The 512,903-nt window shown below is 38.1% G+C and overlaps 1 protein-coding gene and 1 long non-coding RNA gene across 3 annotated transcripts; one reads left to right on the top strand and one right to left on the bottom strand.

Moving 5' to 3' along the window:
* Positions 1 to 26,498: 26,498 nt before the first annotated feature.
* Positions 26,499 to 320,294, top strand: EFNA5 (ephrin A5). Of its 2 annotated transcripts, XM_526972.8 has the most exons (5): positions 26,499 to 26,631; positions 269,945 to 270,237; positions 309,436 to 309,501; positions 309,891 to 309,971; positions 315,817 to 320,294. In XM_526972.8, exons 1-5 carry the CDS (start codon positions 26,507 to 26,509, stop codon positions 315,936 to 315,938), a joined length of 687 nt encoding a protein of 228 aa, XP_526972.2. In that variant the 5' UTR covers positions 26,499 to 26,506; the 3' UTR covers positions 315,939 to 320,294. The 2 variants fall into 2 exon arrangements, with proteins under 2 accessions (XP_526972.2, XP_009447714.1); XM_009449439.5 differs by lacking the exon at positions 309,891 to 309,971.
* On the bottom strand, positions 168,043 to 170,765 carry LOC129144003 (uncharacterized). Its single transcript, XR_008548043.2, has 3 exons — positions 170,190 to 170,765; positions 169,224 to 169,277; positions 168,043 to 169,044 (listed from the first exon to the last, which is right to left on the bottom strand). It is a non-coding gene; the product is annotated as an uncharacterized LOC129144003 (long non-coding RNA).
* Positions 320,295 to 512,903: the final 192,609 nt, after the last annotated feature.

Raw genomic sequence — 512,903 nt, 5'->3', positions numbered from 1 at the left:
TTGTGCATTTGAGCTGAGAATATGTATTTATTGTGAAGGATAACTGAACATTTAAAACAAACAAGAAACCTGAGTAAAACCTGTAAACCAGGTCTGAAACAGCTGTCGGCATCACAAGCACAAAAATGTAGGAAGTTATGCTTGCTTGGCTTGGTACTTTATCACGACATAGAGCCACACAGACACATTTATGCAATTGGTTGCTGTACCTATTTTGTTTTCAGAGATGCCTACAATGAATCCACTTCCAGACCCTGATGATTTAATTCAACCTGTATTTATGGAGCATCTGCTAGGGTTCGGGTGCTAGGGTCCCATAGTGGCTGCTGCACTGCAGAGAAGTTTAGCAGAGTCTTCACTTTCAAGACTGAGTCCAGTAGGGAAGTAACACAGAACCAGAGAAACCTGGGCTGCGGGGAGCTGCTCTCACCCACAGTGTCACATGGCTACATAGCCAGTAGCAACACCAGTCTCACAGGATAAATTAACAAAAGCATTTTAAATCCTTGTTGCAGTGTCTCTGAAAATCACCTAGAGCTTATACAGCTCTCAGCAAGGTTTCTAGGAGTCTTCCTGCCTCCACCCACACTGCCTTCTTCCCTCTTCTCTCTCCAGATCTCAGTATCGCCTCAGCCCTTATCAATATCTCAGTATTTCAATTTCGTCTCAGATCTCAGCATCTTGCACAGCTCGCCATGGTAACAGTTCACTGTTTCCTTTTTCTCTCTTCACTCCCCCAAACTCTAATTCCTAACTCTGGCTTCTGTAAACCTTTTCTTCTGTCTTCCTCCTCCCTCTGGGATTGGTCAGGGCCAGGGCTCCATTTCCTTTAAAATGTAAATCGTGCAGCTCTGCTCTTATTCTAACCACCAGGACAAAAGGCCAGGCTTGGAGCTGCCCAAGCAGCAAGGCTGATTCTTAGAAGCCTGGTGGAAGGGGAAGGAAAAATCTTATGACTGCTCAAAAATTAACGTATTTGCTCTCTCACTCATGCATATATACAAACATAACTACATAAAGGACCATAGTATCATGAAGTATTGTGGAAGGATTCAGGGATAATTTTATGTGAGAATGATAGTATGATGTAGAAATAAATGCCAGATGAGTGCCTTTAAATTAACTTTTATTACTGAACACCTTTGCAGCATATTAGTAAATAACATTTTTTTTAACCGAAGGAATTAAACTGCCTTTCAATATCCCACTGCTGTTCATTTTTCACAATAACAAAATGGAAACTATTGTTTATTGTTCTAATAAGTGTCAGATGTGGAGAAGTATGCCACACTTTTTAAAAGAAAATAAAAACAATATATTTTAGGTCCATAAGAACAACATAATATAGGATATATAAAAGTTTGCAATATTTTTTCTTGTTTGTATTCCTCATTAGACTGGGAACTTCTGAATAGAATGGATTATTTGTTAATAATTGCAACTGGAGCACCCAGTATAGTACCTAAAATGTGAGAGATCATCATTAACAAATAAATAATACAAGCTGGTATTAACTGAGCATTTGATAAGTACCTGACATTTTTTGCCATTTATATTGTCTGTAGTAAGGATTATGCCACCGTAAGATCTTTTAAGGCTTACATCTTCTAGTTTTTTGTTTTGTCTTACTTTTTTGAAAAAAAAATTGTGAGTACATAGTAGGTATCGATATATAGGGGTTACTTAAGATATTTTGATACAGGCATACAATGCTTAATAATTATAACCTCAAGCATTTATCCTTTGTTTTACAAACAAACCAATTACTCTTTAGTTATTTTGAAATATACAATAAATTATTGTTGACTGCAGTCACCCTGTTATGCCATCAAATACTAGATGTGATTCATTCTAACTATATTTTTGTACCCATTAACCATCCCACTTCTCCCACACAACTCCACTACTCTTCCCAGCCTCTGGTAACCATCATTCTACTCTCTGTCTCTATGAGTTCAGTTGTTTTAATTTCTATTTCCCACAAATAAATGAGAACATGAAAAGTTTGTCTTTCTGTGCCCAGCTTATTTCACTTAACATGATGACCTCCAGTTCCATTCATGTTGTTGCGAATGACAGGATCTCATTCTTTTTATGGCTGAATAGTATTCCATTGTGTATAGGTAACTGATATGGTTTGGCTCTGTGGCCCCACTCAAATCTCACCTTAAACTGTAATCCCTATAATCCCCACATGACAAGGGCGGGACCAGGTGGAGGTTATTGAATCCTGGGGGTGGTTTCCCCATGCTGTTCTCGTGATAATGAGTGAGTCTCATGAAATGTGATGGTTTTATAAACATCTGGCATTTCCCCTGCTTGCACTCATTCTCTCTCCTGCCACCCTGTGAAGAGGTGCCTTCTGCCATGATTGCAAGTTCCTGAGGCCTTCCCAGCCATGCAGAACTGTGAGTCAATTAAATCTCTTTCCTTTATAAATTACCCAGTCTCAGGTATGTCTTTATTAGCAGCATGAGAACGGACTAATATGGTAACACATTTTCTTTATCCATTTGTCTGTTGATGGATGCTTAAGTTGCTTCCAAATCTTTGCTATTGTGAATAATGCTGGAATAAATGTGCAAATATCTCTTTGATATACTTATTTTCTTTCTTTTGGGTTTATACTAAGCAGTGGGATTTCTGGATCATATGGTAGTTCTATTTCTGGTGTTTTGAGGAAGCTTCAAACTGTTTTCCATAGTGGTTGTACTAATTTACATTCCTACCAACAGTTGACAAGGGTTTCCTTTCCTGTATATCCTCTCCAGCATTTGCTCTTGCCTGTCTTTTGGATAAAAGTCATTTTATATGGGGTGAGATGATATCTAATTGTAATTTTAATTTGCATTTCTCTGATGATCAATTATCTTGAACATCTTTTTATATGCCTGTTTGCCATTTGTCTCTTTTTTTGAGAGATGATATTTTGCCCATTTTTAAATTAGACTGTTAGATTTTTTCTATTGAATTATTTGAGCTCTTTATATATTTTGGTTATTAATCCTGTGTCAAATGGGTAGTTTCCAAATATTTTCTCCCATTCTGTGGGTTGCTTCTTCTCCTTTTCTATTGTTTCTGTTGCTGTGCAGAAGCTTGGTCACTTGATATGATCTCATTTGTCCATTTTTGCTTTGGTTGCCTGTACTTATGGTATATTACTCAAGAAATCTTTGCTCAGACCAAAGCCCTAGAGAGTTTCCCCAATGTTTTTGTTTAGTAGTTTTATAGTTTGAGGTCTTAGATTTAAGTCTTTAATCGATTTTTATTTTATTTTTGGATATTAGCTACAGATAGGGTTCTAAGTTTCGTTCTTCTGCACATGGATAGCTGGTTTTCCCAGCACAATTTATTAAAGAGACTGTCCTTTTCCCAATGTATGTTCTTGGCCTCTTTGTTAAAAATGAGTTCACTGTGGATATATGGATTTATTTCTGTGTTGTTTATTCTGTTATTGTTCTGTGCATCTGTTTTGTTTGTTTGTTTGTTTTTTGAGATGGAGTCTCACCCTGTCACCCAGGCTGGAGTGCAATGGTGCAATCTCGGCTCACTGCAAACTCCACCTCCTGGGTTCAAAAGATTCTCCTGCCTCAGCCTCCCGAGTAGCTAGGATTACAGGCACATGCCTCCACTCCCAGATAATTTTTGTATTTTTAGTGGAGACGGGGTTTCACCCTGTTGGCCAGGCTGGTCTCGAACTCCTGACCTTGTGATCCACCCATCTCAGCCTCCCAAAGTGCTGGGATTACAGGCGTGAGCCACGGCACCTGGTCCCTGTGCATCTGTTTTTATGCCAATACCATGCTGTGTTGGTTATTAAAACTCTGTAGTATAATTTGAAGTCAGGTAATGTGATTCCTCCCATTTTGTTCCTTTTGCTCAGGATAGCTTTGTCTTTTCTGGGTCTTTTACAATCCCATATAAATTTTAGGATTTTTTTTTCTATTTCTGTGAAGAATGTCATTGGTATTTTGATAGGGATTGCATTGAATCTGTAGGTTGCTTTGGGAAGTATGGACATTTTTAATAATATTGATTCTTCCAATCCATGAACATGAAATATCTTTCTATATTTTTATGTCCTCTTCAATTTTTTGCATCAATGTTTTCTAGTTTTCATTGTAGAGATCTTTCACTTCTTTGGTTAATTTTATTCCCAAGCATTTTATTTTCTTTGTAGTTATTGTAAATGGGATTATGTTCTTGATTTCTTTTTCAGATTGTTTGCTATTGGCAATAGAAATACTACTGATTTTTGTATGATTAATTTTGTATCCTACAACTTTACTGAATTTTTCAGTTCTGATAGGATTTTTTTTTTTTTGCTGGAGTCTTTAGGTTTTACCAAATATAAGATTCTATCATCTTCAAACAAGGATAATTTGACTTCTTCCTTTCTAATTTGGATGCTCTTTATCTCTTTATGTCCTTCTCTTGTCTGATAGCTCTAGCTAGAACTTTTAGTGCTATGTTGAATAACAGTGGTGAAAGTACACATCCTTGTCTTCTTCCAGATCTCAGAGACAAAGCTTTCTGTTTTACCCCATTCAGTTTGATACTAGCTGTGGGTCTGTTAAATATACCTTCTATTTTGTTCAGTTGCGTTTCTTCTATACCCAATTTTTTAACAGTATTTATCATGAAGGATGCTGAATTTTACCAAATGCTTTTTTAGCATCAATTGAAATTATCATATGGTTTTTGTCCTCCATTCTATTAATATGATATATCACATTGATTGATTTACATATGTTGAACCATCTTTGAATTCCTGGGATAAATCTCACTTGGTCATGATGAACGAACTTTTTAATGTGTTGTTGAATTTGGTTTGCTAGTATCTTGTTGAGGATTTTTGCATCAATGGTCATCAGGGATATTGACCTATAGTTTTCTATTTTTGATGAATCTTTGTCTGGTATTTGTATCAGGGTAATACTAACCTCATAGAATGAGTTTAGAAGTATTCCCTACTCCTTTATTTTTTGGAATAAGTTGAGTAGGATTTGTATTAGTTTTTCCTTAAATGTTTGGTAGAATTCAGCAGTGAAGCCATCAGGTCCTGGCTTTTCTTTGCTGGAAAAAGGTTTATCACAGCTTTGATCTTGTTACTTGTTATTTGTCTGTTCAGGTTTTGGATTTCTTCATGGTTCATTCATGGTAGGTTGTGTTTGTCTAGGAATTTATCCATTTCTAGGTTTTCTATTTTATTAGCATATAATTGTTCATAGAAGCATCTAATGAGCCTTTGAATTTCTGTGATAACAGTTATAATGTTTCCTTTTTCATCTTTGATTTTACTTATTTGGGTCTTCTCTCTTTTTTCTGTATTTCTACTCTGATCTTTATTATTACTTTTCTTCTACTAATTTTGGGTTTGGTTTGCTCTTGTTTCTCTAATTCTTTAAGGTGCATTGTTAAGTTGTTTATTCATAGTTTTTCTACTTTGTTGATGTAGGCACTTATTGCTATAAACTTTCCTGTTAACACTGCTTTCACTGAATCTCATAGGTTTTAGTATGTTTTCATTTTCATTTGTTTCAAGAAATTTTAAATTTTATTTCTTTTTATTTTTATTTTTTTGAGACGGAGTCTCACTCTGTCGCCCAGGCTGGAGTGCAGTGGTGCGATCTCAGCTCACTGCAAGCTCTGCCTCCCAGATTCACACCATTCTCCTGCCTCAGCCTCCTGTGTAGCTGGGACTACAGGTGCCCACCACCACGCCCATCTAATTTTTTTTTATTTTTGTTTAGTAGAGACGAGGTTTTACCATGTTAGCCAGGATGGTCTCGATCTCCTGACTTTGTGATCCTCCTGCCTTGGCCTCCCAAAGTGCTGGGATTACAGGTGTGAGCCACTGCACCCAGCCTTTAATTTATTTCTTATTTTTTAAATGACCCACTAGTTATTCAGGAGCATATTGTTTAATTTCCATGTGTTTGTATCGTTTCCAAAATATCACTTGTGACTGATTTCTAGTTTTATTCCACTGTGATCAGATAAGATACTCGATATAACTTTAATTTTTTAAATGTTTTAACGCTTGTTATATGCTTTAACATATGGTATCTCCTTGAGAATAATCCATGTGCTGTAAAGAAGAATGTGTTTTCTGTTGCCATTGGATGAAATATTCTGTAAATATCTATTAGGTCCATTTGATCTGTAGTACAGATTAAATTCAATGTTTCTTTGATGATTTGCTGTCTGGGCAATCTGTCCAGTGCTAAAAGTAGGGTGTTAAAATCTCCAGCTATTATTGTATTGAGGTCTATCTCTCTCTTTAACTTTAATAATATTTGCTTTATATCTGGGTGCTCCAGTGTTGAATGCATATATATTTATAATTGTTATATCCTCTTGCTGAATTGACTCCTTTATCATTATATAATGCCCTCCTTTGTCTCTTAAGGTTTTTGTTTTTAAATATATTTTGTCTGATACAAGTATAGCTACTCCTGCTCTCTTTTGGTTTCCATTGGCATGGAATATCTTTTTCCATCCTTTTATTTTCAGTCTATGTGTATCTTTATAGATGAAGTGTGTTTCTTGTAGGCAACAGATCACTGGGTGTGGGTTTCTTATCCATTCAACCACTCTATGTATTTTGATTGGAGAGTTTAGTCTATTTACCATCAATGTTATTATTGATAAGTAAGGACTTACTGTTGTCATTTTGTTATTTGTTTTCTGGTTGTTTTGTGGTCTCTTCTTTCTTCTTTCCTTCCTTCCTGTCTTCCTTTTAGTGAAGGTAATTTTTTCCTGGTAATATGTTTGATTTTCTTGCTTTTTATTTTTTATGTATTTGTTTTATTTCTTTTTTTAAATTTCAAGTTAACATGAGGCTTGCAAAGACTATCTTATAACCCACTATTTTAAACTGAGGACAGCTTAACACTGATTGTATAAACAGACTGATAAGCAAAGAGAAAGCTAGTAAAAACTATATGCTTTAACTTTATCTCGCTGCTTTTTAAGTTTTTGTTTTTTCTATTTATATCTTATTATACAATATCTTGAAAAGTTGTAGTAGGTATTATTTTTGATAGGTTCATCTTTCAGTCTTTCTACTCAAGATATGAAGTTTACACACCACAATTACAGAGTTAAAATAGTCTGTATTTTTCTGCATACTTACTTTAACAGTGAATTTTGTACCTTCAGATGATTTCTTATTGATCATTAATGTACTTTTATTTCAGATTGAAGAACTCTATTTTTTCTTGCAGGACAGGTCTGGCGTTGATGAAATCCCTCAGCTTTCATTTGTCTGAAAAAGTCTTTATTTCTCCTTCTTTCATGTTTGAAGGATATTTTTGCTGAAAATACTTTCTGGAATATATATTTTTTCCCTTATCACATTGCCACTCTCTCTTGGCCTGTAAGGTTTCCTCTGAGAAGTCTGTTGCCAGATGTTTTGGAGCTCCTTTGTATGTTATTTTTGTTGTTGTTGTTTGTTTTCTTGCTGCTTTTAGGATCCTTTCTTTATCCTTGACCTTTGGGAATTTGATTAATAAATAAATGCTTTGAGGTAGTCTTATTTGGGTTAAATCTGCTTGGTGTTCTATAAGCTTCTTGTATTTAAATATTTATATCTTTCTCTAGATTTGGGAAATTCTCTGTTATTATCCCTTTGAATAAACTTTCTACTCTGATCTCTCTTTCTCTTCCTCCTTGTTAAGTTCAATAACTCTTAGATTTGCCTTTTGAGGCTATTTTCTAGATCCTGTAGGTGTGCTTCATTCTTTTTTCTTTTTTCTTTCGTCATCTTTGCCTCTGACTATGTATTTTCGAATAGCCTGTCTTTGAGCTCACAAATTATTTCTTTTGCTTTGCTGTTAAGAGGCTCTGATGCATTCTGCAGTATGTCAACTGCATTTTTCAGCTCCAGCATTTCTGCTTGATTCTTTTAAAGTATTTCAACCTCTTTATTAAGTTTATCTGATAGGATTCTGAATTCCTTCTCTGTGGTACCTAGAATTTCACTGAGCTTCCTCAAAACAATTATTTTGAATCCTCTCTAAAAGGTCAACTCTCTGTATCTCTGAGTTTGGTCTCTGGTGCCTTATTTATTTTCTTTGGTGAGGTCATGTTTTCCTAGATGTTCATCAGTAAACATGCTTGTGGATGTTCGTTGGTGTCAGGGTGCTGAAGAATTAGGTATTTATCATAGTCTTTGCACCTTGTGGCTGTTTGTACTCATTCTTCTTTGGAAGGCTTTCCAAGTATTTGAAAGAACTTGGGTGCTGTGATCTAAGTCTTTGGTCACTGTAGCCATATCTGCATTAGTGGCCACCCCAAGCCCAGTAATGCTGTGACTCTTGCAGACTCATAGAGGTACTGCCTTGGTGGTCTTAGGGAAGATCCAGAATTCCTTGGATTATCAAGCAGATTCTTATTCTCTTCCCCTACTTTCCCCCAAACAAACAGTCTTTCTCTGTACTGAGCTGCTTGAAGCTGGGGGAGAGATGTCCTCAGCACTCTTATATCCACCACCACTGGGACTGTGCCTGGTCAGACCTGTAACCAGCATAGAACTGGGTGTCAACCAAGACCCTTAGTGTCAACTGCCTTGCTACTGCCTATGTGCACTCAAGGCCCAAGGGCTCTTTAATTAGCAGGTGGCGAATCCAGCCAGGCTTGTGTTCTTCCCTTCAGGACAGCGAGTGGGTGCAGAGATGTCATCCAGGAGCAAGGGTCTGGAATCAGGGACCCCAGGAATCTGCTTGGTGTTCTACCCTATTGTATTCCACAAGCTTGTGACTGAGCGGGTACCCAAGCTGCAAGACAAAGTCTCCTCTACTCTTCCCTCTTATTTCCTCAAAGAGAAGGAGTCTCTCTTCATAGCCACCACAGCTGGGAATTTGCTGGGTCACACCTGAAACCACATGGTTCTGAGAATCACCCAAGGCCTGCAGTGCATACTGCCAGGCTACCACTGCTGATTGTCAGAGCTGAAGGAGTCTTTAGTCAGCAGGTGATGAATCCTGCCTAGACAGGGTATTTCCTTTCAAGGCAGTGGATTCCCTTCTGGCCCAGGGTGTGTCTAGAATTGTCACGCAGGAGCTAGGACCTGGAATGAGGGCCTCAGGGCCCTGCCTGGTACCGTATTCAACTGTAGCTGATCTGGTATCCAAGTTTCAAGACCAAGTCCTCAGTAATCTCCCCTCTTGTTGCCCCAAGCAGAAGGAGGAAGTCTCTCCCAGAGCTGCAAGCTGCACTGCCTGGGGTTGGGGGAAGAATGACACAAGCACTCCCTTGCCATCCCAGCTGGTGTCCCACTACATTGTGTGACCCCCAAGTCCACTGGCTCTGAGCCCAACACAGCACCAGGACTTGTTCAGGAATTGTGGTCTTTGTGGCCTCAATTGCCTTTCAAGTTTGTTTAGAACCCCAGAGCACTTTAGCCTGTAGTGGCGGGGCTAGCCAGATCTCAGGTTCTGACTGCTGGGATGGGCAGTTTGCCTCTGGTTGGGGCTGGCCCAAATTCTCTGCCCATGTTCCTTTCTGCTGTGACCAGGGCAGCACTGAGTTCTAATACAGTCACTGCACTCTCCCTCTTGCAAGATTCCCTGTGCCACATGGCCACTGCTGGGTGATGGTGGAGAAGTGGTGTAAGTGATTCAAGACTATCTTTCTTACCCTCTTCAGTGCCTCTTTCCTTAACAAGATGTTAAAGCCAGGTACTGTGATTGCTCACCTGAGTTTTAATTCTTATGAAGGTTCTTTTTTGTGTGGATAGTTGTTCAATTTGGTGTCCCTAGGGGTGGAGGTGTGGGTGATCAACTAGTGGAGGTATTTATTTGGCTAACTTGATCCACCTCCTCTCTCCATCTTCTAGTTAATAAAGATTTTTTCTTTTCTTTTTATTTTCCTTATTTTCTTTCTTGTTATAAGAAACCATCACTGCCTAATAGAAACATAATGCAAGCCACAAATTGGGCAAGAAGCATTTAATTTTTCTAGTAATCACATCAAAAAAGCAAAAAGGAGATAAAATTCATTTTAATAATATATTTTATTTGATCCAATACAGTTAACCCACTGTGTCCAGAGATACAGCATCCTTGGATTCAACCAGCCATGGATCAAAAATATGTTTTTAAAACTAAAACTATTTTTATTTTAAAAATAAAAGTAACAAAACAACAATTAAAAATAACAGAAATAAAAAACAATTCAGTATATCAACTATTTACATAGTATTTACATTGTATTCGATATTATTAGTAATCTAGAAATGATTTAATGCATATGGAAGGATGTGCTTAGGTTATATGCAAACACTACACTATTTTATACAAGGGACTTGAATATCTGTAGATTTTGGTATTTGCTGGATTCCTGGAGCCAATCCCCTATGGATACTGGGAGTCAACTGTATATACAAAATATTACCATTTCAACATGTGATCAATTCAAAAAAAATTTTAATGAGAGATCTTGCAGTCCTTTCTTCATACTGGGTTTTCAAAGTCTTGTGTGTATTTTACATTTTCAGCACATCTCAATTTAAAATAGCCATATTTCAAATGCTCAGTAGTCACATGTGGCTAATGGCTTTTGTATGGAACAACATAGTTTTAGACCATCAAACTTAAAGATCAAAATTGCTAACCAGTCATTCCAAGCCATTTTCTGAATAATCCATCTTTTCCTTACTTATATCCAAAATGACTCATTTATTTATGTAATGATATCTTGTATGTATGCATGGTACTCAATATACATTGGTAGAATGAGTGAATGATAGAATGGCATTGTGATTTATTTTAGAAGGATATTAAAGAACTTGAGTGAGGGGGAGGGCTTAACACTAATAATACACACAGTATTGAATATGTGTTGCATCCCTAACATTAGACAAAATACCTGAAAATTATTGTATCATATACTGCTCATTGCATATTTTACAAGATCGATATGATTAGCCTCACTTTTAAAAAGAATTTGAGGCTTAGCAATGTTTAGTAAGTTGCTGAAGGTTAGGATCACCATTAGTTGCAGAGCCAGATTTGAAACTACATTTGTGTGGTTCCAAACTGAACTCTTTTTACTACACCACACTGCCTTATATGATGAGACCACGAGGCTGAAGAAATAGCAGAGTGTGAATTCATTCTATCAAGTTAGAAAAGAGATCATTGCTTCCTGCAGTCACTGAAATTTTCTCACTTTAATGTTATTTATAGAGAGTAGCAAAATTCTGCGTTTCCACAAATTTTTTAATTTGTTTCTAAAACATTCATTGAAAGGGTATTTAGAAAATTATATTTCATTAGAGGGAGAGGAAGAGAATATGTAACCAGTATTTTACAGTGCAAAATGGAAACAATAAGTGATTAAATAGTTTCACAAAGATATTAGTAGTAGAATCATGAAGTTACTATTATTACATTCCTCTTCTCAACCTCTTCTAATCACTAAAAAATGTCCTCATTAGATTGAGGTTACAAAGTAGGATGCTAAATTAGGTAAGTCTCTTCTTTACCTATTCCGTAAGGTAGGCTGCCTGTTGAAAGTCAGAAAATAATGCATTCCTGTGCATATGTAATTGTATAGATAATTGCCTCTATCATTTAAAAATATCATTTGCCAAAATGGTGTGTATGATTAATTATGTACATTTATCATTGAGTAGACTCAGGTACATTATAAAATTCTCTCCCTATGCTCATGCATCTTTCCTCCCTTCTTGCTTTTTTCAATGTAAGTCATTTAGTAATTCACAATTTCTTTTTATTATTTCTTAAGCCATAATTCACCTGCATAGGAACCAGCCGCTAAGTTACCTTGTGGCTGCGGAAAAGTTGCTTTTTTTAATTAGGACATCAAGGGACAAGGATGATGTTTGAAATCTCCCCTCTTGATTTATGGATGCTCCTAAAGCTAAAATCCTGGGGAGAAGTCCATTTACTGAGATCCAGGTATCTCCAGTGCCATTTCTTCAGCTCCAAACTGTACATAGTTGAGCTTCAAAGTCAAGTGCTACCAGGCTGGGAGCGGTGGCTCACATCTGTAATCCCAGAATTTTGGCAGGCCAAGGCAAGCGCATCACCTGAGGTCAGGAGTTCGAAATCAGCCTAGCCAACGTGGTGAAACTCCATCTCTACCAAAAATACAAAAATTAGCCGGATGTGATGGCGGGCGCCTGTAATCCCAGCTACTAGGGAGGCTGAGGCAGGATACTTGCTTGAACCTGGGAGGCACAGGTTGCAGTGAGCCAGGATCAAGCCACTGCACTCCAGCCTGGCCGACAGAGCAAGATTCTGTCTCAAAACAAAAAACATAAAACAAAACAAAGTCCAGTGATACCAAGGAAAGAAAAGAATTAATGAATTAAAAGTATATAGTAATCTTGAAATCCTGACATGTAGAACTTATCTATAATTAATGTAATTAATGGTAGTAACAACTATTAGAGAACAGCCTATATCTTTAACATAAGGCCTCCTGAGGGGCTGTATGCTTCTGCCTTGCCCTGGAATCTCAGAAGAGCATCTGGAATGATCCTATTAGACCTAAGTCTGATCCTCAGCTCTGAACTCTTCACTCTTTCCCCTCATTCTGGACTTTATTTATTTTTTTGAGATGGAGTTTCACTCTTGTTGCCCAGGCTGGAGTGCAATGGCATGATCTCAACTCACTGCAACCTCTGCTTCCCAGGTTCAAGCAATTCTCCTGCCTCAGCCTCCCAAGTAGATGGGATTACAGGCATGCACCACGATGCCCAGCTAATTTTTTGTATTTTCAGTAGCGACGGGGTTTCACCACGTTGGCCAGGCTGGTTTTGAACTCCTGACCTCAGGTGATCCATCTGACCCGGCCTCCCAAAGTGCTGGGATTACAGGCATAAGTTACCACGCCCGGCCCATTCTGGACTTTAAAAGTCTGTTTTGACAAAGGCTTATGATGCCTAGAAGATCTGGTCCCTGCTCCCCCTAAGATATTATCCTTCTGCTTGTTCCTTCACTGGCTCTTCCCAGCCACTGTGGCCTCTTGCTGTTCCCCAAATACTCTGTGCACTCTTCCCTTTCAGAGCCCCTGTGCTTGCAGTTCCCTTTGCCTGGACCAGCTGTCTCTCGTATTGGTGTGGCTGCTCCCTTACCCCTCTGAGGTGTTTATTCAAAAGTAATTTTCTCACAAGGGCTTTCCCTGTCTTCTTGCTCTAAGATTGCAACCCTCTCCTCCATTAGAAAGTGCCTATTCCCTTTCCCTGCATGCTCGTTTCCTTTGTATGTATCACTCTTTAATACATCATAGATTTTACTGATTAATATTGCTTATTAATTTCTCTGTCTACTAGAAAGTAAGCTTCATGGGGCAGAGATTTTAATCTGGTTCACTGATGAATTCCTAGCTCCTGGAACAGTGCCTGGCATATAGTAGGTGCCCAATAAGTGTTTTTTGGTTGCATGAATGATGACATCTTCTATTTTTATTTGTCAACTCTGGAAACCCTACTCTCCAGTGTAGTAAAATTTCTCAAACCTATATCCACATAACTCAAAATTCCAAAAGAGGGCAGGCCCTTGCAATCCCAGCTCCTTTTACAAATCTCAACAAGTACCCTGAGAGGCCTAATTTAGTAACATACTCTCCCCTGTAGTGGTGATAGGGCTGTGGTGGTGTTGCAGGGTGCTAGGCCATGGCAATGGATAACTTCACTAGGATCAGAAAGATGGGAGAAAAAGTTCTCCAACTGAAGGATGTTAAGCAGGCAGGCAGTGTTAGTTCACAATAGGATCCAACACTTTTATAAAAAATTGCTTTTTTAATTGTCTGTGCTACCTGTTAGACTGTAATATAAGCTCTGTGAAGTTAGGGAACAGCTTGGTATTGCTTGCCATTATATCCTAAAAGCATGGCACACGTTAGAATATACTTGTTCTCAATAAATTTATTAATGAATAAATGATTTTATATATTTATGATTGAATACATGAATGAATGAATAAATGAGTGAATAGCAAACTACATTGAAGGCAAATTATTAACAGGTTGTTTGGTGGCGTCAGTATAAGGGGGATGTTATGTGACAGAAATGTTTAACGGTATTATGTTGAGACAGCTAGGTGGAGCCATCTATAATTTGGATTTACCTGTCAACCTGCCCAAACAACACTTTCCTCGAGTACTCAGGAATGAAAACTGAATTTGCCTCAGGTAATTTTGTTTTCTTCACTCCATTTCTGACTGGCTCCCTTTGAGGTTATCACATTCGTTTTTTAGAAACAGAAAGACCTTCAGTTAGATCTGGATCTAGGTTGCAAGTATTTCTTTAAGGTGGGTTTTGTATCTCTCTGCTGGGGTCTATTGTGTGGAGCTTCTCTGCTTAAACCTTCTGAGGGAAATCCTTTTCCAAATCTTTGAGAGTCACTTGACTGTCCCTCCCTCTTATCTCCACTGCCTTTTGTATAACCCTGAGATCTGGTTCCTAATAGCAACCACAAGAGAACACACAGTGTAAGGTACTAGCACACTCATTCATTTATTCATTCATTCAGTGTATATTTATAGAGTGCCTACTACATGCTGTGCACAATGCTAAGCTTTGGAGAGATAATGGAAAGCAATTGAACTAGAAGAGGAAACAGATGAAATAGCCAAACAAGTACGGAATTTCAATCAGGGCACAGGTGGTATAAAGAAAATGACCTCAGTGCCATATGGTTATTTAGAGGAGTCTTGGTCTATTCTCTGGGGTCAGAAGAGATTTGACTGAGGAAGTGACATCTGAGCTGAGGTTTGAAGGATGAATACAAGTTAACCAGGTAGGACCCTAAATGTTTTGGACAGAGGCGATAGCATAAGCAAAGACCTGGAGACAAGGAGATGCATGGCTTCTTTGAAGACATGACAGAAGGCCAGAGTGGCTGCAGTTATTGATATGGCAACAATTCTATGAAAAGAGGTGAGAGGAAGGCAGGGATCAGCTTGGCCAGGGCTTGGTATCCATGTTAAGGGTTTTATCTTTATTTTGAAAGATATGGAAAGGCATTTAAATGGTGGAAGATGACACCAGGATTTCCCTTTGGAATAAATCAATCTGATTGCAGAATGGGATAGACATTGGACAGATGTAAGATTACATGGCTGAGACCAGTTAGGAGGCAACTTGATATAGAAATGAAAATTTGAAAAATGAATTTTTACATTCCTTGACAGAATACTGAGTCTTCTGCTTTATCAGGCCTGTCAGCTAGAAGTTCTCATTTGGGAACTGGTGGGGGATTTTATTCTGATCTTGGCATGCTGGAGAGCAGGAATGCCCAGAGCAAGGCAGCTCTGTCTGTTGAAAGAATAGATGCATTTTTTGGACTTGCTGTCTTTGAGGTATTGGAGTACAGTTATGCTGAAAAGTCAACCAGAAGCCTGGGGAGGTGGTTCTGATAGTGGCAGACAATAAGTCCGAGAGCTGAAGTTGGGAGACAGCCATAAAGAAACTATAATTGGAGCTGTAACTGTGGTTGGAATTGTTAAAGAAGATCATGTTGGTAAAGAAGGAGTCTAAAGAAAAACACCTATATTTAAGGAGTGGGTAGTATGCATTTATTCATTTCACAAAGAATTATTAAGTTGTTTACTATGTGCCTGGACCTGGGCTGTGAGTGAGAGATGAAGTGGTGGAAAAAAAAAAGTTGGAGATTAAAAACAAACAAACGAACAAACAAAACAACTCTGCAAGTGTGAAATAACAAACTCCAAAGGATAAGAAGGAAGGGTAGCCAACGGTTCAGTTGCTGCAGAGGAAGAAAATGCAGTGAGAGCTGGAATGATGACTTTGAGTTTGTGGATTAGACTCCACCCTAGATGGCACACATTAGAAACTTGGATGAATAAACTTGGGCTAGTAAACAGACCTGGGGGACTGCATATAAGGGACCCTGACAAAACCTTCCTCTCATTTTAGAACCTTACAGGAAGAGGCGATTTGACATATAATATTTCCCTTTATAATCTCACTTCCTTGAAATACATCTATTCCATCTACAGAAAGAGAGCTGTACTTTCCTGGGCCTGCCATGGCTGTCAGCCAAGAGCAGAGATGTTGTAATTTGAAGTTGACATCAAGATGACCCTTACAGGGTCACTATAGTTTCTGTCTTGTGGCAGATCCTCCTGCTGAAATATGGAGGTGCCATGACGTTAAATCAATAGTAGTGAGTGATGCGGAGATTTGAGTTGAAGCTAAACATAGCTTCCTTTGATTTTACCATTTCATTTTTCTTCCTGGACACCACTTTAGAAGAAGAATCACCTCTGGATAAATCATCTGCTCAGGTTTGCTCTTCTAACCAAATGACATTATCCAAAGAGGATCAGAAAAGCCTGAATGTTAATTGTATTCATTTAGGGTTCCAAGTAAGGCTTGTGTTGAAGACAAAGTCTCCCTATGAAATTTATAAAGCAGCAGAAACAAACATTGTTGTTAGAGATATTTGGAAAGTTGTGATTACCAATTACAAATTTAACACAAAGTAATTCAGTAATGAAAAGGTTGTGAAAAAATAACATTTGAGCTAAATAATATTCAAATTTTTATTTCCAATAATGTAAGAAAAAGATGTATCTGTTATTTGTTGCTGTATAACAAACACCTCAAAATGTGGGGACTTACAAGAACCATTGGCAGTTTAGGCTGGGCTTTGGTGCACAGTTCTTCTAGTCTCAACTGGGCTTCTTCATACATCTATAGGCATCTGCAGGCAGCTGCCAGTCATCTAGGTAGCCCTATTTCTGGGGATTGGATTGGACACTGGGAGTGACTAGGCTATATGCCTCTCATTAACCAGAATGCTAGCTTAGGCTTGTCTGCATGGCAACTGGACAGCCTTCTTACAGGAATGCTTGAAGACTGCATGAGGTAGGGCTCAAAATTGGTACAGCATTGCTTTTGCCACATTCTGTTAGCCAAAGCAAGTCACAACATCAGTTCAGGTGTAAAGGGTAAAAAACAAAACAAAACAAAACAAAACAAAACAAAACTCTTATCTATTGATGGGGAGGGGGACTAATTGCAAAATTACACTGTAAGGAGGTGATCTGGGCCATTTTGCTATCTACCACAGATGATGCATCATTTTTATACCATTTGATTTATATATAGGTGGATAAAATGTACAATATTTGAACACTATCTTTGGAAGGGAAATATTTTTATTCTTTTCCTTGATGGCAGTTTCAAACTAGGACCTTCCTTAAAGCAACCAGTGAGGATAGTATTGTGTTAATGGAATCATTTTCTACTTCATTTTTGTTTCTGTAACTGTAAGGAAAATCCTCATGTTTTCAGTGGCTGTTACTCTAGGTCTGTGTGACATAACCAATCATAGACAAAGCAGAACTTCTTAATGGCAAGAAACACTATCTAGCTGCTGGCCTGGTAATCTTGTATAAAAATTTCAGAATTGCCATTGGGAAAAGAACATTTACTTGACAAATGGTGCTATTTCCACTTTTGTCTGCCCAATTTTAAACTCTCTCTTATTAAAATGGCAAATTCAGTCCCCAGAATATATTGAACAAGTGAAATGTGTAACTGGAAGGTACACACTTCACCACTTCACTTTGTAACATGTAGACTTATGGATGCAAGGACATTTCATGGAAAGGGAGTTTTAAATTATTTTGCATGCATATAGAGAAAATAAAACTTTTTGATGTCTTGGCTCAAACTGAATGGGATCTCAATAGCCCAGGTAGTACTTTAAGATGATTTATTATTATGCTAATATTGTAATGTAATATTTATTAAGCATTGGAAGTGTGCAGAATACTAGATAGTCCACATAAAAGATCCTGATGGATTTCAAGGAAAAGGGCTAAAAATGCACTCTCCTAATCCACAGGAAAAGAGGGTAATTCAGAATCTAGCTGAACCAATAAATCCTATTTAATTTAGAATACATCACATGCCAAAAAAAGAGAGACTAATGGAAATGGAGAGTGATAATCTCTGATTAAAAGGTAGTCATCTTAAGAGCACACGCTCCTCCCCAGACTTGAGTTTAGAAAGAGTCAATTCAGTAAAATATTTCTCATTAAAAAAAAAAGTTTTGGCCAATAATCCTCTGCATTATTACCTGGCGTTCTAAGATCATAAGTTAAAATGGTTTCTATAGAGACCAGCTTTATAACTATTATCCCAAACTACAAGATGAAATGCTTTTAAAAAAATTATACCTTAAACTGTAACTTAACAGCATCACAATAAAATTTACAATGTTGGCATAAGGCATTTAGAAGTCTCAGACTAGAGTTATAAATCTGCAGTAGGAGAAAAATTTTTCCCAGACTCGAAAAATACTGACACCAAAATCCCCCTAAAGAAGTCTTTTATCTAAAAAAAAAAAATACACATAATATGAGGAAAGAATATCTTAGTTTGCCATAATTCTACACTTACTTTGCTTAGCCAGTTTAGATCTGGAGGGGGAAAAAAAGTAAAGCCAAAGCTAAAACAGGGGCTTAGAAACAGCATTTTCTATTTTATTTAATCATGCTTACTAAGGGTTATATCCTCTATTGATCTTTAAGTAGAATTCTCACAGAAGTTGATGAAAATATTTGGCGAAAATTGATGGAAAAATAAGTTCTTTCTCTTTCTCTCTCTGTCTATATGCTTGTTACAGATGTTCTGTGTGTGTGTGTGTGTGTGTGTGTATCAACATATATTTTAAAAAAATATCAGGTTTTTGGAAGGCTCTAAGCAAGTAAAAGAATACAAAAATGCATACTTACATGCTTTTCTTCGACCTGTTGGGAGAAACATATCCTAATTATTAGTTTGAATGCAGAAAAAAGTACAAATTAAGCTTTTTTCTGAAAATCTTATTTATATTCCTTTTTTAAAAGCAAGTATGCTGTAGATATCTATGATTACCATTGTAATAAAACGTAAATACCAACTTTTATTTTCTTTGATAATATACATTCATGGTAATATGTATTCATTTAAGCAAGGTATATAGTGTGTTATTTAAGAATTTGCAAAGAACAATTCAGGAGAGTATATATATATATATTTTAAATTTATTTTTATTTTTTAGAGACAGGGTCTTGCTGTGTCATCCAGGCTGGAGAGTGGTGTGATCATAACTCACTGCAGCCTTGAACGCCTGGGCTCAAGAGATCCTCCCGCCTCCGCAGAGTAGCAGGGACTACAAGTACGTGCTACCGCAACTGGCTAATTTTAATAATATTTTCTGAGACACGGTCTTGCTATGTTGCCCCAGCTGGTCTTAAACTTCTGGCTTCAAGTGATCCTCCTGCCTTGGCTTCCCAAATTCCCTGGGATTATAGGCTTGAGCTACCACACCAGCCAGAACAATATACTTTATGCTGATTGATCTATTAGATTCGTAAAATACAGATAAACTTTACTTGGTAATTTTAATTAAAAAATCTGATGAGGGAAATACAGAGGAGTAGAATGTATATGCACATTTTGTTAGCAAAAGACAACCTGAAAATGGCTTATGGGAATAAAATTACTTACAAATGTAAGTTTTTTGGTTGAAAACTGGTCACATAACTGTATGTATGGTATATGTACTGAAATCTAGATAATGAAAAGTCATGTGGAAATTGGTTACATTAACCAGTCCTTGCTTGCTTTTTAAAAAAATTTCATAGGAGCACATACGCATTTGTGATACATAGAAACATAACACATATTTACAAATGTGCCTAATTATATGGTTTATGTTGTTTACCAAAATGACTGCTGAAAGTTCTGTGTGTTTAAGAAGTTTACTATGTTGGTTTTACTTAAAATATGCTTTGAAATGGGCAAAACAACAAATAGACTAAGTTCATAGATAAAAAAATTTTAAAATGCCTCTTTCAGAATATTGCAGCAACTTGCAGGACTGCTTCTGTTTCTCTGTAGATTTAAGGAAATAAATTCTAGCAAACCCCAGAAAAGGAAGGGGAGAATGAGGAAAAGGGAGAAAATCCATGATGGAAGTTGAAGGTCACAGGAATGAAAGGAGAGATGTAATACTCTATAGTTTTTTTTTTTTTTTTTTTTTTTAAGATTGTACACAGAAGAGATAACTAGATCAGGGATAGAAAAGGAGCTTTTCTTAAAGTCTCTGAGGAGAGAAAAGTCAGCAAAGAGTTATTTCTGAAGATTCTTAGGAACTTGTTATAAAAGCAGGTGGGGAGGAGAGAGTGCTTTATTGGTAACTTCAAACATTCTGTGGGCAGGACAGCTGAGTCACAGTTTGGTGATAGGATCTGAGCTTCTTGGAGCTTCAGAATTTATTCTAAATGTTCTAGGAAAATAGCAGAGTTAGCTTAAATACCATTATGTTAGTCATCTGTTAGAAAGTTTTGTGTTTAATTATTATTTAATTTTTGCTCTAGAGTTTATTTTCTTTATGATCTCTTCTGGATACTAGTTCTAATTTAACTGCTATATTAAAAGTTGCTTAGGACTGAGGAATTTGATTTGCCAGCTTATTTCATTTATTTGTCTAGGCACCCTGAGACTATAGAACTCTACTTCTATCTGGTGGCAGCTAATTCAAATTAAAAACTAGTCTAAAAAATAAGATTAATCCATATTTAAGCTTTGCCCTGCAACCACATCTTGGAGTTGGCACTCACAGATAATTCTGTGCCATGTAAAAATTATTTAAAAGTATCAGTGTCACTTCACATTAATAGAGATCATGAAATTCTCTAAGGTATCAATATTCTGGCCTTAATGGTGAATTGGGCTACTTCTCCAGATAAGTAAGTGCAGAACTTACTTTTGCCTGAAATATTAGTTAAGGTAAAAATAACTTACCAGTGGTTATTTATTGAGATCAGTGGTTCTCAATCCTCTATGCTCACTAGTATTCCCTGGGGAGCTTTTAAGAATTGTAGATCCCAAGTCCCCCTCCTAACCAACTAAAACAGGAAGTGGAGCCCTGGTATTGGTTTTGTTGTTGTTGTTGTTGTTTGTTTGTTTTTTAACGCTCCCTAGGTGATTCTAATTTGTAGCCAAGGTTAGAACACTGATCAAGGTAGTTCAAGCCCCAAAAATTAAATAAACGCATAAATTCCTATTTGTGCTTTAATTTGTGGCATATAAATTATTGCTTCAATGGCACTTGCTTTAAACCCACCAGCGCACCCAGTCGCCTATAGCTTTAAATGGAAACAGAATTGCAGATAAGCCCTTTTATCGTCCATTACCAACCTATTTTTTCAGGTCTCAGCTCCCTACAACATTGTCTTGTCAAACTCGAAGCATTCGAACATTCTCTGCATTTTTTTGTCCCCATGTTTTTAGGTTCTTGCTGTTCTCTTTTTGTTATACGTTCACCTCCTCCTATACCTGGCAAAATACTTACATTCTAAAGGGCATTTAAAGTCGTTTAAAAGTCATTGCTTCTGTGACATTGGGCGAATTCTAATAAAATTATTTTATATAATGTTGATTTGTATAAATTTAAATCACATGAATGCTTTCCTGAAGAGACAAAGTCACATTATCTAACGGTAAGTGTACAGTTAATAATATAGCTCTTCAAACTCTGTTCAAGTACAGCAGGTCCTCAACGCTGTTTGGTTGAACGTCACTTCGTCATAATGGTGATGAGAAAAAAAATCAATTCCAGGCCATGGCCACTGTCTGTGAGTAGTTTGCACATTCTCCTCATGTCTGCGTGGGTTTTCTCCGGGTACTCTGGTTTCCTCCTACAACCCACAGCTGTGCTCGCTAGGTTGTGTCTAAGCTGTGCACATATCTAAATATTCTCAGTATGTGTGAGTGTAGGTGTGAGTGTGAGTGCACCCCAGGATAGAAGGGTGTCCTGTCCAGGGTTACTTTCCTCCTTGAGCCCTGAACTCCGGCCACCTGCAATCCTGAAATGGAAAAATTGGTTACATGATCTTACTTGTTTTTATCAATCTTTCTCAAATGTATGTCTAGCTCACATTTATTTCAATGTTTAACATTAGAAGTGTTTTGGTCTTTATTTGGAAGTTCGGTGATGTTTTTGTGACCAGAGATATGCATAGGAATTTAACTCTTGTTTATATCAAGTAGCCTATGGTGAAATTGTTTTCCTTATATATGCCACTTCGCTTAAAGTCACAATTTCCAAGAACATATCCCTGACATTAAGGACTTACTGTATCTATCATCCTGCTGACTAGTAACTTCCATACCAATAATTACTTAGGCACATAATCCCAGAGTCATTTGATTTAGGTTTATGAATTGTTTCACATAGACATTGGAGTTATGTTATGAACAGCTGCGAATTTCAACATCTTATTCCAATCTTATGAATCACTTTATGGAAGAGGACAATGTATACTTTTTTTTCTGTTTAATATGGGACGATTCAAACTTTAAATAGTAGAGATATTTAAATATAAGGACATCCATATTTTTGTGATATATTGAATTTTCCCATTTGGTTATTGTATGTATTTCAAATGGGAAATGAGTGGATACCATTTCTTTTTCTTCACCTTTTTTTCAGCTTTGATACCACAGGAAGCCAGCTTGCTAGCTCCCTGTTACCTGATAGTTCCCTGACTAAAAAGACTCTTCAGTGAGGATCAGCATTTTACCCTAGACAGGAGTCGTGAATTTTCTTTCTAAAGATACACATATCTCTTAAAAGGGTCCAGAATATTTCCTGCAAAACTGTCTCTGTCATATGAGCACCTATTAGAGCCACTATAAGAAAAGCTAAGGAAACAAATCCATCTTTCCTGCAACAGAAAAAACACACACCCTAAAATGGGCCAAGAACTTGAACATCAGCAAGATTACAGACCAGGGAAAAAAGCAAATAACATTTTAACTGAAAATTTGATTTGAAAAATAAAAGCTTATCCATTGGTTCTCTCACTTCTTTCCCCACTTCTTTCTCACTGCTGGAACTTTGTGAAACATACAGATGATGGAGGAGCATTTGTGTCGACATTCTGAATTTCAATTTTTAATAATTAGGCAGATGGTTGGTTTGTGGTAAAGTCCATTATTGTACAGATTGCAATTTGTATCTAGTCACAAAATATAAGTTACTTTCCTAGGACGATTTCAGGATCTTTTCAGATAGGAAATATTACTGTAATTGAAAAACGACTTAACTTTTAGCCAAGAGCCCATAACATCCAGGTACCTCCGTGCCCCTATGAACTGTTTCTTTTCCTCTCGAGTCTTTATTGGTCATAGCCCTAGATTTCCCATCAAATTCAACCCGGCCTGAGCTGCAGGCAATGCCCCTGCTGGGTGCGGATTGCAGGCCCACCACTGGAGGGCGTCTGGACGCTTCTAAACAGCTCTGAAGCGCCTGGAAATCCCGTCTGAGGACTGGAAAGCGCAGGAGGGTGAACGTGAGATTTGATTTTATTGGGCTAATAAGTAAAAAGGAGTGCAGGCAGGTGTGGGAGCAAAAGTAAACTGCCTTTTTTCTCCTGGGGATCTGCCCTTCCCACTAAGGCAGAAAACTCCCTAGGGAACATGAGAAAAAATACCGCTGCTCCCGAGCCCGCGGACCCCTTAAGGGCGGGTCTCGGGGGCCTGTGGCCCCGCAGAGCAGGCGTCGGGCTCGCTTCCTGGGCGCTGGACGACAGTGGGGACGCGTCCCGAGGCGCTGGGACAGTCTCGCTGCCAGGAGATCGCTCTTCAGTGGCGGCTGAAGACCAGGCTTGCAACCTGCCCTTGAAGTCCAGGACCGAGGGGCCTTTTCCAACAATAAAGGAACTGCTTTCCTTCCCACAGCCCCCGCCCCCGGCCCTCATTTCTTTCCGCACCGGGTTGGATAAAGGCGTTTGTTCTTTGGGGAGTGGGCAGCAAATCACCCTCAAGGTTGAAATCGAAGAGGTGTGAGGTTATTTCTGAAGGGCTCGTCTGCTGCATTCATTTCCTCTCTGTGGAAGGTTCGCGCTGAATTGTAATCACTTTAAACTGTGATTTGCCTGATTTTTAAAAACGTGTTTTCAGAGCATCACTTTAAAGAAAACTTGCTTCCTGCCCAAGAATCTTTAAATCCCAAGTGGGAAGAGGAGGGCTGAAAGGCACAGGAGGGGTGCTCAGACTTCCAGATAACCCAGCGCCAGGCAGCGTGCGGCGTGGAGAGCGGGTGGAATGGACAGGAACGCGCACTCCCTGAGGCTCCGTTCCAGCCCATCCGTCACCTGCGGGAGCACCAGAGACAGATGCCGGCTCTCCAGCCAAAGGGTGGGCACAGGTTCCTTTAAAATCGAAAGACCCTACTCCCAGGTAAAAAGATGTCAAATCATTCCTTAGCCCAGACGGAATTCAGCACCCAAAGGGTTACACGTGGCTGCCGGGCTCCGGCGCAGGAGAGGGCGTCTCGGCACTCCCAGTAATTCAATTAGTCAGGTTTCTAGAAGGTGGGGCGGGGGAGGGGGTAGGAGGCGTGGGGAAGGGAGATTAGGAAAACGCCTCTTTCTCGTGGAGTAAACCAATCCGGTTGAAGTAAAGAGAGAGGAAAAACCCCCAATCTGTAAGCAAACAGTAGGCCGTTCCCTGACTGGTTGCTCCAGCTATCCCCCCACCGCGCTCCCACCCTTCCCAAGTAAACTGCTTGGAAGGAGGAAAAAAAAAAAAAAAAAAAAAAAGGCAGTCCACATGACCCGGGCCGCAGCGGCAGCAGCGCTGGCTGGGCGCGGGCTGGCGGTACCTCCCCCTGCTCTGTCCGGAGCTCACACCCGCGCTCGCGCCGCCCGCCGGCCCCGCGTTCCGCGTCCCGCGCAACACGCCCGGGCGGAGCCCCATCCCCCCGCCCACGTCCACGTTCACGCGTGCGGCCTCGCGCTCTGCTGAGGCTGCTGCCACTGGGTCGCCGCCGCTGTCGGCTTTCCACGCAAGTCATTAACGAGGGGGCGTGCCCGAGGAGATTTTTTTTCCCATAAAGCATTTTTTCTCTCGCTCTCTTTTTTTCCCCCTCTTTTGCAAAACTGACTTTTACAAAACCCTTTCCACTTCTTGCCAGTCGTTTCAATTCCTCCTGGGCTGCTCGTGCTGCTGCTGCTGCACTCAAGTTTATTTATTTTCCCGCCTGGGTAGGGGTTTTAGGATTCGGTTTGTGGTTTTCACCTCTGTTACTGCTGTGCCTAAGGAGGGAAAGAGGAGCAGCTGCGGGAGGATCGGGAAGGTTTTCTGATGTAGTCATCGGGGAGGTGCCACTCGCTCGTGCGCTTTTTTTTTTTTCCCCTCTTTTCCCATTTCAAACTGATTGATGCATCTCTACAAGTTGCTAGGCTTGGACCCGCTGGAGTCGCAGGGACACTTCTGAGAGCTCACCCCGGGCTCTTGGCACCGCGTGTGGGGGCTCAGTCTCCCTCTCGGAAGGCGATCGGAGACTGACATCGGCCCATCCAGGAGTTGGAGGGATCCATTTGAAAGTGATTGTTTCCCCTCCCGCTCTCCAGCCGAACAGTTGGGTTGGCGTCGTCTTGCAGGTTTAGGCATCCCAGCTCCGCCAGGCCGGCTGGTATTAACCTCTGCTCTTCATTCACTGTGGTGCACCCACACCCAGCCAAGGAAAGCACGCGCGAGAAATCCCCGAGGCTCGGTCAGCCCCCGGGGTGCCCTCTTCCGCTACCGCCGCGTTCCGACTCTGCTGGGGGACCTGCCGGAAGACGCGAAGAGCCAAACTTTTCTGTGAGGTTTTCCAGGCAAGACCGCTTCGAAAGCCGGCGCAGCTGCCGCTTAACCAGTTCCAGGGCACCGACAAGGCTGGGTTGCGGCTCCGGATCCCCACCCTTCTCGGCGCACCGCCCGGTACCGCAGCACCTACGACTCCTCTGAGATTTCTGGGGGTCGCCCCGCTAAGGCACAGAGGAGGCTGAGGAAAGGGGTTCTCAGACTCCCGGGACCACAAGCGCGAAGCCCTCTATCAGCACGTCGCCCTTCTCCTGCAGTTTCCCACCGGCCGCCAAAGTAACTTGGAGCGAAGCGGGGCGCAGTGCGAGGGCCCCGGGCGGTGGCGGAGCCGTGCGTAGCCTGCTGCGCCGACGCTGAGCCGGGCCCGGCGGGCCGGTGTATGTCTCCCCGCGGCTGCGGCGCGCAACTCCCGGTGACTGTGCAGCGCGCGCCGCCGCCTGCCCCGACCCGCGCTGCAGCCGCCCGGCCCGGCGCGCACCTCCCTCTCCCGGGGTGACCGGCTTGCCGCCGCCGCCCGAGACACAGCTTGGCACCTCTTCCCCCGCCCTCGCCGCCGCCACCACACACACGCATGCTTCTCTCCATCTTGTGATTCCTTTTTCCTCCTGAACCCTCCAGTGGGGGTGCGAGTTTGTCTTTATCACCCCCCACCCCACCGCCTTCTTTTCTTCTCGCTCTCCTACCCCTTCCCAGCTTGGTGGGCGCCTCTTTCCTTTCTCGCCCCCTTTCATTTTTATTTATTCATATTTATTTGGCGCCCGCTCTCTCTCTGTCCCTTTGCCTGCCTCCCTCCCTCCGGATCCCGGCTCTCTCCCCGGAGTGGCGCGTCGGGGGCTCCGCCGCTGGCCAGGCGTGATGTTGCACGTGGAGATGTTGACGCTGGTGTTTCTGGTGCTCTGGATGTGTGTGTTCAGCCAGGACCCGGGCTCCAAGGCCGTCGCCGACCGCTACGCTGTCTACTGGAACAGCAGCAACCCCAGGTAAGCCGATAACAGGCGGAGAGTCAGGGCTACCCGGGCCTCGGGGCCCTGCGGAAGGAGCGGCGGCGGGGATCGGCGCGCACCAACCGCTGGCGGCGCGCACCCTCGGAGCCTGCGTCGCCCGGGCGCTGATGGCTTGAGGCGTCGGCGGGAAGCGCTCGCGTCGCGCCCCTCTTTGTTAAGCCGCCGCGGAAAGGCCAGGTACCCCTGGGAGTCCCCGGGGCTGCCTAGACCGACTGCTTCTGCGGGGCGCCGGGAGACTCGGAAAAGGGCGGGAGCCGGGGAGTAGGGACTTCTCTGCTTCCCAGCCCCGGCATCTGGCTGGCATCCGGTTCCCGGCGCGGGGAGCCCCCAGTGTGCGCAGCCGGGAGCTCCTTCCTGGAGCGTGGGTCCGCAGGGACTGCGGAGAGAACCCGCCAAACATCCCCCAAAGTTTTTTGTTTTTTTTTTTTAATTTTAATTTTCCCTTCTCTTTTCCCGGTGCGCGCAGAGAGAGCGCACGGGCTGGGGGAAGTGAGGGGGGCTGGGAAGCGGAAGCTTTAGGTTTTTATTTTCCTCTTTAACTGCGAGGAAATCATTCGGCCCCTGAGTCAGTCTGGGCCCGGCGCGCCTGGCAGTGGAGAGGATTCTCCCATCTTCTCCATCCCTCCACCCACCCCAGTGGGTTCAAGGTGCCAGAAAGTTTGATCTAATGCCGGGTTACGTCATGTGTGCGGAACAAGCTGCCAGAGTTGGCCGAGCCAGGAGGTGGGAGCCCTTCGCCCGCGGCCTGGCGATGTGCTGCCGGAGGAACGCGCGCGATTACCTGGAACCGATTTGTAGGCGTCCCCAAGCCCGCCGGGTATGCGGGAGACTAGAGGTGGGCGCCTGGGGCGGTCCTAGCGCGCGTGCTGGACACCGGCCAGTCGCAGACGTCCCGTGTTTTCGGACCCTGGAAGTGGAGTGGGGAGGTTATCCAGAGTGCCCGGCGGGGTCCTCCGGGTCTGGAGCAGTTCCGAACCTTTATTGCTTCCCGGTCTGTGCACAGAAGTCGGCCCCGCTAGGCCCATACCGCACTGCTTTCTCTGGGACAGAGGCTAGCTTCCAGCTGTGTGCCGGTCTCGGTGCCCTCCTAGGTGCTATTTATTAATAGTACCGATTGCATCTAAAGTCACAGGTTTTTCACTGGGCTGGAGTGGAAGTTGGGAAGAGAGAGGCGGGAGGCCGAGGGGTTAGCCTAGAGTTGGTGCGCGCCCCGGGCTCCAGGAGAGAGGGTATCGGTGGGCGCCTCCAGTTTTTTCTATCTCCTGCGGGCCCTCTCCGCCTGCCTCCAGCCTCCCCTCAGCATTGCAGGCAAGAGAGGGATTCCCTGCTTGAATAATGTCAGCGCAGATGAAGATGGGAAGATTTCCCCACAAGCAGTCCGCCGGTTACAGAACCAGGAGGGAGTTCCCCCTATCCCGCTAATCCAAGATAGTCTTACTCAGGTAGCCACCCAAGTCCTAAATGAACCGCTGAACAGGAGTGGAGATATTCCTGAAAGTTTGGTTCAAAAAACAAGAGTCTCCTGGAGGTGGGTGGTGGAATGGGAAGCGATTTCTTCTTTGACATGCCACTTACCACTATTAGGAAAAGAGAAAAAGAAGCCATCCTGCCAGAGGAGAGATGCCTTTTATTAAAGCTGACAAGACAAATAGAGCAAGCTTTCCAGTTGTGATGGTGTTAAAAGCAAGTCTCATTATGTTGGTTAGTTTTTTTTCCCCGTTTGTGCTTTATTAGGCAGCATATACGAAGCAGAAATTTGTATCTCTGAACTTTAGCACCTTATTAAATAAAGCAACACTGAAATAGTTTCTTTGAATTTGGGATATCTTGCTTTCGGTTGTCTTTTCTTTCCCACACCAAGCTCCACAGTGTGATCTTTTTCTCATGGCATTCATTTATTTGGATACTTGGGTGTTCCAGTCTTCCTGGGTTAAAACGGAAAGAACCAGCAACACCCCTACTTTAACCCCCCTTCTTAACCTGTCAAGCTAGTCTGAGTTAGTTTGAGGACATTTTATCTTAGGTTATCTCTGTTTTATGCTTTTGATACTGTTGTTTGGTTTGAGATTAGCACATTGATTTTTGCACAGGTCATGTTTTTTAATAGATCTGCCCTGCCTACAGAAAACTCTTCTGCTCAGGATGCCATGGAGGCTTTGAACCTGCCCAGACAAAGTTAATCTGCAGAATTTTAAAATACCAAGAGTATTTCTAAATCGGTATTCTAACTTCAGGTTTGTAGAATTACCTTTCTATTTGATCATTATCAGTTTGATAATGGCCAAAAGAAAGAATGATGTACCCCTCTTAACCCCAAGAGATACAGCCCTAACACTTATTATTCTTAGGAATTTATGGACACATTTATCTTGGTATGTTATCACAGTTAAAAACTTACTTTAAAAACAATATTTTAAAAGTAGGCAGTTTTATCTCTGAAGTGTTGAATAAGATGTTGCTTTTTTGATGCATTAAGAAAAGTCAACTTGGATATAAGAGGCCACATGCCAAATAAGTATTTTAAAAATAAAAACTAACAGTTTTCCACAAACAATAGTAAGAAAATATTTCAGAAAATTTCCACGGGTTTAGTAAATTTTATAAATTCACTGTTGTGCAATTCCTTTTCCTGTATGTTATTTCATAAAGTAAGCTAGCCATGCTTTGTGTCTTTATATAGAACCTATCTGTTAAAATTTTGCTAAACTAGTAAGACTTCAATCTTTTGAAAAAAGAATAGAGGACTTTAATTGCAACTTAAATAATTTTTTTTATTTTTCCCTCAATATAATAAGTTCAGTGGGCACATTAAACTGATGATAATGTACACTGTGTCTAAACGAAGTAAATCTACTTTAGCTTATACTAACAGATTCAATTTGAAATTATGTTTAGGTAAAATCAGAATTAAATGTATCTTGATCACAGGGATTAAGTACAGTATCTTACTGTATAACTTGAGTTATGTGTCACTTGTGTATCTGGTAGGAGTTTATCTTCTACATGGAGTTTCATTACTGCCTCTCCATTGATAAATGAGCATCTATAGATGTAGTTTCACGGGAAAAAATATTAAATTTATTTGCTGTCAGAATAGTTTTACTGTTACAATCTATGTACCCAGGTGTTCACTTCTGAGAAGTGGATACTGAGTTTTCAAATGCTGATAACTTTTACTTGGTAGTATTTATTGGATAGGGGACCAAACTGATTTTTTTATGTGTTGAATTGGCACAAATTCGTGAAATAGCCACTCAGAACTATCAGTTTGAATAGAAATATATGATAACATTTGCCTAAATGGATCTTCTATATTTCCAAAATTTGAAAACTTGTATAAGTTTTACCTAAAAGTGTAAATAATCAAATCATCCTTTTAATATTATGCTGAATTCTAAACTGGAATGTCACTAAGTAACTTTGAGTAATGAAAATCCACATCAAGAAGAATATAACTATTTGTCCTTAATTTCTTTAAGAATGTAAAAAGCTTTTAAATAAAGTTAAAAAGACTTCCAGTAATAAAAGTTTATTTACATTCTCCTTTAGTAGCTATGCTTATAAAGAGAGTCATAATACTAAGAACATGCCTCTTCATCTGAAGTATGCCATAAGCAGTTTGGTGCTTCTAATAAGAATATACTTTTAAACATCATGTGCATATTCTAAGTTCTTCTTGGATTATTTTGACTATTTGCTGAAATGATATTAGGGTAATTAAACATATCTCCTACTGGTTGGCATTATTGATGCAATAGTCAAATAATACAGCAGCAAATATGACCAACACACTTTTAGGAATACCAATCCTCCTCAACCTGGTGCTTTGCTTCTGTTAAGGTTTGAGTATCATCAATTTAAAAGGTTATACTCTTAAGAGGAAAATATCTGTGTAATTCATGAAGGATTTACTAAACTTTAACCTAATCATGTTTTCTTTGGACTTTTTCAATTCTTGTAGGGACTTGTATATTAAACATTTCATATTAGAGTAGCAGGTAATTGACACCTTTTAGTTTTGTTAACACGTAATCTTGGAGTTGTGAAAGTAATGTGAATTCTAGGTCAACACTCCGAAGTCCTCTGGCAGTACAGGTCAAATGTATGTGGCTAAGAAGAGAGAAGTAGTAACATTTTTTTTTTCCTAATCATATTCCCTTGAGTATTTTTCTTCTTTCAAAATTTAGTTGCTCCATTTAAAAAAAATCTGAGCCATCATCATTTTGACATATGTATACCAGTATGCCGGCACTGTGACCTTTTCACTGACAAGTAAATGAAATCAGCATGGTTTAAATCTAAGAATTTGTTGTGAGTAAAGATTGAAAGTTTATCTTGGTCTTGAATGAGTTTCATCACAAAACTTAGATTGTCCTTACTTTTGAAATTTTAAATATTTTAAGTAATATTTTGTATGTTAGAAACATAAATGTTTTTCAAGTAAAAGGCATTAACTTTAAGCCTCAGTGTAACGTATCACATTATTAGATGTATTGGTAGTAATTTTGTTACTCTGAAATTTAGATCAGAATTTATGCCAGTACCAGGCTAAAAATAAGGCAGTATGATTGAGGTTTATAACCCATGTTTTTATGCTTATATGTTTATAAGAGACGTGAATTGACCCTCCCCCCTTTTTAATCTAGAAATTTGTAAAAGAGAAGTATGATTCCTGTTTTTTGGTGAGTTTTCCATAGAATTTTGAAAAGCAGAGTTAGCTACTAAGATATGTTCTACCTATTTGATTCATTATTTTATATATTCACAATAAACTATCAGAAATACTCAACTGTCTGATTTTTAGATGATAGGAACATTAGAGCTATTTGAGGCAGATTTGGCTATACAGTCTAATTTGGCATTTTCAGGGTAAGACCAAGGTCAGTAAACTACTAGTGATTAAAAGTATCAGAGTCTTCAGTAGTTTATTACTCTCTGTTAGGTGATTTTAGTGGTAATAACTAAACCATCAGCTCACTGAACTAATATCTTGTTGTCATGTGTGTTGTGGCTGACAGTAGCTTCAGAAGCTTCCACCTTTGAAGGCTGAGGATCAGGTTTGGAGGGAACACTTAGTTACTTGGGTGCAAATTAACCTTGTGAATTTCTTGCCATTTAATCTTGCAGAATACCTTCTGAACAGGCATTTCACTGCATTCTGTCCACTGGCCTGGTTTCCTGTTGGATAAGGACAGATAAAGATGAGCGCCTCCTTTTCTCCCCTGTTGCTATGAACTAAGCAAGCTACTAGCTTCATGCTGGGCCAAGAAAATGAATGAATACAATTAGTCCTTCAGGAGTTCTGGCCTTTGCTAGCTTGGGATAAGTATATGCCAGAAAATTTACCTTTGAGGGAGAGAAAGCATTAAAATAAAAATGAACAAAATATGAGAATATGTTAAGAATAGAATTTTACATGTTGGGTAGCATTTGGTCTAGTGGCTTATTGGTTTGTGTTTTCAATATAAATTTAAAAATTTTTTATAAGATACCACTCAACCTTCCTCATTTTTGTGCATGTGTTGAATAACTTCGGTAGCAATAAAGACTTAAAAAGCTGTGATATTTTGTTTGAAATAATGAACGACTCTATGTTGACGATTCTATATTATCAATTTTCTTTTCAGAAGCAGTATACAAACTGTTAAAATAGCATTCCGGATTAGAATATCCATGTTGCAAAGGAAGCCTCAATTTCCCTAAGCACAGTGAGGAAGGTCCTTGCCTCTTACCCAGGACAACTCAGTCAGATCAGCTTTCTGAACTGAGGAAAAAAATTGCCCTTTGATCATTTGTGATGGATAACACCTTCATTTTCAGGTATAAAAACCTCAAAGAGGAGTATAAGAAATGAGGTATTAATATTCACTTTTAATAATTTGTCTTACGATGGTGGTCTTAGACAGCCAAACATCAATAAATTACTGTCTCTTTTAAGGGCCTGATTTATATTATCAAATTTATATTTTAGTCTGCTTTTCAATCTATGTCCTGAGCTGTTTTGTAGAAAAGTTTCTTGTGATTAATGTGAACTTCCAGTGCTTCTGAATAGGATATTACTCACTACTAGGAGATTTATTTCCTCTTAAATTTGTCTGCATTTATGTTTTCAAAATTTAGTCAGTCATAAAGGAGCACAATGACACAGGACCATCTAGCTTAAAATTAAAAATTAATCAAGTTTTTTCTGACTACAACTATTTTGCATGATCTTGAGTAAAATCATTCCTAATATCTTCATATTCTTGATAGTACTTTTTATTGTACTCTCTAAAGGATTTATTGTAAACTGAAATCCGTGTGCTATTTTCTAATTGAAAAATTTGAGTGGATGCAAATTCTTGTTTTTGAGGCTTCTGAATATAATTTTCAAACAGTAAACCATATAGTTCAATGAAAACATTATTTTAAAATATTGAAAACTCTTATTTAGGCTAGCTAGTTGCTGAGAGACAGTAGTGTACCACAGTGATGGTTAGCTCAGCTTTCATTCAGGTAGAATTCTATCATTTTCAATAAGGAAAAATAAACCTTTGTCATCTTTAGAAACATCCTTCATACAATTGACAGTTGACAGGTTGAAGAAAATGTTACTGTCAGGTCTTATTTTCCACTCAAGTGAGGAATAAAAATAGGTTTGAATGATTTTTAAAAATCTATTTTAAAATTATTTCAAGATGGATAAAATGCTCTTAATTTTTATATGCATATCAGAATTGATCTTCCAGTTGCTTTAGGGAGGGTCAGCAAAGTGTAGCTCAAGGAGAGATCGTCTAACAGTAAAGTTCCTATGATTTTTACTTGTAAAAAGTCAAGTACAGTTGATTTGATTGTAATAGGATATTGCTGCAAGTTTTATGATTGGATTCTTAGGAGATATAAGATATAAATATTCTTTCTATTATTGCTTATCAAGTGATCTGATTTTCATGACTGATGATCACGATTCTGGTATGAACTAAAAGTGGGAGTTTTGGCATATGCTCTGGACAGTCATATATGTTAGCAAATATGTATATGCCTTGGACAATCATGTTATTAGTACACATTGATTAGACCTGTTTTAAAAATCGCTTTGCTATTAATGATTTAAAATAACCACGCAGTATAATATATGGATTACCATGTTGGAAACACATGAATACCTACTTAGAGATTAGAAAAAATATGATTAAGTGCTTATTTCCTGATTTAGAAAAGCTAGTTTTTTGGCTTTCAGTTAAATCAGCGTGTTTTTTTTCCCCCTAGAAGCAGCCATCTTGTTTTAAGACCGATTTTATTTCTTTCGTGAAATTGGTTCGGAAATGAATATGGACGATAGAAAAGGACTAAACCACTTTATGATCATTTTGGCAGGGCTCTCTACATTTAAAGCGCTATCTTATTTGCGAACTTACTAAAATGCTATCTTCTTATATTTAGTTGACAGAAAAGGATGTTTTAACTTAGTAATAATATGCTTAAACCCAGGCATATTATATATTAATGTTAAATGTTGGGCTGTACCATGTTTCCATACATATTTTTTTTCTCGAAGCTTATACTTTATGGCTAACTTCAAAGTGATATATTAATAGCCCCTGTTGTCACCTCCACCCTCAAATCCTGATTTCATTTTTCTGACTATGCTAAGTAGTTCTTTTTATTTGTTGGTTGCCTTTTTTTTTTTTTTTTAATTTCTCAAGTCTACCCGGAATCTTTCTCCCGCAAAAGGTACTGATAAGAGTATAGGTACCTCTAAAAATGAAGCAGTTGGGGTCAAGATGCATTATATTAAGTCAGAGCCTTTTTGTCTCTGAAATATAGGCTCTTCCTATCACATTAGAACAAATCTTTCTTGTGGGTTCTCATAGATTATTTTACAAGTAAATTCATATTTGTTACTAAAAATTATGAGAGTGTATCAACTGACTGCTATATTTTCTGTCATGTTTTGTATTTCTGGATACATTTAGAAAACCAAGTGACCTAATAAACTTTACTAAAAATTTATACTATACTGCTTACTACTGCATGTGTTTGATGATGGCTGGGAACATTATTCTCATGTACTGCAGTAAAAGCAGAGCTTCCGTAAGATTAATTTCAAAAGTAACCTGACTTAGCCTGATTAAGCTGGGCACAGTGAAATATTACTTATGTCACTTATGAAAAACTGCTTCAGTTCATTAGAGGTAGGATTTTGGGTGGTTGTAGATGTAGTGTAAAGGCAATAAATGCATGTTTTAATAACAGATACATGTATCGCGGTTAAAGTTCAGGTACGAGTTGACCATTTTTGCGCAGAAAACTTTCCTCTGATATCTAGCATCTGTTTTTCTTTGGCTAGTGAGAAGACTAAAATAACTTGAATGTTCAAAGTGACCTTTTGTTTTTAAATGAACTAACAAATACCTTTTGTTTTTTTTCTTGCTGTTTCCAAGCTGTCAGAGTTTCCATTTTAAAATTTATTAATTATTTATATATGTAAAAACTATAATTAAGAATTAGCTCTTGCCTCTTTCCCTGGAAATTATAAAAGTAAATGAAAGTATTTTTATATGAAACATGCAGTGTTGTGGTTTGAATTAAATGAGGTTATGGCATAGTTAGGTTGGATAATTATAGTGCAAATTGTTATCTAGGTTGTGATGATGACAGACATGATACTTGATGTTTTATATTTTGTAGATGTCAGTGGGATATACAACTTTGTTACATTTACTGAACTCAATAATGTATAGACAACTTCACATGCTTACATTTTTAATAGTTTTTAATTTTATGGAGACAAATGAGAATGGGGGAAAAAGGAAAAAATAATTCTAAGTATGGGAAATTATCTTTTGTGTCTAACAATTAGGTTAAACAAAGTGGGAGCAAATGAGCCTAGTTCCCCTTCTATTGTTTCAGGGCAAGAAAATACAGACAGATGTCGGAATGTGGAAGCGGTGACCTCTGACTTGCACAGCATGGCCACTGCCCTGGCACACAAGTGTCCTGAGCCACCATCGTAGCAGGATGGGTTTTTGAAGTGACTGACACTTTGAGATGGAGATCTTGAAACTGATTCTGTGGCTATTTGCAGACCTCCAAAGTATCAGTCTTTTTAGTTTTCATTTTAAGTTTCTCACCTTACCATTTATGAAAATGTTTCTTTGGCTCAGACAGAGCTTTTGTGGCTTCCGGATGGCTTCTGTGTCCATATAGTCGCTATAAATCTTTGCCTCCCAATAATTTTATTCAACATGTTGGGATAATGGAGGCTAAGGGAAGCTCAGATGTATGGTTCTGCTGCAGCAAAGTGTTTGCCTGCTTTATTTAGCTAATACTTTTTTTTTCTTTTTTCTTTTTTTTTTTTTTTTAACAGACAGATGAAAGCAGTGGTTTTGTTAAAGACCTTTTCTTTTAGCCTCTGCTCTGCAATCTCGCCAGTAACCCCTGGGTTCAGACAGACCATTAATGTTTTAGATACTGTGGCATTCAGTGCTTTCTTCATATATTTGTTTACTGTTACTGCTTCAATAAACTTTTACGCCTATTTCAGTAGTTTTCTGGCGGGAGCTCTGTTTATTAAAATTTAGTGACCCAGCACTAAGAGGGGTACAGTTCAAATAGTGGTGCTTCTGACAGGGTTTTGTGTCAAACTAGAGAAAATAATGGGGAAACGAAAGCTGCCAAAATGTGTCTCCCAATTACTAATTAATAAGGAGAGAAGGGACCTCAGTGATAGATCTGGTGTCTGCCATTGCAGCAACTTGGGATACTTTATTTTAAATACTGTATAAAACAAATTAAACATCAGACAACGTAGCACCCAGATATTTTGTATCACAAGTGATACAAATTTTTTAAAGTCTGTGAAAAGCCAGGCAAAAAACAAAATTTGAAATGAAATCTTTGTACTCTTTACCTATAGTATCAAAATATAAAGCTATTCTAAAGAGTATTTCCCTGATTAATAAGCAATTCCTTTATTCTTATTAATATTTTAGTTACAGACATGATAGTGTTCTTCTTGGTTTCAGTATGGGTGTAGCATTGTATACATACTTTATTGTCAACAAAGATTCAAGGAAACATTTAAAAATTTTCCCACCATATGCTTGTCATTAATATTTTGAAAATTACTGTAATTGAAGAACAGAACCTCCCCCACTTGCCAAATATATATATATATATGTTTTTGCCATCTCAGAGGTTCCAGTCTTTTTCTGGCAGTGTTCCCACTATGGTTGCTAGAACCATAATTAAATGCCTGTTATTAGTGTATTTTTTCCATAGCATTTACAGCATCAAAAGCAAAGGGTCTTGTATGGAACTATAGCTGTCAAGGGAACAATGAAAACTAATTACACACTCTGCTATCACCATAGTCAACTATACTCTTGGGAAGACAACATGACAGAGGTGGTGTGTGTTGAGGGGGTGGGTATATGTATACACGATATTCCATAAGAATATGTACACCTAAGGTCAGACATACCTATTGGTTTACCTTTATCCTCTGTTCTCTGAAGGAAAAAAAAATGTAGAAAGGACTACTAATTTAGTTAATTAAAATGAAAAAATGCAGTTCTTTGTTAGGAAGGGTCTCCCTATTTTAGCATTCTTCCTTTATAATATGAACTGAGAGAACCAGCAATATCTATGAGTCTGAATATCTCATTATTTTGAATATTATTTTGGCATGGTCTTGTTATCAATACATATATTAACATATCTGACTATTATCATTACGTCTTTTGCAAATTCTTTTTTTTTTACTTAGCTCTAGATTTTTCATTGACATCTGGTTATTTGAGAGCTAATCACTTCATTTATTATGTAAATCTCTCTATTGCTATTTTTCTCTTTTGATGGCTTTTGGCCATTTTATTGTCTCTGGGTCTGTAGACCTATGGATAGATTTGAGAAAGAAAAGGAAACTAAAAAAAAAAAAAAAAGGAAAACCCAAAAAACTCAAACTTTTAGCAGCTTGGATAGAAGATTTGGTAAGGGAAGACCTTAAAGCGATTGAATAACGTGAAGTTTTGGAATCAATTTTGGATTTCAGTCATCCACGCCATCCCTCTTCTCTGGTACCACATAGAATCAGAACTTGGCCCTATATAATGTTTTCCATTACTATTTTCATTCCTAGGGTGAGCACTCTTAGCTGTATCTAAAACCAAAGCCAAATAGATGAATTCAGCAAATACATGTTGACTTGAACTTATTTTTCCAAAGTTTTCACACTGAAGAAATTCTATATTCCTATATTGAATATCTAAAAGTTATCATTGATAAACTATTGAGTGATATTTGCAGAACACTGGGAGACATACAGTGGATTCAGGGATAAGATAACATTTGCACCTGTAAGGAACTTAAGACCATTGTGCAGATATAATAATTTTATACATATAATTATATTACAGAGTATAAAATAGTACCATAAATGTGCCCATGTAGATTTACTTCACAGATATTTATGTCAGGTGTCCACTGTGGGCCAGGTACTGTTCTCAGTACTGGAAATACTGCAGTAAACAGCATATATACAGCATCCCTGTCATCATGAAGCATTCGGTTAGTAATTTCTAGGTCACTGTTTCTCACACTGTAAGGTGAACACAGACCTGGAGATTTCGTTGAAATGCAGACTTTAATTTAGTGGGTCTGGGCTACATAGGGCCCTGACAGTCTGCATTTCTAACAAGCTCCCAGATGACATTGATGCTGCTGGCCCATGAACCGTGGTTTGAACAGCAAGGTTCTAGATAAAATTAAGTGGGAGAGAGATTACTTCTGGCTCTTCTTCAAGGACTCTTGGTTGTATTTGCGCTGAACTTTTCATAGAGTTCTGCAGTTTCTAAAATGGCTCCATATTTATGTGAAGGAAAATTATTTGCCATTTAAAAAGCCCAGAATGCCTAATGTTCCTTCCTAACCACTTTCCTTCAAAACTCAGACAAATAAAACAGACTTTTACATTGAAGTTTATGCTTCATTGAAAATACACCACTAACAAAGGTAATGGGACACGGATTTCATTATAAGATTTGGTCTCTGTAGACAAATTCCACTGGAATAAAAATACTAACCTGGTCCAAAAAGTTTAAGGAGGATACTGTCATAAATGTCTAAAGATATTTATTTGCAAACCCTGCCAAGATGTATTTTATGTGGCAATGCCAGAATTACACCTCAGAAACAGATTTTTAACACTTTCCAACTTAAATCCGTATGGTTAAATTAACCCCAAATGTTCTTTTTACATTAACATAAAAGATGACTAACAGTTTTTCTACTTTCAATGTCTGGGTTTCTTGTGGGTGGCTTTCAGGAGCCTGTAATTTCAATGGAGTTATAAAAGACTTGGGACAAAATGCGTTCTTTCTGTAAAGTTCTATGATTCTAGTGGTCTTAGTGAGAAACTTTTGCTCCTGTAGAGTCTAGGTAATATAAGATCTGCAAATATGCTTCCGCTTTCCTCACAGCGTATATATTATTTGCTTTTTCAAAGCAAATCTTTGTATTAACAAGTAAGGAATGGAACTAGTTAAATTCAGAAGATTACTCTGTGTTTTTTGTTTTTTGTTTTTACTGATCTTCACTCTGTGTATATAAATACAATATTACTAATCTAAATGAGCTTTCAAGTCTTTGAAAGCATCAGTTAAGTAGAGTGACTTAATTGAAATGTACCTCTATGGAATGATTATTTTTAAAAAAGATAAAACGGTTTGTACTTTAAGTCAGGTGTATTTTTATGAAAGGAAACAGATGAACAGGACAGTGACCACTTAAGTATTCTTTTATTTTAAAAAGAAATTTTTACCAACAATTTTTGATAGTTAATTTTAAAACAGAAGCAAATATTTTTCTTTTTAAATCCTCAATGGGTTTAATTAGAACATTGGGTACTATTTCATAATAACTATGAATATTATTAAGAATAGTAAATCAAGACAGTACTGTTTTGTTTGTAAGTTTATGTTTATGTTCACCGTGGTGTAAACGAGGGTTCTCAAACAGTGAATTTGGGGGTGACAAGCACTTAGCGTTTCCAGTTTTATGGTTCTCATAGATCCTGAAATGCGAGAACCTTCTGTGACTCTGTGTGAACTTAAGTGGCTCCTAAAAAAGAACTATGCTGTATGCTTCAAAGACTGTTAAATTTAGGAATAGGAATGGATTTGTTGAAAATAGAGTTGATATACCTAAGATTTGTGTTTTACATGAAGTAGAAGATGCTCAGTAGTTCTTAATACTGTTTTTCACCTCCATTTTTAAAAAAAGAAAATAAGCACATTAAATTGTTTTTATTTAACTCAAAGTTATTAACAGTGACTTGTCATCATATTAATAGGTTGTAACCAAGTTCTTCGGTAATAGGTTGTAACCAAGTTCTTCCATATACTAATATATGTTCCTATACAGATTTAACTGCATATAGTAAAAACATTGTGTTTATGTACTTTTTTGTTTTGAATTTTTACAATAGCAACTATTACAGATCAAACTTCAAATTTGTTTGGGTGTTGGATAGGCAAGGACTCAGAAAGTAAGATATTAAAAAACCTATATCAGATTAGATTTGTCACTTGTCTGTTAAAATTTTTTGGTTTTATTTCAGAGCTAATTAAATTTCAGCTCTATTTGAGTTGTAAGTATGCCATTTATAGTGGTGAATCTAAGCCTCAGTTTCTTCACCCTAATAAATAAATGGGTATAATAAAAATATCTCCCTCAGACTTGTGAAAATTTAAAGGAATGTGTATATGTGACAGGACTTTAAAAACTGATATAAAACTTGTAAAAAGAATAAAGTCAATCATACTTCAATAAATTGGGGGGAAAATAGAGATGTAAGGGGAGTTACCTCACTTTGAACCTCACTTTATATATATTCTTGTGAATCTCACTTTATATATATTCTCGTAAGTTGCATAGAAAATACATTCTTACAAATAAAACTTATTTTAAAAGCATCACAGAAGAGTTGAATTTTTAAAAGATAGACCAAATTGTATCATTTTGTAATATATGTTGTTCCTGAGAGATGATTTGTACATTTACATTGGGTTTTATTTAAAGGAATTTACATTTTAGGTTTTATCTTGTGATTTCTAAAAGAGTAATAATGTGTAAAGACTGACTCTCGAGAGGCAAGTCTTCCAGGACCTTCTTCCCGGGAAAGGGATTTTGAATCTCCTTTGTAAAATTGGCCAGGTTTATTTTTAATGTCCTCCCTTCCCCTCTCAGTTTGTCTCTGCTATATTGTTTCTTCTTTGACTTCTAAAACCCTGATATTCTACTTTGGACTTCATAGTTATAATGAGATATCTCCATCTCAAAGGAGAAATTAATGAATACCGACATCCTCTTGGAGAATGCTTGTATTTCCAATGAGGAGCTTGTTGAAACAAATCAATTCCTGTCTGGGCCTGCTCCTTACGGTCAGCTGGGCTGTCCCTGGGATCCTTGGATTTTTCTGAATTCTGCTGCCAGGAGAGCAGGGTTTAGCCTCTTGACGCTCTGCTTGAGAACTCTTGCTATTGACTATCTTAAACTTAGTACATATTATATACACATTGATGTTAGAGGTATAAATAGATCATAACAACATGTAGCTGAGAAAGGAAACAGGATTTGTCAAGGAACACATATTTTAATGCATTGAAACCTGAGTAATACATTACTGCCAAAGGGCTGCTTTCCTATAGAATTGTCCGGTGGTTATTCAAAGCCAGTTTTACTTCCTATGTTTATAGTTATTTAGATGGATAGCAAATATGCCAGTTACTTTTTTAAAAATTTCCATCATATACTTAGATAATCATTTTGTAATGTTGTTTTACTCCTGAAGGTACAAACCTCATTTATGCCAGAAAAAGGTAATTCATAAGGGAAATTATCAATGATCCTTATTCGCTGTACCCAGAAATTTAGTGATGTTGGTGGGCAGAACTTGGCCACTAGTAATAAAAATACTGGGTCTAACATAAGCCATACCAAAATTATTTGAAAGAACACTGTGAACTCTGCATAACAGATTTCTCTTAAAAGTACAGCATTTTAATATTTACAATCGCTGTGCTCATAGGAAAGCTAGATTTACCTTTGTTGCTCTTATATCATTTTGTACAAAAGCAGGTTTCTTTTTTCCTGCTAAATTGGAAGTTAAAATTTGTCAAGGGAATGAGCTTGCTATGAGTTTATTTCAAGTTTGAAGCTTGGTAATTTTATGTTACTTGGATTCCATGTCTGATGAATGATATTAGTTACAGTCCCTCCCTTGCTCCAGGCTTGCTTTCTTGGCAAAAGGGTAGTCAAGAAGTTTAAATTTTGATAACTTACTTATTGATATTTTGTGTTATTAAAATACTAATTCCTTATATTCTTGTACATAAGTTAAAGAATATCAGCCAAAGACTGCATCTTAGCCAGGCTTACTCAGCATTTTTTTTTTTCCATGAGAGCATGTTGATTGATCAGATTGCATGTGTATAGCTATCCAGTAATTCCTTAAGGTATTGAAATGATTGGATTGAGTTGCAGCTTAATTATTCAGCTTTTATTAATATGGTAAATAATGTACTAAAGGCTAGAGCTGAACAGATTCCAGTGCATGTGATGAATTTAGACAGTTGAACAGGCTAATCCTGGTGCATCACCTTTTACCTCTATTTTTTTTTGGAGGGAGGAATGGTTTGAATTATCTCTATTTCTCTTTGTGAAAGGCTGAGTTATGTCAATGTATTTTACATGTTTAAAATACAGAAGATGCTCTTTAGTACTAAGGTTGTCATAAACTAGAATTTTAACTTTGGACAGTTGTAAATTCTCTTCAATTTCTCTTTTTAAAGTTTTTAGATCATTTGGCTCTGTTCTTATGGAAATGTTGCAAAATGTGAATGGAATATACAGTTGAGTCTTTAAGCAAAAGGAACAAAGTCTACTTAATGATTTGAATGGAATAATGAGTATTATAGTTGGTTATGGCAGACAACTATGAATTTCTTCCTTAGGTATCTAACAAATCGTTAGTAATTTTATATAGCCTTAATCATTTTGGTAAAATTTCCCAACTGTCACTTTGGGTTAGTTCTATGGCAATTGACCTTTAAAAAAAAAGTTTAAACCAACTGGCAAATACAAAAATCCTTACGGTTAAGTAGTTTCATATTTAATATAGAAGTTCTGTCTATATTTGTGTCAACAGAAGGCAATGTAAACCCACAGGGAAGCTTTATTGGCTCTAATGTGGTATTAGAACGAACTATCCATCTTACCTCCCACATGCTGTCCCATAGTAAGCCTCTTTTACTGGTGGGAAGAGAGTATTTGTGACTTTTTTTTCCTAGTCACTCCCTTCATAGCCATAGATTAACCTTTCCAATCTATTGCAAAGATAACAGGCATACTTACTAGTGTTTATCATAGCATACTCTTAATTCATGGGGTTTGGTAATCACAGCTTCATTTTGTAATCACATATTGATAGTATACATAAGACCTGGTTTGGAATTCAGTCGTGGAGTTTGGGTTAACTTCACCTAGAGCTCTTGCATTACCATTCTGGGCAGAGTAGGCAAACATTGGCAAGCTCTTGAGTGGTTGATAGGATCAGGACTCTGCTCACAAGATATGCATGGGTCACATTAAGTAGATTTGCACTGCAGCCTGAATATGGAGTTTTAAGACTGCAATAATCAGTGTTGGAAGACGATTGGTTTTTCTTGTTATAAATTGCTAATTAGTATTGAAAATCTAACCTGTTTTGTTGAACAGCCTCTCTTATTTTCTCTGAGAAAGTGGTTTGGACAGTAATCTATTTATCTCTATACCCCTCTTCCCTCTAGTTAAAATAAAATCTAGAAACCTCTGGGGACTCCCCCTTTTGAGTTGTGCTTGGAAGGAGCTTTAAAACAGTGCCTCCAAACTGAAGTAAATATTGACTGGGTCTGGGGCTGAGCCCTGCTCAAAGCCTCCTATTGTTCCTCCTTAGTCAGCACTCCAGAGCGGGCTCAAGTATGCATGTGTTAGGAAAAGAAGAAAGGCTGTGGAGGGAAATTAACAGGGCCCACAGCTGAACTCATAAATGCACCATATAGAGGAAAGGGAAGCTGACTACAAAGCCAGCTGGAGCTTACACTGGGTTATGGAGAACTTAGGAGACTGAAGTGCAGAAATGCTGACCAGCCTGTCTGCTTTAGTGAAGTTTAAGGTACACAAAGCTGCTTGTCTTGGTGGGTCCAGCCCATTTCTGAGTGAAACCTTTGTGTCAGTGATGCTGTCTTCTCAAGGAGATGTAAATTGCAGGATTTTGGTGAACTTGGAAGAAAGTAAAAGGGTAAACCCTCAGATTCCAGAATGATGCTTCTCCCTCCCTGGTACCTGTTCTGATGCCTCTGTCAGCCTTCCCTCTTTCAGCTGTCATGTCGGATTACACACTCTCTTGGGTCTCCTAAGTGCCTTGGCATCCCTGGGGCATCAGATGGGTGAGGGAGAACCATATGCCATTTGAAATGAAAGTTCTGAAGAGGAGATGTTCTTATTATATGAAAATTTTAAACTTTTTTTTTTTTAGAAAAAGAAAATTAAATCATTTAAATATGGAACAGATTCCCTTGGTTAAAGTGGAGTACTTTGAGAAAAAGCTGCTTGTATTTTTACCATTCAGTTTAAGAACCCAAACAAACAGCTGGCTGACTTATGTTTTAGTGAAAACCATCCCGTACATTTACTAACTAGAAAAGTAAACATCCTTAAAAAGAAATTATTGTGTGTGTTGACTACAAAGTAATTGTTAATAAATACACAGTAAAACCAATAGCATATTTGGATTGTTAATTCATTTCCACTGATATTGTAAGCATGCTTTTAAATTTGTAGTCTTCTGTGATATTTGATGTGAACATATCAGTGCTAAAGACCACATGCAGGCAAATACCAGGACAATTAGAAAATTCTTTGACTGCCAAGGCAATCATCAAACTGTTCTGCTTCATTCAGGCCACTAATATATTAGAACAATAGTGTCACAATAAAGCATGAAATGCTATGGACAGAGAGAGAGAAAGCACATCTGTTCAGGGGTATCAGAAACTACTTTCTGGAGAGGAATAATTTAGTCTAGACCTTGAACAATGGATATGATTTTAAAAGAGATGGGGCAAGTAGCTGAAGAATATTCCAGGGATCCTTAGGAACGGGAGCAAAGGCCTACTGGCTGTAACCTTGTATATGGATTTGGGGAATAAACAGAAAGTAGTTTATTCAGGGTGGAGGGGATCTAGTGAAAGTACCTGCATCATGGGCTGAAGAGGTAGGTTGGTCAAGTTGTGGAGTGTGAATTTAAGGTTGTGATTTTTGTTTTTGACTTTTTAAAGACTTTATTTATTTAGAGCAGCTTTAGGTTCACAGCAATATTGAGAGGATGGTACAGAGATATCTCATATACTTCCTACCCCCACACATACACGAGGCTGCATTTTTAGTAGGGGAAGGAGGACCATTATATTGCATTGTTCTTTGTAACAGATGGATTAACAGGGTCTTAATATGTATTAGAATTGTTCTGCACTGTTGTATATCTTAGCCACTGTTTAATTGCTTTGTAAATATAACAGAATACTGGTAAATGTTGAAGATCTTCAAATTAGGCTTCATTTATAAGTGGTTAAGTGGTGAGATGATAAAAATCAGAGTAATTTTAATATTTCCAGATGAAACTTAGGGTGCTCTATTATATCTGAATTGTTTCCCTGACATGTGGATTAAGCAATTGTTTTCAAAGCTTTTTTTTTTTTTTTTTGCCAAAAAACCATTGTTCACAAAAATCATTAGCGAAAGTCTAATGTGTAAAACGGAAAAACAAATGCCAAACCACCAAGCAAACATGAAGTTGTAGTTGGAGAGATTGGGCGGTCGGCTGTGCTCTGTTCCCAGGCTTCTTGAGAGGCCTGCGAGGACCCCCTATGGCTCTTTGAATCATGTTTTCAAAACCTTCCTAGTTAGAGTACAGGCTTTGGCATTTACTTAGGGGCGAATAGAAACAATGCTGTGGAAGAGATTCATTTTTGCTTTATAGGCCACAGAAGTACTTATGTGCCCCTCTAGGAATTGACTTGAATAGCTCCCATTTATTGAGCACTTACTGTGTATGAGCACAGTCCTTTACAGACTAAATCATCATTTTTAAAAATCCTGACAAAAGCTCTTGTGAGGGAAGTCTTATAATTCTTGTTTTGCTGCTGAGAAAACTGATTTTTACATACTTTATACTAGCCAAAGGTCCCTTGGCTAGTAAATGGCCCTTACCACTCAGCTGGGCTATGTGGAGTGATATAGTTTGTCTAACAGAACTTGATGAAATGTTGAAGGGTGACCTTGGGGCAGAATTTCCAAGGAGGTGTAGTGGAGGAGAATGATAGGGACTATATGCTAATATGAAAAGAGTATTAAAAATGCACATTTTTATTCCTCTTTGTTGAGCATTTAATGGACTGAGGTAGCAAGCCATAATTTGGCATCCACTACAAATAACTAGTATAACCGGAGGTTAAATGTTTCGTGGACTGGTTCTTTGGAGCTAATTGTGAGGCCATGTGTATGTACAATCTGTATATACAACCAAATTGCTAGGGATTCACATACCACTGGCCCTTCTTGCCTGCATGCAGGTAAGCTTGGTTCCTGAAGGCTGGCAAAGATATAGAGCTATTTTTGAAGACTTTCAGAAGAAATTCTGGATATTCGCTGAATAAAAGTTTTAGAATTTAGCAATCATACAGTCAGGAAATTTTCCTCTATAGTCAACCTAAATTATTTCACTTAAAGTCAGTTTTGGTTTACATAATAACAATATACGTTTACTTAAGAATTTTAAATGCAGATTTTGCTTTCTGTATTATAAGCACATTTTGAGCAAGAAATAATCATTTTTAAGCTATAGGGAACAATACATAGATGCTTGAAGTGACTCTGCATTGTGTCCCAAATCCCTCACTTTCATCTTAGTTTCCCTTCCTTTTGTTTCATTCCTTCACAAGAGTTCTTGCCATAGAGCTTAACAGCCAGTAAATTCTTCCTGATTAGTTTCAAAGACAGAAGTCTCCTGATAGGCAGTGAGTGGATCAGGTTCTCACCTAATCTCCAGAGAGACAACATGTAAGGGGAAGAAAGGGTTTGACACTTTATCCATTATGTACCTCTCTGCTTTGCCAGACTAACCCAAGTCTTTTCGTTGAATTGCGTGTCTGCAAACATTAGGCAATTCATTCCTTAGCACAGCCGTTTGTACCTCTGCAGTGGAAGTTGTTACCCCATCTTCTAATTTAGTTGTTTATATGGGTAATATTAGTATATGAGTTATACTATAGTTTATATATGTTATCTGCATTTTTGTATGTGTTCCCATTACTAGATTCTAAGATTCTTGAGGTCAGAGATTGAGTCATGGCAAAAACACCATACTCAAGGGCTGGCCCATGATGCTTAAGAACTTGAGGTGGGTTGGTTCTGGGTACACTTCTCTGCTCCTCCACTGACTACTTGCTGTGGTCCTAGACAAGTTACTTAATCATTCCCTGTTTCATCTTTCTCATTTATATATGGAAATACTAATCTATTTGTCTGATAGAGTTACTGTGATGATTAAATGATGTATTATTAAACATAAAGCATAGAAAAATGCCTGGCGCATAGTATGTGGTCAATAAATTTTAGCTATTAATACTTTCAAATGTATTTCTGTATTATTATATAAAAATACCATATAATTATACAGAGATATGTCAAAGAGAGAGCATAGTCTAACTTTAGAGTTGGGGTGACCTGGGATCAAATGCTGCCTCTTTTCTCCAACCCTCAGTTTTCACTTATGTAAAATAGGGAGGATGTATAATTTGCAAAATTGTGTTGATTCAGTGAGAAAGTAAATGCATGTAAAATGCCTGGTGCATAATTTTGGATCCATGAAATCTACATATTATTCATTTTTATTATTCTGATTCATTAACATGGAGAATTAGTCATTTGAGGATTAGCCTATGAGTTGTCTGCCCATAGTGTGCCTCTCTTCATTTCAGTTTATTGGCTGCCTGTTGCCAGATGTTTTGCCAGCCTAACTAAATTCATGTATTGATTTGTGAGAAAATTATTCTTTTTGATTTTATCAGTTTGGAAGATGAAAAAATATCTTTTAAAAAAATACCAAGGCCTGGAGTCAGGTTTTTTATTTTCTACCAACTAGATGTTTACCTTAATCAAGTCATCGATTGCTCTGGGACTCTGTTTTTCATCTTTACAAGGTGATTGAATTAGTCGATGTCTTAGGCGAGAGCATCTCACTTAGAAGATCCGAGATGTGGCAAGGCCTTGACACTATTTAACTGTTTGACCTTGGGCAAGTCACTTAACCTTGGTCAAGTCGTGTTTCCTCATCTGTGAAATGAGGGGATTGTTGTCTTCTGGGAGGTCATTTTCGACTTCATTAATCTATCAGCCTTTAAAACTTCTTTGTTTAAAACTTATAATTTACTTCTCCCCAACCCTCCAATTTTGTTTTTTCAGTTTAGAGGAACTAATACATACATATTTACATTGTGTAAACTTTTGAAGAGGACACAGAAGTTTTCTTTTTTACTTTCAAACATGACTCTAAAGATTTTATTAAAAGGATTTTTTTTTTTCTGTTTTGTTTTCAGACATGGCTTTAAATATTTATATCTGGAAAACCACACTGAAGTTACAATTAGTCAGTAATAAAAATAATGTGTGACATATATTCAACTACCCAAACCATCCAACATCCCTTATCAGAGTTGATGAGTTGAATCCTGAAGTTTGACGCAGGGAGATCGCAACTGTGCTGTATCTGAGTAAACTCTTAATTTAGACTAATTCTAAGAATTAAAAATGGTTTTAAAAAATCTAAGTGCTTCAAAAGAAGAAAAAGAAGAGCCTAGAATAAAATGTTTTCAATTCACAGCTATAAAATGTACCACAAATTGAAACTATTTGGTTTTCATTTGTTTTCCCTTTGCATTTGGAAGGAAGCAAGAAGTAGAATAAGAATTTTTAAACATTGGGTAATTGTATAAGTATTTTAATTCAGCAAACAATTATGCAATATAAGTATTTTAGTTACATAAATATGACTCCATTGTCACACCCTTTTATTGCATGTTTGACAAAGCTCAACTAATTTTATACATCTTTCATGTGATTATTAAAAATATATAAATAATGTCATAGTAAGCTTTATAATATGAAATGAACTTTTCAAAACTCGCTTTAATAATCAGTGAGAACCTAAGTGAATAAGACATGTTGATTCTTTAAAGTAAGTTCCAAGATGCCAGTTCTCTTTGCAAGAATGATTTAGCCAAAAAATCAGTTAAACTTTTTTTCAGTGAAACTTTAAGTAAGTTACTAAATGCATTTGCATCAAGATGATGGTAAGTATAGAAATAGATATATAAACAGAAATGCCTAAATATTATCTAATCCACCTGTTTAATGCCCTTCTTGCTTTGGACAGCCTTGCTTATAGACCTCATTTATTGGAGTTGCCTGGCCCACTCAGGGTCTGTTTTCTCTGCAGTTTCTAGTCAAATTATTCCTAATCAGTTTCATGGGTAAATTGGACTGGATTCACCCCATTTCCTGTGACAGTGTGAGTTTTCGGTGGACTAATCACAGTCACAGAGCACAGTGATGTGTCCTCTTAGAGGTTAGGCTTGTTCTCATCCAAGTAGATTGATTTGTGAGCAGCAGCCATTACCGACAGTAAAATGTGTGTTTGCTGGTGTTTCTGCATTTAGTAATTTGTTGGACATGAACTGAATGTTTTTCATTTCCTTGTTATCTAATAAAAGCTGTTCAACTTAACTTAATCCAAGTTGAACTTTTGTGGAATCTATTTTATCCCTCTCCGTTATTTTATAATTCTGTAATCTTAAATTTTTTGATGATCAGAATGAGCATTAAAGTAGGTCTGTTTTACTAATAATTATTTCCAGTTACCAATATAGCTATTTTCATTGAAAGACATTCATTAAATAAGAGCTCATTATAATTGCAATGCCAATTATGGGGCTATGATTTTGAACTATGTTTCTCTTTTATAAATATTGAGTTACTGTTAATTAATTGTAGACAGTTATACCCACGATGCATTGAGATGCTGAAGAAAGTGTATATAGTAGCTACATATTTACACCAAGAAGTTTGCTTGTCTGGCTCTTAAATTTCCAGAATTGAATACGATAGAAATAGGTTGATATTTTGTTAAGATGCAAAATAAATCATTTTACTTAAATACATACATATACTGCATTTTACATAATCTTATCAACTATATTTCATTTTCTTGTGTTTTATATTGTCAGGGTGATAACATCACAAAGATGCTATTTTTGAAAAAATTTTGCATTATAGGGGCTTTATGCATTTCATAATTGTCTTTGATATGTTATTTAAAATATGCTTAATAGTTGCCTACAATGTATTGACAGTCATATTCAAAAGTCTCAATTTCAGTGGAATATATATAATAAAATACTATTTCTGGAGAAACTTAGAGAACTGACCCAAATGTCTGTACTTTTCACATACAAGAAAATCCCATACAATGAAGCTTTTTAAATAAGCTTTAAAAAAATTTATTTGTGGTCAAGGACATTCTATATTAAGAACCACTTTCAGTGATAGTACCCACTGATAGTAAGTAGAAGTATCCCCCTCACCATGTAAATATTTTTTTCAGAAGCAGTTGAATGTTTTCTCAACAGCTTCCCGTTTCAATAAGATATGCACAAAATGAGTCAATATGTGTGACCCTTTCTGTCTCAGTGTTTACGGGGAGATCCAGGAACTCAAGTAGATTTGTAAAAGGAAGAACTAGTACCAACATGTTTAATCAGTATTACCCTTTACTATCCCTCAGTAATATTTATCTCACCTCACTGGACATTAATACCAGATACTTATAATCTACTTGGTTTCTTTGTGTTTACAGTAGTCAACATAGTGCTTGGCACACAGTAGGCATGTTGTAGAATTTTTAAAATATGAGAATGATAATGCCTTTAAGCATATAGTATCTTTAAATTTTTCAAAAATGTTTTGTATATAAGATGTACGACATGTACACCATGATATATGTATATCATGTTTTGATATACAGAGTGAAATAATTACCATAGTCAAGGAAATCAGTTTATCCAATCTATCCCTTTTAGCATACTTTCAGTATACAACACAATATTACTAACTATAGCCATCATGCTGTACATTCCATCTCTAGACTGCAACTGCGTACTCTTTACTTTAGATACTAATTACTAAGCATATAGTGTCTGTTAGATTCTGCTCGCCTATCATTTCACAGAAAAAGAGCTGTGCTTTAGTTAACCAATTTTTTATTTGTTAATTGGAAGCCAGAGCTAACCTATGATTATTCTTCACAGCAGAAGTGTAAATAGATCCTTATCCATTGTTTCTCTCAGCTGCATTGGTCTCAGCCTCTTAGGTATTTGAAAAGATAGATTGATGATGGCAAAACAGGTGACGGCTTCAGGCCACAGGGAATATGTGGTCAAATGAGTTTGGCTCTATTAATGGTACTGAATCCATATTTATCTGGAGAAAACAATAATAGCTAAGTAGCTAATTTGATCAAGGTTTAGAATGAGTCTTTTATTGTTGTTTTAGCAATCTCCAAATCAAGAGTTGCATCTTTAAACATGCCTAACACTTTTAAACATTTGGGGGCTGTTCTGTAAAGAATTCATGACTTTAAGTATGTGTAATATCCATAAGATGTGAATGAAAAGAACTACCCCTGCCCAATCTTTCTGAAGTGAGAATCAGACAAAAATATTTATTTGTTCTGGTGTTTTAGGGTGAATTTAATGACTAGATTGACTATAAAACTTGATTCAGTATAGTGTGAATAAATTGGTTTAAATGGCACTAAAAACACTCTTATACATACCAAGATTTGCTAGATATAAACTTGGCAGAGTAATTAACATGTGAATAGTGAATGCCACTTACAAGGACTTTTAAACAAATTATGAAGGGTAGTACAAATTTAATTCGGTCAGTTGGGAAAAATACTTTGGATAAAATACAGGTGAACAGTTTAGTGCTACACAAGTTTAAAGGTAGCCCGGAAATTACTTCAACTTCTACAAGGCAGATTTACTGATCTTTATGTCCCCTTGTTTGAAGCTTGTCACATAATAGATATATATTTTCTGGATGTATTTAACCCATGTCTGGATAGCTGAAGACATTTGTAAGTCATGGCATTATATAATTGACTCTAAATAACTAATGCATGTGGGGCTTAATACCTAGGTGATGGATTGATAGGTGCAGCAAACCACCATGGCACATGTTTACCTAAAAAACCTGCACATCCTACACATGTATCCCAGAACTTAAAATTTGAAAAACAGAACAGGCCAGGGGTGGTGGCTCACGCCTGTAATCCCAGCACTTTGAGAGGCTGAGGTGGGCAGATCACTTGAGGTTGGGAGTTTGAGACCGGCCTGACCAACCTGGAGAAACCCCATCTCTACTAAAAATACAAAATTAGCCAGGTATTGTGGCACATGCCTGTAATCCCAGCTACTCAGGAGGCTGAGGCAGCAGAATTGCTTGAACCCAGGAGACGGAGGTTGCAGTGAGCCGAGATTGCACCATTGCACTCCAAACTGGGTGGCAGGGCAAGACTGTCTCAAAAAAACAAACAAAAAACAAAACAAAAAAAAGTAGACAGTAGTCACTTAAAATTTGTTGAGGAAATTCACTTCTTAAACTCTTGATTGAGCATCTATTATGTGTCAGTTACCAACTAGGTAATTAACAAAGATTTTTTGATGACAAAATAAACAGTTATTCATGAAAAAAATAACTGGATTTGTCTGCTTGTTACAGCAAAAAGTATACAAGTTTCTATTTACATATGAGATTTCTTTGGATGCAAGTATTTTTTCTGTTTAATGAGCCTATTCTGATAGACCATGTTTTGTTCACTAATTTGAATAAATAATTTTTGAAACGAAGCAAAATGTTCTCATTTTTTTCTACATAATGATTCTTTTTTTTCTCATTTTTTAAGTAAGCACTAAAGTTTTTCTGAAGGTTACTAGAAGATAACAAGTAGCAATATAGTATTTGTCTGACGAATCTGAGCCAAGGTGACTATTTATCACTAATGGAGGATGACGACGGATTTAAGAAGTCATCCCCTGTATTGTCTCCAGCACAAAAACCTTCCGCCTGCATCTTTCAGCTTGTATCACCACTTCTAAAGGATCCATGGGCAAACTGCTGAATTTTTATTAATCAGCTTAACTTAATGAGATGAAAAGACTTTTTCCAAAGAATGGAGAAGGGAGAGACAGATACTGAGAGCTACTCTAATTCTTTTCCATGAAAAAAACATTTTCCTCCCTGATTTTCTAGGGAAGACATGTTCAGTTGTTTCCAGGTAATTCATCCGGCAAGTCTTTCTAATTTTCACACACAGACTTTCTCTAGCCATGTGCTGCCTTTATTATTATTTTTTTTTTTTAAAGAAAATAGACAGCTATAAAGAAGAATTAATGAGAGTTGAGGGGGGAAATACCTTTGGGAAAGAAGGCAGGAAAGCTTAAGCTGATAAAACATGACTCTTTTTTGATGGGGGCTCTCTCTGGATAACTTGCCCTTGTCTAAATTCTTCTCTCTTCTGGTCCTTCCTGTCCCCACTCCCCCATTCACTCCCCCTCTCTTCAAGCTTACTTCATAAATGGTACCAGCTGGAGATCTTTTAGTGGCATTCAGGAATTACTTCCCTTCGGGGTTTTAATAAGCCCTGATGCTTGAAACACAGTGAAGGTGCTTCTGGAGACAATCACCTTTCAGGCTGGGACCATGGGACCCTTTTGGGGGCCCAGATGGTTGTGTCTGGAGAGCACCCCAGGATATGCTGCAGATGGCAGATCACTGAAGCAGGGTGTCCACGGGCCTGAATGATCAGGAAGCAATCAATAGAGGGATGGGTTTCTGTGCAGTCAATAGAGGGTGCTTCCTATGATTTCTCAACCCACTTGACTCACAACCCACAAATCCTCTTGTAAATGGTTGGATTTGAATCTATGACCAGCCAGAATTGCTACCACTAAAGTCCATACAGTCCAGTGCTTATCAGAACCCCTATGATGGGACCCCCACCCCTGCACAATGGGGGCACTAGCATGGCAAGATTCTGATTTCATTTGTTAGATCTACTGAGGAGTTATTTAAAGGACTAAGTCAGCCGGTGCAGGGGCATCCGTGTTAGAAGAGAAATGTGCTGTTGCCTCCTGTTGTTTTTTGAGGCCCTCCTAATAGTTTTCTTATATTACCTACTGATTTGTCTCAATATATGCCTTTTAAAATTTAGTTCTGAGACTCAATCAGGAAAAGTATATAAAGATGGTACCACATGGGGCCTTCAAGATCGTCTAGATTAGTTTTTTTTTTTTTTTTCGGGTGAGGAAAATGGACAAAGTGATATTTTAGATGACACACAAAACACAAATCTGTCTTCTCATCTATAATTTCTAAGATTTTTCTTCTTCCTACTCTCCACCATGGAACTCTGTTTAAAGTGATCCCTAAAAGACTTAATAGAAAATCCTAGTGCCAAGGAGCTTCCTTTAAAAACCATGACCACTCCCCGTATTTTTTCTTTCTCTCCATTTTGCAAACATTTTACTTTTTCTTCTCTCCTCATACCATCTTCCACCATCTTGGCTTCATGTCCTTCAGGAAAGTAAAAACACACATATTTTAGAGAATGCTATAACTGCCCAATTAAGTGATGATTAAGTGGTGATATTCTCCAGTCTATGAAATATTTTAGAACTCACGTGCGTTCCAGGGAAAGAAGTCTTGTTTTGGAGGGTTGAGAATAGATCGATTCACTCTTGACATTCCTTGGCTTTTTTTTTTTTTTTTTAGTTGACAAAAATTGTATATATCTATGGTCTACAAAATGATATTTTGATATATGTGTATACATCATGGAATGGCTAAATCAAGCTATTCAACATGCATTACTTCACATACTTATTTTTTGTGGTGAGAACCCTTGAAATCTGCTCTCAGCAATTTTGAAGTATACAATATATTATTAACTATAGCCACTATAATGCACAATAGATGTCTTGAACTTATTCCTTCTGTCTAAGGGAAAGTTTGTGTCCTTTGACCAAAATCTCTCCATTCCCTACAGTCCCCTCCTTGGCCTTTTAAACAAAAGTGAAGTTTCTCATTAAGTAGATTTGGGGACACAGGAAATAAGATTGATTATGATTTTACTAAATCATTGAATGATGGTGATAGAGGGTGTCTCTTAAAATGCCATCTGTTTGGGCCAGGCCTTCTCTGCCTTGTCTCCACTTAATCCAGCTCATGGCTTTTAGATACTGCCCTTTTTTGACAGTTTTGACTGGGGAAAACGAGAGTATGGGCAGTTTTAGGCTAGCCATTGGGTTGAGCATGGGCTTGATATGGAGCTGGAATATAGGAAACAGCTGTTCTTTGTCTGGGTGGACAGTCATTGATTTTTAAATACTTGGGCCTCCTGTTGGTATAAAAACCCATTTGTGCCTCTTTAGATTAAGGTTAATTTTTGTGGTAGTGAGTGCACATGCAATGAACAGATGCTGTACACTTGCTTTGGCTTTTATACATATTTATACTTTAAAATGAAATTTAATTAAAAATTAAATGCATCATTAGGTCATAAAAAGAAAATCCTTAAATAGAATGTATTGCATCAAATAAAATCATCATCCCAGAATACCTTGGGAGTTGATGTATTAATAAACTTCCTAGATAAAAGTGAACTGTCTATTATTTACTAGGATTTTATTTTTCTCCCCTATACATAGTCCACAGCCTACCATGCTCTTGTGCATACAGTGATTTCCTGAAACCATAGTAACCTTAATCAGAAAATTATAAGCACTGGAAATTGATGATTACTCATTTTCTCCGACACAAGGAAAAGCAGTTTCCAGAATGTGTGTGAGCTTTATTTCTACATTTTTTTTTTTTTTGAGACAGAGTCTCACTCTGTTGCCCAGGCTGGAGTGCGGTGGTACAGTCTCTGCTCACTGTAACCTTTGCCTCCTGGGTTCAAGTGATTCCTGCTCCTCAGCCTCCCGAGTAGCTGGGACTACAGGCACGTACCACCATGCCCAGCTAATTTTTTGTATTTTTAGTAGAGATGGGTTTCACCATGTTGCCCAGGCTGGTCTCGAACTCCTGACCTCAAACAATCCACCTGCCTTGGCCTCCCAAAGTGCTGGGATTACAGGTGTGAGCCACCGTGCCCAGCCTATTTTTAATCATATCCATACATTCTGTCTGTCTGTCTGTCTGTCTGTCTGTCTGTCTATCTATCTATCTATCTATCTATCTATCTATCTATCTACCTATCTACCTACCTACCTACCTACCTACCTACCTACCAGGTTGCTAAAATTGAAACTCAGAAATGTAAGAGAAGTGACCTGGTGTGGCCCGCTTGGGTATACCCACTGGCTCCCTAGGTCCTCGTCTCCTGGGGAAGGAGAGACACCCAGGTTGTTTGTGATTGACCTTGCATGTGGCAGCATTCTCATTTGTCTTTCAAAGTATCTGTATAGCAGTTACCTCTGTGGTTAGGAAAGCATTTGTAGCTTAGAGCTGTAATACTGCAAGACAGTCCGCTCACCTGCAGATAATGTTTCATTAGCCTCTTCCAAATTGACAGGGCTGGCTGCCTCCATGTATTCCTCTGGTGAAGCTGAATGATCGCTCTGTTTGTTTTCTGTGTTCTTGTTACTGGTCACTTTCAGTAAGGATTCTCCCCTCAGGCCTTATTAAAGTAACCAGATAAACAAACTGTACTTCCAAATCAGGAAGACAGAAGACTTGCTATCACTAAATCACATTGGTTTTATAATGTCACGATTATGAACTTGTTTTCACTATAGAAGTAGCTTCACATTAAAATAACATTTACACATAATTCTACAAATCATTTTGGGATTTGAGCTTTTCTCATGTGCTTAGCTATTAATTGACTGAGTCTAGCCTTTTTTTTTCTCTTGACATGATATAATGAGTATTCTTCTCATACTTCTGGAAGCAGGCTGAATGATACTGAAAACTATCCTTATCAAGGGCTGCATATATTATCATCGAGATTAGCCATCCTGTTCCTGGGCACTTTAGTTCAATGGGAAACCACCTTCCCCCAAAGTTTCCGTTACCCAGTGTGTCTGGGAAATGCAGATTAAAAAATGGCGTTAAGTCTCAGCCTCTCAGTATCTTTGATATATTAATAACCACTGACAGACCAAGATGGAGAAATCTAGTTATATGAGGCATATCCCAAACCTCCTATTTTCAAATACTGACCTACTGTTCCTTATTGTTAGACACCTATATTGTTTTCAGTTTTTCATAAGTGACACATAAATAACTTAAACAATTTTTTTGGCTTAAAGCTTTTCTTATATTTTAGTATATCTCTAGGGTACAGTATTAGTATTATGGGATCAAACTATTAACATGGTATAATTCTTAGTAATATTGTCGGATTATAGTTTCATTACACTCTTACTGGCACTGGGTTTTTTTTAAGAAACAAAAAATGTGTTTTAATAGACATTTGTTTGATAATGAAATGGAGGCTTATTTGTTTACTGTTTACAAAGGCACTAATAATTGGTAACGCTTGCTCTTATTAACCTATGCCATTAGAAAAAAAATACTACTACCAGCTACCACACTGCTGAGTTGAGCCCTGTGCTGGGCGCTTAATACATTTATAGTCTGCACAATAGCATTAAGATAAACAAATAAAAATTACATAGCACTGCCCATGTGTCAGTCTCTTTTCAAGCACTGTGCATATGTAAAGTCATGTAATTTGCCTAATGACCCTATGAGGTAGGTACTATTACTGCCATCTTCATTTTGCAGTTAAGGATACCAAGGCATTGAGAGATTATTGGATGAAAGTTACACCTTTAGTAAGTGACAGAATTGGAATTATGAACCGTGGAAGTTGGTTCCGGAGTCTGTGCTCTTAAGCACTTCACTGAGCTTCTGCTGCTAGCACTATTGTTTAAGCAGGTATATGTCATCTTATCGAATTTACCAAATGAATGCTGCCAATTCACTGCTGCTCCTCTGACTTTTTCCAAAGTAGTTGTATTCTAGAAAATGTAAATAATAACCCCCCATTTTAAAATTCTAACTTATGTAGGTTATTCTGTGTGTGGTGGGTATGGGATGGAGAAAAATGGGAAAATGTTAAATCACCGAAGTAATATGTTGTGTTTTAAATGAAACGCTTTTATAACTGAAGGCTGCATTCTTACTACCTGAGTGCTTTCTATATGCTTTTACAGTATTCTGCAACACACCACATGTATCTTTTTCTATTTTATTAAATCCTTTTATTTTAATTGACAAGTAAAAACTATGTATTTATGGTTTACAATGTTTTGATGTATGTATACATTGTAGAATGGCTAAAGCAAGCTATTTAACATATGCATTAGTTCACATACTTATTTTGTGTGTGTGTATATGTGTGTGTGTGTATGTGTGTGTACAGTGAGAACGCTTAAGATCTATTCTGTTAGAAATTTTGAAGTACATTCATCCCTCGGTATCCGTGGAGGATTGTTTCCAGAACCTCTATGGATACCAAAGTCCTCGGATGGTCAAGTCCCTTATATAAAATTGAAATGGTATCATGTTTGCATATAACATATGCACATTCTCCTGTATAATCTAGATCATCCCCAGGTTACTTATAATACCTAATACAACGTAGATGCTATGTAAATAGTTGTCATACTGTATTTTAAATTTTGCATTTTTGTATTGTTATATCTTACTTTTTTAAAAATATTTTTGATCCATGCCTGTTTGAATTTGTGGTTGCAGTAGGTCAACTCTATACAATGTATTGTTATTAGCTGTAGCCACCATGTTGTATAATAGATCTCTTGAACTTATTTCACTTAACTGAAATTTTGTGTTCTTTGACTAACATCTCTCTACTTTCTTCACCCACCCACCCCAGTCCCTAGAAACCATCTTTTTACTCTCTCTCTATGAGTTCTACTTTTTTAGCCTCTGCATGTAAGTGAGATCACGCGGTGTTGTATCTCTGATAAGATTTCTTGTGTGGATTGGAAAGCAGGAACCCTTAGGTTATCTATGATTAGAAGTAGTTGAAATGCAAAAGTGGACTAAAAAAGTAAACTGTTGGCCAGGCACATGGCTCAAGCCTGTAATCCCAGCACTTTGAGAGGCCAAGGTGGGCAGATCACGAGGTCAGGAGATCGAGACCATCCTGGCTAACATGGTGAAACCCCGTCTCTACTTAAAAAAAAATACAAAAAATTAGCCGGGCGTGGTGGCAGGTGCGTGTAGTCCCAGCTACTTGGGAGGCTGAGGCAGGAGAATGGCATGAACCCGGGAGGCGGAGCTTGCAGTTAGCCGAGATCATGCCACTGCACTCCAGCCTGGGCGACAGAGTGAGACTCCGTCAAAAATAAATAAATAAATAAATAAAAATAAGCTGTTAGCTTAGTTTTTTGTTTTCTCTGTAGGGGCTTTTAAATTTAAACTGATTATATATATTATTACATATATGATTATTATATATAATCATATAAATTATTATATATTATATATAATCTGTAGGGGCTTTTAAATTTAAACTGATTATAGTATATATATAATCAGTTTATGTATATATATACACACACATATACTATATGTATCTTCTATTTTGAAAAATTTCAACTAAAAATAACCTAATCCATATACTTTAAAAACTCAGTACCATACTTGAAAAGCAAACACACACACACACACACACACACACACACACACACACACACACACAGAGTGCCTTGCTGTGAATATTTGGTCTTGAACCTTTCTAATAATATGCTTTCTCTCTCTGAAGCCTTATTCATCTCCTGTTAGCATTCTCCCATGGATTGAGGGTTAGGTTTGTGATTTTCTTGACAGATGCTGGAAGCAGGCTGGAGTCAAAGGACTTCTCTTGTCATTCTAAATATTATAGATTGAAATGACTTATTTTAACCAAAAGTCATTCTTGGGAGTGGATTAAAGATTGGAGAAGATATGGCTGTACTCTTGTTTTTTCTGGACTTTTGATTTCTCTTATAATTCTATTACGATTTTATTTTTGGTTATGGTTTATCAAAAGAAAGTGACCAATAATGAACTCATTTACCGTCATTGGCTTTATAAAAGAAATTTAAGCCTCCCACACAAAATTTAGGGTTAGAATTCTTGCTTAGTTCAGCATTTAGGTATTTGTCATGGTCATTACTGGCCTGAATAAAATTAAATAAACAAAAAGCAGGCACATTTTAGAAAGATTTATAGTAGGTTATTCTTATAAAACCAGAAAGCTTAAATCTGGTTGATTTAAACCAGAAATGCTTGCTTTGCTCTGAAATATTTGTAAAACACTAAATACTTTTCATGCTCGTTTCTAATGGTTTATAGATTATTGCCCTGTGTCATCACGCCACTGCCCTGCCAGAACCTTATCACCTTCACAGCTGGTTATTATGGGACCATGTTTGCCCATGTTTCACTCTTTCCCTTTAAACAGTTTTCATGGGTTTAGCTTTAATAGAGGAAGTGTTATGCAAGATACGTGGCTTATGCCATCCGTATTCAAGAACGTGATCTGATCTTCTTGAAGAAAAACTGCATAAGATATTCCAACTTATGTTAGCTATAATAAATAATATGATGGGATATGGTAACTCTTCTGGAAATACATATCTTAAACAGATAAATCAAACACATCTTTCAGATTATCTGTTTCATTAATAGCTTGAGGGTGTCCAGAAGAAACTTACATGTCATTTGGTTAAAACTTGTCATGGCTTCCTGAAGTTTCTCACCGTTTTGGATTATTAATCTATAAAGGATGCGATAAAGCATTTTCTTGTATTGAATTTGAACATGCTTTGTGCTTTGGGCTCCATGAAATATTAAATTCTGTTCGCCATCCTTGCAGGCAAGCTGGGCAGGAAAACTTTTGCACGCATATGCAGCGTGTGGGGAGGGGATTGAAGTCATGGCATCTTGATTCAAGGACTTTTTTTTTCTCATTTAACAGTGATGTTTATCTGGAATACCTCTTGAGGAGAGTCTTAGGAGTCACACACATATATGCAAAACATATTTATGTACACATACATATATAAAATATGTTTTCATGGAAGTTTTATTACTAGCATTAGTTAAGAACTTTAGATGCCTTTTGTCTGATACTCTGATTTCAGCATCAGTTATAGCATGCAGAATATCTAATGTGGTAGCTTAAGTGACTCATTTAAACAAAAATATTTTAAAGTCATAAAAAGGATAAGAAAGGAGAAAATATTTTAAGCATTGATGCTTTAATAATATTTTCAACCCATGTCCCTTAGGTTTAACTGTCCCTGAGAAGTTTCATTTGCCCACAATCTGGGTGAACTAGCATGACCTTGCTGAATGTTGGCTCACTCCTGAGACCATCCATCCTAAGGATGAATGCTTTTACTAACCTGGACTTCACTGTCAGTGTGTCTGCACAGAGCTGAATTGATACATCTCCATTTCTTAATGAGGAGTTTGGTCTTAAATGTAGTGAACCCTCTCACTGTGAGGCTGTCTGTTACCTAAGGCTCAAAATCTATCATAATTACCATTTCTCTTAAACACCCATCATTAAGGAGTGCACAAAATGCTTGCCTTAAAAGGATAGTTTCATGGAGATTGCTTCTTGGGTATGTGTCAGCACAAAATGAAATCCCTGGGGTTAAGAAAAAAGAAGCACTTACACATTGAAAAGTGGTGAAAAAATCTACAAATTCAAATACTGCCAACTGAAAAGCAGTTAATGGGTTGCATGTTGGTGCAACCAGAGGCAGCCAGCTCTGTGTCCTGCTGAACCGCTGGGGGAAGATTTCCTTCATTCGTGGTGGTTTGACATTGAAAACCAGGAACCCGTTATGTGAGAAGTAGCTTGTTTTGCCTAGACAAGAATATACATCTAACTTTGGGCTAAAAATTATAAGGAGTTGGCTCAAAGCAAAAAATAAAATAAAAGCAGTTATACATTAAAGTAAAAACCTGGCATCATGATTTATTGACTTTGGCCGTATCAATTTGCTAAATCATATGGATGCGATTTAAGAAGAATGTTATTTTAAGAAGCTTTGCTCCCCTTTAATTTGACATGACTAAACCTGAAGCCTTCTGGAAACCACAGTTCAAAATGGGTTTTCCCCCTAGAGTTTTCATCAATTTGCATTTAGAAATGTAATATTAGCTCTCATGTAGACTAAGAATTAATTTTGGAATATTTCTAGATAATGGAAGTCTCATTCCAGAAGTGAAGTTGACTATCATTTGATGTAAGTTAAATGCGTTTCTTTTGAATTTCATATATTTTAAGGTCAGTTTTTGATTTGTCAACATCCTTACTGGTATCTAGTTTTATTCCTTTCCCTTTCACTCTTGTATGTGCTATTGGGGTTGTTCTACCTTTTTTAAACATTAGAAATCTTGCATTATACCTTGGAAATTATCTCCATGAAGATCAATAGACTTGAGACAGTTATCTGAACTTCTCCCATTTGAAATACTGTCATTATTTTTGGTGTGGGTATACGCCCTTAAGGACTCAGGTTAAAACTTAGTCTGCCTATGTGGGTAAAGAACATCCACCTGATATCAGATACTGTCAGTGTTACTGAGTTTTGAACTCCCCAGGGCATTGGTAGGAGGGTACCTGTTTTCTTGGAAGTTTTTGAACATATGAAAGTTTCCTCTTTGTTGTGAACTTTCTTCTTTTTTTGTGAGAGGATCTCATTTGTTGTCCAGGCTACAGTGCAGTGGCGCCATCATAGCTAACTGCAACCTCAAACACCTGGGCTCAAGTGATCTTCCACCTCAGCCTCCTAAGTAACTAGGACCACAGATGCATACCACCATGCCCAGCTAATTTTCTAATCTTTTGTAGAGACAAGGTCTCTCTAGGTTGCACAGGCTGGTCTCGAATTCCTAGCCTCTATGCAAACCTCCCAGCTTGGCCTTCCAAAGTGCTTGGATTACACGAGTGAGACACCATTATGAATTTTCAAATCACAATTAAAAAAATAGGATACTAATAAAGAGACTTGAAGAATTTCTGCATCACAGTTGAGAAATGGTGAGGTGTCGTTTAAAAGGGGGTTAGACCGGTCACCTCTACTGTATCTGTTATCCCCTGCCAGCTCCCAATTACACTTTACCATTAAACATACTGTGTGGTAAAGAGATCATCAAGTCTGAATTTTGTTAAAGTCTGAATAACTTTACATGAAACTATGTCTTTTCTCTTAAAATCTTTTTGTATGGAATTGTTTCCCTTTTTTTTCTGGAAGATATAAGATGCCACCCACTGCTAAAATATTGTTCCCTGCACTTCCTGGGCTAGATCTAGGGCCAAAAATAAAAGAAAGAAAGAAAAGTTCTTTGGATCTGTGGCCTGTGATTCTTAGCTAGTTTTTTCAAGTGTGAATACGTTTGTGAACAGTTCATTCAGTTTGCCCCTTTCCTCCCGTGGGCAGTGAACAGGAGGTTCATGGGTGAATGTGCTCCCTGCTGTCCCCAAATTGGTCATTCTGGGACATTCAGACCTTCATTGTGCATCACATTCCCCTGGCCTCCTGTCACTGATAAAAGGAACATGGCACGCAGGTGTTTAAATTATTTATCATCATAATAGGCCTTTATGTTACACTGCCTGGCCAGCCCCTGTTATTCTAGTGCATAATTGATGGTGCTCACAAGTGGAAAAGTTAGAAAAGCGGAAGTAATGTGACGCAGCAGTGCCATGAGGCGCAGGGCCCCGGCAGTGAGGGCAATGCAGAGATGGGCTGCTGCTGGCTACCGCCAGGATGCCTCAGAAGGGCCTGGGCTTACTTGGCATCCTGTCAGGAGACTTTTCCCTTCTTGCTTTGTCCATGCTGAAAGGGACAGGAAAGGTGGAAAGAGCACATCAGGTTTTTACAGCGTAATTGCATGTCTCATCCTGGCTCTTGAGTAGAACTGGCTGGCTTACTTGTAATTCATCATGAAAAACACATTCATAATGTTTTTGGAGGAGTAGTTCACTTCGGGAAAGGACCATGAGTCTTGACCCCATTGGTATTAAGGATAACAAATGACTCACAAATAATGAAAGCAGGAAGAAATTTTTAAAAAGCAGAATGCATTTTAAAAAATGACCTCAATTTAGACTACTGAAGGACTTCCCTCTTGTTATATCTCTGTGTGTCATTTATTGGAAAGCAAGAAATAAAAAAAAAATCTGCATTGTACACAAAAGTGCCCTTGTAACCAGAATTAGTTTAGTGCAGATTAAAGGCATAGAAAGAAAAGTAAAATACTGAATTATAAGGTGAATTCTACAATGCAATCTTGGTGGAGTTATTTCAAAAGGATAATTTTAAAACTTAAATATTTTGGGGTACATTAGTAGATTAGGAAAACATTTTCAAAGAATATCCTCAACAATTATATTGGAGATCTCCTATAATAGTTAAAAAGTTTGATATGTATAAGGAGAGTGTTTGAGACACAGCCTCTGAATTTTCTGTTATAGGCTTGCTAAGGAGAGGCAAGGAGATGGGAGAAAACAAAATTTTTCTGGATAAAATTTGGTGAGATTTTGTTTACATTTGAAGGGACAGGTTGTGGAGCACTTGGTTACTGAAAGGATGTTCTTGAACTAGAATAATAAAGATGAAGAGAAGAACAAGGAAGACGGGGAAAGGATGCTGGAGGGGAGAATAGATGAGAAGGTAGATAACAGTATGTTAAAGAGGAAAAAAGTAAATAGTTGACAAGATGGGGGATTGGAGATATAGTAAAGAGAATGATGAAAGGTCCAGTATTTGTGAGTCTTGCTTACCTAATGTATCCACACTATTCCTTGTTGGAATTTTGCTAAAGTGTTATAATTTTTTTATGTGTTCTTATAAGTATATCAGAGTTTTTGTGGATGGATGCAATTTACAAATAAAATATGTTGGAGGAGAGGAAAAAAGACTGGAAAAGGGAGCAGCGGAGAGCAAGTGAGGAGAAAAAAGGAGAAAGGAATAAGAATGAAGTAAGAATAGTGAGATAAAGATGGGGGAAATGGCAAGGCTGTTGAGAAGAGAGAAAGGAAAGGAGACGGGAGAGAGGTAAGTAAAGAGAAAAGAGAGAGATGAGAAGGAATTAGAGAACCAATTGTTTATAAAATGCTGGTGCCTGCCATTACTGGCTCGTTCTTCCCTCTCAGCCATGTGCTGGGCAACTGGTGGCTGGAAGGCTGTGAAGTGTGGCCAGCATCTGTCTGTTGCAAGAATCTCCTGGGAGGTACAGCGAGGGTTTCTTTTTGGGTGGCTGGCCTACTTGCTTCCTTTCTAAACCAGCAACCATCCTGTGATGCAGCAGTGAAAAAAATCAAATTGAAACCTAATAAATTGCATGTAAATACAAAACATCCAAATATATGTATTACTTTGAGAAAGCAGACCTCAACTAAAGCCTTGATAAACTATTCTGATAACTTTATTTCCCCCCTCCCATTTTCTTTCTATGAGAAAATTAATACTTTATGTCAATGCTTTTTTAAATTGAAAATGATCAGAATATTTTATGCTATAAAGATAATTTAATAAGGTATAAATATTTTTTTGTAGGAAAATAAACATGTCTACATCTCAAAAATTATACTTCAATTGTATAAAGAAATTACTTATTTCATATCCATCAGTGTTTTATGGGAAGAGTTGTTCTTGTATTTTCATATAAAACAATAATTTTTTGGTATCCAGAAAAACTATTTGCTCAATGAGTGTCTACAAGGATACTCTTTTAGTTTTACCATAGGCAAAATTTATATATTGTGTGTGTTTGTGTATATGTATATATATGAAAGACACATGTATATATATATATGTACATGTGTATAAATGTACATTCATATATATGTGTAAAAATATTCCATATATATGAAAAGGACAGGGCATATGAGAGAGAGAGTGTGTGTGTGTGTGTGTGTGTGTGTGTGTGTGTTTGTAGTCAGGCCCTATGTAACAATGTTTTTAGTCAACAATGGACTACATTTATAATGGTGGCCCCATAAGATTATAATGGAGCTGAAAAATGCCTATTGCCTAGTACTTACTGTACTGTACTTTTTATCATTATTTTTGAGTATAATCTTTGTACTCACATAGAAAAAAGTTAACTGCAAAACAGCCTCAGGCAGGTCCTTGAGAAGGTATTCCAGAAGAAAACGTTGTTACCATAGGAGGTGACAGTTCTGTGTGTGTTATTGCTCCTGAAGACTTTTCAGCAGGACAAGATGTGGAGGGGGAAGACAGTGATATTGATATTTCTCACCCTGTGGAGGCCTAGGCTGATATGTGAGTTTATGTCTTTGTTTTTAACAAAAGTTTAAAAAGTAAAAAAATAAATTTTCATGAAAAAGCTGATAGGATATAAAGAAAATACTTTGTACAGTTGTACAATGTATTTGTGTTTCAAGCTAAGTGGTATTACAAAAGAGTCAAAAGGTTAAATGAAAAGTTTATAAAGTAAAAAGTTACAGTAAGCTAAGGTTAATCTATTATTGAAGAAAAAATATTTTTAATAAATTTAGTGTAGCTTCAGTGTCCGGTGTTCGTAAAGTCTACAGAAGTGTACAGAGCTGGGTCTTCATATTCAGTCACCACTCACTCACCGACTCACCGAGAGTAACTTCCAGTTCCACAAGCTCCATTCACGGTAATGTTCTATATAGGTGTACCATTTTTTAATCTTTTTATAACATAATTTTACTGTGCCTTTTCTATGTTTGGATACATTTAGATATGCAAATATTTACCATTGTGTCACAATTGCCTACAGTGTTCAGAACAGGAACTTGCTATACAGGTTTGTAGCTTAGAAGCAATAGGCTATACCATATAGCCTGGGTGTGTAGTAGGCTATACCATCTAGGTCTGTGTAAGTACACTTTATGACTTTCACACAGTGGTAAAATCACCTAATGATTTCTCAGAACATTTCTCCTTCATTAAATGACACATGATTTTTTATTAAACAGACTATAGTTTAGAGCAGGGTGTTCCATCTTTTGCCTTCCCTGGCCACATTGGAAGAATTGTCTTGGGTCACACATAAAATACACTAACACTAATGATAGCTGATGAGCTTTAAAAAAATTGCAAAACAATCTGGTAATTTTTTTTTCTTTTTTTTTTTGAGATGGAGTCACGCTTTGTTGCTCAGCCTGGAGTGCAGTGGTGCCATCTCGGCTCACTGCAACCTCCGCCTCCCAGATTCAAGAGATTCTCCCGCCTCAGCCTCCCTAGTAGCGGGGATTACAGGTGTGTGCCTCCATGCCCGGCCAATTGTTGTGCTTTTAGTAGAAGCGGGGTATCACCATGTTGGCCAGGCTGTTCTCAAACTCCTCACCTCAAATGATCCACCCTCCTCAGCCTCCCAAAGTGCTGGGATTACAGGCATGAGCCACCATGCCTAGCCACATCTCATAATGTTTTAAGAAAGTTTACAGATTTGTGTTGGGCTGTATTCAAAGCCATCCTGGGCCACATGTGGCCTGTGGGCCATAGGTTGGACAACTTTAGTTTTGAGCATTTTTAGATTTGCAGCAAAATTGAACAGAAGGTACAGAGATTTCCCATATACTCCCTACTGCCACAGGTGCACAGCTTCTCCCATTATCAACATCCCTCACCACAGTGGTACGTTTGTTACAACTGATGAACCTACACTGACATATCATTGTCACCCAAAGTCTACAGTTTACATTAGGTTTCCCTCTTGGTGGTGTACATTGTATGGGTTTGGATAAATGTATGATGACATGTATTCCACTATTGTAGTATCATACAGAGTAGCTTGATTGCCCCCAAAATGCAATGTGTGTGTGTGTGCCTGTTTGTATTCCATTAACATATATATGGAAAGGACAGGGCTTAATGTATTTTTTAAATACAGTTTCATATTTTTCTCCTTGGGTAATTGCTTTAAATGTAAAATATTCAGAATCATTTAGTAATCATTTATTAATATTTTAAATAACTAACTTTAAATTGGATTTGATGAATTTTTTTGTGTGTAGACTGACACTTAAAATGTTAGTTTTATTAAACTAATAGGTAATACATGCACATAGTAATTTTTAAACAATATAATGGAAGTTCAAAGGTAGCGAATAAAAACATTCTATGCCTTTGAACATTCTTTCCTTCCTTTCACTAGAGACAAATAAATGACACTTTAGGAAAATCACTTAGGATGCCGAAGAAACTACAGTTCAGATAAAATAGACCTCTTACCATTTATTTTCTGTATTTGCAGAAAATACAATGATTATATGAGATAGTTTGTCCATCCTTTCTTCTTCGTCTCCTTATATGACTTGTTTTTAGTATTGTAATAATAAACAGAAGTGATGTCAGCATCTTCCCCAGACCTCAAAAATACTACCTTTCTTTGTCCTAAATAAGGCCTTCTCTTTTCACAGCCTTCAGAAGACTAAGGGACAGCTTGCATGGGATTCACATCCATTTTATTTTGGCTTCATATTCCGTCTTTGAGTTACATTGTAGTTTTGCTTTCAGCCCATTACTCATTATCAATGTAATATTTAGTGTTTATCAACGGTTCCCCTGGTATAATATGTTGTGGTATTTTCAATAATGTATAGATTAGCTACTTTTCTAGAGGTTATAGTCTAAATAGGAAACAGTAACAAAAAACCCACTTCCAATGTTCTATATACTTAGTGACAAGTTTTCATAATGAATGGATTGGGGAAAGTGGAGCAAAATATTAATTCTAGGTACTTTTTGTTTTGAGTTTCATTTTATATGCTCTAATATATTTTTAGGCTATATCTAACAGGAACTGTCTAAAGTATTACAATATGTGTAACTTAATAAGCCTATTTATTTTTAAAATTAAAGTTCTCCAGGTGCTGGTAATATAGAGCATTTGATTCATATGAGACTTCTTAAGAGGCATCATGACATAACTGGCTTATTTTAGATGTTAGAGCATAAGCTTTAGAAGCAATTATCTTCCACTAGCTGTGTAGTCTTAAGCAAGTTCTTTAACTTCTTGGTGCATCGTTATTCCTATCTGTAAAATAGATATGATAACAATACCTATCTCACAGTGTTATTTTATGGATGACATTGAGTTATTATATGTGAAGTGCTTAGTACTGTACATGGCATGCAGTAAGAAATTAATAAGCATTAATTTTTATTATTTGATATATTACTATAGATCTAGCCTAGTTAATCTTGATGCTTTATTTTAATTCATTCTCATTGAGTAATGACATGTATTTTGAAACTAAGTATCGTATAGCTCTGTCGGAGATAATAAATGTATTTCATAATTGACAGTGAGCAATGCTAATGAATAGGACTTAGTCTCTTCTAGTAAAAACAAATGTTTGCAACTTGTGTAAACATCATTGTGGTAATTGAAATGGAAATTCATCAAATATAAAATACATGATTCAACAAATGAAAGATTACACTTAAATATATTTAAGTATATTTACAGCTGAGAATTAGTGACTTATGACAATGGCTTAATACTCCTTTTCCTTTTTTTTTTTTTTTGAGATGTGGTCTTGATCTGTCACCCAGGTTGGAGTGCAATGGCACAATCATAGCTCACAGCAACCTGGAACTCCTGGGCTCAAGCGGTCCTCCAGCTTCAGCCTCCTGAGTAGCTGGGACTACAGGCACATGCCACCGCATCTAATGTGGCTTAATACTCTTTAAACATTATTGTATTCTTATCTTAAATAGCATCCTCATTTATTTTTGGTGTGTGTTGTAAATGACCAGGCAGTAGTTAATGAAGACTTGGCTTGCATTTTGTTGAGAAAGAAGATAGTTCTGATATAGGAATTTGTATGCTCAGCGCTCCCTCAGTAACAATTCCTCAGGTGAGAAAGTGGCTGATAACATTTATTATATCTATGTGAAGAAAATGAATGTTTCATCCCCATTTGTTGGGATGAAGAGAGCTGAGAGCTCAAGTCATTCATTCAGCTACTCTAGTGTGCTTTTTTAGTAATAGTATATTAATTTCACCAAAGTTAACAAACAGAAAGATTCAAAATGGAAATAAATCACTCAAATATTATGAGAAGAAGATTGAAAAGGTAGCACATACCTATTTTTTAATAGAAAGAAAGCAACCCTTAATGAACAGTTCCTGTTAAGGAATTATTATATTTGATGATACTATACAGAAAATCTTACAATATTAGCCATGAATACAGCCACTGTTTACAAATAAGACAGTTAAGAGTTAGTTCCACAGCTTTGGTTTGGGGAGGAAGGAGGAATGGTCTGGGGTGGTCTAGGGATCCATTCATTTTTGCTCAGGGCACCACCAACTGTGAATGTCAAAGAAATGCTGTTAAGAAAGAAATACTTTTCACTTAAGTTAAAAAAAATCAAAACCAAACTTAAATCTAAGTGTACTGAAAATAATGCTGAAACAGTCTGAGTTTAATAAAGAAACATGTTATTTGAGGCTGTTAATTATATATGTTAATGCCAGAGTTATGTTTTATTAAGGCAAAGGACCCAGCATGGGCTCTAGGTCCAACAAGGCTTCTGTCCACAGCATACATGTTTCATTCTCATTAGCAATTTACAGAAAATATAGCTGGGCATGGTGGCTCATGCTTGCAGTCCCAGGGCTTTGGGAGGTGAGGTGGGAGGATTGCTGGAGGCCAGGAGTTTGAGACCAGTCTGGGCAACATAGAGATATCCCATCTCTAAAAAAAATTTTTTTTAAATTAATTAGCCAGGTGTGGTGGTGTGTACCTATAGTCCTAGCTACTACCTAAGGGAGGAAGATCCTTTGAGCCCAGAAGTTTGAGGTTACAGTGATCTATGGCTGCGCTACTTCACTCCAGTCTGGGTGATAGAGCCAGAGTAAGAACTTGCCTCAAAAAAATAGTAAGAAAAGAAAAGAAGACATACTGTGTTATTCTGTTTGCTAGGATGATGACTTGTGAATTTCAATTTGGTGGTTCTGCATTTACTAAAGTTATTAACAACCATTTGTACACAGCACCATATTTTAATTGGACTAGGACTTCTATTTCACTCCAGTACCTAGGTGCAGCCAGTGCTTCATTAAATAACACTGATAATCAGTTCATAAGATCTTACTTCAGTGAGTGATCATCTGTCATGACAGACTTGAAAACAGGTTTGTAATGCATGAATTTATCAGTTGTCAAAAGCAAGCAAAGGAATTGGCTTTCACTGTGTCTGTAGCTATAGTAATGAGGAGATTTGTTGAGCCTATACTTAATCTTCTATATTGTAATTTAAGAAAACCAACTTAACTATGTTCAACTAAATTGTACATTTCATTAAAATTTGAAAATCATAGTAACAAGACAGGGATTTCTGAGTTATAATCAATAAGACTAATTTAATTTAGGGGTAGCTGAGGAGAAAGATGAAAATCAAGTACTGCAGTTTGAATTATGGAAAGTGTCATATTTAATTTCACAATTGGTTCTGGTGTGTTTGGGGATTTAGAATAATTTTATACCTTAACATTCAATCTTTATTTTCCAGTGAATAAGCTAATTTTAGATGATTGCTAAACCTGTTTCTGCTTGCTGTTATGCAATATTAGCTTTGGAATAATCTGGTAATTCTTACTTAACACCAATTAATAAGGAATTAGAGTAATAATTTTAGATGTGAATAAATTGCTTCAAATTGTAACATGTTTTGTAGTTTATATAAATTGTTATTAGTGATGGGAAAATAATCAACAAGGCATGCTGCCTGCTGGTGATTTTTTTTTATTTTTCTTTGTTCTGCTTTGTACATATATATTGGGAGAAATTGGTGATTGAATTCAATAATCATTCTTTCTAACTTATTGGTGGTAGCTGCATATAAGAATGCATAGACAATCTCAAAAACCTCACCTGTGAAATTAGAGTATATACCAGCTGGCCACCTAATGTCAAAACAGCCAATGAAATTTTCTCAGTTGAGTCAAACCAATGGCCATTCAGAAATAAAAATTTTAAAAAGTTTCCTTCTTTATTAGCTCTGCATAGTATTTCAAAAATTAGTTGCTACAGCGTAAGTTTGGAAGTTATTTTGGTGAGTTTCCGCTACTTTCAATTAATAAATCTCTCAGACATATTTACATGTTCACATTTTGAATTGCGTTAAGGCCAGCATTGTGCATGCATGCTGGATAAAAACACAGAAAGCTACAGGAATGTTAAAGTTAACCCAGTACAAATTACTGAAGCTATTTTTGTTTGGCTGAAATTGTATTAAGTAGTTGGTAAATGAATGTTTATATATAAAATATAATCTTTGTGAAAACCGTATTGTTTTCTCTTAATGTTGTTCAGAAAGGAGGTTTTAAAGGTAAACAACGAATACCTCACATATACTAGACACAAATTTTTTGGGGACTATTATGTATGTTGTTACTTAGCATAAGAACACTAACGGGAATTAGCTAAGGTTATTTGTGATTTTGATGGGTTCATTTTCAAAATGGCTGCTCTTTTGAGGTGGAGTTAATCCATGACTTTTATACAGGAAGACTATTTCTGCTGCAGATACTCACTATCAAGTTGTTGAAGTTTATGGAGAGAATATTTTTAGTCAACAAAATTAGTAAAAGTGATAACCAGAATTTGACAAAGGAATGTCGACACCTGTGCTGGACCACATGTCTAGAAAAAGAGGAAAAAAACAATCTTTTAGGCTAAGCCTAAACCAAATAAGTGATCTACTTTATAGTAAAAATTGTGCCATCAGCATAATTATTACATTATGCTTAATGCACTGATAGTTAAAACTTTTGAATTCTATTATGTCTGCCATCATGTAGTGAAAGAATGAAAACCATGAATGTTGTATAATGTTCCTCACTGTCTGATTGGGCTGTTTTAAAGAAAATGTGTGAAGGATGTTTCTTATGCAAGTCGGAAGGCTAAACTTCAGCCATTGACTTTTGTCATTATAACTTAGTCTGTGGGTCACTTTTGCCTTTGAGTTAATATTACCTTTTAATTATAGATCGTTAGTGTCCTCATTTTACTTATTAAGGTAGGATGAATGCCCTGACAAAATTAGGGTGACACTTAGTGATATTGTAAAATCCAGATATACTAGATTAAGGCCTATTTCGGGTCTTAACTCTGCATATTTCTAGAGCAAAAGAAATTCTATTTTAAGAATGTGAATTGGATGAAGTAGGCGACTCCCCCACTTGTGTATTGGAAAAAAAATTCTACCTTTCTTTAGTTTCATTTTACTGATAATCTTTGGAATTTGGGGAGGAGGTGACTTAGAAACAATACAGCCCTGTTCAAAGAAATGAATTTTTAAAATCCTATAAGTCTTTACCACAAAACTACTTTCTTGTCATTTTTTGGGTGACTGGAGAAAGAATTAGCACATCCTTAGGATCATAAAAGCTCTTTCTGCCTTTGTGATTTATAGTATTGGCAAAGTGGTAGTTTTTTTTTTTTTGGAATCTCCCCCTCCTCTTTTAAAAAATGTTTTTGGAAGTAATAAGGCAACAATTACAAACAATAAATTATTGTAGTGATGGCTGTTCACCAGCCTGCCCACCCATTCATGCTGTACAGTACTTCATGGAAAGTTATGTTTAATGTCACTTAATGAGTCCTTAGAACTGGTGTGCTCTCAGACACTTTGATGGGCTGTTAAATTTACAAATGTTCTAGGGCTATAAATTATCATTAAACATTAGGAAAGAAAGAGTTTTTCTATGTATTTCACATGATTTATTTAAATTTATAACCCAGGAAGCTGAAAATAGGTAAGGATTTGGTGCTTCTTCTCATATATTGGAATTTAAACTGTATTTGGTACATTTCTGGATCTAGATCAGAGATAAATTTGCATGAAAACAAATGCAAACTCTTACTAAGAAGTCAGGTTAACTACTGATTATTCAGAGAGATGAATCTTAACTATTACGCGTCCTCTTTCTTCTCCTCCCTGCCCCACCATCTCACTGCTCATTAGCATCTTCACTGGTACCTCTAGATGAAATAAAAGGAAGTCACTGCTCATTAGCATCTTCACTGGTACCTCTAGGTGAAATAAAAGGAAGTAAAACCCATCTGGGGAGGCAGTACTGTGTGATGGTTAGGACTGCCTTGCATTTAGTCAGTTCTGGGCTTGAATACTTGTGAGTATTCAACTTTTGAGACTCCACGTCTATTACTGAAATTCAATCCACCTGAATTTTCTAAGGAGTAAAATGAAAATAATAATATTGACATCAGGATGTTGTTACAAGGCTTGACTTAGAGAATGTAGGTAAACCGATTTGCAAGGAGTTGAGCATAGTAGCATAATGGAGATATTCAGTAAGTGGTAGCCATTATTACCCTTTTAGTACTAGTTATGCCATTCTAGCAGAAGTCTTGATAGAATAAGATATTAAATAATATTAGATGATAATAATGTGTGATTTTTCAACCATAGCTTCATATTTTTGTTCACCTGGAAAGGTTTTAATACCCATACTCAAATATCCATATGTTGACCCCAACCCAGCAATTCAGTCAGGACATTTGAGGGTGAGACATGGGCATTTTATTAAAAGCTTCCTGGGTGATTCTGTGCAGCTAGGGTAGCAAAGCAGTTGAGAATCCCACTACTGTGCCATTCCTTAGGATGTAGTTTATGTCCTTATGGCTCACAGTGGCTGCTTGGGCTCCAGACATCAGACTTACTTCTAGGCAGCAGGATAGAAAAAAGAATTAAGAGGAACACGTTCCCTCCCTCTAGTAGGTCCCATATTTAGACTTGTCACATTGGTAAATACTTGATCACCTACTTGCCAGGGGGAATAACCTATAAAATTGAGTCTTTTTTTTTTCTTAAGGCAGCTATGCATTCAGTTAAAAAGTAGAAGAGTGATACAGGGTTACATTACAGTTCTGAAAATGATCAAATCAAGGCAAAGTCAAATAGAGGAGGACAATATTATCTCCTGTTTAAATGCCTCTGTCTTCAACACCCATCTCTTTTCACCTTAAAAAACAGCTCATCTAAAACCAAACTCACATCTTGTTTCTTTTATGTTAATAGCAACTAAAATCTACCAAAATAGTACCTGTGACATCCTCTTTTCCTTCCTCTTTTTAAATCCCCCGTTATTTTATCCGTTATTATTTAATAGTGATGGTGATAATAATTACATGTTTTCTAGTTTAATGCTCATTTAATCCTCATAATAAACCTGTGAATTAGGTATTAGTCCTATTTACACATAAGAATAAACTGGAAAGTAGCTCTCTCATGATCAGCTGCCTCAGGGGGGTGGAGCCAGGAGATGGATTCAGGATTTGCCTGTCTCAAAATGCATTTTCTACAGCTTTGTGTTCCATGGCTTCCCTCATATAATCAGATATGAAATTTTGTTGACTGGACTTTAAGCAGGCCACATTGTTTTAGGGGGATCCTTTTGGTTGAGAGACTAAAATTGAAAGTCTCAGCATTTATTTTTCTTTTGCCCTTCAATGAGGTACCCATCCCTACTGTGAAGAATGACCACTTCTAGGCAGAGAATGGCCCAGTGCTGCTTCCTGTTGCAAGGATTCTTGCCAGTGCTGGGGGCTGGAAGCAGAAGCCGGCTTCCCAACCCTGGGCCTGTCTGGTAGCTTCTTTGTGCTTCTTTGTCCTCTCTTACTCCAGCCCCCCAATCTGTTTTCTCCTAGATGTTTCTGCTAAAGTTATCTTCTGCCAGGCCTGTCTGCCACAGTTGCCTTTCAGAAGTGTGAATATGATCACATCTTTCTTTTGCTTAAAATTCTTGGATTGTTCCACATTTCCTAAAGGACGATTCTTTACCTTCTAGCCCCATCTTCTCATATTAATATTTACCATTGTCCTCCCATCCACTACTTTCTAGACATAACAAATTACTTTCCCTTCCCTAATGTTCCATTCTTTCTCACTCTCTTACACGTGATGATCCAAATATGGATTTTTCTTACTCCTCTGCTCCACCTTATTGGTTCCTGTTTATTCTTCAATTCTCAGGTCACATTAGTTATTCCTGCTTCTTTGCACCTAAAGTTTTGCACATAAAACTCCATTATCGTAGTACTTATTTTATATTGTAATTATTTGCCTGTATTTTTTTCCTTTAGCCTGTAAGTTAATAGGAGGGACTTTTCAACTCTATTTTACCCCATCCTATTTTCTTAATTATGCATGGTAGGGGGCACTTAGTTCATACTTAAGAAATATTCACTAAAGAGTACATATCCTGAAATAATTAACTCTTGGAATACATTGAATAAGGGTCTTTTGCAGTGTTATCTTATGTTGCATTTGCCAAATATAGTGAAAAACAATTTGCTCTCTTGAAAAGGAAGCAATACTGAAAATACAGAACCCATTATTAAGTCAGAAAAAAATGTATTTTTTAACCATCTCTTTTAGCTGACTTGGTACATCTCTCATTGGGAGACTGTATGTATAGACTTAGGCAAAAGAGAAATGATTTTTAACTTTCTGTGTATAACGTTCATAAATATGTAAATGCACAATCAGTTTGAAATAAGTTAGAGTATTTGGTAATTTACGGTACAAATATTGACAGATTGCTGCTGAATTGGTGGTGAAAGTAAATGAAACATGGCCAGCACAATTAGGAGTTGCCCAAATGGGAATCTTGTTTTTGTTTTTTAGAAAATGAGAAATGCCAAATGTTAACAAAGATTTTGTCAATATTCTTTATTGTTGGAGATTTGTGCAACTTCATTTATAAATGAAAATCAGATGAAGGTTGACAGAGCTGGAGTTGTTAGAGGGCTTGGAAGGAAGTGTCTGAATAAGGCACTCTGTATCTCCTATCTGAGAAGCTCACTGAGGTTTGCTACTGTCAGCTTACAGTGCTTCTGCAGAGATCTGTAGCCATTTAGTGCCCTCAGGCTGATTTGTTTTGGAGATCTATTTACAAATGGGAAATTGGAGGAGTCACAGTTTTGTAGCCAGAGGTAGAAACAAAGGTCTTAGCTCTGTGTACTGTCTCTTAGAGAAACGAGTAAGCTGTTCTTTCTGTAATTCACAATTAGTAGAATATGATTGTGTATGGGGGCCTAAGGATTGTGATGCTACTGAAAGACAGAAGAAAGTCCAGCTGATAGGCTAGGCGCGGTGGCTCATGCCTGTAATCCCAGCACTTTGGGAGGCTGAGGTGGGCGGATCACAAGGCCAGGAGTTCAGGACCAGCCTGACCAACATAGTGAAACCCCGTCTCTGCTAAAAAATATATAAAAATTAGCCGGGTATGGTAGCATGCCTGTAGTCCCAGCTACTTGAGAGGCTGAGGCAGGAGAATCGCTTGAACTCAGGAGGCAGAGGTTGCAGTGAGCTGAGATCAGACCACTGCACTCCAGCCTGGGCAACAGAGAGAGACTCTGTCTTAAAAAAAAAAAAAAAGAAAGTCCAGCTGATGTAGAATTCAGAAAGGAGCATGATTTAGATTAGAATTTAACTTCTTGCATTTTAATTTGCTTTGATTTTTTAAATATTTTATTTGGCAAGGCTTGCATGGATGACATGCAAGGTCAAGTGGAGGTATGCTATGTAATATATTCAGTTACATTTTGGTTTCTCAACAGTTTCTCTCAATGCTGTTGGTTACTTCACTCATGAGACACATATTTATAAGAGTACACAACTGGCCAGGTGCGGTGGCTCACACCTGTAATCCCAGCACTTTGGGAGGCCAAGGTGGGTGGATCACGAGGTCAGGAGATAGAGACCATCCTGGCTAACACAGCGAAACCCTGTCTCTACTAAAAATATAAAAAAGAAATTAGCCAGGCGTGGTGGCAGCTGCCTGTAGTCCCAGCTACTTGGGAGGCTGAGGCAGGAGAATGGCATGAACCCGGGAGGCAGAGCTTGCAGTGAGCTGAGATCGCACCACTGCACTCCAGCCTGGGCGACAGTGCAAGACTCCGTCTCAAAATAAAAAAAAAAAAAGAGTACACAACTGGCATAGGCACATTGGGAATGTGAACAGGAATGATTAGGGGTATCTCCCTTAAGAAGGAGTTAGGATGGTTTTCTAAGCAAAAATATGAAAAGATACCTCATTCCTTTTTAATCTTAGTGGACACTTTCCCAAGTTGTGTATTCCATTAATTAGGCAGTCAGGCATTTTATAACATGTTAGTCAGAGACTCAAGTGGCATGTCATAGATTTCCTCTTGTTTTGTATAAGTTTTCTCCAAAATAGAAGACAAAAGTGGTTATTTTCCTTCTCATTCTAACCTAGACTCTGAAACTTTGGTGTGCTAAAACTGTCAGGAAAACTGTGCCTATCCTGTCATCGCCAAATCTGACATTTCTGAAGATTATGCCAAATGTATTTTCTGACACATTTCAGTTGATTGAAGCTGAGAGGTACTTCTTATCTTTTGATTTGTCAGTCTACTGGCCTGAGGAATATAGCTACAGTCCCTAGGAATCATATGACATGCGGAAGCTGAATCACTGTTTTCAAGTGCTGTCAATTAGTGTTTGGAAATGGAAGAAAAAAAACCCAGTGCATGAGAATGTCACAAGTTCATATAATGAATTTTGTTTAGAATGAATTTCATGCTCACACATTTTTTTACTATTATCAAGTAACTGAAATACATCAAGATTTTATTATCAAATTAGCACTGAAAGCCTCAAATATTTCTTCTTTGGCCTTACTTTTTCAAAAGAAACAGAGGAGAATTTCTGATCAGGCTGAATATTTTGGATTGCATATATACTATGCACATAAAGATATTGTACCAAGAATGGGCATGGTACATAGTAGGAGCTCAGAAAATCTTTGCGTAATGAATGAATGAAAGATTGTAGATTGTGTGCTGGGTCTTTTTTTTTTCTTGAAATCCATGATTTTTTTGTTTTAAACAGAGACAGTGTCTTGCTATTTTGTCCAGGATGGTCTCCTGTTCCTGGGCTTTTAGCAGTCTTCCCCACCTCAGCTTCATGAGTAGCTGTTATAGTAGGTACACACCAATGTGCCCAGCTTGAAGTGCATGATTTTTGAATCTGAGTTTTTTATAGGTCCACTTACTTTAAGTAGATGCCCTCCTATCAGGCAAAAAATTAAACTGTATTGTGTTTCCACTTCTATTTGAATTTCACTCTAGCCGCAACAGAGCACTTCAGTCCAAATTCTGCATTGCCCATCTCAAGTTCTCCCACTAGAAGGTAGAAAAGAAGAATAGTACTTATTTTATTAATAGTTATTAATTCTTCCTATTTACTTTTGAACAAGTGGAAACTCTTCAGGCAAACTTGCCTCTCAATACGCATTTTCTTTTCTTCCTATTTTACTTACTTTCCCGCTTCATTGTCATGTCTGAAATTGCAGATAATGGTGGCGGGGAAAGCTGTTGTGAGCATTGGGTGGTGGTGCTGGTGGTGACTCTTTACCTGCTTCTCTGATTAGAAAGCAAACTTCCCCAAAACAGGCAGAAATCTATTCTATCAACTTTGATATCTCTCCAGGTTTTTAAAACAGCGACCAGCGTCTGGTTGGTGCTGAATGAATGTTCCTAGAATTAATGGTTGAGTGAGTAGGAAATACTGTTCCAGTTCCATTTTCTCCTGTATTTGGAGACTCTGTGGTTCTCTTTCTCTATCTTTCTCTCTCTCTCTCTGTGTGTGTGTGTGTGTGTGTGCACGTGTAAGTATGTGTAATGTTTAGTTTTTTTATGGATTTAAATTTATGGTAAGGTAGGATAAGAGTAGCGGTATCTGCTGAATTAGGGTTAATATTTTCTGTGTTAAAGCTGAAGATATGCAGTGGGCAAAAGCCTTTAGATTTGGTTCTTGGTGATCCTTCCGTAAAAGTACATTAAGGGTGGGTCAGAGTTTCCTCCACAAAACTGCTAATGTGCTCTCTGCCCTTAGACATAACAATCAGGCAAAGGAGTACAAATTGATCCCCTGATTGGCTCCTGGAAGAAAATGAAATGTTAGGTCTGGCTATTTTCAGATGTAATCAAAAGGACCTGAACTCATTCAAATTAATATTTGGATTTATAAAAATGTGATTTTTGTTTGTTGAGTAAAAAGGATTGGCTCCTAAAAGTTCTCACAGTGTGATTTTGTAAGATTACAACTTGTAGTGAGTTTTTACTGATGAAGCTAACTGCCCAGATATAGCTACTGTTCAGATACTTGTTATAATTGACAGGATACTTTCTACTAGCAACTGAAATGTGGCTCTTTTCTTTCTTCCTTTGTCCAGAATACACACAGACACACATACACACGCACATACACACACACATGAGCAGCTCTGGAGCTTTCTTTTTATTTATTTGCTTATTTTTTAAAAAGAATGTGCATGGACTTTATTCATGTATATTTCCTATACTGCATCAGCTCTCAGTTACCCACATGTGGTTTATTCAGCCTTGGGATTTATCTGCAGAAATTTTTCACGTCCCAGGCTGCTCTCTGCTATCATCATTTGTATGAATTATGTTAGTGTCATCAGTGTGTGCTGCGGTAGTGCAGCCTAAACCAAGCATAGCTGGGAAGGCAAATCAACCCATCCCCTCTATATTATATTCTAAAGCAAAACATTTATCATTTTTGTCAATCTTTTCCCCTTTGGAATCATTCTACCCATTATTAGCACACTTGACCATGAATTATATGTGCTCTGATTAAAGATAAAGTACCACATAAAATAAAATCTTATAATTCGCTTTCATTCTCCAAACTTCTTTATTGAAATTAAATCCTATTGACTTCATCAAAGACGCTACATGGAAAGGTTTGATTGAACTTGGGTTACTGATTTCAATATAATACTTATTAAATCCAAACATAGTTTTTCTGTCTCTCTAACCCCCTGCTTAAAATATAATACCAGATCTTGAAATGAAATATAATTTGAAGAATAATTTATAAATGCAAAATTGTTCTTTCTTGTTTTGGATATTAAGTATCTTTGGGTTTTAACCATAGTCTATTTATCTTTCTTATTTTATGTAAACAAGGTGTGTGTCTAACTTCTGACCCATTCATTCAGTGTAAAATACAGCTTTTGCTGTAACTGGAGGGAAGAAAAGATGGACGAGCGACCCCTCCCTTTGTGTTGATTATATCTCCAACTGACTGAGGTTTCTTGTCATGAGCTAAAAGAATGATTAGTCAGATTTTAAGTGAAGCAAGCTTTTAGAGTGCAAGAGAATTTTTTTGTTTGTTTGTTTTTTGGTCTGCTCTCTAGAAACCAGAGAGGAAAGGATGCATAATGGGAATCTGTACTTGTGCATTTCGGCAAAGATCTAATCTTTTTGAATTCATTGCTTGTGAGTTATTATTTCTAATCATACGCTTGATTGACTCCAGCTAAATGACTGTCTGACTGCAGAGGCAGGGGTGTTAAATCCAAAACTGTTAAGTGCGCATTTTAACTGAAAATAGGGATCATCACGGAATGCCTTCTCAATCAGTAGTGCCTGATACCACTCCCCCCTCCCCCTGAATGTTTTTTTAAATAGAAATTCTCTTGCATCCTCATGATGGAACAGAGCATCACAGAGCATGATTGAGCTCCAAGAGAGAAGATTGAAACCCTAGAGGGGATATCAAAATGATAAAAACTGAGGCTTCCATGGTGCCACAATGAGTGTAGTTAATATGCTACTTTAGTCTGACAAGCCAGTCAGGTGCCCCTTAAAACTCCAATTTGTGATTACCTTGTCATTTTAAAGATTTTTTTTAAAGGCGGAAGAGAAACAAGGTTAGTGGTAATTTCTTTTTAGGAGCAGAACTTGGCCATTTCTCTCAATACTTTTTGCATGAAAATCTAGTAGATAACTAATTTTCTTTTGGCAGTTAACATAGGTATTTTCCAACATCAAAACATTTGTGGCTCCTAAATAATTTGTTTAAAATAGAACAAAATAAAGTAAAATCCCATGTCTGAAAAGGAAATGGCAATAAAAGCCGAGCTTTCTAAACATATGGCATAAATTTTTTGTATCACTTTAAAAAATAGTTGTTAAAGAATTAGTTAAACATTTATATATAGTGCTCATTATATTATCATAACTTCTTAATAAGATCTGTTTATTATATGACTTGGATCTTTGCCTTTCTTGCTTTAATATGGCACAAATACTCAAAAGTTCCTTCTGGATTTTTGAGAGAGAAAATGTTACACAACCAGGAGTCTTACAAGAAATTCATGTGAAAGTCTTGGCATGACTATCCTGAAAGCTAAGACAACCATTGGTCTTGGAGAAAAGACTCCTCTCCAGAGGGAGTTGCAGGTACTCAAAGATGGTGTGTGTGTGTTGTCTTCAAACTAGGCAGAGTGATAAATGGACACATGACAAATAGTCTGAACACCTTCACCTGGGAGAAAACCATCTAAAGCTGAGTGTTTTCTCATATGACTAACTTATTTTTTAACAGTGTATTTCCATGATAATTTAAAAATAAATTACACATTACACATTTTACATAAGGTAATACTTTGTATATGATTTGACATTCTTTAAAATACTACCTGATGTTATGAAAACACTTGAAATTTAAACATTGTCAACACTATGTTAATATGTCAAATATTCAGTTGGTTTATGGTTTAAGAGTAAAATTTTAATTTTTTTCTCAGTATCACAAAGCTTCCTTCTGGAAGATCCATCCAGTTTTGTCTTATGCCTGGGGAAGAGACTGAAGTTGCTGTGAACTAGTTCCAGCAAGAAGTATTATCCGTGTAATGAGCAGAGCAATGATATTGTGGGGATATGGATTATGTGTGTAAACTACACAGGGTGTGATAGTTGGGTGTTAACCTATTTAATCTATTTTTGAAGGTTCATTAGATGGTGAGTAGGAACAGGTTCTAGGACAACTGAGTTCTCTGAGGATCAAAAGGTTAGACAAACTGCTTTTAGGATTTATGCAGGGTACTGATTTTCATGTCAGTTTAATTATCCTTATATTTTACAAAACTGTCAATCAGGATGCCTAGAAATCGTATGGAATTGGAGGCTCTGAAAACTTTTGAGTCTTTTCTGATTGGGTTTATCTGATAATCATTCTTTTCATGATGACCTTAGTTGAAATGAAGAGCTGTTAGAACTACAAGGCCTGCTTTAGTGTCAGAAGAAGATTTAATCAGGAGTCTTATCATCCAGTGAGAAAAATGCCTTTCATTCTCTTTTCATTTATTTGAAATTACTTAGTGATTCAGGAATCTCTTATTGGGGTCATTTACTTTGATTTTAACTTAGCAATGTAACTCTTGAAATACTTTATGTAAATGATTTCCTTCAAGGTGCACTGTGTTTAAAAAGCTATCAATCAATTGAAAATTGTTTTGAATTTATTTCACTCTAGAAGCATGATCTGTCAGGAGGAAATGGAGAGAGAACAGAAGTTCATATAGCAAGGGTCATGCTTTGCCATCCAAGCATCAGTTTTTAACGGGTTTTTGGTGTTTTCATCCATTTTAGGATACTTAAAACATCTTGAAGATTGTTTTAATTTGGTGGTAGTAATTACACTGGCCATATTATAGTTAATAACTTACGTATCATTTCTTTAACCCCATAGGCATGAAAAAAGCAACTTAGGTGATATTAAAAAATACCCTCAGCAATTTTTTCTAGGCCCATTACTTTTATAAAACACTTGAGATTTTATTTTTATTAGTGTAAGACACTTAGAAATGAGTAACTAGCAAATAAACTTAGTGATATAATTCAAGTTTATGTTGCTTGGTTAATAAAATGTACAAAATCACAGCCTTTCCCAAGGTTTTCCTTCATCTTTTTTTTTATTGCGAAAGAAAATTGTTAAAGTTATAGAGTTTCAAGTCTTTCAGGAAATTATCTTTAGTTTTCTGTGTTACTGTATCACTGTTCGTAGATGATGAAGCAATTTTTTTGGCTTTTGCCAAAGCAATGAGTCTTTTAGAAATTTTATTTGGAAACTATTTATTTTATTCCCTGTTTTGCTACTGAGTTTCTATGTCTAGAAGGTTATTTCCTTTAACTTTTATTCATCTAAGAGGATTCTGGGATCTTATTGCAGATTTTACAGTCTGGTAAACACAAAATGTATTCTCATAGTGACTCTGTTCCATTCTCAGCAGTTCATTAAGTAGGCTTTCCCTGTATTAATACAGTGACTGACGGGAATATCACAACCCTGGTCTTTATGTTGGAGAGCTGCTCACAGCTTTGTTCCAGTTCTTCACTGTGCATTGCAGTGATATGCTTCTGTTTGCTTCTATATCCTGACTAAACAAAGAGCATGCTCTCACTGATAACTTTTTAATACTAATTCTGTATGGACCTTGACAGTTACCAATTATGTTTACTGTCTAATCAAGGTAGATATTTTGGATGAACTTTTTTTTTTTTTTAATTGCATTTCAAATTATATTTTAAAAAGAATTTTTACTTGACCAGTTTTTTGCTTGCTTGGGCTATTGATGATTGCAGTTTCTAGCAACAAATAGGCTTTCCTGGTTGTAACCTGTCTGGCTTTAAGAGTTCAGAGGAGGCCATATAAGATGGTCTTACCTGACATTCCTCAATAATTCATGTATTTCTGGATTCTATATAATTTTATTATGTTGTTATAATGCAACTCATTATACATGATATAGTAAGTATAATTAATCAACTTTACATATTTATCAGTAAAATTTGCCTCCCAAGAAACATCAGAAATTAATAAGAGAAATAAATGTACTACTAGTAAAATAACCTGAGATAATTTTTGTGCAGATGCTTTCTATTGAATGGTGCTATTTGAGACATGGTAGAATTTATGTTCAAATCCTTTGTTAACTTCTGAAGAAAGTACATATATTTGAAGAATATCTGTTAATCATTTCTAATTCCCACTTTCCATCCTATGTTAACATTATATTAATATGTTGTCAAAATTATTGTGCAGATAGGAACAGAAGCAGTTACCCATTTAGTTTCCATAAATGAAAACGAGCAGAGAAAATGATTTGAAATAACTACTCCTTACGTATTCGTTTTTTCCTTCACTGCTAACAGTGTGCTTTGTGTTACTAATCAAGTCAAGGACTTGGGTTCATGCTGCATTCAACTAGCTAATTTAATTCCTTTTCAGTACTAAAAATGCCCATCCGAGCCCTGGCCTGCTGCCTCACCAATATTTATCTTTGGAACCAGTTGAAAGATCAGTGTGACTATAGTAGCGCAAACTTAGATCTCCTGTGAATAAAAATTATAAGCTCATGCTCTGTGTCCTGTCATATTCACATATTCACAATTAGAACCCAGAATCCTCAAAGAGAAAAATAAAGGAAATAACCTTCTGGATGTATGTGTGTGTCACTGAAATAGAATAAAGAAAACCTAATATATTTACATACCGGACTTGAAGGGTCATCAAAGTAATCCCAACCCTCTTTTACTATATTGAGGAATACGCTAAGCCAAGACTTGAGCGAACTGTTTTACCTTGTTTCCCGTGGAATTTTACAAACATAGGTTTTGGTGGGAAATGTGTGATTTTACATAGCAAAAAGGTGTATGCTGACACAGTATTTGGTTCATTGTAGGTTAAAATATCGACTAATGTTTCATTTGTACTTACTGGTTGAATGTAAAATGATTTTAAACAGTCTCTTCTGTGATACGATTTTTGTAGCTTTTCTTAAACTATAGCATTTCCAGCTTGGTTTTTATGTCATTATTTTTGTCGGTGGGCTCTGGCTTCATATGCGTGGTGGAGTGATAAAGCTGTGTTGCTAGGCAGAGTTCTTCCAGGCAGTTCATGCTGGGCTTCATATCTGTCATTGCCCCACTTTCATGTTTCTATGAGGATGGAAATGATTTGAGACAGAATATCATTGGGAATAGGCGCATAGTTAAATGCCCAGGTCGCCTGATTCTCCATTGAGTCATCATGAGTGTCTCTGAACAGCGCCAGTGGTATTCTTGGCACGTGAGGCTCAGCGGGAATAACACTGAAATAGCAAAGATCGAAACCTGCGTTGCTAGAAAATTCTCTGCTTGCTATATGACCTTTTCAGTCTTCTACCTTTGAATATGTGCCTATGCCTCCGTGCCGCTATGGAAAGCTCAGGGCTGCTAGAAAAAGTGCCAGGGAGAAGGCGGGAAGAGATGTGAATAAAATGAACAATGGGTGGCACAGTTGTATTAATTTTTCAAATATTCATGGAATTTATATCAGGAACTGGGGACTTTGACACTGTATGCATTGAAAAATAATCAAAAGGTAATTGTAGTTTTTCAGTTGCAAAAATTAAGAAAGGATTAAAAAAAGAGATACGTTTTGTGATGATTCAATGATAGCATGACAGTTTTATCAAAGGAATAGAGTGGCCCCAAGTAGTCTGCCGTCATAGGGACAAAGTATCATGTTGAGTCTAATAGTTGACAAAAACAACTGAATCTTGGCTTTTTCACGTAACGTGTTTGGCTGTATTAATATATAAATTAACAGTCGAAGTGCTATGTGTTTATTAGGCTTTTCAAAATGTCTGCCAGGCTGTGGAACTTCTTCAAGCGGGGCGGGTGTGCCGTGAGGCTGGGTCTGCTCAGCATTTCTCTGTAAATGCTCCTCTCATGATACGCCTGAAAACCTTCAATATTATAATAATGCTAATAAAAATGGAAAACTCTGAATTCTTTATAGATGCATAAAGAAGTGTAATTTCTCTGTGACCTGAATAACTCTTCGAATGGCTGCTCTGGCCCCTTTGAAAGAAGGCAGCTCTACTATACTGCTTTGTGTTCCTTTGAACATCTTGCTATCTGACTATTTTAAGGACGGAAATAATAGAAGAGAATTTAACTTGGGGTTACACTTTGAAGGACAGGTGGGATTCCCTGCCATTCCCACCCTGCAATTTTCCCCCTTCCCTTTCTATTGAACATTGCTATCTATCTCATTCTTAAATGAGAGGTGATCTTGTTGATGAATACAATTAAATGATAATATAATTTTTCACTGATTCAGACTCTTCCAACTTTTGGTTTTGTCCCTTTGATAATCGTAAATTGGATTTGTTATCACGACCTTTCAAGAGGCACCATTCAGTCATCTTATTCTAGTCGGTGGCGGGCAGGGGCACGGTGGCTGGAGGAGGGCTAAGGTGGAAGGCACAAGGACTGTGTGTTTGGAGGCCTGTGGCCTTGGGAAGCATGGCTAGTATGGTGCAGGTAAATTTAGGAAGAAACAATTTTAGCAGAGATCCGTTTTCTCTGCATAACACTGTGGATGGAGTGGTGGACGCAGGGTGAGGCGACTTTGGTGGTGCAGCCTCCAGCTCTCACATGGGCTCTGCGGCAATTTTTCTTCCCTGTTTTTGCATGGATCAGCATTGGGTACACTTGCCGTGTTTTAAGACCTCTTCTGCTTAGGAATTATTTTTCTGATTTTGACGTGGATCTACTACTCCTGCCGCTAATGTTAATAACCAGGGGAGAAAGATTAAAGGAGGCCAAGTCACGGGAAGACAGGAGGAGGGCTGGCATGGCAGACGGTTAGCTTTAATTACCAGTCTTATAGGTAATTTTAATAATGACAGATTTTGGTTGTTGCTTAAGTGAATGGAAATTATTGATAGTAAATTCTCATTGCTTTTGTTTCTTTGTGTGATATTGGATGCTGGGGTAGAAACTGTACTCAACCATACATGATAACAACCAAGTGCGTTTTATTAGAAATGTAGAGAGGATACCCTTTTAATTACATTGTATAATTTTAGTTGGTCTTCTTCCTATTTCCTTCTTACTTAATTTAACAGCCACTTGATTATTTGAGATTTTTTCTTTTATAAATTATTGTAGCTGTATATGTATGCGTATGGAATATGCAAGGCCCATGTTTTGCAGGAAGAACTATAACACTCAGAATTCAGTAGATGAAGAGAGCAACCAGGAAGTTTTGTAGTGCTCCATTTATTGAATATATCACAATTAGACAGCCACTATTTAGGGTTTAATGAAAAAGCCTAGAGCCCTCCCAATTCTAGTAAAGTGTTCTGTTGGCTGGGTATTTGGACATTCACAGAAACTGATCTCTTCATTCAGCTTCTGGAATAAACCGAGCCTTGGGACCAGCCTGCTTGGGGCCATCATTAATGCCATTGTGGATAAAGGGTGAAGGCTGTGGCCACATGCAGCTCTGCTGACACTTTGTGAAAGGTGAGCCCAGCCATGAAGTCGTGGATGTGTCTTGCCCAGTAGGAAGATAAAGCACAGCCATGAAGTTATAGTTGACTTGGTGCCTCCATCTCCTGCTTTAAGGGGCACCTCTCTTGGGAGCTCAGGACCTTGCTGCTGGTGGCCTCCTGGCACCATGACATGCAGGAGACAAAGGGAATATTTTGCAAAGAACATATTCAGCTGAGATAGGCAGGCAGAAAGATCTGTCTACATGGGACATAACATTTGAAAGTGTCTGCATGAACGAGAAGGAAAACTAGAGTTTGAGCAGTGAATTTTTACGATGAATGAGGCTTAACATTTTAAGTTGTGTATGAGACTGTGGACCACAGCATGGGAATCTGTCTTCATTTTGTTGCATCGATGGCTACATCAAGTCTCCTAACACGGTTGCTCAAAAGGAGGTACAATGTGAATCACAGAATGGCGGAGCCATTTGGGGACTGAACTGAAAAGCAAGCATTCTGAGCAGCAAACAAGACACCTAGAGGCCGGCATCTGTCATTTAGCTTTTGAAGCCTTTGCTTCAGGGGAAGTTACATGTTTCTGTATGATAAGTACAACTCATGCTTCAGAATTAATTGCAGCAGCAGTGATGTAACATTGCCAGCCCTCTTCAGAGAAGAACTCAGTCTGTGTTCGTTTTGACGTTGCTGAACGTTGTTTTCCTCATATGGTGCTGAATTTTAAAAAATTCCATGAAATTTGCAAGCAGATGGAGAGTAGATCGCTTGGACTACCAGGCTCTGACAGCTTATCTGCATTTTATTTTGAAGGTGGCAGCTTTGGAAGGTTATGAGAGAAGTGTTAGGGGGAGGAGGAAATGCTGAAGGATGTGATAGGTTTGTCTGGTCCAGGTCTTTTTATAGATGTGGGTCATGCACCGTAAGCAAGGTGAGGCCCTTTGTGACACTGAAGATTTATTAGTTTTTTGCTTTCCTCCCTCCTATGGTCATACACTCCCTCCTTCCTCTCCCCCTCCACTCCTCACAGCAAGTTTGGAAGAAACTTTGTTGAGAGGTGAAGGAGAAGAAGAAGACCAACTTTGAATTTTTAGCTGAAAAGATACAAGTTCAGCTACCAAATATCATAGTCTATGTCATGATGAGTATTGATTTAAACAGTAGCAAAATATTTTTAAAAGTCACTTGTAATATAGGTTAGTAAAATCTGAAATCTGTGAAAAAAATATAATTCATTTTAAAGGTTTGTACCTGAAATGGCCAGAAAGCAAACTAGACAGTGTTGTCTTAAAACAGGTTTTTTAAGGTATTGATTAACTGGGCTCAAACTCTACTGCAAATGTTTGAAGAAGGAAAAGAAATGTGTGCAGTGCCCTCTCTAGCAGGCAGCGAGTTAGCCTACTCGCCGTTTTATTTAAGTGTGTGCGAGTGTGCTTCCCACCCGGGGTGGGAGAAGGATCATAAACCTCCACCATTTTCTATTCTAATGTATCAAAGTGTGTTATTAGTCATAGCAGTCTGGTTCAGAAATGTTTTCATTTGTATTTGCAGACAATCTCTTTTAGGATATACACTTCATATTGGCTTTCACTGCAGTGGCAGATTTTTAGCATTTTAAACACAACTTTGAAACTCAAGGCTAATGGCAGAGTGACCACATTCATGTTTTTGTTTCAATTGTTTACCTATTATTAATATAGTTATATTAGATCTCTGTACCTTTGAGAAAGATTGGATAGAGAAACAAAGAAAATATCAATCCCCTTAGGATAGGAGAATACAGATTTGTGAAAGAAGGGGTAAGAAGTATTTTAAAAAGAAATTAACAATGGAGAGAAAAAAATTAGGGCTATTCCTGGCATCAGCAAACTCCAGGAGAAACCCTTTTCTATTCATTGATCTGTAAAGCCTGTATTTAAAGGATATCAGAGTGCATTGTTCACGGAGAGAGGGGAAAAGATGGGAACTAATATTTATAGAGCGCCTACTACAGCTGTGATATTTTGTAGCCCTATGAGGCAGGAATTATCATCTTGATTTTATGGAAGAGGAAATTGAAGTTTTAGAGATATTATGTAACCTCCCAAAGTCGTACAGCTAATATGTGGCTCAGATAAAAATTCTGCTATACCGCATTACTAGTTCTCTGTGTGTGTGTGTGTTGTACGTGCAAATGTGTGTCTCTGATTTGGGTAGAGTAGCAGGAGTGCAGCATCAAAGCAATTAAAAATAATACAAAACAGGTAGATGGATAGATGGCAGAGAATGAGGAAGGAATTAAGTTTCCCTGTGTGAATCAAGTGGCTTCATGTACTCATTCACCCAGTAGGAAGAGAAAAGCTATTTTAAAAGTTAAGGCCAATGCTATTCTAATCTGTTCTTTACTCTGCATTAAAGCCTTATGTGTAGGCAAATCATATGAGCTGGTGAAAATCAATTTTAATGTTCATTATGTTACAGGTAATAATACCACAGTTTGGGAAAGGACTTAAAAAAAAAAAGTCAAGTAAAAAGTGGCTTCATTGCATTAAGTATTTGCAGCAGCTATTTGTCTGAGCACATAGAATTCTTAAGATTTGCCATACTTGAGTAGCTGGATGATTGGGCAGAGGACTTGGTCATGCTGCATTGATTTGGAGCATGTGGGCCCTGTTGAGTGCTATTCACAAGTGTAGTCCACTGCTCGTCTCTGTTTTTGATCACCTTCTCACCTTGAAGTGACCTGAGTGATATTATACAGGAAACAGGAGTTTTATTAAAATGAGAGTGATACTCCATCCCCTGGAAAACCATTTTATTCAGTGCCAAGAGAAATAGAAATACTTGCCCTCCCCCTGCTTCCTCCCAGTGCCCCATATGGGCTTTACCAGGAGGGAAGAAAGCCTGTTATTGAGGACAATATTGAAGGGAAGAGAGGTTGGGGCAGGCAGGGAAAAGGGAGGTTCTTGTAAGAACAATGCAATCTCTGTGTTATTTAAATAGTATGTGACTTTAATTCTCAGTCAAAGCCTGTTGAAATACATATGGATCAACGAACCACTTTTGCACCCCCAAAAAAGAGAAAGGCGCTGGCAATGAGCCATATTGAAATTTTGGGTTGAGAGTTTGAAGGTGAAATTGTCGGGGTGGCGGGGGGTGGGGTAAAGGTGGTAATAGCAACAGGATGTACCATTTGCAGACTGGTAGGTCAGCCTTAAATCTCTAGGTAGCTCAGGTTTATTGCTCCTGTAAGGTTCCTCACTGTTATCATGACAGCCATCTGCTAACAGTGCAATTTTCTGCTGTATTCATGTGTTTAGATAAAAGAAGATTGCAAAAAATTTTCAAATAAAGGTTTACCTCATTCTCTTGCCAGGTAACTTTTGTCTCCAATGTGCTGAGTTATGGTCTCGGCATCATGCAGAGTCAAGAGAGCTGATCCTCTCTGCTGGGTCATATATATGCTTTCCTTCCTAATACCCATAAGAGGCATTAGGGGGAAGGAGAAGAATATAAACACAGAAACCACATCCTAACAGCTGCCTCTAGTTAGCTCTGCTTCCCCCCCCCCCATCCCCAACCCTGAGCTTTTAAATCTTGCAGCGGCACCTAATTTGTCCCACATGGCTTTCCTCCCAGTGGAACCACTGGCCCTTTTCTTGCTGCCCTTTTTGATCAAAAGCAAACAGTTATGAAGAATCAACTAGTTTAACTAGTTTAGGCCACTGTCATTAGGCTGCTGGTGTGCAGGTGCCTATGAATAGGCAGGAGATAACCATTTGTAGATTGGGAGAGACTTAAAACAGTCTGAACCTAGTTAGGTGCCAGTGGACCTATGAAAACATCCCGCAATTAAGCACTAAGTGAGACAGTGAACCGCTGAGTGAACTACCGTGATGGGAATAGGTGAGTGATTTTTGACCTAGTGGGGCAGATCAGAATCATGTAGGACGCTTAAACATTTCGTACACATGCCAACTCCTGCCACTGACATTCTGCCTCTATTTAAATACGCCTGGCAGTGATGAATATAGATACTACAGACCTGTGTTCCAACATGTCTGCACGGCAAGTGGGTTGCAACTTGCATTATGATATTTATTTTTTTAAGTTCTAATTATTTTTTTCTTATATGTGTTACTCATGTCTCCATTCCTTTTTCCATGTTATTTTTTGAATGCAGTGAGACCAAAGACAGATGCTTGTAGAGCAGTGTGCTGAATTAAGTTATTTCCTTCACTGAGACTAGTGTTCTGTTTCTCTCTTCCAGCTCATGTTTATTTCTTATTGCTGTTGAGAAGTAAGACATGAAAGCCACACAACCAATGTGCTCTTCTTGTGACTTTTAAGATAGGAAATTGGTTCGGTTAAAAAAAAAAAATCAGAGCCAGGTGCAAGCCCATACATGGTCCCAGCTACTCGGGAGGCTGAGGCAGGACGATTGCTTGAGCCCAGGAGTTCAAGGTGGCAGTGAGCCGTGATACACCACTGTATTCCCGTCTAGGTGGCAGAGGTAGACCCTGTCTCTTAAAAAATAAATAAATAAAAGATTAATATTGGTGACTGGGAATAGCCATTCTCTTGTAGATGCTTAGCTGTCCAATAATTATCTGATTTTTAAATGCATATTGCAGAATAATATTGGTTCACGTCCCCAAAGACTTGAGAAATGTGTGTACTTCACCTTGAAAAAGGAGTACCTGAATTAGTCCTTACAAAATTACCTTGTCCTTATGGTTTTGCTAAAGAACTGATATTCTTTTTGTAAGGTAAGGGATAAACCTATCACAGCTTGCTTTGAAAGGTCATTGTCTCTTGCAAAGTAGATAAACTCACTTTGTTCTATGAGCAGGAACCACATTGCCGTTCTGTAAAGCTATACATATAAAGTAAATTTCTGCTATCACTTTGGCTTGCTCTTGTAAAAGAAATTTCATGCCTACCAGTTTTCACTTGCTAACGTAAGTCACAACTCCTCACGGTTAGAGTGTCAGGACAGACGAGAGTGGTGTCTGTAGCTTGTTTCCACTTCTAACATTCTTTGCTCTCAGTAAATGTACTTTACCAAGCATGGGAAACACATGTAAAACACTGATGACAAATTTGGTGATTTAATGTTTTTTATGTTGTTGGGGCCGGTCGTTAGTAGGTGAGCCACAGTAGTAATTGAAAGGAACTTGCATTTTATGGAAGTGAATGACTAAAATGGAACTTTTCCCTTGGTTCATGTGTATTGTTCAGAATGAGAACACTGTTCTCCTGAGGTATGGCCTATTAATCTCAGTTAAGTATAAATCCTCATGTATCAGAGACAGTGATTTATCCTGTCACTTAGAAAAGCCTCTAAATTTATATGAAAGTGAGGGATAAAAATTGCCATGCTATTTCCTTGAGAAACTAGTTAATTCTGTATATTCTTTCCTTTCTAAGCTAAGACTGGAATGGGGGAAAATTCCATTAAAAGGAGTAGTGACTCTTTGATGCACCTTGAACTACAACCTTCCTTACAGTAGTTAATTCATCTAGAGTGTCCAAGAAGGAGGAGTTCGGCTTAAATCTGCTTAATCCTTTAAACAATGAAACAGTTATAACTGCTCTCATTGCAAATGTTCTAAAATGTCACAGTCATTACAAGAAGTGATTTGACTAAGTATGGTGAGTTTTCTCAATGAACCAGGACCCTCATTAAGAACACCATTTATTGAACTCCTTGGTAATACCGGAATGCACTCGGGAGCCTTCGAGGTCTGTAGGTTTAGCCTGACTTCTTTATGATTTTTCCCAGATGGCTACGTCTCCTGCCTCCTGCCAATATCTAGGGCTTTTTATCCCAAAGCCCATGGCCTCTAGTCACTGTGCTCTTCTAATTAGTATTTTTTTCTTTCTTTTTCCTCCTTTGTGATCATTTCTATTCTCCTCTGCCACGTCTAACGACTGGGAACCTACTCTGACTTCCAAAATCCCAAATCGGCTTTCCTTTCCTTTCTCAGTTTGTAAGCTAGGACCAGTTTGAGGATTTCTAGTTGAATCCAGATAAGTATTACCATGTAATTAAGTCAAATTATTAGTCCTGTCCCCAGCCTGTGAGGTGTTTGGGGGATGGAGGGAAAAATGCACCACTCACTCTACCTCTGTTCTGCTGAACAAAGTATATGGGTTCTGAAACTGCTGTTTTCATTTAGCTTGAATGTTCCTTTGTTTTGTTCCTGATGTTCTGGGTTTCCTAATTGTTGGCCAAAAAATGAGAAGCAATTCCACTTTCCCTTCTAATGGCAGGCTTAATAGGCTCTGATTTTTATCTTTACCCCATAGTTATTGTGACTTTTTTCTTTCTTGGAATGGTTATTTGTTGGGATGATACATCCACATACATTAACAGGCCTGTTTCGAGGTAATGAAGTCCCAAATTCTGTCTCATCAATATACTCCTCATCAATATTCAGAATTACAAACATTTTATGAAAAGCCAGGTTATATATAGATAGTTAAGTGAGGTGCCTGTGGATTTTCCAAATTTAACTCCTGCATTAAATGGAGACTGAAAACAGCTCCTCATATGAAACATGTTTTTGCTTTGAGTCCCATTAATAATGTGCACATTTTCTGTGATCATAAATCACCATTCCTTCTTTGCCTCCTCTGTGAGCTCACATCTCTTTCCCGAGATTCACCAGTGTTAAATTCGGAGTAATGCTCATTGTTAGTATTCAGTAAATTAAGGGATAGTTTAAATAGATGCAATAAGCCTGGAAAGGGGAAAATAATTGGTTCCTAGAAAGCTGTGAAAGACTCCAAAAACATAGGTTTTTGAGAAAACTTCTTACTTCTTTAGTGAATATTGTGGCATACATAGTTTATTGTCTCAACGAGTCATCATCATGAAGTTAAATTCATAGAACTCCAGCTTACCTCCACAAATTATCTAGGTGTTTTTGTTTTTTGTTTGTTTGTTTCTGTAAAGGTAACGATCAAAAGGAAAAGGAAAAAACATGAGTTAAAGAATTTGGAGCACCTTGCACAATGTCTAGCAACTAATAAGTGTTCAGTTACTGCACTTACCCTTAGCAAGTATTATTAATGTCAGTTGCAGGCAATTCTTTCTAATTTTAACTCTTAAGGACTTTTATTTTCTTTAAAAAGATGGTCATTACCTTATCTACCTAATCAACTGAGAAATTTTTCATGTTATTTTGCTCTCTTCTTAAGATTAAATTATATAGATTTCCTAACCTCCTTTGATTTTGTATGCTTGATTCATTTTGGTTGTTTTCTCAGAGTTACACTTACTTCTACAGTCCTGAGAAGATGGTGCAGCCCAGTACAGTGGTGGGCAGAGACTGGCAGTGAATTACTCTGTGCTTCCCTAATGTTCTGCTTTATGGGTTATGTTATCTTCCTTTGAAATGTCCCCACTGTCAGCCCTGCCAGCTGACATAGGAGCTGAGATAGAGCTAAGATTGCGTCATGAGTTCTTTGCTTGCCAATGCGGCCAAAACACTGTGGACAGTCAAAGATCTCCTCCCTTGGAACATAGTACGAATGGTCCTGATTTCTAGTAATAATATGTTATGAATGCTTTTCCTATGAAACAATCTAAACCTCTTTCGAAGTTACTTGTAGATTCAGCATGTATCTCATCTAGGGATGATGAGTTCTCTAAGTTTTCCACATACTTTATAGGGACTGCTAGCTTTAATTTTTCACATTTACCAGGTTTGAAGGTAACAAGAACTTGATCATTGCTTGTCTCAGCTTTCATTATTTTAGACAAAGGGCTTTCAATCTTTATAGGTCTTCTGGGCTTTTCTGTATCTTAATCAAGATACGGAATCTTTCTCTCCTCTAACCTGTCCTCAGCTTTTCATGGGGTGAGGTCCAGATTTAAGATGGGATACCAGATTAAACATACTTCAGAATTGTATATTAAGAGAGAAACATTTTTGGCTGGGCCCAGTGGCTCACATCTGTAATCCCAGCACTTTGGGAGACTCAGGCGGGTGGATCACTTGAGGTCAGGAGTTTGAGACCAGGCTGGCCAACGTGGTGAAACCCTGTCTCTATTAAAAATACAAAAAATTAAGGGGGCATGGTGGTGCATGCCTGTAATCCCAGCTACTTGGGAGGCTGAGGCATGAGAATCACTTGAACCTGGGAGGCAGAGGTTGCAATGAGCCAAGGTCCTGCCACTGCACTCCAGCCTTGGGGACAGAGTGAGACTCTGTTGCCAAAAAAAAAAAAAAAAGAGAAACATTTTTTATTAACTTAGCTGATTACCTTCAGTTTATTGCTGGCCTCTGGGCTACCACAGTATATTAGGTTGTAATCGTTAGTGAATAGTCATCAGTGGCCAACAGTTCCTCTTCTTAGGTTGTAACTGACATCTTGTAGCCAACTGATCATCGTCCAAGAGTAATTTATATTCATTTCCCTTAAATGCATGCCATTACAGTTGCCCACATTTCAGCTTCTGTGCCACTGTTCTATCTATTCACATAGCTCTGTGAAATCTTACTGCAATTCATCTCTTGTTAACTTGGCATTCATTTCCCTTCTGTCACCTTCAAACCTTAGCTCAAATTCACTTCCTCTGGGAAGTAGCCTGTGATTAACCCCAAATGGCACTGATCAGTCATATTCAATATCTGGATGACATCAGGGGAACTTTAGCATCCAGGTTCTTCTGTCATTCTGGGTTTTGTTGTAATTTTCATTTCTTGAATCTGTCTACTTCACGTTCCTTTTTACTGAGTTTGGAAGGTATTCGTGAGATTGGGGAGAGTCCTGAAGGGAAGCTGCTGCTTTGGACAATAGCAGGTACTTTCAGGTTTTTCCAACTACCTGCCTAAAGGCAGCTGCCATTGTGTGTCTGCAAGGCACAGCCTTGGAGATGCATTTCTGAAAATGAGAGCAACTCACTGGAGTCTTCCTAGCAATGGCACTACAGTAGGATTTTCCTAGAAGCATACTTTGGCAATTATTCTTCTTTTCTCATCAAATTCCTGAAGTTTTGTTCCATGCCCTATAGGTAGCTACTTTTCATAAAATATTTAACAAATCTTTCTAGACTGCAGTGATATTTATGATTACTACATGTTATAAAAAGTTTTCTATCAATTTCTAATTGGCTGTAGATCTATTTATTTTACTTTTTAGTAGTTAATACATTCAGAAGATTCAAACAGCAACATGATAGAAAAAGATACAGAGTGAGAAATCTTGCTTTCTGTCCCTGTCTCCATTACCCTATTCCCCACTGCCCCATATATGAAGCCACTTTTATTAGTTTTCTGAGTATTCTATTTTTGTGCAAGCATATGCAAATATATGTTTTATAATCCCTACTTTCTTACTTAAAGCATATCATACTCAGAGCATATCTCTGTTCTGTATCTTGCTTTTTAAATTGGAAATATGTCCATACCTGGATAAAGAGACCTTCCTCATTATTCTTTACAACTTCCTACCACTTTATTGTATAGACGTGCTATAGTTTGTTTAGGAGCTCCCTAGTGATGGATCCTTGGATTGTTTGCAGTATTTTGCTGTATAAACAATGCTGTAATGAATAACCTTGTACACACATCATTTCAAATATGTGTCTACTGATCTTTATCCTCTGGTTCCTGTGCCCATTTCCTCGTAGACTTCTTAAGTCACAGAAAAACCAAATATGCATGTTTTTATTTCCCTTAATATATCCACAGTGACTTCCTGACTAGGGAAGCCATGCTTTGAACTGTAGGATGCCCCCAATCCAGGCGCTTAGTGTTTCGTTTGACTCAGTCCTGGTCTGTTTGAGCATCTTTAACTCAGTGAATTAAGCTAAGAGAGAATGAATGTAATTCAAAAGAAATAGTTCACAGTCAGATGTAAAGAGTTAAACATCGTGGAATTTTGCCATACAGTGAAATATTAAAATTTCATTTAGATCATTGGGCATGTTAGATAAAAAGCATGAAAAAATGTTGTATTGAGATTTAAGAGTAGAGAATTTAAATATAACTGGCCGTGAGCAAAAAATTAGTGTCATAGTATACTGGTCTGAGTTCATAATTCTGATTCTGAATTCTGACCTTTATAAGACCACCTGTATGTTTATCTGTATGTATTTATGGGTTCAGAAGTTGCTTTGTGGGTACATAGCCTTCCAAAGGAAAGATTATAAACTTTTCAAGTAAATAATTCTGTTTCATTCTCCAGTCTTTCTTTTATTTCTTATTTCTCATCACATCTGGTTTTGCACAGAGTCTGTGGTCCACTATGAACCTTGATTTTTCTATATTAAGCATAACTAGTCTTTTCCTATAATTTAATTTCCTCCATTCATAGAGAAATTTAGTTTTTTGCTTATCCTCTCCACTTTTGGAGTATTTACTCTTCCACTCAATTTGGTGTCAGAGCCAGTGATTATGGATAAGATGTTAAAAATTATGCAGGACTCAGGGCAGGACTGCAGTAAGGAAAATTATTTAACTCCTCTGATTCCTGATCTGTAAAATGTGAATAATAACACTGTGTCTTTTCCTTTTTGTTACTGAGAGAGGGGTAGTGGGGAGGAATGTGAAGCACCTATCATTGTATCTGACATGTGGTAGGACCTCAATAAATAGTAGGTATTCTACATTATCTCCTACATATATTACTTTATGATTTTCTATTATCTTTGAAGACTCTTAAAGTTATCGTAAACGGTTGAATAAATTATTCAAATGGTCTTTAATAGTATCTCATTTAAAAATAGGAAAATGACTACAGAAGTTGTTAGAGATCCATGTTAGTGTGCTTACAGATAATTATTAGGTCTCTCTATTTGTTTAATACTTCTCCATTTTTCTGGCAGTTCATTAGGAATTCTGTCGGGGGATGCACTTCTATCAGCGCATTATCAGCAGCTGAAGAATTTTCAGTTTTCTGCTCACTCAGTGCTTGTAAAAATTGAATATATATCGTTTTCCCTTTATCATGTTGAAAATCTGTGGTTCACGGTCTGTTGAAATTCATCTTGTTATATTCAGAATTCATCTCCTGGAAGCAGCAACAATACACAAGGCTTGAGTACACTTAATTTTCAGTGTTTTTGTTTCAATTCCTTTTTCTACACTTTTTTTCTGGGAGATATTTTGTTTTAATCTTCTCTCCCCCCTTTCTCTAGCCAAGTTTTTTGTTTGTGAAAAGTAATATTTTTCCAAGCTATATTCTGTGTGATACAATATGGCCATGTTTCAAGACGTTCTTCAGCTCTTGCATCCAGCTACTAATTCAGTGCTCTGAAAAAACTAGATGATGTTTGTGGTGATGGGTCAGTGCCAGTGGAAGGAAATAATTTTGCGGAAGATGAATCCATTTCCAAGTAATGTTGGCTGAGTGGAAGCTTACATTGGAATTTGTTAGGTTGTCTGATGGAAACCAAATTTGACCAAGATGAGACTGTGTATGTTATCTGTCTTTGCCTACTCATGTATACCTTATGGTATGTAGATACATAGGACATAATTTCACTTCGATAGCTAATTTTAGGCTTTAAGATGATTTAAATGGTAGTTTTTATTCCCTTTACTAAATATTTTGATGGATCTTTTTAAAATATTGTAATCAAATTTAAAATGACGTATTTCTTAAAACAGTTTTTATGTGCGTGGTTCTTATCAGTGCAACAGTCCTGAAAGAAATGAGTGTTTTAAACCTCAATTTACAGGTGAGGAAGTAAGCTCAGAGAAGGTAAGTAACTTGCTCAAAGCCACACAGTTATTAGGTACCAGAGCTAAATGTTGGATCTTGGGTCCTGGGGTCCTGATCCACCTAATTCAATTTTTGTCAACTGACTTTCTGTTTTGTCTAGTGAAGTGCCAATGAGATTTCATTTTAGGACTGTTACAGTTTGTTGATTTTCTCAGAATGTAAAGTCTCAGTGGTGACAAAAATAGAATTTTCAGTATTTTTTTTTCCTCATGTCTACTTTGGACGGGGAGAATGGAGGAGTGTTGTCAAAACCTGCTAATTCCATCTACCTCCTTTTGTTGGGAGAGAGAGACATTTCAATTTTATAGGTTAAATAACTTGTATATATTTGCAGGCCAAAGATTGAATTGTCAAAATTATTAATAAATTACTTTTAAAAAAGGAAAGTCATCACTTTCTAAAAGAAATAGCACATCCATTTCATTACAGCATTATTCACAACAGCTAAGAGATGGAAGCAACCTAGGTGGCCATCCATGGATGAATGGATAAAGAAAATGTGGCATATATTTATATACCATGGAATATTATCCACTCTTTAAAAAAAGAAATCCTGTCATATGCTACACCTCAAATGAGCCTTCAGGAAATTATGCTAAGCGAAATAAGCCAGACACAGAAAGAAAAATGATTCTACTTATATGAGGTATCTAAAGTAGTCAAGCTCTGGAAATACGGTTGCCAGGGATTAGGGGAAGGGGAAAATGGGGAGTTATTGTTCAGTGGGCATAGAGTTTCAGTTTTGGCTGATGAAAATGTTTCAGAGATGTGTTGGAAACATTGTGCATATAATTAACACTACTGTATTGTACACTTAAAATGGCTAAAATGATAAATTTTATGTTTTTGCCATAATAAAAAATAATACAAGAAAATTGAATTTTCCTCTAACAAAGTAGTATTAAGTAAAATGTTAGCTGTACTGCTTCCCATTGAATTTTATTTTTCTATCTTGTTTTGACAAGAAATAGGAGGAAGGGAATATTTTTTTCTGAGGCAATTAAGAAAATAAATATTTGGAGTAAATGTAAGCCTTTTGCTTATTGCCAGCTATGAATATGTGTTCTTTTTCATTTTTGCTTTCTTAGGTTTATGTATCTTTTTCTCTGAATAGGTATCATTTATTGGGTATGTAGATGCCTGACACTTTGAAGTGCGTATTTTATCCCCATTTTAGAGATCAGTAAATTGAGGACTGAAAGACTTAATTAACTTGCATGTGGCACACAGCTAGCAGTAGCAAAACAAGAAAGAAATCTGGGTCTGTCTGATTCCGAATCTTGGGCTTCTAATCCCTTGTGAACACTGAGGGGAATGGGTGTTACCCCTGGCATGGCAGGGAAGCTACTCAGATGTGAACCCTTTTCTAAATAAGTTTTATGATTTCAGGAAAATTATAAAGTTGAGTTTATAGTAAATTAATTTTATCTTTCCCTTTCCCAGCTTCCCAAAAATGAGTTATTGCTTCTTTTTCTGTAAAGAATACTTATTAAATTATGAATGTAAAAAATGTGGTGATATATAACAACTGAGCTTCATATTAATGGTATATTTAAGCTTTATAGGATAGGGTGAAGTGATTTTAATTATTGGGGTTTGGTACAGGTTTATACCAAACATATTTGTTTCATAGTGAGCCCCTTGTTGTATAGTAAGTCTGATTTTATTAATTTGTACAGAGAAATTCCTTTGTAAAATATGACTGACTTTTCTTCCTCTTAGGGAGACAGATTAATAATATTTCACTATTAATTAGGTTCCATCTGCTCATCCTGCCTTTCATTCTAAAGGTTATACTTATTACCATATTCTCAAACCGACCCAACTGTGTAATCAAAGTTTAAAAAAAAAAATTAAACCAAAGGTTCAATCTTGGTTTTTATAGTGTACTTTTTTGGTTACTAAAGGGGGGACCAATGACTCCACTTCCTCCTTCTTCTATATTTTCTTTGATTTCATTTTGTTTTTTCTTGTAATCCAGCCATGTACCACAAATTACACAAAATTAAACTATCTGATATGAGATACAGTAATAAAAAAAAGTGGCACACCCACTTAGCCGCCGTTTTGGCCAGAAGGTCTACTTTGGTATCCAGGCCATGAAAATGAACGGTGGAGCAATGGAAAGGCCTAAATGCTGTCTGTATTTGGGAATAATGATTTGTATTTCATTCCTTGGTGTTGTAATTTCACCGGTGCAGGTCAGTGCATACGGGGTAAAACAGGGGGCTCCCATTTCCCCAGGCCTATAAGGCCTGTCAGGGGAGTGCTGTGTGAAGGGGAAGGATTAGAAAATGGTTGGGAGAAAGCAGGCCCTGACTTTGTAGCTAAAAATATGAATAAATGAAGTTCCACACCACCAACTGAGTAAAATTTGATGATGGGGATTACTGGAACATTCTATTAACTTGGGTTTTGCTTTAAAAAATTAACTTTTGAAAAAAGTTGAATCTCTGAGCTTATGTGTAAGGGTTTGGCTTGTGGATAGTGGTGATTACAGCAGCTGGCACACTTATCCAAAACCCTCACTGCCACACCCTGCAGTGACCTGGCTCAGTTTTTCCTCTCCTCCTGCCCCCTGCCTTGGAAGACTGCCTTTCTGTCTTCCTTTTCCTGTCTCTGTGCCTCTCAGTACCACCAGCAGCCCTTCTTTTTACCCCTCATTATGAGCCTGGGGTAGCTTTAGTGGCTCACTCAGTTATAACATTTTTAAAAAGGTGATTATGAATGGATGTCTACATACGTAATCTTTAACAATCCATCTTACCTTCCCAATTGGTCTTTGATAAAAGAGCCTCACAATTTTTAACACTATCATGAATGTGCCATTTTTAGCACAGATGAATCAGGTTGTATTGATGAGGTAGATATACCCAGGTTACAGTATTATTTGAAACAAGAAGCCTTTTTTCCATTCAAGTTTAATTATTTGAAGAGCCAGTCATGAAAAGGAATGAGAGAACAAGCACATACCTTGACTTGTCTCACCTTTTTAACTAATCAAATAACTATTTTATGAGAAGCAAGTATTCTCCAGTAGGCAGAATGTAATTCTAGTTTAGTAGCTTAAAAATAAAAGGATTATAAATACCAGAAGGATTTTCAGGTGGAAAGAAGATGATGGCTGGGTCAGGAAAGGAATTAGATCTGAGCTATTGTGGGAGATCTTGGGTGAGTTTGTAATTATTTGATAGTGGTGGTGGGATCCTTTTATAGCAACATTCTGTCTTTTACTCTGCCTTTTTCTTTTAACATTTTCTTTCTGGTTCTATTTCCTTTTTCACTTTAATCCTTCTGGATCCATAGTTCAATGCTGGCTGCATGTTTAGAATCACCTTGGGTGAGGGTGATGCTAGCACCTACCCCTAGAAAGCCTCATTTAATTTGAGTCAGGTGAGGCCAGACTGTTGGAGGTTTTGAAAGCCCCCCAGGTGATTCTGATGTGCAGCCAGCGTGGAGCCCCTCTGCTCTCGAGGTTTGAACATCTCTGACAAAACTGGACATGTCTTAGGAACCATAAGCAGGTTGGACTTTAAGTCAGAAGTAGTGCTGTTTCCTATCATAGTCTTGGCATTATCGACCACGTTAGAGTCATCAAACAGTTTGGCTGGAAATCTCCTCTCCTTCCAGAAAGAACAGATTTGTTCTCCTGGTGCAAAGCCACAGAATGCCTGGATACTGAAGTCCGGTCCTGTGCTGGGCAGACGCTGCTCCTGGAAACAGACTGGCCTTGTTTTGACAGTCCCAGATGGATGATTGACAATGAGGAGTGCACATAAGGGTCGAGTCTCTGTATCTGATTAGTATCTTCTTCCAGTCATGGGCTCACTCAGCTGCTCTCAGAGCTGTTTCAAAACAGGTGCTGATGTATAGCCGTGGACATAGCAAACAGTTACATAAGAACTGCTAACTAGGAGCATGAGCAGAGATCTCATGCCACAGTCCCTTCTGGAGGTTAGTTTCTCACATCTCTTTTAATATATTGCACGGCTGCTTTTGTGAAACATTAAATTTGACAGATTTTGCCTCATCAATGCTTCCTCATGGCTATTTAGAAAAATTAGTCAAAAGAAGCTTGGCTTTTCCTGTCTCCACTATGGCTTGTGAGCTGAATTCCTTCGCAGAAAAGAATGGCAATGGGCCCTCCGGCTTGTCATTTGGGTGGAGACATTAGGAAGTGTGATGGCTTACTCCCAGTCACAGATTTCACTTCACCTCCCTGTCTGTGTACAGCTCCACTGCAAGCACTGCTCACAGATGCCGATTCGCTCACATTGAAAAGGTCCTATTCCAGCTCGAGGATCCTCCTTTTCTGAAGAGCCTGTCCCTGCATCTCTTTGGCAGTCATGTTCTGACTGGGGCCTGGTGCTCCCCTAACCTGCATGGAATAAATTTAAAGCTAAGAGATAACATATTGTTGGTCTGTCTCATTTCCTCGACATCGAGACCAGTTTTTAAGTAATTTTAGAAGCCTAGTTTGAGAGAGGTCTTTTTTTCAGATTAAAAACATGAGAGTATTCATAGACTATTTAAAGCATGTCCATGTTGCCAATAATCATGTGATATTTCGCTTCACTTTACTGAAGAATGAGGGGTGTCTTTGCATCCATCAGTTGACTTCTTGGTCGAATTTATATACCAAAAGTGTACTGTGATTTAGTGGAGATTGATCATTGGTATAATTGAAGTTTATACAAACTTATTTTTTTTTTTTGAGACGGAGTCTCGCTCTGTCGCCCAGGCTGGAGTGCAGTGGCGCGATCTCGGCTCACTGCAAGCTCCGCCTCCCGGGTTCACGCCATTCTCCTGCCTCAGCCTCCCGAGTAGCTGGGACTACAGGCGCCCGCTACCACGCCCGGCTAATTTTTTGTATTTTTAGTAGAGACGGGGTTTCACCGTGTTAGCCAGGATGGTCTCGATCTCCTGACCTCGTGATCCGCCCGCCTCGGCCTCCCAAAGTGTACAAACGTATTTTTAAATGTTGGAAATCTATTTGAAAATATACTTGAATACATTTATAAAATTTATAGTACAAAAAGTAACTGCTTTGGAAATAAACTGGAATATATTTTGGGCTTGCCTACTCTAATGATATTTAATGTTTGATTCTTCATTGACTCATTTATTCTATATATTATATATAATATATATATAATATATTTTTAATTTATTACTAAAAATAATAAATTATAATAATAATAATTTATTATTATAAATATATATAATATATATTATATTATATATAATATATATAATATAATATATATAATATATACTATATAATATATAACATATATTATATAATATACTATATAATATATAACATATATTATATATAAAATATATTATATAATATACTATATAATATATAACATATATTATATATAATATATATTATATATAATATAACATATATTATATATAATATATATTATATATAATATAACATATATTATATATAATATATATTATATATAATATAACATATATTAATATATGTTATATATTATATAATATATATTATATATATATAATATATATACTATATATTTTTTTGAGACGGAGTCTCCCTTTGCCACCCAGGCTGGAGTGCAGTCGTGCAATCTTGGCTCACTGCAACTTCCGCCTCCCAGGGTCAAGCAATTCTCCTGCCTCAGCCTCCCGAGTAGCTGGGATTACAGGGGCCCGCCACCAAATCCAGCTAATTTTTCTATTTTTAGTAGAGACCAGGTTTCACCATGTTGGCCAGGCTGGTCTCGAACTCCTGACCTCAAGTGATGCGCCCACCTGGGATTCCAAAGTGCTGGGATTACAGTGTGAGCCACCACACCCGGCCTCAATACATTTTTATTAATCATCTACCATGGGTTAAATTCCTTCATCTATATGAGGGGATCTCATACATGCCAATAAAGGCTAAGCAGGTAACACAAAGGAAGAAAATAGGATGCTGTGGAAAGAATAGGGAGAGGTGGGGACTGTGGTCAGCTGGAGAGTACAGCTCCCACCTCCAGGGGTACCTGGTGTTCAGCTCTATGGCTGGGCATGAATGTTAATATGGACAGTGTTGCCAGATGTTACCATATTTTTATGAGAAGCTAGTTACCTAAATTTTTAGGCCATCTCCACATTGACTTTTAAATGTTGGCTCAAGTTTTTAAAAACATTATGTGCCAGCCCTGTAAGATACCTATGTTGGCTGAGGGCTCTTTGTGACCTTTGATCTTTGTAGCTCTCTTCCCTGCCTCCCAGCCCACCCTACCCAAACACATGGAAAACATTTGATCAGGGTAGCTTACTTTAAAATTTATTCTCAGCACTGAGAATTCCATGTTAAGTAATTAAAAATTATTGAAACAACAGATGGTAGTAAAATATGTACAATGATAGCTTCGCTTCACACATACACTCCCCTCTTGACCCACCCACACAACTGTTAAAATTTTTGCATTAAGAACCAAACTGGTTACAAGCGTCTATGATTAGTGGTGTGGAAAATGCACATAAATACAGGCACATAAACTATCCAGATGACTAAAGGAGTTATGTTTGCATTATTTCTCAAAACAATTTCTGAAAGCAGTTGTGGTTGCAGTGAGTTTTGTCCAGCTTTATGACTATGGAACAAGTAAGATTCTTCCTTTATGTGTGTACACCATTTACCTTCAAGATAAAATCATGTCCATGAGGCCAGGTGTGGTGGCTCACTCCTGTAATCCCAGCACTTTGGGAGGCTGAGGTGGGAGGATCACTTGAGCTCAGGAGTTCAAGACTATCCTGGGCAACACAGTGGGACCCTGTCCCCACAAAAAAATAGAAAAAAAAAATAGCTCAGCCTAGTGGTGTATGCCTTTAGTCCCAGTTACTTGGGAGGCTGAGGCAGAAGGATTACTTGAGCCCAGGAGGTTGAGGCTGAGTGAGCTGTGACCATTCCATGGCACTCCAGCCTGGGTGACAGAGTGAGACTGTCTAAAAAAAAAAAAAAAAAATTAAGTCTATAGCTAGAGTTCCTAGATCACCAACATTTGACACAGAACTACAAATTCTGTCTCTTAATGGAACTGCTTTGGAAGCATTCCAAGAATGTTATTCTTCCTCAGGTTGCTGTTTGGAAGGTAGAGTTTAGAATATAGGAAGGAATTACTCCAAGAGAGGAGATGAGTTGTTTCTTTTAGCATTTTTTTCTAAAGGTCTTGAAAGCCTTCTTTAGCCATTTCTTTCGTCCTCTTACCTGCTTTGGTAGATGGCTCAATATGACTATGCTACTCTTTATACCGATGAGGAAACCAAGGTATGGAAGTATGATTTGTCTATCCAAATCACCGTCTCCAATGAGAGTCATGGAAGACAAATGGCTGTATCTCTGGTCCTACGTAAATTCTCTGCGGTCTATGTGTTTACATAAGACAAGGGAATATAGCTATTCATTCTTGAGAAAAGGCAGGAGCACTTTTTCTGGCAGGGTTTCTAGAAGGAGATATTTTGGAATTTTAACTATAAGCAGAAGAAGAAAAACCCAAGTCATTTAAGTTTTCTTAGCACATGGGTAAAACTCAGTGGAACAGGTGCTTTAGTACCTGAGACCATTGTTTTCACTGAAACCCCTGTCCTCTTCCAGAATCAACATCAATAATCAAGGTAGGGAGTAAACAAACAGTGTTAAAGGATGCTGTCTCTGGCCTTCTTTTTTCTTTCTTATGATGATCATAAAATAACAAAGAAACAGATAAATGGCCTCTTTCACTCCGCATTGTGGGAGCTGCAGGGAAACAAGTTGGTGGATGCTTCATTCACTAGCATTGTACCTTTTTGCAGAAGAAACTCCATGTATTTCAACTTCATTCTACAGTTTTTAAATGCTAACTATGGCAAAGAGTAACTTAATCCTTTGTTGGTGTGTGTGTGTGTGTATATATGTTTATAGTCAGTTTTTAGTTTTTTTGGAAGCCACTTAATTCACTTGCCTATTAGCAGGGCTCTTGATTATACCTTTTCCCCCTACTTGCTTTAGGTCTTTCGGTCACTTTGTTTTCTTAGGATCTGAATAGAAAAGGATCTGGGAATGAAACTCAAATGACCAATTCTGGTTCTTTAAGCAATTTTGGGCTTGGTCTTATGAGCAAGTTAAATAGATTGCTTATGCTTAGCGTTTGTAGTTATCTTAATTCAGTCATCCTGCTTGCCCTTGTCAAGCATAATTCAGTTGGCTTTACATAACTAAATCCATGTCCATCTCCATAATTTCTTTTTGAGTTTATTCTCTTTGCCCCCAATTTGCAGCCACTTGAAATGGCAAGTCTCTAGACTGAGTTTCACTCTCATACTGCCACATAGCAGGTAGGGGCTTGGCTTAAACTGTCAATAATGGCAGTTCCAGGATATGTTGGAAACCTTTTTTAGAGCAAGTTGAGGACCCTCGGTACCTTTTATAGAAGCCAGAGTGGTGTGCACGCTTTTCACTTTGCACTGCAGCCAGCGCACCTGTTCAGCGAGAGGAATCAGCTAAATTACTAGACGTAATTGATGTTTGTGCAAAACATAGAACATTTGTTTTTCTCTCCTTGTGGTTAATGCTCAGCTTGATAATTTAAATGAGTCTTTTTCCTCTCTCTTCCTATCCCTCTCTACATTCTATTACACACATTGTTTCCCCTTAGCCTTTGTCTCCTGGGCACTAACAGTTGCTAAATGTTTCTTACAGAGGATAATATATTTGGGAAACAATTTCCATTCAAGATTGTAATGCTACCTGGCCCCTTTCTACAACCCAGGCAATGAAATGCAGATACGATACAGTTATCTTTCCCAAGTCATTTTAAAGTGTATGCACGTAATATATAGTTTTTAATAATCTCTCTGCTGTGGAGCATAAACTGGTCTATGAACAGGATGGCCTGATGAAACTCACTTTCCTGTAAACATGGCTCGAGCGGAATCAGCCAATTTCAAGGCAGATTAGTGTCAGTGCAGAGAGACTAGGATAAATAGGGGATGAACATCACTTGAAGAAAAGAAAAATCATGAGAAGATCCTCTTCCAGGATGGAAGGATACAATTGGGGTGACTAGAATGGGCCTCCTAGTTATGTACTCTAAATGTGGAACAATAGGCCAATGGACCTGGTGTCTATCTCTGTTGCTTTTTTTTTAACGAAAAATAATATCTGGTTATTTTCAAGACTAATTCAGACAACATAAGCAGCAAGTAGAATTTGAACACTCTTTCTAGATAATGGGTTGGTTTGATTAACTTCTTGCCAACCCATATTTTTGAATGAGTTATTACATCAGTCAAGGCAGAGAGTCATTGGGAGTTTTTAGCTTCATCTCTGCACAGGTTAAATTATGTAGCCTTCTTCCCAATTTTTCTGGGTTAGTTACTTTCTTTTGTGCACGTTGGTTTGCAGCCTGGTGCCTGGCACCATAGAGCCTGTAGTTGTTGCTTTAGCATGCTGTGGGTCCACTTGTCTTCACATCTCCTGCTACCTGGATTGCTTTCCTAGATATAAGGGAGTGGTGACCCCAGAAGACAGGAACAGTCATCGTATATTAAAACTATAGGTGGCAGGCCAGGCGCGGTGGCTCATGCCTGTAATCCCAGCACTTTGGGAGGCCGAGGCGGGCGGATCACGAGGTTAGGAGATCGAGACCATCCTGGCTAACATGGTGAAACCCCATCTCTACTAAAAATACAAAAAAATTAGCTGGGCGTGGTGGTGGGCACCTGTAGTCCCAGCTATTCGGGAGGCTGAGGCAGGAGAATGGCATGAACCCGGGAGGTGGAGCTTGCAGTGAGCCAAGATCGCACCACTGTACTCCAGCCTGGGCAACAGCGCAAGACTCCATCTCAAAAACAACAACAACAAAAACTATAGGTGGCAAAAACAAGGAGAAAACTGATGTCATTGTCTTAGAGCATGATAACTGTTACATATACAGTTTCAAGTGTAGATGCTTGATTTTTCCTAACTTTAAAAACTGTACGTATTTCTTGCCACTTTTCCTCTCCTTTTTTTCCCAGCATACAAGTAGGTCAAGAAGTCTTCTGGGAGTCCTGAAATAACTTTCAGGTTTCTTTGGAGGCCAAGAGGCTTCCACTTTTACTACTTCTCTAGGATAAGAAGGAGGAGACAAGGACAGGAGGGGGAGAAGGGGAAGAGAAATGGCATGATTCAGTTAAGCATGTTATCGAGAATTTTTATATGTCATGAATGTTAATCATTTAAGTGGGTTTTGGATGCTATTAGGATTTTAGATAGAAAATTAACCCACATTCCCTAATATTCCCTGCTTTCTACATTTTGCTGAGACATAGGTGAAAATAAATGCAATCTACAAGAAATCTGATACATCCACTTAGTGTACAGTGATTCATGGATCTGGGAAGATTCCATAGAAAATAATCTAGTTGATCCTTCTGTGTCCATGTAAGATTACCCCTAGTCATATCTGAATGGCAGTTGTTAACTCTTACAATTATTTTTCCAGAAATAGAGACTCTGAAGTATTCTTTGGTAAGGCACTGATATGCTTAACAGCTGAAAACTTCTGAAGACAAAATTATCTCTAATTTTTAACCTAAATTATTTCCTTAAAATAACCCATTTTGAAGGAGTGTTCTTGGTTTCCTTCTGAACAGATACACTTCGCTTTGTTGAGTGGCTATGTTCCTTTAAGATTGGTACATTTCTGTAAATAGAAGGCTATTGGAGCTATTTTCCCATAAAATTGAACCACATTTAAACCACTCGTTGGATTTTACATGTACGCATTAATAGAAAATAATTATTTTGGGTAGAGGGGTAATAAAAACCGTCATCCAGTAAAAGCACTCTAGGGATGCCTGGAATACAGTAGCACAGGGTCCATTTTTCTTGGGTCCAGATGCATGGAAGAGACTTGTCCTACATTTTTACCCTCTGTTCATAGTTCTACGTCCTCCCTCAATCTCATGCTTTTAGCTCTTCTTTCTAAAGGTGAATTTATGTGGTTGGCTATTTCAGTTGTGTACTCAATAGCCCTAGTTAGGGATGGAGATTTGTTTACCATCTTTTTCTTTCTTTGGTCTAGTTTTTTATAGAAAAGACCAGCTTACTTTTCCTGAGATCTAGATATGTGGTATCTTTAAAAACCATTACTGCAATTATTGTAATTGTAGATCTTTACTTCATGAGTTTTACTTAGGCAGGCTGTATTCTTAATTGAGCATGATTGAATACAACAAAAATAACTGAATTCGAGCAATCCCATGAGTTGACCAAAGAATTCAGAAACAAAGGAAAACACGATAAACAATATTTTTCAGACCAGTGGCAAGATAAGTCATTAAAAAAATTGCATCCACTCTAGCTTTAGTTTGATGGGGATTTTGATGTCAGTCTGATTTTTCTCTTTGAGTGATCTGCTTTTCATAGTAGTCTTCATTTCAGCAGTTTTACTCACTGTGCTATCCAAAGCAGCATTAAACATACCAGTGAACTAAACTGTCCCCAAAATGTAATTTTATTTTATACCATATAATATCTTCCACTGATTGATTGCCATCCAGATGTTCTTATGTAACTTAACTTCTAACCACAGTTCTGAAACATTTAGGGCTAATTTCTGTTATGGCACCATTTCAACTTCTCTCATGGAAAGAGAATTATCTTTTCCATATTTGGGGATTGACTTGATTTTAAAGGATTTACTAATTCAATAAAATCCCTACCCTCCATCCCCTTTTCTTGTAGTTACCTTCACCTGTTGGATGGTGGGTGTAGTATCTGGCCTAATAATTTGGCTCATCCAGATTCCTTCTGAAAACTCTTCCCTTATTTGTGCTTTTTAGATAAGAAATGGATGCTATTCACAGGTTTTTCTATTTCTCTATATGGCCTAATATTGTTTAGAATTTATCAGTACTGTCACTGAGCTATCATTCCCTCTTTTAGAAGAATTTATCTTTCCAGATCCCCAATTCTTTCCATCAGAAATGGAAAGAAATTTAGGGTATAAGGAAAAACTCCTTTGTGCCCTTGATGTAGTGCAATAGGAATAAGCCAGCTGCTGGGTGCCTATGAGAGGGTCCTTGGGCTTGGTATTTTCTAGAAGTTAACTTAGAATTTCCATCCAGTAACTCTTATGATAAGTGAAAAGCAGAAAATTGTACCTACTTATTGCCATTGATATTGCATGAAACTGTGTTCTTCAAATCCTATTCCACTTTTATCCTCATCCATTGCAGGAATGGAAGGGATTTATTCCCAGGGTAGATTTCCATACCATTTGTAGCCCATGGGGACTGCCCATGTGTAATCATGATCCTCACTGGTCGCATAATATCAGCAATTGACTTTCCCTACTGACCAGGGAATATTTTCCATTTGATATGCTTGTTTTCCCTACATTAGAATAACCAGAAGAAGACTTGCTACTGTTATGACCACTCTGATTACCTTGTCCACCATCACCGCCACTTCTGCCCTTGCCTCAATTACTGAGTGCCTGCAATGGGTCAAACCTCTTACATTCTTTATATGGAGCCTCATAGTATTTTAGCAGCAGCTGGGTTCATTTGTTCATTTGTTCCACAAACACTTATTGAGTGCCTACTATATACTAGAAATTCACACAAAGTCCCATGGCTAGCAAGCAGGAGCAACTATAAAAGTGATAGCAAGTTGCTCATCAGCAATAACTATCAGTAAATGCTGTCACCTGGGAAGGAAAACAAATCAGAGACATTAATTGTGCCCATTAAATTTCTTAATGGTTGAGTTTTGCACAACAGAAGACAGACTGGCAAGATTCTGAAGGTAATGACTATCCAAAATAATATTTGAGAGAGAAATGTCCAGCTATTGAATTTAAAGGTTATTTATGCTTAAATAATAAATTTAGGGAATATATAAATCTCAGGGGAAATGCTGCAGCCAGCTACCTGGACTGTGCCTTGGCTATACTCCTTTGTCTGAAAGGACTGAATTTGGGGCTGTGTGGACATCAAAATGGGGTTCATCTTCAGTGAGTTTGCCTCCTTGGCGTTTAGAGGCCATTGGTTTAGGCAAATATGGCCAATACTGGATCCCAGTCACCATGAAAGTTTGATGTTGCCTCAGAGAATAACTCAAGCAGTGGTCTTGGTTTATTGCCCAACTCATCGATCTCTTGAGGACAAAGTTCTGTTTTGTAGATTTCCTAAGGGGATTCTGATTGGTCCTGTGGGGAAAATCTTGATATTCCCAGAGTAGCCTGGACCTCACTGATATCCCCTAGAGCTAATTAGAACCTTTGGGAATGTTTACATGTGACCTTTCCCTAGAGATATATAATCCCCTGTGGACGCCGAGCCTGTGTGGATCCACAGTGGATTCTTCTGGAACCATGAACTAGCATTAGGGCCCTTGTCTTTGCTCTGAGGTGTAGATTAAGTGTGCAGGTCTGTGGTCACCAGAAAACCTACCTGGATTTGGCCTATGTCTATGATGTCTGGTTGGCTCTGGGTGTCTTCCACAGTTGGTGGTAAAGAGAATGAAAATATTCAGTTTGTCTGTGCCTCATGAAATGATCAAATAAAAGATTGATAGAACTAATGGGTAAGAGCTGTCTAATTCCATATAAAGTACTTTTTATAAGTAAGCAGTTTTCATGTCTGTCTACTGAGGTATAAACCAATTTTCCCTAACAGTGCTGACGTCCCATTATGTAGATCCTCTTTCTCCCTTGTGTCCACTCTGTCTTTCCTCCCTAGCCATAGTGTAACCCACGCAGATGCTCCAAAGGGATGGGCCCAGTTCTTCAGACTGCTGTCTTGCTTCTTACCAAGCAAGAAGCATTTCTATAAAAACTCATTCATTGGGAAGATGTCTGGAAAAGCAAGTTCACATTAAAGAGTAGGGAAATTGTGCCCATTGTATTTCTGTTGCCTTGCCAACGCTCAGTAAATAGTAGTGCACAATTAATATTTTTATATCCAAATTATTACTATGCCATTAAACCTGATATTTTCATATTTTCTTTTTCCAGGTACTTCAGTCTGAACCAGAATATTTTGTTGAATAAATTATTCCTACTTCACTTTGAGTTGTTTTAAATTTAGCCAGACTTATTTGGACATTCTCTTAGGATGCTCTATTTTTTAGGGAGAGAAAGTCACTCTTAGGACATTGAGAACTGATTGATGTTAAGCTACCTTTCCTCTCACTTTTTGTTAGAAAATATTTAGTTATGAGATCCTTGGATCTTTGTATACCTAAATTTTATAGGATTAAAATTCTTTACCCTGGTTCTTTATGATTAGTTCATATATATAAATGCTGTATACATGACCTTGTTGTTGAACTTTAGAAGATGTCCTGTTGTTTCCCTATAGGAGGGAATTAAAGTTTTTGATCAGGGAAATTTAGGACTCCTGTTGTTATAACCCTTCAAGCCATAAAGGAATCCTACTAACTAGATTATAGTTATTTACAGCTGTTTCTGTGAAAAGCTAATCTTCTATCTATTCATCTGTTGTTTGAAATGGAATGTGGGATTATTGACATTAATCTGGTGAGAGTAGAAGAGGAAAGGAACAGAAAAAGGGAAAAAAGAGAGTGAGGTCATTTATTTTTACTTTTTTTTTTGTGCAAGATCTTCATAAATTCCTTAGAAATTATGTTTAGTTTTACTTTAAATCATTTACTTTTGGGGCTTGATGAAAATAAAAATAACATTTAAACATTAGCTTGAAGGAATATCATTTGGACAGTAATGGAAGAATCACTTTTATGTTCCAAAATATTCCATTCTGGGGCCTGTAGCAGAATTCAGTGGAAAATGGTCTCTGATCGCCTAAATTGAGCAATACCACATTTCTTGCTTAGCTTCCTAAACTGACTAAAGATGGTAATTTACAGGTCTTTAGCATCTTCAGGAGGTCCATATTGTGTTCTCTAAACATTTATTGAATCACTTACTATTTGTAGTATCCTATCTTACATTTGCTGAAGTGAACAAAGCATCATCTCAGCCCCAAATGAACTTAATTTCCTATGTAGATATGTGGAACAATTCATGAATACAAGTAGTTTAAAAATATCTGTTCATTCTACCCATATTTTTTGAGTACCTGTTATATTCCAGTCTGGTACTTGGTAGATGCTTTAGTATATCAAAAACATTTAACACTATACTAGTTGAAGTAAAAATGGACTTATAAGTAATATTTCATCTCTCTATTAGAGTTACTAACAATTTATTTTTGTAAAAGTCTTCAGTCTCTTTTTTGTTACACTCATCTTTCACTTATATACGACTGATTGATACCTGTGTACTTAGAATAAGACTTTAGGCACCAGGATTTTTCTGGGTACCTATGGAAAGCAGTTCATTTTCTCCCTTTCTTTGTAGAGATAGAATTTTGAGGTGCTTTCTGTCTCTGATTTTCTTTTACTTGTTTGCATTTGATGTTGGTCATATAAGAAGAACCTGCAACGTGTAGCTAAAATCTTCTGAATATTGAGCAGAGATGTTTTTGCTGCTAAAATGATATAGGAGTTTTGGGTTCTCATGAGGCTTCAGGACAGCCAGTTTGTCTCTTAAGATATAAAAGGATCTGTTTTCCTTGGGCTGGGGACCTAGATTCTACTCCCTGTTCCCATTTACACACTAAGCAGGCAGCTGTACAAGTGGAACTTGAGTCGAAATCACAGGGTGTTATAACATATGAAACTTGAATGTGGCAACTGTTATTGTCTGCAGTAGTGAACTGTCTGGGGAAATTCAATCCCAGCCTTGGGCCTGGCGGTGAAGGCTCTAGCAGCACTTGGTCACTAGTGTAGATGGCTTTGGATCTGATTTTAAACACTTTTCATTGAAACTGAAGTATAATTCTGGCCTGCAGCTTAATCAGATATTCGATGTGCTGTAGACTAGTGGAATTTTTCACTATTTTTGGCTGTTAACATCCCTAAAGTCACAGCGTGTCTCTGTTGCTCTTTGTTATTCCTTCATGTCTCCGGGGTAAAGGACCATGATAACGAATAATCTCTCAGGATCATATCACAAGGGGAATGAAAGTTTAGCAAGTGGGGAAAGAGGTAGACTAAATTATTTCTGAGGTCTCTTTCAGTACTGTGTTTATGAAACAGTTTAACCTGTATTAGTTTGTTCCAAGGTGAAAAATGCGATGTTTCTGGAAGTTATTAATGCAGTTTTGGCAGATGAGCATGCTGGGGAGGAGGGAACTAGATCTGAATTAAACAGCCTGGCTGGCAGTGTTGTTCACAGCCTGAATTGCTCAACTTTAATGAGGTCTTGCTACAACCATATATTTTATACACACACATCTTAAAAATTTCTTGTTCAAAGTCATCTTCCAGTTTCATCCAAAGCACAAATTTACGGTAAAAAAACATATTCTCAACGTACTGGCTCAATGCTGAGATCAGGAAATTCTCTAAGCTCATTTTTTTGGAACGTGCTGATTTTAAAATCCATGATTTCTACAATTTGCAGAACAACAAATTGACCAAAACAGCCACACTTTTGTGTGGACACAGCTAATGGAGTGGTACAACACAATGTGGGCGCATGCTTATTTTTCTGTGGTGTTTGTGGTTGTTTTTCTTTTCTTTTCTTTTCTTTTCTTTTTTTTTTTGAGATGGAGTCTTGCTCTTTTGCCCAGGCTGGAGTGTAGTGGCGCATCTCGGCTCACTGCAAGCTCCGCCTCCCGAGTTCACGCCATTCTCCTGCCTTAGCCTCCTGAGTAGCTGGGACTACAGGCTCCCGCCACCATGCCCGGCTAATTTTTGTATTTTTAGTAGAGACGGGGTTTCACCGTGTTAGCCAGGATGGTCTCGATCTCCTGACCTCGTGATCTGCCTGCCTGGGCCTCCCAAAGTGCTGGGATTACAGGTTTTTCTTTTTTTTCCTGTGAAAGGGTGTAAGTATTGTGCTGTGCAGTTGCTCACCCTAATTTATCATAATTTCAGATGATCATGAAGAGAAGAAGATCCTTGTGAGAGGAAATAAATAGCTGGAGAAAATGAGTTGATTAAAATATAGACCCTGTTCTCATGCAAATGTTCCTAATTTTTAAATTTAGGTGTAGAATTCTGTATATTATAAAAATGTTCTCTAAATGGAACATTCTTCAGTGTTCATAAGGTCTTGTCAGATATTTAACTTTTAATATTAAGTATCTTCAATTGCACTGGCAGTTGGTCACTGAAAAGAACTCTTTAAAATGTAATTTGTGTGCAGCTATATAGACTTGTCAAGCACCCTTAAAAGTGTGATTATATAGTCCACTAATAGACCTTTCTGAGGGGCTGAATTATGGTTGAAATTCTCACCCAAAGCATATAAAATCAGCCTTGAAAGTCCAGGAAATGCTATGGATGACTGTAAACTGTTAAGAGATTTATGGATAAAGAGTTTTATTATAAATATTCTGAGTTGTAGTTGATTAAACATCTGTCTCTTTGTTATATAGTTAAAATATTGCAAAGAACTGGAGAGAGATCTTTTGGCTAAAAAGTGAAATCTCTGAAGGATGCAAAGGTCAGAAGTGCCACTCGTGCAGCAAGGTGGGGCATATTGAAGTTCTGCTGGAAGTGAATTTGGGGTGCAGCCTCTTTGGTGGATGAAAACATTTCAACTAAATGATGAATTCACCCTGTGCTTTTTTTGAACTGAAATTATCAAGTCATGTTGCTCATTTCTATTATTCAGACAGAGAGAGAAAGAAAACGACTATAATACTATTAACTGTGGCTTTTATTATTATTATTATTCTGGTATGGAATGATTTTATTCAAGGGTGGTCTTTTTTTTTTTTCTTTTTTCTTTTTAAGACTGGGTCACACAACTATATGTTTCTTGGAGCCTCTTGTCTGTCATGCAGTTCTAAAGAGAAACACTGTGGCTAAAGAAAAGACTTCAGCAGCAGACCTGAGTTAGAATGCTGGTTCAGCCACTAGCCGTTCAAACAGTAGTAATGATTACAGTAATGGCCACTATTTTTTGCTTATTCTGTACTAGCTCTTTGTATATATTTTACTTCATTCTCTTAGCTCTGGAAAGTTGAACCTGGCTCCATGTCACACAGTTGGTTAATGGATGAGCCGGAATTCTAATCCAGCTGTGTTTGTGTCCAAAATCTATGGTCTTTCTTCTGCATCATGATTACCAAAGCTTTTTGCACTATAATGTCCTTCTATATAAAATAAGGACAGAGTTAATGCTTAACTTCCAGGGTTGTTGGGAAGAGTAGAGAGGGTATGTAGAGTTCAAGGCACGCAGTGGGCAAGCAGGAAGTGGCAGAGTTGATCAGGGCCACGGTGTGCTTCGTGTGGACCCCATTTATGCACTTTTGTCTTTATGGGTCCTTTCCTCCATTAAAAAAAATTAAAATTTTGTCTTATGACTGTGTTGGTGTAAATACAAATGTGATCAAGGCTGGATTTTATTTATTTTAAAAGAAATTAAAACACTGCTCGGGTCTTAGGCACTGGGCCTACCATGTCCAGCGTAGAAGCCAGCCCCATATCATCGCAGGCTCCCTTTTAATTTCAGAGAGCAGCGTCATTTCCTTTTGTGAATCATGTTGCCATTATGTCCTTTTTACTGCAAAAAGAATTCTGCTTGGCAAATGTACATGGGTATGAGTGTGTGTGTTTGGGGAGAACAAAAGTCTGTCACCATCAGTATTAATTGGACAGATGCTCTTAACAGTGGATGCTTATAAGGGTGCCTTTGCCTGATAAGTCTGAGGTAGGCCATTTATCATTTATTTTTTCTGGTATTCTTTTACATATATTACAATTTTTAGAACACTCAGATTCAAACTGAAAGTTATGTATTTAAAAAGTCGAGAAATTTCTCACTTTTATTCCTCTACTGATTAGAACTGGCAACTGGTTTTGGCCTCGTGTGGCCCCCTCTTGGGCCTCTCTGGGTTGGTGTCCAGGGCAGTTACTCCTTGCCCGAAACCACCCCTGAAATCCACAACCCAAAACTGATTATCATCAACATTTCTCAATTTCCAAAATGAAACTTGTAGTTACCTCAGACTTCATGGATTTTGGCCTGGTATACATGCATAACCAGTTGGATTGACTCATAGCTAGTTTAATTACGTGGTGCTTTGCTTAGATTGCAGACTTCTCTAGGAGAGGCACACTTTTGCATCTTCTCAGCACCTAAGCATTTAATAAATTATTGTTGATTGAATGGAGGAATGACTGGCTGGCAAAGAACCAGTCAGTTATGTCAAAGGTGCCAATTTGATTGTCTTGAGACACAATCCATTAAAAACTCAGCTGTTTGGCGAGAGAGTAGAGGCCTCACCAAAAGTTGAGAATTCGAGAGAAATCTTTTATAATCTTATCAGGACCCAGGCTATGTTCTTTGATCAGTTAAGGAAAAAAATGCCAACTGTCAGGCATAACCTAAGATTTCAGGAAGTCTTCCACAGCAATGTCTGAACCCCCGCGCTCCAAAAAAGGTTTATCCCTCCTGTGGATGGCAGACAATATGCTTGCTGATGCAGCCGGTGATATAATTAAACTTTTGACCACATGCATGACTTTAAGCAAAAAAGTGGCTAAAGCTCTGTGTCTAACGTGATTGAAGGGTGGAATCCGATGGTGAGGCTCCCCCAACTAATCTCTCCTTTCACAGTTCTCTAGAAGCAGGCCTTCTGGGGGTCCAGAGTTTACAATAAGACCCTTTTATACTTCAAATGTCAGCAAAACATTAAGACTAGCTCTTCCCAAAACACGAAGGGGTAAGCCTGGCCATTCTTTCCTCTTGACATTTGGTCTAATTCCATTTCAGATAAGTGGGCCTTGGATGTAATCCATCTGGAGTGGGGTATCCTTAAATTTCCTGTTTCGGCCTGCCTTTTGCATCTAACCCTTATTGCTGAACCTTCACTGGGTTTTCTGTGTCTGAAAGGGCACACAGCTCTTCCTTTTTGTTTTAGCCTACAGTAATATCTGAAATTTAGATTTCACAGAAACTATGAAATGCTATTCACAGACAAAACAGCCCAACCGAGAAACTGACTTCATCTGGGAATGGCAAATTTCCCCTTTTCCCAGGCTACGTTCCCAAGCAAGATTTGAGTTTTATGTTCACAATTGACTTGTTTCAGAGTGACCAGGTGGCCACAGTGCCTCTGAAAACCCCCTCAGGGCCTGAGGAAATTTGTGTTGGCAATTATGTTAGTCATTTTGCAGGTGAAAGGTATTTTGATTTACATTTCACAATCTGATCTGCTGCAAGGCAAGGGCGAAAAACTGGTGTAGTTGGCCACTAGATCTTTCTAAACTAAGAGTGAAATACAGATACTTAAGATTCAGGCAAAATTCTCTGACTAAAGCTGAGATAGGTGGGCAAGTTGAAACAGATTTCCATGTTTTGGGACTGGAAATAACCCTGGAATGCTAACCTTCATGGGGTGGAGGGGTTTATATGTGCAACAATTTGACTGTCAGAATGTGGATTAGAGAAGGGATTTCATCACACCTTAGTATTGTACAACTTCATCAGTTGTTCTGAGATTCTAAAGGGAGGAGGCTTAGTATTTTTGCAGTTAAATAACAGTATGGCAAGCTTCTCTGATGTGTTCCCTCATTCTCATGTAGTAAATAATTTGGGTGTTAGCAGCTTTATAAGAACCTTTATAAACAGCCATTGTGTTTTCCTCTCACATGAGTCTGCTCCAACATGCTGGATAAACAGTGGTAATTGATAAAGTCATGTATACAGCCTTTATTTCCATGGGTAAATTTATGGTCAGGAAAATATCTGAATTAGTCTCGTCTAAGACAATTGAAAGAAATGTCGGCATAGTTCCTGATGATGGATTTTTTTCATGTAATTCTTTTGCATTTGGCAAGATTCTAAATTGATTTTATGAATAGGACGGCAGATTAACCTTTCTGTAACAGGCTGGAAAAATGATCACTTGGAAACATGGTGCCCCCTAATAGCATTCTTTGTAGCAATCAGAGATAATCTGCTTGTGTGCAGTCATGTTATTAGCTCATTTCCTTAAGCCGTTTCCTAAACTTGTTATCTGATTGCCGTGATGGTCCCAGTTATTGGATTGGGGATAGTTCCTCTACTGGATGTAACTTTTCTCACTTAAAAAGAGTATGATAATGATGATGGAAATGGTTGTTTCTGTGAGAACACTGTAGGAAAAGCAGAAAACTAGAAAACATCCATTTACAACAACCCATTTTGTACCCTGCCGATGCATTTGGAGAACTAGACATTTAGCTCAAACAAGTTCTGGACAGTTATCATTAATGGCATCCTTGGGTGAGTGTTTAATACAACCATTTAAGTTACTGTTTGCCTGGCATTTCCTCCTTTAGGAAACGAGGCAGTTTGCAGAAAAGAAATTAAATAAATCCTGCCTTTCCTTTTTATTGCCTTTGAGATTTCCATGAAAACTTTTATTTCTTGGGACCTCTAAGTATATTTGCTATTGGCAAATGCTGATGTTCTCTTAACTAAATGATTTTGGAAACTGCTAGAAATAGGTCATGCTAAATAGGTGGAATCCTAGATGCTGTCTTTTTTCTTTATAATCTCTTTCTCCCTGATACCTTGAATTTTTACCAGATCTTTTCATTCTGTGGCCCAATTCTCATAGTGGAATGTAAACTCCTCAAGGGTAAGGACTACGTGCTGTGCTACTTGTTTTCATTGAGCTCAGTAGGTCTACAATAGATTATTTTATGGTTTTCAGGATCTCAGTCATCATGACTAACTTGCCTGGAAAAAAAAATCCAAGCTACATCTACCACATTTTCACCAACTTGAGAAAATGTTAATAAAAACATTTAAAACTGCATGAAAAGTATCTCTAACACATTTTATGAACTAATTGGTATGAAAAGCAGTCTTTGTGGGTTCAAAGGATTACTAGAAAAGGTTTTTCCCTTCAGAGGACATAATTTTCTCCTTTGGGATACATGGTATGTGTCCTGATGACCACAAAACAACCCAAACATTTTGGGAAAGTGTCTGCTTAGTTTTCTGGATTTAAAGTGCACCTGAAGATCCTTAAAAGTGTTACTAAGGTCAGTCTGTTTACAAAATATGATATTTTTCCTGATTACTTAAAGATCACTTCTTATCTGTTGGTGGAATAATTTCTTACAGACTAAAGGCTGCTTTTCACCTCTTGGATCTCTTTGATTAAGCGCTTGTTATATTTATACCTCAGAACAGGACCAAAGAAAAATTCCATTTTTATTCTTTGTTACGTTTGAAGAGTTAATGTGAAAGAATGAGCATCGTGCATTGTCAGGAAATGGTTTTTCACATTAGCATCAGCAAAGCAGAGCAAGTGCCCTCTGCTGTGGCTTCTTCCCATATTAGACAGGGGTGTCCTTCAGCATCTTCGCTGATGATGGGCATAAATCAAATTGAGAACAGTGGTATGTAGTGAATTTAGTGCAACTGCATTTTTTAATATGTAAGTAGGCTTAGGTTTTTATCTCCCTTATCTTAAGCCCCGTCAAGATCAAACTCAAGCAAGCATTCACATCCACAATTGAATCTCACCAGCCTTTTTCTTTAAGTTAACATTAGTTCAAACTCTCCCCACTGCTTCTGTCAATAGATCTTTTAAAGACAGGCATTAGAGTTAAGTTTGCCTTAGCCTTTTTCCCCCCTTCCATAGCTTCAAGCCCAAGGGCTTCTTTTAATAGCATTAGTTAAGGCCCAGAATTGAGTAGACATTTGTGAAGGAGACTTGAAGTTTGGAACAGAATTGGCCTTTATAGTTTTTCCATGGGGGGAAAAAAATCTTCTTATGAGAATAAAGGCTGCCTACTAATCTGCTACCATCTGGAGAATGGAGAAGCCAGAGGTTGTTGGCACCAGGTCACATCCCTTATGTAAACTGTCAAATTCTTTTCATATTAATGGCATATTGAGTTTAATCTGAGGGGGTTTGGTATCAGTCAGAGCTTATTGAATGATTTTTTTTTTTGCAAGGGAGGGCTCCTAGTATTGTTACAATATGAGAGAAAGACACTGAGTACTCCCAAAAATCAACCCTTTGATTCATAAAAGTCTTCCTTGTACTCCCACTTTCCACCATTTAGTGATGTTTGAAGCCATGAGTAAAAATCCTCTGAGTTCTTCCAAATAACTCTTTTCCATCTGACTTTATTGAAGAAAGTATGAATACGTCTTAAATTCAATAAGAAAACCAGTTGATAGTTATCATACTTATCCCCATACTTGAAATAAAATAGTAGTGAGCCTAAGATTCTGTTTTTCTTACAGATTATTTTGCACATATGTGCATGTGAGTATAAATATAGATGTGCATTTTGGTGCTTTAGGGTGTAATAGAACAGCTAAAATCACCCCAAGTCTTATGAGGCTCCTGCTAGCCAAGTGGTAAAGAATAAAAATCCTTACTTTTTGATTATGAAACCTTTAGCCTGTTGTGGACACAGGGCCAAACAGATTGCAAATGTCTTGACAGCTCTATTCACAGCAGAAGCTTATTCCCAAAACTGGTGCAGATTGATTTTGTTCGTTCTAAAACTGTTCTGCTCTCCCACTCTTATAAATAAAAATAGACCCACACACTCATTCCCAGACCTTTTGATAGGTAAGGGTTGAACTCTCTAAACCATAGCATGGAAACCCACGTAATCATGTTATTCCCTGGGACAGACATCCATAGTGCAAGCTAAAAGAAGTGGTGAATAAAAGCCGCTGTTGTATTCTGTACTATCCACATAGGATATTTTGGCAAAACAGGTCTAACACTGAATAAATATTTCTTGAACAAATAAATAAAAGAATGACTACAAACTCTCATTTTACCTGGACAGTCTTCTGCTTGCATAAGGAGCATGAAGAAACAAAACCTAAAAATTACGACCAACAGGATTAAGTAAAGAAGCACTGAGATATCTAGCTTTGGAAAATTCTTTTAAATTCTGAAATGAGAGCATTTGTCCTTGGGGCCTATATTCCGCTGGCACTTCTTACCCCCTGGTTTCATATGTAAACCAGAAAATGAAAACCAGACCCACTGACCCAAAGGAGATGAAGCATGTTTGTTTTGCCCATTATATTTCTCTGCTCACGCCTAGATGCCTTGCCTTCTCTGTCCTCTGTGTTTGAAGTTGAGAGCTGGGAACAGACATGAGATTGAGGTCCCAGGGAGAAGCCAAGTTCAGCCTGAGCTGGTGAACTCACTGAGACTAAGGGCAGATAATGTGAACTAAAGATACTCACTTATGACATTTGTGCCAGTAAGGGAAAGACCCACTGCGCCTTTACAAACAGGTTTCTTTTTGGTTGTCTTAACGGATGGCGCCTAGCTGAACGTCTTGGCAGTTTTCCTTAAGTAAGCGTCTCCAATTGATGATGATGGGAATGAGCTTAACACACAAGCCAGTATTACATAGGATTTTCTGCCAAAGACATTGAATGCAACAATTCTGAAGGGAATCATCATAAGGGACAGCGGGCTGATATTACAAAACATCAGCACGCTTATGCAAGACCCCAACAGCAACAAAAATGACAAAGAATTAGGTGAAAAGGAAGGCAAAAGCTTGGGAAGAAACATGAAAATGTCCGTGTGAAGACATGTATAAAAAAACAATGGGAGTGCAAAACTGATTTTAGTATTATATTTTGTTGGCAATAAATTCCACCCCGTTGTTTGAATGCATTTTGATCCTACGCTGCAGTGTCCATGTGCTAATAATTTAAATAATTACTGTTAACGTTATAGTAAACTCTAACTTTTAAAAGGGCAGTTAGTCCAGATTTTCTCCAGTAGTCAAGCACTGTATATGTGAATGACTTAAGAATCTTTTTATGGCAGGTTCCCTTTGGCGGCCCCCTCCTCCCTAGCTTTCTAAACTTCTCACTTGCAAAGCAGCAATCAGGTTTGTATTCATTCTTTTCAGCTTGCTTGGATTTTATCTGACTGCAGAGAACCGTGACTGGACAAAGATTGTGGTTTCGGGCGGTGACTGCTGTGACGGCACCCTTTGCTCCCATTGTGTGCTTTACAAGGGACTCGCTCTGCCAGAGCTCCTTTCTCCTTCCCCCGGTCTAATCCAGAGAGCTCCGAGGGCTGTCTGGCGCAGGACCAAGAGGCGGAGTTCAGCACCGCGGCCAGCAGGGGGCGTACTTGCCAGATAAGAACAGGTTTCTCGGTGCCAGAGTAACTCACATCACGCGCGTTCTCTGCCAGGCTGTCCTTTTTAGTCAATTTGGCTCAAGATTAGACTCCAGAAGCATTTTATTTTGCCCTCTAAGGTCCCGGCCCACACCTGTATGACTGTCCGTCCACGCTGCTGTTTGCAGTTTCTTTTTGTTGTTAACAGTAGGCTCTGCTTTGCCATCCCTGCCGTCTGGTCACCTTTTACTTAGAAATTGGAGAGTGGTTTTCTTTCCCTCTCCCTGTATCACAGGTCAAGTTGAAGGGTACGGTCACCTGCAGGGAACAGGACCAAGTGTGTTCGTTGAGCATTTTGCTGTTTTACATGACCTCGCCATAAAGGAATGTCTCTACGAGAAAGGAAAAACCTGTTTCATAACGCAGTGCAGAGCTTTGTTTTCTCTCGTCAGGGCGACAGCCCTTTGATTCCTGCCAGTGGGTATGCGACAGGAAGGTGGGGAAACTGGATCATGAAAATTCCACGGCTGGCAATTGCTCATTCTTTAGCCTTCTAGCCGGAGGATAGTGTCTGGTTCCCAGGGTGGCTCAGTACAGTATTTAATTCAGAGAGCCCAAACCTATGCCATTAGCATTTTATTCTTTTAAAAAAAAAAGAGGATGACCCTTAGCAATTTATAAGCAGCTTCAGCATAGTCTGGCACGAGGGGGTGATTGAGGAAGCGTTTTGTTTTTTGAAACTTGGATTCAGTGAACTTGTTGACTGGACTTTGCTGGGTAATGTTTTCCCCAGACAGCGAGCCATCTGCACAGGGAAAGTTCACAGTGCAACCCCGGGGCTTGTTACCACAATGTGGTGCTTTATGACTGGGAGCCTTTTCTTGAACGCCTGAGCCACTAGGTTCCTGTGCTCTCTGCCCCAGGTTGGATTACAAGTTGCCCCAGTGCTGGAGCAATTCCCACTCTGGCTGGGGCGGACACGGGAGCAGAAACCCCACAGCAGGTGCTGATGCTTCGGATATCTTTTTCTGTAGGCCCCTAAGCCCTCTTCCCCCACTCGCCCACAGTTCCCAACCCCTGCCGCCCTGGGCCCCATTCTTGGATTAGTTCTCAGGCAGCTGAAAATACTGATGCGCTACTTCCTGTTGAGAGAGAGAGAGAAGAAGAGAGAGTGCACCCGTGCAACTGCAACAGGTACCCCCCAGGGAGGAATGTGAAATCACTGAGCTCAAATCTTAGATGGCTTTCAGAAGTCTGTGTAGAGTGAGTTTACTTTCGTTTGTTTTTAGCAGAAGCCCATTATTTAATGGCAGCAGGTTTGTTTTCAAGTCCCTTGGAAGTAACTTGGTGGTATTTCAGGTATATAAGGATATAGAATCCAAACTCTGGTATTTATTGGTTCTTACTTTGCTCACATCAATTGGTCTGTTTAAGCCAGTCATGTGCACAATAGGGTTCCAAAATTAATTTTTTTTCAGAAACTGAGATTTACTTGCTGTCCTCTTTTTCTACTATTAGAATCATTAATACCTGCCCGCCCCCACCCCCACACACACCCTTTTTCATTTTAAAAGTCATCTCTAGGAGCTGTCTTTCCCAGAGCCTCATTGTTCATGAATTATATTGTGAATCCATTTGGACACCGACCAGGAAGTTGCTATAATTGCTCACATGCAAGTAAAAGCTTTCTCTGTGTATTAATTAGTTGATACAAGGGATTAAGATGATTACATGAAAGGCATTGCTACTTCCCTCTGAATAGTTAGACCAAGGTGGGTGCCAAGGCATCATTTGATCCCATTTGCTCAGCATGTTCCCTTGATAAAGGCACAGAATTTGAACAGTGAGGTTTCCGGAGGCAGCAGAACGTGGGAATCATTTGGATTCACTGTGTCTGTTGATGTGAAATGTGGGATATTAATCAAGGCTAATTACATGCAATGGGTTTGGAACAAACTGAAGGCCAGTTCAGGGCATGGTTCTCTATGTAATTACGGACTTTAAGGTACCAGGGTAATTACTGGAAATTAGAGGCCCTTCCTTTATGGGTCTTGCCTCTCAAAATGTGAAAACAGTTTCTTTCACCATTAGGAGGTAGGTCTCTCCTCAGAGTTTGGTGTTAAACAGATACAGCCAGCTTTTAAGTAGGTCTTGGTCATGCTATGTCAGCTTTCTAGAGTTAGGGCAGTAATCCAGATAATTCTGGCCTACTTTTTTTTCCCTGTCAGTGATCTTCTGATATTTTAATTCAAAATAAAAAGTGGTGTACACTTGCTTAGGAAGTGGAATTTTAATAGTTCACTGTCCTTTTGTAGAAGATCATTTCCTCTTGTGTTGTTTGTTTGCTTTTTTTTTTTTTTTTTTTTTGGTCTCCCAGGCTGGAGTGGCGTGGTGCAATCTTGGCTAACTGCAGCCTCCCCCTCCCAGGTTCAAGTGATTCTCCTGCCTCAGCCTCCCAAGTAGCTGGGATTACAGGCACATGCCACCATGCCTGGCTAATTTTTTTGTATTTTTAGTAGAGATGGGATTTTACCATGTTGGCCAGGCTGGTCATGAACTCCTGACCTAGGTGATCCTCCCACCTCAGCCTCCCAAAGAGCTGGGAATATATATATAAATATATATATACACACACACATATATATATAAATATATATATACACACATATATAAATATATATACACATATATAAATATATATATACACATATAAATATATATATACACACATATACATAAAAATATATATACACACATATATATATTTTAAGGGTAGTCTGCAGTCCTTTCTATTAATACATTTAATATCTTTTTACTTGGAAATTTGAGTTGCTTCACAATGTATGAGTGTTTGGAGATGCTACTTTTTTTGAGGAAGCCCCTTCCTAGAGGGCGGGGAAAGCCACCATTGTGAGACTCTTGTGGGAAGGTGAACATTCACCCCCAATACAGAAAGCCCCAAAACCCAGATTCTTGTTTCCTGGATCTCTGGTAGCATATGTCTTTATGCTCATCTGGGGGTTAATATGCTAAGTATAGATTTAACTATGCATATGTTTGCTTACAGGCATGTGTTTATTAAAAGCTCAGGAAAAGGACTTGGCCACTAAGGTCAACAGAACCAAGGTGGGAGGAACTAGTGATTTTTATAAGTCATATATTTAGCTGTCCTGACATTGTTCTTTTTAAGTGCTTTCAGAATTAGTTCCTATTATAGATACACCATTTCTGAATCTGAAAACCGAGAAGGATTTGTAAAAGTATGGAGGGCTTATGATAATTTTATAAAACTGAGGTTTTATATATTTTATATATAAGATATTCTGTATCAAATTTTTAAAAAAATGATTTTTCAACTAGTTGATTTCATCACAAGGCTCAAACCCTACAAATTCTGAAGTTTTATTTATGTTGGCATTTCTGATTCTGTTATGTTCCACAATTATTTGTATGTTCTCTGTCTAGAAAGTCTATGTCTATGTCTAGCCTCACTGCATGTTCCTGACTTGGGTTTGAGGATGGCCAATGGAAGAAGGAGTCATTGTGTCTCTAAATTGGGGCATTTAAGGACTGCAGCTGTCAGTTTCTTTCCTGATGGCTTTACCCTTTGTTTGATCACTCAAGTGTTAATGCAGTGCTGCTGCTGGCCTGATTTCACCATTGCTTCCCCTCCACTACCTGCCTCAGCATGTCCTCTCTGTAGGAATTGCCAGGCTTCTCCCTGGTCTAACTGTCTCTCAATTCTCTTTTCTGGCTTTCCCATGAGTTGTTCTCTCCCCACGATCTTTATTATTCCTCTTTGTCTTTTCTCCTTTTTTTCTTCCCCTCCCCTGTAGAAAAATGGGTCTGTATTTTGATAGCTACGGGGTATATATGTGTATATGCAGAGGGGTATATGTGTGTTTGTATAAAGCTTGAATATAGGCCAGGCACAGTGGCTCACACTTGTAATCTCAGCACTTTTGGAGGCTGAGGTGGGAGGATCACTTGAGCCTAGGAGTTTGAGATCAGCCTGGGCAACACAGCAAGACCCCATCCCTACAAAAAAAATTAAAACGAGCTGGGCATGGTGGCATGTGCCTGTAGTCCCAGCTACTTGGGAAGCTGAGGTGGGAAGATCATTTGAGCCCAGGAGGTCGAGGCTGCAGTGAGCCATGATCTAGCTAGCCATTGTACTCCAGCCTGGGTGACAGTGAGACCCTGACTGTAAGAAAATAAAATAAACAACAATAACAAAAAAAACTTGAATGTAAATATTAGAAACACATTCTTCATTCCCAGCCACTCGCTACTTTGCCTCACATGTCCAGTGCCCAGTGCCACACCCCTTAATTTCTTGGCATATCCTAGAAATGCATATAGACCTCCACCTAGGTTTTCCCTATCTGCAGCCTTCAGGGAACCTGGCTATTGTTTTTATAAAGTTAATGGTCCTGCTACTCTTGTGAGAGAATGCTGCTGCTAGAGCCCTGTGTATGAATGTCTGCCTTTTGTCTTCCCTTTCTTGGGAGTCTTGGGTGTCTTAGTTTCGGACATCCCAACCTGGGGCAGGGGTGGGTGGATGGGATCCTGTGTCTCAAACTTCATTTGTCTGTCATGATATTCTCTCACCTCTCCAGAGTACATAAATGACTTTTTCAGGCCCCAGAGCTTGAAAGTATGCACAGGTACATGTGCCCACACACATTCTGCCTCTAGTACAAGGGTAAGCCCAAGGTCATTGAAGTAAGTCAGCAAAACTGGAAGCCAGGGTTGTTGATTCTGTGCCTTATTCCTTGCAAGCCCTCTCAGATTTTCTGGAAGAACTTATATACATTTTTCTCTTCCCCCTGCATTTTAAAGATTTATTTCATCTTTAGCTTTATTGAAAGGAAGTGGAATTTGATCTGTGGGGACCTTTTTTTTTGGTGCGGAATGCCAGTGACATCATGGAATGACCAGAGTCCTGCTTTTTATTAAAGGACACAGGGAGGGTTGTGCTACATACACATAGGACAACTCTTTCTCGTTTTGCTTATTTCCAATCATATCTAGCTTTAATTTCTTTGAAACATTTTTTAAAAGTTCAAGTGCCATTGAATAGAAATGATGTGGATTTTTTTAAAGTAAATATTAACTTATCAAATTCAAATGAGAACTTAAAAAGTAGTAAGGTTATGCTAGACACTTAATTTTTGCTATCATGGTTCCTTCAAGGATTAGTCCAGATTAATTAAGGGAATCACAAAGGATTGCATTTAAGGACATATTTGGAAGTATTTATTGTATAGTAAGAATGAGGAACAATATTCTGTTCTTTAGTACTTTCACACTTTTGCAAACTTAACTGGAAGAAACCCAAAACCTAAAACCCAAATGGTATCGAAGGCAGTGTTTATCCTCCTCTGCTTCCCCTATGGTTGATAAAAGTTGACTGATGGAATTTGAAAGGAAGCCAGGAGTCTTTTTTTAAGTGTGTGATGTCTGTGAAGCTGCAGTAATTTTGGGTGCTCCCTCTTGTGAAGATCTATGTATGCATGACAAGGAATGCAGCATTTAGGTGTTTGCTTCGTGTTTTAAAATATCATTAAGAAAAGCATTGGAAATGATGGCTGTGTTTTGTGTTTTATTTTTTAAGCAGACTGTTTTATTCTAAGCTCCTTTTAAGCGAGCTGGAAACCATCTCCACTGACACAGCCTTTTCCTTTACGTTTGAACTTTCCTGGCAAAAATGACTCGTCAATAGAGTCCAAGCTAGTTCATTCCCTTTGTGTGTAGAGAATTAGACACATGAATGCCACAAATTAATCAAATGTAAGTCCAGAATAGAAGGCTCTCACCCACTAACATGACTGTGAAAGCTGCTTTGAATAAGAGGGAAAGGACCCATCAAATATACATGAAAAATAGTGAGTTTATGAAGGCCCAGGGATTGTTGGGCTTGACCGGACCTGCCATCTAAGTGCCATCACTTAGAGGGGAGCAGGAGCAGAGGGTAGGAGCGAGGGGACCACCAGCCCATAAGGTGGAGTTTTTCTTTTTTAAGTGATCTTCTTCCATTGAGAGAATCTTCTGGGAATATCAATGAGCCCCTTGCTGAGACAGGGTTGGGGGTCAAAGTGCAGGGCCAGCTGCCAGCCTTCCTGAGGGACAATAGCAAAGCCCTTCTGTACATACGACAAAAGGATATTCCGAAACAATGTGTTTAGACACTGAATGAAGCAGCAGTTAAAGTAAAATTATGCAGCATCATGTAAAATTAACCTTTTCTCCTCCATCTTCTTTCTAACAGTGGAAAATAGATTGACTCAGCTCTTATTTTTCTGTTTTCACTCAGCTATTTTGTGATTTATAGAACTTTAATCATTTAACCATATAAGTTAAAAATAATTTATGCCCCCTTAACACATAAATATGAATATTATAAAGGAAAACGTTTTCTTGCAGGCTTTTGTGTTTAATATATATACCTAGCATTATTTGGCTGTTATAAAACAGGAAAATACATATTTCTAGATGGACATAAAACATATGTATATATATTAGATAAACAGCAAACTTTGTTGTGCAAATGCTGAAAACATAATGTAGGAGCATAGTAATGTGATTGAATTAAATTTATACACACAAACATTATTTCCCAGACTAACATTAAAAATAAAAGTTGAACTATGAAAATATTAGCAAGAACTACTCAAGTATTTATTCCAAGATGCTTCAAATCTGGATTTGATATAATGTAATTTATGTAAACATAAACAGAGATGAAATATGAGAAGCCCTAATATTAATATAAAACAAAATGAAAACTTGGCATTTAGGTCACATAGCATAACTATGCGTACTATTTTCCTAACTCTATCTTGATAAAATTGAAAGTTACCCATAAAAATGCTACTCTGTGGTCTTTCAGCGCATATTTTTTTTGTTCCTGGTGTGGTTTGAATTTCATATTGTGTTTGTTTTTCTTCATTCTCTTCATCCTCACCCTGAAACCACAGAAGGTTTTTCAGTGGAAAGGAGAGTATTGTATCACACTTCCTGGTTGGTGCCAATTAGTTCCAGCGTGGACTTTCTTTATGGCTTTATTTTGGAATGATATCATATTATTGGTCTTCATGTTTGCTAGAATAGTTCCAGTTTTCCATCTTTTAGCACAAATCCCTGAAAAGGTCACACACAGCTTACTTACTGGCCAAGCACACACGCTGAGGCTATGTGGTAAGATTACTAAGAATGAAAAGTTGGAACTCTTTATGTTCAGTTCTTAGAGTCAGAATTTATGGAACCCATTCAGCTAGTTAAAGACTTCTTAGATCAGACAGTGATAGTAATTTAATGTTTGACATTTATTACCATGTATCCTTAACAAATTAATAATTTTAAATCTGAAAAAGGACCCTTGAGAAAACTAGAAGAGGGCAAGGATCAGGTAAGAAGCCCTGCAGGGACCTGCCCAGATCATTACAGATGGGGCTGTTAGGATCAAAAAAAAAAAAAAAAAAAAAAAAAACCCAAACAAAAACAAAATAAAGTATTCCAACTGTGGTTTCAGCCATTTCTTCTTCAATATCTTGGCACTTGACAAACATTTGTTGGGTACCTGTATTATGAGTTAGGTGCTTTTGGGGAATACAATACCTTTTACATCCTAATAACAGACACAGGACAATTAGAGTATCATCCGCTAATTGCAGGGCAAATACAACTAATACCATCAAGCACATACCAAATGCTGTATATGTGTGAAAGAGGAAGCCCCATGTTGACGGGAAGGTCAGGAAGGATTTCTTAGGAGAGAAGGGTGTGAAATGGCAGGATTTTGAAAATGCAGAATGGAGGGAAGGCTAGGAGCCAAGACAGAGACAAGAAGTTCTGCCTTTAACAGTAATTTGTCAAGCCACTTTGCCTGGAGCATATTCCAGAAAATGATTTATGCTGGACACTTGGGTAAATAGACCCAGCTGCTGGAGGCTGGGAAGCAACAGGCCTGCAGAGTGTCCCTCCCCAACCCCACAGCCTCCCTAGCTCCTGCCCAGCCCCTGCCCATCCCCTCTGCAGGCTGAGGAGGAAAATAGCAGGCGTAATCCTTGTAGAGCACAGTAGTTGAGACCGCTTTGACTGAGGGAGGGAGCCTGATGGCGGCAAATAGTAGCCCCAAGGAGGAGGTTCTCACATGATAAACTGAGAAATTGTTTGTACCAGGAAGGTAGAGGGAGGGTTCTGATGACTTGCAAACAAGACTGTGAAGAATTGAGAATTGCACTTTAGAAAGAATAATCTTAAGGTCAGGCGAGACTGGAGACCGAAAGCCCAGTTAGGAGTCTGCTGCCACAGTGCAAGCAAGAGGGATGCAAATTTAGATACAAGGAGACTCAAGGAAAGGAAAAGAAAGCATGGCCGGGTGCAGTGGCTCATGCCTGTTATCCCAGCACTTTGGGAGGCTGAGGTGGGAGGATCACTTGTGGCCGGGAGCTGGAGGCCAGCCTAAGCCTAGAAAGCATAGTGAGACCCCATTTCTACAAAAAATGAAAATTAGCCAGACATAGTGGCTCACACCTGTTGTCCCAGCTACTTAGGAGGCTGAGGCAGAAGGAACATTTGAGCCCAGGAGGTGGAGGCTGCAGTGAGCTATGATAGAGCCTCAGCACTCCAGCTCAGGCAAAAGAATGAGGCCCTGTCTTAAAATAATGACAATAATAATAATAATAACTTTTAAAAATAAAATAAAAAGAAAGTAGGTGTCCCAAGAACTTGGAAGAGAAAGCATCTGACCACAGGAGGGAACACAAAAGGAGCAGGTAGTGAGATGACTCCCAGGTTTTAATGATGGGGCAGGAAAGTGGGGTGCTTGGGGAAAATCAGATGTAACTGAAGATAGCCAGCTGGAGATAAGCTGTTAGTGTGGAATTATTCAAAAATAGCAAATAAGAGTGATCTCTCTTTAAAGGTTTGGTCCTTAAAGAGCATGGACTATTAACTAAGCCCTGTTCTTTGCAAAGGAGTTATTTAATGAGTTTTCTTCCCGTAGAATTGGGTATGGCTTTGAGAAAACCCATGCATCCCTCTCATGGTCATCATAAGGGTTGCAGAGCTGGTGGGTGATTACTTTTGTGCCCCACTGACTTTCATGTTGGTTTGTGAATCCCCTGAAAATGAGGCCTTTCCTTTTTGTGTATTTTATAACACAAACAGCTCAGTAATTTAATGCTGACTGTTCCAATATAAATATTACATTATAAATAAAAGTTCCCATTATTGCCACAAGAAATTATCTGGATGCTAAGAATAATTTGGCTTTATAAGCTCATACACCAATATATTGTTTCCAAACCCAAATATTACATGTATAAAAGGAAGCTCTCTTTTCTATTTTATTTTTTGCACTAGATTTAAAAATTTCTTGATGGAGGAGTCTGTCTTCTGCACAGTAGGTACTCAACACAGTTTGATATTCACAATGGTGAGTTTACTACATATTAGGAACTTTTTAAAAAAATGATGCTCAGCTACTTTTATAGGATCCTTCATTACTTTATGTCTAATTCTAGTTTTTTTTTTATGGGCCATGGGACCAAGCTAGAACATACCAATTATACTATATTCAAACTTTGATTCTCAAGTCAAAATCTGTTACAGAAATACTGTTGCTGTGGGTGCAAGCAACCTAATAAATACTTTTAACTTCATTTCACAAAAAGTGAGCTAGAATGCTGATTTAGAAAAAATGTAAGCTTAAAAATGACGCTATCTGCTTGTATGTGAGAGAGAGAGAGATGGAGAGAGAGACAGACGATGGGCAGAGGGGAGGAAAGAGCTAGGTAGAATGATAAATGAAAATCTAAAAAGGCGGGCTTCATTTCACTGGTATTAATTTGGTAAATTATCCGTAATTTATTAGAGCTTGTAAACATTGTGGCAAAATTTTTTGCCCTGTCAGTAATGAATTGCTACATCATTAATTTTGTCAAAGGATCAAGAAACAACATTGCTGAGCTCAAAGAAACTCCTAGATGAATGAATATAGTTGGGTTGAAGTGCTGGTGTGGTTAGTTGAATTCAGCAGTGAATCCACATGACCGTTTCTTTCCTCATGGTCAGCCTGACCTCAACTGCCAAGGGTGGCAGGGTGCGTCCCATCCCTCAGTGGGGAGGAGGCTGTGTAGTCAACACTGCATTCGGTTCCTTACGTTTCCCTGTGACACTGTCCTGGCCTGTATATATTTATATATTCACTTACTTCAGGCATGTCTAAAGTGGTAAATGAAAAAATACATTTAAAAAAAGTCAGTTGGAATAAAAATTATAAACTAGAAATATATTAGATGAGAATATTTTATGGAGAACTTAATGTCCACTATCTGTTTAAGCATTAAATTTGGCATTTAGTCTCCTGTTAGCTATGGGGAAAGGGAAACCTGGTTATTCATATAGTTGTAATTTTCTCATGAAAGTGTATTTTTTTCAGGCCAGGTGCAGTGGCTCACACCTGTAATCCCAGCACTCTGGGAGGTTTAGGTGGGCGGGTCACGAGGTCAGGAGTTCGAGACCAGCCTAGCCAACATGGTGAAACCCCATCTTTACTAAAAATACAAAATATTAGCCGGGCATGGTGGCACACTCCTGTAATCCCAGCTACTCAGGAGGCTGAAGCAGGAGAATTGCTTGAACCCAGGAGGTGGAGGTTGCAGTGGGCCAAGATAGCGCCATTACACTCCAGCCTGGGTGACAGAGCAAGACTCCATCTCAAGAAAAAAAAGTGTACTTTTTTCCTGGTATTTAATGACTAAGAGGTGCTTGTCACATGGCTCTTAACACAAGTGGTACCAGGTAGCATAGCAGAGTTTATTTTGAATTTTATAAATTGCATTTTATGGCTATTTCTTACTAATGACCCTGTAAAGACCAAAATCACGGCTTTAAATTGTTAATTCTTAGAAGGCATTTCAGCAGGAAAGGCAGGTTTCAGTTGTCTTGTGCACTGAAATTGTCCAGGTATGCTTAATTTGCTCATCAGGCCTGTAAAGAGGTAGAGTTTGGGGAACCTAGAATAGTGAACAGGGATTATATCCCTTATACAGCATCTGTCTGCTGTACCTGTTCTTAATAGACATAGTTAATTAATGGTTAAAGTCTCATGTCTCATAGACAGCAGTAGTTGCCTGTTGGTTGAAAAAAGAGCATTGTCTTTAGAACCTGATGTAAAGGTGGCGCTCACATTACAGAACTATAGGGCTTAGTTCTGGATCCTTAGAGCTTGGTCCATGCAGCCATTCCTGGCTCTGCCTCACCTTTGGGATTCTGATCTCAGGGAGCCTCACTCCATGCATTGTCTAAGCAAGTCGCTGTTATGATGGATGAGGGCCTGTCCCTGCAGTACGATATGGAGGGTAGTTGGGGATGGGAGCAAGGAGAGGAGCCCAAGTCTAATCCATCCCCTTTTTGAGAGATAAAGAATCTGATAACCACAACGTTAAGCCACTTGTCCTTGCTACACAGCTAGGTAGTAGCATATGTGAAACTAGAACGGATATTTAAGAGCTTGACTTAACGTCTGTGGCCAGCTAAAGTATGAGCACAGTTCACAGCGGCGCGGGGGAGATGACTCAAGTAGTTCAATGGAAAGAAGGACAAGTGGGTAATATTAAAGGTGAATATTTGATTAATCAAAACGTGAGAACAAGGTATTTTTTACTTAGATTTTAACACAGCCAAATTCACCTGCTCTTTATGGTTGAGACTACATAATACCTAACTAGAAGAGGAAATTTCATCTGTCAACTAGTTACTTTGTTACTTTGTTTAAGGAATCAGGTGATTTTTCTTCTTTTCTTCTCCTTTTGTACCTTATATTATTTCAAAGGCCTTAATTGGCCTGTTGCTTTTAATAACATAGTCAATATTTTAAGTAAAAATTGAAAATCTTCGTATACTGGCTGATAAGCATTATGTAAAATTTGAAGTTGAAAGTAATTCATTCTTTAGCTCTTTAATGTAAAAGCAATCTCTTAAAAATAAACTTTCAGCATAAGAAGCTTGAATCTTCAGTGTTGGAGCATTTGAGAAAATAGAGTAAATCTAGTTTTATATAACTACCCTAATACTCTTAGAATACCAAGTGTTTTACAGTAACAAGTTTGAGATAGGATCCAATATGAATATATTATCCCCACAGCCAGCCTGTTCCTTTAGTCAATTTCAGAACACATATTAAAGAAAGCAATATCTATGCCCAATCCTTGTTTCAAAGTATATTCATATGTTCAGATTTGGGGGGAAAAAGCATCCAGCAAGAAGTATTTTTTAAAGCAAATAAACTCCCCAAAGGATAATTGCTCTTCTAGAGGCATCACTGTGTATTTTAATGTTTATCTTTGCAGTAGGGTACATTTCTATTTTCTTTCAGCAATTTTACTCCTAGCACCAGGATGGCTATAGGAGGACTTCTTCCAGAGATGTGATGAATGACTTTCAAACAGTTATATTTGAGACCATATTTTCCTTCAGAGAGAATATAAATATTCTTTTGATTGTGCATATGACTTAAAACTTCATGTATGTAGTGAAATGAATATAAACAGATGTAGTTGGGTCTTTGGTAAAATGTAAAGTTAGCGTTCGTTATGAATTATATTGTGGAGAAGAAAAATTATGAGAGAACTGTTAGGGAGTGCTCTCTGCAAACATCAAGAGCAATTCATTCATTCCCTCATCCTGTCAGTAAATATTCAGTGCTCATTATGGGCCTGTTGCTATACTATATCCTAAGAGGGTTGCAAATATATATATATGTATATTTTTCGCTAGACAGATATATATGAAAGAGTTAAATGATGGTTTAAGAAGAAGAGTCACAATGAATGATCAGAAAATAAAGCCCCAGACAGCAGAAGTTACCATGAAGAAGGGTTTTGGAGGCAATGGGACCCAGCAGGGCTGCAAAGGTGCTGAGTGGTGGGAGAGGCAGTGGTGATGGGAGGGGCCAGGGTAGGGGGAAGGAAAGTTGCATACGGAATCAGGGCATCTGGCCCTAGTCCTGGCCATTCACCATCCCAGTGATTTACAAAACTGTGTCAGTTCCCTGAAACATAAGATTATCTCAAACATCCCTTCTTGCCATTCTGTCATCTAAGCGCCCATCTGGCTGTAGAATTCTCTTCATTTCTGCCTCCAGTTTTTGGCTTAAACATAAAAGTGCCAGAACATATATAAGAAAAGAAAAACACAACAAAAACCTCGTGTAAACCAACTTTCTTTTGTTCTCTTTCCTTTGATTCAGCCTGGATTCTTCTGCTCCATAAATATTTCCCATTTAGAAAGTAATTACATCAAGGCAAAGCTATATGTTTAAACATATATGGCTTTTATTGTTACATGATAACTGAGTCTAAATTAGATGATTCTCATTAATGAAAGGACAAGAAAATAAGTAAGTCCAGACATAATTAGGTCACAGCATTTGACCATTGTGCCTTAACCTTCCCTTTGCCCTTATCTGCTAAAGCTTTGGCCTTAATATGGACAAAGAGCAATTTAAATCTCTTTCCATTCCTATCGTTTTTCTTGAGTGGCTTCAAATCTAAACCTCTAATAAAGAAAAGGATAATAAAATAGCAGAGAAAGTATAATAGGAATTATATTGACTCTCATAGAAGTTTTGGAAGAGAAATATATTCTCTTTCTTCAGCTCTGTAATAATATAATAATGGTGTGATTTCTACTTTGCTAGACTAGGGACTATTTTGGAAATCTTTAATGAATATAATCAGGTGGTAAGCATTTAAAAATTACTATTTCCTGACAGCTAGGAAATTATTGTTCAGTGTAAAATGCAAAAGGCAAAGGAAAAAAAGCGAGTTACTTAAAAACAAAAAAATAAACAAAAAAACAACAACAGTATAATCTGTGTGGCATTATGTAGTAGAGTTGCCGGGAGTGGGGGTTAAAACTTGAGTTTTAGGCTTGACTGAATATTTCGGTGTAAGCTTGGGCAAGTCTTGTAATCTCTTTGGGGCTCAGATTTTTTTTCTTGTTTATGTTTATTTTAATGCCCCTCCCCCCTCAGACTTTTTTTAAAATGCAAAATAATAACAGCAAGCATTTATATACACCATGTGCCAGGCACTATTCTAAACCTTTTATATTTAATTACTTAATCCTCCCACCTATACCATGGGGGTAGATACTATCATATGATTGCAATTTTGTGCTTGTTTTACCTTGCATAACATTTTTGAGAAATTGTCTGAACCCAGGTCTCTTTGATTGTAAATGTATGCTGTGAACCGCTCCACTTGACTGCTTCATTATTTACATCATTATTATAAGAGGCCAACTATTTAGATTATTCAAAGGTAAAAACACTTCTAAACACATATAATGGTAACAAAACTTTGTATATACAAGTTATTTTGTCTCTAAAGGAACTCTGAAAAAGGTCACTTATAATTTTAGTTATTGAGGAAAATCTTTGATATTAGAGCCTCTTTTTAAATCCCCTTTGTACAGAGGAGAACTATAGTACACACACAGACGAGAGCCGGCAGCGTGTAGAAGAATGTCACACTAACCAGGATTGAATTCACTTCTGTATATGTCCATTGACAAATGTCATTGTTTAGACATGAGGAAACAAAAATAGCTTTTACCACATTGCCCCAGGCACCGCAGTCTCGGAATTCCTGTCAACCCTCAACTCTGCCAGTGGGCTGCGTGATTCCTGAGACAGCGTGTGGTTGAAACTCAAGCTAGGATGCCTGCCACCTGACCTCCAGGCTTCCCTCTCTCGCCCCTTCTCATTTAACAAATGTTTGCTAAGCACCTCCCACGTACCAGGCATTGTGCTGGGGACCAAGGCAAATATGTTTACAGCCACAGATACGATCTGTGCCCTGTGTAGCTTACAGTTCAAAAGGGACATGTGATGATAGACATGCTGTGAGAAATGAGGGAGATGTAGGTGGTTTTAGGAGAGGGATTTGGAACAGGAGCCTTAAGGTTTGGGCCCAAACAGCCATTTAATTTCTTCCTAAGTATTCCAACTTTGGTATGACTAGTCTCCCACATACCAGGTCATTTAGGGCAGGTAAGATGTGCTGGAGGGACCTGAATGAGACCAAAATTTAGATTAAAAAAAAGTCTTCCTGTGGCTTTTCATTAGTGGAATGTGAAATGGAGTAATGAATTGGCTTTATGAGGGCATTGGTTCAGGTGACTTCCTCTTGCTGCAGACCACTGGATTTGAGATAGTTATTTATTTTATTTATTTTATATATTTATTTATTTATTTTTATTTTGAGATGGAATTTTGCTCCTGTCACCCAGGCTGGAGTGCAATGGTGCAATCTCGACTCACTGCAACCCCCGCCTCCCCGGTTGAAGCGATTCTCCCGCGCCAGCCTCCTGAGTAGCTGGGATTACAGGTACCTGCTACCATGCCCAGCTAATTTTTGTATTTTTAGTAGAAATGGGGTTTCATCATGTTGGCCAGGCTGGTCTCAAACTCCTGACCTCAAGTGATCCACCTGCCTCAACCTCCCAAAGTGCTGGGATTACAGGCATGAGCCACCACACCAGGCTGAGATATTTATTTATTAAGAAGACTATGATGGGTAGGAGAACAGAGTTCCAGCTTGAAGCATAGAAAATTTGAGTTTTACTTTGCAGTTTGTTGCCAAATAACTTGTGCAGGTTTTTGGTGGTGGTTGTAAAATCTAATAGGACTACTGTGCAGATTAATTAAGAATGTGTACATATAACAGCTCACATGGTGCCTGGCACATAGGAAGTGTGGATTAAATGTAGTTCTCCTGGTTACTAGTTGATGTGGGAGAGACTAAGGTGGATAAGAAACTGTGAGTGCCAGGTCTGGACAGCCTTGATGGGGATAGCATGTTTATCCACAAAGGCAGTTTAGGATACTTTTGTGCCAAAGAGGGGCAATGGGGTTGACTTACTGACCAAATAGACGGTAAGTAGTATAAGGGCTCAGAATGGGTATATTTTGGAGGGGCACAAGGTGTGAAGAAGGGAAATCATGAATGTGTCCAGCAGCGTAGACTGTGTCGTGCAATTTGCATGGAATGCCTGATCTTTATAGGAGGAGTATTAGCTGGTGAGTTGGATAGAGATGCTTTGAAAGGACCAGGATGTTTTACTCTGCACCCTAAGGGAAGCTCATCCTGCTTTTTCAGCCTTCTGGGTGAAAGATGAGAAAGAAGTAGAAAGAATGCTATTTTTACTATATTCTTGAAATGGAGATTTGCAGCAAGTTGGTATTTAATAAAGAAGTTTCTTTCCATTATTTTTGGCTTGAGATTTAATGAACAGTTGTAGTAAAATCGGATTAGCTATATACACTACTGTTATAGAAGAATGTGTATATCTTACATCTAACTTTAAGCTATTATCCATTCTTTGCATTCCTTTCTTCTGTCACAGGTTAATTAAACCCATGTTGTGGTCAGTGCTTACTCTACATGGCAGAATGTTTAACATTCAGTTTCAGATGACTAGATGTGAAGTAATGGGATAAAAATCTCTTTACATTGACGACTTCAGCCTCAATTATTGTAGAATAAAATAATGATGAAATTAAATATGTAACACAAATAAAATCTCCATTCCTCTTCTCCTATACACAAAATGGCATATAACAGTGGACACAAAAGCACTAAAAAAAGGTTGAACATGGGTAGCTGCACAAACAGGATTACAAAGCTGCATGTTGGCTGACCAAATAGATTAATGGGTGATGTGTATCTGGCTATCTCAGGATTCTGAAGGTGTACCAGAGCAAGATAATGAAATTGCCTGTCAGGTAATCTGATTTGAAGATTCCAGTCATATGTGAACTGGTGTGTGGGCTAATAAGCCAAGAGTTTGCCAAGACTCATTATTTTTAAAGCTGCTTAACTCTCTACATCTGTCTCTGCAGGATATGTTAGACAAAGTGTCCTGCATAGAGCAAGAGGTGGGGAACCCGTGAGAATGCCCAGGTTACCGAGAATTGCTGAGGCACAGCTCCAGATCGAGTTGAATGTTTCTGAGTTGTTCAGAGCCCAGCTAGAGAAATGCACAGCTGCCAGGCAGACAGCATGGTAACCTCTCTCCCTCCCAGCTGGCAGAAGCTGCTGTTGCAGAATGTAGTAGTAAATGTCCCTCCAAAGATGTGCAGGGTGTAGGAATTTGCATCTTGGCTCGGGCATTTAGTAGCACTTTAACCTTGGCCAAGGTACATAGCCTTTTTAAGACTCGGTTTTCCTATCTGCAAAGTATAGAAAATAGTGCCTAATCCATAGGGTTATTACTGAAAGTGAAGTTGATCTCACAGTATTTGGCACATGATATTTGTTAGGTATAATCAAAGGATTAAATAAATTGAGGGCCCTATACACTTCATTGATATTTCTCTTTGCCTATCAATTAGTTTCTTCCTACCTCCTTTTTAATTCTGAAATGATTATAATTGTTTCCTTTCTCTTCCACCTAATGTTTCTATGAGGATAAATAGAGAAACCTCACCATTACTTATTATTGGTATGTTTTTGTTTTATTCGGCTTTTACATGTATTATGCAAATATTAATTGTTCCCATATCAGTGTCATAGAAGAATCACCAGCAGTAATACTTCTTTTATTTGGGGCATAAGATTCAACCGAAATATCAGAATGGGAGGATTCTAGAAAAGGTGCTCAAAGCTTTAATTATTTTATTTCTGATACATATGAGATGTGTGCTTTTAGTATACACCTGTTTATATTCTAGTGTAATTAATTTCTCCCTTTTGTAATTTGTTAGCCTTGAAATATTGGAAAAAAATAAAATGTCTCAGTGAATGAACTGTTATGATCAGTATGATTTTAAAAACAGTGCTAACAAATTATAGGGTGATCAGCCAGCTTTCTGGACATAAGTTACAGTTTGCCTCTTTGAAGAAACTCATTTTACTCTGCATATAGAATTTTTATCATAAAATTATTCTATTTTTCAAAGGAATTACTTCTCAACTCTAGGTATTAATTTTCTTTTGTAAAGTATCAGATATTTTCACATCCCAGGCTAAATAATAATCCAGAAATAACTGCAAAGAAAGAAAATATAATGATGTGTGGAAGAAGTTACTAGGTGTGGGGTTGTCTTTTTTTTCTTAAGAACAAAGAATCATGCAAATGCTTTTTTAACTGACTCTGTGAAGAACTAATCCCTCAGAATGATAATAATGTGTATATAATTTAGACCAAAAATGTCAATATTCAATATGTTTCATTTGGTAGAAGGAAAATCATAAAAGGAATCAACATCTCATCACTATTATCTATTTAGTGAATTCTATAGAATTCCCATTGGATATGCAAGAAGATACATTAATGTCAATAGCAATGGCCACAAAGTAGAGTGTCTTGCCAGATAATTGCTCTACCACTAGGAGAAAGCAGGCTATGTTAGTCCAGCAAGAGCTTCTGTTCAAGGTCAAGGTCTCCTCCAAATGTTTAAACAACTACACCTCGGGGAGATGTAAAATGGAGATGGTCTCTCCCCTTTAGGGATATAAAATCTAATGGATGGGTTTGCCTTCCCTGGGGTGACTGTGGCCTTGACCCTATGGAGTAGATTACTCTCACCAAGCTTTGAAAGCAGTGGATGGTGGGGCGGTGGTGGAATGGGGCTGAGATCTTTTCTTTCCTAGCTCCCATCTTTCCTCTCCCTGTGTCACATATTTCTCTTCCCTAACATTTCCACAGCCCAGCCATGGCAGGGTCACTGGGGATTGCAGAGCAGGCAGTGAGTGCTCGTCCCATTGTTAGTCACGGCCGCTGCCTGCCCACAGTTTAATAAGGCCCCTGGGGAAACCCAAGTAAATATTTTAAGTTCCAGGGTGTTTAGTGGAACAGGATTGGGGCAGTTCTTTTTCTCTCCCTGTCACTCTTTCTTTCTTGGTGTATTTGTATTGCCTTGTGGTTAGGATTACCCCTCTGGGGGAAATTTATATCTAAAGCTAATTCCTTAGAGGAGGGCTATAATAAAAAAATAGCAACTTGCATTTATTTATCCTTTTGCAGTTTACAAAGTGCCCTCATATTGTCCTGTTTACCCCTAAAACTAACCCTCACAGGTAAATTACTATTGCCCACATGTTACAGCTTGTAAAAATTATTGCTCAAAATGTCAGAACCAGGAACCAGACCCAGAAATCCTGTTCTATTACATGGGCTAGTCTTTTCCACTTCACTGTACCTTAGATAGCTGTTTGCAATATCTGGTGCACATGACAACATCAAAACATTCTTCTCTGAATTTTTAACATCTTCATTCCCTTGGCTTTGTAAAATGGAGAGCTCCATGAATATACAGAGCTCCCTGATGAGATGAAGCCAATTCATATAAACAGATTTCAGACTGATACTATAAAAGTTATCAGTTACTTTACATATCAGTTACATTTTTCACAGTGCCCTGCTCTAAGTAGACACCAGATGTTGTTCACTAATGGAATGGTAAGAATGGTTAACATAGACTTTGGAGCCTGTAGTTATCACTGAGTCTGTCACTTCCCAGTTTTCTTCTCTCCCATGAGTTACCTATGCTTTCTGTGCCTCAGTTTCCTCACCTATTAAATGAGGATGGTAAGAGCACTTCCCTCATGGGTCACTTGGGGATCAAGTGAGTTAATACATAGTGAGCATGATGCCAAGCATATAATCAGCCCTCAGTTAATATTAGCAGTTATTATTATTATCATTCTTAGTATTGTTATTGGCACTGTAATTTTTTACAACACTTTTGCTATTTCCATTTACCATAAAGCTAGTATGTGGAAGGCTCTTAGGCATTTTCTCGCTTTTTCCAGAAGAAGTTCCCAGAGATAATGAGAGCCCTGGTCATGTTTTGCAGTGTTGTGGGCCACCGTAAATGGCCAGGTTTGCATAACTCTGCTAAAGCCAGAATTTTTTAAGTCACTTTTTATAGTGTATGCATTTGGCAATATTGAAAAAAAAAACTTGAGTCTCAATAGAAGGAAAAGAGAAGGAGAGAGATTGCTATAAAAGTACACTTTTAGCTGAGAGTGTTGGTCATATGGAGACAGTAGTGGAGATTTTTTTCAGCTTTGTAAAATCTTTAACAGCCTTTTTTTTAAAAGCTTACATATTTTGCTTATAGTTCCTTCTTAGACTTAAAAGAATTATCATGTCCTAGGAGATTTTTCAGAACATGTTTTTATATTAAAATTTTGTAGGGAAATTTTACAGTAAATGTTCAGAGACATCCTTTCTTCTGATAGGACAGGAAAGAGACGGAATGAATCGATACTGCAAAGAGGGGTAAAATAGGAGTCATAACTTCCACTTTGATCATTTGTTTCCTAAGTGTCCTGTTTGGTAGGGAAGAATATGGAGATCGGCAGGGAGTTGCTAAAGTAGATCAGAAAAAATTCTTGTATGGATCCCTCAATCTGGACTCCAGGCACATGGGTCTCTAGTCTCTGCTGCTGGATATTTAAGGGGGATACTCACTGTGCTTCCGTTTTCTTGCTGACCAGTGGGGAATAACAGAACATGTCATTACTACAAAAGGTTATTGTGAGAATTGAATGAGTTATGTGTAAAACTACTCTGAAAAATATAAAGCATTTCCGAGGCAGAAGAGTGTAATGGTTTCAAGCAGGAGTTGGCAAACTACATGTTACAGATTGTCTGTGGCAGAGATCGTGTAGCCCACAAAGCCTGAAATATTTACTCTCTGGCCTTCAAACAAACACTGGCAGACCCTTGACTTAGAGCATAGATTCTAATGCCAGTTGGCCTGGGTTTGAATCCTGGCTCTGCACCTACTGCTGTGTGACCTTGGGCCTGGTTAATTAACCTATATCTCTATCTTTTTATCTCTGGAAAAAAAGATGATGATGGTACTAAGGCCACAGTGTGGCCAGGACTATGAAATGAGTTAGGACGCATAATTATACTATAAAAAGCTCTTAGGGCATCACCTGGCATTTATTAAGTGCTATATAAAGTTTATGTGATATTATTAAAACACCTTATTAATGTAGGGTACTACTGGATTAAACAGTTTTTATAGCATCCTGATTTTATAATGTGATATTTGTATACTAAAACTTTTTAAAGTTACTAAATTTATAGTTATAGAACTGATTGTTTTTCATTTCATTGTACCTAGCAGGAATACTACCTAGAATACCACTGTAGTCTACCTAGAATACCAAAATACTGGTAGGGCCTGAAAATATTCTAAGGACTTCTAGAAGTCACATTGCAGATTATCAAGTAGTGGCATTTGACGAGACTTCAGCTGAGACAAGTCTCTATTATGATGGTGGCCAAATTGAAATGAAACTACAAGGTTTGGTGTTCTTTGGGAATAGAAATGTCTACTAAAGTGCATACATTTTATTTCAATATAGAAAGTAGGAATGAAAATTATAACTGCCTTATTAAGGTACAGTACATATATCGTATCATTTAGCCATTATACCAATACTGCAAAGTATGTGTTTTTCTTCCCATTTGAAAAATGGGGAAGTTGAATCTCAGAAAGATTAGACAATTTGCCTGTAATGTAGGTGGTAAGTGCATAATCATTCTCCTCTACAATACTGTCAAAGAGGAGTAAATTCAGTGTTGAAGTCCTAACACTGTCTCGCATACATATAAAGATGAGGAAACACTTATTGATTATATCAATGACAATTTACTATTAGTATTATATAATTCAATCATATTAAAATAGAACTTTTAAATTATTAACTTGTTATAATATTTCCATGTTAAATTGACATTTGACATCTCAGAATATTGCTGACAAGAGTTGTTCCCTGTGTTTCAGGACCACAGTTTTGTGTACCCATCAGAAATCTGAGCACATCTAAAAGCATCTCTGCATTTAGTGGAACCATGTGAGGGCACTTTGCCCATGATGACAGCTATTTTACAGTTTTCTTTGTTAATGTCTTTCTTTTCTAAGAAGACCCTATAATGAGCTTGACTACAGATTACTGTCCTAAAAATGTGTTTGACAGTCAAAAATCCAAAAGTTGAAAGGTAGACAAATACCTTATAAGGAATGACTTCCATTTCCAGAGAGCCATAGGTACTAACCAATCCCTTTTTACATTTGAGAGGTGCTATTTCTGCATGGGTCAGGCAACCCCATGGGTGCTGAAGGATCTGGACAGCATAGGAGGCCTGGGAAGGTGGCTGCTCATTCCTCATGGCCAGAGCCAGAACTCAGGGCAGCAATGCCTGATCCCAGGACAAGGCCCAGGCCACTGCCAGGACTCTCACAGGGACATCCCTACGCAGAGGCATCCTACATCAGAGGACTGGCCCTTCTCCCTTCCCTCTTACCACTGTGGAAGCCTGGGACCCAACAGGCTTGAAATGAGAGCTGAAGAGATTGAATTTGATGACTGTGAGATACAGAAAGATGTGGGTGCTCGGTATGGACGAGCACACAATTCGATGGTCCAGGCCCATCTGTTCAAAAGAACCCCAGTTTACTCTTAGGGACTGGATACTTCTCTCTTAGTCTGTTCGAGGGGACTAACAAGCTGCTACTTATGAACAATATGAGTATGGTAAACTATGAGCATCCACTTCCTTACCTGTAAAATGAGGATAGTTCTTGCCTTGCTTATCTTAAAGACTTTGTGGGGATCAAATGAAATAATGTCTGTTTTGTGTTAAAGGACTACAGCATGTAATTCTTTCCTGATTAATTACCAGACAAATTGGTGAGGTGCCTATATATTTAAAAGCCTCAGTGTTTTTGACCACTATTAATTGTTAATCCGAAAGAAAAATAAAGCATTCTGGAAAAACTATCATGTAAATCAATTACAATTTGGGCTTTCTTTTTTTCTTACTCTGAAATGTGTCAGGACCACTATTTTAGGAAGCAACATTCTTGGCATACTTTGAATGAATTTTTACTTCTCTAGAGCTAGATTGCATAGAAAAGAAATATCCAGCCTGCAAAGTAAAGCATTCTGGAAAAACTATTGGGTAAATCAATTACACAATTGTAATTGCAAAAATGTGTATGTGTAAGTGTATATGTTTTCTTACTAAGTGTGAGAATTGTGTCATTTTACTTAATTCAGACACTGGAGGGTTTGGGGATCTTAATCTCGTCTAGAGCAAATCCTCTCGAAGACTTTTACTTGGCTAGACTTCTTCCACTTTACACTGTTGAACTTGGTGGAGTACTAGTCCTACCACCATAATCCACCAAAGCCAACACACCTTTGAAAGACTGCTTCTTACAGATGAGGAAACTGACAGGTGGTTTCACATTTTGCACATCTGGTTTTAAAACAAAGGACTGATACAACAGATACTCAGCATCAGCCTCTTTACTTCTGCTAGACACTGCTCCTACTAACAGCTCACGTCAGCTGTACATTTCAGTGCTGTGTTATTTATGTGACAGTTCCTTGTAGCCCGTTGTACAACAGGAATCCAAGCACGTATTTCCCAAATTTCAAGTTTTACCTGTCAATCTTTTTAGAAACTTACTCACCTTGCAAAAAAACTATCTGAAGGTATATCTACAGCATTCCTTTATTTTTACTTCTTGCTCTTATAAAAATAATCATATTAAATGTGAAGCAAAATTTCAGGAAAAAAATGTTTTGACCATTAATGTAGCATTGCATATGTGATATCCAATTTTTCCATACTGTTCTGGTGTGAAAGGGGGAGAGATTGTTTTAAAAGTCCATTGTTTAATAAAATTTATGTTGGTTCTAAACTTCAAAAAAAAATTTAAAAAGTGTAGGTAGTCTTTCCTCACTCCACCTCAACTGAAATAATGAATTGGATTCTGAAGTTTAATTTTGAGTTGAGTTTCAGTTATGTTAGATGTGCTTCCTTGAGTAGGTTAGTTTGCCTCTCTGGACCTCATTGTCGTCATTGGAAAATGAAGGTTCAAATCACTTGATTTTTATGGCTTCTTCTAGAATCTTTCTAAAGGTAGTTTATTCTTCACAATTATTTTTAACTTAGACAGGGTTTACAGAATTTTATATAGACCTTCTTAGGAATTTGAGCTTACTACATAAAGAATAAACCACCTTCTCTGAAATTGAATGCTATTTTAGGGTATGATTTTTGTTTATTTGTTCAAAAAATAGTGATTCAATTTAAGCCAAAAGCACTTATTTTAATAACAGATTTTTAGTTAAGCTATTTTACCAAAGTTACATTACCGTGAAATTTCTGTGGGGGAAAAAAACACAATTACACTGTCTTAAAAAGTCACCTCTTGTAATCATTCACAATTAGTATATATATCATCAAAAAGAAAAATGCTTTTTTTTATGGTTAAAAATAACAAGGGACTTCATGTAAATGTATAATCTACTTAATGTCTTTTTTAATGCTCTGCAGCCAACTCAAAGAAAAATGCCCTGCCAGGGGTAAACACTAATTCTGTATTTATTTGCACAGCAGGCATTGGTTTCATGAAGTAGGCTTGTATTTTTTTTTTTTTTTTTGGAACATCAGTGTCTTACCCTAACATTTTAAACTGTAAACCGGAAATTCCTGACCAAGAGAGCTTTGTTGTTAGAACAAAGCTTGGAGGATACTATGTGACACCATCACACCTGTCTTGTGGTCCCAGAGGTTTCTGTTGTTGGGAGGTATGAGTGTTATTAAAGGAAAACAGCAAACCCATCTTGATTTTCCTCTCAAAAGTCAGATCTCTCATGAAGATGGGAGTATGAATTTCCCGTACTGGCATCTATGGGAAAATGCCTTGCTTAAAAGACCTTCCTCTAGGGGCCCGAAGGAAGTTGTATCTTCTCTGTTATTTCTACTGCATTCCAATTTTCAGACAGGCCAATGGTACAGTGTATCCATGATCCATGTGTACAGTAGGCGAATGAAGCTACAGTAAGTAATACAAAAAGCTACTTCTTTTGCAGCTTGATTGAAACAGTCCACTGGTGGTTGCTTGGTTGTCAGTTTGAGCTTGTCTGTGTGACTTCTTTTCTGCTCCTTACTTCCATCCATCATTGCAGAGAGCACAGAAGAAGGAATATATATAGTGCCCTGTGCTTGCTTAGGCCTTAGCAAATATCAATTCATCACCAACTTGGCTCTAAAAGAGACCATTCATTGGCATGTTAGAACATTACAATTTACCCAGTGTTCCCTGGTGTTGAAGGAGTCACATGACCGGATCTCAAAACAAAAAAGAATTCCATGATATGTTCTTGGAGTTATTAATAAAAATAACTGCTGGTTGACAGGAAAGGCATATGGCAAATTTAAGATGCATGGCCACAGTATTTTATTAAAAAAAAAAATTCTTTCCTACACCAGGGATGAGAGAGTGTGTGTGTGTGTGTGTGTGTGTGTGTGTATGTTTTACGCACCAGAAAACCCTTCAACTCTGACAAGCCATTGATGAGGTGTTTCAGTCTTCACTAGCTTCCTATTTCATTGCTCTGCCATTGAGCCCTTGTAATACTACGATGAATAAAGTAATCAAAGCAATTGGCTGCCTGAGATCTTTTTTAATGCACTGCTTCGGACGCAGTACATATGCTGTGCAAATAAATACAGAATTAGTGTTCCTGTTGGAAGCATTTGGTGAGAATGAGTGATTTGTCTTGCTTATGAAAGGTGCATACATTTCTGCTCATAGCTGTTTATCAGCCAGCCTCTTTCTGTTTATGGATTCTGAGGTGGAATTCATCATTTGTCAGCACCCGAGCAGATGTGCTGGAGATGACCAGATTGATTTGTGAGGATGAGCAGAGCAGCCGCACCAGTGCTAGGAGGGCGGCCCCTACAAATTGTGTTATCTTTTGAGACTTGTCTACTAGCTCTTTTCTATACTTCAGGAAGAGAAGGAAAGCTACCTTTTTCTGCTTCTCACTTCTGTATTTGAAAAAATACCACTTTTGATATCGCTTAAGGGAAATGGAAAACAGCCCCAATCTCTCTGGGCAGTGAAATCCACTGAAACCCCATTTTTCCAAAGGTCCACTCTCCCTCTTCTGATTGCAGGCATGTTATTTGATGTTGGATTTCAATTAAAAACAAAACACTAATGTCAGGCTTGCAGAAGTGTCATTTGCTCTGTTTTCAAACTGCTACAGACAAAATTTTCTCTTAGTTCATAGAAATCACTTCCAACAGGACATTAGGACACAAGAGACAGTGTTTCGATTAGGAAAAAAACGAATGGCTTTCCAAAAGTTTGACTTGCTTTTGGTCTGTGCAAAAGGCCTGTTGAAGCCGAGTTGATTACAGAGCCATCAGAGGCCCTTCTTGCCAACAAAACTCCCTTGCATTTGTGTGCTGTTGAAAATTTCCCTTTGATGCCAGCAGATTGAAGAGCTAAACACAAGTTGCTGAGGAGCTCCAAGTGGCTTTCCCACAGCAGGTTCTTGACCTTGGCTTAAGTAGTTAACCATCTAGGAGCCACATCATCCTGTAAGGGCATCTGGAAAAATAAATACATCCTCATCCTTAATTAATGAATGGATGCAAGTATAGAAACAGGTAGCTTACTTCATGAAACAGGGTTAGGGCTCACTTGCTAGAACCCAGGTAGAACTGCAGTGTTTTCATTGTGCTTCTTTGGCCTCTGTTTCACTCCTGCAGTCCTCAGGAAATATTTTCCTGCAGGTGATTCCTTTTTAATCAGATTGGTAGAAAAACAATTTCATACTCAATATACCCAACATATAAGATCATTAGAAATACTGCATGTGTTTTTGAAAATGCGGCCCATAGCTCTGGAAACATCTGGCTTACAGCCGATATTACTGAACCAACACTAAGGCCTTCGGCCAAGCCCTGATACTGTGACAGGCAGGTAATGTTTGTGAAAGATGTGGCTTTCACACACATCTTTAAGGCAAGTAAAGGTTCGATGTGTGACTTTTATTTCCTCAGCTGAGATATAGACAGGGCTTTAGACGGTAGACATCATGTGCTTTTGCTTGTCATTCACCTTTTAGATGTTGTCGGTTATGTTTGTCATCAGTGGTTTTTTTACAAGTCACATGGCTTCAAATCAGCCTCAAGGATGGGGATGTAGACAGTGATAACTAAAATGACAGTGTAGACATTGTGGGAGTTAAAGAATGATCAGAGATGATGGTAGTTTTTTGGAGTTTGTTTATCACGTATCTGAGAAAGTTACTTAATTTTTTTCAGCTTATATTTAAATAGCAATTAAAATATGCCAAGCATTGTGCTAAATATTTGGGTTGTGATTGGAATAAGATATTCTGTGTTCTCCAGGCACTCAGGGAGTTTGGCAAGTAAAGAAATAATTCTAGTATGGGGTGACGTGACGAGTGCCATAACTGAGGAATATCCCAAGAACACTGAGGAGGGAGTGGTTAATTCTGCAGGACCAGCCCCTGAACTGCTCTTATTCCTTCAAAGTGTTTATGTTGGCTCTGAAGATAATTTCTAGAACTTACAAGGATTCATCATTTGCTTTTTCCAAGTGCTACTTTTGTGTAATTTGAAGTTCAGAGTTTTGTATCATTCACAGAACACAACCTCTCTTCAAGAACAACCTTGCTCCTGGTCTGTAAGAAGCCCTTGCATTTGGTACTCCCAGAGGTTACTCACAAAAAAAAAATGCATCCTTGTTCTGCCTGGTCCTCAGGTGTTCAAGGACACTATGGATGCTAGGTGATAGCTTTGTGATGCTCTGTGCACTACGCGTTAAGAGATTTTCAAAGCCCTCTGTGGGGCTGAGCCCCAGCATTTACTGTTTTATTCAGCAAATGCCACATCTTCTGTTGTCAGAACTATCTGATTGAACACCAGCAAGTGCTCTCTAGGAGGGAGATCCTTATTGCCCATTTTCTCTGTTTCCTAAATGATCTAATTGCTTGGGTAAGGAGGCATCCATTCTAAATCTCCCTCCCACCAGGGGCGATTCGCAAGTAACAAGGTTTAGATTACCCCAAATGTCAGGACCCCCACAGATATAATGGGCTTCCCTCCAGGGCCCACCTGACAAGCTGCTTCTCTTTCAAATACCTGGACTGCCCAGAACACACTACACCCTGATTTCCTGTCTCCTCACGGAGTTAGGGAGGCAGAGCCGCCGCTGTGCACCTTTTGATTTTGGTTTTAATCTTCGGAATCTATGGAATGTAAGAGATGCTTATAGGTTCAGTATTTGAAATCCCATTTTACAGCATATTAAATGTTATACACATGATCATTTCACCAAGGCTAATACTTAGGATATGAAAGTTATAGTTGTAGCCTACATTTTGGCTTAAAGGTTTCTGAAATGGTTTTCATTCCTATGAAAAAAGGGTTGTTTTTTTTTTAAATTATACTTTGGCATGTTCACCACTTTGTGAGCAGCAGCCCATGCTCTTCCTTTCTTTTAGTCTGCTGTATTCCCAAACGATAACTTCAGAAAAGTATTTTGTATGCTCTATATAAAGTTTATTTAATCAGACCACTTTTTTATGACAATAGTAAGTTAATGGAAAATAGCTAAATTAAGAACACTGAAAACAAAACATTTAAGTTATTTGCCCTTGCCAAGATGTTCTTTGTGTGATTTTTTGGGTAAGGAAGATAACTTTCCCCTTCATTTCCATCCAGCCATGAGAAAGAAGTAGGGGTAAAATAGCATTGTCATATTTGAAAAAGAAAATGATTGACAATGTCACTTAAATTGAAATGTCTCCTTAAAATAAATATAAAAGGGCCTTTGAAGAAGTTGCTTTGAAAATCTTTTGTTGTTGTTTTTTAACCCGGAGTCCCCAGCTTTTTTTCCCTTCTACTTTGTTTTCTTACTGATAGATGAATTTAGCTTCTATCGGAGTGGAGGCTCCGGGAGTGTGCACAGATGTATCAGCTGTTGTGTAACTCTGCCGGGAAGCCCTGCCCAGGAAAGGCTTGGAGCAGACCCATGGGTGCTTCCCTGCTGGCCTCTTCCATTTCTTGGGAACACAGGTTCCTGGTGCTGCCAGGCTGTGTGGCAATAGTGTAAATAGTGCGGTAAATGGGCCTGGGTGAGGTCAACACTTTTTATTTATTTATTTATTTATTTATTTTTAATATAACACTTTTATTTTATGACCATCTTTCTTCCCTCTGAGCATTTGAACCGAGTGATTCCGGATAGAAAGAACAAGTCACACATACACTGCCTGTCGAGGTTGTGAGGCAAGCCTGTTTACTTCCTTTTAGGTGATTAAAAACACTTCTAACAATTGAACTAATATTTATTACAAACAAGATTAGAAGCACCTTCCTAACCCAGACATTGTGAAAGCTAATAGACATCTCTCTAGACCCCAGCCAGAGTTGCTGGATATTTGGTGTTCTAAGATGCCCGGAGGCATGAGTCAGGCTGGCTGATAGCCAGGTGAGTGGCGTTTTTCTCCTCCCTGTACACACATTAATCATATTTGCCGGCAGAGAAGGCATGACCTTCTGTACCTCCAGCACCTACCCCCTCCCTGCACCCCCCCCCCTTATACCACAACAACACAGACAGAAAAAGGAAAGTGGGAAGTTTATGAGCAGCCTGCATGCAGGCGGCAGACTCTACTTATGGAACTTAGAAATCAGAGGTCATTATCATTTTCAAAGAACAGACCCTGAATAACTATATCCTTTCATCACCATCTTTTACTAATTGGACACCAGCTGGACTTGTCTTTTCCACAGGAAATTCTCACTGTGCCTATAGGACCAGAGAAATGGAACTCTTAGCAGAGTTGACTTTTTATTCTTTGACAGTTTCCGTTCAGTACAGCTTGGGAGGCAGGAGGCTCTTGTTTCTTATTTTTCAAGATTTTAACTTTTTTTAAACAATATTATGATCCTGAGAACTTTAAAATTAGAAAGATTTAAGAAGACATATTATTTTCCCCCTGAAAGTGTGGCCCCATTGTCTCATATGAACTCTTTCAGCATATGGGAAATAGAAGAGTTAAATATAATCAGATCTTAACAAAATGTCGTGATTTGTTTTGGGAAAGTTGATTTTTCAGAATTTTCAGTGTTAAATTTTTTTTCTGTATCATTTGCTTCAGAACTTGTGACTTTGAAGGATGTTCACTTTTATTCTTCAACAACACAGATATAAAAATAAAACTGTAGTCTGTTTGCCAAACATTTACAATACAAAAATAATTTAGATGTTTGAAGATAGTAGAACAGAGAGAATAATTAAAATGGTGGCTGGCCTATTTCTACAGATCAGCCAGGAAAATTTCCCACATGTGACTGAGTCAAGTTCCCAAAGGATGGCTCTAATTTCTTCCCTATCCTCTTATCAAGTATAAAATCTATAAGTTAAGCTTTGGGCTACTTCAAAAAAAATTTTTTTTCCTCATTGCAGTTTACTGAGCTTGAAGTTGAGGTGTGTCTGTCCCAATCTGGGATTTGTGTGTGTGCATACACAGAAGTTGCCTGCTAGACAAAACCACCTGGCTCTTTCAGTGCAATCTGTAACCAACACAAGTTTCAGGTCAATGTTATACTAGAGAAAACTGAATATATCAGTGCGAATCTAATTTATTTTATGTTATTTCTTCCTAAATAATTCATGAAGTAACTTTGTGGTGATTTTTATTGCTATTGCTAGAGTTAGGCTTCGATTACATTTTTCTGATTATAACATTTATCATGTGTAACATATTTGTAAAATTCTAATGAGTTAAAAGTAAAATAAGAACACATAGATAATTGCTATTGGCATTCTGATAAATTAACTTTCAGTATTTTGTCTGTATACATATGAAAGTTTCCATTTGTTGTTTGATTTTTCTACCTTGCTATAATCATACCTTGAATATAATTATGTAATTATATTAATAATTAATTTTCATCACTTACTATTATAATTACTTTTACATCCCATTGAAATCTTTATAAAGTTAATTTTTTTCTTTTTCTTTCTTTCTTCCTTTTTTTTTTTTTGAGATGGAGTCTTGCTGTGTTTCCCAGGCTGGAGTGCAGTGGCACAATCTTGGCTCACTGCATCCTCCGCTTCCTGGGTTCCAGTGATTCTCCTGCCTCAGCCTCCCGAGTAGCTGGGATTATAGGCCCACGCCACCATGCCCGGCTAATTTTTGTACTTTTAGTAGAGACAGGGCTTCACCATGTTGGCCAGGCTGGTCTCGAACTCCTGACCTCAAGTGATCCATCCGCCTCGGCCTCCCAAAGTGCTGGATTACAGGCATGGGCCACTGCACCCGGCCTTAATTTTTTTTCTTGATTAAAATTTCTAAACAGAAATGTTTATTCATATTCTAATGATTTCCTTAGGGTAGATTCCCAGAATTAGGCTTTCTCACTCAAAATCTATGAACATTTTTAAGATCTTCAAAGTATAGGTATATTGAATAATGCTTTTGATAAGTTCTTACAAATTTTTACTCCTAAAGCATCTGAGAGTATTGAGTGATCTTTTCATTAGCTTTAATAATTTATAGCAAAAGTGATTGACTTTCTATATCTTTGATTACCTCATTGATTGGGGGAGCATTTTCATATGTATTATACAATTACATTATTTCTTCAATCTGCTCATATTTTTTGCCATACTGTTTTCATAAAATTAGGGCAGAAAGTTAGCAGATAATCAGCTTTTGTTCGGTGACATAATTTTCATTTCAATGAGACTTTTTTCCTTTTTAAAATATGTGCAAGAATAAATGGGATTCTTTTTATATTGTATTCTTTTACAGCCTTAGCAAACTTATATAAACAGGTTTTGTCATGCATTCTCAATCTGGTTTTAGATTATACATTAGAATAACTATTTTGTGCTTCCTCTCTCTTGACTATATTTTAGTTATGGGCATAATTATGTATGTTCATAAAGCTTGAGAATGTTATGCCCTTTGTGTTTTCCTTGTTTGCTTTTTGACTCTTGCCCCCTCCCCTTCTTCACCCCCAGGATAGAGCCTTGCCTCCCTTGAGTCCATCTGTCAGATCATCTGTCTAAGGAGTTAGCATTCCTTCACCCTCTTAGAATCCTTTAGAACAAATAGTCCATGGCTAAGGAAAAGCTGATGAGCATTTCTGTGTGAAAGGCAGATGTTGCAGCTTATGGATCCCTACATGTAGTTTGAGGCAGGAAGCCACCAGCTAAGGTGTGACTTCAAAAGCCACATTCGAAAGCCTGTTCTGACCTCTAGCTGTGGCATGAATGATTCTTTCCATGATTTCCCTCTCCTGCTTTCTCCTTTTAATTAACCATAGAGTTAAATAACCATAGAGTCACCAATGGTATGCTGACTGGTTTGTATCCATTTAAGAGTTTTCTGGCCGGGCGCTGTGGCTTGTGCCTATAGCCTGTAATCCCAGCACTTTGGGAGGCTGAGGTGGGTGGATCATGAGGTCAGGAGTTTGAGACCAGCCTGGCCAACATGGTGAAACCCCGTCTCTACTAAAAATACAAAAATTAGCCGGGCATGGTGGCATGTGCCTGTAGTCCCAGCTACTTGGGAGGCTGAGACAGGAGAGTTGCTAGAACCCGGGAGGCAGAGGTTGCAGTGAGCCGAGATCACCCCACTGCACTTCAGCCTGGGCAAAAGAGCAAGACTTTTTTTTTTTTTTTTTGAGACAGTTTTCCAAGTCAGTGATTCTCCCTCCCCTGCTTAAATCTCACTTCCCTTCCAAGCATATCTCCATGCTTGTAGTGGTCATGGATTAAGCACTATTACCCACAGCCATGCCACAGCTAATATTTTCCATTGCTCTCTCTTTCCCAGTGTCAGAGGATCAGGGGGATCCCTTGTGGGTACAGGGCTCGGAGCAGCCCTTTGCATTCCACTGCCTTCGCAAATGGTGCAGCTCTTTTTAGCATCGTAAATTAAATTAGCACATGTGGCCTTAAATAGTCCAGGCATGTAGGGCATGATTATCTTTCTGAGAAAATGATCAGGACCACATTCAAAGAACCCAGTGTTTCCAGGCAGCTCCCAAGGACATGTCAGTGTGCTGTGAACTTTCTGGGGTATGAATGGGATTTTAAAGTCTGCCTTTTCATTAGTGTACCAGTGCATACTCTGTGTCTTATGCCTCACAAGCTGTGAATGTTGTGACAGTGGCTTTTGTTCCCATGTGTGCAGTTGTTAATTGTATAAGCCGGAAATACAGAAACCATATCAAAGCAAGGCAGCCTTAACAGAAGAGAAAAGCTGAATGCCTCAAAGGAACCACTGCTTAGAAAGGTACACATTCTCCTCCAACCCCTACACCCAGGACCCAGATGTTCACATGACATCATTGCAGCTGAATTCGGATTTTACAAATGGAATACAAAATTACGAACATAGCATGGAGTAACCACTTTATCTCTTCTTGAATCTTCTATGCCTGCTCTACATTCCTGGTGAAATTTGTATCTCCAATGGCTTACACCACCCTACCACAGAGTAGATACTACACAAACTGTCAGATGAGTTTACTGAATACATTTTACTCATCCCCCCTTGTCAGCTTTGCTTGTGCTGTTAAGTGGCCAAGACTACCATGTCAGTATCCAGCTCATCTAAATCCCACTTCCTGTGTGTACATTCATTGTACTTACTGCTCAGACCATTCTTATGTTCCTCAGTAATGGAATATTCAATTTGGGCATCTAAATTTTTGTGTCTGTGCCCAATGAGATTCGAGAGCATAAACAGTGCTTTGTACTTGTCAGAATGGCAAGCATAGCACTTTGCACATAATAGAGGCTCAGTAAGTACTCAGTAAACATCAGTAATACCTCAGTAATTAAATTGTTATTTTTCCTATAAGAAAATGAATTTGGATGGACAAATCTGAGAGAAGAATCCAGGTGCTTCCCTATGTTGAGTAAACTCAGCTGCAGTGAACTCCTCTTGGCCTCAAACTATGTACTAAATGAAAATTGGAGATGCACCCTTTGTGGAATTATTCTTAGCCTGACATTTCCAGACTGAATATAACAAGACACATTATATATCGAGCTTCTGCTTCCCCTCTTCCTGCTTAATGGCTTTACCAATCTTTTAAGACTCAGTCGAAGGTCCACCCTATAAAATAGCCTTCCCCACCATTCTAATCTCAATATACCCCTTTTCTTCAGCCCTGGAGGACAGCTGACTCACCTCCATCATTTAATATTTGCCAATACTCCAGTGTATTATGTGCTAATCATTTGTGTGTATCTGGCTTCTTTCCATAACTAGCTTACAACCTCCTCTGAGGTCTCACGACCATAGTTTAATTCTTTTGAATACTGCACAGTAATTAGTGTGATGTTTGTCCCTGGATGTAGGGTAAAACATTCAGAAATTTGGTTTGCATGGCTCTGTTACCTAATAACTGTGTGAGCTAAAAAAAGCACTCTACCTTTTTGAACCTTACTTTTGTCATCAGTAAAATATTCATGATCTCTCATGGAATCATCCTGAAGATTAAGTAAGATTATGAATGGACAAGTGTTTTTGTTTTTGTTTTTGAGAAGGAGTTTCGCTCTTGTGGCCCAGGCTGGAGTGCAATGGCACGATCTCAGCTCACTGCAACTCCTGGCTCCTGTGTTCAAGGGATTTTCCTGCCTCAGCTTCCCAAGTAGCTGGGATTATAGGCAGCCGCCACTACACCCAGCTAATTTTTATATTGTTAGTAGAGACGGGGTTTCACTATATTAGTCAGGATGGTCTCAAACTCCTGACCTCGTGATCTGCCCACCTTGACCTGCCACCACACCTGGCTAATTTTGTATTTTTAGTAGAGGCAGGGTTTCACCATGTTGGTCAGGCTGATCTCAAACTCCTGACCTCAAGTGATCCACCCACCTCGGCCTCCCGAAGTGTTGAGATTACAGGTATGAGCCACCACACCCAGTCTAGACAAATGTTTTTAGCTTATAAACCAATATACTAATGAAAGAAATTATTGTTGCTAATTGTTGATTAGTTTTGAGAAATCTACTTCAATTTTTTTTTTTTCTTTGAGACGGAATCTTGCTCTGTTGCCAGGCTGCAGTGCAATGGCACGATGTCAGCTCACTGCAACCTCCACCTCCTGGGTTCAAGCCATTCTCCTGCCTCAGCCTCCCAAGTAGCCAAGATTACAGGCAGCCACCACCACACCCAGCTAATTTTTATATTGTTAGTAGAGACAGGGTTTCACCATATTAGTCAGGATGGTCTCAAACTCCTGACCTCGTGATCTGCCCACCTTGGCCTCCCAAAGTGCTGGGATTACAGGCCTGACCCACTGCACCTGGCCGAAAAATCTACTTCTTATCCTATTGAGTATAGGTTTCCTGAGGGTGCCGTGTGTTCCCTGTGTCTCCAAACTGTAAATTGTGTTTTGAATTATTGTCAGTGCCAAAACATATTTTTTGATTGCCATGTTGGCAGGCTGATTGCAAGACTTTGAGCTTCTGTTTGATATATTTTAAATAAATACTTTCTGCCTTAAGAATTTGGACATAGAATTCATCAATCTTTATTTTAAGGGCGGTATGTTGACCATCCTTTAGAAATAAGATTATAAACAGTATCCTATGTGTGCTAGGCTTGCAATTTAAGAAACAAAAGTATAGAATAATTCTAGTAACAATGTACATGACCACCAGTAGTATAAAGATACAGTTGAGTGACTTGTGGTAGGAAATGAAGGATTTGAAAGAAGTTTTAATTCTTTATGTCAGTAACTTTCTGCCCTAGTTATATGTTAATCACCTGAGTTGCTAAAGAAAAAATATCAGATGCCTGGGCTCTGTCCCTATTAAATTAGGATTTCTTCTCTGTGTAGAGGGTCAGCCTGTTGCTACAGGTGAATGGTATGAAACAAGCAGATTATTTGAAGATTTCCACGTGCTACCATTTAATGTCTTATTATTAAACTTAGCTGCTTCTCTGGCAGTGAGAATGTTGAAAAGAAATAGAACAAGGAGTAATTGTGTGGTGTCATCTGAGTCTTATTAGAAGTTCAGTGAATGCCTCCCTCATATCAGTCAGGTACGTGGTGGTAAAAGTATGCAAACTGGCTCAAGCAGTGGTTCCTGCCACTGATGAGTGCTTGGCTAGTGGGGAGAGGGATACAGAGGATTCCAGGGAATCAGCAGGGAAGAGAGGGTACACTGTGCCTTAAAAGGGTAAGGGAAGAATGAGCTTTCCAGATAGGCAAGTGTAGACTAGACAATGAGTGAGGAATTCTGGCTATTTGTAAAACAAACCATGTTAGTATTTCCTCTAAACTCTGCACACAGTATTGATGTTCCATCAGTATTAACTTGGAGTAATGATAGTGATTATCTTCATGACTAACATTAATTAAAATTAATTTTGTCCATAACGACCTCGAGAAAAAACTGTCATTGAGTAAGAAAATGAACCAGACACTACATTATTTGCCTTTGACTTTTCTAAATCTAGAAACTTCTTATAGTTAATAAAAATTATTTATGCTGCAGTTAGAGGGCTCTATATTCCATTTTAAATTTAAGAATATATAGTTTCTGTTTTCTATAAAAATAATGTCATATAATAAAGCTAAATATATTTTTCTTTTCAAACTTTATCATTTGATTAATCTTATCAGTTTTATTTTCCATTCTTTGAAAATTTTTGTTTTATTTTTGACTCTATGTTTTTCTGCATTGTTCTTTAGATCATCATAGTCTTAGTAAAGGTGTAATCAGGCCCATATATTGGAGGAAGATTATTTGGAAGTTCTTCAGTATTATTTATCATCTGCTACTACTGGCAAATTGCCTACTTTTTAAACCACATACTGTATTATTTGTTAGGTGGGGGTCATTAGGCCTCCAACCTCTTTTCTCCCAAATCTACAAACAGTCATTGTTCACCTAGTGTATGTGACATTTATTTTTCCTTTCTAAGTCTGCAGTCCTCTGTCTACCTACCTAGGTACCCACCGCTGTTGAATGCCACTCTGCCATTACCCTCCTCTCTTTACAATACAGGTTATTATACTCTATTTATACCCCAGGTGTGAGACATAGCTAAATGAAATAGCTACTAAGACTTTTTTCCACTTTTCCTCAAAAAGGCATATGTGGAGGAAGGTACATCATATTTTTCACACAAAAAATATAGAAAGTCACTTTTAAAAAGAAAATGGAATATTTTCCTTCATGGCAAACTTTCATTATGCTTTTATTTATTTATTTTTCATGAAAGAAATTCAGGCTTTATAGAATCAGGCTCCCTTTGAAGATATACTATTTTCCTTTGTATCAATTTTGTTTTCCTTTAGAACATCATTTGGCTGATAAATTTGCTAGTATCCTGTTTAGCTGTCAGATTTTGATAAGCTTTCTGGGGAGCTCACATACACTGTTCATTTCACCCCAATTCAGTGCTGTTCTCCTTATCTGTGGTCTACCAGAAGTAACTTGAGGTTAATGTTTGGCACTTCTGCCTGGTGTTTTGGCTTTGGAGCTGCAAAACATATCACAAAGCAGACATAATATGTGTACAAACAGCTAGAGACACTAGTAGAATGTTGTCAGCTAAAAAGAAGAAAAGCCTCTGAAATGTGAAAAGGGAAAAATTGTGCTGAGTGTATTTAGAATAGCATGTTTGAGTCTATTATTGCAACCACAACTAGTATTATGTATTTAAAGATGACCTAGATTTACATTCTTTATTGTCATTTGCTTTCCAGGACTAGACATAAAACTAATTACTAGCTCATGCAGTTTGCATGTGTTGCTTTCTCTTAGCTCATGTGTTTACATGGAAGCAGTCCCCCATATACACAAAAGGAAAGAAGCCTCAAGTAATGTTCCTTACAGAAGGAAGATAGTATCAGACCCCTTATAGTTTATACATCCTCAAACTCTATTTACGGTGAAAGTCAAGATCTTGAAGTATTTGCTGCTCTTAGGTTTAATTGGTTTTATCTGCTGTTATCATAACAACCTTATCTCTGCAGACAGTTGCATGGATAATATTTGGAGATCAGAATTCAAGCTCAGACACACAGTGTCATCCAGCAATTAAATGTTATTTGATATTTCTGTGTGTGGCTCAGGTGCTGGGGAGATCCTGCCTCTGGTTAACAGTCTTTATAGCATCATAAAATAGTTCTCAGGGGAAATCCAGATATGGAAAGCTTTCCGAATAGAAATGGCTAGAAAAGCCAAGGTAAAGTGTGGTTCAGGCTCTCATGGCAGTTCCAGTCATTGACTATTGTCTAATGACTGTGCAGTTCAGGTCTGAGAGATGTTTAATTATTTTTGTTACTGCATTTTGGTGAAAGGATAAAGAAGCCGTCTAGCTCCGTGACAAGGATGCTGATATATATTTTGGGGGAGTCCATTAAATGGATCAACATTGCTTTCCACATGCCCAATTTAATCCGTATATGGGAACTACATAAAACATACCTTTTATAGGAGAATTCTTGATGGATATTTAACTGCATGGATCTAATTAGATGCAGAGCAGGACTTTTCCCAAATGATTAACTGGCAAGATTAGGTAGACCTTCCTTTGTTTTGTTGGGATTTGGGCTTTCTTCCTGTAATATTCTTTTTTATCTTTTAAAATGAGTTTCTGAAAGCAGAAATGGAAGCAAAGCAAGCACTTGACACAGCTAAGGTTTGAAAAGTATTATAGTTATTCTTCTGGGCTTTTTCAGGAGTGGATTACCTCTTTAGCTTCTTGTGGCCTGTATGGGGGAGATAGAAAGAAGCCCAATTCAGACTTCTCTATAGGTGAAGCACTAAAGTGTTCTGCTCATTACATGTTTTAATTGCTCAGTTGTGCTTGGAATGTAGATTAACTCTCTAACACCTGAAAAAAAGATCCCCCCGCTTCATATCGAGAGCAGTGAAGGTGAGAGACAATAGGATGACAAATGAGATCGCTAAGTGGAGCCCTGATCAATAGAAAGTGCTGTCCATTTGGGTAATGGACATCCCTGTCATCTCAGCTGTTAAAGAATTCAGCAGAGATGAGTCCCCAAAGGTCTGCAAAGTATAAGGCATCCAATACAGGAAACATTACCACCTCCCTTCTCCAACGCCAATAAATAAAAAAGGTACATCTCAGGAGCTCCGTCTTTAGCTGCCGTGAGCTGTGGTGCATGGAATTTATTGTACTCTATTTTCAAAAATCTGTGCACAAAGCAGACAACATGGAGACCCGGGGGAATAGTCTTTGTTTCCTCAGACCTTAACAGTGGTATGAACACCTTAGGTAATCTTGTGTCTGGCATAGAGAAAAGTATTCATACTTAAAATTATGAGGTTGTTTAGACTGTTCTTTTAAAATATTCTCTGCTTCACATGGCATTTTAAAGCCAGCATATTTGGCAACCAGGATGCTTGACGAATCACTTTTGTCAGACAGCCATATGGCAGGTGGGGTAGAGGTCACTCCGGTGCCCAGCCTTCCTCACTCAGATTCGGTCCACATGTCCAACTGTGGTAGAGGACCAGTTCATGGTCTTTCCTTTCTAAATACCTTCAATATGGCCAGTCTATACTTCTTAGAAATTCCATGCTTCTTCCGTCCCACATTGGACCGTGGAGGCCGGATAAAGTCTATTTCTTCATCTGTCTTGCCACTACTCATTTAACCCGGCTAATTCCTAGAGGGATTGCTGTAACCACTGGCAGCCAGACTCCCTGCTGGAATGTGTGTGAGGATTTCCGGACAGTTGTGAAGAGGAGTGCAGTTTCACTGGGCAGTCAGGTGTGGGTCATTAATTTTCAGTGCTGTTGTTTAACTATTAATGAGGTCATGGCCCCAGGGCCAGACTGACTTTACCTATCAGATGTCTCCCATCTCCCAGCAGGCCATTCACCTTTAGTCAAAGCTCTCCACTAATAATTGTCCCATGCAGCGTTCACATGCCATTGCCTCATCTCTTAACCCCAGCTTCTTCTAGATAAGAAATAATTCCTCCTGCCCATCTCCCCAGTCATCCATCTTCAGTGGGGCTCATAAAACAAAGCCGTTCCCATTTTCCATTAACCTCTATGTCCTGAAACTTAGAGCCCAATATACTTTCTCTTATTCCTCAGCAAGGGGCATCTATTTGCCTTCATTTTCAGGAGGTCTTAAATTATTCAGAAAGGCAGGCATCACCCCTGGTGACCTAGCCACCTACTTTACCTTTTATTTCTCTCCTATTTACCATTGCAGTTGATAATTTGTAGAACTCAGTAAAGTAATTCACAACTGTCAGCATCTTTATTATATTGCAGCCAGCAGCAGAAATTGTAACCTGAAGGGATATCTACTAAATCAAGATTTCTGTAGCATAAGCAGTGTAAATGAATTCCTGCACATTACGTTAGTATTTCTATAATGTCTTTATTAAAAAGGCAAGGAGAGAATGCCTATTTAGAACAAGTACTGCGCACCCAAACGCTGATAGATTTGTAAGGTTGGGGAATAAAACACATTAGAAATCCAAAGCCCCAGTCCTGCCTACTTGGAATCACTGGTGTATTCCCAGAGGTCAGCAGCCAGCTTCTGCTTGGCCATGAGCTCACCAGTAGTCAAGGGCTAATTCTTACCTCTTCGTCCTCCTCCTGTTCTCTAGAGTGGCACAGAGAAAGATCTATTCTGCATGACAGCCCTTCAGGTATTGGAGGATAGGTATCACGTTTCCTGAAACAGTCTCTTCCAGCCTAAATGTCTCCAGTTTTTTTAGGCATTCCTCATCTGTCCTGCCTTCGGCAGCCTCACCGTCCTGCCTGCCCCTTTCATTTGTCAGTAGAGGTTTAGAAGGTGGCACCCTGAGCACTACAGTAAGTACGTGGTCTGGCTATACCAGTTAAAATGTACAGCATTGGTTACACCCCTTCATCTGGATTCTAGTTGTTAATTAAAGTAGCTAAGTCTACCTAGGGCTTGAGAGGCAGCTGTGTGCCACTGATCCAGGGTGAGCTTACAGTTAACCAGAATCCCTCAGATTAATTCACATGAACTTTAGGTAAGTTAGAGACTTATCCCTCTTTTGACTCTTGTGTAGTTGACATTTTTTGAACCTGAGTCTAGAACTTTAAAAAACATCTTCATTAAAGGGCATTTTTAGTGAGTTCTAAATCTGTCATCTTCTACAGGTTTGATTTATTGCAAATTTAATTCATAAAATTGTCTTTACAAAGTAGTGCATCTATACTAGTAAAGTATACAAATATGGCAAAAAGAAATAGTGATATACTTGGGTGCTTCTTTATAGGAGAGGCAATGTCCCAGGTAAACACCCATCAGTACCAGCTGCCTTTTATCAGGTGCCTACTGTATGCCAGTCACAGCATGAAACACTATCACCCATTATTTCTCATCCTTACACAAAACCTACTAGGTGGGAATTGTTGCTTCCCCTTTTATAGGTGTGGGAACCAGACTGGGAGTCATTAAGTGACTTACCTGAGGCCATGACACTAGTAAGCAGTATAACCAGGCTTTGAGCCCAGATCTCCCACTCTGTCCTTCTTCTCACTCTGCCTTGATGCCTGTGTTAAATTTGGTATGTTCATTTGGCCTTTAAAATAAATTTCCAAATTCTTCAATATTTTCTGCAGGCCATTTGAAATCACAGCCAATCCATGGATTAGAGATCAAGAGCAAAATGTTTCTGTAGTGGAGATAACTTACCCCAAATACTATTTGTGGTAGCTGTTTGGACTTTTTACAGAGGTTTTGGTTCTCTTACCTGCCAGGCGTATAGTTGAATTACACTCCCCCACCCACTTGAAATTTGGTGTGGCTACGTGATTAGCTGTGGTCAACCAAATGTGAGTGAAGGTGACCCATGTCACTTCTAGGCAGGAGCTTTAAGAAGCAGTATGTGCTTCACCATTCCTTCTCCCTCTCTGGCATGACCATGTACAACTTTCAAGATAGCAGTTGTCTGTCAACCCTAGTCCCTGAGTTACTACAATGAGCAGAGCCCCTTGCTGACTTAACAGTGGATGTACAGTGTGAGCAAGAAATAAATCTTTATTATTTTAGGCCACTGAAATTTGGAAGTTGGTCGTTACTGCTTCATAATCTAGCCTATCCTGACTATTCCAACTAGCTTAACGAAGCTAGAGCATGGGTAAGATATCTGTAATAAATCCTAACCCTTGTTTAAGACCAAAAGATAGAAAATTTACACTTAACCTAAAAATGTTCTTGAGATTAAAGTACATAAGGCAATTACATGTATAGATAATACCTGAAACCTCTATTTTCTCATTATCTAAGTTGTTAATACACAGTGGAATTTGCATTTGTATGTAGGATGCTATCTTAGCCTAGGCTCCCTAGAAAGCACAGCATGAATCAATGGCTTGTATACTAATACTTTGTTGTGGAGGGAAGGGGGTTGGCCATGCAGTTCCAGGGAAGCAAGAATGAGGAGAAAAATGAATTGAAGCAAGAAAGATAGGAGAGCAATACAAGGCGGTGTGTTACTAAAACAGCCATAGCTTCAGCACAAAACAAAAGTGGTCACTTGGTCATGTGGAATGGCACCAAAAAGGTTGTATTTCAGAACCACTCTGCCTTGGTGCAGAGAAGGAAGGCAAGCAATCCATCTGTTGCCTCCTTGCCTTTTCCTGTCTCTCAATGGTCAAAATCCCATGCATTTCCAGATTGTGCTGCCTGGAGTGTCCAGGCAGCTTCTGGGAAAGCCAGATCCTCTGAGAATCCAGTTTGGACAGTGTGCAGGCATGGTGAGCTATACTTATCTAGTTGGGTTTTTTGGGCTATGGTGGCAGCTAGAGTTTACCTGACCTGGTGCATAAATTGAATCTAGTACAGACATTAACAAACCTTGGGTAGGGGGGACTTCACTACTCAGGACCTCTGTTACCTGTGAACAGAGTACACTGGACTCAATGATTTGAAAGACACCATTAATTCTAACGTCCCAATGTTTCAAACTAGTTTTTCAAATCATAGCAACCATTTATCTGCCAATATTGAAATTAGCTGGCTAATTTAATTACTGAGAAAATGGAAATAAACTCGGAACAATCTTAAAAGAAAAACAACCTGTGAAATGTATACCCTAAATAGTGTTTCTTAAACAGTTATTTTTTACAATGACCCATAGTAAGAAATTAGTTTTGTAAATGGCCAAGCAAATACATGTACGCAAACATATATACATAATTGAAACAAAAGTTTCATGGAAGTAATACTTTCTTCATAATATGTAAGTAACTCTGATGTATTTATTCGGTCGTATTCTATACAAATAAAGCTTCTAGCCACTCATGGGTCATGATACAAAGTTTGAAAGGCCTAGAACATATTATCTATATATCTATCAGTCACAATTTATTGCTTATAATAATATAACCCCATACCTAAATCAGTGCTTATTATATAATTAAAATATTAAATTTCATTTGCAATAGTTTGACCATAATGATATCACTGAGAGAAATGTTAAACATTATTTTTCAAATAGTTTTTGTTGTTGTGTTTAGGAAGACCATTTTAGCTGTGAAAAAATCCAGAGAGACAATTAACAAACTCAATACAACCAAGAATAAAGGTGTATGGAAGTTAGCTAGGTGGTTTCATGCTTTTGAGACTATTGCTTTAAACTCACAGTACACATATAAGACTTTCATGGTTTAACTGAGTGATCAAGCACATTTCACCCTTCCATTTTTATTCAATTCTGAATTTTACCTTTTTTAATATTATGAAGTTATTAGTGCACTTAGTAGATATTCTGAGTAAATTAATGCCAATAAAAAAACTAAAAAACAAAACTGTTTTCTTATCACAAATAAGCTGTGTCTGTAGCTTTGTAAAAGACATTATTATTTCTCCTGTTATAATGAGTGTCCCATCAGGTAAGGACCAAAGGTCTTCTTTCTGGCTTAGTTGTTTTGATATCAAGCTCTGGGGATGAAGATGGAGGTTTTTTCTTGTTATCACAGTCAGTTGTCACAGCAGCCTGGTGAGGCGAGCGGGGTAAGTACTACCATTCCCATTTTGCAGATGACAGAGCTGAAGAGTAACTCCCGCTATACTGTCTGTCAATTACCAGCTCCATGCCAATGTAGAGATGCAATTTTGTGCTAACAGTGACTTGACGCTGTTTCTTCCCGTCCATCTATTTGCCAAGCTTTGGTTCCTGAAAGTCATTTTATTTGCTGGCTTCTGAAGTAACATTTGTAGAGAATGTTCGGGACAACTTCTATTTCTGGGGGAGAAAGTTGTGACATTTTTCATGTTCTGAGGGGGAGGAGAAGGCCCAGGAGTCAGAGCTTTCTCCCTGACGTGGTTGTTGTCAGTCATTCCCTGACCTCCCTCATTTCCTTTCACATGTTCCCATCTTGGTTTTCCTATCTGTTATAAGAGGTTATTATGAAACTTCCCTACCTGCCACATCTGGGTGTTGGGCATCTGAAATAAGATAATGTGCATGAGACCACTCTGAAAAGGAAAATTAATTTTAACAATAGAATGATTTTAGGATTGTTGTGATTATTTTCTCTTATCCCATTCCCCTAACACACACCCCAATCTAGATGAATCTTAAACAGTTGTTTTAGGCTGGGTGCAGTGGCTCGTGCCTGTAATCTCAGCACTTTGGGAGGCTGAGGCGGGTGGATCACAAGGTCAGGCGTTCAAGATAAGCCTGGCCAACATAGTGAAACCCCATCTCTACTAAAAATACAAAAATTAGCTGGGCATGGTGGCATATGCCTGTAGTCCGAGCTACTCGGGAGGCTGAGGCAGGAGAATTGCTTGAACCTGGGAGGCGGATGTTGCAGTGAGCCGAGATTGCGCCACTGTACTCCAGCTCGGGCAACAGTGCCTGAGACTCCATCTCAAAAAAAAGAAAAAAGAAAAAAGAAAAAAAGGTTGTTTTAAAAGAAAATAAAGTTTATCTGAATAACCCATTTATACATCTACTTATATGATTATATTATACCCTTTGCAGTTCAAATTTCATACATGAAACAAAACAAGAACATGGGATGTTTTGGTTTTCTGGCTCATAGACAAAATGCCAGGTCATATTTATGTCCAGAAACTTAGGGGGAATAAAAGCACAAATATTTTTTCCCAACACAAAGGTATTTTTTCCTGATTTATCCAGGAGAAAATAAAGTAAAAATCTGGCATTTTGTGGCTAATATGGTTGGTTATTCTGTATCAAAACATGTGGTACCTATAGTCAATATATTAAAAGAACAGCATAGGTGAAGGCCCTATTTTTTTCCACTTTAAGCCATCTTGTCATAACTTGTAGACTTTTCTAATGGTTTTATAATATTTTCCTGGCATTGTAAGCTATTTTATTACTATATTGAAGAAAGTAGAATTTCCCATTGTACTTACATTTTGTCCTCATACTTCCATTTTTACTACATGACCTTATTATTTAGGAATTTGCTGTCCTTCTGATCTCCTAGGGATAACTTGCTGCTCTACTGATTTAGTTGTTAGAATAAAATAATGTACTTTCACATTCAGAAGTAAATCCTGTTCTTTTCTATATACTTTTCACTTGGGAAACTAATCAGAGAATCTATTTATAATCCATGACTGAATAGAAAAGTACATATAAAGATGATTTCTAGAAAGGCAGAACTCATATACTTTTTGCCTTATGAAATACAGCAGAGTCACAGAGGGTGGCCATGTTCGGACCCAATCAAGTCTGGGCTGTTTGCTTTCTCCTGTCAGAGTGAGCAGAAACCACATGTATGGCCCAGCCCTGGTTAAAGGAAGAATGTTTTCAGGCAAACCTTACACTGGAATGAACTGCTGCAGAGGAAATATAACTCTCACTGTAGACCTACAGAGCTAGAACTGGGATCAGGCTTCTCTTCCAATTGAAGTCTTTGAGTCTTCTAGGTGAAACCTAATGGTTATTGCAAGAAGCAATGTTCTCATTCTAAAATCCAGAATCTTGAATCTATAATCATTCTAGAATAACACAGGGCTCATGGTGAGCCAGTAGAAAACTTCCTGGATCCCTTTATCTCCTTGGATAAACACAATAATGGATAAGTTTCTGTTGATTTCTTTAATTCTGTATTTGCTGGCTATACACAAAATGGCATTATGTCTTCTTTTGATTGACCTTTGGGGGCAATTCTGATTCATTCCCGTATCCATCATAAATATCTTCTATAGTACAGTATAAATATGATTGCTAACTAAATAAAAACTTTGAAAGAAAATTTAGATTTAGGTTTTAAGAAAATCAGAGACCTCCTAGTGCTTCAAATTTAAGTAAAATTGACACTTGACCGAAATGGGTTTGAAGCACAGGAATTCACTTACACATGGATTTTTTTCAATAAAAGTTAAACTGTGTGCGCCTGCCTCTCCTGCCTCCCCTTCAGCCTCTTCCACCTCTTCTGCCTCTGCCATCCCTGCCACATCAAGACCAACCCCTCCTCTTTCTCCTTCTCCTCAGCTTACTCATCATGATGAAGATGATGAGAATGAAAACTTATGATAATCCACTTCCACTTAATGAATAGTAAACATATTTTCTCTTCCTTATGATTTTCCTAATAATGTTTTCCTTTCTCTAGCATGTAAGAATATAGTATATAATACATAAAAAAATACAATATGTGTTAATTGACTGTTTATGTTATCAGTAAAACTTCTGGTCACCAATAGGCTATTAGTATTTAAGGTTTAAGAAATCAGAAGTTATACATGGATTTTCAACTGCATGGAGGTTGGTCAAATGTAAGGTGCTCGTGGCTTTAAATAAACTAAAATTGAACCATTTACATTAACATATGAATTAGGGAAAAAAGAGATAAGACAGCAACATATATTGAATATATGCCATATACATTTTATATATACATATATACACACACATATCTATATACACTGTGTGCCAAGAACTGTATGTGCCAAGAACTGTAATTTCTTCAGTCATTAACCCACTAATCTTACAATCTCTTTTATCTCATAATCCTTGAAAGTTGTAATATAATTGTCTTCATTTTTACATAAGAAACAGAGGCCCAGAGAGGTTAAATTTTCTGTCAAAAGTCTCTCAGGCAATGCTGGATCTGAAAGTAAAATCCCTTTAGGTCATCAAGCTTGTGTTCTTTTCCCTTATACTTTGCTATTACTCTAAGATTAATACATGTAAATCAGAAGTGCAGTTTGTGTATGATATAAACATATATGCCTAATCTGCATTAACAGTATGAGTTTAATTAAAACTGGGAGCTTGCATGCTATTAATTTTTAGAAGTTTAATATTTACTACTATTGAAATTTCTAGGGTGACTCTGAGTATGAAGCAACTATCCAGAAAGTTTCTAAAATTGCAAAAGTGGTATCACTATAGGCAAAGGTGGATAGATGCTGTAAAAAGGACATCCCTTCTGCACTTCTGGGTTTTCTGCTGGTTCACTCTAGGCCTGAGGGGATATCAAGGAAAGTTACCTCTCCTTGGATTTAATCATGAAGTTTGACTTTACCTAATGTGTAAAAACCCAGTTTGGCTTTTAGTGAAGCAAATAACTTCACAGTTTTCTTCTATATTCAGTATGGCTAGCATCATTAGACCTGTATGTAGTTAACTTTCTTCTTCTCTGTTTGCCAGTAGTAAAGAATGTGTTTGCATTAGTGGAGTGAATAGTAGATGATGTATAAATAGTATAGCTTGCCTATTGTTTTTCACCTACCTGAAGCTGTTGTTGCATTTTTAACATGCTTAGACATTTTCCTATTTTGAGGCACTTTTTGATCAGCTGTGACTCACTCAACCTGTGCTCTGGGCCATTTTCTGTGACCAGGCAAACAACTATGTTTTGCCATTATTAATATCCCTCCCTCATTGCTCCTACTGGGACAGCTGGTGCCCACAATGGCTTTATGTTACTTCCAGTGAATTTTTTGCTCACAAATCTGGCCTGCCAGGAACATAGGTGAGTAACTTCAAGTTAAAGAGTCACTCATGGTAATTTCAAGTTAGAATGTGCATGGCTCAGTGACTTCATCTACAGTAAAGATTGCCATGGGTGAAAAGAGGTTAAATAGTATCATTTTGGTTGACTAACTACATGAATTACAAAACAGAAGAACCCAACAGGTTGATTATCAAGATCTAAACAACTGGCATTAAAAAAGAATCTATTAATTGCTATCATGAACCTTAAAGATATTCATTCAGAACCCAACCTGATACTTTAAATTGCTGTGCAGTTTAATTATTTTCTATTAGCATAGAGAAATGAATTGGAAGGTAAGAAGGGAGATATATCTCCTATTGTTAATTGCAAATAATAATCTACAGTCTGCTTCTGCTACCTGTTGTCATTCTTCCCTACCAACTAAATATAAAAGCACCCATGCATTGCTCATCTGCATAAAGAGAAGAAGGAAAGTCTGATTTGTTATTACAAAGGGATTTATTTCAAAAAGGAAAGTGAAGGGATGACAGATAAGTGCACTTAAACCTTTTGAGCATTACAGAAAGCTTGTAGAATTCGGGTAACTGAATGTAATCTCTGTATTCTCCGTTAACGATAGAGCCTCTTGGACAGACTGAAGTTGTGCCTGGAACCATAATCCTCTCTTTATGCCACTGTGTTGCTTCTTAGCAGGCCGAAAGGCACACACTCATGGCTGATTCTTCTGCTCTCCACCTGCTGGCCCCCTTGTGAGCCAGAGCTTTTGGATCTGATGTAGCCTTTTGGGTGTTTGCACAAAGGGCTGGCACATTTGCAAGTGGTATGTCTGCTTGCAAAGCAGTGGGACACCAAAAACATTAAACACAGATTGTTTGGGGTTTAAGCAAATCTAAGACAAACAAGTTGAATATCTGAGACTATTTCTTAAAAAAAAAAAAAAGGAAGCACATATTTCTGATTTTCATAACTGAGTGATATCATGGCTATTTCCCAACTCTGGATAATACTAAGATAGCTGCCCTTCCAGAGGTGTCTGGCATATGTAAAATCTTTCAAAAGCAAAGGTAAGAACACACTAAAAGAGGAGAAATATTGTCTGGTGTGTGTGAAGATTGGCCATAGTTGGTTAAAATAAACAAACAAACGAAAAAACAGTAATTGAGCTTAGTGATATTAACTTGGTAAATTAAGCCAGTTTGTCTCTTTGCTTTATCTGTCTTGTGGAATCTGTATCAGTGGAAATTAAATAGTCTTTACATTTGATGAACTCTGTTTAGGTGTTGGAAATACCCATCTATTTGTTAAAAAGGCAAGGTCCCATGATTTAGTGAATGGGGGATACAGACAGCCTTTATTCAAGTAACTGAATAAACAAAAGAATTAGAGAGTGTGATGAGTTTGAATAAAAAATATAGTTCATAAAAACCAGAAATGTGATAGAGCATAGTGGCTGGAAGAAAGTTACCCAAGTGGCTTGGATAGTCAATGAAGTTGACTCCAACATGCAGTGGTATTTGGACTGAGGCCAGAAAAATTAGAAAGAGGCCAGGCATAGCAACTCATGCATATAATCCCAACCCTTTGGGAGGCCAAAGTGGATCACTTGAGGTAACGTCGACCTCAAGTGAGATCGTATCTCTAAAAAAAATAAATAATTTATTTTTAAAATTAGCTGCATGTGGTGGCACGTGCCTATAATCCTAGCTACTTGGGAGGCTGAAGTGTGAGGACCACTTGAACTCAGGAGTTCCAGCCTGCAGTGAGCTATAATTACACTACTGCACTCCAGTCTAGGCAACAGAAGGAGACCCTGTGTCTTTAAAAAAAGACAAAGAAAAAAAGAAAGAGAGTGAGAAAGAGCCAGGAGACATAGGTTTTAGTGGCTCTGTGAGGCATAAAGTCCTGGGTGACCCCATGGATATTTCAAAGAGGTCTTCACATTTCCTTGTATCACAAAATTTGATGGGTGACTAATAAAACATGTACAGATGTGCCTTAGAATACATGTAGCATTATTATCCCCCAATAATATGCATGCCAGTGAGTAAAAATTCATATAAAAAGTTACTGCACTAGAGTACTTTTTGTCATGTTGTACTTTTTAGTGTTCAGATAACAGAAATACAGCTGCTTCATGGAAGAGTTTTCATTCTTGAAAATACTATGGACCATTGCTATATAATATTGTTAGGTGCATGAGGATGATTTGGCCACTCTTGTAACAGAAAAAGAAAGCATAAAATGCCTAGCAAGATGGTGTACCTGTAGTCCTAACTAATCCAGAGGCTGAGGCAAATTGCCTGAGGCCAGGAGTTGGAGGCTGTAGTGTGCAATGATCACTGATCCTGTGAATAGCCACTGCCCACTCCAGCCTGGAAAACATAGCGGGAACTGACTAAGAAAGAAAAAAAGACATACAATAATATATAGATGGTCTTCAACTTATAATTTATGCACTTTACGATGGTATGAAAGGGACACACATTCAGTCAAAACTATACTTTGAATATTGGGTTTTGATCTTTTCCCAGGCTGGCGATATGCAGTACAGTATCTGTCACGAAGCTGGGCAGCAACAGTGAGTGGCAGTTCCCAGTAAGCCGCGCAATCACTAGGGTAGACAACTAGTACTTGGTGGCTCATGCCTGGAATCCCAGCACTTTGAGAGGCTGAGGTGGGAGGGTTGTTTGAGCCTAGGAGTTTAAGACCAGCCTGGGCAATGTATGGAAACCCTGTCTCTCCAAAAAAAAAAAAAAAAAAAATAGCCAGGTATGGTGGCACATGCCTGTGGTCCCAGCTACTAAGGAGGCTGAGAGGTAGGAGGATCACTTGAGTCCCAGGAGGTCAAGGCTGCAGTGAGCCGTGATCATGCCATTGTACTCCAGCCTGGGCCACAGAGCGAGATGAGACCCTGTCTCAAATAAATAAATAAATAAGTAAATACATACATACATACTCTAAAGTTTATTGTGTGGCCAGATGATTTTGCCAAACCATAGGCTAATGTAAGCGTTCTGAGCACGTTTAAGGTAGGCTAGGCTTAGCTATGATGTTTGGTAGGTTACATGTATTAAATGCACTTTCTACATACAATAATTTTCAACTCACAATGAGTTGGTTTATCAGGAAATAAGCCAATCATAAGTCAAAGGAGCATCTGTATAGGTCTAATGGTGAAATGGCACATGCTTATTTTCAAGTTAGATTTCAAATCATATTACATTTATCTTATAATTAAATTGACTAACTGTAAGAGAATGGAAGCCTGGAAAATAGACACAAATGGTGTTTTCTTTAGTATGATACATTTAAATATTGTGTATGACTACATGACCAGGGTATGAATGACTGCTAAGTACCATGAGCTATCACTGTTAAGATAATTTAGTAAAAGAAACAGCAAATACATCTTGATCCACAGTGATTACTACCCATTCACTCTGCTTAAGGCAGATCTGGTTGGTACCAAGCAGTCAGAAACACTCACACATCCTCGAAAACTTGCTAATTATAGTTTGAAGGGCAGCTCTTCTCGTAACCTCTTCAGAAGAAAATCATAAGATGGCAGACTTATTCGGTTCAACCTAACAAACGTTTATGTTTTTAAATAAACTGAACTCCACTAGGAGCTCCCCCTTGCCTACCAGATGAAAGACAGAATAGTTAATTTGGACTCACCTAGACACAGATACAAATAGATGCTCAATATTTTGTGCCTGTGATCTTTAGAACAGCATAGCCAACTGAAAGTAGCCAGATAACCAAGATCATGCTTTTTTATGTGTTCAAATTGAAAGCATTTTCATTTCTTATCTGAGACCTTTTTAGTTTTTTATTTTCTTAGTAACTGGTTTCTTGAATTCTTTCTTAAGAGGACTTTATTGTATTGAGAGTGAAGGGCCCCACCCTTTTCTCACTCTTATTGATTCACTGCCTTTATAAAGCTTTTAGTGACAAACCAGATGTGGTATGCAAACAGACTCCACAAGCAAGTACAGCGAGAGAAAGCCTCGGGTACAGTACATGAGACCAGTTTTTGTTATAGCAGAGTGACACAGTGATTTATGAAGTGTCAAACCCTCTTGCCTTTGAAGAATTCCAGCCTTCACATCTGTCTTTCGTGTTTATTTCAGTTGCCCTGGTGACACACTGTCCCCATAAGCCCTGAGATGGTTCTGTGGACCTTGTAGCAAATGAATGGAGGGCTGTTTCCCCCCTTTAAAGAAAGGAAACAAAGCATGAATGAGAAATCAGGATGGAGTGGGAAAGTAAGTCATTGTGCTTTGTCGCTGTTGCTCCACTTCATCCCACCTGGCCCAGCCAGAGTGGTGCTTACAGTTCAAAGAGAAAGGAAACTTTCCGTGAAGATTTTGATGTGACTTGAAGCTCCCAGAATGAAAATGCACTAACTGCTCTCCTTTTCTTAAAATTACTTATTTTTAAGGTAAAAATATTCAAATAAATTCACTTAAGCACAGTTGCATATTTTTGTAGACTAAGTCATGGTGTTCAGGTAGATGTCTAATTTTACATTTTCTGCAGTGTGTGCTTTCCAAGGGGATCGCTTCACTCCATGCCCCAAAGAAAGAACAATCGTTTTCTCAGTGTTTTATTTTGGAAGACACTCTTTCAAAGACCTCTGTATGTTTTTCCCTTAGAACTTTGACACCCTACATGTCTGTTTATTGTTTCAGTATCATACAGAAATTCTGAACAGGGCTTTCTACAGGATGAAATGGATTAAGTGAGAAAAAGTTTTCCAAAAGGATTAAGCTAGGAAAACCTGGTGTGACCTTGTCAAGACAAGATTGTTTTTATTCCTTTGCCTCAATAAATGGTCCTGTGTTTTTGAGCAAAGGAGTTATGAAAAGGTAAACAGCCCATCTTGTAAAAATCTACATTTCAGCACATGTACTCCTGCAGTTTTAACTGATGTTCTATAAGCAGAATCAACAATTGGACCATGATTCTGCTCACTAGGTTCCGACTTTTAGAATTAGGATATTTTGATGGTTAAAACTTTGCATGGGCAACAGCTAATATATGATCTCATTAATAAGTGGAAATGAAGAACAACGACAGGGTAATTCAAGTTCTTGTGGCAACTACCTTTGTGTCTCTGGAAGAGGAATATCTTCATTGGTTGAAAGCATATTCATTAAACTAATGTAATAACATATTATAGAAATAGATTTATTCTCTGTAATCACACATCTCAAATATCATTACATCAAATGAAACCGGTTGGATCTTGTTTTTAAATTTGGGTCACAGGGATCTTTAAGGGGAGGAACCTTGGGAATAATTAACATGGTTCCTCTCAATGACTGGAAATACAGAAAATACTTTCCATTGAGTTTCTAGGAATTCAAGTAGAACAAAAAGATAAAGTTCAGGTGGCTTTGTGATTCAAAGCTGTGGTTTTTGCCTTTCAGCCATGCCTAATGAAAACATTGCCATACGTTGTAGGAACTAGTGTTGTTTTCTAAAATGACTTGATCTTCAGCAGCTCATAGGGGTGCTTTGGGGGAGCTGAGGTTACTGAAGTATACCTAATGGAAATGGCTACAGTGGTACCTTGTCTTTGGCAAAGGAAGATTCTTGCCCTGAGAATTTTTAGGTATTTTCTTTTTTTGGCATGGTGTACCTCGGCTTCCCAATGGGTACTAATTGACTGGGAATGTCATTTGCAATCCTTGAACATCCTTCTGCCCACCAGTCCCCCAGGCTTTGCCTGTTCCATTGTTCTCCACAGTGGCTGCCCTTCTATTAAGCATGATCAGGACTCCGGAGCTCTCCTCTCCAGAGATGTGTGTGCATTATCAACTCTCCTACTAACACCAAAATCCTGTCAATCACAGTGACCTCCAGGGCCTCCAGCAAGCCTAGTAAACAAGGGACCGATGTCTGCAATGGCTTTTTATTCACTTTTTTTTTTTTTTTTCCGAGTGGGGCTTTCTAATTACTCAGTTGTGTATGCAAACACTGAAGGAGCATTAGGCGCATCAAGTGGGCCTCTGCTTTTATTAGGAAACCCTTTTATTTTCTAAATAGAATATGTCAAACATAGTCTTTCCTTTTTAGACAGTCAACCTTTCATCTCTCCTGTAGCAGAAATTCCAGTCTCTGGGGCTTGCTAATTTTGTATTTGAAATATTCTAAAGCAGAAGGAAAATGCTGTTTACAGTGCCTTCATTAAAAAGCTTTTAATCCTGTTTTGTTGTTGCATATATAGTTTGGATCCCTGCCGAGTACACTTCATTGCATAAGAAAAATACAGTATTTTTAAAAGATATACCAATCAACCCAACCCAATTCTACTTTGACCCTGACAATTGAGTAGACAAAAACGCTTTTATAGTGTTCATACTTAGCAGATTATAATGAAAATATGAGTTTAATAGATCCTTAAGAATGTGTTTCTAAGTGATGTACAACCTTATTTTTGAAAAAGTCTTTTACGTAGCCTGCTTCGTTTTTTCTCACACATTATCACATACATTGCATAATATAACCATACCACTTGTAATATGACTTGTCACAGAACATGATTCAGACATAATGCAGCGCAATTTGTTTGACATTGTTTCCCAGTGATTTTCATATCTTGGCATATACAGAAAACCAAGATCTTTATTGGGCACACAAGAAGAGGCTAAAAGGATAATAATGATAGCGAGCACTTTTAAACTTTTCTCATATATTGAATTTAATATTCACAACAACCGTATGAGGTCAGTACTATTACTAGTGTTTACAGATGAGGAAACTAAAGTACAAGAAGCACCAAGTGATTTGTCCTGAAGTCACAGAGCAGTAGGTGGCCGACCTAGGCAGTCTGGCCTGGAGTTCAGTACTTTTATCACTGTGCTTCAACACACCTGTAACCCTCTCCTGAGTCACCATGATTGTATAGGAGTGGAGAAAAGAACAGAAACCATAATTTGCATGATGAATACTGTGAGATAGCATCATTGTCTTCTAGTTTCTCCTCCCTGCACCCTATAACCTGTAAGCTTTTATAAATACTGGACATTTTTCCATCTTTTTTTTTTTAGTAACAGTGTTATTGAGATGTAATTTACATACCATAAAATTCATGAGGTGTAAATGTACAATCAATGAATTTTAGTGTATTTACAGAGCCATCCAGTCATCACAATATAATTTTATGACATGTGTATTCTAGAAAGGTTTATACCCATTTATAGTCATCCCCTGTGCCTACCCCCAGCCCTAGATAGCCTGTAATCTATTTTCTGTCTCTATATACTTGCCTTTTTGGGACATTTTGTACAAATGGAATCATACAATATTTGTTCTTTTATGTCTGACTTCTTTCACTGAATATAATATTTTTGAGGTTCTAGATATTGGACTTTTATGTAAAATATTTTATTATTTTTCAGACATCACTGAAATGTTTCCTAAGCCTACAGAGGAGCAAGGAGCCCTGGCTTTACTAAATAAATACTGTGGTTTGCAGCTGTCACACATGGTTTAGATTTACCATTGAGGGAAAACATCATCACCATCATCATAAGCTTCCCAGATAACTAAGTACTTAGATGTGGGCTTCATGGTATTTAAAGCATTCTTTCTTTTACAGCCATATGTGTAGTGTATCAAAGAAGCAGTTTGGGAGGAACAGGAGTTGTCAATTCTATAAAAACAAAAATAACTTGAAGTGGTTATTTCTCATAATATAGTTAAAACAGTTGTTTGATTAACAGATTAGCAGACCAACAGGTTGTTTTGGGCACTACATAGACACAAGCCCAAGTCATTTCCTTTTGTAGAGGTTTTTCTTTTTTACTTTTGAGGATTAAATTCTCTTGATTCCTGTATATCGTGGCTGCTTAAAAAAAATAAAACTCAACCAGGCATGGTGGCTCAGGCCTATAATCCCAGCACTTTGGGAGGCCGAGGCGAGAGGATTGCTTAAGGCCAGGGTTTGCCACCAGCCTAGGCAACATAGTGTAAACTCGTCTGTCCAAAAATTAACACACACACACACACACACACACACACACACACACACACACAAAAAAAAAAAACTAGCCAGGCATTGTGGTGCCCATTTTTGGTCCTAGCTACTTAGGAGGCTGAGGCAGGAGGATCACTTGAGCCCGGTTACTTGAGGCTGCAGTGAGCCATGATTATACCACTGCGCTTCAGCATGGGCGACAGTGTGAGACTGTGTCTCAAAAATGAAATAAAATTATAGTGTCTAGGGCTGTAGGTCATTTGAATTGTAAGGATAAGTAACCCAACATAAATGATGTAACAAGCTCTACAGTAAAATAAACCCTGTTCATTTTTAAACTGCTTTGGGATGATTTTTAGTTTCTTGGGCTTGGATTCTCCTGTGTACAACATATCTCATAGATAGATAGCCTTTGGGACGTGAGCATGAGTAGGAAGAGGTTATAAGATTAGGAAGTACCCAGAGTTCTGTATTATAACACATTGATTTGATTTGTGGAGTCCAGGCCTTAAGTAGATAAAACAGAGCACTTTAAAAGCCATGTCTGCTGGGTGCGGTGGCTCACTCCTGTAATCCCAGCACTTTGGAAGGCCAAGACAGGCAGGTCACCTGAGTTTGAGATTTCCAGACCAGCCTGACCAACATGGAGAAACCCTGTCTCTACGAAAAACACAAAATTAGCCTGGTGTGGTGGCGCATGCCTGTAGTCCCAGCTACTAGGGAGGCTGAGGCAGGAGAATCGCTTGAACCCAGCAGGCGGAGGTTGCATTGAGCCGAGATTGTGCCACTGCACTCTAGCCTGGCAACACAGCAAGACTCCATCTCTATAATAATAATAATAATAATAATAATAATAATAATAATAAAATAAAAAAATAAAAACCATGTCTTGATGCTGGGCATGGGGGCTCACATCTGTATTCCCAGCACTTTGGGAGGCTGAGGCAGGCAGATCACTTGACGTCAGGAGTTGAGACCAGCCTGGCCAACATGGTGAAACCCCATCTCTACTAAAAAATACAAAAATTAGCCAGGTGTGGTGGCTCAGTCGCCTGTAATCCCAGCTACTTGGGAGGCTGAGGCAGGAGAATCACTTGAACCCAGAAGGCGGAGGTTACAGTGCAAGTGGACTTTCTAGTTGATTGGGACCATCTTGTCTGCTCCTTGACAGTACACGTGGCTGGCAGAGAAAGGAAGATGGAGCTGCCATCTTGAACATGTCTAGTCCTTAGTTCCTGCCGGCATTCACCCATGCAAGCTCCTAGCTTGCAGGCAGCTCTTTGTTAGAAAATGATTTGGGGCTGTTTTTCTGTTTTTCATTAAAAAGAAAAGCCTTATCAAGGACTCCCATGCCCTTGCTATCTGCCTAATTTCTTCTTAACTCCTATATCATAAGGAGAGGTAGGAGATTAAGTCAGTGAAGTAAGGAAAGAGGAGACGGGAGGCAGGTCACGTAGGACCTCATAGAATCCTTGTAGAGACTTGGGCTTTTACTCTGAATGAGACAGGAAGCCATTGGAGGGTCTGAGCATTTGTTTCTCCTCCTTTGAAGAATAATTTTTTTATTTGCTTGACAATAAAAAAGGGTTAGCACATTTCCATTTTTAGGGTTACCATTGGCCTTTGTGTTGATGGTTCCTTCTGGCAGAAAAATAAATCTGCCCTTGTATGTCAGCTTCCTTGGGTCTCCCACACACTCGTCAGGTTGTGGAGAAGTTTGAATTTAAAACAAGCATTTCACAAATGACTCACGTTCCAGGTGGGATGATGTGTTCTCTGCCTACCACAGAGAAGGGAGAAATCAGTTCACATGAAACAGTAACCTTTTCTTTCTCTCTGCATTTTCCTAGGAGCAGAAAAGCACACAAATGCTTTCTTTCTGATTGTGTATTTGGAATGTTCCTTAAGATGGATCTCTGTTGAATTCCCAAGTGAATACTCCAATCTGTATTTAGTCTCAAATTCTGACAAAAAAGAAAACCTCTACCTGATGAGGAGCCCCGTCTCTCTGCTGTTTTCTTTAGGTCTGGAAGATCAGGGATGCTTCATAACTTGGTGCCAGAAGAGAAGGGAAGATTGATTGGGGTTTTATGAGGTGGCAAAATACATAGCTAAACCTGGGGACAGGGATGTCATTTAGCATGACAGAAACAGCAGAAAACAGGAATAGTGCTTTATTTTGTTGTTTTTGTTAAAGCAATGTGAGACTTGTTATTTCTCCCCCCATGGTCCTGGTTGTTTTTGTGTTCAGCACAGATGTTCAGGAAACAGATTCCAGCACCAACACCTGTGCGACGCTGACCCAGGCCTACCTCGCAACATCCTCCTCTCTTACTGTATCACACAGATCAGCTTACATGTCACACTTATTTCCTCTCCCCTCTGCTCATCCATCCATAGCTATCCACTGAGTATTTCTGTCCCTCCCTCTGAGTTCTTGGAATTAAAGAAAAAACAACATAGAGCCCAGTATCTCAGTGAAGAGCCTGTTTTTAATGGATGGATACCACCAGCCTCTTTCTGTTCAGAAACATCTTATGAATCACAAGCAGTTTTGCAGGCTTGCAAGAAGCTGGTGCCCCACAGCACCCGTCATGTAGAATAAATAAATGAATAGTTGATTTCAGTGGGGTGTTGGTGTCCTATTTTTAGAATACCATGTTTTCTGCTGGGGCCATTCAGGTAGTTCTCGTTTTAAAATTCTAACATCTGCCCAGCATACATCTTCTGACATCTGGCTTCCACTTGCTACACAAGTGAGACACTTTGACTCATTTCCCCATCTTTGCAGTGGGAGAGTACCCATTCCTGACATGCTCTGAAATGGGGCAGGTAGCAAATGATTTGGAAACAAAACCCACAGAATCAACACGCTCATCACATTTTATTATTAATTGAGCTCCCAAGCGAGTGTTTCCTTGTAAATCCCAACAGGCATTTATTTGATAGACTCTCTCTCTCTCTCTCTCTCTCTCTCTCTCTCTCTCTCTCTCTCTCTCTCTCTCTCTCTCTCCCTCTCTCCCTCCCTCTCTCCCTCTCTCCCTCTCCTCTTGGCTCAGGAGGGGGCAAAGCTGCCCCTCTTTTCCCAGCCCCAAATCTCTGACTACAGTAGGACTTAAGCACAGCAGCCTGAGCTGAAGCATGTCATCCCTGAAACAAAGCTACAGAGGCATGGTGCCAAGGCAGCCAGGGAAACACAAATTACCTCTCATGCCTGGTGGGTGAGGCCCCTAGCCCCATCCCTGAGTCCATTCCTCCTGGCCACTGGGTACGTAAGTACCCATCAGGAAGGGGCAGAGCCTCTTTCTACTAAGAGTAGTACAGTCCAAATCATCAAAGGAGACCTCATCAAGACTAGCTCACTTGGAGACTTCTTCACCAAGGAGCACAGACTTAAATTTACAGTTGATTCTCTCCACAGCAATTTTATGTCTTCAAAGAGCTCCCCAATTATTTTTATTACGTTTTCTTGGTAAGCAACCCATGGTGAGGTAGTGCACAATGAACTACCTGAGGTATAAAAGAAGTTAAGTGATTTATTCAGAGTGGTTAGCAGGGTTGCCTTTGAATTCAGAACAGCATTCTCGGTGATTGCTGCTTGATGGAGCTGTCATCTTGGAGTTAAGTTCTCATATATGCTTTTGCAAAAACACCATGGTGTGTGTTTGGCTCTGGCAAAACTTTATCTCATTGCTCTATTTTAATGGCAATAATCACTGGAAATCAGCACAAAGTCTTCAGCTTCTTAACCTGGGTGACATGCTTTAGTTTTGTGCCTTCTGTGACTCTCTGTAATGATGGCCTACAAGAACTGTAAACCTCCTAGAAGGTAAAAAAAAAAAAAAAAAACAGGCTAGAGTATTGATTTCAGGTTGTGTGAGGAAGAAACAAGGTGGGGTTTTTTGTTTTTTGTTGTTGTTGTTGTTTTGTTTTGTTTTGTTTTGCCCCTCAGCTTGCAAATCAGTTGCTTATACCCAGGCGATTGCAGCCATTTACACCCTACTGAGGAGCCTATGTGGGGTTCTTAACCACTGAGCCAGGATTGATTGACAGCCACTGTCTTCAACTACAACAGAGATGGAGTGAGCGCTTATACAGACTCAGTGGGGTGGGACTTCCCTGTTGAATGCTGCTTTATGTCTTTTCAGGCAAATGCCATTTACATCTGCCCACCATTTGAAGTCTCTTTTGACTTTCTATTTCTTTCGAAAGGAAGTAAAACAAGTGTTGCAGGAGCCACAGATAGCATCATGGCATTTTCTTCATTTTCTCAAAATGCACCTTTTGGGTGTTTTGTGAGCAAGATCTTAAGGAAAGTAGGTCTTTTCAAATGAAAATTTTGTGAAGTCTTACTATGATGTAAGCTAATGAAAATTTGGGGGAATGCATTGTGAGTAGGCAGGGCTATAATTGTTTTTTAGCCCTTTGAACAAACCATGTCTGCATATAACATGTTCATGGTGCCACATTATTAGTCAGTTTTTTTTTAAGAAAAGTAATATATGTATGCATTGATAGATAAGAACTTTTTTTTTTAATGATAGTTTTGATGTTAAATAGGCAGTCGTGATAAGGATGAATTTAGAGCTATGCTGTTAGATGATTTAGGGCACTTAATTTACAGATTAAAGTTGAAACTAAAAAGATTGTTGTACTTTTAAAAAAGCTTCAGGTTGGAATGTAACACTTTATAAATGGATATGCATAGAAAGTCACAACAGCAAAATATAGATTTACAAAATCAGTGTATTTTTTAGGATACCATTTACTTTATTATTAAAATACTGAGTTTATTTTACATGTATATTTTTGTTTCTCTACCAGTTTCATGCTTGACTACCACTACTACTATATTCTATCATAATATTCCATACATCCATTTACTTTAAAAATGTGTTCAAATATCCCTGATCTCATCATCTTTTAAAACTTCGTGGAGATTTTATATTTAGAAATGCAACTATGGTGCCGGGAGCAGTGGCTCACTCTTGTAATCCCAGCACTTTGGGAGGCCGAGGCGGGCTGATCACCTGAGGTCAGAAGTTCGAGACCAGCCTGAACAACATGGTGAAACCCTGTCTCTACTAAAAATACAAAATTAGCCAGGCGTGGTGGCGCATGCCTGTTATCCCAGCTGCTAGAGAGGCTGAGACAGGAGAATCACTTGAACCTGGGAGGCAGAGGTTGCAGTGAGCCAAGATCGTGCCATTGCACTCCAGCCTGGGCAACAAGAGCAAAACTCTCTGTCTCACACACACACACAAAAAAAAAAAAAAAAAAAGAAAGAAAAAGAAAGAAATGCAACTATGTTGAAATAATTATATAATCATTTTGATGACCATCCAGTCCACAAGGTTGAATTAACCATGTAGTTTAAAATAGTTTCTGTTTGAGAGTATTGTAAAGTAAGAAAAGATTTTTGGTCCTTGCAAAATCCTGAGTAGGTAGCTCGTTGTCATCCTAGTCTCAGTGTGTAGCTTTGGAGAAACTGATCACAACTTTTTTGAGACTGTGTTAAAACTTGCATCCAGGAGGTTTATAAAAAAAGATTGGGCTGTTCTGGTCTTCAGCACCTCATGACTTATTTTCTAAATTGTGACCCAGTCTTTCTAGTTTATTTCTTTACTCATATATTCAAGAAAACGTACTAAGCACCTACTTGTCATAAACATTTAAGACTTCCTGGTAACCACCATTTAAAATATTCATATTGTAGTATTACCAGAAAGGGGTCCAGATCCAGACCCCAAGAGAGGGTTCTTGGATCTCGCAAGGAGTTTGGTGCAAGTCCCTAGAGTAAAGTGAAAGGAAAGTAAAGGAATAAAAGAATGGCTACTCCATAGGCAGAGCAGCAGCTTGAGGTGCTAGACTAAGGATACTTACAGTTATTTGTTGATTATAGGCTAAACAGAGAGTGGATTATTTATGAGTTTTCTGGGAAAGGGTGAACAATTCCTGGAACTGCGGGTTACTGCCCATTTCAGACCATGTAGGGTAACTTCCTGACATTGCCATGGCATTTGTAACTGTCATGGCACCGGTGGGAGTGTCTTTTAGCATGCTAATGTGTTGTAGTTAGCATATAATGAGCAGCGAGGATGACCAGAGGTTGCTTTCATGGCCATCTTGGTTTTCATGGATTTTGGTTGGCTTCTTTACCACATGCTGTTTTATCAGCAAGGTCTTTATGACCTGTACCTTGTGTTGACCTCCTATCTCATCCTGTGGCTAAGAGTCCCTTACCCTCCTGGGAAAGCAGCCTAGTAGCTCTCAGCCTCATTTTACATAGCCCTTATTCAAGATGGAGTTGCTGTGATTCAAATGCCTTTGACAGTAGCATACAGTGAAATGATGATCATGTAGCATATTGTTATTAACTAATGGCGTAATCATTTCCATGAATTATTCAGTCATTAAACATTTATGTTCTGAGTGTCCATTATGTGCCATTCAATACACAGATATTTATTGAGCATCTGCTAGGATCAAGGACTCTTCTGGGTTCTAGGAATATACTAATGAATGTAATAGGCAAAAATTTCTGCCCTCGTGAAGGCCGTATTCCAATGTTCCTCATCTACGTTTTTAAATCATTTATAACCATTCATCTGTATATGAGTATATTTTTAAGGGGTGTAAAAGAGTTGACACTCAGGCCGGGTGTGGTGGCTCATGCCTGTAACCCCAGCACTTTGGGAGGCCAAGGCGGGCGGATTACGAGGTCAGGAGTTCAAGACCAGCTTGGCCAACATGGTGAAACTCCGTCTCCACTAAAAATACAAAAAAAAAAAAAAAAAAAAAATTAGCCAAGCATGGTGGCACATGCTTGTAATCCCAGCTACTCGGGAGGCTGAGGGAGGAGAATCACTTGAATCCTGGAGGCGGAGGTTGCAGTGAGCTGAGATCGCACCATTGCACTGCAGCCTGGGTGACAGGGTGAGACTCCACTTCAGAAAACAAAAAAAAAAAAAAAGGAAAAGAAAAAGAGTTGACACTCATTTTTGCTCTTTTGTGTTGGTTCTTTCAGATGAAAAGAACAAATAGTCATCTTAAAGAGTCTGTAAAGGGGTATCTAAAGACGTCTGCTCTTATGTATTAATGGGTTATAAGAAAATTTTTAGCAAAATTGCATTAGAGACTACTAACATGTCACGCTAGTCACCATTGTTATGTAAGTGACACAAATTCTGATTAACTCAAGAGCGAAGCCATCCTATAAATAAATTTATAGGAATAGCACTTTGTCCAAATGCAACTTTGAAACCTGAAGTTTGCTCCTAGGTAATTAAAACCAGAATACCTAAAATATCCATTTAATTCAGGAACTGTAAACTGTCAGGACAAATAACTGCAATACAATAAAGGAACACTGCAATAAGTAAATAAGTGAATGATTAAATGAAATGTTTCAAGTAATGGATATACCTAATTCTGTAATGACATTGGACATGAGAAAAATGAAATTATTAATTATTGAAACACCTTTAAGTGGAATTAACTTCTAGAACTTTTTTCTCATTGTTATAAAAACAAGAATAATTTATTGCTTATACTTGTATTACTAGCTGTTTAGTATACTCTGAAAATAGTGATGGTTCAAGCTTGACTTACACTTAGTTTTTAGAAGTCTATTTAATTAAGATTATTGTTATATCAAGGCTGAAGATAATTTGAAAATGGCAGGGCTGACCTTGATATTTCAATTCTAGCCAGTTTGATAGCCCTGAAGTTATTATGAAAATTTGTCTACAGTTCATGTCTTCAAGGTTGGTGTAACACAGATGAGGCCCACATTTTTATTTAAAAGACATATACAGGAATTAAAGAAACTATGCAGCAGAAGACACAGATGGAAATAGTGTTTTACAGCAAAAAACTCTGATGACATTCGTCTGTGTGTGTGTTTGTGTGTGTGTGAATAATTATCCAGAGAGCTGCTTCTATAATACGGTGACCTCACACGTGAGGACCTACGGTGTTCACATAATAACTGTGGTCACTGAAGGTGGATGCTATTCTAACTTAAGTACTGGCATGCTTTCAGTTCTGTTCCAAGAAGCCATCCATCTGCACTTCACTTGGCTCACAGCTCCACAGAGAACAAACAGAAGGATAAACTGCAAGTTTAGTTCAGTGGCAGGAGGAAGGAGACCTGATTTGCCCAAGGCATCACCTGATTTGGCCAAAGTTCCAAAGATGATGGGAGAAACTTTTGGGTAACTACCCACATTTTTTTCTGTGAGACTTTCTTCCCCACAATTCCCTGAAAATTAGTCTTTCAAAAAAATCCTCAGATTCTTATCCTTTAATGGTTAGATCCCACCTTGTTCTCTTTCCTGGCCTTTCTAAGCATGCACCAGCCCACAGCTGGTTAATCTTTGCTCATTCTCCAGAGTGGCATTGTCCAATAGAAATATGTGAGCCATGTATATAATTTTCAGTTTTCTAATAGCTACATTTTTACCAAGAAATTAAAAATGCTGGTGATATTAATTTTATATTTAATTCAGCATATCCAAAATACGACCTCCTGGGTTCAAGTGATTCTCCCACCTCAGCTTCCTGAGTAGCTGGAACTACAGCTGCGCTACCATGCCCAGCTAATTTTTTTTTTATCTTTAGGAGATGAGGTTTTGCCATGTTGCCCAGGCTGGTCTCAAACTCCTGAGCTCAAGTGATCCTCCTTCCTTGGCCTCCAAAAGTGCTGGGATTACAGGTGTGAGCCACCATGCCTTGCCATTTTCTGTTATTTATATCCAAACCCTTCATCCATTCCTGCATTCCCTGGCTAGGTTCTTAATTAATATAGGCTGCTAAATGAATGAATGATCCATTTTCATTGGCTCTATTGTTTTAATCTTTTAAAGTTTACATGGATGTTATTAAAGACTTATAATTTGTTTTATACCAAAATATACCAGAATTATTTTTCTAGTGTAGTCATATTTATAGCTTTATGAAAAACAGCAGAGGCAAAGCAGTCAACCATAGTTAGGAGATGAGATTTGTAATCCATATTTTACTGACAACTTTCTGTGCGACCTGGAGGTGATCATTTAACTTCTCTGGTCCTCCCATTCTTCTCATCTCTAAAATGCTGTGGGATTAGATTACTTCTAATGTCCTTTCTCATTTTCTGACTGTATCATTTATTTTTGAACAAAAGTTTTTTTTATTTTGACAGATCATATTATATAAGAATAATAGCTCTCTCATTCTGACCTTCACATACAAACTTTTGATCATTTTATGTTTCTTCTCTAATCCATATTCTGTATTTCATTTTCAAAAATTTAGATTCTTATCCCTGAAGATGATGCATTATTTCTGTATTCTTAGCCCATAGGATAATAAAGCAGCAATAAATGTTTAATGAATTTTTACTTACATTAAAAACTATTAGTAATAGTTTGCTTCTTGGAGACAAGCCTTTTTCAGCAGGTGGTGAATGTTTCAGCTGTCTTTTTCCTTACTAAAGAAGGATTCTGAGTAGGTTTCACCCTCAAAATCTAGATATTATATATTTTTTGTTATTCACCTTTGTGTTTCCTGGAGCCAAAACTGTTTTTCCTGCCTTGCTCTTCTGATCATGTTATTTCCATGCTCAAGACTTTCCAGTGCCCTAAGAATACATTTGAGGCTCCTTAGCTTGCCATTAAATGGGCTGCCCACCCTCCACACCTGCCTCAGGCACTCATTTCTCCAATCCCCTGCTCCTGCTCCTGCTCCTGCTCATCTGGCCCCAGATTGCCTCTCCTCTTTTCCAGTCATCTGATTCATTCCTATCCTTTAAGGTCTATCAGAGTCAGGTTTGAGCCCTATCTTCACCCCAGTCCATAATTTAGCAACCTTTGCTAAGGTAACCTTTATTCTTATTTGCCATTATCAAACACAAATACTTACACCAATAGAGTTCAGACTACTTCTTCAACTAAATTGTAATGTTCCAATGACAGGTTAATCATTTACTCTATTGGATGTTTACTATGTGTTGAATTCTCGGCCAAGCCTCACGAATAAAAAGAGCAAACATGCAGACAAATAGTTATAGTTCCGATAAGTACAGAATTTGGAATATGTACAAGATATCTTGATGGACCAGAGAAGGGAGTAGACAACTGTTCCTGAGGGAAATCTGGGAAGGGTTCATGGAGCTGGTGAGTCCTAAGCTAGGAGTCATTTCAGGCAGTGAGAGGTACACAAATAAAGCGTAAGTGCTCAAGAGCTTGAAGTGTTTCTTGTGGCTCCCTGTGGTTCTGCTTTAGAGCAATATAGCATAGTGGTTGAATGTGTAGACTGGATCAGACTGCCAGGGTTCAAATCTTGGCTCTGTCGCTCACTAGCTCTATCACCTTGGGCAAGCTACTTCAGTTAGGCTTCAGTTTTCTCAAATGGAAAATGGGGATGATGCTGATGTTGATGATCATAATTATTATTTATCTCCAAGAGAAGGTGGGGGGGAGAGAAAAAGAGAGAGAGATGGGAAAGGGGGATTAAATGAGTTAGGTAAAGAATGTAGAATAGCAAGTACTTAATAAATGTTAATTATATCTCTTACTACTGATTCTCACAGTGTTGTGTACATAGGAGGTACCCAATGAATATTTACTGAATATTGAAGATTTTCACTATGCAATCAGTTAATATATTCACACCCTTTGCTATTACTGCATACATTTTCTAATGATATCTGTTAGTGATATGCTCCTTTTTTGAGGATATAGGAGGGGTGTATGTGTGTGTATCAGTGATATGTGCCAGATTCATATTGGCTCACTAGGGGAAATTTTCCAATTCTGAGATCAATGACCTAAATCTCCTTGTCTACTATGATTTCCAGCTGTCCAGATTTCCCATATAGCATGCCCTAGGCAATGTTTGCAGATTTGTTGCATGGAGAATCAGTACACAGTGCACCTTGTAGTTTCACATTTTTCATGTAGGACTCAGTTTCTTTTCTAATGAAATTTTTGTGAAATTAATAACAGGATGCCATGAAGCTTTCCTAAGTCCTTTGAACTTAAATCATTTGATATTATTTGAAATTGCCATTCATATAATGAACAGCATTTTTTTCTCAGAGTTATGCAATGCCTCCTGCTTCACAAATTATAAACTACGAATATTTTTACTTAACATATAACAGGTCCCTTATCTTAAAATTCATAGCATTTTTGCTTTGAATGGAGATCATTGCCAAGTTTTTGTTAGGCACTTTTTCTTTACAGAGCTTGTCCTTTATTATTAATGTCACAGTAGTTTTTCAGAACAAATTGCATTAAAGATACGGAAAAACAAAGGCTACCTTTTATACATACATTGGTTTATTGAAGCAATAATTGAATAATAAATAGGATGATATTATAGGGCCAAAATTTTACTACTAGTTATATGATAGGTTTTTCTGTTATAGCTATATTTTTGAAGCATTTTAAAATAAAATAATTAGGGTTATTCCTAAAGATTAAAATTCAGAGTCTACTAGAATAGTAATGAAAATCATTATAATTGTACTTTCACAAACATGTGCCAGACCTTTTAAGCTTGGTGCCTAAATAGGCTTCGACAACACTTTTTCATGTACTCCTACCAAATATCTTGGGGATAGTTAGGGAAGCTGTTCCACTGATTTTACAGATGGGCAGACTGAATCATAGAGCAGTTAAATGATTTGCCCAGGGTAATGTAGTAATTAGATATCTGTATCTGTCTGTGCTCTTTTCATTAGTTTATTCTGCAGCTCAAAATGTTTGTTCCTATAAGCATGCATATTATTTGTACATTAATAATGCATTTTCTATTTCTATAAAAGAAGAGAGAATAGCAGATAAAGCTCCATATAGAGAAGATACATATTTTAGTAAGGTAGCTTTAGCATCTAGTTCTTTTTTATATATATAACATATCACTAAAAATGTATCCTCTTTGAGTGTAGGGACACATTTTGTTTTACTTAACAGCATTCATTTAAGAAAAATGCTAGTTTCATTTCAAGTCAGTTACTTTAAAAAATAATTATGTTAAAAGATATTTTAGCCCTTGTCAGTCTGTAATTCAAACCTTAAGAATGAAGCTCTTTTTTTAGTTAATTTAAAAAATATCCTCTCTCTAAATACTTTCATCCTGAACAAAAAAGACCTTTCTTTTGGGATTCCTTCTCTGCATGGCAGAGTTCCTTACAACAAAATGCTCGAAGAAAATAGGAGGTACTTCAGATACTTCTTATATAACTGATGTTTGAAAATGTTAGACTGATTGATGTATAAAAGTGAATTTTCCATAATGGGATTTTAAGTCATGAAGAATGAGGAGAATTGCCTGATTATTAGTTTAAAGGTAGCTAATTCAATGCATGCTGTAATACATTTTAAAAGCTCTGCATTGCAAATACTGAATGATGTAAAATACAAAATACGCATCTTTTTATTTCCAAAGAAGATTAGAAAACAATAAAATATTAGAAACTGAAATTTTTAATTTTTTTAGTGGCCTTTTTAATGGGTAAACAATTTTCTCTAGTAATAAAAAATATTAATGGTTATGAAGATAATAATTTTAAAGTGACTGCTGATAGCTTGGGTTACAAATAGCCTTATCCTTAAGACCTTATCTCTATAATTTAAGTGCTTTTTACATATTTTGCCTCATTTACTTTTAAAGCTTCATGATACAGTGATTTGTGTGGGTGGCACAGTTCTTACTACGTAAGTAGTGAAACAAAGCCATAGGTTAAATGATTTACTCTTAATTTTATGCTGACTTTTTCAGGCAATTTCTGAAGCTTTAGGTTGCCTGTATTCTGAGCAATGAATGATTCAAAACAGCGAGGAATTCTGGAGATAGACATTGGAACACCTCTTCTTAGAAGATCACATTATTCAGAATCCTTAATGATTCTTACCTTTTGAATGACAGATTTTTAGTGGACATAAAAACTGCTAATGAAAGTAGGATGGTTAGAACTGTTGACATTTTACGTGAAGGCATTGCAACTGGGCAAAACATATTCAAAACATCAGGTAGTATTTTGTTCACTATGCACCGAAGGCAGATGACTTCATTAACTGGTGACAATTTTACCAATCCTGGAAGCTTTGATCTTGAGGGGAAATGATCCTGCATAGTAGACAAGTTTATTGGCAATAGATGACCTGGTAGTAAACAGGGAGTTCACAACTGAGACTGCACCCTGTGCCCGCCCTTTCCCAACATGCTGTGATGCATTTTGAGCTCTTCCATTTTAGCTTCCATTATCCACCACCCAAGTTCTCAATTCAATTTCAGACTCGGGCAAAAGCCTGTAATTCTATTTGTTTTGGGTAAATTTAGCAAGCAGCTCCTGATTACACCTTAGCCAGAGACCATCTGTTGACTGGCGTGCCTCTCCGAGGAGTGGTTCCTGTAGGCAATGAATGGGAAGAGGGTTGGAGTGCTGCTGCTATTAGTAAGCAGATGCACCGTATCAGAGATAGTCCTTCCCACCTTTCAATCTGCCAGCTCTCTGTATTGATGGAGTGTCCTATGCCTGCGAGTCATTCCATCCTGAGGCAATGAGAAGTGCTCTCCTAGGGTCCATTTATCAAGTGCTTCTACTGGCATTTGATGGAAAGGAATTTAGAAGTCATAGTTTGATACACTTAGAGCACGGCCACGTTCTCCTTTGCACGTCCTGAGTATGTATGTATGTGTGTGTATATATCAACCCCATGTACATGCTTTTCAGCAGTTATGTGCTGTCAAAAGCCCCACAGATGAAACAACAAGATACAGCTGTGCTTCGTAATGTAATGAGTAAACCGCCACAGCAATTGTGTCAGGATCACAATTCTTTAAGGCACTGCTTCCTAAAATGATTGCCGGTTCATTTGCATCAGATAGGGAAGATGTGCTAGATAAATTCAGAATGTCGAGGAACAGTTTGATGTTGACTGTGGCATGATGAGGGATCTTTCTAAATGATGATACTGTTAGCTCGTGGCTAAGACGAGACTGGTCTAAACACAACAGAGACGGCAGTTTCCTGTTGCAGTGAGGCATGAGAGGAAATGGATAAAATGAACATAAATTAACTCCATTTCGTTTTCTAAGAGTTGGAGAGGGAAGGGAAGGAGGCAGTGGATGGCCAGTGTGCCTGAAAACTGGAATTAGATCGGTGAACTGAGAGGATTGGTTTCTGCCCTACGTTGGGTGAAGAGGGGCAGTCCTCATTGCTAACAGCCGCAGGTTGGTGTAATTAACTAACTTCCGTAGGCAATGCCCGGTGTACGTCTTGAAAACCCATCAGATGGGGTATTTCTCATTGACATCAGCTTTTAAAGGGAGGAGGGCTCATAGTTGTATCACAGCTGCAGTACTTTTCTTTAAGGCAAGAAACAGTTTAAATCAGACAAAATTTCACAGGATTCTAGATCCACTACTTTTTTCATCTAGTTCTATTATTTTGACTTTATGGCCATTTTTTGTTTATTTAATGGCGTGAATTAAAGTGTGACATTTCTGTCCATCTTTTCACGTACAAAATCAGCATTCGTTAATTCAGGTTATGAAAATAATTGCTGCTTCAACAAAGTGAGGCTTAAAATACCACAACAGAAATGTAGCCGATAGTATGTATCTTAACTTTTAGTTTATAATGACTGTATTAAAATGATATTACAGTTTTAAGTTTTTCAAACAAATAGTGAATGGTTGTGCAAAATAAGACACTGAAATATTTTTTAAAGAATTAAAATCACAAATGTTGAATGAGAAAAATAGTTTCTGAGAATTTCTTTGCTAAATCAGGGCAATTTGGTTTATTGCTACCAAACTGATTAAGGAGGGGCTGATTTCATAAGCTATAATATCTGTACTTTTATGTCATCTCTGATATAACAGTATATAATGTATTTAAGACTGCAGATCATCATTAAACCACATAATGATTGTTACACAGATAAGAAGCTTAATTTGTAGCTAAAGACTGTATCTTATTGATTGTATAGTTGATGTTGTGTTGTGCAGGAGGTAAGAAATATCCTAAGTAAGAAACAGAATATTTTAAAAAAATATTTACAAAATCATATAGTTGAGTCAATATCTATAAGTGAGGCTTAATCCATGCAAATAAATTGTTTTAACAAGGGCCTGTGGCTTTAAGAATGACACTTGATCTATATGCTGTAGAAGGCTTGTAGAAGTTGTCCTCATATTAGTTTATACTATGCACACAATATGTCCTTATCTAGCCTGATGCATGCTCTAAAACAGGAAGCATAAAACCAAGACGACACCAGGTATGAATAAATAGTAAGAGTTAGGAGCTGGAGCTGACTCCACTGTGAATTCTCCCACTCACTTGTTCACAAGTTTCTTCCTGCAGGCTTCAGGATGAACAATCCTGGCTGAAATGTTCACAGGAAACCTTTTTTTTTTTTTTTTTTTTTTAACGAATATGTTTTAGGTACTTGCTATTTGAAGAAACAAAGTCAAGGTGATTTAAGGGCCAGGCAAATATCCCTTAAAGACCTTTGTTATAATATAGCCCTTTTATTATATTGAATATATGCTCAGATGCCTGCAGAATTTCATGTTCCAGTCAGGGTAGAGCAGGCTAATTTTTAAGGGACATGTGCTTCAGTACACAAATAGGGTAATAAATAAGACTAACAAGTGTGCATTCAGGCTACATGTATAAGAAGGTAAGAGGTGAGACAGCCACACCATATGAGGATAGTGTTGGGTGGAAACAAAGCCAGGCTAATGGAAAGCCTTGCCTGCTCTCTTCTAGAAAAAAATTGAACTCAGGTCAGTAAATAGTGCTGCACTCTGGGAGAGACAAGTATATGACAGGTCTTTGCTTTACGTGAAGCTTACAGTGGGACTAGGCTTACCCTGGCAAAATTATTAAAGAACAAGAAAGACTTTGCAGTAAAGAGCAACAGAAAGAAGAAATGCAGAGCTACAAATACTTTCTTTAGCAGATATACGTATACATTGTAGGGAAAACATAAAAGATCAGCCTTCATGCCCTACAGACCACAGTTAATAGTGATGTTTGTGGCAGTTTTTCCTTATTGCAGATTATAAATAGTTCCAGGGAACAAATAATTACTAATGATCAACTTATAGTTGGAGATATTATATTATTGGTCTCTCACAATGGAGGTTCTGCTTTGACACTATCCAAGAGTGGCATTTGGGTGAATAAAAAGAGAGGGGAATAGAAAAGCTACAACTGAAGCATTGGTTAGAACACTGTCAATGCCAAATCACAACTGCTTTGTGCTGTGGATTCCTTTCTGCAGGCTGCAGGATGAATGATCCGGGTTGAAACACACACAGTACACTGCAGAACTGAGACTGTGACCCATGGGCTTTCTCCTGCTGGCCCCTCTCAGATATTCCAGTTGGTGTTGCTAGCTTTACAGTCTCCATGGGCCTATTTACCTTGGTAATTTGCACCTGATGCATTTATATTGGTAATTTTTTTTCTCCCTGGAACCCTGGGATCTCATTTATTCACTAGTGCAATGAAGTGGTGGAGTGAAAATCCCTCCCTAACTCAAGGAGGGGAAGAATTGTTTAGGGAAAATAGCAACCCTGCTAACTGCGGCTCTAATTAAAACACCAAAAGAAGACTTGTTCTTATTTAGACGTTGGCTAATACCTGTATCTCTGTGCACATATAGGCCAATGCTAGTCCATCTGTGGGCATCACTGCTAACTTGCTAACCCTTTAAAAAAATCCAGTGTCAATATGTTTTTGTTTCAAAAGAAAACAATAACAGCCCTAGGATGGAAACACAAGAATTCTTTGGCCACAGCTTGCTAAAACCATACTTGGTAGTATGTGCCTGTAGGGAAAATTACTTTGAATAACAAAAGCACAAACAAGGACTCATAGAATAATAAGCAATTAAGGTGGATTAACAACAGTTGCCGAATTCCAGCTGTTGGCTGCAGATGCAGGCTCTTTAATTCAAACTAGTTGCAACCTGTTGTTATTCAGAGACAGAAAGGGAGAAGAGTATATCCCTGGCAGTGCCCATATCAGGGCAGGTTTATTGTTGTGCATTGTGGGAGATTTAAGTATTGAGGGTATGTTTACTTTCTCCTGATTTAAAAAAAAATTTCATCTTTCTTCTCTTTTTTTGACATCTTCCTATATATATTTGTGTCTTTTGATTTAGAATGACTAACCAAAATCTATGTGCTTGCTATTTGGTTATGATAATGAAAAAGGAGAAGAGAGCAAAGCAGGTGTCTGTTTCCAATGGAAATCTCACAGTAAAAGAAATCAAAGACTCCTTTGGCTGATACACATACATACATACATACATACATACATACATACATACATACATACAGAAAAGCACAGGCCCCAACGACACAACCTGGGGAAACTATATGAACCGGTAATTTACAGGGTAATCACCATATGTAGTCTATCCCCTGCAGCCTTATCACAGTGTGTACATTGGCATCAAACCTACCTCCTTGGAAAGCCTCATTATTAGTATTCAGGAATAGTCCCTCTAAGCATATTGGCCAGAGGTCTGAGGTGCAGGGCTAGCTTCGTGGCATTCAACCTGTGCTGTCACACAGGGCCCTGAGCTCAGAAGGGCCCCATACTTGGCTTAAGGCTCCGCTGTCACTGTCTCAAAATTCTGAATTTTATCTTTGAACTAGTGTTTCATAAATGGAGCATCTGCATGAGCCGAGGCGATGTGTGATATGTTTGTTTGTCCATTGTGGCACTATCTGCATATCACATTCACAGTTTTTCACAAATACAGAATTCTGGTAGACTATGATGTGTGGGGGTCCAGGGAAGCTCCAGGGGAGTAGAAAGTAAGTGGATTATGGAAGCTGTCTGTTCCTGTAGTGTGTTGGTATAATATGCATGAATCAAGAAATTTGTGAGTGAGTTAGTTTCAGTTGAGTTAGTTGTGTGGTGTTTCCACTGCCCTAGTAAGAATGAAATAAATATACATGTATGAGCTATGAAAAAAGGTTGTGTCATATTATTCCACATATAAGTTAAATGCTCTTATATTTGCGTTGAAACTGTCACTGTACCATATAAAGACAAATTGTAGGCCGGGCTTGTTGGCTCACGCCTGTAATCCCACCACTTTGGGAGGCCGAGAAAGGCGGATCACTTGAGGTCAGGAGCTCAAGGCCAGCCTGGCCAACATGGTGAAACCCCGTCTCTACTAAAAATACAAAAATTAGCTGCGCATGATGGCACATGCCTGTAATCCCAGCTACTTGGGAGGCTGAGGCAGAAGAATCACTTGAACTCAGGAGGCAGAGGCTGCAGTAAGCCGAGATCACACCACTGCACTCCAGCCTGGGTGACAGATTGAGACTCCGTCTCAAAAAATAATACTACTAATAATAAAAATAAAGATAAATGGTAAACTTCATGCTAATAATTAAATGTTTTAGTTTTTCTCTCCTTTGTTCAGAATGACTTTAAATAGCAAATAAAAAACATCATGAGAAATTGAAAGTTTGTGGAAGAAAGGAAAAAGCTTTAGATGTTAGTGTTCTTAATGGCACTGTTTTTTTCTTGCTTTTTGAACAAGGAGTCCTACATTCTCATTTTGCACTGTGCCCTGCGTGTTATGTAATGGTCCCCACAGAGGTGGTCTATAGCCTCAGATTTAAGTGGAACAAACTGAAGAGGTTGCTAAGATTTTCCAGTGCTCCCTAGGTAGCCGTGAGATGCAGACACCAAACAAGCATCTTATGCCTTCTTTAGAACTTTAGCTGATGCAAACCAGACAGGTTCCCATTTAATCAGATCTCACCACATTTCAAAGTTTCTATCTATTCAAAAAATCTTTCCCAGCCTTTACGTCTTAGGCAGCCTATCTTTACATGACTATTATTTCTCCAGTATTATTTCTCCATATAAGGCTCTGTTTACCTTCTAGATGTGGTTAGCAAAAGGAGTAATTTTATACCAATACAGTTACATAAAATAGCCTCCCTGCCCAGGCCTCTGCCTCTGATCCTCTCCTGATTTTTTGTTTTCAGCAGAATATGAACCTGTTCCTACAAATGAGTTAGGAGATGTAAATGTGTTGATTTATTTGTCCTCATGAACATCAACAATTTTTTATAAAAGATCACCTACTACTACAGATAGCATAGCAAAGCAAAGCCGACTAATGCTTTGCTCGCGATACCATGGCAACTTACTAACCAGCTTCTAGGCCCAAATTGTCTTAATAAATGGAAGCAACCTCAGGGAGCTGGTTCTGAAACTACAGGTGCCTACTTTGGCACAATGAGAATGCTTGTCAGGAGGAGGGCAGGTGGTGAGCCATGCCAAAGGAGTCCAGGGGACATTGTCCCCATTAGCATAAAGCCAAGACTCTAAATGGATATGACTTGCTCCTAGGAACCAAACACATGAACTGTCTACTTGGTACTTTCTGAAAACTACTTTGTCTCATTCAGGGGGATTATGGCCTAGTCTGAAGGAGGAGAAGCCAAAAGCCCTGCTACATCTGGGTTTAGTCCTAGGTTTGCTGACCCACGTTTCTTCTCCAGGATGTTCCTCCCCAGGAATGGGTCATCCACTAATGGAAGTTGCAGTTATTCTTTAAGCGCACTTTATTGCTTAGCAAGCCCCAACAGACAGCACCAGCTGTTGTCTGGGGTAGAGTTGGCAACATTTTCCCACAAAAGGCATCTTTGTATATTCTGCTACAAATCTGTGTCAGTGAGAGCAGGAAGGAGGAGAGGGGTAAGACCTACCAAACATGTAGGTAGCGTTGTGATAAGGTACTTCTCAATCCCTCCTAAAGGCCAAATGCTCATCCTCTATGGAAACACAAGCAGCTGAACTGGAATAACTTGACATTACCTCTCAGAAACATGGGATGAATGAGACTCTCTGATCTTGTCTGTAGCAAAGAGATGCTGGGTAGTTGTTGTTTTTTGTTTTTTTGTTTTTTTTTTTGAGATGGAATTTTGCTCTCGTTGCCCAGGCTGGAATACAATGGTATGATCTTGGCTCACTGCAACCTCTGCCTCCCAGGTTCAAATGATTCTGTTTTCCGAGTAGCTGGGATTACAGGTGCCTGCCACCACGCCCAGCTAATTTATGTATTTTTTTTTTTTTTTTTTTAGCAGAGACAGGGGTTTCACCATGTTGGCCAAGCTGGTCTCGAACTCCTGACCTCAAGTGATCCACCCACCTTGGCCTCCCAAAGTGCTGGGATTACAGGCATGAGCCACCGCGGCAGCCTGCTCTAAGTAATTTTGGGGAAATTGGGTTGACGTTAGAGGAAGGACAGAAAAAAGAGGCCTGGACAAGCAGTCAGGAGGTGGATTTCTTGATTTTATCTCAAGCCAGTACAGGAGGTGGCTAAAGCTTGCCTCCTGCCTTTGACTACAGAAACTACCTCTTCCTGATAGGCTGTTCTGGAATCCACTTCCAGGCAAACTGAACCCAGCAACCCAGTCAACACCAGGCCTATAACCATTGTATATAATAGGCCATGGATACTAGAAGATCCTGACTTCCGGGGATGCTTGGAAATGTATTTTTAAATGTTGTTTAATTTGTTTTTTTCCTCCTTTTTTGGTGGAGAGGAGGCACCAAGGAGTTTCAAACTGCTTGAGAACATGGCGTTATTTGTCATACTTCCTCGTGTTCCCCTGAAATATCTTACACAAGACTGCATATTCTGTGGAGTCAATAGATATTTGCTAAAAATGAATAATGTTAAAAGTTTAAGAATTCATGGATGCTTGCTGCCTGAGTCATGACATTGTGTCCGGAATTGGTGGGTTCTTGTTCTCACTGACTTCAAGAATGAAGCCGTGGACCCTCGCGATGAGCGTTACAGCTCTTAAGGTGGCGCGTCTGGAGTTTGTTCCTTCTGATGTTTGGATGTGTTCAGAGTTTCTTCCTTCTGGTGGGTTCGTGGTCTCGCTGGCTCAGGAGTGAAGCTGCAGACCTTCAAGGTGAGTGTTACAGCTCTTAAGGCGGCTCGTCTGGAGTTGTTCGTTCCTCCCGATGGGCTCCTGGTCTCGCTGGCTTCAGGAGTGGAGCCGCAGATCTTCATGGTGAGTGTTATAGCTCATAAAGGCAGTGTGGACCCAAAGAGTGAGCAATAGCAAGATTTATTGCAAAGAGCGAAAGAACAAAGCTTCCACAGCGTGGAAGGGGACCTGAGCGGGTTGCCACTGCTGGCTCAGGCAGCCTGCTTTTATTCTCTTATCTGGCCCCACCCACATCCTGCTGATTGGTAGAGCTGAGTGGTCTGTTTTGACAGGGCACTGATTGGTGCCTTTACAATCCCTGAGCTAGACACAAAGGTTCTCCACGTCCCCACCAGATTAGCTAGATACAGAGCTAGACACAAAGGTTCTCCAAGGCCCCACCAGAGTAGCTAGATACAGAGCTAGACACAAAGGTTCTCCAAGGCCCCACCAGAGTAGCTAGATACAGAGTGTGGATTGGTCTAGCACCCTGAGCTAGACACAGGGTGCTGATTGGTGTGTTTACAAACCTTGAGCTAGAGACAGAGTGCTGATTGGTGTATTTACAATTCCTGAGCTAGACATAAAGGTTCTCCAAGGCCCCACCAGAGTAGCTAGATACAGAGTGCTGATTGGTGTATTTACAGTCCCTGAGCTAGACATAAAGGTTCTCCACGTCCCCACCAGACTCAGGAGCCCAGCTGGCTTCACCCAGTGGATCCCCCACCGGGGCTGCAGATGGAGCTGCCTGCCAGTCCCGTGCCGTGTGCCCGCACTCCTCAGCCCTTGGGTGGTCGATGGGACTGGGTGCCGTGGAGCAGAAGGTGGGAGGCTCAGGCATGGCGGGCTGCAGGTCCCAAGCCCAGCCCCACGGGAAGGCAGCTAAGGCCCAGCGAGAAATCAAGCGCAGCGCCAGTGGGCTGGCACTGCTGGGGCACCCAGTACACCCTCCGCAGCCGCTGGCCTGGGTGCTAAGCCCCTCACTGCCCGGGCGGCAGGGCCGGCCGGCTGCTCCAAGTGCAGGGCCCGCCAAGCCCACGCCCACCCGGAACTCCAGCTGGCCCTCAAGCGCCGCCCGCAGCCCCGATTCCCGCTCACGCCTCCGCCTCCACACCTCCCTGCAAGCTGAGGGAGCGGGCTCCGGCCTTGGCCAGCCCAGAAAAGGGCTCCCACAGTGCAGCGGTGGGCTGAAGGGCTCCTCAAGCGCCGCCAAAGTGGGAGCCCAGGCAGAGGAGGCGCCCAGAGCGAGCGAAGGCTGTGAGGAGTGCCAGCACGCCGTCATCTCTCAACATCATAAAAAAATGTTGGGGTAAAAAATGTTTTACATTTCATTTCTGCTCATTTTAAGAGCATTAAACTCATTGCAAAATAGGGTTTAGGATGCAGACTCTGGAGCCAGCCTGCTTCCGTTTCAGCCTCCACACTAACACTAACAAGCAGTGTACACTTGGGTAAGTGCCTGTGCCTGTTTCCTCATCTGTGACATGTGGGTAATAATTGAATAAACCTTATAGGGTTGTTGTGAATATTAAATGATAGACTGTGCCAGTGTTCCATACATACACACTGATAATACTCTGAAGGCAAAGTATACCAGTTGTGGCCAAGAGAGTTAGAAAAAAGGGTCTACAGCTCATTATAAACCTTGTACAGGTAGTTACTGAAGTTAACCTGTTTGCCCATGAAAATTCCTTAAAAGTACATGTTAATATTCTCCTGCCACTTAGGAGTTTACAAATCTGAATAAGTACATTGTAAATGTAGGACTTCGGTTTTCCAGAGTCTTGTAATATACTTGTTTGTTTTTGTTTTTGTTTTTTCTTGGTAAAGGAATTTAGGCATTGGAGCCATGGTATTTAGGCAACTTTTTCTTTTCTGCAAAAGCAGGCTGGTAGGAACAGTGACTATTGGTAGGGCCTAGCTAAAGAGAAACAAGGTGTGGAAAACCCTGCAGTTACCGCACACATTCAGCAGTCTGGGTCCTTTAACTTTTTTTTTTAATCAGTAATTCACTTCAGATAACAACTCTAGAGATAAAATATGCCTTAGGGGTTGGCTGAAGGGAGGGAGAACAAAGGTTTTATTGGTCTTTATCTCCTATTTAGTAGAAAATATTTGGTTTTAAAAGATAAAAAAAACAAAAAACAAAAAACAACTATGGTGTTTGCTCTAGAAAGTGAACAAATAAAAGTAATTATTCTGGAGAGACATTATGTAACAAATAGGATATATTTCCTTTTCTCTAGGTGGTGGCTTCAAATCTAAAATAATATATATATATTTTTAAGCATTTTTTAAGCTTTCCTGTTGAAAAAAAATCTTACAAGAATAGATCTTAAAGATGTATTTTTTTTTTTTGAGATGGAGTCTCTGTCCCCAGGCTGGAGTGCAGTGGCGTGATCTCTGCTCACTGCAACCTCCGCCTCCCGGTTCAAGTGATCCTCCTACCTCAGCCTCCTGAATAGTTGGGATTACAGGTGCCCGCCACCACACTCTGCTAATTTTTGTATTTTTAGTAGAGACGAGGTTTCACCATGTTGGCCAAGCTGGTCTCAAACTCCTGACCTCAGATGATCTGCCCGCCTCGGCCTCCGAAGGTGCTGGGATTACAGGCGTGATCCACCGTGCTCGGCCAAGGATGATTTTCTTTCAGAGTGAAATTGAGAGCCCTAAGGTATCCTTAATTTTGTTAAGGTTCTGGTGGCGTCTGGTGGCTTCTTTCTCTAATGGGAGTCTTGCCTGTGAGAGTGACTGAGGTGAGAATAAACACATTCCTGAAGTTTCTTAAGTCATACTGAAGAGAATGAGATGATCACAACTGATAAATGAAATAATGTGTATTTACTTGAAATGCTGAACTTTTGTCAAGCATACCTTAGAGGGAAAAATAACATGCTTTCCTTTAAAAACACATTATCTATTTTTTAAATTCACTAACTTTTATAATGTCAAAGTAGTAATGATCTTTCTAGCTGAATAGTTATCATAATAAAAGGATGACATATAACTGTTTCTTAACAGTGTCCAGGTGCAGTGTTTCAGATATAAAATCTTTGAAGCATTTTTTCCAAAATTTATTTTGAATATTTTTTTTAAAGGTTAGATTTTTAAAAAGTTTTTGTAACTTTATAAGACTGAATAATTTTTTTAAAACATGGTTTAGGAAAGTTTGTAGGTGTTTTGCTTTTATTTGTACTTTTAAAATTACATTTTTAGGCCAGGGGTGGTGGCTCATACCTGTAATTCCAGCACTTTGGGAGGCGGAGGTGAGCAGATTACTTGAGGCCAAGAGTTTGAGACCAGCCTGGCCAATATGGCAAAACCCTGTCTCGAATAAAAATACAAAAATTATAGACTGGATTCAGAAAATGTGGCACATATACACCATGGATTACTATGCAGCCATAAAAAATGATGAGTTTGTGTCCTTTGTAGGGACATGGATGAAATTGGAAATCATCATTCTCAGTAAACTATCGCAAGAACAAAAAACCAAACACCGCTTATTCTCACTCATAGGTGGGAATTGAACAATGACATCACATGGACACAGGAAGGGGAATATCACACTCTGGGGACTGTGGTGGGGTGGGGGGAGGGGGGAGGGATAGCATTGGGAGATATACCTAACGCTAGATGACGAGTTAGTGGGTGCAGCGCACCAGCATGGCACATGTATACATATGTAACTAACCTGCACAATGTGCACATGTACCCTAAAACTTAAAGTATAATAAAAAAAAAATACAAAAATTAGCCTGGCATAGTGGCGTGCACCTGTAATCCCAGCTACTCGGGAGGCTGAAGCATGAGAATCGCTTGATCCCTGGAGGCGGAGGTTGCAGTGAGCCGAGATTGCACCACTGCACACTCTAGCCTGGGCGACAGGGTGAGACTCTGTCTCAAAAAATTAATTAATTTAATTTTTAGTATTTGAATGTATAATACATATACCTGATACAAAACTTAAAAGCTATAAAAGGGTATACAGTGAAAAACATGTCTTCTTCCCACTCCTATTTTCCAGCTATTCAGTTCCCCTCTGAAGAGGCAATCTTTGCACATAGATTTTGTGGATACACATATAAAGTCATAAAAATTGCAGACTTCCCTTATTCCAGTCACCAAGAAAAAAGAAAGAACAGTCTGAGTGCGGTGGCTCATGCCTGTAATCCCAGCACTTTGGGAGGCCAAGGCAGGTGGATCACCTGAGGTTAGGAGTTCCGGACCAGCTTGGCCAACATGGTGAAACCCGTCTCTACTAAAAATACAAAAAGTAGCCGGGCATGGTGGTGGACACCTGTAATCCCAGCTACTCAGGATGCTGAGGCAGGAGAATCACTTGAACCTGGGAGGCAGAGGTTGTGGTGAGCTGAGATTGCGCCATTGCACTTCAGCCTGGGCAACAAGAGCGAAACTCCATGGAAGGAAGGGAGGAAGGGAGGAAGGGAGGGAGGGAGGGGCTGTCTGTATTGCCTTGAGAAGATGCTAGAATTAAGAGTTCTGCTGCCTGAAGCATATACCATGTTATAATTTTTAATATGCCTGGAGGTGGGGACTTGTCCTGTCGTTGCAGGCCGTTTGGCCAGACCATGGAAAAGCAAGCCTATGTCCTGTCCCTAATGGTGACAAAGCCAAGAGTCTCTGAACATTTTATTATGGAATTCTGATAACACATGTGCTCTCTAATTCGTAAATCACTTCATATCACAATGTGGCTTGAATGAGAGTAAATGTAAAATGTGTTCTTAAGCCTTAAGCAAGTATGGAACCCAGTTTGCTTTCTGGGAGCTGAGTTTGAAGATGATTGAAAGTAAAAGAGTTAATGAAACCTCATCTTGTTTTTAAATATATAATGAGCAGGATCTCTGCAAGATACCTTAATTAATACTGCCCTAATGGTTAAGATCATATCCTGTTAGAGTTTGTGTAGCTAGGATTAATACTGAGGTGCTTTTCCCCACTGGATGGTGACACAGTAAGTAAAGAGGAATCTGAGTACCACTGTAAGGCATTGGTCATGACAGTGCACATGCAGACTTCTTTACCTATATCAGTGTCCTTTACCTATGCAGTGACAAGCATAAGTCAGCGGTTAGTGTTCCCTGCCAAAGGAACTCTCTTGTTGGATAAACTTTGCAGTGCAGGTGGTAGCCTACCCTGCACTGCCCTGAAAGCTGAGGGTGAAGATTTCACCCCCTCGCTGGCAGGCCTGCATCTTAATGCTGCAGGGTGAGGATGCAAGAGATGCTTGATTTCTTTTGAAAGGATTCATTTGATGATTCTTTTTTGGAAAATATCACGCAATTCAGGGAGATAGAATAATTGTTTAACTGAAAGCATGGGTGGGATGGGTTAAAAGCAATAGCTGGGCATGGTAACGTGCACCTGTAGTCTCAGCTACTTGGGAGGCGGAGGCAGGAGGATCCCTTGAGCTAGGGAGCTGGAGTCTAACCTGGGCACCATAGGAAGATCAGGTCACTAAAATACATAAATAAATAAACAAATAAATGACATAGTGTGAAGCAAGTTCACTATGCACTGGTTACCAACTTGTCTGAGTCTAGTGAGACAGAACACCCAAGCACACAAGTTATACAAAGCGGGTTTATTATCTATAGATAGGCATCAAGGAATAACATAATCCTAGAATTAATTGCTAGCTAGCTGGTCCCCCATGGTTCAAGCAAGCTGCCAAGGAAGGATGGAATCTTGTCCCTGCATGCCCCACTTGTACCCCAGCTGAGGGACCCTGGAGATCCACCCACCCTGGGTTTTATACCCTGAGTCATGAGATCTTCTGGGCTAAAGTGTTGAAGGACATCCTGTTCTGGGGACATTGGAACTAAGTCCAGCTGTTTCAGCCAGGTCCCCTCTTATCTCAGGATGCTGCATTCCTAGCACACTGGTACAGTTATTCTTGAGAGCTACAAGCAAGAAAGAGCATAACTGAGTCAGTGCAAGGCCACTCAGAGAACTTTCCTGTACATAGTCCTTGCTATGGATATGTTTTCTCATTTTGCCACAAATAAATGATATGAAAAACTGATAATGTTCAGTTGCAGGAATAAAACATTAGTGTTAGATCTTGGTAGGGGGGTAGGTGGGGTCAAATCAATCACAAAATGCTTGGAAGCTTTAGGGTCCAGTGAAGGCACCTGAGGTTCCAGGTACCTTTTAGAATGTGAACTTAGGTTCACATTGGACTAAAACTTTTTTAGGTATGATTTTAACATTAACCCACAGAAAATTTAAATCTGTTAAGTTTGGTTTAAATTTTATCTGGTCCAGGACGGGCACGGTGGTTCATGCCTGTAATCCCAGCACTTTGGGAGGCCAGGGCAGGCAGATCACCTGAGGTCAGGATTTTGAGACCAGCCTGGTCTTGGTAAAACCCTGTCTCTACTAAAAATACAATAATTAGCCAGACATGGTGGCACGTGCCTGTAATCCCAGCTACTAGAGAGGCTGGGGCAGGAGAAATGCTTGAACCTGGAAGGCGGCGGTTGCAGTGAGCCAAGATTGCCCTACTGCATTCCAGCCTGGGTGACAGAGCAAGACTCCGTCTAAATAAACAAACAAATTTTGTCTGGTCCAATACATGAGTTTGCAATAGATTAAATGAAATATTGTAATGATGGTAATAGTTAACTTATTGATAACCTATTATATATACCTTGAATTTTAAATCCATATTTTATTTTGGGAGGTATAACACTGAATCCCTCAGGTACAGGCTTTGGACAGTATCTTAAAAGAGATTTTTCTGTGGCCGGGCGCAGTGGCTCATGCCTGTAATCCTAGCACTTTGGGAGGTGAAGGCGGGCGGATCATGAGGTCAGGAGTTCAAGACCAGCCTGCCCAACAGGTGAAACCCCATCTCTACTAAAAAATACAAAAAATTAGCCAGGCATGGTGGCACTCGCCTGTAATCCCAGCTACTTGGGAGGCTGAGGCGGGAGACTCGCTTCAACCCAGGAGGCAGAGGTTGCAGTGATTTGAGATCGTGCCATTGCACTGTAGCCTGGGCGACAGAGCAAGACGCTGTCTTGGAAAAAAAAAGAGTTTTTTTGTTTTTCAGTCTTAATGTTTCTTTTAAGGGCTCACTAGTTGTGTGTGTGTGTCTTCTTAAGAAGTGAGTCATAATAAAAGCAGGTATAGCTTCTGAATGGAGTGCTCTTTTAAGCTTGGGATTTGTAAAATAATTTGATGCTTGTAGGATTCCCTGCTGACAGCTGGAGTTTTAAAAAGGGTACTTCAACAAGAGGAAGCCCCTGCAAACCCTTTCTGATAGAGAATAACTAGAGATATCTGGGAAACCCAAAGCAGAAGAGTCTAGCACATCATTTCTTTACTTCACTCACCATCTTTGACTTTGGGGATTAATGTGAAACAGACAACAGTCTAAATAGACTTGAATAAACTTCAGAAACATTACTTTATACAATGTAAGAAATTTACAAAAATAAAACCAATGAGTGAGTGAATGAATCAATCAATCAATAAAAAAATTGAACTAAGCCGCAAGATGGGGGATAAGATAACATTTGTATACAGCAGTTAGTATTTCTAGCTGCTTGTAGCTCCAGTATATTTTCTTTTGTTATCTCCCACATGGGACTCATGTACTCCCTGAGAAAAGCAAATCTTCCTCTCAACATTTGTGTTTTAAATAGACCACCATTTTTCTGGGACCCCAGGCTCAAAACATTAATTGATATTAGAGACCCTAAAGGCTGCTGACTGGAATATTAGACCATCTTAGATTTCTATTTTCACATTTCCATAGGCAATACTCCCCTTTAAGTCCATTTCCCATGTAATGTTGGATATAATACAGTAGTCTGCTAGCTGGTCTATCCAGCCTCATCGCATAGGGAGTAATCTTTGTAAAATTAAATTCAGCAAATATTTGTTGGCACCTGTTATACAAACACTGTGCTTGTTGCTATAGGGGATACAAATATGATTAGGACACAACCCCTGTTTTCAAGGAGCTTTACAGTCCAAGGGGCAATAAGATTGGCATAAACATAGCTGACATTCAAGGCACAAGGTGCTACAGGGCTGAACAAAATTATCATTTTGCTGCTCATGGTGTTATCATGATTCCCTATTACCTTTTGGACCAAATGAAAAATTCTCATTCTTTGTAATTTGACACCTGCTGGCTGCTTACATTTACATTTTACTTCTATCCAACAAACCTCTACTCTGTCCCTGTCATCTGCCTAATACTCTCATGAACACAGCCATGCCACATATTCCTTCTTTCCTTTATTCATTCATTATTTCTGCAAATACTAACTGCTTGTCAGATACTGTGCTAGATGCTCTGGGGGAAACAAAAGTGAATCACTCACTGCCTTGAGCAACTCACTATCCATCGGAAGGGGATTAAACAAAGTTTTTAAGGAACAGTGTTTTGTAACAGAATGCACAAAGTGCTGAGGGAGGAGAGAGGAGCTGAAGGCCTCACAGAGGAAGTGAATCCTGCCAGAAGTTGGTTAGGTGTTCACCCGGGAGAAGAGGGAGTGGGGGCCGTTACAGGCGAAGCAGTGTGTCCCAGTTCATGGAGGCAGAGCAGAATGTGGCTCAATCAGAGTGCTGACGGCAGGAATACAGGATGGGAACTAGTGGGCAAAAATAACATTGGGAAACAGAGCCAGATACCATGGGCCTTGACCCTATGCTAAGGAAGTTGTTCTTTATCTTTTGTGCCAGGCGATTCCATTTGAAGTTCAAACAGATGTGAACAGATGTAGGTCTTAGAATGCTCTAGCAGCAATGTGGAGTATTTGAGAGATATTGGAGGCAGACAGGTCAGCTAAGGGGGAAGGAAACTAAAGTATAAATACATTGAGGAGACCCTAAAATTCTTTTCATAGTAACTTTCTCTAGCTCCTCCCTGCCTTGGTATCTATATTTGTCAGGAGAGAATATATTGTGCTGCAATAACAAACAGCCCCAGGATCTCAGGGTTTTGACAGAGTTTATTAAGGCAGGTAACTATTATCTGTGTGTGACTCCATGATAGAGGCCTCTTCAGTCTTGTGGTTTTGTCATCTCAACACAAACCACCACATAAGAGAACACTGAAGAGTCTTGCTTCAGCCCAAAAGTGACTCATGTTCCTTCTGCCCACAACTCTGCCTAACTCTAAGGTAGTAGAGAGGTATAATACTCTCATATGCCCAGAAGGAGAAGAAAGTTAGATATAGGTGAACTCTAGAAATCCCTACCATTTCATAAACTGATGTCTTTCTTTTTTCTTTTATAGCCTCAGGAGTTCCATAAATTACCCGAACCACTCTCCACTATGTAGTTATGCATTTTTTTTTAGAATTATCATCTAAGTTCTTTCTTATGGGTGTGTCTTGTTTCTCTAGCTACCTGAACCTGATTAGGTTGTATCTTCCATATCTTTTAGCTTTTAAAGTTCCTTACCAGTCCTACTCCTGAAGGAGAAGCCGGTAGGCTAAATAAGTGCCTGTGAATATACATAGGGTTGAATTTGGCAGTGTGGCTTTTTTCTAGCAGGGCCTGGGTGCTCTTTCACACACACTCAGGAATCATCTGATTTGTTTTTTCCTTTGTTTGCTATTTCATGTCCATCAAATTATTGGAATTTTATTTGAGTTAGAATGAATCAATAAGGATTGGCCTCTGTTTTACTGTAACGCCTTTAATGTCATTTTGCCTGCGAGACCCTCATTTCTCGTCTCAGCCTAGTGAAAATTGCACATTTACCCTCAACATGACATTGTCTTGGCACGTTTTAAAGGTGAACCTGAAAGTTTAAGGGCATCTAAATATGCCGTGCTCGCTTCAGTATCCAGTTGGCGAGGTTCAATAGAAAACAAATCAATTGTCATCCCCTGTTGAAAATAAGCACACAAAGATCTAGCTTAAAAAAAACGAACATTGTAAAATGAATTCATACGCAGTAGAAGGTGAGGTCGAGACCCGTGGAGAACTTTATCTGAGACAGTGTTTGTTTACCTAGACCGAACATTGCATCCTTTCTTGGTCAATCTCTTTGACTTTTTCTTTCCTACTAAGCCTGACTTTTAAAATAAGTGAGAGTCAGTGAAGCAAACCCCAGTTCCGATTAGTTCCCCGTAGCATAAAGACAGAATAAGTGAGTATCTCTAGCTTTTGAACATAATCCATAGGAAGTAGGTATGGCAATAATTATTTCTGGTCCAGCACAGAAAGCTAACAGATCAATTCACTCTTTCTCAAGGACCAATTCTACCACAAACATTTTCTTCCCAGAGAAAAAAAGAGAGAGAGAGAGAGATTCATTCAGTAGTAACAGGACTTGCTGTTTAACTGTCATCCCCAAAACTTGAAACAGTTACACTAGCACACCTCAGGGGGTTACTTGCTGGCTTCCACTTCTGCCTGAGAATTTGCTACTGTGAAATGTGTGCATAGTCTTGCTTTCTTTTTTACATTGAATTTGCATTTTAACGTTTTTCATTCTTCATAGCTAAGAGGGAACTTTCTTTTTTCTAGTCATTTCTACCTTGGGACTGCTACAAGTTGAAGTCTGGCTAGAATTGGACCATCTAGTGCAGACAAATTTGAGATGCAGAAAAGGGATTTGAATAGAAGTGCAAGGAAAAAGAACAGGATTAGGAATTCAAACCCTCCTCTTAGATTTGTATTTCCTACCTTTTTTCTTTTTTTAAAAAAAATCTGCTTTGTTTTTTCATTTTTCTCTGAAATTTCTTAGATTTGTATTTCCTACCTTTTTTTCTTTTTCTTTTTCTTTTTAAAATCTGCTTTGTTTTTTCATTTTTCTCTGAAATGTCTTCATTTTTCTTTCATCTCTCCATCTTCCAATTTTCTACTTCTTGTTTTTTGTGGTACCTTTATTTTTAAGATGTGTTTCTTTTTCTATAAACATCTGAATTGGGTCATTACTGTACCTGCTTGCAAATATTCCTCAACTCAGAAATCTAAAAAAAAAAAAAACAAAATCATAACTATCACAATTAACAGCTCCTCATCTTCCCTGCGCTCTACCTAGGTACCCTGAGTGTTAGATACAGTATCTCACTTAATTCTTCACCACCATCCTATTTAATTAATTTGCCTGAAGTCCTACAGCTGGAAAGTGGCAGAGCTGAGTTTCCTAGTGGTCTTACTCCCAGTGCCAGTGCTCTTAGAGTAAAATCTTGGGCAATTATACAGTTTGTCTCATTGGCTCACATATCTTAAACTCAGAAGAATTCTCAAGAGACCATCTGGTACCACTCTGGCTCTGATTAGTTCCTCTAATTCCAGTGTGCCAACATGCAAAACGTCTGTTGCAATGGATCCATTTAAATCTTCCATGTTAGTTCTGAATCAGATCCTCAAAGTTATTTGGCAGCTGTGCAGTAAGAGAAATTTCTCCATTGTTACCGTTGCTGGAAACTGGCTGCTTCTTATGCTGACTCCATTAGTAGTAGGAACAGCGGCTTGGAGAATCAGGCGCCCTCTCTCACTGTGGGCACCTACTCCATAATTCTCAGAAGACTCGAAACCATTAACCTTGGGAGAGAGCAGAGAGGGCTCCTGAGCTTAGCTTGATATAGATGCTAAAGGTGTTCAGCAGTTGCAGAGTCGCAGCTGTGTTACCTGTTTTGCACTAATTAGGAGTTACCATGAATCTGTTTGACAATTAAGGACAGAGTGAACTTTAAGGCAGATGGGTACCATGGGACAGTACACAGTTCTCAGGCAAGCAAAATGAAAGTTTGCACCAAGTCCTGTGTTTTACCAAGACTATAAAATTTCTTTAATAATGTGGATTCAAGTGTATAAATAAAAGTCTGAGGTGGGTTTCTGCCACCTGAAAAGTGTCTCTCTCAGGGAGTAACTCTGCTCCAAATCCTTAGCAGTGCAAGTAGTTGTGTGTGTGCAGCATCACCCACCAGATGAATAATAATTACTTCAACAATAGCCTTACCCAGTTCTTGGATTTCAGTTTGACTCTACCCAAAATGTATCTCATAGCATCCCAGCAGCTTAGCAACTAAATATTTATCTAGAATCAGAAAGCACAAAAAGTTCAATTTCTCTTAAAAGTCATACTTGTGAGCGGTATTTTAAGATAAAACTTTTGTAAGTTAAGTATCTTGTTCTTCTTTGCTCCCCTGACCACCCAACTAATTTGTACACATATGTATCTATTTCCCATCACCTGGCTTTAGGTCAGGAGTTCTCTTAAATCATGTACTTTTAGTAGGCTATAAAAATACTGGAGGGGAGATTTATCCAGGCTCTATTCTTTGAGGACCTGATGCTGAGTTTCAGGCAAGAGTGCCTTGTCACCGTCTAGAATCCGAGACGGAGACAGCAGCTGGAGTGTGACTTATAGCCAGGATTCGGGAAGATGTGCAGAGTTCAGAGAAAACCTGCATGCCATGTGGTGTCATTGAAAACTGTAAATATAATTAAGCCAGGTGGATTCCATGACAACAAAGAGGATTAGGGCCTGGGTGGATCTGGTAGACCATTGAGACCTATGTGAATAGATGTCAATTTATTTATATCCCCTCTCCCCAGGGGAAAACAACAACAACAACATAGTTTGATGTCTAAATGAAGTAATCTCTGGAAAGAAAAGGGAGATTATATTTGTTAAACTGTATAAAAAAATCAGAAGATAATATGGCTTTGTTCACAGTATTACATAAAGAAGATTAAAGACGAGGAACAAGCTGCTTAAACACTGTAAACTAATTAGTTCTACGAATTGTTTTCCCGAGGTTCATGAGATATGAAACATTGGCACCAGTGCGTGAAATACACTCTGCCTCAGTGCTCTTTTCAATTTATTTTTCTGTTAGTGTCATATGTATGTGTGTGCGTGTGTGTATGTGTATATATGTATGTATATATATATATGTATATATATATATATAGAGAGAGAGAGAGAGAGAGAGAGAGCAGCCAAAAAGAAAGAGGTTACAGAGGGAGACCAAAGCCTGTGGGATGATTGAGGCTGACATTTTGTCACTTTAAGCCTGGTGCAGGGAGGGTCCTTCTCTAATACCCTGTATAAATACCAGCTTCATTTTCTGCCATCACAGGCTACATTGCGCAAATGATATCACGACAAGGCCCAGAGGAATTCCTGATGCTGCTCAGAGCACTCTGGCAACTCCCAGTGCAGCTAGGTCCAATCCAGCAGATGCGCCCTTAATTTGTTTCCCAAGATCTGGGTCTTATCTGAGAATAGGTGAGAAGGACTTGGAGCAAGAGTGGGGCCATATGTCTGACAGACTTCTCATTCTCTAGTTTAAACAAGAACTATTTCCTTGTCTTAAAACAGACTATTTTCTAGGTGGAGGACCAACAAATCAGGTTTTTAGTCTTAAATAACAGATAAGTATATTTGCCTGATTTAAACAAAAATAGCATTTTTGTTTTTTTTTTTGAGACAGGATCAACTCATTTTGTCACCCAGGCTGGAGTACAGTGGCACGACCTCGGCTCACTGCAACCTCTGTCTCCCAGGCTTAAGTGATCTTCCCACCTCAACCTCTCCAATAACTGGGACCACAGGTGCATGCTACCACACCTGGCTAATTTTTTGTATTTTTAGTAAGGGTTTCCCTATGTTGCCCAGGCTGATCTTAAACTCCTGACCTCAAGTGATCCACCTGCCTCAGCATCCCAAAGTGCTGGGATTATAGGCATGAGCCACTATGCCCAGCCAGCATTTATTTTTATGTAGCACATTTTATCTTGTTCAGAAATATGTCTAACTTAGAAGTGTATGATTACACAAGACAGTGTTTGTTTTCTAATGTTTAAAGCTGTATTGTAATGAGACCTTATTGTAACCCTGACTCTCTGTCATCCCTTTTCCATTTCTTTTCTTTTTTTTTTTTTTTTTGAGATGGAGTCTCGCTCTACCACCCAGGCTGCAGTGCAATGGGGTGATCTCAGCTCACTGCAACCTCTGCCTCCCGGGTTCAAGTGATTCTCCTACTTCAGCATCCTGAGTAGCAGGGATTACAGGTGTGTGCCACCACACCCAACTAATTTGTGTATCTTTAGCAGAGACAGGTTTCACCATGTTGGCCAGGCTGGTCTCTAACTCTGACCTTGTGATCCACCCACCTTGGCCTCCGAAAGTGCTGGGATTACAGGCATGAGCCACCATACCTGGCATTCTTTTCCGTTTCTTTTCCTGCATTTATTGTTCAAAAACAGAGGACATCCTCACTGCCAACCATCAGCATTCCCAGATCTCCTGGTCAGAATGAATCACTACTTTCTCTGTATTCTCAGAGAACTATGTATCAAAATACCATCCTTTACTTCATTTTAATAACAAACTTCTCAAAGGCACACTTGCTGTGATCTCCTCCTGCTGGATCCTGGCCCAGCGCGATGGAGAAGGCCGTCTCAACAGTCACAGAAATGTCAAATCGGTTAAGTTCAGTTCTCATCCAGCCAGATTGTTTCCCCAACCCACTCCTGTATTCAGTGTTGTAGCCTCTCTTCTCTCTTCTTGAAACTCTCCTGAATACAGGAGAACCGAGGGTTTTTCTCATTTGCAGTTGACACTTCTCAGTCTGTATTTCTGGCTTTTGCCTGTCAGCAGGAGAGTCTAACTTTACCCTGTTGCTTGCTGCACACCTCTTAGTTTGTTTTGTTCACTCTTGTACCTCTGGATCCTAGAACAGTGCCTGCTATGTAATAGGAGCTCAGTAAATTTATGCTGAATGTCCCCTGCCAGCTCCTCAGGCTCCACAAGTCAGTGACCACATCTATTTCTCTTGTCTACCTAACATACTTCTTATTTATTCTGTCATATAAAGCTGTCTCTTTGTTCAGACTTCTGTCATTTCCAAGTTCTCCTTCTGCTCATTTCTAGGCAGTCGCCCACCCTTTGAGACCTGTTTGTCCCCATTGCTCGTTCCTTCCACTTGCCTTCACTCCCAGTACAAGGCCTTTGGACAAGCCCTCATTTTGTCTTTCTGGGACTGCTGACTGCAAGAGTCTTGTATCTGTTTTCCCTGGCTTCTGTGTATCCCCAGCCCTGCTTATGGAGAGCTCTGTGAAGCAATCTTTAAGGCTTTGTTTGCTTTTTATACACTTAAGAAAGGAAGCCAGGTATTCACGTAATTGATGTATTGGATACCTCCCCTCTCCACTAGAATGCTCCTGAGGACAGTGCCTGTGTCTTTAGTCTTGATCCATATAGTGCCTAGGCCAGCGCTTTACATATAGCCTGGTGCATTAACATTTTTAGGAACTTGAACTCTACCCTTTTTTACACTCTACCAGATATTATAGTTGATGCTATTTCTTGTGCCAGTTAATAAACAATTTCTTAGAAGCAGAGAGCATCTTTGATACATCTTTGTACCCCTTCACAGGGCAAGAAGTTGTAGGTAGATACAAAATACAGTTGAATTTAATTTTAAATAAAAGTAATGACTATGTTGAGTGGATAAAAATGTATACTGTTTTAGCAATACATTGATTTATGGAAAAATTGAATGTGAGTATTAGTATATATTTCATTAAGCATTCATATTAAAATGGTAATCTGTTGGCTTTTCCCATTTTAACTAGAGCTTTGTGAATATGAAGCATATCGGTGGGGCACTTGGGACATGGAAATATGTATTATTCTTATTTTCTCATGACTTGTTTTTACTTATATAAGCAGGTACTTAGAGGTTTTAGACATCACATTGTAGAATTAAATCAGTATGATTTCAATTGAGTTTTGGTATTTAATCTTTCTTTTTGAAATAGGGTAATTTTGGAGAGTACGAGTATTGTACTCAGAATCTTCTTTCCTTTTTTAGTTTTTTAAAATATACTGGTGTGCATTTTTTCCATTACTTTAAGATAGTGTAGCAAATTAAGACCATGAGCTCTGGAGCCAGAGTCTGAGACTCAGTTTGTCAATGTGATAGGACCAGTAATGATTCTTTTTCATCAGGATGTTGTGAAGACTTGAGATAATACCTGAAAAGCTCTTAGCAAAATGCCTGTCACACACTCATTCAACCCCTGGTTAGGTAATATATTATTCTTTTGTTTTAACTGGAATTTGCATAGGGAGGGAGTTGTGTATTCAGTGGGGAAAAACCTCTGAATGAAAGTCTCATGGACTTTCTGGTGTCTTCTTGTTCATGAACACCAGTGGCAATGAGTGGCTCCCTAGAACACTTCCATGTCTCGAGTAACCTCAAAACCCATAGCGACAGTAAATCACTTGTTGGCCTGAATAAGGATAGCTATAATTTAGGTTTTTTTTTTTTTTAAATGTGTTTTCATTTATTGAGGTCAGTGCATTTGTGTCGAACAATTGAAACCTGACAAGAAAAATCAAGGGTAGCCTGGGCACTGCTCAATTATTACTCTGATCAGATTTTAATTAGCACCAGATGTAAAAGGAAGTGCTATTTTTATTATCCATTACCATGCACTTGCTTACATATTTACCCTGGGGTTAGAAGTGTTTCATTAATTATTTTTGTTGGCAACTAAGACAGTATTTTGACTTCTGAATTGAAAATTGCCAACTTGTTTAAACACGAATAACCATCATAAGAAATGAACAGTGCTGCTTACCAAGTGTGAACAAATCTCTACAAACTAAAGTAATTTATGGTTAAGATAAGGTCATTAGCCTTAATTTTTATTCATAATGTCATTCCAGACTGTCATTTACAAATTATTTTTTAATCTAAATTAAAATTACTTTCTTAAATTGAGCCCTTTCAATCAGTATGAATGGTCAACATGTCTTTGCATCTCTTTTGGTATAGTATACTTTCCTGATCAACACGTTAGCAGTGCTTAATTGTATGTTTTTGGAGCAGGCTTAGAGAAGTATAAAAACTTCCATAAATAAAATGAAAAGTTTCATTTTAGTAAGCAGACTAATGAAGTATGAACCAATCTAATGACAATGGTAAATAGAAGCCTGAAAATAATCATTTTACAAAAATAATTAGATACTACAGGATTTCTATTGGTTCCAGAAGTAAACTCAGGTGACCTTGTCCTATTTATTAAGACCAATGAGCTCTGCTTGGTACGTTTCTTCCTTTGCCCCTGCTACTTCTCCGTATTTTTTTACATGCTGTCTAGAAGTTTGCAACTTTCATGCTATATATTTTTTCCTGTCTGACTTTTATGACTTCCCCCATAAAATGTATTCGTTGTCTGAGTCTCACAAATCCTAAACTACTTAATGGCTATGGCTGCATCCATTATGCTGCACTGTGTGTTTGTGTGTGTGCTCTCCCGACATCTGTGTAGATATCTTCTGAAATTTACAAAACCTTTGTAACTAATCCCATAGGTTAACCTGAGTAGGGGCAGTGTTTGTTGTTGCTAATTACGCAGTGGAAGCCTTTGGGAAATAGGCCCTTTGTTAATGATAAATTTGAGCAAGCAACTAAACATTCCTGAATAATGCTGAGAATATTACTCGCCTAGGTCTTTATGACTATGGATCTCTTGCCTGCCTCCTCTTTCTCCGTAGAAATCTGGCCACTGTGCTTGATATGCATATTAATTGCTGGATCAGGAGGAGAAGCAGGGAGCTTCCTTTGGCAACAGGGTGTAACACAAACAGCTGTGTAATGAGGTACATGTGGATTATTAGGTATGACATAATGAGTAGCATTTCTATCATGGCATTATATATCTGTCAGGGTTTTTGGTCAGGCTTTTTCCTTCCTAGGGTTTAAAAACCTGCTCATGTATTTCAGTGGTTATCACTAAAAATGGCCAGAAATCCCACTGCTACCAATCAGTTATGCTACCTCTAAATATCAGCCTCTGATTGATAGCTTGTTAAAGTGAGTTTCAAAACCAAGGGGAACTCTCTTTAGAGGAGGTATGTATTTGATTTAGGGTATATTGATTTGCATAATTTAGCAAATAAAGTACTATATAGTTAAAGGTCTGGAGAGATTTACTTTTACCTAACTTAAAAAAAATAATATATTGTGGCCTAGATTAGTCACATAAGAGCCACCCCGTAAAAAGGAAACAGTGCAGGTAGAAGTTAATCAAGAGAACACAATAGCCACACCTTGAGAAACCTTTCACCTGTGGCTTAGTTATTACTATCAGGTTACCCAAAAGAAAGAAGGGTTATATAGAGAAATAAAAAAGATTTATAACATGTATCCCCAAAAGACACCTGAAAAATAAGAGAATAGGATAAATGTAATTGCCAGAGATCCTTTTACAGTTATAAATCAATGTAGACAATTTTCTAGAGCAGTAATACCTCATGTAAGAAAGCCCTTTTCCAATATGTATTTTCTGCTTGTTTTAAATCACATATGCGACTTTAGGTCTAGATTTGTACCTTTAAACAGTCCAGAAAGATAAGAGTTTCTGCAGATATTATTCTATTGATTGCTTCATTCAAAAGATTATAAATTACTTCATCTGTTTTAGTGGAAGAGAAAGTCTTACATAGGTACATAAATATCTATATGTTAATATTATGATTAGTATCTCTTATCTACACATTGACCTATTCCTTATGTTTCTCTGTAGCTTCTTGCCAAGACATTTTTTTTCTCTCTCTTGATAAGCCAGTAACCTCCCTTTTGAAACTGTGTGATGTTTCTCTTTTTGTTTTGGTTACTAGGAGGCTCAGCTGGCTTTCATGTTGAGTTGCCACACAGCCTTTCCTGTTCATTGTCACAGACCCAGCAGCACCTAGCACATAGTGATGATACAAATGCTCAGCAAATAGACACTAAATCAGCAAATGTGTGACTTGAAATAGTTTTTCATTATAACTGATTTCCTGTCCACTTTATGTCTGGCTTTTTTGTTTTTAAGCTATATAAGGTGTAATGATTTCATTCTGTCTGATTCTGATTTGTGAAACACATCAAATCATTTCATCAAGGAGCCAGGGTATAGTATAACCTGAAAGGAATATGCCTCTGTTTTATACACTGTGACAACACAGTTTGGATGTTCCTGTGAGAGAGAGAGAGAGAGAGAGAGAAAATAAACATTTTAAAGGCAGCTAAATGGACTAAGAATAAAGCATTTCTGTAGGGACTTCAAATCAGAGAGTCCTGATACATAAAATTACAGGTATTGGACTTCATAGAAAGCTAATGAAATGTTTCTCCCCAAATTCTGTCAGATATCCCTATTGAACTGGTCATTTTCATTTGTTTTATATTTAATGAAACCAGAGGGAGAAACAGCAGGAATAGAAGGGTCTGTTTTGAAACTCTAAACAAGCCACCTGATGATTTTGTTTATCACTTGAACAGCTCTGGGTTCTTGTTTTGAAAATACAGATGTGTAAAAGTTTACATATTTCCATTCTAAGTATAATATACTCTATTTTGCTCTCAAGAATATAGTTCTTGACCGGGCACAATGGCTCACTCCTGTAATCCCAGCACTTTGGGAGGCTGAGGTGGGTGGATTACCTGAGGTCAGGAGTTCAAGACCAGCCTGGCCAACACTGTGAAACCCCATCTCTACTAAAAACACAAAAAATTAGCTGGGCGTGGTGGCGGGTGCCTGTAATCCCAGCTACTGGGGAGGCTGAGGCAGGAGAATTGCTTGAACTTGGGAGGCGGAGGTTGCAGTGAGCCGAGATCGCGCCATTACGCTCCAGCCTGAGCAACAAGAGCGAGACTCTGTCTCAAAAAAAAAAAAAAAAAAAAAAAATATATATATATATATATATATATATTTCTTTAAAAACTCTCAAGCCACCTTGGTATCTTCCATCTCATGTTTTATAGATGTTCAAACTGTACCATTTCAAACAGGTGCCATGCTGTGAAAAACATGAACACAGTTTGAAATTCACTCTTGTAGAATATTTTGACATTAGCATTTTTAAAGGATCTGGGAAGTGTTGATATTCATTAACAACATCTCATTGCTCCAGAAACAGTTCAGCCTGGGTATTTTGAGGCTGAAGTCATGTCATCTCAGGTAGAACAACCCAAAGGGCTTGCATTTTGGGGTAGTTCTCGTGAGAAATATGTAATCAGATTGTGGATACCCTAGACAAATCTTCTGTCTTAAGATGTATAACTCTTATGCAGGGTAAGAATGTTGCTGACATAGTCCTTGAACAGCCTTCAAAATTATACTGGCTTTTCAGGCTCTGTTCCCCTTTAGCAATGCAGCAGATTGAAATAACTTCTGAAGCACTTTGAAAATATTGTGCTACTGAAAGCCTTAGAATCTCTTGACATTTTTCTCCCAGGATCCTCACCAGATCCTTTGACGTGGACAGTGGTGGCATTTTGTTTCTCTTGAGTTTCTTGAAAAGTTAATATAAACCACCATTCTCTCCCAAAACCTTTTGCAGTTTTCTGTGCTACATTTTTACAGGACATTACTGAACACTACAAACCATCTGCCGTTTCACACTTTGCTAGCTGAGGTCATTGATACTGATAGCTGGGTAAGTGTGAAGTATGTGAAATGATTAGCCATCTCACAAGGGTGGGGTTGCACCAGTACCTGTTTGAAAAGCTCTTGTATGTTAATCCACAAAGACAAATTAATTATTAACATTTAATATCGTATAACTTACAGGGAGAAAAAAGGATTGTTTATTCACTGTGCTACTGTGACACCTTTGTTCAACAGGGAGCGTGTTACAAATGCCACAAGTAGTAACTTGAGGATACATCCTTTAACAGCTTATTAGTAGTCATTTCCCAGTCAAGTAAACATCTTAGCCCAGAAGTTTATTTAGTAAAGCACAGTCATATTGTGGAAGCAGGAAGTAACCTCACATTGCACAAACACTGTCTTAACAGTGGGACAGAAACTTTTCTAATGACAGTGATTTTTATGTAAATTGTATAGGCCTTGAATGGTAGGAACCTAGACAGTTATGAGTCAACATAATTGTCCTTTCCCTTAGAATGGCCCTTAATTAGTCATTCATTTATGTTGTCTTAGATCTTCGGGGCTTCTTCTTGCCTCTGGCAGGTCAGCCAGCATCATTCTGGAACATGGTGGCCTCTTGCTAAAAATATTTAACAAGATTGAGGTGGTGTTTCCTGTATTAGCCAATATTTGATACCAACAGGCCTGACATATTTTAACAAAGTTAGTGGCCTAAAGATACACCCTTCAACAGGATAAAGCCATCCCAGGATGCTATAGGTGGGTGAATTGCAATTAAACCATTCCTCGTTCGTAATGCAGAGATGCATGGTTGCATGACAGCACCTCCCTGTATTGTATTAGTCATGCCTGGAGGAAAACTCAACAAGGGTTTCTGATCCTCTGGGAAATTTTTACATACTAGATTTGAACTCAGACTGTTTGAAATCCTTGAAAACTCCATTGTGGCTGTTCAGTGCTGATGACCATTTCTTAAAATGGAAAACAATCTGTAAAATATTATTGATTACTTGGTATACTGAAAGGTGACAAAGGCGTGGGTGCTTTGGCAAGGGATGCAAACTTTCATGGCTAATGCAGCCAGGCAGGTACCTAAGTGAGAAAATCAGACCTGGTGTACAAACTGGGTGTCATCCACTCCAGCAGAATATTTCTGTGTAAGAAGAATGTGGAGCCAGTGGTGTCTGATCTTCCAAGTTTTCAAGAGAAGGTAGAAACATGTACTTTATTTGAAATCTCTGGGTTTCTAAATATTGGTTCAGATGACTCTGAAACATTGTACTGGCTAAAACTCAAGTGTACAGGGCCGAAATTGATTCACAGGCCATCAGTTTACAATCTGTCTTTTATGGAGATCTGTGTCAAAAGCATGATAGTCATGTATTTGCTATGTGGATGTTAAAGTCAAATGAGGCCAGGCATGGTGGCTCATGCCTGTAATCCCAGCACTTTGGGAGGCCGAGAAAGGCGGATCACGAGGTCAGGAGATCAAGACCATCCTTGATAACATGGTGGAACCCCATCTCTACTAAAAATGCAAAAATTCGCTGGGCGTGGTGGCACATGCCTGTAATCCCAGCTACTCAGAAGGCTGAGGCAGGAGAATCACTTGAACCCGGGAGGCAGAGGTTGCAGTGAGCCGAGATCACACCATTTGCACTCCAGCTTGGGCAACAAGAGCGAAACTCCATCTCAAAAAAAAAAAAAAAAAAGTCAAGTGAAAATCCAATTGTTAATGAATTAGAATATCGGATCATAACACGTTCTAGAGCTGGAAGAATGTGTCATGGTTTGGCATCTGTTCCACACCAAATTGTAGAGTGTTAGGCTACCTGTATTTTCAGATTCCTTCTGCTTTGAGAATTAAATCTGTTGTAGTCACATTCTGACTTTGGGCATAGTTCTATTTGCCTCCCCAGTGAGCAGACACCTGGCTCTTCTTGGTGTGTATATGAAAAGTAGAATAAGTGGAATTCATTAGAAGCTGGCTGCTATCATGTTTAGGGAATTCAAGAATGATATCAACAAGGAGAATGAATAAAAGAAATATTTAAAGACCCAAACTCGACTAAGATGAGTAGACTCAGACTGAAAAAAAAAAAAAAAAAATCAGACCTGGAAGCAATGGGGAATGATGTGGCTTTTTAGAGTCAAGATTTGGGTCGAATAGAGTGTAAGTTTCAGAGGCAAAGTTTCAACCAATGTCAGCAGTACAAAGGCTACAACTTCCAACATCAGATCTCCATCAGTAACAACATCTTGGAAGAGGGCAGAGTTGTTTGCAGAAAAACGGTGGCTGGGGTCCCTGGAATGAGTGAGAGCAACCCCCGGAGGTAAGGTATAGGTGAATGAAGAGTTCAAGCAGGTGCTGGGGGGAGGGAGACTGGGGGCTCCATTTACAGTGTTGAGATTCCTGCAGGGGCTAAGAATATCAAAGGTTTGTTCAAATATCCTTCAGCCTTTTCATCAGCTTGACATTTGCATCCCTTGGTCCTACCAGCTTTATTTCAACAGTGAGTACACTCAGATGACTGAGCCAGCTCACGTTACTGATCTCTATCTGTTTGTCATTTTAGCTCTCTTACCTCCCACATGAGTTGTACCTTTTTGGTGCAAATAAGCTGCCAGAGCTGGCTTGGCTTGATCTCTGTGCTGCAGATGTCTCTAATTAACTTGATTGAGACAGGTCCATGGGATCCTGTTGCACAGTCTGACAAGTCCCACTGTCCTGGGAGGCACTATCCCATCACCTGAAGCATGCCTTTTGCTAATGTCCTTTGGGCAAAGTTTATTAATGACTAACGTCTTCAAGTACCCATAGTTTTAATATGAAAGCTGTGGAGTGATGGTTGCTAATTTGCAGCCAGGAGTATAAGAATTATCTCAAGTTCTCATTTAAATTCTGAGTAGAAATCTCCAGAGACCTTTACTAACAACTTCTAGTGTTTTTAACATCCAAAGTGTTACAATTTTTATCATCACTAATACTATTAACATTATTATTTGCAGTAGCTGAGAGAAACACGGTCTTGACTCACTGCAAGTATAGACGCTTACGATAAAAATATTTGATGATGCCATCGTAACCTAGTGACAAAACATGTAATAAAACAAGTGGTTGGAAGTACTGGTTTGACTAGTTGTGAGATCTGCTAGATGTCTAATTACTGTAGGTTAAATTAGCCCCCAAGCATTGTAGAGAATGGATTTGTCTTTATTTCCTTTAATATCCACATTTACTCTTGTTTTTCTGGAATAATAAATTATTCAGTCAAACTTTATATTTTGTGTGTATGGCTTTGTGCATGTGTTTTCTGTGAATATCTATAGCTTTTCAGAACTTGTGTATATTACTGCAGACTTAAGGCTATTTGCACTCTTTGAAACAATATAGCAGTTATTTCTAAAACATATGGACATGGATATAACTTATTAAATGTTAAAAGAAACAATAGATAAATCTTCAGCTACATGTAAGAACTACTACATATGTAATATCACTGTCTTTATTATCCCCTATAGCTACAACACCAAGCTATGAAGGAGAATACTGTATTCTTTGATGTTTAAATTCTTTTTTCATTAGTTACCATTCACATGTGGATGGATCACCAAATACATCTATTCAGCTGTTGTAAATAATCACAATCCATGGTCCAGCCATCACTAAGCAACATGGCCTTGCCCTACCCATAATTTACAAGTGGATTCACCTATTAGTAGAAGTAGTTCATTATCGGTTATCCAGGCTACATTATTCAGTTGGAGGATTAATGTTTCTATCATCAACTGACTAGCATGAATTTGTAGACCATGTGCCCCAAAATGAAGGATAAAGACAAGATAGTGACATGATCCTTATCAATGCCAAGGAATATAAAATGTTACTGGGACCATGTCTCAGATTTAGAAAAAATAATCTCTGTAACTGCACACTTTAAGTGTAATAATATCCTCAGTCCTGTGCAGTCTCAGAAAGGGAAGAGATCTTGGTGGCCTATGAAGGTAATGAAAGCTTAACAGAACTTAACCACTGAAGAAAGCCCAGTGGAGGAGTGAGGGAATTGGAGGCAAAAAGGGGGAATCAACAGAGGCCTGAAGGTAGGAGTTTGCACAGCAGGTGAGAAGACCAGGTTACAGAAGAGTCCTGGGAATTGAGGCTGGATAGGTTCCATGCTACCAAAATATGGGGAGTGCGAAGGACCAAGCACAAATTAGAATTGATTTTACAGAATAGGGAGTCACTGGGGTTCCTAACCTGGGAAAGCCTGATGAATTGGGAGGCGATAAGGAGACAAGTGAGACCAGCTAGAAGGTAATTATACTAATTGCATGAGTGACAATAGTATTGCATGAGCCTGTGGTATTAAAATGGGTTCTGAGAGATCTGAGAAGGATATCAAGAAAGAAATCATCAGAACTTAGTAGATGGGTTTTTCTTGAAGAAAAAAGATAAAAAAGACATCTTACTCCTGATTTCATGTATTTTTATTTTTAATTTTTTTTAGAGATAAGGTCTTGCTATATTGCCTAGGCTGGTCTCGAACTCCTGGGCTCAAGTGATTCTCCTGCCTCCGCCTTGTCCTGATTTCATTTCATCATTCTTGTGGACATGTCCACCACAAAGTACAGAATAGAGAAGTGAAATTTCAAAAAGTTTAGTTTATCCATCATCAGCAATGTTAATCTTTAAAATATTATAGGGGAGAAGAATTTATGAATTGTTGAAGGAGTGCCGAAATTGAGAATTGATATAGAATTTAGAGGCACATTTTAAAATTCCCATCTATGCATCATTAGGAGAAAACTTCAGCAACTGACTGATTCTATCAGCTTCTCTGTTTAGTCCTCCAATTTTAATCAAATAAGAGTGACACAGACATTAATGGTTTCACTGCTATTATACCATTCTCTCTGGTCAAGTCTCAATGCTGCCATGCATATGATAATTGGAGATTAGTCATTTCCTTGGGTATACTTCATCATCCTCAGAAGCCGTATAATGACAATTGGGTGTCATTTGCTTTGGGTCCAGCTTGGAGGCTTAAAATAGCATCTCTGGCTATTCAGATAAGCCCTATCAGGATCTGAGTGCTGTATGGTAGCCCCAGAAGCAGCAAGTTAGTGTTCCCAGGACCCTCACTGTTGCCATTTTTTGGGACTAAAAGCAGATGGCAAGAGAATGCCAGATTTGGCACTTACAGGGTTATTACAGCAAAGGAGCGGCTCTCCAGCTGTAGGTGTGCATGTGAGTTTCAGAGCCCCTCCTAATGAATTTTAGACTGAGAATCTCATTCTCCTGGAACTATCACTTGAGAATCAGAGTAATTATTTCCTATTGCCCTTTGTGGAATACAGTTATAATTGCATTACTGTTAACGGTGTTCGCATTAACACTTAATTGTTAATGTCCTCCTAATTTGGAGGAAATCATCACCTCTTCATATTTCATTGCTAGAAAGAGTTGTTAAAGAGAATAATTTGAAGCTTCCAAATGGAGAAACAAGAAATGATGCTAGAATTCAGAGGTGGAATTTGTGGGATGACTTCTCTTTCTGGTATTTGTGTGTGCATGTTTGTTTTCTTTTAAGGTATTAAACGTCTACTTCCTTTTGAGATTAAGCCACAATGCACAGTCATTCACTGGAAAGTAACAGGGATTCTTGTGATGTGGAAACAGCTCTTGGGTGCGTGGTAAAAAAAAAAATAAAGGGGGGGCAGTAACTTCTCTCATAGTTGACATCCTGTTTGAGTGTTGAAAGACACATTAACAGGAAAAGAAAGACACCACTGTGGCAAGGTCAGCCAGAAGGTGGTGGGCTACAGGCCTTGACTTTCAGATGATTGTTAACTTCTTCCTTTACAATGTACTGAACTGCCTGTTGTTAACAACCAAGCCATTCCTTGGCTTAGCTCTGCAGCAGGAAACTGAAATATTTTGAGAAGTCTTTATTCAGGCTTGCAAAAAAAAAAAAAAAAAAGAAAGAGGAAATACCAAAATTATATCAATCTTTGAATCTATTAAGGGGAATATTGTTTAGGGCATTTGAGGATCTATTTTCTTTTGAATGTAGGATGGGCAAGTCTGTACCACTGGTTTGATACTTTCTTAGGGGCCTGAAAGTGTAACTGCAGTTGAGGAGCGCAGGGAACAGCTTCATGGATACTGGGCCGGGGTAGTCACATGGGACCCAGTGTTCAAAAGGGCCTAGTGTTTGGTTGAATGTTGTGCTGCTACTGTCTTGAAATTCTTAATAATGTTTTAACAAGGGGCCCCACATTTTTATTTTGCACTGGATCCTGCAAATTCAGAATGCTAAGCACTTAGTTGGTCCTGCTAAACATTCATTGGTGGTTGTGGCAGAATGTGGTTTAAATTTTACCAGGTGTGCTAGAATCTATATTCTCCTCCATCACCCATAAGTAATTAAATTCTGTGCTCCTATCAACACATAAACTGGTTTGACAACAACATTTCAGACTTGTTCTTTTTAAAAAATGTCATTTAGTGAAGCAGCTGTATTTCCTTAATGCTTACATGATGCCAAATAACCTGTATGGCCTATTTTTTTTTTTTCCTTTTCAATTGTTTATTTCTACATCACATGTAGCTGATGGGTCCTTGTTAAGAAAACACAAAGAATTAATTAATGAGTTTAATTTCATGAGTTTTAATGTAAGCTTTCAACCAAAAGAACTGTGAAAGCTGGTAGAGTGCCAACATTGGTGAGGTTTTAACTCTTGCACACCCAGGAACACATTCCTTAATTTCTAAGGGTGTGATTCTTTAGTCCTGGAAGATTTCAAAAGCACCTCCAGGCTAGGAGTGCCTCCTTGAAAGGACAGTCACCTGGCACCATTCAGTTCAGAATGGACCTTTCAATGATTCCTGCTAGCAGAGCTTCATTTCTTATCAAGTTATGCACTGTCAAGTGAGGAACTGCACCATTCGTTTTATTTTGCTCTGTGACTCATGAGCTTTATTTCTCATAAACACCCTTCCCTTCCAAGCACAATCTAAAAATTTCTGTCATTAAAAGCAATTTTGTTTTTCCTGCCTAAGGGTGACTATTTTCAAGAAAATATGTGCATTTTGACAATGTGAGTCTTGCCTATTTAAAGCTACAAGTATAATTTCTTTTTTATTGGGTGATAAACTTTCCTTCTGACAAAACAAAGGAAAGTCAAGATTTCTTCCCATTTTAAAAATTGTGATTTTGCATTTCTTCACAGCATGTTTTAAAGCACATTTTGCATAACTCTGCTTTTAAAAAGAATGGTATATGGCTTGTATGCTATCCGTTCTACCAAGATGTCAGTGATATTGAGCATTAAATGAAGTGTGATCATGAAAATAGAACAAAATGCTATGTCATAATTGAAAGTTTGGCTGTAAATGTTTCATTCTTATAGCTATAATATGATTATGAATTTCCCATGAAAAACCCTAAGCCTGATTTTGATGTCCACATGTATGTAGCCTATGTTTGTTACCTCTTTCTGATGATTTTTGATTTGCTGTTCAAAGGAAAGGACCTTGGACAGTGGGTCACTGGTCTCTTTCCTGCTTCTGCCTGGGAAAGACAGCGTGGTAACATTTCCATGCCCTGCCTCTGGGTCCGCTGCCATTAGCCCTCAGAGCTGGCTTTTCCTGCTGACTCTGACTCTTACATTTTACTTCTAGGTCAATAAAGCCCAAAGGTAAAGCTGCCTGATGAACAGGCTCTGAGACCGGATTTCTCACACTTTGGTTATCCACGTGCCACCTTCACAACTTTTGCCATGTGCACATATCACCTATGTCAGAATTTGCTTAATATTTTTCTTTCAAATAGACACTATTTTTTTTACCTAACTTTTTCATGGAAACTTTATAGCCTTTTTCCAAATGTCCCTTTGCTATGAATGTACATATTATTGTCATAAGCCAACAAGCCTCAGATCCAGAAGCCTGCTCTTTCTCTCTATTGAAAGGAGAGATTAGCCAGTGCTAGAGAGGTGTTAAAGACCTATTAGCACTATAGTGAGACTTTTTTTCTTGACTGCTTGAGAGAAGATTCATAGAGTTACTTTTCTCATTACATCATTCATTGTTTGTTAATGCCATATCCACATATCACCTGTAGTTCTCCTCACACTGCTAAAGGTCTAGGTATTCACTTTGAAAGTACTGCCCTAAGTGATGAGATTTGATAGATGCTGAGATGGCCCCTCCACTTGGCATGTTGTCTAAAATTCCACCATTACAATCATTCCTTTAGATTTATATTTCGATTTTGTTCAGTAATTACCTATTTAAATGTAAATTACTGTGTAACCTCTTAGTAATCTTCTAAAGATTGGTTTTCCTTATTATTGAGACTAAGGCTCCATCAATGAAGATAGGCTTGAAATCTGAGCTGTGGAAGAATAAAAGAAATACTTAAGACAAACCTAACGCTCTTCCCAATTAATTTAGGATTGTTATCTCTTCTTCGGTATTTCTCTTAGCCTAGTATAGCGCCTTCCCTTTGCCCCAGCTCCAGCTATCACACTTTCCACAACATTGGAGTCAAATGCCAGTGCTTCTGGAGCCCTTCCCTGATGGCCCACCCCAAACGCTCAAGCCTTTGTGCATCTCACCTACCAGACTCACCACACTAACTTACAGACTAGGGATTTGTGAGCTTGCCTTATCTCCTCTTGTAGACACCGAGTGAGTGGTGTACAAACAGGAGATCTGACTTCATTAACTGTGACAGAAAGTGAGAAAGGCAAGTGTCTCAAAGCAAACTTCTCTAAGTCGATCTCGCAAGAACATTCCTCATGCCGCACAGCTGGGAAGGGTAGCATTCCATTCACCCAGATTTGGCCCCGTGACATCAGCCTTGTTTTCCTGTGCATGAATCATTAAAACAGGCAGACACTGAGACTTGCTGAGGTGTGGGAGTGGAGAAGGGAATCTGGGAGAGAGAAACCTTTTCCAGCATTTCAGCTCTGGTGCCCGGCTCTGCTTGAGCTATCTTTCTCCAAGCCTAGCTGACTGGGCAGGGAGGATGAAGTATTATCTCTGCAAAGCATAGCAATGACTCAGCATTTAATACCTGCACCTTTGACACATTATGGCTTAACATGACTCATGAGCCGTCTATTGTCTCTAAATCCACAGTGGAACTTTGGTATCATGACAGAAGCTTTGGCAGTGCAGGGGCAGACTCTTTCAGCAAAGGGCTGCATCTCTAAATAACTCGAGCACCGTCTTTGGAATCAAGGTGTAATGAAAAGTGCTTTGGAGTCACAAGCACCTGCGGTTGGGTCCTAGCTCTGTGCTTAGTAGCAAGGTGACTTGATGTAAGTTAGTCTGCCTCCTCCTGCTCCCGACTTTCTCCTGTGAGTGAGAGCTGAAAATGAGATACCCGGTCTTGATTTCACAGTGTGGCTGGGTGTAGTGGGCAAGGCAGGTGGTTGCAGAGCACACCACACATGTCTGGTACCAGTAGCCGTGAACCTGAGTTCATTCCCTTTTTCTTTGTTTTTCAGTGAGGATCTCAGGCTCTATCCTGCTTGGATTGTGTGTGTATCTTTGTGAGGGGCCTTTTTCTCCCCTCGTGATATACTAAGACACCATGGCAGTACATTTAAAATGAGGGAACATCTCTGCAAGCAATCTGGACTAGCCAGAGATTGAACAAAGACTGTCACCATGATTGTATCCCTACATTTCTTACGCTGCTGTGATGGATTTGCATGAGAATAAAACCTCTGATAGTTGTTTAACTACCTATTTATTTGATTTTCAATTATGTTGGACTTAAGTTCTCAGAAGCTAACTGTCATCACTCCATGATCACCATGTCAGCTTTGCTGTCATATTGGCTCATGCTTTAAGAGGCAAAGCCACATTTACGTGGCGTCTTTGGAGTAAAGCGGTAAAACCTTGGTGTTCTGCCATGTTATGAGCTGTCCAAGACTCATTTTTAGGACTCACCTGTCCATATTAACTCTTCTAATGTTCTGCATAAGTTGTGACAGAACAAGATCTAGGAAACAGGGAGAAATGACTTTGGGTTGTCATGTTAGGTAACTGTCACCCATTATCTTTAGAGGCTTAAAATGTTGATGTTCACTCTTTCCGGTATGCAAGAAAAGATGGCCTTCGCAGGGCCTTGGAAAGAAGTGAAGGTGAAATCTGGTGTAATGTAAGTCATAAATTGGGTCACACTTGAAAATGAAAAGCTTTGCTGTCGCTGTTGGTAACCATTGGCCTAAGGAAAAGCAGTGGTTCAGAAACTTCCCTTGAATTGTTTTTCTTAAAAAAAAAAAAAAAAAGCCTCACACAGAATGGAAAGTTTGGGTCACAGGTGTAAACCCTTAGGCCGTGCTTCCTCGGTGAGCTCAGTGCTGGTCTCAAGGACAAAAAAGAGAGAGAAAAAAGGAGTTTTGCATTAAAAACAGATTTACCTCTCCAGGCAGAGGGATGGCTGCGAACATAGTCTCTGTCAGGACGCGGAGTGAGGAGGGAGAGTTGGAAACAGTAGTTGTGGACTTGGGGTGTTTATTTTCCCCTCTCCTCTTTCCTGGCGTGATGAATTTTGCTTATAGATTTGGTTTTGCTTCAGAATTCTTTCTGTGTGATAAGTGAGGGTTAGCTATTTGGGGACTGGTAGTTAACTTGAGCCTATGGGCAACTCCCCTCTTGCCTGGGATTGTATTTGTAACATTTTCCTCTGTAGGTTTAACTAAACTGTCAGGACAGCAGAGAGCTGAGTTATTGGACTTCACTGTAGAAAGCTCAGGCAGGAAATGAAACTGTTCACCTTAGAGAAGGAGCAGTGCAGCAGAGAAGGAGAAGGTCTGGGCTCAGAATCCTCTGTGATGTTTTGTTTCTCCGGAAAATTAAGTGCAGAATTTCTCCCCTTTGCTCCCCGAGGATGTACACAACAATCGATTTTGAAGCAGCAGCATCACCTCCATGTCTCACCCCACCTTTGCTAAAGTACAATCTTGCTGTCTTTCATTTATTCTGGGGCTGGGGCAGGGGCAGGTGTGATGCTTGTCATCTTCATCAGAAGGTATCCCTGGGCCTGGGTTGTGACAAGGGTAATGAAGATTGGAGGGATATTCTGAGACACATACCCCTGGAGGACAGGAGAGTGGACCAAAGCTTCCTTTTGGTGCTAAATTGCTGAAGTGCTGCTGGCCCCAGGGCTGAATTCTAGCCAGCCCAGACTCCAGAGGTTACGAGGTTAGGGGCAGGGTGTGCCTCAATTATTTCCCTGCCTCTTTTTGAATCCCATGAAATTCCTACTGTCCCCTCACTGTAGTCATTGCTTCTGGTTTAAAGATTCAAAGTAAAACTTCCCAAAAGCTCTCCTGGGCTTTGAAATTATTTTCTTAATGCTTTTAACCCACTTCCCATGCTGCTGTCATATAGAGTAAACTGTTATCTAATATGAGGCACTTGATGCCACACGGAACATTCTCCCAGTTAGGTACTTAGATGCAGCTCGGTGAGTGTGACTTCGTGCCTTTGGAGTCAACATTAGAAACTTCAAATTGTCCTCACTCACAAGGAACCAAAGTGCATACTGCATTTGATGGAAAAAGAGGATATGGAAGCATATGGAAAAATACAGAAAAGCTCACTCACTCTTAATGAATTTTAAAGTGATTATAAGAAAATTCTTATAGCTAGAGCATCCCTGAGTTAATTCAAGCAAGTTTTATTTTGTGCCCTGAATTTACATTATCAGAATTCTTATAATTCCTCTTTATTTACTCTCTAAATTGTTTAGATCAATTGTTTTTACCAAGTATCACAATTTCTTACTGAATCCGAGTGTTTTATAAATTATATATACACATACACAATATGTACCTATGTCTCTAGTTTTTATTGGAAAAATATTGGAAGACAGTCCTGAAAATATCAGGTGTAGTAGTTTGGCTCTTTAATTCTAATGCTATCTTTCTGATTATAAAATAAATGTATTATTGAGGAAAATCAGAAATATATATATTTTAAAGTACACTGATGAAAGTGAACTTTATTTATAATGCCACCATCCAGAATATGTTATATATAAAGTATGAAATATATGTGTGTGAATTTGTTAACATGATTAAAATTATTCTATATATTTTATTGTAATCTGCTTTTTTATTTAGTGATATGATATTTATTTTACTGGAAAAATGATCAAACTGAATTACCTCAAAATCTTTGGAGAATGGTTGTGGTTAGATTTTAGAGCAAAAATAAAAGTAGATTAACTTTGAATTAAAGACTATAGAACTGGAGCTGCCCTTGCCTCTCTATCTAATCTCAGCTACTCCATCCCCCGCTTCATAGATGAGGAAACTGAACCCTGGAGAGTGTATGACATATTCAGCATCAGGATGGATGCCAGTGACTGAATGGGGACTAGAACCCACGTCTCCTGCCCACTAGCAAGCTGTGTTTTCTTTCCAGCACAAATCACTGTGTGGTATTTCTCCTTATTCCCATGAATGAATTTCAGATTCATAAACCTTTGAATCTTAGCACAAAGAAAAAGGTGTGAACCATTCATACAATGGATTTGGGAGTGTCAGGAAGAAGAGAACCAAACTTGGTTTAGCTGAGGCCACTGAGTTGCTTATTAAACAGATGTGATGCTTTTCCATTTTAGGGAACAGGCATTCTGAGTAGCACTGTCCCACATAGCAGGGTGCAGCTTTACATTTTGCCAGGTGTTTTCATCTCTAATCTTATGTTTTGTTCATCGCAAAGTCTCTGGGAGATTGGTAGGGTTAGTGTTTCCATTGGACTAGTGACTTAATTCTGGGAATGAAAGAACATATTAGCTCTACAAGGGCCATGCTGTGTGTGATGCTTTAGGTCTAACTCATAGTGTGGACCCATAGCCGTTTACCATGGAACTTTCTGCACTGTGGTGTTTATTCTGGAGAAAAGTTTCTATTTAACATGAGGCTATCAGTTCAGCAATACAGCATTTGTCCTGTTTGTTCATTTGTTGTTGACATCAAATAAAAGTCACAATCCAGAAGCTATTTATATAAACAAAAGATGATCTTTGATTTTCTCTTTTTTGCTCATCTCTTCCCTTTTCTTTCCTTTCTTTCTTGCTGATTCTTTTCTTCAGCAAACCTCCTCCCCAGCACACTCTATCCTGCTTAGCTTTTCTGATCTTTCTCAGTTCTTCACTCTTTGCAGTGAAGATGACAACTTCATGCAGTTTTAGGACCTTGGCATTTTTGCGTGGGGTGTGTGTGTCTGTCCGTCTGCATCCTGGCATTTTCTGGATTTCTACAGTGATCCTAGGGTCTAACCACACATGCTGCAAAAAGAACATTCTGAAGAGTTGCAGGAAATAATTGATGAAGAGGTTGCTCTGTGCAGGGCACAATGGAATTTAGTTAATGTGTAGCCTGAAGCAGAAAGTGCCTGGCTGCTTTCAGGGCCCTTTGAAAACATGTACAAGTATTTGGTGAGAACTTCATAATTCAGTTAAGCTGTCTTTGATTCCAAAGATATCCCTAGAGCCAGTGAATAAATTACAGATGCTTTTTTTTTAAAAAAATTTACTCTATGCCTATATTAAATAATTGATTCTTTATGAACCAACATGACTAAATAGGTTAATCAAGTTATTGCTGGATTTGCTTAATTTTCCTCACTTTTAAAAATAATGCCTTGTTTAAAGAGGTAATAACAGGATCTTTTGTTATTCTCACATAAAATTAACACTTTTGACCTACAGAAACAATGCTGCATCTATAAGCTGATCTAGGTTCATTTAGTTGAGTGCTGGTTTTCCCCTCTTCTCTCTTGCTTAGATCACAGTCTTTCTCCCCTGTCCTCTCTTGCCTCAATTACAACCTGTAGAAAAGGTCTTTTTTCCCCCCTCTATATTTAATGTCTGACACATTGGGCCTCTCTTTAGGGGTATATCGGCTGGATTCCCAAAGATGCTGTTTGGGGCTTGAACTCAGTGACTTACTAAGTGGTACCTTGCTGCCCTTAAAGAATTCTACTGAATAGCTTTCTCTCTACCGTTAGGCAAGTTCTGTCTCTATGTGTATATTCTCTGTCCTTGCTTCATCTGAAAACTGCTTAGATGTTGTGATTATGGATATTTTAACACATGCTTTTACTGTAGTCTCTCTATTTTAGGAAAATCTTTATCTTTGTTCTTTTGCTTTTTTATTTTTAAGTTTCAAGGTCTCCGGGAACCTGGGAATTAGAAGAGATAGGAGGGGTCATCATCTAGTCTGATTCCTACCTCTTTTACTTAAATGTGCATGTGGTCAGAATTTGAAATTTCCCTACTCTGAAAACACAAAGAAATACAGGGCAAGTTTCAGAGATGCTGGACTGTTGTGCCTGAGACTGTGATTGTTCTCTCTGGTTTTGATAGCTACACCCACCGTATTTGCATGATAGATGTGGAATGAATATCGTGTCCTTTTGTTTTTCTCATTGAATATCCTAGGATATTCTTCTAAAGGGGAGGGGTGCTAATAACAATCTTATTTTCCCTTGTTTTAATGACGTAGGCATATTCCTCTAGCAGTCATAGATGCCCATGCAAAGACACAGCTTTCCTTAGGGAATTTGAAATTGATTAGCATCTCTGATGAACCTTTAAGGTTTATGATAACGTTGGTACCATTTATCTTCTCCCTCTCTTCTGTTTTTTGGTTAAGATATCAGAAGTAGGTCAGTTATAGTGAAAGCTACTTTCAGGGGGTTTTTTTTCTCACATTTTAAATTACAAAAGATCTTAGTTTGCTCAAATTTATTTTTTACCAAAAAAGTGAAGAAACAGCTGATACCTTCTCTTAAGAAGGAGGCTTTACTCCCTCAAGTTTTCGATAAATCAGCTACACTGATATGCTTGCTGTGTGACAGACTGCAACTGAGCCTCATTATTCATACATGTCTGTGTGATGTTACTGAATCAATTTGTGCTGTATCCATTTTGCACTCATGGATAGTTCACGGTCCCTTATGAGCAGAAATAGTCAGCAGGCAATAATAGAAGACATGGAGCAGAAATGGTTAGGGCCCATAATCCTTTGCTCCATGGTACTAGATCCATGTCTTAAATTCATTTTTAGCGTCTTAAAAAAAAAATTCTCGTCTCATCAATATGAGGATGGCATCAGCAAAATCAAAAAGGAGATACTTTCCAAGCCTTTACATATGTTCTGCTTTTATTCCAATACAGATTGTTAAATGAGGGCACAGAAAAGGTCCCTACCTCTTGATTAGCAGAGTAGGCCATTCCTGCATGGAATTCCTTATTGGCTACAGTCATCTTCTGTATAACACAGTAGCCTTTCCTGATTTTAAACCAGAAAAGCCAAAATTGTCCTAAAAATGTTACCTCTGCAGTGGTTAAACAGTTCCTAAGGCTAAGCGTTTGAGGCGTGCAGAGTGGAAGAGAGATGAAGTGGTGATGGCCACCTGTAGCTGCTGCTGTCTAGCTGACCCTTCTATTTGTTGGCAACGGGAGACAAAGTTAAGGCTATTAGAGCTAACTCCAGTCAAGCCGCCCTTATCATCTGATGTTTCCTCATATGAGATTCCAGGTGGTGCTGCCCCACTGAGACAGTGTGAACTCACCGATCATTGCTTGAAGCTAGGAATTTTCTTCTGCTGTGCCATTGCGTGACAACTCAATTCTGACCACTTTCCTTCCACTCCTGTGGAGCAGAGGAAGAAAATCTCAACTCTCACAGGGTCTTCAATTTTTTTACATTTACAGAACTCCAGGAGATAATTTTTGCAGCACTGTCCTGGAATTCAGAAATTCACTCTACTCTGAGCTTTGCCGTTAATGAACTTGGCAATGTTAGCCAAGTGACTTCACCTTTCTGGGTGTCAGTTACTCAACAATAAAACATGAACATAGGATAAATGATCTTCAGGCCCACTTCACTTTAACCATCTATTTGTCTGTAGTTCTAGCCTTTGTTCTGCTTTGTTGTTCTACATTCCTTTTTTTTTTTTTTTTCATGTGTTCCAATTGATTTTTTTTGAGATGGAGTCTTGCTCTGTCACCCAGGCTGGAGCGTGGTGACGTGATCTCAACTCACTGCAACCTCCGCCTCCCAGGTTCAAGTGATTCCCAATTCCTCCGCCTAATTTTTTGTATTTTTGGTAGAGATGGGGTTTTGCCATGTTGGCCAGGCTGGTCTCAAACTTCAGACCTCAGGTGATCCACCTGCCTCAGCCTCTCAAAGTGCTGGGATTACAGGCGTGAGCCAGTAGCCTCCAATTGATATTTTAAGGTCCTAAAATAAAACAGTTAATTTAAAAGTAAATTTGAAGGAAGAAATGCTCCTTAAGTTAAAGAACAAAGAATTGTCAGGTATACGTTTATGGAAAAGTATATTTTGGTGTCAAGGTACAAAAATCAAAATTTGTGCCTAGAAATCCTTTATAGAGAATCAACAAACAAAAAAGATCTAGACTGCTTTTATTAAAATATCAGCAATATCCTGAAGTTTTCAATAAAAAAAGACTAAAATTATTCTGTCTCTTCCCCTGATGTACAATGGATGATTAAAGTTTCTCTTGCACACAATAAGAAAATACTTCTTAAAAACCACTGAAGTGATTTGGTTACTGTAACAATTGTTTTAAATGGTGTTGTGAGATAGACAGCGGTTCAATGCATAGTTTCCCTTATGATTTAAGCAAATAATTCAGGATACCCATACGGAGGTTTTCAGCACTCTGTTTTCTGTATCACAATTTTTTTTTATAATGATGTACTAGTTTATAACTGCGGTTTATTGTCTCACCATTTCCAAAAAGGCTTTAGCACTCCAGGTTCCAGGCACCTTGTTTCTCACCTTTGTACCTTTTGGTTTCCTCATGCTGCCCATCCTATCTAGAGTGCCTCTGCCAATTGTAGCTAACTCCTGCTCAAACTTTGACTCGGGTAAGCCTTTTCTTATCTCCAAGGCTATATTTGGGATCCCACCTTTACATCTCAAAATGTAATTACAAGTTTATGGGTCTGTCCCCCTGACCAGGCCGAAATCTTTGAGGAAAGGAATTATTTTCTATTCATCCTTGTACCCCACAGTCCAAAGTGATACATAGCACATAGTTAAAGCTCAGGGAAGGTGTTTGAATGACTGATTAAAGGCATATCAGATGAAACTGTTCAAATAATTATAACAACTGTAAAAACTGTAAAGAGGTCAGGGAAAACAAATATATCAAAAGTAGTATCTTACTCTCATTGAGCATTACATTTAGCTCTGACTGGTAGCCAAGCCCAACAATAAATATGATATGATCAACATATAGTAGAAAATAGTGTGGTTTAGGGGGAACAGCATGGGATTTGGAAGAGGAGATAAGGGGACTTGAATCTTGGTGCCACTATAGTAACCTTGAACACGTTCTAAAATCTCTCTTTGTCTGTTACTATATCTGCAAAATGAGAATAACAACACCCACTTCTTAGAGTTGTTTTAAGGAGCAAATGAATTAACATATGTGAAGTGAACATAGTTGCTGCTCCTATGTGAAGCAATTCAGAGGATCACTATGTTTTTGTTGTTGTTGTTTTGTTTTAAATTAGTAGAACAACTGTGTGTTTATAGAAATTGAGCAGATAGTACAGAGCATTCCCATATTCTCTCTCCTGCTCACACTTTTCCTTATTATTAGCTATTTTTTTAAACTAGGTAACTTATTCAAATAACATGGTAAAGTAAATACAGTCGGCCCTCCTTATACATGGGTGCCACATCCATGGACTCAACCAACCTTGGATTGAAAATATTTGAAATAAAAAGTGTCTGTACTGAGCATGTACAGACTTTTTTCTTGCCATTATTCTCTAAACAATACAGTATAACAATGATTTACATATTTTTACATTGTATTAGGTATCATAAGAAATCTAGAGATGATTTAAAGCATACAGGAGAATGTGCATAGATTATATGCAAATGCGATGCCTTTTTATATCAGGGACTTAAGCATTCGTGGATATTGGTACTGTGGGAGGTCCTAGACCTTCAGAGGCTGAGTCAAGGATCTAGAGTGCCTTCATCAGGCTAGAGACTATTCCTACCACCTCTATGGAGTGCAGTATTAACACGAACTTTCTTTTGGAGAACTTTAGATCATAACAGGTCAGCAATGAATGTTAAAGCAAAAAACGTTGTGCGAGTTGTATATTAACAGCATTTGGAATTTTAAATTCACACACTTTAAATCTGTTAAAAATGACAAAAGGGGCCTTTCAATTAGAGTTAAGTGGGCCACTGAGGCTGTTCATTGGTAGGTTGACTGGAGGGCCTGTGACCCTGTGGGCCCAGCTAATCTTGGGCAAAGAGGAAAGAGGTACAGAGTTTGACCTGCAAGAAGAGACTCCTCCCCACTAAGAACACAACAGTAAGCGTGAAGGGAAGCAGTGTACACTAGCAGAACAACTGTGCTAAGGGTCAGAATGAACATTCAGGGTTGTGCAGATTCTTGGGATGCATTTTGACTAGATAAGTAGCATAGCATTTATGAAGGAAATGGGCTTACAGACCCCAAACATCAGATTTCCTTCCCCAAATTTCTTCTATGGCCATACTGAACAAGGGGGCAAGCTAGACCAGAGAGCTCATCTGGACAGGAGGTGAGCATTAGAGATGCAAAAGGGTATAGATCAGCCCCATCTAAAGCAGCAGCAAAGCCAGATTGATTTGCTGGGACAAGTGTGGTTTGTTCAACTAGTGTAGAGACATGCCCCAACCACTGGCACAGTTGCAACAGCACTTGGTTTCAAAACATCTCTCTTAAAATGGAATGTTTTTCAGCTCTCTAGAGGCTTAGCAAGATCTGAAAAGATTTTGCTCCTGTTTGCTGGCTTCTACACATGCCACTTTTTACACCTTTACCTAGATAGATGGAAAGCACTGTAGCCCACTTGCTTTGCATGTTTGAGCAAGCCTGCGTGGATAGATGACAGTGCATGAACAGCTGGCTTCTTCAAGAGCTGATCTGCACCACCCTGACATTACCTAAACAATCATTACTTACTTTTTTTCTTCCTTCAGTGCTTAAGCAAGTTTCAGCATGTTAGAAGAGAGAGCTGTGGGAAATGGCCTAGAGCTCTGGGATAAAAATATAAATCACACCCTAGTTAGCTTAGGTTAAATTAACTTTAGATTGATATATATGGACACCTCCTTTTAGGAGCTAAGCCACCACCCCATCACCCCAGAGCTCTTAATTAGCCCTCTCCATGTGGAATATGGACCTGTAACCATTCACCAGATTCCTAATTCTTTTTCAATTAAGAGTTCTAAGAGACAATTAATATCTTTAACATTGTATTAATGTCTGTCAAAGCTAAAACTGTTAATCAAACAACAGCAGAGTATGAAGCATTTCTAGGTAGTGGATGGCATTTTCCTGCAGGAAGCACTCAAAATCAGAAGTTTGGCTGCACCCAGTCAAGGCAGCTGTGCATTAAAGTTGTTCTCAACATATGCTAATGCTAACTGGACCAAAGTGTTAGTTTTATAGTTCATTATGAGGCTTGCGAAAAAGAATAATTCACACTGAGTAAAGTGGAAAGAATTATCCATAACCAGATTGCAACAATAAACTTTAAGAGCAAAGAAAGAGACATTCTGGGTGCCTCATGTCTGTGCATTGTCCTAAGGAGATGAAATAAGAGAGGTTAAAGACAAGAATGAGGAATTTTTTGTTGTTGTTCTAATCTGGTGCAGTATTTTAGGTAATTTATTTGATAAAGGCAACACTCACTTCTGAAGGTCTTCTTCCCTCAACTGAAGATTTGCAAAGGAAAATGCTGGGTGGACTTGATCACCAGCTACTCTTGAGTTTCCAGTGTGGCTGGTTAGTAATTCCTTATCCCACAAAGAATTTTAAAAATGTGCCAGCTTAAGGAGGTCAGAGGCTAAAGCATGGAGGTGTTTAATGTGCATTTTTTTCTATCTCACTAATAGACTGTTGACATGGGTCTTTTGTGAACTCCCTGGCTAACTAAATATATTCATGATCCGAGTGAAGAGGGGGAGTAGAGAATGCTCACGTTTCAGGATGTAAGGTTTTGTTTAATTTCAGTCAATCATTTGTTGATGGCAAGTACACCAGATGAAATGCATCCTCTGAAGGAGCTCTGAGATCTTTGGGTCTGTGTATATAAATCATTTGCCTGCCATGACACCACATCCAACAAACCTCGTTGACACTGACAGGGACCAGATGTGTAAGGCCATGGAAAAGACATTAGGTTTTGACATCAGCTGACTGACAGTTACATTTGGAGGCACCAGTTGAGGGTTTGAGATTTTGTTGAGTCCAGCAGGTAGATGGAAATCTGCATTTAGTGTTATCACATGCCTTTAAACACTTAGCTGAAGATAAAACCACCTCTGTTCATGGAATGGAGCTTAAAATAACCCAGTTTCATCTCTTCAGACCTAAAAGCTTCCTTCCCTCTCTACTTGCTCTTGCTCTTATTCCCTCTCATTCTCTCATAGCCACAGTGGAAAGAAAGTTTAAGTAAAAATACAGTTTACAAAAGATTTATACATTTTTTTCTGAAATGTATTCTTCCTCATTCCCTCCCTGCCTATATCTAAATATACTAAATGTGATACATTTGTAAGCAAATAAAGTATACATTTTACATTCTCACGGGAACCAAATGACCTTAGCTTTTTTATGGGCACTAAAAAATGTTAGTATTTGCATATTATAAAATTTCCCCAAATTTTCACCTTTAAGAGCTTAATAACTTCAGGAAGTTTAAATTTCTAAATCTTGAGATTTAAAATTTTCTAATGTAGGAATAATAATTGAAGTAAATTACCATTTAGTCTAAGTTTAAGATACTTTGCACAAAACTGAGAGACTGGTCATCTGAAAAAAGAAGCAGACAATCACAAAGTAAAGCTTCAAATGATGATTACAGCTGATTTTAATGTAGTCGTTTGGATGATTAAATATATATTCTTAATCTTAACTTTAAAAACAGAGGTATTTTTATACATTTTCATTAACATATTGATGAAATAGTAGAAAAAGCTTTAAGAAAAAATTCTACTTATTTATCTTAAAACGATGTTTTGTTGAGTTTAATATAAAGTATTTTAAAGTAACTACTCAAAAATGACTTGTAGAATTGTATGACTTCAATTTTCAGTGACAAAATATGAATGCATTTGGACTTTTGGAAAGCCTGAATATCAGCATTTGCTTTAGATTGTATAAAAGCAATTATAAAGTGACAGAAGGAAAAATGTTCATGCTAGTTAGCTATGAAGGGAATTATTGGCTTTTGTTCATATTGGAACCCCTTTAATGTTTTAAGAGTGGGTTAATATTGATCTGGCATTCATTCTGCTATGCATCTGTCACACACACACACATACACACACACACACACACACACACACACACACTCCTTCAGTTTGCATTTTTGCCTACAGGCTGCTGAGAGCTGATTATTCTTCTAATCAAAACCGTCACAATCAGGGGAGACAATTAGTCAGGTTAGGCCTCTGCTGATTTTGCTTGTGGCCCTTAGCATCAGATGGCCTTGAGCACTCTTGAATCATATCAACAAGTATTTCAATAATACCTCCTCCGCTCCACCTGCTGCTGCTAAGGTCTTCCTTTCATCTCTGGCATTGCTTGAATTTGTGATTTCTCATGTATTTTAAATTGAGACCACAAGGTATAGAAATGTTCAAAAGTAGAAACTTGGCAGACCTCATTGCTAGTGCCACTTAAAAATCACCTAGTCAACTCCAAAAATCATGAAATCAATTACCTATAAATAGGTTTCTATTTGTTTCTGTACTTATGCACTTGTAGAACTCAATTTATAGAGTTTAATTCCCATGTAAAATGAATATACATAGAGTGCATAAGAAAGAGTCCCATATATAATAGGCTCAGCATATTTTAAGCTATACTTAAATCAGAATGACATACATAAGACCCAGTTGGTAATAATACATTTTTATATTTTTCATATGAAATAAATTTTGTTCTGAATATAAGATTTATTTATTATGTTATTCTGGTGGTCATTGTCTGACTTTACCAACTATTGGAAGTTTTTAAATAAAAAAGCAATGATTTTTATCAATTCTTTTAATATCTAATATGTCTAAATAGCCTTCACATCTTTCTATCTGAACATTCTGTCAGTTATAGAACTCCATCTAGAATGTGACTATGTTCTAGGGTTTTGTAATAAAATATATATTTATGTATTTCAATATCCAGTTAAATAGTGTATTGTTATTGAGAAGTAAAGTGTCTTTAGAAAGAAGCCAGAAGATCAAATAGAGATTTATTTAAAACAATGCAGGGCTTATTATTCTTATATGGATACAACATTCATATAAGCTTTTTTAAGAAGAAGAAAGAAAGAAATCAGGCCAGGCAAGCTTTTCTTTTCACTTATTTGAAGGATTAAGGTGTTTTACTGAAATATTTTGTGTTTTGGATTTAAGCCTTTCTGTGTATGCATGTCTGTACATATATGAGTTTTCCTAGGTATGTAATGTAATAACCAGAAGCTCAAGTAGAAAATGACTCTTTAAAGGTTTAAAACATAAGATATGATAATTTGTTGTATACAAGAGTTTTCAAAAATTTTTCTGAGACAGCGTCTCATTCTGAGCCCAGGCTGGAGTAAGTACAGTGGCTCGATCACGATTCACTGCAGCCTTGACCTCCTGGGCTCAAGCAGTCTTCCCACCTCAGCCCTCCCAAGTAGCTGGGACTACAGATACATACCACCACCCCCGGCTAATTTTTTAACTTTTTTTTTTGAGATGGGGTTTCACTGTATTGCTCAGGTTGGTCTCAAACTTCGGGGCTCAAGTGATCCTCTAGTCTCAGCCTCCCAAAGTGCTGAGATTACAGGCGTGAGCCATTGTGCCCAGCCTATAAAGAGATTTTTCTTTCATCATAGTGCTGACTATTAAGTGAAAATAGGCTTGAATTTCTGTAAATTAATGTCAGCTGTATAAGTCTGACTTTTTTTTTTCTAAAAGAAAAAAAACGGGATACTTGTGCGGAACGTACAGGTTTGTCACATAGGTATACGTGTGCCATGGTGGTTTGCTGCACCTATTGACCCGTCCTCTAAGTTCCCTCCCCTCACCCCCCACCCCGGTAAAAGGCCCTGGTGTGTGTTGTTCCCCTCCCTGTGTCCATGTGTTCTCAATGTTCAACTCCTACTTATGAGTGAGAACATGTGCTGTTTAGTTTTCTGTTCCTGTGTTAGTTTGCTGAGGATAATGGCTTCCAGCTTTATCAAGGACGCGATCTCATTCCTTTTTATGGCTGCATAGTATTCCGTGGTATATACGTACCACATTTTCTTTATCCTGTCTTATCATTGATGGACCTTTGAGTTGGTTCCATGTCTTTGCTATTGTAAATAGTACTACAATAAACATATGTGTACATGTGTCTTTATAGTAGAATGATTTATATCCCTTTGGGTATATACCCAGTAATGGGATTGCTGGGTCAAATGGTATTTCTGGTTCCAGGTCCTTGAGGAATCGCCATACTGTCTTCCACAATGGTTGAACTAAGTTACCCTCCCACCAACAGTGGAAAAGCCTTCCTATTTCTCCACAGCCTCTCCAGTACCTATTGTTTCCTGATAAGTCTGACATTTCTTAAGTGGGTCCAGGCTTGTTTAATTTATATGCTTTTTTCTATGCATTTGTTCACTCATTCATTTAGGTTTTCACTTATTCATTCATTCATTCATTCATCTATTCACCATCATTTTCTCTTTATAGATTATCTATCTATCTATCTAAATGTATATTGAGATTATTTATTCTCTGCCTCCAAAACAATGAAGTAGTTGATATCTCCAAGTATATTTTTAAAGGACTTTTTTCATTTTGTAAAATTTAGAAATACTGGTTGAGTCTATTTGTGGCTCTTAGGAAAAAATTTTTTATTCTAATTTTTGCAGTTAATGACTTGAACAGTCTTGCTTTTTATTTATTTATTTTTGCTTTACACATATGCATAGACAGCTAATACAAACCAACGTAGTTGATTTATCCAGTTGCTCTATGGGCAATTAAACCAAGGGTATTATCTCAGCAGGAATAAGTGGGCAAATTACACATGTGAAGTAAATGGATCTTTGAAGCTTGAGTACATAGGCATTACTGTACAAGAAGCTACACTGAGATTCCTGTGGAGATCAAAGGGGATTTATTGATGAATATCAGAGAATAGGGAAGTGATGTCATAAACTTTTAATAGTCTAATAAACTATATTTAACGTTTTCCATCTTGGTAAGACCTCCAGCTTTTATGCTATAGAATAGTGTGGTCCTCTAGACATTGCAAAGAAAGCTGTCTGACTTCCCAAGGGATTAACCTTCAGGATCAAATGCCAAGACCACGTAGCTCTCAGTTTCTTGCAGTTGTCTAAAGACAATGAAAAGCCTCCAGAATCATTGCCTTTGTTCTCTTAAGAAATGGGATAAATGATAAAGCACTGTGACTTTTTAATATTACATTTGAATTGCCACACATAAGCATAACTCTCATATCCTCATTGGTTTGAGTGGTTTCTGACTGACCTCAACAATACCATATAATTTTAGAATTCTAAACACCCCCAGCGTCTCTTACAAAACAGAGTCTGGTTCATGTGAAATAATGGATACTTTGTTGGCGTATTTAGTGGATGAACCACATACATCCAGTGCCCTGGCTTTCACCCTTATCCCTCTAGTTGCTCAGTGTTTCATGCTTTTATCAATTATAGGCAAAATTTTTGGAGCAAAAGTAGAAAAAACATTGGAGTTACTGAGCAATACTTTGAGGCATTAGGCGCTCTTGAATGTTATGTGTGAATTAGTGCTTTGTACATGCTTAAGGACACTAGGAGGAGAAAATATTAGTCAACAAAACTAATTTAGAAAGAAGGCAAGAGAGGGAGCATGGCAGGAGGCATTTCACAATTCCAGTTCTGTGGCTTTACTTAAATCTTGTCACAATGAGGCTGATAGCACCAGTTTTCAAGGAAGTGAAGATTTTGCTGTCATCTAGAGGAGCAAAAAAACTTTGCCTTTGGAATCCTGAACAAACACGTGGAGGTCCCAGGGTGCTTAAAAAGCCATTTTGTTTCAGTGAATCAAAATGACCAAAAAATTTTTGTGTGGCATATCCCGTTCCCACTCTCACAACTCCCCTCCTCCCTTCTCATGTGGAAGTCGAGGCATATAAATATTTCACGGCTTTCTGCCGTCGTTAATACAAATTTTTTGGCAAAAATAACCCATCATTTGCAAGGAGATGATTTGCTTCCCCTTTGAGATGTGCAAGTCTATCTGCCATGCAAAACAACAAAAACATTTATGTCAGCATCTCCTTCATCAGAACCAAAAGGGAAAGTTAGAGAAACAAAAGAAATCACCTCCGTCTGCTTAACATATTGTCAACAATTTCAGACCTGGACAAAATCTTAAATTTTCCCTGCACTTAAGCCATCTCATTACCCTTCAAAAGACTTTGGAAGAGGAGAAGTTTACTTCTCCAGAGACAGTAATGCAGATGTTTTCTTTTCTATCATTTTTAGTAGGAAGGAGCAGGTGTAAAACAATTTTGATTAAGTGTACGTTATTTATTTATATTCCTCTGTCAGGAATGTTGGAACCTAGAGAGCTTCTTAAGGACTTTGGATGTGACAATACTCCATGAAACAGTGCAGAAAATACTTGGGGAAAATTATTAAATGGTGACCTCACTGGTTTTTCTCATCATTATACTTGTCATTTCCTGTTGTGCTGCTTTGGCTGTTGGAAGGTTTCAGAGCAGGTGTAGTTGGGGGGGCGGGGAGGGATAATGTGATAAGCTACATCTTCTCTTGTAGCTTTTCATCAATGGTGACATTTCTATTCGTTGTCATCACCTAAAGTGTCCCTAGTTCTGCCACTTTCCATCAGGGAAGAGTAGAATCCTTTTTTTTTTTTTTTATGGTTTTAGCCATATTTTTGGCTTCCACCCTTCCATACCAGTCACTAGACAATCATTATGACCTCCTTGTGCCTCTAGGCATTGGACACTCTGCCAGCTTTAGCCATTTGGTTATAGCTGCTCTTCACTTGTTGAAATTGATGTGATGAATGGAAATCCAGGAGCAGAATTAGCCGTAGTCTCAGTGTTCCACTAAATCGTATCATTTGGCTTCTGAAATAATTCAGTCACCAAATATGTGGTGACTATTTTCTGCATGTTCCATGTGTGAAACTGAAAGTGTTATAGAACCTTTAGGACACCTTATTTTTCATTTATTTATTTAAAAACTGAGGTATAGGGGAAGTATTTAAACCCAGGTCTTTAACCTCACATGCACTACTCTTTCAGACCTTCACCCCCACCCCAACCCACCCCACATTGCCCTTCATGGTGATATGTAAGAGCTGCAAAATAATGAACAAATGTTGGGGATTATTTTTGTTTTTATTTTATTTTATTTTATTTATTTATTTATTTATTTATTTATTTATTTATTGTGAGACAGAGTTTCACACTGTCGCCCAGGCTGGAGTGCAGTGGCATGATCTTGTCTCACTGCAACCTCCATCTCCCGGGTTCAAGCAATTCTCCTGCCTCAGCCTCTCAAGTAGCTGGGATTACAGGCGCACACCACCACATGCAGCTAATTTTTTGTATTTTTAGTAGAGATGGGGTTTCATTATGTTGGCCAGGCTGGTCTCGAACTCCTGATCTCGTGATCCGCCCGCCTCAGCCTTCCAAAGTGCTGGGATTACAGGTGTGAGCCACTGCACCCAGCCCTGGGGATTATTTTTAACCTTCTGATGTTCCTCCTTCTGTGTAACTTTTCTCTTGTCCATCTCCTTTTCCTTAAGCCCACAAATGACCTACTTTAGGCTCTTGTCATGTCTATGCAGTCATAAGAAGCTGAAGTGAAGCCTTTATGTGTATTATTTTGTAGCTTTCCACAGTGCCAGTATCTAGCATTCAATAGGGCCTCTACAAATAGTCGTTTAATGGAAGAATAAGTGAATAGTTTACTGGCAGGTGCCAGGGAGTAAGGAATTCTCAGCTGAAGCTGGCAAGGTCTGTGTGTTTGTTTGCCTGGTCTAATGCAGTAGACTCCTTAATGATCTTACTACTTCGAGCTTTCTCTCCATCCAGTCTGTCTTCTCCAGGACTAACAGAATGATCACTTTAACATACAAATCCAATCATGTTCTGCACCTTCTTAAAAATTTTCCCTTGTTCTTGGCTGGGCGCAGTGGCTCATGCCTATAATCCCAGCACTTTGGGAGGCTGAGGTGGGTGGATCATGAGGTTAGGAGTCAAAAATTAGCTGGGCGTGGTGGCAGGCACCTGTAATCCCAGCTACTCGGGAGGCTGAGGCAGACAATCGCTTGAACCCGGGAGGCGGAAGTTGCAGTGAGCTGAGATTGTGCCACTGCACTCCAGCCTGGGCAACAGAACCAGACTCCATCTCAGAGGGGAAAAAAAAAGAAAAAAAAATCCCTTGTTCTTAATTGCCTGTCAAACTCCTTTTTCAAAATAAGGTTCTAACCTCCTTTGGTGGTCTCATTTGCTGTCAACACTGTCCTTGCTTTCGCATTTCTTTGGGTCTGTACATTTTGCCTTGCCTGAGAAGCCCCCCTCCCCTTCGTCCATCCTGCAAGTGCTGGCTCTTCTGTATGGTCTTTCTGAACTCTTTTGAAGTCTTTTGCTGTTTACTATTTTCTACAGCATTTGGTACACGTTTCTCTTACATTTATAGCACTTTATTGGAGTGATGTATTTGGATGACTGCCTTCCCCACTAGACTGTCAGTTTCTCCAGGGCAGGACTATGTCTTGGTTCATTTCTGTTTCTCCACCTTTAAGTACAAAGCCTGAGCCACAGGAGGCAATCAATATACTTGTCTTGAATGAATTACTTAATTAACAAGGGAGACAGGACATAAATATGTGAAAAGTCAATCAAATTAGGAAAGGATGGAAGGTCAATCGAATATCATATTGCTCAAATGCGTAATTTTAAAGTTTAAGTTAAAACAGGTCTTCCTGTAGAGAAACATCATTTAGTCTAATGCAGTGTGAAGACACTTAGTCTTTTGAGCTGACCTCAGCAGAATTGCAAAGTCTCAGTGTTCCTCTGTTGTCACCCTGTACCTCTGTCATTCAGTCTGATTCCCCTTTCCTGAGGCCCCTTTCTCATAAAAACTTACCCACTGTGTTCACCAGTCTCTCAGGGGTCTTAACTCTGCTGGGTGACAGGTATTAATGGGTCAGAGAGATGAAAATATGTTAATGCATTAGCTGGCAAGTAAGATTTTCCTCCCAAGCAAAGTAACATTTTGCACATATTTAAGGATTGACATTCACTTTTGGGAAGGCAGTTTTGTTTAAAGATGGCCTTTGTGTCCCAGAATTACCTCACAGAGGCAACTGCCCACCCTTCCTTTGTGTATTTATATATCCTGCATGCTTCCAGAAGGTGACTGAGATTTCTTTGTGAGTGCATAGACAGTCCCCTTGAGAAAGTCAGTGTCTTCTTCCCCATTTTCTGAAGTTTTTTGTCACCCAGGCTGGAGTACAGTGGCGTGATCTTGGCTCACTGCAACCTCTGCCTCCTGGGTTCAAGCGATTCTCCTGCCTCAGCCTCCTGAGTAGCTGGGACTACAGGCCCCCGCCACCATGCCCAGCTAATTTTTTGTATTTTTAGTAGAGACAGGGATTCACCGTGTTAGCCAGGATGGTCTGGTCTCGATCTCCTGACCTCGTGATCTGCCTGCCTCAGCCTCCCAAAGTGCTGGGATTACAGGTGTAAGCCACCATGTCCTGCCTCTCTAATGTTTTAGAAATCACATTTCCTTGCTTCATAAACAAAAATTACACTCTACCTACTCAAGATATGTAATAATGACTGTTGAAATTTTTATTTTGCAGGATCTTTGAGATTCTCAGGATGCTTTTCAAATAATTAAAATTCATTTTAGTGGTAAAAATAATACCCTAAAAGTTCCATAAATAGTATAATTGAATATATTCCTCTTACCTTGTTTTAATACATACTGAGCACTTAATCATTTGTCAGGCACTGTACGAAGCACTGTACTTTTAGTCATCATTTATTTGTTCATTTAGTTTATACATTTAATCCTAACATGTCCTAGGAGTGAGGTGTTATGTTCTGATGTTACAGGTGAGGAACCTGAGATGTGGAGAGGTCATGGAATGTGCCAAGATTACACAGTTAGTAGCAGCAGAGCCCAGATTCGAAGATAGGCAGACAACTGTGTATTCCTTTCTCTTAACCTCTTTCCTGAACTGTCTGCCGCAACCAATAAAATAGTTGTTTATTCTCAGTTATCAGATGGATGTCTATAAAGTCTGAAAAATGAAGATAAAGTTGAAACATCTTTAATCAACTCTGATTTACTCGATAACCACCAGACATTAACAAACTTTATGTACCATATGTGCTGAAAAAGCCAGGTGCCACAAGAAGGAGTTAGAGGTGAAATTTTCTTTCCATTTTGATTTCCACTTTTTATTAGTGACACCTCCCAAGTGGTTCAGAGGATGCCTATTAGTGTTCGTGGACATCTTGTGCTATTTGCAGCCATCCTTGGAGAGGTCTGGGTGGCTGAACTCCACACCTGCTAGGTGTCCCTCTGCCTCTGTCGAACATCCCTGCCTGAACAACTCTAGCATCCTCAATATGCTGAGAAGCCTCCCTTTTCGTGACTTGTGAGCATCTTGCGATTTCTCCATTGTCAAATTTCTGAGGCCAGTAATCACTTGGAGGATGAGAACAGATCAGATTCTCACTGGACTTTTACATTTTCCCTCTTCCTTTTTGGACATAGTGAAGTGAAAACCAGAAGGAATAGTTATAAACCCTTCAATAGAGCACATATGTGCTCTGTACAAAGTGCATTAAAATACTCTTTGGGGTTTAAAGTTATATCTCAAATGGCAATCTTTGAGGCCAGGTGTGGTGGCTTACACCTGTAATCCCAGCACTTTGGGAGGCCCAGCCAGGCAGATCACTTGTGGTCAGGAGTTCAAGACCAGCCTGACCAACATGGCAAAACCCTGTATCTACTAAAAATATAAAAATTAGCCGAGTGTGACGGTGGATGCCTGTAATCCAAGCTACTTGGGAGGCTGAGGCACAAAAATCACTTGAACTCAGGAGGTGGAGGTTTGCAGTGAGCCGAAATCACACCACTGCACTGCAGCCTGGTTGACAGAGTCTATCTGACAGACTCTATCTCCAAAAAACTTTTTTAAAATGGCAATCTTTATACTCTTGTCCTATGATTATGAGCTTTTATGTCACTTAATATTTAAATAAGTTATTTTATCATTATTCCTGAAACTAAAATCAGATTTTGACCCCATAAACGGTAAGCATTTAAACTAATTAATATGTATATATATTCCCAATGAAGCAGGAAATCAAGCATTCTTTGAGTCTGGGAGCAAATACATAGGAAACCATGTCTGAAAATTATTCTCCTAGGGCTGTGTCCTTTTGCCAGTTTTCATAGTAAAGAAAATCTTACTTCTAAGTTTGACTTACACAAATGGATTTGGAAAAGGAGGGCCATTCCTGTCCTACATGTAGCAGCTGTGCTTACTGGTTTTATAAACTGTAATCTCAAATTGCGCTTCTATTTTAATTTCGGCATGCCTGAAGCACAAGATTCTTTTCAAATGTTCAGCCATGACTATTTAAAATTGAAAAGAGAAGTTCAACCATTAAGTATTCTCATCTTCTCTGAGATTTTCTTTCTGATGCAATGATGTGAAATACTTTTTCATGTTGCCCATAATTTCTACTTACACTGTCTTGCTTATGCAAACTTTTAAATAGGCTATAGATGCAAGAGCATGTAAAAATCTGTACAAATTTTGTCTGCCTTTGCATTATTGTTAAGTCAGTGAGGATTCTAATGGAGTACAGGGGATGAGACAACAAGAATCCAATCAATAGATGCAAAAGGCAAATGAACTTGCATAAATTAGCACTCTAATAGGAAAAGATAAATGCATGTTCTCTTTCATCTTTCAAGCAATACACACTATTGAAAGAGGTCTAACAGATATCACCCTGATTTATTTTTAGCTTTTTTCAGGGGTGCAGAAATGAGAAAATGCAAGTATACTGAGCATTGCGGAAACTGTTCTGAACCACTGACATCAGATCAGTGCATCAAATATAGTATGTAGCACTCAGCATGCTGTGTCCACATGGATGATGTTATCATCCACGTTCCTCATAGATAATGTGAATACTCACCAAAGATCTCTAGAAGAATAAGGATTGTTCCATTACCAGAGTTTGTCTTGGAGGAGCTAGTCTCTGATCTTGACATTCAGGCATTTCCAGTGTACTTTACATTTACACCATATCTTTTTGAAATTTATTTTATTACATTTTACTTTAAGTTCTGGGATACATGTGCTGAACGTGCAGGTTTGTTACATAGGTATACATGTGCCATGGTAGTTTGCTGCACCTATCAACCTGACATCTGGGTTTTAAGCACTGCATGCATTAGGTATTTGTCCTAATGCTCTCCCTCCCCTTTTCACCCAACCCCCGACAGTCCCCAGTGTGTAGTGTTCCCCTCCCTGTGTCCATGTGTTCTCATTGTTCAATTCCCACTTATGAGTAAGAACATGTGGCATTTACACCATATCTACTGAAGAAATGGCAAGAAGAATTTTTCAGATGTTGAAAGTTTAAGCGCCTAGAAAAAGGGCAGTCACAGATCATCTGCCACTACAGCACTGTACAGTAGTTTCATTAACTGTCTCCAGTTCAACACAAGAAATTCTTGGGGAATGATACTCTGTTCCCCCTTACTCTAATTATGCTGTTCTTGAGGGGGTATAGTGGGTCTGGCATGCATGTCAGAGGACAGCAAGTGCCTGGCACTGCAGCTTATAGTCATCATTTAATTAGCAACACCCAAGAATTTTCTCTTTTGCCTGTTCTTTCCAACTCTTTGTTTACTGGTTCTATCTATGGAAAAGGAGCTGGGTATATAAGGAACTGCCAAGTCATCTTCATTGCCTTTACTAAAAGGCAGAAACCTTAGCTATGGATTTGCCATCTTATTTGGGCAGCCTCCTGCCCAGCACAGCATCCTAATCATTTGTGTTGCTGGTCGATTTAATATAGGCCAATAAGCAATGCCCCTAATGGTTCATAATGGTACTTTTCCAAAGAGCTCATCTACAGACAGGGAGAAACCTGTACCCCAGGGAAAATTTGGATATCTTCTTCCATGATATGAAGAGAATACTCTGGTTTGAGGTAGGTACTTTTTAAGACATATTTATAATTCACAGGGTTTCTTTTTTTTTTTTTTTTTTTTTTTTTTTTGTACCTAGGGAACTTTCGCTCCTTGGGAAGTTTTCTAGAAATTCTGTCTTGGGGGGAAATACCATCTGTATTGTTGGAAGAGAAAGAAGAAGTAATTTGTCAGTGTTGTTTTGATCCCAATCCAGAAAACCAAAAAGAGAAAAAAAAAAGTCTTCTGAGTATCAGCATTTCTTCTTTTTCTTTGCTTATTTTAAAAATAGAGCTTTCCTTAGCTCGCTTCCATTATAGTTAACTGTAATCAGTACTTTATGGTTATTTTATATAGCTTTGTTTCATTAGGGCAATAAAATGATATTGAACAATAGCAATATAATGCAGGGAAACAGTTTGTAATTCAGCTGGAAATTGCTAATGCAATAGACAGTTGATAATACAATCAGCTCAACTTTCCTAGGAAAACATAAGCTACATTTTCTATACATTTCTCTCAAATCTTCTTACAGGGCAGGGTTGAGGGGATTGCTCTGAACTGCACTGGAAAGCTGGATGCCCTTGAAAAGAGAATTTCTTTATGTACTGAATTTTGAATGACATCTATAGGTCCTGGGAAAGAACTACTATTTTAGAATGAAATTCTCCCCTGGAGATTTTCAAAAAAAGAAACTAGGTAGTTAAGAGTTCTAAAAGGAAACAGCTGGGTAAGATGACGGCTCAAACTTTATTTTGCTAGTATATCTCTCTATAGTCTTGATTCCGAAGTAGGGTTCTTGTGAAATTATTAACACTAAGTATCAATGGAAAAAAAAAGGCCATCTCTTTGCAAGCTGATGTCATGCATGCTATGTATATTTATATAATTACTGTAGGTTAAGACTAGTGAACATCAGTAGTGTCTAGGATACAAAGCCAGGTTATTGGTCTAGAATACAAAGGCAAATAACCTGGTGTTTTCAAGGAGTGGTGAGTTAGGATTTTGTTGCTCTCAACTCTAGTAAGATGGTTGTAGCTGTTGTTGAGTCAAAACCTTTATCAAAAGTTTTATGTAGGAGGATTTCTTAGATTCGAAGAAAATCAGGAGTGATATGTCTAATTTTGAGTTGTCCAGTAAGTTTTTTCATAATTAGAATCAACACAATTTTCCACATGTGATACAAATTTTTAAATGTCCTAATTGTCAAAGAAATGCAGTATTTCATGTTTCCATATACTTGGAAACATCTCTGACATCTTTAGAGATATTAATTATATTCAGAAGGTACCACCCTTATTTAAAAAATAAACTAAATTTAATGTTCTACCAGAAAGTGCTATGCATATGTAAGTATATTTCTTCAGCTTTTATGCCAGAAATTCATATTTAAACTAAAACAGAAAAACAATAGGCACCTCCCACAGCTCCTAATTTTCATTTCCTCTAGTGAGTTGGAATGATTTGTAACTTCTTAGGATTCAGAACCCTAAACTGAAGTATATGTAAGCTTCAGATCATGTCCCAGTTATATGGTGGGAAATGCAATTCCAGCACAGCTTCACTGCCTACACAAGGAAGGAAAGGTGTTTCTGCAGATAGGACACTATCCTTCCTTGCTCCAGCCCTGAATATTAGTGCATGCTTCAGGGCAGGTTTAACAGCACCAAGAGTGGGTATACTCTTTATATTAGCCTGGTAGATTGTGCTTCTAATCTGCTCACCTGGCCAGCACATGTCATGTTATTTTCCCTAATCATGTTTATAGAACCATAGTAACCAGTACTTTCAGTGACCATGACTTAGGGTTTTTAATTAATGACTGGATTTAAAAACATCCTTGAGTTGGTTTTGGCTGTTGTGAATCTTTCTCAGATACAGAGTGTCCTGAGCCAGAAATCTGAGATATACCAAGGTGAAATCCCTGTTTGCCCTATGCCTTTACTTCTCAGAGAGAGGGTTGAAAGGAATACTTTATATTTGTAGAACTGAAAAAAAAATCCAAGTTTTTTTTTTAGCATGCAAAATGGGGTATGATTTTGATAAATATTTGGCATGTACAAGGTAGATACCCAGATGTTGAATTAAAACATCAACAAGTAAAATGATCCTATTCTGTAAATAAATCAATTGACGTGCTATATTAGAGTAACATTTACCATCACATAGCGTACAGATTCTGTGCTTAGTCCCAGGCTCATTTAATATCTCCCATAGGTTTTGTAAATCCTGTGTTGTTTTTTGACCCAGCTCATCAACACTGAGTTTGTGACCAAAAACAGCTCACATTCTCTCTTTCTGTCTGCCTTGAACAGTGTGAGCAGCAATAAAATGTTAATGTGTACGTCGTGAAACTTTGGGATCTGGGATTGCACTACTGAGTACTGAAGAAAGTAAGTTGTGACCCTGTCTTCTCAAAGCTGACAGTGCTGAGTTTTCATGGGTATGGAGTGCCCATTATCATCTGCTTATTTCATCCTCTTTGTGTCTTGACATTAACCTTGCCTCTGAAACCTTGCAGTCCACACAAGTGGCTCATTCAGAGCTTCTGGCAATACCAAAAATTCTGAAAGTTCAATAGGAAGATCATGTGCACTCGCTTTGAACTATAGTTCTTTTCCAAGGTAGACATTTTGAAAGTAGAGTTTATTAAGATGATAGGTGGAAAAAGAAAAACAACTATATTCTCTGTCATTGAGATAGACAAGCATTTAAGTAGGTAGAAATATTGTAGTACTTGAGAATCCTCTAAAGTGCTTAGATTTATTTCCGAGAAATAAATGGTGAATTGTTTATTTCTTTCTCCCGCTTATGTTTCCTTGGGATAGAGCAATTAGTTTCTTATTTTTTATGATTGCATTTTTCTTGCATATATCTTTCTGTGGTCCAGGCTATAAAAGTAAATAGAGGATCCAGCTGTATGAATGGATATCCTTTTAATGAGTGTGGGGAGGAAATAATAATACTAAGTAGTGCAAAACCATTTTTATGTGATGAACTGAAGTACCTTTGTTCCCCAGTCTAAACCACAGGCCACCAATAAATGTGTGCATGAAATGACAGTTTCACGTATTCTGGTGTTAACAAAGTACCTCATGGTTTCTTTTGCCCCTAGAATGCACTTAATACAATTGTTGAAGGGTGGTGGCATATTCTGTTTTAATTTCCAGGGTCAAGGAGAGGTAAAATGGAATATGTGACTTTTCTGTAACACCCTTCATTCTATCTCTGGGCAAAAGCCTTTGCTAAAACAGCGAGATAACACAGTTGCCAGGTGATAATACAGTCGTTTTTGTAGTGCCATGAGTTAATTTCAGAGGTGAAACTATGCTTACTTAGAAAAATAGTGTGCCTTCTCGCCTCAGAGCAGCCATTTGCTCAGAGCAGCAAGTAGATGCTGAGTCTCTCCCATGTGCAGGATATCATGAGAAGTGCTGGTAGTGGCATAACTCTGCCATCTTCCTTCCCCCTTGCTCCCTTCCTTTCTGGCCATTTTTACTTAGCTGTTCTTTATTGATGTTTATATACATCTGAAGTCACTGAGAGCAATGTAATTCAAAACCACCCTATCCCCCACTGTATCCCTAATTTAATGTTAAACTGCTCATATTAGTCTGCTCAGACTTCCATAACAAACTACCATAGACCCTGTGGCTTAAACAACAGAGATTTATTTTCTCACAGTTTTGGAGGCTAGAAGTCCCAGACCAAGGTCTAGCAGAAGTTGATTTCTGGTGGGGGCTCTCTTGGGGCAGCCATCTCCTCCCTGAGTCCTCACATGGCAGAAGGAGAATGAGCTCTCTGCTATTCATATAAGGACACTAATCCTGTTGGATTAGGGCCCCACCCTTGTGACTTCATTTAACCTTAATTACTTCCAAAAAAGACCCTGTCTCCAAATGCAATCACATTGTGGGTTGGGGCTTAAACATGAATTGGAGTGGGAGAGACAGACATTCAGTCTGTAACACTGCTAAAATAATAAGAGAAAAAAAATCCTAAAATAGAGAGCCATACCATGACATAAATGTAGCAGTTACTAAACTTTTAACCTGATGCTCTATGCTTCCTCCACCTCACAGTGGCTCATGCTAACACATTCTGATGATGGTTGCAGGGAGGACCTCAAAAGTCCCAGGATAAAGCCAAGTGAAGAATATAAAATACCTGTTTGCCTTCCCACCTTCCAACAGTGGCCTGGAGCAGTTAGTACAGGGATGGAAGGAGAGATTTCTAACCCCCAGATATGCCAGGCATTCTGGCCTTGTACAGCCCAAGGACAATGCATTGGTTCTAGTCTTTCTCTCCAAAGATCCGAATCTATTTGGTAGCTTTATGGTGACTCTGGTGGGAGCCTGAGAACGTTGGTTTCCTCTCCTGATCCCAGCTTGAAGAACAGAGACTGGATGTCAGGTAGGTGGAGAACAGTCTGTATTCCCCATGACTCCTGCTAACTGGAGCAAACCCCTGGACATATCTCAGTCTAGCTGAGGCCTGACCTGAGCAGGAGGGAGCCCCAAAACCAAAGGAGTCTCTGGATTTCCAGCTCATGGTTGCTGGGACACAACTGAGAGCAAAACAGTGGTTGGCAGGGGCTGAAAAGGGGTCTTGGATGTTTCTGCCAATGTGATAGGCGATTGCAGGATGTTTGTGAAGCAGCCTGATGAACCCTCTCAAATAGAGGCACCTAATGCTGCTCAGCTGTGTAATTGGGATGGAAATGGGCCAATGAGAGGCAGAAGTTTGTGCTTAACCTTTTGTGAGTCTTGTTTCAGGAGGCTGTGTGGGGGTAGGGGGTAGAAGCATTACAAATAATAAGCTTCTCCGCCTGATTTGTAATGAATTAGTAATAAATGTCCTAGCACTGTACAAAAGTCTGACGATTACAGAGCAGCTTTGGCTAAGTGCACGGGACCACATCTTATTTTGATCAGCTGTAGCATAGCAAAGACGTGTAATTATCATAATCTAACAATTAGCCTGGCATCACTTTCCAGTGTTTAATTACCCCGATAAATGGTAATTGAATAGAGGACTTAATGACGAGAGAAACTTTCATTCTGCCTTAGGTGCTTAAGTTGTCTACTTGGCTAGGCATAATTTTCTAGCATTGCTTGAACAACAGTCCTGATTATCATTTTCCTTTTTGCAGCCTGCCATTATTTTGTTTCCTGATCTTGACCTTTGTTTATAATATTTAGCTTCTCTCAAAATTTTATACTGGGACCCAGAACACAGGAAGAGATTATTGGATGCTTTACACAGTTCTTCTGTTTTTAAGCATCACTTCTCATACCCTTCAGCTACATTCCTCTTCATCGAACATCTATATAGTCGCTACTATGTGCAAACATAGTGCTAAGTGCTGGGGATACAGAGACAAGTAAACACCATTACTATTTTCAAGGAGATCTATACGTAAAAAATAAATCTATATAAAACTAGTATAGTAATAATTACAGCAATTTGCATTCAGCAAAGTCCCAGTTTTCTTCTAAATCTATACATTGACTTTGGATGAATTCAGTACTTTTTATGACTACGATCACCACCTCGTTTCTAATGACTGCAGAGCTCTTTTCTTTGTATTAGCCTCATTCCCAGTCCCAGATTTGTATCCAACTGCTCACAAGGTCCTAACTGGCCAAATAGAAGTAATTACCTTGCACGTGCCAATTTCCATAGAAACAGCCACAATTTCTGCTTTATTGTCTACAGTTTTGTATGAAAACATTATTATTATTATCATGCCCTAGCATTACCAAATATATGCTTCCCCTTGTCTGATGAAGATCAAACATAGAAGAAAGCCATAAAACCCATGTATTTTCTTTCTTCCAATTTATTTTTTGTTTGTTTAATAAATTAACAGATTAATTATCAGATATCTCAATTTTTTAAAAGTCTGGGCTAAATTTCAGATTTAGATTGTAATGATTCCAGTAAGTTATCATCAACCCATAATACAAATATTTAGTTCACTCTTTGCACACCAAGTACTTAAGAACTATTAAATCACTCTTTTCCAAAAATCTCTCCTTGAGTTGGTCAATAAAAAGGAGATTTACTTATTAACCCTTTGGTTATTATTATTATTTTTGAAACTGTGAATAGCCTGAAATTCTGCTGGGTAACTCTCCTCTCTTTTGTATCTAGAAGATACAAAAGGGCTACATGGAAGTAAGCAGTTTGACAGGTGGCTTATTTGTTTGATTGACTCCCACATCCCCTGATCAGAATCAGTTTGTTTAATCCTGTTCTCCTTGGACAGTGGCTAGATAGCCTATCTGATGGTTGCCTGTGTCTCCTTTTGCTGGGTCTGTGTGTATGTGGCAGGTGCTCTGCTTCATGTGCTTGAAGTTGGGGGTGGGGGGTGTAAAACTCTACTGGCTTAAGACCTGAAGTACAGCTTTGATAGGAAGCTCCTGGCCAGCAGGAGTAGAGGAAAAGCATGTTTTGCATTGTGGGAGTGACGTCTGTTAGGACTATACTGATTGCCAGACATTAACTATTTCTTTAAAATCTCCTTTTGAAAGCCATTTGAAGTGATCTGTGATGTGTTAGGTCTTTAGAACTCTGCCTGCTTAATTCTTTGGCTGACTTGGCCTGTTGACGTTGACACACTCTTACTCCATGCCCGAGGCCTCTTTGGGGGCTTAGAAGCAATTAGACTGTCACCCAAAGCTTCCAGCCCCTTCCTGAGGGAAAGTCTTGTTTAGGCTCTGCCAATTTAATGCTTTCTTTCCTTTGAAGCTCCTCCGTCAAGCTAATAAAACAAACTCCAAATGAGTTACAACACTGGAGGAGAGAACATTATGTGGGCCTGGGCCTTGTATATGAAACAGGTGCAATTTCTGGGAGATACCAGTTTTAAAAAGTCATTCAGACTGACATGACTTGTAGTAGAAAAGCAACAGGCAAAAGCTATGTGAATTTTATCTATCTATCTGATATGAGTAATTAGTATTGTGGGATTTTTAAATGTTTTGCTTTTAAAGTGCACACACATACATACAAGAAAAAAAGTGACAGGGTAGTATAATAAACTGCTGATGAATTCTAAATATTTGGCCAAGAAAATGATGTCTTCTTATCATCATCAACAGTTACTGAACTTAAGGTAAAACTCTTACGCTGCAGAATTTTTAATTATCAAAACATGCACGTGCAAGAACTCTGTTGGAACTTTCATTAATGGATAAACACAGCACCAACTCCAGGTTCCAAACATTTTGTCAGTATATATTGTAGCATACTGCATTTCTCCTGCCAAATAAGTAGGAAAAATCTTTGAAATTTATCTTCGAATACTTTTTTAACTTGTGAACCTTCACTTCTCTAGGAATATTCATTGATTTTAGCATGTTCTAAAGCCTGGAAGAGCTGGATTGGTCTGAAATTATGTGTTTTGGTCATCATATAAGGTCTCATTCAGCCTTCACACCTGGTGGGGTAACAGTGAAACTATCCATGAGTCCTCTTCTCTCAGAGCTGAACATTGAGGTTGATTACCAATACATCCGAAAGATAGACATGTTTCAGTCCATGAGAGAAAAGAGAAATTTAAAATTAACAAAACAAATATTTGTTCAGCCCTTAGTGATGCTAGTATTATTTATCTACCCTGTTTGATGTGCTGTTTGTATTCGATATTCGATGCTTTAACCTCCGCAGAAAAGCAAAAAAAAAAAAAGAGCATCTTCAGATTTAGAATAGGAAAGCCATAAGGCTTGCATTCTGTGCTGAAAGGAATAACAGAAGGAGGCAAGAAGCAGCATGTTATACAACAGAGACTGCTGTCCTGCCCATCTCCTCACAAAAACATATTTATAAACCAAACCCATATCTGTTGCAGGACCCATTAGCCCCTTTTGGGACAAATGAAAAATTATACTAGTTAAAAACAGACATCTTATTCTGAAATTAGCCTTTAAATCAGTAATAGTAGAATTTGAAGACAGTGCTCCCAAGATATATTCACTCTAGAATTAGTTTAAAATTTTGGAGGAACCCTAAGCTGATAAATTTGCTTAATCTTTGACCATAAATCATATCCTTCTTTTACATTTCAATTTCAGAATGTAATACATTAGGTTGCCTTGTAATTAAAGAAGTGACATTGGATTTCTGTTCAAGTAGGAATATTAAAACAATCACCTCTTTGACAGATTAAAATATATTTAAAATGTAATAATCAACTATCCAGTTCATGAGAAATAACATTTTCATTATTGAATTCTTTAAAACATAATGTGAAGGGGGATGAAAGTATCTCACAGCTTCCTAACCTCTAATAACAGTCTCCTTTCAGTAATGCTGTTTCTATATTTATGGAGTGAAGAAACTTCACTCAGGAGCTTCTTGATAAAATACCTCCATACATATTTCCCTGGAAGCAGGCTCTCTGCTGTGCCAGCAACATATGCTAAAGGCCAATTTAGAACATTTTAAATATGCACCATACCCTTCCTTTTCCAGCTACTAAAATGAAATGCATTTTGGCTTTAGCAAATGAGGATGGAATGAAAGGAGGAAGACTGCAGGGCAAAGTGGCTAAAGATGAACTCAGAGAAGGAGGATTATGGTCCTGCTCCTCTGCAGCCTGAAGCCCAGGGCACTGCCTGAGTGTCCTTTCAATGTGGCCTCCCCAGCTGTCAATATCCACAACACAGGAGTGTGGAGTCCAGGAGGAAGTCAGGTCGGCACCATGAAAATCATAAGGAAGAAAAGCGAGGTGGTATCTACTTACCTTAGTAAAGAGGAACCAAGAGACAGGGTCAGAGTACATTGAGAACTTACACTTGAGACTAGTAAAGGACCTAGACTATTCAAGTAGTAGATGTACCTTTTTCAGCCATCCAAGTTTGAAAATGAAGTACTTAGGAGGACAAAGCTCTTACAGCTTAGGCTACCTAATGTCATCAAACAATGCTTTGCTTCCTCAGTAGAAAGTTGAGGGCACACTGGTGAGATCTAAATGAAAAGTTAGTTGTCAACTGTTACCTCACTTTTCTTGTCTTTATTTCATCTGAATTCTGAGACTCAAGTCATGACTTACTTCTTGCAGATAGGTTCAGTACAGGGAGCAATTTTTTTTTTTTTTGAGACAGGGTCTTGCTCTGTTGCCCAGGCTGGAGTGCAGTGGCACAATCTCGGTTCACTACAACCTCTGCCTCTGAGGCTCAAGTGATCCTCCTGCCTCAGCCTTCTGAGTAGCTGGGACTACAGGCACACACTACTATGCCTGGCTAATTTTTTTAAAAAAATGTTTTATAGAGATGGAGTCTCACTATATTGCCCAGGCTGGTCTCAAACTCCTGGGCTCAAGTGATCCTCCCACTTCAGCTTCCCAAAGTCCTAGGATTACAGGCATCAGCCACCATGCTCAGCAAGGGAGAGATATTAACAGTGGCTTTAAATTGAAAATTAAAATTTATTCAGCATACAATGGAATGTCATCAGGTAAACACTGAGAAACAAACACACTTTCCAGAAGCACACTTTTTCAGCTCTAATCCCAGCTTCAGTTGTTACTTTTGCTGTCAATAGCCCTAGATACGTGCTTTTTATCCAATGCTCCAGGTGGCCTCTGGTTTATCAAGAACTACCATAAAGTACATAATTCATTTTTGGTATTTGAGATGATTGCAAAGGACTAGTTGCCATGCTGAATTTTATTTTCCTAAATTAATGAAAATTACCCTTTTATAATATATATGACATTGATTCTGAACCAGTCTACCACCAAATTTTCATAAATGTGTACAATGTATTCTTGCCATAATAGAGTACATATAATATGAAGTTTATCCTTGAACAATGTGGGAGGTTAAGGTCACTGGCCCTGCATGTAGTTGAAAATCCAGGTATAACTTTTGACTCCTGAAAACCTTAGCTACTAATAGCCTACAATTGCTTGGAAGCCTTGCCATTAACATAAACAGTCAATGCATATTTTCTATGTTAAACATATATACTATATTCTTATAATCAAGTAAGCTCAAGAAAAGAAAATGTTATTAATAAAATCATAAGGAAGAGAAAATATATTTACTCTTTTTAAGTGGAAGTTGATAATCCTAAAGGTCTTCATCCTTGTCTTCACATTGAGTAGACTGAGGATGAGGAGGGATTGGTCTTGCTGTCTCAGGGGTGGCACAGGTAGAAGCAAGTCCACATGTAAGTGGATCCATGCAGTTCAAACCCGTGTTGCTCAAGGGTCAACTATTTATGTTGCACAGAACATTGACCTAAGTGGCCATGCAGCCTTCTGGGGAGCAGGGACCATCTTTTTATGCATATGAGATGTTTCTTGACTCTTGAGACTTTTACACTGTGAAAACAGGCAGGGCAGTAATTGTTTTACTCAAACACAATTGCTTTTCTAAGTATGGTAACTGAGCATGCTTTTACATTGTGAAGCACTGTGATAATTTAGTAGAGATTGTATTGTAATTATTGCTGGCTTGGTGTACAGCCAGAAATTCTTATAGTTAAAATTATGTGGTGATCTCAGATAGAGGTATAGAACTGCTGATACAATCGATGGAATTAAGGATAAGACATAAAGAGAAGACATTTACAAGAAATTTTCCAAGAAATTTACAAATGTGTTAAAGCAATGGCTGTGTTACCCATGGCATTTGTAAATATTGGCATGCAGAATCAGTCTTCCTAGATGTCAGTTTCCTCTTTTAATATGAGCTAGAGCTCATGAAAGCTGCTTCCTGATGGAAAAAAGATCCCTTTATGTGAATGGCTGCTGAGCCTAACAACATGTTATTCTGTGAAAGGATGAGTCAGGAGCTAACCCTGCAATCTGAGGCTTATTCTAAATGTTGACACACCCCTCAGCTTTCCAGTTTAGGAGTTTGGGACAAACCTCATGGAGGAGACAGTAGGGCTGGGACACCTTGTTGCAATGCTTTGCTAGAAGATCAGTGTAAATATAAAGGTAACCCAAACTCTTAAGACGGTCGTTGCTACAGCTGGTGAAGCTTTGGAACCATTGTGGTTAGGAGGACAAGAATATGCTTCAGAACCATGTAAGACTTGAGTTCAGATCCTAACTCTGCTATTTATTAGCTATAAAAAGTTGGACAATGCCTTCTCTGAATGTCCTCTCCTCATTGGTAAAGTGAAACTAATTAAAACTACAAAATAGGGTTGTTTGGAGGATTTCATATGATAACATATGTAAAGCCCATAGCAGATCCTGGATGCAGCAAATATTTGTTGCATCCGTGAATGAAGGAGAGAACTGAAACCTCATCAAGAATGAAAATGGGTCCCTCTGGAGGAATATAGTGCTGACCTAAGGACTTGGCTCTAGCAATTTAATCTCTCACAAAATGGAAAAGTGAAGAGCTTTGGTTCTGAGGTCAGAGTGGGTTTGAATTCTGCCTCCCCCTTTTCTTTACTAGTTGTGTAATATTGGGCACGTTGCTTGACTTCTTAATCTCAATTTCCTCATCTTTAAATGGGTGTAGTAATAATAGTGGCTATTCTGTGGCATTGTAATAGAGATTAAGTTGAGATAATGAATGTAACATAATAAGCACTCTAATATTAGCCATACTTATGTGCTCCTTCATAGTATGGCCAGAAAAGAATGGTTCCATTCTACTTTATACCCAGAGAACATGATTTGATATATTAAGGCAAAAACCGCAATTACTTTTGCACCAACCTAATAGGATTAGCATATGTGATCCTAAACTTTTCTTTGGATTATACTTGAGTACGTTATATAGCTGCCTTTTATGAATTCCAATTTGTCATTGTTTTTATATTTATATTGTCCACCCTTTGAAATGTACATTACTAAACTATACGAATTTAAGATCTGAAACAAAAGTGTAAATTGATTCTGTAGTGAATCATCATCTTTTCTTCGTCGTATGGCTAAAAGGGTAGAAATACTAATTGTGGCCAGGCACAGTGGCTCATGCCTGTAATCCCAGCACTTCGGGAGGCCGAGCTGGGCAGATCACGAGGTCAGGAGATTGAGACCATTCTGGCCAACATGGTGAAACCCTGTCTCTACTAAAAATACAAAAATCAACTGGGTGTGGTGGCGCATGCCTGTATCCCTGCTACTTGGGAGGCTGAGGCAGGGGAATTGCTTGAATTAAGGAGGCGGAGGTTGCAGTGAGCCGAGATCACACCACTGCACTCCAGCCTGGTAACAGAGTGAAACTCCATCTCAAAAAAAAAAAAAAAGAAAGAAAGAAAGAAATAGTAATTGCTGGGGCAATCGCATGTTTGAAATAGGTACCACCGTAATTCACTTAACACTCCATGCAAAATAAAATGTCATCAGAAGGGATAGCTGGTCAACACAAAGTAGAATGGGTCTTCAACCTCACAGTTTGCTTTAGTAAAAATTTAGCAACATTAACAGGGATAAGAGTTAGGAAAGGAGAGCAAACTTTTAGGCATGAAGAAACTGACATTTTTTTTTCAGTTGTGGAATAAAGGAATTACAGAATAAAGGAGTAACAGAATGGGTCCAGACAATGGCAGTTTTAATTTTTACTTTCACTTTGAGCAGTGCCAAATGCTAGTAGAAGCTAAAATGAGTGACACTTAGGGAAAGAAAAAACTTCCCCCTTGAATCTCTTTAAAATCTATAATAATAATATAATAATATAAAGTGCATCTGGGCATTGCCTTCTGCTGTTCTTGTCTGGCTCTTATCCAAAACTGTCAGGCTACTCTGAGTGCTGATGCTTCATATCCCAGCACCCTTTTATCTGAACTTTGCAGTGTCTTTTCTCTGTACTTTGGCAGTGATGTTAGCTTGATGTTCAAAAATCTTTTAAAAGCAACACAGGCTTTCCTTGCATCTTGACAAATCATTGTCTGCTAGTAATGAAGAAAAAGTAAACTCGTGGTCATTGCAAATATATAAATACTTCCAAGTGTTTTCGGTTTTTAAAAAAATGGTTATGTATTTTGGGATCCTCTAGCTGAAAAGTGAATATTCTGAGAATTTGTCCTTATTTCTCTTTGTAAATCAGCATGCTGCTTTTCAAGAGCAAGGGTCAAGTGGAGTTGCTATGGATCATTTGACATTTAAGGACAGAATTTAACATTTCTATATGATTTTCCTTTTGGATTTTTAAAAGGGGAAATATACATATTATTTTTATCTCTGTTGTATGTTCTTACTGCTATTATTTTAAAATTAATATTTTATTTACTTATTTTAATATGCTTTGGTATATCCTGATGATGGTAACAGTGGTTTACATCTACACAGTTTGTTCCATACATTTCCTTATCTAAGGCTTGAAGCAGCCACCAGAGGCCAGCAAGGCAGGTTCTCATGATTAGCCCAATTACATATGAGGAAACTGAGGCTCAGAATGATTTATGACTCTCCCACTCAACCAACAGCAGATCCAGTTCTTAAATCTAGGTCTACTTAGTCAAAATGAATGGTGTCTCTACTTTTTCACAATGTTGTCTCTCGGAAGAGTATCTTGGCTTGTCAATGAATATTTAGCATCCAGAGTGAAGGTGGTCTATTTCTTTCTTTTTTCTTTTGTGAGACCGAGTCTCACTCTGTCACCCAGGCTGGAGTGCAGTGGCATGATCTCAGCTCACTGCAACCTCCGCCTTCCAGGTTCGTGCCATTCTTGTGCCTCAGCCTTCCGAGTAGCTGGGATTACAGGCATATGCCACCATGCCTGGGTAATATTTTTTGTATTTTTAGTAGAGACAAGGTTTCGCCATGTTGGCCAGGTTGGTCTCAAACTCCTGGACACAAGTGATCCGCCTGCCCCGGCCTCCCAAAGTGCTGGGATTACAGGCGTGAGCCACTGTACCCGGCTAGAAGGTGGTATATTTCTACTGGGGTGGACATTGGTCACAAGCTGTCAGAGGTCGTTATTATGTTTATGTTCGGGTGCTGCATTTTATGGGGAATATACTGGGAAACTGGAGACTATGAGAAGGGTCAAGAATCTAGAATGATGACGAGCCTGGGAACTATACTAGAAAGAACCAAGGGAATCAAGATTTTCAAATGTCTGCAGAAAGGAAGATATAGAGAGATATAGCTGACATCTTGAAATGTTTTATGGACTCCCTTGCAGAAGAGGAATTTGATTTGTTTTTTGTAATTCCAGGCAGCAGAAGTAGGATCACTGGGTAGAAATTACACAGAAGCGGATATGCTGAATATAAGAAGAAACTTTCCAACATCTAGAGATGTCCAAAAATGGAATAAACTATCTCACTGCCACTGGGAAGTGTTCACACTCAGACTGTCCAGCTTGGAGATTATATGACTTTATGAGCATTGTATTTCAGCAGTAACACAATTTTATGATGAAATTTCTGAGGGCTCAGAGAAGAATTTCCTCACCAGCTAAAAACAAAGGAGTTTTGTATGCTTTTCCACCATGATTTTAGACTGAGAAAGTTGTATGCATAACAGTTCCTGTTTCACACATCATTGTGTCTTGGGAAATACTGTTCGACTGATGGGGAAAGACACATTAGTTAAAACAGATAAGCAAAACTTTTGTGAGATGAGAATTGAAGCAGACAGTGTGGTGTTTGTGGTGGGAGGTGTGTGTATTCACGTGTGTACATTTTTAACTAGGATGAATTAGCCGTGGTTTTGGCTATTTTCATTTGGCTTGTTACTTTCATTACTCACCAGCCCAGCTCTAGAACATGACCTGTTGAGGGATTAAAAGAAATGAGGGGAAGAGTCATTTGATTTAGATGGGTTGTTTTCTCAGTATGGAAAAGACGCTGCATCGAAATTGAGATGCACTAAAATAAGTTTCTGACGTAGCAGATCTAAGAAAAGCACTGAACTGGGATCCGAAGTCTCCATACTAGGTTTGGCTCAATCACTCACTGCTTCATCTTTATGTCTTTTTATTTTTCTCTAAAATGGAAGTGTTTTAGGAATTGTCTTTCTAACTGTAAAATGTTATGATTCTAATTCTCCCAATTTTATGGCTGTAATCCTCATTTGCATAGAAAGTGGAAAATGGCCTCAACTATAACAAAAAACAATTCGGTCATTTATTTGTTCTTTAATTTCCTCATTCATTTATTCAAAAATATTTATCAAGTGAAACACTATTATAAAAATATAAAAACTTTGTTTTAATATATGATTTTTAAGAATGAAAGGAAACATGGAAAACAGCACACTAGTACCTCTATAGAGTTCCACAGTTTGAAAGAGTGATATTTAATATAATATTTAAAATGAAAGCAAAGCACTTAGTTTATAGGATATTTTGAAACAAATATAATGGAATCTCACTGTAAAATGGCTTTTTGTGGCTTAGATTGGGAACTGCAACATTTCAAACCATGCCCCAAATCATAATGGCATTCAGTAAGAACTTACTATACTAGATGCTTTAGCTCCAAAATTATTGAATGGCTTAACCACTGATTCCAAGCAGAAAGCCCTTTCTCTATGAATTATCACATTTTTTTTTCTTTTTCTAACAGATTCCAGAGGGGTGACTACCATATTGATGTCTGTATCAATGACTACCTGGATGTTTTCTGCCCTCACTATGAGGACTCCGTCCCAGAAGATAAGACTGAGCGCTATGTCCTCTACATGGTGAACTTTGATGGCTACAGTGCCTGCGACCACACTTCCAAAGGGTTCAAGAGATGGGAATGTAACCGGCCTCACTCTCCAAATGGACCGCTGAAGTTCTCTGAAAAATTCCAGCTCTTCACTCCCTTTTCTCTAGGATTTGAATTCAGGCCAGGCCGAGAATATTTCTACATCTGTGAGTATATAGAGATTTATCGTGTTGTAGGGCAGCTGCAAGAGCCCAGAGTAATTTTTTACCCATGTTTCAGAGAATTGCAGAGAGCTGGACTCTGCATTACAGATATCTCCTTGTAAATGCATACATCAGGATCCCTAGATACATTAGCTGGGAATTGAGAGCACAAATTAGATTAAAGACAGAGCGCCTCTCCCCCTATGAAATTACGTGTCAGCCTGTTCACTGAACCACTGCTGACTTGTATTTTTTTAAAATGAACATTTCCAGGACTTCTCCAAAGCTCAGGAAAAGAAAAAAAGACTCCTGAAAAAAAATTAAAGGAAATAATTAAATTTACATAGCTTGGAGTCATTGGATTTCTTATTCAGGTGTCAGCAATATCCTTTCAATCATCCACATTTTCAGTGGAGGAAGCCAAAACTCCTGGACATGTCAGCATGTTGACGATAAATACTCTCTTTGCAGCAAGGAGAAAAGATAATTATTAAGAGTAGCTCTGTCTTTAAACAGGAAAGACTTGTGAAGAAGTGTCTAGAAGGGGTTCCAAGGTAACTGGTATAAGCGAGTTTCCGACCTGTGAGCATTGAGTGACTCTGTCCTGGGAGAGCTCTAAAACTTTCTCAGTAGACTTCTGCATTAATCAGAATGCCTGGCCTTGTTTCTTCTCCACTATATACCCATCACTTCTTCATACCTCCTACTATCATATGTTATAGGTAAATGCTTCTCAAACTTCACTGTGCATAGTGTTATCTGGGAATCTTGTAATGCATTCTGACTCAGGAGGTCTTAAGGCAGGGCCTGAAATTCTGGATGTATGAAGCTCCCAGATGCTGCTGCTGCTACTGAACTGTGGACCACACTTTGAGTAGCAAGATTATAGGTGGTAGCTGCTTTAAGCAGCTTGTTGTGTATCTGGACTTTAACTAGTATTTATATTTAAACTATCTGGCCTTTCCCATGTATTCTCACTGTCAACTGAAGAGGTTAAAAGTTTACTTGTTAAAAAATACATTTATTGGACAGCTTAATCTGAGCTGAGAAATGCTGGGGGATGCAAGATGAAAAGATATTCCCTGTTCTTAGGGAGTGACCTTTCACTGGGGAGCAGACATGTAAATAGGCAATTAAAGTATAAGTCGACAATTGCTGATGATGAAGATAAATTCAGGGAGTAGTGAGAACATGGAGAAAGTTGTGCCTCACCTGCTTGGAAGAATCAGGAAATGCAACCACACACAGTGGGTAGAGATCCAAGTTATACCACTCAGTATGCTTAGCATCGACTTTCACCCCAGCTTGCCAGACAAACAAGAACATTCTTTTTTCTGACTCATTTCTTCAGTCCAAATGTCCCTACCCACTCGCAACTCACACGGTTTAAGTCTACAGGGATTTCTAGCTCCCCTCCTTCTCCAGAAAACAGAATTTTATAGTAAGTCAGATTTCACCATCACAATGATAACTGTCACTTATATTGGAATTGAATTTAAAAAGGAAATTGAACAGTACCAGTTTTATTATTTCAGTACATATTTCAGTCATTAGTCATGAGAAAACATGCAAAAGCCTTGATACTATCTCACATTTGATCCATAAAACAAGAAAAGGAATATTGAGTCCCACAGATGCAGGAAGCACTGGCATACAGTGAATTCACACTTCTCAGGCAGCATGTTCTTGACTTTTATTGCTTTTTTACTTTGTGAAAGAATCTCATTCAGCATATGAGAAAAAGGAAAGAGGAGGACTTCACTTGTGGGACAGCAACTCATTAATTGTCTCACTGTAAAATACTATACCAATGTAAGAGAAAATTCTTGCTAGTTTTGAAATTTTCTTACTGGCTTCTCAGATTAAAAAAACAACAGCAAAAGCAAAAATAAAAAATGAATAGAGAGCACCAAGATGAGGAACATACCCACTAACTAACTAGTTGATTGCCTGATTATTAGAAATTATAGAATTCATTCAGCTTCATAAGCAAGATGTTATTATTCAAATATACCCATAGCGCTTATGACTGGTTTTTCCTCATTTGTGGTTAAATTCAATATTTCACTAAAAATCATTATGTGACTTCTATAACATTCATTTAACGGAGTCATTTAACTGTCAAGGGCTTCCGTCAAAGTAATTGTTCCAAAATGCTTCAAAATATGAAGAGCTTTTTGCTGTTCAGCTGAGTTTAACTTGAATTACTTTTTTTAATGAAAGGTAAAATAGCACAAAATTAGCAGCAAAAAGATGTTCATTAACAAGAAGCACAGTGGCCTGGTGTTCAGTTAAATTGAATTTTCAACCATGTTTTCGACCCGCAAAGGCATCCTTCCCTGTCTTTTTAGTAATGAAAGGGTTTCTTCTCTTCCACCGCTGCAGTCAGGAGCAGCAGAGCTAACATGGTTGTCTTACAGACGTTTAATGTACTGTGGTCATAATTAAACTAAAGGATTCTTAGGGGAGAATTGGCCCTCAGTTGAATTTTCCTCTTCCCTAATGTGTGTGGAATGAACAAGATGATTGGGAAATAGCTATTTTCACACTTACTGCGTTACAAGAAGCTCTATTGCTGATCTCAGGAACAAGCTTCACTGCCCACCAGTCAATTTTACAGAATGTTCTTGCTAGGACAGGAGTACCTCTTAGCTCCTCATAGCCTTAAAATCTCTTCTTACTTTTCCTAGAAAAAAGAAAGCTGGCTGTGCACAGTGGCTCACATCTGTAATCCTAGCACTTTGGGAGGCCGAGGCGGGTGGATCACGAGGTCAGGAATTCAAGACCAGCCTGGCCAAGAGAGTGAAACCCCATCGCTACTAAAAAAAAAAAAAAAAAAAAATACAAAAATTAGCTGGGCATGGTGGCAGGAGCCTGTAATCCCAGCTACTTGGGAGGCTGAGGCAGGAGAATCACTTGAACCAGGGTGGCAGAGGTTGCAGTGAGCCGAGATTGAGCCACTGCACTCCAGCCTGGGTGACAGAGTGAGACTCCGTCTCAAAAAAAAAAAAAAAAAAAAATGAAAGAAAGAAAAAAGAAAGCTATAGCTTTTTGGCCATCCTGCTTTATGGTGCTAGGAGTAGGCTTAAGTATAGTGAAGACTGTGGAGTGCCAAAATTCAGATACAAACACAGATTTGGAGGAAGGGAAGACAAGGATTTCATAACAAGCTATTCACCTCATTACTTAGAGAGGACATGAGTCAGAAGATTCTTATCAACATTTGCCTTATCCTCAACCAGATTTCTTTTTTTCTTAATGTCTTTGAGTTTTATAAAATTAAGAAAATGTGGTAGTTGAAAATATCCTAAATGAAGTTTCCAATTTACTTTAAGAATAAAACATGCTTTGCAGTTCTAGTCCCTTTATTTTAACTCCCAAGAATAACTATGCTATATTCTCCTTTCCTTGGGAACAGACAGTATATTAAGTTGTTATAATTGCTGATTATTGCTGAGGTAGACTGGGGCCATCTCTGAATCTGACAAATACTGTTTTTAATCTACAGGAGTTATTTTGGTAAGAGATTGGCATACTAAAGTAATTACAGAAAGTTGGCGGTATTTATATCAATGATAGATTTGCAGAACTGCCAGTCAATTGATTAAGACAATAGTTGTTTATATAGACTTCCTAAAGGAAACAGTAATTTTAAAAAATTCAAAAATACTCATTTTAGCTGGATATGGTAGCACATGCCTGTAGTCCCAGCTGTTTGGGAGGCTGAGGTAGGAGGATTGTTTGAGCCAAAAAAATCAAGACCAGCCTGGGCAACATAGCAAAACCCTGTCTTTTTTTTTTTTTTTTTTTTTTAAATACTCCTTTTAGAAACTTAAAAAATACTCAATTTAGAAATGATACTCTTAAATATTAACCTAATGAGAATATGTTTGATAGAAGTTTTGCAGTTATTTTTACATCAGAAGGGGTAAAGGGAAATCCTTTTAATAAGTTATCTTTGTAATTCCATAAAACACTGATTTGAATATATGCTTTTATAAAGTAAGGAAAACTGAGTCCCAGGTCCTTTTCTTGACCTAACTAGCTGTATGATCTTGAGAGAATCATTTCATCCCTCTGGAGTTTGAACTCTACATCTGTAAAATAATGTAATTATAATTGACTTCAGAAATTCTTGGAGCTTTAATATCCTAATTTTATTATATTTTATCTGAGGGTCTGCAGCATTAGGGTAAAAGATAACATCTGTACAGTGGTCCAGGTCAATACCTTGCTTAGTAGATGTTCAATAAATCCTAGTTAAAGGTACATTTTTAGGGAAAATGCAGAATGGAGGGATGTATTAGGGTTATTGAACTAGTTCTCTCCCAGCTGCTCTGTCCAAGTCACCATTATCTGTGGTCTCTACCAGTGCAGCAAGCTCCTGTTTTCCCCACTCATGGCACTGCTCTGTCACAGCCCTCCAGTGACTTCCTGTCTCACCCAGACAAAAGTCCACAGTCTCTAACCTGGCCAGCAAGGTCCTCCATGGTTGAACTCCTTTCCCTGATTCCCTCAGCCTCTGACTTCTTCTGCTACCACTGTCTGCCTGATTCTGGCTACTCAGCTGCCAGCCCTCCTCCCTCTCCTATCCAGTACACTCCTACATCGGGACCTGGGGATTTTATTGTCCCTCTACCTGGGCTTCCCATTGCCCCAGGCATTCACATGCCTTGCTCTCACTTTCTTTAGGTCTGTGTTCAAACAATGTCTTTATCCGAGAGGCAGCGACTCTGACCTCTCTATATAAAAATAACACCTTGTTCTCTGCATTCTCTATACTTTTACTGTGCTTTATTTTTCCTCAGGCACTTATCATCCCTGACGTCATATATTTATGGTAGGTTGTTCACAGCTGTTCCTGCTTTCTGCCCTGTATTATATTGCTTGGCACATGCAGATGTTTAATAAGTAAGGATAACTAGAATTTATATAGCATGTACTGTGTTCCAGGTGCCATCTGAAAACAGCACTACGAAGAACTATTCTTTTTCCCTATTTACAGGTGAAGAAACTTAGGCCCAGAAAAGTTAGGTAACTTGAAAAAGGTTCACACAGATGAGAACTAGCTGATCTGGGAGCAAGTTAAGTGAGTAAGCAACTAAAAGAAGTGAAGAGAGCCGGGCGCAGTGGCTCATGCCTGTAATCCCAGCACTTTGGGAGGCCAAGGCGAGTGGATCACCTGAGGCTGGGAGTTCAAGACCAGCCTCACCAACATGGAGAAACCCCATCTCTACTAAAAATACAAAATTAGACGGGCGTGGTAGCTCATGCCTGTAATCCCAGCTACTCAGGAAGCTGAGGCAGGAGAATTGCTTGAACCTGGGAGGCGGAGGTTGCAGTGAGCTGGGATCGCTCCATTGCACTCCAGCCTGGGCAACAAGAGCGAAACTCTGTCTAAAAAAAAAAAAAAGACAGAAAGAAATGAGGAGATAAAGTCCTGGGGTCTATTATACTTGAAAAAATACACTTTATATTTTTTAAAAACAGATTAGAAACAAATAGCACTCACTCTGACATCTACTGTTTAGAGAATTCTACTTTATAAACACTTCCTAGGAACCCCGAATCAGATGGTAGAAAGATAAATTTTAAACATATTTCTGCATTTTTTCCTCTCCAAAGGATACTTTTCCATCTCCAGAAGATATTTCAACTGTATCTTCCCAAAGCGTTGACCTTTTTAACTCAGATAACTTCAGAAACCAGAAAAGTTGCATTTTCTAAGAAATTCTCCTTAAATGTCCTGAATATTCACCATCCAGACTGAATTACGATTGCACACTTGATTCAGGAATTAGTATGTTTTAATGAGAGATCGATAATAAAGAAGACAATTGTCATTTTCTGAAAATGATACTAAAAGAGAATTTTTCCAGCATTTGTTATATCTGAGTTATTACTAGGACATTCTGTGTAACTATGGACATCATTTTTAAATCTATAGTCCGTAGATGCTTAAATGTATGTGGTTAACTGCTAATTCTCAGCTTTAGGTATTTAGATTAAAAGTTTACAGTCTTATCTTAAGCCATGAGGCAATTTTAATATGCACTGTACAATTTTTAAAACAAAGTAACCTAAGTTCCTAAGGGCTATCTTATTAAAATGATCAAGATCAGCTTCAGAAATCATTTGATTGTACAATACAGTTATTGGCTAACCTTTTAAAAGTATAAGAATATTCAGTAAAACTAGTAAAACAGAACTAATTTGAAGAAAGTCCTCATTTAACTATCGATGTGTTTCAAAACCTTATTTGCAGGTGAGTTGTTTAGAATTCAGAATATAGTTTTTCGTAGAAGTGCAAGTTTTCCATAATATGGATAATCTGCTTAGCCATAATATTGATGAAAAGCTATATATTTCAAAGAAAAATTGCAGAAAGCAGCATCTAGAAGAGTTACTCAGGAAATATTTATTGCATGGATAAATGCCATAATAAACCACATATGGCAAAAAACCAATTAATTTTTTAAATTTCTAATTTTGTTTTTTAGAAAAGCAGATAAATTACAGGGCTCAAGTTTTACTGCACCCTCTCCAGCAGTTCCCTCGTATTTTAGTACTTTAAAAAAATAATATGCTAGGAATACATAACATCAAAGCAGAGAGTGGAACATGGTTGTTGTTGTTTGCGTGTGTTTTTTTTCTTTTTTTTTTTCTTTCTTTTTTTTTTTTTAAAGCACAGACTCTGGTTAAGTGTAGCTTTGGGTCTGAATCCTCCTTCTGTGCTCTTACTAGCTGTGGGAACTTGGGCAATGTGCTTAACTTCACTGAGCTTCAATTCCTTCATCTGTAAAATGGGTGTAATAATCACAACTCTTTTCTGATTTTTGAGTCTCGATGAAATATTGTTTAAGGAACCAGTTGACTGCTAAAATAATAACTTCAGTAATCCAAGTCCAAAAAGTTTTGCATTTTTTGAAAAGTTAAGGCAACTTGAATATCCCAGATTGATATTTTAGTTCAGTAAAAAATTTCATAAATGCATAAAGATTAAGTTTTAAGACCATTTCCTATATTCTTAAGGAGCATTATGCTAGGATTACTATGCGTAAGGAATTCTTCATTCCTCTTGATGTCTGATTTTTCAGTGCCTTACTTTAGTCATCTACATTAAGAATTGTTTTGCTCTGGACAGTTCACACCAATCACCTTTTTTACATAGTTTTTCTTATTGAAATAGAAGAGTGTCAAAATGGCACAATTATCAAAGCAGGAGGTAATCTTTATCACTGTTCATTGTCTTTTACTCTTGCAGGGGAAATGACTTGTAAGTACAGTGTACTTTCTGACAATGAAACACTCAATATTTGCTTCAGTGTGTGTGTGTGCATTTTACTTTTGTTATTGAAAAATGTTTTTGATTACTGAAGTCTTATTTTAGCATTATTTACTGTAGCATCAACTTCGCTAAGATTGAAGAGGTTTATAACTGAAATGTTCTGTAGGACTGTGGTCAAATACTGGTGCACCTCCTCTAGTTTTTCAAGTATGTGTACTAGCACATGGTGTTTTAAGACACACTTGTATTAATACAGAAGAGTGGAAGGGCAGTGTTGGGAAACCGACAAATTTTAACGTTTTCTAAAGGGAAGAGAATACATATGGCACAAAAATCAGATAGTAAGTACCCAGATATAGATGCAAAGTACATCTTAGTCACCAAAAACTATTTAGTTTTTCTTTGTAAGTTTTGTTTTATTTTGAAAATAGAATGGAACAATTTTATCCCCTTGAAAGCCAGCATATTTTTTAAGAATTATATCGGGTCTCTATTTGAAAATAGTCCTTCTATTCGCTTTGTATACTCCCACAGGTCTTTAGTGAAGCTGCAATAGTGCACCTTTTTATTTAAAGAATGAGTTTAGGGAATTGTGTCTGTTTCAAGTTGTCCCTAGTCATTTTTTAGGAAAGCATGAATGAATTTCAAGGGCTCTTAAATGAAGGTTAAATAAAGAACATGAAAGAGGATATTTAGGGGCTTGTGGAAATTATTCTGTTAATTGTAATTTCCTCTTATGAAAACAGTTATTTACTGCCAGGTGCCCTCTTAACCTTCTGAGCATGCATACGCAGCATCAGCTCAGGTGCTGTTGGAGCTAGACCTGTACCTCTGCCTTCTGATAATGGCTTCGCCTAGCACACTTCACATAGTTTGAGTGAAATCAAAGGTGGAGGAGGCAATTCATAGGAACACAGGGCATTGAAAAGTATTTTTAAATTTGTTGACAAATTATTTGATCAAGTAGCATGGATTTTAAAAGGAAATGCATGCCCTGTTAAGTGACTAAAGGATGAGTCTAGTTTAACTCCTGTTTAAAAGAATCAGAGAAATTAATGCCAGGTCTGTGAAAAAGGAAAATAGAGCAGATATCACCGCTTAATAGATTTTTACATTGGGACCATCTTGAAAGTTTGCAAAAGGAGCCTTAAAAGTTACTCAATAATCAGGACTTGATGGAAATTCACGGTATAAAGCCATAAGAAACTGAAGACTCCTAAGTACCCTTCCCATTGTCTGAATTTTTCAAAGGCTGTGACACTCAGACAAGAAGTTCAAAACCAAAATAATTTTTATTTGTACTGCTTTTAAGAATTCAGAATGCTATTATGAGACAGAGGAAGCGTGTAGAGTTCTGACCTCCTAAGGGAAAAGGAGGAATTATGTCACCTTTTGCTTCCTTTACCCTACTGAGACTCAGTGGTGAAATGGAAACAAATTAAAGGATTGTTCTTTTTATCCTTAAATGTCAAACGTGGTTGCATCTCCTAAAGAAATAATGCAACTGATTAATTGTGTAATTTCACAGGGAAGCAGTAATTCTCAGCCTTATAAACATGTAATGCACTAATTTGGTTTCAGAGTTAACTGAAACAGTTTAATGAGCTGCTGTATCACGTGTGTGTACAGTGTTACATAGAGCAGATGCCAGGAAAAAAGGAAATAACACACCAGTGACACTTGGAATAACAGTGTTTATACTTCATTGACTTTGGGTTGTCAGCATGCTATTCTCTGTGTTTCTCTTAGTAACTTATTAAGGCAACTGAATTTCAGTGTGATGATGTCTGAGTGTCATTTCTTGTGAATTACACAAGCATGCACACACCAAATGCATAGTCAATCTTTGGGAAAAAAATAATACTTTCTAGAATAGACGACCAAAATATTATCCACAAGATATATACACACAGAGTGAAAGGTTACTCTCTGAACCTCGTGCATGCTGGAAGAACAGCATTTAGGCCTTTCATCAGAAGAAATACTATTTCTACAGACTTTCCCACTCATCTATTCTTGCTCTATTTTCACTGAATGGTCGTGTAACTCTTGGTTTGAAAGTTGTCATACAGCCTCACAGCAGGCTTATATTATCTACAGAGTTCTTTATGAGGAAATATAAATCACCACAAATGAGACTTTTCACAGCCAGAGATATGTAGAAATTTGTGTCAGTGCTTTGCTGGCTTGCTAAAAAATATCTCTAGGCTCCGAAGCTCTCACAACTCATCCTTGCTCCCTACCCTTTTGGGAAGCAATTCTCAAAACTTGAGATTTATGGTCCAGAAAGCTGATAGTGGCTATAAAGTTTTCTATTTTCTCTTTCTTTAATATTAATGCAGAGAACGAGGCATTATCATTCATTATTTTAGTTCATGAGTATCCTTTGGGCTTGAAATATGGTTTCTGGGGATATGGCTTACCTCTGTTTAATAGGGGAAATATGTGGACTTTGGCAACAGGCTTCTTTTCCATCGAATATTTTAAGTCAGATTTTATAAAATCCACATTAGGAACAGAACTTTAATACGTATGCTATGTATGGGTTTGGTTTTAAAGTTTAAAGCTTCACAAAAAAATTAATTCATTCTGAGCCTCAAAAGTGAAATATCATGAATTGGAGAACAGCCAGCCAGGTCTATTATTGTTGGGAATTGGAATGATAATATCTTTTCATTTTACTATTTTTAGAGATATACAATATTTCCAACTAGCTTTATCTACATTAATGTTAGCTAAGTTTTAGTTTTTAGTTAACATTCCCTTTTGCATGTAAACCCATAAAAACAAATAACATGTGCTCTTAATCATTTTTAAGAAGAATGCCCAATTCTTAGTACCTCCAATATCAGGCTTCTAATGTAAATTTGCTTTGTCTCATTTTTTTTTTTTACAGACATCTTTAAAAGTTCATTTTCTCCTCCAGTAAATTGTTACAAATTCTGACTAAAATCTGAATTGATTAAGTTTTACTGCATGTTTTGCTTTAACAGTTTCTGTTGGTCCTCAACCTTGATTTCAGACATACTTGCTTCATTTTAGGAGGAATTTTTAATGGGCAAATCTAAGTAAGCAAGGAGAGTAAATTGGAGGCTAAAAATGTGAACAGGCAAATTTTTTACTTTTAGTATATTGCTTAGAGGTCTTACATACAGTGGGGTCTTATATACAGTGGGGGCAGTTCAGTTCAGTCAGTTTTGAAGCAGTATGATGAATACTGCGGTGATTTAAATGAAGTTTAGTTCAGCCTTTTGCTAAAGGTTTACTCATGCTTTGACTAATAACTCCTCCGGTAACACTTGTTCTGATGGTTGTAATTAGAGTGATTTAGCATATATTGCATGTACTAAGTGGCAGGCACTGTACCTAGCACTGTATCTGTTTTAAATTGTTGAATCCTCATCTGTGAGGCCGGTACTATCATTATCTATCATATAGATGAGGAAACTGAGGCTCAGAGAGGTTAAGTGACTTGCCTGAGATCATGTAGTTAGTACTGGGGTCAGGATTTGAACCCATGTAGTTTGACCCCAAGCCTAGAGTCTTTATTCAATTATTTCATAATAAATATTTTAAAAGAAGTTAAAAGTAGACAGATTTCAAGCATCATTGGCAAGTCGTTATCTAAGTTCTACCTTCACCTTGGAACTTAGGTAGACCCTGTTCTCAAGACAGCTAATGGGAAATGTATAGGGAAATTTCATGTCAACTTATTCCTGAAATTTACATACTTGGAAGTAAATGGGTTTATAGAACAAAGCAGAGTACTATTGAATGGTTTGTGGGGTCAGACATGATGACATAATGAAATGTGTCATTCACCATTCCTGTTTCAATTGTGATGAAGGCATTTAATGATTAGCAAGAGTATTGAAAGTATATGTCTCTTCAGTGCCCTGAGTCATTTTTCAGAGGTTAAATTTCATTAACAGAATCAATAGCACAGTGTAGGCATTGGTGGATATATTGCAAAGCCTAGTGAACAACTGTCTCAACATTGCAGCTTGTTAACATGATGCTCCATGCCAGGGATTGCCTTACCTTATCTAGCCTTAAGCAGCACAGCAGCTGCAAATTATTGTTTCACTTATTGTAATTAGTTATACTTGCTGTTGCTATTGTTATTTAAAATCCACCAGTTTTTTACAGACTTGCAGTTACTATACATCTTTGCACAAGAAAGATGAGTAGGGCTCCCATAAGGGGAAAGACACTTTGAGAATTTATAACATTTGAAATCCTTTTGAATGAAGTTAAGGAATTGTAGCAGCCATGTGCAGCACCCAGATTTTACACAGAGGGGATCTTGGCACTGGTTCATGGGGGTGATTACTGGAGTCAGGGAGCCCACCCAGCAGCCCTCCAAAAAACAAGCTTCACACCGCTCACGTGGATTTCTTCTCTTACTGGCCTCGCCTCTCCTGATAAGGAATCAGAACAGCATAAACTCAGGGATCAATGAAAAGGTCTGAATAGAATGGAGAGTATTTGGAAAATAAAAACTGGATAGATTGGGTCAGATTATGAAGCACCATTAATTCTGTTCTGAAGAGTTTTGAATATATGTAACAGGCAATAGGGAGTAGTAGTATATTCTTAAAGAGTAAACTGATTTGAGGCTTATCATATAAATACATTGAAATCATTTGTTTTATGACTAGGTGCTTGCTGGGTATATATTAATAGCTAGCATGTAGTAAGCACTTATCCATTCCATATGTCTATATATATATATATATATATATATATATATATATATATATATATATAATCTCATCCATACTTTATCACAGGTACGTGTTAGGCACTGTTATTTTTCCGATTTTACAAATGAGAAAAACTGAAATGCAAACAGGTCAAATCATTTGTTTAGAATCACACTGTTCATGTACAGTTGAGTCCAGATTTGAGCAAAGGCATTCTGACTTCAAAGTTCATGCCCTTAGCTCTTATCCATGTGTGAAAAGCAATGTTCAAAAGCTTATTCTATAAATAGTACTGGTACTTATGCAGAAATGATTCTAATCTCAGAGATATTAATATCCTTTACTTGAGTTTCTCTTTTTTTTAACTGCCTTTAGTTCCTTTGCAATAGGTGTAGAGATTTTTGCATGAGTTTTTATGATATTTATATTAAGTGGAATTGCTAAATCAATAACATTTGCTAGATTATTAGTTTAATCAAATAACAGAATTTCTGACCTTTAGCTACAATGTGTTAGTTTATTATTAAAGTATATTTTAGATTTATTGTGGCAATTTTGTGAAATATTTGTATTCCAAATGCTATAAAACCCCTTTATTAAACTCTACTTGAGGCTGTTGGTACTTGTGCATCATTATATTTGTAGAAAATCTACAGTGGCTATAGAAGGACACACTTCAGTATTACATATTATTTTCTCATTAGTCAAGCAGTTCATCAGTGCTTACTGAGCTATGTTTACCTAGAGGGCCAATGTAGGGGACAGTGTGGAGAAAGTATTCAATATGATTTTTGTCCTCTAGGAGCTCACAATCCAGTGTGGGAAAAATATATTCATGAAAATAACAGCAAAAAGAGAAATAAAGTGAATTATAAGATTAGCACTTTCCATAAAAGAGAGAGAGACGACTATTTCAGGAGGAAGAGATCAGTTAAAGATGTAGTAACATATTGATTTGAGGGACAAGGTGGAATTTAAGTCTCAGGGCTTAAGACGCTATCCCAAATTTAGTGATCTGTCTGGAGATGATAGGTAAAAAGTCAAATTCTTGGAACCCACTTCCATAAAGTTTGATTCGTTCAACTTTATGAGGTTGCAATGTAGGAATCTATTTTTAATAAACCCTCCAGCTGTTTTTCCTGCAAGTTGTACCACACTTCGAGAACATTGGCTTAAAGTAGGAATGGATGGGTCTGAATTCAAGACTTGAAAGAAGTGGGTACTAGAGGATTTGATTAAATGGAAGGGTCATGTCAACAGTACCATCAGTCTTGAGAAATGGCAGTCTTTGTGATGTGAATGTTGGTATAATCCAGGGAGCTCTGGTTAAGGAGAGACTAAGTCTAAGATAAAGACTAAAATAGACTAAGATTCTGGGAGTCATCTAATTCACAATGGTCATAATAAATCCTTCCTTCTGCCTGACCAAGTAAATTGTCTCATTACTTTACCTGTAAATTAGACATAATTTGACCTTGCTGATGCAAACAAAAACCATAGAACCCTTTAGGGTTTTTGCATTTCTTGTACAATTGAACAAAATTTTTTATCATAAAGTAAATTTCTTTTTCAAAGTGGTAAGCTGTGTTAGGATAAGAATCAGAAAGCCACATAAAAATAGAAAACAGGCAAGATATCAAGTGATAAGAAATATTCATTTTGGACCAACAGTTTCTAAGGAAAATGTGTACCTGGAGAGAAAGAAAAGAATAATGAATAGTTCCTGTAATATTCTATTTATATGACATGAGGTTTTTGGAAGGAACACTGAAGAAGTCAGTGCCCATTGTCTGTGACCTTTTGTGCTTGTCAGTTTGTTTTGCTCTCCCTGATGTCAGTTAGAGTCTGATGAAAATGGAGTCAATTTAAATGGAGCAATGATTTGGTTATGATTAAAGGTCAACAGTGATCTGTACTTAATCACTATTTACCACTTCTGTATTGGGTTAGACAACAGTCATTTTTTTAACCATATAATATGCCCTGATTCTTAGAAAATAAGTCTATTATTTCATAGGTTCCTTTTAAAAGTATTATTAAGTTTTGAAAGATAGATGAGATGAGAATGAGGAGGCCTGGGTTTTGGCTTCACCATTCATTAGGTGTGGAGAGTTGGGCAGGAGACTTCAACCCATGCTTCAAGTTTTCCATGTGTAAATGAGTTGAAGCGCTAGTTTAATAAATGGTTTTCTTAATATTGATATTTGAAAGGCAATTAGTTACTTTCCTAGTTTCTGTCAAAATTAATGGTAGCTTCCATGACAAATTTTTATGGGTACTTTTAATTATACATTTGCATGTGTCAAAAATAGTTTCTATCATCAACTAGTTTGAAATACACTGGTGGTCAGAAATAGCTCACTGTCATTTACTCACAAGGGCATTTTTCTTACCATCTTTGCAGAATCAAATATGGCCAAATATATTAATTGAGTTCAAAAAGTATTAATTCAGTTCACTGTGGTTCATTTAGAGTGTTCTACAGTGGTGAGGATGAAGAAATAATCAGTCTACTCACTTAGAGAACCATTTGGGGGTGACATCCAAATCTGTAGTGGTCAGTTGAACGTGTACAAAATATTTTCAAGGGCTAACTAGAAAATTGCCTGTCTGTTGGCAGGTTTTGTGCACCTGGTTTTTTTCCCTATAGTCTCATACCTGAGAAACATGGAGAAATGTTCTTTTTCTAAATTGAAAAACTCAGCTGTAGTCTAAATGAAATGGGATAAATTATCTTTTTCACAATTATCCATTAAAGAGAGAATCAGAATTAATATTAATCACAGATGTTTCATCAAGTTTTATTATCAACCAGATTGACTGCCAAAGTGCTTTCTGGAAGACATTTTCTCTCTCTCCCCCACCTGCTACTGAGAACAAACTATTATGGGTCCTTAGATAAAGATTAATGGTTTTGGCAATTCATTTGAGGAAATCTGTATTTTACCGTACATTCCAAGTCAGTTCAAGGCACCACTGGGAAGCATGGTTTGTCACTTCACTGATAAAATTATACCACGGAGACACAAGATAGAATAATTCTTTCTACCATCAGAAACAGGTTAATCAATAAGTCGCCCAAAGTTAGTATCACCCAATCTATATTTTTAAAATTTTGGCAAGCCTTATTTGTAGATGACTTTAAGAGCTATTTTTTTTAACCCATCACACTTAAATTAATATTACTTTTCATTTCTGTGTCTCCACTCTGGAATAATTCATTGCCAAATGTATGATCCCTGTAATAATTATGAACATTTGATAATACCCCATCCATTTGCAAAGTACACCACAGATGAGTATTATATTCATTAAGGTTCTCCATTTATAAACAACATTTATCAACTTCAGCTAACTTAAACAAAAAGAGCCAAGTATGTTGGCTCACACCTTGTAATTCCAGTGCTTTAGGAAGCCGAGGCGGGGGAGTCGCTCGAGCCCAGACTGGGCAACAATGTAAGATCCCATCTGTGAAAAAAGTTTAAAAATAGCCAGGCGTGATGGCCATGCCTATAGTTGGTGTGAGCCATGATTGCACCACTGCACTCCAGCCTGGGCAACCAAGTGAGACCCTGTGTCAAATACCAACAAACAAAAAGAGAGACTTTTCCTTCCAGAGTTTGGTTATTTTAACTGAAGACCTCAGGATGGACAGGAACCAAGACAGTGGTGGGGATCTTAAATATAGAAACAAGTAGATAGTTTCATCAAGACTCAGCCATTCGATTTTCTTAGCTCTAACATTTTTCAATTCCTTGTGTCACCCTACTCAGGACGCAAGTTCCTGGGAGAAGGAATTTGATTGGCTTATATGCCTGTGCTTTGGAAAGAATAGAGAATACTTTGACCGACAGCTCCAAGACTGCATGAGATAAAGAAAGAGGAGTTCTTCAGAGTATTTTTTTTGTTGGTTTGTTTTTTAGCCTAAGGAAGTTAGGTAGTGATGCAAAATAGGCAGAAACAACCACTGGCCAAAACCAGGGTGTATTTCACTGATGAACAGTACTGTAGAATATGTGGAATAGTTCAAAACAAAGAGAAGATTTATGCAGTTAATCCTTCAAGTGCAACAGGGGCAGAGGTCAATTTACCACTTATATTTCTAGTGTGTTGTACAGTATTATTTTATCTTTATCTAGTACTCTTATATTTTTCTAGTGCTTTTGCAGGTTTAGCTGTGGTCAACAAATTAAAGAATGTGGTTTATATTTTTCAGTTAAGATTTCTCTCAAATTTAATTACTTTTCTTTCTTTTAATGGATATAATATGAAAAATCAACGACTCCAAGACAAAGAATGGAAAACATCCTGTTTCTTAATTTCCAGCTTTATTTCATTGGCATCAACAGAATATAAGACATGCAATAGACTGGGTTAAGTCTCATTTCTGCCACTGCCCAACTCTAATCAGATCTAGGGCCAGTCATATAAGTGAGTCTGTTTTCTCAAATGTAAGAGAGGGAGTTAGGCTAGATTGAGGATCCAAAGACAGTTACAAGGAACAAGAAAATTATTAAGATGTTATAATTTCTGTTTAAATTTAAGTTAATTTTGTTAAAGTTATTTTTTTTCCTGAAAAACTTTCTGATGCCTTAAATATGATACTGTGTATTGTTAATTCTTCAAAGCGAGTGGTGCAATATACAGTGCTCACCAAATTTATTAGACCTGGGAACCCTTTTTTTATGGAGCATTTTGAGGGAACTGACTTCCATGGATTAGGTTAGATTATTTACAAAATCCCATTCACATTTAAAGTATACTACGTATATAGTTCTCCTGGTCATAAAAATCCATTTTAATACCATTCATCATCTAGTCCTTTCTATCTGGTCAGTGCAACCAGACTTTCTGTACAGTTAAAAACACATCCTTGCCTCTGGTCTTCTTTTCAGATGAGCAACATATACGGACTAGTGTTCTCTTCCTTCAAAGACTCATGCCTTTGTTAAGAATCATGTCACTTATTGGGAGGCTGAGGCAGGCAGATCACAAGATCAGGAGATCGAGACCATCCTGGCTAACATGGTGAAACCCTGTCTCTACTAAAAATACAAAAAGAAATTAGCCGGGTGTGGTGGCGGGTGCCTGTAGTCCCAGCTACTTGGGAGGCTGAGGCAGGAGAATGATGTGAACCCGGGAAGCGGAGCTTGCATGAACCGAGATCGCGCCACTGCACTCCAGCCTGGGCAACAGAGCGAGACTTCGTCTCAAAAAAAAAAAAAAAAAAGAATCGTGTCACTTAAATTCCTCTGGCTGTTCCTACAAGACCGGTTTTAAGTCTTTTATATAACTTTTGTCATCTTTCTGGAGTCCCATTTTGAATGCAGATCCAAAATGTGAGAACAAAACTTCTGATTAGATTTGACGAGTAGACCAGCATAACTCACATTCGATTTGCAGTCTGCTGTAGGCTTCGTTTTTCCTGAGATATACTTGTACCTAGTAAGTGGCTTTTCTGTTCATGCGATAGGCTCTGTGCTTCTGACTCATAGCATGCCTTAACTGTCTTTATTGAACTTCGTTCCACTTTAATGAACAATTTAACTAGTTGTCTTCAATAACTAGTTACCGCACCCAAATAATTTTCCTTATAAACCTATTCATAAGTCCATCTTACATTCTTTGATGAAAATATTAAGTAATACCTCAATTATGACTAAGCTGGGGGCTATAGAAGGACAGGCACTCACTAATACATATGCCTTCCAAGTTGGTTCTGAACACTGAGAATCCTATTTTTGCAAGGAATAACTAGCCAGTTTTGCAATCCCTAGCAATACACAGTAGTTTCTCATCTGGTATCTCTGTGGGACAGAAGGCATTATCCTACCTACATAGTTACACCAGAGCATTGTTCCTGCTGCATCCCATACACCCTTCCAATCTCTCACAGGCTTAATGTTTGGGGATGCCCTTGGTGCTTTTAATGATTGGGTTCTGACTGCTGAATCCAAAAGGTTCCCCAAATTTTGATGTCTTCTGAAGCTACTCTGGACGTGGAAATGTAGGTGCTTCTAGCACTGGTGATCCGAAGATGAAAGATGAGGCATACTCCTGTCTTTATGAGTTCATTTCCTAGGGTGGTGTAAGTATTTAGTCAATGCTTTTTGAACTGTGTTTCATCTGGTACTCCCTTCAGATTAGCAAGTGTATCCAGATAGCCAAGGGCTCTAATTGAACCTGACCCCTTGGAAGATTTTAATGTCTTTGTGTTCAAGCTTGATGTGGAGTTTATCACCTTGGACTGGGCCCCTTGGTTCAATAGTTGGTGTTACCACTCCATCCCATACAGAACCTTCAAACCTTTTGCTTCCTTCTTCAGAACAATGACATTTTCAAATTTTGTATTTTACTCTTTAAAGTGTAAGGCCCTGAGAGCAGGGACTGCATATCTTCTTTCTTATTGTAGACACAGGGGCACAAGGAAGGGAAGGAGGAATCGATAAAAGATGGTTTGGTCTGTCTATGTGGGAGGCCAGGGCTCTCTCACTCAACATTTGCATAAGGGTCGGAGCTCACCAAGGCCTTACCAGGAGAAGTCTTGCTTTCTAGAATGAAGGGATCTGTGCCAATATAAAGAGAATGACAAGGCAGACACTACCAAGTATTAGTAAAATTCTGTTTTTTATTCTAGAGAAAGTTTTCAACTGAAATGGAGTAGAAAGAAATAATTAATGTTGGTTTTATCCCCTTGAGGAATTCTGAACAGGTCTATATCATTTTAAACAAGCATGACATAAGAAAATTAGGATTTTACAAAAGATAAATTGCAGAGTGATTATTCCATTTACAAAAATGGAGTTCTTTTCAATAGCCCTAGAGCATTTTAAAAAATGATCTGATTTCTAAAAATTCAGTTTACATATACTTTTCCGGATCAAATTGGTTGTAAGGAGCAAAAGCAGTTGAAAATTTTGAAAAGATAGCTGTGAGTGAGTGTAAAGAACATTTCTTTGAGATTGAGATAAAATTCTTGGCCCCTGAGAATTGAGATAAAAATTTTATAAGCCTTTTCCTTAGTAAGATGTGGTGGCAGCAGTGATGGTGATGGTGATGGGTGTGTGTGTGTGTGTGTGTGTGTGTGTGTGTGTGTGTGTTGTTTTGCTGAGGGCACATTGTGGTAGTAGCTGTGGCCTTAAGTCATACATGTGTAGATACAGTATTACACTGTGCAGAGAATAGGGCCTGGTAGCCATTAGGAGAAATAACAGTTCCATTACTTCATTAGTTTTTCAAATTAGTATCACAGACAGCTCCCACTTTTCACCCCCGTGCTTTCTGGAAATAGAATCATAAAGCAGAGAGTTGTAAAATGCCTCCCATTTTCCTTCAGGAGTAATATCTTAATTGAGACTGTGTCTCTGACCATATATTTGAGAAAAAAATAAATCATAACTATGACCAACCCTATGTCAGAGGCAAAGATGCAGTAGCCATAACCTTTCATAGTTATTTAAAATAGTAAAATTATACTCTTTTCTCTAAAGGGGACATAAATGTATTATACACATTGATTTTGCGTGCACTCTAAAGAATATGTTCAGCAAATAAAAAGTTCAACTAAACTGTTTCATAAATTTTAGCATAACTAGCTATAATGTAAATTCATTAAACATTTAATTCCTAGTAATTGGGTTCTTAGTATTTAAGAGGAGCTTTGGGGACAATTTCTTTATTCTAGTTCTGTCCTAGGTAGTTTGAGTGAACACTTCTCTTTTCTTTTGATAAGTGTCCCCGGCCCAGGTCATCTTGTTCAATATTCTTCTCCCAAGTAAGATGAACTTTGGTGAGCCACTTGATCTCTCTGAAATGCTGAAGCTTAGTTTCTAAATTTGTAAAACGAAGAGACTAAATTAAATGATCCCCCATAAACTTGAGTTTTGTGATTCCGAGATTTTAGCTTTCCGCTTGGTCTGAGGATGCGAAAGTGGTCATTGATGATGGTGGTAATGAGAATGTCTTCCAGGTCTATGTCACTCCTTAGACGTTTTCGGGCTAATCAGGGCTGCTGCTGCTGCTACTCGGCATTACTGCAAAAAAGGTCACCAAGAATAACCTAGGGCCTGTGTTAGACTCAATGTTTGGTTGATAGTTTGCCATCATCTGCCTTCACCCTTTGCAGGAAATGCTTTGAAAATAACTACCAAGTTATTAGTATAAGTTTTTTCAAAGGTACGTTTAAACTAATTTTGCTTTGTACAAATGTGAAGAAAAACCTAGTATATGTTGAAAAATAAGCTACTTATTCATCTTGATAGCTGATTTAAGAACCTACTTAAATTGCACGAAACTCATATGCCTACGCAGTGATTAGACTTTTTATTTCACTTTTTTCTAATTTAAACTTGTGATTCTGCGGGCAGTTAGAGCAGATCAGTGAGAAAACAAGTGTTTTTCTTGAGGTGATGTTGTCTTTCATTCACTGATTCCTTCCTTTCTTACTTCATTCAACAGGTATTTTAGACTTTGTGAATACAACAGAGAAAAAAATAGGCAATGGCCCTGCTTTAATAGAAGCTACACTCTACTGGGGACAGGAGGCTGGGAGGGGATTAAATAAGCAAATAAATAAATATAAAATATGTCAAGTAGGTGGTAAGTACTATGATGGAAAAGTAAAGTAAGAAGAATAGAGAATGTGAAGCTGGGGAAATTGCGATATATATATATAAAACATACATATTGTATGTGTATACCTGTGTGTGTGTATGTATGAAATAGTCAGGAAAGGCCTTTCTAATAGTTAACATTGGAGGAGGGACCTAAAGAAAATGAGGAAGCAATCCATGTGTCTATTTGGCAAGAGAGTTTTCCAGGTGGAGAGAACAGAAAAACATCCAGAGGCTGCAGAGATCGTGGGCCTGGAGAAGCACCAAGAAAGCCCGCATGGCTCAAATAGGTTGAACAAAGGGAAAGGAACGTAGACATGTGCAGAGTATGTATTAAGTTGGTGCAAACGTAATTGCAGTTTTTTACCATTTAAAACTAATGGCAAAAACCACAATTAATATTTGTATACATTCTATTAATTTAATATTTGTATACATTATATACAAATATATATATTTGTATACATTCTATGTACATAAATACATAGAATATGTATACAAATATATGTATTTGTATACATTCTATGTATATAAATACATAGAATATGTATACAAATATTAATTGGTGCTATGGAGTATGGGGGGCGGTTCATCATAGACCATGGTAAGGATCTGGGATTTCACTCTGAGTCAGATTGGAGCCATTGGAGAGCTTAGAACACAGAAGTAACATGATCTGACTTAGTTTCCACCAGGATCACTCTGGACTGTTGCCCATTTGCCCCAAGTATAGCAGAATCCTTTTTGCTTCTTGGGCTAACTGAGATTCTGTGAATTCGGTCTGTTAAGTAATTTTTGGCAAACAGATGGTATAGAAAAATGTTACACATGCCATTAAATAGGACATTCATTGATTAAATACTTGCATTACAGAAGGAAAAAAAATAGATACAAAGTCACCTTTGGTGTACCTTATTGACTTTAAGGTAAAAATGAGTGAATCTGCTGCATCTGTTACTTTTCAGAGACATCCAGAAAGGCCCTGGAATGTCTGTATGTAAATGGGGAGGTCCCTTCCTGAGACAGAGCCTTCTCAGTTGGGTTTGGATAACAGACGTTTCTGATTTGTATGTTCCTTTTGGTTCTCGTGGCACAACATCATCAGCTAGTTTGCTTCTCTTTCCGGCCAGGGCTGAGGCATCACAGGAGTGGGAGCAGGCAAGGGCTGCCCAAATCTCAAGGGACATGCTGTGAGGTCAGAGATGGCAAGGCCAGGCTGGGAAATGTCTTCTTTCATGGCGAGTATCGCTGCCGGTTCTTCCAGTTTTCTTCTTGGAACATTAGGTTACTGTGTTTGTTTCCTGTTTCCTCCTGCCATAGTGCATGTGGGTACTTAGGAGTACATCATAAAGTCCTACTGTAGCTTGAACAACTAGAATTTTAAAAAAGGAGTACAACAGTTACAGTAATATAATATTAAAAGGCTTTTTCTTGACATGCACCTGATTAGAAAATATGCATAGGGCATGTCTCTGCGGGCAAAATCACCATGCAGCTTTTTTATTGAAATCTGTTGCACATGCTTAAGATTACACAGTCAAGTTCTACCAAGTTTCAACCTCCCCCAGACTTTTCTGGAAGGGCCTTTAAGAGCTTCTGGGAAATTATGAAACAAATATTTGAAGTAGGGCAGTCAGGAAGAAAAGTATGATTTATACTGTAAACTGAGGTTGTATAGTTCTGGCATCAGGAAGACTTGGAATTGAATATCCGTTCCACCCTACACTAGCTATGTATGACATCGCCTAACTGCTTATCCTCCCTAAGCCTCGGTTTCCTCATCTCTAAAATGAGGATAATAATACCTGCCTCGAAGAAATGTGCTGAGGATTAAACTTAATAAACCTGGCACAGTTCCTGGTGCATGGAAATAGTAGATAATTGATAGCTGTTATAAAAATATTAATAGTATTGTGCATCCTGAGATGATGTTCGCTTCCACCAAGCTCCATGTCAATTAAGAAATAATTTCATGTTTCTAATTTGTATTTGGTCAAGTTAAATAGAGAAAAATAAACATTATGAAGAAATAATATTCTAGAGTAATTGGAGCGAAAAGAATCCTAAAACAAAAATATATGTCTTGTTATTAATTCCTAAAAACGATCATGTGTAACCATTCTGCAACAGATTTATTGACTACAACATTGATTTAGAAATGCCAGACTAATGAGAACTCGCCATCACTTGTGATAATGGTCTATCATTTCGAGCTTGAACCATGTGTACTTATTTGGCCTCATTTCAGAATAATAAATTATCTCAAACTCATTTCATTTCTTGAATATGTTCTTATGATTTAGGTCATAAGTTGGATTATATGAATAGTATCCCTATAATCCACCATCTGAAATAAGCTATATGATTCTGGGCTATTTTAAGATTGAGAAACTTCAGACATTTTTCAGAAATTACATAAAGGGTTTACAGGGTTTCTCAAGCCTCTAATTTACCTCTTTATGCTCATGCTTGATTGTTGTTCCATATTAAGGTTTATTTTCCTTTTAAAATAGCTCTGCACAAAGAGAATACACTGCTAAATACTACTGCAAGGGAATGTTTACAGATGCAAATGACTTCTATTTAGGGAGCTCATGATTAAAATTTGAAAGAATGTGGCACTAGAAAGCATGTGAATAACCTTTGAAAAATCTCACAATAGAACTGAATATGGGATATTTATATCTAGGGTTGCAGATATAAAGCTATGTGTGAATATGTATGTTCAATATGCGGCAAAGGACATCAAATTGAAATCTGTTAGTCTAATGTTACTTTAATTTAGACAAATAACTATTTTATTATTGTGAAACTGTAATGTAGAATGCAGTAGAAGGCTACTACACTAGGAAGAACTAGTGTTATGTTTGCCTGCAACAGGTGAGCCAGGCATTTTCCACAAATCTGTCTTTCTGATAAAGAGAAGAGACATCTAAATTCTTTCAATCTCTCATAGATGCTTGGAGACTGAAAGTATTATTCATTATTTCATTTTTTATTGCTCACAGAGCAGGCTGCTAATAAAGTCAGAAAAAAACTGTAATCATTGGCAGACATAATATTTTCTGTCTATTCCTGTCCAGAGATGTGTTCTTGTTTTAAAGACTAACCTTCTCGGGTCATCAAAGGGATCACAAGTTGTGCAACTCATTTTGGTGGAAATCGTGTCTCTTTTGGGTATAGTAAACACTCCTTCTGCTTCCCTGTGGTTGGTTCTGGAGACTGGCGTGGTTCAGGCCCTGGCTATACAGGGGAACTAATGAACATGTCATGCGCATCTTGAGTTTTCCAGTCTCTGGCACAGCTGTGGCACTTCCCCCCCTGCTGCGAGGCACAGCACGCTGGCCATTTGTTGGCAAGTTCATATTTCACACTGCAGGGAATTGAAATGATTGAACAGACAGAAGAAGAGTTTTATTTGCAGTAGCCTACATATCCCCAGACTCTGATTTGGCATAAAACATCTGCTTCATGATCTGCTTCAAGGCCAGTTCCTTTCCTCCCACAAAGGTTACGACTTCAGGCAAGCTGTACTTCCACTGGCAGGAGGAAATTTGCCCGAAGACTTGATTTAGTCAGAATCAAAGCATCCTGCCACAGAATTTCTTTTTTCAATTATCTCCGAAGAGGCAGCTAGACTTTAAATGTATCAGTATAATAAATGTAATGAAATAAGGCAGACACTCCCTTCCCCCTGTTGCTATCAATGGAAGGTGCATATACAGTAGTGTATCCACACCCGGAAGCCTGTGAAACTTACCTTGCTGTCAGCACATATATCTTGGCAACAGCACATTGTAGGGATGGCTGTAGATTTCTTGTGGCGTGATAAATAAATGCATGCATTGGTTTTACCTGCAGTGTTTACATCTTTCAGACTGTAAAAGCAAATTGGCATGATGATGCTGAAAGTAATTAATATTATTTTTCATAGTGAAGAAGCATCATATAGCCTTTGTTTTGTGGTATGGTCCTAATTACTAATCATATTTACCTGCATGATTTTGTTGTGCATAGTCATATTTTTTGTTCAAGACAGCCCTCGCTAGCCTTACAGACATATATACACAATTAAATCTTGCCATTTTATTATGCTAGAGCAATTAGATGCCATCCTTGTAATGAGAAACATGACATCTTCATCGCTGTCTTCTATATTTTCATGTTGTTTTAATGCAGACATTTACCAGAATTGAATACAGTCTTCCTCCTCCTCCTACACACACACACACCCCTAATTGAATATCTACATATCTCCAAGGAGTCCTGTCGGTGAAACCATGTATTCATCTTCTTTAGTTCTTAGGCCACTTTGGTTTAAGAGTAAGAACTGTTGCTTTTATGAAGTGCCTTTTTCTATAAAGTCAAAACCTCACAGCAGTGCACAGAAAGCCGATGGTATAAAGGAGCTAAGTAGAGTCTTTAATAGAGAGAGCTGGGTTGTAAGTGTTTTTGTTCCTACAGAGCAGATAGATTTGGCTCCATCTGTTCCATATTCATAACAAAGGAGCACACTTACAGGAGGGCCAACTTCCCTGGAGCCGCCTGGTAATGATCTTTTCACCCGAATGAAAGCATCTGAACCCAGTGGCTTGGCCCTGCAAAAGCAGCTAGCAGGATTGCCCTTCAGAATCTTGATTTCCTTGTAACTCAGGTTGACATAAATTTCCCCAATATATAGAGTGAAAAGAATTTACTGATTTCTCATCTTCCTACAGCCCTGTGTGGTTGGAAAGTTCAAAATGTATGTGTTTTACCTCCCCTTCCTGCAACCACAGAAGATTTGTAATTAAATAGAATTTGATGGTATGGGGGAAGTTTGCACTTGAAGTATCTATAAAGGTATCACAGGGGAGAGGCTGTTCTTCATACTTTTAAGTTGTTTCTATTCAGACTTTTTTAATCTTTTTAAAACTGGGGTTAATGAATAGAAATATGAGTTACACCAAATAAGGGAAAACCCCTGTTGAGTTTTGTAATTAGCAAACTTCAAAGCCAATTTCAATTGAGACCTCTTAGATTAAAAAGATAAGTTGACCCAAGAGTTTTCTTCCACTAAGCAGCGGCAAAATAGAATGATTTTTTTCCTCAAAATGCCAAGTAATACAATAAATCTTCCTATTTGTATGACGTGTGGAGTCAGCATAGAAATATAAATGATTCCTTAAAACTTAAGTAGCACATCGGTATTACTATCATGGCTAATGGATAGAATACTTGTTTTTATATGTTAGCTGCAGAAATTTCTTAAGAAATAGAAACAAAATGTTAAAGGATGGTTATCCTTTTTTCCATTCTGCAGGCTTTTCATATGCTAGAAGCTCCTAAAAATGCATCATTGATTTATTTACTATACTACATGTTAAAGTTGTCATTGTAATTTATCAATCTTTTATTATCCATCTGTGCATTGTCTGATTGCTAAACTAAGGTTTCTGGGAAAATCAAATAGTAAACAAATCTCTCAGTAAGCTTGCAGCAGTAATAAAGTAGGCAAAGTTTTCATCTAGCAGCTATGAGATTGCTCTGTGCATTAGCAAGAGGAAATATAAAAGGTAATATTCACGGAGAGTGAAAAACATAGCAAATCAATCTGTGAAGATCTCAAGTTTCTGGAACACCTTGTTGCCTTTGGTTATTTTTTGTAATATATAGCCTTGAATATTTCTGGCTAATTCAGTTTTCTGTTCATTCGCTTATTCACTCCTACCAAAATGTTTCTTGGGTACCTCCTTTGTGCCAAGCACTATGTTAGATTTTAGAAACACTGTGATATATTAAAGAATGGTTCCTGCTTCTGGAGCTTACAGCTTCATCAGGAAGTAGACAATAAACCAGGAAACAAACAAATCTATAACTGTCAGTTATACTAGTAGGGAGCTGGATGCAGTGCCAGAGAAACATGGAGATAGCTTTCGATTAGGTGGTCATAGGAGGCTTCTCTGAGGAGGCAGCGTGTAATCCAGGACCTGAAAGGAAGTGTCAGGATGAATTTTTGATACACAGAAGGGTGGGTTTTATCTGTAAAATGTTTATTTAAATTTTACGCTTAAAATTTGATATTTTACTTATTGAAGTTATAAATTTTTTTAAATCTTTCTAAAAATTTCAAATTTAGCCTATTCAGATTAGCTTATATGTTTTATTCTATATATAAGGCTAGCAAATGTAAATATTTGGATTCATTTAAAACCTTGGTGAATTAAATAGACTTTAAAACATTTTAAGCTGAACTTAGATTTAGTTATTCTCTATCATTTAAAAATATTTTAGTTGTCTGACTGTAAAAACTTATTTCAGTAATTCTTACTATAATAAATTAAATTTTAAAATATGATGAACCTTTAGTTCTCTTAAATGTTCTAAAACTGTACACGTAAATTATAGGTTTCATCACTGCTAAAATTTCACTTAGTCACAAATCTAAGTCGATTTTTCCATTATATATTTTAAATTAGAATTGCTTGTCTGACCTGTTACTCAAGTTGGCCCACAGTTTAAAAGTATTAAAGTACCACATTCACAGATGGCATTTTTTAATACACAAGAAATACTCGTTCTATGGTTTTGACTCTTTAAAAAATGCCTCTTTTAAGCTCTGCTGTGGTTGAAAGATAGTTGTATCCCTCAGCACAGTTTGGGGGGTTATGTTCTCATGTAACATCTGAGGTGCTTTAACTTGCTGAGAGGTTTCTCTGATCTTCATGATTAGAGGAATTCAGCAAGGACAATGTCACCCTTACCTGTGATCATGATTGTCCAGAGCCACCTTTTATCATTACTTAAAGAAGCCCATGGTCACTTGGATTCTAATCTCACTTTGCTTTTATTCTCTGTTCACTGGGAGGGGCCTGCAACCTGTACCCAAGCTATCATTTGATTAAATTCTACATATCTTTGGATCTAAAGATGCCCACGTTCCCATTCCTTTCTCTCTCTCTCTCTCCTTCCTTCCTTCTCTCTCTCTTTTTTCCTTCCTTCCTCCCTCCTTCCTTTCTTTTCCTTTCCTTTCCTTTCCGTTTCCTTCCTTCCTTCCTTCCTTCCTTCCTTCCTTCCTTCCTTCCTTCCTTCCTTCCTTCCTTCCTTCCTTCCTTCTTTAGTAGAGATGGGGTTTTGCCATGTTGGCCAGGCTAGTCTCAAACTTCTGACCCTCAGGTGATCTGCCCGCCTTGGCCTCCTAAACTGCTGGGATTACAGGCATGAGCCACCACGCCTGGCCTCCTTTCACTTATTCCTTACTTCTTGGGACCCCACACTCTTAAAGATATTGAAATGCTACCTACTTGAATTTTGTATATCCCTGGCTTTGCCTGATTATTACGTCAGTTCCCAAGATCGTTCTACAAGAAGGAGCCAGCAGTGTGGGCAGGGGAGACTTCTAGTTCTAGGACAAGGACCTTTTTTGTTTTCTTAATTTCTTTGACATTTACCACTACCCCTCTCTTCACTTTTGTGTCCTAATCCTAAATTTTGGTTCATATTAGGTCAACAAATCACGTTGCAGCTAGAAGATTTTTTTTTTTTTTTTTTTTTTTTTGAGGCAGTGTCTCATTCTGTCACCCAGGCTGGAGTGCAGTGGTACAGACACGGCTCACTGCAGCTTTGACCTCCTGGGCTCAAGCCATTCTCCTGCCTCAGCCTCCCAAGTTGCTGGGAACATAGGTACACATCACCACACCTGGCCAATTAAAAAAAAATTTTTTTTTTATATAGAGACAGGGTCTTGCCACGTTGCCCAGGCTGTTCTCAAACTCTCGGGCTCAAGCAATCCTCCTGTCTCAGCCTCCCCGAATGCTGGGATTACAGATGTGAGCCACTGTGCCCGGCCTCGACAGATTTTTTTTAAATCCCTACAATAATTCTTCAAATCTTTATTAAACACCTGTTAGGAACAAAGCAATAGACTCCCCAGAACCTAGAACCCAAGAACACAACAACTTGGCATGGCTGCTGCCTTTGGGGGAATTTGCAACTCTAGTAGCAGAGATAAGATGTATTAACCAGTTCTAAAACAAAACAGAATGGGTTAAGTGCTAGTAAGGAGACAGAAACAGATCTCTGTGGGAACCTGGAAGAGGGTTATTGTGTTGGAGAAATGGAGACATACCTCAAGTGGCCAGAGGAAGTAGGGATTTTGAGAGGCAAAGGAAAGGTCACATGAGAAAAGGTGGACTTTCCAGGAGATTCTAGGAGGGAATATTGTTGGTACAAGCTATGAATGTATGCCAAAGAAGGGAAAAGAGTAGGAGGGATAAAGAGGGAGCCTGGGAAGTTGAGGCTGCAGTGAGCCCTGATTGCACCCCTGCATTCCAGCCTGGGCCACAGAGAGAGACCCTGTCTCAAAAAACAAACAAACAAAACAAAGGAGAATAAGGTTGGGACCAGATTATGGAAAAGGAAACCCTGGCTGCTGTTCTGTGGTATGACGAATGGGAATGCACAGCCATTAACTTTTCTGCAGATAATCCGTCTCAGAGACAATCAGAGTAAACTAGAATTTAGTCCCTGAGATTGGCTGTCCTTTTCTCCACTCAATCAACATAAAAGCCTTATCATGGAAAGCATTTTGAGTGTGAAACAAAATGTACAATCCTGGTATCTAACGACTCCCTCCTTGGTAACATTTCATCTTCTACAGAGAGAACGTTAATTTGTTCAGGCCTCTAGGATTCCATTTGGAGAGCCTCCAGCCTAAATGAATGGATATTTCTATCTAGATATTTGTAATATCACCAGAAATGATAGGCATTGGGGAGAACATGGCTTACTGGTTAAGAAATACAACCAAATAAATCATTGATTTGTGTAAATAAAATAGATAATTACCCCCACCCTTTTTTTTGAGATGGAGTCTCGCTCTGTCACCCAGACTAGAGTGCAGTGGCGTGATCTTTGCTCACTGCAACCTTCGCCTCCCAGGTTCAAACAATTCTCTGCCTCAGCCTCCCGAGTAGCTGGGATTACAGGCGCCTGCCACCACGCCCCACCAATTTTTGTATTTTTAGTAGAGGTGGGATTTCACCATCTTGGCAAGGCTGGTATTGAACTCCTGACCTAGTGATCCACCTGCCTCGGCCTCCCAAAGTGTTGGGATTACAGGCGTGAGCCACCACGCCCAGCCTGTTTTGTTTTCTTATTAGAGACAGGGTCTCACCCTGCCGACAGGGCTGGAGTGCACTGGCACAATCATAGCTCACTGCAGCCTCAGTCCTGGGCTCAGGTGATCCTCCTACCTCAGCCTCCCTAGTAGTTGGGACTATAGGCACGGCACCAGGCTAACCCAAATAGTATACAAAAAAAAAAAAAAGAGTGGAATGAGAACATTTATATATAGCAGCACAATATCCGTGGACTGGTATGGGCATGGTGCGGGATCTATAGCCACCTCTGGGCTGGTTTCCTTTAGTGTCATCACTGTCATGTCTGGGTATACAGTTGCAAAAGCAGTCTCAACACCCAGCCTAGTTTCCTCTCTGCAGGATTTACATCCTTGTCCTACTGTCCCTCTAGCTTAATAGCATGCTCACTGCTCACACTCTTAACATGGATTGAAAAAAGAGCTCAGAGATCTTAACATATTTTCAAAAGGAACAGGATCTTCCAGCACCCTAATTCTCTAAATTCTCTCAGCCTCAGTGCACATCCTCACATAAATATCTTCATCACCACCCCCACCCTCCAACACACACAAAATAACAAGTCAAACTATGGTAGAATCCAGTTTTTAAAATTTATGCTAGAGAAGATCACACTTAATTACGCTTGTTTTTCTTATGACTCCTAAGTAACTTTTAATCACCACTATCCACACCTGAGCCCTTCCTCCTCCATATTTGTGCTCAGAACTCACAACCTCAGAAGCCCTCAGCTGGGTGCCCCCTGCTTAGGGATATCCCCATGCAGAGGCCCCAGTAAGCGCAGAGCTGATGCTATCAATCTGTAGAGTAGTGAAACAATATTCTAGATCTGTAGGGATCACCTGAGTTTCTAAGTGCATTGTAAAATTGTACTGCCCCTCTAAAACAGGTCATACTTAAAATTTGTTTTAGAGAAGATGAAGCTAATGAGAAAACTGAGGCGTAGGCACGTTAAGCAGCTGGCTCAAAACCACAAAATAAGTCAAAAAGAATGAACCAGGGAGAAAGAGAATCATTATGCATACACTCAAACCGCTAAGTAATGTTTCTTAAAAGAGCCCTCACCAAGGAGAATAATAATGAAAGGGGTTTTGAAAGGCTCACAGAAATATTAACTTTTTTCTAGGAGCTTCTTTGAATTGTATTAACTTGATGATTTATTAGTAATTTACTGTCATGCTACATTAGTGCTGTCTGATAATGACATTGTTTCTGTTAATATCTTACGAATGAGGAATGGGATTTGTGGCTTTGCTTTCCTTGCCTAACGGTTAACAGCCACCCTCATAGGGTATCACACAGAGGAGCAAAAGGAGCCTGTGGAGAAGAAATAATATAAATAGTTCCTCTTGTGGGATTCTGGGAATTCTGCCTTTGGTTGGAGTTTTTGTTTTTGTTGTTATTATGGTTATTATGGGGCTTCCATCTGAAGAAGAGATTTTCTAAGTGAATAATTCTGCCTATCTGGTTTGTTGCTGTTTTGTCTTGTTTTGTTTTGTCAGATAATACCCCTCTAGTACAGTAAGTTCACCAAAATAACCACAAACAAGAAAGAAAGAACTGGCTGACCTTAAAGCCTGAGAAAGTCACTTAAATATTGTGTGGCCTTAGGCAAGGCCAGGTCTCAGAGAATAGTTAGAACACTAGTTGATAATAGAAAACTTTTTCTTAACTGTTCAAAGATGTTCATTGATTTTTAAAAATAGTAAAATATATAATAAGAAACTGAACTATATTTCTTCATGTTAAGAAATTTCTTAGACAATTAAAATGATATCTAAATATTATCTTGCTTTCTGTGCCTGTGTGGACTAGATTTCCCCACTCACATGACTGACAGAGGTGAAGTTTACATTCAGAATGTGAGATTTATTTAAAGCTGTCTTAAATTTTCCTTAGGCAGAACTAGAAATGGGCCAGGCATGGTGGCTCACACCTGTAATCTCAGCACTTTGGCAGGCTGAGGCAGGGGGATCACTTGAGGTCAGAAGTTCGAGACCAGCCTGGCCAACATGGTGAAACCCCGTTTCTACTAAAAGTACAAAAATTAGCCAGGCATGTTGGCATGCACTTGTAATCCCAGCTACTCAGGAGGCTGAGACAGGAGAATCACTTGAACCTGGTAGGTGGAAGTTGCAGTGAGCTGAGATTGCACCACTGCACTCCAGCCTGGGCGACAGAATGAGACACTGTCTCGCGGAAAAAAAAAGGACTAGAAATCCTTCTTATAAGGGGACATTTTAAAATCATTCTCCAAAATCCACGTTATTTTTGGCTCATACCTAAATAGATATCAAACTATATGAGACAAATCATCCCCTTCTTCAAAAAGCAGCAGAAACAAAGTTTGTTGTCACTGAGCTTTTAAACGCAAGTAAAAGTTTGCTCATACTTCAGATAAATATATACAAAAAGCATGTTAGTGTGCTATTGGAGTATTCCTAGAAATGAGTGGAAACTTGTCCTCAGCCATTTACTTGAGGTGGCTAAGAAAAAGTAATTGATCTACTGAGACTTACCTGCTGGAATTTAAATAATACTCAGGTTAGTTATTAGCAGTGAGAACTTTGCCTTAAGGGGGCAGAGAGATAGGAGGGGAGGCAAACAGTGGGTAGAATGGGTGGTGCTTCCCATTTCTCTTTTGTGTGTGGCTGCACAGCTGGAACTTATTTTACCTCCCTTGTCCTGAAGTTTACTCTAATTATTTTTTCCTTGTTACAGTTCCCTGGTGTTAAAACCAAGTTTTAACTTGCAGAATATGTTTTTCTATCCCTCTTGTTATGTGGTGGGAAACACATCCCTTTTCTTATTCTAGTTTTTAAAAGAAACATCCCCAGAATCATATCAAAGTTTCTAATATTTACATGATATTCTTATTTCTCCAAGGCCTCTATCTTTACTTAGTGACCTCCTTTCCAATTTTTACGTCTTGGGCTCTGACCTTAACCTGCCCATGATTTAAGTCTTGAGACGCAGTGGGCTGCAAGAGAAGAAATGTGTTGGCAAATTTAGTAGCTCCTGGGGTGGCACCATGAATGCAAGCTTGGTAAACCAGGGCCATGAGCAAGTCATTAAAACACATGACTTTTAAATCCCAAAAGTTAGAATGAGTGAGATGTATTTCATCATAACATATGATTTTGTTCTTTATATGAAAATGCTTTGTATGAAAATGCTTTTAAAAAAGGGGCACATAGCCAGTTGCAAATTGTTGCTTTAGTATTCTTCCCTAAGAAGAGGCCTAACTTTTGTTTTAAGAAGTTTTCTGTGGATCTGGTAACCATTTTGCAAGTCCATATGGCTTTGGTTAATCTCTATTCTGTTCCCACCACTTCTTCTGTTTCCCCACTCCACTCATGTACACAAACTGGATTTTATTGATTCGTCAAATTCTAGGAGATATTTCCAGTAGTACCATGGATTTAAATGGACTTTACTCTTTCAGCATTTATTATGAAAGGAATATTAATGCTTAATTCCACCTTCACCTGCCTAATTTGCATATATTTGTGTTGTATGTTGAACTGCATGAAAAACCTACAGGGGAAAAAACTGGGCCGTGCTAACAGCTAATAGCCTATCTTTTCTTTTGACTTGCACGAATTGAGAAATATTGCCTGTGGCAAACATAATGGAAAACTGCATTTTTAATGCTCCCCCTCACACTCATTTCTTTAAAAAGAAGAAAGCGGCTGAATATTCTTAAAAATAAAACTTCCCAAAGTACCCAGATTGACATGGGACACAGAAAAGGAGGATTTTGGCTTTCAGAATTAAGATTTGAAGCTGAATAAGGTTAGGCAGAGATGTTAAGTTTGACTAATGAGTACAGTGTTGGGCCTGAAAATGTGAAAGAAATACAATATTTCCTTCCTTTTCTGCTAAAACTTTGGTTCTTCATGAAGAAGAATGGTTGTTACCTTGATGATTAGGGAACTTTAGAGTTGTTTGAAGTCTCATAATCTTTGTATTTAACTTGATGGCCTGTGTAGAAGATAACTAATAGGAGATTTTTGATAGTAAGAAAAGTTTTAACTTATTTTAAAATCCTTTCATTTCAGGTATTTTTAAAGACCACCTTTCCATTCTATTTCTCCTATTTGAAGAAAGGCATTCTCCTTAAGATTTATGTTCACATTTTGTATCAACTCATTTCGGTTTACCCAGCAATTTGTAGTTAAAATGAGACATCATGCTAATTGCAAAGAACAGCACAGGTTGGCTGCATTAGCAAAAGCAAACTAAGTTGTATGCGAAGGAAAATGAAAAACACTTTTTAATGCTGGAGTGAGAACATTTAAATTGATATGTCTTGTTGTATTTCTTCAACAGCAGCTTATAATTACCTCTCTTCAAGGCATATTTTAAGTGGACTTGTAACAGTAGCTTGAAATGTAAACTAGTAAGGGATCCAGTTGTTGAGGCATGGCAGCAGAATCAGGAGTGCACAGCTCTGTGGGAGCAAGGGCATGCTGGCCATTAGCAGAACATGCCAGAGTGTCTTAGTCCTTCAGTCCGAAGTCAGCTTTAAGCCTTTAACTACACAGATTTGTTAGTGTACAGCATTGTATCAGCTCTTAAGAAATTACCCCCAAATTTTGTGGCTAAAACAACGTTTATTATTCCACAGTTTCCGTGGACCAGGAATCCAGGTGCAGCTTAGCTGGATCCTTTGAGTCTCTCCCAAGGCAACGGTCATCTCAAGGCTCAGTGAGAAGGATTCACTTTGCAGCTCACTCACCCGATTGTTAGCCAATTAAGTTCTTTGTGGGTTGTTGAACTATGACATCAGTTCCTTGTACCTCTTGGCTGGAAGTCTCCGTTAGTTTCTTGCTACATGGTCCTCTCCATTGGAAATCTCACAATATGGTACCTTGCTTCATGAGCAAAAGAGAGAGTGTTCACTGGAAGTAAGGCACAGTCTTTTGTAACAATCAGAATGACATCCCATCACTTTTGCCATGTTCTACTCTTTAGAAGCAAGTTAATAGGTTCAGTCCCCTCTCAAGGGGAGGGGATTATACAAAGGACTGCCTACAGGAATGTGGGGATACCTGGGACCCATGTCAGAAGCTGCCCGCCACAAGCATGATGGCAGTACCCGAAGGGATGTGTTCTCTACTATGTCTGAATGATAGATCTATGGTGAATTGTGGTATGAATGTTACATATATTTGCATTGCTAAATATAACTTTTAGAAGTACTGATTTGGGGGCACTGAATATCGTCATTTTCTATACCAAATTGGCTAAGTGCTGAGTCATGCTCACCTGAGCCCCAGGAGACCAAGATTTTTGGGAAGGCTCAAGTTAGAGCCCCTGTCTGAGGTCATGGAACAGAGTAAAAGTAAGGGGCCCTCATGGCCTTATTAGCAGAGTACTCGAAACACAGAGAACCAGAGAGTCTCCAGCTTGTATTTCATTATGTGTTAAAAGGTTTTGATTGGTACGTTGCAGCTCATTCGGGGGAAGGGACTCTATGGATTGATTTATAAAGTTGCTATTAAGATAATGGAATGGGACATTGTGCTTGTTTTAATTGTCCCCATATCCCTACTCCCAACTTCCCGACTCTAACTTACACTTTAAGCAGTAAACTGAGTAAATGGGTGTGAATTTGGATGATGTGACAACTGTTTTAAGACATTTCTCATTTTAGTTGAAAAATTCTATTAGAAAATCCATGTATCTTTAGAGGAAGATTTCAGATCTAGATTTTTTTTTCACCTGTTTGCAAGTCACTGCCTCTTTTTGGTTGCCAAAGCTCTGGTTTGGAAATTTAGGGATAAAATGTCTTCTGTCCCAGTTGCTGCTGGTTAGCTTCTGGAGGACCTGTGAAGCCTCTGATAAACATGTCTGGGACACACTCTTGCTCCCTGCCCAGAGCTGTGCTGGCTTTTCATGTAAACCTCAGTTGTCATATGGATCCCTCCAGGTACACTAAACTGTGGTTCATATTTATGTCCCAGCTTGAAGAACCACAACACAAGGGCAGGGACAGTTTGAAATCTTATATATCTTCCCATGCACAGCACCTAATAAAGAAGCTGATGCATAGTAGGCATTTTATTTTATTTATTTATTTTTGATACAGAGTCTAGCTCTGTTGCTAAGCTGGAGTACAGTAGCTCAGTCTCGGCTCACTGCAACCTCTGCCTCCTGGGCTCAAGCAATTCTCATGCATTAGCCTCCCGAGTAGCCACCATGCCCAGCTAATTTTTGCATTTTTCGTAGAGACAGGGTTTTGCCAAGTTGGCCAGGCTGGTCTCGAACTCCTGGCCTTAAGTGATCCATCCAGCTTGGCCTCCCACAGTGTTGGGATTGCAGGCATGAGCCACTGCACCCAACCCGTAGTAGGCATTTTAAAAGCATTTGAAATGATAGATGAAGCTGCAGTAATATGTAATGGATTTTTATAATTATTCGTTATCAACTTTCAACATCGACTATTCATTTTCTAAGGAAAGCAGCACAATAAGTTATATATAGTGAATATAATTTATGTATATAAATTTATATATATTTATGTATATAATTTATGTATAAAATACTTACATATTTACTTTTAACTAAGATAAAGTTGGCCATGACAAAGTGATGTATCTCTAGAGCCGTAAGGATTAATACTACCTACCTCCTGACAAAAACGAGGCATGTTTTAAGATTTTACTCCCTCATTTCCATCCTCAGCTCTATCTATTGCTCATAAATTGATCCTGAGATTTTCTTTATAAGTTTATTAGTGGGAATGTTACATGTTTCAATTCCTCTGTTATGTTTTGTTTTTAGTGCTCAGTCCTCTGCCTTTTGTTTACTTGTGATTAGTAATGCACTTTTATATTACCTTATGTCTTCAAATAGTACTAATAATTAATTATCTGTATTTTTTAGTTGGTATAAAGGCATCCTACATTTGTCAGCCAAGAAGTGTGGGGTGACAGAACCTTGAGCATAACATAGAGGAAAGCCACACTTTAACTTTATTAAACCTTACATTTAAAAAATGGAGTTTTGCTACTACATGGAAAACGTTTTCATCTTTTTGGATTTTTTTGTTTGTTTGTTTTTCAAGGTGTTAAATAAGAAACCCAAGTTATACTGACCTAGTAAGGCACACTTCTCAGGTTGGCTGTAAGGGTTAGGAGTTTACTCCTTGAGCTCAGGCCAGTGATGCAGTGATGATCGAGTGAATCCATGGCATGCAATCTGTGTTGTGTACTCACATATCACATTGTATGCTAATATTCTTTGTTCACAAATTTTTCTAAGGATTAGAGTATAATAGTCAAACAGTATCACAAGGCATCAGTCACATTTCCTGGTGACAGAAAATGAGGAAGTAGTGGGGCAGGTTGTTAGGGAAGAGAGGTTTTTATTTTATGTGTCATTTAAATACAAATGCATTTCATATTTTTAATTCACAGAAGTATGGAGCACATCCAGTAGCTAAGACTGTGTCCCTCCTTGAGAGCTCATGGAGAGAACTCTCCAGTTTTTTCCTGGAGGCGTATCGTTTGCTGTTTAGTTATTGCCATGTGCCCTACAATAATTTTCATGTCCTGGATTTATTTCTCCTAAAGAAAAATCTGAAAGACCTGTACTAAATCTAAGAAGCTCCTCCCTAAACCAATTAAGCATTTGATTCTGTCTTCAGCCTGTTTATCTAGCAGTATCATCTGTAAAGTCAGTTATGTGCATGTAGCAAATCAAGTTCACAAGGCTTGAAGTGAGTTCATCTCAGCTCAGAAATTCATTGAACAGCAGTGTGAACATCCATGTGTCACTTTTTTCGCACTAACTCTCATGAATAAGACATATACTCCCTCAAGAACCCATGGTTTTCCTAATGAATTGGAGTCACCTATGTGTACTGTATTTGTGACATGCACATTTGCAGTTGAGGTCCACAGGAAGGACACCATTTCCTGGATCAAACCGCAGAGTGCAAATATTGTGCCCTAAATAACACACTAGTTACTGTAAATGTCAGTAGAGGGAGTTTTTCTGGCTATGATTTAATGAAAGCCTACAGCAAAGCCAGCTGTTAGCACTTCTTAACTGCTTGTCAGAGCAACCAGGGGAGATAGGGAGGACCAAAAACACTTTTTCTCTATACTTTTGTTTTAAAATTAAAGTAGTTTTCAACAGGTGTTGAATAGGGACACTGGGGACCCTATACTACTTGACATTATTTAGTTGGTGAATTTAGAAGTTCTCCTCCAGGAGGGTTACTTGGATCTAGAATTACATAAGGAGACTGTGTAAAATTTGTTTGGAAGTTTGTATATTGAATCCTCTCACCTGCAAAAGAAGCATTTTTGTGTTCTCAGCTCCCCATGAGGAATAATTTAAAAATAAAAATAAAGGAGAGAGAAGACATACCAAATGCCGATCCCTCTTTGTCACTTTGGGTATTGCCAAACTAATTGTAAGCCGTGTGTGATTTGATTGATGTCATCTGCTTTTTCTGAACAAAGAAACCACTTGAAGCAAACACATAGGGAGGAAAGTATGCGACGCTCGTTTCTGTAATTTTTGTCATTTCTAGGATGCATTAGTAAATACATGTGGTTGTTAAGGGCCTTACTGCCCTTGGAAATTCCTTTGACATTTTGCTGTGTGTACACAGGGGAGATAATCTTTCAACCATAGGGAAAGTTTACAGTCTTATTATCTTGAAAAGGAGAAGAAAGTTTCTTCCTCAAGTGATTTATAACTTGAAACATGCTGTCATGTTTTGGTAAGCCCACTTTATTAATTCCATCCTTCTCTGTGGCAAATTGAAAAAAAAAAAATACATGTACCGTTGCAACATAGTACTTTCTCAATAGCATATTGTACTTATAATAGCATGATGGAAGTTACCGGGCTTGGGTTAGTCATATAGAATGCAGAGCCAAGTTCTGAGTAAAACCTCTAATTGAATTACCTGCAAAAGCACTGACAGACAAGCTTTCAGTACAGACAAAGCTCTGCTTTCCCCAGCAGAAATAGGTCACGTTTAAGTCTGCCCTGTAACTCTCTGTTATTGGTTTTTGCCGGCACTTTCACCTTGGGCCTCTGTTGGGCCCCTTTTCCTGCAGCAGAGGAGGAGCGGCTCTGTGAAAGCTGGAGGGCTCACACATTATCCTCTCGATTTAGAGAAAATTGATAACAGATCAAGTTAAATGGAAGAGACTTTGAAATAAAAATCCAAAGTATTTCTTCACAGATTACTCACATTCTTGCATGATTCTTTTATTGTATTGAAAAGAGAAAATCAGGATATGAAAGTAGCCTTTCTATAGCAGTGAGACCTGAAAAGTACTGTTTGTTTTAATTTGGAGGAGGAATTAGAGAAAGTTCCTGTTGTTCAAGTCAGGAAAGAATTTATTGTTCATCATTTGCATGTGAAAATGAAGAGTAATATGTTGTTGTTCTCTTCTTTCTTTCCTGCTCTCTCTCTGTGTTACCCACAGCCTCTGCAATCCCAGATAATGGAAGAAGGTCCTGTCTAAAGCTCAAAGTCTTTGTGAGACCGACAAGTAAGTTCACTAGCATGAGCTTCAGAGGGTGGCTTCACCGCGCATGCTTTATTGTGTGGTCTGGTTCACGGCGGTAAAACTTTTTTTACTGTTAAATCTTGTGTGGTATCTGTTTTGTATATCAACATTCATATTTTAGTTTTCATCATATTTTTTCTCATTCTTCATGATGCTTTTACTTAAGTACACAGCAGTTGCTAACTTGTTGTTTCTTAGACTGTTGTACATGCAGAGCAAATGGGAACAATATTGGCATTTGGAACATGCCATTGATTGTAAGACAATCTACATAAAAAAAGAAAAAAAGGAGAGAAAGAAAAAAGAAAGAAATGGGAGTTTAAGGGTGTCTTCACTAACATATTTGGCTGTTATCTCTATTTTTGTTATAGATAGCTGTATGAAAACTATAGGTGTTCATGATCGTGTTTTCGATGTTAACGACAAAGTAGAAAATTCATTAGAACCAGCAGGTTAGTATGCTTAGAGAATCTCTTTTAACAAATGCATCTATTTCTCTGGTGCTTCCGTATTTTTTTCCCTTCTTCTTCTCTGCATGTTTGCATGTTATAGTTGTTGTTCTGCTTTTGCTCATTGCTAGCGATGCTAATATGACTTATATTCTACCTCATTCCTCCAGTATCTTTGTGCAATGCATGTTAGGTAAAATAAAATTTTCTTTTTTGGAATGGGTTTGAGCTAATGCAGTATCCTAATATAGAAGCCCCATCGGAATGCTAAAATCTCACTGCCTTTTACCATATCCTCAGAGCATGCTGGTGAATCACTGTGAATATTAAAGGATCTGTTTTCATATAAGACACAAAACATTTCTATGTATATGTTCATAAAATTTTATTTTTTATGTCCAAATCTGTAGATAAAAGTAATAAGACTATTGCACAAAATAGAAACTAATTCAACATACTTAATTTTCTCTAGAAATTTACATGCATCATTGAACTGACCTAAGGAACTTTATTTTATTTAAATATTTTTGCTATTGTCAATAGTAATTGGTCTGGAGAAGTATAATCACATTGCCACCACAAATTCACACATCTCTTGCTGCCACAAATGTACCAGTAGCCTGTTGAGCCAAATGTGATCCTTGATTACAGAGGCAAAATAAGTTTTAAGGATAAATAAAACTTTTCTACGATTGACTTCCACACTCCTAATGTTTCCCATAACTAAAGAAAAATAAAACCTACCAAAGCACTCATTGAGGCATTAGTCTGTCGCATACTATGGATAATAAGAACCTGTAAATATCCATTCGGTTATCAATTCAGTCTGGCCATTTAATAAAACTAGATTAACTGAGAGGAGTGGTCGCCCTCTACCAACTGCTTATGGAGGGGTGTGCCTGGAGGCCCTGTGTGTTCCCTTCCTCTGTGGTGTCCTCTTCTCCCCCACCTGCTCCAGATCTTCACTGGTTTCCTTACCCATCTCCCTTGATCATCTCAAAGCTTAAGGGAAATAAAATTATTTCCTCTTCATGGAGAGATTTGAGCCCCCTTATGTAAATGGAGACTTTTTTTTTTTTTTTTTTTTTTTTGTAGAATTTCTCTTCCTTATGGTCCTAGAAACTAACGGGCACTTTTTCCTCCAATATTGTAACCAGGACTGCATAGTCAATGAACCTTAGGGAAACTTACCCTGAGTAAATGCTGTGCCTCAGGACATACAATAGCTTTCCTGTTAAAACTGACAGAAAGAGAGTTTTTTCCCTGAAGCATTCTTGTTTTCTAAGGCAGGCATCTCACCCAGAGCGCAAATGAGAGGTGTGTACAATGAGCTCTCCGAGGTCTTAGTAGCTCCCCAGGGATCAGTTAGCTGCTTTAGAAAGTTTTAAGGAATGAATGCTGACATGAAGGCATTTTAAGTGTGTCCTGGAAATCTGGAGCCATGACTTTGGCTTCTTAAGGTACCAGAGTCCTCACAAGCTCAGGGACTTGGGCCACCAGAGGATCTGCAAGTTACTCAGTATCTCCCTTAACAACCCCAGAGTCTACACTCTTCCTTCTATGGCTGAGGAGACTCACCCATGCCACATTGCTGATTAGGTAGATCCAGGTTTAATACTCAGATCTTCTGACTCCTATTCCAATATTGGTATCAACGTAGTGGTCTCTTACCATTATTAGAGGTATGTTCATAAAGAGGACTTAAGTCTCTTGGCTTTGTTAAGAAGCCACAAGAAGAATGACCAGCATGTTCTAAACAAAAATTACTCAGGATTATGATCTCTTGATACACATTGTGCAGAATGTAGGCATATCTTTCCCATGGTTTTTTTTCCAGGGAATCTCCACTGCCTGTCTATAGCATAGGAGGCTGCTTAGACACCTAACAGATTGCATATTTTTCTCTGGTAATGAAGAGGCACATGGAGGACTATTCTGCCATTAGGAAAATTACCTTTGAATTCCACTAACGATACAATGAAAGATATTGAGATGCTTTCATACATGAACATATGCCACTGTCTTTGGGGAAACAAGGTTTTTTTTCACTAAGCATTTAAAATGCACAATGGCCCAAAATTGATGGACATATAACTGCTGGAAGTTTGCAAAAGTTTGGCAGAATGTAGTTCAGTGTGTGCATACGTGCGCTGGGGAGTAGAGCGTAGGTGTACATGCAGGAAAAGCTCCTTGAGTCAGTCAGAGCTATATTTTAAGGGCTTGCTGGTGAGCATCTTCACTAACAAAGTGAGACAAGGTTGAACCACAATTCCTGGCAATAAGAAAACAATAAGAAATGTGTTTCTTACAGGTGTGAGGCACTGTGCCTCACACCTATAATCCCAGCAATTTGAGAGGCTGAGATGGGTGGATTGCTTGAGGCTAAGAGTTTGAGACCAACCTGGACAACACTGTGAAACCTTGTCTTTACCAAAAAAAAAAAAAAAAAAAAATGTGGTGTGTGTGCCTTTAGTCTCTGTTACTTGGGAGTCTGAAGTGGGAGGATTGCTTAAGCCCAGGAGTTCGAGGCTACAGTGAGCTATGATCACACCACTGTGCTCCATCCTGGGTGACAGAGCAAGCTTCTGTCTCTAAGAAGAGAGAGAAAGTCTAGTCGGATTTGCAGTTCTTCACCACTGTGTCGAGCCACTGAGTGAAAGAGTATTTACCTTTCCCCAGCTCTGGGTGTAGACCCAGTCTTTATGAACCCAGCAAGTCTGAAAGGATTCCACTGCATGATCTCAGCGATGTGTACTAATTCACCTGTCTTTGGAATGTATTTGTCTTTTTTGTTTGCTTGCACACTCTGCCTGCCAGTTTCCTATCATCAGGGATGCAGGATGATCTCAGGGCAGACATATGCCACATAACATGCTCCAAAATATCGCTAGCGTTCTCTCCGTTAACCATTGAAACCCCCATGTTGTGGAATCCTGTAGCCAGGAGGCAAAACTTGATTTGACTTCTGAAGAGGAACGTTTTCTTTCTTCTTCCAAGCCTGTGTTACAAGTGTTAGAAATTCTCTCATGTTTAGGTGTAGTTTCCATTGGGATAGATTTTACCTATGAATTCCTCCTTAGAATTCTGAAATTGCTCAGATTTACCCAAATGACAGCCAGTTTCTCATTTCACATTTGGGGGCTGTAGAATCTTCCAACATTGAGAACCTGTTTTAATCAAAGGATGCTTTGTGGAATCCTGAATGAGGAACAGCATGTTGCAGGAAGAAGAGAAGGATCCTGATACCCTAATGGGACTGATTTTCCTTTTGGGGGGCAGGAAGATATATATTCGTTGGGTGCTTATAAAAGGTTAATTCCAAAGATTGTGTATGGTTAAAGGACTGAAAGTCACACTTAGCCTCATACTTCACTTAGATGAAAAACAAAAGCCTTCCTCTCCATTACCTTGTAAGATCTATTCCTTGTGTCTTGTGCTGAGTGGACCTGGAATAATGGATAGCCCTCACTGAGTACCTAGAAGGGACTAGGGTGGTGATGAAGGGGTTCACACCGAAGATCTAAGTGCTAGCTGGGTACCTTTAACAGTACACTTGCAAACTATACAAGGAGAAGGATTGGGTAATATGCTAGTAAAAATAAGATGGAGAGGAATCCAATAGCTGACGCAATTTCAGGTATTTAAATATGTGATATTGTGAAATGAACTCTGGAATCCTCAGGGTTTGTGGTTATTTCACATTTAAGCCTGAAGTGCTCCATTGTTTTGATTGACAACATATTGGTGCTCTTAAGAAAGTGATTTGGATTTTAATTTCGGGGCTATTAAGGGCCTTTACTTCTACTTCCTATTAACTACAGATTTAATTAATACACTTGCAAGGCTGAAAAAGAGCAGAGAATAGAAGAGGGTCTGAAGGTACTTGGCCACATTGTGGAGGACTTTATATATATTTTTTCTGCATCCATTTATCTTACCATCTTGCTTCCTAACCTTTTCTAGTCTCCTAAGCTAAAATCACTCCATGCAGATTCGCTAAGGTCCAGGAAAGGGGAGCAAATTAGACAAGGGGATGCAGTAGCTTTTATTCGAGGGGAGGCTAAAATGGTAAGAGCACTCCAGGTCAGGAGACTCAACACTGAGAAGACCTTTCTCATTGGGAATGGATGTGATGGACAAAACCATCCCAAACGAGCATATCTGAAGCAGGGGTCAGACTGTGAACCTGAAAAGTGGTTACTTTAGGACAAATATTAGCGAGTGTGATTCTACCCAGTGAAGGAAAAGCACCCTTATTGTGACACGTGTGGTAGGAAAATACAAATGAGTTTAAAATAATGGTTAGTTAACCCATTAAGGGGTTTGAGGTGGGTCATCCAGGGGTATTTAGGGATTATCCTTTGAGGTCAGTATAATTGAGAACAACAACTAGAGCCTTGTTACCATTCTCTCTGGCCCTTGAGCAATTCCCAGATGGCAACTGCTGAACACCTGCAGGAAGTTACCCTGATGCTGAGATAAAATTTGCACAGGGGCTCACTATTGGCCCCCAAAATGTGTTATTCAGAGATCCTTAGTCTAAAAGCACAAGTGGCCAGGTATAGTGGCTCATGTCTATAATCCCAATCCTTTGGGAGGCCAAGGGAGGAAGTTGGTTGAGGCTAAGAGTTTGAGACTAGCCTGGGAAGCAAAGCAAAACCCTGTCTCTCTAAAAATTTTTAAAATTAGCCAGGCATCGTGGTTCACACCTGGAGTCCCAGCTACTCGGGAGGTTGAGGCAGGAGGATTGCTTGAGCCCAGGAGGTCAAGACTATAGTGAGCTATGATTGGGCCACTGTACTCCAGCCTGAGCAACAGAGCAAGACCTTACCTCTAAAAAAAAATTAATTAATTTAACTTAATTAAAAGTAAATAAAAGCATAAGTTAGGTCAGGTGGAAAGAAGAAGACAGGCAGCCCTGGAGCAGAGCTTGGCTCCTAGGCAAGCCTCCAACCTCTCTTTGGTACTAATTGCTGCAGAGTTCCCATTTCGAAGTTAAGCCTGTTAATCATGCAGATCAGGAAGGCTATCCAAAGTCAGAGGCAGCCTCACAGAACACTTTATAGCTAAATAAAAGAAGCTAAACTCACTTAATCCATTTTATTTAGAGGAAAATTTGCATCCACGCTGATAATTTATGTGCCAAGCTTCAGCCCGATAAAAATGAAAATAGTCAAGTTCAAGTAATTTAATCTTAGAAATACAGGGTTTGTAATAGAAATAGCACCATAATTGACACCTAATTGCAGGCAAACTAGTGGGCATACGTTTATTGAAGTTTACTAGGCATGATGTATAGTTTATCCAAAATGCTGCTGTTTTGGCATTTAGTTTTTCATGTTTGAAAATTCGTGTAGGCATCCAACAACCAGGCATTCAACACTAATCCTATGAAACAGCTAAAAGAAGGGAAATGGGCAGCGCATTCTGGTTAACCACTACTGTGCCAACATAACTGCCCCTTCCCCCACCCCCACCAACATGTCACTTGCTTGCCTGTGACATCTTAGGTTTCAAAGGTACATTCAGATATCTGAAATTTGTGCAAGGTGTGTCTGACTGCTGGCTAACCAAAGCAGCTCACAGGCCAAAGGTTACAGTGTATGCATAATTTTTCCCCTCAATTTTTAAGGAAAGTATTAATATTGCTGAGAAAGTCCAATTTTCTTTGCCTCTTCTTTGTTTGCTGTAAATAATGAGTGATTATGCAGACATGAAAGTCAATGGTGGCACAAGGTTCATTACCCTACTTTGCAGAGGGTGGCGAGGTCTGTTAACAGCAGGCTGCTGCAAGAGAGTTATTAAGGATGTGAAATCTCATTGGAATGTTTGCTTTCTATTTGAACAGATGACACCGTACATGAGTCAGCCGAGCCATCCCGCGGCGAGAACGCGGCACAAACACCAAGGATACCCAGCCGCCTTTTGGCAATCCTACTGTTCCTCCTGGCGATGCTTTTGACATTATAGCACAGTCTCCTCCCGTCACTTGTCACAGAAAACATCAGGGTCTTGGAACACCAGAGATCCACCTAACTGCTCATCCTAAGAAGGGACTTGTTATTGGGTTTTGGCAGATGTCAGATTTTTGTTTTCTTTCTTTCAGCCTGAATTCTAAGCAACAACTTCAGGTTGGGGGCCTAAACTCGTTCCTGCCTCCCTCACCCCACCCCGCCCCACCCCCAGCCCTGGCCCTTGACTTCTCTCACCCCTCCCAAATTAAATGGACTCCAGATGAATATGCCAAATTGTCATAGTGACACCAGTGGTTCGTCAGCTCCTGTGCATTCTCCTCTAAGAACTCACCTCCGTTAGCGCACTGTGTCAGCGGGCTATGGACAAGGAAGAATAGTGGCAGATGCAGCCAGCGCTGGCTAGGGCTGGGAGGGTTTTGCTCTCCTATGCAATATTTATGCCTTCTCATTCAGAACTGTAAGATGATCGCGCAGGGCATCATGTCACCATGTCAGGTCCGGAGGGGAGGTATTAAGAATAGATACGATATTACACCATTTCCTATAGGAGTATATAAATGAACAGGCTTCTAAAAGGTTGAGACACTGGTGTTTTTTTTTAATATGACTGTCTTAAAGCATTCTTGACAGCAAAACTTGTGCTCTCTAAAAGAAGCCTTTTTTTTTTTTCTAGGAGGCAGGTTGGGTGTGGAATGCTAATACAGAGCAGGTGTGAAAACAGAGAAAACTACAGGTTTGCTGGGGGTGTGTATGTGTGAGTGCCTCTAATTTTTTTGGTGACTGGGCAGTGCACACCAGATATTTTTTCTTTGAATACAGATCACCATGGTGCTACAACTTTTTTTTTTTTTTTTTTTTTTTTTTTTTAGAAACTCAAAGAGGCATTTTTATGAATAAAGTGACCTTCCCCAAGGCTGACAAGCCAGGGTTGATGAGTGCATAGTGGAATAGCTTTGGATACTCCTCTGGGGGATGACATGTACCAAGGAGAGGACCGCAGTGGCCAGAGGAGACATGATTTGGCTTTGCTGGAGCGCCAGTGTGCTGTGGCCTTTCCCCGCCTCCCACCCTAGTACCCACGTTTTGCTCCACACTCCTTGACCGCAGGGGCTCGGACACAAACCCCTGTCACCAGGAGAGTCAGTCAGCACTACTTGGGAGGGCTAAAGGGAAATTTGGAAATAAAATTCCAAAGTTTGGAGTAAAAAAATTCAAGTGTTGATTTTATATTCTTTCCCTTTCTGACACAGCCTAAAGCGTAGGGGGAACATGTGTTTATCTGTGGGAGATAAACAAGATGGAGTCCCAAAGACTTTAACAAAATATTTTTTTAAAAATCCACTAGAATAGAAAATACATTATTTAGATATACTTTATGCTGAGAGTGAGTATATATGCTTGTCCTATTTAAACTTGTGAGAAAAAGTGGTATCCCTTGATACATTTAGAAATATGGGGGCTATCTTGTTTCATTGTGGGGGTGGGGCAGAAGGAGAATAAATGCAGGATGACCCTGTTGAAGGAATCTTAGCATGGCCAACAAGGGACGTTTCCAGTCGATTACCAGGAAATGCAAGCCTTGGGGTTTCTACTGGTGGTGGGGCTGTCATGAACTTTAAAATCCAAAGCGTAGACAAGGAAAAGTGTTAGACCAATTGAAAAGCAATCCAGCCTTTTTTTTTTTTTTTTTTTTTTGGCTTTGCACGACATGTCAACAGAAACCATGCCTTTCAAAATAAGAAATAAATGTGATGATCATGTAAAATGTGAAAAATTGAAAGCATTCCAGCAAAATAAGAATTTTTTTATATATTTGTTTTTTAAGATGTATATGTTAAAAAAAGAGAAGGTCGCATTATGGACAGACTTCGTGAATGGGAATTTGCTTAGAATTGTGAGTAGTTCTGAATTAGAAAAGTATGTGAAGGAAAGGCAGCTGTAAACGTATTGTGCCCTGGAGAGTTGTACACATGTTGAAATGTAATCTGGGCTTACCTGATCCATTTGGAGTGGATGTCACTGCCGAGTCTGTTCTCACATGGAACCATGTGTGTGGGGTTGCCAGCCTCACAGATACAATCAATCCTATTCCCCTCTGACATAAGGAATTCCTCTGGAGTGGCAGAGTCTTATCGCAGAAGGCAGCCACCATTTCACCGAAACAAAAGTTCACGGCATTCAATTCCTTTTTCCTTTAGCTATTTATATATGCAGTACTCTCAGTAGTATCCAGAAATACTTTTTTTTTTTTAATTAATAGTTACAGGCTTGTTGGTCCAGTGGGATTTGGGTAGGGGGAGAAAGATACCTTCTAAAATGGATCAATAGAACCAAAATAATACAGCATGTTCTATAACCACAAGGAAATCAAATGATCCTGTAATGATTCCAGTTAGTCATAACTATGTTAGCAGTGCTAAATGCATTTTAGAAATGGTGACTTCTGTGGTTTTCCTAGCATTTGTCTCTAACAAATGGTGAAATAATTACTCATGGCCCTCTCTGCCATTGTCTTTCATTTTTTCACAGTGAAATTAGACCCCTTTACTTCACCGTTCTGCCACTGCAAATTAAGTATAAAGAAAATAGCAAGAGTATCCACACCAGTAGACAGTAAGCTTCTCTACCTGTAAGTGATGTAATCATAGCTAATGCACTTGCCATGGAGTTTTCAAGATGATTGGTGTCAGACAGTTTTCATTTTGTTTAAAAAGTGTTGGTGGCCTTTTGTGGTGGTGTTATAATCCTCTGGGGGCTTAGGAGGATGTTGATGCAACTTTTAGAAGCTTTTAATTTCAAAAACAACTCAAAAATCTGAAGGACAGTCATAGCTGCCACTCAGCCCCAGTCAGTCAAACCCCAGTGACCTTTGCCCCTGGTTGCCAAGGGCTTTGCAACATGAAGCAGGGAAATAAGGATCTGTCTGTCTGTTTAGTGGATACCGTGTATCCTTTAATAGACCAGGTAACAGTTCGTGTTAGTTTAGACTATTGTTTTGTACTGTACTTTCTTGGGTGGCAGAGGAAAGAAAAGTAAAACATTAAAAAAAAAAAACTGCGTTCTTTAAATTCTGTATTATTAGCAACCTCTGTTGTATATAGTGTTTGATAATAAAGTATTAATTTGATTCTTATGTCTTTTGTAAGTGAGAACAATAGACTTTCAGGATACAAAACATGCATTGAGGCTTTGAAACATCCAATGTGTACTGTGGCTGAAAAAAAGAGTCACAAGTGGCTGAGACACTGCTCCATACAGGACTCATGTGTGGTCATTGCCCACCCAATCTTATGACTCCATCATCTTGGGACCCGGAACAACATGACTTTTTTGATCAATATTTTGTCCTCGGTGTTTTCAAGGTCTGATGTTGGAGCCCTGTGGCCCACCCTCCCTTCTCCACCAGCATGTTGGTTTGAAAAGGATAGGGAATTTAGAAACAGTTCTGTACTTTGGTTTGGTTTGGTTTTCTGTTTGTGATTGTTTTCATGGACTGTTTTATTTTTTCCCAGGAAGAGTCTTTATCAATATCATGTGCAGCTCACTCATGGAAATGGTTGCAAACCAATCAGTGTAGGAAGCTTAAATGGGGCTGTTTCCCTCTCTGTGTCGTTGTGAAAGGAAGAGTCACACAGTACCTGTGGATTTTCAGGGACTCTGTTTTTCTCCGGTGCCTTAGCAACGGCAGCAGCCATTTGTATTAGTTTCAAATAATTAGAAAAACAGTTTTCAACTCCTCCTTTCCATTCATTGCTCTCAGAGTTGTGGTCACTGACTTTTGTTTTGAAAACCGCCTCCACCAACACCCCCGTTTGCCTACACCACCCCCCTTTTACTTAGTATGTTTATTTTTTGTGTGTCTCTTGCCTTCCTCCCACGTTTTATTTCCCCTCAGAGCCGTGAATGGGCAGGTCTGTCTCTGGTTTGGCATCACTGAGTTTTTCCCATGCATTGGCCCCAGGGCTGCTAGGATGTGAGACAAATCTCCCTACAATGGGCTTGCTCCCATTGTCTGTACAGTTTAATAGATGCTGGCATGTCGGAGGTTACCCATGAGTCAAAATCCGCTTTCCATGCTTACTCTTGACACCCCATTGAAGCCACTCATTGTGTGTGCGTCTGGGTGTGAAGTCCAGCTCCGTGTGGTCCTGTGCTTGTACTGCCCTGCTTTGCAGTTCCTTTGCACTTACTCATCGAGTGCTGTTTTGAAATGCTGACATTATATAAACGTAAAAGAAAATGTAAAAAAAAAAAAACCCACACACAAACAAACCCATACGATCTGTATTTGTATATACACGTGTCCGTACAAGTATACCTAAATAAAAATTAAAGATTTTCATCATTTTAATTGGATCCCTCCTTCTACTTCTTTGTTCCTTGAATGATGCCTTTATTTCAGGGGCTACTTGTACTCTGCTGATTTTTCAAAATCTTTGTGGACAGAAAAGATAATACAACATGCACAAGAGAAGGCCTGGGAAGCTCAAAGAATGCAGAGTTAGAAATGGCCAAGTATCTGGGCGCATTCCAGTTATTCTGATGAGAGAATAGTGAGATTTCAGCCTAGTCTCTGTATTTGAGCCTTAAAATAGGCACTATGACAAGCCCTGCATCCTAAAACGACTGTTAAATACAACAGGAGCCAAATACAAATTATATTCTTTTACTTTAGACATAGTTTTTTCACCCCATCAAGAAAAAGACCAAATAAGCATTTTCCCAGCAAATATACTGGAAGAAGAAAAGAATAACAGTAATGATAATAATAATCTCTTCAGTACTGCCCAAAGCCTCAATTCTCACAATCAAGGAAGAATTAACTTACTACTGTGTGACTTTAGGCAAGTCACACGATATCTTTGGGACTCAGTTTCCTTATCTGTAAATAACAGGGCTGTATGAGAGATTGTTCCATTTTCTAAATTCTACCCTTTTGGGGCACTGCAAAGCCCATTTTACATCTATGTGATGTGAGTGTGTTTTTGTCTTTGATGATGACATTGCTATAAGCACAATTTGACAATTTCATCTGTAGAAGAAAAAAACATCAAATATCTGACATAATAGACACCTAATGCATTTCAAGACTTGGCTTTAATTACCCCATGTTAACATTAAACTCATTGAAAGCTTTTTATTATACTTAATTATTTGACAGGGCACTAAACACTAATTATAATTTACTGTAACCTTTTTTTGTTAATGAAGAATGACAGCTTTATAGGATGAGAAACAACTTACATTAAAAAATGTGTACTAGACTCCTTACATGACATTTTCAAACCAGAACAGCATTACGTTATCATTGTCATCTTCACCATCATCATCAAAAGCATTTAAGTGATCATGACATTGTGCTCAGTGCTGTGCAAAATAAAGTTAATGTTTACAGTCTGTACTTTCAAAGCTTACAACATAAGGCAGACATTACGTGTAAGCATGACATAATAGTGATTTATAGAGAAGAAATAAAATCCAAGCATTTATATTATACATAAATAATAGGAGAGCTAAATACTTTTTTAAAACGTGAATGGGAAAAAGTTTGGGGTTAGAGATTATTAAGATTGAGTTAAAGGAAATTACTTTTAAAAATAGTCAAGATGGGGTTAGGGACTTCTTAGAAAATAGAACACTTGAGTTAAAAGCATTGTAGGCTTTAAGAGAGTGGAGAAATGCATGGTGTAAATTCTCATATTAGCCACAGAGGCTACTGTAAAAATGTGAAAACCCATAACACCATCTGAATGTCACTGAGGCAAATTATGGGTGTGCAGGTCCAGAGAAATCGCGCATTTCTTCCCCTAAGGAAGTAGGGGAAGTGAGGAGTAGATGACAATTTCAGATTCTGCTTTATGGAATAATCAGGTAGCTGCTCCTGAAACTGAGACTGTATCTACACCTAATTGTGAGATGTCTAGAACCTCATTGAGTGGGAAGGCTGGACACACCCACATACGGATGAGGGAAATGGTATAAAATCCAGAACGTGCAAACTGTTGCACACGCTAATGGAAGGCTGACTGGACCAGAGATGGGACAATGAGCAGTGCTGCAGGAACACACCTAATCTGGTAACAAAGCATTTGGAATGCTCAAGTAATCTAAGGTGTTGTATAAAAAGAATCACAGGGAAAATGTTGGAATCTAGATGTCCATGCATGTGGTGACTAAAACACACATGTATGTACCTGAATGTCTTATAGGAATGTCTATAATCTAGGTGTCATTTTAAAAGTTCAATATAATCCTGATGAATTGCTCACTGACCATTCTAACAGTTTCTTGAGAATTGTTTGCAAAACAATTTCTTAGAGATTGTTTGCAAAGATTAGTTTTGTATACTGCTGATAACTATCCTTCAGGAAAGCATTGGCAAAAAATGCTATGAAAAGCATTATAATTTTTGCACATTCCCTTTGGAAAACAAGTATTTCTGAAAATCAGTAGAAATAATTAATCTGGCCAATATTCTCCATCAGTTTTTATTTTGATACATTCTGGTATATTAATCAAGTCATTCAGTGGTTAAATACATATGAAGGTCTATTTTTAAAATGGAGTTGTAACTGCTGGACCCTGTGAGCAGTACATTTGTATCAATTGCGTGTCTTTGTTTTATACAGATGATAAATGCATAAGATTTTTTTTTTTAAAGGAAATTGCATTGCCCAAGGAATTAGTCAAGGGCTTCACCAAGGGTTCATTTGGTTTGAGGGAGGAGGTGATTAGCCAAGCCACTCTTTAAACAAATAGTACCTAATTAAAAACAGTGGGCTTGCTGAGAAATACTGCTTCCAGGTAAGTTCCCTTCCCACCTCCTCCTTTCCAAACAGAATGCAGTTTCTAAGCCCTTTTATACAGAGTTTCTGTAGCCACTCCTAGCACTGGAGAAAGAAAAAGGAGTAAAGGCCTCATGTTCAGCATATTCCAACATAATGACCCTTTCAACAATTTTCTTCAGAGATTGTCACACTCCCTTCCCAAGAGCCTCAGTACATGCTGAGAGTAAAACATGATTTCACTACTTTTTATTAAAAATGCCCCCCTCTTTCTCTCTAAGTGTCCCATGAGTTCTGCCATCTCATTCCCAGGATGGCATTAGTTGGTGTTCACGCTGACAGCAGGTCAACAAGGCAGTGCTACCCACTTTAAATAAAAAGAAGTTTCAGTTCCTCTTCTTGTCATCTGCTTTTTTGATCCAGAGTTTAATTCCTAAACATGTAGTTTTCTGTAATGTTAATGAGAAAAGCCTTTCTAGCTCCATAACCCTCATCATAACAGCCCTGGGAAGAAGAGGCCAGCACCAGGGCTACGGTAGGAACCTGGGAGGCCCTGACCGTTTAGGGTAAACGTAACTTGCTGAGGCTGTCAGTCTTTGTTAATTCAGAAGAATTCAATCTAGTGGGTGGCTCTCCAAGTCAATAATGTGCTTTAAAATACCCTGGATTTTAGTCATGATTATTCAAGCAAGAACTTTATGTCACTTGGTAACACATGGATGCTTGTCAATCTTGACAAGAAAACAAAGGGAGGGACAAAAACAATCTTGAAGAGAGATTACAATGGGAAAATAGAACAAAATATTTTTGCATGCTGTTTTCTTGCAAGTGCCAGGTGCTCCCTCAGACCACACGTACGATTTGAAATGCAGGTAGCCAAAGTCATTTTCTTTCCTTCACAACCATGAAACAAGATACTAAAATAAGAGAAAGAACATGTTTCTTCCCACATACATCCTAAAAGGCACATTTTATCACCACCCTGGTATCCTCTCCATTTTGTGTTCAGAACTTGTTCTTTTGGACCAAAAAATAACCAAACTGAAACAAAACAACCCCCGCCCCCCACCATGATTTGTGTAGCAGAGAGTATGGAACAAGTAACTCCTCTGAAATGTGTGTTCGGCTTTACTAAATCTGAACACATTTTCTTCAGTAGACGGAACAAGACGATCTGTGTCTTTTTTATTTTTTTCTTAAAGACAGTGTGCCAGCCAGAAAGCTGACTCCATTTGTTTCTCCTGCAGGGAGCCAGCATGTTCCTTCTCTTGGAAGATGCAGGTACTTAAAATAGTAATAGGCTTTGTGGTTTATCAAGAGTATTTCATCCCAAGATCTTACAGGCATAAAGAATAAAACATAAACTAATGGCTCTTTCCAACAATCTTGGGAAGAATTAACTGGAAAGGAGGATTGTCATCATTTTTTCCTGGAGAAACAGGGAAAAGAAAGCTGCTTAACTCAGGTAGCCAGGGAAAGAACGAGAGTCAAGTTGATCCAGGATTTGGACAGAGGCCCCCGGTTTGTTACTGTTCCTTCCTAAGAACTTAAGAGCTCCAGCTGAAGGAAAAACAAATGACGTATTATCCCTTTAGGAAGTCTCAAATGCAATGTAATTGGGAGAGGGGCACTAGGCAATTTCCAAATGTTTCTTGTGAGTCTTGCGGCTTTATCATAAAAGTGAACTTTTCAAGTGTAATGGTCTTCCATAATTTCTTAAGGTGTCTTCCTCCTTCTGTACATAGCCAAACTTAATCTGTAAAAATTAGGAAGAATTGAAAATAATAATAATTTGTATTGTTACTTTTTTTTTTGAGAGGGAGTCTCACTCTGTTGCCAAAACTGGAGTGCAGTGGCACCCTGTCAGCTCACTGAAACCTCCATCTCCTGGGTTCAGGCAATTCTTCTGCCTCAGCCTCCCCAGTAGCTGGGATTACGGGCACCTGCCACCACACTCAGCTAATTTTTTGTATTTTTAGTAGAGTTGGGGTTTCACAATGTTGGCCAGACTGGTCTCGAACTCCTGACCTCGGATGATCCACCCACCTCGGCCTCCCAAAGTGCTGGGATTACAGGCATGAGCCACCGCGCCCAGCCATATTGTTACTTTTTAAAAGCAGTTTCCCCTGCCTCACATACATACGTCACATACTTTTTAACATTTTCTCTAATTTGATAAATCCACAGCCTTTTTCTCTTGGCATTGTCTGTACTAAGCAGTGTTGTATTTGAAAGGACACTGAGAGTCACTTTAGGCACATTTAAACACCAGTCTGTTAACACCTGAAGCCATAGGGCAAAAGTGTGGTGGTTAAAAGGAATCACACGGGGGATGGCCAGCCAGGTACTATGGTATTCACATATCTGACCACACTGAGAATTTCCCAGAGCCCCAGCAGGAAACAGAAAACCATCTACTCTGGCAGGGAGCATCACTTGGCATTTTGGATGCTTGGTGTTTTCTCCTTGACTCAGCTGACTTCCGCACCTACAGGGTTCTCCAATATTCAGAGGCAGGGCAGTCATCATTGTTCCAATATTTGACCCCCAAACTTTCTTAATGGGTGTAGCTGGCTAAATGTGAGAGTGTGCAGACTCTGAGCAGGAAAACTAGGATCTACTCCCATAAACATGTACAATTATTGTTATTAGTATGTATCAGTAAAAAGAAAAAAATTTTTAAAAAAAAGAGGACTAGGAGCTGCACCTTTAAAGCTCTGACCAGTCTGGGCACTTGGATTCACAAAGATGACACAAAATCCTGTAGGTTTAGGGCTTCCTTATTTCACTCTCTAGGCTTACCTTAGTCTGGACTGGATGTTAGCACAAATTACAAACCCTCAATTTACTACTAGTTAAGGTTTTGAGGTTACCACAAATTAGAGTGCCCTGCATTCTCTGTGGGTCCTGCCCTTCTCTGGTCCCTGTCAGTATTCAACAAAGCAAGTTAATCTCCCTAGTAAGTGACAGCTCTGCCTCTTGTAAGTGGCATGGAATCAATTTTTTTAACTTGATTTGAGAAGTGAGGAGAGTATCAAGAATTCAGTACTAGCTGGTGGATTCATTAGCAAGCTGAATCAGTTTTAGCTGAAATCAGTTTGGCTGTCCTCATCTCTTAGTCCTGCTTTTTCCCCCTTCCTTTTATCATTGATTCTGCCCACAAGACTTATTACCTACTCTGTCTACTGAGGATGCCAAGTTCCTTTGCTAAGCTGTTCACAGCAGACAAAAACACACCCTAGTGCTCTGATCCACACTTTCACAACTCCATTGAGAGGAGAGAGAAAAAGTGGGTTCCACAGATATCGACCAAAACTCTCCAGGATGCTCTGAGAAGCCAAAAAATAACATAGAAGGAAGCAAACGTAATTGTCATCAGGACCCCTCATTATTGTACACAACAGGTATACACAATCTTCCAGAAGCAGCCACCCAAACACAAGAAAGTTTTTCTTTCCAGAAATATGGAAAGAACCTACACCAAAGGAATTGAGATTTTTTTTTTTAGTGGGAGATTTGCAAAAAGGAAGATTGATTTTGTAATCACTACAATATTTCCCCTGCTTCTAAACCCATCCTCTGCCCTGATCAAGTTTGTGGATGGACAGGCAGGAACAAGTGAAAATGATGACTGTGTAATGGGAGCCAGTCCAGGGAGGGATAGGCCTTTGTCCAGCACAAATCTGTTCTTGGTGCTGCATGTCTACATTGCTCACTGTGGTCACAGAGTCTTGGTGCAGTTTTCATTTGGGGACAATCCCACTGGGAAATTTATGTAAGGGACTGAAGCATAGTGACACAGTGTGCCTGCAATTCCTGTGGCAGGGGGGCGGGGAGGCAATGCTGACCTATGACTTCCCATAGACCCCATCATCCCTGATGTCTGTCCATGACCTTGAGGAGTTCACGGTTTAGAGGAAGTTCTCATTTGGAGGGAGGCTCTCCAGACTTCTCTCTAAAGAAATAAACTCTGACCCCCCGTCTTGAAACCAGAATACAAATTTATAGTCATCAGAACTGCTTGTTTCTGTAGTAGCTAGCAGGGTTTTATTCTAGTTTCTTAAGAAGAGTGACTCCAGGGTATGAGAGAGAATGACTGGAGTTATAGCAAGTTTCTCATCTTAAAATAAGGTTTGGCCTTCATGTCATATCACATTGACTTGCTGACTTTACTACAATGGCTTGATTCTCATAGATCAAGGAAAATTTTTTTTCTGAAAAGGGCAGAGGGAAAGTGAAATACATCATGTCTTAGAATCCAGAACCTTCTGCAATTTCCTGCTGTTGACAAGTAAGTGATATCAAATCATACGCAAACTGCAAGTTACTTCACTTCACCCAAAACTAGCCCCAGGAAAGAAGAATATAAAGATTTGCTTATTCATTTAGTCACAATTTATGGAGCCTCTACTATATGCCAGAACTTGTGCTCAGAACTGTGGATATTTTTAAAAGGAGACTAGCTCCACCCGGGTAAAGCTCCCAGTCATTATGGGGCTGCACACATCAGTGAGGAAGCTTGTGAGGCCATAGTCCCTTCTGAGGAAAGAAAGAAGGCATTTACTGGGCTGCCATGTAATATGCCAAGTCATCACACTGATAACTGATTGGACAGGGAGTGGGCACCTGACCCAGAAGCAGCCAATCCTCAGGCTAGTCAATGTCCTATATATATTCTGGCAAGGAAAGAAATATTTCTGCCATTACTTGTTATATAATAATTACCCAGAACAATTAGTATATCCTGCTTGAAAGGTAATAGAAATAGAATAAATCAGAAGAAAGGGAGATAAACAAAAGAGAGCAGATATGCAGAATGTACCTAGTGTCATTTCTTCTAGCAAAGCCCTAACTTTGATTGTGCAGTTCCATAGAGCTGCTTCCTTAAGCCCAGAACAACCTCCCAGTTCTGGTCACTGTAATGCCTGGTCATTATTTGACTTCTATTTTGAGAGTTTCATAATATTCTGACTCCATTATTAGCATAGGCGTCCTTAAAATAAGCCCTCATTATTTGAGGCATCCTGTGTGAATCACAGTTCTTTGCAAGCAAAATAGTCTATTAAACAAACATAGGATAAGAGGGCTGGGAAGAAAGTGTGATGAAAGCACAGAGGGAGTAATTAATGCTACTAGAATTTCAGAATCTGATTTTGAATTTCAATGTATTACCGTACTGAAGACTTTTGCCATATTTCAAAGGTCACATCTAAATTGACAAAATAATTATATAAAATGGTTCCCTTGATTTTCTTGAAGATTCAGACTTTTTTTAATTTGATGAGATCGGATACAAAATAAAATAAATGTCCCCACTGATATTTCAGTTGGCACAGGGAGGAGTTACAAAAAAGTAAGATTCCGATTCGAGAGTCAGTGAGAAGGGCTAACAAATGGTAAGATGAATGCCAAACACTGCCACAAATGAGCTCAAGGATCAATAGTGGAAAAATAAAAAAAAGGACCTTTCTAAGTCCTAAGTCCACAGGAGCAGACCAAGGAAAACTTTCCTTAATTAGTCCTCTGCTTGGGAACCTAGCGCGCTTTCCCATTAACATGTGACATTTCCTAACGAAGTGATGTACACATCAGCCAGTCTAATGCTTGGATTGGTGGTAACTTGTTTCTACTTGGCATAAACCCTCAGGGAAATCAGAACTTGCTGAGTAGTCTTGAATGTTACCAGTATTTTCCAGCACCTGTTAGCCGTTACGCAGGGAAGGCAACTCATTATCAAGCATAAATGCTGTCAGTAATGGCAGGGAGGAGTCCTAAACGAGTGCAGGCCAGGGGCAACAACTCCTATTGGTATAAATATTTTCTTCCACAAGTTCATATCGTTTAAAAATTCCTTTTCAATATGGATAATCTTTAAGGCAGGAAAAAAATGTTTCAGTGCAATAATTTGTGGTTCAAAACAAAAGATGTCTCGGTGGTTTAAATCTGTGCACCCTGGATGGGAGGGGGTGGCAGTGGGAAGACACATTATTCCAAATCCACTTGGTTGCCGCGGAAGTTTGCTGGGTTCTCTTTTACTCCGAGAAAAAGCTCTCAGCACTGATGGGAGAGTGCACAGTTTAGATAAACTGGATTAGAAGAAGAGAAAGAGATGGATATAATTCTTTCTTAGACACGAAAAATGGCATGGCTGCCTGCTATAGTAAGTCCAAGAAAAGGGCCATGCTTATCTCAACTCCAACCTGATGCCAGTAATTTTACAGAACATAAGAAGTGAGGTCCCTGTTAACCAAAGCAGGGGGTTTATCTGGCCTTTGTAGGCTCCTGGATAAATCCATTCGCATTGCAGCCTCAGGACTCCCCCTCTTGTAGCACAGTGTTTACCCTTATCTTCTGCTTGACACAAAAGCACAGTCAAGACAAAGCCAAGGAATGTGTGGCTCTTCATTGCCACTAAATGCCTTCCCTGTTTTTCTCTTTTAATTATTATTTATATTTAGCATTTGTTTTCAGGTTAAAGTAAAATAAAGTGGAAAAGCTATCCTGCATTTCCTGGGCTCTGGTCTCATTAGCCAGATTTCCTTAAAACTCTGGTACTTCAGAGAAGTTTTGCCAAGTGGCTAAATGAAAAATGCACACAATTGCAAAGTGTTATGAATATTTATGATGGTTTAATGATGGGATTTTTTGCATCCATGAATAATAAAGATTTTAACAAGAACAGATAATGAGATGGGGACAAAACAGTGAAGTGGGTAATACAAGGACTGCTCTTGGAGGGCGCCCACTGAGAACAGCAGGAGCTGACCACCTCCCCGTCCTCTCCACCACAACTAAGTGCAAAAGGGGGCACAGGGTGTAGGCTCTTTTCTTCCACTCTCTTAAACTATATCATCAGCTAAAATAGGCGTTTATCCACACTTTGTGCCTAAGCTCACGGCCTCCCCTGGAGGTGCAGGAAGCTCAGAGTGATAGACAACACCATTGTAAAGTGACCTTCCACTTCTAACAGCAGTATTTATTTCAGCCTTGGATCTCCAGCAGAAGTAGCTGCTTTGCCTTTTCTGAGCCAACTACTAATTAAAAAACACTTGGTGGAGGAAAAAGTTGCTGGGCCCTCTCTCTGGAAGCTGATGACTATCTCCCAGGCCACCAACTTCAACTTGGGGAGGGCCTTCAACAGAATTTTCTAAAAGGCAAACGTTAAAGTTGCCATCCCCACCAATATTTTATGTATTGAAGACAAGTAATTCCCAGTGTGACTCTGCCGGTCTCTGGCATTTCAGGATGCTCTGTGTGTCCCAGGACTTGGTCCCCAGCAGCCTGCCCTGGGAGCATTATGCCTCCTTACACACAAAACCTGGCAGTGACTCCAAAGAGAGCCATTGACATAAAGGGTGTTAAGTGGAGGAGTTCTGGGTTAGCTGCCGCCTTTGGCTTGGGTGGTTTACTCATCAAGTGAGGCAAACATTCCCTGACCTCCCAAGATCATTCATTCATTTATTCAGTAAATATTTATGAAGCACCTACTATGTGCCACAGAGTGTTCTAAACATTTGTGATACGTACATGAACAAAACAGACAATGGTCTGCTCTCAAGAATCTTACACACTGGTAGGTTTCCTGCACGGCAGGTTTTAATGAAATTGGCAGGCAGGGATGTCGGACTGTGTGAGAATATTGGTGAGGAATCTAGCGATGGAGAGTAAGTAAAGGGATCATAAGGGCCTTCTGATGCTGGGCATGCTTTCTCTGCACCGAATTTACTCTAAATGAGTTTCCAGATAAGAAGTGTTTTCCCATGAATTTGCATCAATAGATTTAAGACAGAATATATTTAATAAAACGAATAAGTAAGTGGTGGATCATTGGTAAAGTGACCCAGGCAATAAGGACATAGAACTTCCACATTTATCTTGGTAACAGGCTTGCTTTATGTGGTAGATATAAAAAGTCCAGAAAAGTTGCATGAAAATCAAAGGATGTTTTTAAAGTCCTTAAAGAATGTGTGAGTGCGTTTGTCTTATATAGAATTACACGGTGAATTCTTTTGTTAAATAACGACGATGTCTTGTTTTATTTCCACTGGGAATTTGAGTTTCCATATACTGCTTTTTATACACAGACATAAATGTCCACTCTTCATTAACTATCCTTGGATTGAAAATCCTTAATAAGCCATAACATTGCCTAATATTTGGTTGACACCTTGTGTTGGGGTGTGCGTATCCATGCTCTTAAATCTACTGATGCAAATTCATGGGAAAACAATTCTCATCTGCAAACTCGTTTAGAGTAAATTAGGTGCAGAGAAAGAATGTCCAATATAAGAAGGCCCTTATGATTCCTTTACTTGCTCTCCATCCCTAGATTCCTCACCAATATTCTCACACAGTGTGACATTCCTGCCTGCCAAATTTTATTAAAGCCTGCTGTGCGGGAATTTCCTTTCTCTGCTTTACTAGCTACCAAGCAACCCCGTCAACGTGATTTTTCACACATTTTCTCTTCCTGTGTTCCGCATCTCAGTGAAATTTCATCTCCCTGACTCACTGTTAAGTGTTTCTCATCTGAAATCACACTCACTCGTAATCTCACATAAAGTGCAAAAAGAGGAAGTTACAAAAGGAGAAAGACAGACCAAAGTCCTTCTCCTTCCAATGATTCAGACATTAAGCAAAAGCTACGTGGGAATTGTCCAGTCAACCAAGACTAGCAACTGAGCACCAACATCCACAGAATAGAAGATTAGGCTTGGTGTACCACACTCCGCATGCCACAGTACTTGTCCCTTAAGGGAGCACGTACATCTGTCTAGGTATTCAAATCTGAGGAACCGATAATAGGTGTTTCATAGACCAAAAGAGTCATTGCAAATTGGATTCCCACAGGATAGACCCTGCAGTGCCTCCTCAGGCAATTAGAAACAGAGCTAGAGGAGGGACAGCCAGAAAGAACGGAGGCAGAAGACAGGAATGAAGAGGAAGAAAACTCATAGAACAGAGGCTGAGAAGTGGCTTTGGAAGGAAGTTCCCTGCCCGTGCCACCTTACTGTCAGAAAAACCTCAAAAAAGTCTCTTAGAGGAAATAAGCAGCCTCCTATTGTTTATGATAAAAAGCAAAAAGCTTTAATACCACCCAAAGCTGAGGTCATGTAGGTACATTCTAATTCCAATATTCCCAGCACCTCCAACAATATGTTTATGCACATGTCCAGTAATAGCCACATCATCACAATGTTAGGACTAGGAGCTGGAACCTGAGTCTGACTTGCTTCTGACCAGTGTGTCATGGTTACACTTGGTCAGTTGGAAGTCCTTGCATTGCATCAAGAGCTATGTGTAGCGCTTAGCTAAACATGAGTTCTACTATCGAGGACTTGGTATCTAAACTATAGATCAAACACCTATGATGGAGACTGGAGGAAACTGATCAAAATAGGCTGTTTGTGTGGTTATGTGTAGTCAGAAGTCAGGTGGAAGGAAGACTTCCTGGTTTCTTGTTCCTTTTATCTTAATTCACAAAGGAAGCATGGGAAGGGATGCATGGGATGAGAGGGGAAAAACATACAGGAATTGAAAACCTAAGGCAATCATGACATGTAGAGACACATCAGTGGTCATCTTTGTTGATTATTTCCATCATCAGGCATGCAATTACTTTCTAATGGTGACCATCATAGCATAGAAAGTATGAAGGTCCTGGGAAAAACAAATGTGAACCAAAAACCTATGTAGAAAATACACACACATTTTAAAGGGGAAGTTAATCAATTCACCAAGACAGCACTAAGTAGTACTACAATGGCTAACTGGTTTCAACCTAATTGAGCTGGTGGTTCCTTTGCTCCCAGGCATATTCTTTGAGCTCTTAAGAGATGGGCCAAGGCTTACCAAAAAAAAAAAAAAAAAAAAAAGGGACCTGGTGGAATCAGCAGAAATCATATAACACAGGCTCAGAGTGACAAACAGACTGTCCAAATCCCCTGTGGAAGTGTCTGAGTTGTATCTGAACTTGCTGTCTTCTTAAAAATTACATGAAGTGCTGGTTTCTGTTAGCTTCTTGGTATGGTTTGAGAGAGCACTGGCTTTGGAATCAGAGAAACATTGAGTTTAAATCCTGTCTAGGCCATCTATTTACATAAAAATTCCTCCACCTCTTCATCCATAAAGGACTGGTAAGAACGTTTGCCTTAGATGCTCTCATTAGAAGGATTATATGAGATAGACCATATCAAGTAACAAGCACAGTGATTGGCACAGGGTAAATGCCCAATAATAATTGTCACCAACAAGAACATTTGAAACAATACCTAGGAAATATTTGAACATAGGAAGTCCTTTGGCCTACTTTGCTTTTGGTGCTTGTCTTTTCCTGTTTTCTGTTTCTTATCTTTATTTTTTCTTAACTTGAGATACAAATGTGTAGCTTTCTCAAGTTCTCAAGACTCTATCCTAGTCTCTAATGCTTGTCATACTTCCTAAAATGGAGGAAATGATGAAATGATGAAAATGTTTTTGTCTAACAAATAAGGAAGGCTCAACAGATGGTATATTTGAGATGACCTCTTCATAAAAAGAAATCCATCCGATGTATCCCCCAAACGAGAGTATTGCTTTAGAATAGTCCTCTGGGAGGCCATACACATATTCTCAATGTTGTTACCTTTGTTTAAAACTTTTTAAAAACATTCCCCTTTTGTAACTGCTTTCAGAATCTTTTCAATGTCCAATGATGATAAATTTTTGTGCTGTGAAGGTGCATTTAATTTTGAGAAGTAGCCAAAAGTCCATGAAAGCAAAACTGATCAGTATAAAGTGTGAGCTATTTGGGGAGCACTGTTTTTATGCAAAAATGAGATGTAATTTGTAAAACCTCAATACGATTTTCTTGCGTGGGTTTTAAACGTTTCAGAGGGGAAGTCCAGTGATATTTGAAATAAATTCAGTATTTCTAGAATCGATACTGGTTTCTAAAATTACTCCTTTGAAGGACATCTATTTTGACTGTTTAAATCCCTTTGTGTCTGGTTAAAATGTACACACACAGAGTCAGCATTCATCACTTTATGTCACTCCTAATAGAACCAGAGATGGTGACATTTCTCACATCTGTAATACACCAAGTAATAAAAAATGTGTGAAAAATTTAGCAATTAGAAATGTTTGCTATGGAGTGGATCAAACTTCTTATTTTCATCAACTCGAGATGTGCATTTTATATGTTATGTGACAAAGTAATTATGGCCTTATGGAAACCTCTTGGTCATAAAGCTGGTTAACAATACTTGCAAAGCATGTGAAGGTAGACGGTGTTGAGCACAGCAAACTTCTGTTCCTGGGTATCCTATTAACAGAACCCTCTGTTAACCTAAATTTTTTGGTAGTGCAATGAAAAGCTCCTACAATTACATTGACCACAAGGTTGTACAAGATAGTAAAATACTTTATGAACGAACAAAAGAAAAAAAAAAGTGCCTTTTTTTTTTTTTTTTTTTGAGATGGAGTCTTGCTCTGTCATCCAGACTGAAGTGCAGTGGTGCCATCTCAGGTCACTGCAACCACTGCCTCCCAAGTTCAAGCAATTCCCCTGTCTCAGCCTCCCACGTAGCTGTGATTACAGGCACTCACCACCACACCCAGCTAATTTTTGTATTTTTAGTAAGCCAATTTCTCCATATGCCAGGCTGGTCTCAAACTGCTGACCTGAAGTGATCTGCTCGCTTCTGCCTTTCAAAGGGTTGGGATTACAGGCGTGAGCCACCACACCTGGCCAAAATGATGTTCTTTATAGTTGTGGTGTTGAATATATTTTATTATAATTATATTCTTTCAAAATTGCTAATTCATGTTGAAGATTCATGCACAGTATGTCCAGCAATTACTATCATGGCACATGTTTGGTGAACCATCCCATCCCACCAGGCAACCATAAAGGACCAAGAACATTGTCTCAAAGTCTCCAGTTGGCATATAGTTCTCCCCTTCTCTCCCATCACTTAACCAATTTCTGAGCCACTATGATGTGGTAGGTGTGTTCCTTATGTGAAACACATAAGATGTCGCACGTCTTTGTAACAACACTTTAAAGGTGAAGAAACTGAGCTGCAGAAAGTGTGGATCCTTCGCCTAAAGCCTCCTGCCACCTAAGCAATAGGGCAAGGACTTGAAGTCAGCTGGGTGTGAATACAAATCCAGACTTTACCAAAAGGCCCTAGTAACTCAAACTGGGTTGAGCAACAGTCGTGAGCTGAACTCTGGAAAGGTTACAGAACAAGAGGAAGAAGCTTCAGTATTACATAACCAATTGGCAAGTTTTGTGATTGTTAGTGATGCATTTTGTGGACTCAAAATCCCCTCCCCCTCGCTCTTACAGGTTGCATTAGCCATGTGCTTTCAGGCAGCCTTAACTCTGGCTTTCTTCAGAGTTGACATCATTAACCCACTCTATTAGGGTAAGCAGGGAAAGGCAAAATAACAAACTTAAAAAGATATTACCTCAATTGTTTATCCCCAAATGCTATATAATTCATGCTAACACACTCAAATATTACAATGTTTTTCTTGACAACTTCCTTTAAACAATGAGAAGAATTCCTTCTGTGTTTTTCACTTATGTGAACTATAATGTTCTTCTGTGTGTGAGTTTGTCTACAAGCAAAGAATTTGAGATTATTTGGAAAAGTACTTGTTTTCTTCATTTACTTTCACATGTGAGAAACTCAACTGACAATTTAAGTGGGGATTTTTTTAAACTCTGAAAATTGGTGTTTAATTTGAGCATCTCACCAGCTTCCTCTGTTTGTTGTCATCCCTAATAATCTAGTATCCCATTGCAATGAAAAATTAAGGGTTGCCTCATCACAAAAGACTAATGAGTCTTTAATACACATGATTAATTGGTCATTCTCAGTATAGCTGAGAAGAATGAATGACATTATTGATTATAGGACCATGTGTTTCCATATATTATTTACAATTCAGGCCTTTGAAATGACCATATATTTATCTTCTTAAAAAGTGATAAAATAGGCTAACAAAGAGGACAGGGCTTGGACATAACTAAAGTAAGTAGGTAACTGTGAGGAAGATTGCATTTTAGGAGGTGAAGCAGGAAGCTCTAGTCATCAACACTTGGTTGAGTTTATGAGGGAAAAATAAACACAATGCTTAGTTACCTATACGATAAACATTCTCAACTTTTTAAAATAATATCAAAATCCCTGGCTGGGGACGGTGGCTCACGCCTTTAATAACAACACTTTGGGAGGCCAAGGTGGGCGGATCACCTGAGGTCAGGAGTTTGAGACCATGGTTTCACCATGGCCAACATGGTGAAACCCTGTCTCTACTAAAAATACAAAAATTAGCCAGGCGTGGTGGTTCACGTCTGTAATCCCAGCTACTCGGGAGGCTGAGGCAGGAGAATCGCTTGAGCCCAGGAGGCGGAGGTTGTGGCGAGCTGAGATTGTGTCACTGCACTCCAGGCTGGGTGACAGAACCAGAATCCGTCTCAAAAGAAAAAAAAAATCAAAATCCTTGAATTTATCTAGGGCAGAGATAATTCCTAAGCCAGAAGTTATGGTCAATAAGATGTAAGCAAAAATTGTTTAGAGAGCTGAGGAAATACCACAAAAGGGTAACAGTCAGCTAGGACCTTTTCACACGCACTTTCTTTCCTACCTGGATGTGGACATGATGACAGCACTCATGTTAGACCAGGGCGCAAACTTGAGGATGAAAGTTGTGCTTTAAGGATAAAGAGGCAGAAAAATGGAAGGAGCTTGTATCCCTGATGACCATAGAGATCCTAAAACCCTCGATCGCTTATCACTAGATTTCCGTTAATGTGCGAGAAACCCACTTATTTAAGTCATTCTTATGTCAAGTCTCTGTTACTAACAAACACAAATTCCTAATGGATACCCGGGGTAAAATACTCACCGCTGTCTATATTTAAAAAGCAATGGGTTTTGTTGGTCTTAAGCTTTGATCTTCGACGAAGTGCAGAATCCCCTGGGAGAAATAACATATGGAGTTTAAGGTCATTTCTGCAGAGCAGGTTTTGCAAAAAAAGTGCAAAAGTAGAAGACTTCAGAGTGAAGAAAGGGTTTCAGAGCGGGCATGGAGGGCGCATCCCATAAACAACTAAAAAGATAATTAAATATCAGCTTATTTTAATATAAATGGTGGAGTGATAAAGAGACGTTACACTGAGATTTTCAGAAGATTCCAAAGCAACTTGAAAAAAAAAAAGTGTTTCACCTTGGCAGGGGCAACCTGTGCTAAGCCAAGAGGAAAGCAATGAGGTCCTGTTCATCTGACATGTGTCTTCCTTGAATTTTATAGTCATATTTTTCCCCCCAGCAATGGAGAATAACTAGGCAAGAAGGCTCCACGTGGAGGCACCTTCTTATCACCAGATATTCAGCCCCTCCCTGTCACATCCTTAAATTTTACTATGTTATTCTTACATTGATCAGCCCCTGCTGGTTTTAAGAGTCAGGGATTTTTCCAAAAATATTTTAATACCTTTCACTCTTCTTTCTCTTTGAGGTTTCAGCCATTATAACTCAGCTATTTCTTGGCTCATAAACTTGGCAAGGCTTTCTAGAAAAAGAAGTCATCTCACTGGCAGGGAGGTTTCTCATATGCTGACAGTTTAGCTTATATGAAATTGCTGAGTAATAGGAAGGATCAAATAAGGATTGTAAGGGGAACAGGAAGTGCAATGCCCTCCTTAAATGAATCCCAGAGACTGATTTTGCTTATCTAAGAAGATGAAGGGCCTTTCTTTTGAAGCAGCCTTCATTGACCTCTTGCTAAAACTGTTTATTCAATGTGACTTCTCCACTGGATGGAGAGTGGTCTTGTCTTCTTCCCCAAACCTTTCTGTAAGTACCATTTCAAACATAATTCTGTACAGTCCTGTTGTGAGCTGCCTTCTCTAACCCCTCTGCTAAAGAACACAGCTGCAGGCTCAGGACCGCTTAGGAAGCCTCACACTCAAGCAGCCCTTCATCTCAAAACAAATCTCTTAAAAATATTCCTTGGAGCGCATCTTTGTAGAAAGAGCGCATCTTTCTATTTGTGACATCTCATAAAGACCGAAAAGAGGAAGCTTTGTGTATCTCCAAAGAGTGCCCATCTTCATCTCTGTGTCTGAAGCACATGGAAGCTATTAATTAGCTAAGTCCTTGAGTACACAATGCAGGAGACATCTGCCCTCGTTTTCTCCATGCTAAATCCCTTTTCCATGCTTACTATAACTAAAAAAATCACAGGAAGTAAAAACGGTTCAAATTAAAAACATTCTCTTTCACACAACATCCTGTCCTGCTTAACAGTGCCATAATTCTACTGTACTGTAAACAATTAGATAGGGATATTGTAAAATTAGCTCCAATTTGCATAATAATGCTTTACTGTTATAATTTAGTGACTGCATTTGCACAAATTTAATAACAATTCAGCTTACATTTTTTGTTTTAATATATTTTATACAAATAATGTCGAATTTATAGATTACTAGGTTCCCCAAAGCAAGCCAGATGAAGACATTGCATTTTTTGCAAGTTTAATATACCACATGATATGATAATTCTAGCCTTCTTAAATTAAAGGTCACCTCCTTTCCTGATTCTGGCTTTTTTCCCTTGTTTAAGGAAAAAAGTTTTTGAGACTCCTAATGACTTGGAGCAAAGAAAATTATACCCATTATATATCTGATGACATCTAAACCAGCTTAAAGTATTTTAAATGTAACTTTCCCCATTTTGTTTTCAAGGAACTATGGGATTTAATCCCCAAAACATTTTTAAAATCAGATTTCAAGTTTAAAATCAATCACATTTGGATTCTGAGCTGGTGGAGCAAATTGCATTAAAAGGTATTTTTATTGTATTTATTGTCACAGATGTTAATTCAACGGATCTAACCATTATTGTCTTTTGGATTTATAGCATAATTCCACCTAATAGAAATTGAATTGCCACATAAGCTCTACTCTTATCTGAGACTTTGTGCTCTCAGGGCCACTGGGTCAATGATGAAATCATTGCAAGTCCTGAATCAATGCTTTCCTTGAGGAAAATTTTAGTGATCATTGTTATAACAGGGCATCTCTTCTTCACAAATGAGACCAACAGTAGTTAACTTGTAAAAGTATTAGAAGGGTTATTAGTACATAGGGGTAAGTGACTTAGTTTTTCAAGGTAGTTGGTTAACTATTAAAAAGACTTTCTGACATTATTGGTTGTTAAACATGGGTTATTAAGAAAAACTATACAAAGATACAAAGACATATTCTTGGTGGTGCTTCAGGAATCCTTGATCCTGTTCAGAGCTGCTCTGTACAGCAGTGCGGGTTACTGGCTAAGGGAAGGACAAAATGGGAACTGAAGTTCAGCCTGCACTTCACTTGCCAACCAGGAGCTGCATAAGCCCAAAGGACGAACTGTCTTTTCCACTTTGCACAAGGGTGATCCATGGGCTCATGGCAGTCCGTATTCTGACTCTACAGGTTGGTATAAATGTGATTTAGCTTAACAAAAGAACTACTTTCTAGGTTCCCTCCATAGCACAATTCCATAATTTCAAATAAAGGCCTTATGGGGTATCAAGTAGAATCATTTAACACAGAATGGTAATCTCACAATATTTATAGTAAAGGGAATTGTGGAAACCATTTGTAATATTATCCAAGTCAATCTTGTTTCAATGTGCATTTCTATCTCCTTTCTTACTCACAGTTTCTTTGATAACTTGTGATTATATCTGTACCTGAAAAGTGGTGGATCAATATGAACAATTGATCACAATAATTGGACCCGAATCTCATTCCCATACCACCTCCACCTGGTTCTAAGTAACAGCAGTTTTTCTGTTATTTTATTTTGTCTCAACTCTTAGATAAGTACTTCAATGGTACACTTTGGTTTTCCAAATAATCAGCCTATCCTTCAATCTTGCCCTCTCTGAGTGAGGTTAGTTAACATGGACCAAACTGCTTCATTCATAGATTTGTCTAAAGGATTTATTGATAAAAAATTGGTCCAGAGAAATTCTGCACTTTTTAAGAATCTGCTTGTACAATTATTTGCTATGTGAAACCTTTATTTCCATGTATTCTGGTTTATTTAAAGGCATCTGGCAAATTTAAATGAGCAGATAGAAGCACATAACAAATAAGTAGTTAATATAGATTTCAAGCCACAGAGTAAAAAAAAAGGAGATAAGGTGATACAAAAGTATACATGGTTTAGAACATAAATTTTTATTTTATATGTGAGTCTTGCACATAGCTATTTCACTAGTGGTCTGGAAAATATATTTGAATTAAGCTCCTATCTCTGACACATTTTTCTGTAATCAGCTTTGCAGTTTGCAAAACTTTCTCTTGAAGATTACTTCGTATTAGCCTCTCCAGGCCTCCATATATAAACCCTTCGAGTGCAACTAAACATACTGTGCAGAAAGAACAAAGCATATGAATTTAGGTGCATGTATTATAAATACAATATTATGTGTAAAAGATATCACTGAGGTTCTCCTTCAATTAAGCCTAGAATGCTAGCTGAATTTCTATTCTGAATTTTTTCTAATGAGCATTGATCAGTAGTTTTTCTTTTTAATAGTAATACCCCATGAAGAGGCAGCTCTAGCTGAAAGCCCTGTAGGACTGATTTGAGGAGAAAATATAACTTTATGAGTGAATGCTTAAAAACTAGGCTTTTCTTCTATTACTGTTATACAGTATTAAAATTGTAAGTACCCATACAAAACAAGAAAGACTACATTCACTAATCTTCTAGCCCAGAGAATAAGAGATCTCATGTGCTTTTGCAGAAGCCTAGATAATAATTCTCAAACTTCAGTCCTAGAATTTCACAGTTTTATTTTAAAAATTTGTATAATCCCTGTATGATTTGCTTATATTTTTCCTTTTTGAAATGGCTCATGTTTTCAAAAAATAACTTAAACGTAATATTTTTAATAAAGAAAATGTGTTACTATTATAAAGGGACAGGTCACTGCACTTGCCCTGAGATAACTATAAAAATAAACATAATGAAAATAAACCAATCTTAGTAAATTCTAGCTAGGCAGTTTTGCTTTTCAGATGCTCTGACCCCTAGACTTGCTCTTTGGTAAAAAGAGAAAGAGAGAGACAGAGAGAGGAGTTTGGTGAGGACATTTAAGCACCACCTGAGATTTTCTAAAGCCTGAAAGATCTTTGAGAGGAAATACATTCTTCATATGGAATTCAAAGTTATTTAATGTCAGGGCTCTCTAGCACTTAGAATCCTCTCTAATGGTAGTAGGAACATGGGTCCCAAACTCTTGGAAACAGTAAATCGAGGTTGGTACCATCACTGGCTGCTTTTCTGCACACTTCTGACTCAAACTCTTTCCACCTTTTACCATGAGTACTTAATGGAATGGCCATGAAGGTGAAGAATCAAAAAATAATTACTCAACCTATTTATTTACTTGCTCGGCAGACATATAGGAAGTATGAACCAAGGGAAGCACCTTGCTAGCTGATACGATTGCAGAGATTCAGTCGTAGTCATTTAAGGGCCTAATCTAGTGGAGGACTCCTTCTTACCTAACATTTTAAGATTATAATTTTCAGAAGAAGAAGAAAAAAGAGAAACAAATTTGCATATCCTGAAATTGTTTTGTTAGGCATTTCTTCTTTCTAAAATATATATATATATAAAATAATATATATTTATATGTATAAATATAAACACATAAATAAAATATATATTTATATTATATATTATGTAATATATAACATTAATTTATTATATATTATGTAATATATCATAATTTATATTATATATAACATAAATAAAAATGTTTATCTCAGATGATCACTCACAATTCTTAATTATGGTTATCCTATTCTCACATAGCTATTAGAAATTCTTTCTGAAATGTGTTAACTGCTAATATATGGAACTACCCTCATAGTCTGAATGGAAGAAAAAAAGCTGTCATATAAGTCTATGATACCAAAGCAATAACCCAACACTTTGGTTTATAATTTTTAGAACAGTGACATATGTATAGTCTCATTTGAGTCTCAAGAGATTCAGATATAATTTGGAATCTCATTTTATAAGGTAAAGAAATTGAATATTCAAGAGATTGCTGGTTTGCTCATTGTCTCATGACTAATAAATGGGACTAAGTCACAATCTTTTGGCTATTCTCTCACCAAAACATTCTCTCATCATGTATTGTGTGGTGTATTGAGACACTCCTTCCTCTATTCAACTTTCTTCTCTGTTTCAGGTCAGTATATGTTTACTGGGCACCTCATTTGTGCCAGGCACTGTGATTGATAGGTAAGGATAAGAAGATGAGTGATATGTCCCTAACACCATCTGCTTAATTTGAATTCTCCCAGAAATCAATGTCTGAGGCAAAGGACTTATGTGTCTTATATGCCATTCTTATTTGTGATCCCTGGGATTAGAAATGAAGACCATAGGGCAGTGAACTGGGGAAGGAGGGAGAGGAAGCCAAGGAAGTCTTACTCAGTTGGCCAACACCAAGTGCAACTGACTGCTAGATTCCTTAGAACCATCCCCTAGAAGGCTGGGCACGGTGGCTCATGCCTGTAATCCCGGCACTTTGGGAGGCTGAGGCTGGCAGATCACGAGGTCAGGAGTTTGAGACCAGCCTGGCCAACACGGTGAAACCCTGTCTCTACTAAAAATACAAAAATTAGCTGGGCATGGTGATGGGTGATGGGTGATGGGTGCCTGTAATCACAGCTACTTGGGAGGCTGAGGCAGGAGAATCGTTTGAACTCGGGAGGTGGAGGTTGCAGTGAGCAGAGACTGCACCATTGCACTCCAGCCCAGGTGACAGGGCGAGACACCACCTCAAAAAAAAAAAAAAAAAAAAAAAAAAAGAACTGTCCCCTAGAAACTTTATAGTCTGTGTTTCAGGGCATCACATGGTGGAGGTTGAAAAGTTATAGAGAAAGGGCAACAAATTTATCTCCCAACTGTTATCTTCCATTGGCTGAGGGTGTGCTCCTTGGAGTATTAACTTCCTCACACTTTGGGGTTGCTCATTTGTGAGCACCTTGGGAGTCTGCCTTATTCCTTTTCTTTGTGTCAGGGAAGCCTCAGGGGGAAGAAAAGGGGATATGGAGTAGGCATAAAGTGATAAGAGTGTCGGGTGGTGCCCATAGAACTTGCAGGTAATACCCCAGTGGGATGACAGAACAAGAGTCAGAGTGGGTGAAGTGTGTCTGAGGTGGTACATGAAAGGAGTCTTGACATCATTCAATGTGAAGGTTTCAACACTCGTCATCCATATTTCCAGTCTTCACAATGCCTATGAGGAATCTTTACACAGGCATCACTCAGCATCTCCAATCTTACACATTTCTGAACTGAAATATTTGTCTCTTGTCCCTCAAAGTCAGCTCTCCTCTAAAACAACAAATAGTAACAAAAAGACTTATCTTTACTATGAGAAAGGACAGTTCACCCTTACTATTATACAAAATATCCCATGATATAGATAGATAGAAGAAAATGGGACATTCAATAAACATGGACCTAGAAATAAAACTTATGTCTAGTTTACTCAGTCACCTAACTAGGCACTAACATTCTCTGTATTAGGCTTTGTGCTGATAGGTGCTGAGATAAAAATGCTAATATCTTCTTGCCTTGGAGAACTGGCTGTCTCCATTGGATTTACTTATAATTCACCTGGGGAGCTTTAAAAATTCTGCTGACCCTAATGTCACCCCCAGAGACTCTGATTTAATTAGACTGGGGTGCAGCCTGGACTTCAGAATTTATAAAAGTTCCCATGTGATTCTATTATGCAGGCAAGGTGTTGCAATCTATAACCCAGTGAAAATAGACCACAGTCTAGCCTATAGGATCTTATACATCAGTGCATCAGAAGCACCTGGTGAATTTGTTAGGCATGCTGATTCCCAGATTCATAACCAGGGTTATGAGTCACTAAGTCCAGAGAGGGTCACAGAAATCTGTGTATTTAACAAGCACTTTAAGAGAATCATGTATAAAGTTCTTGGACCTTGCTTTGAGAAATATTTCAGATCTTAAGAGGTTAATGACAACAGTGAAATGATTTTGGAAGAGAGCACAAAGGTTGCTCATGGATTGAAAAATAGTATAAAGGGAGGGAAGCTGAACAGAAGCCTCCATTTAGTGTCTCCCCACCACAGGAGCACCAAACTGAACAACTATACACACCAAAAGCACCTTCAAAATAACCAAAAATCAGGTAAGCGATCACAGTACCTAGTTATAACATCATATTGAGGAAAGAGGTGCTGAAGAGGGTAAGAAAGACAGTCTCAAATCGCCTGCACCACTCCTTCCCCATCCCTGGCAGTGGCCGCATGGCATGGAGAGAGAATCTATGTGTTTGGGGAAGGGAGAGGATAGTGATTGTGGACTTTGCATTGGAACTCAGTGCTACCCTGTCACAGCAGAAAGCAATATGGGGCAGAACTCAGCTGGCACCCACAGAGGGAGCACTTAGACCAGCCATAGTCAGAGAGGAATCACCCACCCTGGCAAGCCCTGCCACCTTGGCCTAAACAGTCCTGGGGCCCTAAATAACCTTGAAAGGCAGTCTAGGCCACAAAGACAGCAATTCCTGAGTAAATCTTGGTGCTGTGCTGTGCTTCAAGCCAGTGGATTTGGAATGCACACAACCTGTGAAATACCAGGTGGGACAGCCAAGGAAGTGCCTGTGTCACCCCTCTCCCAACCGCAGGCAGCATAGCTCACAGCTCTGGAAGAGACACCTTCCCTCTGCTTGAGGAGAGGAGAGGAGAGGAGAGGAGAGGAGAGGGGAGAGTGAAAAGGAATTTGTGTTGCAACTCGAATACTAACTTAGCCACAGTAGAACAAGGCACCAGGAAGAATTCTGAGGCCCCTCATTCCAGGCCCTAGCTCCCAGATACCATTTCTAAACACAACCCTGGACCAGGAGGGAATCTGCTACCTTGAAGGAAAGGACCCAGTCCTGGCAAGATTTATCACCTGCTGACTAAAGAGCCCTTAAGCCCTGAATAATCAGTAGTGGTAGCCAGGTAATACTCACCACGGCCTTGGTTGAGATTCAGAGCTGTGCTGTCTTCAGGTGTGACCTAGTACATTGCCAGCTATGTAGTGGCTATGAGGAGAGAATCCATTTGCTTGAGAAAAGCAGAGGGAAGAGTAAAGAAACTGTCTTGAAGCTTAGGTACCAGCTCAGCCACAATAGGGTAGAGCACCAAGCAGGTTGCAGGGGTTCCCAGATCTAGGTCTTGGCTCCTAGATAGTATTTCTGGACCTGAACTGGGCTGGAGCAGATCTCATTGCCTTGAAGGGAGAGACTCAGGACTGGCAACATTCATCATAAGCTGTCTGAAGAGCCCTTGGGCCTTGAGTGAACATTGGCAGTAGCCAGGCAGAACCTGCCACTGGCCTAGGATGGTGGTGACATGGGGAGAGACTCTGCTTGAGGAAATGGGTGAGAGGTGTAGAAAGGACTTTGTCTTGCTGCTTGGATGCCAGCTCAGCCACAGTAGAATAGAGTACCTGGTAGATTCAAAAGGATTTCAACTCCAGGCCTTAGCTCCTGGACAGGATCTACAAACCCACCTGGGATTCAGGGGAACTTGCCACCCCTAAGGGAAAGACACAAGCCCTTGGGCCTTTTGTGAACATAGGTGGGAGCCAGGCAGTGGTCACTATGGGCCTTGGGCAAGACCCAGTGCTATGCTGGCTTCAGGTCTGACCCAGCACAGTCCCAGTGGTAGTGGTGACAGTGGTGCTTCTATCACCCCTCCCCTAGCTCCAGGCAGCTCAACACATAGAGAGAGACTCCATTTGTTTGGGGGAATGTAAGGGAAGAGAAGAAGAGTCTCTGCCTGGTAGTCCAGAGAATTCTCCTGGATCTTGCCTAAGATCGCCAAGGTGGCACCTCTATGAATCTCCAAGAGCCAAAGCATTACTGGGCGTGTGGTACACTCTAAAGCAGATAGGGCTATAGAGACCAAAAACTTAGAATTCCAGGAATACCTGGAAAGCCCTCCTAAGAAGGTTGGGTACAAACAAACTTAGACTGCAAAGTCTATAATAAATATCTAACTCTTCAATGCCCAGAAACTGATGAACATCCACAAGCATCAAGACCATCCAGGAAAACATGACCTCACCAAAGAAACTAAATAAGGGACCAGTAACCAATCCTGGAGAAACAGAGATATGTGACTTTTCAGACAGAGAATTCTAAATAGTTGTTTTGAGGAAGCTCAGCGAAATTCAAGGTACTGTGGAGAAGGAATTCAGAATCCTATCAGATACACTTAACAAAGAAATTAAAATAATTTAAAAGAATCAAGCAGAAATTTTGGAGCTGAAAAATGCAGTTGACATACTGAAGAATGCATCAGAATCTCCTAACAGCATAATGGATGAAGCAGAAGAAAGAATTAGTGAACTTGAAGACAGGCATTTGAAAATACACAGTCAGAGGAAACAAAAGAAAAAAGAATAGAAAAGAGTGAAACACGCTTACAACATCTGCAAAATTGCCTTAAAAGGAAATTCAGAAAGAAACCCTATTTACAATAGCTACAAAGAAAATAAAATACCTAGGAATAATCTTAACCGAAGAAGTGAAAGACCTCTACAATGAGAACTATAAATCTTTGATACAAGAAATTGAAGAGGACACAAAACAAATGGAAAGATATTCCATGTTCATGGATTGGAAGAATCAATATTGGTAAAATGTGCATACTACCTAAAGCAACCTACAGATTCAACACAATCTCCCTCAAAATATCAATGACATTCTTCACAGAAATAGAAGAAAAAAATCCAAAAACTTATATGGAATCACAAAAAATCTAGAATAGCCAAAGCTATCCTGAACAAAAAGAACAAAACTGGAGGAATCACATTATTGGAATTCAAATTATACCACGGAGAAATAGTAAACAAAACAAGATGTACTGCCATAAAAACAGACGCATAGACCAATGAAACAGAATAGATGACCCAGAAATAGATCCATACATCCAGTGAACTCATTTTTGACCAAGATCCAAGAACATATATTTGGGAAATAATAGTGTCTTTAACAAATTGTACTGGGAAACTGGATATTCATATGCAGAAGAATGAAACTAGATCTCTATCTCTCACTAGATACAAAAATCAAATAAAAAGGCTTAATCCTAAGACTTCAAACTATGAAACTAAGAGAAAACACTGGGGAAACTTTCTTGGACATTGGACTGGGCAAAGATTTCTTGAGTAATAAAGCACAGGTAACCAAAGCAAAAATAGAAAAATAGGATCGCATAAAGTTAAAAAGTTTTGCACAGCAATAGAAACAATCAACAAAGTGAAAAGACAACACACAGAATGGGAGAAAATATTTGCACACTCTCCATTTGCCAAGCAATTCATAACCTGAATATTAAACATGCTCAAACAATTCAATAGGAAAAAAATTTACTAATCTGATTTAAAAATGGGCAAAAGATCTGAATATACACTTCTTAAAAGAAGACATGCAAATGGCAAACAGGTATATGAAAAGTTGCTCAACATCACTGATAATCAGAGAAATGCAAATTAAAACTCCAATGAACTATCTTCTTACCCCATTTAAAATGGCTTGTATCCAAAAGAAAGGCAACAACAAATGCTGGTGAGTATGTGGAGAAAAGGGAACCCTCATACACTGCTGGTAGGAATGTAAATTAGTACAACCACCATGGAAAACAGTTCAGAGGTTACACACACACACACACACACACACAAACAGAAAAAGAATGATCAGGTGATCCAGCAATTCCATGGCTAGGTATATAGCCCGAAAGCAAGGAAATCTCAGTATGTTGAAGAGATAGCTGCACTTTCATGTTTATTCCAGCACTATTCACAATAGCCAAGATTTGGAAACAGCCTAAGTGTCCATCAACAAATGAATGGATATAAAAAATATGATACATATATACAATGTAGTACTATTCAGCCATCGAAATGAATGAGATACTGTCATTTACAGCAACATGGATAGAACTGGAGGTGATTATGTTAAGTGAAATAAACTAGGCACATAGAGACAAACTTCATCTCTTTTCACTCATTTGTCAGAGCTAAAAAAGTTAAAACATTGGAACTTGTGGAGATAGAGAGTAGAATGATAATTACCTGAGAAAGGTAGTGAGGTTAGGGGGAAGTGGGACTGGTTAATGAGTACAAAAATATAGACAGAATGAATAAGATCTAGTATTTGATAGCACAACAGGGTTTCTACAGCCAACAATAATTTACTGCACCTTTTAAAATAACTAGAATAATATAATTGGATTGTTTGTAACACAAAGAAAGGATAAATGCTTGTGGTGATGAATACTCCATTTACTGTGATGTGATTGTTACACCTTGTATGCCTGTATCAAAATATGTCATGTATCCCATATAGACACCATTATGTATCCACAAAAATTAAAATTAAAACTAGAATGAGGAAATATTAAGATTATTTATTCTAATGACAGGGTCAAAAGAGGATTTTTTTTTAAAGGATGTTAGAGATGGTTCCTCACAGAGAGGAAGTATGTTGTATGGTGACCAGCTGTTCTTTATTTCTCCAGGACAGATGAAGAGGAAAGGCTTTTAAACTGTAGCATGTGGGTTTTAGGTTATGAGCAAAGAAGAATTCCTGGCAGTGAGAGTTGTTAAGCATCGATTTAGGTTATTAAGAAAGGCTGTGAAATTTTTTTCTCTGAAGGTTTTCAAAACCAGTATAGATTTTCATCTATCTGGGCTGGCTAAGGTATTATCCTATCCAAAGGCAGATGGAATAGACTAGATAACTCTTTAAGCTCTTGAATGGCTTATGACTGATGGATTTGTAACGTACAGAATGAAAGTTAAATGTGAGTGTAGAGGGACTTCCAGAATGGTGAGTGAGGAGCCAGAGGACTCTCTTCTCAGTAAAACAACTATTTAACTGACAAAAATTATGAAAAGCCATTTAAAAATCTCTGGAAATGGTCATAAGGTCACACGGCAAATGGAGAAATATTCATTCAAGAAAATCTATTGAGCAGTAAGAACAGCAAGAGTCTATGTCATTTGAGTCATAACCTTTGCCTCTAGCTCAGCTCTGTGTTTAGGAAACTCTTTTCTGGGTGTCCTACTCTATGCAGGTGCAGCCAAGAAGATGAAGGAGAAGTGAGAGTAGAGAGGAGAAGGGCTCCCTCATCCCTAGGCTCCCAGTCCAGGGGTATCTTTTCATCCTGCCCACCCTCCGGGCCCTTTGTTGCAAAAGCTCTATTCAGGGCAGGAGTGGCTGAAAGAACTAAGACTCCCATCCACCACCAGCCCCTACTCCCAGGGCAGAAGCTCCAACCCAGGTGTGGCAGGCTGAGAATATATGTGCCCCTATCGCTCATGCCCTAGCAATGTGGAAGTTTTGTGCTTAGATGGGTAAGCTGAGATCAGGGGCTACCACCTCCTATTCCAGCACCCACCGGTAGAGCAAGGTTGTCAATCCAGGAGAGGTGAGCCACCATCCCTTCTCCCAGCTCCTATGCTGGGAGATTGTACTCAGTGGGAGAGGCAGGCTGTGAACAGCTCAGCTGGAGAGAACTGAGTTTATTTGAAACAGAATATGGAAATTCCAGGTCGAAGGGAGTTGAAAACAATGGAAATCTTGGTGGAGAGCAATTATGAGGCTGTTGGTAGCTCCATGATACTGGTAGCAACAAGTCAAAAAGCAAAACAGCCAGAAGTCTAGTAGACAGAACCATAGAAAGAAACAGCTAAGAATATTCCTCTGGATTCACAGTCAACTCTGTGGATCAGAAAGGGCCATGCATATGTGTTAGGGATCTACTCAGGAGTGTTGCGGGAAGTCAGGGACCCCGAACGGAGGGACTGGATGAAGCCACAGCAGAAGAACATAAATTGTGAAGATTTCATGGACATTTATTCGTTCCCCAAATTAATACTTTTATAATTTCTTATGCCTGTCTTTACTGCAATCTGTAAACATAAATTGTGAAGATTTCATCTCAATCAATACCCTTATAATTTACTATGCCTGTCTTTAATCTCTTAATCCCATCATCTTCATAAGCTGAGGACGTATGTCACCTCAGGACCCTGTGATGATTTCGTTAACTGCACAAATTGTTCGTAAAGCATCTGTGTTTGAACAATATGACATCTGGGCACCTTGAAAAAGGATAACAGCAACGTTCAGGGAACAAGGGAGATAACCATTGGGTCTGACTGCCTGGAAGCCAGGCAGGACAGAGCCATATTTCTCTTATTGCCGAAAATGGGTAAGAGAAATATCGCTGAATTATTTCCCCAGTAAGGAATATTAATAATTAACAGCCCTGGGAAAAGAATGCATTCCCAGGAGAAGGCCTCTAAAATGGCCGCTCTAGGAGTGTCTGCCTTATGCAGTTGCAGATAAGGAATGAAACACGCCCTAGTCTCCTGCAGCACCGCCAGGCTTGCTAGGATTAGGAAATTCCAGCCTGGCGAATTCTAGTCAGTTGGTTCTCTGCTCTTGAACCCTGTTTCCTGCTAAGATGTTTATCAATGACAATGTGTGCCCAGCAGGACATGGACCTTCATTAGCAATTCTAGTTTCACCCTGACCTTGTGATCTCACTCTGACCTTCTGCCTTATGATACTTTATTGCCTTTGAAGCATGTGATCTCTGTGACCCACACCCTATTTGTACACTCCCTCCCCTTTGAAAATCCATAATAAAAACTTGCTGGTTTTGCGGCTCAGGGGGCATCACGGAACCTGCTGATATGTGATGTCTCCCCCAGATACCCAGCTTTAAAATTTCTCTCTTTTGTACTCTTTCCCTTTATTTCTCAGACTGGCCAACACTTAGGGAAAATAGAAAGGAACCTACATCGAAGTATTGGGGGCTGGCTCCCCTGATACAGGAGCAATCAGAAGAGGACTTGGACAGACTTGAAATCACTCCCCAAACTGCACACGTATCTATCATCAACATCGAGCAGAAGATTCACTGGCACAAGGGTTTTAAGCACACCTCTTCCTGAACACTGGCTGAACGATAAGCTACCCTGGCCCAAAAATAATTCCTAGGAATTTAGGGTTAAAATTGAAAGCACATGCATCCCTGGCAGTTTGGAAGATAGTGTGCATACCCAAGGTGGTGCCCTCTCAGAGGGAATCAGAGACAAGAACTTCAAAGCTACTAGTCCCTGGGCTGATTGTGGGCAAAACTACCACCCTCTTGAATTGTAATAGCAGCCCCCAAGCTACACACATGTACATCCACTGATAAAGGGTAAAAATCTAACAGAGCTTAATTTTGACTAATTAGTATCTTCTTTTGACCAATAAGTAGCTTATGCTGACTCTGGGGCAACCCCTAGGAAACCAGGCTAAAAGGTAAAAAACAAGGGGAAAATAATCTGAGCTGAAACTTGAGAGGCTACACACTACAGGGAAAATAGGCCTCACAGAATTAGTTCAGCCAAATCACCAAACAAACAAATGATCAAGCAAACAACATCAACACCCAGGGGATATTCATATCCAAGTTTGCTTCAATATATTATCCAAAATGTCCAGTTTTCAACAAAAAATTATGAGACATGCACAGAAGCAGAAAAGAGTGACAGACACACAGGAAACATACTAGGCAATAGAAACTGCCTTTAAGGGACCAAGATGTTGGATTTAGTAGACAGAGACTTCAAAGCATTTATTAAAAATATGTTCAAAGAACTAAAGAAAATCATAGCTGAAGGATCAAAGGAAACCTGATGACAATGTTTTATCAAATAGAGACTATCAATGAAGAGATAGAAAGGCTTAAAAAAAATAACCAAATGGAAATTCTGAAGTTGAAAAGTACTATAACTAAAATGAAAAATTCACTAGAGGTGCTCAAAATGAGCTGGGAGAAGAATCAGCAAACTTAAAATTAGTTCAATAGAGAGGACCTTCCACCTCCTCCAGAATTAAGAACAGAGAGAAAAAAGAATGAAGAAAAAGAAACAACCAAACACCAGTATTTCAGAGAAACATGGTACACCATTAACCAAGGAACATGTGTATAGTGGGAGTACACAAAAGAGAATAGAGATAAAAAGAAGCAAGAAAAGCATTTGAGGAAATGGGCTGGGTGCGGTGGCTCATGCCTGTAATCCCAGCACTTTGGGAGGCCGAGGATCACTTGAGGTCAGGAGTTTGAGAACAGCCTGGCAAACATGGTGAAACCCTGTCTCTACTAAGAATACTAAAAATACAAAAATTAGCCAGGTGTGGTGGTGGGCACCTGTAGTCTCAGTTACTCAGGAGGCTGAAGCAGGGGAATCACTTGAACCTGTGAGGTGGAGGTTGCAGTGAGCCGAGATGGCACCACTGTGCTCCAGCCTGGTGAAAGAACAAGACTCTGTCTCATAAAAAGAAAAAAAAAAAAAAGAAAGAAAGAATGGCTGAAAACTTCCGAATTTAATGATAGCCATTAATCTATACACCCAGGAAGCTCAACCAACTCCAAGCAGGACAAACACACACAAATCTACAGACATGTCACTATCAAAATGTTGAAAGCCAAAAATAAATAGGAAAGCTTGAAAGCAGTAACAAAAAAAGATTCGTCATGCACAAGGGAACCCCAGTAAGATAAACAATTAACTTCTCATCAGAAATAATGGAGGTAAGAAGGCAGCAGGACAATATATTCAAAATGTGAGTGTGCAACTGGGGACTGGACTTTGGGGACATGATTCCCCAATTAATTTATGCCATTTATTTTTTTTCTCTCTTTATTCTGTGTAATTGCTTCATTATTGCCCACACTGGTATCTCCTGACAGTTTCTGAATCTTGGAAAGGAAAATATTTCACTCTTCCAATTAGAACAGATTCATCAAAGTTTTCAAAAATAGTTTTGGACCTTCCACCTCCTCTAGGATTAAGTATGTATCTTTGATTGTTGTCTGAATAAATAAGATAAAAGTTTTCAAAGAATATTATCTTGTTTTTAGTTTGAGGGAATAAATTTCTCTGTTGGACATCTGCTCTTTTTTGCTTTCTCTGCATCTCTTCCTTTTTCTTCAGATGGTATACCTTGGTGACATTTTGGGGAACCACGTCTTCTTTCTTCTCAGTCCATGTGGCTTATCTGCAACTGATCTAAACTTCTGGCTCTATGTGAGCATATGACAGAAATGGACTCAATCAGAGATTCTCATTACTCTGTCCATACTTATAGGTTCAGGGGTGAACACATAACCCATGCCACACTGATGAGACTCAATTTGGGGACTGTGGTTAGAATAATTTTGAAGAAGGAAACATTTCTTTTTTTAAGAAAAAATATTGTAAATGGAAAATTTATAGTTATATGTCTTTATGGGGTACAAAGTGATGTTATGATTTATAAATACAATATGAAATAATTAAATCAAGCTAATTAATCTATCCATAACCTCAGATACTCTTTTTGTGTTAAGAATATGTGAAATTTACTCTTTTAGCATTTTTGAAATGTACAACACACTATTATTAACTATAGTCACCACAGTGTATAATAGATCTCCAAAATAAAAAAATATTATTTCTCCTCTCTGATATTTTCTGCCCATTGGCCATCATCTCATTCTCCCTACCCCCAGGAGACGACATTCATCAGGGTTACTCAGCTGGTAAGTTGTAATGCTGAGGGTGTCATGGGCTACTAGGAGGAGAAATCCCCCTGAAATGTAGGCTAACACAGGAAAAAATAGAACTGAGAGACCAAGAGACAGAAACCTTGTCCTCATGGCATTATTTGAGCCCATGAATCTCTCTGTGACCAATGCCACTCCAATTCTGATTAAATGAACAATATGTCCTTTTTTGCATATCAAGTTTCAGTTGGGTTTCCATTAGTCACAAGTAAAAGAGTAATGAATAATGATATTTTCTTCTACACTTTTCATTTACCTGAGTCTGTGTTCATTATACAACTAAAAAAAAAAAAAAACACTTTCTACAAGAGACAAAACAGAAATAGGTACAAAGGCTCAAAAATAACTCAAGATGATATCTTAAAAAGCCATTCTCTCTTTTTGGGGATTTTTATTTTTAAAACTGGAGTAACTTCAATAATGAATTCAAGAAACTGATGCCAGTTTGGTCTTCTAATAGTCATGTGTTGGCCAGTGCCTAGTAGGTGATGTTCATTTTTGTGTGAACACATCCATCGTTAGTGTGCCTATTTCCTGTTAACCATCCAGGTCTGGAGAGGTTGTGGAGGTTAGGGTGGAGGCCAGGGTGGACAGAGGTGATTAGCAAGAGAACCCTGAACACTAACTCAGGGCCTTGTTGAGCTATGTAGGACATACTAAAAGATCCAAGGAGGCTACATTTAAAAATAGCATAATGAAATTAGTACACTGCAGTCTGCCCTGAGGAGCAGACATGACCTGACTTGATGAAGCTTCACATACAAAATGGATTTTATTTTTAGGGCATTCTATCTGGGATAACAATGGCTCTGCTGATAGGAAGGTAGTGGGTATAGTTTGTCTTAGTGGCTGGCACTTACGTTTGAAAAGAACAAAATAGCATATTTAAACTGTCAAGCCCTAATTGTTTCATTAGATGGTGGTAGTCTTTGACAAAAGGAGCCGGCTAACTGCTGAAAGCAAGAATGATGAGCAGTAATTCTGGCAGGGCACTGGGGCGCTGCACTAGTTACCTCTCCTCCTTTGTTTCTTCCCAGTTCATCTCTGTTACAAGAGGAAGTCTCATTTTCTAATGTAATGACTGCTATTAAAATCAGTTAAAAGTCTTTCATGAGCTCTGTGGTATATCTTCCACATATTTTCAGATATGAATGAGCTACGGAGGCGAGTTCTAGCATTTGTATTCATCTATTGGGGTCTCTAGCATCCAGTTTAATATCAATTATACTAATGAAGGATATTAATATAGGACTTTGAACCCAGCAGGATCCTAAAGTGATTTACACATTTTATACATTATGGATGAAATGTTTTGTTTACCACTAACCTGCAGTCATCTCACTTTTGACGGTAAATACCACGCCACCACCAACTGCCTCTCCTATGCAGAAAATGGAGACCCTCCCATCCGACAGATACGAAAGAGGACTTTTTGGTAGGCAGAAGGCAAGAACTCAGCTTAATATCTTGACGGGGCACTGTAGAGAAAGCCCTGGGCTAGGCATTTATGGTAAATAAAGCAGCTTCCACATATTAATTTTATAAAGCATTTCTGCTCTTCCCTCTAACGCTGCACATCTGTGAGGTATCAGGGGAGAGACAGAATGGGGGGTGCGGAGGGAGAGTTCTGATTTATTTCTTGCTGCTCAGTGGAATAAAGACCCACAGCATGTTTTCCATTTACACACATTTGAGAATTTAAAGGCTGCTTAGAATGAGAGGGTGGTTATATTTCATCAAGAGACATCATAAAAGCTTTCTCCAGTTTGAAACACAAAAAAATCAGATCCCATAGATAGCTATTTTTTCTCAGGTACAAGGAACCAAATGTGATTAATGCCTTTCTCAAGGGCCCCAACCTGTCTTTCCCCATCCAGAGAGGGCTCACAGAGGGATTCTTCCAGCAGCCCTAGGCCTCTGTTCTTGGCAGGGCAGGAGGGAGACTCCTCCGCTGGGTGGGCTGTGTGGGACCTCTGCTGTGGAGGCTGCCCCTCTAAGTTCAGAAAGCTGATTTATCTTTGATTCAGGTTTTTAAATTAGCCTTGTTTAAAACCATCTATCTTTTTCCAAGGGCAGCTTTGCTTTTAGCCAAGCCTCACATTACGCACTGTATATAAATTTCCACTGAGTTGTTTCCCAGATTCAAGAGTCTGAAATGTTGAAGCCCAAGTTTATCATCATTCAGGCCGAGCTGGAGCAAGCTTGTCCTTGTCAGACATTGGTTCCGACCCTGAATGTGCCGTCTACTATTTAAGTTTTTGCTCAACATTAAATGATGATTTTGTTGGGGAAATGCTCATCATTTAAATCCATCCTGCCATGACTTGGATGTGGCTAAAGAATCTTAATAATTGAAAAACCTCATTAAGTGAAAAGAACCCAGTCCTAAAAATGTGGAAAGTGACTCCGTGAACTTAACTAAAATCTGATTTGGAAGGACGGTACTTGTGGGTATTTTTTACTATCCTGGTGAAGATGTACTGCAAAATCCAAGGATTCCTTCAGAATCCGAGGGAGATTCATCAAGAAGGAAACAGCAACTTGGATGCAGCATGCCTTGTGGGTTAGAGAATAAACAGGCAGAAACTGACCATATCAGGTAGAAGCAGGGCAACTGTCAGGATGTGGCAAAACACGTTTCCAGTACAGTCTTTTTACCAGTGTGGACAGGACTTCAGCTGCTGCTTTCAGCATGTGCTGACACAGGGCTTCCCTTACTCACCTGACTCACGGCCATTTCCACAGGCTTAGCTGCGGCCCAGCATGCTCCATTGAAATGAAAAATGATCAAAAGCTGGAGATGGGATCTTTGCCATTAGGGACCATCGATGAGAGGGAAATACAGTCTCATTTTCAATGTTTGATTTGTTCTGACACAGGTAAGAATACATTTCCATGCTCTAACTTGGCAATCTGGTTTCCTAAGAAATAAAGTAAGCAAAAACTCTAAAGATTGTTTAATATGTCTAAAGACATATTAATGTGTCTAAAGACAGATTAAAAATCATGTCTATAATTTTCCAACAATATATAAATATTGTATAGGTCAAGGGAGAAAGGGATTTATTTAAGTATTACAACATGATTTTAGCTCTGAAAGAAAATCTTAGAAATTGTATATTGCATATATTCCCAGTTTTGTTTCTTTCGTAAATGCAAACAAATAGCCTGGAAACCTGGAAGCTGTAGTAAGTAACCTGGTCATGGATATTGAACCAAATTGCTTCATCTAGGGTTAAATTAAAATATATTAAAAAAAAGTTTCTTCTAGGTCTACACTGTTGATCAAAATTGCCATCTGTAGGTTAATAAGTACACTTAACTCTTTCCTATCTTTATTTTTTCACTCTGAAAAATTAGTGTTCACATTGTCTTCATGGATTGTTGTCTTCATGGATTCCGGAATAACATTCAGGAATTAACCGAATGTTAAATAAACACTTTGCATAGCAGCTTCTCTAAGTTTAAGGAGAGTTATCATCAAGCCATTAACAACAACTCACATTCCAATAAAATTACCAAATTGTAATATTGGTTTTAAGTTGAATTAGGAATCTGCCATCATGGAGCCTTTGGATAGGCTTCATGAGACTATCTCAGAATATGTGTGGAATTATAGAATGATAGGGCTGGAAATGAATTTAAGGGCATCTAACTCAACAGAAAGGGAGGCGGGCCTAGTGAGGTTAAGCTGGTAGGTCGTTAGAGATGGAGCTGGCCTCCATTTATCCATTTGTAAGTAGACCTTCAAAGACCATCTAGGAGCATTAGTATAAAAGGTAAAAATGATCTTAGGATTCTGTTGTTATTTTTGTGATTAAAAAAAAATCCTTTAGAGTTTCTTTAGGGAAAAGAGGGATCCAGCTTAGTAACCAGGGTCTTGTGGTCATTTTTAAATGTTATCTTTTACAAATACTCAAATACAAATTTCTGCCCCAAGTGGGAGCAGAACAGCACAAGAAAGAGAGACCACTCAAAATCCTTCTGCATCTGCCCCAGCCCTAATCTTTCCTAAGAAATGTGAGCCTAGAGGAGCTCTAAGGTACCTTTCAACCCAGTGGCCTGAGATTCCACCATAAAGCATGTGGGGAGCTGCTATTTGCCGAAATGCTTAACTTACAGTTCACATATATAACATTCTTCCTCTCATTCCTTGCTGCTCATCCATTAAATCTCCAACTCTTACTTTTATTCACCTAGAGCATCAATCTCTTATTCTTGTGGACAGCTAATGAAAGATCAAATAATTTGGTCAGCATTGGAAGATACAAAATACATTCAAGACTTTCATAACAGGATTGTTATAAAACAGCATAGCATAACTGCTAAGACTCAGATAAAGCAAAAAAAAAAATCTACAAACATTGGGATTTTCTTATGCTTTAATGCATTTACATGGAATAATAGTGTATGTAAAATATTAATGCTTTTAAACTCACACTAGGTCAGCCTGACCTAGCAGTATGCCCGTCATCACTGAAAAAAATAAAATCTGGCATATCTGCATGACACTGGTTAACTCCATGGGTACTGGGATGAAGGAACATTGAGAAAATATGGCTCAAGTGGCCATGACCCATAAGAGTTGAGTAATTTTTGATGTAGACAATAGGGTAATGTTTCCAGGGTAGGATGAATCTCATAATAAAGGGGCACTCTAATTTTGTGCTGGGGGAACAAGACAAGAGACACTATTGAATAAACTGCCTAGGGAGAATTTACGTGATATTATAATTTTCACCCTATAACCCCAGATCTCTCTCCAAAACTCTACTCTCCATTATCACCTCCCCTTGTGTACCAGACATCAATAATGAGAAATTGTACTGTCACCTCAACTGTAATATCTCTTAAATAAAATTTCTCTTGTCTTTGAGCTCTGTTTTTTAACTTTCCTGTATTTGATAAAGATCTTCTCTAGGTTACCCAAGCTTGAAATGCTGGAGCTACCTGTGACTCATATATCTGTTTTACTAACGAAACCTGGATTTTGTCTAAAAACTGACTTGTTATTCTTTACTCATCTTTTGATGATGTTATTGTTATTTGACTTAATTCATTGTTCGCTTTTCCTCTGGGTTTTATTAATACATTCAGGTTCAGTTCAAGACATTTTTTTCATGCAATTTTGCCTGATTTATGCCCTTGCTCTTCCTCTTCTCTAACCTTCAACAATGGTTGATTTCTACCAAAAGACACCATTAAATTGTTGCCTGCCTTATGATGTTTGATGTTGTGTGCACACAATATAATCTTCCTGCTGAAATAAAAGCTCCTAGAGTTCAGAGACTGGCTCTTGTGTTTGTTCTAAATTTCCTGAAGAACCTAGATTGTGCTGGAAAAGTAATAGGTATGCTAAAATAATATGTGTTAAATGATTTCATATAAATGGAAGCTAGCAAAAACATAATTTATTATTTTCATGAAAATGATCTTCATGTTTAGTTTCAGAAAATTTAGGGTGGTGGACCACACATGTAAAAATATGTTTGAACTTTGGATATTTTTGTTTTTGTAATATCTTGAAATCTTTTGACATTTTGGCCACTCCAAATGTGGGTATTATTTAGGTCACGTCAGATTACATGTTGAGGGGCCAACAAGATTCCTGATGAAAATTGGAAAACAGTAAAAATGCAGATGTTTTAAAATGTTCTCCTATTCCATGCTGTATTGAGGTTGTTCTTCTATAACCGATCATGTACATTAATAAAAATAGCTTTATCAACATTTTAGAAAGAAACTCAGTTCAGTGCTATAGATATCATCCAAAAAAAAAAAAAAAAAAAAGAAGATGAGCAATGATGCATTCGATTCACAATAAATCTCTGTGAGACTTCGAATTTTAGGCAATAGCTGTATTTATTTTTATTGTATTTTTTTATGAGGAGTCTTTGGAAAAGCTTATGTTCCATGATCTGATGTTTATGGCCAGTTCAATCTTCCTTTGAAGATGAGCTACACCCATAAAATAAGCTGTGACTCATCCAAATGCTTATGACTACATGATGCTCATTTGTAAGGTTCAAACCTTTACAACCTTATGGACACACCTCTTTTTGACAAGCCTGAGGTGCCTGGACTCGGTAGGGATGTAAGCATGTGTCACTACAGGCTCAGGAATGAGCATGCTCTTCCATTATCCAGGCTGACCTCAGTGTCTCTGGCTATATAAACTAGTCTGTCTGCTCTGAATATTAATCATGTTGGCTTTAAACTTGGGAGTCTTTTAAAAGAGAAGCTTCCCACTCCTCAACAATAACAAACAGTTTAACATTGTGTTTAGTAACTTGTCAGCTACTCCATCTCTGTCGAAGGCATTTCTTTGGTGATTATATCTCAATCATGACTGGGCCAGTTTGTGATCTGCATTATAGAAAAATGAGGCATCCATAAAACAATTTAATAGCATTTTGTAATGTAATAAAGAAATAAAAGTGTGAAGGGAGAGAGAAGAAGAGAGAGAGAGAAAAAGTGGAGAATAGTAATTGTAACTAACACTCCTTGCACTGTGCTTTCCAGAAACTTCTAAGAGCTTCCTATGGATTGACTCATTAATCCTTATGAAAACTCTTATTAGATAATAGTACTATTTTGATTTTTTTTTCTGATAAAGAAATTAAGGGATAATAATAAGTACAGATTTAAGACTTGAACCCGGGCAGTCTGACACCAGAGCCCAAGTTTTCAACTTTTATGGCATATTTCTCTGCTACATAACAATTGCTGACTGCTCTTGGCAAAGAGTAATTTAATTTTAAAAATCGTCATAACACAAAATAAGTTGGGATTTGAATTTTCTATTTGTTAAGGCATAGTTGCACAAAATGCCTAGACAATCTATTGAATGCTGAACTATTTCACCAGTCACTTGATCTTGAATCCATGAAGTGCAGCTCTCTGTTTTGTTAATGGTGTGTAGAATGATCTGACAAAAAGTTTTCACAAACTGAGGAGACAATGAGCATCATTTCAAATCTCATAATGACTAAGAAATGCATCTATTTCTTAAATCCAGTTGTCTTCTTTTCATTATCTTATTCTTAATCACTTGCCCAATTTTATTTTAGAGTTTCATGCAGATGTGTCCCAGACTTTGTAAATGTCAAAGCATTAGCCAGCAAATATTAATTGATTAAATGTTCACTTCCCCTCCTGATGTACGTGTCTAGAGAATAGGGTCCTGTGGGCACTTTACTGAGGGTAGATTGGTAGAATTGGTCGTTCAACCAAAAGTAAAGAATATAGCATAAATACGAAGTGCAATGATGTTTTATCTACAGACTATTGAAAAAAATGGTTTGGTTTTAATAGTCAATATTTACGTAAAGATAGCAGAGCGAAAATTGAAATTAAATTAAAATTATAGATTAGAAGCTTTCACCTTGTATGAAATTATTTCCAGTCTCACTAAGTTTAGTACCACATCAAGGATGGTAGGAATTGGTCGTGGTGTTTAGCATCCAGGTTTTCTGGTGGTGGAATCTCCTCTCCCCTGGTCTAAGCTCATGTGGACCTCATACAGTTGATTGTATTCCTAATTCTAGGGGTAGAACATGTGACCAAAGCCTACACCAATCAACATATCGCATTCCTTTAACACTTGTAGTTAATTCAGTGTGAGCCAAGTCAATCCATTAGCACTTTTGAGGACTACTTGGATTCTGGCAGGCAGTCTGAAACCATGAAAACACTGAGGACGTCAAGTTGAGAAATGGTAAGGACAAAAACAAAACCAGAAACTCTTGGGTAAAAGTCATTCAAGCTCTGGATCAATCCTTGCTTGAATCTAAAATATCTCTGTCTTGTTTGGGTCGGTAGATTTTTTCTTAAAGCAAATTTGGATTGGGGTTTCAGTGACTTGCAATTCAAAGAATCCTAAAAATAAAAAGTAAAAAGGAAACAATGTGATAAACTTGTTAAAGTATATTTAACTTCTCTATCATGATATTAAGATACTAAAGTGAGATGGGACTATCTGAAATCATTTTTTACCTTACTCAGTGTTTTGTTTTGTTTTGGTTTTCGAAGGAGACACTATTTGCGTCTAGCAGAAGCCTCCTCCACTCCTTTTGAGTTGTTGTCAATATCTTTGACAGCACCTGCTGAAGTGGTGGGCCTAGAAGGCTATGTTGGTTGCATGTGATATCACTGGGGCTAGTGCACAAGTGGCCAGGAGGAGGTTAGTGGAACTTCAGGTCAGAGAGAGATGTAGTGGAGATATTACGTAGGGCCTTGAAGGTCATGCTAAGGACATTTTGAGCAAATGAATTGAATCGCTTTTGTTTTCCAATAATATTAGTCTGAAAATTGTGAAAATTTACTTTGAGCTAGCTTGAGTAGGTTTCTGTTTCTCGAAAAGAAACAACCCCTGACAAGAAGAATTGTAAAACATTTTCATAAAAGGACCAACTTCTTTCTAAATCATTATCATGTAAAAACTGTATGTATAAAAGAGATGAGAACAGTGTAACTGTTTTAGAAGTTCATATTTGTAACATTTTAGAAGTTCATATTTGTAACATTTACTTTCTATAAAGCTGAATTAATGAGAAAAATGACACTGTTTGAATGAGTACAAAAATGTGAACTCTGGTTTATAGATGACATAAATGCAGTCTCAATCTTCAATTTTATTTTTGTGTTTTGCATTGCTTGCATGATATTGAAAAAAATTCTAATTCACACTAATAAATAGGTGCAAATGGTAAACGATTTGAACAGTTCATCTTGAAACCTCAGGATTTTCTTCAAATAAACTGACCTAGAACTTGAAAGTAGAACAATGGTTAATTTTCTTTATAAATTGGAATTCTTATCAATATCTAATATATCTGCATTCTTCATCATGGACATAAAAGGAAGCCAATAAACTTACAAAAGTTACAGAAAATGTTAAAACTATTTACATTATGGTATTATAAGATACGTGCTAGGCTTACTTGTTACTGCACAGGTGACTGTTATACTGATTCTGAATAGAATCTACACCAAATGGATCTGGTTGAGTCTAAGCTGCCATTAATAGAGCCCAGCAGGTTTGTGTTAAAGTAGTTGCTGAAACTGCATAGTTGAAGTAATTGAACTTCTTCAAATCATTCTTCACAAAGTGCATATAGGCAGGAACAAATTTATTGAAAGGACAGGTCAGAGCTACAAGTTCCTTATCAATAGTCCAGTTTCGAGAAGCTCAAATATGTGCCCAGAGATCATTAAGAGGCCTGTGCAAATATATGTTAACCTACATGCATAAATTTTCTGTTAGTAGTTTCCAATGGACTATATCATTTGACTGTGCCTTTTGCTTTACTGTATTTTTAAAATAGTTCTAAAATTATTTGAAAAATTAAAATTTCCACGAAACTTTTGGAAGATACAAAGCTACTCAGAATAATTCAGTAATATCTGAATAATGCATTAAAAATGATAGAAAAAATTAACCCCCAATATCACAGATTATGAAAATAAAGCCAAGTGGCGGAACTTGGGAAGCACTAGTCCACAGGTCTGCTTTTCTTGTAGCTTATGACTCTCCTCACTTTGCACACTGCTAATTTTTTTCTTATTATCAAATAAAGTAAATAATAAATTTTGGAAAATACATTTTAAATTCTTTTTACCTTATAACAAAGAAGTTTTCAGGCCTTCCAGTATGGTTCATAAAATACATTGTAACCTCTTTATACTTATTTCTATGGTATCTATAAAAGGATGTTTCCAGCTTCATCCATGTCCCTGAAAATGACATGAACTCATCCTTGTTTTATGGCTGCATATTATTCCATTGTGTATATGTGCCACATTTTCTTTATCCGGTCTGTCATTGATGGGTATTTGTGTTGGTTCCAAGTCTTTGCTATTGTGAATAGTGCCACAATAAACATATGTGTGCATGTGTCTTTATAGTAGAATGATTTTTAATCCTTTGGGTATATACCCACTAATGGGATTGCTGGGTCAAATGCCATTTCTGGCTCTAGATCCTTGAGGAATCGCCACACTGTCTTCCACAATGGTTGAACTAATTTATATTCCCACCAACAGTGTAAAAGCATTCCCATCATTCTCAGCAAACTAACACAGGAACAGAAAACCAAACACTGCATGTTCTCACTCATAAGTGGGAGTTGAACAATGAGAACACATGGACATAGGGAGGGGAACATCACACACTCGGTCCTGTCAGGGGGTGGGGAGCTAGGGGAGAGATAGCATTAGGAGAAATACCTAATGTAGATGATGGTTTGATGGGTGCAGCAAACCACCATGGCACGTGTATACCTATGTAACAAACCTGCAAGTTCTGCACATGTATCCCAGAACTTAAAGGATAATAAAAAATAATTTTAAAAAGGATGTTTAAATCCAGAAAAAAGTCTAGTTACTAAAAGTAGCTGTTATATTAAAATACTTATGTAGTAGGAAAAAAACCAAAACCCAAAAATCTCTTTATACCCAGTAGGACACCTGTTTCTGAACTGAGACACACTCATCTGTCTTACCCTGCTACATTGTAATCTCCAAGGAGTAAGGACATTGCCTTACTTACTTTTGAATCACCAGCTTCTAGAACACTGTGTGGCCTGTAGTAGGTATTCAATACATTTTTGCTGTCTTTTTGAGAATGCAACCATAAAAAGCAGTTCAAGACTTAATTGCCATGGTCTTAGCTTAGATGAGTTTGTAAATAAAAAGTTTCAAGGTCAGCTTTATTGAAAGTGAGGGGCCAGTCCAAATTTATGCAGTATTATCATTTAATATAGTTTCAGATATGAAAGCCCCAAGTCATTTTCTATTCAATTTTAAAGAGTTGAGAGACTACTCTTACTCCTAAGACCTCTGAAGTTTCTCAAGTATTCTAATTTGCATGTGATGAAACTGCATTGTTAACAGCCCATCTTGATTTTAATAGTGTCCCAATTTCATTTAAGAGCATTATCCTGAAACTGCCATTATTAATGGCTGACATCCTAAATGTTAGGGATGGTAGACTCTGATTCATTTCATCTCATGATGGTTGGCACGGATATGTAGGTGTATACATGCTGGCCCATTTTCAATGGATGCCATGGATAACTTGAGTTTCATTTATTCAGTGATGGATCTGTTAATTAGTTTCCTTGCCTTGCTTGGAATTTGGGTGTGTGTATAGTAAAGGCTGGAGACAGAAAAAATTATAGAATCAAAACTATAGTTTACACATTAATTATAACTAGTTGCTAACCCAGGTTGTGATCCTGTTCAGAACCTGTCTTTTTTTAAAGAAAAACAAAAGTCAATAACCTGTCTTTTAAGCCTCCCTCTGTTTAGTATTATGGATATCACTGATTTAGTGTGCAATTTACTTTGCCCCTGAGATTAGCGCCTCTCTTTCCTCCTTATTCCTGAGCTGCCACTCCTCATTGTAACAATAGTCCTTTATGCCCTATTGCCAATTCCTTAGTGTTGTGCTCATGTGTTGGATTATTGCCAAGGATGAAACTCTGAAAACTTTATGGAAATGCTGATGCTGGTAAAGCTCCAAGTGGAAGAACACAGTAAGAATATGATCTTAATTTCTAGGACCTGTTCAGTCTCCTAATCACAGTGATAGAGTTTTCCTCAACTGCCTCCTTCAGTTGAGTGGTCACCATTCCTTCAGTGAATGATCCCGTCTGAATTGTGGGAAGGCCCTGGGAAGAATGAGCACGAAGCTTGAAGTCTTGTTTCTCTTTGGAAAGGGACTATTGTTGTGGGTTGAGTTGTGTCTTCCAAAAAGATGTGTTGATGTCCTAACCCTCAGTACCTGTGAATGTGACCTTATATAAAAATGACATCTGTGAAGATGTAATCAAGTTAAGATGCTGTCATACTGGATTAGGGTGGGCCCTACTCTAATGACAAGTGTCTTCATAAGAAGAGAAGAGACAGAGAGAGGAACACTCAAGAAGAATGTCATGTGATGATGGATATGGAGATTGGAGTACATAATTTGTCTGCAAGTCAAGGAATGCCAAGGATTGCAACACCAAAAGATAAGAGAGAGGCATGGAACATATTGTTCCTCAGAGCCTAAGAGGATATAACTCTCCTGACATCTTAATTTTGGATTTCTGTCCTCCAGGACTGTGAGAATAAATTTCTGTTGTTTTAAGGCACTCAAATTGTGGTAATTTTTTAATGGCAGCCCTAGGAAACGAATACATTCATGAAGATGAAAATAATAGATGATCTGAAGATAATGAATTTTGACCGTTTTTGGTTTTTGTATTCTGATCTCTTTCCCAATAAAACTTTTTAATTAGTTTAGCAAATTATATATTGGTTCATGTTTTCTTCTTTCTTCCTCTGTGATCTGGCAGAAAGGAGCAGGATCCTCACTCACCCCTTCCGAATTAGCTGAGTCACTTCCAGTGGCTCTGTTTGGAGCTGTCTTCTAGATCCTGACTGCCTTCTTTCCGCAGCAATGCGCATGCTCAGCACTGCACATTCGGGATGATTCCTATGACTTCCTCTGTTCTTTCTCCCCTCCTCTCCCTAGTAAAATAGACCTGTCTAGTGTTGCATTCCCTCAGAACCCTGAGCTATGCCAGGAAACATGTTAGCTGGTCTGCTAAGTAAATGGTGGGTCACTGCGTAAGTGACCATTACTGAGTTAAAATGTAATGTCTTACAAGTAACACATTTATTTTAATAGAGTCCGTCTTCAGGCATGACTTTGACTAAAAAAAGAAAAAAGAAGGCAAGAAGTGGAAATTACATGATGAGGAGGGTAAGGGTGAAAAGTAGGGCAGATATCTTGGGGCAAACACACCTGTCATATCCTTCAGGTTCTATTACACAGCCAACCGCCTACTGTTCCCTGTCTTTGAACCCTGCTGGTGGGAGTTCTAGTACTGTCCCAAGGGCAGGTTTCAGGAAGAGGAGGCCAGAAGCCTAAATACAGTATACCCTCATAATTGTCTCCTAAATAGTAAGGGCTTAAAGTCAGGTCACAGTCCTTTGCTGTTTTTACTTTACTTTCTCCATAATTGGACACTTCTTTTTATAAAACTTCTGATTTGTGAGGTGTTTGCCTCTACCAACAAATGAGGTGAATGAAGGGACCCATACTTGTAACAATGACACATGGAGCTGCCTATTGCAATTTATGCTAGATTTCTTTAATTCATCAAACATCTCAATAAATTGTTGCGAAGTCTTGTTAATAAACATTTTGTTGAGTATGTATATATGTATACATACGTGTACATATGTTGAGTGTGTGTATATATATTCATATGTATACACAATATATATAGACACATTTATATGCTACTAAATAAACCACTTGTCAGTAAATTTATACTTTGAGTTTTTGACTGATTTGAATGAGAAAATTAAGATTTTTTTTCTGGCATTGTACAGACACAACCCAATTCAAAGGATAGATGTCCAGAGTTAATTGCATATCTATTGTGACCTAGTCTTATACAACTTTGCATTTTTCACTTCTGTTTTCTGGGGTCCAGGTGATTGAATTGCTGTCTTCTCTCATTGAGCACCCACTCAGGAAATAGCTCCATGAGTGTAGTGCTCCAGCAACAAGATTTAAGTAATGACAACTCCTACTGATTTTCTGCCAGAGTAAATAGCTGTAAGTAATTTTTGAAATAATAATGTTGGACTAAGTGATCATCCTCAATTAATCAATGTGAAAACATCCTAGGACTTATTCAGGTCTAAAAATCCAGAAAGTATCAATCTTGAATAAAAGGTTTTTTTTTTTCAGGTAAAATGCTAATTTCCTTCTATTTTTGGCATTGCTGACAGCAATCCTATGGCTACTACAAACAAGACATTGTTTATTGACAGATAAAACTAGAATCTTCCATAAGGGAGGAAATGTGTAAGAACACAGTAGGCTGTGGAGCCAGAATGTCTGGGTTCAAATCCCATCTTCACTACTATAGGGAGCATATCCTTGGGCAAATTATTGAACTTCTTTGATATCAGCATTCATAAAATAGAGATAATAATAATACTTACCTCATGGGATTGTTGTGATGATTAAGTGAGTTAATATACAAGAAGCTCAGCATAGTGTCTGGCACATAGTAAACACTCAATAAGTGGTGGCTATTGTTCTTATCATGATTGTAAGTTTTTCTTGATTCAAAAGGGACAAGCCCTCCCTACTCCCCCAGTGAAGCTGTAACTGGAGCTGACACTCTTTGATCAAATGCATTCTTGCTGAGAACACAGGCTGCTTCTAGCAAAAGAAGTTTGTGGTAAGATATATCAGGGACATAAAAAATTGTGGTAGAGACCAAAATGGACGAGAGCTGAGTGGCTGAGGAGAACTACACAGCAGTGGCAAAGGACTGGTTGCTCTTCTATCAGTACTCACCTGAGCTGATTGTCATGATTGCTTGTGAATTCTGGAACTGTGTCTGATGTGCAAATCAAGATCTCTGCTTAAATGAGCTCTTATTTCATAGGAAATGGCTGTCTTAGAAAACATTTGGCAGAGTTCAAGTGTCTGCTAGTATATTGTTTTACAGAAAGTCAAAATCAGACTAACAAACAAAAGGATTATCCAAAAAGTGATGCTTGTTACCAAGAGGCACAAGTATCATGACAGAAGTTGAACCAGCAAAGAGGAAACGTGCTCAGAATGCAGGGAGGCTGAGTCAGATGGTGGGTCATGTGCAGAAATGAGATTACTACAAGGTTTTATTAATATCTTCCTAGGGCATTCAATTCACAAGACAGCACTGGCAAAAATTGCATCGTCAAAATTATGCTTAAACAATTTTTATTCCACATGAAGTATAATATAGATGGTTTTGTATATACAGTACCATATAAGAAAACATTAAAGAGCTTATTAAAATAGTACATATGCAAAATATAATTTTACAGCATTTTGTAATATTCTAAACTGAATCTTGAACACAAATAGTTAAATTCACTTAAGTTAAATGCATCCATTATGTGTTTCTTAAAATCCTGGTTGGGTCCTGGGCTAACTCTTATTCTCTGGGGTGCATGTTCTACTTTTTTTCCTTAGCCCACATACTTTCTCATGCATATTGACACATAAAGACTAACATTTTTTTTTCAGGAGAAAGGTATTTGGTAAAAGGTGATGTCAGAGGTGGATGCTTTGTTCTCCAAGGTTTTCAATATTATATACAGTTGAGTATCAGTTGTAACAAAGGTGCCTATAGGAAAGTAAAAAAGACATTCTTGTGTACGTGTTTATTACTAAGGAGATTGGCAAGATTTCCATGTTAGGAGATTAGGGAAACAAAGCAATACGTGCCATCACTTCAAGACAGATCACCAAAATGAGTGAGCATCTCTGCTCCATTCTTCTTGGTTGTTTACTTCCCAAGGAGAATATAGTTAATATAGGAACAGTCTTAAATATTGAATGAGAAGCCAGATGAGGGTAGTGTGATTCAGACAATATCAGGAACCCCTTGCCCTCCATATCTAGTCTCATTCAATATGGAATTTTATTGTAAGACATTAATTTCTTTGTTTCAAAGTTGGTCCTCCTTGGGAGTGGTAACAAATGAGAATCAACAGCCATAATGCTGGAGTCAAACTGGATGAACCCTTGTTTCTTCTTTCTGGGTATGTGTCAAATTACATTAGCAAACTCTGTTGCATTAGAGTGCGGCTAAGGAAATGTCAGTGGAAGGATGCCTACCACTTCCAGGCCTGGACTTAAAATCTCCTGCTTGGTCTTCCAAGCTCTGTTTTTTTTACCTTAGTGATTGAAAAAGTTATATTAGAGATGGCACCATTACACAAAGGAAGGGATCTGAATCCTTGAGTCCTCACTGAAAGTAGAGCCTCCAAGGAGAGCTGCCCATTCACAATAGACTATGTATAAATGACAAATATACCTTTTTAGTGTTAAACATTTGGGATTTTGCAGTTGTTTGAGTAGCTAAGGTTATCTGTCATAATGCAGACATTTATATCAGAAGGAGAGCACTGCTATTAAAAATCTAAATTGGGTGGTGTTGACTTAACTGTTGAAAGGTAAGTAGTGAGAAGAATGATATTAGAGTCTTCAAAGATGGCTATCCATGTAATGCAGTGGCAAAATATTGAGTAAAGCTTTCATATGCAATAAATTGGAAGTCAGAACTGGTCCCTCCTCAGCCTGCAGCTCCAAGAAGAGATGGTTGAAATGAATCAGAGCATTAGTGTTGGCTTGCTATTACAGGCTGTATTTTTCAAGGTACTACCAAAAGAGGTGGGCTCAGGAAAGAATTGGCTGATTTATAAGCATAAAGGAAAAGGAATTGATAGAGTACAGACATGTTTATTTGGTAAGCTGTTTTATAATCCTAAACAGGAAAAGTTAGGTTCAAAAAATTGTTAGTTGAGTAAAGTACAGTAGCTTAGGGAAAAGATTAGATTAAGTGTCAACTTTCCTTAGCTGACAATTACCTAATTTATGCTGATTGTTTGTTGACATGGAAGATTATCCCATTCTCTGTGTTAAATTGCCAGAGAGGTATGGGGTGAGAAAGCAAAGTAATAAAGCTGATTTGAGAAATATATCTCAGAAAGAAAATTGGAAACATTTACCAGCTCATAGCAAATCTATTGGAAGTCTATTAAGTCATTGAGGGAATTGTATTGCCAAAGAAACAGTAAATCCAGACTAAAAGCAGTCTTTGACTTTTTGTCTTAAGTAACTCTTGGGCCCTGTAGCAGATGTTGTCACTGCACAATTTATATCCTGCTGCTTATTCTAGGATACAACAGACATGTGTCTATGTCTCTGCTCTGATAGACTTTGCTGGCTACAGAACTACTTGGAGTTAGTGTCCCAGGAGTAACTTTAAACCAGCAAGGGATAGGAGATTTGGGATATATTAATACCTTAGCTTCTGCATCTCTCAGGGAAATCATTCTTCATATAGTCTCTTGGAGTATCTCCAGAGGTTTTGAGCTCCAACTTATCTAAGTGATAACCTATTCATGAAGGCTCCCCTTACTGGCTTTCCTTCTTCACGTGTATTACTTCTCCACTGTTCATAGTGCTTCTTGAGATCACTATCCAGATAAAGTTCTTGCACCTGAGTCTTTCTACAAGAGTCTGATTTTTAGGGAACACATACCAAGACAGGTCACTACTTTCCATGAACAGCAGGTAGGACTTCAAATGCTCTGCACCCTCCAAGGAGGCCACGCTCTGAAACACCTCCATCAGAAGTGACTCATGAGGATAATGGGCAAAAAGGCCATACAGAAGTACAGCCAGGGGCCATGAAGAACAAGTGACAGGGAGTTTCTCCCAGAGAGTAGAATAAAAGCCAGGTAAAGAATTGCCTCCATGTGTCTAGCAGAACTTCAGAATTGAAACAGACCATTGCCTATTGTGTGACCCATATTCTTCCTCTTTCCAAATGGGAGTGTTTATTGCAGTTATTCTGCCTCGATTACACCATTGTATAGGGAATATGCATGTGGGGACAGAAAACTTGTCTTTTCAGTATACATGTGGGAGGAACTAGGTTAGTCATATTCAGCGTGGGGGGATAGTACTGTGCTTTTCCCAGAAATACAGGATTTTGAACTTGATGCAGTGACCAGAAGAGACTGTGGCGGGAACATTAAAATGAATAATTGATGACCAGAAGGGGGAATTGTATAAAAGACTGGTTGTATGGTCATTCATCCTGTTTCATTCTCCTGTGCTTAAAAGAAAAGTACATTTGAAACCTTCCTTGCAGTTATTAAGGGGCCATCGAATGTGGGCACAAATGATATCTGTAATTCCTAACCCTGGCCATAGAATCTCCTGTATTATCATCCATGTCTTCTCTTCCCTTACCTTCATGAAAATGGATGCCATCTGTGGAATAGGGTGGCATAGCAAAGATGCAAGGAACTATTATGCCTAAGCCACTACTTGGAGGAGACCTGCCAAGGGAAGATCCCCAAACTTTTTGGACTGTGGTGTGAGCAGCAAATAAACCTTTAATTTTTTAAGCTGCTGAGATTTTGGAATTGTTTGTTATAGGAGCTAGCATAACTCATGAAGATGCATAGAAACATATGTATTAATATATTCATTCTTCTATTATATCAATGGTCTTCTTATACCATCTTTTGATGGGTGGAGCTAGATCATGATGGGCATCAGTAAGCATTAGCAAGGGGGTGGCATTGCTTCTGAAAGGAACCAGAGAGTGCTGAAAAGAGGCCATACGTTTCTGCCTAGAAGTGAATCTATAGTACTATAGAATCTCAACTGGATTCTACAGGACTATGTAAGCTATTTGAGTGTGTGTGTGCATGTAGGTGTACCTACAGTATCTGTATACATGAGGAGGACACAGGTGGTGCCAGCCCTACATGGTGCAGTAGAGCAGGCAGCCTCCTACTGTACTGCTCTCCTTGCAGTGACCCCTTCTTCTCCTTCCTTTCTGCTGCTACTGATCCTTTCTTGTTTCACATTCAAAGTTGAGCTATTTGTGACATCCATAATTCTAAGGATAGCCAGGGTTGCTTTGATGAATTAGGCTGGCTAGGCAAGCTCTGCAAAAAGGGCAGAATTCACAAATAGGGAAAGATCATTCTGGGTCAAGGGTTGCTCTCATTCCCAGCTGGCTAACAGCTAATTCTTGCAAAAATATGCTTCTGTTTCCAGAAGCGTTTATATTTCATTTGCATTTCAATGGGAACTTCCAGAGGACCTCTAAAATTTCAAGAAAATCTTTTTTTAGCCTCAAAATTTTTATTTTTAATAAGCAATACAGGGTAATACAGTCACATGGTTCAAATAAAAATAATACACACTGAGGAGAATTTGTTTACATTCTGTATCACCTCCTTTACCTCCTCCGTGTAACGACTTTTACTAGGCTTTTATGTAAATGTAATCTTTAATGATTAAATTTCAAGCACCAACAGCTGATGGGGAAATAAAATTTTAAGACAGAGAATATTTTCTTCAAATGACAGACTATAAATGGCCATCTATTTCAACAACTATTTATAAAATGGTCCTGAAATTTGGAAATAAGCTTTGAGAAACCGTCGCAATTCTGCACTCCCCAGCCAAAGACCAATCATTTGATTGCCATACCATCAGATGAAATAGGTTATTGTAAAACTCTTAGTTGCTGAAACATCCAACTATTAACTCATAGCAGATTTTAATTCAGAGAAATTTAAATCTTTGTAACAAAGGTTTACATGTCTTATCCCTTCTCAAATTTCCTATCCTTTTGCTGGTATGCAAGAACAAACATGCAATAGTGATTACATAGGTAGTAATACCACAGCCCTGCTGTGTTTCACCAGTGTGAATGCAAGCAGCTACACCAGACTTGCTCAGCTTCTTTCCTATAGATTTTCCTCTTACTTTTCTCTATGGCAACAGCCCCCAAAAGTTAACCCCCACCCCTTTTATTTAGAAAAATCAATTTGATTTGAATTATAAAACCCTGAATACATGTAGTCTTAGAGATGTATTTGATATTATCTTTTCTTCAAAGTTCATTTCTTGTGACAGTTTCATTCAAAATTATAAGTATTAAAAAATAAAAGTGGAGTTCTGGATGTCAAATAGTAACCATGTGTTTGGGATTGTCAGAGGGGAGGTACGAATCTCGGGGCTTTTGAATCTATTCAACAGCAGATGTAAAGATCAAAAAGGGAAAATCAGAAGTATGAATATAGGGAAAATACTTTGAAGTGGAAGTGTTTTTTACCAGAGGAAACCAATTTCCCCAATTTACTAACATAAAGTTGGGCTGCATAAACCCGCGGAGTGAATGAGCTGACACTGAAACGTTTGTAAACAGACTAGCAGATGGGAGAGTGTGCTGTGAGTTGTCTGCCTTCTCGTTCTCTTTTATTATATGAGGAGAATACAAAAACAAAAACAAAATAAAAAAAAAAAAAACAGAGGTTGGGAAGATTACTTGGGACTACTTAGAATTCTGAGTAAAAGGACACCTGGGCCATTTTGAATAACTGACTATGTCTCTGTAAGCATACAATCAATAAGTCAGCATTTCTAAAATTTAAAAATCTTTATGCTTCTTCATGCTTTAAGTGTATTATGGAAATAGATTTATGAAATACTGTCATTTTGGACAAAATAAAAAATTTAAATTTATTTATAATTTGGCCTTTATAACAATTGTCCAAAATTTTTAGCAATTTTGTTATTGCCCTTATTTAATAAGTAATTATTACTATTTAGGGATCTTCAAACATTGCTTGACCTAAGGAGCCCCAGGGAATCTTAGAGCAAGAGTATTATGTGGGTTTCAGAGCTCTTTGCTTTTCGTGTTTTATTTTTTCAGGAGGTTTCAAGATCATCTGTTTCCTCTGGCTTCTCGTGAATGACTTTGTGGATGACTTTGCCTCTTTCTTTGGTGTATGTGTTATGATGATCTCAATGAACAACATGTTGGACTCTGAATTTGCTTCCATATGGAACAAGTTAGCAGCTATTTAATTTCTAAAAATGTTTATGAAGTCTACAGTCCATTGTTATTTTTAGAGAGGCCTGTGCAGATCTTCACCAGACGGTTATTTCAGGGCTCCAGAGATTCTTCCTTTTCTTTATGAAACTCCTCCAGAAAACACACCACCTTAAAACTATACTGAGTTATTGTAAATATTAAAATCAAGGTATTGATTCCTTGTCTTATTCACATTAAATCTTTTCTAATAGAAGTTAGTTTGTATTTAGCCACGTGACAAACAGAATTTTTTATTAAAAGATTTGCCTATAAGCTTCTTTGGTTTTATAATTAATGATTCATAATAATTTATGAATTAATGTATTTGTAATTGACAAAAATGCATATGATAATTTTAGGAATCATGTAAGCCCTTAAAAAAAGCTACTTTAAATTCATCTGTTTTTAGCATGTAACTGAGTCTTAGAGACAATATTGAACTCATGGTGGTTTCCAGGTTTCCAATATCATGGTTGTTAGGTGATTTAATTTTTTTTCTTGGTCTGTTAACTCAGAGTTACCCATTTGTTCAAGGGTTTGGCACTTTTTAGTATTCAGCCTTCATCACTCCTTCAGAAAGATTCTTGTGGTTGAATGTTGAACACTCACAAAAGCTGAGAGGTATTTAAATGTGAAAATGAATTCTTATAATTAGATTTACTCTTTTTAATCAAGGATGCAAAATACTGTTTCTTGTTCTCAATGAAATTTAGGAGATGAAGTTGAGAAAATATAAAAAAGTAAATGCATCTGTTTCTGCCTATTTGAAAATCTGTATCTCTCCTGAATTGTTCTTTTTTGATAATGTTCTCATTACATGATTACTTAGTTGTAGCTGTAAGAGAATATTTGAATTACAAAAATGCCAGTCTGGTGGCATTAGAGAAATATACTGTGGGCGAAGCTTATCTCTGGGTGGCAACTTAAGGTAAAACAATTATGGAAAAAGGAAATGCCATGAGAAAGGAAGTGTGAAAGGAAAATGATTCATGTCAGGAATTATAATTTGGCTCCCAATAAGTTTGGAGTTGTAGGGACCTATTTAATAATTTTACACACAGAAACTGTTTAGTAGACATTACAGGCAAAATCCTAAAATGCAAGTTCTTTTTTTTTTCTTTTTAAAGCTGATAGGGATTCAATGAAATTTTTTTTCTTAAAACATTAATTTTAAAATAAAGTGAATTTGTCAGTCTCGGGAACCTGTCTCTCTCTCTCTCTCTAGATGAAAAATAATTTTGTTTTGATTTATGCATTTAATATTTCACACTGGAAATGTAAAACTACAGCAGTTATTTTATAGTGACTGAGATCAGGAAATATGGTGGTAATTCATTATATTTATTATTTTTCTTTATAAAACTATAAATCAATGTTATTGGAAATTAAATGTCTGGTCTACTGTGAGGGCATTTTGAGGTATAACAGTACTTTCCATAAGGCTTTCCAGGATCTGACAGAAACCTGAATTATTCATAAGAGTCTTGGATTTTTTCCTTCAGCCTAATCAAATTAATAAAACAATTTCAATTCTAAAAGCTATTAATACTCTGTGGAAGAGAGCAAAAGCATGCATTTATCTTCAGTTTTTATTTTGAATTTTGTTTACTTCTGGGAATCAAAAAAACCAAAAAAGTAAATGTTTTAAAAAAGGTGGAATACTAGGTCTGATCATTGTTACTTTGCTAGTATAATACAGTAGTGTTATAATTTTTGTTCTTCCATTGTCATTGTACTTCAAAGAAAGACGATTACTTGTGTCCCTTGAAGGGTTTTTTTGAACTCCTTCTTAAGGAAAAAAATAAAATCATATAGAAGCATTTTAGTTTTTAGGAGTAATTACTATTCCACATCCAAAATGTTTGAAGTCCCTAAAATGGACCCATAATATGAGTGAAATGGAATCATAACATGTGATAAGGCAAACATAAACAGCTGTATGAAACACATATCAAAAGGAACAAAGACATTATGTCACTGGGTATGGTAGATAAGCAAATTATTTATTTGGCCACTGAACTGGATTGACTTGACATTTTTGGCATGTACAGCAAACGGGAAATACGTTGGTTACACAATCTTCATTGTCTAACCTGAAAGCAATTATATATGTTAGCGGAGAAAAACTTATATCAGGATATAAATTCAAAGAGAAATTTTTTTATGTGGATTCTTGAAAAAGGGACTTTTAATAATAAAGTAGACAGTGTCTTCAATGCCAGCTTTGTCTTATAGAAAGATTGTTCAAATGGACCCTTTTTGAATCAGTCCTCTTTGAAGGTTGAGGATATGATATTAAACCATAACTCAGTGAAGGCAACCCTAGGGGTGCTTGGATAATAAAGTGTAAGTATTCCACTTGTTGAAGATATGGCTTAATACAGGGATAGAACTGGGAGAATCCAGAAGAAGGAAGTGCTTTCAATATCCCTGGACAGTCTCTCTCAAATTCCATATGCTTTAAGCAGGCCTGGATTATTGTCAACTTCGGGATACTATTCTGAACTAGAAACAGATAGATGGGAATGAGGCACAATTGCTCTATTATGAAAGCTCAACTTGTATTCTCATCATCCAGAAAGTATTACCTTTTAGCACAGTCACGGGCAGCTACAATGCTTGGAGAGAGGACCAATCTGTTCTCCATATCTTCCTATTGCCTAGCTATTGTAACCATAGAGCATGCTGGTTTTGAATTAGCCAGAGAAATGTTTATGCTACCTGTGGAAAGTAAAAATGCATCTTGATAGCCCTGCCAGGAAGCGTTAGCTGCAAAATACACATACCATACCTAAATCTGTTGAATAGTATTATTTTAAAATGTCCATTTAAATGTTAGCGTAAGACTACCAGATGTTACCAATTTTGATGGAAATGAGATCAAGTGACCTCTTTGAATTTATGAACTGATGAGTCCAATGCTTAAGACTTTTATTTGTTTTATTGTCAGAGAATATTCAACAGTTTGGCCACTGTAAAGAAGGATATTTGGCATTCTGTTTGCTATAGCAAGAGGGAATACAGCTTGTTTCTTGAATAGCTGTACCATATGTTGTAGTTGTGGGTTGGTTTGATATGTGTTCTACTGTTTGAAGGGGGATGGGTGATCAACAGGGAGGCTGGGTTAAGATATTGCAAGTTGAAAACTGAATAATAGTGCTGGAAATCAACTTGCAGCTTAGAGTTTATAAAGCATGTCTAAGAAGTCAAGAAGTTGAAATTCAGAATATAAGGAGCATCCATTTGTAAAAGTTGGCAATTCTGAAGGACTCTGACTTTCAATTTGACAGGATAAGAACAGAGTAAGAATAAGCTGGTAGGCTGAGAGGGCGGGCTCATGCCTGTAATCCCAGCACTTTGGAAGGCTGAGGCAGGTGGATCAACTGAGGTCAGGAGTTTGAAACCAGCCTGGCCAACATGGCAAAACCCCATCTCTACTAAAAATACAAAAATTAGCCACGTGTGGTGGCATGTGTCCAGCAACTTGGGAGGCTGAGGCAGGAGAATCACTTGAACCCAGGAGGTGGAGTTTGCAGTGAGCCGAGATCATGCAATTTCACTCCAGCCTGGGTGACAGAGCAAAACTCTGTCTCAACAACAACAACAAAAACGAAAAAACTGAGAATAGTTTGGGGACAGAAGTGGAGTCCTTTAGGAATTTATCAAGTCCTTTGTCTTGGATACTGTCATTGGCTTCCATTTGGGGAGGTCCATCAATTATACAAAATATAGAGACAGTTGTGTGAATTTAAATAAAGATTTATACGTCTATTAATTCTGTCAAAAGTCAAGTTATAAATAACTATGTCTCCCTATCTTTATTGTTTTCTCTGTGCCTGATTTCAAAGCTTCTCATTGAAATCTTATTATATATGTTTTTATAAAACATGAAATTTATATATTATATAAACATTTATATTTATTTTATATATTTATATGCTGTATACCGAAAAAATTTTGAATGTGGAAATGAGAGAAGGAAAGAGAAGAAAAGAGGAATGTGTTAGTTTCTTAGAGCTGCCATAACACAGTACTTCAAGGTGGATGGCTTTAAACAGTAGAAATTTATTTTTTCACAGTTCTGGAGGCTGGAAGTTTGAAATCAAGGTAATGGCAGAACCATCCTCCTTCCTCCCTTCCTCCCCTCCCTTCCTTTCTCCCCTCCTTCCTCCTCCTTCTTCTTTTCTTTTCTCTTTCTTTCTTTCTTTCTTTCTTTCTTTCTTTCTTTCTTTCTTTCTTTCTTTCTTTCTTTCTTCTTTCTTTCTTTCTTTCTTTCCTTCCTTCCTTCCTTCCTTCCTTCCTTCCTTCCTTCCTTTCTGTCTGTCTTTCTTTTTCTTTCTTTCTTTCTTTCTTTTTTTCTTGCTTTCTTGCTTTCTCTTTCTGCCTTCCTGTTCTTTTCTCTCTTTCTTTCTGACAGGGTCTCACTCTGTCACTCAGGCTGGAGTGCAGTGGTGCCATCACAGCTCACTGTAGCCTTCACTTCCTGGGCTCAAGCGATCCTCCCACCTCAGCCTCCTGATTAGCTAAGACCATAGACATACCACCACACCTGGGTAATTATTATTATTTTTATTTTTTTGTAGACATGGGGTCTCACTCTGTTGCTCAGGCTGATCTCAAATTCCTGGGCTCAAGCAATCCTCCCACTTTGGCCTCCGAAAGTGCTAGGATTACAGATGTGAGGTGTGAGCCACTATACTCGGCACCATGCTCATTTTGAAGCATGGGTAGATCCTTCCTTGCCTCTTCTAGCTTCTTGTGAGCCCCAGGTGTTCCTGGGTTTGTGGCAGCATAATCCAGTCTCTGCCTCAGCCTTCACGTGGTCATCTTCCTTCTTTGTGTCTCTCCTCCTCTTTATCAGGACAGGAGTTAGATTAGATTAGGGCCCATGCTACTCCAGTCTGATCTCATCTTAATCTAACTAATTGCACCTACAACTGCTCTATTTTCCAGATACAGTCACATTCTGAGATACTGGGGATTAGGACTTCCCTACATCTTTTGGGGAGACACAATTAAACCCATGACAGGGAGGTATTTTGATTTATTTGCTTATTTTGGGAGAGGATATCAATCTTTATAGAATCAAGAGTCAAGTAAAGCCAGACTTTTGTTTTCCCAGATAAAAACAGTCAAGACTAGCTTTATTTCTCCATTACTTGTCATTTGAAAAGGAAATGTAGAGGTTAGTTGAGGAATTGTGAGATGGACTTTCCATCTTGACCTTTTCATTGCAGTGTAACCTTCTCTTTTTTCTCACCTGTCTGTAGAGTCAGACTCAGGAGCAATAATACTGAAAGTCAAAGTACATTTTAAGAAGAAGGAAACAATTTCCATAGAGGCAATGGTATCAATTTAAGGAGTGAAACTAAAATAAATTATAATATTAATTGATCATTAATGCTGATGTCCCCTACATAGCCCAGAGGCTGCCATTTAGTGTTATGGAGTTACAGAGAATGAGTTTAACCAACTATTTTTACCAAAGTTTCAAACATTTATCTCTATAGAAATAGCCCATGGGAAAGCAATTTTCTGATCTAAATTTCCTTTGCGTGGAAGGAGATGTGGATTCACCATTCATTAGTTTAATGACCTTGGATAAATAAGCCCATTAATCTTGAATTTTTCTGCATTTGTAAAATACGAATAAGAGTAACTTAACCATTAATTTAATAGGGCATTTTAATATGAAAGCCATCTGTATACCGTGATGTTATATACACAAATGTAATAATTTATTTCTGGACAATATCCTCCTGGAGCCTTTAAGAGACACTACAGTATAGCAGTTATTGGCATGGGTTCTGAGTCAGACTGATTCTTGAATCTCAGCTGAAATCGCAGCTCTACCACCTACTAAGATGTGACCTTGACCTCTGCATGCCTCTGTTTCCTTACCCATAAAGTAAGGATAATAGTATTTACTTCCTATGCTGTTAAGAGAATTATATGAGTTAATAAACATGAAGCAGTTGGGATAGTGCCTGGCATATAGTAAACACTCAATAAATGTAAACTGAGGTTGTTATGATGATTACCATAAAGTCTGCCATCTAGGTCACCCCAATGAATGCTTGAAATATATAATATTTAGAAAAGGATGAAATTAGTTCCAGCCATACAGGATGTGAATTTATATATGCAGCATAACTATAGTTACACACACACACACACACACACACAGAGTACATGTAGGTAGATGTACAAGTTTGTAGATTTGTAGGTAAGGGGCATGGAAGAAGGAATTCGAAGAGGTTCATATAGCGGTGGATCACGATGAGCATGATAGTGATGAGTAGGAGCCTGAGGAAAGCCCAGAAATGTTTAATATAATCACTGTGGTAAGGGATTAAGGGGTTAAAGCACAAATAAATGGTTGCTTTAAAAATTACAGGAATATTGTGGGCTGAGATGGAAAGCCCCTAGTTTATGATAGAACCAGTCATTTTGTGCTGAAACCCACTAATTGGCTTCAAGCACTACTCTTGGCATTTTTACAAATTAGGAAATTGAGGCTTAGGTTAACTGGAGAGTACAGTGGAAGAAGGAATAACCAGCTGGTCACATGGTGATTGTGATCCCAAGGCCTTCAGCTTTAAAGACAATTTTACGGTTTTAAGAAGCATTTTTTGAAGATTCACACTTAATTTGTGAATCTTATTAGTTTCTGATTAGCCAGAAATATAGAGTGATTTAAACAGACTGCATCAGTAGGACACTTTCTATTGCAAGTGGGACAGAACCAACTGAAGCCAGCTTAAGAAGGGACAAATGACTAACCTGAGCTCAAATCATGCCAGCAGTTTCTCTCCGTCTCCCAGCTCTGCCTCTTCAGTGCGGCTTCCTTTTTCAGTCCTGGTGGTGGCAAGAGACTGTACTAACTCCAGGGTCTCAAGCCTCTGAGGATACAGGCAATAAGAAATAGTGAGCTTTTTCAAGTATCCCCCACAACAGATCTAAAATTCACTGATTTAGCACTTTTGCTCACATTCCACCCTGGAACCAATACTTGTGGCCAGGGAAGGATAATGGGCTGATAGGCTTAAAGTGGTTTAGAGATTGAGGGAGGAGTACAAGTCCAAATGAAATTTGAGGATGGTTGCTTGAAGACGGAAGGCTGGATGTCGGCAAGACAAATACCAAAAACCCATGCAAAGTTAATGCATCTTATACAATTGCCTAAAATACCTTCGCCGTGATTCTATGTTGACCTAATTACGAGGAAGTTGTATGGAATGGAAGGATAGATTTTATTCTTGGCAGGTGCTAGGAGATGATATGCCTTGACTTAAGACAACTATACTCTTTCTTAATTTTCAGGTGTTTAAGCTTGAGATAGATGGCTTTATGTGTGCTTGGATGAGGCAACGATTATGTTATGGCCAGCTTTATTCTTTTTCGTTTCAAAATTTCGTTTCAAGCTAGTCACGAAATTGAAAGGCTAATTTAGATGAGCTTCTATGAATGCTTCTTGTCTAAAAAGCAACTGGTTTGCTAATTGTAATTTTCATTTAAATATATTGAAATGTTTAAAATCATTTTTCAAGTCATTTAGACATTAAAATTGGCTTTGATCTTTTACCATGTTTTTATTTTAACAGTTGTGCTATAGTGTTAAAGTAATAAGAGGCAGATATTTAAATTGAACTAAAAACTGGGCTTGACTGCTGAAAAAGGAATAATTATGATTTAAATAAAAACAAAAACTGTAGACATGTATTTTTATGGCTACAATCCTTATGGAAACTGACTTCAGTGACTATAGACTTTTTAAATTATAATTTTAAAAGTAAGTACACTTACATTACATAAAATATAATGAATGCAAAAAAAAACATATATGGTGCCAAATTTTCTACACTATTGAAAAACAATTTGGGTTTTACTATATTCCTTTTCCATAGAGATAAAAATATCCTTAATGTAAAACTATTAGATATCAGATAAACTGTCTTAAAAATTCTTAAAATTAGCCTAATGTAAATGGCTTTTCCCAGTTCTTCCTTTGCAAGGAAAAACAAACACAGCAATATTTGGGAGCAAAAAAAAATTATTTGAAGAAACCACAGAGCTAAATATTGCATTGATGTATGGAGCACTTCCAGCAAATGTGTTCAAATACACCATGAGAATGAGTTAATAATACAACAATTTACTTTCTGTTCCAATGGATCTAAATGTTTCCCTGTATTTTTATATGTTTGTTTATATGAGTTATAAGATAACCACTTAAGGCCAGTTGTAAAGTTATAAGGTTTAAGGATTTCACAAATCAAGAGATGTCTTTGACTTTTATCAAAAATTTTGTTACTGATTATTTTCAATGGGGGTGTGAATATTTATAAAAACTCCTTGAGAGAATTTTTTTATGTGCTATGCAAGGTGGATGCTATGCTGCTCAACGTTCAAGAATAATAATCATGAGTATGCCTAATACAATGCCCTTATTACTAAATTGTTGGCCAATAAACTAATATTCACTGGCAAACTACCCTCTATTGTACTGTAACCTGGTGTCTGCATGAGGACAACAATCTGGTTCAGGGCTGACCAGACCAGACCAGACTGAGGTGGGTGGTGTTTTCCTAACAGAGCTGGTTTGGCGCAGCCGGCTACTCCAACAAAATTGTATTATGGGAATCAGTCTGTTCTCTCACAGTGAGGGGAATTTTCTAGCCAATACAGTTTATTGTTCTTGTGTAAACAGCCCAAGTATTAGAAGGGGAGAACTGACATAACTTTATATGAAACCAGCTCCTCCCTGTTTCTGCTGGACTCACCCAGTTCAGAATGCTCTTGGCTAAATTATAGAGGGTTTGGGAGAAAGGACAATGCAGACAGGAATATCAGTATGGCTGTAAGTGTTGTTAAATTATAGAGTTACTTCTGTACCGGTTGATAAATAGCCAGAGTCCTGAGTAGGCTTCCCCACCAACAGCCCCTGGCCATCGTGGCTCCTTCCCTGACCTCTAACCCTCTCTAAGGTCAGCAACTCAAGGGGTAATTCCTGGCAGAGACTCAAGTCTTTGCTCCTGGACCATAGATAGCATCTGTTCTGATTGGCCGGTGGCTGTATGCTTCTGGTTCTGGAGTTTTTTGAATATCACCCTGACAAAGAGCTAGTGAAGTGTCATTTCAGCACATTAGCTGAAGACCAAAACCCAAAATCCTCAGGACAATGACAGCAGTCAAAACAGATAAAAGGGACCCCCCCACCTCCCCGCATGAAACCAAGTGGGCTTCGGATCCCCATGCTTCTTTAAGAACAGTTTCAGTGTTGAATGTGATGCAGTTTATCCTTCCTCATTTCTTCCGTCCTCTACTTTTGGAACTGGTTCTGTTTATATTCCTTCATAGAATTTATAGCAATTGCTCTAAAGTTCCATGGTGGAGCATTTCTGCTAATGAGCATATTCAGGAAATGTGTGGGTACAATGATAACAACCCACCCACTTTTAAGCTTATTTTAGAAGATGTAAACATGAGAAAATTAAAATTAATTAATGAGCAAATTAAGGAAAATGCTAAATATCCTGGGTTAGGAATTTCCTTTTTTTTTTTCTTTCACCTAGAATCTTTGGAAAAAGTTGTGTCTCTAGTGATAGAAAATCCTCTAGTGCTTTCTTATTGCTCTGAGAATGAAATCCGCATCTCTTGTTAGGATCTGCAGTGTTCTCCATGATCTGGCCGTGGGTCACATCAGAAAACAGGCCAGTGTCCTCTCTGATCTGATCTCATGCTGTCCTTCCCCATTCTCTCTGCTTCCAGCACACAGGGCTTCCACAGATAGTCTGAGCTGATTCCTTACCTCAAGGTCTTTTGCACAGATAGTCTGAGCTGATTCCTTACCTCAAGGCCTTTTGCACAGATAGTCTGAGCTGATTCCTTACCTCAAGGCCTTTTGCACTTGCTGTTCCGACTGTTCCAAATGACTTCCCCTGGTTCCTTCTGTTATTCAGTTCTTATTGCCTTAGAGAGATGTTTCCTGATTGTTCTATATAATAGTGCCCTCCCTGCAGGCATTCTGGGTGATCCGTAGTGCTAGTCACTACCCCAAATTATTTTATTATTTGTTTATAGTCAATCTCTTTCCGCCAAAATGTGAGTTAGGTGAGCACAGGAACATTTTCTGGCTTATTACTGTTGTAGCTCAGTGCTTAAAAGAAGGAGAAGCAGCACATTGTAGCAGAGGCACTGGAGAATAGCAGCCTCCAGAGCTCAACAACCTGGGTTCTCAGTCCTGCTACCTGCATGACCTGGGGAAACCACAACGTCCATGTCATAGGGGGTCTTGTGAATAGTAAATGAGCTAACACGTATAAAATTCACATAGAATAGGCTGGCACGTGAGAAGCACTATATAAATATTTGGTATTTTGATTTTCTATTTTTTCATTAGAATATAAGCTCCAAGAGGGCAGCATTTCACTGCTTTGTTTACCGACCAGTCCTTAGTACCTGGAAGTGTATTGGGCTCATTTTTGGAACTCAAAAACTAATGTTGATTAAAATATTAAAAGTGAGATTCTTTAAAAAAATTATATGAAAGACAGAAATTAGACAGTCAACTTTTCTACTTTATTATTTCCCTTCACATCACTAAGCACATAACATCATGGTTAAATATTGAGTTTAATTATGCCTGGAATTTTCCAATTCTGATCACTGTAGTCCAAGTAAATTGGTTCTATTTGTTGATTGATGATAATGTTCTTTCTTCCTAAACCTGGCTGGATCTTAGAAATCCTTCTCAACCAGTGTTGCAGGGTGATAACACCAATCAGGGTATGCATGCAAGGAAAAATCCGTCACTTCTAAGATCCAGAGCATGTATTGGTTCTCGGATGAATGTATGAAATTTCTTTCTCTTCTGTGTTCATCTGGAGACTTATCTATTCCTACTTTCCACTGGCCACTGGCCACTCAGAAGTGAGGAGGATAGGGGAAACAAGAAATGTTTTTCTGATTTCTTCTGATACCATGGGTCTTAGTTTTATCTTTCAGGGGGGTAAGGTTTGTTCAGAGCACAGATAAGAGGACTATGAGAAATTATTAAATCTTACTGCTTGAATTAAATATTCTTCACCTGACTAATAGCAGCAGAAGTGTGAACTTGCATTCACTTTAAACTCCTTAGGTGTTAACGTTACATAAATATGAAAATTAAGCACTAGTGGTTTCACTTATTTTTTTAAAAAATAGAACAAAATAAATTATGTATATATGGCAAATTTCAGAGACACTGATAAGATTATCAAAAACATTCACAGGAGAAAGCAATAATTATTTGAAAATCTTAATGCTCTTTAGTGAGATTTTTCATTTTTAATGTTGAAGTTGCAGTCACCTTTATTTTTCTGTTTTTGATCCAGGTATCATTGAAATTGGTTGGTTGGAACTTGGCATTAATGAGATTGTAGTTAGGGGTTCAGTCCCCTGTCTTTCTGTCACAGTCAGATAAATGCAGAGAAGACTTTTCTGCAATACCTGACTCTACTGTGACTCTAGTTGTCTGTCCATACTCACGTTCACTTGTTTATAAGGTAGGGGATTGAGTCTTGCATTCTATTCAATAGTATTTATTAAACTTCTATTACTATTATTTCTTGACTCTAAGACATCATTGATGATGGGAGACACCATTACTTTAATATTAGGAATAGAATAAGCATTATGAATTTAAAAACCCATGGATTATAATATGTATAAAAACCTGAAAATATATGAAAAAATATGTGAAAAAATATGTGTTTGTCTTAGAATTTGGAAAATATGGTATGTAGTATAATACCTTACCACTATAAGTAAACAACACAGAAACATTATTTTGTGCCTTTGGTGCTGACATCTTTTTAAGCTTTGTTGAGACATAATTGACAAATGAAAATTGTATATATTTAAGATATTCAAAGTGATGTTTTGATATATGTACATGTTGTAAAATGATTAAATCAAGCTGTTTAACATATCCATTTCCACACTTATTTTTATAAGGTGAGACTATTAAGATCTACTCTCAGCAAATTTCAAATATACAATACAGTATTACTAACTATAGTCAGCATGCTGTACATTATGTCTCCAGTATTTATCCTGTGTAACTGAAACGTAGTACCCTTTGACCTTATCTTTCTATTTCCCCCAGGTCCCCGACTCTGGCAACCATGACCGGGTGTTTCTTACCTGAGTGTGGATTTTTTATATTTCACATGCAAGTGAAATCATGCAGTATTTGTATTTTAGAGCCTGGCTTTTTTCACTTAGCATAATGTCCCCCAGGTTCATCCATGCTGTGGCAAATGATAGGACTTCCTTTTTTTAAGACTGAATAATATTCCATTGTGCATGCATGTCCACGTGTGAGTGTGTGTGTGTATACCACACCTTGTTTATGTGTCAACAAACAGGTGGATTTCATATCTCAGCTATTGTGAATAATGTTGTAATGAGTATGGGAGTACAGATGTCTCTTGGGAATACTGATCTCATTTTCCCTGGATATAAACCCAGAAGTGAGTTTGCTGGATGACATAGTAGTTTTATTTTTAATTTTTTGAGGAAGCTTCATACAGTTTTCCATAATGGCTGTGCCCATTTACATCCTCACCAACACTTGTTATCTTTTGTCTTTTTGATAATAGTTATTCTGACAGGTGTGAGCTTAGAATGTGATTTTGATTTGCATTTCCTTGGTGATTGGTGACATTAAGCATATTTTTACCTTCAATTTAATACATATTTTATTAGATCTGTATGAGACTAAATTGCTTTATGTACTAAAATATTATTCATTTTATACTTATATTATTTTTATATATTATAATATGTTTTTACAAATATATTTATATATTTACTACATAAGATATATATTTATATTATTTATTTATTTTATCATTTATATATTCATTCAACAAGTATCTCCTGAGCACAAGTACTGTCTAGGTGTGGTAAAAATATTCAACAGTGAGAAGTCAGATAAGGTCCTCGTTTTCATGTACCAGTAAGGGAGAAACAGGAAATATAAAATTAAAATAAATGATAGTGATAAAGGTCGCAAAAATAGAACAGGGCAATCTGTTCATGAAGGCCTCCGAAGATGAGTAGTCTATCTTAGAGTTGGTCAGGGAAACTTTTGAGAAGGCTACAGTTGAGCTAAGACCCTGGTGATGAGATGCAACAAGCAACATGAAACCATGGGGCAGAATGTTCCAGGAAAGGGGAACAGAGAGGCAGGGCATTATGGATCATGCCTGTAATCTCAGCATTTCGGGAGGCTAAGGCAGGAGTATCACCTGAGCCCAAGAATTTGAAATCAGCATGAGCAACATAGTGAGACCCTGTCCCTACAAAAAAGAAAAAAAAAATTCCAGGTGTGGTAGTGCATGCATGCCTATAGTCCCAGCTTCTCAGGAGGCTGATGGAGGATTGCCTGAGGCCAGGAAGTCAAGGCTGCAATGAGCTATGATTGCAGTACTGCACCCCAGCCTGGGTGACAGTGAGATTCAGTCTCAAAATAAATAAGTAAATAAATAAAAAGAGGGAACAAACAGAGCAGGAGTCCCTAAGTGGAAACAAAATTGATATATTTGCACAATAACTACAATAACAACTAAAGCCAAAGTGTCTGGAGGTAGAGAGTGAAGAAGAGCTGATATGCCATAAGCTCAGTAGAGTAGGAAGGGTAGAGATTGTAAGGGCCTTCTAGGCTATGGTAAGGAGTTTTTATTTTATCCTGTGATCAATGGGAAGCATTCGAGACTAAGCAGGATCATAACGCATTTTGCTTTACATTAAATAATTTTTTTTCTGATTGTTACGTGTGTGTCCTGAAGGCGGCAGGAATGGAGGTCTTCCTAATGGAAGACCAGTTGGGAGGTTATTGCAGGATAGAAGGATTTGCCAAGGGTGGCTTGCCACGGTGAGAGCAGTGATGATGGGCAGTGGTGAGGTTCAGGTTATGTTTTGGAGAAAGAGGTGCCAGAACTTGCTGATGGATTGTTTTTGGAGTGGGGAAAAGAGAAATTATCAAATAGAGTTTTGACTTCATCAAGGCGAATGGTGATGCTACTTTCTGAAATTGGGGAAGAATCACTTTTTTGGCAGAGGGGAAGAGAAGTCAAGACTTCTGTTTTCACTGTGATAGCTTTGAGAAAATCCTATGACACATTTAAACAGAGATCTCAGTAGTGATAGAAACAAGATAAGGCAAGCTGATAACATGAAAAGGTTAGTTTTAGGTCACTTTTGAGAATATGACATATTTAAAATGAAGAAACAGGTTATTGAGGCTCAGAATTATCTAGCAAGTGGATTCTGGAAAACTACCATATCTAGTCTTTCAATTCTTATCTTTAATAATAGTTCATTCAGGAATATCATTCTCCATTGATTGATAGAGCATTATATAGTAAGACACATTTTAAAGATAGATTTTAAGAAATGTTTATAACATACCAGTAGGAACTTCTAAAGGAAAAGATTTCTCTCTGTAATAATAGCAATTGAGCTACTGTGCTGTCTGCAGACCAAAGGGTATTCCAAGCACTGAATCCAAGATTGCTAAAGAATGATGGACAAAAATCTAAATAGAGTCTACCTTGGCGAATATTTGCAAGAGTATATGATGCACATAAGTTATTTCTAAAACATATCAGGCAGAAGAATATACCATATTCTTTTGAGCTCATGCAAGTGTATTATATTTGTTTGTATGTAAGTATATTTAGACTTCCTTAGAAATAATAACAACAAGGATCAGTAATCCAATCTTGTTAACAATACCAAAAGTATGAAGTATTCAAATTATGCAAAGGAGGCTTTTATTTATGCACTTTTATTTGGAGAAAAAGGTGCCAGAACTTGCTGATGGGTTGTTTTTGGAGTGGGGAAAAGAGAAATTATCAAACAGAGTTTTGACTTCATCAACAAGGCGAATGGTGATGCTACTTTTTGAGATTGGGGAAGAATCACTTTGTTGGCAGAGGGGAAGAGAAGTCAAGACTTCTATTTTCACTATGATAGCTTTGCGAAAATCCTATGACACATTTAAACAGAGATCTCAGTAGTGAGAGAAACAAGATAAAGCAAGCTGTATAATAGATTCAAGTGTGCAAAACTACAAAAGAAGCCAGTTGTAATCATTTGGGTTCCATGGAAAGCAGAGTTTGCTGTTGAGATTTGTGTTCAGGTGGTTTATTAGGAGTGGACTTAGAGAATGACACTTTTAATGGGAAGAGGGAAGGAAGCCAGATTTTATAGAGCAAATGTTAAGCTCCAATGTAGTTGCAACAGGGCCCTCAGCCAATCCCCTGTGGAGCTCTCAAGCTGGGATGGTCTTTTTGAGATGTCTTGAATTGAGGCAAGGGGTCTGGGATTTTGTAAGCCCTCTCTGACTAGTGATTTAATGTGGGTGTAATTTTGGGCAAAACAGCTTCTTGCAGCTGAGGGCTATCCTTAGGCTGTCATCAGAAAACACGCCACCAGCTGGTAAGTGAGTGCCTTAGTCCTGAGAGGGGGTGTTGCTCAGATCCACTGCCTTGTATAATAGCTTCATTTGATCTGAAGATGACTCCTTCAGGATTCCAACTACTACAGCAAGGTTTGTAGAAGGAACTACAGCCCGCATCATGGGTCTCGGTCTCAGCACTGTGACTGAGAACTCATTATTTCCCTCCTCTACTATCCCTTCTAGATTCCCCTTAGCCTCAACTGGCACCTCTGTTGGTCTAGGAGGCTTACATGGTAGGATCACTCACAGCTTACCCCTAAGCTGTGCTCTTCTCAGATCATAGCTGGTACACTTGTCCATTTATTTTCAAATGAAGGTCTACTTAAGGAAAATTATGCTTTTCCTTACAAGCTGGTCACTTGGCTCAAGGAGCCCAAAGTGATTATGCAGTAGTTTGACTCTTCCTATCTCCATTCATGGACACATTCTACTTCAGTTAGTTGCAGGCAAGATGAATTGCTACCAGCAACAGAGACCAACGCTGAGTTCCTGGTATGGCACCATCCCTTGAGAAGACCAAATATTCTTTACTGGCAAGTCTATTACACTGGACTTCTAATATCCTGGAGTCTACTCTATTATATTACCTCTTCCACTATGGAAGGGGTCCAGAGGAATTGACATGTCACCTTGTGATGTTTTATCTGCATAAGAGATACGCCACAGGGGACTTGGTTTTGGTCATTGTTGCTACCAGATTATTCATTAATGAGCAGAATAGCTATCTAAGCTTTAGTGAGTGGAGAGCTGTCCTGTTTCACCCAAAATATCCTCCCTCCATCTCTGCCAATGTGGCTACTCTTTTCATGCACATATTATTCCAGCATTGAGGTGGCTGATGATTTAGGCTGTGTAATGTCCTCTGTCCAAGTCATCTGGTCTGCTTTGTTAATTAGTACCTATTCTTGGGTGGTGGATGATCTCTAGTGGGCATTAATAGATGATACAAAGATCTTCAGACTTTGTGCCCAGTCCCATATTCACACATCTCTTTGCCTTATTATCCCTGATCTTTCAATCTTTCTCCTTCCGAGCTCCTGACCAACAAACCAAGCCATTTTTTACTGCCTATAATAGGGCTCAGACCAATTATTTTTCTACATCGAGTGGATGACTGGGAGCACCACCTGAAGCTCCTTTGGGAGGATTTCCTCACTGATGTTTTTCAGAGCTACCCTTAGAGTGTGGCAGTAGCTCATTTTTGTTTTGCATTTTCGTATCAGTCGAAACCATTCATGATTTTCTCCTTCATCAGTGGGTCATAAGGGTACACTCCATCCTCCATGCAGCCATAGGACTGGTGCAACAGTAGTAGATGATCTCTAAGGAGGTGCGGAAAGCAGGGTTAGGTAGAGGGAGTACTTGAAATGTGATTTAGTTGTAACAGAGCCTTCAGCACACCCCATAGGGAACTATGCAGCTAGTATGGATCTTTAGCAATGTCTCAAAATGAAGTCAGAGGGCTGGGCCTCTGTATTCCTGACTGGACCAGTCCAGTCACTGGGTGTGGGATGCCTCTGGGGAGTGGAGGTAACCTTGGGTGAGGCAGTTTCCTCATGCTCAGGGCAATTCCTGACGTGGAGCTAAGCTGTGAGTTCACTAAGCAATCCCCCAGGTAGCTGGGGGAGCTAGTGCCTAAATCTTGAGTGCAGGGTCCTGGTAGCACACAGAAGATCCATTACACCAACTCCAAATCATGTAAATTTTCCCAGGAAAATTCACCACCTGAAAAAGTAAGACACACACACACACACACACACACAAAACTGGACTGGTTGAAGCCTACATAATATACAAACAAGTAGCATTTTGAATTTGGGGGATTATTGAGCATTCTGATAATTCCAATAATTGGGCATCTTATGGGTAGTTGTTGAGATTTGAATGCAGGAATGAAGGAGCAGAGTGTTGGGACTGAAATGAAATTTATTATCACATCCGTATCTGTCTGAAAGCTGATCCGTGGCCCCTTATTTGTGAACTCAGTGAAAGGTACTAAGAAGAGGCATCACCATGTATGCAGTCACCTGACACAAAAGCCTGGTTATCATTCATGACTCTTCTTGTTTTCATATTAGAGTCCATTATCTCATCCTGCAGATGGGCACTCTGTGCTTTTTCTTGAATTCTGCAATCCTCTTCATATCTGTTGCCTTAGTTCAGGATCTACTCACTTTTTACCTGGATCATAAAAACAGCCTCCCCCTTTGTTTGCCTCCCTTCCAACTCACAGCTTCCTTCGGCTTTTGTACACTACTAAACTTGAGCCAGAATGATTTTTCTAGAATGTAAATCTAGACATTAGGCCCCTGTTTAGAATTTACAAATGGCTATTTATTGCTCTTCTCATAAAATCCAGTCCCTTAAACTGGAATACAGAGCTCTTCCTGACCCAGTCGTTGCCTGTCCCACTGAACACTCTCTTATCACTCCTGCCTGGACCTTGACTTCCCTTTTTTTAAGCCTTATTGACCTGGGGTTTCATTCACATGTACTACTCTCTCTCTGCCTTCTGGACTATACAGTGGTTGTTGCCTTTGCTTGAAACTTCCTTGTAGTAGGCAGGACAATGCCCTTTCCTTCTCCCAAGATGTCTGTGTGCTAATTCCTGAAACATGTGAATAGGTTACCTTAAATGGCAAAAGTGACTTTACAGATGTACAGATGTGATTAAGCTAAGGGTCTTGAGATGGAGAGATTTACCTGGCTTATCTAGATGGGCCCAATGTAACCACAGGGTCCTTATAGGAGGAAGGGTCAGAGTCAGAGAAGGTGATGTGATGACATTGCTAGAAGTGATGGTCAGAGTGATGTCATTGCTAGAAGTGGGCCATAAACCAAGGAATGCTATAGCTTCTCCCTTAGCACCTCCAGAAGGAATGCAGCTCAGCTGTCACCTTGATTTTAGCCTGGTAAAACCCATTTCAGATTTCTAACCTCCAGAACTGTAAAATAATGAATGTCTCCTGTTTTAAGCCACTAAATTTTTGGTAATTTTATACAGCAGCAATAGGAAACTAATACACCTTCCCTGCGGCTAAATGCTATTAATCATTTAATACTCAGCTGAAGCAACGATTCTGGTTTAAGATATTCTCTTCTATGTTCCTACGGTGAACTCAATATTCCTTCTATTTTACTATGGATATCTGTTTTCTCTCTCCCTCTCTCCTCTCCCTTCTCTCTCCTCCTCTTTCAAATCTCTTGCATTCTGCCCGAGAGCTGTGACTCTATCCTGTTATTTGAGTCCTAGGTAGCAAAGGGCCTGGCCCATAGGCTTTGTGAAGTTGTAGTGCCTCCATCTCTGTATCCCTCTGCGGTTGTCCTCACGACAGGACTTTGAAGCCACCAGTGCTGCCTGTGTGTTGACGCCCTGCTTTCTGTTCTGAGGGCTTATGTTTATTAGGGGTTTTGATAAAGAGGGAGGAAAGTAATTCATTCAAATCATCTCAGATGAGCTTAGAAAGTTCCGGGGCCTGTGCTGGGGATGGGAAGTCTTTCTGCAAAAGATTCAGGGCTATGCATAGGCCTCCGGAATAGAAGGCTCCACTCTCAGCATCACAGAAAATGTTTGCCGAGGCTTTTCTTCCCCACTCTGGGCTGTACTCCTGGAATCCTGAAAGGTGGTCTCCAGCTTTGCCCTGAGGTCTCAGTCTCCACCGTCCACTGTGACCTCTCCTTTCTGAGGCTCTCAGCCCCGACCACCCCTCAGCCTTTCCCTGCACATTTCTCTGTTCCTCTATTTTTTTACCTGCTCTATTTTCACGACCTGAACTTGATCATTTGCTCCCCTCAGGCCTTCTCTTTTGATTCTCTAGAGACTATTTCAGAAATTAAAAACAAATATCTCAAATTGACTTCTCCTCAAGGCTATGTGCTTGCCTCTGGCTGACTAGAGGGGATGTCACAGGAAGTTCAGAAAGGAAAACACAAATATTTGAAATAATGATCTTGCTATATTCCAGTCTTGTTATAAATATTTGTTAAATGGATGAGTAGTGAGAAAGAATGGGAGAGAATGGCCACGTTTTGGTAAGGGAAGTAATTTTCAACTCCAGGCTTTTTTGGGGGTTTCCACTGGTGGCACTTATACCACTAGCTGATAATCACTATTTTAGAAAACCTCCAGGGCTGAACATTTTGGTTAGAAACTGAATAACTTGGAAGATTCTATCAAAAGTCTGTAGTGAAGACATCTCTGATTTTTAGGTAACCAGACAAGAAAAAATATAGTGCAGGCCACCCAAGCACCTGCCTCCCCACATTCCCTTTTATGAATCACATATTTACATATCATGGGAAAAGAGTGGTTTGCCTTATAGCTCTCTGTTCTCCTCCTCAGTGCCATAGGCAACTTTTTGTCACTCCTCTTTCCTGTGGGCCAACCCCTTCTTTGCTACAGTCATCCTCTTGAACTTCTGCAACTAGGCCCAATGGTGCCATGAATGGAAGACACATTCTAAGAACCATAGTGAAGGCCTGAAATCTTAAGTAGCCCTAAACCCTGTATATACTGGTTTTCACATACTTACATAGTATGATAAAGTCTTCTTTATAAATGAGGCAAGTAAACAATTAGCAACAAAAGCAGATATTAGAATAACTATAACAATATATTGTCATAAAAGTTATGTGAGTGTGGTCTATTTCTTAAAATATTTTATTGTACTGTATGCACCCTTCTTGTGAAGACGTGAGATGATAAAATGCCTGTGTGATGAGACGAATGATGTAGGCCTTGTGACAGAGCGTTAGGTCAATAGACCTTCTGAAGCGAGGAGCGTCTGATTTTCCATTTACTATATTTGGAGCATGGTTGATTACAGGTAACTGAAACCATGAAAGTGAAACTGTGGCTAATGGAAGATGATTGTGCATCCTACTCTTTGCCAACAGAGCCTGGCTTTGGGAAGGCTACAGGTCCCTTAACTATCCTGTCCATTTGTTCTTTCACCACTGCCACTCAAGGAGTAGATATGACTGATAGTAAGATGGACTGGGTTAACTTATGGCAGTGATGACATAGTAGGGGAAAATTTGCAGCTAATGTTTAATATTTCCCATGGTCCCTCATGGAGATAGTCATACTGATGCACTCAGTTTGTAATCTCACCTCTCTTCCGGTCTTTTGGTGAAGTCAGGTGCGTTATACATCCACCCTGGGTCACCCCATCAGCTTCAGGGAATCCCACCCTGTAGCTATAAAGTTTGGTCTGATCTGAGATTCCACCTTTCTCCCTATCCTGCCTCCCATTCCTTCTGTAATATAAAGACCCATTCCTATGACTTTGAAATGATGACCTCTAAAGACTTCCTGATGTTTTCAGTCTGGGACCTTCAGTATCCCAGTCTATCTCTGGGGCAGCCAGGGGAAAATTTCAGTCCTCCAGCTGCATTTGTCGCATTTGTAGAGGCAGAAAATGCAAAGTCATTGTGAGACCTCTGTTAATGGTTTATAATGGGTGATAGCTGAAGTTTTCAGAGAATTTCCCATCATTACACTGGAGGGAAGAGACTGAAAGGGGAACATAAATCCGTGCTTTGCTCTTTGGGAAAATCCCCATGCTGGTGTGGGGGGACTTTCCTTTCTATTATTCAGGAAGGACATCTTCATTTGATGGTTGCCTAGCTTTGTTCCAATGTGGATTTCTCTTCTCTTTAAAGGTGTTTGGATTAGATGTAGTGTGATCCCCTTCATTCCTCCCCTCTCCTCCCACACTGCCCAGAGACCGGGTTTTTAAAGCAAGCTCAGGTATTTCACCAAGTAATGTGTCCCTAGTGGAGAAAAGTCACAGCTTTATTGATTAAAATCTTGGTATAACATCCATAATTGGAGTTTTCCTGTAATTTGGTGCCAGGTTGCCTCGCCACTTTCTCTAGGGACTATATATCAAATGCTATTTTTCATGCTCTTGTTTGCTGAAAAGGGCCTGATAAAACCACTAGTTTGACCTGATATTCAATTTCCGGAGATGAAAGCCCTGGTATGGATTGCCAAATGTCCTCAAATACACTGACAATCCATACCAATATTTTAAAAGAAATATGTGACTAAGGGGAAAAATATCTTTGGGTTTGGGTGTGTTTTTGTTTTCATCCCCTACCTTCAGTGTGTATTTTTATCCATTGCAAACAATTTTCAATCAATAATTAAAACTGATAAACAGATCTACAGGGGGAAAAATCCTTCAGTTTTGAGTTTAATAGATTGCCTCTAAAAGTCATTCCCTGACACAGCAAGTTGCCGAGGGAGTTTGTGCCAGTAAATAGGAAAGAATGGGGTTGATTAAAAAGTAAAACAACACAAAACCTGATATCCTGTTGTGAGTTTAAAAATAAAGCAAAATGACTATTAGCAACCCATGTTGATTTCTGTCAAACTATCTTTATCTGTGCAGTAAGGACAAGGAGGAATAACACATGGCTTCTAGTCAGAGCAACTTTGGGCTTTATGGGAATTCATGATTTTTTTTTTTTTACCCTCCAACTTCTGTCTTTTTTGTTTTCTTACGTTTCTCCTGTGGAGACTCATGAGACACCTATTAGTCAGTGTGGAGCCTGAGTTGCTGCAGGAGGAGAAATGGGATGTCTTTCAGATTTTCTTTCGTGTAGATCTGTTGCATGTTTACTAAGGTGAAAGGATTAGTGCCCTGGAGATCATTTGCTTTCATAAGCTTTAAACCGGAGCAGCAAAAGTTTCTTGCCTTGATTCTCTTCCAACAGCTCTTTCTCGCAGCAAGGCATAGAGGAGCAAGCTGAGACCTACAGATTGCCAACAGACTCTTCCAGCAAAATTGCCCTGTCTCAATCAGTTAAACTGGTTGGGAAGGGAGAGCCTCTGCCAGTTTTCTCCCATCTCCTTCACCATGTGGCGAGACACCCGAAGCCTTCCATGGGGCTTTAGGATCAAGACGAAATACTCCAGATTTCTAAGTCTCATTAATACCCAAACCCCAGACCATATGTATGGATAATTCACATACTTTCTAACCTTTGCATTTTGTGTATAATCCCTCTGTCAAACACTGGTTTTCTGGAGCTTCATATAGAACAAAAAGTTAAGAAGAAAACAGAAAAAGAATTTTTTTTGGTACCCTAACCACTATTTCCATTTAATATAAAGAATAGTAGTAAGTATAGAAAACTAAAATTTTGCTCTCTGGCAATTTATAGCAGGTACTTTCCCATATGACAGGCATCTAAAAGATAATGACTTAAAATGTTGGTTTTGAAATGGAATATAATAGAAGCTAGAATGACAGCTGCAAAACAAACAGTAACCCCAAAGCTGGTTTGAAACAAATTCAAAACTAGGTAAATGAAAGCAGGTCCCTGTTCCTAAATTACTTTACTTAAGAAATAAAATAAGGAAAACAAAGCAAAAAGAAAGAAATTTAATTTAATACTCTTTATATCAACCTTCTTTCCTCCAACTCCCTTGAAATATGGATGTGGCTGCAGGAGTGACTACACCCTTTTACTGAGGTATTTATGTGGTAATGGACATCATACCCTTGTTTACTAGGCAGTGATCCAGTTCTCAAACGAACTGATTAAATCACCTTCTCCATTTTGAGCTTTGGAAATAAGGAAACTGTAGGAAAAAAGCAAAATAAATTTTCACTGTGAATTCACAGATTTTTTTGGCCTTTATATTTTTATACAAGCACAATCTTGATAGCTTCAGAATAACCAACATCATAAACTCTAGATATTAAACTTGAGTTCCATTGATCAATTCTATATTTGGAGAATTTAAAATCTGTGAATTATCTACCACTCCACTTATCCTCAAAGAATGATTTCACCTGTATTTCACCTCAGGGAGAAATAGGTAAGATCTTGAAATCTCTGCTATAAAATCTGCAAAGCTACCCACCACTACCTCGTCCTCATTTCCTTCCCTCTGTTTATTATGGGAAGGAGCCTGATATTTCTAGGGCCTATCATTCCCCATGTTTAAGTCCCTTCTTCCTCTGCTTCCTGGCTACCACTCACTATTCTTTCAGATTTTATTTCTGTGTCTTAAGTCTCTGATCTTCCCTTCTTTTTCTTCCATTTAGAAACACAATACATAAACAAAAACAAATATAAAAACTTCATTTTATCTTCTTCTTCTTCTTCTTCTTTTTTTTTTTTTTGAGACAGAGTCTTGCCCTATTGCACAGGCTGGAGTGTAGTGGCTCACTGCAGCCTTGAACTTCTGGGCACAAGGGAGCCTCCCACCTACTGAGTAGCTGGGACCATGGGCGTGTCCTGGAACCACAGCTGGCTAATTTTTCTTTTCTTTCTCTTCTTCTTCTTCTTTTTTTTTTTTTATTGCAGAGAAGAGGTCTCACTTTGTTGCCCAGGCTGGCCTCAAACTCTCAAACTCCTGGGCTCAAGTGATCCTCCCACCTCGGCCTACCAAATTGCTGAGATTACAGGCGTGAGCTACTGTGCCCTCCAAAACCACTTTCTTGATTCTAGTTAGCTCTCCTTCCATCCATCTACTGCCTACCTTTCTTCTTCCTTTCACAGCTACACTTCTTTAAAGAGTTGCTACCAAGTGACCTCAAGCTAAATTTGCAGTTCAAAAATAGTAAGAGTATTTTGGTAAACATCAGTAGGTTCTGATCGTTAGAGGTAGAGAAGGATTGTCCTTCTCCTCGTTGTCATCTTACTTCCAGGTAGTGTGTTATAATGGATGCAAGTCTTAGTTTGAAATCTGCTATTTATACCAATATTTATTATAAAATAGGCACAAAATGTATAAAACCAGTTCCTATAAAATCAACTGAGACCATTGCTGTCTTTTGGCATTTGCATGAAAGAATTCCTCTAAAGTGACACCTGATATTCTGTGGGACTTCTAATTGGATCGGGCATCAGAGCCCTGTATGTGTGGAGGACACAGGAGTTGGAAACCTAGGCTCTAGTTAGAAGGTGTTAGGCTATTAGGTTTGCTAGATTCTTTAATTTCTTTCAGATGGAGAAGATAGAACCCACACAATCTCTTTTCTTCTCCAAATATCATGAACCCTACTCATTTCACAAAAGAAAATTTATTTCCAACATCCATTAAGGTAATTAACTATCTGGGGTAGATTGAGATAGTATTTGAAGCACTTGTCTTAGTGCCTCTGTAAGTCTAGATTCCTAATGACATTCATCTAAGAGCTAACTAACCTCCTACTTAGGTCTGATTAGAGTTAACTTACATACACCTATGAATCATACTGCTTATTCTGAAGAATTTTAAAGCATGCGACTACTTAGTCGTTGAACAATTGTCACTTATCCTTATTTCTGCTCCGTTCTCACTTGCAGCTATAACCACTCCCAGCTGCCTTCTGTCCCCATTGCCCCAAAGAATTGTTCTTTCTAAGGTCATTAATAATCTCCGAAAGAATTCCAGTGGACACACCTCAATCCTCGTTTTACTTCATTTCTGGTTGCATTTAGCACAGCTGGTCATGTCCTCTTTCTAAATACCGTACCCTACAGATTTTCTTCCTGCCACATTAAGGCACCTTGGCCTCCATGGTTGGTTCTCCAGGTAAAGAAGATGGAGAGTGAGCAGAATGGTTTCTTTCTCGGGGATGACTTTCCAGGTTCACCTCAAATATTATTACCTATCATTCCACCTAAAAGATGATAAAAGATACAGAACCAAGACTTGGAGCTTTGTAAAATCAGATGTTAGCTGGATGCTGAAGAACCAATAAAGGAGTCTGAGAAGTACGGGCCAGGGAGGTAGAAGGAAAATCACCACAGGGTGGAGAGTCGGGAGTGTGTTCCAGGAACAGGAAAATTAGACAACATATTAAACACTACCCAATTAGGATGAGGTCACGGAAGAAATCAGAGAACAGATAATATGGAGCTTGCTGGTCATGGTTGTGACAACAACGATATCAGTGCAGTGGTGAGGACAGAAAACAAATGGGGCTGGAGGGGGTAGAAATGAAAATGGGAGATAAGAGTGAGAGAATTTCTTTAGAAAATTTTTATTGTGAATTGGGGCAGAGAAATGTAGTAACAGTTGGAAGGGGATATAGGATCTGTCTTAGTTCAGACTGCCAGAACAGAATACCATAAACTGGTTTAAGCAACACGCATTTATTTCTTACAGTTTTGGAGGCTGGGAAGTCCAAGATCAAGGTGTCAGCAGATCGGGTGTCTGGTGAGGCCATTCTTACTACAGCATGCTTGTGTACTGATGGGAAAGATCCAATAGAGAGAAGGAAATTGATGATGTAGTAAGGAGGGTATGAAATCCTAGAGAGGATGAGGAGGATGAATTTTATAACACTAGTAGGGGGATTGGTTCTTGATAGGAGTAGGACAGTCCTTCAAATATAACAGGAGAGAAGAGAGAAAGTGGTTAACTTTATAATTTTAGAGTTGGAATGAATAGGAATTTAATAATTTTTAAAACTATTGGGATTGTCAAATACCTAGAAGGAAGAACGTTTGCCTTCTGTAGAAATTGGGTGTAAATAACTTGTTAGAATGTTGAAGGTACATTGCTACATTTGCTCCTTGGGAAAAGCTTTTCCTATAATATATAAAAGTATAATAAGGAATATCAGGCGTGTGTGTATGGGTATTCAGGTAAAGGATGTGAGATACACATGGATTCTGAATTTTTATGTGACTGGGCTAAGATATGCATATTGTCATTGCTTTAAAAATGCTATACTTTCCCATATGATTTGAAAGATATCTGCTTCAATGGAAGATAATAATTAAGAGGCAATAGCATAAATAATTTACATCCAATAAATTCACTTTCTTAATTGGTAAGTCAAAATGATAACAATGGCGATGCCTTGTTGATTCACGGACCACCTGTACACAGAACAAACCTATCAATTAAATGCAGGTTTTTGTTCTAAAAGGAGGGTGTGTCCTGCTCTGTCTGTGAGAACTTCAACACAAAACGGTGAAGTACTCTGTTTTGCAAGTTTGTGAACAAGTGGTTTTGCTACAAATTCACCACCGTCACCACACAGGATGTGCTTGAGGGAATGCTTTTTGAGGAAAATTTAAAAATACCAAGTGTCAATGACCACTCTGGTGGTTAAACAAAATCTCGGGCAGCATACTGCTGTAGACTTTTAGCTTCTTCATTTTTTTTTTTTTTCCTTTAAATAGAACCAATTAACTCTTACTTGAATTTTCCAAATACATGAGGTTTCACTACCATTTTGGGGGAATGGAGCCAGCGTTTTGATTGTCACACATAGACTTTCACTAATGTATTTTTCCTCAAAGGCAACTAGATATTCATGTTACTATTGCTTTTCCTTAGAAACAGAAGTCTCCCGATCATAATTACAGGCTTTGAGCAAAGGCAACAGTAGTGAAGAAACCCAGAGCTCTGTAAACATTACTGAAGAACCATACCAAATATATGCATAAATTCAGGTACGGGGAAACTTCGGGCTTAATGTTCTTAAGATGATATTTGAGAGTGTTTCCAAAAATAAGGTTTTATAAGGGATTTTGAAAATTTGTTTGTTTTTAAAGGAAGTTTTAGCTTGTCTGGTTGTGCAGATAATCTTCCCTTCCTAAATCAGTGCCTTGCTGTTTTGTTAAGTCCAGGGCCCTGCAAACTGAAACAAAAGGTGCGAAGTTCTTTTCATCCATCTTAATGGGATGTTAATGACTGCAGAGGCTGACTGAGACCATTTAAATGTGAGCGCTATTAATCACCTAGAAAAAACACAAACACCCAGCTCAAGCCACTAAAATGTAATTGCAAGGGACAGTTGGGTCTAATTTTGATTTTGAATGAAGACTTGTATAAAAAAAAAATGAGCTGCCTCCAAGCCAGCTTGGCAGATTTAAAGCCAAGCCTACAAGCAACTGCCTGCTAATCTTTTATTGAGATTTGAAGAGGTGGTTTCTTCCATGAACTTGCAGTTTAGCTCTTCTGCATCTAGTGAACAACTTTTACCAATGGTATAAATTTCTACTAGGCAGTCACTTGCCAAATTATATTTCCTTAAGAGGACTTCCGATGTATCCTTTGACTTGGAAATGTGTGTGTGTGTGTGTGTTTTAAGTGCTTCAAGGATATTTTATTCAAGGTTTTAAATAATTTCCTGTTTCCATAACTTGTTGTTCTGACTCTTTTTGCAATGTGTTTGTCATGTCTGAAACTATTGTTTTTCTCAGATTTTGGCAGGGTTGGGGGTGGACTCGGCAGTGGTGAATCTTGGCTTTAACTTGGCAAAATTGGCAATATTTCTGGAAAACAAAATGAAAGGTCTAGAGGAGCATTTTTTTTTTAAATTGTTGTTGCTGTTTTGCAGGGTGGGCTAACGGAAGAGTAGAAATGTAGCAATTCTACTTTACAGAAAAACAGAGTCTGCCTTCTGTATTAAGTGTAATCTAATGTATTAAATTGATAGAAATACACATGGTGCTAGGTTTCTGTTGAGGAATGCGGAGTTCGGCAGGTACTCTCAGTCATCTCATTCACACATTGCCTGAAGTTTGAGATTAGTAATCAAGGGGTGGTTTATTTATTTTTGTTTTTCTATACATGGCCAAAGTGCATGATCTGTCTTTAGGGTATGGGGATATGGGAGGTAGGGGGATCTCCCTGGTCCAGGGTTCTTTGCCTGTGACATTGTTTTACATCGATAACTACCGCTGGGGACAATGACCTGGCCTGGCCTGATCTGACCCAGTTTCATGTACAAGATGCAAGTTTGGAGGGTATTTATCTCAACTGTTGGACATGTTGTTGATTTTTATTTTTTGACCGGAGCAGCCAAGCCACTTTTGGTTTCACCACTCCTTACATTCACCCTTTGCTTGTTGCCTAGGGCAGAAGGCACTTGGAAAGTTCACAAAGGAAATAAAATACTTCAGTGGCCTCTGAAGTTAAATAAAATACTTATCTAAGGGTTAGGTCTTTCCCTCCTCCCTTTCCCAATGGAAAGAGGCAGAAAAGCTGTGGATTTTAATAAGGCTAACATTCTAGGTTTGGAAAAGGTCAAGTGACCACAAATGCCTGATAAAGTATTTGCTTTTTTTCAGTATAACATTTGAATTTTAAAATATGATATTTAAGGCAATTATTCTTCAGAAGTTCACTAACTTCAAATGAGTAGGTTCTAAGGGCTAAAAATGCTCCGTACTATCCAAGAGTTGTCACTAATGTTGCTGTCATTGTCACTTAAGGGAGGATTTGAAAGGTAGTATTTTCAAGATATTGCCAGCCTCTTCCCAGTGCCTGGTGGGTGGGGAGAGAAGAATGGGTTTAAAAGGCAATTTGAGCTGCAATCAGATAATATCAATGTATACATAAAGTACAAGTTATATGTTGTTATTTAGCATCTTCAATTACCCATTGTGAAAGTTAGGGGTGAATCTTTGGAAAAGCAGTGAATGTTTATCACCCACTTCCTCTTTTTCTCTTCCTGTTCTATTATGAGTTGTCAGTTAGCCTTTCTTTAGTCCTTCTAAGTTTGAAGTGTGCCGAATATTTAACATTATTCTACTTCTTCTAAGTTAATTTTTAAAATTCTGAAGTTCCTTCTTTTAAGGCTACCTGTGTCTTAAGATAGCTGTTCAGGAGGAAGCGTGGGAACTGATTTAGTTTTCCCACCGAGAAGCCCTGCACGAATTCAAGTATTAGCCTTGATTCTGGCTCTGCAGCAGCCTCACTGTGTGGTCTTGGCAAGAAGTTGGTATATCTCAGTTTCCCTATCTGTATAAAATGGGGTAATTACCCTAGCTTACTCAGTAAGTTATAGCCTTGAACAACAAATGAATGATGATAAAGTATTTAAAACTACAAGAGAATGTAGAAATTCTAAGTATTACAGTTTTATTGCCTTACAAGGGGTGATAAAGTAAAAGTGAGGTTTAATAACAAATTGAAATTCCTAGATGAAAGGGACTGGAGAAGTTCAAAGTCATTTTATTATTATTAATAATAGGTGTTGTACTGCCTTCGTTCACCCTCGTCATCTAATCAGCACGCATTCCTTGGATTAAAGGGAGTGTTCTCTCTCCAAATGACTTTTATCTACAGTGTTGAGACATTCCTTATCCTGTTTTATGGATATGGAGTTTTGAATGACTATAAACAACTCCATTTTTTAGAAACTTTTTTTTTTTTTCTGAAAAGAAGAGAAGCCAAGTTGCCTCTTGGTTCACCTTCGTAAGTATGTGAAGATGTTTATATGAAGCTCCTTCACAGTTCTGTTCCTGTTTGTGAGACCCCAACCTCCTTGCTCATGGATTTATGTTGTTCACTCCACAGACATTCTTAGTTTCCCCCTTTGTCTACGTGGAAAGATTCCAATTTTATTTATATAGAGTCTCAAATCATATCTCTAATTTTAATACAAAACCTCTGTTAAGCCAGAATAAATGGAAAGCATAAATACTTTAAAATGCTTTACTTTAAACATTTGCAAGAGTGGAGAACAGATTGTAGAAATTTCTCAAGTGAAAGGAACTTGACATACATGACAAATGTGAGGCTCACCTGGCTGAGGGGATGAGAAGATGTGGAGCCAGCATCGGCAGGAGTCAGAGTGAGGCTAGGCAAAAAAAGTATTCAGCTTCAAACCACTCTTGTTCTTTTTTCTTTTAAAAAATTTTTAAGGCCTGGTGCGGTGGCTCTCGCCTGTAATCCCAGCACTTTGGGAGGCCGAGGCGGGTGGATCACAAGGTCAGGAGATTGAGACCATCCTGGCTAACACGGTGACACCCCATCTCTACTAAAAATACAAAAAATTAGCCAGGTGTGGTGGCTGGCGCCTGTAGTCCCAGGTACTCGGGAGGCTGAGGCAGGAGAATCGCTTGAACCAGGGAGGCGTAGGTTGCAGTGAGCCGAGATTGCACCACTGCACTCTAGCCTGGGCGACAGAGCGAGACTCCGTCTCAAAAAAACACACAATTTAAATTTTTCACTTTTTAGAACAATTTCAACTTTTAGATACAGAGGGTACATGTGCAGGTTTGTTACATGGCTATATTGTGTGATGCTGAGGTTTGGGGTATGGATCCCACCACCTAGATGGGGAGCATAGTACCCAACAGGTAATTTTGGTAGTTTTTAAACCCACACCCTGCCCTCACTGACCCGTCTAGTAGTCCACAGGGTCTATTGTTCTCATCTTTATGTCTATAAGTACCCAATGTTTAGCTCCCACTTATAAGTGAGAACATGTGGTACTTGGTTTTCTGTTTTTGCATTAATTTGCTTAGGATTATAGCCTCTAGTTGCGTCCATGTTGCTGCAAAAGATATGATCTTGTTCTTTTTCATGGCTGAGTAGTATTCTATGGTGTGTATGTACCACAGTTTTATTATCCAATCCATCACAACCATGCTAGTTCTGAATATTTTACCCTGCTTGGTGAAAACCATAATGAATAAAGCATGCAAAATTTATTTGTGCAAAAGAATAAATAATGGCTTACTGCAGTAGTATCTGCTGGTAAGTTCATTTTTTTAATTCAAAATCTTAATAAGGATCTTCTTTTTGATATTGAACTATTCTGGGATTATGGGAAATGGAAATATATTTAAAATTTAACAAATTGACAAGAGAGACAGTGACCCTTTAGGTAACTGGAGTTAAATAATGACAGAAGAAGTGTTCCAAAGCGGTAGATAATTAAATGTCAAACAAGAGTGGCAGCCAGTGAATGCTGTGGGCCTGGCCTGGCATGTTGGAGGTATTCAAGAAATACTTTTGAATGAGTTCACAGGAGGCTTGGAGTGGCAGCAAAATCTTGGAGGCCGTTGTTAATGGAGCGGACTCTTGGGAGTCAGTTCGGGTTTAGGGATTGATGTGGAGAAAGGATAAGAGAAGGCATTCGAATTGGAAGACCATGGGGAGAGTTGCGAGGAGGGATGATCACCGTGTGTTCACAAAAAATGAGTAAATCTGTGACTGAAGTGGGGGACTGGCAACTCTTTAATAAAATCACTGCAATGTGTAGCTCAAGCTTGTCCAACCTGCAGCCCATGGGCTGCATGCGGCCCAGGATGGCTTTGAATGCAGCCCAACACAAATTTGTAAACTTTCTTAAAACATTCTGAGATTTTCTATTTGTAAACTCTCTAAATACATTATGAGTTGTTTTTTGCAATTTATTTTTATCTTTTTAGCTCATCAGCTATCGTTAGTGTTAGTGTATTTTATGTGTGGCCCAAGACAATTCTTCCTCTTGCAATGTGGCTCAGGGAAGCCAAAAGATTGGATACCCCAGGTTCTGTAGACTATTCATGGAATTGTATAGTTTCTAAGTACTTTGTAAGTTTCCATTAGTTGCGTAAGGCTAAAAGCCTACAAGGTGGGCTGAAAGGTTGTCTCTTGGGAAGCTGAAGCTATGTGGCACCACTTTGAAGGGAGACGCAATTTGGGGACTCCTTTTCAGAGAAGTGATAGCTAATGTTATGCAACTGTTGGTAACTAAACTGGATCGGAAGGCTTAAACTATTAATACTTTCCTCTTCTGAACTAGATTTTTAAGCAACTGTAAATGCAAGCAGGTAGGCTAAGGAAGTCAGGTGATGATGCAAGAACTTTAAGGAGTGCTTACCTGTGCTGTGACTGAGATCATACCATAGACAACCTCCTACAATTTTTTTTTAAGGATAGGAAGCCCCTCCTCACTGCCCCCGCCCCCCCGTGTGAATGAAAGCATATTGAGGAAATACTTAATAATTAGAATCAGGAACCTGATGAAGAATGGCTTGTCAGTGACTCACTCAGTATACTGGGGCTGAGTTGATTTTTACCAACTCAAGTTTTACAATCTCATTAATGATTGTTAATAACACAGACAAAGAAAAATACTGCCTTGTTTTCTTTCATCATTATGTGTGAATGTAGCTGCCATTTAATGAGTGCCTGTTACATTCTAAGCTTTGCATATGTGCTTTCAGATATTATCTCCAATTCTCCACGTCTCCAAAGTGGTTGCTACAATTCTTTTATAGTAGGAAAAGCAGGAAAACTGAGCCACAGAGTGGGTTAGCAACTTTTTCATGCTTACCCAGTCAGGATTCAAAACCTGGTGTGAGTCCAAAGCCTGCACTCTTTCCACTGTGCCACACTGAGGGGTCTTCTCTGTGTAAAAATTAATTTAAAAATGTGTTATCACTCTTCTAAAATCTGAAAGTAATATTACCCGGACTACTCTGAGAGTGTATGTATATATATTTAATTACCCTTATATAAGCCTGGAGGCATTTTCACACAACCGCCTCAATGCACTTTGTATATTCTAAAGTTTTTCTATAGGCAGAGATTTAGTGACAAACTAAAGTTAGAGCCATGTGCAGAGAATCCCTTGCCCTTTTCCTTGCTGACTCGGCTTCCTGCAGCCTATTGAACAGAGGCTGCCAGAACCCATGTGTGTGTGTGGAGATATCAGTCCTGAAAGCAGAAATTGGCAATGCTCGGAGGACAAAAATGGCTGCAGATGTTGAGGGCGGGGGAGTTCAAAAGCAGCTCTGTTTTGTGGAATCCCACATTTGAGACCTTTTTTTTGGGGGGGTGATTGGGAAATTAATAGCCCTCCACATTTGAGTTAAAACATTATGCTGCTTTCAGAGGAAATATAAAAGAGCCCTTGCCTTCCCTGCTTAGGCTGAGGCGGCCCTCCCCTTTGCGGCTCATCAACCTTGTGCTTCAGCCTTGGGCCTGGATTCACACCTCCTCCTTGTGACTGGCACTGGTTGAAAGGGAGGATCATGGCCAAGATGTGATCTGGCTGAACAGAAGGGTGTGGTGCCAGCATGGAGCCCCTCTCTCATGTCTAACCCCCATCACTTCATCAGACCATTTCTTTGGCTTCCAATACTTCCATTATTATTTTTTTTGAACTTGGCATTTTTAGACTCAATAGTATACATATTGCTTAATAAGTACAATTCCTCAAATATTAAAACATCAATAGATTGCCTATTTTCTGCCTTTACCCCCACCCCCAACCTTCCAACCCCCAGGAGGAATTTATAATCCAAAATCAGTTGAACAAAACTTGATCCTGTTGTACTTTCCAGAACACTCACTTGTTCCACTGAATTCTTTTCTCTTAATTAGGTTCTGGCGAGGTATATGTGCTGTCTTTGTGGAGTCTCATCTCCTGTGCTGTATGTGTGTACATCTCAGATCAGTCAACCAGATCAATCTCTCAACTGTGTGTCAATACCTTAACCACACCACCCACTCATCAACTTTTCGTTTGAGTTTCAGTCTTTCATTTCTCAATTTCTCACTTATGTTCAACTGCTCATATGACCCAATGAATAATTCCTTTTGTCTCTCCTCTCAATTATCTTTTGTCCCAGCAATAGAGTTAGAACCTGTGACTTGGCCCATGAACAAGCTTTCGGGCCATGTGGTAGAACTGGATGAGAACTATGGGATTAAAAGTCTGGAGACAAGACTATTTTTTCTGGTTCAGCAACCTGGGGTTTTGAGTAAGTCTGTTTGCCTTTCTGAGCCTCAGTTCCCTCTTTTGAAACAGAGCTGATGATTGATCTGTAATATTCATTATTCATTGAAGAAGTAGCTAATGAGTGCCTACTTTTTGTGGCTCTGAGCTAGATGTTGTGCAAAGGTGAGAATATAGACACGGTCTTTGCCTGGAGCTTATATATGGGAGTGTCAACTGTCATTGAAGAATTCCACAAGTAACACACTTATCAACCATTATAAGTGCTATGAAAGAGAAGCACAGGGGGCCACAGGAACAGACAACAGATATACTAACCTAGTGGGAACAGGGGAGAGGGATATGTCAGCATGTCGGGACAGGGATATGGGTTTGGATGAGGGATAGTGCAAGAATTAATTAAGCAAAGGGGAGGGGAGAGAGAAGCATTCAGGGCAGAGGAAATAGCCAATGTAAATGCCTCAAACAAGTATATGGAAAGAAATGAATGAAGACCACCAAGGTTGAGAGAGACTACAATGGGAAAGGGAGGCTTAAGATGAGGCTACAGATGTAGAGAGAGGCCAAATTAGGTGAAACCTTTAACCTTAAATTGTATTCTAAGTACAATGAAAGGATTTGAAAACAGTGGAGTGGCATGAGGTTTGCTTTTTAAAAGTCACTCTGCCTCTGATTAGAGAATTGGTAAGAGGAGGTAGAAATAAATGTGGGGCATTTTTAGTATTCTAGGCAAGAGAAGAGAAAGAAGAGAAGAGAAGAGTATAGCATAGAAGAGGGTGGTAGAAGAGGATGGAGAGAAACAGATGGTCCTTCCATGTTTGTCTCTGATGCTTTTTCTTGTGAACCAACCCTATCAGCCACACAGGAAGGGATCTTGACTCTTCCTGCACTAGGTTTTTGTTTCAGCTTCACATTTGGCACATTGTTTACTTTGTCTTGCTTATTCAATATTTTATTTCCCCCACTGGATTTGAAACCTCTTATAGCAGCTACAATGCCTTGTCTACCTTTTTATTTTCTAAAAAACCTGGCTTTACCTATAATGGGTGCATAGTCAGTGTTCTGGTTGGGTCTATGCTTTTCTTTATGGGCAACTTTATTGGTTGATGTGATACCCCCATCCAGAGGCAGAGCTGAGGGATTTGCTGGCAGGCCTGAGAGGTCTTTAGCCTAAACGTTAGGTTATATTAGGTGGAATTTGCTCTGCTATCCCTGAGGAAACAAAGGAAGGAGAAGGGTTGTGGTGGGAGGAAGGGGAAGAAAGATAATTTCTCCTCTGAAGGTCTTAGTTCGGAGTCACACTCTTCCCTGCTTCGTATTCTCCTGCTGCAGCACTGCCGACAGAATTCTCACACACACACGGTTGCCTAGTTATTTCAAGTGTGATAGTAGGAGAAACTTCTGGAGTGTCAGGATCATCGACTGAGGCAGATGAAGCCTCACCTGGTGCTGACTATAGGTTTCGTTGCTCTGAGGTGGTCACTGCTTACTCTTCTGAGCCCTTCCTAACCTTTCAGCAATCTGTTCACGTGGTTCCTATTCTCTCCTCAGAGGCTGAGGTACTTTCTTCAGCTACTTTGTAGCCATTGGCAGAGCACGGTCCTTTCCTGTTTGGATCCCAGATCGACCCCTTTTTGGTGTCTGGTTGAAACTCTTGTCTGAGCTGCCAATTTCTTCAGAAATTAGGAGTTTTGTTCCGGGTTCTCTTTCCATAAATTCTATTTCCTCTAGGTTTCTTTCCTTTTGTGCTCCAAGAGACTTTTAATAGTCATTCTTCAAATTTGGGGACTTCGGAACTGTTCATGACAGGTATTTTCTTTCCCTCATCTGCTTTGTTAAAGAAAAAATAATAGGAGAGGAAACTTTAGCTTTCCTCAGTGCCGTTCCTTTTTCCTCAGAGCCTACTTTGAACTCCTTCTACTACAGTCCCTTTATAGGGCTTGTAATAGACGATAATGTGCTAAAAGCAATCTCTGTTAGACTCTGGGAAGTCTCATTGTCTTCAGTTAGACTCTTTAAGATTCTTAAAACCCCCCAGGCACATTTAAACTTAAAAAGCTAGACCTTGGTCTGGGATCACCCTTCATTCATACTTATTTTCTGGTGAGAGTGGTATTTTTCTCTGGCTGATATTTTTCAATCTAGAATTACAAAATACTTGTGGCTGAAGGTCACTTTAGAGACCATCTCAATTCTTATCCATACTCTTATTCTGTTGTTAAGAAACCTAAAGGCCTGGTGAATCAAGTAGTTTGTCCTAAGTCATTTAGTTATTTAGTATTAATGACTAGAATCTTTGTCTTCAAACGCCTAACTTTCCATTCTTTGTAATTCTCTACTTTAATTTTCTACCGAAAGTCATACAGCAGGACAAAGACATTGTGTTCTCACAGGGCATTGCATCATTCATTCCATCAATCATTTAACAAATATTTATTGAACGCCTATATAAGCAAGGAGCTGTGCTGGTGCATAACGAGTATGCATAAACAGCTTGATTTAAATACAAGCCAAATACAATTAATTTCTGTTAACCATTTATAATTGTAGGTTCTTTTCCTAGGAACTGAAAAAATACAACCAAAATATTTTATGCTTCTATCATGTACAGACAGTTATTTTAGAAAGAACAGGGAGAATGCCACATACTAATTATGCTGAGTTATGGATTTCTTGAGTTTTATATAAATGTTTTGGTATGAAAAGAGGCGGGGTAAGCAAGCTTAAGTTTTTGTAAAATAAACATTGGAAATTAAGACCATCTTCAGAATAGCTACGTGGTGGATAAAAAGTTTAGAAAATGTAATGTAGAAGCCAGGAGTGGTGGCTCACGCCTGTAATCCCGGTACTGTGGGAGCCTGAGGAGGGCAGATCTCTTGAGATCAGGAGTTTGAGACCACACTGGCCAACATGGTGAAACCCTGTCTTGACTAAAAATACAAAAATTAGCCAGGCTTGGTGGCAGGTGCCTGTAATCTCAGCTACTGGGGAGGCTGAGGCAAGAGAATCCCTTGAACCCAGCAGGCAGAGGTTGCAGTGAGCCTAGAAGGCACCACTGCACTCCAGCCTGGGCAACAGAGTGAGACTCTGTCTCAAAAAAAAAAAAAAAAAAAAAAAGGATGTAATGAAGAATGAAATTGTTCTCTCTGAAAACTGTCATCAAGTTGTTTGTTTTACAGGTGGCTTATTATTACATCTTGAAAGGACTGGATATCTGAGCACTGTCTGACATTACTTTTGACTTCACTGGAGGCAACCTAGAAAGAGAGAGATGTCTCAGCAGTTTCTTTATCAATCGCTACCTTTGGATTTAGCCTTCTGTGGTCATTTTGAATAGCAAGCATCTGAGACAGCAAAGGTGGGCACAACTGCCAAAACCACAACCCATGGTCAAAAGGATCGTCATCCATTTGGGGAAAAGAGTCATGATATGACGTTCAAAGAGTGCCATGTCAGGAGTCAGAGGGCCTGGGTCTGTGCCTAGTGCCAGCTTTTCTTCCCTCGTATGACCTCCTGGTAGGCCACCTAATCCTACGGATAATTTTTCCTCACCTTTAAAATAGTGATAAAAGCTCCTGCCTTACCTATGGCATGACATTATTTTGAGGATCAAATGAGATTGCTAATGCAAAGCTGCTTTCAGAACTCAAAGACCTCTGGGAATATAAGGCAGTTTTTGTTTTTAAAAACCTAGAAAATTGACCAGTAACAGAAGTATTTACCTTGCAGAAATTAGTGTTTCCTTCTTTGGTGGGTGTTGGGAGTCTGTGTGCATATTTTACTCTGTGGAAAGCACTTCTGTTCCCCTTGCTTTGAAACTGGCAGGAGATAGGCTCAGTGCTGGTGGGAAGTAGCTAGCCTCTCTTATCCCTTCAAAGAAGCAAGAACGGGACTGAATTTTATTAGAGAGGCTCAGTGTGATGGACATGATGAGGCAGCAGCCACTGGATCACTCCCAGTGATCTCTCATTCCCGCAGAGTCATGGGAACACTTCACAGACAACTGATGTGAGGTTCTGAGTCATGTTTGCAATGTTTCCAGGTGATGGCTGATACCAAATGTTTCTTTTTCTTTTGTGCCAGGGCTGTAGGTTCTGTTGTGTCATGATAGAAAGGAGTAAAAGAAAAAATCCTTTTGCAGTGCTTGATTGTAGAGAAGATTTTATTTTACATTCCATTATTTCGTGCAATAAGCTCTCATTGAGTGGGCACCATACAAGGCATTAGTGATACAGGCCTAAGTGTTTGGGAAGACTGTGCCATGGAGTAATTACATCATACCGTGGTGGTAAAGTTCTGGGTTGAAGCAGTTAAAGCTGGAATACTTCCTTCATATCTGTGCTCTTCTTATCTGGCAACCTCAGAAGGTATGTGTTCTAGAAAGTGCAACGGTAAGATGGCAGAGATTATGTTAGTTTGACTTCTGTGGAACACATTTTCATTCCTTCTTTACCCTGCCTTTCATCAGCATTCAGCATTGTGAAAGTAACAGAAGTGAGAAACAAATTTGGGTTTGTCTGAGGCAGAAGCTAGCAGTTATTTATGTTAATATATTTATTTAATGACTGTTTAATTAATAAGCAAGATCTTTGCCTTCAATTAACATAAATTCTAGCTAAGGGCACAATGGTCACACAATGTAGAAATTCCTAACATGTTGGGTGTGGATTTATGGTATGGGAGTTTTATTGTAAAGGGCCTACAATAATACATCAAGCCTAATCCAAACAAAGGATATGCTATTAGTTTTAATGTATATAGGATCTGCTGTGATTACTGAAATACAAATCTAATTAAAGTTACTAAATTCATTGTGTCTCTTTACCATTTCACATTTTACTTTGACCTGTGTAATTATTTTATTACATATTTTTCCACACTAGAGTATAGGTTCTATGAATCTGTTTTTATTCCATTAAGCCCCTGGGTACTAGAAGAAGGTTTGTTAAATGCTGATTAAGTATGTATTCTCAACCAACAGATTGAGAGATTACAAATATAATGCGCTATCCCTTGAAATTTTATAAATTTAAAAAGGATTTGACTTTTATAAAATTAGAAGTTAAAACCTTTGGGTTGAGGTTGAGCCTCTCTGAGTGTAGGTCAATGCAGCAAAGATAAGTAAGATATAGAAAAAAAGCAAATTAAAAGGAGCAGGGCACAAAGACTTAAATGTGATAGGTTAGAGATCATTAGCTATGGAATGCCACCTCTGCCTTCATCTCCCATTGTTTTGCTTCATGCTCTTTCATTTCCAAGAATTTTGACATATCTTGCCTCATATGAACTATACAATAACCCACGAGGTGAGAAGCGGTGCAGAATGGCTATTGCCTGGTTCTTTTATCTTAAGACTTTCCAAAGCTGCTAATGTCTTGAAGGATAGAGATAGAAGGGACTGAAGAGATCATCTTGTCCTGCAAGCCTTATTTCCTCTAAGGAAACAGAATTTCCCAAATGCTAAGGTTCTTGTCCAAGGTTATACAACCAGATTGTGGCAGAGGCACGACCAGAACCCCCAAATCTAGTCTGACTCAAGCTGTTTCTTTTCTTTGTCTCTCTCTCTCTTTCTCTCTCTCTCTCTCTCTCTCTCTGTGTGTGTGTGTGTGTGTGTGTGTGTGTGTGTGTGTGTGATGGAGTTTCGCTTTTGTCACCCAGGCTGGAATGCAATGGCACAATCTTGGCTCACTGCAACCTCCGCCTCCTGAGTTCAAGTGATTCTCCTGCATCAGCCTCCTGAGTAGCTGGGATTACGGGCACGAGCTACCATGCCTGGCTAATTTTTGTATTTTTAGTAGAGACAGAGTTTCACCATGTTGACCAGGCTGGTCTCAAATTCCTGACCTTAGGTGATCTGCCAGCCTCATCCTCCCAATGTGCTGGGATTACAGGTGTGACCCACCATGCCCAGCCAAACTGTTTCCACTACACTTTATTAACTCGTTGTTGGGGTCAAGTTCAACATCATTCAAATATTTGATCTGAGAGTAGAAAGTGCTGTAACTGATGAATTAAGGAAGTATGAATTTGAATTTATAGTTCATGCCACTGATCTTTTCTTTTCATCCAATCTTTGAAAATATATGCTCCTCCAAACTAGCAACAGCTTAAGAGTCCACCAAAAATACAATTTTGTAAACTTCTTGTTAGTGTTCACCTAATTCTACTGAACATAATAATCTTTAAGTCAGCATGTATTCATTCTGTGAAGTCATTACAAATGTACTACTTACCTTAATAAGAGTGAGTAAATATGTTCTTTCTTCATCATTTACGTGTTCTTTCTGTACAATAACTCCCTTCTCAAGCCAATATCAATGCTAATTCTGCATTAAGAAAGATAAAGACATAAAACACTGTGTTGTAATAAATATCTGGCAAGCCACAGAGACACTATTTTAAAGAAAATTGTCTCAAGACACTTTAATGGTTTCTATTGCTATGGTTGCAGAATTACTGAGGGCACATTGGTAAGAGGACCTCTATTACATCTATTAATGAGATTTATAAGAACACTAGTAGGTAAATCCAAACCTAACTCCATCAATAGTGATGCAAATTAGTGTAATTCTAACTATTCAACTCAGGGTTATAAATATTCATGCAAATTGTCTATTATAATGAATACAGACTTTGCATGTTCTAAATACAAAAGAACATGATGTATATGTTGACATCATGACAGAAAGCAAACTATCAACAGGGTGAGTAGTCTGATTTCAGTTAAACATATAAACTCTAGCAACACATCTGCTCTCATTGTTGAAGAAGAAATGTATACTACCAACTAGAGATTTTAGGACAGAGGGTTTAAATATTTTCCAACAACTTTCAATGTAATTGACCCATAGTTTTCTTCATCAGCCTGAGTAGTACTTGTAAGACCATCTGCTGGGTTCCGAGGAACACCAGTAATTTGCTGAAGAGTGAAGGAGATTAAAACTTAATACTGGAGAACAGTTTAGACATGGAGAAACTGGAAAAATGTATCGTGGCAGCATAATTAATTAACATTCTGTATGGGTCTGAAGGGAGAAGGATTTCTATGTAGGTGGAAGTGAATGTGAGTCAATGCAATGAAAGTATGTGATCTTAGTGAACTTTGCCATTCAATGATTTAAGGAATCTAAATCATTACAAAGTATTTTTTTCCCACTAACTCCTTTACTTTATAGCTCTCCTTGGAGATCCTGCTTGATAAATAAGATTGCCTCATTATTAGGTCTCTGTGGTCCTTAAATATCAAAATTAATTTAGATGGAGATGAATGCAAGTCTGATTTTTAGTTAATTCCAATGCCACAGTCAGGCTTTGAGGTCTTTATTTATTTTTATACTTTTTTTTTTTTTTTTTTTTTAGAGACAAGGTTTCATTCTGCCTCCCAGGCTAGAGGGTTGTGGCATGATCATGGCTTACTGCAGTCTCGACATCCCAGGCTAAATCAATCCTCCTGCCTCAGGCTTTTGAGTAGCTGGGACCACAGGTACATGCCACCAGGCCCAGCTAATTTTTTAAAAAAATATTTGTAGAGACAGGGTCTCATTATGTTGCCCAGGTTGTCTTGAACTCCTGGGCTCAAGCAATCCACCCACCTCAGCCTCCCAAACTCCTGGGATTAAAGGTGTGAGCATCCTGGCCTGAGACGTTGATTTCAAATACATATTCTGTTGCACTATCTGACCTCAAAGAATTAATATTTTTTTTCCAAATCAGAATAAAACGAGGGGAAATACTGTATTATCTAGGTAGCCATTGTCCTGGATGCTGGATAAGCACATTCAGGGAAGGACACACTGGATTTGCAAATAAACACTCTTAAATATTCACTTGATATATGATCGTCTTATACATGTTTTTGTATTTTCATGTGTGTATATGTGTATATGTATGTATATGTGTGCAACTATTACTCTATTTTTCTATACATATTAAATCCTTGCCTTTATTATCTTGCTCATGTTTCTTCTGAAGATTGTTTATTCCATCCAATGTTCCATCAAAGGTACCTTGTTTCCATGATGTAATTCAGCTAATGCTATGTTCTTCTGCTCCAGATGGTTTCCAACTTTCTTTCTCTACCCATAAATGACAGTATTCCTTGGCATTCCAGTTCTCAAATATGTGCAAATCACAATCCTTTATGAGTTTAGCCAAACTACCTAAAGTCCAGAAAGAGATCTAAGACAATGAAGGATGGCCAACTAGTTAAAGCTCTTCTTACCCTTAGATTTTCCACACCTAATAATCACCACCATCAGTTTAAATAAATTCAACTGCAAAATGGTATATAAAAAAATTACTTTCATGTCTCTCTCCAGAGACATTTCAAAGTATGTCTTTTTAGTTTTAAAAATATATACATCGTGCAGAAGCAGCAGCAGCAGCTCCAAACCAGAAAAAAATCATGAAAAAGGAATAATGAAGTATAGTGAAAGAATCCCAAATCAGTCCCAGCTGCTGAACAATTAGGTTCAATTGCTAACAGGTGTGGAGAAGAGCCCATGTACAATATTACCTTTTGTCAATGCGCCTTCTGAAAGGACTTTTGGTTGTAAAATTCCCAAGGCATTTGTAGTATTTGGAGGAAATGCTCTGTGTGTGTGTGTGTGTGTGTGTGCGTGTGTGTGTGTGCGTGTGCACCCCTATACCTATACATCCATCCATCCACACAAAATATATCCATCTTTGGTAAGGTTTATTTTCTTGTTTGTTTTTTTGAGACAGGGTCTCACTCTGTTGCCCAGGCTGAAGTGCAGTGGCACCATCTTGGCTCACTGCAACCTCTGCCTTCCGGATTCAAGTGATTCTTGTGCCTCAGCTACCTGAGTAGCTGGGATTACAGGCACACGCCACCATGCCTGGCTAATTTTTGTATTTTTAGTAGAGATAGTGTTTCACCATGTTGACCAGGCTGGTCTGAAACTCCTGGCCTTATGTGATTTGCTCTCAGCCTCCCAAAGTGTTGAGATTACAGGCATGAACCACCATGCCCAGCCTGTTTATTTTCTTAATATATCTGATTTTATAATAAAAAAAATAAATTTTCATATATAGGTTGTGGAGTAGTTAGGAGAAAAAGGGGGTTGGAGTATCTACAACCTGAGGTCCTTGGACCTGGAAGTTTGTATGGAGGGCTTCTGAGATAATAAATCCTTCAAAGTACATTCAAAATTTGGGGCATATTTGCACTAATTATTGAAAGAGATGTTAAAGGCTTCTTCAGCTTTCCAAAAGAATCTGTGAATCTCTTCCTCCAATTTTATAACTGATGTGGTCAAAAGAGCACGAACTTTTAAGTCAATCAGCCCTATGTTAGAATCTCTGAGTATTACTTTTCTTAACATGTTTCTTTACTTTTAAAGTGGGGATAGTGCCACTGGCCTCATTGGATTATTGAAAGCAGATTCTCAAACTTCAATGTTCATATTAATCACTTGGGAGGTTGTTAAAATGAACATTGTCTCAGTGGGTCTGGTGTGGTGTATGAAATTCTGCATGTTCCAGAAAATCCCAGATGATGTTGATCCTATTGGTCTGTATATCACACTTGAATGGCAAGAATTTCAAACACTGGTTCTAAAATTTGAGCACACATTGAAATTACCTGGGGAGTTTTAAAAAAGTACTGATTCCTGTGTCCCATGTCCAGGCTCCTGATTTAATTGGTATGGGGTGCATCCTGGGTATGATGATTTTTTTTAAGTTTTCTAGATACTTTGAATGTGCTGTGAAATTTAAGAATCAATCATTTAAAGCGCAGTGTCTCAGCCAAAGAAACTATCAACAGAGTAAATAGACAACCTACAGAATGGGATGAAATATTTGCAAACTATGCATTGAACCAACAAAAGTCTAATATCCAGAATCTATAAGGAACTTCAACAAAAAAACAAGCAAAACCAACCAACCCCATTAAAAAATGGGCAAAGGACCTGAACAGACACCTCTCAAAAGAAGACACGCAGCTAACGAGCATGTGAAAAAATGCTCAACATTACTAATAATTAGAGAAAGGCAAATCAAAACCATTATAAGATACCACCTCACAACAGCAAGAATGGCTATCCTTACAAAATCAAAAAATAACGTGCTAGAGAGATTGTAGAGAAAAGGGATTGCTTATATGGTACTGGTGGGAATCTAAATTATTTCAGCAACTGTGGAAAACAGTTTGGAGATTTCTCAAAGAGCTTTGAATTACCATTTGGCCTAGCAATCTCATTACTGGGTATATTCCCAAAGGAATATAAATCCTTCCACCATAAAGACACATGCACCCGTATGTTCGTTACAGTACTATTCACAATAGCAAAGACATGGAATTAAATGCCCATTGATGGTGGACTAGATATAGAAAATGTGGTACACATACACCATGGAATACTACACAGCCATAAAAAGAATGAGGTCATGACCTTTGCAGCAATGTGAATGGAGCTGAAGGCCATTATCCTAAGCGAATTAATGCAGGAACAGAAAACCAAATATCACATATTTTCATTTATAAGTGGGAGCTAAACATTGTCTACCCATGAACATGAAAAAAGGAACAATAGACAGTTGGGACTACTTGAGGGTGGAGGGTGGGAGGAAGATGAGGATCAAAAGATTACCTATTGGGTACTATACTAATGACCTGGGTGACAAAATAATCTGTACACCAATTCCCCACGACACACAATGTACCCATGTAACCAACCTTCACATGTACCCCCGAGCCTAAAATAAAAGTTAGACAAAAAAGCACAGTGTCTGACACATATTAGATGCTCAACAATCATTAATTTCCTTAGGAGGCTCCTCAATTATTGGAATAGGATAATAACATATAAAAGACTGAAGTATTTTTTTTCTAGTGACATAAGGGCTGAGAAGATTGCTAGGAACTAGAGAGTTGAATTCTAGTCTTCAATGGACTTGTTCTGAGACCATGGATATGGTTTCTTATCATTTCCCTGTTTCTTGTATTTAAACAAATGGGAAGAAGGATATTTATGTTTTGACCTCAGATATTTATTGGGAAAAATTAATATTTATAAAATGATTTGAGACCTATGGATAAAAGAGTATTCAAAACATTTAAAGTACAGGAAGGGAAAGGATGGATATTCTTTAAAACATTTCAGTAATTGGCTCAAAACAAGGAGAGACAACATTGAGACAATCAAGAAGAAAGGAGGTGGTGGTCAGGGGGATGATGATGTTGACATGTTTTCTATAGATGCTTGGAGAAACAACACAAAACCAGTTTACATTAGTTCATTTTACGGCCCCTGATAATTTTAAAGGGCCCTCTCTTCTATTAGGAGCCACATTTCAACTCAGAATATAGGTTTTTGAAATCTTCTTACCCAGGCACAGGCTGTGGGAGCCACCCCTGACTAAGCTGCTATTATCACCAACCCTTGCCAGAAAGAACTCCCAGCTTTTCATGCTCCATCACCAACCCTTTGGGAATGTTTTAAGCAAATGCTTTGAAATTTGTAAGTGTTGATCTCATTTATGAGATTCCAAATTCTTTGAGGGTGAAGTTCTTTGCCATTACTATAAAACATCAAATATTTGGAAAGGCCATTTATTGAGGCGGGTCCAACATGATGTTTGTGAAAGAGAGCAAGCTCCTCTGTGCACTGGACTCAGGGAGATGGAATAGAGTGATAAGAATGCAGGCCAGGCGTCTTCCTTTCTCTCATCTGGAACAGGCTGTCACTCTTGGTCACCCTGCTCTCAGCCCTGGCAGCTGACCTGCATGGGCTACAGTCGAGGGCTCCCTCGTCTTCTGGCCTCAGGTTGAATTTGGTCCATGGTATACCCTAGCAAGAGACACAGGGAGGGAGGTGAGAGAATTGGTGTTTGAATTCTTCTAGTTTTCTTCCTGACAGTCTACTTTGGCTACCTGTTCTTGACTAAGTTGCAGCTTCTGTTAAGATGGCCCTCTCCACATGACTCTCCTTCCTGGTTCCAGTAACTGCCCCTTTTCTTCCTCCTTCAGGCTTATGATGGAAACAGTCCCTGTGTTGCACTGTACGTTGTAGCTTATTTTCATTTTGACTGTGATTTTGTAAGTAATCCTTTAGATTATTCTTATTTGGTATAAATGGAAATAGTATGAGAGTAGGGACCTCATCTCTGTCATTTCCTATTATTTTTGTTGGTATTTGCTGAATGAACAGAAAAATAAATGTTTGAAACTTCTTCACTGGCTGCATTTGAACACTTGACTTAGAGTACTGATTAGTTATCAGGGGAGCTGCTCTGTTCGTGATGGCAATCTCCCTGTGGTTAAATTTATCTCAGAGGTAAGGTCATAAGTAGAACTTTTCCATGCTCCTTTTGCTTAGATTTATTTTTAAATTCTTAAATATTATATGGAATTTAAAAACCATAATATGGGTACTGCATTAAAACAAATACGTGTTTTTAACATTCCTCTCGCATACTGAATTTAGTAGGTTACCTTCAAATGTATGTAGAATCTGCAGAACAAAGTTGCTAAGCAGTGTCCAGTAAGCAGCAGACCCACATTGCTTACACCCCACTCTTCTTGCCCTCTCAGATTCTCCGCCTCTCATTCTCACTTTTTTTCTCCTCTAGCAATAGAAGCTTCACTCACATTCTGAGATGATGATTGGCATGCCTCACTTTCCCCTCTTGGAGTAAAAAGTGTCATTTTCTTTGGTATTCACTTTGAGCTTCCACTTGTTCTAGTTAGCAGGAAATCCAAACTTTCTCTTGTAATCCTCTTCCAAAATTTTTCTCAGGAGCAGCTTAAGTAAGTCCATGAGTAAGGGCTCCATGAGTAGGGTGAGATTTCTGCAGCTGCTGAATGTCGGACAGCCCGTTCTCCACTCTTGCTTGTCTCCTCCAGAACCTCCTTGCTGCTGTCACTACAAGAGAGTCTTGTTGTCATTGCTAGGACTTGGTCTTGGATGGATCTGACATTGAAAGGTAAACCTGGTATTATGGGCTGAATTGTGTTTCCCCAAATTCATATGTTGAAGCTGTAACTCCCATTACTCTTCTAACCCTGAGAATGTGACTATATTTGGAGATAGGGCCTTTAAAGAGGTAAATAAAGTAAGAGGGGATCACATGGGTAGGCCCTAATCCCAAATGACTCGTGTTCCTATGAGAAGAGAGGATTAGGACACAGACTTACACAAAGGAAGATCATGTGAAAACAAAGGGAGAAGACAGCCATCTGCAAGCCGAGAAGAGAGACCTCAGAATGAAACCAACCCTACTGAGACTGGATCTTTGACTTCTATCCCTGAGAGTTGTAAGGCAATACATTTGTAGTGTTTAACCCCCCGGTCTGTGGTACTTTGTTATGACAGTCCTACCAAATGAATACTCTTGGCATCTTTACGCTTCCATTAGCTTGGATGTCAATGTGGGATAATTCACCAAGGTTTTGGTGGCACCTGCAGGAATAAAGAGGTGTACTATGCTGTCCTTGGGTAGAAAACACTAGGCCCTGAGTGTTATGGTTTTACTGCCAGCCATTTCACTTCATCCAGGTAGATACATTATGCAAGGTACTTAGGAGAGCTTTTCGCACTAGATATCAGTTGTGTCTGCTCCTGACATGCCCTTGGTTCTTAGGGTGGGAAGACAGACCCACTTATGTTCAGGATACCAATAGGATTTTAACTTATTTGGAGGCTTAATTCACAAAATGGCTCTTTGCTACTGCTATCACTGGTACTGTTAGACTTGTATTCCTTGGCATCTAGATCCCAAGACAGGAAGAAATCTCTTTTTCCTGCAGCCTCATGGCCTGCCCTATATTCTGCCCTAGGATTAATTATTATCTTAGGATGGTTGCCAGGGTAGGTGTATCCATTTGCTTAAGGAGAATCTCTTATCAACTGAGGTATGATTGTTTGATGTTAGTGTGTTTTCTAAAGTCTGTGCTTTCTATAGAGTGTAACTTCTTTATTAAGATTCACAGTGAAAAAGCATGCAGTTCTGCTTTTTGTCCTTGGAAAGAAATTTTCATAATTCATATTTTAAAAACTGATGCTTTTAATGGGCTCCAGATTGATTTAAATAAGGAAAATTTTTAGTTATTCTATTTTTGAATGCTGCTTTTTCATCATGCTCTCTCTTCTTATCCTATGGAACTTGCATCAGATGATTTTTAGATTCTCGACTTTTTCTCCATAGCTCTTAACTGCTCTTTTTCTTGTTTTGCTACATTCTGGGTGAATTCCTCAGCACTCTTTTGGAATTCACTTGGTTTTTGGCACTATCCTTTCTAGAATATACCTAGTCTATCGAATTTCTTATAAATATAAATTTTCATTTCCAGGAACTTTTGTTTTTTCAATATTCATTTGTCCTTTTTCATATTTTGTTATTCTTTTATTGTGAGGAATAATAAAAGGATCATCTCTTTGAGGTTTCTAAAATATTTTTAAAATTATTTTCAGATTGCCCTATTATTTTAGTTTGATATTGAGTGAATTCCTCATCCATTTGGTGATTTGATTAGCTTCCTTTTCTGGCATTAGTTTTTGTTATGTGTTTTGCAATTTTGGTATGCAGACTCATCTGGAGTGGAATTCCCCCCTTCTCCCTTTTCTCCCTGGACATTCCTATTCCTGTTTTGTAATTTTCTGGTTGTATCCAACCAGCTTCCTAGGAAAACCTTTACCCCAGCTAAGAACCCCATCTTAGATTTTCACCTTGGGGCTCTGGTTCCATGGCAATGTTAGGACTAGTACATGTTTAAGTGACGAACTAATGGGCAGTTTGACCCAGGGCCTGACAGTGAGGCTATGTTTGCATCCTTCTGCCTCTGTAGGCATTGTATTCATTTGCTAAGGCTGTCGTGACAAAGTACCACAGACTGGGTGGCTTAAACAACAGAGATTTATTTCCTTACAGTTGTGGATGCTGGGAGTTCAAGATCAAGGTATCGGCAGGGTTGGAGGTCTTCTAAAGATCTCTCTCCTTGGCTTGTAAATGGCCATCTTCTCCAAGTGTTTTTACATGGTCTTCCTTCTGTGAGCGTGTATCTGTGTCCTAATCTCCTCTTCTTGTAGGGACACCAGTTATATTGGGTTAGGACCACCCAGATGTCCTCATTTTAACCTTCACTACCTCTTAAAGACCTGATCTCCAAACACATTCTGAGGTACCAGGAGGTAGGACTTCAACATATGAATTTAATGGGGATGCATTCAGCCCACCACAGGCATGAAGTTTCATGTAAGCTGTAAACTTAGAAAATGTTAAGTTGCAGCTCCTTTCAGCTATTTTTCTTGGGTAAGGAACTCTATCCTGACCCTGTTTTCAAGCAGTGAGCCAACTGTAGCCCATACACATATAGATTTAGTTCCCATTATTGTGTGGGTATCAAACTCCTGGTTGCCTCTGCCTATTTCTAGACACAGAACGCAGCAAGACTGCTGCCTCTGCCCCACAGAATTGTTTGTGCTTCTAGTCCAGAGAGATGATTACCTTGCTATGAGCTGAACCTAAATTTTTAAACTTTCTCTCCTTATATTTTTATCTATCATTTTTGTGTGTTTGAATTAGTAGAGGGTTGTCCAAGTATGACTTAACAGTGCCATTTTAGTGAATTTACCAAGATTATTTCTTAAAGAGAAAAACAGCAAAATTTTTGCTGATACTAAACTTTTACAGAGTGTACAAATGTGATCAAGTCTGTGGTTAAAAGTGTATTTTGATCAAGTCTATGGTTAGAAGCGTATTTTGACATCCTAGCAAACTAATACGTTTACTAATAAACACAAGAGACTAACTCCAATCCAACAATGTTCTTGCAGATATATATTCAGTTTATTAAATGCATAGTACAACAGAAAGAAAAAATTCAAGCATAGCCACATAATGTAGTCAATTATTTTCCAGCCTGAACAACTGGAGTACAAATCATTTTTAAAAGTCTGAATTATTTATGCCAATCGAGGGGAACATTGACAAGGATAGTAAATTGCAAATCATTTGTGTTTTGTTTTGCGCTACATTTCTGTAATCTATTTAATCCAGGTGTTTGATATGTTGGGGAGTTTATACCATTTCCATTCAAATGATTTAAAAAAAACAACCAACCACATTCTGAATATCTGATTTGGAAACTTCCCAACTTCTCATCCTGTTTTATCACTTGCCAAAGTCTTTCCTGTTACTGATTCCACGCTCAAGAGAGATGCTTGATTGGTTCTGACTGATTCGCAGCATCTGGAGCTCACCTTATCTCTTGCTAAACTCATCCATGGTCTGACTCACACCTTCCTTAAGGGAAGATATTGGAAAGTAATGATGTGTTTTGGCTTCTGTGGCTTTATCCAATGTCTAAACCAGGGAGGAAAGAGAGAAAAGTGTTCTAAAATCCTAAAATCTTGTGAAGGTTATATGTACACTAAGCCAACAAGACATGAAACTCCCACATTCCTTATGAATAACCCACAAAGGGGCGTTTGTTCATAGATTTGACAGTCATATAGTCTACTGTTGTGCTTTGATGAAGCCTTCAAATTATTATTAACCTGCTTCAGGTCACCTATGCAATGAAAGCCAAAAGACAGGTGACCATATTCTGAACTACTTTGGTGACTGGCAAATATTACATAATCTCTGGAAATTATTATTTGCCATCACCTGTTCATGAATCACTGATTGGCATACCTTTGTACATAGATGAACAAATCCACTTGACTTTCCCAAACAGTACATGATCTTTGACCTTGATCTACAAGAATTTACCAAAATAGCGCTTTCTTCTACAAATGCATGTTGAAATCCTACTACTTGTCGGGATTATTCTAGGCACTGGGATTCAGCAATATATAGGACCAGATTCCAGTGTAAGTGGTGCTCAGAGCTTGGTTTTCCAATTGAGATAGGACCAAACATTTGAACCAATTAATAAAAGAGCAACCTATGTAGTCTTTTTCTATACAAATGCTTATTAAGTGCTTTGAGATTTAAATTTTTGAATTGCAGCGAAACCACATTAATGCAGATGTAGATAAGTTGTGGTCATTTTTTTTTTTTTTTAACAGAACTTTGATTCTGGTCTTATTTTTATCTGACACACAGGTTTATTCAGTGATAAGCAGCATAATGGTTGTTTGCACTTAGGTCACATAAACTGGAGAATCAAGAAAATTAGCCAGACAATTTAGAGGGAAAAGATTTTGTTAAGGTAAATCTGAGGTTTTCTTACTCAGACTCAAGCGTCCATTACTCATATTTGCAGAATAATTACATAAGTTTCCATTTTGTTTAATTCATACAAACCAGTGAGAAAATATTAAAGAGGCAGAGGAAAATGAGTTTCAACTTTTCTAATGTAAATAACTCCTTTTTTTTTGATCTCATAAACCCAGTTTTATTATTCAACGCTATGCCAATAATTTACCATAATAAAAATGTGCTATAAAAGCAGTTCACAGGGACATTGGCTTCTGCAGTTAAAAAATGCAGAGCCAAGTTGAAGAATGGGCTGGCCAAAGTTTGCATGGAAATTTTGTGTGGTTCTGAATTTGTGTATGTGGATTTAGGGACAGGCTTGCAATGACTGATCTTCTAGGATATAATATATGTAAGAAATTGCTGATAAATATCATATAGAGCTTTGTGCACCCCAAACTTTCTCCAGTTATTTGGAATCAAACTTTAATTCAGTTTTTCTCAGGCTGTGGTTTATGAATCTTCTGCCTTTGAATCACTTTGCCAGATGACTGGGTTCCATGTCACACCTTCTGAATTAGACTTTTCATGGTTGTACTGAATCCTGGAATCTACATTTGAAATAAGGGGTCCAGATGATTCCAATATATAATAAAATTTAGAATCCCTGTCTTAACGTCATCACATTTTAAAACACTTAATTTGCTGCTTTTTGAAATTGACTTCTAGTGTATATATAATTATATTGTTTTACTAATTTTTAAAAAATATTAACTTTAAGGTAATTAAAAAACACCAAAAAAATGCATTATTGAAATTTTTTTTTACATCTTAAAGGATAATTCACATGATTTGAAAAATGACTGCCTAACGGCATCTATGTTTTCCCCAGTGTTGATTAATTCTAACAATTAATTCAATTTGGCAAATATGGTTTTGTACGCTAATGTTAGATTTAAGCTTTCAAAACAGGAGGCTATTTTCCTTTGACTTGTATAGCAAAAAGGAAAGGACCTCTAGCTTACACAGTTGACAAAGTGAAAAGCTTATAATTCATTTGTGTTTTTAGTTAATTACATTCCTTTGTAACCCAAATGAATCTTAGAGCCGCAGGTAGCACAATTTCCAGAAAGAATTATATTCAAAAAAGAAAAAAGTGTTCGGCCAACAAATACAATTAAAAGTGAATTCTAACGTGTACCTACCTCCTTCATAGAGTGTTAAAGGGAGTTTCTGGGTTGGGTTTTTCAAAAGTCCCTCCTAAACTCTCCAGTTCTTCTGCTATCCTAAAGTTGTTATTGAATATTTTACATCATAAATTATAAACTCCCTCCCCACTTTCACTTTGGCTATCTTTTTTCCTTTTCCCTCTCAATCCTCTCTATTATTTAGAGAGATATAATCTCTAGGGATACCCACCTTTTTCTTCTGACTTATATCTCACTAATCTCTTGATTATTGTAATTCAAAATACCTGAGAATCAGACTGACAGATGCTTTCTATCACTTACTTCTGATGTAAATAACTAGGAACTGATTGAAAATATGAATGTAGACCTGGAAGTCTCAATGGTTGTTTGGCATTTAAAAATTTCATTTCCATCAATATGTCCTTAATATTACTGTTAGGAAATGAAACTTTAGCTACATGAGTTCTATGAAATGAAAATATTTTAACTTTTGTAATTTTGGCACCTATTAAGTGATATAAAATTTTGTGGCATATAATTTCAACATCTAGTATGAAATATGATATGTAATTAAAAATGGAATGCCAAACAGCACATATTCATTGTTGATTCCAGATTGCAGCAGCAAAAACATTTTCATGTTAATATTGGTACTTTCACAGTTAAATATGGTCTAAGCACTGTGGAACCATATATAGACCTCAGACTTTTGTCACAGGGAAATTTTTATTACATGCTTTGCCTTCAATTTACTTTAATAACACTTAATAATAATGCATTGCATTTATGCAGCACCTTTTATCCAATGATTCCGAAGCATAATATAAACATTAATTTTTAAAACTCTCTAGGAGAGAAGTATTTATACTCATTAAAATTTTTAATAAAAATATAAATGCATGCTATAGCTGGAGCTAACATATTAAATGGCTTAATTTGCTAAGGAATAGAAGCTATACAGTTTTTGCTTCTGAATTTTGAAATTCAGTTCTTATTAAAAATAAGAAAAAAGCATTTTTTTGTGTGTGTACAAAGTCTTTCACGAAGGGAGAACCATGGCTGCTTGATTCACCATGGGTTGTCCATTGTGTAACATTTTCTGCATGAAGAGGGCATTTGGGCACTACTAAATAGTTGGAAGAATGAATATAGACTTAAAAGAGCTGTTACTTTTTAATGATTTTTTATTATTAAAGTTAAACTATCATAGTATAATTTGTTAATGGTTATAGTGAGTTGCATGGTGGTCTATGAAGAGATATGTCCATGGCCTAACTCTCAGAACTTATGAATTTCACTATTTGAAATAAGGGTCTTTGGAGATGCAATTAGGACACTTGAAATGAGATCTTTTTGGATTGTCCAGATGGGCCCTAAGTCCAATGACAAATTTTTGAGACAGTAGAAAAGACTGACAGACAGAGGAAAAGGCCATGTGGAAATGGAAGCAGAGATTGGGGTGATGCAGCCACAAGGAGTGGCAGCAGCCACTAGAAGGTAGAAGCAAGGGAGGATTCTCCACTAGAGGCTGCAGCAGGAGTGTGGCTCTGCTGGCACCTGGTCCTTGGACTGCTGGCCTCTGGACCTGCAAGAGAATACATTTCTGTTATTTTAAGCCACATGGTTTGTGGTATTTCATTATGGCAGACCTCGGAAATTAATATGAGGTAAAGATTCTGGTATGAAAGCCTTCTTTAAAAGTTGCTACATTCTGGAAGACTAGTATTTTGGTAGTGAATTTTTCGGCAACCTATAAGGGGGCTTATATCATTAAAAACAGAATTGTTATACGTATAAAATCCTGACATTACTAATTCAGAATATAGATCCCTATCTTGTTGTACTCGTCATTGACACACATAAAAATTACCACTTATTTGCTGAGAGAAAGCTGTTTACATTTTTTTCTGTCTTTTTATATCAGTGATTTCTACTTTTGTAGATATTTTCTTTCTTAAAAATAAATGCATCAAATATCATTATGAAATGGATTCCACTTTTCACTGTGCATATGAGGAAGTATAAATAGATTTCACCATAAGTTATAATGAAATATTAATAATTATCACCATTTCAAACAGAAATGTAAGGTTAGTATTTTGCTAATTATACAAGTGAGAAAATTGAAGCTCATAGAGAGTAACTGACAGAGTTCCCAGCACTAGTAGGCAGTAGAGTGGCAGTTGAATGGCCTGTCTAGCAAGTCTGCTTTCTTAACCAGGACACACTTATGTGAACCAAGACACCATAATCCACGTGGTGGATGCTGCTATGTCCCTCCTTTAACTCATTGGAAAGTAATGTGATAAAACTTATATATTTTAATTGATTAGAAACTTAATGTAATAGTTCCTCTAAGAAGATGTTTTGCCTTGAAAGACTACCTGGGCATGGAGAACTCATAGTAGAACTGATGGGGGAAGATATTTTTAGGATGTTCCTTTTTAATTAAAGCCAATCTAGGATAGGAAATCGCTTACTGTGCACTCACATAAGATTGACCCTGAATCTGTAGGATGTGACTCACTTGAAACAGATGGAAAATTGAAATCTGATTCACTGATCTGGGCTGACTTTACAGTTTTATTTAACTGATTAGCTTCATGGATACTTGTATAGAACAACTTCTGTGGAGGGAAAGGGCTTAGAGGAATTATGTCTATGGTGTAATGTAGGCTGCATGAAGACTCTGACATTATCTGTGGCTACATTGATGGATACTGAGTAGCTCAAAACCGGGAGTATGAGAGCCTTCTATCTTTCTAAACTTTGACATTCTCTTATTCAGTATATTTCCCTAATGTGTTGGGATAAGAAGCTCACTTTGCCAATATTGAAAATCTTGCTTGGAGTTAAATTTTTGATCTGTGTTCAAATCCTCACTTTGTTACTTACTAGCTATATGACTTGAGCAGGTTAACCAACTTCTTTGACTTTCTTTGAATTCGAATTTCATCTTTAGCATACTGAAGAAAAAAAAATCCTGGTGTAGTTTTTTAAAAGGCCCAAACACATAGTTAATTCATGTTAATATCATTCTTTGCCAACAAATATTTTTTGACAACCTCTATGTGCCTGTCAGATAGAAAGGTTCATTAATTGACTTGGAGATTGGGCGATGTGGAACTCTGATTAAGAACTTTTGTATCTACCCGTTCATGGGAAGTCTGCGAAAATGAACTGGAATCCAGTGGCTTCCACGGAAAGCCGCCCTGGTAGATGGCTATCAGCAGCTCAGTGCCCTCTCTTTGCCAAGCCACCAGTGGGCATTGTCCCAGTGATGGTTCCCTGCTGATGAGGGTGCTCAAGATTATTTTGTGGATAATACTTTCTGATAGTTGTCAATTGTCAGGGAAGTTTAAATAGCTGGAGAACTTTCTGTATAGGCCAACTTATATGTCAGAGGCAGGGTTGTAAATGGCACTTCAAGGCCTAAACATGTCAATGAAATGGAATTGGAAATGATACTTGAAAACCTTGGCTGGCTTTATGTTCTGATAGCATTTTTGCCTTAATGTTCTTCTTTGGACAGTGTGTTGGCTAGCTGTAATTCTAACCCTCTACTTTCACTGAATCATATGATTATATTGTCTTTAGTTACATATATAACTTGGCCAAAACAAAAATATTTACATAAATAACTAAAATTGCTCTGTGAAAATAGGAAACTCAACATTTACAAAACCCAACTAGGTGTATACTACTAGTGGGTATACAGTTGGCTTGTCAAGAATATCAATTGAGTGTACAGTGCCTGTATTTAATGAAAGAAGAAACATGGGGTCTTGCAAAATAACATTGATGTGAGGAGGGTCCTATAAACATGTAGGATAACTTTTTCAAAGGTGATAAGTGTTATTACAATAAGACAAAGGCCATGTAAGTCTAGGAAGCTTTCATGGAAAATGTGAGTTTTGAATAAGGTTTTGAATGTTTTGAAGGTATAGGTCTCAGCAGCAAGATTGTTTTTTGGGAAACACAGATAGGGAGAATGCCTTAGGCAATATGCTCTCATGTTATACTCTTTCTATATCCCTAGGCTACATTAAGACTTCAAATATTTCTTGTGTTAAATATTCCCATATTTCCATATACAGTCTAGTACATCCAATTCCCTACTGGCTTGACTTCTCCAGAAGATTCCTCAACTCAACCTATTTAACACAGAATTCATACTCCCCTCTGCTCCTCTCTTTCACTCTGCTTCTCTCAGTGAGGGGCATTGCATCCATCTGTTTGCTCAAGGAAGGAATTTATGAATCATTTTTAATAACCCTACGCCCTCACTCCTACTTCCCATCAGTAGGTGAGACCTACTGATTTTACGGCAGAAATACTTCTGTTAACTATCTGCCCTTCACCCTCACAGCCATGTTCCTAGTCAAGCCACCTGCAAGAACACCCAAATTCTTCTTCTGTAATCACTTTTGTCCTTTCCAGTTCATTTTTTACCCTTTACATAGAATGATTTTTGATAAATGCAAGTCTGATTATTGTATTCCTCTGCTTAAAACTCTTCAATGTATTTTCATTGTTAGCAGGTTAATATCCAAATTTTCAATATCTCAATTTTTAATACCCATGGCTTACAAGAGCTCTACAATATGGTCTCACTTACCCCTTCACCCTCATCTAGTGCCATGAAACTTCTCGCTGTCTCTGTCTTAACTACTATTGTCACAAATGAGTCATCATTTTTCTCATCTTTGATCTATTGCAAATACTCTTCCCTTTACTTGGAGGAACAATTGGTAGTATCCATTTATTTGAAAATAAATATATTCTTATGGACCATTACAAGCATGATGAAGGAAAAGTGCAGGGTGCGATAAGGGAATCTTACTAGAATGAAGGCTGGAGGGAGCTGCTGAGTAGGTATTACCCAGTGTGGGGTAGAGAACACTCCAGGAAAAGTGACTAAATATTCAAAAGCTATGAGGTAGAAAGAGCATGTCAAGTAAGCAAATATGAAAGGAAAAAAAAAAGATAGTGAATTAGAGGGTGAGTGGCATGAGTTGAGTCTGGAGAAGTAGGTGAGGCCAGACAATGAAGGGTCTCTTGATCATGCTGAAGATTTTGTGAATGAGGCCATAGCAGTTGTTCCTCTGACATCAGCAGAATCTGGAAAGAGAGACGTTTATTTGCATGCTTCCACTATTAATGCTGGCCAGTGTGGTTAATTGTAGGAACAAAGAGGACACATGGACCCCAAATTAGGAAAGATGAGCTGGTAGAACTAGTGTTGGACCTTGGGGATGGGTGAGGAGGAGGGACTGCAGATGACCCCACAGTTTTATTGCTGGGTGCTCAGATGGCTAGCAGTGCCCCTGACCAGAGTAGACAAGTTGAAATGGGGCAAGGGTTTGAGGGAGAGGACACTGGACTCAGTGTTGTCATAATTAGTTTTAGATCTTGGCAGATCACCAAGGAGAGTTATTTTGTAGACAGCACGAAATATGTCATTAGAAAGAGGATGAGGGGTCAAGACCTGAGATATTGATCTGAGAGCATCTGTGGTCAGGAAGGAGTAGTTATGTTGCTTTTCAGTAAGCAGGGTAGTGTGACAATATAGAATTTATTAGACCAGGTCAGCTGGGTTCCTGGATTTTCATTAATAGTGCTTAGCTGCATCAGCATGGGGCAGAAGAAGTATGGACGATGATGCTTGCAAGGGAAGGGGGAAGCCAAAGGAAGAGGGAGTTAAAGAGAATGAGAAACACACAAAAGCCTACTGCCCACTACCAGGGTCAGCTTTAGAAAACCACTAAGTAATCCAGGGCAATTGTTTAATGGGAAAATCAGGTTCACATGGACATTTAGGAAAGCCTCAGCCAGTTAAAGGAAGAATGGCGTTTATCAAAATAGGACAGCACACGGGCTGAAAAGTGGATGCAGATGGAAAGAATGGGCTGATAATCAGACTTTGAGCCCTGCTAACATGCCAATTGTATATGATGTGTGTGTGTGTGTGTGTGTGTGAGAGAGAGAGAGAGAGAGAGAGAGACATTCATGGTAAGCAGCTTTTCCTTCTTAGTTCCTTTTTGTTATGACCTTTGTGAGCTTGGTGATCTTGGTCAAGTCCCTTAATCTTTCTGTATTGAAGCATCCTTAGCTTTAAATTAGAGGGGAAAAAATGGTGTCTTATTAGGTGGCTGTGTGCTTTCAGTGAGCCAATGTATGAGAAAGTGACTAGCAGAGTGTCTGACACATTTTATTACTCTGAGTTCCAGCAGGTCACCAAGCGGGTGAAGATCTTTGCCTGTTTTCTGCTCCTAGTGATCACTGCTTTTGGAAACTTTATACTACTTTACAGGGCCTCCTCACTTAGAAGGAAATCAGATACCATCTGCTTGACAACCTCATAGATCTATTTCCATAAAAGAGATTATTGCTATGATTTTTGAATTCATGAAGATTTCATCGATGCAGCAATGAGCATCAGTGTCCTTGATAACTCTTTCATCTCTAGGTTACACAGAATAAGACTGCACCTGTAAACTCATTGTAATTTGCAGAGCTGTACATACCTTTGAAAAATGATTTGTAATTCTCATGGCTAGCTCTCAAAGTATTTTTTAAATGACTCTGAGCTGAGCAAGGACAAGCCAACCATGTAAGGTTTTAAAAAGGTACCTGACAGACACAGATATCACACATCTGTTTTGATAGTCACTAGAACACTAGGAAGAGGTCTAATTCCACTGATCACAAATATATTTCACAGGACTTATAGTTGAATTTTTTTCATGTCTCTCATGTAGTCTATGGAAATATATTGCTTTTGAAATTTTGATTTCCTTGATAAAAAAAAGTAAGTAAAAAGAGACCCTAGATCTCTTAAAAAAAAAACTAGCATGGATTCCAAAAGCACTTATAAGCATAATAACAATCCAAACAGAGATAATGTTATAAGGATTGCTACAAATGGATGCTTGCTTATTTCTGACTACAGTCAAAAGATGCCAACTAATAATCCCCAAATGGCCTTGCCAGAACAAGTTTATTTTTATTCTGGGAACGTTTAGAGTTTCTACATCAGGCTGCGGCAAAATACGCTTTATTTTTTTGAACTTGAGATCAGGGCAAAACCATATGCAAATGACAAAACCCACATCCTTGAATGATCAGAATACATGTAGCATTAAGGTAGGAGCTACTGGAGTTCTTTAAGAGGCTGAAAAATTAGGTACTTGGGATTTTGTTGTGTCAGGGAGGAGGGTCAGGGTAGAGGGTGGGGGTGAAAAGAAAGTCTGAAACATCACCTACCTACAAATCATTATCCTTGAACTGGCTGAAGGCAAAACTGTCTCGTTTACCTGCTTCTCTTTTAGGGAAACCCCAGGCTGCAGATTTTTAGCTCTACCTTGTCTTTGAGCTGGTTCCCGTCAGCATTTCACTCTGAGTGTTCTCTTAAGTAAAAATGTTCTAAGGCTGATGAAGATTAGCAATAATTAATTGTCACTTTTAAAAAAACACAGTTTTGACCTTGAATATTGTATGCATTCTCAGCAATAAAATCTAACAGTCTGACCTGAAAAGCATGGGCTCACTGTGGTGTCTCACTCTGGAAGTGATAACTTCAAATTCACTGATAATTAACAGTAATAGCCATCACAGCAAAATCATCTAAAATACCCACACGAAACCTTCTTTAGTATTAGTTTATAGGTCTACTAATTAAAAGTCATTTTTGTTTCTAAAGATTCCTTTGACTAGCTCTATTCTTCCATTGTCTTCTTTTGAAATCTGTTTTCTTGTTGCTAGCTAAGTGACATTATTTAAACCATCTGATATTAGCATGATATGCTCTGGGGGTGTTAACCTAATATTAAAAAATTTAAATTTAGTTTTAATATCTCAGTGGCATTATGCTTTGTTAAAATTGCATTTCTGGAAAAACTCACTCATCTGTAACAGTTTAAACATGAACCATTTACCCATATACTATATTAGCTGAGTAAAAAATGAATTTTTAGTGTTTTTCTTTTCAATACATCTTGTGAAATCATAAGAGAATTCTGCAATTTATACAGGGAAATTTGGCTGCCATTTGCTTGGACTGTGACATATGACTATAATTTGTAACTTTCCTTCCAACACTTGATTATTTGTTATCTGAATATCTGAGTTTCAGAAGTATGAATTAGTGTATGAACAATGGAAAAAAAAGGTATGCTGTAATTCTCAGGAGCATGGTGTGCTACTGTCCTTAGAAATATGACTTGGGAAACACATTTAAATATAGAATTTATATTCTGCTTCTATTAGTGATTTACATGGCTCTGTGACTTGCATCTTCATTTAGGTTTTTTTTTTTTTTCTTTTTGAGACAGTGTCTCACTCTGTCACACAGGCTGGAGTGCAGTGGTGTGCCATCTCAGCTCACTGCAATCTCCACCTCCCAGGTTCAAGTGATTCTCCTGCCTCAGCCTCCCAAGTAGCTGCCTGCCACCATGCCTGGCTAATTTTTGTATTTTTTGTGGAGACAGGGTTTCACCATGTTGGCCAGGCTGGTCTCAAGCTCCTGATCTCAAGTGATCTGCCCACCTTGGCCTCCCAAAGTGTTGGGATTATAGGCATGAGTCTTTAGTTTTGCATCTCTTTATTTGTATGTTTTTCATTCTGTTTTGTGTTTGGGGTTATGCGTGTCTTTGGCCTTTTCCAGTTGTCTTTGAAATTTTATCAAGATCACAACTTTATCCTCTGGGTGCATTTTGAAGAAAAATTTATGAAGAGCATATAGGTATTGCAGAGTAAGGCATTTATTTCTTTAACAAATATTTGTGAAGCAACAAAGCAACTACTATGTGTCAGTTACTGTGTCGGACACCAGGGACACAGATTTAAACAAGGCAGATGTGGTTCCTGTCTCAGGGAGCAAATAGTTTAGTGGGGGATATAGAGGAGCAAACAGGCAATTCCAAACACCACAAGGTAAGAGACAGGATGGAAGAGTTGAGACATATAGAAGAAGTACCTGCCCCAGAATTGTTGGGTCAGGGATGGCTTCCTGGAGGAAGTGACCCTAATGTGAGACTTGAAGGATGCATAGGAAATAGCCAGACAAAAGGCATTTAGGGTTTGGACAGGGGCTAATGAACAGAAGGATAGTGTTTTAGTCTAAGGGAATGGCTTCATTTTATAAAAGACCGGATATAACTGAGAGGAATTAATAGTAATTCACTCTGGCAATGGAGATGGATCAATAGAGACAAAGTTAAGAGGTATTTGAGAAACGATATTCAGTAACAACAGCAATTATTGACTGGATATGAGCCTTGGAGAGGTAAAAGTAAAGGGTGACTCCCAAATTTATTATTTTAGCAATTGAATGGTTGAGGAAGTGTCAGTTAACTGGGAAAAAGGCAGGTAAAGTAGTTTGGACATTGATATAGTTAAGTTTGTGTCCCAAACCAAATCTCATCTTAAATTGTACTCCCCAGGTGTTGAGGGGAAGGACTGGTGGGAGGTGATTGGATCATGGGGGCTGTCTCTCCCATGCTGTTCTTGTGATAGTGAGGGAGTTCTCATGAAATCTGTTGGCTTTATAAGTGGCAGCTTCCCCTGGGCTTTTCACTGTCTCTTGCCTGTCACCATGTAAGATGTGCCTGCTTCCCTTTCCACTATAATTGTAAGTTTCCTGAGACTTCCCCAGCCATGCAGAACTGTAAGTCAATTGAACCTCTTTCCTTTATAAATTACCCAGCCTCCAGTAGGATCTTCATAGCAGTGTGAAAATGGGCTCAAACAGTAAATTGGTACAAATAGAGTGGGGTACTGCTATAAAGATACTAAAAGATGTGGAAGTGACTTTAGAATGAGTAACAGACAGAGGTTGGAAGAGTTGGGAGCGCTCAGAAGAAGACAGGAATATGGAGAAAGTTTGGAGCTTCCTAGAGACTTGTTGATGGTTTTCACCAAAATGCTGATAGTGATGTGAACAATGAAGTCCAGGCTGAGGTGGTCTCAGAAGAAGATGAGAAACTTGTTGGGAACTGATATAAAGGTAACTCATGCTATGCTTTAGCAAAGAGACTGGTGGCATTTTGCCCCTGCCCTAGAGATCTGTGGAACTTTGAACTTGAGAGAGATGATTTAGGGTATCTGGTGGAAGAAATTTCTAAGCAGCAAAGCATTCAAGACATGACCTGGATTATTCTGAAATCATTCAGTATTATGCATTCACAAAGAGATGGTTTGAAATTGGAACTTATGTTTAAAACAGAAGCACAGCAAACAAGTTTGGAAAATTTGTAGCCCGATGATGTGATAGAAAAGAAAAACCCATTTTCTGGGGAAAAATTCAAGCCTGCTGGGGTGCAGAAATTTGAATGAGTAATGAGGAGCTGCATTATTAATGACCAAGACAATGGGGACAATGTCTCCAGGGCATGTCAGAGATCTTGGCAGCAGGCCCTCCTGTCACAGGCTCAGAGGCCTTGGAGGAAAAATGGTTTTGTGGGCTGGGCCCAGGGTCCCCCCAACACCTGTCCAGCCTCAGGACATGGCACCCTATGTCCCAGCTGCTTCAGCTCCAGTCGTGGCTAAGCCAAGGTACAGCTTGGGTATTGGTTTGGAGGGTGCAAGCCCCAAGCCTTATCAGCTTCCCCATGGTGTTGGGTCTGGGGGTGCACAGAAGTCAAGAACTGAGGTTTGGAAACTTCTGCCTGGATTTCAGAGGATATATGGAAATGCCTGGATGGCCAGGCAGAAGTCTGCTGGAGAACCTTTGCTAGGGCAGTGCAGAAGGTCAAATGTGGGGTTGGAGCCCACCCCCTGCCACAGAGTCCCCACTGGGGCACTGCCTAGTGGAGCTGTGAGAAGAGGACCACCATCCTCCAGAATCCAGAATGGTAGATCCACCAACAGCTTGCACCATGAACCTGGAAAAGCTGCAGACACTCAATGCTAGCCCATGTAAGAAACCAGGAGGAGGACTGTATCCTGTAAAGCCACAGGGGCAGAGCTGCCCAAGACCATGAGAGCCCACCTCTTGCATCGGTGTGACCTGAATGTGAGACACGGAGTTAAAGGAGATCATTTTGAACCTCTGAGATTTAATGACTGCTCTGTTGGATTTTGGACTTACGTGGTGCCTGTCGCCCCTTTGTTTTGGGCAATTCCTCCCATTTGGAATGGGAACATTTATCCAATGACTGTACTTCCATTGTATCTTGGAAGCAACTAACTTGTTTTTGATTTTACAGGCTCCTGGGTGGAAGGGACTTGCCTTATCTCAGATGAGACTTTGGACTTGGACTTTTGAGTTAATACTGAAATGAGTTAAGATTTTGGGGGACTGTTGGGAAGGCATGATTAGTTTTGAAATGTGAGGACATGAGATTTGGGAGGGACCAGGGCAAAATGACACGGTTAGGCTTTGTGTCCCCACCCAAATCTCATCTTGAATTGTAATCTCTAGGTGTTGAGGGAGAGACCTGGTGGGAGGTGATTGAATCATGGGGGCTGTTTCTCCTATGTTGTTCTCGTGATAGTGAGGGAGTTCTCATGAGATCTGAAGGTTTTATAAATGGCAGTTTCACTCTCGCTTGCCTGCCACCAGGTAAGATGTGTCTCTTCCCCTTCCACCATGATTGTAAGTTTCCTGAGGCCTCTTCAGCCATGTGGAACTGTGAGTCAATTAAACCTCTTTCCTTTATAAATTACGCAGTTTTGAGTAGTATCTCTATAGCAGTGTGAAAACAGACTAATACAGACACGATGAATTTTAGTGACATAGAAGACATATAAAATGACTATTGGATGTTTAGGTGGAGGTGAGTAATATAGACATGGAGCGCAGGAGAGAAAGAGCTGGGTTGAGTTTATGCTGTTGAGATTCCTTAAAATATGTTTTTTTTTTTTTTTTTGAGACAGAGTACAGTGGCACAATTTAGGCTTATCACAACCTCCACCTCTTGGGTTCAAGTGATTCTCGTGCCTCGGCCTCCCCAGTAGCTGGGACTACAGGCGTGCCACCACGCCCAGTTAATTTTTATATTTTTATTAGAGATGGGGTTTTAGTAGAGATGTTGGCCAGGCTGTTCCCGAACTCCTGACCACAGGTGATCTGTCCTCCTTGGCTTCCCAAAGTGCTGGGATTACAGGCGTGAGCCACTGCAACTGGCCAATATGTAGTATTTGAAGTCATGAGAATAAACTTGATGAAGAGGTTGGGAGTCTGTATAACTCATTGGAACTTATGCCTAGGTAATAATTTATAAAAATTTTTGGTTGAGATGTCCCAAAAACAATTTGGATCCATGTATATGCAGGATTAGAGCAAATCGAATTAGAGTAAATTGTAATTCAAGGTCAGGAAAGAACCACAGAAGTCCTTTGATGTCTCCTGCTTACAGGCCCACATGAACAAAAATGTTATAGCAATATAGTCGTAGCTTTGTTTTATGTTTCAGATAGAAACTACCCTCAAAGATAGAGACACTGACATGATTTGAATGGAAGTCTGAGAATCCTATTGGGCAGGTCCATCACATCTCCTGCCATGCCAGTAGCTTCTATCTTAGGGAAAGTGCCTACCCATATGTGGGCTGTGAGAGCTGCCCTGGGTGGCCATGAGTCCCTTTCTTCCAGACCTATCTCAATGGGGTGGTCCTATCCCTAACCAATCTCTAGGCTGGCCAGTGTCCTTATGAGATGGTTTGGCATGAAAAACTGCCCAAACAGGCAAAATGTGATTAGCTGGGTCAGATGTTCTCACTCAGGAATTTCAACTAGGGCAACTGGGGAGGGAGTCAATTAGTTGGTTTTGGGAAGGAGTATAAGCTGAAAAGAACCACAAGGGGAGGCCTTGTGGCAGCAAGAAAGATGAATAAAGTGGGTAAGTAAACAGACTTTATGAGTAAGCAGAAACTGAAACAGAGATGGCACGGCAGCAAGTAGAGGGTAAGGTGGCTCCTGGAACTAGTGGGAGGAATAGATGCAATCAGAGAGGAGCTCACTCACCATAAAGGTAAGGGATCAACAGAGTCCTGCTAATAACATGCCCATAAGGTTAGTAGTCACTGGAGCCATGGTGGATTTTTCTTATCCCCAAATATACAAGTCTCTGAGTGGTAAAAGGTGTCCCATGGCACTCCTGTTTCTTTTATGTTCTTGAATATCCTTATAATAAGCTCTAAGTAATCAAGGGAACTAGAGTGAGTCTTAATTTATTGGGAACAGATTGCTTTACTAACAGAATCCTTCTACCCCCAAATTTCTCCCAGGCTTGCTTGACACATTGCAAGATGAAATATATTCTTAGAAATGCATTCTTTTGGGCTGAGAAATTGGGGGCTCAAGATTTTTCAATAAAATGTAAATAATGCTAACTGGTGTAATATAGAAAGCCATTTTCCAACATAAAGAACAGCTATTGAACCTCTTTATGGATTGAACATTTTTCATGTTTGTGTGTGTGTGTGTGTGTGTGTGTGTGTGTGTGCATGCTAGGACAGGGTATAGATGATGGGGGACGAGGTAGGAAGCTCTGAGGAATGTTGAGTATGCATAAAGCAAAGTCTTTAGAAGTTTACAATTCAGTTGGGGGTATATTTGGGACTAGGAAGAAATTTTTTGTGTTTTTAAGAGACTGGGTCTTGCTCTGTTATCCAGGCCTGAGTGCGCTGGTATCATCATATCTCACTGCAGCTTTGAACTCATGGGCTCAAGCAATCCTCTTGCCACAGCCTCCCAAGTAGCTGGGACTACAGGCTTGTGCCATTGTATGTAGATACTTTTTAAACTTTTTTTTTTCTGTAGAGAGAGGGTCTCACTATGTTGCCCAGGCTGGCTTCAAACTCCTTGCCTCAAGCAATCCTCCTATCTGGGTTTCCAAAAGTGCTGAGATCACAGACATGAGCCACTATGTCTGGCCAAGACTAAGAAGGGCTTTAAAGGTAATCTAGACAAGGGATTGCAAACTCAAATGTCTACAAGGGTCAGGCAAGGTGAGTGCTGAATGAAGTGGGCTGGGCAGGTGCAGTGGTGAGCTGCAGACTGCATGGACCATTTAGGGAACTACTCACATAATGGTTGTTAGGTGGGAAGGCCTGCCCAGTGCTTACACATCTAATTTTTCAAGAGGGGCTCAATTTTTATGTAAGCTCTCCTAAATTTTAAATATTGGTGTGTAATCAAATTCAAGCAAAGCAAAACAAAACAAAACTCTTTGGGGCCAAACAACAACAAAAAAATCTGCAGGCTGTGTTCGGACCATAGATCAGCAGTTTATGATCTCTGCTCTTGATCAGTAGATTTCAAAATGTTTAAAGATTCAGAAACATCCTGCAAAAGAAATTTTGTGCCTGAATATAACACATGTAAGGACAGAAGCAGAAGTATTGGGGTTGAAACTGGGGTGAATGAACAGAGCCTTGCCACTCTCATCCTCGACTTCCACGCTCAACAGGCCCAAAGGAAGCTTGACAAATCTTGAAGACCACTGAGGGAGTTTAACCTCTTAGTTTTACAGATGAGGGACATGAAGGACCCAAGAGCCAATGGCCCAAAATAAGGATATTTACAGAATAATGCAGATGGTGTCTGTTTGTAGATGATAGTGTGTGAGTTGGTATGTAGAAAGTGGTTAAGTGTGCTGGTTCTAAGCCACACTGCTTGGATTTGCACATACTTCTTAAGGGCAAATTAGAGAAGGTGGTATTCAGTCTCCGTGCCTACATTTCCATACTTGTCAGATTGGAATGATACATAGTAATACTTACCTCATTAGGTTGTTGAGAAGATGAAATAACATGTACAGCAGTCCCTGGCACAGAGTAAGTGTTCAATAAATGCTAGCTTTTTAAAAATTATAGGGCATCTTTGCTAGTCATTAACATTATAGCAAGATTTATTTCATGTGACAAGTAGCTCTCACCTATGAAATAGTCTTGCGAGAAGGGAATTTTTGGTGGGGGTAACTTGTATCTAAATTTACAGAGGTTATAGGAAAGGTAGGGAATGGTGGGTGGGAGCCTAGAGTTTTCTCTTGGGTCTTTGCAACTCCTTAGACTTGAAGATTTTTACTCATTATGGGCAGTCTTCCAACCTTCACTTATGCACACAACCCATCTTTTTGGCTTAGAGGGTCGAGAAGATACCCAGAATCAGGTTTGAGAAGCTGATTAAGGAGTCGAAATATTTAGGGATTAATTTTTCATAATAGGAATAGTGTTTAGATATAACCTAATTTGAGGCCGGGCGCAGTGGCTCACGTCTGTAATCCCAGCACTTTGGGAGGCCGAGGCGGATGGATCACGAGGTCAGGAGTTCGAGTCCAGAGAGGCCCCGTATCTACTAAAAATACAAAAAATTAGCTGGGCATGGTGGCAGGTGCCTGTAGTCCCAGCTATGCTGGAGGCAGAGGCAGGAGAATTGCTTGAAACCAGAAGGCAGAGGTTGCAGTGAGCCAAGATCGCACCATTGCTCCTCTGGCTTGGGCGACAGAGCAAGATTCTGTCTCAAAAAAAAAAAAAAAAAAAAAAAAAGATATAACCTAATTTGTGGGCCCATCCCTCTCCTCTACCCACAATGGTACCCATCAAGCACCTGAATATGGAAGCTGTAACAGTCTGGGGTCCAGCTTAGAAGCCTAGCTCTGTAGAAGTTGTTTTTCTCCTCCTTGGGATCATATCCAGTGTAGAATTCAGTAGATCATTCCTAAGCACCTACCATGTGCCCAGACTTAGGGTACCTCGACCATTTCCTGGCCAGCACGGCTTCATTAGCCCTTTGCTGGTCTGTGTGGTGACTCCAGGGCCCGGTCAGTGCCCTGCCCTGTGCCAGCCCCCTCGGTCGCACATGCTCCTTTACAAGGCAGGAGCTCTGGGGCCATCTGATCAAAGGAGAGACTGGAGCCTCTTGGCAGGAGGAAAGTTAACAAACAACCATAAAAGGATTTTCTAAATATGTCCACAATCCAATATAACCCTCAGTAATTTGATTTGTAGGAAATGGAGAGCAGAACATTACACGCAGAGTGCTTATCTATAATTCATAATAATTACTGTAACGGGGAATATATCATATAGATGTAGGAACATAAATTATACCCCCAGATTGAAGACTGCACTCTGGGCTGAAATAGCCCCTCATGTCCTCCTAATCTACCTACCCTTTAGCACGTGCCGCTTAGTTGCCCAGTAGACTGAAGGCTTTTTCAGGCCACCTGTTGAAAGCTCAAAAGTGAGGAGTTTCTCCTTTTGATGAGAAAGAACACTGATCTGTTTTGCAGGAGGAGATCAAGCACTCTCTTTGCCTAGTTTTCTCTAGTATTTTGGGCTTTGGATAATCACAACTTAACATTTGAGAATGTATTGATTTATTTCTTCATGATGTTTGTGATCTAGTGTTATGACAGGAACATTTGCTCTTCAATGGAAACGATAGGGCTGCTTTTGCTGCTTGTGCCACTGAAGGTTCAAATTCAGTTGGGCTGAAGCCTGATGTGCAATGAGGGGATGTGGCCTGTTGAAAAGGGGCTAGAGAGATAAATGTGTGAAAAGCTATAAACACACACACACACACACACACACACACACACAAGTATATGTCCCCCAACTTGGAGGGTAAGGATAAAGGGTAATAGGTGCTACATATTTCACAAGAAAATGATTGTAAGCTCTTTATTCTTTTCTTTTAAGCATTATTTTCATAACTGACATCTCTCTTACCCAGCTTCCCTTTCTGACCCTTGAATTCCATCCCAAGAGAGAGCTCTTTGTAGCTGTATCTTCAAACACTGATCATAGTCTCTTTTAGTTGGTCTTTTTACAGGTTATAATTGTCCAACATTATTTACTTTTGGTCTGTCTGGGAGACATTCAGAATTGGTCCACCACTTTATTTTTAGTGGCAGAGCGTGTCTATTCTTCAGCTGTTGGGAATGCTGGACCTGGCTGCGAATCTTGTTTGCTTTAAGTTGCAATGCTTTCAGCCCCATGTGTTTTAGTTTTTGGAAGCAGCTGTATTGGTAAAGCTTCTGGCTGAATTACCGGACAAAGCCTGCATTATAAAAATCCTCAACTTGTTTGCTCTTCACTTCAAAAAGACTGTGGGCTGCCAGCTTGTCCCACTCATGTTACCCACATGCCTGCTTAAGTTTTCATCAGCAGGCATGAGTCTTTTGGTTTCTGTTTTTTTTTTTTTTTTTTTTTTTTAACTTGGTTGGCCTATAGCTATTTGGTTTGATACTGATCTGTCAGAGACAAACCATAAAGGGGCTGGCACAAGATAGCTGGCAGCCCATGGCCCTCCTATTAGCAAGGATAGGATTTGAATGGAGGATTTTATTTTTTCCCCTGGTCAGCATCTTCAAAGTCGAACTGAGACTGGCATAGAATACTTCTGTTGGCTTTTGAGAGGTGGATTGCTCAGTCCCTGAACTCAGAATGTGTGCGTATGTGTTGGCATCAGGGACTCCAGGGCAGTAAAGCAGGCTTGAGTAGGAAACACAAACATGCTGTGGTTCATAAACAGAGTCTCACCATCAAGAGGAGGAGGAAGTTTCAGTTGGTTGGTGGCCCATAAAAACACTGGAATTCCATACATGCTATGCACTTGTTCAACCGCCTAAATTGCCAACATATCACTGCTTTTCATTGCCCCTAAATTAATCCTTCTGTTCCTCTACCTTGCAAAGTACTTACTGAGCCTTCAATACCACTTTAAAATTTTTATTATAATTGCAACTCAACTGTCTTTCATTTTTCCTTATGATTTGTTCTCTGTGTTGAAGAACCTCTGGATAATTGAAGAGATGAATGGATGGCAGTTGCATTAATCTGCACTTGGTTACTGGTATTTACATTGGGTGTCATGGACTCCATCCTCCAGTGTTCAAGATAAATGATGGCTGACAAGAGAATTTGCTTCCTTTAGACTTGTATGGGGCCTTGCTCTGACAAGAGATGTCAGAGAAGACTTGAAGAGCAGAACTCCAGATTTAGCTTTCTGAAACTTCTCAGCTTGGGCTTGAATTAAAATCAGAAAAATAAAACACACCTTTTTTGAGCATTGCCAAGACTAGAGGTGCAAACTCTCAGCCTTTGGCCCTGATCTGGTCCACAAAGTGGGTTTTGTTCATCCTGAACACATATATCTCACCATGTGGCTAGCTTTTTCTTTCAGATGGCTTAATTGCTATCACTTAAAAACTTAAATGTTGGGAGAATCACATGAAAATCTTGATTTCCAGCTCTTAGAGAATTTGTAAGGCCTGGCAATTCAGGACTTATATTCTTGTGTGCAAACATGTGCATGGGGCTTACTAACTACTGGTCCTTTTAGATAGGGCAAATTCACCACAGGCTCCAAGGCACTGAGGCCAGTGTCAATTGCCACTCATTGTATTTGCAATTTTGCTTTCTTAGCAAATAGCAGCGTTAGGAACCTTTAACATTGTGCCCTTGTCATCTTGCTTCCTTTGCCTATTATAGTTACCTGCTTGATGCCTTAGGATGTTTGCGTTTGTGTTGCCAGCCTTCAACTCGATGTGAGGCACAGGAATGTCAGTCAGAAAGCCAGAGTGTCCCCTCATCAAGGAACTCAGGCAATAGAGCCTGTTGGATTTATTTTGTGTGGTTTGTGTTTGTAAAATTCTGGTGTTTGAATACTTGTGGTGTCAGGAGTAATGACTATGGTAGATGCAAAAGAGAAACTTTGTTATTCCTGTTAGACGTAAGTGATTCCAGTGGCAGTAATGCACTAGGGTTGGGGGAGAGTCTGAGCGGTCACAGGGCTGTGGAAAGCTTAAGTATAATGAACTGTGAATTCTTTGAAGAAGAAAACAAGCTCTTCATATCCTTCCCTATGTTGGAAATTACAAAAGAAAACGCAGGCTTGAACCCTACCGCCTTTTGAGACTGCATCAAAGAAGGAAATGTGAGAGCCATTATGTATTGTCTTGGAGCTCACTGGAGGACAGACTTCCCAGCTGAGTTCTCCGTGAGTTTGTGGGAAGAGTACCATGGACGGAAGATCTGTTGAAAAATTCATTCATTTTATTATGTGCTCCTCGAATTTGGGGCATTCTATGTCCATCTAGTCTCTTTGTAGGAAGAGGCACATCAAAGGGAAACCACACAAAATATCCTGAGTGCTTAACAAATATTTCTAGATGAATTTGTAGGATACCGTTTGTTTGTTTTGAACAAGGAAATCTGGGGCACAAGTAATTGGTTCCTGGCTTTCTAATGATTGGCTCTCCAGGAAGATATTGCCATTTGAAATTACTTAACATTTCTCCCCCAGTACAAATGCTTAAGGCAAGAACTAGATTTTTTACCTAACAAATAGCAATGTAAATGTCAAAGAACATATTCCAAAGCATTACACTTACAGCTCTTAAAATGGCATCTTAGAATGGTATTAATCACTGTCAGTTTTGTGTACAACATTTCATCAATTAAATAGCAAGAGGACCTGTCCTTTCATGGAAAGCAAATAACACATATGGATTTCCTCTTAGCAATTAGCTGAACATTCTGCATTTCCTTCTTGCTTGCAAAAAGGGTTTGGACTGAAACCATCAACATGTTTGTGTTCTTCATTGGTAAAGCAAAGCAGATGTGTAACAGCTTTCGGTAGAATCCAGATTCGTTTATAAAGTACCTTTTGAAACATCTTGATGTGGAAGCATTTCTGCATTGTTAGATCTTTTAGGATTGGATAGAAAGTGATACTCCATGAAAGTTCTGAAGTGCTTTAAACTTTGTCACATCTTGAATGGAGGTTTTCAAAACTGTGTCACTATGTGTATGTAGAGGAGAGTTTAAAACTTTCAAGCTTAACGTGAAAAATTTGTTTCCAGCAGGGACTAGTTTCAACTAGGTCTATGGATTTATAAAATGATGAGGCAATTTTATGCAGCAAAGACCAAGGATAGAAATGCAGTTTACATAAATGGCAATGGATTAGCACTTAAACCACTCTTCATGTATGTTTAAACAATCTTCCATGACCCTCAGAAATCTCCTTTTATAAACTTCATCATTTATCTGGGATTACAAGGGCAATGTTTTGACAACACTGTTGATTTACATGTAACTCGTCATTTGTTTATCATTTATTTGAGATGATTAGTGCCTGAACTTCAAATGCCTGGAATGTGTATTACACTCGTTTACATTTTTGGTAGACTATACTCTTTTCAATGTACTTTTTAGGCCTGAGGACAGCTTGGTGACTTTAATGATCTTTCTAGTATCAGTCCCATCTAAGCCTGAAGAAAGCTGATGATTTATAACTTTTCAGCAAAGTTCAGTTTTAGTGATAATCCATCAAAGTCCTTAGTGTTCTTCTCAGACTCTTGTCTCTCAGACCTAGTCCAACAAGATGTATTGGTCTCTGAAAATTGGCCCTCAGGGCCATGTAGTCTTCTAGAAACTCAGGAATGCAGCACCAGTTATAGGTTTTCCCAAATCTGTAGATGTAAGTGAACAAATAGTAATGTGGATACCAATAAAGCAAGAGAATATCTGCATTGGTAAAATACATACACACTGTATACCCTAGGCAAGTTATAATTATCATCCTCCAATATTGTCTATGCATCTAAAATAGCTTTTGCATTCATTCATATTTCCAATGATATAAATATGCCTGTTACCAACTACTTGTTATGATTTTTCCCCATTTAGGACCATCTTAAATTGATTTTTTGGCTTAAAATCAGAAAGAGATGTCCAGAGGAAGTCAATGAAAATAATTTCTATTTGCAGAACATGAAATTGTTGTGGTTGTGTGGTAGGTGAATGATTGTACACTTTAGAAATGGAAAGTTTAACAAGGTAGAGAATTTGTATTTGTGTTCAACAGAATTCCTTTGAGCGCTGGCTGTTGTGAGAAAAGCATTCTGAGCAGAAGACAAACTCTGCTCCTTTGGGGGCTGCAGACGGTGTGCACATTCACCTGTCAGTAGCCCTGGGTGTGTAAACCATACCAGATGGAAAGGGAGAGAGAGAGAAGCAAGGCAGGAAGTGAGCATGGAGAAGTAAGAGGCAGCATCTGTGTGAGAGAGAACTGGCTTGAATGAGAAATGGCCAGAAATAATTTTTAGAAAGATTTCTGTGAAGCTTTGTGTAAATTCTCCATATTATCCATTAAAAGCAATTCACAATCAAGACCTACATAATACTTCAGGCCTTCTGTGGTCAGATTGCTGTTTAATTGAATGCAATGCTGTATAAAGACTGGTCCAGGTGACAGTCAGCTATATTTGGAATAAGTATGGGGAGGCACATGTGGGATTTTTGGATTCAAATTATTACCCTAGACCTAAACTAAAAGTGTACCTTCAGTATGATCATCTATGTTTTGGAATTATATGAAAATTAGTATTATGAAGTTTATACTGCATGTTTATTTCAACTGAAGAAACAGGGCATTATGAAAATTTGTAAAATATAAACATAGAGGAGTGTTCCTTGTATTATGTACATATGTGTCCATAGGATATATCTACAGTAGGGCAGTAGGGAAGGATAGATGTAGAAGTTTGGCAGAGATTTACGGGTAAGCCATATAATTCTAGAAACTGAATCAAAAACAGGAGGAACTGACCAGTATCAATGTTCACACACAATGTCCAAGGCAGAACTTAGAGTCAACAGTTAGATGGTTGATTAACCAAGAAGAAGAGCTGACTGAATGAACTCAATCTTTTATCTCCTATGATATCAAGCCTCTGGATGATATCACCTATTATAGTAAGAAGGTCATGAGACATCAATAAGGAAACAATAAGTCAGAAGGAGTTAAGGTCATGAGGATAGAGCAATGAGTTGCTGGGGGACAACTGAAGATGAGACAAGGGAGGGAGGCAGAAAAAACTATTTAATTGCATTGTGTGTAAGTCAGATCACCCCTTATGTCATTGGTTCTTGACCAGACTATGACTGGTTAAGGTTTGCTTTTAAAGACAAGGCTCTCAGGTGAGATAGAGCTAAGGCAGTCCTTGTGATGGTAATAATTTCTTATTATAGGGAAAATAGTAGCTGCATCTGACTTGCTGGGGAACATTTCTCTGGTTGGGTAGATCTCATCCAATCAGTTTGTATCCTGTAGCATCATATTGGTTTGTTTGAGATTAATGGCTGAGGGTCAACAGAGGAAGCCTTAAAAATTTCCTTGTGAACAAATGGGCTGAAAATTGATTTTTAACAGACTCCACGGATACCCATTTACTGAGGAAATTGGAATTGTTCTTGGAAAGGGAGAAGAAGTCAGTGACAGCCATGTTTAGGCTTGTTCAGTGGTTTTGCCTTACTTCACTGGATGAGAACAAATCTCTGGGGACTTGGCTGTAACTGTGGGACTGGAGTTGAGCAGACTTTGAGTCCAAGGGTAGAGGCCAGCTTGCCTAGAAACTGGAGAAATTAGTAGGAAATTTTATGCCAGGGACTGGAATAAAGGTCTCGAAAAGCAGTTAGAAATGCCACTGAAATGGAACAAAGATAATAGCCTCAGGGCAGGGAAATGCCACCAACGAAGTGGGGGTCTACAGGCGTTCAGGTCATTCATGGATTCTAACTCATCAGGAACTGCCATGGAGAATAGCTTATAGTTTTGAATTGGCAACTATGAATTAAGGAGAGGTGCAGCTGCAACGGTGGTCCATCCACTAGGGGGCAGTAGATTGAAGCATGGTCAATCAGAACTTGAGGCCGATTTACTATTTATAGGCAACGTTCTGGATTTTATTTCCAAACCAAGTAACCATCATGATTTTTGGAAGAGGAAAAAGAGGAAACTCTAGCAAACCTTCAGGCACACAAACAACTAAAACCTGAGGTGATGGTATGATTTCGGCGGCTCGAGTGATTTGAGTATGCTTCAGTTTCATGAAATCTGACCCCTCAAAAAAATAAGGTCTCCAGGTTGCAAACCCTGAAGAAGCTGGTTATAATCAAGTTGGAGATTTTGCTCTATTATTTTTTTCAAAAGTGGCGTGCTGATCATAAGCAAAGTTGCTTTGATTCTCTGGCCTCCTCCTCGATTTCTCCATGTTTTGCAGACCTTAGGACACTAGGCTGCTCAGGAATTTTGGGGGGCAAGAGACAATCCCACATTTGTTTTAGTTGTTTTAGCAAGGGATTTCTAGGGGTTGTCAGCCCCTTGAGGGAAAGAATTAAGTGAATACCACTTTTCACTAATATCATCAGAGACAGAGACTGGTATCATGTCAGAAATATGATGAGTTTTGCTCCTGGACTTTCCAAGGGGAGCTTCAAGAGTCATAGTGACTGAGATGAATCATCCTCAGCTCAGTAAGGATGGGAAGAAAACTGAGTGTGAGGCACCATAGTATGAGTAGGAGCAGGGCATGGGAAGCACGTACAGAGATGATGCTAGTCTTTGTGGAATATTACCAAGGTGCTGTCACCATACGGTATAGCTAACACTTATTTTGCACCTGCCATGTGTCAGGCATTGTACTAAATGCCTAAACAGAATGATTTGGTCAATCCATACAATAATCTCAGGGTGAGATATTATCATTATTGCATTTTATAAGTGAGAAAACTGACGCCCCAAGCAGTTGGATTCCCACGGTAGGACTAGGTAACAAAGCTTGGCACCTGAGTTTTAATTTTACCTATGCTATTCTGCTTCAAAAATGAGGCAGATGATTTTATTCACCAGGGTTTTAAGGGACAGAGTACCAGATATGATAATTATGAGAAAGGCAGTTGTAAATTTGGGGGTGAGAGAAATACATCATATAAAATATTTAGAAAGTATTTTTTTTTTGTTAAATGCTGTGTATCCCCTATCCCTGATACCCCCATACTTTATTTTTAAGAAATTATAAGTAAAGATCTATATTGTTCTTTAAGATTTCTGGAGTTGAACTTTTATATCTTTGAATTCAACACTGTGTCAAAAATGGTTCATGAGGGTGAACAGTTATATTTGGTTATAATAGTTATAATTTTGAATACATTTTATCATTAGCTGTGCATTTGTTATTTCTTCTTGACTTTTACATAAGATCTTTCTTCAAAGTTACTAAAGCTCTTTAAACGGTGGAAATTCAGAATAGTGAAGACTGCGGCATGGTGAGGTATCTTCACTATGGTGTAGTGGTTATAAGCACAGACTGTGGTGTTGAGCTGTTTTGGACAGTTTCTCATCTTAAGAGTTGTGCTAACTCAGGGAAATCACAAGAATCCTGAGCCTCAGAATATCTTCTATAAAAAAGGGAAAATCTTTATTTACTAGGGTTTTTGAGAGTTTTAAATGAGATGACTGTAAAATACTTGTCAAAATGCGTGACAACATAATAAGAATATAATGTGACATATTGTTATTGTTATTATTATTAGCACTTCTATTTTCTGGTTGCTAATATCAGCTTCACTCTGAATTGCATAATACATCAAGATAGACTGGATACCAAGTAATTTGACTATAGTAGCCTTCTGTTGATAGCTATTAACTGTCTTGGGCTTATAGATAACTCTTCTTTTTTGAAATAAGTTTTTCTCCTGGATTCTAATGTTGCTCCTAAAATACTGGCCACTTCTGTTTGTCTTTATTTCTAGTGTCTGTTCCTCTTTTCATTCTCTTACTATTGAAGTATCCCAAAGCCTAGAGCTTGGAACTCTCATCTTCTTTATTTTATCTGTACTCACTCCCTTGGGATATCAACCTCACATTTACATTGACCACTCCCAAATATATATCTCCAAACCAGAACCCATTTGTAGATTCATATATTCAATTGCCTATTAACACTCTCACTTAGATGCCTAATAGACATATTAAACAAATTATGCTAAAAACTGAACAGTTGCTTTTTTCTTCTAAAACTTTCTCTACTCACAGATTTCCCTATCTTCAGTTGCTCAAAAAGCAAAAAGAAAAACCACAGCAAGTAACAAAAAAACCGCTGGAAAACCTGAAATCATTCTTGGTTCTTCTTTTCCCTCATATGCCACATCCTTTCCACTGGAAAATCCTGTTCGCTTCATCTTCAAAGTATTCCCAGAATCTTATCATTTCTCCCTGCTCGCTCTGCTACCATCCTGGTCCAAGCTACTGTCATCTCTCATCTTCGTTCTTCCAACTGCCCCCTAAGTGGTGTTACTGCCCCCACTTTTGCCCCCTTCAGTCTATTCCCAACACAGCACTCAGGGTGATCCACTTAAAACATAACTTAGATCTTGTCACACCTCTGTTCACATCCAGAGGCCCCCATCTCACTCAGACCAAAGCCAGTTTTTTTTTGTTTGTTTTAATATCCTACAAAATTCTGCACAATCTTGGCCACTTTCCCCCATACTTTTTTTTTTTTTTTTTTTTTTTTTGAGTTGGAGTCTTGCTTTGTTGCTGAGGCTGGAACGCAGTGGCATGATCTCGGCTCACTGCAACCTCCACTTCCTGGGTTCAAGGGATTCTCCTGCCTCAGCCTCCCGTGTAGCTGGGACTACAGGCACGTGCCACCATGCCCGGCTAATTTTTGTGTTTTTAGTAGAGACGGGGTTTCGCCATGTTGGCCAGGCTGGTCTGGAACTCCTGACCTCAGGTGAGCCACCGCGCCTGGCCCCCATACTTTTTTGACTTCTCTCATTGTTCACTCTTTCTCCATTTCGCTGCCTTCCTGGCTTTTCCTTGAGTATATCAGGCACACTCCTTTCTCAGGTCATTTGCACTGGCTTTTCTCTCTTCCTTGATTACTTTGCTTTTAAATATTCATAGCATTCACCATTTCACTTTAAAGTATTTGAGCATCCTTTTTACAATTGTAGCCCCTTATATTATCTTCCTACATTGAGTTAAACTGGACTAATTTGAAGGAATTATTTTTCTGCAGAGTAATTTTCACTTATTAATACACTCTATATTTTATTATTTATTCTGTCTATTGTCTGCATCCACAACTTGAGTATTTAAGCTCCATTAGAACAGCAATTTTGCTGTTATGGCCGCTGCTATCTTCCCTGTGCTAGAATAGTGTCTAGTTTGGTAAATGGTAAAAACTGCCCCTGACTGATGTGATTAAACACTTGTTGAATAAATGAATGATTTATTTATTCTTTATGATTTAGACTTGGTGTTTTTGGTACTTTACTGTACCATTTACTGGAATCTTGGGGGAGCTTTAGTCAATGGGTATGACTGCAAGCTGTGAATGAATGTCAGTGCATTTACAAGACTAATTTTAAATATTTGGTACGTATATGCATATACAGTACATACATAGATCTTGGTCTCTGCCATCCTAAATGTTCAGGGTAACATTTCCTTCTGGGATGTGTAGTTAGGGAAATCAGTTTGGTTCTTATACCCCACCTTCCACCAAAAAATAATGGAGAATGCATCAACAAAGGTAAGAAATACAAATGCATTTATTTTTCTTCTCTTTGGTAATTGTAATTATTTTCTTTTCCTTTTCACGTGTGACACCACTAGTATTGCAAACCACAGAACTCAACACTGAAATATTTCTGCTATTTGGAATTCAGGCAATAGCGGCCTTCACCACCTTCTCTTTTCTCACTAACAAGTGAAGGAGCTATTATATTATATGCATGGACTGTCCAATGAGCAAAGGCCAGGTGTTGCTCTGAGTGACAGCCTTCCGGTTTGCAAAAACTGTAACTCTGGTTATTCAACTGAGTGATTGAGTGGCTGTATGTCACTCAACCTTCAGAATACTCTCAACTTCCATTGTATTGGCTGCATTCTAAAGTTGATGCTGCAAGGAGAGGGTAGGGTGAGGTAGACAGCACTGACAGTTGAAGCGTCTGTAAGCTGGGGCACATCTCCTGCTGCAGTGTATGTATCTTTGGCTAATAGTGATATCATTCCTCTTTTTCCTTTTTAAATAAGTGACAGGTAGTTGGAATTTGTGCTTTTGTTCTTCTATAAAAGGAAAAGTAGTCTCATGAAGTCTGTCTGAGTAGGATTCATCTAGTCTTAAAATTCTTCAATAATATTCCTTATATTAACTAGTTGAATGGAAATAATAAAACTGACTGTGCTAACCTGATTGCATCTGTTATCTTACAGAGTGTAGTTAACAGGCATGCGTGGCTGATGTGGCAGCATTTGGTCTCATTTAATGTTACTACTGAGTGTCAAGACTGCCACAATGATGAGCTTGGAAATGAAGTGGTCTGGTTAATTGGCCACAGGTAATAGTCAATGGACTGCTGTGTGTCTTTTTTTTTCTTTTTTTTTTTAGCAGCATTTCACAGAGCTGTTTTTTTTTTTTTTCAAGTTTCCATGATGTTAAGTGAAAATATCTACATTGCCATTGACTCGGGTAGTAGTATAGCTGCTTTCGTTAGTTTAATAATCTCTTAAAATTGGAAAGTCTTATCATTTGATATGTTTAGGATGTTTCATTCCCTTCAAATGTCCCCTCACATCATTCCCTCATGTTGCAGTGTCATCCCCAATGTTGGAGGTGGGGCCTGGTGACAGGTGTTTGGGTTATAGGAGCAGGTCCCTCATGAATGGCTGGGTGCTGTCCTTGCAGTAATGAGTGAGTTCTTACTCTATGAGATCATATGGGATCTGGTTGTTTAAAAGAGCCTCTCTCTCTCTCTTGCTCTCTTTCTTGCTCGCACCCTCTCTTGCCACGTGACACATACTGGCTCCCCTTCACCTTCCACCATGATTGTAAGTGTCCTGAGGTCCCCACTAGAAGCAGATGTCAGTGCCATGCTTTGTGTATAGCCTGCAGAACCATAAGCCAAACAAATCTCTTTTCTTTATAAGTTATCCAGCCTCAGGTATTCCTTTATAGCAGTACAAATGGACTAACACATCACTCTTCAGTGTCCAATCTAAAAATAGTTAGAAAAGTCATCTCTCTTCACTGCATAACTGAGTAGGACTCCAGGCAATTTATCCTCCTCCCAAACACCAGTGGCTTCATATTATGAAGGCCTTGACATTGAGGCTGGGACTTGGACTTCATTCTTTTAAAACTTTGTCCTTGGGAAAGGGTGTGAGTCCTGATTTAGAAAGATGAATGTAGCAGAGACTGCTTTGCATTTACTAATATTCATTTTCTGCTCTTCCTGAGAACATGACTAGACTAATTTTCCAGTCTTTCTCTTGGTTATGTGAGGCTATGTGATTGGGTTTTGGCCAGTGAAAGTGGGCGGAAGTGATGTAAGTGTGTCATCTCGCTGCCAAAGTGGTTAAGAAGAGGGCATGTCCTCCCTACCTGATGGCTGAATGGAGGCTTTCTGAAGACCTAGAGGTAGGTGGAGCCCCAAGGTAGAAAGATCTTGAATTCCTGAATGGAGATTGCATGACTAGAGACACCTGTATTGAAGTGTAACCTGAGTGTGTGTGGGTGTGTTAAGCCATTGTGATTTTAGGATTAACCTGCAGACAACAGCTTGCATTATTTCCCTAATTAGTCTTTCAGGCATAGGCAAGAGGAGGAAGAAAAGGAAGATTCTGGAGTGAATAGGGCCAGTTGAGTTGCTCTTGCCCAGATAAAATAATGACAGCTGAGTCCAGAGTTGACACAATAAAGAACACAAAGAATTTTGGAAAATAATTATAAATTTAGATGTAAAGCACGAATTAAAAGAAAGATACAAAGATAACCTCAATATTTTAAGCTGAGAAATTAGAATAGTAGTTACCTCAGACAAAAAGGGATAATTGGAGAGAAGACCTGAAGTGGGTAATGAAGATGCAGTGAATGTTGTTTGGCATCTGAGCAATATAGGAATCTGGAAATGCAAGATGGGAGATTAGGTGAAAGGTCAGGGTATAGCTTTAGGTTTATGAGTCATTAACATCTGCAAAGAAACCAATAATAATGGCAGATTAAAAGTATGGTGACAGTGTATGAGGATTTGAATGTTAAGAGAAAAATAGGAATTAGTGAAGAAGGCAGAAAAATAACCACTAGACAAAAAGGAATAAGAATGTGGAGGCAGTCTAGAGAAGAGAGTTCATGAAGTAATTTGTTTAACACTGACAAACGATTCAGATTATCACAAATGGTGAGGAATGAGAGAAAGCTATTTGCTTAGACACTTTTAGGCTCCTTCCTGGGGAGCATCCCTCTGTATGACTGGTGTAGATCTTTATAGGTAGATATTGCTATAATATAATTTGAAAGGGGTAGTCATTGGGCTGCCTTAGTGTAAGCCCAGGACAAAGGAAGATTGGAAAAGCATAAGACACATATTTTTATTTACCATAGGTTTTGACTCTGTCATATTTGTTGAAGCATCTTTTATGTACTAGGCATTATCTACAGTGAATAGAATGGGAGACGGTCAGACCATGTATTAGTCTGTTCTCACACTGCTCATAAAAACATAAATGAGACTAGGTAATTTATAAAGGAAAGAGGTTCAATTGATACACAGTTCAGCATGGCTGGTGAGATCTCAGGAAACTTACAATCATGGCAGAAGGGGAAACAAACACAACCTTATTCACATGACGGCAGCAAGGAGAAGTGCTAAGCAAAAGGGGAAAAAGCCCCTTCTAAAACCGTCAGATCTCATGAGAACTCACTCACTATCATGAGAATAGCGTGGGGGAAACTGCCCCCATGATTTAATTACCTCCAACCAGGTCCCTCCCAGGGATTATGGGAACTACAATTCAAGATGAGATTCAAGTGGGGACACACAGCCAAACCATATTATTCCATCTCTGGCCCCTCCCAAATCTCATGTCCTCTCATTTCAAAATACAATTATGCCTTTCCAACAGTCCCTTAAAATTTCAACTTATTCCAGCATTAAACCAAAAGTCCAAGGCCAAGGTCTTATCTGAGACGAGGCAAGTCCCTTCTACCAATGAGCCTGCCAAATCAAAAGCAAGTTAGTTACTTCCTAGATATAATGGCGTTACAGGCATTGGGCAAATACACCTGCTCCAAATGGGAGAAATTGGCCAAAACAAAGGGGCCACAGGCCCCATGCAAGTCTGAAATCCAACAGGGCAGTCATGAAACCTTAAAGTTCCAAAATGATCTCTTTTTACTCCATGTCTCACATCCAGGGCACACTGGTGTAAGAGGTGAAATCCCACAGCCTTGGGCAGCTCCGCCCCTACGGCTTTGCAGGTTACAGCCCCATTCCTGACTGCTTCTTAGGCTGGTATTGAGTGCCTGCAGCTTTTCCAGGCACACAGTGCAAGCCATTGGTGGATCTACCATTCTGGAGTCTGGAAGACGGTGGTCATCTTCTCATAGTTCCACTAGGCAGTGCCCCAGTTGGGACTCTGTGTGGGGACTCTGACCCCATATTTCCCTCCAGCTCTGCCCTAGCCAGAGGTTCTTCATGAGGACTCTGCCCCTGCAGCAGACTTCTGTCTGGACATCCAGTCATTTCCATACATCCTCTGAAATCTAGGGGTAGGTTCCCAAATCTCAATTTTGACTTCTTTGCACCCACAAGCTCAAGACCACATGGGAGGGAGCTGCAAACACTTGGGGCTTGCACACTCTGAAGCAATGGCCTGAGCTGTAACTTGGCCCCTGTTAGCCATGGCTGGAGCAGCTAGGACTCAGGGCACCAAGTCCTTAGGCTGTTCACAGCAAGGGGGCCACATGCCCAGCTTAGGAAGCCATTTTTCTCTCCTAGGCCTCTGGGCCTATGATGGGAGGTGCTGCCACAAAGGTCTCTGACATGCCCTGGAGACATTTTCCCCTATTTTTTTGGTGATTAACATTCAGCTCCTCATTGCTTATGCAAATTTTTGCAGCCAGTTTGAATTTCTCTCCAGAAAATGGGGTTTTCTTTTCTATCACATCATCAGGCTGCAAATTTTCCAAAATTTTATGCTCTGCTTCCTCTTGAATGATATCCACTTAGAAATTTCTGCTGCCAGATATCCTAAATCATCTCTCTCAAGTTCAAAGTTCCACAGATCTCTAGGGCAGGAGCAAAATGACACCAGTCTTTTTGCATAGCAAAAGTCACCTTTGCTCCAGTTCCTAACAAGTTCTTCATCTCCATCTGAGACCACCTTAGCCTGGACTTCATTGTCCACATCAGCATTTTGGTTAAAGCCATTCAAAAAGTCTTCTGAGCCCTCCAAGTCTCTAGGAAGTTCCAAACTCTCCCACATTTCCCTGTCTTCTTTTGAGCCCTCCATACTGTTCCAACCTCTGCCTATTACCCAGTTTCAAAGTCGCTTCCACATTTCAGGTATCCTTATAGCAGCATCCCACTCTACCAGTACCAATTTACTGTATTAGTCCATTCTCACACTGCTAATAAAGATGTACCTGAGACTGGGTAATTTATAAAGGAAAGAGGTTAAATGCACTCACAGTTCAGCATGGCTGCGGAGGCTTCAGGAAACTTACAATCATGGCAGAAAGGGAAGCAAACACTCCCTTCTTCATATGGTGGCAGCAAGGAGAAGTACTAAGAAAAATGGGGAAAAGGCCCTTATAAAACCATCAGATCTCATGAGAACTCCCTCACTATCATGAAAACAGCATGGGGGAAACTGTCCCCATGATTCAATTACCTCCCACTGGGTCCCTCCCACAACACATGAGGATTATGGGAACTACAATTTAATATGTGATTTGGGTGGGGACACAGCCAAACCATATCAGACCTCTAGCCATAATATAGAGTCATAGCTGTCCTGCTGTGCCTATAAATGGTGTCATGGGGCTACAGGGATGGATTGAACAGAGTGTTTTTTTCAGGCCTGAGTGGAGGGGTCAGGGAGACAGTGATATTAAAGCAAAGTGAATTCAAATGAAGGTACAGAATGAGCAAAGGCAAACACATACTTGGATGTGGAAGATTTGTGGAATAGATGTGTTTGGGTTTTTGGGTGCTGCGGCTGAAGAGGTAGGGCTATGGGACTTGCTCTGTAGCAGTGCAGCTTTAATGAAGATTTTAAACAAAGGAGGGACACAGTTAGGTCTGTGTTTTGGCAATGCAGTTCTGATAGCCTAGAGGAGGATGGGTTAGAGATGGGAGAAACTGGAAACCAGAAAGCCCATTAAAAAATTATAGCAATTGTCAGGGAAGAAATAATGAGGTTCCTTAAGTAGAGTGGTTGGCATGCGAGGAGGGGAAAGATTTGAAAATATTTCAGAATTGGAAAAGGCTGAATTTTGTGACAGACTGGTTGTGGAAATGAGTGGGAGCTTTAAGAAAGATTTTAAAATGCTGCTTGAAATTGATTATATCATTGTAGATGTTTGGGTGGGGGCTTTGGTTTTATATATCTAGACTATGATACACTGCATCCAATCTGGGAAAAAAATTTGCCTTTACCCTTAAAAAATACCCCTAATCCAACTGCTTCTCATCATGTCCTCTCTACTACTCTAGACCAAGCCACTGGCCTCTCTTGCCTGGATTATTTCAATGCCCTCTAGTTTTCCTGCTTCTACCTTGCCTTTCTATAGTCGATTTGCAATGCAGCAATCAACATTTTTTCTGCTAAAACATAAGGAAAAGCCTCTCCTTTTCTCAATATCTTTTGATAGCTTTCCAACTTTCTCAGAGTAAAGCCAAAACTCTCACACAATCAACAAGAGACTACTCAATCTGTCATGCCCCCTGTTTTCCTCACCCATCCATCCCACTCCAAACCCATTATCTGCCACCTGTCTCCCTTAGCTCTAGCTTCATTGGCTTCCATGCATTTCCTGGAATACACCAGGCATTCTTCTCTGGCCCTTTGCACTTGCTTTTCTCTTGGTTGAGAATACTCTCTTAGATATCTGCATCGTTTACTCCCTTACATTGTTCAGATCTTCACCCAAATGTTGTATTTCCAGAGAGGACTTCTTGGCTACCCTATCCAACATGTAAGCATGCCCCTTCATCTTTCCCCACTTTTTTGCTTAATTTTGATGCCTAGTGCTTTTCATTGTTTAAACTACTTGCTTTTTACTTAATTACTTTGTTTATTATTTGTCTTCCAACTAGAATGCAAGTTTCATGAGGGTGGGTTTGTTTTTTTTAAATATCCTTTCCTGCTTCATCAGAGTGTTTAGCACATGCCCATTGCTCAATCTTTGTTGAGTGAATGAAGGTTCTAGGGAAATACAACCTAAAAGGAAAAAGCTAAAATTGGGGGAATTATTTTCATAAGAATGTGAATTATTGAGAGATAGTTTTCATTCTCCATCAGCCAGTAATTTTATTCATTAACATTTCCTCAAATTGACTTAAAAATGTTTAAACTACATTACCCAAGTAATATAGTAATGAAAAATACATCATTTGATTATTGTTGAATTTTAAGTGTTGAAATTGGATTACAGGAGAAATTTTGAGGACATGAAGCATCAAAAGCAGCAGACTAGAAACAAATCTCTTGGATGAGGTGAGGAAAAGAAACAGAAGGATCTGTAAATTCCAAATCTACATTGGAAGGCTGGATGCAAAGAGTTAGTGGGAGGTTGTAGCCTGTTGAAGGGCTCAAAGACCTGCTTATATTTATGCTGCTTTGATCAGAAACAAAGAATTAATCAGCCATTCTCTACTCTATCATTACACTGATAACCATATGACAACAAATGTCATCACTCTTCCAAAGACACTGAGCAATTTACTAAGGATAAAACTTGAACTGTAAGATTTGGGAAAATGTGCATTATACAATGAATGAAGTTCAAGTGGGAGAGATTATAATTGTGTACCTTCTTTTTTAAAATTTTTATTTTTTATCATGAGATGGAGTCTCACTCTGTCACCCAGGCTGGAATGCAGTGGCACTATCCCGGCTCACTGCAACCTCCACTTACCAGGTTCAAGTGATGCTTCTGCCTCAGCCTCCTGAGTAGCTGGGATTACAGGCATGCACCACCACGCCTGGCTAATTTTTGTAATTTTAGTAGAGAGGGGTTTTCACCATGTTGGCTAGGCTGGTCTTGAACCCATGACCTCAGGTCATCCTCTTGCCTTGGCTTCCCAAAGTGCTAGGATTATAGGTGTAAGCCACCGCACCCAGCCTATAATTGTGTACATTTTGAACTAAAGAACTGTAACAGTGAAAAAGGTTAAGATAATAAAGTCAGTCTTATGAATTGCATGATTGATTCATCCATTTGTCAACATTGATTGAATTTTTCCTTTGTGCTAGGCACTCTTCTGAATGGTAGTGATGCAAGATTAATTTTTAAAAATGCTCATTGTACTTAAAATGATCTTTGTAATGGGGGACACAGGCAGGTAGGTGAATAATTGCTTTACTGTATAAAAATATTATGGTAAAGTTATGCAAAAAGTGCTGTGGAAAGCAACGAGAAGAAAATATGCAATTATAGAAGCCTGTTGTTTGCAAGATAGTAGGATATAGTTGTAAAAAACCAGCATGTGAGGGGGAAAAAGCAGTATTTATGTTACTATGCATTTCTATATATGTGTTGTTATATTTTAAATTATATGCATATATTATACATATATAATTTTATTAATGAAACATAATATGAAAATAAAGATAATATTAAAGATAATATAATGTTATACACATATGTGTATGTTAATAAAATTGACAGCTGAATTAATGAATGCATATGTTAATCAAATTGACAGCTGAATTAATGAATGATGTAGCGTCTTTGTAGATGAATGTATGTTCAGCAGTTAAAAATTTGAATCTGAGGTTCAGAACAGAGGTTAGGGCTAGAAAGCAGCATTTTAGAGGTGATAGCTAAAGCTATGGAAGTGAATGAGATTACTCAGAGTATAGAGCAAGAAGAGGGTAAAACAAAATTTTTCGTTAAAGGGCATGTGGAGGAAGTGAAGCCTGGGATGGAAATGGTGGAATAATATCCAGGGAATCTGGACTTGAACCAGGAGACCCATTTTGAATGTCAAGAAAGGAAAATTTTAAGAAAAAAAATTTCAACCCTGTCAAATGCTGCATAGCATCACATAAAATTACTGAAATAAAATATTCTTAATAAAGGAAATGTTGCAAATAGCTTCTTTAACTGGTGAAAAGACTCAAAGTTTTAAAATGGTTTTGTTACCATAAAGAGTATTAGGTACCTCCATACCTATAAAAAAGTAATTCAGGAACTAAAGGAAGAAAAATGTAAAATATGGAGTTTCCAATGTGACCTTTCCATTGTGTCAGCAATCATATTACCTGGTTTTTATTAGTCCAATAAAGCTATAGTTTTTTTTTTTTTTAATTCAGGTTTGGATAAAGTGCACATGATTTCTGGATTTTCAACATATACTCTGTAAGGCCATAAGGAAGACGTAGCATGGATCCAATTTTATAGAATCTATCTTTTTTCCCCAGGTCACCTTTTTCTTGCCCTCTTCTTTACTAATATTTCCTATAGAATCTCTCTGTGGTTTTCAAAATCCCACTGGCATGTTTTTGTCAGACCCGACATTCATCTTGTTGTGGGCTCAGATACTTCTGAAAGATCAAATCACAGAGCTTAATAAAATGCAGATAATGGCATTTTTGCCTATGTGGTGCGTCTATTTCTTAACAAATTTAGGGGAAATTCTATATGGTAAATGGAAGAGTTGGCACTAAGGAAGTTAAGAACATTGGCGGGCAGCAATGTGATTACTGGCTGGAAGAAATGTGGATGAATTGGTCTATATCTAATCCTTTTGTGGCTTCCTGTGTGACACACTGTAATGAAAACATCACCGCAAATTATAAGAATTGTCAAAATAGGCTACCAGAGATTTTTTTTGCTCTGGAGTTTGTTAACCAAAAATGTACAGCGCTTTGCATTATACATCCAGGCTTCTCTCTCTCGGTGGATGTACACAGGGGCTGAACAATTAACATGCGATAAAAAAGTTAAACTCTCCTTGAAATCAACGGATTGGGGATCTAGAGGATAGTTGTTTTATAAACTGAAATATAGAAATAGGTTGAAAGTCAAGTTACACTCATGGTGCTGGAAATCATATTTGTTTATGAATGCCATGTATTACGTTTGAGTATTGTGGATAGTTGTATCTTTTTCACATTTAACATTATTTGAAGAGATTGTAAGAGCTAAATACACACAGACAAAGCCTTTTCTATAAAGTGTTTAAGCATTTATTTCCTTCCAGGAAATGGATATATTAATTGTTTGCCTGAACCATGTGATATAGCTTAAAGTTCTTTGAGAAATTAAAAGATCTTAACAAATTCATTATTGAAACCACAGTGTTAGAGTAATAATAGACATACCGCCAAGTTCCATTGAAAAATGGTTTTCTCATTTGCTCCTCCAAAGAGATCGAGACATGTTCTGTTAGCTTCCCATTTTACAGGTGAGGTCTCAGGGACAGGCACTCACAGGGAGCAAGGGGCAGTCTCATGATTCAAACCAGGAAGTTTGATCCCAGGGCCTGTGCCCTTAACCACTTACCTTTTGTTTTACCCAGTACTGTACAGTCTCTGACGTGCTACTGCACACTCTGTATCATTTCAGCCTCACAGTGCTGTAAAGCAGAAGAGAGGACAACAATTCCTATTTTGAAGAGGTGGTTTGTAGACAATTAAATAGCTCATAGAGGGTCTTAGAAAAACAGCTGTGACAGACAGAGTTAAATTCTAGTTTTCTCAATTCTATTTTAGGCTTATTATCTGTTAATCAACTCATTTCTTTAAGAAAGTCTAGAATTTTTTCTAGAAAAAATGTCCTAATGTTGTGTGTGTACACATTTCATTAATATTTCTCTTCAAGATGAATAAATATGAATGCAAATTAACTTTTCTCTGATACATTTATTCAATAGGTAGTTGCAAGGCAGCTGTTAGAGGCCAAAATTAAAGATTTGGAAGTAACTGGTTTATAAGCAGTAGCTGGGAACATCAGAAATGAATGGGTTCTTCCGGGGAGAAGTATTGTGTATCATGCCATGGTTGACAAGATAATGAAAAACAAACAAAAATTTTGATGCATATCATTAAGAGTTTGAAATATTTCAAGACGATTACCATATTTTAAATGGTTCATATAGCTCCTCACCCCAAAACCTAAAAGATCAAGTTGGCTAAACACGTACTTTATGCATACTAAATATTTACAAAGCACTAGGCAAATGAAGCAAAAGATGGCTGCAACTCTGCCCCAGCTTTCAAGAAGGTCTTATTGTAAGGAATAGGCAATATGGCAACAGTGTTACTATGAGACAGAACCAGAGAAGTGCCATAAGAAAAGTAACAAGTACCATGGGGTTCAAGGAAGGGTGAGAGCACATCTGGTTGGGGGCAATCCAGAAAGTTTTGTAGGGAAATGTTTTGTGGGATGGTTAGCATTTCAATAGGGGAGAGACGTTTGTGGGGTGAGGATAGTGGGGGAATTTCGAGAGTGGTTTTCAATCATCAAAATGAGAAAGAAAATGGGAGAAATTTTATATTTTACTCTAATTTCTTAAAACGACAACTATTTTAATGGTTCTCTGTGAAGATTAAAAACATGAACTATATTATAATTAAACCTAAAACTTTATATTGATAGGGATTTTCTTCCAAGGAAGTTAAAGTACTGTGTGATCAAGATAATCTGAATGATTATAATGTCCTTTTCAGTAAATGGGAACTAAAAAGAAAAAAAAAATTGAGTGCGTAAGTAATTGGGTTTTCAAGAAAAAGTCTCTGGCAAGTTAAAAATAGAGTTAGTACCATCTTTGGAGTTTCTTCCACTTCTCTACTTCTTAAGTACAAAATGACACAGATTATAAAAGCTTAATTCTGGAATTGAAAAATGGATGGATATTAATGAAGTGAGTAGAAAAATGCTTTAAAATACAGTTACAATCTACCACATTTTATAACAATTTCTTCCGAAATCTGATTAAGTTTATAAAGGTCCTCTGCTTTTCACAAACCTCCAAAAGCTATTTTACACTTGATAAAAATCTCTCAGCTCATCATGCTAGAATGTCTGAGACCATTAGAACATACCAAGTATATTCCACTTATCAAATGAATGAAAGTACCAGAAGGTTGCTGTGCTGAACTCAGCCTGTATAACAAACATGTGTGGCAACTCCCTGAGGCCCTATTGGATTTCAGTGGTAACAGACGGTGAACTCAGTCCTTAGCTAACGGAGACCCTTCTTTGTCTCAGGATAGAAAGCACCAGTTCCCAGGAATTCTTACCCAAAAGTGTTGTAATTGTTAGCACTTAATTATGTTTTAGCTAACATAAGCACCATCAAAGTTCAGATGAAGAGAAATTGCTGGGCGGGTGGGGGGTGGGAAGGATCCTCGGTGGGGAAATTTGAATTTAAGAATGGCCGAATAGTTTTTATGCAATGCTGTCAGGCTGATTTAGGTGAAGCTTGAAACTGTTTTAATGGAGCCAAACTTCACCTCCCGAGAAGGAAGAATGGAATTTTCTTTTGAGTAAAAATAATGTTTTAATCTCTTGATTTAGGGCCCTCCTAATCTGGTTTCTGTCTATTTGATAACAGGAATTTAGTCTAAGCTGAGAAAGAGCTAACTGATTAATCCATGTTAATCCAAATACTTAGAAAGTCCTATGTTTGAACAACTCAAGTGCCTTATTTTAAGGGTTTCAGAAAATATTTAAAGAGGATTCTGGTTTTTTTTCTTCCCACAATCAGGCCCTAGTTTAAACCCCCATCCATTTCTAAAAATAGACTTTATTTTTTAGAGAAGTTTTAGGCTCACAGCAAAATTTAACTGAGAGTATTGAGATTTCCCATGTACCCCTTGCCCCACACATGCACAGCCTCCCCTAGTATTGACATCTCCCCTAGAATTGTATTTGTTACAATTGCTGAACCTCCACTGATACATCATTATCACCCAAAATCCAGTAGTTTGCATTAGGGTTCACCCTTGGTGTTGCACATTCTGTGGGTTTGGACAAATGTATACTGATATATATCTACCACTGTAGTATCATGCAGAATAGTTTCACTGCCCCCAAAAATCTAATGTGTCCTGAGAATGCATCTCTCCCCCCATACCTGACAACCACTAACCTTTCTACTGTTTCCACAGTTTTATCTTTTCTAGAATGTTTTCTAGAAACATCTTTTCTACTTAGGATCACAGAATGTAGCATTTTCAGATTGACTTCTTTCACCTAACAATATGTATTTAAGTTTCCTCCATGTCTTTTCATGATTTGATAGCTCATTTCTTGCTAGTACTGAATAACATTCCATTGTCTGGGGGTACCCCAGTATATTTAGCCATGCACCTACTGAAGGATATTTTGGTTGCTTCCAGGTTTTGGAAATGATGAATAAACCTGGTATAAACATCCGTGTGCAGGTTTTAGTGTGAACATACATTTTCAGCTCCTTGGTAAATACCAAGGAGAGTGGTTGCTGGATTGTATGGTAAGAGTGTGTTTAACTTTCTACAAAACCACCAAACTGTTCTTCAAAGTGGCTGTAGCATTTTGCATTGCCACTAACAATGTATGAGAGTTCTTGCTCCACATCCTTCCAAACATTTGATGTTGTTAGTTCTTTGGATTTAGGCCATTCTAATAGGTGTGTAGTGTAACTCGTTTTAATGCAATTCCCTAATGAACATCTTTTCAAATGCTTATTTGCCATCTGTGTATCTTCTTTGATAAAGTGTTTGTTCAGGTCTTTTGCCCAGTTTTTAATTGGCTTGTTTGCTTTCTTATTGTTGAGTTTTAAGAGTTTTTGCATATTTTGCATAACAGCCCTTTATCAGATGTGTCCTTTTGTGAATATTTTCTTCCATTCCATAGCATGTCTTCTCATTCTCTTCCCATAGTTTTTTCACAGAGCAGAAGTTTTAAATTTTAATGAAGTCTAGCTTATCAGTTATTTTTGCCATACCCAAGGTCATGTAGATTTTACTCCTATGTTATCTTCTAGAAGTTTTATGATTTTGCGTTACACATTTAGGTCTATGATCCATTTTGAGTGAATTTTTGTGAAGGGCATAAAGTCTGTGTCTAGATTCATTTTTTTGCATGTGGATGTTCAGTAGTTCTAACACCATTTATTGAAAAGACTGTCTTTCTTCATTGTATTGCCTTTACTCCTATTCAAAGGATTATATGGGCTTATTTCTGGGCTCTCTATTCTGGTGCATTGATTTATTTGTCTATTCTTTCACTAACATAGGGTAATTTTTTAATGGTTTAGAAGTTATAATGAGTTATCATTCTAGATTTATGAAAACAAAGGATAAAGCTCTTTGTATACATTTTTCAAAGAGGCCAAAATCTTTCAAAATCCTACTGATTATTGTTTTCAAGTCTGTGAGACACCGGGGTCAAAACTAAACTTAATTCTCTTGCTGGTGGCTTGTAAAATGGGATACTTAAATTTCCAGAGGAAAGGCCTGAAATTTTGGTCTTGTAAAGCTGCTTTCTTGTCTTTTCTTTCCAGTGCTGACACCTAGTTTCTGATCTGGCTTGCCTAGCTTTCTCCTACTGCACCACTCCAGGCTGGGGCAGAAGAGACTGCACCTAGCAGCTTGTGCTTCCACGGTGACATCAAATGTGAAAGAACCAATCCTGCTACAAAGAGGGTGTGGTGGAAAAAATTTCTATGCTCCCAAGGCTTGCCTGAGGGCAGAACAAGTGTTCCAATTTCCCTCTTTTCCACCGCTTTTCCCTCTCTCCTAGTTCTCCCTCGTCCCCTTAGGTAAGATTCCTTTGCCTATGCACCCCTGCAAACATAGTGGTTCTTAGGCGTAAGTGTACATGGGGCATCTTTTTCAAAATACAGATTGCTAGGGCTCACCTTCCAGAAGTAGTGATTCTGCAGGTCTGACTGGGTTGCAGGAATTTGCATTTTGAACAAGCTTCTGAGTGCAGATGGTTGGTAGAATGCACTTTGAGAGACGCTGGCATAGAGGTAGTTTCATACTAATAAATTAAGTGCTAGAGCTTAGAAACAAGTAAAACTAAGCCCAAAAGATTTGCTAAATACAGTACAAAATTCAATATCTTACCAATTAGAAATGCACATAATCAAATTAAACAGCAGGAATGCTTCTGAGAGATTAGTACTTCTAACATTCTCCATTAAGAATAAAGGGCATATGAAGATGTATATGCCTGTATATGAAACTAATGGGTAAGGAAGATGATAACTAGGTTCACGAGAAGGGGCTGTGAATGTGTTAGTGTTTATTGACATAAACTGAACAGTAATTTTCTTACTTGATGCTGCTTATTGTCCAAAATTTATGTTTTCTGAGTGGCACATCATTAATAGGCCCAAAATGGGAATTTACTTTTCAAATAATTTATTCCTGTAGGGGCCAGAAGAAGAAAAATTCTTCTTCCCTCTATAAAGGATTGCTAAAAATCAACTGACAGAAGGCAAATTAATAGGAGAAAAGACACAAAAATTAATTTAATCACAATTTTATGTGATATGGGAACCTTTAGAATGAAGACCCAAAGATACAAGGGAAACTGTCCATTTTTATGGTTAGATTCAACAAAGTATGGGCAGCCATGTAGAAATTTGACTGGACAAAATGGATGTGATGTAATGCTAAGAGGCTGAGTGGGGAAACCCAGCAAAGCCTGTCTGTTTAGATTCTTCTTGTTCTGTCTGTGCAACATTTTGGGTATGGGGCAGTACCCTCTCTGGAATGGGGGTCTTATGACCTACAATCAAACATGTTTGGCCCAATAACTTCTTTATGGCCAGTTTACACAGAAAGGTGGGGGAAAGTATTTTTGGAGTATTATTTTAAGTTTTATGGCTGGCTTTGGGAAAAAAGGTTTCTGGTTTCTAAGAACTGCTTTGGGAAAGAGGGATTCTAGTTTCTATGCCTAGCCTCAGGGAAGAATGCAGGGACAGAGACAGGAGGGCAGGAGAAGGTCAGAGAGCTGTTTCTGAGGCCTTCATTTTAGGATATTGTTTTCTGATTCTTAACAGTTCCAAGTGCTGATAGTTTCTAGGAAAGACTTTGTTTAAGTAAAAATTGGTAGAACATGAAGTTGGAACTCATTTAAATACTCCATGGGCTCATTTTGTGATTGCTGAATGTTTTGTATTTTTTTTTTAATCTTTATTAAAATTCTACCTAAGGTGTCTGGAATGTGACTCTTACCTTGTGATCTATATGAGCTCCACCAACATGTATTTCCAACGTAGCATAGGATCTGGTTCTTCACAGTGATAATAACCACAAGAAGTCTTTTCCATTTAACAGCGCACTGCTTCTTCTTTGACAATTTGTTTCAAAGATGTTAAGAAGAAGATGGTAGATTCAAACCTTTTATGTGTCAAATGGAATGGGATTGCATATTCTCCATTTTAAAACCTCAAGATTTTTAGTATTTTTCAAGGAACGTAAAAAAATCCCTCCCCAATGATTAAATATATAATTAAACCTATTTTGGTAATAGCTAATTTAATTTTATTATTAGCTTTTCAAGAACAATATGAACAAAGCTTTCTTATGATTTGTTCCTGGAAAGCAATTGTCAGCTGTCACTTCTATCACAACTTTTTGTGGGTGAAATCCAACATTAGTAACTCCTCCCCCATCCATATACTAATATGTTCTGAATGTAATAGCTTGATTTATTCATTTAACGACTATTTACTAAGAGCCTTCCTCAGGCAGGGTATTGTTCTAGGCACTTAATGCAAATGAAGCCATTCCAGATTCTATCATTCAGTTCTCACAACTTTTTCTATTAAATACATTTACAAGAGTGAATCATTCACAGAGTTCCAAAAATTACACAATGTGCTATTACAAGAAGGAGAAAATAAAAACTTCTCCTCATCTTACTGTTTGTTTGTATCCAGTTTCCCAGGGTTAACCATTTTTCAAATATTTCAAGGTATGCTTCCAGTTTTCTATGCATGTATAAGAATACAAATATCCATATAGGAACATTTCCATAAACTATTTATAACTCAATAAAACAATATTACAAGTTTCGTTTAGCAATTTGAAAATGAGTTAAATAGGGAATAATTAAAGGGAAAACAACATTTTCTATCATTTTCCTAGTGGTAAACCTGGAATCTATCAATATTGATTGTTACATACTACATTTAAAAGCTAATTTGAATTTCTTCCTTTTAAGTTCATGTCTAGCAATAAACCGTTGCATCTATACACAATGAGTTGGTAACACACACACAAAAATGCTGTATATCCAGACCCCTATGTCATCAGTAATTCAAAGGCTACAAACAGAGCCTAGTGGAAATCGTTGCTATTTTTAAAAATCATTATGTTTAATCTTTACATGTAGATCAGTCAAATTTGGAAAGCATACATTAATATTTCTTTTATGTGACTTTTTGTTTCATACATGGTTTAAACTAATTTTGGCTATTAAATTTTCTATGTTATATGCTATCAAATTTGCTTTATTTGGGGAATGTCTATTATGATTCCATTTTTTATTTGATCAACAGAAAACTAAGTGAACAGCAAATACATTTCATTTTTTGGCAAGCCCACATATAATTATTTTTCATTTAGTTCATTAGTGAAGGCCTTATATATATTCTACAAAAATACTATCTCAGTTGCTATCAATTGCACTTTAAAAACATGAAAACAATTTTGCTTATTATATCAATAAAATAATATATTTCTAGAATGTTCCTGAATAATTTATTGTTTGAGTTGGGGAATTGCTAACCGCAGTAAGAGATAAACCCCTAAATTTCAATGGATAAGTATAAAAGAAGTTAATTCTTACTCATGGAACAGTTTGATGCAGGTCTTTCTGATACACAGGCAGGTTTCTTATGGGGATTCAAGGACCTAGACCTCTATTACCTTGTGGATCCATAATCCAATGGGATATGAGAATATTCTCCATTCAGCCTCCAGTGAGCAAATTCCCAATAAAATCTTTCAACTGATTAAACTGCCTCTGGGAAAATATCAGACCAGGTATGTGGTTTGCAGTCTCAAGGAGTGTCCCTTAAGGGAAGAGAAATATGGCATGTGTGGTGGGTCATGGTTGGGGAGGGTGAGCAAAGGGAGGGAGTTGTAGGGGTGGTGGTATCGAGAAGAAAAAAGAAGGAAGAAAGCAATATGAGACTGTGTCTTTAACTGTGGGCATTTCATCAAAGAAACCTATCAGTTTTTTTTAAAATAAAATCATACTGCTAAAGAATTCATGAACATATACTGAAGGCCTGTGACTGCTCAAGATTTAAAACAAATCTTGGGACGCCATTCTTCTCATGTGGTGGTGATTGAGAAATCTGTGACTCCTGGGGGGCTTGTTCTAATGATCACTTCACTTGCAGCAAAAGAGGATACAGAGAATGAAAAAAATCTGTTAGAGGATGGAGCTAGGGAGTTCTCCCCTAAGTGTGGAATTAGGGCCTAATCAAGAAATATCCCATACCCATGAGTGGAACACCTCATAATGTCTTCCCAGAGGGATTTCAGAATAGCTATAAGCCAGTGGGTTCTGTATCTTCTAACCATCCTATTTTCCTATTTTTTTTAACTTTTATTTTAGGTTTGGAATACATGAGCAGGTTTGTTATATAGGTAAACTCATATCATGGGAGTTTGGAGTTTGTTGTACAGATTATTTTATCACCCAGGCACTAAACCTAGTACCCAATAGTTATTTTTTCCAGTCTTCTCCCTACTCCCACCCTCCACCCTCAAGTTGGCCTCAGTGTCTGTTGTTCTCTTCTTTGTGTTCATGAGTTCTCATCATTTAGCTCCCCATGAAAACAGACACAAGACAAGGATGCACTCTCCTATTCAACATAGTATTAAAAGTCCTGGCCAGAGCAATCAGGCAAGAGAAAGGAATAAAGGGCATCAAAATAGGAAGAGAAGTCAAACTATACCTGTGCACAGAAGACATGATTCTATGTCTAGAAAACCTCATAGTCTTGGCCCAAAAACTCTTTCGGCTGATAAACAACCTCACCAATGTCTTAGAATATAAAATCAGTATATAAAAATTACTAGCATTCCTATACTCCAGCAACAGCCAAGCCAAAAGCCAAATCAGGACCACAATCCCATTCACAATTGCCACAGAAAGGATAAAATACATAGGAATACAGCTAACCAGGGAGCTGAAAGATCTCTGCAGTGAGAGTTATAAAACCCTGCTCAAAGAAATCAGAGAAGACAAAAACAAATGGAAAAACATCTCATGCTCATGGATGGGAAGAATCAATATCATTAAAATGGCCATACTGCTCAAAGAAATTTACAGATTCAGTGGTATCACTATCATACTATCAACAACATTCTTTACAGATCTAGAAAATCTATTTAAAAATTCATATGGAACCAAAAAGGAGCCCGAATAGCCAAGGCAAAAAGAACAAAGCTGGAGGCATCACATTACCTGACTTCAGACTATGCTGCAGGGCTACAGTAACCAAAACAGCATGGTACTGGCACCAAAACAGGCACATAGACCAATGAAACAGGATAGAAAGGCCAGAAATAAGGACCCACACTTATGATCATCTGATCTTTGAGAAAGCTGACAAAACCAAGCAATGGGGAAAAGACTCCCTATTCAATAAATGGTGCTGGGATAACTGGCTATACGTATACAGAAGATTGAAACTGCACCGCTTCCTTATACGATATACAAAAATCAATTCAAGATGGATTGAAGACTTAAAATTAAACCCAAAACTATAAAAAACCTGGAAGACAATTTAGGCAATACCATCCTGGACATAGGAACGGGCAAAGATTTCATGATGAAGACACCAAAAGCAATTGCAACAAAAGCAAACATTGACAAATGGGATCTAACTAAATGAAAGAGCTTCTGCACAGCAAAAAACACTATCAACAGAGTAAACAGGCAACCTATAGAATGGGAGAAAATATTTGCAAAGTATGCATCTGACAAAGATCTAATATCTAACCATCCTATTTTCAGTAGGACTTTTATGGTGGCCACTGTTCCATTACTGTGCGTTGAGTGAGTATAGGGCAGATGGATTCATGTTTGCAAGTGATTTAGAGATAATTCTGCATCCCTCATGGATAATGGGCTTTGATAAGGATGCCAAGAAGATGGGCTTTTGATTTTTTTCCCTTGAGAAGGGCTTGTATGGAAAGCATGTGTGGAAAAAAGGGAGCAAGGGAGAGTAGAGACTGTTTGGAGCTCAGAAGAGCAGACTGTGGCAAGCATATTGATGCTCACCTAATATTCCATCTGCTTGCCTACATTTCCCAACCTGAGTCTCTGGTTTCGTGGAACAGAGTCCATTGCCAACCCTGGTGGGGCATGTAGCATGGAGGGTAAGGCATGAAATTGGGAGAAAATAAATAAATAGAAAAGTTGAAAAGTTTAAGAGAAGTTTTGATCATTTCAAAATTTACCTAGGAATGACACTCTGTCCATCATCCATATAGATAGAAATAATAGTAGCTGATATCTATTGAGCATTTACCTATCCAGCCACTGTAGCAACTCATTTAGTCCTCACAATAGCCCCGAGATGACACTATTATTATGCCTATTTTATAAATGAGAAAACCCACAAAGAGCAAAGTTAAGCAGCTTATAAGTGAAACATAGCTAGTAAGTGACTAAGTTGTTATGAGTGACCTTAAGCAGATTTATAAACAGAACAGCATGCAAAGTCAGGAAAGCTTCAAGAACTAAGATTAGAGTACCAGAAGTCCTCTGTCATTATAATAATTGGTATGTTTGCCAGAAGGGGTAAATGAAGGGCAGGAAGCACCAGAGACTGGTTATTTCCAACTCAACTTTGTGAATTTGTCTAACTAGGTGACAATTATTTTGGGGAAGGATTTTTATTATACAATTTTTCCTAGAGCTATTTCTTTCTTTTTCTTTTCCTCTTTTTATACTTCAATCATTAACCTGTGTGAAATATGTTTAGCTGGAATATATGATAGGTACTTTATAACTCAAATTTCAAATTCCAAATACTAATTTAACACTATAACAAATTAGAATAGGACTGGAAATTGTATTGAAGATAATTCTATAAATGTTATTACTTTTTGAAACATTGAGAAAAGACAGACAAAATATAGTAGTATACATTGAATGCTTGGTTTTTGATAATTATTTTTCTTTAAATTGAGTTAAATGTATTCTTTTTTCAATTGATTTGCTCTCAGTGCTACCAAACTATAGATGCCATCAAAAATAATGAGGTGTTATTGTTGCTATATTTTGTTGTAAGAACCACCAAATTTGAGTATGTCATGGACAATATTTTCCTTTTCACTAGACACTATTAATTGGATGTCAGAACCCTTATTTTATTTTTTATTGCAATGGTAGTTCCCCATTAACTTGTTGTTTTGAATTCTTTCCTATATATAAAAAATTCTAAATTCTAATATTCACATTACTAGAAATTAAAAAAGTGAAACAAAAGTAAATCAACTATAATAACTGTGGTCATGATGCACTTTTGTCTCATCCTTTTCACTTTTAAAATATGCCTAGTTTATGTTGCTATGATAATATTGTTAGTTTTCTTTTAATTTTCCCAATGAAAGAAGATATATGCATTGAAAATAGAACTGAACACAAGTGATGGCTTAAGATAAGCAGTCTGAAGTAGTCCTCCCTTAAAGCACCCTAAACTTTGTAAGAAGAGACTTTTTATAATACCAGGCACAGATTCTCTAGTGACACACAAACATATTTCCATCCTTTTAGCTGTCATAAGAAATTGCTTACTGTAAGATTCAAGTTCAGAACTCACAGTGCCAATTAAGAATAATACCCATTTTAGTTCAAACAAATACCTCGTGTTTCAGTAATGACTTAATTGACGTGACATAATAGGTATACCATGCCCAATGGAGCAATCTCATCTTAGTGTGGTTTTTCCTATAGTTCTCATCACTGTTGCACAAGGGTTGACTTGTTTAATATTAATAATGTTTTCAAAACCTATGCAACAATGTAATGAACTCAGAGAAGCATTGGCATACAAGGTGCTGAACAAGCACACTCCAATTAACATGGGAATCTTTGTGATTAACATCAGTACTTCAAAAGCAAATTATGTGTGTCATTATTTTGCATTATATTCCTTGGGATAAATCTAACATTATTAAAGAAATATCCAAGAAATGCCCGGAAATTCTAAAAGATAAATAAAATATTATCTCCCTTTCTGCATATAAATTTTGTCGCCTATAGAATTGTGGCTCTAATGCATGAAGAAATTGTTAAAAATATTTCAGAATTGCATTTTGAACCTAAAATTATGGCTTGGTGTTAGGTGATTGGTAACCCTCATAAAAATGTGAGGTTAAACGTTATCCATCTGACTCTTTTCAGATAGCTTAAAATGTCAAGAAGTATATTTTCAGATTTCCTATAACCTTTAAACAGCCAGCATATAAAATGAATATTGAAGAGAAGAGATCTTGATTAGTTTTTACTTTTGAAAACTGTAAAGCTAGTTAAAAATAATAGTGCTTTAAAAATACGTTATTATTAGATATATAATTATTTTTAAGTTTTCTTAATATTTTCAGAATGAAACAGGTGGTAATACAGGTAAAATTGATGAACAAAAGATCATGATGTATTTTATTCATCTAATCAAGACAAATTAAGAAATTATCATTCCATCTAGGCAAATATCCCAGGTAGACTGTAAACTTAAGCTGGAAATAGATTTTTTTTTAAGTGAATTAAAGAAAAAGTTAAAGGAAGTTAAATGTTACAGTAAATACAGTTTAAGACCATTAACTTTTTGAATAATCAATACCAGAAATAATAAAGTAGATAAAAAGACTTACTCATCATGTCTGGAATATTGAAAAGATATTTGACAACACATAAAAGAATACTTAACTTGTGAGGAGATGTCTGATTACTAATTCTATATGTATTTTGACCACATAAACATATTTAAAACAATTTTGTAACCTTTTCGATGTCTGCACTCATTTCATGGGAGCGAGATCGAGTTGTGACTCCACAGACAGGGACTGACCCTCCCAGAAGTTCAGGTTTCCAAGGCATGAAGCTTATGATCAATGCTTCAGCAAACTCTATTAAGGGAATGATTACTAAGAACCCTAGCTAGAAAGTGCCTTTTGGTGAAATGTATTATAGATAACATTGTGTTTTTGGTGGCGTTGCAGGGGATGAAACTCCATTAACCTGTTAAGCACGAAGGGTGTAAAAATGCTAAGAGAGAAAAATCATAGAGACTGGAGAAAAGATTTTCCTGCAGTGCTGTGTTCTAAATGGATGAGAGAGCTTCAGATAGTTGTTGTTGCATGGAGCTAGGTCTTAATCTCTTTGTCGTAGAAGGGGAGGGACATTTTGTAAATGGACACCTGCTCAATCTCCTCCATCCTCAGGAAGCTCTGGCAGTGGCACAAGTTATGCGGCTCCAGGGTGGGCATGTAGGTGTAGACTTTGGCTCCACTTGCCGGCACATATTGCTCACTGCAGAAGTCTATGCAGTCGTATGGTTGTCCCCAGGTGGGTAATCTGTGGCCATTCTGCAGCGTGTCAGTACTCACATGGTACCTCAGATGTTATTCCAGAGAACTGGCTATTTTCATTCCCGCTTGTGCACTTTTGGAGGTAAATGTGGAGAGCCGTCTAATAGAGACAAGTGCTACCCCTAAGCACATATGCAGTAGAAGTTAGGCTGTGTGGTGAGATTTGAGGGGAAGCAAGTACTCCCAGGCATCTAGTTTTGCTTAAAGGGTGCTGCGAAGAGCAAGAAGGAATCCACATCGTCTCTGAGTTTGCTCACGTGAAAAGACGAATTACACTGGCTGATTTCAGGGCAGCCGGGAGTGTTCACTGATCCAGAATATTTCCTTTTCCTGACTACCCTTGTTCTTGAAATTCCATCAATCAACATTTTTGTAGAAGTAAAGCTTTGTCTTTTCTAGGAATAACCTTTGGAAATCTATTTATTGCAGTGAGTGGTAGTTCTTTTATATTAATTGGTTTTTTTTTTTTTTAACAGAAAACGTAGGAACCTGAAGGAAAGACAGTTTGATGTGAGGTTGGAAGAACAGATGGGCTCATTTGTCCATTTTTATTTATTTACTTATTCATTCATTCAACAACAAAAAATGAATCGAAGAAACTTTTTTCCTTTTATTTTTAGTTGGCCCATAATTGCTTTTATTTATGGGATTCAGAGTGATATTTCTGCATATGTATACAATGTGTAATGCTAAAATCAGTGTTAATTAGCACATCCACCACCTCAAACATTTATCATTGCTTTATGTTGTGAACATTCAAAATCGTCTCTTCTAGACTTTACAGAATGTACAATAAATTATAGTTAACCATATCTACCCTACAGAGCCACACAACACCAGAACTCATTCTTTCTATCTAGCTGTAATTTTGTATTCATTAACCAATTAATTAGTTTCTATCTAGCTATAATTTTGTATCCATTAACCAATTAACTTCTTTCATGAACTGAGCTTTTTGTTTTTAGCTTTCACATGTGAGTGAGAGCATGTTATATTTATGTTTTTGTGCTTGACTTATTTTGTTTAACCTAACGTTCTCCAGGCTCATTCATGTTGGCATGAATGAGAGGATTTCATCCTTTTTAAAGGCTGACTAGAATTTCATGATGTATATATACCACATTTTCTTTATTCATTCATTTTTTGATAGACATTTAGCTTGATTCCATATCTTTGCTACTGTGAATAATGCTGTGATAAACAGAAGTGCAGGTATGCCTTTGATATCATGATTTCTTTTCCTTTGGAAAAAAAAAACACAGTAGTGGGATTGCTGGATTATATAGTAGTTCTATTTTTAGCTTTTTGAGAAACATTTACACTGTCTTCCATAATGGCTGTACTCATTTATATTTCCACAAATAGTGTATGAGTTATCTTTTCTTTTCCTCCTCACTAGCATTTGTCATTTTTTGTCTTTTTGACATAGCCATTCTAAGCAGGGTGAGATTATATCTCATTGTGGTTTTGATCTGCATTTCCCTGACGATTAGTGATGTTGAACATTTTTTTGTATACTTCTTGGCCATTTGTATGTCTTCTTTTGAGACATATGTATTCAGATCCTTTGCCCACTTTTTAATGGGATTATTTGTATTTTTGCTGTTGAATTGTTAGAATTCTTTTTATATTCTGGATATTAGTCCTGGTCGAATCAATAGTTTGCAAATATTTTCTCCTATTCTACAGGTGTCTCTTCACTCTGTTGATTGTAAAGAAACTTTTAAAAATGTAAATTAATAGATAATTTACAGAATACTAGGTTCTGTGTGGTGGGGGGAAGGTACAGAAATTAATGATTTTGCTGACTTCAAGTTCTTACCACATAGAGGAGATATTAAGAGAAGTATTTGGATAATCATAATCCAAGGCAAAGTCTAATTTTTGGCACAACTCAATGGTTGCTCCAAACAAGCCTAGTACAAAGGTGTTTGCTAAGTATTACCAAGAATGCTTTTCAAGTAATTATAATAGTTTTTCATGCCTATACTGTGGCAGGCACTAGGCTAAGTGTTCCCTTTCAATTAGCTCACTTGATTCTCATAACAACTTTAGGAGATAGTTCCATTTTACCATCTCTATTTTACAAAGAGGTTAAATAACTTTTCCAAGGTCACACTACTACAGAGCGGATATCTGAGCCAAGCCCAAACAAAATGCTGTGGACAACGTCCTGACTGATGTAATTATCTCAGTCCATTGCAGAAGTAGCACCTGATTCCACTAGGAGCTATTAGCAATGTAAGGATCCGATTTTCTGAAATTCACCAGTAGAGAGGTTGGCCAAGGCCAAGAAAATAGGAGAATCACGATATTTATTAAGACAGGGAAATGGGGAAATCTCTGGATCACGGTGCTGGCCAGGGTAAATATGACCTGGTGTAAAATGATGTAACCCTAGATTTATACCACAGTGTAAATTTCATGAGGGCAGAAACTGCAACTTCATCTTACTCATCCTTGTCTTCCCATCACCAAGCACAATATATGGCACTGAATGGGCATTCAATACACTGATGGTGAAAGAACATATGAGGAACCAGTGGTGAAGGAGTCATTGAGAAATTCATTTACTTCATCATCTGACCATGCTGGTTATCGTGAGAAAGTGAGGCCACATTTAATCTTTGAACAATGCTGTAACTTTGCTTGAGTGAATCACACTAAGGAGGCTGTAGAACAGAGAGGTTATGTGCATGCTTTAGAGTCAGGCAGAACATGTTTGGATCTAGGCACCCATAATTACTTTCTCTATGATCTCAGGCAATCTAATTTTCTGGAGTCTTAATTTCCTCAGTTGTAAAACTGGAAGTATAATATCTCATGTGTTGTTACAGAGATTAAAAGTGGTAACAAATATAAACTCTTAGTACAATGTCTGGCACATAGGAAGGGCTGCTATCATTTTTATTCCTTTTGTTGTTATTCATGTTATCATAATGATTACGACTATGAGTCATAACAATGGAATGGAAAGAGCTCTAGACATCATTAAAATACCTTTGCTCTATTCCTGATATATATATATATATATTTTAAAGTATATTTCTAACTCAGATCTCCTAGGAATTGTATTTTCTGTAAAATATAGTTGTGTAGAAATGAGGTTACATATAGGAGCACTTGGTAAATTGCAAAGCATGATAAAAATGTAAGATGATATTATTTTTCCTTACTTTACATAGTTTTATGATTTGTGCTTTTGGTATCTCCTATTTGGCTTGCTTGACCTTAGCTCTCAAACCTATATTCATAAGAAACACCAGGAGAAATTTAAACCTACAGATTCCTGGGCGTCACCCTTAGAGATTCTGATTCAATAGGTCTGGGTCGGGGATGAAGCTGCATTTTTCAACAGGCTTTTCTGTTGATGCCAGTGCAGTTGTACTGTGGCTACCCTTTGAATAGTACCACTCTGCGATGTGTAACTAATTTGAAGACTGCCGTGACCACTTCAAATTCTAGATCCTGCTTGGTCCTGAAGCAGTGGTTGGTGAAGGCTACTATGAGAGCTGTGGCCCACTGTGCGTCGTCATTTCTATTTGTAGCTGAGTGGAGTTGGCAGCAGGCACAGGCTGGCAGTCGTTTCCAACACACTCCTTGTCAAAGTACATACTGTTTCTGCAGCTGGCATCTATTCCCTGTACATCCCAATTATAACAGTATTACTGAGTCTTGTGACAGTCACACATTTCATCACCTTGGGGGACTGGGCAGAACAGGTTTGCCATGGCAAGGGTGCCCTGTTCCCTCCTTTCTTTGTATTCATCATAGCCTAGGAATATTGTTGGTCTTGCTTGGCACTGAGTGTGTGCTGTTCCTAACTGAGGATGTCTGGAGCCCAGAACAGGTCAGAGATTATGTGTAAGCTGCAGGTTTGGAGCTGCAGGTTGTGCCTGCTGTAAAACACTAATTTTTGAAGCATTTCTACTATTAAAATTTTCACTGTTGTGATGATCATCATGCTTTGCCCTCCTTTGCTGGGCCTGAATGCCTCAGCAAACCATTCCTACTCCTAGGTGCACATGACTGATCCTCTATAATTTGATGGAAGTATAGGGTGAATTTCACACTACCTGCATAATGGGGAGTTTTGATACCTGCATAATGGGGAGTTTTGATGCCTGCATAACTTTTTCCTCTTAAGGAAGTAAAGGAGATAATACAATAGATGTTGAACTATTGTAGTGAAATGTGTTTATGTATAATACATACTCAAACTGTCTTTACTTAGTAACCTGATTTTTAAAATATGAATAGCAAGTTGACACACAGAAAAACATATATTGAGAGTATCTGTTATTTTGGATAATTACTGGAAGTGTGTTACTCTTGAAAGTTATAGTTAATGAAGATATTAAAATAGATCAGCATTTTTCTTTTTAAAAAAGCTATCCTGACATGGATGTGGGTTTAGTAATTGTTACTGATAACAGCTTATTTGAGATCAATGTTATATTTATGTTGGTTGGTATCAGCTGGAAAAAAGATGATTCTTAAAGGTAAACTCAGGGAGAATAGGCTGAATATAATTAATACAAATAGGAGAAATGACTGTTGTCTTAGTCCATTTGTGTTGCTGTAAAGGAATACTTGAAGCTGGGTAATTTATAGAAAAAGGTTTATATGGCTCACAGTTCTGCAGGCTGTACAAGATGCCTAGCAGCAGCATCTGCTTCTGGTGAGGGCCCCTGGCTGCTTCCACTCATGGTAGAAGGCTAAGAGGAGCAGGCATGTCCAGATCACATGATGGGAGAAGAAGCAAGAGAAAGAGAAAAAGGAGAGACGTGCCTGGCTCCTCGTAACCACCAGCTGTCATGGAAACTACTAGAGAGAGCACTCACTCATCACTGTAAGGATGGCACCAACGCATTCATTCATGAGAGATCTGCCCCCCTGACGAGAACACCTCCCATTATGCCTTTCCTCCAACCCCAGGAATCAATTTTCAACATGAGATTTGGAGGGGTAAAACAAATCAAACTATACTCACTGACAAATGTAAATATTTACAATAAATATAGTAGTGGTGATATTAGAGACACACTGAATTTTAAGCTGTCTAGCAGAAGCTCTCCTAAAAAGATAGCATGGTTCTCGAATGTAAAAATTTGCAAAAGTTAATAAAATACCTTATTTGAGTATTCTGCCTTCCATAACTCAAAGGAAATGTAAGGAGCTTAACAGAGAATAAAAAAATGGTCACAAACGTTATTAAAAGAATGGAAATCTAACCTTATATGGGGAAGTTTCGGGAATAAGGGCTATTTTGCTCTGAAGGAGACAGCTGAGATCTGATTTTGATTTAGTAATGGCCTTCAAAAAATGGACATAAAATGTTAGTATAGAAAGTGATCAATTTTCTCCCCTATCCCACTTTAGCAAGAGCAAAGGGAAGTGTACCTTAGCACAAAGGTTGACAGATTTAGATTTGCAGTTGGTGTTTTTAGGAGAAAATCCTAAAGCATAGAATTCTGAGAGGGAGCTTTAAAAGGCAACACAACCTCTACAGTGTGTGAGGATGGTTTGTGAGTGGTTGCGGCCAGTGTTGGAGAGGTCACAGTGCTTTTCAAGGTTCCTCAACCCTAGAATTCTATGATTAAGCCTAGTTATAGTATGGTGCCCAGGAGGAACAAGCAATTGCTGTGAGAGAAGTTCTCAGAACTGCCTCAAACTCAAAGGTTAAAAGAAATGACAGGGCAGTTTTCAGTTTAACTTGGAGCAGAGAAGCTAGAGCTACAGGAGGACTGGTGACATGAACTGATCTGAGGTAAATTTCCTGTTGGAGAAGTGCCACGCAGACTGTGAAAAAGCGGCATGACTGAAAGCATCAATCAGGACAGTCAGAAACCAGGAAATTGTAAGACAGTGTCTCATCCTAAATTTTATGCATGAGAATGAACAGTTATTTCTTTGAATACAATAGAGACCACAAATTTCCTTATGCTTTAAAAAATTTATAAAATTACTTTTTAACCTAAAGTTTAAAATTATTTAAAAAATATGCATATTTGTTGTAATACACATAGCATAAAATTTGCCATTTTAACTATTTTAAGTGTACATTTTAGGGACGTTCACATTGTTGTACAACCATCACCATTAACCATCTCCAGAACTTCTTTCATCATTCCAAACTGAAACTTCGTACCCATGAAACAATAAATCCTCTTTCTTCTCCCCAATAAAGTTACTTTTATAATTAATCATATTAAGAAACTATTACCTATTTGGTGCATAGTGTTGTTTTCAAAAAAAGAAATTTAATCATGGTTATCCTATCCTAGGGAAAAATTATGAAGCATTTATTATCCATCAAAGAATATGGTTGTTCATGGTTACAGGGTCTAGAACTGGATAAGAAATATACGTTTTTTCAAAAGAAACCTTAAAACAGAAAATGTTTTAATATAAAAATTATACACATCTAGTTCATGTCATTTGTAGGGACATGAATGAAGCTGAAAACCATCATTCTGAGCAAACTATTGCAAGGACAGAAAACCAAACAGCGCATGTTCTCACTCATAGGTGGGAATTGAACAATGAGAACACTTGGACACAGGGTGGGGAACATCACACACTGGGGCCTGTCGTGGGGTGGGGGGAGGAGGGAGGGGTAGCATTAGGAGATATACCTAATGTAAATGACGAGTTAGTGGGTGCAGCACACCAACATGGCACATGTATACATATGTAACAAACCTGCATGTTGTGCACATATACCCTAGAACTTAAAGTATAATAATAAAATAATAATAATTATTATAAATTATACACATCTGAATATTCAGGCTTTGATTGTAAATGTTTTCTCATTTCTTACTACACTGCTACTAGACTGTAGTACAGTCCATGGCTGGGCTTGTATTAGTAAAGCACTGGCTCACAGATAACAAATAATTTTATATCACAGAAGCTCATCTGCAGACTGCTGTACCTTATAGGCTGTTATATTTTGAGTTTCTAATGACCATAGAGGCCAGGTACAGATTTAAAATATTACTAACCCTGATGAAAAGTATTTAACATTCTTTATTCAACACTAACTTATTGTAGCTGTTGTAAAATGTTCATTATTAATTTTTTCCCCAGCTGACTTCTTGATTTCAGGTTATTAATTTCTATAAACATACCAATGCTATTCCTATTCATGTTTATTGGCTATAAATAAAAACAAAACTAGCTTTATTAACATATACAATTGTCTGTAGGATGTATAAAATTTAACCAGAAAAACTGAAAGGGATATTTAACTATCTAAATACTTGTTCAAGTAAGGTGTATGTTAATGTTCATTCTTTTAAAAATTATGTCTTTTCTTGTTGAGCTGTTAAGATTTCCCTTTATCCTAATTGTTCTGCCATTTCACTATACTGTGTCTAGGTTGGAACTGTTTTTGGGTACTTTTTTTGTATTTCAAATCCTGGAATTTCCTCGGCTATTATCTTTTCAAATTCAGTTTATCTTCCATTCCCATTTGGGAGACCATATCAATCTACTGCTCTGTTCTGAGTGGATTGGTTAGTCCTGTCTTCTAATTCATTGAATTTCTATTTGTTTGTATTAATATGGAGGTTTAAAAATTTAGTAAATATCTTTTCTCTTACATTTTAAATTGGTTCTATTTTTAAATTTATCTCTTCTTGATTTGTTTCTATTTTGGTCTAAACAGTTTTTTACTTTTTAAAGCTAGAACTATTTTTATAAGGAGCTCAAATGCTTTTATTATATTAATTTTGGTTTTTTAAAAGATTATTTTATTGGTAGTGAATGAGTCTCTCAACTATTAATGATGCTTCTCTCTTTCATATGCTGATTCTTAGGGGCTTTGGAATGATCCTTCCTAAATTTATCTTGAGCAATCATCCTGCCTGCCTTGCCTTCCTCTCTATACTTATTACTACACATGCTGCTTTTTAAAAAATGTTTTTTTTAATGAACAAATAAGAACTTTACATATTCCTGGAGTACATAGTGATGTTTCAATACATAAAATGTATAGTGATCAGATCAGGGTAATTACCATACCATCATTTCAAACATTTATAATTTCTTTGTTCTGGGAATGTTCAATATCCTCCTTCTAGTTTTTGAAACTATATAAGATATAATTGCTAACTACAGTCATCCTACAGTGGTATAGAGCTGGTGGTTTTCCCTGCCCTGGGATGTTGACCCCCATCCCAACACCAAGCTAGTGAGCAGCACAGCCCAGGTCCTGACTGGAAGTCCTTTGGTCTTCCAACCTCTGGAAGTTCACAGCTTTATTGAAGTGTAGCCTCAGGCAATGGATCGCTCTGTCAGCATCCTTCTCTGGCCAGCATCCCAGCTTAACGATGCATCTCCTTGTTTCTCTACTTGAAACTGAGCAGGCTGATAGATTCAGCTTCTACTTCTGAACCTGTTTTTGGTGCATGAATCCTTATCATCTTTTTTAGTGTGATTGCATCTTTTAATTAATTTACTTATTTTTAAAATTAATGCTCTCTTGTGAGTGAAAGAAAAAAATTCAGGGTATGAACTGACAGTGTCAATGTGCCCATGAGCGCCCAGGCCTCTATGTGTAGACTGTCAGGATAATTAATGCTAAAATCTGTTTATCAATTTACTAATTCAACTAGTCTCTTTGACCTCTGCATTTAATAACTTTTTTGTGTATGCTCTAGCTTGAAACCTGGGACATGGATCAATTGATTTAGAGCAAAGCCCCTCCGGTTAGTAAATGATTATTTCAATGAAAAAGGTGAGAGAGACATGACCCATATGAGGCAGTCTGGCCTCTAATAGCTAGATGATTCATAATTACAGATCTAGAGTCCATTATTTTGGTATTTGTATATATTTTATGCAAAAGCAATTTTTGGCTTGAATGACTTGGATAATTATCTCAGTTTTCCACTTTAATTTGCTTATGTAGAAAAAATGAATTTGGGGAAAAATGCTTGGTGGCACATTATGATAAGGGTCAAAAATGGAAACAACAACAATAATCTGTGATGTTACTACTGCAGGAAAAATTAAAACTAGTTACTTTAAAATTTCAAGTGGATCAGGGCCCTGAGTCACTAATGTTGTAGGGCTTTCTTGGGTATATATCTTTTTCTAATGAGTTGTCATGAGTGCTTAATGTCAATAACCAATAAGGTAGTTCTTTGTGAGATTCAAAAATGGTTGCATTTGCTTGAAATATTGAGCACATGAGTCATTTACTCATTATTGTACAAAAATTAAATTGAAGTAAGAGTAATGAGGTATAAAGTTCACACTAAATTTAAGAGTGATGCTTTATTCAGCTGCCAAGAAAATTAAAATAAAAATATTTCCACATAACTTTATGAATGGTATAGAAATCTTTGACAACAGTATAAGGTTGTTACCCCATTTTTAAATTAAGTGTTCAGCCTGATGTCAGCAAACTTGATGAAATGGAATTAGAAAAGCCTCATGTCTTTAGGTATATGTTTATGTATATATATATGTGTGTGTGTGTGTATGTGTGTGTGTCTGTGCATGTATATATGTTCTTAAAGACTCAATACTCAGTTTTGCTAAGACATAATTCACCCAAATTTTGTCTAAAGAAAAATAAGAGTGTGTAAAGCAAAAGCCTAGTGAAGCAGGTCATGCTTTTCAGTTGATTTGCACATAAATAATATCGGTTCTGGGAGTGGACAGAAAAATAGGGTTATGTAAATGTGTCTCTTTCTGTCCCTGGAGAAGAGGCTGGGCAATTGAAAAAAATATTTATGCATACTACTAGCAGAGACATTCTAACGGTACTTTAAGCCTGATTTGGCACACCATGTAACTCTTCCAGGCACAACGAACAATTTTCATAAACAGATTGAATGGAAAGGTTCCCTGCCATTGTTCTGCCATTCAGCTGACTCTGAGTTTAACTGTATGAGATATTTTAGCCTAGGTTCTATGCAATATTTTTTGCAGAAAAAAGATAATTAAGGACTCACCAAAGGACTATGGATGACATGATTCCCAAAAGCATTGATTTATTTTTAAGTATAAGTGGAATCACTGTATATGTTTGTCAATTTCTATAATCCCCCCAAGTGTCTAAGGTCATCAAACTAATACAAAGTATTTTTTGGAAATTCATTAAGATACTCAGAAAATCCAGTGGCCATGTATAAACATGGTTTGTAAACTTATCTTCTCTAATAAGAGATAACTGGAACCTTCTGCTCAGCTCCCTTGTTTTCACTGGAAACTTGTTTTTTAAATTATTTTTTGTGTCCTTTCATAAGATTTTGTCTTCTGATATCAGAATACTGATATTTTGTGTTCTTGACTATATCGTGCACATAAATGTACTCAAAGGTTAAGCAAAAATAATTTATTTTACATTTTTCAGTGGAGAAATTTAGTGTGCTAATACTCCTGTATTTCTAAAGAAACTTGAGAACTTGGTAACAAGAATGATGGATGGAACCTTGAATAGCGATGGACTCGGTTTGCGCATTTAAGGCATGGGAATGTTAGGGACTTCTCTCATTAATACTATGTTAATAACAGATATTAGCTAAATAGTTCAGTTCAAAATCCTCTGCCCATTATACCTAAGTTCTTCTAATCTCTATTCTTTATTTATAGGATATGTAACTTTTACTAGAAACTTCGAAATCTTAGTAGTGTTTCTCTAAATGTCTTTAGTCTACTGAAGAATTTGAATAAGAATTTTTCAACTAGGGAGAACTGCAGAAAACAGTGATTATATTGAATAATGATCATGACATGATGCTATGTTTACAACAACAATAAAAACCTGTTTACAACAACACAATAAAATTTCCAGCTTGCCATCTGATTATACTGTAGTCAAATGCTAAGAGATTTTAATTCTATTCTAAAATTATTTTTATATAGACCATAGAAAATGGTGTGGCTAAGGATTCCCAATATCCATATCTGAGATTTATATCAACACCAGAAGAACCCACTTCCATATATTTTATTTTCTTTAAAACATTTAATTAGAAATATATAAGACATTCATAAATGAATAAAAATCAGTATACTCAGTGCACCTACCATACAATTTAAGAAATAATGCATTATCTAAACAATTAAAGCTACAAAGTTTTCCCTCAATTCCACCCACCTCAACCTCTATTTTTCTCTGAGGAACCACCCTTCTAAATTAGTATTTGAAATTTCCATGCACTTCTCTAAAATTTTACATCATAAATATGGTTTAAGTTTTATGTGTATGAATTGGATGTATACTTCTGCTCATCGCTTCTCTTGCTTCACATAAATATTTGAAATTCATCTATGTTGTTATATATAACTACAGTTTATTCATTTGTGGTGCATTGAATAAATGAACCATCATTCATCTCTTCTCCTGTATATTGCCATCCACTATCTTAATTTTTCAGTATGGTAAAAAATGCTGCCATTAGCAGTCTTTGGTTAGTACCCTTTATCATTCACAAAATTTTTTTCTAGAATATATAATTAGAAGTGGAATTGCTGAGTGATAAGTTTTTCCATCTTCAACTTTGTCAAATTATTTTTCAAATTGATTGTACCGATTTATATCCTCTTTAGCTTTGAATGAGTTGCTACTTTTCTATATCCTTACCAACCCTTAATATTGTCAGATTTTTTTCCTCAATCTGATTAGGGTGAAATGTGATTTCACTGATGATCTAAGTGGTACTTTCCACATTCCATAATAGAATGAGCCTATTTTTTATTTACTGATTATTTTTTATGTAATTATTATTTATATTTCCTTTTAGGTGAATTGGTTACTCACACTTTTTGCTCATTTTTCTTTGTAGTATATATATTTTTCTTATTAATTTATAAAAATGATGAGAAATAATGTGTACAATGTACATTATTCAGGTGACCAATACCCTAAAAGTCCTGACTGGAAAACTATGCAGTTGATACATGTAACAAAATTGCATTCATACTCCATAAATGTACCAATAACATTTTTTTAAACTTATGGATACTAATCATTTGTTAGTTATATTTGTTGGCTGTACCTTTTCCTAATTTGTGTCTCATTATTTCAAGATTTTAATGCTATTTTTTAAAAAGAGTGATACCTTTTTAGTTGAAAAACAAGTGTATGTGTGTTTATATACAGATATATGTATATATACAAAACAAGTATATGTGTGTGTATACACACATATATATGCATGCAGGCATGCAAACACACACACATAAACACACACACACACACATACAGAATAAAAGACTTGAGATGATATACACCAAAATGATGTCTCTGAGGGCTGGAATTAACAATTTTTCTTTAAAAATCTTATTTGTATTTCCTATTTCTATACTATAAATATATACTGTTTGATTATAGAAAGAACAACATAATTTTTTTCAATTAAAAGAAAGCATGACATTTCTTTGTATAGACACACCATACTTATTTGACCATTACTTTACTCTTAAGGTGGTTCCCTGTTTTTTGATAATGTGAACAGTGCTGACTCAGGCATTCTCACATACAGATCATTAATTTCTAGTACCATTATTTCGGTTACTATTTTGGAAGATTAATAAGTTCTCAAAAATGAGATTGCTATGTCTATTTGCATCTGTGCAGTTTGTACCAAAAAGTACATTTTTAAAGTGTACAATTTAATACAATTTTATCTGTCAATTAAAAAATAAAAAGTAGAGTACAATTTAGTGGTTTTTAATATATTAACAAAGTCATACAACCATCACCGCTATTTATCTCCAGAAAAATCTTATCACCCTGAAGAAAATCTTCAGACCATTAGCAGCCACTCTCCAGCACTCCCTTCCTTTAGCCCCTGACAACCGCTAATCTACTTTGTGTCTGGATTTGCCTGTTCTGGACATTATATATAAAAGAAATTACACAAGATGTGACCTTTGTGTCTGTTTTCTTTCACTTAGCATAATGTTTTTAAAGTTCACGTTGGAACTTGTACGTAATTCTTTTGTGTGGCTAAATAATATTCCATTGTATACATATACTATATCTGTTTATCCACTTACCAAATGATGCACATTTGGGTTCTTTCCACTTTTATTCTATTATGTACAAATTTTTGTGTAAATGTATGTATTCAGTTATCTTGGATGTATAGTTGGGAGTGGAATTGTTGGGTTATATGGTAACTCTATGTTTAACTTCTTGAGAAACTGTAAAAAAATGTTTTCCAAAGTCGCTGTACCATTTGACATCCGTGTCAGCCATGTATGAAGATTGCAATTTCTCCACATCCTTGTCAGCACTTGTTATTTTCTGTCTTTTTTATGATAACCATCTTACTGGGTGTAAAGTTGTACCTCATAGTGGTTTTGAATTGAATCTCTCTAATTATTAATGTTGTTTAGCATATTTATTTGTGCTTTTTGGCCAATTTGTATATCTCCTTTAGAGAAAAATTTGTTCAAATATTTTGGCCAATTTTTAGTTGGGTTGTTGTCTTTCTATTGAGTTTTAGGTGTTCATCATATATTTTCATTAAAAGTTCCTTACTGGGGATATGGTAGTCAATACCTACCATATCCATTTTTTTCTCATGTCGTTCTATGGGTTCTTTTTTCATTTTCCTCATGATGCCTTTTGAAGCATCATTTTGATGTCCAATTTATCTATTTTTTCTCATATCTAAGAAACTATTATCTAATTCACAAAGATTTATGCCTGTTTTCTTCTAAGAGTTTTATAGTTGTATGCCTTACATTTTGACCTTTGATCCATTTTGAGTAATTTTTGTGTAAGATGTAACATAGGGGTCTATGGTAATTCTGTGGCATGTGGATATCCAGGTGTCCGAACACCATTTATTGAAAAGACTTTTTTCTCTATTGAATTGTCATGGAACTCTTATCAAAAACCAGTTGACCAAAAATATATTTAATAGTATCTTTTGATAAATGGAAGACTTTATATTATTTTCTTTGTCTATTTATATATGCATCTTGGTAAAAGGATACTACCTTGTGCCCTATTTTTCTACTTATTTTATGGTTTTTTTTTGAAGTTTTCCTTTTAGCTATGTCTTTGTTCATCTTGACCATGCATGTTTTTAAGTAGATATACTATTAAAAATTACATATGGATAGAAAATTTTCTCAGCACCATGTATTAGTGTTTTCTCTTGCCACTAATGTGAAATGTCATCTCTGTTGTATTTTGAGTTTCTGTACACTTAAAAATCTGTTTCTATATTTTCCATCCTTTTTTTCTTGCCACATCTCTGCTTAAAAAAACTAGAGTGTCTTAATTCCTATAGCTTTCTAATATGCCTAGGTATCTAGAAAGGCAATCACTAACTCTGTTCTGGCTACTCTTAAGCTTTTATTCATTCATAAATATTGTATACTTACCTTTTCAAGTTCCAAAAAAAGTTTTTGGGATTTTGATTGGAGTCACATTAAATTTATAGGTCAATCTGTGAAGAATTTGACATCTTAATGATATCCTATTATTGCTATCTATGATAATATTATCACTCTCTTTTGATTTATTAATTTCTTTTCTACTTTATTTAAATAGTTTCATAACTTATTCCATAAACTGGAGACATGTGTTTTGTCAGATTTATTCCTACACATTTTTATTTTTTTGTGGCAATTATAAATAGTACCTTTTAAAAATTACATTTTCTGTTTGAAACTAGTATGGAAGAATGAACTTTTTGTTTATTAATCTTAAATCCAGTGATCTGATACATTCAACAATTAATAACTTGATTTATTGACCTTTACACAGTCTAAATGATAATCATGTCATCTCTGAATATTGAAAGTTAATTTCTCCCTTACTAACCCTTGTATTTCTACTTTTTTTCTTGTCATGTCTCCCTGATTATGCCCTCTGAATATGGTGTTGAATTGTAACATTGATAATGGGCATTCTTGCCTTATTCTGAAATTTAATACAAATTTTGCTAGTTTTACCATCAATTATGATATTTGCTGCAAGTTTTTGTTAGCTACACTTTATCTAATTTGATGCTCCATTATTAAGAGGCTTTTTATGAATGACAGTTGAATTTCATTAAATACTTTTCTGCATCAGTTAAAATGAACATATGGTTGATTGCTTCTTGGCCTTTTGGCTAAGATCAAGTGTAAGATGAACACATGGTTTTCAGATATAAATTGTGAGCATGAGTAAATTTTAATGATATAACTTCCTATGTTAAAACATCCTTGAATTCCTGAAATAAACCCAGGTAAGCATAATCTATGTTTTTTCAAACTTTGAAGGATTTATTTTGCTAAAATTTTGTGTTGGATTTTTGCATCTATGTTTATCACTGATTTCTTCAACTTTCTACCTACATATTTTGCTAGCAATCTGATCTCTATGAACTTAATACAACCAAACATTATCTTCTTCCGTAGATTACTTTTTAACACTTCCTAAGGAGAAGGATGGGGCCAGGTGCGGTGGCTCATGCCTATAATCCCAGCACTTTGGGAGGCTGAGAAAGGTGGATCACCTGAGGTCAGGAGTTCCAGACTAGCCTGACCAATGTGGTGAAACCCTGTCTCTACTAAAAATACAAAAATTAGCCGGGTGTGGTGTTGGGTGCCAGTAATCCCAGCTACTCAGGAGCCTGAGGCAGGAGAATTGCTTGAACCTGAGGTGGAGGTTGCAGTGAGCTGAGATCGTGCCATTGCACTGCAGCCTGGGTGACAAGAGCGAAACTCTGTCTCAAAAAAAAAAAAATTAATTAAATAAACAGACAAATAAATAAATAAATAAATAAATAAAATTAAATAAAGAGAAAGACGGTAAAAGTTGTGGTCTTTGAACTTTGGGAACAGTTTTCTTTCTTTTTTTTTTTTAAAGGAATTCACCTAAACTTTATGGATATATAATTTTTTTTTGCTTTTCTTTGAATTCTAAAGCTGTTTTTCCTTCTTATATTTTATAGCTTTCTTTCCTTCCTCAGTCTCTCCTACAATTATTAAGTATTAAATTCATTTATTATTTATACATAATTTTTTATTTTTTCTATTGTTCTTTGGAGTGTTATTTATTTTGTGCTTCTCATGTCTTCCTCAAATATAAACTCTTCTACTCACATCTTTTTGTACAGAGCTTTGTTTTGCATTTTTAAAAAAGCTCAATAGATATTTTGGTTTCGATTGACTTTTATTAATCAAAATATTACCTTACTTTAAATAATACTCAGTTTGGTAATGTAAGTATTTTGGAAAAATTCAAAATATCTTTTCACCCCATCAGTCTTAAAAATTCTATTTTTCATTTTATCTTTTACTTTTACTTTGAATCAACTCTACCTCCTCAGAACCCTCTCCCCTCTCTCAGGACACTGGTTTGACTCTTCTAAATGGTCATCTTTTCTAGGTCATTGAGTGAGTCATTGAGGTAACTATCAAAGGAATACAAGATGCTTTTGGCTCTGTTTTGGCTATATCTGATTATATCTTGTGCCATATTCACTTGTTCCTCAAAGCATGATTATTAACAAAATTTCAAAGAACCCTAAACAGCTTCTGAAGGTATACCAAGTTCTTTCACTTTAAAAGGCAGCACAAATCTTCTCAGTGGGAAAATAAATGATCAAATCTCACCTCATTTCAAATAAATTAGAGTTGGCAGGCTTGTGTGTCTGGAGCTGACTTCAGTACTTGATGCTAAAATGTGGTTTTTCGCAGTAGTTGTAATCAATTAAGGTTCTGTCAGAGGCCAAAGTCATGAAAGTTAAAGGAAAAATATATTGATACTCTTTACATTTTGGGCTTTTTGAGGTATTTTGGTCTTCAGCAGGTTGACAGCACAAAATAGACAAACCCAATATTTTAGGCAATCGTGCCAGGTTTCACTTGTAGAAGCCTGTGAGTGTCCTGTGTCAGTTTGTGAGTTATAGCAGTGAAGGCTTAGAAAGTAAGAAATGGCATATTTCTTGAGGCTGCGGGGCGTGCAAGTTACATAGTTCTCTCTCTTGAATGACAACATGATCCAGCTTCCCAGTGAGAAGCATGCTGGTGTGCTTTGCTTCCTACACTCTTTCCTGAATAACGTGAAGGTGTTGTTAATTTAAAAACTGTCATTCACAGGGCATGAAAATGTTTCAGTTAGAAGTCCAGTGACAGGCAAAAGACAACAATGGCAATGGGTACTCTGAAACAGGTGATAATTTTCTGCAGCTAATTATCATTATTTTTCTAGCTGGAACATTGTGCAAAACCTACAGAATAATATATGCTTTAATAAGGTGGGCTTGTAAGAAGTGGCATTCCATAACTCTACCAAATAATTTGACTACCTCTTATTAAAAAAAAAAAAAGGTTGCAACTGGGTGATTACTTGTCTCATCTACAGTTGAAACACCTTTGCTGGGATTATTTTTGTCTTTTTATCTGTTTTATCTTTGCTATTGTGATCAGACTTTTAAAAAATGGGGGAATACTTAAGGGTAAGCTTGAAGCAGTTTCAAGGTATCAGTGTTCTGAAATGGAATCTACTGGACTCCCCACTCATTTTCTTTACCAGCAGATTTCATAGTCACCCAGGACTCTTGCTGCTACAGAACACGACAGGAACAGGAAACTGTTCAGACATCTTCCCAGTTCCTTTAGTAGTCCATTTGTCAATGTAATGAACATAATTTAAATGATGTGACTCCCTTGACTTCCCAGTTATTATTTTTAAAATTGTGACAAATTAAGTGAGCATCCTCTGGCTTCAAATGGAGAGCCTGAAATATTAGTAGTGCAAACAATCTAAAAAATTTTTTAAATAATTTGAAAATGGCTCAGACTACCTGAATTTATAATTACCATAAAACCAACAGCAATAGCAAATAATAAGAGTTCATATAGCTTCTGATGTTGGGTGTTAAAGGGCATGAAAATAGAGAATAATTTCCTGATTTTTGAAGACAATCCAAGTTGAGCGGATGCATACGAAAAAATGTATCAATATGGAACCAGAAAGTGAGAAAAGAAAGAACTATTTCAAATGTGATTTAAATCTCATTATATTTTGCATATTCAGTGGGAATCTCCCAAGGTTTCGGTTTCTCTTTGGGAGTAAAATGAGTTCTTAAATGTGCATTCATCCATGCTGCTAGAGTATCGTTTACTAACAAATGATTGCAGCTTTACCCCAGTGGCCTGAAAGAGTTTTAATGTTGCTTCCAGATGTGCTTAATTTATTTCCAGGGTATAATGTTTTCCATGGGAGGCTTGGGTGATTTTCTCACTTATCAATGCCAATTTCTTGGAGGTAGGTAAAATTTTACTCCTCTTCTAGATGAAGAAACAGAGCAGGAAGATATTATGGCTTCATCAATATAAAATGAGAAGCCCTTAACAATCCTGGGTAAATTATTACATCTAATGTGTACTTCATGAGATTATACACCTGGATTTATGTTTCTGTAAGGGTTTCCTAGTACTCTTCCTTCTAATATTCAGTATTACACAAATAATGATGTTCATCAGGAATTTTTAAAAATTAGAATTTTGAAAACTGACCTCTAAGCTTAGCTTTCAAAAACCCCAGTGGTTGATTTAAAATATTAAGAAGATGAAATAAATATAATTTTCCACTACTTGAAAGACTGCTGAATTTTAGCTATTAACATTCTTTGAATATTGGATATGAATAATAATATAAGGTATTTATTACAGAGTAATCCTATAAATTTTATGTTGAGCATATTAAAATAAAGACCAGTTTAAATGAAAAATTCATAATATATCCAGAAGAATTGTGAGTAGTTGTTATCAAAGCTACTTTGGTGATACGCAAACTATGCAATAGAATTTTAAGAGATTTTTCACAAATATAAATCAAGTCATTGAAGATACTCAAGTATAGTCAATTGAGTTTAAATACTTATTAAAATAGATAATCTAAATTAACATGATTTAGAATCATAGACCTCACCTTGTGAAAGGTCACTTAGTATCAATTCTGGAACTTAAACCTTGTACTATACTTTTAGTGCTCTGCAAAATAGCATATTCATTATTAAAAACAATGAGAGCTATTTGCCCAATACCTAAGTAACTCTATTTTGGAAGAGCTTGTAAACTTAATCCCTAATTAATTCCTTACAGTTATACCCAAATTACAGGAGAGTGTAATCTTTCCCAAAGGATACTTAAGTCAACCACTAAGACAAGAATTGGAAAGTTGCTTATTGTCAAAATTGCCCTTGAAAATCTTCTATTGCCCTTGAAAAAAATAATGCATTTTACTTCCTTTACATTGGTCATTCATACATTCTTTACATAGGTTTGCCAAACATAAGCACTGTTTCAAGGTTTCTTGCATCTAATATCTGATTAAACAAATGATGTGATGTCCAACAGCTTCCTATTTTTAAATGTAAAATTCTCCTGATACAACTAGGATATTTTGGTAGAATGTAGAGAAGAGGGTTGAGAATTTTGTCAATTTTGTTCACTTAGATAATTAAATCATCTCCTAGGACAATGCTGGCCATATAGTAGTCATTCAATAAATATGTGCATAAACAGGTTGAGTAAATAAATAAAATGTGAATAAGATATGTTTATCAAATGAATTAATGAAAGGTAAATGAACGTCTCCTAAGCCTAGCTCACAGAGGTTTTAGGTTAACACAAATATTGGTTATGTGGAGTTGGATTAAATGATCTCCTGAGGTTTTTGGCTTTTTTAATATTTCTTTTGGCTTGGTAATAATATTGTATTATTTGGATAAGGTGATCAACTGCAATAGTTTTTAGTTGGTATAAATAGATAGCTTCACTCACCTTTAGGTCACTCACATGATTAACTATATGTTTTGACATAGGACTGTACCTTGAAGCTAATGAAGCTCTAGATACGTCTAAGGTAATATGAAAGGCCTTAGCAACATGTCCACAGGGTCATACTGTCTGCTAAAGTAATGCATTTTAATTGAAATAGATTAATACTGATATGTCTATCCACTGTCACTTCTCTTCATTTACAACTTTTTTTTCCTTTTTTGGTTAGATAGCCCTGGAATGGATGGAAGGGGGCCTGTCTTAGATTAGGTCAAGGGGAAGCTGAGTTGTGGATACACATTAAACTTGGGTTTAGTGGTGGATGTTTACGTGGTTTCAATCTCCTGTTAAGTTACTAGCTATCCAAGTATAGGTGGAATACTCCAAATACCCGCTGGGCCAATTCACCCAGGTGTGTGGGCCCAAAGGCCTTATCAAGCATAATATGAATGTGTCTTACAGCATTCAGCACCAGAAATACATGAGTAGAGGATGAGAAACAAGGCTTGAAGAATATAAATGCAGAAGCCAGTTTGCAGAAATTATTTCCAGTCATCAGATGTTTAAATTTTAAGTGGGGGATTCAATTGACATCACTACATAGTGAAAATGGAAGTTCTCTCCTATCATGAATATACTCAGTAATGTATCTTATACCACTCAAGATGTATTCTACATTATTTTTATTTTTTGATGGAAATTTTGCAAAATATAATTTGTCTGAATTTTGTTATAGCACACAAACTTTTAACAGTTCTACAAATAGTGATTATGTCTGTGCTGAAGTTTTATGTTTTCTACATCTGAACTACTGTTAATAAAAACAAACAGTAACAATTATCTTACACAGTTGTATTATCTTTGTATTATTTTTATAAAAATCATATATAAAATTGTTGTCATAAGAACAGTGATCAAAGAAAATACAGCCAAAATGGAGGAAAAGTATTATAGGGGTGGGTCAGAGAGTTTGTTAAGTAACATTGAGTTCTTATGTATTAGTTTTCTGGATTTTGTAATATTTGTGATTTTTTTCAGCTTCTTTAGATTTGATTTTGTTGTGATTCCTCCTCTCATCCTAAGCAAATATTCACATTCATACCTAATTTTGTATTCCTTATGTTGTAACCTTTTCCTGAAAGAAAACGTCCCAAATTATATACAGGTCACGCTACACAAAACCTGAGCCCACCATTGTAACTGAATTTGGAACAACCTTAGATGTGCAAGGCAGGGAGTGGGGGGTGCAAAAGGGTAAAGAGTGAGAGAGCCATGATGAGGGGAAGCTACATCTTCATCAGTCCATTTTGCCGTCCTTGTTCACTCTTTCTCAGGAGATAGAGTGGAAATATGAGGTCCGTGCACTACTTTGTGATGAGAGTTGGTACCTCCAAATGCATCTCAGAACCAATAAATGGGAGCCAGGATAGTTCATGGAGGCCAAGTATAACTTTTTCTTTGAAATCTGGCTCTTTGAAATATGCCTCAATTTGTCATGAACCATTTTCAGTTTTGGAGAATTTTTGTTAATTTTCTATATTCTTTACTGGAGCAGGTTTATGTTTCTTACTGCCTTGATAGAGTCTAGATTCTTCTGTGGCTCAGAACCCCCAACACTCAGGAACCCTAATCATGCTGCTTAACCCATTGGTGATGCCAGCCTTCCATTCCAAGGCCCAGCTCTACGGTTGGTCCTAATTTTCAGCTGTAATACCCCACAGTTGTTAAGGACCAGCACATTCTTCTGTAAGAGTTGCCCCCTAGAGTTTGGGAAACTCTTTAAAGGTCTGCCAGAAAGCTATTGCAAACATTTCATCTGCTTTTGGTTTGTGGGTTCTGAGCACATGGTTTCCAAATGTCACATTTGGAATATGGAATTCAGTTATTCACAAGCATTTTCATCAAATCATTAATTTTATCCATCATCTTCTGTGAGTGAACAATGCATGATGTCTGGCTCTTTTTAAAATATCCCTCTTCCTTCCTTTTATATATAATAATCTTATTTAGCTGACATGTTCTTTTCAAAGGTTAGGAGCATTTGGGATATATGTGTTTTGAGAAGAAAGGTGAACTCATTAGCTTCACTTTCTAAATATTTTAATAATGTTATGGAAGCCTGGGATGCCATCTTTATTCAGCTATCTCTTTGTTTTTCTGCCACAACTTAGCACTTATAGTGAATCGCAATACATATTAATAAGCAGGCAGCTTAATAAGACTCAGGTTAATGATGATAATTATTCCTACATGGTGTATGCTGACAGTGTGTGCAAAGATATTCACTCTTCAGAAAAGCCCCAAGGCGTTACAGATAATTCTGACGTCTCGTACATTATTTGAGAAGAAGGTTAACAATGCTATGTGATAGTTGGCTTTTTTTAAGTGAACATTTTAATTACCTGGGGATAATGTCCATGGTTAGAATTCAGTGAGTGAGCATGGGCCAAAAAGTTTTCAGGAGAACCCTGAAGTGGGCTAGAATTAACCATTAAACTTACATGCTTGCAAACATGGACACTGGAAATAAATCAACATAGTCAAGAATTAAGAAAAGGTCAGTGTTTTTGCTCAGTGTTTGAGTTAAAATGGGCATCTAGTTTGATGTGAATATTTATTTTGTGATTCATCATGGTAAAAGCATAAAATTGTGAAGTTATGCTTCTTTTATTCTTTTTTATTTCTAAGCCTACCACATTCTCCACAAAAACAAACACCTAGTGCTTAATAACCTTGTGCTCTGTTTTCCATTCCTGTAATCCATGTTGCTCTCCAGTCTCTTATTCACACCTCAAGTATTAATGACAAATGACTGATGAACAGTTCAGAGCTACATTCCACTTTTTTTCCTCACAGGGTTGATTGCCTCTTTAGAAGTATTAAAACTTTAAATCAGGTGTCTCAAATAAAATACTAGCCTGGGCCTGTCAGGTAACAAGCTGGCCAAGTGAAGATTGTAGTAAAACACAAAGTTCAGGCCTCTAGAAATGGGGCAATCACTGCTCGTCTCCAGGAAATTATTTTACATATACATTCTGGCCCAGATCTGCTAAACACTGACTTTTCCAAAAGGAGCTCAAAATCTGATTTTTTGTGAATTCTTCCCATGTTGAAATATTGTCCATGAATTCAAACATTGCCTATATCAAGCACATATCCAGGGCCAAAAATGTTCCAAGGGACATAAGTTCGTGACATCTTCTTTGAACTGAAGGAAAGAAGTTGCAACGAACATAATTCACATACTTTTGCCCCCAGGTTCAGGAAACTGGAGCACCCGCACTCCTCTAAATGCATGTTCATCATTCAGCCCTTCTTTGTGATGTTTCGTTTTCTCTGGGTACTCGTAGTGCCTTCTCCACCTTGGAGAACTGCTCACTTTTGATGGCCTTGTTTAAATGTTACCCTCTCCATGAAGTTTTCTAAGTCCTTTCTCCCCTTCCAAGCCATTTCTCCACTACTCCCTTACCTTGTGCGAGAATCCATTTTCTTAATATGTTGCTCAGGCATCTGGCAAATACTATGATAAGCACTTATTATAGTGTGTACTAAATATTTGTGAGTATGTTGGTCTCCTCAGTTACAATGTGCAGTCCATATGGGTAGAGTCTTCTTTTTATTCATTTATCAGCATCACATGCTATCTAGCTCATAACAGATAATAAATGTTTGCTGAATGCATGAATGGATCAGTGAATGAATATTAAAATGATATTCTTTATGAAGGCTTAAGTATCCTTATAAACCTCTCTTCTCCTGGCAAGAGATGTGAAGATAGAAGATACTCAGTGCATATTTATTAAATGGGAAGTGAATGTCAACCAGTGAGGGGGAGTTACTTTTTGAAGAGTTAGGAAAAGGCATATTGAACATTGTCAGAGCCTATCCTCCTTAAATCATTTCTTACTGGGATAAAATTGGTCCTTAAATTCTCTATGATCCTAAAATTCAATTGAAATTCATAAAAATTATTAAATATATGTAGATAAAATTATTAAAATAAAATTATCAAATATATATATTTTATAACCACAAGGCCTAGTGGTTATAAAGTAATTTTTTTCCAGAAAAAAAATCAGTATGAATTTGAATCAATAAGCCATCTTGCAGTACTCTATCCAATTGGTATTTTTATAAGTGCACATAGTTATTTAAAATACAAATATTTATATGGAAGATGTCTAATCTATTCGTCATGTTAGGGAAAATCTTCTGCCTGAGTCCTTCTGTCCTGAGTCTTCTAGAAAACTACCTTACTAGAACCTGATGCTAACTACGAAATCTGGATTAATTCGGAAATAAGTTTATGGTTAAATTAACCATCTGGTGTAAAGTATAACCCAAGATCACCGTCCTAGTTGACCAAAGAAGGCATGTAAAGTCACTTCCTCTGGAATAGACATCTGCCGTGCTCATGGCCAGCTCTTTAGTTTTGCAAGAATAGCATCAGCAGAAGACTAGCTAATTGTTCTGTAGATGAGTTCAGTTAGCTAAATAGTTTGGAGACAAAAATCAAATGATGCAGGCCAGTTGTTTATTCACTTGCACATTTCAATGATAATTAATTAGCTAATCAGATGTGTGAGAATCAACCAATGAATTAGGGATCTAAGTTTGCAGACAGCTGTGACCACTGCTGCTCTTTTAAGAAGAAAATAAATGTTATTTGTTACAACTTTGTTTCTGTTAGTGTGTTGCATACATAGCATATCATATTATTTGGGACCTTGTGCCGTTTCGCTTCACATTGGACACTTCAACAACGAGCAGTTATGAATCATACACATTTTCCCCATTTGAGGCAATGCATACAATTCAACTAAATTTAAATGAACAGATTTTCAGAGTGTACTTGAGTCTTTTCCTGGGGCTATGATAGACCTGCCCCTAGTCTCTCCATTTCCGTTGGTAAGCCCTTATATATTTAGCAGTGGAAAATAAAACAACAAATGTTATTCAGCAGAAAGATAAAAGCCCAATCTATGTAAAGTAAGACAGAAGAAATGGAAACATAGCATGTGGATTTTGCATGCTGAGCCTCATAAAATGCAAGCATGAATTTCCTCTCATAGTGAGTGTGGTCCAACATTAAACGAAGCATGGGGCATGATTATGAGAGATAAGATCAGTAGTTGGAGAACATACAGCAAGCTGTTTTACCCACATTGAATATAATTTCACTCTTCTGATCTATTAGGCCCTCTTGGTGCACATCTTTGTAGATTTTTGCTAGTTCTCAGGAATGCATTAAAAAACCCTACAGGCTATAACTAAAATTACTGAATATTTTTTAATGTCTCACATGTTGACAGTCCTGATTTTCGTTATATAAGAAATAACTGTCGATAGTGCCATTTAAATCCCTACTCTTTAGACTTGTGAATGCTAATGGCTGGGCTGTCGAACTTCAGCTTTTCCTGTAATCGTTATTCCTGGTTTCCTGTGGTGGATATGTATCGAACATAAGAAATTAGCTGCAGAGAGAATTAGAGGGTGTAAGTCTGAGTCATGTAAATGCCAAAAGCTTTTTGTGACATTTTTCAGACTTTAAAAATGGAAATATGTTATTTGCACAGTAGCTCCTGATGGAATATGACATACTGCAGCGATGTGGTGAGTTTAAGATTGGGCTGCAGGCCATTAGGAACCCTCTGTGTGAGAGCCTGGGGCCTGAGCGTAGAAAGGGGAGTGAGCTACTTAGTAGATGCATGGCATTTGCTGACGCACAGAAGAGAATCCTCGTTAGCTCAAGCACTGCTACTGAGAATTAAGAACTTGCTTGAACCTGTTATCCTAAGTATAATTTAGGAATATAATTTTCAAGCTTGATGTAACTTTTGTCTTTATTCCAGATGATCTTACATCATCGTCATTATATCAGCACATGAAAAAAAAAAATAATAGGGCCAAGTACATACTTTAACTCTTATATTTCAATTAAGATTGAGCCCTTTAATTCAGTCAAAATAAGAAATCTTTCTAAATAGATTCTGTACCTTTGTTGTGTTTGAGAGGCATGGAGGGTGGTTGTGAAGGTGCATAGCAGAATTTTCTCTAGAGGACAACAGAGCACTCTCTTCAGTCATACTATCCCCTAACTCCTATTCCAACCCCTATTAGCTTTGGAGAAGAGCCTCTTGGGGAGGCAGAAACTGTCTCTGGTTTCACCTGGGGCTTTCAGGGTGGATTGCCTCAGAGTTAATTTTCACTTCAGAGGATAGTCTTGCAACTCTTTGAGCCCACACTCCTGCTGAAAACGAGAGTGTGTGGGTATATCTTTTTTTTTCTTTCTGTTTTTTGAGGGTAAAGTAACTCAGTAATCTCATGCTGATTTTGGTATTTTACTGCCAGCTATAATGGATGATCATAGGAAACAAGGTTGTTTAACCTTCCCTGATTTCTATTTTAGAAAAGTCAATGTAAAGTTATTGAAAGATATAGATTTTGGGAAAATAGATGGATATATTCAGAAGAAGAGGAGATGGATGACCAAGAGAATTCCTGAAGGAAATTGCCAAGTGCAATCTGGAAATAGATGAGTAGTGAAACAAAACAAAACAAGACAAAACAAAACAATCACAGGGAGGGGGCTCTTTTTCCTGTTAAGAATGGCTTCTGGGAAGCTTCTGTCCAGACTTCTCCTCTGTGCACTCCCTGAAAGCAATGCTGCTCTTCCTTTTATATTCTCAGAGATGCCTGGTAACACCATGACACATTTTTCCCCTAGCTGCCATCCTCGATGATTACCTCTTCCTCTTCTCCCGCCAACTCATCACCAGAATGTGTTGGTTCATTGCAAATCTCTCCACTCCTTTTTGCTCTATTTCTACTGCCTTTGCTTGCCCTGGCCTTTATTTTATCTCAACTAGATTGGGCAGATTTACCTGGTTTCTCAGCTTCTCGTCTCACTCCACGTCTCTATCTTTACTGTTCATGTAAGTATTTCTGGCGCTTTCCTCTCCCCCTTGTTTGGGAGAAGCACCATTATACTTAATATAGAGCACAGTAACGAGGTCTACATTTTGTGATTATGAAATATTAACATATATTTTACTCTCTCTACTGATGTCTAGGACCTTGCAAATATGTGTGAGTCTGTAAACGGTAGTTCACCGCCTCCTAGGAGCCATAAAACCCTGCAGTCATGTCCTTTCTGCTCAGTTGCGGAATTATGTTTCTGTTGTCCACAGGAAAAAGTCTATATCAACAGTCAAAGCTATTCACAATGTAATCCTTCCTTAACTCTCTGGTTGACTTATCATTTCCCTCATCTTCCACTGCCCAAAGGCCAAGCTAATGGTCTTATGACATCATGAATTTTCAGTCATTTTCACAACTCCATACTTTTTTACAATTAGTTCTCTCTTCCTGAAATCTTTCCTTATTTGACAAAAATCTAGTAACTCTCCAAGATTCCTCCTCAATGTCATCTCTTCTATATGTTCTTGACTCTCAGGCTGAGTTAGGGTTTTCTCCCTGCCATCCTTTACACTCTGATACATATTTACCTCTTTATACCATTGGCTTGCCTGTAATACTACAAAACCCTTCATGGCAGCAATTTTGTTTATTTATCCTTGGATTTCCAGCTTTCAAGCACTTTAAGCTCCAAACAAAACAAAACAGACTATTGAAATAAATGAATGAATGCATTAAAAACGCAAACCCTAGGCCGGGCGCGGTGGTTCACGCCTGTAATCCCAGCACTTTGGGAGGCCGAGGTGGGCGGAATACGAGGTTAGGAGATCGAGAACATCCTGGCTAACACGATGAAACCCTGTCTCTACTAAAAATACAAAAAATTAGCCAGACGTGGTGGCAGGCGCCTGTAGTCCCAGCTACTCGGGAGGCTGAGGCAGGAGAATGACGTGAACCCAGGAGGCGGAGCTTGCAGTGAGCCGAGATTGAGCCGTTGCACTCCAGCCTGGTCTACAGAGCAAGACTCCGTCTCAAAAACAAAAAACAAAAAACAAAAAAACTTCAACACCTAGCACCTCTTTGCATCAATTGTGAGAAGTAGTAGAAGTCCAATACATTGAGTATACTATACATTATCTATATAGAACATGATCCAGGGAGCAGTAAATTCATAAAATGATTGTCTGCATTTTTCTTTGAACAGAATCTCAGCTCACTTTGAGGTTTACTCATCAATGCCATTTAAAGAAACATTGTTCTGCTAACAATGTGCCACTTTATTGAATTTTATCAGAGAATTTCACTACAGGTTTAATTATTGTTCACCTCAGTGTCAGGCTGCTTTCCCTTTAATTAACTAATCATCTATTGGCCCAGTAGGGTTCCTGTAGCTTCCAGGTTTCTCAAGATATGTCAAATCAGATTACCTGTCTTTATTTTACATAGTTTAAAATTTAAGTTTTTTCTAAACTCAGTGAGGAAACAACCTCCCACTGTTTAATGTATGTAAACTATACCAAGGTATGCATTTACATAACCTGAGCTGGCTTAGTCATTTGAGCTTTGTTAATTAGCTTTGGAAAAGAAAGTTAACTTAACCAGAGTACTGAATAGATGTATTAGAGGAACTTTTTATTTTTCCTTACAATACGGACTATTTTAGTGTTGTTACAATGATTTAACTTATAAATACCAGTTATAGAATACAGACCATGAACTAGCTTTTGCACACACTTCCATGACAACATCATAGTTCAGAATTTATTTTTGCTTCAGCAGCTAACAGATAGGAAGATTCTATAAACTGGGTTGGCCTTGAAGTAAAGTTATTTGTAAACCATTTTTGTTGATTCCAAATCGATATGCTGAGAATTATTTTTATAACGCCTAGCTTTCTAGAAGACTTTCATGTTGAAATCTTCTGAAACTTAAAGGTGAGGTATTTTGAAATATCACAAAGTGCCAAATGGCATAAAGTATGTCAAAAAGTATCTTGATTTTAAACCAGTTCAAAAGGAGTTCAGTGTTTTATGATCTTTTGGAGCATCCTTGAGCCCTCTAAGTTTAAAGTCTGTGAAGCCTAGTCATTTATGTGTCATAGATAATAAAGCTTTTTACCATTTAAAAAATATAAGTTTTTATATGCAGGCTCAATACATAGTTAATAGTGTTAGATGTTTTCTGTTAAGTCTATATGATTAGGAAAATTCTTTGCATGAATTTTGCAAGATCAAAAAGCCTAAAACTTATATAGTTTGCCCACATAAATGAAATAAATTGGGGCAAACATAAGAGGAGAATTTGTGATTTCTCTCCATTCCCAGGATATTTCATTGCATTTAATAATAATTCATAATTTAATCCATAAATAATGGATAATTAGGAAATACTCTTCTCCACAGTTGTAGTAGTTATATCTTTTCTGATAGTTTTAGTATTACTATTTTTACTTTTACAACTTAGATAACATTTTTAATATAATTTCAGTTTTTATAGTAAACTTATAAAGGAAGGCCAACCTAAATAGAAAATACACCTGGGTTATAAATCTACTCCAATTGTATTGGGATGTTGCTTGGCTTGATTTCCTCTTGAATCAGACTGGATTTAAGAATGAGAGAAGATATGAAGGCTGTATTTTATTCTTCATTTTGTTATTTGGTTATTTAACAATTTGCAGTTAATAGCTAAAAAAACTTTTCAGTTGTCTTATTGATGTGTGAATTTCCTTTTTCAGATCTTGACATATGTATCTTTTGGTCATTGCTTGTTAGTTTATTTGTAAGTATTTTTGTTTCAAAATGTCAATGAAAACTTGATTTCTACTTCTCCTTTTCATGTACACTCAAATCAATAAATGTCTGTACAAATGTCTTGAGTTTACTAATAGTTTACAATATTAGTATTTTTTAAAAGTCAACCTTATTAAGATATAATTTTAAACAAATTTTAAAAGAAATCCTAATAAAGGTTCACAAATATGTACATACATATAACTTACCACTCCATTAAATGCATATAACATTTCTGTCACTCTAGAAGTTCTCTCCTGCTCCTTTGCAGTTTATCTTCACACTGCCTTCTACATCAGACAACTGAAGATCTGACTTGTAGCCCATTGATTAGTTTTGCCTCTTAGAACCTCATATAAATGGACTCAGAAAATGTTCTCATATCCTTCTGTTTCTGCCTTGTTTTACTTGACATAATTCACCTTTGTTTTATGTCTCAGAAAGTTTGTTTCTTTTTATTGCTGAGTAGTATCCCATTATGAGACTGTACCAAAATTTACCCACTTAACTGCTCATGGACGTTGGAGCTGTTTCCATTTTTGGCCTATTATGACTAAAGCTGCTCTGAATATTCATGTACATGTCTTTCTTTTTTAAAAAAATTATTTTCAGTTTTCTTACATAACTATCTAGGAAGTGGAATTGCTGAGTTATATGTATGTTAAACTTTATAAGAAAATGCCAGTTGTTCTTCAAATTGGTGGTACCATATCACAGTAATACTGTCGAGTTCCTCTTAGTCTACATCCCCATCCACACTTGCTTTTACTAGTTCTTTGAATATTAGACATTCTTGTTGGAATAAGAAAACATCAAATACTTTATTTTGCCTTCATGTTTTCTTCTCTGATGCTCTTTCCTTTTAAATGTAGATCCACATTTCTGACCTATATAAGTTTTGTTCTTCTGGAAGAACTTTTAACATTTCTTGCAGGGCATGTCTGCTAACGATGAATTCCCTCAGTTTTTGTTCATCTAAGAACAAGATTATCCTTTCAAGGATAATTTTGAAGGATAACTAGTTACTATTTTTCTTCAACACTGTAAGTATCTCTCTCCTCTCCGTTGCTGCTTGCGTGGTTTCTGATGAGAAGTCTGCTGCAATTCTTATCCTTGTTTTTTTTTTTTAATTAAATGGGACAGATGATGTTTCATCCTCTGACTTCTTTCAAGATGGTCTGTCTTTAGTTTCCTGTAATTTGAATATGATACATCTAACTGTAGATTTTCTGGTGTTTATCCTGCTTGGTTATCTCTGAGCTTCCTGGGTTTATAATTTGGTAAATATTATTTTAGGAAAGCTTCTGGCCACTAGCAAAACATTTCTTCTACTTCACTCTTTCTTCTTCTTTTGGTATTCTAAATACACAAAGGCTACATCATTTGAAATTCTTCCACAGTTCTTGGATGTTCTATTTTGGTTTTCCCCCCTTTTTTATTCTGTTTTTCTCTTTGCACTTTGTTTGGGGAATGTTATTGAAACTCTTTTCAAGCTCACTAATTTTTTTTCTTAGCTCTGTCTAGTCTACTCATGAGTCCATCAAAGGCATTTTTCTTATTTCATTTACAGAGCTTTTGATTTCTACCATTTCCTTTTGATTCTTTCTTAGACTTCTCATCTCAATGCTAAAATCAAATAAATGTCTTTCCCCCATGTGTAATAAGGTTCTGATAAAATATTTTTTACGATAGAGTAGGCATTTGTTATGGAGAACACCTTAGGTATATTTCACAATTATTACTTTACCCCTACCCCCTGCCAGAGCCAAAAGGACACCTTTCTGAGCTCTTCACCATAAAAATCTGGTGGGGTTCCTGGAATGAAAGTGTGAGGCCCTTTCTTAAGGCTGTCATTCTAAGGACTTTCTCAAACTCTTCCCTCCTCAGGCTCCAGAGGTTTGTTAAAATTATCATTTAAGTGTTTCTACCACTTTTGGGCTCCAGTGGCTTCTGCTCTAGGTAAAATGACCTCAGCTCTGACTCTCTGCATTTGGCCGTCTCTCCAGATAGTGTGGTGACAGTTTGTTACCTCACTTCTCTGATGGGTCCAAGAAAATACATTAATTTTCAGTTTGTTCAACTTCTTGTGGTTGGTTAAGGATAGAAGTGAGGATTTGCAACCTCTTTCCTGTTTGAAATGAAACTAGAAATTCTGATTTTTGATCTTTATGATATCCTTGTTACTCTTTAGTATCAGGGCTATATTATTCTCACAAAACAAATTGGTAAATGTGCCTTCCTCTTTATTTTCTGCGGTATTTTGTGTAAGAGTGATATTTTGTCTGTCTCAAATACGTGGTAGAAATTACCAGTTAAACTATCTAAGCCATTATTTTTTGGAAAGGTTTTTTATTATAAATTAAATTTAAAAAACAGTAAATACAGAGCTTGGCAGATTTTTCTATTTTTTTCTTTTGTCAGTTTTTTTAATTCATTTAGTTTACTAGCATTAAGTCATTTATAATATTCCTTTATTGTCTGAATGTTCTGTAATAACAGCCACTATTTCATTCCTGCTATTGCTAATTTTATTTTTTTCTCATCAGTCTTTGTAAGGGGTTGTCAGTCTTCTTTATCTTTTAGAAGTCAACTTTTGGATTTGCTAATTTTCTCTCTGTCAATCATAGATTTCTATGCTTTGTTGCTTCCTTTTTGCTACTTGCTTTGGATATAATTGCTCTTTTTAAAACTTTTTTAAGGTGGAAAGTTACATAATTCATTTGATGTTTTTCTTCTTTTCTGATATTGGCATTGCAAGCTACAAATTTCCCTCTGAGAACTGTTTTAGCTGTATCCTACACATTTTGACATGTTTTGCTTATAGTATTACTCAGTTCAAAGTTCCCTTGTCATTTTTTCTACCCATTGATTATTTAGAAATATGTTGTTTGAATTTCAAAATATTTTAGAATTTTCTAGACATCTTTAAAAATTTAATTTCTAATTAATTTTTTTGTGGTCAGAGAACATACTTTATAAGATTTCAATTTTTTTGAAATCTATTAAGATTTATTTTATGGCCCAGTACATCCTTCATCTTGGTGAATGTTCCATTTGTGCTTGACAAAAATGTATTTTTTTCAGTCTTGTGTTGATGTCAATTAGATCAGAATGGCTGATAATATTTTTCACATCTTCTATATTTGTAGTTTTTGGTAAACTTGTTTTATCAGTAATTATGAAAGGGATATTAAACTCTCCAATTATGACGGTAGATTTGTCTGTTTCTCCCTTAAGATCCATCAGACTTTGCTTTGTATGTTTCAGCGCTTTCTTATTGAGAGCATATTTTAGCTTGCTATGTATTCTGCTGAATTGATCCTTTTATTATTATACAGGGCTTCCCTGTATTTCTTGTAATACTCCTTGTCTTGAATAATAGCTTGTCTCATCTTAATGCAGCCAGATCAGTTTGTTTTAATCTTACTGCTTGCATGGTATATATTTTCCACTTTTTACTTTTTGTGTCTTTGTGTCTATTTTTAATGTGTGTATATTTTTGAGAGCATATAGCTAGATTTTCCTTTTTAAAACCAACCATGCAATATCTACCTTTTAATTTGAGAGTTCAGTTCATCTACTTTCAATGTAAAATTATTGACACAGTTTAAGTCTATTCTCTCAACCTAGCCTTTTATTTGTTTCATTTGTTGTTTTTTTTTTTCTCCCTTTGTGTTTTAATGTCTATTTTGGTTTAATTGAATATTTTCAGTGCTTCATTTATTTTTCTCTCACAGTTTTTTAGCTGGACTTCATGTTATTCTTTTTAGTCATTGCTATACTGTATATACTATCTACTTTGCCCTTTTTAGAGTCTATTTAGAATTAATATTTTACCATCCACAATTTGTATATTGCACATCACAAATGTAAGAATCTTACAACAGTACACTTACCATCTTTGTCTTTTGTGCCAATTTGTCAAATATTTTACATTGTCAAATATATTATCGATTTTACATTGGTTAAAAAGCAGTTTACAATTTTATTTTTTTGCTTTAATGATTCACTTACTTTTTAAGAGATATTAAGGGAAGAAGAAAAGAAGGTAGTCATTTACATTTATTCACATACTTAGTGTCTTCTGGCTCCAGTATTTTCTGATGAGAAGTCAGCTATTATTTGTATTTTTTGTCCTCTATATATCATTTGTTGATTTTCTTTGCCTGCCATCTTTATCTTTGTTTTACAATAGTTTTACTATGATATACTTATTTGTGTGTGTTTTTTTTTAATTCTGGGTTTAGGAAGCTTCTTGTATCTGTAATTTGACTTTTTTTCCCATCAAATTGGAACAACTTCAACCATTATATATTGATATATGTATTTCATGCCTTTTTATTTATCTCCTCTTTTTCTGGGACTCTATCTGTAGATATATTTGGCTAGTTGATACTTCCCCATAGGTTGTTAAAGACTGTTCATTTTTCTTCTATTTTTCCTCTCTTATTCAGATTGAATTATTTCAATCAAACTCTAATCAAATTTACTGACTCTTTCTTCTATAATCTCCAATCTGCTGTCAAACTCATTAAAATGAAATTTTCATTTCAGGCATTGTAGTTTTAAATTCCAGATTTCAGTTTTATTCTTCTTCTCCCCTTTCTTCCTTCTCTTTCTCCTCCTCCTGCATCTTCCTCATTTTCTTTCTCTTCTTCATTTTCCCATCTCTTCACTCATAACTATATTTTCTTTTAAGTCTTTGAACATCTTTGTACTAGATGTCTTCTTCATTCCATCTATCTTGTGAGTTTTCCCATATCTTCACTCATTATGACTATATTTTCTTTTAAGTCTTTGAACATCTTTGTACCAGATATTCTAAAGTCATTTTCTGTTAATTCTAATATTTGAATTATCCTAGAGGTTTTTTTTTTATTCACTGCTTTATTGCTATATGATGGGACATATTTTTATCCTCTTTTTTTTACATTTAAAAACATTTGGATTGATTTTGGACCACTGTGGGTGATATCATAAGTAATATGGGTTATATAATCTCTCTTAAATAGCATTTTGTTTTGGCAATTTAGTAAGTTACCAAGATGCTCCTATATCCTATCAAGGCTTGGCTTAGTGTTTTCTAAGGCATGGTCCGTACTCCTAAGATACAGATTTTCTAGTGTTTTACCTGAAGGCCTATACTCTTGATAAGTTATCTTGTCTTTGGCTGGGCTAGAACTTAAGTGCCTCCACATACTATGTAACTGCTGTTATTTGTTGTTTGAGTCTCAATCCTGTAAGCACCATTCTCTGCTATATTTCATAATATAGCATATGTCTTATCACCATATGTACAGTCCATCCCTGGATCCAATGAGTCTACAAAGATTTCTGAGACCACTCTTCTTCCAAGCTCTATTCTCTCTAAAATCTCATCCTGTAAATTTCAGCTAATAAATTTCAGCAGCTCTGAACTGTGAACTTTGCCTCCTCAACTAATTGGGTCTGCCTTTTTCTACTACTGGTCTTCAATTCCTTATACTGCATTAAGAAATCGCCCCTAAGGAGAAAGCCTAGGTGATGATGAAACTCACCTCTTGTGTTTCCCTTCATTCAGAGATTACTGTCCTGTGCTACCAATTGCACTGTGACAGATAATAGTCATATCATGTATTTCATTCAGTTTTATAGTTGATTACCATGTGTGGGCAAATCTGATAGAGGTTAGTCTTTCAATTTGAAAGTGGAAGTCCATGCTGTTATCTTTTAAAAAAGAGAATAACTTCTCATTCAGTGAAATCTGGAACTGAAATGTTTTGATTCCAGTGTTATACAAGGGGATGCACAGACATCATATATATTGCTAATAAACATTGCAACACTTGAGACAACTAAATAATGACACTTCACTTTCCTTAGATAAAGGTACAGGGAGAAGTAGAATATCCTCTATTTTGGCACCACGCATATGCATTCTCCTCAAAACTTGTCCTGGACTTTGATGTCTATTGTCTCGTTTTGTTGGCTATAGGATCTAAATACAAAATGCAGCAGTGAGGAGCTAAAAGCAAATGGCAAATCTGGCAGGTTTATGTAATTTATAATTAAGTTTTTCTTTATAGGAAAACGTTAAGGGTTAAAAATTACATGGTATAAAATAACATTATATATTCCAACATATAAGAGACTTAACATCTAATATTGTCATGTGATATTAACAAAAATTACTAGACTTTAAAACATATCACATTTCACACTATGAATAATAGTTGAAAGCATTTGGTCAAATTAATATGAGAATTTAAAATCTTACATTTCTTTCTTTTGTGAGTTTCTAACTTTTAGATTTAGTATTACCTAATTGGAGACTTTCAACACTAAATATATTTCATAGTAGTAGGTGTATAATTAACAAAGAGAAATAGACATGTGCTAAACACAGAATTTTACAAAGGATTTGGCATGGTTCACAGTGGCTATTTTTGAAAATGACAAAGCCCGTGTTTCCTCATTTAATCTCAAGTGAACACTGAAGCAGCTGGGTCTCATCCTCTTTTGGTAATCTTACAGATCCAAGAGTTTTTTTTTTTTTTAGCTGCCACTCCTAAAGTTTCTGTGTTTTTTGTTCCCCCTCACTCACTCTGTTCCTTCAAAATGTTTCTACATATTTTCTTCTTATTGTGTTTGATACATAATGGAGACTGCAAAGTCTCTTTTCTTTTGCCTAGTATTATACACCAAAAAATTTTACCTTTAGATTAAGTATGTTACTTGGCATCTCACTTTAAAAATATATCTTTCTATTTCTGTGTCCTATGAAATTATCTGCTGAACTAATTCCTCCCCAACTTTGAGAGTTATGATTCGAAAAATCTCTATGGTTGGAGATCCAGTGGAAATTCTCCAGGCTTTATTTCATGGTAAACTTAAAGAGTCGTGTGTTTTAAGTGAAACTATGAAAGCTCACATGAATAGTTTTTTGTTTTTGTTTTTTACTTTTTACCAGAGTAAAGCAATAAAGATATCATGTTATCTTGTATGTTAGTAACAGGTGTCCTGTACCATTAATATCCTTAAATCATTTGTTTGCTAAAATCAATACAGTCCTTCTCTTCTTTAACCAGATCATTTTGTAATTGTGTATTCCTCTGTTCTTGTTAATATGCACACTAAGGAGTGTTTCTTTTTATGTTTGAAACTTCATGCAAATGGCCTATCAGCCTTTATAACTATGATCCGGGGTGACTGACTCCCTGTTCAAGTCACCTGTGGCCTCAGGCAGCTGGAGTTACTCATTATTGCCAGAGCTGGGAAAAGCTTTTCATGTATTCAGCATGATCTTCCACTCATTTTTACATCTTACTTCTCTTCTCCAACCCCTCTTCCCTCCCTTTCATATTATCTCCAGGAAAAATGACTCATGATTCACATATATATACTTGATTTTCACGTAAGAAAAATTTGAGCTTGGGAAGGATTTTATATATCTACTTGTCTCTATTGTTTAGAAGATTTAGGAAACATTTAATTTTGGAATAACTCATAAGATTTATGGTTACAGTGAACACATGATAGATGATCAATGGGTTTTTGTTTTATGAGTGAATAGTCAAAGTTTTAGCCACCCATGCATGCTATCCATTTCCTTATAGCTCTGTTTTAGTCATTGCATTTATCTTCCTTAATCCATACCTAAATCTTGCTTTTTCCAGTATTTTCATATATAGATTTCATTTGTTTTTGAGCTTTGGAAAACTTCAATAGGTGTTAAAATTTGAATGAAAATTCAACCATCCAAATAATGTAGCAAAACTTGAATGAAACATACTGTAATGGGGATTTCTACAAATTATAATTATTTTAGAACTCATTGCTATTAGTTTTCTAAAACAGAAATTATGAAATG

The sequence above is a fragment of the Pan troglodytes genome, chromosome 4, assembly GCF_028858775.2.
Source record: "Pan troglodytes isolate AG18354 chromosome 4, NHGRI_mPanTro3-v2.0_pri, whole genome shotgun sequence".
NCBI lineage: Eukaryota > Metazoa > Chordata > Mammalia > Primates > Hominidae > Pan > Pan troglodytes.
The sequence above is the reverse complement of the archived record's forward strand: the minus strand, read 5'-3'. Positions and strand labels throughout refer to the sequence as shown.

Bases quoted from the DNA above. Each gene is read 5' to 3' on its own strand.
- EFNA5 (XM_526972.8), top strand. From the start codon at position 26,507: ATGTTGCACGTGGAGATGTTGACGCTGGTGTTTCTGGTGCTCTGGATG. The intron at 26,632-269,944 runs GTAAGCCGATAA...TTTTTCTAACAG, and splicing joins TGGAACAGCAGCAACCCCAG to ATTCCAGAGGGGTGACTACC. The intron at 270,238-309,435 runs GTGAGTATATAG...TGTTACCCACAG, and splicing joins CCGAGAATATTTCTACATCT to CCTCTGCAATCCCAGATAAT.